The 432,777-nt window shown below is 44.3% G+C and overlaps 1 protein-coding gene across 6 annotated transcripts; it reads left to right on the top strand.

The window, feature by feature from the left end:
- Positions 1 to 25,236: 25,236 nt before the first annotated feature.
- Positions 25,237 to 428,040, top strand: SPICE1 (spindle and centriole associated protein 1). 6 transcript variants are annotated; one of them, XM_033942420.1, is made up of 18 exons: positions 25,237 to 25,370; positions 38,383 to 38,484; positions 39,737 to 39,784; positions 86,617 to 86,763; positions 87,690 to 87,792; positions 114,976 to 115,097; positions 116,368 to 116,474; positions 149,690 to 149,841; positions 159,932 to 160,069; positions 170,395 to 170,657; positions 213,719 to 213,850; positions 236,189 to 236,315; positions 265,757 to 265,981; positions 333,889 to 334,421; positions 340,890 to 341,058; positions 396,981 to 397,083; positions 410,861 to 410,957; positions 427,826 to 428,040. In XM_033942420.1, the coding sequence occupies exons 2-18, from the start codon at positions 38,383 to 38,385 to the stop codon at positions 427,877 to 427,879; spliced, it is 2,622 nt and encodes an 873-aa protein (XP_033798311.1). In that variant the 5' UTR covers positions 25,237 to 25,370; the 3' UTR covers positions 427,880 to 428,040. The 6 variants fall into 6 exon arrangements, with proteins under 6 accessions (XP_033798311.1, XP_033798309.1, XP_033798312.1 ...); XM_033942418.1 differs by having other exon boundaries at positions 25,269 to 25,416; XM_033942419.1 differs by lacking the exon at positions 25,237 to 25,370 and adding an exon at positions 25,424 to 26,041.
- The last annotated feature ends 4,737 nt before the right edge of the window (positions 428,041 to 432,777 follow it).

Below are 432,777 nucleotides of genomic sequence, written 5' to 3'. Positions count from 1 at the left end.
TCCAAAAAACTCTATGCAACAAAAAAAAAAACATGTTTGTCTCATAGATGCAGACATAGATGCAGACATTGTACATCTCATCCTCCAAGACCAAATTTGTGGCCAAATGACCAGATTTTGGTTTCTTATTCAAAAATCCAGATATTAATTTATACCACTGAGCGGCCAGAAAGTCCACCTGAAAACATAAGACCGGCAAGCTGTTTTGAACCTTCAAATTTTTCCATTCAGGGAACCCTTCCTGAATGGCCAGCTTCAACTGCAACCATCTATAATTTTGTGATTTATTAAGGCCAAATTTGTGTTGCAATCGTGAAAAGTCAAGCATCTTACCATCTAATATTAAATTATCCAAAGTATGAATACCTGCCTTCATCCAATACTTCCAGATGACCTTAAACCTGCCAATTTGAATCTTGGAGTTCAGCCAAAGAGTCTGACACGTGGATTTACATATTGGAATAGGTGATAATTCTCTACAAATTTTAAAGTTTCCCAATTATCTAGTAAAATTCTATTGTCCTTGTATAATCTAGGCATCTTGATACTCATAACATGACATAATCTCAATGGCGACAGGAGTTGCCATTCCAACCATAACCAGTCAGGCAGATTTTCCATGAGTTCAGGGAGGAACCAATACATACCTTGATGCATAATATAGGCTTGATGATACCTATAGAAATTTGGAAAATTTACCCTACCCTCCACAATTGATTTTTGTAAAGATACTAGAGCAATTCTTGTTTTTTTCCCCAGCCAAATAAATTTTGTCAAAATACTATTTAACTTTTTATAAAAGGACCTCTGAAAATACACTGGTATCATTCCCATTTGGTAGCAAGCTATAGGCAAGATCATCATTTTAACTGTTTGGACTCTCCCACACCAAGACAAATGTAAAGGGTTCCATTGCTCACACATTTCTGTAACCTTCAACAGTAATTTTTTTCCATTAATTTTAATTGACTCATCCAACGTATTATGAATCCAAATTCCTAAATACTTAATCCCTTTTGACAATGAACATTTAAAGGAAGAACCTCAGATTTACTCCAATTTATTTTATAGCCAGAAAATTTTCTGAATTTTTCAATTAAATCTAGCAAACTTGGAATGGTAGTTTCAAGAATTCTCAAATGAAGCAAAATATCATCTGCATATGCAGAGACTTTATATTCCCGACCTGTATAAGGAATACCCTGAATCTCCTTTGCCTGCTGAATGGCCAATAATAAAGGTTCCAATACAATATCAAGAAGCAAAGGAGATAATGGACACCCTTGTCTAACTCCTCTCTTCAAACAGAAACGATCCGAAAAAGTATTATTTATATATAATCTAGCAGAGGGGGAGCTATACAAGATTTGAATCATTTGTATGAATCCAGAACCAATACCAAACCAATCCATTGCTTGATACATGAAGGTCCATTCTACATGATCAAAGGCCTTCTCCGCATTCAAGAACACAGAGAAAGCCAGATCATTTATGGCTTTTGATAAATTTAATATATGAAAAGCCAATCTAGTGTTGTTTGAAGAATGCCTTTGAGCAACGAACCTCGTTTGATGCATACCAATGATATGAAGGAGAGCCTTAGCTAAGTGTAAAGCCAATAATTTAGCCAAAAGTTTGCCATCCACATTTATCAAGGAAATAGGCCTGTAATTTGAAACCAACATAGGATCTTTATTTGGCTTTGGTAAAACAATAGTTAGGGATTCCACCATAGTACCTGATATACAACCTTCATTCACTTCTCCTTGCCTCCACTATGTTATCTAAGTCTGTCCACGAGGCTGTCTCGTCATATAGTTCTATTCTCTCCTTTGCTCTGGACACCCTGTTTCTTACTCTGTCCGGTGTACCAAATCTCAACCTTGGCTCACTCCCAGTGTCCGTTACATACATTCCTGCACCCATTATGCTAAGCGCCTCTGGCTCAAATCTCGCACATGTGCTGACTTTCTTCACTTTAAATTTATAATGACCTCCTTTAATTCTGCACTTACTCAGGTCAAGCAAGACTACTACAGCCAACTAACTAACTCCCTTTCTTCCAACCCTCGTCGTCTCTTTGCCACGCTTCACTTCCTCCTCAAAGTGCCCCCCTCCTGACCCCTCCTTCTCTCTCCCCAGATTATGGCTGATTACTTTCATGACAAGGTCCGCAAGATCGCCCTTGAGTTAACTACAAAGTTGCATCCTTCTCCCCTACCTACCATCCACTCTCCTGAACTTTAACCTCACACCTCCCCTTCATCCTTCACCCAAACAGCTCAGGAAGCTTCTCCTGTCTGGTCCCTCCTGCTTGTCCCTGTCACTATTGCTGCCTTTTCTGCCTTCTCTGTAATCATAGAGAAAGAAACTGCACAACTTCTGCCCTCATCCAAGCCTACTTCATGCCCCTCAGACCCTATGCCCACCCCTCTACTTGACCCCATCTCACATACTGTTATCCCTTCCATCAATCTATCTCTTTCTACTGCAACTGTCCCTGCTGCCTTCAAACATGCGGTGGTTAAGCCGCTTCTCAAAAAAACCTCGCTGGACCCCTCCTGCCCGTCCAACTATCACCCTGTCTCCCTTCTTCCGTTCCTATCCAAGATGCTCAAGCGTGCTATTCTCCATCACTGCGTTACTTCCTTTCAACTCGACAGATTCTCGATCCTCTACAATCTGGTTTTCGCCCTCAATACTCCACAGAGACTACCCTCACTAAGGTCTGCAGTGACTTGTTCATGGTCAGATCATAAGAACATAAGAACTGCCATCTCCGGATCAGACCTTCGGTCCATCAAGTCCGGCGATCCGCACACGCGGATGCCCAGCCAGATGTACACTTGGCATAATTTTAGTCACCCATATCCCTCTATGCCTCTCGTAAGGAGATGTGTATCTAGTTTGCTTTTAAATCCTAAAACGGTGGATTTTGCTTTTACTCTATCCTTATCCTTCTTGACCTGTCTGCTGCCTTTGATACTGTAAATCACAACTTACTCCTTGATATGCTGTCCTCATTTGGATTCCATGATTCTGTCCTCTCCTGATTTGCCTCCTTCCTTTCCCAATGCACCTTTAGTGTATGTATTGGTGGGTCCTCTTTTGCTGCTACTCCGCTAGCGGTTGGTGTACCCCAGGGTTCTGTCCTAGGACTTCTTCTCTCTCTGCACCTCTTCCCTCGGTGCCCTGATCTCCTCCCATGGCTTCCAGATGACTCCCAGCTCTACCTTTCTACAGCTGAAATTTCACCTATAGTTCAAGAAAAGGTCTCTGCTTGTTTGCTGACATTGCTGCCTGGATATCCTGCCGTCACCTGAAAGTAAATATGTCCAAGACAGAACTGCTCCTTTTTCCTCCTAAACCCTCTGCTCCTTCTCCTCCTTTCTCCATCTCTGTAAATAATATTGTCATTGTTCCAGTCTCCTCTTCTCGCTACCTTGGAGTCATCTTCGATTCTGACCTCTCATTTTCTATGTATATCCAACATGCTGCTAAGACTGTCGCTTCTATCTCTTCAATATCACCAAAATTCGCCCCTTCCTCTCTGAGCACACTACCCGGACCCTTGTCCAAGCTCTCGTAACCTCATGCTTAGATTACTGCAATCTACTCCTAACTGGTATCCCTAAGTGTCACCTCTCCCCCTTGCAATCTGTGCAAAATTCTGCTGCGCAACTCATCTTCTACCAACCTCGTTACGCTCATGTCACCCCTCTCCTTAAGTCACTTCACTGGCTCCCTATCTGCCATTGTATACAATTCAAGATCTTATTGCTGTCCTACAAGTGTGTTCATTCTGCTGCCCCTCAATATCTTTTCTCATTTCTCTCTCCTTATACACCTCCCAGATAACTCCGTTCCTCAGATAAGTCACTTTTAACGTTACCCTTCCCCTCCACTGCCAATTCCAGACTTAATTTCTTTCATCTAGCTGTCCCCTATGCCTGGAATAAATTACCAGAGTTTGTCCATCAAACCCCTTCCCTTGTTTAAAAGCAGATTGAAAACCTACCTTTTTGATATAGCTTTCAGTCCTTAACCCTACTCCTCTGCCCTCCAACCCAGCCAGCTGATTAACCGTTCCCCTTAACTGGATCCATGATATCTTGTTTGTCTGTCTTGCCTGTTTAGATTGTAAGCTCTATCGAGCAAGGACTGTTTTCTTATTCTTTGTGACTCTGTACAGCGCTGCATGCGTCTGGTAGCGCTATAGAAATATTTCATAGTAGTAGTAATAGGAGTGTCAAGTTCTTGTTTGATATGTGAGAGGGTTTGGTGCAGAATTTTATCTAAAAAGGCAGAAATATCTGTTCTGAGCATGTATTTTTTATTAAATAACTGAATAAAACTGTTCAAACTGAGTTTGAATCAATTTGGTACTGGTAACTATATGGCCTTGTTGATCTTGAATTGATTAAATATGAAATCTTTACTTTTTGCCCTGTAAATATTTGGCCAATGATTTACCGATCTTATTATCTCCAATATAGTGTCCCAATTTATGTATAAAGAGATCCTGTTTCTCAGTACAAGTAATAATAGAATTATAGTCGTATTTGAGTTTTAATAATTTGGTGTAGGTATCACCGTTTTTGTTAGGATCTGTCATGTATTGGAGTTCAGGTTGTTCAATGCTTTGTTCAAGATCTTTAGTTTGTTTCAAGGTCAGTTTATTTTTTTCCAAGCCATTAAGCTAATGAGTTCACCTCTTAAAGAAAATTTGTATGCCTCCCATACATTAGCCATTGAAATATCAAGAGTTTGATTATTATTCTGAAAAAATTCAGAGGTAAATAAGCTAATTTTTTAAATGATCTCTTCATCAGTTAAAATGTTGAGTCTCCAGGAGTTGTTGAGTCTCCAGGAGGGACTTGTTTTACTAGTTTCAGTAAGTCTGAGATGTAATGAGGCTGAAGCATGATCCGATATCAATATCGTATGTTTAGTGGAATGTAATAATATTGGTGATAATGAAGAAGAGATAAGAAAATAATCAAGCCTAGCATAGGTATTATGAGGGGGTGAATAATGTACGTAGTCTCTTTCTTTGGGATTAAGTATTCTCCAGGGATCTATTAAATTTAAATTGCAGATCAAATTTTGTATTTTTCCCAGAGTCTTAGGGCTCCTTTTACTAAGGTGCGCTAGCATTTATAGCGCACACATGGTATTACCATGCGCTACGCGGCTAGAACTAACGCCAGCTCAATGCTGGCATTAAGGTCTAGCATGCGCGGCAATTCAGCGCATGATATTCCGCGCGTTAATGCCCTAACGCAGCTTAGTAAAAAGAGCCCTTAGTTTTAGCAGGTCTACAAGAGAAAGTTATGTCCATTATTAAATCTAAAAGTTGATTAAAATCACCTCCGGTAAGAAGTGGAACATTTGGATAGTTCAATAATAAAGTTTGCAGCAATCTAAAGAAATCTGGAGAGTCACTAACAGGAGCGTAAACATTAAGCAATACAAGGTTGTGTGAACTAATTTTGGCATGTACTAGACACCATCTGCCCTCAGTATCAGCTATATGTGAGATTATTGACTTTGGTAAGGTGGATTTAATGTATATAGATACACCATTTTTCTCATGAATTGCAGGTGATAAGAAGTGATTACAAATATAACATCTGGATGAAAATATGTCAGGTAATTAGAAATTTTTTTATGTTGGATGCAGTTATTTAACCCATTAACATTTAAGGACATAACATGTAAATCCAGTATTTAGACAATCACTAATGATATCAGTATAGTATTCTGGAAAACCATAGAGAGTTAGTGATTTCAGTGCATACACATGAATGGACCTGAAAGAAGTATTTGAAAACCATATACCATAGATATTCTTGAGATAGTGAATAAACCAGAAAAGAACATCTCTGAAAAAGTCCCAGGGATGTAGTGGTAAATAGTCAGAGGAAAATATACCGTATATACTCGAATATAAACTGAGGTAACCTTTTTCTCCCAAAAAAAAGAAGGAAAAAAGGTTGGCTCGAATATAAACCGAGGTTAGAAATTTGGGTATGTGAGTGTAATTTGTCATCCACACCAGACCACCTGGCCTCAGTCACACATGCAGAAAACAGAAAAAAAAAACCACCCAATTTTTCAAATACAAACCCACAAACTAAAAGTACTATTGTATACAAATAAAACCCTAATATGCCAGAGTCTGAACACAGTACACCATAAGAGAAATAGAAAGAAATGCATTTCTTCTGTGCTCTTAACTCTGTTTCCTAGGCCTCCTTATGCATTTGTTGTTTCTTTCCTCTCCTTCACTTTTTGCACTACATCCTTCTTTGCTACTGATTTATATATTAATTTTTCTTCCATTTTTCTGCCCCATATCAAATCTATCTTTCCAACTCTTCCCCCTCCCTCCATCCATGTGCACCATCTCTTCCCTCTTTCTCTACTTCCCTCCGACCATGTGCCTCATCTCTTCCCCTTCCCTCCATCCATGTGTCCCATCTCTTCCCTTTCTTCACCTTCCCTCCAACCATGTGTTCCATCTCCTCCCTTTCCTGCCATCCATGTGTCACCATCTCCTTCCTCTTGCTGCTTGCGACCTCCCCAGCACGATTCATTTGCTGCAATCCAACCAAGTGGAAACAGGAAGTTGCTTCATAGGGGGGTAGACTGCAGCAAAAGAAAAGTACAGAGGAGGCCACCATCTTAGGTACTCCTATCCTACACTACCCGCTTCTCCATGCCCCAGACCGACATCGCACTTACAACCTGATGCTCCAGAAGCTGACACCAATGCTCTGTGCTGGTGAAGGACCTTGAGTATCTGTGCATGCTCAAGACTTGCTGGACTCCCTTCGAGAATCCCAGAGAGGGCGGGAGCCAGTAGGCCTTGAGCATGCACAAACGCTCAAGGCCCTTCAGCCCAGCACAAAGTTTCGACATCTGGAGTATCGGGACTGTAAGTGCGATGTCAGTCTGGGGCAAGGGGGAGTGGGTAGTGAAGGATAGGAGAGCCAGTTAATGAGAGGGGGGGAGATAGGAATGCCGGTCATTGGGGGGAAGGCAATAGGAATGCCATCGGGGGGGAGAGAGCAATGGTCATCAGTAGGGATAGCAGTTTCCATAGCTTGAATGTAGATGTACGCCATAATTGTCTATGAGATTCATATGTTTATTATAACAGAGTAGTTCACTGCATCTTGATAGAGTCAACAAATTTCTGAGGTTCAGCAGGATCGTTACAGGTAGTAGTGCAGTTGTTATATGTGATCTTCATGCGCGCAGGATACATGAGGCCAAATTTGGTGCCTATGTCCTTTAAGTCCTGATGCAATTATAGAAATTGTTTCCTATGAGCAGCGGTAGATTTTGCAAAATCAGGAACAATTAGAAGTTTCTTTCCTTGATAAAGCAATTGCTGATGTGCTTTTGCTGTGGTTAAAATTTGCAAAGAATGTTGAAATCGCAAGATTTTAGCTACCATAGGTCTAGGAGTCTTCTGGTTTGTAGAGATTCAATAAGGCACACAATATGTATGCAAAACTATTGTTACTATTGTTTGTTTTGGAGTTACACAATATGTATGCTCTATTTCAAGAGGAGTGTCTAATTTCAGGCCAAGTAATGAAGGAATCGGGGTAACCAGAAAAGAAATGGTATCAGAAACTTTCGATCCTTCAGGAAGGCTTAGGATTCTGATGTTGTTCCAGTGACTTCTGTTGGAAAGATCTTCCAATTCTCTTTTTAAGTGAAGAATGTATTGATCATGTTGCTCAATAATAGCATATTTAGTGGTTTGCTCTTCATGTGTATCTAAACAGTGTCGACCATTGATAAACTGCTCATTTATTGTCTCGACTTCAGAGCAAATCAATTTAGAGTCCTCAACTTGTTCTTGCATAATAGTTTTAAATTTAAGCATTTCAGAGATTAAGAAGTCAATTTGAGATTGTATTGCTTTCGGCACCATTTTTTCCCAGCATGCCTAGATTGTATTTAGGGCGTTTACTGCTTGGAAGAGAGAGAGCCAACAAATCTGATTTACTAGATATAGATGATGACATCTGCAAAGTTTAATATGGATGATAGGACTTTTCTGATTGAGAAAAGCTTCAGCAATGAGGTCGAATTTCTTTGTTAAACGGCCTTACAGCAGGGGCATTATAAGAAATTTAAGGATGTTTGGGAGCCATTAATAAAATTTTGTAAGGAATGATTATTATTTTTCCCTTTTAATATAATTATAATAATAATAATAATAATAACTTTATTCTTATATACCACCACAATCTTGCGACTTCTAGGCGGTTCACAATGAAGAAAAACTGTACAGACAGCGAATTACAGAGTATAGCATTGAACATCTTGTGATAGTACAAGGAAAATTACAGGGTCAGTGAATTACACGGTTTCACAATGAGTAACTTTATACAATCAGCGGAAATTGAGAGCATAAGTAGGAAAGGAGAATGGAGATTGCGCGGTCAATGAGTTACAAGGTGTAAGACTGAATAGATGATAAAGATAACTTAAGAATGTTGATGAGGAACTAATTTATTAACTTGGTACATTAACGGAGGACGGGCACCAGTAAGCAAACTGGTAACAATTAAAGGTGGAATTTTGGCTGATGAGGGTGGACGGGCTTCTTTGGATGGGAGGAGGCTCTGGTTTTTTTAGGGGGGGAAGTCTGGTTAGGTTATGAATTTCTTAAACAGGGTGGTTTTTAGTTCTTTCCTAAAGACACTATATGATTCTCTGGCGGCATCGGTGAAGTAGCCTAGCCAAGTGTGCAGTCTAGCTGCTTGGAATTTGAATGTTCTGTCAAAGAAGGTACGATATCTACAGCCTGTGATGTTTGGGTAGGTGAAGAGATTACGGTTTCTGGTAGGCCTGGTAGAGGAGTGGAATTCAAAGTGAGGTAGTAGGTAGCTGGGGGCCAATCCCCAGATTAGTTTGTAGCAGAGGCAGGAGAATTTGAACAGAATTCGTGCTTCAATTGGTAACCAATGAAGGAGTTTGTAGAATGGACTAACGTGATCGCTTTTCTTTAGTCCGAATATTAAGCGGATGGCCGTATTTTGAACTATTCTCAGTTTTCTCACATTTTTTTTAGGTATCCCCAAGTAGACAATGTTGCAGTAATCCAGGGTGGATAAAATCAGTGACTGAACCAATATTCTGAAGGATAGCGGGTCGAAGTATTTTTTTATGGTTTTCAGTTTCCAAAGGATGAAGAAGCATTTTTTGGTCACTGAGTTTATGTGATCAGTCAAAGTCAAGTGGGTGTCCAGGGTGACTCCCAGTATTTTTATGGTTTTTTGTATTGGGTGATCATGGCCATTTACATGTATTGTAGTTGCGGAGATTTTTTCATTTGGGCTAGCAAGGAAAAACTTTGTCTTTTCTGAGTTTAGTTTCAGTTTGAAGTTTAAAGTCCATTTTTCTATTTCTGTCATGATGGAGGAGATTTGTTTTGAGTTGGCTGAGGCCACATTTGTTATTGGTATTAATATGGAGATGTCATCTGCGTATATGTAATAAGTTAGGTTAAGCCTTTGTAATAGGTGGCCTAGGGAGGAGATGTATATATTGAACAAGGTGGGAGATAGGGGGGAGCCTTGTGGGACTCCCGAAGGGCTTTTCCAGGGTTTAGAGTAAGTTCCTTCATGGACCACTTGATAAGACCGTTTGGTTAGGAATCCTTGGAACCAGGTCCATACTCTTCCTGATATTCCCATTTCGTCTAGGCACCTGAGCATTGTTTCGTGGTCCACGAGATCGAAGGCGCTGCTGAAGTCTAACTGTAGGATCAGGGCGCTGGAACCTTGATTGAAAAGGTCGTATAGGTGGTTAAGGAGAGAGCCTAGGACTGTCTCAGTACTGAATCCTTTTCTGAAACCTGATTGGTGGTCATTTAGAAGAGAGAACTTATCTAAGTGATTTACTAATTCCAAGTTGACCAGCCCTTCCAGCATTTTGGTGAAGAAGGGGGTACTTGCTATGGGTCTGTAGTTGGACGCCATTGTGAGCGAGATCTTCTGGTCTTTGGGTATGGGTGTGATAAGGATGTGTCCCATATTTTCCAGATAAGTTCCGTTTTTGAGAGAGTATGTTGCCCAGTTAAATAGATCCCTTTTAAATTCTGGTATTGCATCTTGCATGATCTGAGATGGACATTCATCTAGTAGACAATTTGATTTGGAGTAATATACATGTCCAGGGTGGGGGGGGGGGGATAATTTTATCTATTATGGTTGAGGGTAATTGTTGAGTGTATAATGGGGGGGTTGATATATAATTGATATGTGCTATAATTTAATAGAACATTTAGTGCTGTTAAAGTATAAAATGTTTTTATTAATTATATTGCATTTATTGTTAGTTTTAAACTGAATAAAGAATTTTTTTAAAAAAGGCCATTTGTGCAGAGCGCTCATAAACTGCATCCATATGACATGCTCACTAAGACACACCCCTCGAAAACAGACTTCTTGCTTGATAAAATTTAGTCCCAAGTCAGAAATTGGGAAAGAGTGCTAAAATTAAGCTTAAATGGACCAACAAGAACTAGTAATTGTGAAAGAGTGAGGACAAGGACAGGGGCAAGTGCTTTCTATAACTTCCAGCCAATCCTTTAAAATGCTGGTTTCACAGGCACCCAGACTTTAAGGGCTCCTTTTACGAAGGTGCATTAGGGCCATAATACGTGAAATAGCGTGCGCTAAAATGCCGCACACGCTAGCCGCTACTGCCTCCTCTTGAGCAGGCAGTAGTTTTTCGGTTAGCGCACGCTAATCCAGTGCGTGTGCTAAAAATATTAGCGCATCTTCGTAAAAGGAGCCCTAAGTATAGACTAATGAGTCTGATGTCTGTGCCAGGCAAAATGGTAGAGATCATTATAAAGAACAAAATGACAGAACATATACATAAGAATGGATTAATAAAAGAAAACCAACATGGGAAATCTTGCCTCACCAATCTACTGCATTTCTTTGAAGGGGTGAATAAAGGTGAGCTGGTTGATATTGTATATATGGATTTTCAAAAGGTGTTTGACAAAGTACCTCATGAAAGACGTCTGAGGAAATTAGAAAGTCATGGAATAGAAGGTAATGTCCTCTTATGGATTAAGAACTGGTTAAAAAAACAGAAAACAGAGAGTAGGTTTAAATGGTCAATATTCTCAATGGAAAAGGGTAAATAGTGGGGTTCAACAACAAAACACAAACTCGGGGGATCATACAATAATCTATTTCCCAAACAAACCCCTATTTAAATTTCAAAAACATAACTATCACAAGGATCACAGGCTGTGATTGGTTTTAAGAAGGAGGAAAAAGCCTCAGATTTAAGCAGTGCCGCTGGTATATTCAGCATGCATGCAAGCAATAAACAAGATACCTCATTGGCATAAAAAACCTCCTCCTGCCAACCACCAATATTATTTGTGAAAAACTTTTAAGTTAAATATTTGAATAAATTATTCATTTATGTAAAAATGATTTCCCTCATTGAAATCATTTAAAGTGCTTATGCACTCAATTAAAGTGCTTCACTCATTTAAAGTGCAGAAAAACAGGTCATGCTTTGATGAAAACCGCTATTTCAAAAGAAACCACTACTTCAAATGAAAAGCTGTATTCTAACAGTGTGCAAATTCAATTTCTCAAAAAGATACCGTACTTATCTTGTTGCACACTGTTTAAAGACTACAGAATAGAACTATGAAATAGACACAGCACAACCACCGTCTGAATCCAATCACACAGGATCTGTCAAAATCAGCTGAAGCCGATGTTGGCCAGCCAGCGTTTCGCTGAAGCTGCGTCAGGGTATTCCAGGCTTGCAATGTGAAACTATAAACTGTGCATCAAACAGATTGGCTCTCTGCGCTAAAACCCACTGGCACGGTTTCGTAGAAGAGGGGGTAAATATAAAACATTTTTGTTTTAATTAAAACATTCCTAGGCATTGTAGCAGTGTTATTACCTTGCCTTTTAATCCTTTTTAAGAGCCTTTATTGAAGAGTGACCAAGTGCTATTCTTCCCTGCTAGTTGCTTCTTTGTTTACAAAAGAGCCCATGGAACATAGGAGCAGCATTAATTGTGGCAGGTTGGAGGAAACCCTGGTTCAACATTGTAAACAGCAGAACCATGCAATACCTCGTGTAGCTAGGAAGAAAACATTAAAATCTTACATTGGCACCATCACTCATCCGGGTCAGACTTTGAAACTCGCAGCATCTTAATTAGCGAATGAGAAGAAAAAAGTTTTCCCAGCAGACTAAACAAACCATCAAAGCTGGGTCCAAATTAAACAATACCTTTTTGTATGTATGTATATTGTGTTATTTATTTGTCTGTGTTTAATTAATACTACAAAACTGCTTCTGTGCAACATATTCACTTAATCAATGTTTGAGAACATATTAGTAAATGTTCCCAAACATTACGTAGCTTGATGTTATATAATGAGGGACTTGTTAAGTGTATCTACACTCCCTTCCTCACACAAAGAGGAGGTACTACATGAAAAGGTGCCAGTCAATCTGTGAGTTCAAATCTCGGGGTTCCTCCGACCCCAAACGGAAGATCCATTCCTGCTCTCTCTTCAATAGAATCCGACTTCTGTCATGCAAATGTTCAGGAATAAGATCAATTATACAACATTTCAAAGAAGTCATTGCATGGTTCTGCTGTTTACAATGTTTAACCAGGGTTTCCTCCAACCTGCCACAATTAATGCTGCTCCTAAGTTCCATGGGCTCTTTTGTAAACAAAGAAGCAACTAGCAGGGAAGAATAGCACTTGGTCACTCTTCAATAAAGGCTCTTAAAAAGGATTAAAAGGCAAGGTAATAACACTGCTACAATGCCTAGGAATGTTTTAATTAAAACAAAAATGTTTTATATTTACCCCCTCTTCTATGAAACCGTGCCAGTGGGTTTTAGCGCAGAGAGCCACGCTGAATGGCCTGTGCTGCTCTCAACACTCAGAGTTCCTATGAGTGTTGGGAGCAGCGCGGGCCATTCAGCGGAGCTATCTGCGCTAAAAACTGCTAGCGCGGTTTTGTAGAAGAGGGGGTTAATGTTAGTGGGTTTCTGGGAGGGGGTAGGCTCTTCAGTGCCCAGGATGGTTTTAATAAAAAAATATTTTTTATATATACACTTACTCCTCCATATTCGCGGTTTCGGTTATTTGCTTTTTTCAATCGAAGGCCCCGCCCCCAAATTTACATCACAGGAAATCACTGCTCCCGGCGTACAAAGAGAAAATCGCTGCCCGGCATTGCACAAATAAAATCGCTGCTCCCAGCTGCACTTTCTTCATTGGAACAGGTCAGAATATTCGCAGTTTTGTATATTTTTTTGTTTTTTGTACAGAAAAACCGCGAATAACATATGAAAAGTTATTTGCAGTTTTTCTCCATGCGCTGCCTTGCCGTTCCCCTATCACCGCGAATGCGGAGGGAGAAGTGTAATGCTGGTGTGTTTCTGTTGGGGGGGGGAAGTGATGCTAGAGGGAGGGAGAAGATACGTTGAAACCTTCTCTTCCAAAAGCTGATGTTAGACTAGGGGAGGTGGGGGGGGGGATGAGTAAAGACGGATGGGGCTAAGCTGATGTTGTGCTACAGGGAGGGGAGGGGGAGAAAGGTAAGGCTGATTCTAGGCTATAGGTATGGATGGGGGGTAAGGAAGAGTAAGGCTGATTCTTTGCAGATGGGGAGGGTAGCAAGGGAAGGGTAGGGCTGATGCTGGGGTACAGGGAGCTGTGGGGTTATAGAGAAAGCTGATTCCAGGCTACAGGGATAAGTGGGGGGATTGATAAGGTTGATTTTTGGCAGATGGGGATGTAGCAAGGGAAGGGTAGGGCTGATTCTGGGCTACAGGAATGGATGGGAGTAGGGGTAAGTTGGTGAACAGGGTGAACAGAATGCTAGGAATGATAAAGAAGGAGATCATGAACAGACCGGAGAAGGTTATCATTCCGCTGTACCGGGCCATGGGGTGCCCTCACCTGGAGTATTGCCTCCAGCACTGGTCGCCGTACATGAAGAAGGACACGGTACTACTCAAAAGGGTCCAGAGAAGAGCGACTAAAATCTAAAATGGTTAAGGGGCTGGAGGAGTTGCCGTACAGTGAAAGATTAGAGAAACTGGGCCTTTTCTCCCTCGAACAGAGGAGATTTAGAGGGGACATGATTGAAATATTCAAGGTACTGAAGGGAATAGACTTAGTAGATAAGGACAGGTTGTTCACCCTCTCCAAGGTAGGGAGAACAAGAGGGTACTCTCTAAAACTGAAAGGGGATAGATTCCGTACGAACGTAAGGAAGTTCTTCTTCACCCAGAGAGTGGTAAAAAACAAACACTTTTCCGGAGTCTGTCATAGGAGAAAACACCCTCCAGGGAATTAAGACAAAGTTAGACAAGTTCCTGCTGAACCAGAACGTACGCAGGTATGGCTAGTCTCAGTTAGGGCAATGGTCTTTGACCAGAGGGCTGCCGCGTGAGTGGACTGCTGGGCACAATGGACCATTTGTCTGACTCAGCAGCGGCAATTCTTATGTTCTTATGACCAAGTGCTATTCTGCGGAATAATTCTTCCCTGCTAGTTGCTTCTTTATTTACAAAAGAACCCAGGAGATTGAAATCTTTACAACTTCTGTTCTAATGCCTTCAAGCTCAAAATCTTCATAATTTACCATGTTCATGATCTTCATCATATTGTTTATGTTCAGTTCTAATCCCATGTTGTGACTTTTGGCTTTGACTTTTCTAAGAAAATACAGCATGTCTTCTTTGGTGCTGGTGATGAGTAAAGTATCATCTGCATAATGCAGGTTGTTTATATTTCTGCCACCAACTCTGAAACTGACACTCTTCTTCCAAATTTGCTTTTCTGAAGATGGCTTTGCTGTAAAGTTTGAACAGGTAAGATGACAAGAAGTATCCTTGCCAGACAACATGTTTTATTGGAACCCAATCTGTTTTGCCATATTTATACAGTCTCTATCAGCTGAGTTATGTGTTTAGGTATTTCCATTTGTGCTGGAGTTCTCCATAGTTTATCATGATCCTTACAGTCAAAATCTTTACTGTAGTCAATGAAGGAAAAATATAGGGATTTTTAATATTCTTTGCTCTTCTCCAATATCCATCTAACATTGTCAATGTCTCTTGTTCCTCAACCTTTTCTGAAACTAGACTGAACTTTGAGTAGTTCTTGCTCAACATATGATTGTAGCCTTTGTTGTATTATTTTCAGCAATATTTAGCTGGCATGTGGAATTAATGCAATCATTCTGTTACAGTCCTTGGTGTCACCTTTCTTCGGTATAGATATGAACAGTGATCTTCTCCAATCAGTTGTCCATGTTTTTTCCTTCCAAATCTGTTGACATAGTCGAGTGAGGGTCATGATAGCACCTTTTGAGCCTTTGATTAATTAAATTGGAATACCGTCAGTACCGGGTGACATGATTTTTGATAAAGCTTTAATTGCTGTTATGACTTCTTCTTTTAAAATATTTGGTTCTTCTGCGGCGTCAGTTTCCAGTTCAATTTCCTCAATGTTATCCTCATTGCCTTTTTTGATAAATGTTCTATTTATTCTTTCCATCTATTTTTAATGCTTTCTGGATCATTCATTATCATTCCATTGGCATATTTAAGCATCCCCCATTGAGGTTGAAATTTCTGCTGCATTTTCTTAACATCCTGATACGCTAATCTCATTTTTCCATTTACATGTTCCAATTAAATTTTCTGATAAATATCCTTGAGATATAATTATTTGTCTTCTCTAACTTGACGTTGAAATACTTGGTTCATTTGTGATACTTTTTCTCTATCACTGGAAAATTTTGCTTGTCTTGTTTGTTGTGCTACTTTTCTGGTTTCTTCTGTGATCCACTAATTACGGTTTTGATGTCATTCCATAACTCTTTGGGCTCTCTATCTCCTGTATCAAGAAAGGTAAATCTGTTGTCTAGTTTTATCAAATAGTCTGATAGAATATTTTCAATGTCATATTTTGTGAGGTCTTTAATGATCTTCTTGTGAAGCTTTACCTTGATTTTACATGTCATAAGCTCGTGGTTGCTTCCACAATCAGCACCTGGTTTAGTCCTTGCAGTCAAAACTGCAGTTCAGTTGCTATTACTTACTACTACAACTTATCACTGATCTAGTGCTGAAAGGCGTCTGCAGCACTGTACATTTTGACATTTACAGACAGTCCCTGCTTGGAAGAGCTTACAATCTAACTTGTACAGACATGACATATAGGGTTGGGGTTGCAGAACCCAAAGTGAAAGAAGTTAGGAGTTGAAAGCACTCTCAAAGAGGTGGGCTTTTAGCTGGGCCTTGAACACTGTCAGAGAGGGAGCCTGCCGTAGGGATTCAAGCAGCTTGTTCCAAGCATACAGCACATCAAGGCAGAAGTGACAGAGTCTAGAGTTGGCCATTGAAGAGAAGGGCACAGATAGGAGGGACATACCAGCTGAGTGGAGCTCAGGGGGGGAGAGAAGATCATAGGGGAGGTAAGTGAAGAGAGATAGTGAGAGGCAGCTGAGTGCATTAGAGGAGTCAATAAGAGGAGTTTGAAATGTAGTCTGAAACAGATGGGAAGCCAATGAAGTGACTTTAAGAGAGGGATTACATGAGTATAGCGGCTCTCCCAAAATATAAATTGTACAGCCGAATTCTGGACGGATTGGAAGGAGCAAGATGACCAAGCAGAAGGCATAAGAGTAGCGAGTTGTAATAGTATAAGCAGGAGGTGATCTTGTACAAGGTGTGGAGGGCTGGGCAGTAGTGCTGCCTGATTCAGTAAAGAAAATTTTGATTCGATTCGATTCAGCCTATTGAATTGATTTTTCGATTCGATTTTCCTGCCCAATTGGGTGTTTTTTTCAAACATCCCGGTGGGTTTATTTTATAGCCTCTTCACCCCTTTTATAGCCTCCTTCCCCACCATCCCAGGATTCACCATCTCTCCCTTTCTGTTCCTTTCATCCTTAAATCCCATTGTCCACCATCTCTCTCCCTCTCCTCTGTTTTAGACCCATTATTTCTTCCCCCTCAAAGCCCAGCATATGCACATCTCTTTGAACCCCCCCTTCCCTCCCTCCCTCCCTCCATGTACTTCTACACCAGAGCACCCTCCCCTGAACATCTGCACTCCCCTGAAGGCCTACACCCCACCCATGAAGGCCTGCATGTTCCCCCTGAAGGCCTACACCCCACCCTTGAAGACCAGCCTGTCCCCCCTGAAGGCCTGCACCCCCCAGGAAGGCATGTACCTCCCCGAAAGACTACACCCCACCCTTGAAGACTAGCCTGACCCCCTGAATGCCTACACCCCACCCCTGAAGGCCTGCATGTCCCCCTGGAAGGCATGTACCACCCCTCCTGAAGGCCTACACCCCACCCCTGAAGGCCTGCATGTCCCCCCCCTAAATGCCTACACCTCACCCCTGAAGGCCTGCATGTCCCCCCCTGAAGGCCTATACCCCACCCCTGAAGACCAGCCTGCACCCCCCCTGGAAGGCTGCATCCCCCGAAGGCATGTACCCCCCCCCCCCCCGGAAGGCCTGCACCCCCCTGAAGGCCTGCCTGTCCGTTCTGAAGGCCTGTACCCCCCTGGAAGGCTGCCCCCCCGAAGGAATGTACCCCCCCAGAAGGCCTGCACCCTCCCAAAGGACTACACCCCCCTCCCCCCGAAAGCCTGCATGTTTAATTTATCTAAATTCAGCAGCCTGTCCTACAGAAGAAGATCGCTGGCTCTAGCGATCTTTGTAAGCTGCCATAGGTTGTCTGAGTTGTCTTCTCTCTGCCGCGGTCCCGCCCCTTCTCTGACGTCAGTAAACCTGCCTAAAAGAGAGAACAGACATAAGTCTGTTGAATTGAACAAAGAGTTTTCTGTGAAGAATAGAGATCAGGAACCTAGCCAGAAAAGGAAAACCAGAAGACTGAATCTGAAAAGAAAGGACATTAAATTTAAATGGAATTCTGTAAGTTATTGGGAGCATATGCTCAGACTTAAGGTGGGGAGTGATGTGATTGAAGTTGGAACTGTAATATAAAAGTCAGATAGCAGTGTTTTGAACAAGCTGAAGTCGACCAAGTTGATAATAAGGAAGACCAATAAGAAGAGAATTACAGTAATCGAGCTTTGAAAAAACTAATGAGTGTATGAGAATCTGAAGAGATTTCTGATTAAGAAAAGGGTGAATGAAGGGCAGGAAGTGAAGAGTAAGAAAGGAAGATGAGACAATTTTAGAGATAAGAGAGTGAAAAGATAAGGTATTATAAAAGATAACACCAAGGATTTGGGGCTAGATTCACTAAAGCTCACCGATCTTTGCGATCCGTGGGCGATCCGTGGCCGAGTCTTGGCAGGCAACCGATTCACTACAGTGTCCTCATGCAAATGAAGTGATCAGACACAAGCCCCTTACCCATGGATCACTGCAGAGCAATCCAAATGCATTCGCAGACCATCTCTTTGCCTGTAGATGTGATCCGTGCATGTGCCTGTTCTCCGCACAAGCTTGAGCTCAAAATAAAAGGGGAAGGGGTGGCTGCACCCACTGGAACACACTTTGCAGGGGAACAGAACACACCATAGAGCTCCGTTTTAAACCCATGGGTTAAAACCACGGGCTTGCAAAGAGGCAAGGTGGCAGCGAGCAGGGCGATTTTTGCATAAGGGAGATGTTTTATTTTGTTATTTTTTATTTTTGATACTAGTGGATTTCAGGGCTGCAGGGCTGGGATTTCAGGGCGTCAAACAGCAGGACAATTGGCAAGGACCTGAGCGACTGGTCCTCAGCTTCTTCAGTTTAGTGAATCACTGCCTTCCTATTTTGCATGCCATTTCCCCTCATTTGCATGCGTGGATCGGATCGGGAAAAAAGTTAGTGAATCAGGTTGGGGTCGCAAAGTGGTCGGGACACGATCGGTAAGCTTAGTGAATCGAGGCCTTTGTTAGCAGTAGAGTATGAGAGAACAAAAGCTTTCATTGTGAAACATGGAAGACTAGATCCAGGAGATCCAGGAGAAAAGATTATAACTGCATTTTTTTTTTTTTAGAATTAATTTTTAATTAGTTTATTGTCAACAGTTGGCAACCTGATTTAATTTAAAAAAAATAGAAGAGTAGCTGGGGATGGGGGGGGGGGGTTGCATGGTGGCAGGAATTGGCATTTCTTTCGCTGCTGTGTATGGGGGTGTCGGGGGTTGTTGCATGGCGACGGAGGGAATGGACATCTCTTCCACTGCTAGGGGACGGCGGGGGTTGTTGCATGATGGCGGGAAGGAGTGGGCATCTCTCCCGCTGCTGGGGGGGGGGGTTGCTTGACATCAGCAGCAGAAGTGAGTGGGTATGCATCCCTCCTGCCGGTCTTCGATCTGTTTTTTTTTTGTGTGTGTGTGTGTTTATTATCCCAGGACAAGCAGGCAGCTATTCTCACTAGTGGGTGACGTCATCCAACGGAGCCCCGATGCGGACATCTCACAAGCATATTTGCTTGTAGAAACTTTTAGAAGTTTCGAGTTGCCCACACCGCGCATGCGCGAGTGCCTTCCTGTCCGATGCACCGGGCGCGTCTCCTCAGTTCTTTCTCTTCCGCGGAGCTGAGAAGTTTGCCTTTGAACTCTCTGCGCGAAGTTCCTTTTTTGTGCCTTTTGTGCCCGTGGGTTTGGGTTCTTGTGCTCATTCCTGTTGGCTCACGTTGCGTTTTGTTGTTTTCCAAAAAAAATAAAAATAAATAAATTTTGTTCGAATGTTCGACCGGGCAGGTCGCATAGCCGTGGCCCCGCGGCTTCGACCTTGCGGTGGAGCTTTTTCGGCCTATGTCCCGGCCTGTTACCGGTTTTAAAAAGTGTGTCAAGTGCCAGCGCGCGATTTCGTTGATGGACCCGTATCGACGCTGTCTTCAGTGTCTCGGGCCTCAACATCTTCCGAAATCGTGCCGGCCTTGCTCCACGCTCACAGCACGTGCGTTTAAGCGTTGCTGTATTTTGTGGGAGTCGCTGTTTGGCATGGAGGCGTCCCCGGTGCGGCCCTCTTCCCAGGGTGCCACGCCTTCGACTTCCGATTCTACACCTTCAGCCTCGAGTCTGCTCAAGCCTGCCTCGTTCGTGCCGGCTTCAACCTCGACGCAGGCTGCGCTGCCTTCCGATGTCTCTTCAGGTCAGATAGCGCAGCCTCCTATCTCTCCAGTGGTGCTTAAGGTGCCCAAGGCCTCCAAATCCAAGTCCCCTGGCGGCCGACTGAACGACGTCCGTGCAGGAGGTCCCATTTCTGATGTGGATCCCTCTTTGCCGGCATTGTTCCATGCCTTGATGGAGCAGAGGTTTGTCGAGCTCTTTACCAAAATTGGGCCGACGCTTCTCTCCAAGACAGCTCTGGTCGTCGATCGAGGCACTCCTCGAGGCATTCATCGAGACACGTCTCGCCATGTCGGAAGCAACCTTTCCGGGAGTTTTCTCCGGAATACTCGCCCCCTCCTCCCATGCTGGAACTTGAAGACTGCGGGGGTTCGTTCTCTCTGTGCCAGTCCTCAACATCGGCGGACCAGGCCGCCTCATTGTCTTCGAGCCCGCCTCGTGGCCCGGCTCTGGCGGACCAGTTGTCCTTCTCGTCCTTCCTGAGGCAGATGGCGGTGGATCTGGATATCACCCTGGATTCGGGTTCCAAGTTCTCGAAGGAGTATCTGGAGACGATGCATCTTCCTCAACCTCCTGCCGAGTCTCTGCGCCTGCCTCTGCACAAGCTTCTGGACCAGACTTTCATGAGGTGCTTCGAGACCTCTTACTCCATCCCGGCGGTTCCGGGGAAGTTGGATGCTCGCTACCGCATGGTGCACCATAAGGGCTTCGATGGGGCACAGCTCTCACACCAGTCTCTCTTGGTTGAATCCTCTCTGAAGCGGTCTCACCCCTCCCAGGTCTATGCTTCCACCCCTCCTGGCCGAAAGGGCAAAACCATGGACAGATTTGGCAGGCGCATCTATCAGAACTCGATGATGGCTTCTCGAGTCCTCAATTACAGCTTTCATTTTGCCACCTACTTCGAGTTTTTCCTCTCTATCCTGCAAAAGTTTTTACCCTATCTGGATTCTCAGGCTCACTTCGAGTACTCTGAGGTACTGGCATCGTTGTCCCAGCTCCACCTGCAGATGATGCAATCGTCTTACGACGCTTTCGAGCTCTCGGTCAGAGTGGCGGCCTGTTCGGTGGCCATGAGGCGCTTGGCGTGGCTTCGCACCATCGATATGGACCCGAATCTCCAGGACAGACTGGCGAACGTTCCCTGTGCGGGGGCGGACCTGTTCAATGAGTCCATCGAGGCAGCTACGGAGAAGTTATCCAAACATGAAAAGTCTTTTCAGTCTATCCTCCGCCAGAAGCCCAAGCCTGCCATTTCTCATCCGGCTCGTCCTCCCATGATTTATCAGCGGTGCTACCCGCCGAAGCAGGCCCCTGCCATTCGGCCGCCAGTGAAGAGGCAGCATCAGCAGAAGCCCCAACAAAAGCCTCAACCTTCTGCTGTTCCCAAGGCTCCCCAGCCTTTTTGACTGTCTCGTAGGGAGCATAACTTCCATCGTTCTGCCCTCCCCACTTTTTCCCATCGAAGGTCGTCTCCATCATTTTTACCATCGATGGACTTCTATTACCACCGACCTCTGGGTCCTTTCCATCGTAAGAGAGGGATACTCTCTTCAGTTCCATTATGTTCCTCTGGAACATCCTCCAAGAGAGTATCCTTCCAACTTAACCCAGACCGCCCTTCTTTTTCAGGAAGCTCAGGCTTTGCTCCGGCTTCGTGCCGTCGAGCCGGTCCTTGTGGACCAAAGGAACAGGGGTTTTTATTCCCGGTACTTCCTTGTTCCGAAGAAGACGGGCGACCTGCGTCCTATTTTGGACCTCAGGGTGCTCAACAAGTTCCTGGTCAGGGAGAAGTTTCGCATGTTGACCCTGGCTTCTCTCTATCCCCTCCTTGAGCAGAAAGACTGGTTATGCTCCCTGGATCTCAAGGAGGCCTACACTCATATTCCCATCCATCCGGCCTCCCGTCAATACCTCAGATTTCGGGTGGGACATCTTCATCTTCAGTACAGATTGCTTCCTTTCGGCCTAGCTTCGTCTCCCAGAGTCTTCACCAAGTGCCTGGTTGTGGTGGCCGCAGCACTCTGGAACCATGGTCTGCAGGTGTTTCCCTACCTCGACGACTGGCTCATCAAGGATTCCATGTCTCAGGGGGCCGTCCGGGCCACTCAGAGGACAATCTGGTTTCTACAGAGTCTGGGATTCGAGATCAACTTTCCCAAATCCCATCTTCAACCTTCACAGACTCTCCCCTTCATCGGAGCTGTTCTGGATACTATTCAACTCAAAGCGTTCCTTCCTCCTCAGCGCCTGGCGGCTCTTCTTCAGCTTTGTCACTCAGTCTCTTCTCGCCCGTCCATCTCGGCGAGACACATGATGGTGCTCCTGGGTCACATGGCCTCTACCGTTCACGTGACTCCTTTTGCCAGACTTCACCTGCGGATTCCTCAGTGGACCCTAGCTACTCAATGGTCGCAGATCTCCGACCCTCTGACTCGTCACATTCAGGTCACTCCTGCTCTGCTGCAGTCGCTTCGCTGGTGGATGCTCTCTTCCAACCTTTCCAGAGGTTTGCTGTTTCACATGCCTACCCATCAGAAGGTCCTCACGACCGACTCCTCGACCTATGCTTGGGGGGCTCATCTGGACGGGCTCCGCACCCAGGGCTTTTGGACGAGTGCGGATCGTCTGTGCCATATCAATCTCCTGGAACTCAGGGTGATTTTCAACGCTCTCACTGCTTTTCAGCATCTACTTCACGACATGTCAGGTCGCCATGTATTATGTCAACAAGCAGGGAGGCACGGGATCGGCCTTCCTCTGTCAGGAAGCTCTGAAAGATTGGGATTGGGCGATTCACCACAATGCCTTCCTCAAAGCTGTCTACATTCAGGGGGCGGACAATGCCTTGGTGGACAATTTGAGTCGTCTTCTACAGCCTCACGAGTGGACTCTCCACTCCACGTCCCTTCATCAAATCTTCTCCCTGTGGGGAACGTCTCAGATCGACCTCTTTGCAGCTCCCCACAACTTCAAACTGCCTCAGTTCTGCTCCAGGATCTACACTCCTCATCGTCTCGAGGCAGATGCTTTTCTTCTGGACTGAGGGAATCTCTTTCTGTATGCGTTTCCTCCGTTTCCTCTCATTCAAAAGACTCTGGTCAAGCTCAAGTACGACCGGGCCACCATGATTCTGATTGCTCCTCGGTGGCCCAGGCAGCCTTGGTACTCCCTTCTTCTGCAACTCAGCAGCAGGGAGCCCTTCCTACTACCAGTGTTTCCATCTCTGCTTACGCAGCATCAGGGATCTCTACTTCATCCCAATCTGCAGTCGTTACACCTGACAGCTTGGTTCCTCTCAGCGTAACTTCCCTTCACTTTTCACCAGCTGTGCGGGATGTTTTGGAAGCTTCAAGGAAGCCTGCTACTAGACTATGCTATTCCCAGAAATGGACTAGATTCTCTACTTGGTTTTTTTTCTCATCACCAGGAACCTCAGCATGCCTCCTTGTCCTCTATTTTGGACTACCTTTTGCACCTGTCTCGTTCTGGTCTCAAGTCTACATCGATCAGAGTCCATCTTAGTGCAATTGCTGCTTTTCACCAGCCTTTTCAAGGGAAACCTCTTTCTGCACATCCTGTGGTTTCCAGATTTATGAAAGGACTTTTCTTTATCAATCCTCCCCTCAAACCGCCTCCGGTGGTTTGGAACCTCAATGTTGTTCTTTCTCAACTTATGAAGCCTCCATTTGAACCTCTTAACAAGGCTCCTCTGAAATTTCTCACTTGGAAAGTGGTGCTTCTCATTGGCCTCACTTCTGCTCGTCGAGTGAGTGAGCTTCAAGCATTGGTTGCGGATCCGCCCTTTACAGTGTTTCATCATGACAAGGTGGTCCTTCGCACTCATCCCAAATTCCTCCCCAAGGTGGTCTCGGAATTTCATCTGAATCAATCCATTGTTCTTCCTGTGTTTTTTTCCAAAGCCTCATTCTCATCCCGGAGAATCAGCTCTTCACACTCTGGACTGTAAACGTGCTTTGGCTTTCTACCTGGAACGCACCAAGCCTCACAGAAGTGCTCCTCAACTTTTCATCTCCTTTGATCCGAACACGTTGGGACGCCCTATCTCTAAGCGCACCATCTCCAACTGGATGGCGGCTTGTATCTCTTTCTGCTATGCCCAGGCTGGATTACCCCTTCACAGTAAAGTCACAGCCCATAAGGTCAGGGCAATGGCAGCCTCTGTAGCTTTCCTCAGATCGACTCCGATTGAGGAGATTTGTAAAGCTGCTACTTGGTCCACGGTTCATACCTTTACCTCACACTATTGTCTGGATACTTTCTCCAGACGGGATGAACAGTTTGGCCAAACAGTGTTACAGAATTTATTCTCCTAAATTGCCAACTCTCCCTTCATCCCATTGTGGTTAGCTTCAACCCACTAGTGAGAATACCTGCCTGCTTGTCCTGGGATAAAGCAATGTTACTTACCGTAACAGTTGTTATCCAGGGACAGCAGGCAGCTATTCTCACGTCCCACCCACCTCCCCTGGGTTGGCTTCTCTGCTAGCTATCTGAACTGAGGAGACGCGCCCAGTGCATCGGGCGGGAAGGCACTCGCGCATGCGCGGTGTGGGCATCTGGAAACTTCTAAAAGTTTCTACAAGCAAGTATGCTTGTGAGAAAGCTGCATCGGAGCTCCGTTGGATGACGTCACCCACTAGTGAGAATAGCTGCCTGCTGTCCCTGGATAACAACTGTTACGGTAAGTAACATTGCTTTCTGTGCATGTGCCGATCGCTATCATCAGCGATCAGCACCTGCAAATTTAGTAATCCTTGTGACTTTCTGCAAACCTCATTTGCATGCGCGTTTCCCCCCCCCCAAAATGACTGTCTTTTTGAGATCTTTACAGTAGCGTCCGCAACAGCTGCCTGTCGGATTTTATCGTGAACATTTGAGAATCTTCCCACGTTTATGTAACAGAAAGGAATATTGTACATGGTGACCGAAGTTATTGAGCCATTGTTCAATTGTGTAGTGCATTACTGTTGTTAATTATCTGTGTATTTTTAAAATCTTTTATGCACAATTATATTCAGAGAGAGTAGTTATACTTAGGGATTGGCAATGGCAAGTCGAGAGAGCACAACTAGTCTCCTTGGCGCCTCTCTAGCCTCCACAGCTTTAGCTTCTTGGGTTGCTGGGGTAACGGAACGTTAGCAGCATACGGATGTGACGTTGGTGCAAGCGGCCTCCTTCCTGTAGGCGAGTATTGGAGCGTTCGGCGGCGGTATTGTTTGAGTTTGTTGAGGTAGGAGCATCGCTGGGAACCGATGTTGCGTTAGTTGCTAGTAGGGGATGAAGCGGGTTAGAATCTGGAAGAGCGGTTACCGCGGCGAGGGAGGATTTGTATTACGAACGACAGAACTGTTTGACCACTGGCTTTCTTTGTAGGATGAGTGGCTGACCTGAAGATACACAAGCTTTTTATATGAACTTATTTGCTACCCTTCTCCCTCTTGTAAATTTGTGATTATTCTACCTCTTTTGAGGGTGATGGTTGCCAGTGGGCTATTTTTACGATTTCTATGACAGAATTGAACCTCGCTTGTAATATTATATATGTTGGTCATGTTCTTAATAACTAAAGTTCGCTGCTAGTGCTCATTTTAATGCTTGCGTTGTGCCAAGGAAAACTCCATTCTTTAAAATTAATAAGATGATATTTACAGGCAGCTTACCGAAGTGAGACTGGTAATTCTAGTTAAACCAATGGCACCTACAGAAGTATAAGTGAGACAATTTCTGTTAACTTTTTGTACTCGACAATGTATTTTTCCATACGTTGTGGAAGGATAACCTAGTGATTACAGCAGTGAGCTGAGAAACAGGAAAGCCAAGATTTTGAATACAACTGACAGTCCTTATGATGTTGGGTAAGTCACTTAGGGGTTCTTTTACTATGGAGCACTAATGAATAGTGCGTTAAATGCCATTCAACCCATAAGTATACAGAGGGTTGCATGGTATTTAGCGCACCTTAGTAGAAGGACCCCCTTAATCTGCCTTATCTTATTTGTTTGTATTTATTTATTAAATTTTTCAAATTATTAAACGAGCACTTCAGTATTTGAATACAGATTTACATCATTAATCAAAGAAACTTAATAAGCCTAACATCACTTTTTACAGTAATGTAAGGAAAAGAAATAGTATAGATTATTTAGTCCTCAAACTTAAAAATATGGATCCAAGTATTACAGTAGTATAATAATAAAGGAAATATACTTATTAATTACAAGAACAGCTCAGGAGACAATGATGGAAACCCCTAATAGCCTCGACTTAGACTGCTGGTAGAGCTAGTGGACCAATCACCACCCCCCTTCCTTGGCAGATATAAATTCCAACAATTGCTTTGGTTTGAAAAATAAAAAATGTTTTCCTTGTAGTGAAACACAGCATTTTGCTGGAAATTTCAAAATAAAGCATGCATCTACAGCCAAAGCTCTAGGTTTATAAAGAAGAAATTCTTTCCGTCTCTTTTGTGTCACTTGAGAAATATCAGGAAAAATCCAGATTGCCAATCCAAAGAACTTATCATTCATGTGTCTGAAGTAAAGTTTAAATACAAAGTCTCTGTCATGCTCCAAGGCAAACGTTACCAATAGAGTTATCCTTTCCGTAACTACTTCCAGGGAATTCTCCAAAAAATCTGTTAAGTTCATTCCTCCCTTCTCCGTTTCTCCCCTTTCAGCAGTAGAACTCATGTTTCTTTCCTGTAGATCAGGGGGGCCCACACTTTTTGGGCTTGCGAGCTAATTTTAAAATAACCAAGTCAAAATGATCTACCAACAATAAAATTTAAAAAAACACAAAGCACACTGTATGCAGAGAAAATGTTAATTATCATTTATATTCTGGGGTTTTTTTTAAAAGAGATCAAGGCAGATGACTTTATGCAATGTCACTTCAGTAACAATTATACAAAAATAGACAAATATACCCCCTCCCTTTTTACTAAACCGCAATAGCGGGTTTTAGCGTAGGGAGCTGCACTGAATGCCCTGCGCTGCTCTCGATGCTCATAGGCACCCTGCGCTAAAAAATGCTATTGTGGTTTAATAAAAGGGAGCCATAGTACAAAATATAGACAGCAGATGTAAATTCTCAAAACGGCCACATTTTTGATCACTAAATTGAAAATAAAATAATTTTTCCTACCTTTGTTGTCTGGTCATTATTCAAATCTTGTTGATCACAGGCTCTGGTTGTCTTCTGATAACTTGCTTGCCAGGGTCTCCTTCTTTCTCCGTGCTAACCATCCATCTTCTATCTCTGTCCTCCCCTTCCGTTTCCCTTCCCTCCCCTGGAGGTCTGGTATCTTTCCTTTTTTTCGTCTCTGTCCACAGATCCACCTTTTCTCAACTACTCCTTTCCAGTATCTCTATCCCCCCTTCCACACCATCCCTTATGTCCAACTTCTCTCCCTTTCTGTTCCTTCCCTCCCTAAATCCCATTGTCCACCATCTCTCTCCCACTCCTCTGTTTTTAGACCCATTATTTCTTCCCCCCAAAGTCCGGCATATGCACGTCTCTTTGAACCCCCCTTCCCTCCCTCCCTTCTACACCAGGGCCCTCCCCCACTGAAGGCCTGCACCCCATCCCTGAAGGTCTGCACCTCATTCCTGAAGGCCTGCCTGTCCCCGCTGAAAGCCTGCACCCCACCCGTGAAGGCCTGCACTCCATCCCTGAAGGCCTGCCTGTCCCCCCTGAAGGCCTGCACCCTACCCCTGAAGGCCTGCACTACCCCCCTGAAGGTCTGCATCCCATCCCTGAATTCCTGCAGCCCCCAAAGGCCTGCACCACCACCACTGAAGGCCCTTCCCCCCCCCCCGAAGGACTACCTCCCTCCCCCCGGAAGGCCTTTGTGTTCCTCCATGACCTCCTGCGCATCCCTTTACTTAATTTTAGCAGGGAGCAGCCTGCGGAGACGATCGCTAGTACTTTAGCTATCCTTGCAGGTTGCCATAGGCCTCAGGAGCTGTCGTCCCTCTGCCGCGGTCCCGCCCCTCTGACATCAGAGGCAGGATCACGGCAGAGGGAAGACAGTTCCTGAGCCTATGGCAACCTGCAAGGATCGCTAAAGTACTGGCGATCGTCTCTGCAGGCTGCTCCCTGCTAAAATTAAGTAAAGGGATGCGCAGGAGGCCAGAGAGAAAGCTGGACAGCACAGAAAGGAAACCGCATGGCTCAGCGATCGACTGGTCGATCGCGATCGACATATTGGGCACCCCTGCTGTAGATATATGTTGAGCTGCGGTGATAGGCGGTAAGTTATCTTGCGGAATCATAAAAGTTTCTTTTAAATATCTACGCACCATCTCATGTGGAGATAATACTGGAGATTTGGGATAATGTAAAAATCTTAAGTTGTTTCTTCTCTATTTCTTCTAGTTTTTTTGGAATAAAGGATCTTTCTTTAATACGGTAATCTCCATTTCTACCTTCTTTTTATCCCAGGACAAGCAGGCAGCCTATTCTCACATATGGGTGACGTCACCGATGGAGCCCAGATGCAGAAGCCTCGCAAGCAGACTTGCTTGAAGAAACTAGAAGCTTCGAGTCGACCGCACCGCGCATGCGCGAGTGCCTTCCCGCCCAGTGCAGGGCGCTTCTCCTCAGTTCTCAGTTTTCCGTGGAGCCGAGAAGTCCGTCTTTGACTTTCTGTGTTTAACTTTTCACTTCGTGCCTTTTCTACAACTGCGGTTTGTGTTTTTTTCTTCACAAATCGCTGTTTGTATATTCTTTCTTTTATTTTCAGTAAAAAAAAAAAAATTTTTAGTTCTTCCGTTCAGCTACTGGGGCAGGCCGCTCGGCGCTTTGACCTTGCAGTGGCTGTTTTTCCTTCTATTTCCCGGCCAGCGACAGGATTCAAAAAGTGTAGCCAGTGTCAATGTTCGATTTCTCTCACGGACCCTCACACTAGGTGCCTCAAGTGCCTTGGGCCACAACATCATCCGAAGTCGTGCAAACGCTGTGCTACCCTTCAACCTCGAGCCCTTAAACGTTGTCAACTTTCGGTGGAGAAGCTCTTCTAGATGGATTTGTCCACATCTTCAACTTCGAAGCCCACATCGGTCTCACCTTCGACTGAGGACCCTCCTGCCTCCACTGCTTCGACTTCGAGCCTCATCAGACCTTCTTCTTATGCAGCGGCTCTTTCTTTGACAACGTCTGCTACATCTTCCCCTGTTTCCTCAGGTCAGATAGCTCAGCAGACAGTTCCACCGGTAGTGCTTAAGGTGCCTAAGACTTCTAATTCGAAGCACATTTCCACTGCCTCGGTGCAACCTCCAGCCAAGGTAGGTGGTCCGGTTTCAGACGCGGATCCATCTTTGCCGGCTTCCTTCCAGACCATGTTAGAGCAGCAATTTCTTCAGTTCCTTACCAAAATGGGACCGAAGCTAGCTACTCTAATCCAGCCTGCATTCTGCAGACTCCCGCGAGGTCGAGTCTCTTCCTCTGCCATCGGCTGAAGCTTTACACTCTATGCAGGGAGCAGAGTCTCTGCGAGTGTCTGGTCTGGCATCTAAGCACGTGAAGCAAGGAGCAGATTCTTTGCAAGTGCCTCGGCAGGAATCCTCACACTCCATACAAGGAGTAGAGTCTTTGGGAGTGCATCGAGGTTCCTCCATCAAGCCTCTGGAGCTTCGATCCACGGCCTCCAGTCCCATCCATTCTTTGGTGGCATCGGCTACTACTGTCTCCGAGGCAAAGTCTCCTTGATCTTCGAGATCTGCATCAAAGTACCGTTCTCATCGATGATCGAGACCTTCATCGAGGCATCCTTCCAGGCATAGTTCTTCCTCTAAGGAGCATCCTTCTTCCACTAAGCCTCGATCTACACCTATTTCTACTAGACCGCCAACTCCTCGTTCGAGGTCTCCACTTCCACACCTCAAGGATTCAGTGGCTTCCATAGCCTCATCCAAGTCTCCCTATTCTTTTGAGTCCTTTTCTCTGGCCAAAGCTTCATCTTAGACCCAGGCTGCCTCGACGACCTCGAGTCCTTCTCGAGGCAAAGCATTGCCAGATCAGCTGTCTTTCTCATCTTTTCTTCGTCAGATGACTGTGGACTTGGACCTTCAACTAGATGCTGGTTCCAAATACTCTAAGGAGTATCTTGAAGTCATGCATCTTCCTCAACCTCCAGCAGAGTCACTTAAGCTTCTTATTCACAAGCTTTTGTCTCAAACTTTTACCAGATGCCTGGAGACTCCTTATGCAATTCCAGCGGTTCCAGGCAAATTGGACTCCAGATATAAAACACTTCATTGTAAGGGATTTGATAATTCATAGTTATCTCATCAGTCCCTACTTGTGGAGGAGTCCTTGAAGAGGTCCCATCCTTCCAAGGTTTATGCCGCAGTTCCTCCTGGAAGAGAAGGGAAAACTATGGACAAATTTGGGCGTCGCATCTATCAAAATGCCATGATGTTCTCTAAGGTCCTCAATTATAAGGAAAAGCGCGCAAGCTTCGACGCATCCCATCCTCCTCGGACTCCTCGCAGAGACACCCGAGGCGCTCTCCCTCCACAGACCGCCGCGGGGCAAAACGTCGTGCTAAAACGACAGAAACCTCGAACCGCCGTACCTCCAAGAAGGCCCGAGGTTCCCCCACTCTACGAGGCCGTTCACCTACACCTCTTACGGGACCGCTGAGGGTGACGGAGCTATCACTCTCCAACCCGCGCATCCTCCGAACCCCCCAAGGAATTGCCTTCCAACCGGACACAGCTACCCCTACTCCTCTCCGAAGCCCGAGATCTGCTTCACCTGAGAGCAGTGGAGGAGGTTCCCCCCGGCCAACAGGGGAAGGGCTTCTACTCCCGTTACTTCCTGGTACCGAAAAAAATGGGAGACCTTCGCCCAATACTAGACTTGAGACGCCTCAACAAATTCCTGGTACGGGAAAAATTTCGGATGCTTTCCCTGCCAACCCTCTTCCCCCTGATCGATGAGGGCAACTGGCTCTGCTCCCTCGATCTGAAGGAGGCATACACACATGTTCCAGTGCACCTCGCTCACCGCAAGTTCTTGCGTTTTCAGGTGGGAGACCTGCACCTGCAATACCGAGTCCTCCCCTTCGGCCTAGCATCATCACCTCGGGTCTTCACCAAGTGCCTCGTGGTGGTCGCAGCTACCTTACGCTCCCAGGGTCTTCAGGTTTTCCCCTACCTGGACGACTGGCTGATCAAAGCCCCGTCCAGGGAAGGGGTTATCTCAGCGACCCAACAGACTATTATCTACCTACAGAGTCTGGGGTTCGAGATAAACTTCCCAAAATCCCAACTACGGCCCTTGCAGTCTCTACAATTCATCGGGGCCACGCTGGACACGGTTCGCCTCCGTTCCTTCCTCCCTCTTCCGCGTCTAGAGCCGTTAGTAAGTCTGAGCCGAAGGATCTCACTGATGACCCGGTATCAGCTCGACAGATGATGACTCTCCTGGGCCACATGGCCTCCACCGTTCATGTCACACTCTTCGCCCGTCTCCATCTGAGAATCCCTCAATGGACCCTGGCCTCTCAATGGCCTCTCGATCGATCGTCCCGTGACAGTGACTCCTTCCTTGCAACGATCGCTCCGCTGGTGGGCCGACTCTTCAAATCTTTCCAAAGGTTTGCTGTTCCTCACCCCTTCTCACAGCAAGGTACTCACCACAGACTCGTCGGAGTACGCTTGGGGAGCCCACCTGGACGGCCTCCGCACTCAGGGGATGTGGTCAGCAGAAGACCGCCGCTGTCACACCAACGTGCTAGAACTCCGGGCCTGTAGCTGTAACTTTTCAACATCTGCTTCACGACCGGGTGGTTCTCATCCGAACCGACAACCAGGTAGCAATGTACTACGTAAACAAACAAGGGGGGACAGGGTCTTGGCCCCTCTGTTGGGAAGCCATGCGCCTCTGGAAATGGGCAATCTCCAACAACACCTTCCTTCGAGCGGTGTACATACATGGAGAACAAAACTGTCTGGCGGACAGACTCAGCCGCCTCCTCCAGCCACACGAGTGGTCACTGCACTCTCAGACCCTACGACAGGTGTTCGAAAAGTGGGGGACGCCGCAAATAGATCTGTTCGCATCCCCCCACAATCACAAACTGCCCCTCTTCTGCTCCCGGATACACTCCCCGGACCGACTCGAGGCCGATGCCTTCCTCCTCGACTGGGAGGGAAGGTTTCTGTACGCGTTTCCGCCGTTCCCTCTGATCCTGCGGATGCTGGTCCACCTGAAAACGGTGAAAGCCACCCTGATCCTGATTGCTCCTCGCTGGCCACGCCAGCCTTGGTTTTCCCTTCTACTTCAACTCAGTGTCAGAGATCCACTGCCTCTGCCTCGGTTTCCCTCTCTACTATCACAGAGTCAGGGTTCGCTGTTACATCCCAATCTTCAATCTCTTCATCTGAATGCTTGGTTTCTTTCCCCCTGACTTCTCTCCCCATGTCTCAATCAGTCAAGGAGATATTGGAGGCCTCTAGAAAGACCTCGACTAGAACCTGCTATTCTCAAAAGTGGACCAGATTCTCAACCTGGTGCTCCTCTCACAGCCAGGACCCGGTGTCGGTCCCCGTCCCTCTGGTCCTTGACTATTTACTTCAATTATCTCACTCCGGCCTAAAGACCAACTCCATTCGAGTACACCTCAGTGCGATTGCGGCTTTTCATCAGCCCCTGGAAGGAAAAGCCTTTCGCTCCACCCCTTAGTCTCTCGCTTCATGAAGGGTCTTCTGAATATCCACCCTCCTCTCAAACCCCCTCCGGAGGTTTGGGACCTTAACGTGGTTCTGGCTCAACTAATGAAACCTCCATTTGAGCCCCTAGACAAATGCCATCCTAAATTCCTCACGTGGAAGGTGATTTTCCTGCTTGCACTCACTTCCGCCCGGCGAGTTAGTGAGCTACAGGCTCTGGTAGCGGACCCACCCTTCACTGTTTTCCACCATGACAAGGTAGTACTACGCACACATCCAAAGTTCCTGCCTAAAGTAGTGTCTGATTTTCACCTCAATCAGTCCATCGTCTTGCCCGTGTTTTTCCTCAAGCCCCACTCTGACCCCGGAGAGGTGGCGCTTCACACTCTTGACTGTAAGAGAGCGTTGGCCTTTTACCTCCAACGCACTCAGCCACACCGGAAAGTCCCACAATTATTTTTGTCCTTCGACCCAAACCAGTTAGGCCACCCAGTTTCCAAGCGCACCTTGTCCAACTGGTTGGCCGATTGCATCACCTTTTGCTACGCTCAGGCTGGTCTCGCGCTGCATGGTCGAGTAACGGGACACAAGGTCCGAGCGATGGCAGCCTCCGTAGCGTTCCTCAGGTCCACACCTATTGAGGAAATCTGCAAGGCTGCCACGTGGTCTTCGGTTCATACTTTCACCTCCCACTACTGTCTGGACTCACTGTCCAGAAGCGATGGCCGGTTCGGCCAATCGGTATTGCGAAATCTATTTGCTTAAATTGCCAACTTCCCTCCATCCCTTTTCAGTTAGCTTGGAGGTCACCCACATGTGAGAATATCATGCCTGCTTGTCCTGGGATAAAGCACAGTTACTTACCGTAACAGGTGTTATCCAGGGACAGCAGGCATATATTCTCACAACCCGCCCACCTCCCCGAGGTTGGCTTCTTTGCTAGTTAAGTGAACTGGAGACCACGAGGGGATGCGCCCCCTAGTGGAGCAGGAAGGCACGCATGCGTGGAGCAGCAGAGCAAACTTAAATCTTCAATCAAGTTTGCTTGAAAATGCTTCCGCATCGGGGCTCCGTAGATGATGTCACCCACATGTGAGAATATATGCCTGCTGTCCCTGGATAACACCTGTTACGGTAAGTAACTGTGCTTTTTGTCACCTATTTTGAGTTCCTTATTGCTCTTTTGCCTAAATTTCTTACCTATTTAGACACTCAAAAACACTTCGAATTTCAGGAAGTCATCGCTTCTCTATCACAACTCAGACTCAATCTACTTCAGTCATCTTATGATGCCTTTGAGTTGTCTGCCCGGGCAGCTGCTTTCTCTGTAGCCATGCGTCGCCTTGCCTGGCTTCGTACCATTGACATGGATCCTAATCTTCAGGACCACTTGGCTAATATTCCTTGTGCAGGCAATGACCTCTTCGATGAATCGATCGAGGCAGCCACCAAGAAATTGTCTGAACATGAAAAATCTTTTGCTTCTATTGTCAGACCTAAACCAAAGCCGACTCCTACCAAGCCTACACACCCTCCTCCCATTTACCAGAGGCGTTTTGCTCCAAGGGCGGCTCCTTACACTCGCCCTCCTCCTAAGAAACAGCAGCCTCAGAAGCAACAAAAATCTCAACCTTCTGCTGCACCTAAGGCTTCACAGCCTTTTTGACTGTTTACTACAGAGCATAACCTCCACCGTTCTGTCTCTGACTTCTCTTCCCCCTATCGGAAGTGGTCTCCATCATTTTTACCACCGATGGATGACAATTACATCTGACCTCTGGGTACTAACCATCATCAGAAAAGGATACTCTCTTCATTTCACTCAGGTTCCACCAGAGCTTCCTCCAAGAGAGTATCCTTCCAATCCATCCCAGACCGCCCTTCTTCTTCAGGAAGCTCAAGCTCTGCTTCGTCTTCATGCCATCGAACCAGTTCCTTTGGAACAGCAGAAAAGGGGGTTTTACTCCCGTTACTTCCTTGTTCCGAAGAAGACGGGTGATTTGCGGCCATTCTGGATCTCAAGGCTCTCAACAAATTTTTGGTCAAAGAAAAATTTTGCATGTTGTGACTGGCATCCCTTTATCCCCATCTCGAGCAGAACAACTGGTTATGCTCTCTGGATCTCAAGGAGGCCTACACTCATATTCCCATCCATCCGGCCTCCCATCAATATCTCAGATTTCAGGTGGGGAATCTGCATTATCAATACAGAGTACTGCCCTTTGGCCTGGCTTCATCTCCCAGAGTGTTCACCAAGTGCCTGGTGGTGGTGGCAGCAGCAGCTCTACAGAACCATGATCTTCAGGTATTCCCCTACCTCGATGACTGGCTCATCAAATATTCAACATCTCAGGGGGTTATTGTAGCGACCCAACGGACTATGTGGTTCCTACAAAGTTTGGGATTCAAAATCAACTTTCCCAAATCCCAACTTCAGCTCTCACAGAATCTACAATTCATCGGAGCTGTTCTGGACACTGTCCAACTCAGAGAATTCCTTCCACAACAATGGAAACTCTCCTTCAACTCTGTCATACAGTGTCTTCCCGCTCTTCCATCTCAGCGAGACACATGTTGGTACTCCTAGGTCACATGGCCTCCACAGTACACGTGACTCCTTTTGCCAGACTTCACCTCAGAATTCCTCAGTGGACCCTGGCTTCTCAATGGATGCAGGTTTGCGACCCACTTTCTCAACACATAACAGTCACTCCTTCTTTGACGCAGTCTCTCCATTGGTGGATGCTCTCTTCCAATCTCTCCAGAGGCTTGCTGTTTCAAACGCCCCCTTATCAGAAGTTCCTCACGACAGATTCTTCGACCTACGCTTGGGGCGCTCATTTCAGTGGTCTCCGTACACAAGGCCACTGGACCAGTACGGATCGTCAACGTCACATAAGTCTGTTGGAACTCAGAGCAATTTTCAAGGCTCTCAATGCTTTTCAACATCTTCACGACCAAGTAGTCCTCATTTGGACGGACAATCAAGTCGCCATGTATTATATCAACAAACAGGGAAGGACGGGATCTGCCTCCCTTTGCCAAGTAGCTCTGAAGGTTTGGGACTGGACAATCTGCCACAACACCTTCCTCAAAGCTGTCTACATCCAAAGGGCGAAAAATTGCTTGGCAGACAACTTGAGTCGTCTTCTCCAACCTCACGAATGGACTCTCCATTCCTCGCCTCTTCATCACATTTTTTCACAGTGGTGAATGCCTCAGATAGACCTCTTTGCAGCTCCCCACAACTACAAACTGCCTCAATTCTGCTCCAGGATATACTCTCCTCATTGCCTCGAGGCAGATGCTTTTCTTCTGGAATGGACGTATCTCTTCCTCTATGCATTCCCTCCATTCCCAAGACTCTGGTCAAGTTGAAGAACGATCATGCCACCATGATTCTGAGTGCTCTTCGGTGGCCGAGACAACCTTGGTACTCCCTTCTACTTCAACTCAGCAGCAGGGAGTCATACCTTCTACCAGTTTTTCCTTCCCTGCTTACACAGAGTCAGGGATCTCTGCTTCATCCCAACCTGCAGTCTCTACACCTGACAGCTTGGTACCTCTCAACATGACTCCTCTTCAGTTTTCTCAACCTGTCAGAGACATTTTAGAGGCTTCTAGGAAACCTACCACTAGACTATGCTATCACCAAAAATGGACTAGATTTTCTACGTGGTGTTTTTCTCATGATAAGGAGCCTCAACATTCCTCCTTATCTTCTGTTTTGGATTACCTTTTACACTTATCCACCTCTGGCCTCAAGTCTACATCAATCTGAGTCCATCTCAGTGCAATTGCGGCTTTCCATCAGCCTATTGAAGGGAAACCCTCTCTGCTCATCCAGTGGTTTCCAGATTCATGAAAGGACTTTTCAATGTCAAACCTCCTCTCAAACCGCCTCCTGTGGTTTGGGACCTCAATGTTGTCCTTGCTCAACTGATGAAACCTCCATTTGAACCAATTGACAAGGCTTATCTGAAGTTTCTCACTTGGAAAGTGGTGTTTCTCATTGCCCTCACTTTTGCTCGACGAGTCAGTGAGCTGCAAGCTTTAGTTGCTGATCCACCTTTCACGGTGTTCCATCATGACAAAGTGGTCCTTCGTACTCATCCTAAATTCCTCCCTAAAGTGGTATTGGAATTTCATCTCCTTTGATCCAAACAGACTGGGCAAGCCCATCACCAAGAGGACTTGGCTTGCGGCTTGTAATTTTTTTTTTTTTTTGCTATGCTCAGGCTGTGCTGCAGTTCGGGGGTCATGTCACAGCACATAAAGTCTGAGCTATGTCAGCTTCAGTTGCATTTTTGCGTTCCACTCCCATAGATGAAATCTGCAAAGCAGCTGCTTGGTTCTCGGTTTACACATTCACGTCTCACTACTGTCTGGAATCATATTCCAGATGAGACGGGTTCTTTGGTCAAACAGTTTTACAAAATTTATTCTCTTAATTAGCCAACTCTCCCTCCATCCCATTTCTGTAAGCTAGGGAGTCCCATATGTGAGAATATGCTGCCTGCTTGTCCTAGGATAAAGCACAGTTACTTACCGTAATGGGTGTTATCCGGGGACAGTGGACAGATATTCTCACATCCCACGCTCCTCCCCTGGTTGGCGTATTAGTTTGCTTATGGAACTGATGTACCTTGTGCCTCTGCAGGTGGGAAGGCACTTGCATATGTGTGGTGCAGGCAGTTGCAAAGTTTTTCAAACTTAAAGTGACAGTTCACCTGTCAGACTGTCTGTACCGGGCTCCGTGGATGACATCACCCATAAGTGAGAATATCTGCCTGTTCTCCCTGGAAAATACCCGATACAGTAAGTAACTCTGCTATTTGGCTATGAACATCTGAGACATTTCTGTTCCCATAATGCTCAAAGCAAGAAAAGTGCATGTAGCAAAGGAGAAAAACATAAGAGCAACATTGGTAACTGAAATTTCAGTAACAATCAACTATTTTAGAGAATGTATTCTTTTATTTATTTATATTTCATTCATGGCTTCTCTTTAGCAAGCCAATTGGAATTATATCATGTATAGTGGGTACTTCCTTGTGATTTGGGGGTCTTATAATCTATGTTTTCTCTCTGTGTCTTTAGTGTGGTGTGTCAGCATGACATACTTAGAAACTTAGCAAAGTTGATAAACAAAAGTGTGCGTAGCACATGAAAAACGTCAGGTGCAATCAAGTGGCACTTATAAGGAAAGTGAGGCTGGATAATTTACCTTGTTATATTTTTTGTGGTTGTATCAATTTAATAACATAAAAATATCTGTTTTAAGTCAGTGATTATTTCAGAAAAGGAACAGCAGTATTGGAAAGATTTATCATTTGATATCTTATTTTTGATGCTGTGCATATATTTAATCTATTTCTATTCTACACTTTCTAAAATTCTAGATGAATTAAGGTAACATTTGCACCTCAATATAGGTACTATTCATTTGTGTTGCATATTTGAACATGCAGGCTTTATACTATTTCTTTGATTCTATGTTTTTCTTTTTTTCTGTATAGATGTCATTTTTGAGAGCAACTCGATGTCATGGCTCCTATGGAAGAGGAAGGAAAACACTAAAGTCTAACAAGAAGAACCTCCAAGGAAAACAGGCATGGGATGTGAGTTACAAATTTAAGGTTTTAGTTTTATTTAGAAAAGCAGTAGCAAATGCTGAAAAATATAGTTTAGTCCAGGGATCTCAAAGTCCTTCCTTGAGGGCCGCAATCCAGTCAGGTTTTTAGGATTTCCCCAATGAATATGCATTGAAAGCAGTGCATGCGCATAGATCTCATGCATATTCATTGGGGAAATCCTGAAAACCCGACTGGATTGCGGCCCTCAAGGAGGGACTTTGAGAACCCTGGTTTAGTTATACCATGTTGTTCTTCTAGACCAGGGGTGGGCAACTCCGGTCCTCGAGGACCGGAATCCATTCGGGTTTTCAGGATTGCCCCAATGAATATGCATTGAAAGCAGAGCATGCAAATAGATCATTGGGGAAATCCTGAAAACCCAACTGCATTCCGGCCCTCCAGGACTGGAGTTGCCTACCCCTGTTGTATACCATCAAAGGATAACACGGGGTAGCTTACAAGTTGAAAAATTGTGATACAGAATTATGGCATATCCGCTTCATTCGGGTTTCAGCTTGTGGTCTCTTCTAGAATGTTTGATCTCTAGTATTGGTCAACTGAATACCTAAAGGTTGAAAATGTTGTTCCTTTTAAAAACAGGGCAATAAAACAGTGTGCTGGCTCTTGAAGTCTTCAAAATCAATAGAAATTTCTTCCTACAGATGTTAGTACAGTCAACCCGTGTCATTAAAAATTACACCCGTCTCCACCGAAGGATATGTATTTGTTGTAATATGTGGGCAAGCATGATTCTTGGGGAGAGCAAAAGCCAGAAGGCCTTGAGCATGTGCAGACGCTCAATGCTCAAGGCCCAGTCCAGCAGCAGGAGGCAGGATCTTCAGGCACCGGCACGTCCTGTGGGTTGGTGCTGCGTGCCTGTGCCAGATTGGGGTTTGGGTGGGCGGGCAGGTGATGCCGGTTCTCAGGGGGGAAGGGGGGCTTGCAAATCGAATTGATGCTCGGTTTTACGAGGCACGATTTGCTTGAATATTTTGCTCGTCTTGCAAAACACTCGTAAACCGAGGTTTGACTGTATATTGTTTCTATAATAAGTTCAGTTCCTGTAGTATCTGACTTGGATTGTCAGTTTCAACCTAGAAAATTCATCTCATGAAAGGAGAAAGCTAGAAATGTGGTTATATTTTGCTTTTCCTGTTTTCCAATGTAGTAAAATATATAGATATGCCTACTATCTTGCTGTACTTTTCCCCACTTCAAGGTGTTTTGTTTATTTTAGAGTACTATCAGTGATTTGAGTGTACATCGTGCAACTCCAGAAGAGCTGGTATGTTAAAATAAGTGACTATCCACATGAACCCTTGTATATGTTATGTACTGTTCCTCTTATTTTCAGCCTTAGAGCAATGAAACCTTAGCTTTAATGCTTTTTTGTAAAGAGCTCTTTTATTTATATTTATATTTAACATGATTGTAGATGGAAATAGTCTTGAAACAGAAATATCTAGAGTCTTTCTCAGACCAAGTGCTTTAGTAGTTGTTTATGAAGAAACTGAGCATTGAATCAGAGTTTGGCAATGCAGAAAGAAATATTGTTTGGATTATTGGAGCAGAGGTTGGGTCTACTCTAGATTGGGCCTGGGCTTAGTATTTCAGTAATGAATGGCAGACAGTTGAGAATGAGGTGAGCCATAGGGGTTAAAAAGTCTGGAACTCAAATCATTATACAGTTTTTTCTGTTGTAGATGTTGCTTAGTGTACTGTTGGGATATAGATTGCAATACAAAACAAAGCTGGGTTTTACTCTTTCTTTAATAGATTAGTATGACTTTTTAAACTGGTGTGTATAAATGTTGAAGGGGAAAGATATACAAACAGATCATGTGAACAACCCCTTATCTCAAGAAAGTAAATCACCTTTAATGCCATGATTCTATTAACAATAAACAATAAAGTTATAACAATTCAAATATATGCCCAGAGACCCCGGGACACTATCAGATACCGTTTTCCCCCGAAAATAAGACCAACCCCCAAAATAAGCCCTAGCATGATTTTCGGGGTAGGTCTTAATATAAGCCCTACACCAGAAAATAAACCCTAGTCCCTGGATTCGCCGGCAGCAGCACTACCCCCCCGCTGCACAGCCAAACCCCCACTGACCCTCCATTCTTTCCTCCCATCTGAACTCCGCTGACTGCTAGCCATAAATACCTTTCTGCAGAGCAGCGTCGGGCCAGCAGCACTCTAAACAGGCTGCTTCACAGCCTTCTTGTCAGGGCCTTCTGTGTGCAGCTTACTGATGACATCATCAGTGATGCGGCAGAGGGAATTCCCCAACGAGAAGGCCGCAAAGCAGCCTGTTTAGAGTGCTGCTGGCCCGATGCTACTCTGCAGGAAGGATGGAAGGATAGAAGCTGGGCAAGAGTTCTGCTGCAGCGGGGGGATGGGAGGGATGGAGTGATAGAAAGATGCTGCAGAGGGAAGGCACAAGGGGGGTGAGAGGGGAGGAAAAATGTTGCACATGTGGGGGAAAGGAAAGAGGAAGAATTGGGGTGAAAGAGAGGAAGGGAGAGATGATCATGTACATGAAAAAAAATGAGCCCTAACCAAAAATAAGATCTAGTGCGTTTTTTGGGCCCAAAATGAATATAAGATACTGTCTTATTTTCGGGGAAACACGGGTAGTTATCTCAAAAAGTTAGTCCCACCGACCAATCATAACATATGTTTTGTAAGTCACACTTTTGGCTTGTGCAGTTGTAAACTTTTCCAAAAATAGTGAAAAAAAAATAATGAGCGTATCTTAAATCTCCAATCTGAAGGGTTCCGACATGGTCCATGTTTTGTTATCTGCTTTAGGGAACCCCAGTCAAACTTTACATACTGGCAAAAAAGGAATCAGTTCTCTATTCTCTCTGCATACCTTCCTTGAATCTTCAAATGTGAAGAGAGACTTGCACAGTTCCTTGCTGCCGACGTGGCCGCTATTTGTAAAACACTGTAACTTTATTGTTTATTGTCAGGAGAATCGTGGCACTAAAAATGATTTACTTTCTTGAGATAAGGAGTTGTTAAACTGGTCTGAATATGATCTGTATTCTTACCCTCTTCTGGAAGATGAACCATTCAAATTCTGTATTATTGTAATCCTTACTTAATTACCCCACAAGACAGGAGGTTTTGATGAACCATAACTCCAAAACTTCCCCGTTCTTTCTCTTTGGCTTGTGTGAAGTCTGATACTAGTAAGTGAATATTTTATTTTCTGTTTTATTTTGTTTATCCTTTCCTTTTTCTGAGATTTTTAGATTATTGTAACTGCATTGACCCAAGCTCAGAAAATGCAGAATAGCAAGTTTTAGAATAAACATAAACATGATCAATTAGAATCATTCTTTCTTTAAATACAGTATTTCTATGTTTCTATGGACTATGCCACAGTTTAACATTTGTTTACCTACTGAAAAATAATTAGCAACTTAAAATAGGATATAACAAATGTTTAGTGAAAATTAAACCATAAAAACTGTTAGATTAAGTAAATCAGTTTGTAAATCAAGATGTCAGTGTTTATTCATTCAATCAAGTGATGCAGAATCTCATAACAATATCACCGTCCTTATAAACTTTAAAGGTTGGGGACCCAATACGATACATGTTTCAACTAAAATATCTTCCTCAGGGGTCCAGATTTCTGATTCCAAAATGGCGGCAATTATCCAGTACATTTTACTTTCACATTCCATTTCACATTTCTGTTTTGAAATCGGAATTCTGGACCCCTGAGGAAGGCATTTTTAGTCAAAACACAGATCGTGTTGGGTCCCCAATCTCTAAAGTTTACATGGACTGTGATATTGTTATGAGATTCTGCATCACTTGATTGAATGAATAAACACTGACATCTTGAGCATCACCTCCGCAGTCTTTTTTGTGGTTTGCTTTGTTGGATTCTCTGGATTCCTTGGGTTTCCTTTTGCTCTTTGACTAAGAGATTTCTGCACCATGGAATTTGCAGTCTGGTCTGCCATCCAGTGAAAGATTAGAAAAACTGGGCCTCTTCTCCCTTGAAAAGAGGAGACTGAGAGAGGACATGATCGAAACATTCAAGCTAATGAAGGGAATAGACTTAGTAGATAAAGACAGGTTGTTCACCCACTCCAAGGTAGAGAGAACGAGAGGGCACTCTCTAAAGTTAAAAGGGGATAGATTCTGTACAAACATAAGGAAGCTCTTCTTCACCCAGAGAGTTGTAGAAATTTGGAACGCTCTTCCAGAGGCTGTTGTAAGGGAAAACACCCTCCAGGGATTCAAGACAAAGTTAGACAAGTTCCTGCTGAATCAGAATGTACGCAAGTAAGGCTAGACTCAGGGCACTGGTCTTTGACCTAACGGCCGCCGCATGATGGACCACTGGTCTGACCCAGCAGCGGCAATTCTTATGTTCATTTTTAAGTGGTCAAGTCAAAACAGAGAAGACAAATAAGAGATTTCAGGAAATCTATTTAGTGCTGTTAAAATGAACAGTGTTGTGATTAGAACAGAAACTATTAGATCCTATATACTGTACTAGAGCTTTTCAAGCCTTTTTGAAAGTATACCTAGATAGTCATGTTTTTAGGTTTACTATAATATATATGAGAGATTTGCATACTGTGGGTATTCAGAATATGTAGATTTATTCTTCTTATTCATTGTGATAATTGAGTACTTGACTAGGTGTGCCTTCAGGAGAAGGTACTGTATTGTAGGAGAAGGTATTGTACTTTAAGTTAACTGTACATCAGTGATGTCAAACTCTGTGGGAGGCTCACTTTTCATGTATTCTAGTGCAAAAGGCATATGAGTCTTGAACTAGTAGATTATTCTCCTTTACTAGAGCACGTGAGTTTGTAGAAGTCATTATCTACCTTTTTTCTCAGCTCCACCTTCTGCATCTCTAGGCTGTGCCCCATCTCCTCGGTTTTTCCTTTTACAAGTGAGTCGGAAGTTATATTTTTGATCTGCTCTGATTTAGATCTTTTATTTTCAGGTCTTTATCTGAACTCTGAGGCTTGCTCTGCTCCAGAGGTTTCCTTTTCGACTGGGAGAGGACACAGACTCTGTGGTTAGAAGTCTGTAGCCGGAGGGCAACCCTTTTACAGGAAACCTGCCTGGCCAGCTTGTCCTACCACTTCGGTGGCTTGAGGACCGTTCCCCTGGGAGCACAGCTTGCTCCCAGTTTTTACCAAAGCTTGAGTATAGACTATGTGGCCCCTTGTCAATCTTGAGGGTGTTAGTGGATGCCAGCTGCATTCCCCTTTCCCTATGAAAATGCGTGAGGAGCTGTGGAGGTCTGGGATCTCAGACTTATTCAGGGTCTGACTGGCAACCGGAAGGACAAGCATTTGGATTGGAATTTCATGCTTGTCTGAGGCAATGTTCTCCCAGGACAAGCAGGCAGCATATTCTCATACATGGGTGACGACACCGACGGAGCCCCGCAGCGGACAGCCTCGAAAGCAAACTTGCTTGAAGATCTCAATCTTTAGAGTGCTGCATCGCGCATGCGCGCGTGCCTTCCTGCCCAAACTAGGGGGCACATCTCCTGTGAGGATCCTCAGTTCAACGTTTTTCGCGGAGCTGAGAAGACTTGTTCCTCTGGCTCTGCAGCGTTGTGCCTTCTCTTCACCGTGGCTGTGAATTTTTTTCACGATCGCTGTGTGCGTTTTTGCTTCTTTTTCTTTCATGTCTCAAAAAAAATATTTTTTTATTCTTTTCGTTCGTTTTTGTGCCAGGTGCGGAGGCTTGGGGCCTAGGCCCTCTCTCCTTTCTCTCCGGTACGGACTTTGAATTTTCTATGTCCCGGCCCTTGACCGGGTTCAAGTATTGCTATCAGTGCGGCAGGACGATCTCTATCACCGACCCTCATAGTCGGTGTATGGTCTGTTTGGGTGACAGTCATCGACCCGAGGATTGTGTGCGCTGTTTGACTCTTCAGCCTCGTGCTTTTCGCCGCCGCTATGACCAGTTCCTTCAACTTTTCCCGCTTATGGAGCCGGAGAAAACCTCGGCCTCGGTCGAGGCGCCTTCCAAGACCTCGACATCGGGGGCGTCCTCGGGTTCCAAGACCTCGCCCTCGACTCCTGTGCCGGCCTCGGCCTCGAAGACCTCCGGGTCCTCGGCCTTGAAGGTCTCGTCCTCGAAACCTGCGACTGGGGGTAAGTCTCCTGCTTCCTTTTCAGGTACCATCCCCAAGAAGCCTCCAGAGTCTCTGTCCATACATCCTGGGGCTCCGGGTGTGACTCCGTCCTCGAGGCCTTCTGCTAAACGTGCCTCCAAGTCTCGGGAATACTCTCATTCGAGGTTGCCCTCCTTGGAGCGCACGGGGGCCCCTACGAGACCGAATCCTTTGGTCTCGGTGCCCATGTTTGAAGATATTTTGAAGTCCATCTTGACTACCCAAATTTCTTCTATTGTGGCTCAGTTGGTTCCGTCCTCGACTTTGCCTCCGGTGGACCAGCCTGAGCAGCAGCCTGAGACCCTGGTGCAGCCTCCCCTGGTCAGGTCTCGCAGGAGGGTTTCTTCCTTGGACTCCTCGCCGGATCCTTCTTCGAGATCCTCTTTGCCTCGTCCGAAGCATCGGTCGAGGCAGTCGAAGCACCTCTCTTCGAGGAGCTCGAAGCATGCGGAGGTTTCCTCGAGGCAGCCTCCTCGCTCTCAGGTCCGGGTCGCCTCGTCTCCTCTATCTTCGAGACATTCGAGGTCGAGGACTCCTCCCTCGAGGCCTTTGTTGCGAGACTCGTCTCCTCCTTTGTCGAGACATTCCACGCCTCGAACTCCGAGGACATCGCCATCGAGGAGTCTGAAGAGAAAACATTCCTTTACCCCGCCGCAGACTGGGAGTGGGGCTTTTTCGGTGACGGTGCATCTGGAGTCGGAGCCGGTGTCTCAATACTCCCGTGAGGCTTCACCATCCTATTCTGTGGCTCCTCGATCCCGTTCAGCCTCTCCTGAGTGGCTTCGTCTTCAAAGTTGTCTTCATTTGCCAAGTTTGTTTTTGACATGGGGCAGGCTCTTCATTTGGACTTGCACTCCGATTCCAAATACACTCCGGAATACTTGGCAGACATGGAACTCTCCCATCCTCCCAAGGAGACTTTGAGGTTGCCCATGACTCCAGTCCTGAAGCAGACTTTTATGAGAAATATGGAGACCCCTTACTCGGTCACGGCTATCCCTTCTAAGTTGGAGTCACGCTACTGCACGGTCCCTTGTAAGGGCTTCGAAAAAGCTCAGCTGTCACACCAATCCTTGGTCGTTGAGTCCTCCCTGAAGAAAGCTCACCCGTCTTAAGATTTCTGCAACTGTTCCACCCGGCAGAGAGGGTCGAACCATGGACAAATTTGGCCATAGGCTGTACCAAAATTCCACGATGGCCAACAGGATCTTAAACTACAATTATGTGTTTACATCCTACTTCAACCATTTCCTCAAGATGCTCCCATCTTTCTATCTGGACCTGCCAAAAGCCCGCCTTTCAGAGTTTAAACAAATCCTTCAAACTCTTTCTCAGTTGCGGCTTTTCATGTTGCAGGCATCTTATGATGCTTTTGAGCTTTCCTCCAGGGTGTCGGCTTTTGCGGTCACCATGCGTCGTCTGGCCTGTCTCCGCATAGTCGACATGGACCCTAACCTCCAAGACCGTCTGGCCAACTTGCCCTGTCAGGGGAATGAGCTCTTCGATGATTCAATTGAAGCTCTACCAAGCGACTCTCTGAGCATGAGCGCTCTTTTGCTTCTCTGCTCCGGACGAAACCCAAGCCTTCTGCTGTTCGGGCTTACAAACAACCGGCTCGTCGTTATCCCATGAAGACGACTCCTGCCTTTTCTAGGCCTCCTCCTCGACGTCCTCAACAGCATCAGCGTCCTCAAAAGCCTCAGCCGACTGCTGCTGCCAAGTTCCGGCCTTGAGCATTCCATCCTCCCTGCAGAATTCTCCTCTACCCATTGGAGGTCGCCTTTTCCTGTTTTCTTCCAATTGGGAAAGTGTCACATCGGACCTCTGTGTTCTGACTACCATCCGCGAGGGATACTCTCTGTGCCTGCTTCAGGTGCCACCAGATCACCCTCCAAGAGAGTGTCTTTCCAGTTCCTCGCAACTCCCCCTTCTTCTTCAGGAGGCTCAGGCCCTTCTTTGCCTTCAGGCGGTGGAGGGGGGTTCCTCCCTCCCAATGCAGTCTGGGATTTTATTCCAGGTACTTTCTGATGCCCAAGAAGACGGGGGATTTGCGACCCATTCTGGATCTTCGAGCCCTCAATAAATTTCTGGTCAAAGAAGTTTTGCATGCTCTCGTTGCCGACCCTGTATTCCCTCATGGATCAGGGGGATTGGATGTGCTCACTGGATTTCAAAGAGGCTTATACTCATATCCCTGTTCATCCGAACTTTCGCAAATATCTCAGATTCAAGGTGAGGAATCTTCATCTCCAGTACAGGGTTCTTCCCTTTGGTCTGGCGGCCTCTCCCAGAGTGTTTACCAAATGCTTGGTCGTGGTGGCTGCGGCTCTTCGCTCTCAAGGTCTTCAGGTATTTCCATACCTGGATGACTGGCTTATCAAGGCCCCTTCTCTTCCAGAGATTATTGCAGCAACCCATCAGACTATTTCATTTCTTCAAAGTCTGGGATTCCATATCAACTTTCCCAAATCTCAGTTGATTCCTGCCCAGTCTCTGCAGTTCATTGGGGCGACTCTGGATTCTGTCAGCATGAGAGCGTACCTTCCACTAGCTCGTCAAGTGATCCTCCTTCGGCTCTGTCGGCAGGTGTCTTGTCTTTCAACCATCTCTGCCCGACAGATGATGGTTCTGCTCGGTCACATGGCTTCTACGGTTCATGTGACCCCCTTTGACAGACTTCACCTTCGAATCCCTCAGTGGATCCAGGTGTCTCAATGGCAACAGGCGCTGGACCCTCCTTCTCGCCGGATTGCGGTGACTCCTTTATTGAGGAACTCTCTCCGCTGGTGGATACTCTCTTCCAATCTTTCCAGAGGTTTGCGGTTTCACGATCTTCCTCATCAGAAAGTTCTCACCACCGATTCGTCCGCCTACGCATGGGGAGCCCACGTAGATGGTCTCCGTACTCAAGGGTTGTGGACATCCGCAGACCGTCTGTGTCACATCAATCTGTTGGAACTCAGAGCGATTTTCCATGCGCTCAAAGCTTTTCATCATCTTCACGACCAGGTGGTCCTTGATCGAACAGACAATCAAGTGGCCATGTATTATGTCAACAAACAGGGAGGGACGGGGTCTCACTCCCTTTGTCAGGAAGCTCTCCGGTTGTGGCAGTGGGCAATTTCTCACAACATCTTTCTCAGAGCTGTTTACATACAGGGTCAAGAGAACTGTCTGGTGGACAAATTGAGTCGTCTGCTGCAACCTCACGAATGGACGCTCAATTCCCCCACGCTTCGTCAGGTATTTACTCGGTGGGGGACTCCTCAGATCGACCTTTTTGCGTCGGCCAACAACTTCAAACTGCCTCTGTTTTGCTCCCGCATTTTCTCATCTCATCGTCTCGAGGCGGATGCTTTTCTGCTGGACTGGAGGGACCGGTTTCTTTATGTCTTCCCTCCGTTTCCTCAAGACTCTTGGCAAGCTGAAGTCGGCACATGCCACCATGATTTTGATAGCTCCTTGGTGGCCCAGACAACCGTGGTACTCCCTTCTACTTCAACTCAGCACCAGGGAGCCTCTGCTTCTGCCAGTTTTTCCTTCTCTGTTCACTCAGAGTCAAAGATCCTTGCTTCATCCCAATCTGCAGCCTCTACACTTGACAGCTTGGTACCTTTCTGCATAACAGACTCTTCTCAATTTTCTCAGTCTGTTCGAGATATTTTGCTTGCTTCCAGGAAGCCGTCCAGGAATCTGGCCAGAAGTGGACTAGATTTTCTGCTTGGTGTTCCGCTTGTCAGCTTCATCCGATGTCTTCCTCGTTGTCATCAGTTTTGGACTATTTGCTTCACTTGTCACAATCTGGACTTCAATCTACATCCATTCGAATCCATCTAAGTGCTATTGCGGCTTTTCATCAGCCTCTGGAAGGGAAACCTCTCTCTGAGCACCTACAGACCTCTGAGACTCAGCTTTCAGTTATGAGCAGCTCAGGCCACATTTTTTCCTTCACATCCAGATGTTACCAAGATGCTGATAGAACATTGGGAGACTTTTGAAGGCCCCTTGTGGGTTGCCAGAATTATGGCAAAGCTGTATCCAGTGACTCCAGAAGGTCAGCAACTGTTTGTTCTGCCTAAAATAGATTTGCTGGTAGTTCAAGTGTCTAAGGCCTAGATTCACTAACCTCACGGATCTATTCCGTGGCCGATCTGATCTGTGGCCGGGTGCCTGATTCATGACGTGTCCTCATGCAAATTATGCCGATTGAAGGTACGCCCAAAACCAACCACACGCAGACCATCTTCTTTGCCTGTAGACGGTCTGCGCATGTGCTTTCTCTCTTTGGCATAAACTTTTTTTAAAACTTTTTAACCCGCGGGTTTAAAACGGAGCTGCACTGCGGTGTGTTACAGAACAGAACATGCCGTAGTGCAGCCCTGCTTTAAACCTGCGGGTTAAACCATGGGCTCGCACTGTGGGGAAAGGCGGCAGAGAGCAGGAGAGTCAGGGCGGCAGGGGCAGCAGTGTTAAACTTTCTGAAAGTGAGCTGCAGAAATGAACAGATCAAACGTACAATTCAGAAGGAGGTAAATATTCTGTAACAATTTCTAGAGACAAATTTACTTTGAATTCCACATATTTTAAACTATTTATCATCGGAAGTCTACCCTAAATGTTGTATGTGAAAACAGACACTGCAGATTATATTTTGTATGCCTGGAAGACTTTCCATAAAGTTACTTATATTATTGTCAGCTTTTTGCCCTATGTAGAATTATGCCTTTTGAACTCTAAACATTAAAAAGATTCCCAAACACAATTATTCTGTTCTAAGGGCCCTTGCTGTTTAGCATGATATATGGTGATATAGGTTAGGGACAGAGGCAATGTGAGGTGGGAGAGTCGAGAAAGCAGAGAGCAGGAGAGTCGGCAGGGACGTGAGCGACTGGTCCTCAGGAGTCGCTTGTTTTTGGATTGGTTTAGTGAATCGCTGCCTTCCTACCTGTGCATGCATTTCCCCTCATTTGCATGTGTGGATCGAGTGTGGACAGGATAAGGTTAGTGAATTGGGTCGGGGTCGCAAACTGCTCGGGACAGGATTGGCCAGAAGGTTAGTGAATCGGGTCGGGTTACAAACTGGTCGGGACACGATTGGCAAGGTTAGTGAATCTAGCCCTAAATGTACTTTGCTGCCTAGTGAAGGTGGAGTAATTTTAAAGGATGCGTAGGACCACAGAAAGGCAATTTGAAGCCCTGTCCTTAAGTCTAAAGGTGGTCATTGAATGTGCCTGCCATACCAGATTGATTCAAGCCCTGTTGGCGGAGGAGGATGCATAACACAAGTACTTGCATTTACATATTTGTCTTTATACAGGATAAAGAAGCAATACTTCAATTATTTTAAAGATCTGGAAAAGTTGATTTTTATGGACTTAAAATTGCTATATTTCCTGATGTTTCTAAGTGGATGCAATCTAGACATAAAAAATTCTTGACCTTTCGTCAATCAACTTTGAATCTGGGAGCTACCTTTCAATTACATTTTCTATGCGAGTATTGTATTAGCTATCAAAATAATAGATATGTCTTTTTTGAACCTGAACAATTACAATTCTTTCTGGAAGGTAAAGCAGCCTCAAGGACTTCCATTGCTAAATGCAATAAATTATTTTGTTTTAAAAAAAGAACTACAGGCTCTGTCTTGCAGAGAACTGTTCCTCTGTATTTCGGAGACTGGGGTTTCCCTTTGGACGGTTCCTTCCTTCCTGCCAAAGATGGTTTCGGCTTCCCATGTTAATCAGGAAGTACGTTTGCCTGTCTTTCAGCCTACTGGTTCCAGGACACAAGATCGCCTGTTGAAGACTGAATGTGCACAGAGTAGTTCTGCGTTATCTGGAGGTCACTAATGAGTTTCGCCTCTAACCATTTGTTTGTGCTGACTCATTCCATTAAGCGGGGCATTCTCCCTTCAAAGGCCACGATTTCTAGAGGGATCTGTAGGGCCATTTCATCAGCCTACATTTTTTCTGGTAAACAGTCCCCTATTGTGACTTCTTTGTGGGCTCAAGCTGTCTCCCCTGAGGAGATTTGCAGGGTTGCAACATGGTCTTCTCCTCACAAGTTTGCCAAGTTTTACAGAGTGGATGTGGCGGCAAGACAGGACTCTGCTTTAGGGTCTTTGGTCTTAAGGGTTGGTGCAGCAAGCCTGCCCTAGCTTTTTGAGTACTGCTTTTGTATATCCCATCTGTCTAGAATGTCTCACTTATTGCACTGGAGAAAGAGATTATGTACTTACCCTGGTAAGCTCTTTTCCAGTAGATAAGTGAGACATTCAAGACTCCCGCCCAGTCTTTCCTGCACCTGCTTACTGTTTCAGTCTGCTTATGCTTCTCCAAGCTGATTCTTGGATGCCTGTCAGCCCATGGGGCTGGGAGGAATTTGTATATATGTCTAAGTTGTATATGGGAGTAGTTTCGGAGCTCCCTTGAAGCTTTTGTTGGCAGTTAACTTTGCTGTTTGATTTAATTCTTGAGCAGAACAGTTTGTTTTTAAGCCTGTTGGTACAGGTGCCTCTACTTCACCTAAATTGAGTGGCTTCCAGCGTTTGGATACTAACTGCAGGTGGAGCTAAAGAGCCCAGTGAAGTACAGCAGATGCAAGAGGAAAATACAGAGTCCTTCTGCAGATGCACGTGGCTGTGGGACTATCACCATCTGTCTAAAATGTCTCGCCTATCTACTGGAAAAGAGCTTACCATGGTAAGTACATACCATATATCCCCATATATAGGCCGTGGCCTATACATTGATTTTGCAAACTGGCCTAGTGGGCGCGGCTTGCTTACATGGGGCAACCCATACATGGAGCAATACATCATCCCCCCTTAAATAGATCTCTTGCCAGTAAATACCTCCTGGACGGCCGCGCCTGCCTCCTCCAAACACACTGTGCAGGGCAGGAACGATGTTTGCGATCTCAAGCCTCGCCCCGTGCCCTTCCTGATTGGCTGCTATCATGAGAACTGACGGCAGTCAGTCAGGAAGAGCGCGGGCCGAGGTTTGAGATTGCAAATGATCTCTCCTGCCCTGCACAGCGTGTTTGGAGGAGGCAGGCGGGGCCGTCCAGGAAGTATTAGGGGGGGAATGATGTACTGGTATAGGCCACCCCATTCTATAGGCTGCTATAGGTTTAAAAACTCTTAGATAAGCCGCAGATAGTAACATGGGACGGCTTATCAAAGAGTTTTAAAACCTAAATCGGCATTTCCTGCGGCCTATACATGGAGGCGGACTATATATGGGAAATACGGTAATCTCTCTTTTTTTTTTTCCTCTTGTCAGTTGGAAGTACATGTAATCATATATGACAAATAAAGCCATGAGCTTGTTGAGTTCCTGAGCTCCATTTGTGTTACTTACAGCAGGATGGTTCATTGGTACACCTTTGTTATTAGTTCTTGCTAACTTTTCTTTTTCTTGAGTTAGAGCACAACAGAAAAGTGCTATTGTTTTGAGGAAATTCCCCGTGCCCCTCTTTCTGCTTTCTTCTGTTATAGTGGATGTCGATTACTTTGGTATAAAGTGAAGACACACTATACTTCGCTGGTGAAGGAGGAAGAGCTGAAAGATGTGATTGCCATCTTTCTGCAACAGTTTGCCACCAGAGAATATTCACCTAGAGCACTATTCAACTCGGTCCCGGAGTACCCTTTACCAGTCAGGTTTTCAGGATATTCACAATGAATATGCATAAACTTGATTTGCATACACTGCCTCCATTATATGCAAATTTATTTCATGCATATTCATTTTGGATATCCTGAAAACCTGCCTGGCACCTAAGGGTTAATCTATGACCGAGTTGAGAAACACTTACCTAGAGTACAGAACAGAAAAGCAGATTAGCAGAAAAGATTATTAGCCAGTTAAGAACCTAATCTTCCATTGTTAAGTTAAATCTGCATTTACTCAGGTAGTTGCCCTTCAAGACTCAAAAAGAAAATGGAAAAAAAAAAAAAAAGTATGAGCGTAACAATACCCCTGCTTCTATATAAAGACCTGAATTATTATCTGCATTAGAAATAAAGAATGGCATAATCAGTGTTCTCCCTAGGGCCTCTTAGCTGGGCGGTCCACCCGGCTGTCATCCGATTGCGAATCCTGCTGCCACCGCTGCTGATGCTCAACATTAAAAAAAACCAAAAAACCCTCACTGGCTTGGAGATTTCCCATCTTAGCCCGTAGTGAACTCATGCTCCGGGGCTCTAACGTGTGAGTGCCGGCTTCCCTTCTCTTCCCTCCAAAACCGGAAGTTATATCCGGGGGGGGGGGGAGGGGGGAGAGAAGAGAAGGGAAGCTGGCATGTACACGTTAGAGCCCTGGAGCATGAGTTTGCTACGGGCTAACACGGGAGAGAGCTCTCTCAGTAAGTTCAAGATTTTAGATCAATGAGATTTATCCTCATATCCTCCTTCAGTGCCCCTTACGTTTCTTCCCACGATCTTTAGTTAGCGATTTTTCACTATGTTCATCCATAGAAAGCAGTACATGTGTTTGGACCAATGAGATTCATCCACGTCATCCACCCTTTTTTTTATACTTTTACTTTCCCGCGGTGTGTTCCATTCACTCAGAACTGCTGTCAGTACTATATTTAGTAAGTACTTTTCTTAATGCATTTATATTTGGGTTTTTTTTGTAGACCTTGTTCCTCTGTGCTTGTCAGAGTTTCTCCTGTTCATAATTTGTTTATAATTTTGGTTTTTCGGTAGTTGAGGCTTTGTTCATTTTGCTTCTCTTCGGCGGTCCGTTAGCCTTTGCCACTCCGCGCCTCTGATTTTAGACCGGCATCCTGTTTTGTGCTTTTTGTGTTTTAACCAATTTCTTCAATGCACTTTTCCTCTGACATATGGTTTCTCAAGCTAGCCTTCTTAACCCTGCTTGACTGATTTCTCTGGTGTCTCACCAAAAGAGAGCTGGCGATTTTTATTTTTATTTACATTTCTCATCTTTTATTTACATTTTTCATTTTTAGCCTAGCTGTTTTATTTTGAGCCCAACTGGTTCATTTTTTTAATCTTTTCTTTTAGCATAACTGTTTGACTTTACGTTTTTACAGTCTTATCTATAGTTATCTAGTACCCTCCCTAGTCTTGGCAGTCTGGCCATGGTCACTCAGAGAGGCCAACCTCATTATTCACTTTTAGGTGTTTTCTCCTAGGCTAGCCTTTGACACATTCAGTTTTGCTTTGCTAACTCCCCATTTTTTATTATACATTCTCTTGGCAATACATACTGGCACAGTTTGTATTTTAGGCTTTTTTAGCTTTTTAATTTGTTAAATGTTTGGGTTTTATCTATTGTTTATGTATAATTTGGTTGCTTTTGTCCGGTTTTGGATTAAGTGGGCGCTCTGTGCAAGACTACTTCAACAGGGGAAGATGGAGTCGCTTTGTCTTTCCCGAGACTTGTCCCTGGCTCGTGGTAGAGAAAATAAGTTTAAGTGTGCCTTCCAAGTCAGTGGACCATCCGCAGGCACATTTTTCGGCGGCCCTGGAGCGATGAACCTGAGAAGGAGGTCTCTTAACTTTGTGAATATCCCAACCCTTCTCTCATTACTGAATTGAGGCCTAATCTTGGTTCACTGTCATGCCGCTTCTTCAAGGCGCCTGCATCGCCTCTTCCCGTCACTTTATTGCCTTAATGGTTAAAACCAACTTGTTAATTGTGTGATCTTTTAAGTAACTAATGTGTTTGTGTTCATGACGCCTTAGCATGGGTTGAACAAACTGTCAGGAGCCCATTTTTTAGGTTTGGATTAGCAACTTGAACTCACAAAAGAAATGTTTGGGAATGATTAAATTTTGTACCATATTGAAGTTGGTGTTTCTTTTATTTAGGTTTTTTTAAAATAAAGTTTTGTTTGTGGAGTCCTGTCAATGTTGACTTCTTTGCATGTGCTGAGTTTTCTAGTTACTAGGAAATAAGTTTTTACTGCCGGTGATATTGCTATAATTAAATGGGCATCTAGATAAAATTAAAAGATGGGGCCCTTATAGTGCTATTTTGCTTGTTATAGTGTGAAGACTGTCCTGTTTTCAATGCTTTAGAGAGCGAAAGGGTGTGAGAGTATGTATGGAACTTGGATATGGGAATCTGGAGCAGAAGCATGTGTAGAGGGTATTTAGGATAATGTATGTGGGTTAGTTTGTGAAATGGGGCAGCTGGGATGCTATGTACTACTAAGGAAAGGGATGGCAAATAAGACAGAAAATATTATAAGGTCTCTGTACTGCTGTATGATGTGACCTCATCTTGAGTATTGCGTTTTGGTCCTGGTTGTCCTATCTCAATAAAGATAAAGCGTAATTAGAAAAGGTTCAAAGAATACTCCTAGTGGAATTCTGTGCAACTGCACAGTGCAGAATTTGCACAGAATTCCCCATTCTCATAGAATTCTGCACAGACCTTCTGTTCTGCCCTGTTCTTTGACTGAACGACTGAAACCCTGTTCTTTGACTGAACGACTGAAACCCTCCCCCCCTTCCTTGAGAGCCGACATACTCGCGAGCCTCCTAAAGAAGCAGCAGTGGTGGTGGTCAGCTGGCAGAAGCAATGCTATGACCAGGCTGTTTGCAACTAGTTCCACCAGGGCCTTCTACTGTGTCACTTCTTGTAGATGGATGAAGTGGCAGAAGGAAGGCCCAGGTAGCTGCAAGCAGCCACTTCACAGCACTGCCTCTGCTGGCTGGCAACTACTGGTTTGATAGGAGAGAGACCAGACCTGCATGGAGAAGTGGTGGGGACATGGATGCTAGACTGCAGGTGGGGGGGGGGGGGGAAGAGACATGGATGCTAGGCCCACAGGGAGAGGAGGGGACATGGATGGAAATACTTTTAAAACAAATAAGAGGAAATATGTTTTTCACTCAAAGAATAATTAAGCTCTGGAATTCATTGTCAGAGGATGTGTTAACAGCAATTAACATAGATAGGTTTAGAAAAGGTTTGGACAAGTTCCTGGAGGAAAGGTTCACAATCTGCTATAGAGACAGACCTGGGGGAAGCCACTGCTTGCCCTGTGATCAGTAGCATAAAATGTTGCTGCTATTTGGGTTTCTGCCAGGTACTTGTGACCTGGATTGGCCATTGTTGGGAAAAGTATACTGGGCTAGATGGGCCATTGATTTGACCTAATAAGGTTGATCTTATTTATACATTGGGTTTCTGGGGCAGCAGTATAGTGGAATTTTTTGAGATGGGCTAGGTATATGTTAGGGACAAAAAAGGTGCTAGTGTGTACAGGTATGCAGCAGGATGTGAGCTGGTAGATGGGTTATGTCTAAGGAGGGTGTTTAGGAGAGTGCTATGGGAAAGGAGAGGGTATTTGAGGTGGATGTGCAAAGAAGGTATAAGGAGTGGGGTGTAGAGTTGGAAAAAAGAATCTCCTATCTCCCAGGGTAAAGCTTTTCAGCCTGTTGCATTAAATGATGAGTCATAGGAACTGAAACAAATCTCTGACAATCTGGAAGATGTAATGAGGCAATTTGACAAGCTAAAGAGCAGCAAATCACCTGGACAAGCTAGTATACATTCCATAGTACACTTCTCCCTCAATATTTGCTGGAGTTAGGGGCAGAGCCTGCCCGCCAATATGGAAAAAACTGCAAATTTTAGGGCCGACTGACCCACCTCCGCCTCCCTCACCTCTCCACACTGAATAACGTGCTGAACAAAGCAACATTATCAACATCTGATGTTGATAATGCAGCTTTGTCAGCACATAATTCACTACTTGTGCTGTAACCATCTTTTTATACTTCCCCTAAATTGTGATGAAGAGGCTAAAAGAAAACAGCCAACAATACCTGAGCATTGGAAAATAATTAATAATAATTAACTAATAAAAATAGTGCACATTTAATTTCCCCACCACCAAATCTCCCCGCCCCGCCCGGCTACTTTTTCATGCCGCCCAGCTCGAAAAATTTTCTGGGGAGAACACTGGGCATAATATTGTTTTTCTTGTGTTCAGCATATTTTAGGGAGTAGTTGTTGCCTGAGAATGAACTCCTTTCATGATGCTGTAGATTTCTTTGTGCCAGACACAATGCCAAGAATGATAATTTATTACAGTAACTGGAAAATAAAAATTAGATATTTTGAATGGAAGACTCTTAAATGTTCTGTGTTAGTACACAAAACAAGGCTACCATTATATGTTACTCAGATGTTCTTGTACTGCTAATATTGTGCATGGATGACCAATTTTCTGCTCTAATTATATCTTACAATGTGCTATCTGTAAAAGTTATGGTTTGTTTTTTTTTTAAATCATTTTTATTAACAGAACCAGGAATAATACAAACAAGAATAACAAATCAAGCAGTTCAGATACAAATTACAACAGTTTGCAAGACAGAAGAAAAACAGTTTTGATATTTTCAACCCCTCCCCCCCAACAGTCAGGTGTGCACTAAGAAAAAATTAAATTTCTGTTTTCATTGTATAGCAAGCAATGGTATGGATGTGATTCCTGGAAAGCTGACATCAACAAGAGCATTTATGGTTACAAATTAAGCAAGTGGCTATGTGCTGCAGGGGTTAAAGAGTTCCAAAAAGGAGCCCAGACATCCTGCAAGCGCTGTATGGCCCCTGGACTCCATATCAGGGATCATCTGACGTTCCATCTGTAACAGCTGAATCATATTCGCCCGCCAATGTTGCAGAGACAGGGGTGATGGCTCCAGCCATCTCAATAGAATAACTTTTTTCCCCCAACAAAATAGCTTTGCACAGAAAACAATACATGCCCTTTGGTACTGGGGCAATCACCCTACATTGAAAAAACAAAAGATAGGGGGAAAACTATATAGCGGGCATGCCATAATACAGCGATATGATCCAAGACTCTCCCCCAGAAAGCATGGATTCTGGGACAGTTAAAAAACATGTGTCCCAAGGTGGCGCCGAGAACCCGGCACTTAGGCAGCGTGCATCCACCTGCAATGCTATTTATTGTGCGCATCTGAGAGACACGTGCAACCTCATGGTCATTTAGTTCCCAGAGCGTAACTGATAGACGCATCTGGGAAGCCATCTAAAGGCTGCAACTTAAAAGGTCGGCAGAAATAGATATCCCTAGATCATGAAACCATTGTTGACTGAGATGGGTATAATCAAAGTTAGGAAGATGCTCCTCCAAGGACTTCAAATGAAATCTAAGAGGAATAAGTCTCTGGGCTTCCAAGCAAAGCCCCTCATGAAGTAACTCCAAGGACTCTCCCATCAATGTCGCTACAGGGAGAGAACAAACGTAGTGGCGCAACTGCCAGTACGCAAATCGATTGCTGGCAGCAAGTCGAAATTCCCCTTGTAGATCAGCAAAGGAGCGAATAGATCCCTCCTCATTCAGTACTTGGTGGAGATAAAGAAAGTTCTGAGATGTCCAGGTATGAAAAGTAGCCATAGTCAAGCCTGGCGTAAAAAGAGGGTTACCGCCGATGGGCAATAAGACCGTCGTAATAGGAGAAAGTCGCAACAAACCACAAAGGTAACGCCAAGCTATATGAATCGAGAGATGCAAGGGAAATATTCTACTAGCAAGGGGGAAAACCTCAACAGAGCATGGAGAAAGCTACTAAAATGCAATGGCCGCAATAACGAGGTTTCTACTGGTGTAAATGAAAACTGAAACATTACGAAATGAAATTGAGATGGCGCATTTGGCACGCTACATCATAAAGTTTTAAGTTCAAGAGCCCCAAACCCCCCTTGGTTTTAAGCAAAACCACTACTCTGTATGCCAGGTGAAGACGCTTCCCATTCCACAAAATCCCGTTCAGCAGGTTCACGTAGGCCCTATGCGTCGAACCAGAGAAGGAAATAGGTAACATCTGAAAAAGGTACAACCAGTAGGGAAATAATACCATATTGAAGACAGCAATTTTTCCCAACAGCGAGAGTGGGTACACTCGCCAGAGCTGGAATCAATTCTCCATAAATTGTAGACGATCCTGCACATTTAGTGTGTATAAACGGGATAGATCTTTCAGAATCCAGATACCTAAGTACTTTATAGTGTCTTCTGCCCAAAGAAAAGGGAAGTTGCCCACCCAGAGACGTGGTAAAGTGGGAAGTATAAGGGACTTATGACGATTAAGCTGAAAACCAGAGTAGAAGGAGAATTCATTGATCACCCCAAACGTGGCCCTCAGCAAAACTAGCGGTTGCGTTAAGACTAGCAAAAGGTCATCCGCGAAGGCCAAGACTTTAACCACGCCCCCCACCTGAACTCCCGAAACTGCATCGTCTAACATGAGATTACGCAGTAGAAGTTCCAAATACAAGACAAACAGCAGAGGGGAGAGTGGGCAGCCCTGGCGAGTACCCTGTCCTATAGAAAAGGAAACATAATGCTGACCATTCACCAACAAGTGTGCAATAGGTTGATGATATAAAGCACGAAGAGCAACCAAGTACCAACCCGTCAACCCCATATAATTCAACAAGCTAAAGAGGTAATCCCAACAAACCTTGTCAAAGACCTTTTCGGCGTCCAAACTGGCCAAAACCACAGGCATAGCCCAAGATTGACAGTGAAAGATGGATAGTAAGACTTTCCGGACATTAACCACCGACTGTCGGCCTTTGACAAAGCCCACCTGTTCCGGGTAGATCAGTGTAGATAAAATGGGGGAAAGACAGTCTGCCAGTATGCGTGCCAAAAGTTTGATGTCATCATTTTAGTAGAGAAATAGGACGGTAAGAGCCAGGGATCTGCGGATCTTTACCCGGTTTAGGAATCGGAGAGATCAGCACTACATTGGATCCCTCCGGAAAACGCTCCTCATGAATAACCTGGTTGAAATGGGACAAAAGTGGGGCACATAATTGTGGCAAGAGCATTTTATAAAATTCAGACGAGAACCCATCTGGGCCGGGCGCTGTCGCAGTACTCAAAGACTTTATTCCCTTCTGCAATTCTTTCGCTGTCAAAGGACAATTCAAGGCCACCAGATGATCAGGGGTAAACTTAGGTAGAGAAGAGTGCCAAATAATCTGCAAGAGAAGGTCCAGCAGCAGCAACACTTGGAGAGGCATACATAGCACTAAAATAATTATAAAAAAATGTCCACAATCTCTAGAGCAGCGATGGCGAACCTATGGCATGCGTGCCAACTGTGGCACGCGAAGGCCTTGCAGCTGGCATGCGCAGGGCCGCCATCAAGGCAGTACTACCAGGGGGTGCACTGGAGAGAGAGCTGAACGGGGACGATGGGGGACCCGCGGGGTTAAATATAACTCGAGCCGCGAGGCTCGTTTTCTACTCCGACTGCCCTGCCGCTCACACAGCCGATCGGAAATCTTCCCTGACGTCAGCGCTGACGTCGGATGGAGGGCTTAAGCAAAGCCCGCCCTCCGACGTCAGCACTGAAGTCGGAGAAGATTTCCGATCGGCTATGTGTGCGCAGCGGGACAGGCAGGAAATAGAAGACAAGCCTACGCGGCTCGAGCTACATTTTGCTGAGAAAGTTGCTAAGATGGGCTGGGAGACAAACGGGGAACACAAAAGGGGGAGGGAGTGCGTTTTGGACACAAGGCATGAACTTGGGAGAAAGGAAGGGAGGGAAAGAGATGCTGAGGTGGGGGAGGGAATGGGTTTTTGGACCCAGAAGGCATGAACTTGGGAGAGAGGAAGGGAGGGAAAGAGATGCTGAGGTGGGGGAGGGAATGGGTTTTTGGACACAGAAGGCATGAACTTGGGAGAGAGGAAGGGAGGGAAATAGATGCTGAGGTGGGGGAGGGAATGGGTTTTTGGACACAAGGCATGAACTTGGGAGAGAGGAATGGAGGGAAAGATATGCTGAGGTGGGGGAGGGAATGGGTTTTTGGACACAAGGCATGGACTTGGGAGAGAGGAAGGGAGGGAAATAGATGCTGAGGTGGGGGAGGGAATGTGTTTTTGGACACAGAAGGCATAGACTTGGGAGAGAGGAAGGGAGGGAAAGAGATGCTGAGGTGGGGGAGGGAATGTGTTTTTGGACACAGAAGGCAAGGACTTGGGAGAGAGGAAGGGAGGGAGGGAAAGAGATGGTTGTGTACACGGGGAATAGAAGAAAGGAGAATTTTTGGTCATAGGGAGGGAGTGAGGTACAGACAGTGCATACCAAGGTGGGGGTGGGGGCGGTCTGCCCCGGTTTTACGCCCCAAGGGGGTGCACAGCTGGCCACCCTCCAGTGTTCTCCCTAGGCTGGCAAACTGCATCTCTTTAGCCACTTGAGTGCCACCGCCGCCATTGGGAACAGGCCGGTGCCAAGTTCTCCCTGCTTTTCCCTGTGGGGCCGACCAACTCTCGCCACCCGCGTCAATTCTGATGTCGGAGAGGACGTTCTGGGCCAGAACGTCCTCTCCGATGTTAGAATTGACGTCGAGTGGCGAGAGTTGGTCGGCCCCGTGGGGAAGAGAAGCAGGGCGAACTCGGCGCCGGCCTGTTCCCGATAGCGGCAGTAGCAGCCTATTCCCCAGTGGCGGTGGCAGCATTTTCCCAATGGTGGTGGCATAGGGGAGGGCAAGGAGAAAGAAAGAAAGGGGGGGACAGGGAGCCAAAAAAAAAAAAGAAAGAGGGCTGGGTGAAACAAAGAAAAATGGGGCACGGAGAGAGAGAGAAAGACAGACATACAGAATGAAAGGGGGTATGGAGAGAGAGAAAAAGAAAGAAGAGGGCAGGGTGAAACAGAAAAAGTTTGGGGAGGGAATGAGGTCTGGAGGAGAGAAAGCATACAGGAGGCTGAAAAAAGGGAAGAAATATTGGATGCACAGTCAGAAGAATAAAGTGCAACCAGAGACTGATGAAATTACCAAAGGTAGGAAAATGATTTTATTTTCAATTTAGTGATCAAAATGTGTCCGTTTTGAGAATTTATATATGCTGTCTATATTTTGCACTATGGCCCCCTTTTACTAAACCGCAATAGCGTTTTTTAGCGCAGGGAGCCTATGAGCTTCAAGAGCAGCGTGGGGCATTCAGCGCAGGTCCCTGCGCTAAAAACCGCTATCGCGGTTTAGTAAAAAGGGAGGGGGAATATTTGTCTATTTTTGTATAGTTGTTACTGAGGTGACATTGCATAAAGTCATCTGCTTTGACCTCTTTGAAAACCCGCGGAATATAAATGATAATTAACATTTTCTCTGCATACAGTGTGCTTTGTGTTTTTAAAATTTTATTGTTGGTAGATCATTTTGACTTGGCCACAAAGGTAAGGGGGAGGGAGGGGAGCTGCTGAAAGAGTCTACCTTGACGTGGTTGCAGGCTTACAAATCTTTTGGTCAAAGAGTGCGGCGACAGAGAAAAGTATGTGTGTATTCGGCCCATGAATGAAATCATTAAAACATTATAAATTGCCAATAAATTGAAATGAAAACCAAAGGATTGTGAATCAAATTGATTCTCTGACAATACAAAGATTCCAACCTTTAAAAATTATGTTACATAGTTCAGGCATAGATACTAAAATCTTGTTATTAAGGTTTAATTGACGTGCTGGCACTTTGAGGAAATTCTTTGGTTTTGTGCGGCAGTTTGGGCACTCGGGCTCAAAAAGGTTAGCCATCACTGCTCTAGAGGCTTATGGCAGAGTTCCTCGATCATCCTGGAGCCCAGAGATATATCGAGAACCCTGCCATGCAGCAGCTACGCGAGCCAACAGCTTCCCTGATCGATTGTCATGCCAATAGAAATTATAGCATCTATGAAAAAAGATATTTCTTGGTTTGTTTGTGAAGGAGCGCGTTCAATGCAGTTTGGGCAGATAAGTAAGCCTCCTTAGCTGCACGAGAGGGATTGCGGATATAAGTAGCCTTTGCCTTGCGTAGTTGCCTCTCCAGTGTGATAATACCCTTACTAATCCGTTGTGCCCTAGAGGACATATCCTGAAAAATATCGCCACGTAACACCGCCTTGAGAGTGTCCCAATACAAAGTAGGGTTATCCTGATGGTGTTCATTAAAGTGGCTAAAATCCTCCTGTTTCTGAAGAAGATAATCCTGAAAATGCTTGTCAGTGTACAAGTAAGCAGGGAAACGCCAGTGAAAGGCACCTGGTATAGGTGTAGGGAGTTCTAACTCTACCCAGCAAATTGCATGGTCAGACACTATAAAAGGCCCAATCTCCACCAGGACCACTTTCTGAAACAGAGAAGGAGAGAGCAGAATATAGTTAATGCGCGACATCGTACTGTGTGATCTAGAAAGATGTGTGTAGTCGTGTTCAGACGGATTCAACAGATGCCAAGGGTCCACGACATCCAGAGCATCACAGAGGAAGGGCATACCTTTTTTGTGGCCTAATATCGGGCCCCTTGAAACCGAGCGATCAAGGCTAGGATCTAACACTTGGTTAAAATCGCCTGCGAGTACCACAGGCACAGCGGCTGTGGTGACAGTTCGAATCAGTTGTTGAAAAAATTCATGCTCATAAGCATTAGGAGCATAGACAGCTAAAAGGAGAAAGGTTAGATGTGGCAGCTGCACCCTCAGTAACACCTATCTCCCATAGGCGTCACACTGCAGCTGAACAACATGCCCAAGGAACCCTTTCTTAATAAGAATTGCCACTCCTCCTTTTGTCTGCGGATTAGAGGAGAAAAATACCTGGCCCACCCAGGCAGTAGCCAATTTTGCGTGTTCCGCTGCCATCAATTTAGTTTCTTGAATACAAGCAATATCAGCAGACCTCCACTTTAACTAGGAGAGAATCTTGGATTAAGTGGTCTAGAGAAAACCATAACCTCTTATTCAAGTCCAAATATCATGGTCTAATTATACGACACAAAACCCAGCTAATGAGAAATATCTTTATTATGAAAATAGAAAAATATAATTCACAAGCCAGCTGCAGAATCTAAGTATTGTTCAAAATATCTAATTACACAAATGAAACTCAGTACATGATTATCACAATCTAATGGTTAGACAATTAAGTAAAACTTCTTGTTAAACACACACTATTCCTTATAATAATAATCCCTGATTAGCAAATGATTATATTATCACCCAGGTAACTTTTCAACCCTTTACCTTTATCAATTGATTCCTATCTAATTCCCAAGCTAATAAAAGTAATTTCCGTATGCTCACCCTTAATTAGCCTCTTCGGCACAATTAGGTAGAAGAGAAAACTTCGTGTCAGCTGGAAGACGTCAGGAATACCGTTGTAAAAGTTACACGTGTTGAAAATCCTTGATGAGGCTATAAATCATCAGCAATAAGTTCCGTTTATCTGTGCTAAGTTCAGAACAGTTTTTAAATGTCCGAATTTCTATCTCTTAGGCAGAGAATCACACGAGGTAACTTACAGGTCTAATTATTGAAAGAAAAAGTTTACAATTAGAACATCTGTGAGCAGATCTGAGCTTCCCCGGACCTTATCACAGACTAACTAATTATTAATTAATTAGCACCTTTCTTTTCTTGAATCTCATCAGATGACTTCCTCGGACCAATCCAGAAACAGAACTTGATGAATAGCCTTTCTGTATAAAGTATCATATATGCTGGAAGACCCAGGGCCGTTAGACAGATAAGAACAGAATAATTTCTTCAAGATTCACACTGTCCCAATATTAAAGCACAGATGAATGCCCTTGAATAGCAACATTCGGGTACATCCCCATAATGCATCAGGCAGAAACTGCAAAGCAGTGTACTTCTTACTTGAAAAATTCATCCTGGAAAGTTGCTTGCAGAGAGATATTCTTATAACAATGGTTCAGGCTTGGTGACATCATAGAGGCCTAACCTTCAGGTGTGAATACGGAAATATCCCTACAGTTCCTAGAGGATAAAGGAATTGAGGGGTACAGATAGGAGTAGAGGTAGGTCATAGGGATAGTCAGGGACCACTGCTCAGGCAATGGGCCTGATGGGCTGCCGCGGGAGCGGACCGCTGGGCGAGATGGACCTCTGGTCTGCCTCAGCCGAGGCAACTTCTTATGTTAAGTCATATCCAGTAACCAAATACAGAAAAGTGCTAATACTTTGTCCCACCCTCTGGGCTCCCAGCCCACACCCAGAGGAGCGGTGAAGAGAAAGAAATAGAGGAAAATTCAGAATATTCCCATCATAAGACCTATGACCTGAAGAGAAATAGCCAAAGGAAAATCCAATTGGTTGCTCATCAAAGAATACAAACCAAGGTAGAAAAGAAAACATCCAGCATATTAAATATAGTGCACACCTAAAACCAAACCCTCCCATCCCCCCACCATATCTGTCTCCCCCTCCCATATCCATCCCCCCACTATCACCCTCCCCCAAGCTTGTCCCCCTCTACAACCCCAAACCAACCCAAGTAACTCATTTTTTTTCCACCCTGGTGGATCAGATCGATGGAGTCACGGTCCGATGTGAACAGGGCCCCCCAACCTCCCCTCCTCACCCTCACAGAATCAAATGGACAATATCTGTAATCCCAACAGCCCAAAAGACATACAGTGCTGACATGGCAGTTGGGTACAAAGGGAGTCGCAGATGTATACAGCCATGGAAGCACCTCCATAAAGCAAGTGACACCTCTGACAAAACGAAAATACATAGCAATCTAACACCAGCCACAACAAAATATATATTAGGAGCGCACGTGCGCCACTGCCCCGGGGCTCCCCTACCCAGTTGAAACCAAGCTGGGAAAGACCTGGTGATAAATAGACCTCAAGGGTCCAACTACTCAAGATAAAGGAGCCTCCTCGAACTGCGGAGCACACTGCAAGCACCCAATCCACTCAAACATACTACCCCCATGCATTCAATAGCTCTTAATCATACAATTCCCCAGGCAGCCAAGTCTCAATTACTCCCCAGACCCCACTCAAGCATGTTACTGCCATCCACTACCCCCCTAATACATAACAAAGTGCAAATACACCCCAGTAACACGTGTATAACAATATCTGCTGGGAAGCAAGGGCCAGCAACAATAGAAGCAAAGAAATGAACATGAATTGTTCCTAATAGGACCTGGTGTAACATAAGAACATAAGCAGTGCCACTGCTGGGTCAGACCAGAGGTCCATCATGCCCAACAGTCTGCTCACGCAGCGGTCCATCAGGTCCAGGACCTTTATAGTAGTCCTCTATCTATACCCTTCTATCCCCTTTTCCTTCAGGAAATTGTCTAATCCCTTCTTGAATCCCAATACCGTACTCTGTCCTATCACATCCTCTGGAAGCGCATTCCAGGTGTCCACCACCCTCTGGGTAAAGAAGAACTTCCTAGCATTGGTTCTGAATCTGTTCCCTTTTAACTTTTCCGAATGCCTTCTCGTTCTTGTAGTTTTCGAAAGTTTGAAGAATCTGTCCCTCTCCACTTTCTCTATGCTCTTCATGATCTTGTAAGACTCTATCATGTCCCCTCTAAGTCTCTGCTTTTCTAGGGAAAAGAGCCCCAGTTTCTCTAATCTTTCAGCATATGAAAGGTAAGCCCGAGCAGCATCCGTGTTATAGATCTTCCACCTGGCGCCCGTCCAGGTCTTTAGGAGTTCCGGGTAAAACAGCACAAAGCGATGTTTTTTGTTGTGGAGCTCGCTTTTCCTGTAGAGAAGGGGAGTAGTCTTGAAATAAATGTTTGGTCTCCCCCTCATAACATAGAGTATTTTTCTTCGATTTGTATTGGCGCATGAGTTCCGCTTTGTGAACATAATTATAGACCTTGATGATCACCACTCGAGCGCGTGTACGGTCGTCCTGCCGCCGGCCCAGGCGGTGTGCTGGTTCCAGGCGCACCGGCTCCATGCCCGCTGGCAACGGTAACCCTGTATGAAACCAAGTCTCCAGCGCGGAAAGCAAATGAAGATCCGTAACAGACTTGGGCAGGCCCACCACTCTTACTTTGTCCCTCTGCGATCAATTTTCTATATCGTCCAATTTCTCAGCTTGGCGTTGCAACTGCTCCCGGTGGGTGACAAGATCTGCTGACGATGAGGTAGTCGCTTCTTCCACCAAAGCCACCCTGGACTCTAACTCTCCCGTGCATCTAGTCATTTCTGTGAGCAAATTTTCCATAGTGGAGAGCTGCCCCGATAGGTGTTCGAATTGGGAGTCTAGTTGCAGGAATCGGGCATCCATCTACTCGAATCGGGAGTCCTGGGTGCGCACCACCGACGCTGAAAGTGCCTCGAGTTGATCAGAGGAAAACATGAGCGCAGAGCCCGACTCCACTGCTGCCATTTTGGGATCCTACTTGGGCGGTTGTTTGTCCTTGTCTTTATCTTTGCGAGTAAATTTTCCACTCATCGCTGGGCTCATGTGCTGGATAAACTTGTCCATACACCGCTCAATCCTCCACCAAAATGCGGCCGAGGAAATGACCCGGTAAGGAGGGATAGGACTCTGGGGCCCCGGAGCTCAAGCAAGACACATCTTGCTTCGCTCAGCACATCACGTGACTCTTATAAAGTTAAAAAAAAAAGTTTTGCGATGATTGTTGCTACTTTCTATTTTCAGAAAATATATACTGTATTAGCTTTTGCTTTTTTCCTTTCTAAAAAGTAAAAAAAAAAAAAAAAAAAACCCTAAAAACCTGGACAAGAAAAGCTAAATAAAAAGTAGAATTATAGTGAGTAAAAAATGAAAAACTAGTTTGCATTGCATTACATATTCTTTGAATTTTTATCTATAAGGATAATGATTGTACCCCATCGCCTGAAACCCTTGCCCAGTTTTTCAATAACAAAATTCTTGATTTGAGAGCAACTATACCTTCTCCTATAGTTGATTTTGAATTCCAATCTAGATATCAGGAAAATGATTCCAGAGTGGACATGTTTTGGGACCACTTTGAGATTCCAAATTGGCACCAATTTTTATATTTGTTAAACAAATATGCTAAATCAAATTGTTTGCTGGATGAATGTCCCTCGAAGATTATGAAAGCTGCAACACTCGATTTTAAAGCAGACTTATTCAATTGGATATCTGCTGGACTCGCTAAGGGATTATTTTATGATGAAATGGGACATATCTTGATTACACCTATCCCTAAAGATCAGAATGTATCAGTTGCCTTGAAATCCAATTACAGACCAATAGCAAGCATTCCCTTGTTTACCAAACTCTTGGAAGGATTGGTTAATTTAGAACTAGTGAGCTACTTAGATAAATTTAATATCCTTAAGGAACCCCAGTCAGGATTTAGAAAAGGTTTTAGTACAGAGACAGTTTTGGCCTCAATCCTTGATCACCTTCATGGTCTTTTTAGTAAAGGTACTAGTGCCTTAATCTTACAATTAGATTTTAGCACGCTTTTGATTTGGTAGACCATGAAATATTGTTGAGTTAAATTTAGATGCAATGGAACTTTCAGGAAGAGTTTGGGACTTGTTTCAGGGTTTTTTGACGAAAAGATCATATCGAGTGGTTTGTGACGGTAATTACTCTCATTCTTGGAGTAATCCATCTGGGGTACCTCAGGGTTCCACGCTATCACCCACGCTATTCAATATTTATGTTTTGTCTTTTGGACATTTATTGCAAAATGTGAATCTAAATTTTTATATATATGCAGATGATATTTCTATTTTAATTTCTTTAAATAATTTTACTACTGATATTTTAAAACAAATTTCTCATAGCATGACTGAGAGCAGTGGACAATCAATTTTAAATTGAAACTCAACACAGAAAAGGCCACATTTTTGGGGGCTAGTCCAAATGATAAAATAACCAGACAATCGCTTCGTTTAAATGGTTATGACTACCCGATTTCAAAATCTATAAAAATATTGGGAGTCATACTAGATTCTCATCTAACTATGGTAGAACATACGAATTCAGTGGTAAAGAAGTGCTTTTTTGCACTATGGAAATTAAAGACCATTAAAAAATACTTTGATCCTCTATCTTTTAGATTATTGGTGCAGGCATTAGTTTTATCCATACTGGATTATTGCAATATTGTTTATTTGGGAACTCCAAAGAAAATATTGAGAAAATTGAGAATAGACTAGAGAGTTGCGCGGGGACAGAAATCCCACCCGTCCCCACCCATCCCCGCCAAAGTTCCACCCGTCCCCACCCGTCCCCGTGAGGACTCCCACCCGTCCCCGCGAGGAATCCCTCCGTCCCCACCCGTCCCCGCGAGGAATCCCTCCGTCCCCGCCCGTCCCCGCGAGGAATCCCCTACGTCCCCGCCCGTCCCTATAAACTACAGAAATAGTTATTTCATTTAATTATGCTACTGAATTAAAGGCTCTGGTAGAAACCCATTTAAAAATAAGCAAAAAGACTTTATTAATTTGGAAATATTAATTGAGAAGAATACATACTTTGTAAACGGGTTTCTACCAGAGCCTCTAATGTTTATAAATTTTTATCAACACAACTAATATACTACTTTATCCTTAAGCAAAAAAAAAAAAAAAGATTTTTTTTCCTACCTTTGTTGCCTGGTTTCTGCTTTCTTCATATTCTCATTCAATTCCTTCCATCCACTGCCTCTCTTCTCTCTGTGTCTTCCATTTGCTCTGTTACTGTGCCTCTCCCTTTCTCCCCCATCCCAAATTGGTCTGGCACCCATCTTTTTCCTTCCACTCCCCCCATAGTCTGGCACCTCTGTCTTCTTCCCTGCCAGGGTCTTCTCCCCATTCCCTCTTCCCCATTTCCTTCCAGTGTCCTTCTCCCCCACCATCTTCCCCATGTCCTGTCAGGCAGCATCCTTCTCCCCCCTCTGTCTTCCCCATGTCCTTTCAGCGGCCTTCTCCCCCCTCTGTCTTCCCCATATCCTTTCAGCAGCCTTCTCCCCCCCTGTTTTCCCCATTTCCTTTCAGTGGCCTTCTCCACCCCTGTTTTCCCCCATGTCCTTTCAGTGGCATTCTCCACCCCTTTGTCTTCCCCAGTGCTTTCAGGGTCCTTCACCCCCCTCTGTCTTCCACATGTGCTTTCAGCATCCTTCCCCCCCTCCTCCCGTTTACCCCATGTCCTTTCAGCGTCCTTCTCCACCCCTTTGTCTTCCCCAGTGCTTTCAGCGGCCTTCTCCCCCCTTAGCGTCTTTTCTTCTCCATTACACCTTTCCTCCCTCCCTGCCTCCACCTTTGTGGCGCTTTTGCACCCGACTGACAACAGAACAGGCCCGGTCGGACAAATCTCCCTGTCCTGTAGCCGCGAATCTAAATTACCTTCTTACAGCAGCTGGAGTATTGAAGCTGCTGTAAGAGGTAATTTAGATTCGCGGCTACAGGGCAGGGAGGTTTGTCGGCCGGGCCTGTTGTCGGTCGATCGGGGGACCTGACCAGCTGTGCACATTCTTCGGGGCGGACCGCCCCCCTCTCCCCTCTTTCGTTCGCCATTGCCTTCTTCCTACCTGCCCTGCCGCACACAGCCGACTGGAAGTCTTCTTGATGTCAGCGCTGACATCGGAGGAAGGGAGGGCTTTGCTTAAGCCCTCCCTCCGACGTCAGCGCTGACATCGGGAAGACTTCCGTTCGGCTGTGTGCTGCGACAGTGCAGGTAAGGAGGAGAAGACTACCCTCGCGGCTCGAATGCAGTGCACTGCGATCCAACCCCGCAGGAACCCCGCGACCCTCGGAGGCGTCCCCACGGGATCCCCGTGACCCTAGGGGGCGTCCCCACGGGATCCCCGTGACCCAAAGGGGGAACCCGCGGGATCCCCGCGGGTCCCGCGGGATTCCCGTCATCCCCGTTCCCCGTGCAGCTCTCTAGAATAGACAGAATACAGCTGTTTGATTGATATTTGGGTTGAAGAAAAATGACCATATTAGTCCTTACTATCGATTGTACATTGGCTGCTGGTGGAGGCACGAATACTATTCAAATTCTCTTGCATCTGTTTTAAGTTAATTTGGGGATTGGCCCCAACTTACCTTTTATCTCATTTTGTGTTATTCAGCCCAACGAGGAAAACTAGTAGTTTTAATTTATTTGCTTATCCAGAAATTACTGGCTGTAGATACAAGACTTTTTTGGATAGGACTCTTGCATTTCAAGCAAGTAAATAGCAGTCCTGGTTGGATAATTACTTTGGTGGAGCCATGATGTCTTATGGTGCATTTCGAAAAGAAATTACCGTATTTTCACCCATATACCGCGCACCCGTGTAAAACGCGCACACGGGTATAGCGCGCAGGGAACAAATTTATGTAAAATTTTTTTACTATAGCGCGCACACGAGTATACCGCGCATGCCGCCCTGACTCTCCTTTCCGAAGGACCACTCGCACCCCCACCCGAAGGACCGCTTGCACCCCCACAGCCTCCCCCCTCCCCCTCCCGCATGGAGAAGCTGCCTACCTTTGTTTCCGGATGCCAGTGAGCCTAGCTGCTTCCTCTGCCGGCGGTCCCGCCCCTTCTCTGAGCCCTGCGCTACACTGCTACCTCTTCCGGTGGTCCTGCCCTTTCTCTGACATTAGAGAAAGGGCGGGACCGCTGGAAGAGGAAACAGCGCAGCGCAGGGCTCAGAGAAGGGGCAGGACCGCCGGCAGAGGAAGCAGCTGGGCTCACTGGCATCCGGAAACAACGGTAGGCAGCTTCTCCATGCGGGAGGGGGAGGGGGGAGGCTGTGGGGGTGCGAGCGGTCCTTCGGGGTGGGGGTGCGAGTGGTCCTTCGGGGGGATGAATTGGATGTCGGGGGGGGGGAACTATGTAAAAAAAAATTTGTACAACGCGCTCACGCGCATGGTTATGCACGGTTTGTAAAATCGTGTATAACGCGCGCGTTATATGCGTGAAAATACTGTAAGTCAGCGCTGTTTGACAAATTTATTTCCTAAATGTGGATATTATTTACACTGAATATATTTAAGAAAGTTGTTGTATTTTAACTATTTGTATTTTCGCTGATTGTCCAGCCTTCTTTTGTGTAAACCGCCTAGAAATTGCATGGTTATGGCGGTATAGAAGAATAAAGTTATGTTATGCTGGTCAATGACCCCACACAAGGCAACAGAGACCCCAGAAATCACAACCTCAGTCTCAGTCCAAACAGCTGTCGTCTTGGCTCCTTTCTGGAGAGCATTGCCAGTATTCTCCTGTCTCTTCCTCACAGTCCTCCCATTAGTGGCAGATTACTCTAATTTCACCAATGGTGGACTCTTACCCAACAGACCAGAGGGTGCTTCAAGTTTTTGCTCAAGGCTGTGCCCTACGTTTCTTAAAAAACAAACAAACAAACATCCAAATCACCCACCAAAGGTCTCCTTTCAGCTCCCTCCAGAAGGCCCTCCTTTACCAAATATTCTTGACTTGTCTCCGGTTAAACCCAACAGTAGAGGGGCTGGGAGTTCTACTCAAAGTATTTTATGATATTAAAAAAGACTGGAGGCCTTTGACCAATTCTAGACCTCCAAAGACTCAAAAAAATACTGATTGAAGGGGAAGTTCTCGAATGGTCTGTCTGCAAACTATTTTACCTCTACTGGAAAAAGATTATTGGCTTTGTTCTCAAGATCTCAGAGGCTTATAATCACGTACCTATTCTGCCTCCTCACAGAAAATATCCTGTCTTTCGAGTTGGATCTCAACACTTCCAATACAAAGTTTTACCTTTTGACCTAACTTTGGCTCCTCCTGTCTTCACAAAATACCTAGTGGCGGTAGCACTTTGCACATGGGGGCTTCACCCTACTTGAACTACTGGTTGATCACAGCTTCATCATCACAACTAGCTCAGCATGCCATAACATCAATAGTTTCCCATCAGCTTCCAAAGTCACATCTTCCTTATCTTTCCTCTCATTGCTTCGTAGTTTCCTTTCCTGAAGTTGAAAGTTGTTGCTATGGTTCTCTTTCCTTTCGGTATTCCTACCTCAACCTCAACCTTGAACTTGATCATATTATGATCGCTGTTTCCCAACGGTCCCACTACTTCCACTTCCTTTGCAGGTCCCCTTAACCCATTTAGGATTAGATCCAGAGTGGCATTTCCTCTCGTCGGTTCTCTAACAAGCTGCTCCATGAAGCAATCTTGTGTAGCCTCCAGGAATTCTGTCTCCCTAGCGCATATTGAGCTTCCAAGACTCCAGTCTATCCTGGGGTAGTTGAAGTCTCCCATAATAACCATGTTACTGCTTTTGCATTCTCGCTTCATCTCGGCTTCCATTTCTTCATCGATATCTCCGGTTTGCCCTGGTGGGCGATAGTATAGGCCCATCTTTATTTCAGGCCCTTTACTTCCCAGTATTTTAACCCATAGTGATTCCAGCTTCTTGGTCATCTCTGCTGTGTCCATTCTTGTCGATTGTATGCTTTTTTTAATGTATAGTGCTATTCCACCTCCTTTCTGTCTTGACCTATCCTGGCGATAGAGCTTGTACCCCGGCAGTGCTGTATCCCATTTGCTTTCCTCATTCCACCATGTTTCAAAGATTCTAATGATGTCTGTGTCCTCTGCTTTGGCCATGGCTTCTAATTCCCCCATTTTGTTTCTTAGGCTCCTTGCATTAGTATATATGCAATTTAGATCCTGGTATTTTGTTGTCTTCATTTCCTTTCCCTGTGCTATAGTGTCTTCTCATTTGCTACAATCTTTCTAACCTCCTCTTCTGGGTTAGTTGACTCCTGTAATTTGTCTTTTGCTTCTTCCCAGCCTTGTTTCCCTTTAGTATCTTCACGAGATACCTTCTTCCGAATCGTCGACGCTTGGTCAACTGTCAGCTTTCCCCTTCCTCTTAGTTTAAAGCCTGTTCTATTCCTCTGCCACGCTCAGGTGCAGTCCATCTCTCCTGTAGAGCTTGTCCAGTTCCTCACGAAGTGGAATCCTTCTTCCTCACACCATTTCCTCATCCACGCATTTATTGATTGTAGTTCCTCCTGCCTTTTCACATCTGCCCTGGGTACTGGTAGGATCTCTGAGAATGCTATCTTCTGGGTCCTCATCTTCAACTTCCTTCCCATAATCTTGAACTTTTCTATCAGTGTGCTTCTTTTGTAGTCTCTCCTGCTGACATCATTCATCCCGATGTGGATCATTACTGTGGTCTCTTCCGTCTCCGCTCCTTCCAGGATCTTTCCAATTTTGTCCACGATGTCCTTGGTCCTCGCTCTGGGGAGGCAGGTCATCAGTCGATCCTCCCTCCCTCCTGCTATGTGGCTGTCCACATGCCTCAGGATCGAGTCTCCCACTAGGATCGCTGACTTTCCCTTCTTCAATTTTCGCTTCGGTCTCAGGTCAATGTCTTCGGTGTGCTTCGCTCTTTCTTCTTCTGGGCATCGATTAGCTAATTCCTCCCCCTCGTGTGGTATTCCTCTGTGGGTGTCTTCTTTGAGGTCATCTGCTTTATGTTCTCCCTTCCATGTTGGTGTTGGTATAACTTCATCTTTCATCTGAAGTTCGTTCTCTTCCACCCTCCTCCTGTATGCTTCCTCAATGAATTTCTCGAGTTCCCTGACTTCCTCCTCCATGTGTCTTTCTCTCATGAAGTCTTCAGCTGTCCTGATTGGGTCCTCCGTGGTGTAAAGTCCTTCTAGCTCTTGTAATCTTGTCCTCTAGTCATTTGACTTCCTTCTTCAAGCTTTCAGCTCCTGACACCGACCGCATACATATGACAGTCTGTGCAGAACACTGGAAAACTCATCTTCTGGTTTCCCTCTGCTTCCATTGTCGTTCCTACTTTAAGATAACAGTTAAGATTATGTGTTCCTTCTGTGCCTGCTTCCTTCTGCGCCTGTTCCTGCCTTCTTCTTGTGTGTGCTGCCTTTGCTCTACCTTACCTTACTTTTGTTTGTGTATTTGCTCCTTCTGTGCCTTCTTCCTTCAGCGCCTGCTTCTTGCCTTGCTGCCTACTTCTTGTGTGTGCTGCCTTGCTCTACCTTACCTTACTGTTGCTAATGTGTGTTCGTTCTTTCTGCGCCTGCTTCTTCCTTACCTTTCAGTCCTTCCCTGGTGCTTTTGGGTGTAGTGACTTGGCCCTTCTTGAGGCCCTTTCCAAAGGCGCTCTTGTTAAGGCGAGCGCCTTTGCCACTCGCCTTTGCTGCACGCTGAACGGCAGGGTGCTGTTGGCTCCTCCCCTTTTAAGGGGGAGTCTGGCGCTGCCGTCTGACGCGATGTGGGTGGGCGGGAGCGAACTCTCGCTGCTTCCCCCGGAGCCTTCTGCTTCCTCCTGCCTTCCCTCTCCTTTGCTCGGGCCCGCCGCTGCTCCTCTTCTCTCCTCGGCACCGGCACCGGAACAAGGGAACCCCATACGCTGCTGCTTTCCTCTCCTCGGCTGCGTGTGCCGTGTTGGCTCCTCCCCTTTAAAGGGGGAGTCTGGCGCTGCTTCTGACGCGGTGGGGGTGGGCGGAGCGAACTCTCGCCGCTTCCCCGAGCCTTCTGATTCCTCCTGCCTTCCCTCTCCTGTGCTCGGCCCGACGCTGCTCTTCTTCTCTCCTCGGCACTGGAACGCGAAGGTGATTTCCTCTGGACTTGGCGTGGAGAGGGAAGCGGTAGTTTGCAGTACTGGGCTATTATCAGACACTGGCGTTCATAGGAGCTCTCTTAGACACTGCACAAAATTGAGCTTTTCTACTACAGTAGAGAGTCAACAATCTAATTCCCCTGTGTCACAGTCTCCACCCTTCCATGCATTACTACACATCAGATCTATGCCTTCTTGATTGTATAGCGTCCCATGATACACACAACTCTATTGGCACATCCTCATCTCAGAGTTTCAGAGTGGATCCTGTCAACTCAGTGGTCTCAAGCCACTGGAGATTTATCTGCTTCAATCCAAGTCACCTTGGAACTCCGTCATTCTCTCCAATCATGCATGATCTTCCCTTTCAGCCCTCCTCATCACAAACTGCTAATTGCAGATGCTTCACTGTTGATGAGGTGCTCATATAAATAGCCTCCACATTCAAGGAGTATAGTTTTTCCATGAACAAACCCTCCGTATCGATATCAAGCTATGAGCCACAGGCAATGCTCTCAAAATAGTCCAGTACAGACTCCTCGACCAAATAGTCCTTGTTCAAACTGACAATCAAGTCGCCACGTTCTATCTGAACAAACAAAGAGGCGAGGGTTTTCACCCCCTTTACATTGAAGCAATCCATATTGGAACTTGTGTGCAACTGATCATGGCATATTTCTCAGGGCAGTTTATCTGGTGTGTTAGCAGTCAAACTGTGCAGACTTCTTTAACCACATGAATGGTCTCTCAGCACAGTCATCTTGTATCAGATTTTCTCCAAACGGAATACAGGACATAGATCTCCTTGCTTCTCCCCACAACAAGAAACTTAAGAACATAAGCAATGCCTCTGCTGGGTCAGACCTGAGGTCCATCGCGCCCAGCAGTCCGCTCACGCGGCGGCCCAACAGGTCCAGGACCTGTGTAGTAAACCTCTATCTATACCCTTCTATCCCCTTTTCCAGCAGGAAATTGTCCAATCCTTTCTTAAACCCCGATACTGTTCCCTGCCCTATAACGTCCTCTGGAAGCGCGTTCCAGGTGTCGACCACACGTTGGGTAAAGAAGAACTTCCTAGCATTCGTTTTGAATCTGTCCCCTTTCAACTTTTCCGAATGCCCCCTTGTTTTTTTATTTTCTGAAAGTTTGAAGAACCTGTCCCTCTCTACTCTCTCTATGCCTTTCATAATCTTGTAAGTCTCTATCATATCCCCTCTAAGTCTCCTCTTCTCCAGGGAAAAGAGACCCAGGTTCTCCAATCTCTCAGCGTATGAAAGATTTTCCATCCCCTTAATCAGTCGTGTCGCTCTCCTCTGAACTCTCTCGAGTAACGCCATATCCTTCTTAAGGTACGGCGACCAATACTGGACGCAGTACTCAAGTTGCGGACGCACCATTGCCCGGTACAGCGGCAGGATAACTTCTTTCGTTCTGGTTGTAATACCCTTCTTGATTATACCTAGCATTCTATTCGCTCTCTTAGCAGCCGCTGCACACTGTGCTGTCGGCTTCATTGTCATGTCCACCATTACCCCCAAGTCCCTTTCCTGGGTACTCTCAGTCAATAATATCCCTCCCATCGTATATTTGTGCCTCGGGTTTCTGTTTCCCACATGCAATACTTTGCACTTCTCAACATTGAACTTCATCTGCCATCTCTCAGCCCAATCCCCTAGTTTGTCCAAGTCCCTTTGCAATTCTTCGCATTCCTCCTTCGTCCGAGCTGCATTAAATAGTTTGGTGTCGTCCGCAAATTTTATTATCTCGCACTTCGTTCCTGTTTCTAGATCATTTATGAATATATTAAAAAGCAGCGGCCCGAGCACCGAGTCCTGCGGAACACCACTCGTGACCTTCCTCCAGTCCGAGTAATGGCCCTTCACTCCTACCCTCTGTTTCCTTCCCTCTAACCAGTTTCTGATCCATCTATGCACGTCTCCGTCCACCCGTTCACTTATAATGCTCCAGACTTTTCCCCCCACAATCACTTAGTGTCAGATGCGTTCCTCATTCACTGAGAGAATACACTTCTATGCATTTCTTCTGATACCTCTTATTGGGAAAACTCTACTCAGACTTCACCAGGATCAAGGCACCATGATTCTCATTTCATCTCGTTTTTCACATCAGCCTTTTGTTTCCAATCTTCCTAGAACTCTCATCCATGGAAACATGCACGTTTCAACCTTTCCCAGTGCTACTAACACAGAACAACGGATGCCTCCTCCATCTCAACCCTCAATTGTTAGCACTAACAACATGGTTTCTTTCACCAAGCAAGTAAATGCTTTCTGCCTTTTGACTGCATTCTGTGCTGTCAATAAAGTGTCTGGAAAACCTCCCAATCAATGTCATTGCTTCAGATGGATAAGATTTTTTTTCTGGTGTACGAGGTATTCTCTTGAACCAGTCACATCTCTACTTCCATCCATCTTGAACTATGTTCTTCACTTCTCTAACACTGGTCTAAAAACCAACTCTATTCAAGTACATCTCAGTACTCTCAGTACATTTCACTCACCCTTAAACAAGAAACCTCTCTCTGTCCATCCCTTAGATCCAGGTTCATAAAAGGACTTTACCACACCAAACCACCTATCAATCTAATCTAATCTAATCTAAACCCTTAAGTTTATATACCGCATCATCTCCATGAGAATGGAGCTCGACACGGTTTACAAGAACTTAAAATAGTGGGTAGAGAAGAAGAAAAAGGATTACATGAACTTATGTGTAGAAGGGGGGAGAGAAAGGGGGGAAGGATAGAGCTACAATTTGCTGAAAAGCCAGGTTTTCAGTTGTTTGCGGAATAACTGAAGGGAGCTCAGGTTCCGCAACGGGGTGGTGAGGTCGTTCCAAAGACCTGTGATTTTGAAGAGAAGGGATTTTCCCAGTTTGCCTGAATAGTGGATGCCGCGTGGAGAGGGGAAGGCTAGTTTAAGCCTTTGGGCAGTTCTGGAGGAGTCAGGTTCCTCCTGTTGTCTGTGGTCTTAATGTAGTACTATCTACTCTTATGAGGTTTCCCTTTAAGCCACTTATAACTTGCTCTCTCAAATTTTTTACTTGTAAAGTCATTTTCCTCATAGCCCTCATGTTTGCACACCATGTAAGTGAACTTCAAACACTTGTCTGATTCTCCCTACACAAGATTCCTTCATGGTAGCAGTACTCCAAACTCATCCAGAGTTCCTGCCGAAAGTCATCTCAAAATTCCACCTCAACCAGTCTAAAGTTTTTAGCCTGTTTTCTTTCCAAAGCAGCATTCTCATCCTAGAGAAGCAGCTCTGCATACCTGCAAATGTGTTGTGGTATACTACTTAGATCACACTAAACCTCATGGAAAGCTTTCCCAGCACTTTGTGGCTTTTAACCCTAAGATACTCTGAGTTCCTACTAAGAGAGCCATCTCCACTTGGCTAGCAGACTATGGGGCTCAGTTTCAAAAAGTGGCATAAGGGGGCAGATGGATGTTTTTCTTGCCAGACCCTTCCAACTGGCTATTTTCGAAAGCTATATTCTAGATAGATATCTAATATTGTTAAGTAGTTCGTCTAATTCTCAAGAAGGTATTTTAGAGGCACGGTTTGGGTGGAACAAGGGCATGCTTATGACTTGGACATTTTTCTGCCATAATCGACCATTTAAGAATGTTTGGAGCTTGACCTGTTTTAATAATGAGTAAGTGCAAAAAAGGTGCTAAAACTGACCAGATGACCACTGGAGGAATGTAAGCATGACCTCCCCCCCCCCCCACACACACACTTGTATGACAGCTTCAGATGGTATTGCTAGTCCTAGTGGAGCAGTAAGTAGTTTCCTGGAGTAGTCTAGCAGACACTGCAGTAAACCATAGCGATAGGGACTCAGAGTGGAGTATGGACCTAATTACTATACTTATGGTGGAATCTGTGAGACTTCCAAAATCCAAATCCTACATATGAGGTGTGTCACCTGCAGGTATGAGGGCTGTTGGGGTAGTATACAGTTGGGTCTAGTGGGTTTTAGGCAGGTTTTGGAGGGCTCACCATATATCATAAGAGAGTTATGGTGAGATGTATACCTGGGACCTTTTATGTGAAGTTCACTACAGTGTCCCCTATAGTGCTCCACTGCTGTGCTGTGATGTCTTTATCCCAGGACAAGCAGGCAGCATATTCTTTACGCATGGGTGACGTCACCGACGGAGCCCACGGTACGGACCTTTTTACTAGAAAGTTCTAGTTGGCCGCACCGCGCGTGCGCGAGTGCCTTCCCGCCCGACGGAGGAGTGCGTGGTCCCCAGTTTCTTCGTTTCCGCGGAGCGAAGAAGACGTGTGTTTTTCAACGTCGTTGAAATACTCCTTTTTGCCTTCCCGCTCGCGTTCTTTTTTCGATTTTTTCACCTTCGGGTGCTTTTTTCTTTCTATTACAAAAAAAAAAAAAAAAATTTTCTTTCTTTTGATTTATTTTTCGTTCCTGCCCCGGCAGGGCCTGTTAGCACGATCCAGGCCTCGGGGTTTGATTTTGCGGAGGCCGTGTTCCCATTCATGCCCCCGCAGCCCGGTTTTAAGAAGTGCCAGCGGTGTGCACGCCCGATCTCCCTCACTGATCCACACAACTGGTGCTTACAGTGCTTGGGACCGGATCATCGGGCGGATTCCTGCACCCGCTGTGCCACTCTTAAAAAACGCACTTTGAAGAATCGTCAAATCCAACAAAATCTACTTTTCGGCACCGGCCCGACTATGGATTCGACCTCTTCATCTGCGGCAGCCGTCGAAATCGACACCGACCACTTCGACACCGCCTGAGTCGACATCGGCGCCCCCGGCGCCAGGTAAGCCTGCTAAGAAGCCTTCCACCCTTGAGCGCCCCTCCCTCTTCGGGGACGACACCAGTCCTTTCGGCTCCAACGCCGAGCCAAAAAACGCTCCACTCCGATTTCGGTGAGTGCCCTCGTCATCGGCCCCCTCATCCGCCGGAGTGTAGAGCGGCACCTATGGAACCAAAGAAGAAAAAAGTGGTCCGGTGCCTCCCCTGGATGACCGCATTAGCGGCCATCCTCCAGGGACAAGTTGCAGGAACAACTCCACAAGCAACTTAAGCAGCTCTTACCCTCTATCTTGGCACCGCTGCTCTCGGTACCAGACCGGCCCGAGCCCCATACCGTCCAACCGGTATCCACTCCTTCGGTACCTATGGACTTCCTCCATGCCCATTCTCTCGGCACCGCATCTCCACTCCCATGCCGAGGCTATGGCCTTGACGACGACCGATCCTCCTCGGGACCGGGCAGGGCACCGGTCTCCTCACGACTCTGACCGGTCACCGTACTTCTCGGGACCGAGACAGACACAGGTCTACATCACCCGGTAACGTCTCGGTACGCTCAGGCAAATCTTTGTCTAAAACTCACCATGCCGAGCCTTCCACTCCAGTCTCTCGACACGCACATACCGATGTCAGAGACCCGGACCTATGGGAACAATCCCCCACCGGTACCGAGGGAGGATGCATCGTCGTCGGACGAAGAGCCTTCGGCACCCGATACCGCATCTAAACCTGAACAATCTTCCTTCTCAAAATTTCTCAGGGAGTTGTCGGGTGCTTTGTCTTTGCCACTGGAATCTGACTCTAAGAAGTCACAAGCTTTCCTGGAGGCATTAGATTTTGATCAACCTCCCAAAGAGTTCCTAAAGTTACCCATGCATGATATCTTACGGGAAACTTTTTATAAAAATTGGGAGAACCCGTTGACTGTTCCTGGGGCTCCCCGTAAATTAGACAGCCTCTATAGGGTTATACCAATCCCAGGATTTGATAAACCCCAACTCCCTCATGAGTCTCTCCTGGTGGAGTCCACTTTAAAAAAGACTCAGGGCTCTAGTGTCTATGCCTCCACCCCTCCTGGCAGAGAGGGCAAAACTATGGACAAGTTTGGCAAGCGGCTCTATCAGAATGCCATGCTTGCCAACAGGGCAAACAACTACTCGTTCCATTTTTCATTCTATCTCAAACATCTGGTAATGCAAACTCTCCGCCATGCAAAAGTACATGCCAGAGCATAAAGTCCCACTTTTCCAACAGCATGTCTCCAGCCTGCTTCAATTAAGAAAAATTTATGGTGCGCTCTATCTACGACTCTTTTGAGCTCACCTCCCGTGCATCTGCCATTGCCGTGGCCATGCGCCGCCTAGCCTGGCTCAGGGTCTCTGATCTGGACGTCAACCATCAAGACCGATTAGCCAACGCCCCATGCCTTGGTGATGAATTGTTCGGGAGAGTCCCTGGATACCACCACGCAAAAACTCTCTGCCCATGAGGACCAGATGGGACACTCTCATTAAACCTAAGAAAAAAGGCTCCACCTGCTCGCCCTTACAGGCCACAGACCTCATACCAGCGCAGGTTCTCCGCTAGGCCGCTCAATCCACCTCCACAGCAACCCAGGCGGGCCCGCCAAACACCAGCACGCCCAGGCTCGTGCCCAGTCTAACCAACCGGCCAAGGCTCTTCCTCCTGCCAAACCTTCTCAGCCCTTTTGACTCCTCTCTCCAGGGCTTAGCCAGTCTTCCACCCTCATTGCCTCTTCCTCAGCCAATCGGAGGCAGGCTCCGCATCTTCATCAGCCGTTGGGAGGTCATCACATCGGACCAGTGGGTCCTAAACATCATCCGCCACGGCTACTCTCTCAACTTCCAGACTCTTCCACCAGACAATCCTCCCGTAGAGTCTGCTTCTCTTTCAACTCAAACCCCCCTCCTCCTGAGGGAGGTCCAATCCCTCCTTACTACTCAATGCCATCGAAGAAGTACCTCTGGAACAAAAGGGGCCGGGGATTCTACTCCCGTTACTTTCTAGTTCCAAAAAAGACAGGAGACCTGCGTCCCATTCTCGACCTCCGGGACCTCAACAAGTGTCTCATCAAGGAGAAGTTCAGAATGCTCTCCCTTGCCACACTGTACCCTCATCTCTCTCGGAACGACTGGCTATGTTCCCTGGACCTCAAGGAGGCCTACACTCACATCCCAATCAATCCATCCTCACGTCGCTACCTACGGTTCCAGGTGCACCATCGCCATTATCAGTACCTTTTGGCCTGGCATCATCTCCCAGAGTGTTCACCAAATGCCTCATTGTGGCGGCGGCCTTCCTCAGGTCTCACAACCTCCAGGTGTTTCCCTACTTGGACGATTGGTTAGTGAAAGCACCTACGTCTCCACTTGTGCTACAAGCCACTCATCATACCATCTCTCTCCTCCATCTTCTGGGGTTCGAGATCAACTACCCCAAGTCGCATCTGCTTCCCACACAGCGACTTCAGTTCATCGGAGCGGTTCTCGACACCACACTAATGAGGGCGTTTCTCCCCTCCGATCGTCAGCGAACTCTGCTACACCCTGTGTCGTCAGGTGCTCCTCATCATTCACTCCATTCTGCCAGACAAATGATGGTCTTTCCTGGGCCACATGGCCTCGACGTACATGTGCTTCCCCTGGCACGACTCCACCTCAGAACACCTCAATGGACTCTGGCCAACCAGTGGTCACAGACCTCGAATCTTCTTTCTCATCCCATCTCTGTGACATCGTCTCTTCAGCGATCTCTACAATGGTGGTTGGACTCCTCAAATCTTTCCAGGGGCCTTCTTTTTCATCTGCCCCCCGCATTCCATGATCATCACCACGGATGCCTCCCCTTATGCATGGGGAGCTCACCTGGGAGACCTTCGCACCCAAGGTCTTTGGACCCCGCAGGAGCGTCTCCATCACATCAATTTCCTGGAACTACGAGCCATGTTCTATGCTCTCAAGGCCTTCCAGCACCTTCTTTGCCCTCAGGTTCTGCTTCTGTGCACGGACAACCAAGTTGCCATGTACTACATCAACAAACAGGGCGGCACCGGATCTCGCCTCCTTTGTCAGGAGGCTCTTCGCATTTGGACCTGGGCCACGGCCCGCAGTCTCTTCCTCATAGGCTGTCTACATCCAGGCGAACAGAACTCCCTGGCCGACAATCTCAGCCGCATCCTTCAACCTCACGAGTGGACTTTGGATCCTCCCACGCTCCACTCCATCTTTGCTCGCTGGGGCACTCCGCAGATAGACCTATTTGCAGCTCCTCACAACCATCAGCTGCCCCAGTTCTGCTCCAGACTCTTCTCTCCTCATCGTCTGGCCCCGGATGCATTCCTTCTCGACTGGACGGATCGGTTCCTCTATGCCTTTCCTCCTCTGCCTCTGATGTTGCGGACTTTATCCAAACTCCGCAGGGGACGGAGCCACCATGATCCTCATAGCTCCCGGTGGCCTCGTCAACACTGGTTCTCCCTTCTACTTCAACTCAGCTCCAGGGAGCCCATTCCTCTACCTGTGTTTCCTACTCTGCATTACACAGCAACATCAGTCTCTACTACATCCCAATCTGTCTTCCCTCCACCTGACAGCTTGGTTTCTCTCGGGCTGACCTCTTCAGGAAATCTGTCTCAGCCTGTCCGTCTCATTTTGGGACGCCTCCAGGAAGCCGGCCACCCTCCAATGTTACCATCAGAAGTGGACCAGGTTTTCCTCTTGGTGCCTTCCGTCATCATCACAATCCCACCTCCTTAGCGGTGGAAACTGTCCTGGACTACTTACTCTCCCTGTCCAACGCAGGCCTCAGTCTACCTCAATCAGAGTCCATCTCAGTGCCATCACGGCATTCCATGAGCCTGTCCTAGGAAAACCTCTCACGGCTCACCCTCTGGTTTCCCGATTCATGAGGGGCCCTCTTCAACGTCAAACCACCTCTGAAGCCATCCTCCGGTCGTCTGGGGACCTGAATGTGGTTTTGTCTGCCCTCATGAAACCTCCCTTTGAGCCTCTTGCCACAACTTCGCTCAAATTTCTGACATGGAGAGGTTCTTTTCCTCATTGCCATCACCTCTGCCAGGAGGGTTAGTGGAGCTTCATGCACTGTTGCCGATCCACCGTTCACTATTTTTCACCATGACAAGGTGGTTCTGCGCACACCATCCAAAGTTCCTTCCAAAGGTGGTCTCAGCCTTTCACCTCAACCAGTCCATTGTTTTGCCTGTGTTCTTCCCGAAGCCTCATTCACATCCCGGAGAACAGGCATTGCACAGTCTTGACTGGCAAGCGTGCCCTTGCTTACTATCTCGATCGTACAAGGGCTCACCGCTTGTCCCCTCAGCTCTTCCTGACCTTCGACCCGAATCGTTTGGGTCGACCGGTCTCTAAACGGACGCTATCCAACTGGCTTGCAGCTTGCATCGCGTTCTGTTACGCTCGGGCCGGTCTGTCACTAGACGGTGCTGTCACGGCCCACAGGGTAAGAGCTATGGCCGCTTCTGTTGCTTTCCTCCGTTCCACACCCATTGAGGAAATCTGCAAGGCGGCCACCTGGTCCTCAGTTCACACATTCACTACTCACTACTGTCTGGATGCTTTCTCCAGACGGGATGGGCACTTCGGCCAATCTGTACTTCAGAATTTATTTTCCTAATGGCCAACCATCCCTCCTCCCTCTTTGTTAGCTTGGAGGTCACCCATGCGTAAAGAATATGCTGCCTGCTTGTCCTGGGATAAAGCACAGTTACTTACCGTAACAGGTGTTATCCAGGGACAGCAGGCAGATAATTCTTACGTCCCACCCCTCCTCCCCGGGTTGGCTTCTTAGCTGGCTTATACTAACTGGGGACCCACGCACTCCTCCGTCGGGCGGGAAGGCACTCGCGCACGCCGCGGTGCGGCCAACTAGAACTTTCTAGTAAAAAGGTCCCGTACCGTGGGCTCCGTCGGTGACGTCACCCTTGCGTAAAGAATATCTGCCTGCTGTCCCTGGATAACACCTGTTACGGTAAGTAAACTGTGCTGTATGGCCAGTCCTAGTACAAATGCTGATCCCATCCTCCTACATCTCAATGGTTTATTTTGTGCATTTTTCATTTGGAGGTGGTTTTTAAAAATGGTTTCAAACAGATAGACGCACAGAGCACATTGTCAAAAAAGCAAGATAGACTTTTTGCAGTTTTGAAAATTGTCATGTTCACTACTAGATTTTTGTGTGTGCGCCACAAAACGTCTAAATTCTGATTTAGAAATCATATACGAAAATGCCCCTCTGTATCTCCTTCGTGTATATTCAGGCTGGCCTAACGCTGAAGGGGCCAAGTAACAGCCTACAATGTCTGAGAGCTGTGACTGCCTCAGTAGCTCATTTTTGCTGTGCATCTTTTGAGGACATCTGCAAAGCGGCAGCTTGGTCCTCAATCCATACCTTTACTTCTCATTACTGTTTTGAACAAAACTCCAGAAGAGTATGGTCAGTTTGGACAAGCAGTTCTGCAGAACTTCCAACTTTCTTGGGTTTCAACCAGGCTCACATTTTCTATATCCATTATCCTTACTCAGAGTTACGATCCTGGCATCTTAGGGAGTCCCACATGTGAGAATATTATGCCTTCGGAGAAAGCAGAGATGCTTAACCTGTAGCAGGTATTCTCCGTGGACAGCAAGGTATATAGTTTCAGAACCCTCCTACCTCCCCAAGTGGCTTCTTAGCTTTGTTTCTGAATTGATGGTTCTGCGAGCTGATGTTGGGCATAAAGGCACTGGCACAATATGGGGCAATGCCTAAAGATTTAAAGTGACAGTGCACTTGGTAGTGTCTGTACTAGGTGATGTCACCTGCATGTAGAATACACTTTCTTCTCCCTATTTGCGGGGGTTAGGGGGCAGAGCTGGTCCCGAATAGGGAAAATTCACAAATAACTTTTGGGCCGGCTCTGACACCCCCGGACCTTACCTGGTGGTCTAGCGGTGACGCAGGGCAGGAGCGATCTTCCTACATTCCTTCCCCATGCAGAGCTGTGTTGTGAGTTCCTGTGGTCTCACAAGACAACAACAGGAACTCCCTATTGTAGTCTCATGAGACCATAGGAACTCACAGCATGGCTCTGTACGGGGCAGGAGTGTAGGAAGATCACTGCTAGACCACCAGATAAGGTCCGTGCTCCTGGGGTAACTGCTCACCCCCTCCGTCTCCAATTGCCCCCTCCTCTTCCGATCGCCTCCCTCCTTGCCACGATCCAAATCCCGGGGCTGTTTTTTTCGATGCGGGCTGCCAACAAGCGATTCTCAGGGAGGTGGGGCTGTGGAAAAAAAAATCACGAATAGTTGAAACCGCGAATACGGAGGGGGGAAGTGTATATGCCTGCTGTCCTCGAAGAACACTTGCAGCAGGTATCTTTGCTTTTTCTGCTTTTCTAGCGAGTTCCAAAATTAATTATGTTTTTCATGAAATTTACTTAAATTTTTGATGGCATGCTCATACAAACTATCTCTCTTAGCACTATCTTGATTTTTATAGCTTCTTACCAACATAGCACACTTGTTGCAGCTGAGCAAAGCTCTCCTAAGGTGTACCCATAAATAAAATATTTGTGAGATAGTATATGTTATAAAACTTACCAGTGCATTTGATTGGATAAGTAAGAGTCCTCAAATTTTGCTCAGAGAGGATAAAACTTTTGAGTATAGCAGGATGCCACAGGAAGGGCAAAAAACGGAGAGCCATAAGTTTTAACATAGTAATTTAGTCTTGCGTTGAATAGATGCATCGGCATGAAATACATAAATCAAAGAATCAAGTGCTGGCCCAGTGGGAACTTCGAGAAAAAGCTCTAAAGAAGAAATGGAGACAACAAAGGCATGGGACACCTGATCCTCTGGAAAAAAGGAGGCTGGCTATAGTGAAAGAGGTAATCATATGAATGTTAACATTGAATCTAGCTGACATTTTTTCAGTGATTTAAACATAAGCTAGACATTAATTGCTATGATTGTCAGAGGAATAGGGGGTCTAAGGCAAATAAAATGGGTGACTGGTGCTCAAAAAACTGAACATATTATAAAAACCTGCAAAATTGATAGGGGTTGGCTTAAATTTCAGTGGGGATGATGTATTTTAATTTCTAAAGTCTTGCATTGGTGCAGTGTTAAATATGTCATTTGGGATGAGCCTGTGAATAATGTTTCAGTAGGAATCCAAAAATCTGTGAAGAACAGACCAAACCAAGGATCTTAAAATATTGTAACTGTACAATAAACTATAGGTAATGTGGGTTGTGGTATAACAGGCTGGAAGGAATACAACTAGACTTATAATATCAAGCATTCCCAGACATAGAAATCTATCAATGTAGATTCTAATTTGCTGTAGAGACTTTCTTATAAAAACAGCAGGTATTCTTGAATGTTTTTGCCTCTTCATGTAGGCTTTGAAACCATTTGGAGCCTTGCTGTCTGCAGAGTTAATAGCCTTTGCATTTAACTCTCTCTCAAATTACTTCCTTAAGATTTCCCAGCTCCTTGATATGTAGCTTAGATACTGCAATGATAGATCTTTGAAGAAAAGTTAAAGTCTCTCTAGATTCTGGTATAAGTGGGCCCTAGAGTGAGTGAGTAGGTGGTTTCATTCAGTGGTAGCTCGAACTTTCTGCCCTTGAGTATCTTTGTAGTACTTCTAGCCTCAACAGTGGATAACCCCCCCCAACAAAAATACTAGCAACCAGAGTTAAGAAACACTTTTATGGGAATTTTTAGGACAGAGTGAAGGCTGAACAAAAATAGTTTATAATAACTGAGATGGGCTTGTTTTGATCTGATATTTTTGTTATACTTATAGGTTCTCTTCGATCAGTATCAAATGAAAGATCTTTTGGAAAGGTCTGATCAAGCAATGGCTGTGGTGAAGGACCTGTTTGGTGATATACCTCATAGGCATCCAGGTAAAACATATAAAGGATTAGAAGAGGCAGTAAGATTATTCAAGTTAAACAAGTCTTGGTATGGTCAGCCAAAAGTGTAAGCAGTCTAGAGTCAGAAGTGGGCACAAAAAAGAATTGGACCAAGTGCATATCTGCCTGCACAGGCTGTCTTTTTGGTTTGAGCCTGCAGATGCTCATGGCTGCCAGGAGATAAAGCCTACAAATGGAAAATCTAAAGAAGCAATAAGGCAAGAAAGTTAGACTTGATCAGCAGAGGGGTTCCTCAAAGCAGGATTCCCATGAATGAAGTGCAGGAGGGGACCAAGTTCTTGCAACCTGTAACTAGGACATCTGGAAGTATGTAATATATTGTATGAGTATAATGTATGTGGCGGTCAGGCTGATTCTTGGGCTGAAGAAGTTTGATCATGAGCGCCCACGGAAGCCAGAAGATGAGCTTTCCAGTATTCTGCACCGGCTGCAGTATGTATGACTACCTCCCCTCGGGGACTAGGGCATACATTTGCAGCCGATGTGAGGAGCTGGACAGCCTGAAACTGCAAGTTCGGCTGCTGGAGGGAACTGTGATGGAACTCGAAGAACTCCTTGCCAGGAAGGAGGAAAACTGCATACAGGAGAAGTTGCTAGGGGAGCCCGACACCGGCGAAGGGATCGTGGAACTGGAAAGATTCATCGAGGAAGCCCATCAGCAACACGTAGAAATCCCAGGTCTGGAAAGCTGTACCCTGGATACCCAGAAAGACGGACTGGAAGAGAGGAGAGAAGACACACATGCAAATCCAGAAAAAACCGAAGATGAGGTAGGAGACATCCACACACAAGAAGGAAGAGAGAAAACACAGGGAGAGGTCCCCCCATCTGAAGAGACGAAAACAAATTCAAGAGTAGCTCCGGAAGAAGAAGACTGGCCCTATACCGTAGACGTGGACTTACGACCCCCAAGGAACCCTCGAATAAAGAAGATGGGGATCATCGTAGGTGACTCCATTATACGTCACGTGGACAGCCACACCGCAGGAGGAAGAGAGGACAGAATCGTCACCTGTCTGCCTGGAGCAAGAGTCAAGGATGTGGCCAACAGGATCTCCAGAATCATAGACAGCGCAGGGGGAGAGGATACTGCTGTGCTCATCCACGTGGGAACAAATGATGTGAGCGGACGGAAGTATGACAGGGAAGAGATGAAGGGCCAGCTCCGCTCACTTGGAAGATTGCTGAAGATCAGGGAGGTGAGGGTGGCCTTCTCCGAGATCCTCCCAGTACCAAGAGCGGATGGAAAGAGAGAAGGGGAATTGCAAGCTATTAACGCCTGGATGAGACGATGGTGCGAAGAAGAAGGCTTTGACTTCGTGCGCAACTGGACGGCGTTCTGGGGAAAAAGCAAGTACTACAGAAAGGACGGACTACACCTCAACAAGGAAGGAGCAAGAGTATTGGCGAGCAACTTGAAGAGGGCCATCGAGAAGGCTTTAAACTAATAAATAGGGGAAAGCCGACAGTCGACCACCAGTCGATGGTACGGACAACAGGATGCCCCGATGAAGGATCAATGGGCTACTACTCATACACAGGAGAGGACGAACTCACAGCAAATAAGGAAGACAAGGCAGGAAGGGACAACTCAGACACAGGAGGGGATGACCGCACAGCAAATAAGGGAGACAACACTGGAGCGGTTAAGGAGACCGTGAAAGAAACAGTAGGGACAGCAAAGAGCAGAAAGTCCAAAAAAGTAACTCGAAGAGAACTCAAATGTATGTATACCAATGCTAGAAGTCTAGGAAACAAAATGGGGGAACTAGAGACAATAGCAAGAAATGATAAGTTGGAAATCATTGGCATAACAAAAACATGGTGGAATGAAGAAAACAAATGGGACACAGTACTTCAGGGATACAAACTATATAGAAGAGATCGAGTAGGGCAGAAAGGTGGAGGTATTGCCCTATATGTTCAGGAAGGAGTAGAATCTGTTGAAGTGGCTACGACGGAAACGAAAGAGAAGCTAGAGTCCCTCTGGGTCAAGATTCCTGGCCAAAACAGTGCAGACACGAAAATTGGCCTTTTCTATCGTCCCCCGGGACAGGCGGATGAAACTGACTCTGAAATGATAGAGGAAATCAAACGAGAATGCAAGACGGGCAATGTAATAATATTGGGAGACTTCAATTTCCCGAGGATAGACTGGAAACTAGGAACCTCCAACTGCGGCAATGAGGTCAAGTTCCTGGAGGCGCTAGGGGATTGCTTCCTGGAACAAATGGTAAAAGAGCCGACAAGAGGCAACGCCACCCTGGACTTGGTGCTAAATGGCCTCACGGGACCGACAAAAGAAGTAGAAGTTACGGCACCGCTGGGGACGAGCGATCACAATGTGATCATCTTTAAGCTTGACATCGGGAATAGAAAAAGTGCCAAAACCTTAACCAAAACCTTTAACTTTAAAAAGGGCAAATACGATTGCATGAGAGCCATGGTGAAACAACGACTCAAAAAAAAGGTGGATAAACTTGAAACAGTAGAGCAGGCATGGTCCCTACTGAAAACAACTATCACAGAAGCACAAAACCTATACATTCCGAGGATCTCCAAAGAAAGGAGAACAAAGGGTAAGGGAGAACCAGCATGGCTTACCAGACAGGTGAGGGAAACCATACAAGAAAAGAAGGACTCTTTCAAAAAATGGAAACACATGAAAACAACCGAAGCATGGAACAAACATAAAGACGATCAGAAGAAATGTCACAGGGCGGTGAGGGATGCCAAAAAGGACTATGAAGAAAAAATAGCGCAAGAGGCCAAAAACTTCAAGCCCTTCTTTAGATACGTGAAAGGGAAAAAAACCCGCAAAAGAGGCGGTGGGACCCCTGGACGATCAGGGAAGAAAAGGGTACATTAAGGAAGATAAACAAATTGCGGACAAACTAAATTCCTTCTTTGCGTCCGTCTTTACGGAGGAGGATACCGCAAAAATACCAGAAACTGTGAAAGTGTTTAGTGGAGTAATAGAAGACATCCTCACCACAGTTGAAGTAGATTTGGACCAGATATACTACCAGATCGACAAACTTAAAAGTGACAAATCCCCTGGACCGGATGGAATTCACCCGAGAGTCTTAAAGGAATTGAAGGTTGAAATCGGAGAGTTATTGCAAAAACTCGCCAATCTGACAATCAGAACTGGACAGATACCAGATGACTGGAAGATAGCGAACGTCACGCCAATTTTCAAAAAGGGATCAAGAGGAGAACCGGGCAACTACAGACCTGTGAGCCTTACGTCTGTCCCTGGAAAGATGGTTGAAGCACTGATCAAGGATAGCATAGTCCGGCACTTAGATATACACGAATTGCTGAAACCCAGTCAACATGGGTTCAGGAAAGGGAAATCATGTTTAACGAATTTGCTTCAATTTTTTGAGACCGTGAACAAGCAAATTGATAGTGGAATGCCGGTGGACATAATATATTTGGACTTCCAGAAGGCATTCGACAAAGTTCCGCATGAAAGACTTCTCAGGAAACTACAATGCCATGGAATAGAGGGAGATATACACAGGTGGATAGGCAAATGGCTGGAAAACAGGAAGCAGAGAGTGGGCATAAATGGGAAGTTCTCAGACTGGGAGAAAGTGACTAGTGGTGTGCCCCAGGGCTCGGTACTTGGGCCGATCCTATTTAACATTTATATCAATGACCTTGAAGACGGAATATCCAGTGAGATCATTAAGTTTGCAGACGACACAAAGCTATGCCGGACAATCAGAACGCAGAAAGATAGCGAAGAACTCCAGAGCGACTTGTATCAGTTAGAGAAATGGGCAGAGCAATGGCAGATGAAGTTCAACGTGGAGAAATGCAAAGTAATGCATTTAGGCAGTAAGAATAAGGAACACGAGTATAGAATGTCAGGAGCAACTCTGGGTAAGAGCGAACAAGAAAGGGACCTGGGTGTACTGATAGATAGGACCCTGAAGCCGTCGGCACAATGTGCGGCAGCGGCAAAGAAAGCGAACAGAATGTTAGGAATGATAAAGAAAGGAATCACGAGCAGATCGGAGAAAGTCATAATGCCGCTTTATAGAGCAATGGTCAGACCACACTTGGAATACTGTGTCCAACATTGGTCTCCCAAACTAAAGAGGGATATAAAACTGCTGGAGAGGGTGCAGAGACGAGCAACGAAGCTAATAAGAGGTATGGAGAACTTGGAATATGAGGAACGACTCAAGAAACTAGGACTGTTCTCCCTTGAGAAGAGGAGGCTGCGAGGGGACATGATAGAGACGTTCAAAATACTGAAAGACATCGATAAAATAGAGCAGAAAAACAAATTATTTACACTGTCCAACGTGACACGGACAAGAGGACATGGTTTAAAGCTAAGGGGGGACAAGTCCAGGACAAATGTCAGGAGGTTCTGCTTTACGCAGCGAGTGGTGAACGCCTGGAATGCTCTTCCACAGGAGGTTATTAAGGAATCCACTGTGCTAGGATTCAAAGGCAAATTAGATGCACATCTCCTTATGAGAGGCATAGAGGGATATGGGTGGTAAAACTACATCAGGTGTATACCTGACTGGGCCTCCGCGTGTGCGGATCGCCGGACTCGATGGACCATGGGTCTGATCCGGAGATGGCAGTTCTTATGTTCTTATGTTCTTATGTGACTTCTGCATTGGCTGCCGATGGAGGCACATGTGAAGTTTAAGTTTGGGTGTTTCTGCTGTAAGGTACTTTTTGGCCTAGCCCCCAGATATATAACCAACCTTTTCTCTTTCTCAACCAATCGACTTAAGAGAAGCTCAAACTTGAATTTTGTTTCTCCACCGGTTAAAGGATGTAAATTTAAAAGACATCATCAACATCTCTTCTCATATCAGGCAGCATTATGGGGTAAAGATCTGAAACAATTACTCATGCTTGCAAATACTTATGGGGAATTTAGGAGACACCTAAAAACATATTTGTTCCTAAAATACTTAGGCAGCTGCACTGCACAATCTTTCCCCTCAATAACTGACCGCTAAACCTTAACTCTGTTAGTTCTACTCAATCTGTAACATTTTTTAATCATTGTAAACCGCATAGAACTTCATGGTCCTCCGGTATATACACTGTTATTATTATTCTGGACAAGAAATAAGATGGCCACCAGCAGGAAATGTGGGCCATTGACCTAGAAAGACTAACCAGCTATTCATGGAGGTCTACAAAGTCTCCTGCTGACAGGACACAAGAACTGCCTAGCATAACTTTACAATACCCAAACTCTGCCAACAATGATGTATGGATGTTCCTTAGATAAAAACAAAAACCTGTGTATGCTGATGTTCTAAGAATGATTTATTATACACTCTTTCACAATAAAACCATAACAACATAAATATTACAAATGTAATAGTCCAACCTGACCCTATACGGTCTGTGTTTTGGCGAACATGCCTTCCTCAGGGGTCCTAAAGGGGTTTTTTTTGTGGGAAATAAAGGAAAAAATAAAAAATGATAATAAATAATAATCATCATAAATGGGATATAACATAAAGGTGACTGTGGTACCAACCTAAAGACATGCATATTAATGTCTATGTTTGACCACAAAATGAAAAGAGCTTGCCAATTGTGACCATGCTATATAGGAAGGATAAAAACCATGGACAGGAAAGCTGAGGAGAAAGGGGTCTGTAGGGTGCCAAAAGTAGCCCATGATAATAAATGAAAGAGTAAAATACCATAGTGCATATTTAAATTTAAGAGCAAGCACAGGTGTGTGACACCATGTGATGGTAAAGAGGCACTGTTAAAGCTGTATATTTGACGTACCAATTGATGTCAAATACATAGATAAAAAATGGACTAAAAACTGTGTATTTGTCTTTAAGCTAGACCATCATAAATAGCCATCTTTAGAAGACTGTATAAAGATCATTCACATTAAACCAGAATGTCTCTTCTAGTAAAAGTTACTTTATCCTGTAGTGAAATATCCTGGAATCCAATACATCCTCCGCATTCGATTCAGGCTGCCTTTGGTCAAGGTTAGAGGTTGAGACTAGAGCTGTTTAGTTTCTGGAATAGCTGGTTTTAATAAAACACATGAGATCAGGAGGTGAATCTTGAGGTTTTCAGGAAGCCGAAGCTACATAGTTATAGTATTAATCCTCTGAAATGTATTTAAAATTTGTGAGAAGAGCTTCATGTGACTTAAATATACATTTTCCTACACAAATCATACTCTTTACAATATACTAAGACATTGACATAAGGCATATCAATATCGCACAATTACAATGTAAAAATATAACATCAGGTAACATTAATAGACATATCAAGTCATGCATTTGACATGTGACACATGCATTCAGCCCCGGACTCCAGTCCCCTCCTCTCATGCATTCAACCTCACCCTGACCTACCTGAACAATTTCCTGATGGTCTAGGGTAGGTCTTTCGGGCAGCAGTGATCCCCATTCTGTCTCCCTGCCGACTGTGGTCCTAAATGATTCATGAAAGGTCACAGCTACCATTTTGAGCCTTGGAGCTGGCAAGGGAATAGGCAATTGGGGAGCATTGCTGCCTGACCTACCCTAGACTGCTAGGAGTCCTGAGGGGAGGGAAGAGAGAGATCCAGTGAGGGTACCATAGGAGTACAAATGGTGCCCAAACAGAAGAGACCTGTCCCAAAGAGCTTACCTTAATTTTGGTATATTTTGGTATACTCCACTCTAATCACTTTGGAGCCCAATGGTTGCTATACCAGTGTGTCAAAGTAGCAGGGATTTGAAAATAAAATATACAGAAGAAAAAGGTCTGAAATAAAACTGGTTTGTGTGCTTTTGGATATTACTGTGAAAATGACAAAGCAAACTTTACTAAATTGGTGTTCAGGAGAGGGAATTGATTCTGCAAAGGCCTTTCTTTTGGGGAATTCTCAAGAAATTCAGACTGCATTGGTGAGAAACACAAAAATGGAAGGTATAAAATCCTAGGTAGGATGAGGGACTTCACATAGGAAAAAATTACTGCCCTCCTAATATAGGCCCTAGGACACTTCCAGGGGAGATTGTGCCAAGCACTGAGGCCACACTCTAAAAAATTCTAGCAGTAAAAGAAGCTAGTGGCCCCTCAGAACAGACAGAAGATAATACTCTAGAGAAGGAACTCACTGAATTCTTAAATCAGTGATGTGTAGAATCCTAGCTGACATTAAACCAATGCTCAGTCTCAGAGAAACTACACTTCTCCCTCGTTATTCGTGGGAGATACGGGCAGAGCCGGACCGCGAATGGCGAAAAACTGCGATTATCTGGCTCTGACCCACCCTTACCTCCCTGCCGCCTTCCCGGCCTTACCTGGTGGTCTAGAAGGCTTTCAGGGCAGGAGCGATCTTCCTACGCTCCTGCCCCATGCAGATCGCCACGAGAAAATGGCTGCTGTTAGTTTCCGTAGTCTCTCGAGACTAAGATGGGAACTCCCTACAGCCATTTCCAATTATGTGAAATGGTATTATACTACCCTTACTGAGCAAAACCTATCCCCAGCTTGCCTATTTCAGGTGATGAAAAATTTCACAGGCCTCTCCTTCTCTTAGTTTAGGGAGCAGGAAAGTGTATGAATGGAAGTGGTATTCTAGTCATGTGCAAATTGCTTAAACATTATGTAAACATGAGCCTGACCCTCTCTACAATAGTGAAAAGAACAACAACAAAAAAAAAAGCCAAGTGGGTAGACAAAATCTGGTCTATATATTTAGTTTAGTTATCATTCATTAGTCCTGAAAACTTCTTTTTATATAGTATTTTCTGCTTTTGTGAAAATTTTTTTTTTTAAACTTAGTTCTTTTTAAAATCAAAATTGTCTCTAAACTTCAATTGATTTGAATGCTCAAATAGAAAATGCAGGCTTCATCAGGGCTGGTATAAGTGCAAATTCCAAATTTCCATGAGCTCCTCTTCAGTTATGCTATGTGATTATATGTCTATCCTATCATGTAATGGAGTTCCTTTCTTTTAAATTTGTTTTTATTGGAATTGTACACTGCTGGCGTTGCTATGGCATTTAGGCGATATATAAAATTAAATAAAACTGTAAACTCGTGTTTTCAGTACGTCTATTGGTTTTATACTGTTGTGCTATACATATTACATTATGCTTTTGTGATTTTTCAGATGTGAAAAATTGTTTTTTTTAATGTGGTTGCCTGATCCTGGTAGACGTAGTGTCTTGTTTCGTCCTCTTTGACAAGCAGCTCCTGATTGGTGAGGACCAACGTTAGTACAGGAAGAGGCGGTCGGAGCATACAGCGAGTGATTTCCTTCACTCGCCAGCACTCCGGCTGTCCTCTCCTGTCTCTCCGGCTGCCCTCTCCTGCCGGTAATTTGCAGTCACAAAATACTGTGAATGACCGGGACTTCGAATTTGTGGGGGAGCACTGTATTGCAGTACTGAAGCTTGTATGGATGCTACGGGGATAGTGGTTGTGGGGACGGGGATGGGGTGGGGACAGTTGTCATAGGAAAGGGGTGGTGACAGGGAGGTGGTTGCGGGGACGGGGACAAATTTTTTCCCCGTGCTATTCTCTACTTTCTATGCCTGGAGAAGAAGATTATGACAATTGGATTGGGCAAACTATCCAGATGGTGCAGGAGTGGGTGTGTCCTGCCATGGAAAAAAGAAGGCAAATAGGTAAAAGTGTAAGGGGCCCAGCTCTACAGATTTGGGGGGGCTGTAAAAGCTGAAACCCCCCAAGCTTCAGCTGAGGAGTGCCTGGAAGCATTAGAAAGCACATTTGGCACTGCAGAAAGTTGGCTTGAACTGTATTTTTGGATTATAAACATGTCAAAAAGAGGGAGGAAAAACTTTCAGATTATCTCTAGAGGCTAGAAGCTCAGCTTAGGAGAGTAGTCGGGAAGAATGGCTTAGTACCCTCATGAAAAGACTGTGCCATGACAGAACAGACTGTGCCATGATAGAACAACTAGTAAGAGGTGCACCCCACGCAGACAGAATAATCATGCACCTGAGGCTCCTTGAGAAGAAACAAAACCACCTGGGTTTTTACAGTTGCTCAAAGAGGTCACAGAGGAAGAGGAGCATGAGGCAGTAGGTCTGGCTTTGGTAGGGGCAAAGAAAATCCCTGAACTACCTGCCAGGTCTTTTGCCCAGATGAATGACGTGGTTTGCTTAACTGTGTGTATTAGGTATTTACAACAAGAAAAATCTTCCTTGAGAACACAGGATAGTGCTACTCATATGCCTATTACAAAGGTTAAGAGAGAAGTTGTGACTACTATGATGACTGTGGATCAAGAGAAGGATTTGCAGACCCTGTTGGCTGAGCTGTGCCAGGAAGGAGGCACAATTGTACAAATGAGAGAGAACCAGAGAGAAAGAACTCTGGAAATGACAAGAAGTACAAGGACACTCAAACATCTCCCAATATATACTATCACAACAGTAAGGAAAGGGCTAGGGAAATTCTGACTACAGATATACAGAAGGAATCCACTGGCAAAACAGTAACCCCACAGGTTAGATAGAGCAGCATAGAGCCCCAAATGGGACTAAGTTCACCAAGGCGCAAGGCATCTCCAGAAGGACCCAGAGAAGGAGCACCATGTAAACAGCTCCAATACCAAACCAGTGTCTACCTGAGTTTTTGCCTCTACTATACCAAAAGGATTGATTGGACCCACACCAGTAGTCTCCATGAAATTGGAAGGTAAACCAATGTTGGCTTTTGCTCACAGTTGACTGCACTACATTCTGTATACAGATACTAACCAGAGAGTAGTAGAAAACTGGAACGCTCTTCCAGAGTCTGTTATAGGGGAAAACTCCCTCCAGGGATTCAAGACAAAGTTGGACAAGTTCCTGCTAAACTGAAACGTACGCAGGTGAGGCTGGACTCATTTAGAGCACTGGTCTTTGACCTGGGGGCCGCCACGTGAGCAGATTGCTGAGCACGATAGACCACTAGTCTGACTCAGCAACGGCAATTCTTATGTTCTTGTGATCTTAGCCAAAAAGGGTTAGGTGCAGTATTGTATCTAGAGGGTATGAGGCCTGTAGTCTTTGCCAGCTGAAAATTATCTGAACCTGAAAAGTATCCAGCTCACCAGCTGGGATTCCTGGCATTGAAGTGGACTGTAGTAGACAAATTCCACAACTACCTATATGGTGCCAGATTCACAGTATGCACTGGCAACAATCCACTTTTATGTGCTGACTATAGCCAAGCTTAGTGCTACTGGCCACAGGTGGCTTGCTGCACTAGCTACATATGATTTCAGTTTGAAATATCACCCAGGAAAAGTAAACATTGACGCTGATGCACTATCAAGGAGAACGTACAGCAGTAATTCTTCTGATCCAGAAGATGGGGGTCAGAGCCTTGTGCCAATCTGAGGTTCTAACAATGTCACCAGCCTAAGTAAAGATGGTCTACTTTCTTTAAGTAAATCTGACTTGCAGAAGGTCCAGATAAATGATCCAGGTTTAGAGCCAGTGTGGAAAGCAAAGAAATACTTCAAACCTATTGAGCCTATCATGTTAGATCACCCAGAAGTACCTCTTGTACTTTGTGAATGGGGCCGTCTGATTATGTCAGATGATTTGTTATATCAAACCACCCAAAATGCCTCCAGCTGCCCCAAAAACAGTTGGGGCTGCCACAGAAATTTTGTGGTTCTGTATTAATAAGTTTACATGATAAGACAGGCCATATGCGTGTGGATCACATCACTGAGCTGATCAAGGCCAGTATGTTAAGACATGTGGGACGTGTATTATGAGAAAGACATTGCCTACTTGAACTGCACATCTAATGCACATAACCAGCAATGGATTACTAGACCGAGTGTGCATCAATTTCTTTGTCTGGAAAATGACAGCCAAAAACATTGGTAATATTTTTGTGGTCACTGATCATTTTACCTAGTATGCCCAAGCCTACCCTACTAAAAATCAGTGAGCAGACACAGTTGCAAAAGTGATATGGGAGAAATATTTTGTATAGTATGTATTTACTAACAGAATCCATTCTGACCAAGGTAGAGATTTTGGAAATTGATTAATCAGCGAAATCTGCAAAGTTTGTGGCATCAAAAAATTGCATACTGTACCTCTCACAGGGAGATCCACAACCAGAAAGATTCAATAGAACTTTGTTAAACATGTTGGGTACCTTACACAAAACAGAAACAACAGTGGTATCAACCTGCTTACAACTGCACAAAGAATGGTTATCTTATTATCTTATGCTTGACTAAAAAGCTAGACTACCTGTGGATGTTTGTTTTTGGAGTCACACCAGATGGACACTATTCAGTAAATCATCTCAAATACATCCAGAATCTCAAACAGCAAGTCAACGTTGCATATCAAGCAGCTTAGGAGACAGCTGACAGACAAAATACAGGCAATAAACTCCGTTTTGATGTCCGAGTCAAAAGCTAAGAGCTACAAACTGAGGACAGAGTACTGATCAGGACTCTAGGCATCCCAAGCAAGCACAAGCTATCAAACCGCTGGTAGTGATTCAGTTGCCAAACCTGCCAGTGTTCAAGCTGACACCTGAAAGTGGAAAAAGTCCTGAGAAAACTACACAGAAATCACCTACTCCCCATAGGTCAATCAGTCCTATTGCCACAAATTGAAAATTTTACAACATTTCTTCAACCTTTTTATACCTATGGACTAGCGGAAATAAAAGAATTATTTTGTGGATTGGCAAACTACTAAGACTGAAATAAAAAAAACCCTGATTCCACCCTGTCCCTGTAAGCTCAGTCCCCGCAAAAAATCTGATCCCATCCACATAAGCCTCAATTATGATTTTATATTGAATGTGTTTTATCAAAGTATAAAAAGAAATAATATTCTGTACAATTGTCATTTTATAAATATGAATAACACAGAGCAAGAATTAACAAAACCCCTGTCTCCCCTCCCCTTCACATATATCCCTTCTACTATCAAGAAAACTGAATAAGCCAAATTTTTACAGAATGCAACACAGAAATATCACGCTAACAGAATACCGCAGTCACACATGACAGGAATAGTGTTAGGGGAGTGCAACTAGGGCAACGGCCCCCTGGTCAGAGAGAGCCCTAAGCCAGCTGGAAGCTAAAGAAGCACTGCCTGGGCTTTGCAGTCCCCAGTTATGTCTAACACCAGCTCTAGTGGATACATATTTCAAATCTGATATATTCTAATGACAAAATAGAAATAAAATTATTTTTGTCTACCTTTTGTCGCCTCTGGTTTCTGCTTTCATCTTCTTTTCACTCACTTCTTTCCAGCGTCTTCCCCTTCCATCCACTGTCTGCCCTCTCCCCCTTCCATATGGCATCTGCCTTCTTTCTATTCCCCTCTCCCCTTTCCATCCAGCCTACGCCCCTCTCTCTTTTTTACATGATTCATTCTATCTTCACTGATCTCTTCATTTTTATCTCTCCTACACCAGATCTAGCATCTTTGTCACTCTCTCCTTATTTCTCTGCTGACCCCCTTCCCAGCATCAATCTCTCTACTTTCTCATTCCTGTCTCTCCCTTTTCCCTCTTCTGATCTCTCCTTTCCACCCTGACCCCTTCCCTTCCTCTAATCTCCCTGCCAGCTGTTTCCTTCCTTTTTTCCTCCTCCCCTGTCCAGCAGTACCCTTTCTCCCTTCCCTCTGCCCCCTATCCAACAGTAACTCTCTTCCCTTCCCAGCAGCATTTCTCCTTATCCCTCCCTCCAGGTCCAGTAGCAGCTCTCCCTTTATCCAGCAGCTTCCCAACCTCCAACAGTGGCTTCCTCCCCTCTGCTCTCCTCCCAGCAGCTCTCAGTACTTGCCTACAGCAGCGATTCACTTAGGCAGCCTTGGGTCCTTTGATTGGTTGCGTCACTTCTGAGGAAAGAGGAAGTTGCATCATCAGAGGTGGGCCACGACTCAGCATAAGCCCCATGGCGGCCTGCTGAAGGCAAGTACTGAGAGCTGCTGGGAGGGGAGTGGAGGGGAGGAAGCTACTGTCGGAAGCACAGACCGGCAGGATTTTTGTGCACCAATCTCGCCAGCCCTGCGCAAACTGGCAGGAATTTTCTGTGGACTTGCACCAGTCCGCAGACCGGTGGTTGAAGAACCCTGATCTAGGCCAATAGCAAAATACAAAAGTTAAGACATCAAATTTGCTCACAGAAAGATCGAGAAAGCTGTGACTCAGACCACTGTGCAAAATTTTCAGAGTCTGAGGATTCTACATTTCAGATGGAATACTGTATGAACCAACTGCATCTTTTCTCCTCATAATGACTGATCTTTACCCAATCTACTATCTAGAATCTGCTTGCTAATGTAATTGATCTCAATCTTATTTTAAGCCGCAATGATTCCTTGTCGTAAATTGCAGAGTACAAGAAACCATGTGGTATGGTATGGATTCTTCTGTTCACTAAATCTTTCAGAGGTTTCAAGGTGCAGGGAGCTGCGTTGTCTCTGCTGTCATGACAACAGGGAGGCTATCATGCACACAGTGTAGACTCCTCCCACTGCCAAGAGCAGAGAGCTACTATTGGCTTTTTTGAAAGATTCAGAGTTTTTCAACCTGAGAACTCTGTAGAGAGACACAGAAAGCATTTGGAGTGAGAAGGGGAAGGAAGCAGTTTGGAGTAGGGAGAAACAGCCTGTCTGTCTCTGGTTAATAGTTTGGTGGGGAGCTGGCAGAAAATTTCTCTAAGCAGCTGGATATCTTTATACATGTAGCTCTGGGGATCAGTGTTCCAGAACCCTGAATATACTGGTCAAGGGGGAGGGGATTTCTCTTTATTATAATTACCCTCTTTTTATATGATAGTGTCCTTCTGGCCTTCCTCCTGTGCACATAACCAGCCATAGGGTACCATAGGAGGCTATGGGTTACACACAACTAGAAGCTAATGACCAAAGCAGGCAACTGTGGGTCAGTGTAAGACCTGTTAAAATTTTAATTGTGTGATCTTCGACATCCTATAATACAGTTTCTTTTTAAAGATCCATGAGCAAAATATTACTTTCTGTTACATATACACAGGAGTCCATATATTAGGTGACCAATCCATGCTCGAGAACCACTTGCAGTAAGGTATCAGTCACATTTTTCAGTTCCTACTTCTTGAACAGTAGATTATAGCTCTCTCTTCAGCTTTTCCTTCTGTAAGTAAATCAAGAAGAGGTTCTGATCTGCTCTGTTCATTTTTTTAAAAATTATTTTTGGGTCTTTTTACTCCATTTTTAGGAGGCTTTGGTGCCAGAAGATTTGGGGCTACTCTGCCTGGGAGAAGATGCAGACTGTGAGGGTAGACTATAGCTCGCAGGGCATCCCTCGGGTGTACCTTATGAGTTAGCCTGCTTTGTGTTCCTTTGAGGATCGGGATCCATTTTTCTGGGAGCCTGCTTGTACTCTGATTTATTATAGGTTTGAACGCAGACTGTGGGCCCCTGTGTGAATCCCTTTGGGTTTCAGTGAGCCAGCTGAATTTTATTCTCCCCTCGTTGTGCCTCAAAAATTTGTGGGGGTTGAGCCTTCAGTTGGTTCTGGTCTGACTGGCAGCTCAAAGATTTCCATGTCTGCACTGTTCTACAAGGATTCGAGACAGAAAGTTCTCTCCATTTCAGTCAGGCTGAAGCAAAGCTGAAACAGGCAGGCACCAGCAGCAGCAGCACTGGGAGTACAGCTCATTATTTCCTATGGGGAAAATCTTGGGATTCTACAGAGTGGATGTAGCGGCTTGGGAGGATGCCATTTTGGGGTCCTCAGTCTCGTAGACAGTCTCTTCTGTCCCTCCCTAGACGTCAGCTACTGCTTTGGTATGTCACCACATGTACAGAATCTGGAGCAGATATAACTGAATGAAAGATTAGGTGCTCACCTGGATAATTTTTTTCAGTTAATCTACTACGGATTCCTTATAGCCCGCTCTGTCTTTCCTGTGTCACCTGCTTTCTTCCTTGGATGTTTCTGTGTTCCAGGCCTGGAGTAGTTCTTCTGTCAGCCAGATGGCTAAACGCCAAGAAATCCAGTATGTATAAGTCTATTCCTCAGCCTCTGGCTCCCTTAATCTTTGTGCCAGTTGCACTCAGTAGGTTGTGTTGGGACATGGGAGGGGCATGAATTTGGTACAAAGGATGGAAAGCAGGGAGGGGGGACACAAACTCGGGACACAGAAGGAAGGGAGGAGGTATGAACTTGGGACACAAGGGAGGGGATAGAAAGGGAGAATTGTTGGAGATGAGTGTGTAAGTGAGAGGGAAAGGAAGAAAGAGGAAAGCTGTTGGGCATAGAGAGAAAGGAGTGAGGAAGAGATACATGGGGTAGAGAAGGATGAAAGGGAGAAAGATTAGATATGGTGGTGGAGAGAGAGGGACAGATTGAAGGGGATGCAAGGGGGAGGAATGTTGAACATAGTGATGGAGGGAGAAGTGTGGCATGGTGCTGGAGAGGGGTGATAGAAGGAGAAATGTTGGGTATGGGGCTGGTGGACAATAGTGAAAAATGCTGCACATAATCTGGAAGATGAGAGGGGGAAAAATGTTGGATATGGCAGTAGAGGGCGTGGGAGAGATGCACCATGGATATCTCGCTTTCCCCACTCCCTGTACACAGGGTGGAGACGGGGAATGAGTTCATGAGGACGGGGTCTGAGCTGTGGGGATGGGGCGGAGATGGGTTTTTAAAATTTCAGTCTTAGTAGTTTGCCGGTCCACAAAATAATTATTTTTTTCCCGCCGGTCCATAGGAGTAAAAAGGTTGAAGAACACTGCTCTAGATTGTGCCAGGTAAATCCTTACTTGAGAATGGTCTTGGTCAACTGGTATGATATCAGGAAAAAAATGTTTTCCGATTGCATGTATTTCTTGTTTGACAAGGGATTTGCCTCTGGTGCTGCAGAACCTATATGTAAGTGCTGGGTAACTTCAGGCTAGCATACCTTGGGCAAGTATGGGAAGAGGGAGACATTCTGTCCTTTGAAGACCTTTGAGAAGAGTATGGTTTTCCCTCACAAGAATATTTTCAGTATATTCAACTTAGAATTTTCTTAGGAACTGAATTAGCCTTACCACCAGAGACTGAGGAAGACTGGATTCTTAGGGAAGAAGCTATACTGATATACAAGTTTGATCTCAATCTCCACCTGCTGATAGCAGTGAGGTATAATACCCATCCATAAGGAACTATACTGGTCTACAGGCTAACAGAAAGAAAATTAGCAGGTAAGAACCTAATTTCTCCTTCCTTATGTCGATGAAATGGTGTTTATCAAATGTCCTTGTTCCAAGTTTTAAAGAAGAGGAACACAAGCTGGCTGCTTACATATGAAAATGCATAGTTGCTCCAGATATGTCTTTGGTTCTGACAGAACTTGAACAGATTCATTTGTCTAAACGAACTGCAATCCACTGTAATGTTTTGAAATCTTACCATAAATTCTTGAATACAGTATACTGTATAGCAAATGGAAAAAACAGAAATTCTCTGGGACTTAACTGCTTGGTATTGAAGATGAAGGATATTCTAGACAAGTGGTCTTGATCATATGTCTCTTTAGGTATAAATTACAATATTATTATTCAGACATAGCCAAAAAGAAAGATTTATAAACTATAAAGAGTTTTGCCTCATGCAAAATTGTCATCTATAATAATAAAATGCTAGCTGCGCATGCGCACTCTCGCTGCGTGTTCCCTGAGATCTGATCTGTCGCACTGTGCCAGCGAGAGTGCGCATGTGCGCTTAGTACATCACTGGCGGGAACGGAGAGAAGCAGCGCTGCTGGGCAAGGGGCCGTCCTCGCCCGCCCTGAGACCAGGGCAATCTCAAGGCGCAGTGGCCATGCTAGGGGTAGGGTAAGGAGGAGGGCTTTGAAGCAGGCAACTGTCGGCGGAGAGCAGCTGAATGCAGGAAGTGGACCAGCCAGGTAAAAAAAAAACGAACCAACCGAGCAAGCCGGGCTGCTGAGAAAGTGCGGGAGGCCCGGGCCGGGCTGCGGACGGGGACGGAGCTGGGGCGGTGAGCCTTCCCTACGGTCCGCTGAGGTGAATAGCTTTCTAGCGGCTACGTTTCGCTCCTTCTGCCACAACTTCCTGTTTCCGGCAGGGCGGGATGCGGCACATGGAAAGAAGTTGCGGCGGAGGGAGCGGGACGTTGGAGAAGCAAACTTTTGGGTGGTGTTGGAAACTTCAGAGACAGGTTTGTAGGTCGGAAGTGGGGATGGGGCGTTTGAGAATGAGGGAGAGAAGTCAGGCCACGAATGGTGAAACTCGGGAGAATGGGAGGAAGAGATTCCAGACCGTGGGTAGAGCAATCCACGCGCTTTGAATTCGGGTGAAGAGAGCTGTTTGGGTTGTGAGGGCAGTGAAATGCGCGTGACTTGGTATCTCTGGGTTATCTGTTCTTTAAGGCTGGCTGAGTTTTGCTTAATATCTGTTTGGAAGGTTGAAAACAATTGTTATTGTCTTTAAAATTGGCAGTCTGGATGATGACGCCAAAATTCAATGCAATTCAGGGAAGTGGTGTGGGGGGAGGGAATGCTGCTTTGGCTGCTGCACAGGGAAGTGGTGGGAGAGAAATGTTGCTGCATAGGAGGCAGGGAGAGAGACAGATAGATAGAAAGACAGACGGACAGCGGGAGGAAGGGAGACAGAAAGAAAAGAAGAAAGACACAGGGGCAGGGAGATACACAGAAAGACAGACAGACAAAGGGGGCCAGGGACAGAGACAGACAGAAAGAAAGACAGCGGGAGCGAGAGAGAGACAGAAATAAAGACAGACAGACACATATTCTGGCACCCCGTTAATGTAACGGGCTAAAATACTAGTTTCTTTAATAAGCCATTAAATATTTTTTCTGAGGCCCTCCAAGTACCTACAAATCCAAAATGTGGCAAAGGGTTTGAGTTTGAGACTACTGTTTTAGACATTATGCTACCCAAGAACTTCCTTTTTGAATAGACCTCCTTTGTTGGGAATTTTGAGATTGGGTTGTGTGGGAGGAGAGGGGGAGGAGATTTGGGCTATTAGATTTATAGACTTGTATTGAGTTGGGAAATATTTGTTTTTTGTTATTAAGTTTTGTATTATTTTTTAATTGGATTGACTTTCTAATAAAAGCATTATTAAAAAAGATGTAAGAGGGAACTCTTTAAATGATCCCAAAATTTGGTGCTGGAAAAATTCAACACTAAGCACAATTCTGTAAAGGATGTGTGCATTATACCGTACCATACCATACATTTTTCTTCTATACCACAAGCTTCCACTAGGATTCAATGTGGTTTACAATAAGATCTGCACTTAGTGCCGATTCCAGTTAACTTTGGGTGCCAGTCCTTAATACCTCCGATAAGTTGTGTAAATGCTGGCACCCAAAATTAGGTGCACTGGGCCAATATTCTATAACAGCACATGTAACTTTTTGGAATGCCTCAGACATGCCTGTGGTCATGCCCTTTTTATATTTAAATGTTTTTATTGAAAATTTCCGAAATAAACAGACATCTCAAGAACAAGAAATGTACAGCAGAACATAACAAGTGCACCCCCCCCCCCCCCCCACCCAAATTCCACAATGAGGATGTAATCCATCTTCCAGAGAAATGAAAAGTCATGGGTTCAACAAATTACTACGAGCTTTATGAGTTAAAGTGAGCCAAAAGGGCTCCCAAATGGAACAATATATACGTCCCTTAGGCGTATCCAACGATGGCAAAGAAAGACGCTCCATAGAAGCCTGGTGAAGCATAAGGGTACACCAATGGGACAAGGTTGGCGAGTCCGGTACAGTCCAACAATGAAGAATAGTTTTTTTCCCCAGCAAGAAGGCTCTTTCCAAGAATCCCCGGAATCCCTTCGGGGACACCCGAGGAAGATGGTCCAAGGCAAAAAGCATCTCAGGACCATGAGTATAACCATGATGCCACATAGAGGTAATATGTTGTTGCAGCTGAGTCCAAAAGCCCTGGACCATGGGACAAGCCCAAAATTGATGTCCCAAAGAAGCCGAAGGTTGATTACATTTAAGACAAGTGTCTGTGGGGCTAATTTTAGCTCGATGGAGGTAAGCTGGGGACTTATGGAGTCGAAGAAGAAATTTATAATTCATTTCAATCAAAGTCACTTGTGGTGTAATGCCAAAAATTCTCTTAAGTCCATTCTGAATTTGTAAGCCAGTAACCGCACAGAATAAGTCCCCTAGACCATTGTGTAGCATAAGAGATCATAAGAAAATGGTCCCCAGGCTCTCTCGGAGAAAGCAAAGATGAAATTTCAAAGGAATCTGAGTCTGAGCTGATAAACATAAGGCTTCTGAGAGGGCCTCCTGACTGCGATTGGTAAGGCCGTTCTTCAGAAGAGACCGCACGTATGAGGCCATCTGAGAATACGCCAGCCAATCCCCAGGTGTCCACTTACAATCCGTTTGCAGCACTGTAAAGGAAGGCAGAACGCCCTTTGAGGTAACCACCTGAAAAATATATTGAAGATTAGTGGTTCTCCACACCGAGGATGGAAACTGAGAAGTCCCAGGCGGAAAGTCCTTATTGTCCAGAAGGGGTAAGTAAGCCGTTGCTGTATGAGGAATATGCAGAAACTTACATAACCTCCTCCATACCTGGCGGAGAGGTTTAAGAAATATACCTCCAACAGGTCCACTCGGGAGATGCTGTGTGTGTAACAAATAACTAAAATGATATGGGTCACAAAGAATGAGTTCCGAGGCAGTCGCAGAAAAGTGGCGGGTGCCCCAGAACCAGTCAGTTAAATGATGCATTTGACAGGCTTGCGAGAACAGTCGCAGACTATGCAGTCCCAGCCCCCCCCCTGGGCCCTGGGAAGCATTAAAGCAGAGAAAGCTATTCTTGCTCGTTTCCCATTCCACAAGAAGGATGTCAAGCATTTCCCAACCACTTTGTCGTGTTTAGCAGACAACAAGATAGGAAGCATTTGAAAAACATAAAGCCATTGAGGCACCAACACCATGTTATACAATGCTATTTTACCCATCAGTGACAATGGAAAATCCCTCCACATTTGCAGCTTTTGTTGAGTAAGAGTCAGGAGTGGCAAGACATTCAAGGAGTACAATCTAGCGAGATCCTTAGGTATTCTAATCCCCAAATATGTCAAATAATCAGACGCCCAGCGTAACGGGAAGTCTCCCCTCCAATTGCCAGGGACCTCCCGGGACAAGGGCAATACAGTCGATTTTTGAAAGTTGAGAACCAACCTCGAGTACAAACTAAACTCGTCTAAAATAGCCAATGCCCTGGTCAAGGACGGTTGTGGATCTGACAAAGTCAACAGCATGTCATCTGCAAATGCCAGAACACGCAATTGGGAATCCCCTTCCAGGAGACCGATCAAGTTGTCATCCCGTAGCAGAGTACGCAAAAAAGGATCCAGGTAAAGCAAAAACAACAAAGGGGAGAGGGGACTGCCCTGCCTTGTGCCCCTTGATATTGGAAAGGCCTCAGTCCTCGTGCCATTGACTAAAACACTGGTGGTCGGGGCCGAATACAACAATCTAATCATGTTTTGAAACCATCCCGTGATTCCCATGTAAGTAAGAACCGTGAAAAGATAATGCCAATTGACCTGATCAAAAGCCTTGGCGGCATCGAGGCTAACAAGGATACCAGCAGTATGAGTGGCTTGGGCTCTATGGATAGCTGTCAACAGCCTACGGACATTTAATACCGAGTGGCGCTGTTGTACAAATCCCACTTGTTCCGGTATTATAAGTTGGGGAAGTAACGTAGCCAACCTGTTAGCTAACACTTTATCCAAGATTTTTATGTCAACATTTATAAGGGATAACGGACGATAGGATTCTAAGTCAGTGATGTAAGCATGATTAGAACCCTCCGGAAAAGCGCCATCCGACAACGCCATGGTATAATAGTTTATAGAACTCTGGAGAGAACCCATCTGGGGCCGAGCGATTCTTCAACTGTTTAACAGCAGATTGTAATTCTTTCCTCTGTATTGGCCTATTCAAAGCAGAGCGCATGGGAGAAGATAGTCTAGGCATACCTGCATCCTCTAAATAGTCATGAGCATCAGGCCCCCCATCCCCCTCCACAGAAGAATAAAAGTTCTTATAGTGACGAAAGAAACAATCAACTATATCCCGAGTTCTGCTCACCTTCGTACCATCAGGTAAATGTAAACAAGGGATATAGCGATTGAATCGTTTGGGCTTCGTCAGGGTGGCCAATAACCTACCAGGCTTATTCCCATGTTTGTAATAATGATATTTGGAGTAGTATAGCTGTTTTTTTGTACGCTCGTGAAGTAAGGTATTAAGAGCAGTCTGTGCTGAAGCCAACTGCTCGCCAGAATGAGGCGTGGGACGAGTTAAGTGTTGTCTCTTAAGCGCCAAACATTCTCGCTCCAGCCGTATAATGCCCTGTGCTAATCTCTTCCTATAAGCCACTGAGATGACATCCCCCGGAGGACAGATTTAGCCGCCTCCCAAAACAATAGCAGCGTCTCAAGATGTTGTGCGTTAAATCGGAGATAATCTTCCCATTTTTCAGTAATATATTTAACAAAATCAGAATTATCTGTCAGATATGCAGGGAAACGCCAACCCCCTAAAAAGGGGGATTCCCCCAAGAGGATGTCAACCCACACCGGGCAATGATCTGAAACAGAAATGGGACCAATTTCCGAAGATTCAATCAAGGAAAAGGAAGACGTGGAAACTAAGATATAATCTAGTCTAGAATAGGTATGGTGTGCGCGGGATTGATGGGTAAAATCCTTCTCCTGTGGGTGCAATAACCGCCAAGGGTCAAGTAACTCCAAAGCGTCGCACAAATAAGGGAGGCCTTTACCAGGGGAAGTTCGCTGTGTGGACCCAGGCCCAGATCTATCTTGTAAATTGTAACCTGGTTAAAGTCGCCCAAAACAAACAAAGGATGCGCCAAATCACTTTGACCAATTCGAACCAAGGCCTTAAAAAAAATTATGATCGTATTGATTCGGACCATATACTATTAAGACATTAAACACTCGATCAGACATAGTCACTCGGCAATAAAGAATTCTTCCCAAAGCATCAGCATGTAATTGGTTTACCCTCCCTGGGAACCCTTTACGCACCAGGAGCGCTACTCCTGCATGTTTAGTGGAGGAGGAAGAATGGAAGATCTGACCCACCCATCCCTTCTGCAATTTAGCATGTTCAATGCTAGTCAAGCGCGTCTCCTGCAAACAGGCGAGATCCGCCTTATGATGTTTTAATCTATTCAGAATCTTGGTGCGTTTCACTGGGGACGTGATGCCACCAACATTCCAAGATACTATTCTGAATGTCTTACCACTCACCTGGCCCACAAAAACATACCTGCCACAACTGCAATCCCCGTAGACCCCTGGGTGCCCAGCCTTCACCCAGGGGACAACTGGCAGTAAGAAACCATACAAACCCACCAGTAAAATCAAACACACTCAACAGACACACTCTGGAAGACAATGCAAAAAAGTCACAATCCCAAACCCCCAAACCCTCTCCCACCACCCCTTCCTCCCCACCCCTCCCCCAAACCCCCAGTACCCTAGTATCCCCCCTTACATCCCCCTGAAAACCAAAAGCCATCCAGCACCCAACCGGACACTGGAAGGCAGAGCACGTCTCTGGTGCCATCGGAACCTGCCCCTCCTATAAACACAATCATAATACAGTGCAGGAATACTGTACACCCATGAGGAAAAGTAAAGAAACCCCAAGCCTGTACAGCAAATGCAGTAGTAGCTCAAGGTGGAGGCGGAGTAGTGGATCCCAATCTGTTGACAAATTCTCCAGCCAAGATGTCAGAGTCAAACACATGCCATTTACCATCAAGATGAATTTTCAGGACAGCTGGGTATAGAAACAAAAAATGGCATTTGAGGTCCGCTAATTTCTTGCAGAGCGGGTAGAAGGTTTTCCTCCTGTCAGTCAAAGCCGATGAGTAATCCTGCCCGATCCTAATTGGAGTGGAGTCATACTGTAAAGCGTTCCTTTTTAGCCGAAATTCCCTCAAAATTTCTACTTTATGCCTGTAATTATGGAGTTTGCCAATCACCACCCTGGACCTCTGATCTTTTCCATTGCGAGGTCCCACTCTGTGGACACGCTCGAATCGGGCCGGACCCAGCGAGGCAGGCATGGGTAATTCACTGGCCAACCACGACTCCACAACAGAAAGGAGCACAGAATCAGCAATAGTTTCTGGGAACCCCATGAAACGTAAGTTGCCCCTGCGGGACCGGTTCTCCAGGTCCTCCAGTTTTTCCTGGTGTTGAAGAAGCTGCATTTTCAAATGAGACACCTCCCTGTCCACAACTCAGGCCCCATCCTCCACCGTGGAGACACGCTCCTCCAAGGCCGCAACTCTATTAGAATGGTCTTCCAGGAGGGATTCTAATTTGGTAAGTTGTGCTGAAAACTGCTCCATGCAGGGTGTGAGGGCCTGAGCAATAAGCTGTTTAAGCTCCGTGAGTGTCTCCGTTGTAAATTGTTTGAGTGCGCCACCCGGGGGTTCCACCATTTTCTCTTCCGTCGGCCTGCCCTTTTCCTTGTCTTTTTTCATCGATTTAGATGACATGTTAGGCTGGTTCTTGGCCAAATATTTGTCCATAGAAAGCCCCACCTGAGCGAGGAAGATCTTGTGATCACAATCGCTATAACTCCTGCTATCAATGAAACGGAGGAGCAAGGTTCTGGAGCTGGCAATGCAAGCTGCTTGCCGGTTCACAGCATCACGTGGTGTCCCATGCCCTTTTTAAGTTATGCACTAGGCCTGCATTCTGTAAACAGTACCTAGAAAAGTGGTGCTGGTTATGTGTTTATCATGGTAAGCCACAATTCTGTTAACGGTGCTTATTGGACCCTAAGAAAAACTTAGGCGCTGATAATGTAGGCCAGCATTATAAAGGCCTACATTACGCGTGCCTACATTTTTTAGATAATTAGGCCTGGTGACACCTAAGGTCATCTCCACCCCTAACCATGCGTACTTTGACTTAGGTGCTGCTAGCCACCTTGTTGTAGGCACCTACATTTTTATAATGAATTTTTAATTGGTTTTAAATGATATGGTCAGCTACACCGATTAAAGCCAATTAAAGCAATTGATCATGCCTACCATCCCCTAAATTACAGTGCCTTTTACAGAATATGGCCTTAGAGGTGCTCTGTGTTATAGAATAGCATACAGCCAATTATTGACGTAATTGGCTCATTAGCCAATTATTTTGCTTGTGTATCTTGAAAGCATGACCAAGTTTGGGTAAACAAATCTAGGTGCCATACTGTATATAGAATTTGGGGAATATTGCATAAATATACATTAGGTGTTTTGTTTCGGTATGTGTCTTATGCCAATACTTACAGCATGTGTAATTGTGTCAATGTATGTGTCTTTAGGGCCATTTTTAAAATGCGTTGCCTTTTATTAAATAAGTACAACTTCTGTAGTGCCTGGTAGACTGGTATAGTCCTTACGAATGGGTATATATATCATCATGACCAGCAAGTGGAGACTGAAACAAAACTGTGAAATAATACATTAGAGGTACATTCCCCTATTCCTATCAGTCTTCTCTCAGTCTCAGCAAGTGTGAGGAGCTGTACCATTCTCTCTTGGTAGGGTTGTTTGAGTTTGTTTAGGGATCCTAGTCCTCGTTTTTATGCCAGATTGTGCTTGGGTGGGCTCTGTTTGGGGGTCCGTCCGACCTCAGGGGTGTCAAACCTGGTGGGTCTCGTGCTGGGTCCCTCCCCCCATTTCCTCCACCTTCCTAACATTTTTTTTAGAGGTGCCTCAGCAGTAAGCTTTGCCCCCTAAGTCAAGCAAGGCATGCTGCTTTGAGAACCAGTGGAGTCTGTTTTGGCCTGGATGAGGACCTGGACCGTTTTGAGAAATTTCCAGGATCTTCTCAAGATGTCCGCTGGTGGCGGGGCAGTGGGTTTCCCGCCTTCCGGCGAAGAGGTTTCCAGGGTGCGCCTTTTTTAGAGGGATGAGCTACCAGACCTGACTCAGCAGGTCTCCTTGGTGCTGCGTTTTGAAGAAGCGCCACCAGAGATCCCGTGTGGTACGCGGATCTGGTGAGGCATCTGGTGGCGGATCCTCTTCCTCTGCCTCTCTTGGACGATCTTCTGATTCATGGTCCCTTTCCAATGTTCGATCCGGGTCCCTTCTGTCTTACGGCTTGGCTCTTGAAAGGGATCGCCTAGGTAAGAAGGGGTATTCAGATAAAGTGATCTCAATTCTCTTGGGGTCCCGGAGGCTTTCCACCTCTCGGGTTTATGTGAGGGTTTGGCGTATCTTTGAGAAGTGGTGTGCTTCGCTTGGAGTGGTCTCTTTTCACACTTCTCTGCCTAACATCTTAGAGTTCTAGCAGGATGGCATGGACAGGGGAGTGGCTTAGTCTTCTCTCCGGGTTCAGCTTGCAGTCTTGTCAGCCTTTCGTGGGTTGTTAAAATGTCAGCGTCTGATTGCCATTCCTGATGTGATTTGCTTCTTGCGGGAGGCCAAATTTGCTCACGCTTCCCGTTCAGCCCTCTGTTCCATCTTGGGATCTGAATCTAATTCTGTCTGTTCTAGTGCATCCTCCTTTTGAACCGTTGGGCAACTACTAGAGAATGACACGGTAACAAAATTCATCACCGTCCCCGTCCCCGCGGATAACCGCAGGAAATAAACCCATGTCATTTTCTAGTGTCTATTTCATCCTCTGTCCTTCTACACCAGCATTATTCAAAGCAAAGCTTGCGGGTCAGTGGTTGTGGCCATTCATACTCTGATTCTTCCCTCTTTCCTTAAAGAATGACATGAAGATGGTTTCCCGTGGTTATCCGCGGGGACGAGAACGGTGATGAATTTTGTCACCGTGTCATTCTCTAACGACTACTCTTAAAGTGGTCTTCCTGGTGGCATTTACTTCTGCTAGATGTGTTTCTGAGCTGCAGGCTTTCTCTTGTAGGGCTCCCTTCTTGGAGTTTTCTAGGGGGCGGGTTGTCTTGAGGCCTGTTCCTTCTTTTTGCCAAAGGTAATTTCTCCTTTTCATGTCAATCAAGCTGTGGTTCTCCCGGTGTTGGGTAGCCGGGAGGGCTCTTCTGAGCAGAGATAGTTGCGCAAGTTGGATGTCAGTCAGGTCCTTCGCTCTTATGTGCAGAAGACCCAGGAGATCAAGACATCAGATCATCTCTTTGTCCTTGCGGGTCCTCGTAAGGGGTATGACGCTTCTAAGGCGACTATTGCTTCCGCTTATCTTCTGAAGAAAAAGTCTGTTCCAGAATTTCTCAAGGCTCATTCCACTCGGGGTCAGGCAGCTTCTTTGACTGAGTCTTCTCTAGTGCCCCCAGTGGATATTTGCAAGGCTGCAGTTTGGTCTTCTCTGCATTCCTTTGTCAGACACTACCATGTGGATGTTCAAGCATGTCGGGATGCGTTATTCAGTGAACGTGTTTTGGTGTCGGCCATTCGGGGCCCCACCCTTAATGGGTTCTGCTTTGGTCTATACCTATAAGGACTATACCAGTCTACCAGACGCTACAGAAGGAGAAATTAGGTTCTTACCTGCTAATTTTCTTTCTGTTAGCCTGTGGACTAGTATAGTCCCCCACCCTGTCTTTGTGCGGTGATTGCGGGTTTTTGTTTTGCTCGTGTGCAGATTTTGTTTTTTCTGCAGGTTCTAGTATATTTCTAGGGCCAGGGAGAATTGAAGAACAGCGGCTGTGGCTCAGGTGGCTTAGCTTGTGAGCTGTGGGGACATTTTCTAGCTGGGATCTCTCCTTTGCATTTTCCAACAGCATTTGGGTATATTTGTTTTTACTCCTGTTTCGAGTATTGTTTATTTTAGTTTCAAGTTCTTAATTCTGCTTGGTTATTCGGCAGACTGATAGGAATAGGGGAAGGTACCTCTTATGTACTATTCCACAATTTTGTTTCAGTCTCCACCTGCTTGTCATGATGAGATATATACCCATTCATAAGGACTATACCAGTCTATAGGCTAATAGAAAGAAAATTAGCAGGTAAGAACCTAATTTCCCCATATGCTCCAGTATCTCTTGACACTCTTAAGTGCTCTGTTATAAAGATTAACTTTGGTGTGACAAATCAGAAAAGGCAGAGTAGGTTTTGTAATCATTTTTATCTTCATTTTGACGTTTTTAGGTTTTCCTAATGTAACTGTGGCTCCTTATTGTGATTCAGAATCCTCTCAAGGCCCCATTGTACAGAAACGGGACCCTCCTACACAGCTATCTATCCTTAGTGAGTCAGTTATGGATCGCCAGGTAACATACACTAATACCTCAGGGTTATGTCCATATTTATTCTTACATGTATATGCAGCACACAATGCTCAATAAAAATTATTTTGGGTGCCTTACTAGAGGTTTTCATGCTTGATTGTTTCTATATAAAACTGCATTTATGTTGTTCTGACTTTGTCATGACTTCTCCATACAAGATACCTGACAATTGGGGGACTTTTTCTAATATCACTATTGAACAAATTATAATGGACATTTGTAGTTTGTGGATAGAAAACAGTTTTTTTGTTTCACAATTGGACTGTCTAAAGCTTTATTAGGAGCTGGTCACTTTCTGGGGGAAAATAATACACTTCTCCCTCCGTATTCGCGGTGATTGGGGATGAACTGACCTGTGAATACAGAAAAACTGTGAATAACTTTTTCATGTTCACGTTTTTCTGTTAAAAACCCTCGAAAATATGATAAAACTGCGAATAACATATGAGAAAGTTATTTGCCTCCTCCCCTGCCTCCCCAGGTTGCTCCTTAACCCTGGCCCTGTCTACAGAGCAGGGGAGAGAGAGCCCACCGCCAACTTGCGTTGCGTTGCTCCAATCCCTCCCACTCCACCAAGCTGCCGCTCTTACCTTCAGGTTCCACTTGCGCCTGGCCCGTCTCCTCTCTTCAGAGCTCACCGCCAACTACTGTCACGTTGCTCCAACCCTTCCAAACCACCACTCTTACCTCCGGGTCCCCGTAAAGCTGCCGTCCCTCCCCATCTTCATGTTAGTTGGTTGCACTTAGCCAGGTGGAAATGAGGCCCACCCTGCACAGAAAAAAAAAATGTGTGATGGTGGACGTTCTATAAATTGGCCATGGATGATCTAATTTGGGGGGAGGAGCCAGAAAGCAAAAAACCGCAAATAATCAAAATCGCGAGTGCAGAAACTGTGAATATGGAGGAAGAAGTGTATAATGATCTTTCTAATGTATCTGCAACTGAAAAAGCAGCAGTCATTAAAGCTGATCATTCTCCAATGCAATTTCTGCTCTGGGAAGAAATTCTTGCTATTCACATGGAACTCTGAGTACCAGACTTTTTTTTCTTCTTGACCCCTCTTGACATGATTGGATTTTTGGCTCACCTCTTCTCAACTATGTGCTCTTTATAATTTCAAAGTTGAGCAAGGGCTTTGAATTTCAGCTACATTTCTATCTTTGCTTGAATTACTTTGGATAGGCATTCACTTAGAAATGTGAAAGGACTAATACCTGTATCTCTTATTTATTTTTTTTGTTCATGAGCTAGGCTCTCAATGAAGTAGAAAGAGAAAATTCTTTCCTCAATCAATTGGAGAAAAGTCAAGATGAACATGATATTTCTGTAAATTTCCAGTCCAACCTTAACACAGACAGGTTTGTATTTGTTTGAAGAATCGATTCTCTAATACAGTGCTTAGAAAAACATAGTTATATGATATCATAGAAAATCTTTCACGGTACTTTAGATTTTTTGCTTTTCTATATTTGTGAGGAAGTGGTCTGCAGAATTTAATGCAGTAGAATAAAAGTCATGTTTCAGGGTCTCTCTCTGACCGCATTCAAATTTCTTAGCCATAGATTAACTTAAAATATTGTATACATAATGCAAGTACCATGTTACCTCGAAAATAAGACCTACCCCGAAAATAAGCCCTAGTCGCTGGCAGCAGCAGTGTTTCCCCCTCCCCCCCGCCGCCCTCCCCTTTACCGACCCATCTCTCCCTCCCATCCGAACTGTGAGACAGAAATAAATATCTTATAACAAACTGGCAGTGTCAGCAGCAATCTAGACAGGCTGCTTTGTGGCCTGGGCTGTTCCTCTGCCGCATCACTGATGACATCATCAGCAACGTGGCAGAGGAACAGCCCAGGCCTTGAAGCAACCTGTCTAGATTGCTGCCAACGCTGCCGGCTTGTTATAAGATATTTATTTCTGTCTCGTGGTTCAGATGGGAGGGAGAGATGGGTTGTTGGGGGGTATAGAAAGATGCTACATGGGGGAATGGGAGGAAGGGAGGGATAGAAACTACAAGGGATGGAAGGGAGGGATAGAAACTGCAAGAGTTCTGTTGCAAAAGGGATGGGAGGGAGGGATAGAAAGATACTGCACAAGGGGATGGGTGAGAGGGGAGGAAAGATGTTGCACATGTGGGGGAGAGAAAGGAAATAGGAAGAATTTGGGTGGAGGAGAGGGAGGGAGATATGATCATTGTACATGAAAAAAATAAGACATCCCTGAAAATAAGACCTAGTGCCTTTTTTAGACCCAAAATTAATATAAGACAGTGTCTTATTTTGGGGGAAACACGGTATATGCACATCAATGATTTAAAATACTTTATGTATTTAATTTATGTATAACATTTTTTGTGTGCTGCTGGAATGAAAAAAAATTATTTGCTGTAAAATTTAGTTTTTTAAAATCGTTTCCTTTGTAATTTTGGCATAATAAAAGTTCACATAGTGAGGAACCTGATGTTCATTGTTTATAAGCTAATAAAAATTAGATAAATTGTGCTATTTATTATGTTCTGTGAGTAATAGTGGTTATGTTCATCATTAGTATGTAAGTACAGAAGGGTCACGTGACGCTATGAGCCTGTGAGGACGCGACTCACATCGGCTCCGGGCCCCAATCCGATCCTATTAGCCTCGGCGACTTCAAAATTCATCCTGGCCGGGTCCCCTGGAGAAGCCCAGCATCGGGCTTCCATGGATCAATATTTGACCCGGTCGCAAGAGCCGGCGCGCTCAAAATCTGTGCGAGCAGGAAAACAAAAACTAACTCCGAGCGCACCCAAAATGGCGGCCGCATCGGGAACAGCGGTATCGGAGTTCACAGACGCGGCGCTGACCGACCTTAAAACGGCAGTGGCCCAAGCGCTGGGACCACAGTTGGAGGCTTTAGCAACTAAAATGACCCGCTTGGAGCAGCTCCTGACTGACACGACGGCCCGCACGGCGGAACTAGAGCATCGGGTGTCTGCATCTGAAGACACAATGAACTCCCATGAACTAGACATAGCAGCTCTGCAAGAAACAGTGCATCGACAGGCAGAAAAACTAGACGACCTGGAAAATAGGTCGAGACGCAGTAATCTACGTTTTCTGGGAGTCCCCGAACTGATTCCTGATGCGACCTTACCTGCCGAGCTGGAGGGCTGGCTCGAGTTGGAATTCCCAGAAGCTATGGAACCCGGCACTATATGCCTGGAAAGGGCCCATCGCTTGGGAAGGAAGCCTGCCCAGGATGACAGACCGAGAGTTGTCATAGCTAAATTCCTGAACTACAGACACAAAACAGCAATTTTGCGCCAATATCGGGTACGTAAAGAAACCCTAAAGATGAGAGGATCAGCTATCCGTATCAGTCAAGATTACTCGACGACCCTTACGGAAAAAAGAAAAGGATTTTATCCACTTTGTAAACGCCTGGAGGAACTTAAACAAAGATTTCTGTTCCTGTACCCAGCTACCCTGAAAATACAGCATGAGAGTGCCTGGCATTCCTTTTCGGAAGCTTCTGACGCAGCTGACTTCATCAACACCCGACTGGAATCTCCGGGAGACCCTCCTTGAAGAGCATAACACATAACACGTAACTGAATTGGGTCATGGCAGGACTAACCTTTACTGATTCTAGATTAGAATATGATGTTATGTTGAGGCTTTACTTCTTGTAAGTGTGTTCTGGTTTGTTTGATGGATTGGGGTTCCGTGGGTGTCTCTCCGGACCTCTTGCATATACCATAGGGATAAGCTTGTTGGGAAATTAGGGGACAAGGGGGGAGGGGTGGGGTTAGAGGGGAAGGGAAGGGAACAGCCTAAGAGGAAAGCAAATGTTACAGTTAAGTTTTTCTTATGGGTCAGATTGAATATTCCTATACTATGTTTAGCCCTGCTTTTGCTACAAGATAATGGGTTCTCTGTACTGAACGCCTGGGGGAGGCTGGGCACCGAGGCGTGGGACTGGAATTTACTTGTCACCATGCTAATTATATGGGGTGCCCATGGGAGATAGTACACTTCGCATCATTTCCTGGAATGTTGCTGGTATTTCATCCCCGGTGAAGAGGTCCAAAATCCTGCAACAATTGAAACGCCACAGGGCGGATCTGGCTTGTTTGCAGGAAACCAAATTGACTGATGGGGAGCATGAAAAATTAAAACGGGGCTGGGTAGGATCTGTTTTTTATGCATCCACATCGGTCAAACGGGCTGGAGTTTGTTTGCTGATCCGCAAGGGTCTGAAATGTGTAGTCACCACTTGTCACCGAGACACTCAGGGTAGATCCTTACTATTACACATTACCTTACAGGGTACTGACTTCCGTTTATTGATAATATATGGGCCTAATACCTACTCGACCACGTACTTTAATTCTTTGACTACTTTGGGACTTATGGACACCTCAGTCCCCCTTCTGATAGTTGGGGATTTCAACCAGGTCCTAGACACCTCCCTTGACCGCACCAGAACAACTGGGTCTCCACCTGCAACCGACACTAAGGGGTTGCCCTTCTTGTGTAAAACGCTGGGCCTGGTAGACCCTTGGCGACTACTTCACCCGTTCGAACGTGACTATACACACCAATCACGAGCTCATGGAACCTTTTCCCGATTAGACTATATTTTGATAACTGAATCTCTGTTCTCTCGAGTAACAGAGGCGACTATAGGCCCCTTAGCCATTTCCGATCACTGCCCTATCTGGTTGGATATTGCCTGGACAGCCCCCCCTTTGGGGGGCTTCCGGTGGCGCTTCCCCTCCTATCTGAAGGAAGATCCTACATTCCAAGCATACTTAAATTCTTGCTGGGAAGACTTCTTAAACACCAATGGACAACATATGCAAACCCCGGATCTATTTTGGGAGACGGCCAAAGCAGTACTAAGAGGGGGGATAATTTCTTTTGTTTCAGCTCGCCGCAAACGGATTACCCAAGGTATTCTTAGACTAGAGAAGCAATATACACAATTGAAAGCCCGATACCTTACAAATCCGTCTCGTCTGCTCCGTGAGGATATGCACTCAGCACAGGTGGCATTGAATGCACTATTACACGAAAGGGTCAAGCGATCACTGTTTTATAGAAAATATAGGTTCTATCGTTATGGTAATAGAACTGGTAGGTTGTTAGCCACACTGACAAAGAACTGGCAGGACGACCGCTATATACCCCGGGTAAAAACTGGGCCTCACTCTTACCATACTAAACCAACTGACATAGCGGAGGCGTTTTACCAGCACTTCTCTAAATTCTATGATAGCCATACTACATCTGCGGGCCCTGACGTGCTTGATTATCTGGAAGACGCAGGCATGCCCAGATTCACAGACCTGCAGAGATCAGTGTTAAACAAACCCATCCAGGGCGTAGAGATACAAAAAGCAATTTCTCATCTCCGCTCATATACTGCCCCGGGACCCGACGGGTTTACCACTGAATTTTACAAGTTGATGTCTGTGCAGGTGTGTGACTCTCTCCTGGGTTATTATGTCAAGGCCTTGGAGAAGGGCTGCTTTCCGACACACGCTAACGCGGCTACCATAACTTTAATCCCCAAACCAGGCAAACCTAGAGACGAAGTTGACTCTTACCGTCCAATATCCCTCCTCAACGTTGATATCAAAATATTGGCTCGCTTGCTGGCTAATAGACTAACTCCTCTATTGCCGCATGTGATATCTAAGGCTCAAGCTGGATTCGTCCAGGGCCGCCACTCGGTAGTGCATGTTCGGAGGGTATTGTTGGCAATGTCTAGAGCCCAACTCACTTCTACCCCGGGCATACTGGTCAGTCTAGACGCTGCAAAGGCTTTTGACCAAGTGAATTGGTCCTATTTATTTAAAGTATTGGAATACATGGGTGTGGGGGGTTGGTTTGAGACCTCTTTGCGGGTGTTATATACATCCCCAACAGCTTCTCTACTAGTAAATGGAATTCTGACACGGCCGTTTGACATAGGTCGGGGCACTCGACAGGGATGTCCACTATCCCCACTACTATTCATTCTCTACTTAGACCCCCTCATTCGAACTATCTTGAGGGATGATGTAGTGGTTGGGTTGAAGGAGGGCACCTCTCAGCTACGCGTGCTGGCATTCGCGGACGACCTCTTACTCACCTTAGCTCAACCGTATAGTTCCCTACCACGTGCTCTGGAACTCTTGGACGAATTCCACATATATTCTGGGCTGACATTGAATAAACAGAAGTCTCTAGTACTCCCCCTGCAACTGTCACTTTGCGACTCTTGGCCTGGCCCATTTCCTCTAGTATGGGCCCCAACATCTATTCGATACCTAGGAATACACATACCGAGGGATTTGTCTACACTTTACTCGCTAAATGTTATGCCATTGCTCACCCGAACTACCCAGCGGTTGCAGGCCTGGAGATCCTATCCATTGACACTAATGGGCAGGATTGCCCTGTATAACATGATGATGATTCCACAGTGGCTCTATGTTTTACAAACTTTACCAATATTTTTGTTACACAAACATATCCGACACCATCATCGTGCCCTATCTCGATTTTTATGGGGGGAGAAGAGATCCCGGATCACCTTACCCACATTAACTCTACCTATCTCTCAAGGAGGCTTGGGTTTATTACACTTGGGGAGGTTTAATGAGGCCTGCTTGATGCGGCACTTAAATGATTGGTTCTGTAACACATCCTACTTTACGGCAACGGAGGTGGAATGTTTGGCACTAGCCCCCTACCACTTCAGTTATATGTTACATGTTAAGTGCCTTCCTAAACGGGACAACACCTATGGTGAATTGTTTCTCCTTCCCCTACGACGGCTCTGGAAGACTCTCTGTCGGCGCTTGGCCGTTAGATCAGACACAACCCCGTGTCTCCCGGTGGCGGGTAATGGGGATTTTCTCCCGGGAATGGATCTGGGTGCCCAGGCCTGGTGGAACGGGAGGGGTCTATTTTATTTGTTTCATGTATTACAACCTACTGGACAACTGCAATCTTTCCAAACATTATGTGATTCTTCTGTAGCACTGCCTGCGGACTGGTTCAAATATACCCAGTTACATCATTATGTCAGTACTTTGTCAAACACTGCCTTGACTGGAACTGTCCAGGACAGATTGTCGGAAGCCCTTTGCCTAACTGCTCAGGAACCCATACCATTACGTTTCCACCACAGATTTCTACAGGATTTGGCTGGAGAATTGGACTATGCTTCCTTAGCTTCTACATGGACTCAAGACTTGCAGATTACAATTTCGGCGGATGTGCTAAAACGGAGCTTTTCAAAGGGTATGAAACTACAGACATCAGTGGCTGATAAAGAACGATATTACAAGTTCCTAACCCGGGCATATTTTGCTCCTGTCCGGGCGTTCCGGGCGCATGTAAGTCCTACCGATTGTTGCCCAAAGTGTGCAGCCCCGCGAGCCTCGCTAGGCCATATGTTTTGGCAGTGTCCGGGAATACAGGCTTACTGGAAACGAGTCTGCCTGCAAATACAATCCATCTGGAACTGCGCTTGGCAGCCCACCAATACATACCTATTTACATTAAAACTCTCCTTGATACCCATCCGTCCAGGTGCAGCGGCGTTCGCTCGAAAGGCCATCTTCATGGGACTTAAAACTATTCTCCAATGCTGGTTGTCTCCACACACGCCAACGGTTTCCCACTGGCGCACGCAACTGATCCAGTTGGCTGGCTATGAACGAATATCTATTACAGACATGAACTCTAAAGCTGGTTTATTATACCTACGCTGCTGGGTGCCCTTCTGTTCAACACTGACACCGATTGTCCGCAGTAGATTGTTAAACTGACCTGACTCTTATAAGGCTGTTCCCAGGGGGGGATGGGAGGGTGGGGTGGGAATATGGGGGGAAAGGGGGATGGGGGGAGGACTCTTGGGTTCTATATTGTGGAATAGGTAACTTGCTTGATGATCTGGCTGATCTTGTTAATGTTTTATGTATGAAAACCTAATAAAATTGTTTTAAATAGTATGTAAGTACAAAGCTCTGAAATTTTGTGGAAACCCTTTCTTGTTGTTTGCATCCTAATGTATCACTCTTCAATCCGACACTGTCCCTTTTTCATATTCTTTGATCATCGTCTTCCTTCCTCACTACATCTGTCTGTATGCCATCTCATTTTAGCTTTCTGTCTTCCATAATGTCTTATCTGTCTCCCTTCTGTCATTGTCATTCATCTAATTTGTTTTCCTTTTTCATCTTCTCCCTGCCATGTGGACACGCAGGCTGACATAGCGATATCTGGAAATTTCCTTTTGGCATATCGCAATTTGTACAAACTGTCTAGTTCTTGTACAAGTTCCATGGTTCTAACTTAAGGACAAAGGAGAGCACCTTGATGATGCACTGGCTGAAGTGTAGTGAGAGTAGCAGCTCTCCCAGACATAATAAGGATGATAAGGGAAGCTCTGACACTGCTCTGACGTTCTGTGACACACTTATCCCTTGCTCTAACCAGCAGAGGGATTAGATGTGTTGAGTTCTGGCCTGTCGGCGTGGCCTCCTCAGGTTGAAGGAAGGCTTTTCAGGTTATAACAGACCTAGGCGCCTGCCTAGTCTACCAGGCCACACTGAGAGTAGCTTGTAAAGAGAAGACCACACAGGTACGTCTTGTTACCAAAAGAATATTCTTGTACTTTATTGAACCCGGGGGTCTGAATACCATCAGCCACCCGCATGTCATGGCAAAACATAAAATACAAAATAGCTCGCAGTTGTCAGAATGGCTTGCTACAAATGCCACATACAGTTCAATACCCTGGACTTTTTAGTCTAAATACAGTCCTCTTCACCAGGGGTAAAGGTAAATGAAAAATATCAGGAAAATAAACTTTCAAACTTTGCAAACACAGCCAGAGTAATTACAGTTCCCAAAACCTAACAATGAATTTCTCAAACGTTTCAGCTTACCGAGCTGAGGCACGGATAGGTTTTGCAGAGCAGGCTTCACAGCTCGTTACTATCAGCTGGGCTTCCTGAACATAGCATGACATTAGGTAAGCTGTGAACTTTACTTAGGTTTTCACACGGAGCTTTCACACCCCTACAGATAAAGTTCCTTCAACAAACAATGCTCTCCGGGCAGTCATACAGTGTAGCGGAGAGATTTTTCCTGCTCTCCCCCTAATCACTGTCAGCTGGGCTGGGGATACGGGAGCCAGCACAAGCACAGTCTTGCTTCATTCCCTTTAGCAACTAACCTCCATGTCAGTGGGTAAATAGCCAGATTCCAGCAGTGGTTCAGAGACGTCCATAGCCTCTGTCTGCTCAGCAGCCTCTGGGGTGGACTGAGGTAGTCCTCGGTCATCTCCACGTCCTCACTGCTGCGGGCTGGAGGAGAGAGACTTTCCCCTCATCTGCTTCCAAGCCTTGCTGCTTCTGCCGCTGCCTCAGCTCGTTAGCTCTAGCCCCGTCCCGACTCTCCCTGCTCTCCCTACTGAGATCCCATACTCTGTTTTTATGTTGGTTAAAGCCCCACCCCGCTCTCCTAGGAGCAGCTGTGTTGGGCAGGAAATCCCTAGGGAAATAATTCAGGTTTCTCCTAGGCTGGTAATGAGCATACCTTCCAGCACTGGGACTCCACTTCTCAATAAGAGTCCTATCAGGCTTTCTAGAGTACCTGTCCTGAGATGGCGCTCTCTGCTAGATGTACCTATGTTCCTGTCTCTCCTGCCCTACCTCACTGTCTGAGGGGTAGTCAGCCAAAACCAAACCTTTACTTTTAACCTGGTCAGCCCTTCTGACCAGGGACCGTGTTTTGCTTTTATCCCTTACAGGGACAAAGCTGGCCACAGGTTTGTCACAGTTCATAGGAATTCTATGAGTGTCAGAGCATTTAGTGATCCTGGCCACGGTAGAAACCTCTACTGCGGCTTAGTAAAGAAGGGAAGGGGGTTAGTGAAGATCAAAATACTGAAATTTGTTTTACTTTAAATTTTTATTAAGATATTTGAGGGCTGCCTTGAGCCGGAGGACTTATTTGTGTCTATCCGACAGGCACCTCCACAGACAGCAGTTAATACCTGATGCCAGGGAGAGAGGTCCTTTAAGGCCTCTTAATTGCCATCAAGCCATGGAGTTTGGAGGACTATCTTGAGCCAGAGGGCTCCTTCATGTTTCATCAGACAGGCAACCCCGTGGTCATCAGCTTATATCGCTTTGGTTTGACATTTTTGTTAAAAATTGCGGTATATCAAATAAACTACAGTAACTGAAACTGTCAGAGAGAGAGGTCCTTTGAGGCATCTTAATTGCTATCAAGCCGCGGCCCATGGACGTGTGGCCATGGGTGCCTGGCCAAAGGGACAGGACACATCCCTTTGGAGCCTTGAGGAATCAGGAGCAGGAAATTATAATTTTTAAATACGGGTAAAAGAAGTGAAGGTAATTCTTTAAAGGACCCTATGGACTGACATCTTGCTCCCCTTATAGCTGTTTCCATTATTGGTAATGTGAATACATCAGACGCACTCTATGGCATCTTGAACTAAGCTTGGAGCTTCTTCAGTGTCCACTCGGCGAATGATTTGGATTTGCCAGTAGTCGTGTGCTCCATTTAAAGGCTACGCTGAGCAGGTTCCCTTTTAAAGGTTCGCTCCTGTTTGTCCAGGGTTTGGATGACCTTATGGCCAGTGTTCAGGACTGTAAGCTTGAGGTGCTCCCTGGCTCTAGACTTCGTCTGACCAGGGGTGTGGGTCGGCCAGATTTTTGTCCCTTCCAGCGCACTTCTCAGTTTGCCGGACCCCCGATGACAGGACAGCGTTTTGGAGCTCCCTCCAGACCTCGCTTTGGAGATGCAGCGTGCCAACAGTCTTCAAACTTCTGGCCTTCTGCCCCTCCCTAGAGAAAATTATGATGCCAGGTCCCTGGCGGGGCCCCCTCGGTTTGGGGGGTGGCTTTCGGCCTTCCTTCCAGAATGGCAAATGGTAACCTTGGACCAGTGGATCCTCGAGGTGCTCAAGGAAGGCATTTGACTACAGTTTTTCTGGCCTCCGCCAGATTTCTTCCTGTCCCCTCCTGAGGGAAATCTGGACAGGGCCAGCAAGGTGCGAGCCACAGCGTGCAGGTTGCTGGATCTTGCGGCTATAGAGCCTGTCCCAAAGAGAGACTTGGGTTCCAGGAAATAGTCGATTTACTTCATTAGGCCAAAGAAGGACTCCAAAAATTGCAGACCTATTCTGGACCTGAAGGCAGTGAACACCTTCCTACGAGTTCCGCATTTTTGGATGGAAATGGTGCGTTCAGTGGTGGCAGCAGTGACGCTCGGGGAGTTTTGGGCTTCCTTGGACTTCTCGAAAGCGTACCTCCACATCCCAAATTTTTCCACATCATCGGAGGTTTCTGAGGTTTCATGTTCTCGGGAGGCACTTCGAGTTTGCGGCGCTGCCCTTTAGGTTGGTGTCAGCACCCAGATCATTCACCGAAATCATGGTGGTGGTGGCTGCCCATCTGTGCTCGCTGGGTGTGCTGGTCCATCAGTACCTCAACGACTGGCTGATCAGAGCTCCCTCTTTGGAGGAATGCTGCTTGGTGGTTCACCAAGTGGTGACTTTGCTGAAAAGTCTTAGCTGGGTGATTATTCTCGAGAAGAGTCGCCTCGAGTAGATGCAGGACTTGGAGTACGTGGGAGTCTGGTTCCATGCTGGCAGCAACCATGTTTCTGCTGGAATCCAGGAATCTCAAGCTTTGGAGTGCAGTTCGGGACATGTTAGTGGCTCCAGTCCCAACAGCCTGGCAGTATTTGCAGATATTGGGTCTCAGGGTGGCGACCATGTTTGGGATTCCATGGGCAAGAGTTCATATCTGTCCTCTTCAGTTGTCCCTTCTGTCTTGGTGGCATCCTCAGCGGGATGCGCTGGGGGTGAAGATGTCATGATTGGTGGCGGCTGCAGCTGTATAGTGTTTAGGTTGAACCCGGTTCTCTGCACAGAGGCTCCCTGTACGAGTCTTGGACTGGGTGGCCCTGTCCACAGATGTGAGTCTCTCCAGCTGGGGAGCAGTTTCCCAGTCTGCGCCGGTTCAGTGTCGGTGGACTCCGTTGGAAAGCAGTTGGTCGCTCAGTTGACTGGAGCTGTGAGCGATCCTTCCGGCTTTGCTGTGATTTCAAGGGAGCCACCGTGTGTTCTTGGACATTGCGTCAGCTGTTGCCTCTGTCAACTGTCAGGGAGGCATGAGAACTCCCCTGCTGAGCCTGGAGGCTCGGATGCTTGTTGCCTAGGCGGAGCAGCATCTGATGGCCTTGTCCTTGGCTCATGTGACCGGAGTGGACAATATGCCAGTAGACTTCTTTGGTCGTCAGATTCTGGACCCGGGAGAATGGTCCCTATCCAGGCTAGCGTTCGAAATCATAATTTGTCGGTGGAGTCATCCTGCCTTCGATCTGATAGCATCCTCAGAGAACCGGAAGGCGGATAGGTTCTTCAGCCACCAACGAGAAGTCAGCAGCGCAGGCTCGGCACTCTGGTTCAATGGTGGCCAGAAGGGGAACTTCTTTATGGCTTTTCCCGTGGCCTATGTTAGGGTACATTTTGCATTGGGTGACGTCTCACACAGGTCCAGAACTCCTTGTGGCCCCAGACTGGCCCAGCCATCCTTGGTACACAAACCTGGTACGGTTGAGCTCCATGGGGGGTCTGCATCTTTCTTGCCATTGGAGATTGCTCATGCAGGCCTAATAGCCCTTCAAGTTCCAGACCGCTTTGGCCTTACAGCCTGGTGCTTGTATGCGCAGCCTTGAGGGCTAGGGTCTTCTCTTCTGCTGTCATCGCAACACTTCTTCATGGCAAGAGGAATTTGACGGGGTCGGCCTCCGCGAAGGCCTAGAGGTGCTTTCATGCTTGTTGTATGGGGATTCAAGTGGATCCTTTGACCCCATCGGTGGCACATGTGCTAGACTTCCTGTAGGCTGATCTCAGGGCGGGTCTGGCGGTTTCTTCTCTCCGTGTCCCCATTGCGGGACTGTCGTGTTTGGGTCCCTCTTCTCTCTGGGGTTCTCTGGCGTCTTCCCCAGATGTTGTTACACTTCTTATGGGGGCGGGGAGGCTGCAGCCCCCCTTGACACTGTCGTGTCCTACGTGGGATCTGAATATGATTCTCCACTCGCTGGTTCGTCCGCTCTATGAACCCCTGGATGGGATTTCTCTGAGAGATGTTACCATCAAGACTGCTTTCTTCGTTGTCATTTTTGTACAGAGAGTGTCAGAGCTTCAGCAGAGACGGAACGAGGCTACTTGCAAGCAACATCAAGAGAGAAGTTGAGAAGTTTTTAAACTAGGAAGAAGGGGAAAGCCGACAGTCGACTGAGAGTCGATGATTCGGGAACCGGTATACCCGGAGGAAACCGGATCGCAGGCAAGACAGACCAAAAAGTTCACAAGAGGGAAGGAAATGCAAAAAAGGAACAGGCCGCAAACTCAAGTTTGTGTACACGAACGCAAGGAGCCTTAGGAATTAGAAGCTATGGCACAAAAAGATAACGTTGACATCATAGGCATCATAGAAACATGGTGGTCAGAGGAAAATGTCTGGGACACTGTGCTACCGGGATACAAATTATACCACAGAGACAGAGTAGCTCATATAGGTGAGGGCATTGCCATATATGTCAAAGAGGAAATTGAATCTACTGGAGAGAACACACCACAACTGATGGATAAGTTAGAGTCTCTATGGGTCAAAATTCCAGGAACAAATGGCCTGGAAACGAAGATCGGCATCTACTACTGCCTCCCAGGGCAATCCGAAGAAATTGACGGAGAAATGACGGACGAGATTAAACGCAACTGCAAGGGAGGCAACACAGTTATCATGGGTGACCAACTATTCGGGAATAGACTGGAACCTAGGCACCTCCAGCTGCGTTAGAGAGACCAAGTTCTTGGATCCTGTAGGCGATTGCTTCCTGGAACAACTTCTCAAGGAAGATACTAGAGGAAATGCAATTCTGGACTTAATTCTAAATGGCCTGCGAGGACCGGCACAAGATGTAGAAGTAGAAGGGATGCTGGGAAACAAGTGATCACAATATGATCCGCTTCGATCTGGACGCAGGGGAGAAATATCGGTCCAAAATGACAGCCACGGCACTGAACTTCCGAAAAAGGAATTACGAAGGGATGAGACTCATGGTAGGGAAGAAGATTAAGAAGAGGATAAGCACTGTAAAAACCCTAGAGCAAGCTTGGTTCCTTTTTAAGGACACAGTCACCGAGGCGCAAAATCTATATATACCACGTTTCAACAAGGGATCCAAGAGGAAAAAGAACAAAGAACTGGAGTGGCTCACTGTAGAGGTGAAGGAAGTGATCAGAGACGAGAAAACTTTGTTTAAGAATGGAAAAGGTCAAAAATGGACGAAAACTGGAACAAGCACAAACAACATCAACACAAGTGCCATAAGGTGAAAGAGGGGCCAAAAGAGACTACGAGGAAAAAATAGCCAAGGAGGCGAAGAACTTCAAGCTGTTCTTTCGCGAAGGAAGCGGTGGGACTGTTGGATGACTATGGAATAAAGGGAGCACTAAAGTAGGACAAAGCTATCGCCGACAAACTGAACACATTTTTTGCGTCTGTATTTACCGAAGAAGATTTACACAGCATACTGGAACCCATCAGGCTATATGCTGGAAACGAAGACAGAAAGCTGACAGGATTGACGGTCAGTCTAGGGCAGTGGTTTCCAACCCTGTCCTGGAGGACCACCAGGCCAATCAGGTTTTCAGCATAGCCCTAATGAATATGCATGAGAGAGATTTGCATATAATGGAAATGACAGGCATGCAGGGTATCACAACCAGAAAGAAGGAAGTCATCCTGCCACTGTATCGTGCTATGGTGTGCCCGCACCTGGAGTACTGTGTTCAATTCTGGTCGCCGTACCTCAAGAAGGACATGGAGGTACTTGAGAGAGTTCAAAGAAGAACAACTAAGCTAATAAAGGGTATGGAGGACCTCTCATATACTGACAGACTGAAAAGGCTAGGGCTTTTCTCCCTGGAAAAGCGGAGACTTAGAGGAGACATGATAGAAACCTTCAAGATCATGAAGGGCATAGAAAAAATAGGGACAGATTTTTCAAATTAAGGGGATCAACAAGTACAAGGGGGCACTCAGAGAAATTGAAAGGGGAGAAGTTTAAAACAAACGCTAGGAAGTTCTTTTTCACACAGAGGGTGGTGGATACATGGAACGCGCTACCGGAAGATGTGATAAACAGGAGCACGCTACAGGGGTTCAAAGAAGCTTTGGATAGGTACTTGGAAGACAAAGGGATTGAGGGGTACAGATAAGAGTAGAGGTGGATTATAGGGATGGGATTAGAGGTAAGTTATAAAATTAATCAGGGATCACTGTTCAGGCACTAGGCCTGATGGGCCGCCGCGGGAGCGGACCGCTGAGCAAGATGGACCTCTGGTCTGACTCAGCGGGGGCAACTTCTTATGTTCTTATGTAAATCTGTTTCATGCATATTCATTAGGGCTATCCTGAAAACCCAATTGGCCTGGTGGTCCTCCAGGACAGGGTTGGGATCCACTGGTCTAGACTAGAGGATGTGTGTAGGCAGATTGATAGGCTTAAGAGCGATAAATCCGGTATCCATCCGAGGGTCATCAAGGAACTGGAAGGGACCATAGCTGAACTGCTTCAACTAATAGCCAATCTAGAAACATAGAAACATAGAAATAGACGGCAGATAAGGGCCACGGCCCATCTAGTCTGCCCACCTTAATGACCCACCCCTACCTTTCTCTGTAAAGAGAACCCATGTGACGATCCCATTTGGTCTTAAAATCCGGCACGCAGCTGGCCTCAATCACCTGAAGTGGAAGACCATTCCAGCGATCTACCACTCTTTCAGTGAAAATCCACCACTCTTTCAGTGAAAATCTGTCGATCAAATCGGGAAAGATTCTGGAAGACTGGAAGGTGGCGAATGTTATGCTGATCTTCAAGAAAGGTTCGAGGGGAGATCTGGGAAACTACAGACTGGTGAGTCTGACCTCGGTACTGGGAAAGATGATAGAGTCGCTGATAAAGGACTTCATCATTGATCACCTTGACGGACACGGGGTGATGAGGACCAGTCAGCATGGTTTTAGCAAAGGCAGATCCTGTTTGACGAACTTGCTGCACTTCTTTGAGGGAGTAAACAGACAGATAGACAAGGGCGACCCGGTCAACATTGTATATCTGGATTTTGAGAAGGCGTTTGACACATGAAAGACTACTTCGGAAAATTGCAAGCCATGGAATCGAGGGTGAAATACTCATGTGGATTAAAAACTGGCTGGAGCATAGGAAATCGAGAGTGGGGGTAAATGGACAATATTCGGACTGGAAGAGCGTCACCAATGGGGTGTTGCAGGGTTTGGTGTTTGGACCAGTGCTCTTCAACCTCTTTATAAACGATCTGGACATTGGTACGACGAGTGAGGTGATTAAATTTGCGGACGATGCAAAGTTATTCAGAGTAGTGAAGATCTGCAACATGACATAATTTGGCTCGAGGAATGGGCATCAACATGGCAGATGAGGTTCAACGTGGATAAGTGTAAAGTGATGCATGTAGGTAACAAAAATATCATGCACGAATACAGGATGTCCGGGCGGTACTTGGAGAGACCTCCCAGGAAAGAGACTTGGGAGTTATGATCGACAAGTTGATGAAGCTGTCCATGCAATGTGCGGCAGCGGCGAAAAGGGCAAACAGAATGCTAGGAATGATAAAGAAGGGGATCATGAACAGATCCGAGACGGTTATCATGCTGCTGTACCAGGCCATGGTGAACCCTGGTCGCCGTACATGAAAAAGGACACGGTACTACTCGAAAGGGTCCAGAGAAGAGCGATTAAGATGGTTAAGTGGCTGGAGGAGTTGCCGTACAGTGAAAGAAACTGGGCCTTTTCTCCCTCGAACAGAGGAGATTGAGAGGAAACATGATCAAAACATTCAGGGTACTGAAGGGAATAGTAGATAAGGACAGGTTGTTCACCCTCTCCAAGGTAGGGAGAACGAGAGGGCACTCTCTAAAATTGAAAGGGGATAGATTCTGTATGAACATAAGGAAGTTCTTCTTCACCCAGAGAGTGGTAGAAAACTGGAACACTCTTCCGGAGTCTGTCATAGGGGAAAACACCATCCAGGGATTCAAGACAAAGTTAGACAAGTTCCTGCTGAACCAGAATGTATGTAGGTAGGGCTAGTCTCAGTTAGGTTGCTGGTCTTTGACCAGAGGGCTGCTGCGTGAGTGGACTGCTTGGCACGATGGACCACTGGTTTGACCCAGCAGTGGCAATTCTTATGTTCTTATGTCTGCATCAAGGAGTCTGCGGTTGTTTTGAGGACTGTGTCTTCTGCACATGGTTTCTGCAATCCATGTCAACCAGGTAGTTTGGCTACCCACTTGTTCAGTTGGTTCCAAGTCTAAGGACCGTGTTTTGCGGTCTTTGGATGTGCGACAACTCATTTGAGATAACTGGAGGCCATGCATGACTTTCAGACCCTGTGTTTGGGGTTGGCCTCTTGATGGTTCTGTGCTGCCATTTCCGCTGCTTATGTGTCAGTGGGGAAGAAGCCTCTTCTTGGGGTGCAGGCTCACTACGAGAGGACTGGCTTCCTCGTGGGTTGAATCCTGTGCGGTCTCGCCTGATGTGCTTTGTAGTGCGGCCACTTGGGCCTTTCGTCATACCGTTCCAAGTTTTCCAGACTTGATGGGGCATCCAAGCATGATGCATCTATGGGGCTTCAATCCTGGCTGCGGGCGCATCGGGCCCCCCTGATGTTTTGAGGACTGCTTTGATATGTCCCACAGGTGAATCTTCCAGAGGTTATTGTACACTAATGAAAGATTAGGTTACTCACCTCTGTTAATCTTCCTTCTTGTAAATATCCTCTGGAAGCTTCACACCCGTCCATCTATTTTGTCTGATTCGCAGGTCGCCTGCCAGTAACTGGTAAGTTGGCTTTCTCACTAATATTTCCATGAGTTCTTTTATTTAAGGTTACAGAGTTTGAGGGGTCCCGGGGTGGTGCCCCTTCTCTTTAGGCTGTGTCGTCTTTAGTGACTTGTTACTCAGTTTTGCAGGTGGGAAATGTTACACCTTCTTATTATGCTAACTTGGCCTTTTTTTGGCGTTCGTTGATTATGTATTTGGTTATCTTGAGCAGCATTGACTTGTAGCGGGGGAGTCCCTGCACCCCCCTTCTCTTTTTCTTTTTTCTTTTTATTATCAATTAGTTACACGCAAAGAATTAACTTTGAAAAGGAAAATTAGAAAATTTACAATCAATCAATTTCACTAAATTAGAGCAAATAAGGTTCAACTTATTATATAGTCCACAATTGGGAGAACAAAATAAGAAAATAAACATCCCTTCTAGGAAAAAAGGTAAATTCTAAAATAGTTATAAAGATATGTTATGGTATAAAGATAAAATAAATTTCCACACAAGCTGAATATTCTCAATAGTTATAGCCGCACAAAAATGATATTCATCTATAATCGTTTGTTGCCATAGAGAAATACATCCTAGGTCTCACAAAACTTTGTATTAAAGGCCACTAGTATTCTTATTAGGTGCTTCTCTTGAATCAATATTAGATATATTGTAAATTTAAACTATAAGCACTCATTTAGGCACTTATCTTGTCAGTCTTGTCTGATAATACTGCAAAATCACCGCAGACTGCAGTCAAAAACCCAGTGCAGATTCACTACACTTAGGAGATAGAATTAGATATCATTAAAATACTTCATATAGATATCCCGACAGGCCCTGTTTCGCGCATCGGCTGCATCAGGGGATTATCTGAAAAACATAGTAAATGTAATAAATTTTACAAATAGCTATACTGCTAATAAATATCAGTAATATTGAATTATTTACTTTCAAATAAGAGCTACCGCTTCAAATGATTTTCCCTTTAGAAAATGGCGGCTCGGCGTTTGTCTGGGATTTAGAAGGGCAGAAGGGAAGTAGCTCTGGACCAATCACAGTTCAAAGAACACGGAAAAATAACCAATCATACAGAACTCCAATTGAAGTTCAAAAGAAAGCGTGCCCTAGGATGTATTTCTCTATGGCAACGAAGTATTTGCCATAGAAAGTTTCCCCAGATTACTCTGGAGAAACACTGAGGTCTCTTTCTCCGTTTTTGAAAATTGAATGGTAAAAGGCATCTGTTACTGATAATACGATTATAGATGAATATAATTTTTGTATGGTATAAAGATATGCATATGTTATAGTAGGGATGGGAGGGAGGGGGTTAAATTTCATTAATTTAAGTTGATTAAGATAGAAAATCAAGTGATGTATCCAAGTTCAAATATCATTTTCTGCTGCACTTGTTGTAAGTTGTAAAAATAAATAAAGAATTAAAAAAAAAAAAAAAAAGAATAGAGCTGTTAACCTTGGCTAATTATTAACAGACATGAGTTATCCTGTACTTTCCTAGGTAGCATCAGAATCCCTTTTCCTTCTAAGAAAAAGCGCAGCTGTTCTGGGTCAAAGAATTATACTTATTTCCTTGATAATTAATTAAACATTTGCAGGGAAACCTCAGCTGAAAGAAGGCTCCCAAAGAAATAACTTTAAACCTATATTGCAAAAATTCTTTCCTTTGACTTTGAGTTCATCTTGAAACATCTGGAAAGATATAAATTTTTTCACCCAAGTAGAAAATCGGTTTTAAATTAAAGTATAGTTTCAAAATCATGATCTTGAAGAAAAATGAAGGATACTATCAAAGTAACACGACCCAGAATTTCAATTACAGACAATTCCAATACCTCCAAAACTCCTAACTGTGCTTGTTCTTCCTCTTCTTTCTTTTCCATGATAATTCGTTTAAAGAAATAAAGTTTTTGTATCGGGAGGATATTAGACTCCGAAATTTTCAAAATGGAGGTCAAAAAATTCTTTAAAGATCTATCTTGAAGTCATATATTTAGGTATAGGAAAATTCAATAGCCTTACATTCAAGCTCCTAGATTGGTTTTGATATAATTATTTATTAATTTTCAAATGACATTACAAATATTCATTTGTACAGAAAGTAAATTAGTTGAGATATGACCTATAACAATATAAATCATAAACTATCCAAATAAAATTAAAACTGGAAAAAATCTTCCAACCAACTCAACTCAAGTCCTCAAAAAGTGGATCCAAGATTTCTTAAAGCGAGCTAAAGAAATATTATCCCAGGACAAGCAGGCAGCATATTCTTGACTGATGGGTGACGACACCGACGGAGCCCCGGTATGGACAATTTTAGAGTGATTGCACTCTAAGAACTTGGAAAGTTCTAGCAGGCCGCGCACGCGCGAGTGCCTTCCCGCCCGACGGAGGCGCGCGGTCCCCAGTTTCTTAATTTCTGCGGAGCTAAGAAGATGCGTCCTTTTCAACGGCTGTTGAAAAGAATTTTTTCTTCGCTTCCCTCTCGCGTAAACATTCAGGAAATCTTTTTTCCTCTTTTTCTTTTGTTCTTTTTTTTTTGATTTAAAAAAAAAAAATCTTTACGTTTTTTTCGGTTCGCCCCGGCGGGGCCTGTTGCCACCATCGAGGCCTCGGCCTTCGATTTGGCAGAAGCCGTTTTTACGTTCATGCCCCCCCAACCCGGGTTTAAGAAGTGCCAGCGGTGTGCACGGCCCATTTCTCTCACCAACCCGCACAACTGGTGCTTACAGTGTCTGGGTCCAGACCATCGGGCGTCCACCTGCACCCGCTGTGCCACTTTGAAAAAACGGACTTTGAAAAACCGTCAAATCCAACAACGGTTGTTATTTGGTGCCGATATGTCTGAACCTACGGCACCGACATCGGCTCCGTCTCAGTCGGCACCCACCTCGTCGACACCGCGCCGGCGTTGCATCCTTCAGGTAAGCCGGCTAAGAAGCCTGGAGCGTCCTCCGGTCTCAGTAGCAGCAAGCCCAGTCCTGCCGACCTCGAGGCGCCCGCGGAAGCGCTCTGCCCCGATTGAGGTGAGCCCCTCGACCTCGGGTTCCTCATCCTCGGGGCGTCGAGCGGCACTGCAGGTACCGCAGAAGAAAAAAGCGGTACCGGTGCCTTCGCTGGACGAGCGGATTGCTGCCGTCCTGCAGGTGCAACTTAAGGAGCAGTTGCAACAGCTCCTTTCTGCTTTATTGACACCGAACCTTCCAGTCCCGGTCCGGTCTGAGCCACCGGTACCGACAGTGAAGCAGCCTCTATTGTCCACGTCCACTTTGTCGGTACCGGTACATTCTGCTTCCTCGGTCTCCATGCCGTCCTGGAACCAGAACCAAGATCTCTACACCACGCTGTGCAAACTTCGGCACCGATACAGCCCTTAACATCCGGTACCGCTTCTCTGAGGTTGGGTAAGTCAACACACAAAACCCGACACCTGGAACCCTCCACACCGGAGTCCCGGGATCGCAGCTTCCAAGTTAGGGATCCTGATCTGTGGGGTGACTCCGAAGAGCCTCTTCTCTCTGAGGGGGAGTGTTCATCGGGTGACGAGGATCCTTCTGTTTTAGATCCATCCTCTAAGCCAGATGCTACCTCTTTCACCTCTTTCTTGAAAGAGATGTGTGACTCTCTTTCTATTCCCTTGGAGGCTGAGTCCAAAAAATCCAAAGCGTTCCTTGATGCACTGGATTTTGACCAGCCTCCAAGGGAATTTCTGAAATTATCCCTCCACGATATCTTGAGAGAGACTTTTTACAAGAATCTGGAGACACCTTTGACCATCCCAGGAGCCCCTCGTAAATTGGACTCCTTATATAAAGTCATCCCCATTCCTGGCTTTGACAAACCACAACTTCCACATGAGTCTCTTTTAGTGGAATCCATACTTAAAAAATCCACAGGAGCTAGTGTGTATGCCTCAGTCCCTCCTGGCAGAGAAGGTAAGGCCATGGATAAATTTGGCAAAAGGTTGTACCAGAATGCGATGTTGGCTAACAGGTAAGGGAATTATGCCTTTCATTTTTCTTTTTATCTGAAGCATCTCATTCAAAATCTGACTGCTTTTGAAAAGTACCTCCCTGACCGCAAGAAACCTGCCTTTCGCCAATGTTCTTCCTCTCTTCTACAACTTCGGAAGTTCATGGTCCGGTCGATCTACGACACATTTGAACTGACCTCTTGAGCCACGGCCATGTCTGTTGCCATGCATCGTCTGGCTTGGCTCAGAGTTTCCGAACTTGATGTCAACCATCAAGATCGCCTAGCTAATGCTCCTTGTCTAGGCGATGAGCTTTTTGGAGAATCCATGGACTCCACTACGCAAAAACTCTCTGCCCATGAGACTAGGTGGGATACTCTCCTAAAAACTAAAAAGAAGACCCCACCTGCCCGGCCTTTTCGGCAACAATCGGCCTACCAACGCCGCTATGTGGCTTGTCCTTTGCCACCGGCTCCTCAACAGCCTAGACGTCAGCGCCAACAACAACGGCAAACTCCTAGGCCAGCACAGCAACAACAGGTAAAGCCTCCTCCACCACAAAAGTCTACCCAACCCTTTTGACTTGGTTCTCCAGGGCATAGCCAGTGTTCTACCATCTGCCCATCTTCCACGACCCATAGGAGGACGTCTTGCTTTTTACATCAGCCGTTGGGAAATCATCACCTCGGATCAGTGGGTCCTCAACATCATCCGCCACGGCTATTCTCTCAACTTTCAGACTCTTCCTACCCAAAGTCTGCCAAGAGAGTCTGCTTTGAACACTCCTCAGTCTTCCCTCCTTCTTCAAGAGGTTCAATCCCTCCTCCTTCTGAATGCCATAGAGGAAGTTCCTCTAGATCAAAAGGAGCAGGGATTCTACTCCCGTTATTTTCTGGTCCCCAAGAAAACAGGAGATCTCAGACCCATCCTAGATCTTCGCGATCTCAACAAATACTTGGTCAAAGAGAAATTCAGGATGCTCTCTTTGGCCACTCTTTACCCCCTTCTCACTCAAGGCGACTGGCTATGCTCCCTCGATCTCAAAGAGGCATATACTCACATACCGGTCAATCTGGCCTCCAGACAGTACCTCCGCTTCATGATCAATCATTGTCATTACCAATACAAGGTGCTGCCCTTCGGTCTTGCCTCCTCTCCAAGAGTGTTCACCAAATGTCTGATTGTGGTGGCTGCCTTTCTACGCTCTCACCACCTTCAGGTCTTTCCTTACCTGGACGACTGGTTAATCAAGGCCACTTCCTTTCAAACAGTGCTCCTGGCCACCAACCAAACCATCCTGTTTCTACAACTTCTGGGGTTCGAGATCAATCTACCCAAATCTCATCTCATCCCCACTCAGAGACTTCAATTCATTGGAGCAGTGCTGGACACAGTCCTCATGAGAGCGTTCCTGCCGTCCAACCGTCTTCAAACTCTTCAATTTCTATGTCAGCAGGTGCTTCCACAACGTTCCATCCCGGTCAAGCAAATGATGATACTTTTGGGTCACATGGTCTCAACAGTTCATGTCACACCCTTCGCACGTCTTCACCTGCGCACTCCTCAGTGGACCCTAGCTACCCAGTGGTCCCAAGCAACGGATCCTTGCTCACGACACATATTTGTGACATCATCTCTTCGTCAATCTCTACAATGGTGGTTGATATCCTCAAATCTCTCCAGAGGTCTTCTGTTCCATTTACCTTCTCATCAACTTGTCATCACCACTGACGCCTCCCCTTATGCCTGGGGAGCTCATTTGAACGTGTTCCAAACTCAAGGCCTTTGGACAGCCCAGGAAAAGAAGCATCACATCAATGTTTTATGCCCTCAAGGCCTTCCAACATCTTCTCTTTCCTCAAGTCCTACTACTGTGCACAGACAATCAAGTTGCGATGTACTACATCAACAAACAGGGTGGGACAGGCTCTCGCCTCTTGTGTCAGGAAGCCCAGAAGATTTGGGCTTGGGCCACAGATCACCAATTATTCCTGAAAGCTATCTACATTCAGGGAGAACAGAATTCCTTAGCGGACAATCTCAGCAGAATTCTCCAGCCTCATGAGTGGACTCTCGATCCTTTAACTCTACAGTCCATCTTCGCTCAGTGGGGCACTCCTCAGATAGATCTCTTTGCAGCTCCTCACAATTACCAGCTGCCCCTCTTCTGCTCCAGACTCTACTCTCCTCACCGTCTGGCAGCGGATGCATTTCTTCTCGATTGGTCCAATCTGTTCCTGTATGCTTTCCCTCCGCTGCCTCTCATGTTACGAACCATGTTCAAGCTCAAGAGGGAACAGGCCACCATGATTCTCATCGCTCCACGATGGCCCAGGCAACATTGGTTCTCCCTTCTACTTCAACTCAGTTCCAGGGAGCCTATTCTTCTTCCTCTGTTTCCTTCTCTGCTTACACAGCATCGAGAGACCCTTCTTCATCCCAACCTCCAGTCTCTGCACCTGACAGCTTGGTATCTCTCGGGCTGACTTCAACTGATACTCTTTTGTCTCAGCCCGTTCGTACTATTCTGGATGCCTCCAGGAAACCGGCCACTCTGCAGTGTTACCATCAGAAGTGGACAAGATTTTCTTCCTGGTGTCTTCTTCATCATCATGATCCCACTTCCCTTGCAGTGGAGACCTTGTTGGATTATCTTCTTTCTTTGTCTGACTCTGGTCTCAAGTCTACTTCCATCAGAGTCCACCTCAGTGCTATTGCTGCTTTTCATGAACCAGTTCATGGGAAACTTCTCTCAGCTCATCCCTTGGTTTCCAGATTCATGAGGAGTCTTTTCAATGTGAAACCACCTCTTAAGGCTCCTCCTGTAGTCTGGGATCTCAATGTGGTTCTCTCCGCCTTAATGAAGCCTCCATTTGAACCTTTGGCTACAGCTCCTTTCAAGTTCCTTACTTGGAAAGTGGTCTTCCTTATTGCTCTTACCTCTGCCAGGAGGGTCAGTGAGCTACATGCACTAGTTGCGGATCCACCTTTTACAGTCTTCCATCATGACAAGGTGGTTCTGCGTACACATCCAAAGTTTCTCCCTAAGGTTGTCTCTGAATTCCATCTCAACCAATCCATTGTTTTGTCTGTCTTTTTTCCGAAACCTCACTCTCATTCTGGAGAACAGGCTCTGCATACTTTGGACTGTAAGCGGGCTTTAGCTTACTATTTAGACCGTACTAAGCCCCACAGATCATCTCCACAACTCTTTCTGTACTTTGATCCGAATAAATTGGGACGTCCTGTTTCTAAACGTACGTTGTCAAATTGGCTTGCAGCCTGCATTTCATTCTGTTATGCTCAGTCCGGACTGACACTGGAAGGTTCTGTCACGGCCCATAGAGTTTGAGCTATGGCAGCATCTGCAGCTTTCCTCCGTTCCACTCCTATTGAGGAAATCTGCAAGGCTGCTACTTGGTCCTCAGTTCATACTTTTACATCTCATTATTGTCTGGATGCATTCTCCAGACGGGATGGACACTTCGGCCAATCTGTTTTGCAAAATTTGTTTTCTTAATGGCCAACCTTCCCTCCATCCCTCTTTTTGTTAGCTTGGAGGTCACCCATCAGTCAAGAATATGCTGCCTGCTTGTCCTGGGATAAAGCACAGTTACTTACCATAACAGGTGTTATCCAGGGACAGCAGGCAGATATTCTTGCGTCCCACCCACCTCCCCGGGTTGGCTTCTTAGCTGGCTTATCCTAACTGGGGACCGCGCGCCTCCGTCGGGCGGGAAGGCACTCGTGCGTGCGCGGTGCGGCCTGCTAGAACTTTCCAAGTTCTTAGAGTGCAATCACTCTAAAATTGCCCGTACCGGGGCTCCGTCGGTGCCGTCACCCATCAGTCAAGAATATCTGCCTGCTGTCCCTGGATAACACCTGTTACGGTAAGTAACTGTGCTTTATTAGAAGATAAATTACAGACAAACTGAAAAAAGGCAGATATATTAATTATGGAGCTGATAGTTTCTCTTTATCCAATCTGGACATAGCCAGAAAAGCTGTTAGTTGTTGTGGTTCAAAGAAAACATATTTAATTGAACGGTAGCAGATTATACACTTGCACGGATGTCGCAAGTAAAACGTTGCATTCTCCTAGATTGGTTTTCAAGATTTTCAGTTTTCTGTAAATAGAAAGTTTTATCTGTAACCTGTTGTTTATTAAAAGTTTTGACCTCAAGCATAGTTTGTTCAATTCCCCAAATTTTCTGATTTTGCTGTTGAATCAAGTTTCAATTTGATTCATTTTTATTGGCAGGCCAAGTGTTAGTGATATAACGTTGGTACATACCAAATGCAGGTTTTATATTGCTGACCAAAGAGAGTCCAGGATTACTACTGATGGCTTGAGAAGTGGCTTGAGTTGGGTCAAATGAGACTTATCTTGTTCCTGCAGCTGAACTCCTTCGCGGCTCATCTCTCCTCCCAACTCACTCCTCAGTCCTTCGGTGCTCCTCCCTCAATCGGCTCCAACAAGATTGAAGGTGTTGAAGCTTCCGCCTCTGAAGCTGCTAGCTGCAACGGGTTTTTCCTCCCTTCCACTCCCAGGTATCCCTCTAATCGGAGGTATCCCTCTAATCATCGCAGTCGCGTTTCCAGGGGGGTGAAGGTCAGGTCCAGCTGGGCTCAGCGAGAATTCGCTGTCTAAGCTGAGCCTTTCCTGTGGCTCAGCAGCAGAGAAGCCTGTCGCCAAGGGGACTATAAACAAAGTCATTACAGTGTGACGCGGTGTAGATGTACTAGACAGGGGTAGAGGGGTGATCCTCTGCCTTCCCCTTCTTTTAGGCATCAAAGAAATAGAACCAACATTGCAGGTAAAAATTTTAGGACTCGCCGAAATAGGAGCTCACAAACGCGCGTCCTATTCTGTCGCCATCTTAGTTGTTCTCCCTCCTCTCTCTTTTTCTTGTGTTTCCTGTTTGTATTTGAACCTCCTGGCTTTGCTATCTACTGAGCTTCAAGGGGAGTGTCCACAGCGGTGATCTTGCAGAGGGGGTTGGCTTTATTTCTAAGTTCTGCAGCCAAGGCTGGAATAGATGCACAACCCACAGGTGAAGCTTCCAGAGGATATTTACAAGAAGGAAGATTAACAGAGGTGAGTAACCTAATCTTTCATTAGAGGAAAAGATCCATTAGCTGAAGCGCACACATAAAAAACACATCTTTATGTTTCTTGCTAAAAAGCTGGGGGGGGAGCACTGTTTAGTCAGAAAAAAAGGGTAGCTTTTTAGCAAGAAACATAAAGCTTTTCACGTGCTGTGCTTCAGTTAATGGATCTTTTCCTCGAATTCGCAAATAGCAGTTCCTACAGCTGAAGTATAAGACTAGCTATGGGAGCTATGTTCTTTCTCAGATTTCCTTGCAAATGTCTGGTTTCCAATGGAAATAATAAATATAAATTTGTGGATTCATCTCAATTGGAGATATTTCCAAAAGATAAACCTGTACTTCAGACAGTTTCAGAAACTAATATTTAATGGTTGATGATAAAAGTGACTTTGATTCTTTTTTTTTTTTTTGCCTGTCTGTAGGAAAAATAATATTGAAAATGTTTATATAAGTAATATTTATTTGCCCATTAAGGCACAAAACTGTTCCAATAATGTGGTATAAAATTAATGGATGTTTCCTATGTTCTTGTATTTTCCTTGTTTTTGATATCGCTTTTCTTGGTTTTTGTTTTTTTTGTTATGTAACAATAATAATTTTAAAAATATATATTTTCATTACAAAAAAGCAGCACACAACTATGAAAAAAGGAGAAAAATAGGAAGCATCAACATTTCAAAAAAAGAAACAACCCCCCCCGAGAAGTGTGAAACCAACACTATCAAACACAATAAAATTTCACCAAACCATTTTCAGTACAATCAACACAGAAACTCTCTATACCAAATATTAATATTAACAGATCAAATAGCCCAAATCAGTTCTGTAGCTTTATATGGAATAAAAAGAACAGAACTATAAACTCACTTCCAACACCCCTCCCTATCCCCTTCCCTTCCTTCTTAGCCCCCTCCATCCCACCTTCCCATATCAACTCCTATACAGACATACATTCCAAACGAACACACACCCAGCCCATAGGACAACGCCTGTATGGAAGCTGAGAATACCAGTAGCAAGGTCTATCAGATTAGATCCCATCAGTGTTTCCTATAGACAAAGGATCATAAAAATACACTAAATTGTAAGTCTTAAAGGTATGGATGGCTCATGTTCTGTTGTGTTATGCAGATTTGCCTTTCGAGCCACATAGAATTTTGTTATATCTTCTCATATGCCTTTCCAGGCAAATGCTGCTTTGCAGCCAACACTAGGATCAGTGTTAGAGTGATTGATAGTTCCTTCAGAGTCTCTCAGTATTGAGCTGTTTAGAATGAGAAATGATAATTTCTGTAGCACCTGGTAGACTGGTATAGTCCTTACGAATGGGTTATATACCTCACTACTACCAGCAGGTGGAGACTGAGAAAAAACTTGTATATCAGGATAGCTTCTCCTCTAGCAATCCAGTCTTCCTCAGTCTCCATTAGCAGGTGGTAAGACTAATTCGATTTCCCTCTTAGTATTGTTGGAATTTTGTTTTGGACTCCTGGGTTAAAGCTTGGACGGGCCCTGTTTGGGGATTCGTCAGACCTCGGGGGTGTTAAACTTGGCAGGTCTCATACTGGTTCCCTCCCCCCACCTTCCTCCTCCTCCCCACATTTTTGTAGAGCCGTGGAGTCTGTTCTGACTAAGTGAAAAAAAAAAAATAAATCCTGAGGTGTGCCGGTCTAAAGGGCTCAATTCCCTTTAAAACTGCTGTTTGTATTGTTTTTCTCAACTAACCAGCACTTTTATTACATCTAGGGCGTTTTTCAGCACAAAGAGCACTTTTAAAGGGAAAAAATGCTCATTGTGCTCCAGACGCAAGGTACTCGCGGCTGGCCTGTGCAAGCATTGTGCAGGCCGGAGCGGTGGGTGAGTCTTGTCAGCAGCGGTTGCCAGCGGCCAGGGTATCCCGCCGTATGTACCTCGTGAAGGATTCCCTTACTGCCAGAGCGGCTGGGGATTCCCTTTTTGCTTCGGTCAGTCCTGCTTCCCGCTCTTTTCCTATTCATCAGGATATTCGGGCAGCTGCCGGAAGCTCCTTTTCGTTTTGTGCGCTCTATGGCCTACCTATATCCCATTCCTGAAGGGGATAGGGACACTCTGAAGTCACCTGTGGTGAATGTGATGGTCTCGGCAATCTCTAAGAGGCATACTGTGCCTGTTGAGGGCGGTGTGGCCTTGAAGGACCCCGAGGAGCATAAGTTGGAGTCCCTCCATAAAGAGTTTTCATGTGACAGCTCTGGTGGTCCAGGCGGCGATGTGTGGCGGGCTGGTGGCTCGGGCATGTTTTCGCAGGGACGAGCATGTGCTAGATAGTAAATCTGAGGATTGGGAATTGCTAAGGCGCGAAGTGGCAAAGATTGAATTGGGTGCTTCTTATCTTTCAGATACCATGTATGACCTCTTGCGAGCTTCTGTCAAATCGTTGGCTTTTGGAGTGACAGCACGCCGTACCTTGTGGCTTCGCGCTTGGTTGGCAGATACGGCAACTAAAGCTAAGTTGACAAAGTTTCCCTTTAAAGGGTCCTTTTTGTTTGGTGAGGACTTGGACAAGTTGGTTCAGACTCTAACTGATTCTAAAGTGCCTCATTTGCCTGAGGATAGGCCTAGGCTGCTGGCTTGAGGTGGAGGTGCTTGTGGGCATGGGCGTGATTTCCAATGCTTCCACCCTGGTCGAGGAGCTGCCTCCTTTCAGTCTCCTGGGCTGTCTAGAGGCAGGTTCTTTCAGCGCATGCAGTCCTTTCGTGGGGCCTGCCGGGATGTGAGCAGCGCCCCCGCCGGGTCCCCTGCTGCCCGCCCTGCCCAATGACTCCTTGCCAGTGCCTGTCTTGGTTTCTAGTGGGCACCAGGTTGTGAGATTTTTCTCCAAAGTGGAAAGACATCACGTCTGATCAGTGGGTTCTGGAGGTGATTCGGGACGGCTATTGCCCGTTCCTTGCCAGATTGTTTTCTCGCTTCCCCCTCGCAGGTGGAGTGGAAGCAGCAGGCCTTTTGCCATACCCTTCAAAGGTTGTTGGATCTCCACACGGTGGTTCCAGTTCCCCCACAGGAGTGGGGCACAGGTTGGTACTCGATTTACTTTGTGGTGCCAAAGAAAGAAGGGACCTTTCGGCCCATCTTAGATTTGAAGGGGGTCAACAAGGCTCTTCACGTGCATTCCTTCCACAAGGAAACTCTGCGGTCTGTGATTCTGGAGGTTCAGTAGGGGGAGTTTCTGATCTCTCTGGATCTGACGGAGGCCTACTTGCACATTCCTGCTCGGGCCTCCTATCCTCGCTTCCTGCGTTTTGCGATCTTGGGGCAACATTATCAGTTCTGTGCACTTCCCTTTGGTCTGGCCACGGCTCCGTGGACATTCACCAAGGTGATGGTGGTTGTTGTGGTGGCGTTGCGAAAAAATGGCATTCTAGTTCATTCCTACCTGGAGGACTGATTGATTTGTGTGAAGTCGTTCCAGGAGAGCACTCGGGTCACAGCTTGGGTGGTGGAGTTTCTGCAGTTGCTGAGATGGGTAGTCAACCTTTCCAAGAGCTGGTTGTCTCCATCTCAGCACCTGGATTATCTAGGAGTGCTGTTTGACACCACTTTGGGAAAGGTCTTTCTTCCGGAGGCCTGGGTAAGCAAATTGCAATCTCAGTTTCGGTTGCTTATGGCTTCCCAGTGTCCTCAGGCGCATGATTTCCTCCAAGTTTTGGGGTCGATGGTGGCTTCCCTCGATGTGGTGAGGTGGTCTCAGGCCCACATGTGTCCTCTTCAATATGCTTTTCTTCAGAGGTGTCACCTCAGAGGCACAGTCTGGATCATCCTGTTCTGCTTCTGGGCTTGGCTTGGTGCAGTCTTTGTTGGTGGCTCCAGACCTCCCATTTTGTACAAGGGGCGAGTCTGGACCAGTGGACGGTGCTGCTCACGGATGCCAGTCTTCTCAGTTGGGGAGCTCAGTTGGGGAGCTCAGCTAGATGTATTTCTGAGCTAAAGTAAACTAAACCATAAGTTTGTATACCCCATCATCTCCATAAAGATAGAACTCGGCACGTTTTACAGGTAAATTCAATAAATGAGGGAAGGACATAATAAGAAATTAGAGGTTATGAAGAGGATAGCTAGCTTTACATTTTAAATAGATAGCTTTACGTTTTGGAGAAAAGCCAGGTTTTTAGATGCTTTCGGAATAATTGGAATGAGCCTAGGTTCAGCAGCGGAGCAGGGAGGTTATTCCAAATCTCAGTGAACTTGAAGAAAAGGGATTTCCCTAATTTACCTGCATACATGATGCCTTTTAACGAGGGGAAAGATAGTTTGAGTTTGTGGGCGGATCTGGTAGTGTCAGGTGTCGAAGTATTCCAGGATAATGGAATTAAGGGAGGAAGAATGCCATGTAGGATCTTGAATATTAGGCAGGTACATTTAAAGTGAACCCTAGAAATCCTGCAGGCTTTCTCTTGTAGGGCTCCCTTCTTGGAGTTTCTAGGGAGCGGGTTGTCTTGAGGCCTGTTCCTTCTTTTCTGCCAAAGGTAGTTTCTCCTTTTCATGTCCATCAGGCTGTGGTTCTCCCGGTGTTGGGTAGCCGGGAGGGTCTTCCGAGCAGAGACGGTTGCGCAAGTTGGATATCAGTCAGGTCCTTTGCTCTTATGTGCAGAGGACCCAGGAGATCAAGGCATCAGATCATTTCTTTGTCCTTCTCATGGGTCCTCGTAAGGGGGATGGCGCTTCTAAGGATACTATTGCGCGCTGGATTAAGGAGACTATTGCTTCCTCTTATCTTCTGAAGAAAATGTCTGTTCCAGAGTTTCTCAAGGATCATTCTACTCGGGGTCAGGCAGCTTCTTGGACTGAGTCTTCTCTAGTGCCTTCAGTGGATATTTGCAAGGCTTGGTCTTCTCTGCATTCCTTTGTCAGACACTACCGTGTGGAGGTTCAAGCATGTCGGAACGCGGTATTCAGTGAACGTGTTCTGTTGTCGGCCTCTCGGGGATCCCACCCTTCATGGGGTACTGCTTTGGTATGTCCCATTCGTAAGGACTATACCAGTCTGCCAGGCGCTACAGAAGGAGAAATTAGGTTCTTACCTGCTAATTTTCTTTCTGTTAGCTGGTAGACTGGTATAGTTCCCCACCCTGTCTGTCTTTGTGCGGTGATTATGGGTTTTTTGTTTTGTTCACGTGCAGATTTTGGTTTTTCTGCGGATTCTAGAATTTTTCTAGGGCTGGGTAGAATTAAGAACAGCGGCTATGGCTTAGCTGGTGAGCTGTGAGGAAATTTTCTGTACCAGGGTTTAGTTCTACACATGTTCCAAGAGTTGTGTACCAGTGTTTGTTGTTTTTACACTCCTGTTCGGAGTGTGTTTTACTGTTTTCAATTGAAGTCTTTCCTAGGTTCTGCTTGGCTATTCGGCAGACTGGATTGCAAGAGGGGAAGCTATCCTGATATACAAGTTTGTTCTCAGTCTCCACCTGCTGGTAGCAGTGAGATATATAACCCATTCGTAAGGACTATACCAGTCTACAGGCTAACAGAAAAAAATTAGGAGGGAAGAACCTAATTTCTCCCTTTTTGTGTATTGGACATCTTTCCAAAGCTGGTAAATATATTACTATAGTACATGCATTGATCAGTTTGTTTAGACATTTGAAAATAAATATCAACAATTGCAAGGTGTGTAATTTTAAAAAGATCATCATATTGTTAGGATTTTTTTTTTAAATTCTTTATTCATTTTATGTTTAACATCAAGTGCACAGAAAGTAACAACAATTTGATTAATACATCCCTTAAAATTCCACAAACATTTTCAATAAATAAAATTTATCCCCTTCCCTTCCACCATACTAATATTAAATAATACATATAATATAGTAAATTCTTCCTTCCCTTCATAACAAATAATGAAATCCAAAAACCCACCCCCTCCCCATTCGTTCAATTCTGTTAATATGGGGAAAATGATATCTATTCATTACAATAATTAATGTAGATGGAAAACTTTTGGCTAAACTATTGGCTTTACGTTTGGCTAAGGTTCTCCCTTATATAGTTTGTATGCACCAAACAGGGTTTGTTGCTCAGAGACATTCTTCTAATAATACCAGGTTGGCTTTTCATATGTTATATTTAACAAAAGCCATAAAAGATCCGGCCTTTTCTGTATCCTTAGATGCAGAGAAGGCCTTTGATCAGGTGGAATGGACCTTCGTGTATCAGGCTATGGATTGGTTTGGTATAGGTCCAGGATTTATACAAATGATTCAAACATTGTATAGCTCCCCTGTTGCTAGATTGTATATTAATAATAATTTTTCAGAGCGTTTTAATTTGCATCGGAGGGTTAGACAAGGGTGTCCCTTGTCTCCTTTACTTTTTGATATAGTATTAGAACCCTTGTTATTAGCTGTTCAGCAAGCGAAGGAGATACAGGGTATTCCGTATTATGGTCGGGAATATAAGGTCTCTGCTTATGTAGATGATATATTGCTTCATTTGAGGAATCCTGTAACAACCATTCCATATTTGCTTGAATTGATAGAGAAATTTGGGAAATTTTCAGGTTATAAAATAAACTGGAATAAATCAGAAGTTCTTCCTCTAAATGTACATTGCACAAAAGGTTTATTTGATTCATTTCCCATTTTATGGAGGGAGGAAGGAATAAAATATTTAGATATTTGGATAAAAAACACGCTAGAAGAAACAATGAAAGTGAATGAAACATTTTTATTACAGAAGGTAACAGAATTGTATGAGCAATGGAATCCTTTACATCTGTCTTGGTGAGGGAGAGTCCAAACTATTAAGATGATAATTTTGCCTGTGGTTTGTTACCAAATGGGTATGATACCAGTTTTTTTTCAGGGGTCTTTTTATAAAAAATTAAATAGTATTCTTACAAAATTTGTTTGGCTGGGTAAGATTGCTAGAATTGCCTTAGTGTCTTTACAAAAACCAATTGCAGAGGGAGGGGTAAATTTTCCCAATTTCTATAGGTATCATCAAGCCTATATTATGCGCCAAGGTATGTATTGGGTCCTCCCAGAACTCATGGAAAAACTCCCAGACTGGTTGGGGTTGGAATGGCAGCTTCTGTTCCCTCTCGGGCTCGGCCATGTTCTTAGAACCAAAATGCCTAGAGTGCATAAAGAAAACAGAATATTAATAGATACATGGAAAACTTTACGATATATCAATAATTTAACACCTATTCTAATTCAAAAATCTACAAACTAAACTATATGGCTGAACTCCAAGATTCAAATTGGTGGATTTCAGATTGTCTGGAAGTATTGGATAAAAGCAGGTATACGCACATTAGATGATGTTATATCTAATGATGAACTGCTTGATTTTTCACAGTTGCAACATAAATTCGGCCTTGATAAAAACAAAGTTATAGGTGGTTACAACTGAAGCAGGCTATTCAGGCGGGGTTCCCTGAATGGAAAAATCTTGATAATCAATTTAGATTGTTAGGATTTTAAGAACATCTCTATAATTTAATTTTTTTTTTGCTTGTAACTTTGTAATATTTGCCATTTAGAGTGCTCCACCTTTTGAAAGAAAAGGATGATTCAACTTCCCAGCTTTGGGCAGATGAAAGATTCAAAACACCTGGAAGAACACAAGTAGTGATCCCATCTTTGACTCCATGTACACCTATACCTGCTGCTTCTCAACTACTGGATCAGACAGGTTAGCACTTTTAATGCACAATCATCTCGTAGAACACTAAGAAAAAAGGTAGATATTCTACTTAGAAACGTCTTTAGCTAGTGTAAATCTAAAGAAAGGTGTCTTTAAACTATTTTTATCATGCCTTCATAAGTTATTACTACTGTAACAGGCCGAGCAGTCACTTCATCACCAGGCTCCTCTGGACACATTACCTGGTTAATCTGGCCACCACAGATCGTGTCAGTCTCCACCGGTCCCTCTGGTCATCACTGTTCACTCTAACCATCATTGGACTTCTGGGTCTTCAGGCTGCTTCCAGTAACATTACCGGTCTCTCTGCTGGTTGCCACCAGTCCCTCCGGTCCCACCATTGGTCACTCGCCAGTCACCATCAGCGAAGGACCTCTGGTTCTTCTGGCTGCTTCCAATGCCTTTAACAGTCTCTCCACTGGTCCCGCTGCCAGTCACTCATCAGTCACCATCAGCCAGGATACCACCAGTACACTGGTCCCTGTAGACCTTCTTGTAACCGGTTACAGTTTATAGTTTATTATTTATAGTCTGCCTTTAACAAGGCGGATTTCAACCTTACATACATAAAAGATTTACAAAACAACATAAAATTCCACTATACCAACAAATGTTACATATAATCTTCAATCATAAAGAAACATCAATAGTCATATTTCATCTTACAAAATAAATGACATTTCAACATTTCTTGAATTTACACAAATCCTTTTGCTGTCTAATATGAACTGATAACTTGTTCCATTCAGTAGGGCCTGCACAAGAAAACACATTAGCTCTCACTGTTTCCAAATGCAACTTCTTTTGCAGGGCCGCTGCCTCCACTACGAGGCATTTGGTAAAGAATCGGGGGGACGAAGCGAGCCCGAACGGGAGGACCCGATACTGCAGGTGAAGGTCCCCCACCTGAAAGTTGAAGGAATCTGCGAAAGGCCGGTGGATTGGGATGTGAGTATAGGCCTCCTTCAGGTCCAGGGAGCAAAGCCAGTCCCCCTCGTTCAACAGGGGGTACAAAGTGGGAAGTGAAAGCATACGGAACTTCTCCTTGACCAGGAACTTGTTCAGCTCTCGGAGGTCCAGGATAGGGCGCAGATCCCCAGTCTTTTTGGGGACCAAAAAATACCGGGAGTAGAACCCGGAGCCCCGCTGACCTAAGGGGACCTCCTCCACCGCCCAGAGGCGAAGAAGAGCGTGAGCCTCCCGGAGAAGGAGGGGCAGTTGCGCTCCGCTGGAAGGATACCCGCTTGGAGCCAGGTCCGGAGGCGGTGTCCGGAAGCACAGGGAATACCCCTCTCTGATGACGGAGATGACCCAATTGTCCGCAGTCAGCAGTTCCCAGCAGGGATAAAAGGCTCAGAGATGGCCCCCTAAAGGCAGAGGGGAAGGTTTGAGGACGGGGGGGCCGGCCCGTTCCCACCTATACAGTCAAAAGGACGGCGCAGGCTTAGCCGCCGCTGGGGCCTGAGGTTTCTGAGGGACCCGCTGCTGATGCCGAGGAGGTGGTCTCGAAAACGCCGGCGTCGATTTCTGGGGATAGTGCCAGGGAGGCAACTTATAGAACTTGGGAGGAGCGGGCTTTGCCTTGGGCCGGACCAAAGAGGCAAAGGAGCGCTCATGCTCAGAGAGGCGTTTAGTGGCCGCCTCGATAGAGTCCTCAAAGAGTTCGTTGCCCAAGCAGGGGAGATTTGCCAGCCGATCCTGCAGATTCGGGTCCATATCGACTATGCGGAGCCAAGCCAAACGGCACATAGCTACCGCGAAGGCGGAAACCCTGGAGGAGAGCTCAAAGGCATCATACGTCACCTGAAACATATAAAGCCTAATCTGCGACAACGTATCCAGGAGCCTGTGAAACTCCGCCTGGCGATGAACTGGCAAATCCTCCAGGAACGAGGGCAGAGACTTAATGCACTTCTTAAGATAGGAAGTGAACGTAAAATTGTAGTTCAGGATCCTGTTCGCCATCATCGAGTTTTGATAGAGGTGCCTGCCAAACTTATCCATAGTCCGGCCCTCCCGGCCCGGCGGAACAGCCGCGTAGACACGGGAAGGATTGGACTTCTCCAGGGTATATTCCACCACCAGAGACTGGTGGGAGAGCTGAGCCTTTTCAAACCCCTTACAAGGGATGGTCCGGTACCGGGATTCCATTTTGGACGGAATGGCCGGGATAGCATAAGGCGTCTCCAAATTCCGGAAGAAAGTCTGCTGTAAAACCGGATTCAAAGGGAGACGAAGGGATTCCTTCGGCGGATAAGGGAGCTCCATCTCCTCCAAGTATTCCCGGGTGTACCTGGAATCAGATTGTAGGTCCAATTGCAGCGCCTTGCCCATGTCCACCACAAACCTGGTGAAGGAGGACGGCCTGCCCGCAGAAGGGCCCTCCAGGGGGGAAGCCGAACGAGACTTCGGGGCAGCCGAAAACGAGGGGGAAGCCTCCCTCGAATACTGTGCCGGCACATCAGTGTCCACAACCACGGACGTTGAGGAAGCCCCACTAAAAGAACGAGGGGGGTCGATGACAACTTGCGTTTAGCAAGCCGGGTAGGTGAGGACTCCGGGGTCCGAGGAACAGAGGTCCGAGGAGCCCGCCCCGGCGAGCTCTGGGAAGAAGAAACCCGCCGACATGGAAGGGAGGTGGGGGTCTCGATCTCGGGACCCCACGGTCCGGGGACTGGGACAGCACAGGAGAGTGGAGGAGAGTAGGGTCCGACCGCACGAGGTCAGACGGCTGAACAGACCCCGTAGTGCGAGGGCCTGGCGATCTGCCCCGCTTCGCAGACCGCTGCTTCGAGGGAGAGAGACGCTTCGACCTGTGCTTTGCACGAGGCCTCAAGGGAATAGGCGAGGAATCACTCGAGGAAAGGCGTGGAGACCGACGCTGCCTGCCTTGAGGACCCTGGGCGCGATGCTCAGGCTGGTCCACCACGGGCGAGGGCGAGGCTGGGGCAAGCTGGGCCAAAGCCGAGGAGATCTGCGTGGTTAGAATTGCCTTTAGCATGTCCTCTAACATCGGCATCGAGACCAAGGGATTTCGACCTACGGACGTCCCCATGCACTCCAACGAGGGCGACCTCGAGGTAGAGTATTCCTGTAGAGTGGAGGCATGTTTGGGAGGAGGTCTCGTCGAGGCCGGCAGGACTACACTCACTGCCTGTGAGGCCAGAGACTCTGAGGATGGCTTCTTCGGTAGTTGAGCTGAACCTGAGGGAGGAAGAGGAGACTTACCCGAGGTCGAGGTCTTCAAAGTCGGAGCCCTTGAGTGCTTTGAGGCTGGGGGGACTTGCTCGGGACCGAGGTCTTCGAGGCCAATGTCGAGACCGAAGCCGAGGTCGGACCCGCTTCCATGGCGAAGAGGTCCAGAATCTTGGTCTGACCCCGACGGAGAGCCCGAGGTTGAAGGGTGGCACAGTGAGGGCAAGAGTCCGTAGGGTGATCAACCCCAAGGCAAAGGATACACCAATGGTGCGTGTCGGTGATGGAAATACCCTGACCGCACTGTGTGCACTTTTTGAACCCAGTAAGAGGTCGGGACATAGGCAGAGACACAAGCCGCGGCCACCGAAGAACCGGGAGTCCCCGGTTTATTTTTTGGGGTTGGAAAAAACAAGAAAACGCAGCGCACAGCCATATTTTGCTTAAATTTTGCTGCAGCCATGGTCCATTCTATGTCCCGGTCCGATCTCCATCACTGACCCACGCAAGTGGAGTGTACAGTGTTTAGGACCTGATCATTGTCCAGAGTCGTGCACCCACTGTGCTACACTTCAAAATTGAGCCCTTAAACGTTGTTGAATTCAGATTGAAAAAATATTTGGGGGAATGGATCGGCCTTTACCTAAGGCCTTGACCTTGATTCTGGGCTCGACCTCGACTCCAGCAAAGTTGTCTACGGGGCCAAAATCTTCAACCTCAATCAAACCTTCTTCGATGGGGAAGTCTTTGTCTTCGGGGAAATCAGCTAAATCTTCCTCTGAGGCACCGTTATCCTTGGTGTCTCCATCAGGTAAGATAGCTAAGCCACTTTTAGAACTGGTGAGTCTGAGGTTATGCAGGAAACGTGTCTCAAAATTGAGGCAACACTCTTCCTCAAGGTCGTCTTCCTTGGAGTACATAGCCACACCAATAGTACCAGATTCAGTAGTCTCGGTGCCGGCTTTGCAGAGTATGATGGAAATTATTCTACATCATGAGTTTGGTAACATGCTTACCAAATTAACTCCTGCCTCGACCCTGCTTCCTGCAGTCCAGCCTGAGCACTCAGCAGTAATACAAGGAGTTAAGTCCTTGAGAGTGCCTCCAGCAAAAATAACACACACTATCCAAGGAGTCGAGTCCTTAAAAGTGTCTTGAGATCAATCTATACACTCTATGCAAGGAGTTGAGTCTTAGCAAGTGCCTCAAGATACATCTGCACAAGGAGCTGAATCCTTATCAGTGTCTCGACTTCGATCTCCAACTTCCAGCCCTACCTCTACGCATAAGGCATTGCCTTCTTCGAGGCACAGGGCGAGGACTCCTCGACATTCTTCATCAAGGCTGGTTTCGAGTTCACTACCTCATTCTCCAAGGCACAGCTCATCTCTACACCATCTCTCGAGACATTCATCGAGGCCCAGGTCTTCTTCTCGAGACAGACCTCGTTTCTCAAGGCATCGGGGCTCCTCGAGGCAACCAGCTTCCTTCTTGAGGAAATCTACTGCAGAACCACAGCATTCTTGTCAGTCGAGTTATTCTTCTGTGAGGCTTTCTTCACCATTTGGTTCTTCCAAATGGAAACGTTCTGCTTCTCTGGCTCACTCCAGAAGCAGTCTTTCCTTGGCTTCTTTGCATATGGATTCAGACCTCAGGTATCAATATTCCAGAGAGGCTTTACCTTCTTTCTCGGCTATGCAAGGTACTTCGAGGAGCTCTTGTTCACCTTCACCTCAACAGGGCCCCCCTCTTCTTCTTCGATGTCCTTTACCAAATTTCTATGCCAAATGAGTAAAGACCTTAACATCACTTTTGAGTCTGATTCAAAATACTCTAAGGAGTATTTGGAAGAACTGGGTATACCTAATTCTCCTAGGGATTCATTAAAATTACCCATGAATGGCATTTTACTCAAACTTTCAAAAGAAATCTTGGCTAAGGCTCTCCCTTTTATTATTGGTATGCACCAAACAGGATTTGTTGCTCAGAGACATTCCTCCAACACCAGATTTGCTTTTCATATGTTAAATTTAACAAAAGCCATGAAAAAGCTTTTGATAGGGTGGAATGGACCTTCATGTATCAAGCAATGGATTAGTTTGGAATAGGTTCAGGATTTATACAAATGATTCAATCCTTTTATAGTTCCCCTTCTGCTAGACTGTATATTAATAATAATCTCTCTGAAAGTTTTAGTTTGCGGAGGGGAGTTAGACAGGGATGTCCCTCGTCTCCTTTGCTTTTTGGTATTGTATTAGAACCCTTGTTATTAGCTATTCATCAGGCGAAGGAGATACAGGGTATTCCTTATTCAGATCAGGAATATAAGGTCTCTGCTTATACAGATGATATACTGCTTCATTTGAGGAATCCGGAAACAACCATTCCATGCTTACTTGATGTAATAGAGAAATTTGGAAAATTTTCAGGATACAAAATAAATTGGAGTAAATCAGTTCTTCCTATTAATGTTCATTGCACAAAAGGATTATTTGAAAAATTCTCCTTTCTATGGAAAGAGGATGGAATAAAATATTTAGGTATTTGGATAAAAAACACATTGGATGAAACAATAAAAGTGAATGAAAAATTTTTATTACAGAAGGTAACAGAAATGTGTGAGCAATGGAATCCTTTACATCTTTCTTTGTGGGGGAGAGTCCAAACTATTAAAATGATGATATTGCCTATGGTTTGTTATCAAATGGGAATGTTAACCAGTTTTTTCAGAGGTCCTTCTCTGTTACTGCTCCACAAATTTGGAACTCTCTGCCAATATATTTAAGGAAAGAACATGATATTGAGAAATTTAAGATTAACTTAAAAACATTCCTTTTTAAAGATGCTTTTGATTAACAAGTTCTTCCCTTGAATTCAATAATGCTGCTTTCGACAATTCTTTGAACTCCCATCCTTATGTTTTTCCCTACCTTCTTTTCTATTATAAATTGTATTTCATTTCCCCTTTTTCCCTTCATTCATGTTTGTTAATTTGTATACAATTTTTTAATTTAATGGTTATATATTAATTAATGTTTTATTGTTAATTTTAAAAATGCAATTTTATCTTAAAGTTGTAATTTAAATATTTTCTTTTATGTATGTACATCGCTTTGAAGCAAGATTAAGCGATTAATCAAAAATTTTAATAAACTTGAAACTTGAATCCTCAGACTCTTCTTCCCAAAAATATTCCCACGGATATGGTCCCCATGACAACTCTTCCAGTCCAGCCATCCTCAGACATATGTATCCCAGGCAGTTACTGCTCCTAACAGCCCTCCAGAGGGCCGCCTTGCTCATTTTTTCTAGGAGTGGACACTCCTGTCCTTGGATAAATGAGTGCTGGACAGCATTCGGGAGCAGTACAAGATTGCTTTCTTTTGCTTGCCTCCAGCTTGTTTCTAAAGTTGCCGGCAGGTAGGCCGGACAAGGAGTCAAGGGTCCATGCTACTTGGCAGTGTCTCTTGCACATCCAAGCACTAGAACCTGTTCCTGAATATGAATCGGGCTCAGAGGTCTGTAGACCTGTTCTGGATCTCAAGTTGGTCACTCGCTTCCTGCTTATTTCTGGATTGAAACCGTGCAACAGTCATTTCTTCTGTCTCTCCTGGGGAGTTCTAGCGTCCTTGGATCGCACTGAGGCCTTCCTTCATATTCCAATATTTCCGGAGCATCGCAGATTTCTGTGTTTCCATGTTCTGCAACAGCATTTCCAGTCTGCAGCTCTTCCCTTTAGGGTCACGACAGCTCCCCGAACTTTCACCAAGGTGATGGTTCTTGTAGTGTGTTTTTCTCTGCAGACAGGGTGACCAGGCCCATACTTTCTGGGACAACTGGTTGATCTGGGCTCCATATCAACAAGAGTGCGCTTGTATTGTGGAGACGGTTGTCTTTGCTACAGAGCTGGGGTTGGATTGTCAACTTCAAACACAGCCAGTTGATGCCACCTTGGACTTTGGAGTATCTGGGCCTTCTCTTCGACACCCGGCAGGATAGTGCATTTCTTCTTGAGCCCTGCAATCCAAAACTTTCGTGACAGATCAGAGATCTCCTGAACCTTCCAGATCCCATGCCCTGGCATTATCTGCAGGTGCTTTGATCCATGGCAGCCTCCTTGGAGGCAGCCCCCTCTACAGGAAATCCTCCTCTTTCGATGGCACATGCACCCTCTACAATAGTCCCTCCTCTTTCAATGGTTTCCACAATGTCATTCCTTTCAGATTCTGCTCCCCTAGATGGCACCAGCGTGCAGAAGTCTTCTCTAGTGGCTTCAGGGAGAGGTTCTCCAGCAAGGCAAGTTTCTTTAGATCTTAGAGTAGTTAATGCTTATGATGGATCCCGCCTGTCGGGTTGGGTGATTACTGTGAGGACTGCTCCATTTAGGGGCAGTGGTCTCCTCATCAGTGGTGTTGGTCGATCAATCATTTGGAGTGTCAGGCAATTCGCCTGGTGTTACTCGCCTCCAGCCCACTCTAGAAGGAACAGTGGTGCGAATGTTCTCAGACAATGCTATGATGGTGGTGTATATAATTCTTCAAGGGGGCATGAGAAGTGCTCCCTTGGGCCAAGAGGCTCGCTTACTGCTTCGCTGGGTGGAGTTACGTCTTCTGTCTCTCATGGCAGCGCACATGGTGGGAGTCGACAAGTCCTGGATCCGGGAGAATGGTCCCCTTCACGGAAAGTGTTTCCGTCTGATCATACAGCACTGGGGTCGGCCCCAGGTGGACTTGATGGGGTCAATAGAGAACTCGAGGGTCGGGCGCTTCTTCAGTCACCGAACAGGGCATGGAAACTTAGAGTTCGATTCCTGGCCACCTGACAAGCTCCTTTATGTGTCCCCTCCTTGGCCTCCATTTGGTCAGGTCATCTGTAGGATAGTGACGCATCCCAGCTTTGTGATTTGAGTTGCTCTGGACTGGTCTCTTTGTCTGTGGTTTGGGAATCTCGTCAGTCTTCAGCGGGACAGGAAGGTCAACCTCCCTCTCCCTGGAAACCTTCTCGGTCAGGATCCAAAGCCTATGGAGAATCTACAACATTTGGTCTTCCTGTAAGGCTCTTGAGCGCTCAGCTTTGCTGAAGCACGGTTCTTCAGATGTAATCCTCTCGACACTTTTTCAGTCACAGAAATCCTCTACTATGGCTTCTTATGCTAAAGTTTGGAAAGCTTTCCAACAGTGGTGTGCCAAGACCCAGGTAGAGCCTGAGAGGGCTCCCATTTCTGTCATCCTGGCTTTTCTTCCAGCGGGCCTAGAGAAGTGTTTAACAGTGACCTCCCTTAAAGTTCAGGTTGCAAGCCTTTCATGCTTCAGAGCATGTAGCGGCTCTAGTTCGTTTACTGCTCATTCAGATGTGACCAGATTTATGAGAGGGGCGCTTCGTTTGTGGCCTTCCTTGCATTCTCTTTTCCCTTCATGGATTCTTAACATCGTTCTTCAGGGCCTTGGGGAAACCCCATTCGAGCCACTGAAGGATGCTACTTTTCTGGATCTGACCATCAAGACTGCCTTTCTGGTTGCTATTGTCTTGGCACGGCGTATTTGGAGCTTCTTGGAACACTTTCTCTGTATTATGGACACAGAAGTTCTCCTTACTGTACCTTCTTTTCTACAGAAGGTAGTTTCCGCCATCCATGTCAACCAGGAGGTTCGTTTGTCTGCATTTCATTCCACAGGATCGGAGCGAAAGAATCAGATCTTGCACAAGTGGGATGTCAGGAGAGTCTTTCTCCACTATTTGGAAAGGACTAATGATTTCCGGCTGTCTGATCACCTCTTTGTGCTGCCTGCTGCGTCTCGCCATGGTCAGCCAGCGTCCATGTCCTTGTTTGCTTGATGGATTCACTTGGCCATTTCTGTGACTTTCATCGCCTGCTGCAAGCAGCCGCCGGTTCTCTTAAGGCTCAATTGACTAGAAATCTTGCTGCGTCATGAGTGGAGTCTCGTGTGATTCATCCAGATGAATTTTGCAGGGCGGCTACTTGGTCCTATCTTCATACCTTTACCGAGTGGATATTTGCAGCTCACTCTGATGCTGCTTTTGGGAGCTTTTCAGGCAGCCATCTGGGACAAGGACTTGAAGTCTCTACTGTTGAGTTCAGAGTACTATCACCATTTTCGAAAACAATTGAAGATGTATTTGTTCCCTCAATAATGACCATCCCACTTAATTATATAATTTTTAACTTTTGTTCACCGCCTAGAACTTTCAAGGTTATGCGGTATAAAAGTTACTTGTTATGTTATGTTGTTGAAGGCAGGCTCTTCTGTCCCTGCCTAGCTTTGATGGCTTCTGTCCCTCCATTGCTTTGGTACGTCACCTAGCATATGGAATCCGGAAGGGATGTAACAGAATGGAAGATTAGATTTTTACCTTCGAATCTTTCTGTTAGTCCCTGTAGGATTCCATACAACCCCCCCCCCCCCCCCTCTATTTGTAGGCTCAGTTGTTTGGAATAGTCTGCGGACAATACGAAGTTATTCAGAGTAGTGAAGACACAGGGGGATTGCGATACTTGAGATAGGAGGCCCATTTAGAAAAAGTAGTGTAAAAGGCCACCTCTCTTGTCTCCTTGATTCTCAGAAATTTTTTGCCAGTGGTATTTCTTCTAGAAACCTGACTTTTCTTTAGATCATTTTGCTGCTGTTGGTTTTTATTTTTGTTAGGTAAGAGGGCTGTATAGCTTTTGTGATGATTTAATAGAGGTTTTGGTTTTATATATAGTAATTAAGCTTTATGCTGTTTTATTTTGGATGTTATGTTTGAGTTTAGCATGTTGTAAAATATATTAGATTCCTATTAGGATTATATGCATTTAATAAATGAAATCATCTTTCTATAAAGGATTTTTGCTGAAGAAATGTCTGGATTCTTGTTTAAGCAGCATTGAATGCCACCACTGCTGTGCATAGGACCATGTCACGACTTCTGACTGAGGATGAGCGATCTGCAGAATCAACTTCCATGATTGGACAGGTGCTGAATCCTTTCCTGAGAAAGCAGAAGCAAGCGGGAACTAAAGGTCTTGTCTTTATGCAAAAAATTCTTCTGTTGAAATCTATTCTGTTCCATATTCTGATGCAATCTCTGTAAACTGTTCTTGAGCTCCTGTCTGTAAAGTTGGGATGAAAGGGGATTGTACTGTGCAACAAAATGCTGTCTGTAGTGACTACAGCATGAGCTCAAATTACCTATGTGCCTTTTAGCACATTTCTTGCCTTGCCAATCCCATAAGAATTCTGCTTTGGTTATGACATATCTTTAGGGAAGTGGATGCTGGTGAAATAGTAAATATGATATGCTTGTTTGCCTAAGATGGAGTAAAAATGACAAGATGACAATAAATGTTCTGGATAAGGAGACAGTCTATAAATGTTTCTACTTGCCAAGTGACTCCTGAGACATATTGCAGAATGAACAGAACTAATTAGGTGGACTAGATATGCCAGATGGTCTTTTTCTGACATTACATACTATGTTGATATATTACAAGGGTAATGTGGGTAATTTAATAACACTAGCTAGACGAACACATTTTATTTTTTAAATGTTTTCTTAGTCACTACTTCAAGAGGATAGGAAAATGTTTTTAAAAATATACATATCACAAAGAGCTTAAACCTTAGCTATTGCAGAATATTCCAAGAAAGTGTCATGCTGGGAATAGTAACATAGTAAATGATAGATAAAGGACCTGAATGGTTCATCCAGTCTGCTCTATAGTCACAGTCATTATACTGTATATTCATCGTTAAATTGTCTTTTCTTTAATATTTCTGGGCAATAGACCGTAGAAATCCACCCGGAATTGTCTTTAGGTTCCCACTGCTGAAGTTGCCATTGAAGCCCACTCCAGCCTATCCTAACCATCCTGTCACTGGAGCTTCTATCAAAGCCCTCCCCAGCTCATCCTAAACCAAATCTCTATACAGGCTATGCAAGACTTTCCTGTACCGACCTTAGTTAGTTTTATACCATTCATTTCTAGTTAAGAGATCCTCTGTGTTCATCCAAAGCTTTTTTGAATTCCGTCACCATTTTCATCTCCACCACCTCCCTTGGAAGAGCATTCCAGGCAACCACCAACCTCTCCATGAAAAAGAATTTCCTAACATTACTGCTAAGTCTGCCATCCCGCAGCCTCAATTCATGCCCTCTAGTTTTACCATTTTTCTTTCTCTGGAAAAGATTTATTTCTATATTAATACCTTTCAAGTATCATATCTGTATCTGTATCATATCTCCCCTGTCCCTCCTATAGAGTACACATATTCAGGTTTTCCAATCTCTTCTTGTACATCTTTTGGAACAAGCCCTATACCATTTTTGTCACATTTCTCTGGACTGCTTCAACTCTTTTTACATCCTTAGTCAGATACTGCCTCCAAAATTGAATACAGTACTCTAGGTGGAGCCTTACCAACAACCTGTACAGGTTAACCCTCTTTCTATACAACCCAGCATCCTTCTTACTACAGCTACCACCTTGTCACACTGTTTTGTTGCCTTCAGATCCTCACACTATCACCCCAAGATCCCTCTCCCCATCATTGCATATCATTCTCTCATCTCTCAGCACATAAGGTTCCTTCAGATTTCTATTCCTCAAGTGCACCACTCTGTACTTCTTAGCATTGAATTTTAGTTGGCAAAGATTAGACCATTCTTCTAACTTTTGCAGATCCTTTTTCATGTTTTCCACTCCCTGCAGGCTGTCCACTCTGTTACAAATCTTGGTATCATCCGCAAAAAGGCAAACCTAATCTAACCCTTCAGCAATGTTGCTCACAAATATATTGAACAGAATTGGCAACATCAATCCTTGTGGCACTCCACTACTCACTTTTTCTTCCTCTGATCGAATTCCATTGACCACCACCTTCTAGCTTCTGTCTGTTAACCAGTTTCTAATCCAGTTCACCAGTTTGGGGCCTAAATCCTGCCCATCAAGTTTATTCAAGAGCCTCCTATGTGGAACTGTGTCAAAGGCTTTGCTGAAATCTAAGTAAACTACATCTAGCGTACAACCTCAATCCAGTTCTCTGGTCACCCAGTCAAAGAATTCAATCAGGCTTGTTTGGCATGATTTACCTTTAGTAAAGCCATGTTGCCTTGGATCTTGTAACCATTAGATTCTAGGAAATTCACTATCCTTTCCTCCAGCAACACTTCCATTATTTTTCCAACAACTGAAGTGAGGCTTACTGGCCTGTAGTTTCCTGCTTCATCTTTGTGACCGCTTTTGTGAAGAGAGACCACATCTGCTCCTCAATCCCATAGAACCTCTCCTGTCTCCAAGGAGTTATTGAACAAATCTTTAAGAGAATTTACCAGAACCTCTCTGAGCAACCTCAGTATCCTGGGATGGATGCCATCTGCTCCCATGGCTTTGTCCGCCTTCAGTTTTTCAAGTTGTTCATAAACACTTTCTTGCATAAATAGTGCAGTATCCACTCTATTCTCATATTTAATTTTGCCAGTCAGTCGTTGTCCTTCTCTAGGATTTTCTTCTCTGAATATGGAGTGCGGAAGTATTTGCTTATTAAGTTAGCTGTTTCCTCATCAGTCTCCACATAGCGATTTATAGCTTCTTTTAGCCTCATAATTCCATCTTTTGCCTTCTTCCTTTCACTAATATACCTGAAAAAAAGTTTGTCACCCTTTTTTACATTTCTAGTCATTTGTTCTTCCACTTGCACATTCGCCTGATGTATCTTTCTCTTGGCTTTTTTGTTTCATCTTGTATTCCTTGGCTTCTTTGTTTCATCTGCTCCTCTTCTTGAATTTTTTTGTGTTTCACAAACACCTACTCGTTTTTGCCTTTATTTTCTCTGTCACTTCTTTGGAAAGGCATATCGGTTTCCTTTTTCTCTTAGAAACATAGAAACATGACGGCAGATAAAGGCCAAATGGCCCATAAAGTCTGCCCATCCACAGTAACCATTATCTCTTTTTCTCTCTGAGAGATCCCACGTGCCTATCCCAGGCCTTCTTGAATTCAGACACAGTCTCTGTTTCCACCACCTCTTCTGGGAGACTGTTCCATGCATCTACCACCCTTTCCGGAAAAAGTATTTCCTCAGATTACTCCGGAGCCTATCACCTCTTAACTTCATCCTATGCCCTTTCATTGCAGTTTCCTTTCAAATGAAAGACTCGACTAATGCACATTTATATTACGTAGGTATTTAAACGTCTATCATATCTCCCCTCTCCCGCCTTTCCTCCAAAGTATAAAGATTGAGATCTTTAAGTCTGTCCCCATACGCCTTATCAAGAAGACCATAAACCATTTTAGTAGCCTTCCTCTGGACCGACTCCATCCTTTTTATATCTTTTTGAAGGTGCGGCCTCCAGAATTGTACACAATATTCTAAATGAGGTTTCACCAGAGTCTTATACAGAGGCATCAATAACTCCTTTTTCCTACTGGCCATACCTCTCCCTATGCAACCTAGCATCCTTCTAGCTTTCGCCGTCACCTTTTCAACCTGTTTGGCCACCTTAAGATCATCACATACAATCACACCTAAGCCCGCTCTTCCGTCGTGCACATAAGTTCTTCACCCCCTAAACTGTACCGTTCCCTCTGGTTTTTGCAGCCCAAATGCATGACCTTGCATTTCCTAGCATTAAATTTTAGCTGCCAAATTTCAGACCATTCTTCAAGCTTTGCCAGGTCTTTCTTCATGTTATTCACACCATCTGGCATGTCTACTCTATTGCAAATTTTGGTATCATCCTCAAAGAGGCAAGTCTTACCCGACAACCCTTCAGCAATATCATTTATAAAAATGTTAAAAAGAACAGGCCCAAGAACAGAACTTTGAGGCATCCCTTTCCTCAGAGTGATCTCCATTGATCACTACCCTCTGTCACCTTCCACTCAACCAGTTCCTGACCCAGCCTGTCACTTTGAGACCCATCCCAAGGGCACTCAGTTTATTTATCAGACGTCTGTGTGGAACACTGTGGAAAAGGCTTTGCTAAAATCTAAGTACACCACATCTAGCTCACATCCTGTATCCAATTCTATGGTCACCCAGTCAAAGAAATTGATCAGATTTGTCTGAGAAGACCTACCTCTAGTGAATCCATGTTGCCTCCAGTCTTGTAATCCACAGGATTCCTGAAACTTGACCATTATCTATTTTAAAAGCGTTTCCATTAATTTGCTTACCACAGAAGTCAGTCTTACCGGCCTGTAATTCCCTATGTCTTACTTATTTCCACTTTCATAGAGAGGGACCACATCTGCCCTTTTCCACTCCCGACTTAGAGACGCATTAAAAAGGTCAGTCAGCGGAGCTACCAGAACTTTTCTAAGTTCCTTCAGCATCCTTGGATGTACACCATCCAGCCCCATCGCTTTATCTACCTTTATTTTACCTAGCTCCTCACGAACACAACTCTCTGAAAATTGATCAGGGTCTATTACTCCTCCATCCTTATTCACGTTTGTCTTCTGCGGTCTCGCTCGTGGCACTTCAGCCGTGAACACAGAACAGAAATATTTGTTAGGAAAGGGAAGGCTTTATATTTTATTATTCATATTGGGAAAATAATAGAGGGAATGATGGGGGGGCGGGTGGTAATTTTATGTATTATAAGATAAAATAGAAAGAATGTCAAGTGATATGTTAACTGTATTGTTGTAAAGTTTGTACACTTGATGTAAGATTGAAAATGAATAAAGAATTAAAAAAAAAAAAAAGAAATATTTGTTAAGCAATTTGACCTTTTCTTTATCAGCTTTCTCCCATTCACCTTTTGCACTTCTTCTTATCACTAATATATCTAAAAAAATGTCCTGTCTCCTCGTTTTACCGTGTCAGCTATTTTTTCTTCCATTTGCATCTTTGCTTTCCTGACTACTCGACCAGCCTCTCTTAACTGTTCCAGATATTTTTGCCTATTTTCCTGTTTCTGTGATCTTTTGTAGTTTATGAAAGCTAACCTCTTATTCCTTACCTTCTCAGCTACTACTTTTGAGAACCAAAGCGGCCTTCTTTTCCTCTTACTTTAACTTACTTGCCTCACAAAAAGGTTTGTCGCTCTTACAATTGCTCCTTTCGATTTTGCCCACTGCATTTCCACTCCTTCCAGATATTCACACCCACACAACAATTCTTTGATGTAATCCCTCATCCGAACAAAGTTAGTTTTTTTAAAGTCTAGAACCTTTACTTTTGAATGAGCCCTCTCAATATTAAACCGTACCTTGCTGTGATCACTAGATGCCATAACATAAAAGTTGGTGGCCAATTTTTTTGCTCCTATCAGCGTGGACTACTGTTTTTCCACTTCTCTTATATCCTCCCATCTTTTTAGCTCTTTCTTCAGGTACTCCCACTTTTTTTCTAAAGTCCGCATGTTTGAAATCCAGAACTTTGAGTTTTGTGTGGCTGTCCTCCACTTTAGCTGATATATCAAACCAAACAGTTTGATGATCACTACTGCCCAGGTGGGCACAACTTGGGATGCTAGATGCATTTTCACCATTTGTGAACATCAGATCCAGCATCGCTTCTTCCCTCGTAGGTTCTGTCACCATTTGCCTGAGGTAAGCATTTTGAAAGGCATCCCCGATTTCTCTGCTTCTTTCCAGTTCCACAGACGGAACGTTCTAATCCACATCTGGCAGGTTGAAATCACCCAGCAGTAACACCTCCCCTTTCTTTCCTAATTTCTGGATATCTGTAACCAGATCTTTTATCAAGTTCCTCCGACTGTGTTGTTCTTCACATAAAGAGCTACCTCAACTTTTTTGGCCATCCCTATCCTTCCTAAAAAGATTATAGCCCTGTATGTTAGCATCCCATCCATGGGAATCACTAAACCTTGTCTTTTTGATAGCAACAATATCTAAGTCTGCCTCTAACATCAGGGCCAACAGATCATGAACTTTGTTGCTTAGACCATGAGAATTTGTCATCATTGCTTTCCAGCTACCTGTCAGTGGCGCACCCATTTTTTTGCTTAGTTTTATCTCCAGTCTCACTTCTTACTGCATTGCTAAGAAGTGAATTGCTAAGATTTTTGTTTACGTTGCTATCTTTACTACTGTCTTGTCTTTTGCTGGGGGTGGCCACCAGAAGTGACCTGCATCTGTATGGCACCTCCACCTTCTAGTTTAAATGCCTAGAAACATATTGCCTGAATTTCTCAGCAAGGATTCTTTTTCCTGCTATAGTAAGATGCAGTCCTTCATTACAATATAGGCTTTGTGTTGCTCCATCCTCCTATGTACCTAAAGCCTTCTCGATGACACCAGGCTCTGAGCCACATATTGAAGTTCTTGGTATTTTGTAATATTTCCTCTCCCTTTCTATAAGAAGGCAGTACTTCTGAAAAAGCTATAGTCTTTACAAAAGGTTTTAACCTCCTCTCAGCTCTCGAAAAACTTTCTGTGCTCCAAGCAGGGTATTGTTGGCCAGGTTAATTGTTCCCAGGTAGATAATAAGTGTTCGAATCCTTAATTTCTTCTTTAATTATAGTTGGTATTAGATAAGATAAGATTAGATAAGAATGTAATATTTTACGAAATTTATGATTAAAATATTTGTGGGAAGGGTGGGTGGGGAGGAAATAAATTTATGTATTTAAGATAATAGAAAGAAAGTCAAGTGATGTGTATAAGTTTAAATGATGTAATATTGTGTACTTGATGTAAGATGAAAAATGAATAAAGACTTTGGTTTTGTTTTTTTTTAATCTTTATTCATTTTACATCTTACCACAAGTGTAACAATAGATAACAGTTAAATTGAATTGAATACAACACTTGAATCTCTATCATATTCAACATTAAAACATTAAAATTTTTAACCCATTCCCTCCCAATCCAACTATAACCTATGTGTTCACAAAGCTCATATACAATATTCTTTATTATTGATCTAAATATTTAATAAAATTATAAAATCCTGACCCCCCCATATTGAATAAAGACTTTGAAAAAAAATAAATTATAGTTGGTATTTGCTGGGTACTCTTGGTAGCTGAGGATCCTGGAAGACATTACACTATTTTTAGCGTCTTAAACTACATTCCAAGGTTAATGTTCCTGATGATGGAATCCCTTAGCAGCAATAATTTTCCTGTTTGAGCTTGCAGGGGTGCTTTACTTCTTGAGCTATTGTAACTGATTCTAGTTCTACCTTGGTTCTTTTTTCTACCTCGGTTCTTTTTTCTGGAGCATCATAATGCATTAATGGATCAAAGGAATTCTATACGGGCAACAATTGTGAGGATGGGTGTTTTTGTGTCACACATGTTAGTCTACCTGAACCAACTGTGACCTAATCTATTCCTGGGTTGTTTTAATCTTTGAGGTAATGGTGGTAAATTGGTATGATTCTGTGAAGTGATGGAAGCTGCTTTAATTATATTCAATTCCTACTTAAGTTTATTGAGCTCCTGTTTAATACTAGCAAGCTGAAGATAGATGGGGCAAGCCTTAAGCCCCCAAATGGTGTGCCTAAAGCACCACAATGATTACACTGAATAAAAGTCACCTTGACTGGTTGAAATGAGTATTAACTGAGGATTATTCTTGCGTGTTGAGTTGTCTATATACAGTATAGAAACATAGAAGATGACGGCAGAAAAGGGCTACAGCCCATCAAGTCTGCCCACTCTGCTTACCCATCCCCTGTCTATGCCCTAATGACCCAATTTCCTTATCTTGACCCTCGTAGGGATCCCACATGGGTATCCCATTTATTCTTAAAGTCTGGCACGCTGTCTGCCTCGATCACCTGCACTGGAAGCTTGTTCCAATGATCAACCACTCTCTCTGTGAAGAAATACTTTCTGGTGTCACCATGAAATTTTCTGCCCCTGAGTTTGAGCGGGTGCCCTCTTGTGGCCGTGGGTCCCTTGAGAAAGAAAAAATCATCTTCCACTTCGACACGTCCCGTGAGGTACTTAAATGTTTCGATCATGTCTCCCCTCTCCCTACGTTCCTCGAGAGTGTAGAGCTGCAATTTGTTCAGTCTCTCTTCGTACGTATGTGTAACACTTCCTGTTTCCGGTTGCAACATTCTGTTTCCGGTTGCGTCAGAGTCCAATTTTTTCTTTCTCTCTCCCTGCCTGCCACCCGACGCACTGCATTCCCTCCCCCAACTTTTTCTTTCTTTCTTTATCTCTCCCTGCCTTGACTTTCTTGACAACTACATCAATTTGATAAACTCTCTCTTGGCTCCAATCCTTGCCATCTTTTTGCCACACTGATCTCCTCAAAATGCTTCCAGCTCCAACTTCCCTGTTCACTTTTTCTCTCCCTGCCTAAACCCCTAAGCCACCACCGCTGATTTCTCCCTGCTTCCCTGCCGCTGGCACGGCAACAGGGCCAGGCCAGGCGCGTACAGCGACTGCACAGCTGGCCCACAAGCCTTCCACCCGACGTCAATTCTACTTCTTGTCTCACCACCCTTAATTATTTTCTCCCATTCCCCTTATTCTTCAGGCCCCTGACCATATTTACGGTTGCCCATATTTGGGCACTGTTCCCTTCTTTCACATGCTCACCCCTCACTTGACATGCTTAGACCATCTTTTTAAACAATAGTCCTTATGGTTAGTTCTGCTGACACTTCTGATACAATGTTCACTTGACTGTAGGCATTGTATTCAATGTCTCAGGAATGCCCCCTCCCACCTTTTGAGTCAGCAATACTTCTTACTGTCATACGCACACAGTGGTAGAAACATTCCTTCTGGAATTTTACCAGTAGTACATTTAGTTTTTCATTACCACTTCATTAATATATTCTGTATAATGTTTTAAATTCTTTATTCATTTTTGCATGTTACAACAAGTGTAGCAGTTAAACTCATATGAACTTAAAGATACACACTTGATTAACTCTCATATTTGCTTTAAGTATAACATTTCATAACAAATTAATATTCTGTAATATTTTAAAAATTATGTAAGAAATCTAATATTTAAATTATTCTTATTGAATAGAATTACCTCCCCTCCCTCCCTACTCAATAATACATAAAAGTATCATTACTGTAGAACTATTCAAATAGTCCTGTATTATGAAATAACAACAAATAAAGCCCACCCATTTCCCCCCTAATCAAATATCTTATCATGGGAAAAGTTAATCATTCATTATAAAAATCAGTTAATGGTCCCCAGATTTTCTGAAATTTACTAAAATAACCTTTTTGCGTTGCTATAGTGAGTTCCATTTTGTATATGACATACAGAATTCCACCAGAAATTGTAATTTAATCTGTCGTACTTTTTCCAATTGTATTCTGTATAATGTTACCTCTTCAAGGTACTGATTATATGACCCCCTGCCTTATTAGAATTATATGTATTAGTAATATCTTTATGGTTTCTCTGTAGTTATTTAACCACACCTGATTAGATGTATTATATGCAAGTGTTATACCCTTTAAGTGTTCACTTCCTTTGTGTTATTCTGCAACAATTAACACCATATGAAATTATTAGTATTTCCATTTCTCACAGTATAAAGCAGATTGTTTCAATTGAGAAATACAAAATATACCAGCAACCATAAAATAAAGCTCCCAAAATTATTTTTGCTTTTCATAAGTTCTGTAAAAATCAATGTGGCAGAAATGGTAGCATTAATGTGAGAAACAAGCAAGAAAAGGTGGCAAGCGAGATGTCAAAATCCACCAAACAGTTACTTTATTGTAGTAGAAAGTAGCAAAGTTTTAAAAAGTCCCAAATAGGATCCCAGTTTCGGCCTCTGTGGATGCCTTCCTCAGGGGACTGATAACACTAAATGAAACAGAATGAAAAGCAACATTAAAATGAAAAACAAAAAATGTGAGAGGCAGAAATCTATTTACCTTGTTCATATTTGGCATAATAGAGCAAATGTGAGGGCTTCTCTTCTGGTTTCATTTTTTTCATGCAATTTTAGATTGGCTGAATGGAGTTAGAGAGCCACCTGTCCAACTTACATTTTCATGGCCATTTCATACTACTGTGGAAAGTTTACAAAATTATATAGCAGCTGGACTTTTCTACTTTGGGGCTATCTCTGCAAGGCATACCCCCTGCAAGGCATGACATGGCATTACAACACTGATGTGACATCACAAAGTGGTCCCGGTAGCCAATCAAATTATGACTTTTAACAGCTCAGTGTCCAAAGTCATGTAATGGTGAAATTTATCTTGGAGCTTGGGTGTCCAGGATCGTCATCTTGAAGTTCAGTTAATATGTGAATCTGCTTCACACATTTAATAAAGTAAGTTTATTATGTGACTTAGATTTAAATAATAATACTTGACAATTAGTGTGTTTATCTGTATTAAATAATTTTTCTCTCCCTCCCCCCCTTAAAGTGAAAAAGAATTCAAGTTTATACATTCCATCTTACCACAAGACAGACTACTCGCTCTCGGACACAACGTTTCACCTTCAGAGCAGTAATCAATCTAGCTTGGATATCTTGAACCACCTAATTAAGGATGTGGAGTATGAGCTGGAAGAGTATGAGCGGCAGACAGGGCGTGAGGTGACAAACTTGCAGACGAGTTCTGGGCTAACGGGATTCAGTTTGACACTAGTGAGCTCTCTAAGTCGGCTGGTGCGCTATGTCAAAGAGGTAAGAAAGTTTTCTGTTGTTGCTACTTACAGTAGTTATATTTTTAGAATTCTCAATCACCTTATAAAGGGATTTGTATGTTGATATTGCAGAGCTAGGAACATAGAAAAATGAAGGGAGGTAAAGACCATATGATCTGTCCAGTCTGCCTGTCCATATCATCTACCATCCCTTCCTCTCCCTCAGAGATCCTACGCACATATTTCTCCTGCTAATTTAATCAAATTACTTGTACTAGTTTTTATTTTATCTTTCTTCCTTTAATACACAGTTCATCATCTACTTCTCAGGCACTTTAGCTAAAACTATGATCCCATTTTGGGACAGACAGGGAAATTCTATGTGCCTCTTTTAATTTTACTGTTAATTTTTTTTCTTCTTTGTTATATTCTGTAACTGCATAGAACTGAAAGGCTTATTGTGGTATATAAACAAAAACTTACGTTATGTTATATCTTTTGCAAGCTTTCTTGAATTCAGACACCATCTCCGTTGCCACCACTTCCATTGGGAGGCCAGTCCATGCATTAACCACCCTTTCCGTGAAGAAATATTTCCTTCGATTATTCCTGAGTCTGTTCTGTTTCATCTTTGTCCTGTGCTCCTTATTCCAGCTACCCTCTTCAATGGAGGACGCTGGGATAACGGTGTTGTTAAAACCTGGAAAATATCCACTAAATTGTGGAGCGTACAATTATATCTCATTATTGAATGTTGATGCCAAGATTCTGGCCTAAGTGCTGGATTTACGATTGGGAAGGTTACTCCCGGATCTTATTCATATTGACCAATTTGGATTTATTCAGAGAAGGCAGGTGGGGGATAATATATATAGTAAAAACAACACTTTCAATGGGAGACTAGTGTGGTCATAAGATGTTATAGTGGTACAAATTTTTTGCAGAAGCAATGAGAAACCAGTGCCAGCTCTTAATTGCTCAAAAAGAAGGAAAAAACCTCAGAAAAGGCCCTCCCACCGCCACTATAGTGGATGTAAGGTGGTTAAGCGATAACCTCATAGGCAAAACCTTCATTCAGAAGTGAGCAATTGAGTAAAAAACTGTGCTTCACAGTGAAACGCTGGCCTCCGTCGGTGTGCCGATCAGCCTCAAGATAAGTGGTTTTTTCCTCTATCTATAATTCAGCATTTATGTGAAGCACAGTTTTTTACTCAATTGCTCACTTCTGAATGAAGGTTTTGCCTATGAGGTTATCGCTTAACCACCTTACATCCACTATTGTGGCGGTGGGAGGGCCTTTTCTGAGGTTTTTTTCCTTCTTTTTGAGCAATTAAGAGCTGGCACTGGTTTCTCATTGCTTCTGCAAAATATTTGTACCACTATAACATCTTATGACCACACTAGTCTCCCATTGAAAGTGTTGTTTTTACATACATTAGTTTTCAACACATCTGAGTTGTTTATAGCTATACTATATGGATAATATATGTTTATAGCTATACTATATGGATAATATATATAGGACATTGCACTTGCTTTGGGGATCCCGACAATCTAAAGATAAGATTGCATTGTTGTCAATTGATGCCGAAAAGGCTTTTGACAGGGTCCAATGGGGATTTGTGTGGGCGGTTATGGACAAGATGAGGTTAGGAGGTTAGGATTTTTGCCCAGTGGATTTGTAATTTTTATGCTTTCCCCAGGGCATGTATTAAATTAAATGGGTATTACACTGATCTTTTTTTCCATTGCTAGAGGTACGAGGCAGGGGTGTCTCCTGTCTCTGCTCCTTTTTTCCATCCATATTGAGCCTTTAGCGAGTCTGATTCGGGGTACGGGAGATGTTAGGGGTATACAATTGGGGGAGATGGAACATAAATTAGCTCTCTTCGCAGATGATATTCTCTTGAATGTGTGGGACCCGGGCCTTACTTTTCCTATATTGCTTGAGGATTTTCGATCCTTTTGGCCAGATTTCTGGATTTAAAATTAATATGGATAAATCTGAATTTTGTGGGTTGCCTTGACAGAGAGAGAAGAACAGAGTTTGTTTGACATATTTCCCATTTCAGAAAGCAGACAGCCATATTAGATATTTGGGTATTCAACTTCCACGGGATCTCTCTTGATTATATGACCTTAATTATACCAGGATTATTAGGCTGGTGTGAACTGATTTACAGAAATGGCATGGGTTATGTTTTTCCTGGTTGAGGCGCATAGCAGTACTCAAAATGAATGTTTTGCCACGCTTGCTGTTTTTGTTCCAGACACTCCTATTGGAGGTACCGCCAGGGGTCCTCAAAGCTCTTCATAGAGAATTTTGACATTTTATTTGGCAGGGTAGACATCCACGGTTAGCTCAAAAGGTACTTTGGTCAGCGAGGGAGACTGGAAGGAGAGCAGTGCTGAACTTACACTGGTATTATTTGGCAGCGCAGTTGCAATTTTTGTTGGATTAGTCTATGGCAGATTGCAAATTGGGGGTTCAGTTAAAGCAAAGCTTTATCCCGCATTGTAAATTGATATATTGGCTGTGGGCTTCATATACTGACCAAGAATGGCTATGTGATTTGCAAAACCCTTTTTTGAGACACCTAATGCATTTATGGGGGAAGGTTCAGAAAAAAGAAAGAACCGGTGATGTAATTTCATCTTTGGCATCCATAAAGGGGAAACTACAATTCTTATTGGGGAAGGATAGGGGTACCTTTCTCCGGTGGGAAGACATAGGCTTAATTATGTTCCGTGATATTCTCATAGAGGGAGGCTACCCACCTTTGATGAGCTAGTTGGGAAGGTTGATAGTCTTCAGGGAGAGTTTTTTGCATAAATACAGATTAGACACTTTATGATTTCCATGGGTTGGGGGAGGGAGTCTCCCCAGGCTCTGCAGCATTTGGAAAACTTGTGGGTTCTTTTGGAGAGGGTACCGAGGCTGATATCGATTCTGTATCGTTACTTATGGGGGCAGGATGTAATTTAGTACCCTTATATGCAAAAATGGGAGGAAGATTTGGGCATTGTTTTCAGAGAGGAGTGGACACAAATTTGTTTGAAGGTACAGAAAGCATCCCAGTGTGTATTGGTATAGGAAAATGCATATAAAGTCCTAGGGCGTTGGTACCTTACCCCAGAGTGCTTGCATAGTATGTTTCCCCAGACGAGTGATGTGTGTTGGAGATGTAGCAGGGGAAAGGGTTTTTTCATGTTTGGTGGGAGTGTACTGATCTACAAGTTTTGGGGTTATATGTTACCACTACTTTGACCACCTGGATTCAGGATCTGGTTTAATTTTTGGCCCAAAGTTGTCTTCTGGGGTTGCTTCATGTCTGGACTGCTCCTTGGAAAACTAAATTGATCCACATGGGCTTAGTGGCTGCTAAGTGTCTCATTGTTTAGCAGTGAAAGAGTAGAGCTGCTCTGACAGGGGAGGAATGAAATCTTAAGTTGTGCAAGCTGGCACAAATGGAATGCTTTGCTGCTAAATTTTATGGATATTATGAGAAACAGGAGTGGTCCTGGATGAAAATGTTTGCTGCTCTTTGAATTCTATTGGGACTTGGAGTGGGGAGGGGGGGGGGATTCAGGATGGGAGTGGGAAGGAGGAGTAAGGGAGGGCACACTGAAGGACACACTGCATGCTCATCCATAAAGAGTACTGGTGGGGGGAAAAAGCAGGGGGGAGTTCTTATGGTTATCCCAGGATAAGCTAGTGCTGCCCGATTCACGATTCGAATCGATTCACCGATTCACTTCAGGTGAATCGATTCGAATCGATTCAAAACAAAAAAAATCGGTTCCTGATTCAGCTGACCCTCCCCCCCCTCACCCCCTAAAGCAGGAGTGGCTGCACTGCTCTTGCTGGCTGGCTGATGCCTCACTTGCTTTAGAGGGTGAGGGGGGTGGGTCAGTCGGGAAGTGCTGCTGTTTAGTTCCCCCCGGCATCAGGCTTCCCTCCTGGCCTCCTGTTTCTCTCCTGGCTTCCCCGCACTGTTTACCTAGCGATCTTTGCACTGTTTCTGAGCTGTTTCCTCTGCCGCAGTCCCGCCCCTCCTCTGACGTCAGAGGCAGGATTGCGGTGGAGGGAACGGCTCAGAAGCAGTGCAAAGATCGCTAACATTGCGATCTTATCTGCAGGCTGCTCCTCAAAGGTAAATGGTGCAGGGAGGCCAGGGGGGAAGCTGGACACCAGTGGGAGGCCAGAGGGAACACGCAGGCCTTCCAGGGGGGGGGGAGCAGTCCTTCGGGGTGGAGGCTGGGATGGGCCTTCAGGGGGTAAAGGAAGGCCTTCAGGGGTGGGATGCAGGCCTTTAAGGGGTGGACAAGACTTCAAGGGGGGGAGACAGGCAGGCCTTCAGGGGTGGGATGCAGACCTTTAAGAGGGGTACAGGCCTTCAAGGGGGAAACAGACCTTCAGGGATAGGGGGACAGGCAGGCCTTTAGGGGTGGGGTGCAGGCCTTCAGGGGGAGGTTCAGGCCTTCGGGGGGGACAGACCTTCAGGGGAGGGGGCCCCTGGTGTAGAAGTACACGGAGGGAGGGAGGGAAGGGGAGATTCAAAGTGATGTGGATATACCGGATTTTGGGGGGGAAGAAATAATAGAGGAGAGGGAGATAGATGATGGACAATGGGATTTAGGGAGGGAAGGAACAGAAAGGGAGAGAAGTTGGACACAAGGGATGGTGTGGAGGGGGAATAGAGATACTGGATAGGAGGGTAGTTGGGAAAAGAAAGGGAGAGATGGTAGACCCTGGGGTGATGGGGAAGGAGGGAGAGATGCTGGATGAAAGGGTAGTTGAGAAAAGGTGGATCTGTGGATGGAGTCGAAAAAAAGGAAAGATGCCAGACCTCCGGGGGAGGGAACGGAAACGGAAAGGGTGGACAGAGATGGCAGATGGATGGTTAGCATGGAGAAAGAAGAAAGAAGGAGACCCTGGCAAGCTAGTTATCAGAAGACAACCAGAGCCTATGACCAACAAGATTTCAATAGTGAACAGACAACAAAAGGTAGAAAAAAGATTTTATTTTCTGTTTTGTGATTACAATATGTCAGATTTGAAACATGTATCCTGCCAGAGCTGGTGTTAGACCGCAAACGTGAGCTAGGATTTAGCAGAGAGAGGAAAAGTCGTTTTGTTTGTTTATTTTGTTTACACCACAGTGCCAGTGTGGTTAGAAGAAGGCAAAGGGGGTGAAGAGGCTATAAAATAAACCCACCAGGATTTTTTTAAAAAAAACAAAAAACCACCCAATTGGGCAGGAAAATCGAATCGAAAAACCAGTTCAATAGGTTGAATCGAAAAACCAATTCAATAGGCTGAATCAAATCGAATCGAAATTTTTTCCCCTGAATCGGGGAGCACTAGGATAAGCAGGCAGCATGTTCTCACTGATGAGTGACGTTACTGACGGAGCCCCGGTACGGACACTTGAAAAGTGAATCGCAACTTTAAGTTTAGAAAGTTTGCGATTAGCCTGTACCCCGCATGCGCGAGTGCCTTCACGCCCGACGTAGGCGCGCGGTCCCTCATTTTTCTAGTTTCTGCAGAGCTAGTCAGACGCGTTTTCAACACTGTTGAATTTTTTTCTAACGCTTTCCTTCCTGCTCCTGCGGATTGTGACTTTTTTGTCACAGCTCTATTGTTTTTTTCTTTGTCTTCTATTTTCTGTAAAAAAGAAAATGAATTTTTTTTCTTTTTACTTTGCCATCGTGGGCTTTGGCCCAGTGGGGCCTTATGGACTCTTTTCGCCATATAGTTCGATTTGTCAACGGCTGTCTTCCCATCCATGTCCCGCCTGCCAACAGGTTTCAAAGAGTGTGGTTGCTGTGCTTGGGCCAACTCCTGCTCCCACTGCTCATCCCTTCAGAAGCGCACTCTCAAAAATCGGTTGTTTCAACAAAAACAACTGTTCTGCGCCGACCAAGACCGCATTGACCAAGTCAACACAGGGGGTGGATCCACCAACTTTGACTCCGATGTCGCAACTCACTCTGGGTAAGCTGGCTAAGAAGCCTTCCACTACCCCTTCTGGGATGCAGGTCGAAGCTGCAGTGAGTCAAGTCCTGCTAACCTCGCGTAAGTCCCGTAAACACACGGCTCTGATATCATTGAGTGCCTCCTCTTCGGCCTCATCATCCCCAGACTGTGTTGATCAGCCATCCGTACCGGCCAAAAAGAAGCGGTACTGGCACTTTCCCTTAAGCAGAAAATTGACAATCTGCTTCGGGAGGAATTAGGAGAGCATTTTAACCTCTTGGTGCCGGCTCACTTTTCACCAAGCATGGCACCGACCCTCCAGGAGCCCGTCCGGTCTGAGTTGCACGGTCTGCAGCTTCAAAGAAAAGCTCTGATGGATCTGTGGAGCCAGCCTGCTGTGTGCCACCATTTATAGATTCGGAGTCCCTTCCCCTGGAAGTCTGCTGGTCAGTGACCTTGTCACAGGTTTCAAGCACAGGCTGTATGCATCTGCAGTGAAACCCACCTGAGTATGAAGGTGCAGACTGGCTTTCCCACCCCTGACTGCGTTGATGAGGAACCATGGGGGCGGAGGTCATAGTCTGTGTCTGGGATACATAGACGAAACCGCACGTAACAATCGGGCTCTGGATTCAAACACTATTTTACAATGGTCCAAGGGGGTGTGGAGGGAACCCTCCACTTTACTTAGAACTGCTGGTGCTCCTGTTGTGGAGAAACCCCCCCACCCATTATAGAGGAAACAGCCTTTTTCCCTAGGAGCGCTGTAAAATAGTGTTTGAATCCATCGAACTGACGTCCTGCATACGATTGCCCTCAATTGTCCGTACGTGATTGTCTTGCGTGGTTTTGACTCGTCACCGTGTCTGGCCAGCTGGCAGTCCGAAGATCCTCCACTCTGGTCATTTGGAGAAGTTTCTGAGGCAGACAGTCCTTTTTCTCCATTCAACTGCTGTTAAAATCGCTGTGACAGGCAAGGGCACTGCAGAGACTGTGAGTTCCTCCATTATTTCCTATGGGAACTTTGGGGGTGACTTGTAAAATGATTTAAAAATCATTTTTCACAGTTTCTAAGGGTAAGGTTCATGCCCCCACTTCCACAGATCCCAAATCGCTATTTTTTAATTTTCAGATTATGTTTATTTTTGCCGGTTTTGACGTGAATTTGTGATGGCGTCCATCTTGGATTTTAAAATCGATCTTCTAACTTATTTCTGCCTCAAAAAACCCTCAATTTGACTCAAAATCAATTGAGATGGACTTTTCAGCCCCTAATCTATTGAATGTGGACATTGATTGCACTGGTTGGACCCCCGACTCAGCAATTTGTGTACCACTTACCATAGTGCACTGGGGGAGGGGTTGGGAGCTTTGGACTTCACCTCCTTCATGTCCTCTTGAGCTGGGGAGCTGGCCTGATCCATGCCTTCTGAAGAAAATTTCTCCCAGAGACCATTCTGGAGTCTGGCACAGTACACCTGCATTCCGAGTCTGTGGACTCTTTTGATTTGACGCATGTACCTCAATAGAGCCCTGCCATGGTTGCAGAGTAGGCCTTTTCACCGGATTTTATTCAGCTCCTCTGAATGGCATATCCTCAGACCCTGCTCATTTGATGCAGCTGGTGGGCGCGTTGGGACTTTTTCAGTCTCTTATATCTGTGGTGAAGCTTCCTGTTTGGGAGCTCTCTTGTCTGACCATGCCAGACCTCAATTTCAGTGGTTGTCATGCAGTTTTTAGGATTCTTCTGTCTCCTCACACTGTATTTAATTTGGATCTGGCTGATGCTTTTGCTGAGACTGGTCTCCTCAGGCGCCCTGAGCATCCGGATTTGGAGGTACTGATCCTTCTTCACGTTTGCAGCAGGCTGCTGTCCACCTCTTTACGATTGATGTTTTGAAAGTACTCCATTTGGATTTTCCACTTTCCATTTCTCTGTCTTTGGTCCTGGACTGTTCTCCTGTGCCTTTTTCCATTCAGTCTACAGCTCCTTGGTCTGATTTCAGAACAATGTGATCCCCGGAAAGCTCTTTCCAATCTGCTAAACATTTGTCTATGCTTTCTCACCTGAATCCTGATTTTTGGCATATCTGAACAGCCTGAGGTAGATTCTGCCATGGTGCAGATTTTCCAGCGCACAGTCCTCCCTAGTGATAAAGGAGTGAGGTTTCGGGACTCTCAGGATCGCAGGATGAATGTTATGTTAGAAACTATTTTTTTTCTAATATCATTAGGTAGCCAAGTGGCGATGGCCACTTCCTTTATGGCACATGTCTGTCATTCCAGCCTGCACAATGCATCGTCTGTAGAGATGCATGCTTGTCCTCTGCTGGTGCTGGTTGGTGTGGCTGCGGTGCCTGGTGCCCTTTATGATCTCATTCGAGTTCTTAGTACATTCTCTGCTGGTGCAGTATCTGAGCGGCGAACTCCTTGGATCCATCTTTGGATGAGGATGCTGCCTTGAGGATCTCCTTCAGCAGCTGCCTTTTTAAGGGCCAGATTTTTGTTGGTATAGGTCTGGTTGACCTCTACTCAGGTGTTGCAAATGCTGTCCTACGTTGCTTCCTATGATCCAGTTTTGCTAGACGTTGGGAGAGGATTGTTGTCCTCTTCCTCTCGCAGAGATCATCAGGGATACTCAGGTTTTTCCTCCTAGAACATTCCCATGGCTACACCCAAGTTGCCACGGTTCCAATTCCAGGTGTCCTCAGATTCCTGTGCAGTGGTTCCATCTCACACAAAAAAAGAAGAAAGCGCTAATGTTGCCAGGGATCGGGCATAGCTTCCTCCCTCGCAAGCTGTCTTCTACAGTTCTGTCAGGAGTGGACTTGATTTTCATCAGACACTTGTTAGTCCTCCTTTACCCGCCTCCGGCTTGGTTTCTGGACTGCAGCAAGTTAACAGGTACTAAGGTCTACCCTGAACAGATGCCAATATATACCACTGTTTATGGGTTCATAGACAATTGCGCGCAAGACAACTGAGCGCAAGACAAATGAGCGGAAGACAATTGAGCATTAAGACAAGTGAGCGCAAAGACAACCGAGCGTGAAACATTTGAGCGCAAGACAATTGAGCGCAACTTATTTTCCAAAATGTGCACGAGCGGGACAACTCAGCGCAAGACAACTCAGCGCCAGCAACTGAGCGCAAGACAACTCAGCGCAAGACAACTCAGCGCCAGCAACTGAGCGCAAGACAACTCAGCGCCAGCAACTGAGCGCAAGACAACTCAGCGCAAGACAACTCAGCGCCAGCAACTGAGCGCAAGACAACTCAGCGCCAGCAACTGAGCGCAAGACAACTCAGCGCCAGCAACTGAGCGCAAGACAACTCAGCGCCAGCAACTGAGAGCAAGACAACTCAGCGCCAGCAACTGAGCGCAAGACAACTCAGCGCCAGCAACTGAGCGCAAGACAACTCAGCGGTTCATAGACCTGACACCCAACTCAGCGCAAGACAACTCAGCGCCAGCAACTGAGCGCAAGACGGTGTCGGGTCAAAAGTGCGCCGCGACAAAGGCGCACCCAGACAATTGAGCGCAGCGCGGAGGCGCACGCCACTCTAAATTACAGTTTTTAGGGCTCCGACGGGGGGTTTTGTTGGGGAACCCCCCCCACTTTACTTAATAGACATTGCACCGCGTTGTGGGGGGGGGGTGGGGGTTGTAACGCCCTACATTTTACTGAAAACTTCACTTTTCCCTGTTTTTAGGGAAAAAGTTCAGTGTACAGTAAAATGTGGAGGGTTACAACCCCCCACACCCCCCATAACGCCGGCGCGATGTCTACTAAGTAAACTGGGGGGGGTTCCCCAACAAAAATCCCCGTTGGAGCACTAAAAACTGTAATTTTGTGCGGCGTGTGCCTCCGCGCTGCACTCAATTGTCTGGGCGTGCCTTTGCTGCGGCGCGCTTTTGACCTGACACCACTTAATACATATCGCGGCGGTGTTGTGTGGTGTTTGGAGGGTTGTAAGTTCCCTCATTATATTGGAAACTTAACTGTTTCCCTGTTTTTTACGGAAAAAGTGAAGTTTTCAGTAAAATGTGTGGAGTTACATTCCCCCAAACCCCCCACAATGCCCCCACAACGTGGTGTCTTCTGTAAAAAGTAAAGTGGGGGGTTTTCTCCCCTCGACACCCCCGTCAGAGACCTTAAAAATGCATTATTAAAGCAATTGTTTATGAACCGACCTTAAAAATGCATTATTAATTTTGTTAGGCAGGTGCCACTGCGCTGCGCTCAGTTGTCTGCGCGCGGCCTTTGTCCTGGCATGGTCTTGACCTGACACTGTTAAAGCAGAGATGATAGGAATGGGAGAGGGACAAGGACAGCAACATAACTCATAGGGACAGGATGGTGAAATTTAGTTCCTGTGTCCCTGTGTCATTCTCATATTTGAAAAAGTTTAATAAATCAAAGTAACAGGGTGGCCAGGTTACCCAGTTCCAGGCTGCAGATTTTGGGATAGTTCTCAGTTTTTGACCCAGGTGTTTTTGTCCCGTTACCAGACACATTCATTGGGGACTGTGAGACCTGTAATAGTGGAAGGTAAATGGGCATAGTGGGTGTTTGCATTGGGGTCATAATGAAATGCCCATAGTCTGATGCCTGCAGTGTGTATTCATTTGATCCATCTGTCAAATGCTAAGTTTCATTATTTCTGTTTGTCTTGCATGATATGTTTGTTGTATGAATTGTTAAAATTTTGTAAAGCTGAATTAGCTTAATAATCTTTACATGACAGCAAGTGTTTATGACGATCATTATCTCTTTTTCTCTGTTTGTTTAAATCGTTATTCATGTTCAAACTTACAAGTGTCTTCACGCTGTCGTCTTCACGCTAAGTTGTCTTCAGGCCCAACAGATTTCAAAGATTAAAGACAAGCTTCACTGCCCCCCCCCAATAAAACCCAAACAAAACTGTCCACAATTTGTTTGCAGCCCTCTAGTTATTGATTTTATGAAGTGTCAATATGTTAAAAGATAATAATAACCAATTTGTTAAATGGCAACCTTAGTCATAAGTCATTAAAAGTTCATAATGTTATTGGAGTTTGTGAGTGTAAAATAAATTCTGGAATCAATAGTTGTATTCTAATGTTTTTATTTCTGGATAACTGTATTATTGAAGAAAGCATAATACAGTGAGCATAGGTCCCCCAGGGCAAAGTTAAATGCAAAGTAAGTATTATTGAACACAAGTAAACATGAAGTGAACAGCAAATAATAACATTGAATGATAAAGATCATTATAAGAAGTTTGAAATTGAAAAGACAATTACATGGTCTAAAAATAGGATGATGATGAGGGTGAAAGCATAAATTCACAGAAAGAGAAGTATTCTGTATGCTTGAGATTCAGTGTTTGAACTGGAGGATGTAAAATATTATATACATACATAAGTATAGTACATATACACATATAGAGTACTTTTCTGTCAATGAGAAAGTATTTTTCCTCATCAAGGGCAAGCACAGGAATATTGGAGAATTGAACATTAAAAGCAGTCGTAAATTGAAAAGACAATTATTGTTCCACATCCTCACTCTCATCTGAAGAAATAAATGCATGTTGTGTCAGAAGTATATGAAGACCTGTTAATGCTTAAAAAAATTCTTAGTCAACAGAGATATAATGACTGCAAGGGTAAGCACAGGAACATTGTAGAAATTGACAGGGAGTGGATGAAACTCTAGTGCAAAAGCCTAAATTCACAGAAAGGGAAGTTTCCTGTATGCTTTAGTTATAAAATATTTAAGGCTTGAGCTTCAGTGTTTGAACTGGAGGATGTAAAAGGCTATGAACTTTAAAAGATCATATATAGAGATACATACATAAATCTAGTCCATATAGAGTTCGTTTTGTTCAATGCTAAGTATTGTTCCCCCATCAAGCACAGGAACATTTGAAAAATGGACATAGTGTGGAGAAAACTGACTCTTTGGTTCTCATTCAGTCAGTGTGTGTGTGTCTGTGTGCAGTGTGAGCCGAAATAGTGGTCGCTGAAACAGGGGTGGTTGGTGGTGAGGTACTTAGATTAACTGAGTACTTTGCAAAAATGTCATAGATTCACAGAGAAGATGGCTTCCTATTATGGATTTTGTGTGCACAAGCACAAATTCTCCAAGCGTGAAGTACTCTGATTAACTGAGTTCATGTCGCTCAATGCTAAACTGCTATTCCCCATCAAGAGGAAAGTTAGAAATATAGGTGAAATGGACTAGGCCTGGGGGAAACAGGCGCACCTGTTCAATGCTAGTGCTTTGATACTGCACTCAGGAAGTACGTATTAAATACATGCTATTACTTCAGGAGACCAGTGCCCCTGTTTTATTAATGGTAAGTAGTTCTGGATTTAAAGTAAACTAAATGCGCATCTCCTTACAAGAGGCATACAGGGAGATGGGTGACTAAAATTATGCCAGGTGTACACCTTATACATCTATCACATTGTGTGTGCACGAAAGGAAAGATGTTAACATATCACTTCTATGCATTTCATCTAATTTATACTTAAAGGATTAAGAATGAGAAGTGTTCTACTCTATTAAGAACATCTCTAAACAATATAAGCTGTCAATCTTGTAGCATTACAAATTCTACCTAGTTGACACAGCCATGTAAATTAAAAGTTATGTTTGATAAGGTTTTGCATTTATCCTGTACGCAGTTGTCCTTTATTTTCAATAAACTGTATATTAAAATGTCTTATTAAAAGTATCATAGATATGATGTCACATTTTTCTGATCATCAAAGGAGAGCTGGCAAGCCAAGTGCAGACATGGGAGCTGAGACGGTAGGAGGCAGGCGAGTCATGATGCTGGAGAATTCAATTGTGAAGTTGTAGTCACAGCTGCTGCAACACAGGAGGCTGGAGGGCAAAGAAAACACTGCGGTCAGGGAGGAGAAAGAGAGGGAGGAGAGAGAGAGGGAGGATGAGGGAGGAGAGAGAGGGAGGGTGAGGGAGGGAGAGAGAGGGAGGGTGAGGGAGGGAGAGAGAGCCACTCACAGGAGGACTGAAGATCCCACGAGACGGAGGAGGCAGGCGAGTCATGAGGCTGGAGACTGTAGGTGGAGTGGGGTGGGTAAGTTGGGAACGGATGTGAAGGGGTGGGAGTGTGGAGGGGGGTGGATGAGAAGGGGAGGGAGTTGTTTTTGTCATTTTTTTGTATTTTTTTCTGGGAGGGCTGAGGGCAGGAGGGGGAGGGCGTGAGGCGGGGGAAGAAGGGGAGGGAGTTGTTTTTTTGTCATTTTTTTGTATTTTTTCTGGGAGGGCTGAGGGCAGAAGGGGAGAGCGTGAGGCGGGGGGAAGAAGGGGAGTGAGTTGTTTTTGTCATTTTTTGTATTTTTTCTGGGAGGGCTGAGGGCAGGAGGGGGAGGGCGTGAGGCGGGGGGAAGAAGGGGAGTGAGTTGTTTTTGTCATTTTTTTGTATTTTTTCTGGGAGGGCTGAGGGCAGGAGGGGGAGGGAGTGAGGCGGGGGAAGAAGGGGAGGGAGGAGTGGTGACAAGAGGGTGCAGCTCCCTCGGTAACAGCGGGAGCCATTCATGGGGTGGGCGGGGCGGGAGGGGCACCACGAAGTGCTTCAAGCAAGACCTGTAGTGCCCCTGTCACATCACGGATGATTCAGACATTGTATAACTCTCCTGGTGCAAGATTATATATTAATAATAATTTATCAGATAGATTTAACTTGCGTAGGGGAGTTAGACAAGGATGTCCTTTGTCCCCCTTTTTGATGTTGTTCTGGAACCCTTATTAATTGCAATTAATCAAACTAAGGGGATAAAGGGAATCCCATTCTCCAACTGGGAATTTAAACTTTCTGCTTATGCAGATGATATTTTATTATATTTAAGAGAACCGGGGAATACTATTCCATGTTTGCTTAATCTGTTAGAGAAATTCGGTAAATTTTCTGGATATAAAATTAATTGGAATAAATCTGAAGTTCTTCCAATTAATGTTCATTGTACCAAAGGATTATTTGATTCATATTCATTTATCTGGAAAGATGATGGTTTAAAATACTTAGGAATTATTATCAAAAATACTATTGAAGATACAGTCAAAGAAAATGAAAAACTTATATTAAGAAAAATAACAGAAATGTGTGAACAATGGAATCCTTTACATCTTTCTTGGTGGGGAAGAGTTCAAACAATTAAAATGATGATATTGCCTGTGGTTTGCTATCAAATGAGTATGATACCAATATTTTTTCAGGGGTCATTTTATAAAAAATTAAACAATCTTCTTAAAAAATTTGTTTGGTTTGGGAAAAGACCCAGAATTGCTTTAGTATCATTACAAAGACCAATTGTGGAGGGAGGGGTAAATTTTCCAAATTTTTATAGGTACCATCAAGCCTATATTCTAAGACAGGGTATGTATTGGATCCTCCCAGATCTCATGGAGAATGTACCAGATTGGTAAATGCCTGTGTAAATGCCTTTTGGAATTTAATTTGGCCCCAAATTAATAAATTATTAGAAAATCATGTAGGACTCTCATATGACACCATACTATTTGGCACTGCAATGAGAACTCAGAGTCCGATATCAGCAAATAATAATAAGCTACTATTAATATTGACAGGAGTCGCCATGCAACAAATAACTCAAAATTGGAAGGACTATACCAAATTAAATTATACATTCTGGTGGAACTCTGTCTGTCATATATACAAAATGGAAAAAGTAATAGCGTTACAACAAGGGAATCTTCATAATTTTAAGAAAATATGGCAACCATTGACTAATTATTCTACTGATCAGATTTCTTAGCACATTTGTAATAGATATATAAGATTGGGAAGGGACTTATATAATTTTTGGAAATAAAAATTGAAAAAAGGGGAGGGATTTATTATTTATGATATGATATATTGATTGTAATTACAAATGTTATGTAATAATTAATTATATTATATATGAATTAATTGATGTAAGAATAGTAAATTAATAAATTAATTAATTAAAAAAAACAACAAAAAACGGATGTGTCGGACGGACTCCTCAGCATAGTTGTTCATATGCTCCACCCCTGCTAAGATGGTAACCACCGCCGTGTAAATGTCCTCCGCTGTTACAGAACTGGGCGGAGGATCTGTGTTTGTGGCAGTGTGAGCCACAATAGTGGTCGCTGCAACAGGGGTGGTGGCCGGTGCAGGGTTGGTCCCACAATCTCTGGTGGAGGGTCGGAGGGGGGCAAAACAGGTGGAACAACGGTTGGGGCTTTGAATGGGGAGGGAGGATGTTGACATAGGTGGGGAAGAGGAAGGGGATGCCAATATATCTGCAATGAAAAAGAGCATGAAAAGCAGGTGGACATTGAAAAGACAATTAAGTAGTCAGCATGGTCTTGGCAGATAAAGTGTACAGTGGAAGTATCTATGAGACAAACTTGGTTCTTTTTGCTACATATGAATAAACCTAAGCATTTGATATTATATTAAGAAAATTCAAGTGATGTCTTAAATCTTAAATGTGTTTATTAATTGTACACTTGATGTACGTTGTAAAAATGAATAAAAGATTTTAAAATAAAAAAATTACAGAATCAAAATATCAGAACACTTACCGGACTGGACAGAGAGGTCGCTAAATCTGTCCAGGATGGGGGTTGAGGCAGTACTCATGGATGTACGTGGGAGGGCTGGCGGAGAGGTGATGACAGAGGGTCGAATTTCAGGGAAAAGTTGAAGGCAGAACTGGGGTTTAGGGGGTGGGAGGGAGGGGGAACTGGGCATTGGGAATGAAGGGGCAGGGTTTGTGGCGTTTTCTTAGGGGGATCCTAGAGGGTGGTCTAGGGTGTCGGTGGGGGGAAGTGGGATGAGACTGGGCGGAGGTGGAAGGGGGTTGGGACGTTGGACGGGGCTGGGCAGAGGTGGAAGGGGGTTGGGACGTTGGACGGGGCTGGGCAGAGGTGGAAGGGGATTGGGATGTTGGACGGGGCTGAGCAGAGGTGGAAGGGGATTGGGAGGTGGGGCGTCTGCGGGGGATAAGGAACGGCCGGTCAGAGATAGGGGTATTTTCCTCTTCCTCCTGATCATCCTCCTCCTCTTCCTCCTCACTCGCATCTGAAGACATAAATGCATGTAGTGTCAGAAGTATATGAAGAATTGTTAATGTTTAAAATACATGATTAGTCAACACAGATATTATGACTGCACACCTTATACTCACCCGATATTTTACTGTAACATACCTGGGGTGTTGTCCAGATTGCGCCGGACAGCCTGCACCCATGCAGAGTGATGTAGCCTGAGCTCTCGGGCCTTTTTCTTCAAATCCTCAACCTATTATATAATGGAGAGACATGAGTGAGTCATGATATATATATGGGATATGTTAAAGCAAGGGTAGGCAACTTCAGTCGTCCGGGTTTCACGATTTCACCAATGAATATGCATTGAAAGCAGTGCATGGAAATAGATTCCAAGCATATTCATTGTGTAAATTCTGAAAACACGACTGGAATACAGCTATTTAACTCAAATAAGTAAATGAGAGACACCATTATCAACTGTGCAATTTTTCAGCAGATGCATGATGACGCAGTGCGTGATTTCATGAGATGCGTATCCATTTTTGCCTTCTGCGCAAAAAAAAAATAAAAATTTCTCCGCGACAATTTGTCAGCGCGCAATTGTCTATGAACAACATGTATTTGATAAATACTTACGGAGCGCGGTGTTATAGCGCGGGCGTTGAAAAGGTGCGCCAGTTTACCCCAGGCCCTGTCCATTTCACCAATATTTCTTCTTTTCCCCTTAACGGGGAAAAGCAGTTTAGCATTGAGTGTGAAGTACTCAGTTAATATGAGTACTTCACGCTCGGAGAAGTTGGGCTTCCGCCCACGGAAACCCGCATAGGATGCCATCTTCTCTGTGAATCTATGATGTTTTTGCTAAGCTTATATACCAGTCACATGACCGATGGTGTGTGAATATCGTGAGATTTCCTTTTTCAGCGCTGCTATTGGTTATCTAAAACAGTGGTTCCCAACCCTGTCCTGGAGGAACACCAGGCCAATTGGGTTTTCAGGCTAGCCCTAATGAATATGCATGAAGCAAATTTGCATGCCTATCACTTCCATCATATGCAAATCTCTCTCATGCATATTCATTAGGGCTAGCCTGAAAACCCGATTGGCCTGGTGTTCCTCCAGGACAGGGTTGGGAATCACTGATCTAAAACACGTGTTATATGGTTAATCGTCAAACAGATTTTACTTCACTGTAGTGTTGAAATGCGCATATTAATTGAGTATGTGTGAATTTTATAGTATATAGTTTTGTAATACTTGATTGAAACACAATTAGCGTTAGCATGGCGCGCATATGTGTTGAAACGCGTGATGACATCAGCATGTCTCCATTAGTGCATAATGATGACGTGTGTCATCATATTAAAGTTATAGTACTTTTTCGCGCAATTGACGGGTTAGTTTCCCAGCGCGCAATTTACGGGTTTTAGTATAATAAGCGCAAGTGAAAACTGCGCGGACAACAGAGTTAATGGGAAATCTGAATAAATGGTGACATTTGTAAATGCGGGTGGGGTGCTTAATTGCGCATACGCATATGTTCAATGTATGCATGTGCTAACCTATTGATCCTAAATATTCAGATGTGAGTTGCGCCGATATGAAAGTGCAGTGTACATGAGAAAAGGCTTTATCAAATACTGGCAATAATCTTTTATTTATTGTATACGCAAAAGGATTGGGTGCAAGTCAAATGCGTGAGAGATTGACGCATCCGCGCATGCGCAGCTATTACAGTGTTTACATATATATTTATATCAATGACCTGGAAAACGGAACATCCAGTGAGATCATCAAGTTTGCAGACGACACAAAACTCTGCCGGGCAATCAGATCGCAGGAGGACAGTGAGGAACTCCAGAGCGATTTGTGTCGGTTAGAAAAATGGGCGGAGAAATGGCAGATGAAGTTCAACGTGGAGAAATGCAAGGTAATGCATTTAGGCAGTAAAAATAAGGAATACGAGTACAGAATGTCAGGTGCAACTCTGGGGAAAAGTGAACAAGAAAGGGATCTGGGTGTACTGATAGATAGGACCCTGAAGCCGTCGGCACAATGCGCAGCAGCGGCAAATAAGGCAAATAGAATGTTGGGCATGATAAAGAAAGGAATCTCGAGTAGATCGGAGAAAGTTATAATGCCGCTTTATAGGGCAATGGTCAGACCCCACTTGGAATACTGCGTCCAACATTGGTCTCCCTACCTAAAGAAGGATATAAAACTGCTGGAGAGGGTGCAGAGACGAGCAACTAAACTAGTGAAGGGTATGGAGAAACTGGAATATGAGGATCGACTTAAAACACTGGGATTGTTCTCCCTTGAGAAAAGGAGACTGCGTGGGGATATGATCGAGACCTTCAAAATACTGAAAGGAATTGACAAAATAGAGCAGAGAAGATTATTTACATTGTCCAATTCGACACGGACAAGAGGACATGAAATGAAGCTAAGGGGGGGCAAGTTCAGGACTAATGTCAGGAAGTTCTGCTTCACACAGAGAGTGGTTGACATCTGGAATACTCTCCCAGGGGAGATTATTGCGGAATCGACAGTCCTAGGCTTCAAAAGCAAACTAGATGCATTTCTCCTTGAGAGAGGCATATAAAGATATGGTTGGCTATAAAATAAGCCAGGTGAATACCTAGCAGGGCCTCCGCGTGTGCGGATCGCCGGACTTGATGGACCGAAGGTCTGATCCGGAGATGGCGCTTCTTATGTTCTTATGTTCTTATGTTCTTATATGGGAAACACATAAGAACTATAAAATTATATTAGTTTTAAAAAGATCAGGGAGTCATGAGCAAATTATTTTAATTATTACACATCATTTTCCACTCCTAATATATTAATACAGTCATACATCACATATGTTAGGGAAGAGGGATGCGGAGGGAATACATTACTGCTCAATGTAGTAAGTAAGATACTGCCTTTTCTATTTACACTTATGTTGATTACTAAACATCATGTTTTCCATAATGATCGTTGTTGTAAATAAATGGATAGAGGTTTAATGAGATGTGCACAGCAGTTATGGGATGCATTTCTTTAACTGGTCTTTTATAAATAATTGCATTAAAGTATCTGGACAAAAACCAATTACTGAGGATGGGGTGTATTTTACAACCTTATATAGGTATCATCACACTAAGGTGTGTATTGGGTCGTCAGTTAATTCTTAGCTTTGTCCTAAAGTTAACTGATATAATGTTAACATGAAAATGGAATCTAAATCACTCTGCACTGATAATATGCCAACAGGTCAATTGTACAGGAGATGATGTAAACTATATAAATCATGGCATTTAAAATTTTTATAGGTACCATCAAGCCTATATTTTGCGTCATGGTATGTATTGGATCCTCCCAGAACTCATGGAAAAACTCCCAGATTGGTTGTGGATAGAATGACAACTCATGTCTCCATTGCGACTGTCCCATGTTCTCAGTATCAAAATGCCTAGCTATAGTAAAGACAATAGAATACTAGCAGATACTTGGAAAACTTTACGATATGCAAGCAATTTAACAACTATTCCAATTTACAAATCTACAAATCAATCTATATGGGTAAACTCCAGGATTCAAATTGGCGCAGAAAGACTAGTCTGGAAGCATTGTATGATAGCAGGAATACGTATATTGGATGATGTTATTACTAATGGTGCTATGCAACATAAGTTTGGACTTAATAAATCAGAAAATTTTAGATGGATGCAACTGAAGCATGCCATTCAGGCGTGGTTCACTGATTGGAAAAACCTTAATAATCATTATAGTATGGAGTTTCTTTGTTTTCAGACAGACTTCTTGGGTCACCAGGCCGCCCAGTGGTATAAATTATTAAATGGATTTACTAAGAAGAAATTAAAAACTGGTTTAAGAGATATTTGGAGCATTGAGATTAAGCATGAAATTACTGCATCTCAATGGCCACGAATTTGGTCTTGGAGGATGAAAACCCAGTGGCATTATCCTATGATACTGTGATATTTGGTATGGATATGAGAGCAAAAAGTCAGATTTCTGCGAATAACAATAAATTATTACTAATAATGACAGGGGTTGCCATTCAACAAATCACATATAATTGGAAAGACTGGAGGAGATTAAATTATAACTTTTGGTGGAACTCTTTATGATGGGAGAGGGATAGGGATAAGAATCTATGTAATATACCAATGATTGTTTATAAGTGATGTATTTATTGATACTGTGAATGAAAATATTAACACTTAATGTAATTTGTGAAAATGAATAAAGAATAATAAAAATAAAAATGGCCACGAATTTGTTGTTGGATGAAGAGATGATCAATGTTTGCAACTATGAGACAAACGTGGGTTGTTATTAAACATAGAGCATCTTGGACACCAGTTATATATTATTATTCATTCTAGGATAAACTATGTATCCTAAAATGAAATGGAAAGATTGGCCAATGATATATGTTAATCATTTTTTAATCTTACATCAAGTGTTCCAATAATAAAACATTTTAAATGCATCACTTGCAATTCTTTCTAACAGTTAATTGTTTCCATTGTGTCCTTATTTGTTACTTAGTGGGATAGTACAATAAAACTTACATTTAATGGCATGGTTATTAATGTCATACTAACATAAAGAAAACAACAAAATGTTTTAACCATTTGTAAATGTTTATTAAAATATTGCATATGTGATAAACATGTAATACACATATGTTCAAATGCAGTGTCAAAAACACAAAATCTTTCAGTTCACCATTCATGATCTTTTATGTACAACATGCTGAATTGTTTATAAAGTCTTTATTCGTTTTAAATCATAAACAAGTGTGCAATAATATATCCATTAAAGGTAGGCACAGCAGTTAAACATCAGTGAGAGTGAGTAAGTGAGGAGGATGTGGTTATAGCAGTGAAAGAACATCAGGAGCAAATTAACAGACAGTTTAAGTGAAACAGTTGAAACAACAGTTAGCAGGCCTCTGGCTGTCTGGCCCACCAAAAGGAGTTGGGGACATAGACAATTTAAAGTGTCTCATCTGTTCATGCACCATGTGTGGAAAATAAACATTTTGCTATCAGACCCTTGAAAAAGAAAGACCATACACACCCTTCAAATTAAATGAGCAACATTTAAAGGGTACAAAGAGGGAAGGAGCTTAATACTGGCTATCCCTGAAGCCACTCCATCCAAAACACCATCTGACCTTCCCTAGGTGAAGGAAAAAGCCTTTGAACACCACCCACAACACCTTGAAAATGTCAAAGCGAGTACAGTATGCTTGAGTGGGTTACCTTGCTCAGCATAAAAAACCTTCACGCTTGGCACATGTCAGAGCAGTGGATACTAGGATAGGTAGGGGCCAGAGGAGGGCTTCAGGGAAACTCCTGGGGGAGAGATCCTGAGCGCAACAGTTTGCAGGCCTCTAGCTTGGGAATACATTCCTGCTTGGGGGACTCTGCTTCTGGGTTCTAGAAAGGCCAACACCTGACAGCAGTTAACCAACATCTGTGGGAGTGAGAGCAACAGTTGGCAGAGCAGTTAACCAACAGTATGGGAGTGAGTGAGAAAGATATTGGCAGAGCAGTTAACCGACATCTGTGGGTCTGAGAGCTAAAGTTGGCAGGGCAGTTAACCAACAGTAGTGGGAGAGAGTGAGAAAGATATTGGCAGAGCAGTTAACCAACATCTGTGGGAGTGAGAGCAACAGTTGGCAGGGCAGTTAACCAACAGTAGTGGGAGAGAATGAGAAAGATATTGGCAGAGCAGTTAACCAACATCTGTGGGAGTGAGAGCAACAGTTGGCAGAGCAGTTAACCAACAGTATGGGAGTGAGTGAGAAAGATATTGGCAAAGCAGTTAACCAACATCTGTGGGTCTGAGAGCTAAAGTTGGCAGGGCAGTTAACCAACAGTAGTGGGAGAGAGTGAGAAAGATATTGGCAGAGCAGTTAACCAACATCTGTGGGAGTGAGAGCAACAGTTGGCAGGGCAGTTAACCAACAGTATGGGAGTGAGTGAGAAAGATATTGGCAGAGCAGTTAACCAACATCTGTGGGAGTGAGAGCAACAGTTGGCAGAGCAGTTAACCAACAGTATGGGAGTGAGTGAGAAAGATATTGGCAGAGCAGTTAACCAACATCTGTGGGTCTGAGAGCTAAAGTTGGCAGGGCAGTTAACCAACAGTAGTGGGAGAGAGTGAGAAAGATATTGGCAGAGCAGTTAACCAACATCTGTTCCTGCACCATGTGTGGAAAACAAACATTTAGCTTGCAGACCCTTGAAAAAAAAAGACAACACACCCTTCAAATTAAATGAGCAACATTTAAAGGGTATAAAGAGAGAAGGAGCTTAATACTGGCTATCCCTGAAGCCACTCCATCCAAGATACCATCTGACCTTCCCTACGTGAAGGAAAAAGCCTTTGATCACCACCCACAACACCTTGAAAATGTCAAAACGAGTACAGTATGCTTGAGTGGGTTACCTTGTTCGGCATAAAAAACCTTCACGCTTGGCACATGTCAGAGCAGTAGATGAGAACTTCAGGGAAACTACTGGGGGATAGCTCCTGGACGCAAGAGTTAGCAAGCATCTGGCTGTCTGGCACACCAATAGGAGAGGGGGACATAGACAATTTAAAGTATCTCATCTGTTCATGCACCATGTGTGCATGGGAAGACATTCTTGCTTCTGGGTCCTGCAAAGGCCAACACATGACTGCCACCATCAGGTTTGCACCCCTGTCAACCCATTCTGGGTCCTTGTCTTTTTCTACATCTCATGGTTTCAGAGACAGCACCTGACTGACATTCCTGCTTGGGGGACTCTGCTTCTGGGTCCTGCAAAGGCCAACACCTGACTGCCACCATCACGTTTGCACCCCTGTCAACCCATTCTGGGACCTGCAAAGGCCAACACATGACTGCCACCATCAGGTTTGCACCCCTGTCAACCCATTCTGGGTCCTTGTCTTTTTCTACATCTCATGGTTTCAGAGACAGCACCTGACTGACATTCCTGCTTGGGGGACTCTGCTTCTGGGTCCTGCAAAGGCCAACACCTGACTGCCACCATCACGTTTGCACCCCTGTCAACCCATTCTGGGTCTTGCAAAGACCAACACATGACTGCCACCATCAGGTTTGCACCCCTGTCAACCCATTCTGGGTCCTTGTCTTTTTCTACATGTCATGGTTTCAGAGACAGCACCTGACTGACATTCCTGCTTATGTACTTTCTAGGCCACCAAAAACAAGGGAGGAAATGTACAATTTCAAGTTTTTCACATTTTCCTTAATACTGGCTATCCCTGAAGCCACTCCATCCAAGACACCATCTGACCTTCCCTACGTGAAGGAAAAAGCCTTTGAACACCACCCACAACACCTTGAAAATGTCAAAGCGAGTACAGTATGCTTGAGTGGGTTACCTTGTTCGGCATAAAAAACCTTCACGCTTGGCACATGTCAGAGCAGTAGATGAGAACTTCAGGGAAACTACTGGGGGATAGCTCCTGGACGCAAGAGTTAGCAAGCATCTGGCTGTCTGGCACACCAATAGGAGAGGGGGACATAGACAATTTAAAGTATCTCATCTGTTCATGCACCATGTGTGCATGGGAAGACATTCTTGCTTGGGGGACTCTGCTTCTGGGTCCTGCAAAGGCCAACACATGACTGCCACCATCAGGTTTGCACCCCTGTCAACCCATTCTGGATCCTTGTCTTTTTCTACATCATGGTTTCAGAGACAGCACCTGACTGACATTCCTGCTTGGGGGACTCTGCTTCTGGGTCCTGCAAAGGCCAACACCTGACTGCCACCATCACGTTTGCACCCCTGTCAACCCATTCTGGGTCCTGCAAAGGCCAACACATGACTGCCACCATCAGGTTTGCACCCCTGTCAACCCATTCTGGGTCCTTGTCTTTTTCTACATCTCATGGTTTCAGAGACAGCACCTGACTGACGTTCCTGCTTGGGGGACTCTGCTTCTGGGTCCTGCAAAGGCCAACACCTGACTGCCACCATCACGTTTGCACCCCTGTCAACCCATTCTGGGTCTTGCAAAGACCAACACATGACTGCCACCATCAGGTTTGCACCCCTGTCAACCCATTCTGGGTCCTTGTCTTTTTCTACATCTCATGGTTTCAGAGACAGCACCTGACTGACATTCCTGCTTATGTACTTTCTAGGCCACCAAAAACAAGGGAGGAAATGTACAATTTCAAGTTTTTCACATTTTCCTTAATACTGGCTATCCCTGAAGCCACTCCATCCAAGACACCATCTGACCTTCCCTACGTGAAGGAAAAAGCCTTTGAACACCACCCACAACACCTTGAAAATGTCAAAGCGAGTACAGTATGCTTGAGTGGGTTACCTTGCTCGGCATATAAAATCTTCACGCTTGGCACATGTCAGAGCAGTGGATACTATGATAGGTAGGGGCCAGAGGAGGGCTTCAGGGAAACTCCTGGGGGAGAGATCCTGAGTGCAACAGTTTGCAGGCCTCTAGCTTTCGGGCCACCAAAAGGAGAGGGGGACATAGACATTTCAAAGTGTCTCTTCTGTTCCTGCAGCATATGTGCTTGGGAAGACCGTATGGACTTGTCAAAGCAAAGTTCAAATCACTGAGTGAACACAATTGTAGCATAGCAACAGGAAAACCTGAACTTCAACATCAAACTCTAAAGTTCCAGATTATGTGCTATACCATGGAGATATTGAAAGAGAGGTCTTTGTCCATATGTTGGCAGCAGCGTTGTTAGTCTTTGCGTCACTCTCACATACGTGCTCTTACTGCTGGGTGGTGCGCGGTTACCAGCCTGGAATCGAGCAAGCAGCTGTTCTGTGTGATCTTGCTCACGCTGTTTATGTTCAAGGAGTTTAAAGATGGTTGGATGGTGGCATGCAACAGAGGATTGAAATGCATGGTGCCAACCTTCAACTGAATTATTGGTCCGAGGCAGTCCTTCTTCCACACAGGAGCGCATATTCCACAGAGCAATAGGAAAAGGTGGGACACGTCTCCCATTTGGCCGCAATCTACCGATGTAATTATCTTCCCAATAGTCATACACCGGGGTCAGTTCATCTGGTCGACTCTCCTCCAAGGTCTGGAAACACTCAGCAACATCATCCACAGGAACAAAACTTAATGCTAACAGCATTTTGGTGAACAATCTTACTCTCTCCTCATCTCTATAGCTGGCGGTCAGTCCCTCATGTTGAATTCTGCGCCACAATGATTGACCCAGATGGAACAGGCACCCAGAAACTGTAGCATTGGGAAATACTGTGTGGGCAGCTTGCAGACTTGCTCTCTCAAAGTCCATCAAGATTGTCAATGGTGCCAACGTGTTTCTGGTTTCCAGCAGTTTCCTCAACACACGTTCATAGTCCTCCTCCCTTTTACTGTTCAACAACACGTAGACCATGGGAAGTGCACGATTGTCTACAAATGCATGGATGGTAAAGACTTGGACAAACAAATGGGGGGCAACTTTGAATGTCCCATCCATGAACCAATGTCCATGTTGCTCCAACACTTCAAGATTAGATTCTGTTGTGAAAATGAAAATGCGTCTTTCATCATTTTCACCTGAATCCCACAACAGTAATTGTTCACCACGTGTGCTTCTTTGTAGCGGCTCAGGAATTTGTATCTCTCTTATGCAACTGGGATTACCCATTGCTAGATGGCCTGCATTTCTCTTTCTATTAATTGTTCTCTGCATGGAGGTGTATGCAGGCAATAATGTAGCTGCTTCTAAACTTGTACCAGCTGTTGTGCCATGAATGATCTGTCGTGGCCTTTCAACCGTTGCCACAGCTCTTTCACGTATGTCTCCCATCATTCGATCAGCTTCAATTCTGGCATTGTTGGGTGCATGCACATGCGCCGTTATCTCAACAGAAGATCCATCGATGAGCCTCTTTCTTCTTCCCACACAGTCACGGCGCACACACCTCCAGGACGTGGATCCGTCTGCCATCACTCGGTCACGACGATATCGATAGCCCTCATGAACCCAGTGCTCTCTCCCACGCTGTGAAGTTATTACTTCCATGTCTATGTCAAATCACTCCTGAAACCATACAATTAATAACATTATCCTATTTTGACTTGCAATTGATATACAATTGCCTATATCATGAATGAACTACTCAAAAAAACATCATACCTGTAAGACTGGAAGTATATCGATGAAACCCTCAGGAACTGTAGTCGACCTTCGACCCTGAACCAGTACCTGCAAGAGTTATAACATGCATGTAAACTTCATGTTCACCCCCCACCAACCGCCAGCACACAAAAAAACCTGCAAAGGTCAAATAGGTGAGGTTAGGCCATACATATGTAGAGTTCAGCACTATGGCACAACACCATATACCTGCAAGGGTGCGATCCCTGTCAGTAAAACACTGAAGATGTCTGTCCTCTGTTGACTGTGGTCTCTTGATTGTAGTCTGTTGATTGTAGTCACCTTCAATAATAGATTATATGAGGTTATTACATACATATGACATACAAATCCCTATATGTAAAGTTCAGTGCTATGGCACAACACCATATACCTGCAAGGGTGCGATCCCTGTCAGGAAAACACTGAAGATGTCTGCCCTCTGTTGATCGTGGTCTCTTGATTGTCCTCTGTTGATTGTAGTCACCTTCAATAGTAGATTATATAAGGTTATTACATACATAGAAGATACATAAGAACATAAGCAGTGCCTCTGCCGGGACAGACCACAGGTCCATCCTGCCCAGCAGTCCGCTCCCGCGGTGGCCAAAAACAGGTCAAGGCCTGTCTGAATCATCAGAAGGGGCTCCCCTGCCACCTTGGTTTCCCATTTAAGTTCTGCCCTCCTATCGAAGTCCTAGCCCTCCGGTCTTGCACATGCACGACCAGGTTGGTTTACTCAGTACCCCACGATCCCTCTATCCCTCAGGAATCCATCCAATCCCTGCTTGAATCCCTGTACCGTACTCTGCCTGATCACTTCCTCCGGTAGCGCATTCCAAGTGTCCACGACCCTTTGGGTGAAAAAGAACTTCCTTGCATTTGTTTTGAACCTGTCTCCCTTCAGTTTCTCAGAATGCCCCCTCGTATTTGCTGTCCCCTTCAGTCTGAAGAATCTGTCCCTATCCACCCTCTCTATGCCCCTCATGATCTTGAAGGTCTCTATCATATCTCCCCTGAGTCTCCTTTTCTCCAGAGAGAAGAGCCCCAGCCTATCCAGCCTCTCGGCGTATGAGCAGTGTTCCAGCCCTTTTACCATTTTTGTTGCTCTCCTTTGGACTCTCTCAAGTACCGCCATGTCCTTCTTGAGGTGCGGCGACCAATACTGAACGCAGTATTCCAGATGCGGACGCACCATCGCTCGATACAATGGCATGATGACTTCCCGTGTTCTGGTTGTTATGCCCTTCTTTATGATGCCCAGCATCCTGTTGGCTTTTTTCGAGGCTGCTGCGCACTGTGCAGATGGCTTCAGTGATGCATCCACCAGCACACCCAAGTCTCTCTCGAGTCTGCTGTCTCCCAACAATACCCCCCCTAATTTGTAGCTGAACAACGGGTTCTTTTTCCCTATATGCATGACCTTGCATTTGTCCACGTTGAAGCGCATTTGCCATTTGTTTGCCCAGTCTTCCAGCTTGTCCAGGTCCCTTTGTAGGTCCTCACACTCCTCCCTGGTCCTAACTCTGCCGCACATTTTGGTATCGTCTGCGAATTTTATAACCTCACACTTTGCCTCCTTTTCCAGGTCATTGATGAATATGTTAAAGAGTAAAGGCCCCAGCACCGATCCCTGTGGCACACCTCTCGTGACTCCCCGCCAGTCAGAATATTGACCCTTTACTCCAACCCTCTGCAGTCTACCCGACAGCCAGTGCTTGATCCATCTGTGCACATCCCCTCCCACCCCGTGGCTCCACAGTTTCTTAAGTAGCCTTTCATGTGGCACCTTGTCGAATGCCTTTTGAAAGTCGAGGTAAATGATGTCTATGGGCTCCCCATTGTCCATCCGACTGCTTATTCCCTCAAAGAAGTACAGAAGGTTCGTTAGGCACGACCTTCCCTTACAGAATCCGTGCTGGCTTGTTCTCAGTAGGCCATTCCTCTCGATGTGCTCGCAAATGCCGTCCTTGATCATAGCTTCCACCATCTTCCCTATTATTGAAGTCAGGCTCACCGGCCTGTAGTTCCCGGGGTCACCCCTCGATCCCTTCTTGAAGATCGGTGTGACATTTGCCAATTTCCAGTCCTCTGGCACCTCACCAGTTTTCAAGGACAGGTTGCAAACATGTTGGATTGTGCCCGCTATTTCCTGTCTTAGTTCTTTCAGAACCCTTGGGTGGATCCCGTCCGGGCCCGGTGATTTGCCGCATTTTAACCTGTCTATCTGTTTGAGGACATCCTCCCTACTTACCTCTATGTGCTCTAATTTTTCAGCCTGTTCCCCACTCATGAGCTCTTCTGAGTCCGGTATATTAGATGTGTCTTCGCTCGTGAAAACCAACGAGAAGAACGTGTTCAACCTCTCAGCTACCTCTTTATCCTCCTTAATCACTCCCTTCCTGTCCCCATCGTCCAACGGCCCTACCTCCTCTCTCGCTGGTCGCTTCCCCTTAACGTAACTGAAGAATGCCTTGAAGTTTTTCGCCTCCTTGGCCAGCCCCTCTTCGTATTTCTCTTTTGCTTTTCTAACCTCCCGGTGGCATTCCTTTTGGCATTTCCTGTGCGCCTGGCGATTTTCCTCCGGAAAGATACTTTTTTGTCCTTTATCGCCCTCTTTACTTCTATTGACATCCAAACCGGGTCCTTTGATCGCTTGTTCTTGCAGCCTTTCCTGAAATTGGGGACGTACATTCTCTGTGCTTCCTGCAGGGTGTCCCTAAATAGGGTCCAGGCGCTTCCCACAGTCTCCATCCTAAAGATGTTTCTGAGCTTCCTCCCCACCATTTCCCTCATAGCAGCGTAGTTCCCTTTCTTGAAGTTCAGCGCAATTGTTGCGGTCCTCCTAACTATGGGTGTCCCTCTTTCTAATGTGAATCTGATCGTGTTGTGATCACTGTTGCCTAGTGGTCCTCCCACTTCTACCCCTCTTGCAGGCCCCCCTAATCCGTTTAGGATGAGGTCAAGAGTAGTACCCCCTCGCGTCGGTTCTTTGACTAGTTGCTCCATGAAGCAGTCCTTCACAGCTTCTACAAACCCTGTCTCCCTAGTGCAGTTGGAGTGACCCGTACTCCAGTCTATCCCTGGGTAGTTGAAGTCCCCCATCACTGTTACACTTCCAGTCCTGCACTCCTGTCTCAATTCCGCTTCCAAGTCGTGTCCGACTCCCTCTGGCGTACCAGGTGGTCGATAGTACAGCCCCAGTTTTATGCTCGCACCCTTGTTTCCCGGTAATTTGACCCACAGCGATTCCAGCCCCTCTGCCTTCGTTGCCATATCCATTCCGACCGAGTGGATAGATTCCTTTATATATAGTGCTATGCCTCCCCCCTTTTTGTGGGTCCTGTTCCTCCTATAGAGCTTGTACCCTGGCAGCGCTATATCCCATTGATTTTCCTCTGTCCACCAGGTTTCTACAATTCCAATTATATCCAGGTCCTCCCCCTTGGCGACAACTTCTAGTTCACCCATCTTGTCCGTGAGGCTTCTTGCATTTGCGTATAAGCACCGCAGGTCCCGTCGTTTTTCTTCCACTTCTGCATTTACCTGGTCCACTTGCCCTTGGATTTCTGGCAGTTTTCCCGCTCTCTGTGTTTCTGCTTTACCCTCAGCCTTTACCCTCTTAGCTTTCAGCTTCCCCACATTCCTGCCACCCCACTTTCCCGCTTTTCCTCTGGGATTTTTAGCCCTACCGGCCCCCTCCTGGGCTGTCATCCCTTGAGCCTCTGTTTGATCCCCCTTTGCTTGTGGTGCTTCTATATTACCCTCGGCTTTCGCCCTTATGCCACCCAGTCCCCCTGTGTCCCCATGCCCCTTAGTCTTCTCCCAGCAAGCTCCCTTTACCTGATGTTTCCCTCGCTGTCTGATCTGTAGATCTTCCGGTCCCTCTGTTTCCTCCCTGCAGTCAGCCCGTTCAGCATCTGTTCTGGATGCTGTTGTCCGAAGCGTCAACATCAGATCTGCTGTCGGCTTTCCCCCTCTCTTCAGTTTAAAGCCCTCTCGATCTCCTTCCTCAAATTGGTTGCCAGGAGTCTGGTTCCCGCTGTGCTCAGGTGCAGGCCGTCCCGCCGGTAGAGCTTGCTCTTTCCCCAGAAGGACGTCCAGTTCCTCACAAAGCGGAAGCCCTCCTCCTGGCACCATCTCCTCAACCATGCATTCACAGCTTGGAGGTCTGCCTGCCTCTTTGCATCTGCTCTCGGTACAGGCAAGATCTCTGAGAATGCTATCCTCCGGGTACTCCGCTTCAGCTTTCGTCCCAGGACCCTGAACTGGTCAGTCAATGCGTCCATGCTGAAGTTCCTCCGGCTCACATCGTTTGTTCCGACGTGGATTATTACTGCAGTCTCCTCTGTCTCTGCTCCGTCCAGGATCCTCTCGATCCTATCAGTGATGTCTCGTGTCTTGGCCCCTGGGAGACAAGTCACTAGCCGGTCCTCCCTTCCTCCAGCTACATGACTGTCTACCTCTCTCAAGATTGAGTCTCCCACCACAATAGCAGACTTCCCTTTCCTCGGCAACCTCCTCTGCCTCAGGTCCGTGTCCTCGGTGTAGTGTGGTGTCTCTCCCTCGGGGTCCTGGTGAGTCGCGGTCTCCTCCTCTTGCGTTGTCCCTCCGCTAGGTCCTTCCCCGGTATCGCCTTGTGGATCCTGGGTCTCGTCTACCGACATCCGTCTGTGCTGCTGCTGATCCCGTTCCTCCACCGTCCTATAGGCCTCCTCAATGAATCTCTCGAGGTCCCTCACCTGGTCCACAATGGGGCCTGCTCCGTCTGTGTTCTGGGTAGACCAGCTCATCTCCTCTGTGGTGCGCAGTTCCTCCAGTCCCTCTAGCTCCTGGACCCTGACCCTCAATCTGCCGACCTCCATCCTCAGGCTTTCCAGTTCCTGACACCGACTGCATATGTACTCCCGCCTTCCCAAAGGGAGGTAGTCGTACATATTGCACTCTGTGCAGTATACCGGAAAGTACCTCTGGGATCCTGGGTCCTCCATCGCTCTTGTGAAGTGCTGGTGTGCTCCTGCTGTGGGTAAGAGAGAGAGTAAGAGAAAAAGGAAAAAGAGAAAAGAAGAGAAAAGTGAATTACTGGGCGTTTCTGGCTCCCTCGCAAGGCTCCTTTGCAAAGGCGCTCTCGCTAAGGCGAGCGCCTTTGCCGCTCGCCTTCGCCGCGCGCCGAACGGCTGGGCGCCGTTGGCTCCCTTCTTCTTAAAGGGGAGCCCGGGCGCCGACGCGACCTGTGACGCGGTGGGGGTGGGCGGAGCTACCTCTCGCCGCGACCCCGGTTCCTCCTGCCTGCTCTGCCTTCCTCCCCTGGCTACCTCCTCGTGGCTTCCTCCTCCTGCCCTCCGCCGCTGAAAAAAAACACAAGGCAAAAGAAAGGACCCTGCAACAGGTCTGCTTCGTGCCCTGGCTTCCCTTCTTAAAGGGGAGCCCGGGCGCCGACGCGACCTGTGACGCGGTGGGGGTGGGCGGAGCTACCTCTCGCCGCGACCCCGGTTCCTCCTGCCTGCTCTGCCTTCCTCCCCTGGCTACCTCCTCGTGGCTTCCTCCTCCTGCCCTCCGCCGCTGAAAAAAAACACAAGGCAAAAGAAAGGACCCTGCAACAGGTCTGCTTCGTGCCCTGGCTTCCCTTCTTAAAGGGGAGCCCGGGCGCCAACGCGACCTGTGACGCAGTGGGGGTGGGCGGAGCTACCTCTCGCCGCGACCCCGGTTCCTCCTGCCTGCTCTGCCTTCCTCCCCTGGCTACCTCCTCGTGGCTTCCTCCTCCTGCCCTCCGCCGCTGAAAAAAAACACAAGGCAAAAGAAAGGACCCTGCAACAGGTCTGCTTCGTGCCCTGGCTTCCCTTCTTAAAGGGGAGCCTGGGCGCCGACGCGACCTGTGACGCGGTGGGGGTGGGCGGAGCTACCTCTCGCCGTGACCCCGGTTCCTCCTGCCTGCTCTGCCTTCCTCCCCTGGCTACCTCCTCGTGGCTTCCTCCTCCTGCCCTCCGCCGCTGAAAAAAAACACAAGGCAAAAGAAAGGACTCTGCACCTATACAAATCCCTATACCTCTGAACTTACCTTGCCTCCAATATTGAACTTCTAGACAAGACTAGGGTTTCAGCAAATTCATATCCCTCAGCACATGACTGCAAGACTAAAATTTATAAGGTTAGCACATAGATATAACAAACAGGACCCACTATGTCTGTACTTACCTTTGCAATCATACCTCTAATAGTGGAAATCTGGCTTGCCAACCATCATGGATTAAGAACGTCATTATACCTAAGCGCAGACAGAAGGAAGGCAGAGAGGCCCAAAACAAGGACCCACAACAATGGTATACAATCACCCTCACTACACACCCAAGGCTAAAAGTTTACACCAATAAGCCCTACCATCAGACTACTTACTTATCCTATCCTATTGTTCCAATTTAGCAAAACCAAAAAATGAAGCTATGCATATACCTGTAAATGTGAATATCCTCTTATGTATGATACCTTCAAAAGAAAATGGTACCCATTGCCTTTATAAAACTATAAACCATGAGCACACTCTTATTTTTTTTTTTAATCTTTATTCATTTTCAATGACACATCATGTGTACAAGAATCAAAACATTAAAATGAAATACATCACATGTCAATCTGTCTATATTATCACATAATAGATATAAGTACCTCCCTTCCCACCCCACTTTCCCACTCTTACTTTTCCCAATATGAATGATAATAGTATAATTTAGACCCCCCTTCCAACAATAAGACGGTGTATCTTTAAATAGAAAATAGTGTGTATTCATTACAGTAAGATGTTAATGGTTCCCAAATTTTATTAAAATTATTACAACTTACCTTTTTTATTGTTACTGTTCTTTCCATTTTGATAATGTGACATAATGAATTGTACCCGAAACTATATACTTGAGTCTACTATGATCTTTCAAATTATTACTTATATGTTGAATGGTGACTCCAGTGCTGATATTTTCCTTTTTTTTTCTCATGGACTTACCCAATAATATTGTATCATTAGATAATGGAACACTCAAATTAAACATATTCAGATACTAGTGTTGCTGGCATAAGAGTTTTTACCTCATGCCAACATGTTTCTTTACATCTTTATTACTTTTCAATTCTATAACTCCATCCAATTATGCTTCCAATTAATATCCATCATCACATTATACATAATCTTAATACCATAACTCAACCTTCTCGCTCTTTTAACATGCGGAAAAACTAAGCGCAAGACGGGTGCAAAACCCGCAGGTCCTTATAAATCCGCGTTCCGCGCCACTTTTCAGGTCCCTGCCCCTTTTAGTCTCTGGCTCTGACAGGGCTGTATGAGAATTTAACTCTGACGGATCCTAGCATGGGGAGGGGAAAGCATTAGGATCCGTCAGAGTTAAATTCTCATATAATGTGGAAACGTAACCATAGTAACGAAAATGCATTCACGTGACTTGTATTTAAATGCTGTTCGGAGAATATATATCATGAGATAACGTAACCATGGTAACGAAAATGCATTCACGTGACTTATGTTGAAAACGCAAAGAGTCAAGGGAATCATACTGAACACGCGTCGACGTGATGACGTGTTCACGTGCTGTACGTGCACGTGTCCTTCGATGGGCAAGCGGCCTCTAGTGGCGCGCTGAATTGTCATGGCGCTGAGTTATCTTGCACGAAATTGTCTTGCGCTGAGTTGTCGCTGCGCTCAATTGTCTTGCGCTCAAATGTCTTACGCTGGATTGTCTTTGCGCTTGTCTTGCGCTGAATTGTCTTAGCACTGATTTGTCTGCGCGCGATTGTCTTGCGCGTTTTTGACCTGTCACCCTGTTTATGCCCTACAAGAAACAATTAGGTGCTAAGCTTTCACACCTGACTTAAGTCCTTACACAGGGAACTAACTGGTGCTAAGTTCTACCCCGATCAGATACTAGTCTTTCCTCGGATTCCAGATCTCTACACAAGAAACAAACAGGTTCTGCCTTTCAGCCCTCTTACAGGTTTCCCCTAAATCTCACCATGAAGCCACCTCCTTGACTCCTTTTTCTCTTACTCTGCTCATTTACCAACACTACTCACTGCTTGAAATCTCTCCCCCCCAATTTACTCGACTCCACAAATGTCAGTAATACTTGCCGTGGCCTCAGAATCCCCGTGCTGGTGCACACCAGAAATTACCCCTTCAAAAATTTAATTACTCCTCTATAAAGCCCGTTCCTCCTGCCAATCTAGCCAACCTTGCCTCTGACTCTCTCACCCCTGTCCCGACACTCTATTGTAATGCCAGATCAGCTTGCAACAAGACCCAAATACTAAAGGACCTACTTGGGGATTTCGATCCTGGATTCCTGTGCATCACAGAATCATGGATTGATAAAGACGATTTATTCACACAAAATGAACTCTGCTCCCATGGCTACTATGGCCTCTTCTCTCCCAGAATTAACCAGAAAGGAGGAGGCCTTGCACTCTTCTACAAATCATTCTTCGACGTTCAGCTCCTCGGAAAGGGTAGCCATTCTTCACTAGAATATATGTTAGCTTTAGTCAATGACGAACTATACCCTCACCCATTGGGTATCCTGTTACTATATTGGCCACCAACCCCCTGGAATAAATCCTCCGAACTCGTCCTTGAGACCATAACAAGCGCCTTCCTAAAATTTCATAGATTACTGATCATTGGTGATATTAACCTTCACCTAGATGACAACACCAGCAAGGATGCAACCGAATTCAACAACTTTCTCACTTCTCTAGGTTTACCCTCTCCTGCGTCCTCACCAACCCACGAAAAGGGGCATACACTAGACATCAGTTTCCTCAACCTTAGCGATCACAAAACTTTGGCCGAAGTTGCTCGTTGGGAACATGTCCCTTGGTCCGATCACTTTTTAGGTTCTTTCTGCCTCCCCATTTTCATGTCTCATCTTGGATCTCCACCGCGTGCCACAAACTCTATTACCTTCTGCAAATAAATTGCGAGCGAACTGTTCTGGACCCAATTTCTCAACCAGCTTCCCTCCTCTCCTAAGCCTGATGACCCAGAAACCAACTGGCACAACTGAGTAAACCTCTCTGAGACTACCTATTGTGCACTTGCCCCATTATCTACTAAATCTATCTCATACTCCCGCAAGGCCGCTTGGTATCTTCTGTACCATAGAGAACTGAAGCAGAAATGTCGAGCATTGGAGTGTAAATGGAAAAAATCTAGATCCCCTGCGGACAGACAGTCTTGGAGGGACAATATCAAGTTCTATAACACAGTACTAAAAAAAGCAAGGAAGAACTTAAATGGTGATAAAATCTCCATATCCAACAACCAGAGTAGTACACTGTTTAACATCTGGCGCTCCTTAACCTCTAAAAACGACTCCACCATTCCCCCCTCCTTCACATCAGCAGACGACCTAGCAAAATTCTTAAACGAAAAGATCACTACCATAAGAAGCTGCTTCCCACCAACAATCTCTTACAATTCTCTGGTTCCCAGCGACTAACCCTATCCCAGCCGACTCTAACCCCACCACAGCAGACAGATCCTGGACTGTCTTTGAGCACGTATCCGAATCCCAGATCTCCAAACTCTGCCTCAAACTGAAATCCTGCAAATCTACCCTGAACCTATTCCCTTCCTACCTATAAAAGAAAATTCCCGCGCGGCCATCTCATCCCTCACCAGACTTATAAACTCTGCTTTACTATCGGGCTTATTTTCTGCAGAAATGGGACATATTGCCTTGACCAAAATTATATACAGGATGAGAAAGAACAAATATTCATTTCAAAAAATACCCTTCTCAAATGTCATTTCAGTTTTCTTAGTCCAAGTTATCCAGAGGTGTAAATCCACTATGAATAACTCCTGAACTTAAATCCTTCTAAGTTACTATCAAAGGGGATGAGCCTCAGATCCCCTTGTGTTGTATGTGTTTTACAATCACACTAGAAAGGGAATTAACCTCACTGGCTCATGTTCCCCTCCTGCCCTGTTGTTAATCAAAAATACTTATAGTTCTTAAAGTTCTGTACTTATAGTTCTTATAGCATGCATAACGAAACTCCAATCACTTCAGTCCCTCACAGTACAAATGAAACTGAACGAGTCCAAAACGAAACTACTCTGGCTCGGCCCAAAATTAGAACAGCTACCCACCCTCATTTCATTGCCTTCTGGCGCCACACTGCAGCTTGAGTTCTCAAGCAAAGTTCTAGGCATCATTATTGACTCTTCTCTTTCCTTCAACAACCATCTTAACTCCTTGGTAAAGTCATGCTTTTTTAACCTCCACATGCTGAGGAAAGTGAGATCCTGCTGCCACCAACAACATTTTGCCATCCTTGTGCAATCTATCATCCTTCCCAGACTAGACTACTGTAACTCCATCTATTTAAGTCTAACCAAAAAAAGTCTTCAATGACTTAAGCGGATTCAGAACACTACGGCCAAGCTGATCTTCGCAAAAGCAAATTTGATCATGTTTCCTCACTTCTGTCCAAACTTCACTGGCTTCCAGTAATTTCCAGGGTCCATTTTAAATGTGCCTGCCTAGCTTTTAAGATCCTACACGGCATCCTCCCTCCCCTAATTCCACTATCTTGGAACTCCTTGAGTCCTGACACCACCAGATCCACCCACAAACTTAAACTATCCTTCACCTCGCTAAAAGGTATCCTCTATGCGGGAAAATTAGGGAAATCTCTCTTCTTCAGAATCACTGAGCTTTGGAATAATCTTACTGCCCCACTACGGAATCTAAGCTCTTTCTAACTATTCCGAATGCATTTGAAAACTAGACTATTCACAGAAATGTAATGCTCTCTTCCTCCCTATACTTAACCTGTTCCTTCCTTACATTAAGCTCTTGTAAAACCATGCCGAGCTATATAATTATGGAGAGGATGCGGTATATAAACTTAAGGTTTGGTTTAGTTTAGACCAAAACAGAGTCTAGGGTCTTCAATATTCTGAAACGTCTCTTACTCCTCAAGATGATGAAACTTGTTCCAGACCATGAATGGGAACTTAGGCAGATACTCTTGATACTTCCTTGTGCCAGAAAGGCTTGGAGGATTAGAGACTTATTCTGGATCTACAGTCAGTCACCCACTTCTTACGAATTCCCTTTTTCCAAAAGGATAACGGAGTGCTAGCTGTCTCCAAGGGAATTTCTAGTGTCCTTGGATCTCACAGAGGTTTTCCTTCATTTTTCCATCTGTCCAGAGCATTGCAGGTTTCTGTATTTCCATGTTCTGCAACAGCATTTCCAGTTCGCAGCTCTATCCCTTGTGCCTCGTGATGGCTCCCACACTTTCGTTAAAGTGTTTGTAGTAGAAGTGGCTTTCCACCTGCAGGGTGTCCATGTCCAACCTTCTGGAACAGTGGGTGATCTGAGCTCCATCTCGTTGGGTATGAAAGTGTGGTGGGGATGGTAGTGTCTCTGCTGCAGGTGTTGGTGAGTTCAGGAAGAGATGCTTAGCATCCTCCCAGTCCTTAGAGTTTCTGGGGCTTCTCTTCATCTCCAGACAGGGTAATGTGTTTCTTCTCGGGGACAGTGGACAGAACCTTTGTCAACAGTAGAGATCAGAATTCTCTTGGGACTGTCTGGCTCTCTCGACCTGGTTTTATCTGCAGGTTCTGGGGGCTCGGGCAGCCTCTTTGGAGGCAATCTCCTGGGCCGGAGCACCCATGCACCCTTGATAGGAGCCCTCCCATCTTGGTGATCTCCACTGAGTTTCCCCCTTCAGAATCCGCTCCCCTGGTCATAGCTAGCTAGCAACAATTTGAGCAGGTGGCTTCAGGGGGTGGCTCTCCATCAGGGCTGGCTTCTTCGGTTTTCTGAGTGGATGATTTTTATAATGGATGCCAGCCTTTTGGGTTGCGGGCTCACTGCAGGGCTCGCTCCATTCAGGGACAGTGGTCTCCTAGTCTGCAGCGTTAGTTGACCAATCATCTAGATTAGAGCTTTGGCTGAAAAAGACTAGCGGTGTAAGTTTCTTTGATGCCACAGCAGTGGCATATGTACATCACGAGGGAGCTCTAGTGTTTCTCTCGCTCTCTCTCTCGGGCCAGAAAAATTAGTGGCATTCCACTGGGTGGAAGCACATCTTCTGTCTTTCTTGGCGGCCCATGGGGTCAGATTTGACAATGTTCCAGTAATCTTCCTCGACCAATAGTTCCTAGTCTCAGGAACATGGTCCCTCTTGCAGGAGGTGTTCCACCTGATCTTACAACAGCTGGGGTTTACCCCAGAGGATCTTGTTGGCTTCGGCAGAGATCTTGAAGGCTTGGCGCCTTTTTGGTCATCGCCCAATGAGGAAGCTAGGGCCAGATGCCTTGGTTTGGCCCTGGCTGGCTCACGAATGCCTGTATGATGTTCCCTCTGTGGCCTCTGGTTGGTCAGGTCAACCACCGGACAGTAATGCATCCCAACCTGGTGTCTCTAGTGGCTTCAGATTGACCTTGCTGCCAATGTTATGCGGTTCTCGTACGTCTTCATCGGGACATGAGGCTCCGGCTCCCTTTTCATTGATATCTTCTCAGTCAGAGACCAGTGTCCATGGAGAACCCACAACGTTTTGGTCTTATGGCATGACTCTTGAGTGCTCAGCCTTGATGATGTTCGGTTCTTTGGATGTAGTTATCTCAACTCTTTACGCTTGAAGTAACCTTCTCCTTTGGCTTCTTCTGCTAAAGACTAGAAGGCTTTCCCACAGTTAGGAATTAGGTGGAGCCTGAGAAGACTTCCAGTGTGGTAGTCCTGGCTTTTCTTCAAGAGGGTTTAGACAAAATTCTGGCAGTGGCCTCCCTGAAAGTTCCGGTTGCAGGCCTTTCATGTTTTTGAGTGCACAGAGGTGCTTGTTCACTTACTGCTCTTCCAGATGTGTCCAGGTGTATGGGGGGTGGGGGGGGCGCTTCGTCTGTATCCTCCCTTGCATCTTCGTTTTCCTTTGTGGAATCTTGCCATAGTTTTGCAGGGCCTTGGTGAGGCCCCTTTTGAACCACTATAGGATGAATTTCTTCTGGATCAAGACAGTTTTTCTGGTCACCATTGTCTCAGCAAAGTGTATTTTGGAGCTTTACGCTCTTTCATTCAGGGAACCCTTTCTCTGTATTATGGATGCAGGATTTTTTCCTCCTTACTGCCTGCTTTTCATCAAACAGTTTTACAATGGAAAGATCAGATCTTACGCAAATTGGATGTCCGGAGGGTCTTGCTCCATTATTTGGATAGGACTAATGAGTTCAAGTTGTCTGATCTCCTTTTTGTTCTAACTGCTGCACCTCACTGTGGTAGGTCGGCGTCCAAGTTCTTGATTGCTCAATTGATTCAAATGGCCATTTCTGCAACTTACATCGCACGCAGCCGCCAATTTCATTTAAAGCACTCTTGACAAGAAGTGTGGCTGCGTCATGGGCGGAATCTTGCGTGAGTCATCCTGATGAATTTGCAGGGTGGCTACTTGGTTCTGTCATCATACTTTTACCTGGTATTACCTAGTGGTTGTGGTGGCGCATTCTGATGCCATTTTTCAGGACCTCTGGTTTGATAGCAGGCTTTTCTGTCCCTCCCTAGCTAACGTGGCTTTGGTACATCACCTAACGTATGCCGCCCTACAACGCCGCCCTACAAATAGTTTATAGTTTATAGTTTATTCAATTTTTGATTAAACGCTTTTTCGTTTCTTCAAAGAGTTGTACAGAATATAAAATCTCTTCAGGTGGAACTACCTGGGACTCTGGCCATGAGGAAGCCACACACCTTGTAGAGCATGCTCTCAAAGAAACCGGTGGTTGTTTACCATCCCCGATATGCGCTGAAGAAATAGCCATAGGAATCCATCTTGAAATGGGAGCCTTAGAAGCTGGTCTCATTAGAAAAAAGAGATGAAAATCATTTGTCACTTTGCGATAACGGAGAACTCTCCTGACATCAGCAATGATAAAACTTTGTTCTTTCTCTTCAAACCCATGGTATGAAATGCGGGTAGCTAGTCTTCCTGACTTACGTGGAAGACCAAAAGTACCTTTGGCTGAAAGGAAGGTATCATGCACAGCGAGACCCCAACCTCCATAAATTTGAGGCAAGACTGTCTGCATGACAGAGCCTGCAGCTCTGAAACCCTTCTCACTGCGGCGATAGTTACTAGGAAAATCATCTTAATTGTAAGAGCCATCAGTGATGTCTCTTGTAAGGGCTCGTATGGGTCCTTATTGAGGGCATGCAAAACAATGTTAAGACTCAGAGGGAAAATGGCTGTCTCGTAGAAGGGTGCAGCTGCATAGTACCCTTCAAAAATCTGGTTATATCAGGGTGAAAGGCCAAAAAAACTTTCTCCAGTCGAGCCCTAAAGCACAAGAAGCCTGCTACTTGCACTTTAGGGGAACTAACTGCCAGACCTTTCTCAATGCCGTCCTGAAGAAACGCCAGGACCCATTGACATTGGAGCCTTTAAAGGGCCCTTAAAGGGCTCCAATGTCTACTTATCACACCAGCGGCACAGTTGTCAATTTCTTAGATCTTAGGAATTCTTAGGAAGGTATCTATGACCACCTATGAGTGACCCTTCTGTGCTAGGGCTGTGTGCTCAAGAGCCATGCTGTAAGTCCAAAGCATTCCGGATCCTCCGTGTCAACTGGATCCTGCAAGAGAAGAGTTGGATGAAGTGGCAGTTGAGACATTTGTCCCTCTGCAGATCCACATATTACTGCCAATGCAGCCAATCTGGAGCCACCAGAATTGCTAACCCTGGGGGGTCACTAATCATTGACCTGGTTTATCATGGGCCATGAGGAAACACGTACAAACAATCCTGTCTCAAAGCTGTACTAGAGCGTCCCTGCCATCACTTTCATACTTGAATCTTTGGCTGAAGAAACAAGGGACTTTTTTCCCCCCCCCCATTGGCTGCTGGTGCCATTAGATCGAACTATGGATGTCTCAATTGACGTATAATGCTGCCAAAGACTTTCTGGGACAAAGACCATTCCCCCGGATCCAGGGTCTGCCAGCTGAGGTAGTCAGCCTGTACATTGTCCACTTCTGCTACATGTGTTGCTGTTATAGCTTGTGGGTGGCCTTCTGTCCTGCAAAATAACAACTGGGCCTCCAATCTCAACAGGGCACTCTTGGTGCCTCCTTGTCTGGTGACATATGCTGCTGCCATGGTAATGTCAGAGAAGACCCTGACTGCTTAGCCTTCCAGGCTCACAGTTTGGTTGCAGTACTTTAGGTACTGTACCTGTTTCAGCTGAAAACTGCAGCTGGGGAATGGAGAAAGCTTCTACCTCAAACTAGTATGTAAAAACCAATCTAGATGCTTGTTCTTTTGCTGCCAGTCAGACCCTCAAAGAACCTGAGACCTCATACCCCCACAGCTCCTCACGCTTCTTCTAGGGGGTGGGGGGAACGCAGCCAGTATCCACTAGAGCCCTCAGGACTGACATGGGGCTACACAGCCTGTACTCAATCTCCGGTACTAACCAGGAGTGAGCCTTGCTACCAGGGGAATGGTCCCTGAGTCGCTATTAATGCAGTCTGGCTAGGTAGGTGCCCTTGAAAAGTGTTGCCTTGGCTAGGTAGGTGCCTTTGAAAAGTGTTGCTACAGACTTCTGTCAAGAGAGTCTGTGTCTTCTCCCAGGCAGAACTGCCCCAGTAACACTGGGGATCTCTTGAGCACTGAAAGCCTCCAATTCTGGATAAACCCCCTGAAAATAATAAAGTTCAGAGCAGATCAGAAAGATACCATTCCAACTCACAAGTAGAAGGAAAAATCTGAGGAGCTAGAGTACTGCCCAGTGATGCAGGAGGTGGAGCCTAGAGAAAAAAAAATGTTGATGATAACCTTCTACACAACTTGCGACTAGGGGAGAATAACCACTGGTTCAAGACTCATGTGCCTTTTGCACTAGAACTTTAAATAATAAGGCCTAATTTACCTAGATGATTCATTATGTAAGAGGTATTCCTGTAGTGCAACCGTCTCAAACTCAAACCCTTTGCCAGGGCCACATTTTGGATTTGTAGGTACCTGAAGAGCCGCAGAAAAAATAGTTAATGTTTTATTAAAGAAATGACAACTTTGCATGAGGTAAAACTTGTTATAGTTTATAAATCTTTCCTTAATTGCTTCTGATCATTTCAGCTATACACAGCTGAAAACAGTGCAACATGCAAAAAATGAAGTTTAGATAGTTTTTCACTATCTGCATGCTTTCAGCTGTGTATAGCTGAAATGATCAGAAGCAATTAAGGAAAGATTTACAAACTATAAAGAGTTTTACCTCATGCAGAATTGTGATTTAGATTCTAAAGTATCAACTACAAAAGACAAGATTTTGGTGTAGTCTAGGCTTTTTTGTAGAGGGCAGAATCAATATCCGACTTGTGCCTGGAAAACTTGTGCCTTAAGTGCCCAGTGGTCGCGTCCACAAACGCCTTCAGCTCTCACCTCCTTCAGCACCAGACACAACCGCCATCTTACATCAAGCAGTCACTGCCAGGAGAGGTTCTGAATTTTGCAAGAGTCCATGAGATTTTGTAAACACGCACAAGCTGCACTGCCTCCAATGGTTACCTTAACGTTCTGGAACGTTGCCCACCTCACTGCTGTAACCTCACGGAAGCGCTTTCTTGCATCTGTACACGATTGTCCTCTCCACTCCCACCTCACAATCTTGTACCGACACAGGAAAGCGCTTGTGTGAGATTACAGCAGTGAGGCGGGCAATGTTCCAGAACAATGGTAACATACCGAGGACCTCAAAATAGTATCTGGCAGGCCATGAGTTTGAGACTACTGCTGTGGTAGTAGTACTGTGAATTTGATCTTTCTTGGTGGATTTTGACTTTTTCACTTGTTTGATGCATTTAATATAGGGTGAGCTCCAGCTACTTCAGGAAATGTCAAAGAGGCAGCGTCTTGAAGTGGAACTGAGTGAGCATCGAGCACTAATTGATGCATTGACAGCAGAAATCCTTTCATTAAAAGAGGAGAATGCTGCCACCCAGGTAAATCAGTACACTTCCCCCTTCCTTTTGTTTCTGTTTTTCAAATCTGATTTTAAAAAGCTACTTGCTAATAAGGCAATGACTACAGTATACCAGTAAGAATGTAATTTCTATCACTAGGGAATAGCACAGATGTTACTGAAGACTATGAATGAATAATTTTGAATTATCAATTGCTTTTTTCATTTCTGAAGCTCTTAAATACATGGTGGAGGGCAGGGGGAGGAGGAGGCAATATTTAAGGCTTAGTTGTGAACCCTCATTTTTGAACAATATTACTTTCCAAATTCCTTACTATTTATAATTGTTCATTCCTACATCAAACTTACAAACTGGCAGCTTGAGAAATAATTTATAGGTAAAAAAAACCAACCCCTGGTTTGTAAAGGTGCTATGGTAGAGAATTTGAATTTCAGTTGGATGGTGGTGCATTAGGAGTTGGGGAAATGGTGTTATCCTAGGACAACAAGCAGGCAGCATATTCTCACATGTGGGTGATGACATCCATGGAGCCTGGTACGGACAGTGAAAAGTTCACCGGCACTTTTAAGAATTCATAAGGTTTTAGACTGCCTACACCACGCATGCGTTCCCGCAGTACCTCAGTTCTTGATTTTCCACAGAGTAAAGAAGTTTTGTTTCTAGTGCTGCATTGCCTTCCCTTAGCGCGTTTGTGAGATTTAATTTCACAAATTTTTTTTCTGTTGGATTTTGTTAGTTTACTTTGTTGTGTTTACTATTAAAAAAAAAAAACTTCATTGTTTTTTTTCCTGCCCTTAGTCTTCTTATGAGGTCTGGGGTCTCGATTTTGTTTGCGAAGTTTTCTACATATAAAAATTTGGTTTAATTTATCCACTCAAATTTTCCCGCCCACGTCTAAGGCATCAAGCAGGTTTAAGAAGTGCAGTTGGTTTCAACGACACATTTCCATCACCAAACCCGCACAATTAGTGTATCTAGTGTTTGGGGCCTGAACATTAGATGGATTCCTGCATTCGTTGCTTTACTCTTCAGAAGTGATCACTAAAGGCCTGTTGGCTTCAGCAGGACAAAAATTTTTGGTTCTCTTATGGAGGGAAAGTCTCAGTCCTTAGCATTGACATTGGACATCCCTGCCTCTAGTAAGCCTGCTAAGAAGCCAACCACTTCTCAGCCTGTGTCACAGGCCTCTTCAGCATCGAGTCCCTTGATGTTGGCCAAACTTCGATGCTGGCACTCTCCTTCAGTGCAGGCTGTCTCTCCTACTGGGCGTGAATCCTTTTCAAGGTCTCACCTCTAGTCACCCTGCCGTACCATTTATACTCACTCAGTCTCGGGTATCGTTACAGGATATTTGATCCAAGGTTGATGATTTTCTGTTTAGAGAGATTGGTGACATTTTCAAACTAATCTCCATGCCAGTGTCCACACCGACCTCATCGGTACCGGCCCATCCTGAGCATAGCTCTCATAGTCCACAAGGTACTGCTTTGGAGTCTGCTTCACATCAGCGTTCCTCAAGTTGTCGTTGATGCTCACCTTTGGAGCATCATTCTGCTTCTTCAAGACATTGACGCTCTTGTTCCTGGTGCCAGCAATTCTTTAATTAGGAGCATCGATCACTGACATCCTTCACATCGACCTGCATTGAGCCATCAAAGGTCTACATTGGGACACCGGAAGGCTTTATCGAAATATTGACTCTCCTTATTGAAGCATCAGCTATCTTAATCTAAACGTCGCCGTTCTCCATCTAAGTTTTCCACTTTGAAACATGCATCAGCTAGATCATCATAGTACCGACAGTCCCCATCTTCAGTTTCATCAGGTTGGTACCGTCAAAGCAGAAACTCTACAAACCTTGACCAGGACTCTGATTTACTTTCAGATCACAGTGTATCAGAGTGGGAGGCCAATTTATCGGCTCCTGAATATTATTGTATACCTTCAGAACCATCTTCCACCACCACCTAGAAGATCACCTCCTGAAGGTCTTTCTTTTACCAAGTACAATGGAAGCAGATATTAAACCCAGGGCTGAATTGCTGGAGGCTTTAGACTTTGAGGAGCCCCCCCCCCCAACTTTTGATATCGTCATTTCACGATCTATTGAAAGAGTCTCTTCTGAAGAATTGGGAGACTCCACTGTCAGTGACTGTGAAGCTGGACTCCCTATATAGGATTATTTCATCTCCAGTGTTTGATAAACCACAACTCCAACATCAGTCGTTGATGGTAGAATCCACCCTTAAGAAATCATCTAGCTCTAGAATCTATGCCACAGCCCCTCCAGGTCAGGTCATGAAGCAAAAACATGAGCAAGATTGGTCGTTGTTTATATCAGAGTTCAATGCTATCTAACAGAGTATTGTATTACAGCTTTTTCATGTCCTGTTATTACAAGCAGTTGTTGAAGAAGATTTCAGTATTTGAGCAGTATATTCCACTAGCTCATCTTCCTGAGTTCAAGCATATTACGCATGCCCTTCTGCAAACCAGAAAGGATATGGTTTGTACTGTGTTTGATGCATTCGAGCTGACATCCACAGGTTCTGCTACGCCACAGCTATGAGAAGGCTGGCATGGTTGTGAGTTTCTGATATGGACATCAATCTTCAAGACTGCTTGGCCAACATTCCATGTGTGAGAGAGGAGCTTCTTGGAGATAAAGTAGAATCTGCCACACAAAAGCTGACTCAACATGAGCAGAGTTGGAACACTCTAAATAAAACTAAGAAGTCTCAATCTACCAAGCCAGCTCAGAAGTTGTCATCTTATACTTATAAGTGACTGTATCCTGTTTCTTCTTCTTCGGCTAAACCACCACCTCAGAAGAGACAGAGACAACAGAAATCTCAGAAGCAGCAAATATCCACGTCTCAGAAGCCAGCTCAGTCTTTTTGACCTGCATCTAGAGAGCATAGTCCATGTACCACCTTTATAGCCTCTTCCTCTTCCCATCAGAAGTCATCTTCAATCTTTTACCCATGATGGACTCTTCACAATGATATATGGGTCTTAAAAATCATACTCTCTTCATTTCAAATCCATTACTCCAAACTACCCTCCTAGATAATCCTCTCTTACATCTCGGTAGACGTCCCTTCTTCTTCAGGAAATTGATGCTTTACTTCAACTCAACACCATAGAAGAAGTTTCTCCTACCCAAAAAAATCAAGGGTTTTTACTCCACATATTTTCTAATTCCAAAGAAGACGGAAAGTATACGCCCAATTCTCGACCACTGAAATCTCAACAAATATCTCATCAGGGAAAAGTTCAACATGTTATCCCTGGCAACGCCTCAAAGAGGCTAATATGCACATTTCCATTCATCCAGACCACAGGAAATTTCTCTGCTTCCGAATAGTTCATCAGCATTATCAGTACAAAGTTCTACCTTTTGGCCTAGTGTCCTCTCCAAGAGTTTTCACAAAATGTCTGGTGGTTGTAGCAGCAACACTTCAAACTTGTGGTCTCCAAGTGTTTCTCTATCTAGATGATTGGCTGATAAAAGTTACATCTCCTGAAAATCTGACTGGATTGCGGCCCTCGAGTAGAGACTTTGACACCTATGTTCTAGGTGTATAACAGGTGAGTTCCACAAGCATACATGGACACATCTGTGGTGAGAACTTTTTGATGTGGAGGAACCTGAAAAAAGGAGATCCCCTGGAAACATTGACAGGGTTGTATGCTTGTGGAACTCACCTGTTATACACCTAGAACATAGGTGTCAAAGTCCCTACTCGAGGGCCGCAATCCAGTCAGGTTTTCAGGATTTCCCCAATGAATATGCATGAGATCTATTTGTATACAATGCTTTTATTGTATGCTAATAGATCTCATGCATATTTATTGGGGAAATCCTGAAAACCAGACTGGATTGTGGCCCTCGAGGATGGACTTTGACACCCCTGACCTAGGGTTTCTTACTTGGAGCGCAAGTGAGAGTGGTGACGTTGGTCAAGTCTGCTACTATCCTAAAAAGTTCTTTGCTGTCCCACAGATCTTGGGGTAGCTCTGCCTAGGAAAATACAGTTGTTGTAGCCAGGGGGGGGGGGGGGGAGTGGTGCATGCCTTCAGGGCACCTGCCTGCCTCACCGGTGTGCACTAACTTTGGAACAGCTCGGGGGGAGTTCCCATAGAAGCACAGCCCATCCTGAGTTTGATCAGGCACTTGAGTGCAGGCTGAGTGGCCCGACATTGAGCCAGAGGACTGTAACGGGTGCCAGCTGTATCCACCTCCTGAAGATGCGTAAGGAGCTGATACGGTGAAGTTGAGGTCTCTGTAAAAGGCAGCCTGAAAAGACAAGCCCCCGGAGAAACTTCAGGCTTGTATGAGGCAGAAATCTTCTCCATGTTCCAGCTGCAATGAGAGTTGATGCAGGCACAGCATCTTCCTATTCTGTGGATACAGTATATTACTGTCTATGGGAGGTCATCAAAGTTTAGTTTTAAAGGTATCTGGAGCTTCCTAGAGGGTCCCCCACCTCCAAAATCCCAATTTCTGAATTTTCTGGCTTTGCATTTTGCTTCTTCAGGCTGTTTTCTTGCACCAAAATGCTGCCAAGGTGCTATCTTGGATTTCCCGATTTTATATTAAAAGCCTCTCTCTGCCTCAAAATGTCTTGTTTTTGCTAATAATCAGGTTTTATGGACTCCCCAGGCCTTTCTATCCCTATATCATGCCAAATTTGTGCTGGATGGTTTGGCTGAGGAATGTCCATGTACCACATGCCACAGGGCATGTAAGGGGATGGGAGCGCTGAGCTTAGCCCCTCTCTAGTCCCTCCAGAGCCTTGAAGTCACAGAATGCTTGTTTGTTGGGCCAATCCCTTTTGGAGCCCTTGAATTGCGACTCAGCATTGTTGGAGAAACACAAGTGGGCAGACACCTCTAAGTCCATGCTGACCCCTGCAGAGGTCCTCTGGAGATCCAGTGCAGGGTTTGACTTTGATTTTGTGAGTTTGATGTTTGAAGCTTATATCAAATATTAAGGATCCTCTGCACCATCTGGAGCATCGTTGGTGGTTGCATAAGGGGTGGTACCTTCGCTGTGTGCAGTTCTTCAGTGGAAAGCTTTATCACTGGAGCCAGAGGTCTAGTCAGAAAAAGACCGGGTCCATGCCTCTACTCCCTTAATGTGAATCCTCTGGATTAGAGGATTCTGGATCTCAGGTGGGCTATATCATTCAGGAGTCTGTGGCAGAGAAGTTGACAGTGTGCAGGCTTTTCAAGCCGGTGGACCTGGTGGAAGTCATTACAATATGTTTGCAGGAATTAAATTTGGATCTCCCACAGTCTTCCAATGCTCAAATTTCTCTTATGTGCAGCTCTAAGTCCCACTTCATGTTTTTCCCATCGCGTCCTGAGATAACTATGATGTTGATGGAGTGCCAGGAAGCAGCAGAGGGCCGTCTGAAGGTTACCAAGGCCCTCTCCCATGGTGACTACTAGTGCTGCCCGATTCAGGAAAAAAAATTTTGATACGATTCGATTCAGCCTATTGAATCGTTTATTTGATTCGATTTTCCTGCCCAAATGGGTGGTTTTTTTCCAAACATCCTGGTGGATTTATTTTATAGCCTCTTCACTTCCTTTGCCCTCTCCTACCCACACTGGTCCTGTGGTGTAAACAAAATAAACAAACAAAAAATACTTTCCTCACTCTGTTAAATCCTAGCTCACGTTCGCGGTCCAACACCAGCTCTGGAAGGATACACATTTCAAATCTGACATATTGCAATCACAAAACAGAAAATAAAATTATTTTTCCTACCTTTTCTTGTTTGGTTATTTTTCAAATCATGTTGGTCCCATGTTGGTCTGGTTGTCTTCTGATCAGGCTCTCCTTCTTTCTTCGTGTTATCCATCCATCTTCCATCTTTGTCCTCCCCTTCTGTTTCCCTTTCCTCCCCCAGAGGTCTGGCATCTTTCTTTTTTTTATCTCCATCCCCCGCAGCTGCAGCGAAGGACCCCACCATCGTCAGATCCACCATCTCTCCTTTTATCAACTACCCTTTCATCCAGCATCTCTCTTCTGTGTCCCTGTCCCTATTCTCCTCTCCAGTACTGTCCCCCTTGTGTCCCTGTTTCTATGCTCCCTCCATGCCCAGCATCTTATCTCTCCCCATATCCAGCTTCTTCTTTCTCTCTTCCTTACCTCCTGTATCCCCTTTCCCCAGGTACAGGCTTTCTCCCACTATCTCTCCTGCCATCCTGCACCCTGCCCACCTACTTTGGAGAAGTATCTGGCCCTCTTGTACCCTTCCCCTTGTGGTCTTGCATTTCTTCTCCCTCTCTCCTTTAGTCCAGCACCTCTCCTTTGCTTTCCTCCCCCTCTTTTTGGTTTGGTCTCTCTCTTCACTTAACCCCAGGTCTGGCATCTCCCTTCCCCTCTCTTACTCCTTCCTCCTCCTCCCTCTGCACAGGCCTGCTTTCCCACCACGAAGGAACTCTTTCTCCTCTTCCCTCTGCACAGGCCTGCCTCCCTGCCATGAAGGCACTCTTCGGCCTGCTCCCCGCCCTCCCCCCGCAAAGGCCTGTCCCCCCGCCTTGAAGGCACTCTTAGGCCTGGTCCTCGCCCTCCCCCCCGCAAAGGCCTGCCCCCCTGCCATGAAGGCATTCTTTGGCCTGCTCCCTGCCGCGAAGACCTGTTCCCCCCGCAAAGGCCTGCCCCCCCCTGCTGTGAAGGCACTCTTTGGCCTGCTCCCCCCGCAAGCCTGTATCTTCCCCCAGATTCCCCGCTCTTACCTTTAGGCTAACACGGCAGCCTGCAGGCTCGTTGGTGTTATAGCGATCCCTGCAACTGCCCGGCATCCTCAGCGACACGTTCTCTCTGCTGCGATCCTTACCCTGACATCAGAGCAGGGGCAGGACGTAGCAGAGAGAACATGCCGCTGAGGACGATGGGCAGCTGCAGGGATCACTATAACACCAATGAGCCTGCAGGCTGCCATGTTAGCCTTAAAGAGGTAAGAGAGGGGAAGCTGGGGGACGCCTTTCTGACTGAATCTTCCCCCTCAAGCAGGAGCGGCAGCGGATGGCCAGCAAGAGCCAGCGCTGCAGCTCCTGCTTTAGGAAGGCAAGGGAGAAGGGTTGGTCACTGAATCGGGAGGCCGAGTTTTTTTGAAAATTGAATAGATTCAAATCGATTCACCTGATTCGAATCGGGCAGCACTAGTGGCTACCACTTCTAGTTCAAGTTTATTATTTTTGATACCCTGCAAATCACAATATGACTAAGCAGCTTACAATATAAGCTGTATAAAATAAAAATTGTTAAAATCTTTACAGAACACAAATGGGTAGAGGGGAGGAATTACAATTTATGATAGGAAAGCAATGGGAACATAACATAAGAATAACCTTGCTGGGTCAGACCAATGGTCCATCAAGCCCAGTAGCCCGTTCTTAAGGTTGCCAATCCAGGTCCCTAGTACCTGGCCAAAACCCAAGGAGTAGCAATCTTCCATGCTACCAATCCAGGGCAAGCAGAGGCTTCCCCATGGCTTAATAACAGACTATGGACTTTTCCTCCAGGAATTTGTCCAAACCTTTCTTAAAACCAGCTACACTATCTGCTTTTACCACAACCTTTATCATATCAATCATATCTCCCATCAGCCTACAAAATCCTGAGTGGAATAGAATGGGTATAAGTGGATCGATTTTTTTCACTTCATTAAAAATTACAAAGACTAGGGGACACTTGATGAAATTGCAGGGAAATACTTTTAAAACCTCATGCTGTTTAATAGTACTTGATAGCTGTCAGGATTTAAACAAAATCCATGTGTTGTGTGGCAACTTATCATACTTTTGACTACTTTCTGTATTGAAACTTGGGGGATCTTTTACTAAGGCGCACTAGTCGACCTAGCACGTTCCAAAGGATGATACAAAAGGACTAAAATAAATAAAGTGTCTATTAGTCCCAGCTGGAATGTTGAATGGTTAATAAAGGTTTGAGGTGGAGGTGTTGGGCTTCTTCTCTCCTTCCTGCAGATTCCAACCTCTTCTCTCACCTCAATCATATAGCCTTTCATCATTCGAAGTCCACTCCATCCACTTATTCACTCCTCTACCTCTTTGGATAGAGATCATTTATCATGCCCCCAACAAGTCTCCTTCCTCACCAAATTTGATTCCTGGTTTTTGGGTTTCCTTGTTTCATCTTCTACCTCCTTGAGGATTTTAACATTCAGACGACCCGTCTGACACTTATACGTCTTAAGTTTCTTGCCTTAACCTCCTCATTCAACCTCCAGTTGAGCTCCACTACCCCCACTCATCGGGATGGCCACTGCCTTGATCTTGTCTTCTTCTCCAACTCCTCTCTTTCTCTCTCTCTCTAACATCTCCACCTCACTGCCCCCATCTCTGATCATCATCTGATAACCTTCACAATTACTCACCTTCCCCTCCCAGTCATCACTAACAAGTTTCAAAATCTTAAAACTTTCAATCCTTCCACATTCTCAACCACTGTTTCACCTCTCTTCGCCTTCTCTATGTTAGCCTCATAGACAGACTTGGATATCTTGTCATATTCTCTCCTCTGCTCTGGATACCCTTACTACCCCTGTTACCCACCCTGTCAGGTGTACCAAACCTCAACTTTGGCTCACTCCCAGTATCCACTGCTTATGTTCCTGTACCTACTGTGCTAAGCGCCTTTGACTCAAATCTTGTACACATGCTGACTTCCTTTAGTTCTGCTCTTACATTGGTCAGGCAAGACTACTACATCCAACTAGCTAACTCCCTTTCTTCCAACCCCTGCCATCTCTTTGCCACACTGAACACCCTCCTTAAAGCACTCCCTAACCCCTCCATCTCTCGCTGCCCATTTGATGGCTGAATACTTCTATGACATGGTTCACAAGATCACCCTTCTCTCCTTTCCACCATTTACTCTCCTGACCTTCAAGTTCACCCATCCCTTCCTCTTTCGCCCAAACAACTCAGGAAGTACCTACACGTCCTCCTTTTGCATGGTCCCACCCTCTTGACCCTTCTTCAACTACGGCTGACTTTTCTTCCTTCTCTGCAGTCATGGAGGAAGAAACTGCACAACTTCTGTCCTCAGCCAAGTCTACTATATGCCCCTCATATATTGTTATCCCTTCCATCTACCATATCTCAACCTATCTCTTTCCACTGCAACTGTCCCTGAGGCCTTCAAACAAACAGTGGTTAAGCTGCTTCTCAAAAAACCCTCGCTGGCCCCCTACCTGTCCTTCCAACTATCTCCCTTCTCATCCAAGCTACTCAAATTTTGCTCCTCCTCTCTTACCTCTAGACTGCCCTCCAACTTCCAGTTGTCTTCCTACAAGCGAGACAGTAGGAGCTAGTCTTTTCTGCTCATGTTTACTGTCTTTATGATCAGTATTTTTTCTACTACTTTGCGTAATTTTCATGCTGCAGAAGATCCCCTTGTGGGACAGCTCTGGCTGTGGGAGATTGCAGACTTTTAAGGAACAAAGTCTGCTTCCAGGGGATTGGCTGCTTTGCAGTGAACCTACCTGGACAGCCTGCATTCACAGTTCGCTTTGGAGCATTGCTCATCTGAAGTTCGTCCATTAGTTGGTTTGAGCGCAGGCAGTGTAACTCTGTGGTGGTCTATCTAAGATTGGTTCAAACTGCATTGCCACCCTTTGGTGCATGTGGGTTCTGACAAGAGTGGAGATCTCCGGCTGATTTGGGCCCGAGGCAGTCAGAAGAAACAGGCAGTCCAGGTTCCAGGCTTGAGGCAGAGGATCTCTCTGAAAGTTTTTGCAGCTTCCATTCTGCAGTTCCCAGCATGGCAGAGAGTAACAGACTGACAGCCTGTAAGATCAATCAGAGGAGGGGGGTTCCTTCCAAAATTGCATTTTCAGAGGTTTGGGGGTAGATCTGGGTTCCTCCATGTGAAAAATCCAAAACTCAACCGTTTTTGTAAATTTTATTTTCTTTCCCCGGCCATTTTTTGATGTTAAAATTGCTGCTGCAGTGGCCATCTTGAATTTCCAGATTTGAATTAGAAGTCTTCTATCTGGAGGAAGTGACATCATCCTATCAAATGGCTGCTTAGAGCAGGAGCTCCATCGGGGCTTTTGTGAATAGTAGTGAATTATGCTTCCATAGTGTGATTCAACCCGGCGATTGGAGAGCTCAGTGCTTCTACAACTATGGCGACCTAAAAACGTCTCAAAAAATATAAACATTTTGGCAAGGCTGATGAAAAAGTGAGCTCTGAGGGGCCCGGAGGGACGGTGGAGAAAAAAAAGATGTCGGTGGGGCAGTTGGCCCAGTCGGAGGATGAAGGTATTATGGACCAAATGGGGAAAGATGGAGAGGTGCCCAAGAAATCCATGAACATGTGGTTTCAAGAGCTGAAAACGAAGATGATTGGGGTTTGGGTCGATGTTAAGGCGGCATTAGCGGAGCTCCGATCGGAGGTCAGTGAGTTGGGAGCACAGATATCGGCCTCAGAAGACTACGTGGCGACACTTTCCACCTCGGTATCGGGGAATAAGGATACAACTGAGCTGCAGGATCTTCAGAACTAAGTAGAAGATCTGGAATATTGATCCTGGCGCTGCAACTTGCGCTTCAAGGGAATCCCTGAAATAGAAGCTTACCGGGACTGTAAAGTGGTGGTGCGGGACTTTTGTGAGCACTTATTGCAGGCTGTTGGAGCTGAAGTGCCTGATTCTATAATCCTCTTGCGGGCACATCGCAGCCTGGGACCAGCTAGTGGTCAGGGTACCCGAGATATTATTGCCTGCTTTGGGGATTTTTCTCTGAAAAACTCATTTTGTTGGCAGGACGGCGACAGGTGACTTTTTGGTGGAAGGATCTTACCGTGGGAGTTTTCCAGGATCTGGCTTGGTCTACCCTACAGAAATGCAGAGCATTTAAAGAAGTCACTCAAGCTTTGTGAGCAGGAGGTCATAAATATCGCTGGCTCTTTCCTTTTCAAATATGGCTGACTATCTACGGCACCTCTAAACGTGTGAGCACAGTAGCGGAGGCCTGGGCAGTGATGCGTGAAATGGAATGCGTGAGTGCTCAGGAGGGCTCTCAGGCCCCAGCTGTAGCATCCACATCTAAGCAAAGTGGACCTGGAACACAACACTGCGCTCCAGCAAAAAAACTAACAAAGCTCTTACTTGAAGACTTACATTTGCTGCCTTGATGGTTTTGTTGTTTTAACTGAAGTGAGGGTTGCTGTCATTTGATTACTTATTTTACTTGCTTCTATACCTGATGGTTCTGTTGGTGTGTTTGGTGTGTGTCTGAGTAACCATAATGAGCGAGTGAGCTGGTGACAGCAGGCTGGGACTATAGTAGTCTCTGTGTTATGGGGTTACTCAGGACTGTATATATTTTGGGGTGGTTCTTGTATGGCTGAAGTACTGTTCTTTGGTGTGGTTGAGATGGGTGTGCTGTGAGGGGTAGAGCGAATGCTGGGAGTAAGTTTGCGTAAGAGGGATTGTTATGAAAATTTGGAAGTTTTCTTTTTGTTGTGGGATGATTGCCTTTTGGGGACAATTGCACTTTCTACATGCTGGCGGATCCTGGCAAACAGGGTTTGGCGTAACGCCAGGTGGGTGGTAGGGGGTGGGGGCTGGGGTGAGCTTTGCAGGAAGCGGGGAGGGGAGGTGTTGGTAAGCTTCTTACTATAGGTTCGTGGAATGTTTATGAACTTAATAGTCTGGGTAAGCGAAGTATTGTGTATCATGAACTGGTAAAACTGAAATGGGATGTGTGTTTACTTCAGGAGACGCATTTGAGGCCATGTGATGTGGCTATTTTGTGTTCACCCTATTTTGATCAGGTTTGGTCTCACCAGGGGCAGCATCCTGGTAAAAAGGTGGGCTTGCCATACTTGTACGAAAAGGTTTGGGATTAGTTGTGAACCAAGTATATCGGGATACTGCTGGCCGTTGTTTGTCTCTTCTGGCTTCTTTACAAGGGCGTACAATCACTATTATCAACCTTTATGGTCCTAATGTATTCAAACTGGGTTCTATGACTATCAAAGCTGATTTAGTAGGCTTTGTGTGGGGCTCCATCTATCTGGGGGGGGGACTTCAATGTAACTCCTGATGTGCACCTGGATCATTCCTCGGGGGGGGGGGGGGGGGGAGGTCGAGATCGCCTTCTAAGGCTCATCGTAGGGCTTTACTATCTCTGCTGAACTCTTTGGGCCTGGTGGACTGTTGGAGGCTTTCCCATCCCACACAACGCTCTACACTCATTCGCATGCACATCAATCGTATGTTCACATAGATGGGCTTTGGGCTCATCGTAATATGTGGGAAGGGGTGAAGCAGGCAGAGATTGGCCAAATCCAGATTTCGGATCATGCTCTGGTCTGGATAACTTGTGTGGGCTTTTGGAATGTAGGGGGATACCAATTTTGGCGACTCAATGAGTCCTTATTAAAAGATCCTAAAGTAGTACAGGATATGGGTATTTCTGTGGACCAGTATCTTCAGCATAATGATAATGACATGGTTAGTGATTCTATCTTGTGGGATGCTCTGAAGGTGGTGGTCCGCGGAGTTTTTATTAAATGGAGGGCTCGTCATAAGCTATTGCAAGCACAGCAATCTTTGTCCCTCCGCGAGCAATTATTACGCCTTGGGAGTTTACATCAGAGATACCAAGATCCTCTAGTGTTTGAGCAACTTCTGAAAGTGTGAGCTGAGCTTTCCATTTTACAGATGGAAGAATTTGAGTTTTTACAGTTAAGAAGCAAGTTAGGGCGGCCATCACTGGCTACCTATTATATAGAGAATAACGTTTAAAATTATATTACTAACATTCAAAATTCAACAATCACATGAGCCGTTATTTTTGGATCGACTACTAATACCTTACTCTTCACTTAGGACACTAAGATCGACGCAACAAAACTTATTAACTATTCCTTCTTTGAAAATAATTGGGACTAGAAGAGCAACCATTTTTTCAGTACTAGCTCCCCAACAGTGGAATAATTTGCCAATCTATTTACATAACGAATCATCATTAGACAAATTCAAACAAGGCTTGAAAAGCTTTCTTTATAAAGATGCATTCAATACATAGATAGAACATTTTAATAAACACAGTACCTAGTCCCCAAAGAATTAAATGAATAGTACCGTATTTTCGCGGATATAACGCGCACCATTGTAAAACGCGCACAGGGGTATAGCGCGCAGAAATCACGATGATATGTACAAAAACTTTTCTATACCGCGCTCAGGCATATAACGCGCATGCTGCCCGACTCTCCTTTCGCCCGCCCTGACTTTCCGTGCGCTGTCCCGACTCTCCGTTCACCCCCCCTGACTTCCGTGCACTGTCCTCCCTTGAAGTCCTGTCCCCCCTTGAAGGTCTGTCCCCATCCTGAAAGCCTGATGCCCCCCCCGACGTCCGATACATCCCCCCCCCCCGGCAGGACCACTCGCACCCTCACCCCGAAGGACCGCCGACTCCCCAACAATATCGGGCCAGGAGGGAGCCCAAACCCTCCTGGCCACGGCGACCCCCTAACCCCACCCCGCACTACATTACGGGCAGGAGGGATCCCAGGCCCTCCTGCCCTCGACGCAAACCCCCCTCCCTCCCCCGCCCGCCCCCCCCCAAGAACCTCCGCACCTCCCCCAGCCGACCCGCGACCCCCCTGGCCGACCCCCACGACACCCCCACCCGCCTTCCCCGTACCTTTGTGTAGTTGGGCCAGAAGGGAGCCCAAACCCTCCTGGCCACGGCGACCCCCTAACCCCACCCCGCCCTACATTACGGGCAGGAGGGATCCCAGGCCCTCCTGCCCTCGACGCAAACCCCCCTCCCCCCCAGCCGACCCGCGACCCCCCTGGCCGACCCCCACGACCCCCCCACCCCCCTTCCCCGTACCTTTGGAAGTTGGCCGGACAGACGGGAGCCAAACCCGCCTGTCCGGCAGGCAGCCAACGAAGGAATGAGGCCGGATTGGCCCATCCGTCCTAAAGCTCCGCCTACTGGTGGGGCCTAAGGCTCGTGGGCCAATCAGAATAGGCCCTGGAGCCTTAGGTCCCACCTGGGGGCGCGGCCTGAGACACATGGTCGGGTTTGGCCCATGTGCCTCAGGCCGCGCCCCCAGGTGGGACCTAAGGCTCCAGGGCCTATTCTGATTGGCCCACGCGCCTTAGGCCCCACCAGTAGGCGGAGCTTTAGGACGGATGGGCCAATCCGGCCTCATTCCTTCGTTGGCTGCCTGCCGGACAGGCGGGTTTGGCTCCCGTCTGTCCGGCCAACTTCCAAAGGTACGGGGAAGGGGGGTGGGGGGGTCGTGGGGGTCGGCCAGGGGGGTCGCGGGTCGGCTGGGGGGGAGGGGGGTTTGCGTCGAGGGCAGGAGGGCCTGGGATCCCTCCTGCCCGTAATGTAGTGCGGGGTGGGGTTAGGGGGTCGCCGTGGCCAGGAGGGTTTGGGCTCCCTTCTGGCCCAACTACACAAAGGTACGGGGAAGGCGGGTGGGGGTGTCGTGGGGGTCGGCCAGGGGGGTCGCGGGTCGGCTGGGGGAGGTGCGGAGGTTCTTGGGGGGGGGCGGTCGTTGGAGGGAGGGGGGTTTGCGTCGAGGGCAGGAGGGCCTGGGATCCCTCCTGCCCGTAATGTAGTGCGGGGTGGGGTTAGGGGGTCGCCGTGGCCAGGAGGGTTTGGGCTCCCTCCTGGCCCGATATTGTTGGGGAGTCGGCGGTCCTTCGGGGTGAGGGTGCGAGTGGTCCTGCCGGGGGGGGGGGGATGTATCGGACGTCGGGGAGTCGGCCGGGCAAGAGGGCTTGGGCTCCCTCTTGCTCCGATCGTGGATGCGGGTGCGGGTGGGAGCGCGTGCGAGCGGTCGTTCGGGGTGGGGGTGCGAGCGGTCCTGCTGGGGGGGTGAATCGGGCGTCGGGCGGGGTGGGAACTATGTTTAAAAACTTTTCTATACCGCGCTCAGGCATATAACGCGCGAGGGGTATGCGCGGTACGTAAAATCACGTATAACGCGCGCGTTATATCCGCGAAAATACGGTACATCAATTTGAAATTATAAGCGCTTTTATAATCTCAATCTTCCTTCTTTTCTTTTTCTTTAAAAGGTCATTAATATTAATCTTAGTCTTCTTACTTTTTTAATTTAAAAGGCCATTTACATTTAAACTGATCAATCATTCTTAACATTATCTCATATTTTTGAATTATTTCAAAATAATTAAAGCATTTTTAATCAATTCTTTTTATATTCTTTCTCCAATGACCCTATCCTTGTGTGCAAACCTTAAATGTTTTTTTTTCTTTAATAAATTGTATAAATCGTATTTCTACCCTATTTGTTCCAGTTTGTATCAATAGAACATAATGATTAGTATGTATTATTTTGTCTCATTTGTATTTGTCATCCCTGTCTTTTATTGTATATTAGAATTATGTAATACGCATTGAAATATTGGATATTGCGTAAAATCAAAATTTATTAAACTTGAAACTTGTATTCTTGATTCAGAGGGCACGGAACACTACTGATCAGGCCATCAGGAAGGTTTTCTTTCTTATTATATTAAACTTTATAGCGAGACAGATAAGAGGGGCGTCAATGCTTTACTGGGCTATTTGAATAAGGTAACACTTCCTAGACTGTCGGTGTCTGATCGTGAGCTTCTTAATGAACCCATTGAGTTGGGGGAGGTATTGGGTGTTATTGCATGATTGAGGCCGGGAAAATCGCCTGAACTAGATGGGTATACAAATCAATTCTATAAACAGTTTCGCGATGTCCTGGCCCCTTTGCTGATTAGGGTTGCAAATGGGGTGCCGGGGGGGGGGGGGTACCTCCTTGCCTCCCTCCATGGGTGAGACGGGAATCTCTGTCTTGCTCAAACTGAGAAGGGACCCTTTAGGGTGTGGAGCATATTGCCCCATATCGCTTTTGAACAATGATGCAAAAATTTTGGCGAAGGTTTTGGCTCTTCGTTTAGGTAAGATCCTGCCTATGTTAGTCCATATGGATCAATCTAGCTTTATTCAACGTTGTCAGGTTAGTAATAATATTAGGAGGACGTTGCACTTATTGTGGGCAGCTCAGCGGACATCTGATAAAATAGCCTTTTTGATTGTTGATGCCGAGAAGACTTTTGATCAGGTAGCTTGGGAGTTTTTATGGCAGGTGATGGAGCAGATGGGGTTAGGCTCTTTCTTAGCTTGGGTGCAAGCGTTCTATAGGGCTCCGAGGGCAACTATTTGGATCAATGGGGGTTACACAGAATTTTTTTCAATTGCTAGGGGAACTTTGTCCCCACTATTATTTGCTCGCTCAATGGAGCCCCTTGCCATTTGTATATGAGAACATCTGGCACTGTGGGGGGTTAGGGTTGGTGACCTGGACCATCGTATAGACTTGTTTGCGGATGATGTTTTGCTTTTGTGCATGACCCAGAGGTCTCCCTGCCAATTTTCATTGAGCTTTTTTCTGAGTTTGGGGGAGTGTCGCTTAGAATCAAGATTAAGCGATTAATCAAAATTTTATTAAACTGAAACTTGAAACTTCACGGTGAACATGAATAAATCTGAGGTGTTGGGAGTCACTTTGGACGTGGAGGATATTCATCGGTTATCTGCACGGTTTCCCTTCAGGTGGGCCTCGTGGGTGATTCGGTATTTAGGGATATGCTTGCCCACTGGTTTTGCCCGACTGTATGATTTGAATTATGCTAAGATTGTTCAGCAGATTCGGAGTGACCTTCAAAGGTGGCATGGGTTATGGTTGTCTTGGTGGGGTAGAATAGCAGTTATAAAAATGAATGTTTTGCCCCGCTTACTTTTTTTTTTTGTTCCAAACTTTACCGATTCCTCTCCCTTCCTCAGTTTTGAAACAATTGCACGCCTTGTTTTTTAATTTTTTTTAATTATTTATTTAAGTTTTCACATTTTATAAATCAAGTATCCACTTGTACAGAAAGTTGAAGAAAAGCAGGAAAATAATACTCAAAAGTAAAATACATAATAATAAAATAAAATAAATGTTTAGCTTAAATTCAGCTCAAGTCCTCTAATTAGATCCAAGAAGGATTAGGTGAACATATTAACAAATATTAATTCAAATATATATTTGAATTAATATTCGCCTTGTTTTTCAAGTTTATTTGGCAGGGGAGACCTCCCCTCTTTCTAGGCACAGTTTATGGTCGGCCCACTCGAGAGGGGGGACGCTCATTGCCCAATATGTTTTGGTATTTTCAGGCGGCACAGATCAGGCTCTTGTTGGATTGGGAGATAGCTGACACTAAAATAGTGGTGAGAATGGAGTAGCATTTTGTGGGACCTCAACGCTTGAAGTTTTGGCTTTGGTCGTCCTCCCCTGAATGCATATCTCTTGAGGGTCGGGGAATCCCTTTTTGAACCATCTTTTGAAGTTGTGGCGTGACACATGAAGGCACTGGGGAGACGGGGTGGACCGAGTGCTATAAGAGGTGAACCGCTTTTCCCTATCGGTTGGGAGAGTTGTACCTTTGCACACTGCGTACAATCTGATTTGATTACATGCCGAGATGTTCTGCATAGGGCAGGGGTAGGGAACTCCGGTCCTCGAGAGCTGTATTCCAGTCAGGTTTTCAGGATTTCCCCAATGAATATGCATTGAAAGCAGTGCATGCAAATAGATCTCATGCATATTCATTGGGGAAAACCTGACTGGAATACGGCTCTCGAGGACCGGAGTTCCCTACCCCTGGCATAGGAGAATCCTGGTGTCTTTTGAGGCCTTTCAGCTCAGTTGTGCTTTGCCTAAGGGGGATTTTTTGGCCTACTCGCAAATTCACCATTTTATTCGCTCTCGGGGTTGGGATAAGGGGTCCCAAAGATCTTCTGAACATTTAGAACAGTTGTGGCTCACACGTCGGGGTCTTCCTAAACCAATCTCAGTTCTCTACCAATACTTTTGGGGATCTTTTCTTTTTCAACCTCACTATCAAAGAGACAGGGAACTAGATTTGGGATTTCCTTTTTCCGACAAGGAGTGGTCTCATATATGTTTTGAAGTGGGTAAAGTGTTCTCCTGTGTACTTATCCATGAAAATGCATACAAAGTATTTACCAGGTGGTATTTTACTACTGTGTGTCTGCACCAAATGTATCCAGGGGCTTCTGCTCTTTGTTGGAGATGTGGGGTGGGATCTTGGACCTTTATACATATTTGGTGGGAGTGCCCGGTTTTGAAACCTTTTTGGAAACAAGTAGTGGGAAGTCTGTCTCAGCTGCTGCAAATTCTTTTACTTTTTACTCCACAGGGCTGTTTGTTAGGCCTTTATAATGTGTGCTTGCATACCTGACAAACTAAGCTTCGGTGATAAGGGTCTGGCTGCAGCTAGATGCCTGATTGCCATTCACTGGAGACAGGTGGCACCGCCTACCAAGTTGAAGTGGACTTTAAAGTTTCAGACCATGAGTACCAAGGAACTTTCCATTGCAAAAAGCCATGGATACTATTACTTAAATACCCGGACTTATTGCTTTAAGCTTATCAATGCGGGAGGGGGGTTTGGGGGGGTGGGTAGGATGTTTGATAGGATGATCTCCTGAAGAACCAACAGGGAGTCCCCTCTTGGAGTGTTCAGGTTCATGGGACTAGGGGATGGGATGTGGGGTACTGTTCGAGAGCGGGTATTGTGCTGTTGTGAAGTGCCTTTTGTGCATTCTTGGTTTGCTGATTGTTATCTGGTATTATTGCTGTTTTGCATTCATGCTATTACTGATATCCATGTTTGCTGTTTTGTGTATTCTATAATTTTCAATACAAACTTAATAATTTTTTTTTTTTTTTAAAGTCTTCTATCTGCCTCAAAACACATTGTCTTGGCTCAAAAATGGTTGGAATGGACTCCTCAGGGCAGGATTCTGTGGATTCATGCCCTGTTTGCAGCAGATGGTTATCAGTTGAGCATCAGTTGCGATTCGGCCAGAATCGCAGAAAAGCTTCAAAAGGCTCTGAACAGGACACAGAGGGGATAAGGATTTCACCACTGAGTTTATTAACATGCTGTTTCAGGCTTATCTGGCTAACAAGAATTCCGCAAATCCATCTACTATGGTGGCCCTGTTTGCACCAGGAGTCCCTTCCCCCAAGAGTATGGGTCCCCAGCAACAGAGCTATTTACAGTGGGGGGACAGTTCACCTGAGGATGACTCAGATGATCAGGATGATGACCTTTACTGTCTGACAGGCATTTCCACTGTGAAGAATGAGGCTTCAGTTACAGATCTACAGGACCCAGATCTGGGAGACGTTCTGGATCTTGGGAAGACCACACACTGCAGAGACTGTTTAAACCTTCAGCACTGATAGGGTTCATTTTGGAATCCCTTCAGGAGTTGAGATTGGAGACTCCTCAGTCCTCGATAGTACAATGCTCCCTTATGAATACCATGAAGACAGTCTTTGTTTTCCTGATTATCAGGACATAACAAAGATTCTCATGGGTCACTGGGAGGTGCTGGAAGATCCTCTAAGAGTGGCCAGGGGCTATTCCTAAGCTCTATTCGATGGCAGAAACCTTTAATCAGCTTTTTGTTCCCCCAAAGGTGTATTATTTGGTTGTGTAGGTTACTAAGCGCACCTCTCTTCCCAGTGAGGGTGGTGTGATGTTGATGGATGCCTAAGATCGCAGTCGATAATGTGCTCAAAAGGCTTTTTGATTTTGTGGCCTCAGGCTTTGGCGGCCTCTTTTGTTGCAAGGTCCTGTCACTCTTAGCTGCGTCATGATCTTGACACTGTTATGGATAGAGATCTCCAATTTTTTATCTCTGGAATATGTGGCTGATGCCCTGTATGACCTATTCAGAGTGGTGAGCAAGCTGTTAGCTTACTCTCATCTCTGCACGCTGGATGCTGTGGATCAGACAGTGGTCTGGTGATTCATCATCTAAGGCGACCCTCAGTAGCTTCCATTTAAAGGGTAGTTATTGTTTGGTAAAGGTCTCAACGACCTTATGGCCAGTGTGCAAGACCGCAAAGCTAAATCCTTGCCGGATAGCAAGCCTCGGTCCTCTAAGGGGCCGGGGTGTTTCTCTTTTTGTAACTCCAGACGAAGTTGCCAATATTCCGGGAGGCCCTCAGGTCAAAGATCTTATCAGATCACCAGACAAAGATTTGGTGGAGCTAGGCACCCGCAATTTTTGGGAGCATGTTCCACTTCTGCCCCAAAAAAGCAGTTATGAGGTCAGGCCTTTAGCAATTCTCTATGGTACGGCCATACCTCAAATACTGTGTGCTGTATCTCAAAAAAGATATAGCGGAATTGGAAAAGGTACAGAGAAAGGTGACAAAAATGATAAAAGGGATGGGACGACTTCCCTATGAGGAAAGGTCAAAGCGGCTATGGCTTTTCAGTTTGGAGAAGACTCAGGGGTGATATGATAGAGGTCTATAAAATAATGAGTGGAATGGAAAGGGTAGATGTAAATCGCTTGTTTGCTCTTTACAAAAATGCTAGGACTAGGGACATGTGATGAATCTACTAAGTAGTAGATTTAAAACAAACTGTAGAAAATATTTCTTCACACAACGTGTAAACTCTGAAATTCGTTGCCGGAGAATGTGATAAAATTAGCTTAGCAGTGTTTAAAAAAAGTTTTGGATAATTTTCTAATACAGGCAGTCCCCGGTTTAAGAATGCCCAACTTACGTCAAACTCGTACTTATGAACCAGAGTCCTGTTTCTCCCTTCCTGTGTCAATGCGCGCTCCTTCTTCCTTCATTCCTTGTCCCAACGTGCCCCTCATTGTCTCTCCCTCCCTTCTGCATCCCAAATTTGTGCCGCCTTCCGCAGGTGTTTATCTCCTCTGGCCGGCCCCCTCCTCCCATCACAGTTTTCAAGCCATGCTTTGCAGCTGATATGGCAGCCTGACCTTTCGTTCCTCCTGCGGGTGTTTACTTCCTCTGGCTGGCTCTCTCCTGTCAGTGGTATTTCTGTTTGTGAAGCCACAGCTGCTGGTTTCTGCATGTGGCTTGTGGATTTGCAAAGTGCCACTGGGAGGAGAGAGCTGGCCAGAAGAGGTAAACATCCATGGGAGGTATGCAGGGTCAGCCATGTGCAGGAACTGTGGATGCAGCTTTGCAAGGAGAGCTGCAATGGGAGGAGGGAGCCGGCCAGTGGAGGTAAACACCCGTGGGAGGCACAAATTTTGGATGCAGAATAGAGGGAAAGATGACAAGAGGTGAGTTGGAATATGGAAGGGAGGAGGAGTGTCGCGTTTGGACAGGAAGGAAGGAAGAAGTGGTGCATTGGCACAGGAAGGGAGAAGTAGGGTTGCATTGTAACACAGAAGGAAGGGAGGGAGCACAAACTTCAGACAAAGGATGTAAAGGAGGAATGGAACATGAACATGGGAAATAGGATGGAACAATGGAAAGAGTGAGGGAAAGAGGTGGGGAGGGAAAGAAAGGTAGAATTGTTGGGTATGGGTGTCTGAGAGGGAAAGAGAGAGAGTGCACATGGGGAAATGAAAGAGATGAATTGTTGGACATAGGGAGAGAGAAAGAAATATTGGAAGTGATGGTGGGAGAGGCATGAGGTACAGATGCATGGGGAATGGAGAGATGAGAGGGGGAAATGTTGGATGTGGTGGTGGAGAAGGAACAATGGGATGGTTGAAGAACAAAAGTAAGTGTAAACCTCCTATCTTTTCTTTCTATTTAAACTACAGGACTTTGTTTTGAGGACTGTGTCATTAATGTTTAATGTTTTTATAGACTCTCTACTATACAGGATCCAAGTTACATACAAATTCAACTTAAGAATGGTTTAAAAATGGAACTCGTTCTTAACCTGGGTACTGCCTGTAGAGAAGTCCATAGGCTATTATTGAAATCCATTGCTTATTCCTAGGATAAGCAGCATAAAATCTGTTTAACTACTTGAGATATTGCCAGGTACTTGTGACCTATGTTGGCTACTGTTGGAAACAGGATGCTGAGCTTGATGGACCTTCAGTCTGTCCCAGTATGGCAATTCTTATGTTTTTATTATTTGTTATTTGACCACTGCTCTGTTATGTACTGTAAATATTGGCTGGCCAAGCTGGTATACAGGATTCTTAAGGGATTACATCAGAGATCATTAGTTCTCAGTCTCAACCTCCTGGACTAGTCTGGAGGGAATTGAGGAAAAAATTAGGTAAACTAATTTAACCTTCTTAATGTTCTCCATAAAATTGTCTCTTTATCCCTTGCATAGGCAATTTTATGTAGGTGAGACTGAGAACCTTTGATAGAAGGATGAGGGATAGAACAACATCCAAATGTTTAAGGCACATGTATTTTTCTGGAATGACAACCTTTGTTCTTTATTCATTCTGCCCTTAAAGAAAAAGTTGCAGCAGTACATCATGGAAACAGATGAACAATTGAGTTCATTTACCCGGGTACTAGAACTGAACAGAATATCCAGTTTCAGTGATTCAAAAACTGTCAGAAGCTCACCTAGCAGGCAGGGTATGTATAACCTGTTTCCTATTAAAATCACCTATGGAGATAATGGAGGTATACCAGGATGCACTGTTCCTAATTAATGATTAGCAGTAAATCAGATATTGAGAGAAAATCAGTCTTTTCCAAAGGACAAGTAGGATAGTAAGTCCTCATAGCATGGGCAACATTGTAAACAGAATCCACAGGGGAAGCTTCTATATTCAGAAGCTTTTGAGTTACTGTCCTACACATGTGTGCTAACTCCTTTGTGCCTGCTGCTGTCATGTTAGACTACCTCATTTTTTCCTTTAATCTTTCCATGGAACTCATCAGACATGTGTCCCCAGAGCTCATATCAAGTTGATAATTCCTTACAAATTTTATGCTTCTTTATGTAAGTTTTTCTCTTGTCCTGTTGCTGATGTACAGTACTACTTTCCCATTAGCATCTTAGATTTTCAGTTGTTTTTTAAGTTTCCTTTGGTTTTTCAGGTCACTCTATGTAATCTTCAGTGAAAACATCAAGCTTCCAGTTAGCAAACTAATGTTCAAAATAAAGTTGTTTTGATTTCATGGCAACTATTTTTGCTGGATGAGATATCCAAGAAAAAATAAGAACATAAGAATAGCCTTACAGAGTCAGACCAATGGTCCATCAAGCCCAGTAGCCTGTTCTCATGGTGGCCAATCCAGATCACTAGTACCTGGCCAAAACCCAAAGTGTAGCAATATTCCATGCTACCAATACAGGGCAGGCAGTGGCTTCTCCCATGTCTTTCTCAATAACAGACTATGGGCTTTTCCTCCAGGAACTTCTCCAAACCTTTCTTAAAACCAGCTAGGCTATCAGCTCTTACCAATCCTCTGGCAACGCGTTCCAGAGCTTAACTATTCTCTGAGTGAAAAAAAATTTCCTCCTATTGATTTTAAAAGTATTTCCCTGTAACTTCATCGAGTGTCTCCCTAGTCTTTGTAATTTTTGACAGAGTGAAAAATCGATCCACTTGTACCCGTTCTACTCCACTCAGGATTTTGTAGTCTTCAATCTTATCTCCCCTCAGCTGTCTCTTTTCCAAGCTGAAGAGCCCTAACTGTTTTAGTCTTTCCTCATCCGAGAGGAGTTCCATCCCCCTTTACCATCTTGGTCGCTCTTCTTTGAACCTTTTCTAGCACCACCTTATCCTTCTTGAGATAAGGAGATCAGAATTGAAAGCAATACTCCAGGTGAGGTCGCACCATGGAGCAATACAGGGGCATTATGACATTCTTAGTCTTGTTAAGCATCCGTTTTTTAATAATTCCCAACATCCTGTTTGCTTTTTTGGCTGCCACCACACATTGGGCAGTAGGTTTCATCGTATTGTCTACAATGATACCCAGATCCTTTTCTTGGGCACTAACCCCCTAGGTGGACCCTAGCATATGGTAACTGTGATTCAGGTTATTCTTCCCAATGTGCATCACTTTGCATTTGTCCACATTAAATTTCATCTGTCATTTGGACGCCCAGTCTTCCAATTTCTTAAAGTCCACATGCAATTTTTCACTATCCGCATGTGTTTCAACTACTTTGAACAGTTTAGTGCCTGTTTTACAAAGCTGCGCTAGCAGCTGCAGCGCAGTAACTGCCCCGAAGCCCATAGAGATTTAAAGGGCTTCGGGGCTGTTGCTGCGTGGATTTGTAAAACAGGCCCGTAGTGTCATCTGCAAATTTAATCACCTCACTCATCGTTCCAATTTCTAGATCATTTATAAATAAGTTAAATAGCACCAGTCCTCGTACTGGCTCCTGCGGCACTCCACTGTTTACTCTCCTCTATTGAGAAAAATGACCATTTAATCCTACCCTCTGTTTTCTATCCGATAATCAATTCCTAATCCACAACTGAACTTTGCCACCTATCCCATGACACCTTAAATTTTCTCAGGAGCCTTTCTTGAGGAACTTTATCAAAAGCTTTCTGAAAATCTAGATACACTATATCAACAGGCTCACCTTTATCCACGTGTTTATTCACACCTTCAAAGAAGTCAAGCAGATTTGTGAGGCAATATCTCCCTTGGCTAATCACATGCTGACTCCATCTCATTAAATCATGTTTGTCTATATGTTCCACAATTTTATTTTTTATAATTGTTTCTACCATTTTGCCCGGCACCAAAGTGAGGCTTACCGGTCTGTAATTTCCCAGATCTCCCCTGGAGCCATTTTTAAAAATCGGCATAACATTGGCCACCCTCCAATCTTCAGGTACTACAGACGATTTTAGCGACAGGTTACAGATCACTAACAGCAGGTCAGCAATTTCATGTTTGAGTTCTTTTAGTACCCTGTGAGCATGGGTACACAAGCGCATGCTTTAAGCAGTAGTTGCCAATTAAGCTGCTAGCTTTCGCTATAGGTGTGCAAAAAGTACATTGAAAATGACACATGACGCAAATTTTATTTTTTTCCAAATCTTTATTCATTTACATTTCTTACAAGTGTACAATAAAATATCAATTAGATCATACAAATCACTTGAAAATCTAATCAAACATCAGCATAAATATATAAATAAAAACCCCTCCCCCTCCCATCCCTTCCAACAATAGTATTAAATTCATTTAATATTACATATATTATAAACAAAAATAGGAAAAATTATAACTCTAAATACCCTCCCCCCTTCTAACTATGTTCTGTTATGTAAGAAGGTGTCTAATCATTACAAAATGCTATTAATGGCCCCCAAATCTTCTTAAAATTATTATAATTCCCCTTTTGTAAAGCAATTATTCTTTCCATTTTATATATATGGCATAATGAGTTCCACCAAAAGGTGTAATTGAGTCTGGTATAATCTTTCCAGTTTCTAGTAATATGCTGAATGGCAACTCCTGTCATTATTAATAGCAATTTATTATTATTTGCTGAAATTTGGCTTCTCAATCTCATAGAAGTACCAAATAAAACTGTATCATAGGATAGGGCTACATGGTTTTCTAATAGAGAATTAATTTGAGACCAAATTTATTTCCAAAAGGCATTGATGCAAGGACAGAAAAAAATTAAATGATCTAAAGTCCCTGCTTCCAGATTACAGTGCCAACATCTATTAGACTTAGAGCTATCTAACTTTTGTAAACGAACTGGGGTCCAAAAAGCTCTATGCAACAAAAAGAACCAAGTTTGTTTCATAGATGCAGACACTGTACATCTCATTCTCCAAGACCAAATCGTGGCCATTGAGATGCAGAAATTTGGTGCTTGATCTCAATGCTCCAAATGTCTCTAAGACCCGTTTTTTGTTTTTTATTCAAATAGCCATATAACAATTTAGACCACTGTGCGGCTTGATGTCCCAAGAAATCCGCCTAAAAGCAAAGGAATTCCAAACTATACTGATTATCAAGATCTTTCCATCCAGGGATCCCCTCCTGAATAGCCTGCTTCAGTTGCAACCATTAAAAACTTTGTGACTTATTTAAACCATATTTATGTTGCAACTGTGAAAAACTAAGCAGTGTACCATTTGAAATAAAATCATTCAAAGTCCGTATACCTGCAATAATCCAATGCTTCCAGATGATTTGAAATCCGCCAATTTTAATCTTGGAGTTTAGCCAAATGGATTGATTTAATAATTTAGAAATTGGATTAGGTGATAAATTGCTAACATAACGTAAAGTTTTCTAGGTATCTATCAAAATTCTATTTTCTTTATACTTTCTAGGCATTTTTATACTAATAAGATGAGAAAGATGCAAAGGAAACATGAGTCACCATTCTAAATACAGCCAATCTGGGACATTTTCCATGAGCTCTGGGAGGACCCAATACATATCCTGACGTAAAATATAGGCTTGATGATATCTATAAAAACTTGGAAAATTTACCCTACCCTCCACAATTGATTTTTGTAGAGATACTAAAGCAATTCTAGGCCTTTTACCCAGCCAAACAAATTTTATAAGAATACCATTTAACTTTTTGTAAAAGGATAAGAACATAAGAACATAAGAAGCGCCATCTCCGGATCAGACCTTCGGTCCATCAAGTCCGGTGATCCGCACACGCGGAGGCCCTGCCAGGTATACACCTGGCTTACCCTATAGCCAACCATATCTCTATATGCCTCTCTCAAGGAGATATGCATCTAGTTTGCCCTTGAAGCCTAGGACTGTCGATTCTGCAATAATCTCCCCTGGGAGAGTATTCCAGATGTCAACCACTCTCTGTGTGAAGCAGAACTTCCTGATATTAGTCCTGAACTTGCCCCCCCTTAGCTTCATTTCATGTCCTCTTGTCCGTGTCAAATTGGACAATGTAAATAATCTTCTCTGCTCTATTTTGTCGATTCCTTTCAGTATTTTGAAGGTCTCGATCATATCCCCACGCAGTCTCCTTTTCTCAAGGGAGAACAATCTCAGTGTTTTAAGTCGATCCTCATATTCCAGTTTCTCCATACCCTTCACTAGTTTAGTTGCTCGCCTTTGCACCCTCTCCAGCAGTTTTATATCCTTCTTTAGGTAGGGAGACCAATGTTGGACGCAGTATTCCAAGTGGGGTCTGACCATTGCCCTATAAAGCGGCATTATAACTTTCTCCCTGAAAAAACTTTCTCCCTGAAAAAAAAACTGGTATCATACTCATCTGATAACAAACCACAGGCAATATCATCATTTTAATAGTTTGGACTCTCTCACACCAAGAAAGATGTAAAGGATTCCATTGCTCACACATCTCTGTTATTTTTCTTAATAAACGTTTTTCATTCTCCTTCACTGTGTCCTCTATTGTGTTTTTAATAGTAATACCTAAGTATTTTAATCCATCTTCTTTCCAAACAAATGAAAATGATTCAAATAATCCTTTGGTACAATGGACATTAAGCGGAAGAACTTCAGATTTACTCCAATTGATCTTATATCCTGAAAACTTTCCAAATTTCTCTATCAATTCAAGTAAGCATGGAATGATAGTTTCTGGGTTTCTCAAATAAAGCAGTATATCATCCGCATAAGCAGAGAGTTTATATTCCCAATTCGAATAAGGAATACCTTGTATCCCCTTTGCCTGATTAATGGCTAATAACAAGGGTTCTAAAACAACATCAAAAAGCAAAGGAGACAAAGGACAACCCTGTCTAACCCCCCTTTGAAAGTTAAACTGATTTGATAAATTATTATTAATAATCTTGCACCAGGAGAGCTATACAGCATCTGAATCATTTGAATAAAACCAGAACCTATACCAAACCACTCTAAAGCCTGATACATAAAAGTCCATTCAACTCGATCAAATGTTTTCTCCGCATCCAAAGAAACTAAGAAAGCTGAATCATTCATATTTTTTGTTAAATTTAAAGTATGAAAAGCCAATCTAGTATTATTAGAAGAATGTCTCTTCGCAACAAATCCTGTTTGGTGCACATCAATAATAAAAAGGGAGAGCTTTAGCCAATCTTGAAGCCAATATCTTAGCAAAAAGTTTTCCATCTACATTTATTAACGAGATAGACCTTAAGTTTTAAACCAAAGTAGGATCTTTGTTTGGCTTTGGTAAAACAATTGTTAACGACTCTGCCATAGTATCTTTAATACAACCTTTAGTCAGTTGATATTGATATAAATTTAATAAATATGGTAAAAGGGTATTTTGAAATGATTTATAGAACTCTAATGTAAAACCATCACCACCTGGAGCGGATCCAACTCTAAGAGACTTCAACGCTGTTTCTAATTCTTTTAGAGATATAGGATCTTCTAAACTTCTTTTTATATGTTCAGGAACCTTTGGTCCATCAATTAAATTCTAAAATTCTAAACCATCTTTTACCCTATCCTCATAAGGCTCAGAAGAATACAGATCTTTATAAAACTTTAGAAATTGTTTTAAAATATGTTCAATTTTAGTATGCATTTCTTCTTTTTCATCTTTTATTGCAATAATTTTTGTTTTTCTTTTCTTTGCCTTAAGATAATTGCCAGCAATCTTCCCGCCTTATTTGAGTTTCCATAATACTGAGTTTGCTGAGAGAACAAATCCTTCCTTACAAATCTAGAAGACAACTCATTATATTTAGCTTTTGCTTTTAATAAAGCTTGTAGGGAATTTTGCTCCCATCTATCAACTAATTTATTTTCCAAATATTTAATTTCTTTCTCCAAATCATAAAATTGTTTTTAAAATTGTTTTCTAATATGTGCCGAATATGAAATAATATTACCTCTCATGGTAGCTTAAACCCAGGTGACTTGCTGTGAATATAAATAGTACGTCGCAGTTTTTTCGAAGCTAAAATATTGTTAAAGTATTGGGGAGTATGGCGGCTACGTGGCACGTGAAAATAGATACTGCCTTCGTGGCGGGGGGATCCGCTAAGAGGATGAAACAAGCCCCGTGCCACGAAGGCAGTATCTATTTTCACGTGCCACGTAGCCGCCATACTCCCCAATACTTTAACAATATTTTAGCTTCGAAAAAACCGCGACGTACTATTTATATTCACAGCAAGTCACCTGGGTTTAAGGTGCTCCATGATTACACTGCCATATTGTGTGCTGCCAAGCCACGCCCCCTGATGCAAATTTTATTAAAATAGTTATTTCGTTTATTAATTGTCATAATGGTCCTCATAAGGTTAATTTTTGCATCACCGGGAGATCTTTACAGACACCAAAATGCTGGCCTTTCTGACAAAGATCTCAATCTGAGAATTTGTTGCTCCCCAATATGTACCTTTTGTCCTGCATGACATCATTACTTGTCAACCAATCCATTAACAGAGGCTATCCTTAAATTTGGACAAAGAACTTCCTTTTAACATGGAATAAAAGTTTCAGAAATCATATTTTTTGTTTACATTCATTTCTGAATATACATAACCATTTTATAACATAGCCAAAAACTTTAAATCTAAACCTACTTATCTGTTTCAGAAAGCCTGCATTTCAAAGTATTAAAAAATTCATGTCCCTCCATGTCAGCACAGTGAAGGAGGAGGAGGGGCTATTCCCCTGCTCTGAAAAACTGGTTCAGTGTTTCTGATTCTAACTATTTCCAGATGTTGCCTCAGGATTTCTCCTTAGAGTTCCTTCAGGTTTAAAATATATAAAATATAAGAAATTAAGTACACACTATTCTTTCACATATCTTTCATATATCCATCATTCGTTCGGGGCCCCTTTCATCCACAGATCCACACCATATATTTCGTTCATATTTAATCCATGTTATACTCCATTTTGGGATACGTAATCTAATATGCTCTTCCTAACCGGCTTAAGCACATCTGGTATCACTTAGACCATGAGGGAAGCTGAACAAAGACTCAGAAGGAACATAAGCCGAACACAAAATGGAGTAAAGCCAAGCAGAAGATATTTACAGAAAGACAGAGAACCAAAATGGAGTCACTACCTCAAGATGGAGTTCTTAATATCTTTCTGTATTTTATATATATCCTGATTTCCTCTGTGGTCTAGCTTAATAGCAAAGTACATAAGGAGAATATTATTATGCTTTTCCTTAATATTAATCTGTAGTGTGTTTTTCTGGCCTTGGCTACATCCATATTCAGATTTTTATTCACCAATTTTTTGTACGCTTCTATTGGGCGTGGCCTTAACTAACACATATGCTTGTATCTAACTAGAGTTACCCAAAACCATACGAAAAGCAGGCTTTTTTGTAGAAAAACTGCACAAAATACTGCACCATCATGTCCTGTACTGTCCATTCCATTAACGTACCACAGACATCATCCCCTACAGTCCATGAGCCACTCTTCACCTGGGATGTATACCATCCGGTTCTGGCGATTTATCACTTTTTAACTTGTCAATTTGGCTCAGTACATCTTCCAGATTCATCAAGATTTCTTTCAGTTCCTCCGCATTATCATCCTTGAAAACCATTTCCATTCAGGTAGATCTCTTACATCTTCTTCCATAAAGACCGAAGCAAAGAATTCATTCAGTCTTTGCACTATGGCCTTATCTTCCCTGAGCACCCCTTTTGCTCCTTGATCATCCCACAGTCCCACAGATTCCCTCACAGGTTTTCTGCTTCTGAGGTACCTAAAAAAATTGCTATGAGTTTTTGCCTCTTTTGCAAGTTTCTCTTCATATTCATTCTTAGCTGTCTTTATCAATGCTTTGCATCTAACTTGCCAGTTCTTGTGTGTCTTCTTATTTTCTTCATTTGGATCCTTTTTTCATTCTTTAAAGGATTTTTTTGGGCTCTAATACCTCTTTCACTTCACCTTTTAACCACACCGACTCTCGTTTCCTTCTTTCCACCTTTGCTGATACGTGGTATACATCTGGTCTGGGCTTCCATGACGGTATTTTTAAATAACATCCATCCGGTATTTGTAAATAACATTTACAGTCCTAACCTTTGCAACTGATCCTTTTAGCTTCTTTTTAACCATTTTCCTCATTTTATCATAGTCGCCCTTTCAAAAATTAAACGCCCTAAAGTAGATTTCTTTTGTGACGTTGCTCCCGGTATTGGCTCAGATTTGATCACGTTATGATCACTGTTTCCCAGCGGACCCAACACAGTTAACTCCCGTACTATGTCTTGCATTCCACTAAGGACCAAATCTAAAATACCACCCCTTCTTGTCAGTTCAAGGACCAGTTGCTCCAAGAAGCAGTCATTTATGACATCTAGGAATTTTACCCCTCTAGCATTCCCCAATATAACATTTAACCAGTCAATGTTGGAGTAATTGAAATCACCCATTATTATAGTGTTGTCCATTTCTCCAGCTTTCCTAATCTCTGAAAACATTGCTTCATCTGTCTGCTCATTTTGTCCCGGGGACGGTAGTATAACCCAACCTTTATATTCCTTCCCTTCACACATGGAATTTCTATTCATAAGGATTCCACACTGCTATCTATGTCATGCAGAAAGTTTATTTGATTTGATTCAATTTTCTCTTTTAACATTTAGCGCAGCCCCCCCTCCAATTTGATCTACTCTATCCTTGCAATATAATTTGTACCCAGGTAACACAGTATCCCATTGATTGTCCTCCTTCTACCAGGTTTCCGAGATGCCTATTATATCTATCTTATCATTCAGTGCTATATACTCTAACTCTCCTATTTTATTTTTTAGGCTTCTAGCATTTGTGTACAGACACTTCAAATTGTGTTTTTTCCTTGCAACTGCAGGCTGCTGAGAAGAAAGAGAAAATTTGAGTCTTTGCCATCCTCTTAAACCCTCCTGGCTTTCTTTCACCATTACTGGAACCTCTCTACCGGGACTCCCTAAATATCCTGTTTCAATAGTATTCTCCAAGGATATCTCACACCGAACCATCCGCTCCTGGGCGATTGTCAACTTTCCCCCACATCTCAGTTTAAAAGCTGCTCTATCTCCTTTTTAAACATTAGGGCCAGCATCCTGGTTCCATCCCGGTTAAGGTAGTGTCTGTCCTTTCGGAACAAGCTCCCCCTTTCCCAGAAGGCTACCTAGTTCCTAACAAATCTAAATCCCTCATCTCTGCACCATCGTCTCAACCATGCATTGAGACTTCAGAGCTCCACCTGCCTCTTGGTTCTTGCGTGTGGAACTGGGAGTATTTCTGAAAATGCAACCCTGGAGGATCTGGATTTCAGCTTTCTACCTAGGAGCCTAAATTTGGCTTCCAGAACCTCCCTCTCACATTTTCCTATGTCATCGGTACCTACATGTACCAGGACAGCTGGCTCCTACCCAGCACTATCTAAAATCCTATCTATGTGACGCGTGAGGTCCACCACCTTCGCACCAGGCAGGCAAATGACCAGGTGATCCGCACGCCCACCAGCCACCCAGCTATCTACATGCCTAATAATCGAATAACCAACTACAGCCACTGTTCTAACTTTTCCCTCTTGGGCAGAAGCCCATGGAGACACATCCTCGGTGCAAGAGGATATTGCATCAGCTAGCTACAGGATTATTTTCTATTTCACCAGGGTGATGCTCTCCTTCTAGGAGACCTCTCTCCTCCAAGGCAGCACGGGTTACCAGACTAGAGGTGGGACCTCTCTACAACATCCCTGGAGGTCTCCTCCAATGTTCCCTCTAAGGATTGATGAGGTGTGTGCAAAAAAAAAATATGCATGAGCGACAAGTTACATACTCCACAAATTTATGAGTAGGCGTGGAGGACGCATTTTTAAACAAATGTAGTTTATCCTTGTACTCCTTATGTATTTTTAATCATCTATGGATATGTTTATTGTTCAAATGGTTTTATTTATTTCCCCAAATTTATTTTTGTTATACGCATTGAAAATATTTGATATTGCGTTTAAATCAACTTGAAACTTGAAACGGGTGCCCGTGAGATTGTGGGTGGGTTAAATACTCAAAACTTAGAAGAATAACAATTTACTTAAAGTTTTTGCTTCGCCAGCTTTCTGGTATCTTTATATACAGTGGCGTACCTAGCATATGTAACACCTGGGGCCCATCATTTTTTGGCACACCCCCCCATCTGTTGGAAAAACATGATTTTTAGTAACAAGCCACACGTCACACATGAGTACCTAGGAAAAGGCAGCATCTTACATATTACAGTGAGCAGTACATCAATATACCCATTGTAAAACTAAACAAGCCAGACCAGCACAGATCAATCCTACACCGTCAATCCTAACGGACAACCATGTCTTTCGAACACACAGAACACAGAAAACACCTTCGCCTAGTATGGAATATGTCATCACAAACTAACCCCTCCCCCTTTTACAAAACTGTAGTGTGGATTTTAGCCACGGTGGTAACAGCTCTGACGCTCAAAGAATTCTGAGCATCTACCACCACGGCTGGCGCTAAAAAACGCTCCACAGTTTTGTAAAAGGGGGGATAAAATAGAAATACACAGTTTCAACGCTCTAGCTCAGGGTGGCCAAACTTTTTGGGCTTGCGAGCTGCTTTAAAACGACCAAGTCAAAATGATCTACCAACAATAAAATTAAAAAACGCAAAGCATACTATACGCTGAGTAAATGTTAATTATCATTCCTATTCTGGGGTTTTTTCAAAGAGGTCAAGGCAGATGACTCTATGCATTGTCACCTCAGTAATAACCATACAAAAATAGACAAATATACCCCCCTTCCTTTTTATTAAATCACAATAGCAGTTTTTAGCACAGGGAACTGCGCTAAATGCCCAGCGCTGCTCTCGACGCTCATAGGCTCCAAGCGCTAAAAAACACTATTGCGGTTTAGTAAAAGGGGGCCATAGTGCAAAATATAGACAGCATATATAAATTCATACACATTTTGATCACTAAATTTAAAATAAAATCATTTTTCCTACCTTGTCTGGTGATTTCATGAGTCTCTGGTTGCACTTTCAAGTTTCAAGTTCATTAGATGACTTGATTAACCGCTTAATCCAAATTTCTAAGCGGTGTACACTTAAAATTTACATATGTTAGGGAACAAAACAGTCCATACAATTAATAAATAAAATTATTATGATAAAAATTAACATTGCTAAACAATAGGTAAGGAGGGATGAAATACAATTCGTAAAGAAAAGAAGAGACATCAAGGGAAAATACAAAAGGGAAATAAGACATACAGGGGGAATAAAATAAACCAAAACAATAAGATAAAAGATTAACTTGCGAATGCATCTTTAAAAAGAAATGTTTTCAACTCATTTTTAAATGAGTTTCAACTTTCATCTTCTGACTGTGCATCCAATCTTTCTTCCCTTCTTTCAGCTTGTATGCTTTCTCTCCTCCAGATCTCATTCCCTCCCCTAACTTTTTCTTCCTCTCTCCCTGCCCTTTCTTTCTTTTTTCTCTCTTGATGCCCCCTTTCTTTTTTTCTGTTTCCCTTCTGTCTCCCTGCCTGCTCCCTTTCTTTCTTTCTTTCGTTCTCCCTACTCTCCACAAAGCCACTGCTGCCACCATCAGGGGAAACAGGCCCCAAAGCCACCGCCGCAACCATTGGGGGAAACAGGCCACAAAGCCACCGCCGCAGCTGCCTCAAGCTCTCTCTGCTTCCCCCGACGTCAATTCGGCTGTCGGAGAGGAAGTTCCGCCCAGCCAGGCAGCGATTGGCTGGCCTGAACTTCCTCTCCGACTGCAGCCTTAGGAGGGGTGCACAGCCGGGGCGGACCGCCCCCCTCCCTTGGTACACCACTGAAGACATGGCAGCGGCTCCTCTCACGAATCCCCACCTGTGTCGGAAGTCCGATGCAGTCGGGGATCTTGAGAGGAGCCGCCGCTGCATCTTTCAACTTTAAAATACCCCTAAGGCAGCCGCCGCTTCCTCTCACCTCCGCCCGCCCTCGAGTGAGCGACAGGAAACAACGTATGAGCGACGCCACTGAAAATAGTGAGCAATCGCTCATGCGCTCAGCTTAGAGGGAACACTGTCTTTATGTACTTCTCTGTCTCCCTCAGCTCCTCCAAGTCTGCTACTGTAGCCTCAAGGGAATGTAATCGTTCTCTGAGAGCTAGGAGTTGTTTGCAGCGAGCAAACACATATAACTTCTCGCCAACTAGGATAAAGTCATACATGTGACACTCAATGCAAAAGACTGGATAGCAACCCTCTTGCTGCTGGACTACTGTCTGCATCTTGTTATTGAGCTAATTAATTAACCTTTTTAAGCTACTAGGAATATTTTAGACTAGTACAGAGAGCATTAGGATTTTATTAAAAGTATGTTCTTTTAAGATCTAAACTTTCTTTAGAAGGGATCCTACAGTTGGGCTTTTCTTCCCAAACCTATCAAAGCTCAGAGCAAAATAATATATACTTACCTAAAGATATGCCTTCTACTTTTCTCCTCTCAGAAGGAGAATGTCCTCTTCCCTCCTTCTCTAACAGACTTTAAAAGCTACACTACTGCCTGACTGATTTTGCTGAACTAAAAGAGAACTACAAAAATATAACCCAGCAAAACCCAAGTTTACCTTTCCCAAGTTTGAATACCACCAGACAAAATGTTCCAATGGATGTATTTTTTATTTTCTCAGCAGAGCAGATCCTCTCAGTACCTCTTCAGGTGTGGGGAAAAGGGTGAATTTCCAGATGTGGTGAGAGGGCTTGGGGGTTAGGTGTTTCAGGTTGTGCAGATTGTCCTTGTTAAGATCAGCTGGAGAAATGTGAAGGGTAATTTAGAAGTAGTATAAGAGTAATTTGAGCCTAGGGGTGGGTGGGCAGATAGTAATTCACAATGCAGATCCTCTACAATCTCCCTCCTAGAACCAGAAGTGCACCAAATGCAATGTTTTAATTTTGTAAATAGCTTAGATCTTGAACCTTGAGTCATATCCATAAAGGCTACCCATAACTGATGCCTAAATGCCTGGGGTTCCAACCATGATCTCTCTGCTGTAAATTATGTTCACAGATATTGAAGAAAGGATTTCATGGATGAGAGAAGTTGGGCAAATATATTTTTGATGCTGAAAAATCTGGTGTATCGACTTCAGCATCTGAAGCAACTGTATCCGTGGATCCTGGAGTTGCATCAGATGCTTGAAGTGAATGATGAATCCTTCCTTCTCTTCATTGATGCTGAGGGTTTATGATGCTGAACAGCAGGAAGAGGCCAGGACATGTCAACATCTCACCTTATAGGGCATATTGGTGAGAGCACTGAGATTTGCCAGTTTCCTCATATTGCTCTTAACATGAGACCTTCTCATCCTCCTAGATATCAGAAGGGGTGCAACAGTCTGGAACGTTTTTAAAAACAAAACAACCAAATTCTGTGGTGATAATGTGTACCAGGAGTGTACCCCAGCTGATACACCCAGACCAATCTGGCTTCATAGCAGGGCAACAGGTGGGTGATAACAGATGGGTGTTAAATTTGAGAGAGAGGGTGGTGCAGTCGAAGCAGCAAGCAGTATTTTTATCAGTTGATGCGGAAAAGGCATTCAGCTGGGTCTCTCGGCCATTTATATTCCAAGTTTTGGCACATATTGGCCTGGGGCCTCAGATGCTCAACTGGCTTTGTACACTATATAATAGTGTACCCTTTAGGGTACGTGAAAGTTATTGAAAGATACTCCAATATATTTGAGCTGACCTGGGAGCAAGGCAGAGATGTCCTCTGTCCCCAGTTCTTTTTGCTTTGGTGGTGGAGCCTTTGGCCCAGAGGATACGGGAGATATAGTAGGCATCCGGACCCCTGGGGGAAAATATAAGCCTATTCACCGATGATATTCTGTTTACTTTAACTGAGTCTGAAAGATCCCTGGCAGAAATCAAGGAGGAATTACTGCGTTACGGTAGACTCCCAGGTTTCCAGGTGAACATGTTCAGATTGGAGGTGTTAAACATCACTCTGCCCCCTGACTGAGAAAGGGCCTTAAGTCATCTTTTTTCCTTCCGCTGGGTGAAAGGAGCTATGTACTACTTGGGAATTCATATAGGCCTTCCTGCTCTCCGCCTATATGACTCAAATTAAGTCCCTAGGTTCCGGAGAATTAGGCTCTGTATGATTGAGGTGGTTAAGATGATGATTCTTCCCCAGCTTCTATTTCTTTTTCAGACCCTCCCGATTTGGGTGGATAAAAAAGGTGTTTTTGTGTGGGCCCGTAAGCACCCATGGGATCAATGGGAGAGTGTTATGCAAGCTTAAACAATTTGGTGGCCTGGCGGTGCCATCCCTTTTGAAATATTATCAAGCGGCCCAGCTGAGGTTTCTTCTGGAATGGCAGGCTCAAACTTGCAAACTCTGGGTAGATATAGAACAGGGCAGGAATAATTCGATCCCTTTACTCCATCTGCCATGGCTCTCGGGAGGTAGGAAGTATAAGGGGAGTCTGGAAGCTGTGGAGACTGCCATGCACGTCTGGCACTCGGTGGGACGGTAACATTCTTGGTATACCCCACTCCGGTTTAATCCTGAATTTGCCCCCGGGGATAGGGTTGTGGTCTTTTAATGGTGGGAACTTCAGGGGTTGGTATGTGTGAGGCAATTTATAGACGTAGAGGGGCAGATGGTGCGACCCTTTGGAGACCTCCAGGAGAGGTATGGTTTGAAACTTGAAGGGATCCTGGGTGAGCTCCTGGTGCGGAAAACTGAATTTGAACAAGTGTTGGACCTGGAGGTCAAAAAGGGCATGATTTCTGCTTTATATACCTACCTCAATTGCAGATCCAAAGTCCCCTTGAAATACATGTTTGCGTGTGAAGCAGATTTGGGCAGGAATATAACCCAAGAATAATGGGACATGACCTGGAAGCATGCACTGGTGTTATACCCCTATTCTCCTAGCAGAACTCTCTTGGGAAGGGGGGTGGGGCAGGCAGTGTTGGCGGGGCTTTTGACTACAAGGCACTTACTTGCATATGTGGTGGGATTGTGGAATCACTCAAGGGATCTGGAGCTCAGTGTTCCAGGCTCTGTCATCTATCCTGCATAGGGATCTTGCGCCCTCCCTTGGGCTAGTCTTTCTGTACCATTATGATCATTTCTGGGAGGAGGGGAAAATTCACTTCATCGAACTGTTCCTGACGGCTGCTTGCTTGGTGCTTGGAAACCGTCTGCGCTCCAGACCTGCAATTAGTGCTGGCTAAACTGAACGATTGGTACTCTCTGTATAGGCTGATGGCCTTGAAACATCATAGGATGGGGAGCTTCATTCGGAAATGGCAATGTTATGAAGCGTGGAGGAACACTGTACTTTGAGGGTGATGTATGTTGAATGGGGGATCTTGTTGGGAGAGAGAGTTAACGTTGCTAGTTGCTTTCTGTATCATCATGGATATCTTGTGTATGATGCTTGTCAGTTCTATGGTTCTTTGTTTATTGATCTTATGGATGCATTCAGTATAATGTGCTTTAGCAACAAATAAAAACTGTAAGTTAAAAAAAAAAATCTCCAATAGGTCTGTCCTTGTCCCTCCCCAAGAGCAGACAGTTCAACCCAAATAGGAGCATGATCCAACCATGTCTCCTACTCTATACGAGGCTGTACCACCCATGGAACTAATTCTTTGTCCACATAGATCTGGTCAATCCTAGAATATGAATCATGGACTGCAGAATAATATGTGTAGTCCCTACCTCAAAGATGAAGCCAATGCCACTTGTCCTCCACAGTAAGTGTTTTCACAGTATCTTTCAAGATCCTCCTATCCTTTTTCCTATACCGAACTGCTCTCCCCGAATTGTCCATAGAAGGAAACATAGTCAACATAAGAACATAAGAATAGCCTTACTAGGCCAGACCAATGGTTCATCAAGCCCAGTAGTCCGCTCTCATGGTGGCCAATCCGGGTCACTAGTACCTGGCCAAAACCCAAGGAGCAGCTATATTCAATGCTACTGATCCAGGACAAGCAGTGGCTTCCCCCATGTCTTTTTCCATAACAGACTACGGACTTTTCCTCCAAGAACTTGTCCAGACCTTTCTTAAAACCAGCTACGCTATCTGCTCTTACCACAACCTCTGGCAATGCATTCCAGAGCTTAACTATTCTCTGAGTGGAAAAAACAAATTCCTCCTATTGGTTTTAAAAGTATTTCCCTGTAACTTCATCGAGTGTCTCCTAGTCTGTCATTTTTGACAAAGTGAAAAATCGATCCACTTGTACCTGTTCTACTCCACTCAGGATTTTGTAGACTTTAATCATATCTCCCCTCAGCCATCTCTTTTCCAAGCTGAAGAGCCCTAACCTTCTTTAAAGTGAAGTATTTTGGCCATTACAGCTTGCAAAACAGTCACCCAGTTATCATTAGGGACATACACACTGACCAGAGTGTACAGGGAACCATCAAACATCAGCACTAAAATTAAATGTCGGTCTTGCGGGTCTCAGTACATTCGTCGAACATCCACTTTATGTCCCTTAGCAAATAATATGTCAATACTCCCTTTTTTTAACAGAATCTTCCCAAGAAGCCCAATTCACCTCAGGGAAATGGAGATTGTGAACATACTCCTCATGTGCTCAGGTCAGATGAGTTTCCTGGATAAAGCAGATTGAGGTCTGCAACCAAGTTGTCTCTCTAAAAAATGCTTTCCTCTTTGAAGGGGAGTGGAGATCTTGCACATTATAGGAAACAGTCCTAAGCTCCTTCCCAAGCATCATAACAGAATATCATATCCAAGCCACAAAGTAAAACCCACCATCTAAGATCCCCCTCCCAACCCTTCCCACATCCCCCCCAAAGACAAAACCCACCCCACCCCCACCCAACCTGTAGAAGTGGGATAATTACAACCTCCCACCATTATGTAAGAAAGTGACTATTCCCCCCCAGCCCATTACGGTTCACGGAAGTTTCGCCCCCCACATTTCGCCCCCAGCAATTCGCCCCTCACATTTCGCCCCCCACATTTCGCCCCCAGACACATTTCGCCCCCACACATTTCGCCCCCCGGATGTTTTGCCCCCACACATTTCGCCCCCGCACATTTCGCCCCCACACATTTCGCCCCTGCATTCAACTAATATTTATACTTTGTTTAAAAAACAAAGTCCAACACCGAAGCCCTGCTGCCGGCCCTCAAAACATGCTGCTCTTGACGAGTGCCGTCTTGGGGATGCCGGGTCTCTGCAGCGAGGACAGCACGCTGGCAAAGGGGCCTCCCAGCGAGTCCGGGATGGATGTGATGCTGGCCCCGGGGCCCCCGGCCCAACCCTGGCTGCCACCGCCGCCAGCTCCTACTGCTGCCACAGCCGCTGCCGTCAAGCCGCCTGGTCCCGGAGCTACCTTGACCTGCTCGAGGGGTGAGCGGAAGGGAGGTCGCCCTTTCGTTATGGCGATCCCAAGAGAGAGGCAGCTTCCCTTCCTCCCCCCTCGACTGTTACTTCACCTTTGCGGCCGCCGGCTCCCGCGGCGATCAGGTCCTGTGTCCTCTCCTTCGGCTGCTCGCTGGAGTGTGGGACCGCCGCCCGCGGGATGCCTGCATGGGGGAGTTGGGCCGCTGCCGGGTAGGAAGTCGCCGGCCGGTGCAGGCTGTGCCGTGGGCCGCTGGCCCCGACGTGGTCGGGGGGTGGGTTGCGCCTGTCTTCTGCGGCCCATCTCCATGGGCTTCGCGGTGCCGCCGCCGTCTCCGGCTGCGCGGCGTGCTGGGAGGTGGGGTAGCTGGGTTTGGGCCGCTCAGCACGCGGCCACTGAGAGGGGACATATCCAGGGACCGCGGTCGATGGGACAGATCCGGGGACCGCGGTCGGCGGCCGGCTGTGGCAGGCCGCGAGCTCCCCCGATTTCTGTGCTGTGAGGCCATGCTGCTGCCGGCCGCTCGACTCTAACCGTGGCCTGCTGTGGTTCCTTGGGCGTATTCAGAGGAACATGATTGTGGTATAAATATGCTGTATGTATGGCTGGGTCGGTGGTCTCCAACTCGGAGCCTTTGCAGGGCCACAATTTTCCGATTTTCACAGAGGGAGGGGGGGCGGCCCGCACCAACCCGGTTTATGTCCGCCGCCCTGGTTGCGGCGTGCCTTCGCCTCCGTGCCGCCTGCCTCTACAAAAAAAAAAACAAAAAACCTACACTTTTGAATGGATGATTGGGCTCTGGCAGCTGGACCTTGCCCCTCTCGTTCCGCGCGACCGCCGTGGGGAGGGGAGCCGATCCGGTAGAGGGGGGGGCGCTGCTCGCTCGCTCGAAGAGTTTGGCGCCCTTCCCCCACATGGCCAGGCGGGACCGTGGCAACTTGGGGGCTGTGGGTGGGTCCTGGTCCTCCCTGTGGATCCTGCTGGATCTGGAGCGCTCCGTTGGTAGAATGGGTGGTCCCTGGTCCTCCCGTTAGATCCAAAGGGGCGAAATGTGCGGGGGCGAAATGTGCGGGGGCGAAATGTGTGGGGGCGAAACATCCAGGGGGTGAAATGTGCGGGGGCGAAATGTGTGGGGGCGAAACATCCGGGGGGCGAAATGTGCGGGGGTGAAATGTGAGGGGCGAATTGCTGGGGGCGAAATGTGGGGGGCGAACCTTCCGGATCCCGCCCATTACACTTCTGCCTACACCTCCCCCCCAATTATTCCTGATATGCATGTACAGAGAACACACTGTATTTTGGGGTGGTGTAATCTAAGCGAATAGCATTACAAGTATTGACTGCTGCTAGAATGATAATGGATATATATATTTTTTTTTTGTTTATAATATTTATTTGAAATTTTCAGAAAAATATAAAGCATCAGAGGTACATCAAACATAAAGCTAAAAATTACACACAAAACAACCCCTCTCTCCCCCCCCCCCCCCCCCCAGAAGCTCAAAAATGTAAACTGTTGTACTGTAACTCTTCAGTAGAATGCATCAGAACACATCCAAAAGAACCAAACCTCCCTCCCCACTCCCACCCCCACCCCAGGGTCAATAATACAAAGAAAAAAGACTAGAAGATGGTTGCAACTAACAAAAAGAAAACTAAGCAAAGGTCATGTTATACATTCACACCATTGAACATAAGGATCTCACACCTTTAGAAAGGGAGTAAGTTGATTATGCAGCAAAGCAGTCAGTTTAGACATACGATAAATAAAATCCACTTTACGCAATAGAGACATTCGACCTGGGGGATAGGCCTGTTTCCAATGGGCGGCCAATAAAAGTCAAGCAGCAGTAAAAACAAAACAAGCAAGTTTATGTGCTTTAACAGGTAACATAGCTAATGGAAGATGTAAAAGAGCACTACCCATGTTTCGATGAAGAGTGGTATTGAAAATATCAGACAATAATTCAAAAACCATATCCCAATAGGGAACAACCCGTGGGCATTCCCACCATATATGTAGAAAGGTGCCTGGCTGACCACAATATCTCCAACAAAGCTCGGATACCTGGGGGTACATTTTATGAAGTCTCATGGGCGTAAGATACCATTGGTACTGCATCTTATATCCATTTTCCACCAAAGAACTAGCTATAGAGACACGAAGCAATTGAATAAACACTCGCTCCCAATTTATAGCTGGCTCAACCAGTCGCAAGAGCCCCTCCCAAATACCAATAAACTTAATTGGGGGAACTGTTGTAAGAGAGCCTTATAAAACCTAGAAATGCACCCCCGACCACTATTCCCCATAAGGGCCCATTCCAAGGGGGTCTCATCTAAACGAAGGTCACTAATAGCCTTGCGACTAATAAAGTCCGCCACCTGACGATACCGAAAATGATCCACCTCCTCCAAATCGTAGGCTTCCATCAAATCTGAAAACAATATCAACATGCCATCTTCCACAAAATCCCCCAAGTCTATAAGACCCTGTTGAGCCCAGACCTGAAAGCGAGTATCCATCCTTCCTGGTGCAAAACCCGCCGCCACCCACAATGGAGTACTACGAAAATATAGCCTAGATCTAAAAAGGCGGGTCCGAACCCTAGTCCATACCACAAACGTGTGTTGCAAAAACGGATTAGACCCTTTATATAGTTGTTGAGCTTCCCCCACCGGCCACCAAGGCATCACCCGACACAACTCAGAACCCAAAATGGTTTCCGATCGAACCCAACTCTTTGATCTATCTTTACACCAAGCTAAAAACGACTTTAATTGAACCGCTACATAATAGCGCTGCAAACAAGGTACAGCCATACCCCCCCTGGGACCGAAATTGATGTAACACGCTCCTCGGAACCCGCGGTGGATGACTTTTCTAAATATATTGAAAAACTTTTCTAGCCACCCCATGAAAAAATATCGCCGATAATGGAATAGGCAAAGCTTGAAAAAGAGAGCAATTTTGGTAACACCATCATTTTTACACTCTGAATACGTCCATACCACGATAATGGAGTATTTTCCCATTTATCTAAATCAGCCCACAAAGATTTCAAAAGCGGAGGAAAATTAACATCAAATAAAGATTGGGGTTGTGCGGTAATATTAACTCCCAAATATCGGATAAATTTAGACGCCCATTGGAAAGGATACCTAGACTTCAGCATCGCACAAGCTTTGGGGGTCACTGATAAATTAAGGATCTCTGACTTATCCATATTAGTGTGGAAACCAGAAACCACACCATATCGAATCAATTCATCAACAATCCCCGACAAAGAGGTCCACGGGTGAGTTAAAGTGAAAATAACATCATCAGCAAAAATCAGCAATTTAGTTGAAATCCCACCGCAGAGCACTCCCTGTATAGCCTGCTGAGCTCAAACATGATTAGCTAACGGTTCCGTAGCCAATGCAAAAAGTAGACGCGAAAGAGCACAGCCTTGTCTAGTCCCTTGCGCCAGTGTAAAATTATCAGTATAACTCCCGTTAATACGAAGAGCCGCAAAAGGCGTGGAGGGGCATAATCAAAAAAAGCGTCCCCTTTTGGCCTAAGTCCTTAAACGTTCAACGCAGAAGCAGGGAAAGTGTCCATAACAAAACCAAACGTCCTTGTTTTGATTATGGCCTTCCTCTGCCTAAACGTCCAGTCACCACTACGTCTAAAAGTACACCCACACCACGTCTACACTTTTCAGCCATAATGAAACAAAAAAACGGCTAAGCCACAAACGTCCAACAGAAGGGCTTTTAGGCGAAGGAGGAGCCAGTCCTTCGCCTAAAAGCTGGATTCTGTAACCGGTGTCTGTAAAAAACAATACCGGTTATAGAACTCCCCCCCCCCACACACACACAATGATCCAGGCAGGAGGGTGCCCAAGCCCTCCTGCCATGTCGAACCACCACCCCGCCCCCCCCCGACAACATCGGGGCAAAAGGGAGCTCAAGCCTTGCCCCGGCCAACTGCAGCACCCCCGACATATCGGGGCAAGAGGGAGCCCAAGCCCTCTTGCCCCGCCGATTAACATCAGACCAGGAGAGAGCCCAAACCCTCCTGGCCCCGGCAACCCCCCCCCCCCGCCGCTACTTGAATGGGCCAGGAGGGAGCCCAAGCCCTCCTGGCCCTGGCGACCCCCCCACCGCCGCTACTCGTTCGGGCCAGGAGGGAGCCCAAACTAGAGAGTTGCGCGGGGACAGAAATCCCACTCGTCCCCGCCAAAGTCCCACCCGTCCCCGCGAGGAATCCCCTCCGTCCCCGCGAGGAATCCCCTACATCCCCGCCCGTCCCTATAAACTACAGAAATAGTTATTTCATTTAATTATGCTACTGAATGCTTTGCTTAAGCCCTCCCTCCGATGTCAGCGCTGACATCGGGAAGACTTCTGTTCGGCTGTGTGCTGCGACAGGGCAGGTAAGGAGGAGGAGACTACCCTCGCGGCTCGAGTGCACTGCGATCCAACCCCGCAGGAACCCCGCGGCCCTCGGAGGCGTCCCCACGGGATCCCCGCGATCCTAGGGGGCGTCCCCACGGGATCCCCGTGAACCTAGGGGGCGTCCCCATGGGATCCCCGCAACCCTAGGGGGCGTCCCCACGGGATCCCCATGACCCAAAGGGGGAACCCGCGGGATCCCCGTCATCCCCGTTCCCGTGCAGCTCTCTGGCCCAAACCCTCCTGGCCCCGGCGACCCCCTACCCCAACCCGCACTACATTACGGGCAGTAGGGACCCCAGGCCCTCCTGCCCTCGACGCAACCCCCCTCCCCCCAATGACCGCCCCCCCCGATTGCCCCCCAGCCAATCCACGAACCCCAGCCGACCCCACGACCCCCCCATCCCTACCCTTTACCTTGTTTCAGATGGCCGGACAGACGGGTGCCAAACACACCTGTCCAGCAGGCAGCCAATGGCAGAATGGGGCCGGATTGGCCCAGCCATCCCAAAGCCCCGCCCACAGGTTGGGCCTAATGCGCCTGGGCCAATCAGAATAGGCCCGGAAGCCTTAGTAAGGCTCCCGGGCCTATTTTGATTGGCCCAGGCGCCTTAGGGCATCTCTCCTGCCGCGGGTCGCAGCAGTTCGGGTAGAGGAGTGATGGCATCGCAGTAGGGGAGATGAGGCATCTCTCCTGCTGTGATGCTTGCAGTGGGTAGGTTGCCTGGCCGCTGAACTGATGACGCCAGCGTCCATCAGCTCAGCGGGCCCTTTTTCGGCACTTAGACCTGGTTTGACTACGTCTAAGTCAAAAAGGTCTAAGTGCCGACTAGGCAACCTGTAAATGTTTTGGTTATACCTGTTGTACGCCTAGGTGTAGGTCGGCCCACCTCCCGCCCACTGCCCGCCCTTTCCCCTCCTCTAAACACACCTCTTTTCTCTCTGCATTTAGTGGCAGGGGAAAGGCCTAAGCTGTTTTTAGATACGTCTAAAAACCAGCTTTGGTTATGGGTACTTGGACGATCAGGCTTTTTGATCGTCCAAGTAGCCATTTAGGACCCTTTTTAGACTTTTTTCTTTTTTTATTATTATTACCCCCTTTGCACACAAGATTTGAAGCCAAGTGAAAAATTGCCCCCCAATACCCATAGCTGATAGAGTGCTCAACAAAAAGGCCAAGAGACCCGATCGAAAGCCTCCTCAGCATCAATACTCAACAATAAAGCTGAAAAATTCTCACGTTGTACATAACCAAATCAAATGAAGCAGTCTACGGATGTTATCAAAAGTCTGTCTCCCCTCAATAAACCCCGCCTGATCATCTTGGACTAAATGAGGCATATATCGCTGCAACCGATGAGCCAGAATTTTTAAAAAACATTTATAGTCCATACCTAACAGCGAAATCGGTCAGTAGGATCCACACTGAGTAGAATCTTTACCCGGTTTCAAAATTAGTTACCTCAGCTAACCTCCAAGAATAAGGCAACTCTACACCCTGTCCCAAGCTATTAAAAGCTTGAGTAAGGGGGCCAACCATTAAATGCTGAAAACATTTATAAAAGCGATTCATGAAGCCATCCAACCCAGGTGCCTTTCCATATGCTAATGTAGAAATCGCCCACAAAGTTTCTTCTTCCAATATAGGGGCTGACAAAGCATCTGCCTCCTCAGGTGTCAGTCCTGGGAGCCGCGCTTGTGCTAAATAATCATCAATTTGAGCTTGAGATACTATTTGCTCTGATGTGTAAAGTGTTTGATAAAGGCAATGAAAGCACGAGCTATATGTTCCGGGGTATAACAGGCTGAGCCATCTGCCGCTCGTACCATAGTAATCACATTTCTCACCTTTCATGTCTTCAACTTATGAGCCAGCAGGCATCCCGCCCGGTTACCTTGCTCAAAATGCTTCTGCTGTACAGATTGTAGCTGCTCTGAAAACTCATCCAATTGCAGCACCTGGAGATCTTTATGCACTTTGTCCAATCGAGACAATAGAGATGCAGAAGCAGGAGTTCTTTTATGTGCTTGCTCTAAAAAAAAAAGCAATTGTTTCCTCAAGGCTTCCCGCTTCAAGATTTGTTGGAGATAAACCGTCCATGAAAGGAATTAAAGTCTGAAAATGCTATGAGATTATCCACTGAGAAGGAGAGGAATATATTGCATGCAAGAGTTAGTGATTTGATGTTCTCTGTTGCAGGTGTGAACTTGTGGAATAAATTGCCAGGTCAATTGTGATTGTGTAGATCTAGAGATATCTTCAAAAAATTTTTGAAAACGCAATTATTTGTTGATGCATTTATGTGAAAAGTCTTTGTATTACTGTTAGCTATACAGGATATGGATAAAGATTAGCGGAATTATTGTTTTAATGATGGCATTGCATGGATAAGCATGATTTAGACAGCAATGTGGATAGCAGTAGCATTTGATAGATATAAGATGTACTGTCTTTTAAATAATTTTGTATGTTGATTGTAAACTGCTTAGTTTGGTAAGCGGTATATAAATATTTTAAATAATATATAACACTCACACTATCAAATCACCTCCATCCCCCTTCCCTATTCACACAGATGCACATTCTAGTGTTTATCCATCCCCATTATACACTAATTCCAAACTTCCTAGCAGTTCCATTCTATCACCATACAAACTTCCCAACTTTGCACACCAGTTCACATTCCTCATGTACACACATCCTTCCAAACTAAAAGCAATCATCAAGTCCAAGATGGGAGACTTTCACTTTAGATTTAGTGGAGATACGGAATTGTTTTACACACAGCTGATTGGCTTTTAAAAATCATCCTTTTGAGCCACCATTCATTTACTTAGCTTTTGATTGTTTCATTATAAGAGAACAATTGTAATACAGTGCTCTGCATTGAAGATAAGACTCCTAAGGCAGGTCTTACAGCCGAAACACGGGTCTTGAGTGAATAAAAAGATTGAGCACCACAGGTCGCCTCTTTTGTTTTTCTTGAGACTTTATGGTCCACCATAGAACAAGCAGTTCAATATGTAGCAGACAGTCAGAAATATCAGGCCATCCTTGATCTCCAGGCTTGCTCTTCGTTCACTCTAGGGCTCTCCCATGGCCCCTGACAAGGACCTTCCTCCCTGTCTTTGGGTTCTCTCTCCACTTTCTGCCAATGGAAACCAGCCAATCGAGCATTTTATGCTATAGCATTATCCTCCCCTTTCTTCTGTAGCAGCTGTTGGGCTTCCCACAGGATTGTGATTTAATGGTGGATACCATTAATTGTAATCAATAAACTATCTGATTGTGCTAGAGTTAAAGCTCTGATCTTGGAAGATTCTCCACTTCTGTAACATTGCCATCGCCAGATCTGATAAAGGTCGATCTTATGGCCTTCCCCTGTAACAATCCCAAGTTCCCAGGCTCTCTGGAGAACCCGTTCTTTCAGGGCAAAGCTCTGTAAGCAAACAATAATATGCTTTGGGTAGCCCAGTGCTTTATGTGCTCTCTCAATACCAGGCTCCAGGGCTTCCTCTTGTACAAGCCACCGGTTCAATTGGGTCATTGCTTCTTTAATGTCTTTATAGGGGCCTAACTCTGGGAGCCCCTGCACCTGGAAGTTATTTTTATAAATGCGATTTTCCAGGTCTTCCACTTTATCCAAGCGACCCTGGAATTTTTCCTGCACCTCATCCAGGGTGCGTCTGGTTCCCGCCATCTGTTCCTTAAGAAAATTCCCGCCATCTGTTCCTTTGTTTCCACCATGTCCACTCTGGACCCTATTTCCTCCAAGTCAGATTTAAAATCATGCAGTGCCTCCTGAACCTGGGTCGCCACTGCCGCATTCACCAGTTTCACCTCATAAAGCCAGCCCCTCATATCTGCTTTGGTAAAGGCAGCCAAAGTGTTCAGCACTGCTAGGACCTGCTTGCCAGTCTCGAGTTCCGCCATGTCTAGAAGTTGTCGTCTGCTATTATCAGCTCCCAGTCTTACGCCACATAACACTCAACTCGATCCTTTATTTATTTATTTATTTTTTCAAATTTTTTATTCATTTTTCCATCTTACATCAAGTATACAATAATATATCAGTTAAAACTTGAATATAGCACTTGAATTTCCTTATAATAACATCATAAATTTATACCCCCTACCCACCCTACCTTCAAATATTTTAATCAAAAAATAAAAATATATTTTTATCTAAACCTTTAATAGAACTTTATACCATCCCCTTCCCCCCTATGTATAAATGTACTTTCAGAGGATTCCTGCTTGGAGGTTAAATAAACAAATGGGGCCGTGTCCAATAATTTTTAAATTGTTGAGACATCAATAGGTCATGGAGATTCTCCGGATGGCAAAAAAAAAAACAAGAATTTAAAGTGCCAAGACTCAAAAATTTATATTGTGCCTGATTTTGCCAAGACCACTGCTTATAAACGGAAGAAATTGTTAAAAATATATTTTTTTTTTACAAATCTTTATTCATTTTGCATCATATAACAAGTGTAACAATAAATAACAGTTAAAATTGACTACAGCACTTGTAACTTTATCATATTCAGCATTAAAACATTATAATTTTAACCCAATCCCTCCCAACCCAACCATAATCTATGCATTCACAAAACTCCTATATAATATTCTTTATTATTGGTCTAAATATTAATAAAATTATAAAATCTCTCCCCCCATTCCTTCCTTTTTATTGTATTTATAATGGAAAAATGGTATCTATTCATTACAATATCTTGTCAATGGTCCCCAGATTTCATTAAATTTATTATAGTTCCCTCTTTGTATAGCAATTACTCTTTCCATTTTATAAATGTGACATAATTAATTCCACCAGAAGCAATAATTAATTGTTAGAAATGAGGCCAAAATTGAGAAGTCTTGGTGCTAGATATGGTCTGATGTACCCTGCCATAATGAGGGTTACACATGATAACAAGACTTTGAATTTTGAAGATCCTGAAAAACTACAGGAATTTCTGGATAACTGTGAACACCTGATGTCTTCATAAAAAGTTATAATGTTTAACTTATTGCTGTAGTGGCTGCTCAGGAGAAAGGTTTACAAAGGGGTTGTGGATTATTTTCAAACTCGATCCTTTATTAACGGCGCACTGGACTCCCCGCTCACCAACAACACGTTTCTTTGTAGCCATCGGAAGATCCCACTGTAAGGTAGGAAATTCTAGTGTTGCAGCCTCTACCACTGGTTATAATTGGGGAATTGCACTGGCTAGGGGCGGAGCTCCTGGCTCAAGCTGCCATTTGCACCGATGATATCACTTATTTCCTTTTAAGTCCTTTTTGAAATGTGATTAAAAAAATTTCTTCCCTCAATTTCCAGGATCTCATGTCCATTTGGCATTTCTTCTTTCTGTGTCCCTATCTCTTCTGTCTTGTCTCTAACCTGCTCCTGTGTCCAGCATTGTCCCTCTGTGTTCAAAATCAACCCTTTTCCAGAAATGCCTTTCTGTATCCAGTATTGCTTCTGTTTCTGAGCCTCTAAGCTCCTTTCCCAGGTCTGTCTCTCCCCATGTCCAGAATTGCTTCTCCATGCCTCTGTCTATGCTACCTCTCCAAACAGCATCTCTACTGCATGTTTTTGTCCCACTCTGTGTCCAGCATTGTATGAGTATCTATACTCTTTCCCCATGCAGCATCTCTTCATGTCTCTGTTCCACCCTAGAGTTAGCATTTTTCATGCTCCTCCCCCCCAGATGACAGCGCTCATGTTCTTTCTCCTATACCTCCAAGCTGGCAGCACTCGTACTTTCTGTCCTGTCCTCCCCCAACCTGGTGTTTCTCTCACTCTCCCCACCCCCACCCCTTCTTCCTCTTGATTTGGCATCTCTCACACTCTCTTGCCCTGTGCTCCCCCCCTTCCTCCAAAATATAGGTTGACCCCTCTACCCCACCTACAGGCTGGCATCTACTTGAGCCCATCTTCCAAGCCTCCTCCCCCCGATCCAGTATTTCTTTGTCTCTTCCCCTGTCTTACTCCCTCCCTCCTACAAACTTTTTGTGGATTTGGCATACTTTCCCAGGTCTTGAAACTCACTTGTCTTTACTGGCAATTAATGCACACCACCTCCCAGTCCTGAAGTCTTCCCTTAGCCATGTCCTGCCCACATGGCAACAGGAAGTTACTGTCAGAAGAGTCAGTAGATGACATAGGGAAGCCCCGGAGCTTGCCAAAGTTTGTCTGTGTTAATCACTAGTGAAAACAAGCAAGCTTGAAGGAGGGCATAGAAGGAAATACCAGCCCGCAGACAGTGAGTAGGAAGGAGGCGGAGAGACAGAAAATTGTTGGACCCACAGAGGAGGGAGATGGAGAGATTAAAAAAATGCTGGCCACATGGAGAACGAGGGAGGGAAGCAGAGAAAGAAAAATGCTGGACTCATAGGAGGGAGGGAGGGGAGGCAGAGCAGAGGAGGAACCTAGTCTACAGCTCCACCTTTTGTTTCTTCAGTGTACCAAACCAGGGTAAGACACATTGTAGTGTTCTTAAATTCAAATCTCACATCCAGCCATCAACCCCCCCCCCCTAAAATCCCAAAATAATAGCAGGGGGCCACCAAGGAGGTCCCTGGGGGCTGCCATTGTCCTGTGGGCCTTTCATTGAAGAACACTGATCTATTTATTTAGGCTGAGGTGGACCTGTGCGTCTGATAGTAAAGGGTATGCATGCATGGTGGAGCCATTAAAAGCTATATGTTTATTCAAAACTGTGTCACCCATGCTGTGAGGACTTTTTATGTCCTGCTGTCTACAGAGATCACCTACTACTGATAATTTGGTTTAATCCTGTTTGATGTATTCTAGTATTTATGTGATAACTTTGTTTTAACTAGTACAAGCTGTATATAATATTTAAATTTCTTGTAAGATATAGTATAGGAGTGATCTGTTGTTGGCTGAAGTAACTGGGAATGTTAGTAACATGCTAGCCTTTGTTTCACACAGTCCTAGCTATGGTAGTAATGCAAAAACCATTAATTGGTCTTTCAAGCAATGCTACTATACTTGCAGTATAGCTTTGGCACTTTGTTAAAACTGATCTCTCAGGATGACTTTGATACCATGATTACATGGTCAAATGAGCAATATTTCTGTTACATTAAGGACTTTTATTCAATGAAGATTTAATTTAATAGTCACAAAATGAGAAAAAAGTCATTTCTGAATAAGACATTATAGGGATGCAGCCCTGGGTCCCAAATAGCTTTTATAAACAACTTGCTCTTGTTTATTCACAAAGTACTTTGTAGATAAATTGAGTGTTTCATTATGTTTTAAAAGCTGGAGTACTTCTTTCCCAGAAAGTGCAACATTTAATATCAAGACCCTCAGGCCTTCAATCTACAGAAAGGAAGATAATGAGCAACATAAAACCTCCCCGGAGGACCTGCAAGCTAAGTTTCGCCAATGGTCCAGCCCATTAAAAGATACTAAGAAGAGCATTGCTTTGCCAGCAGCAGTGTTCCAGCCAGCAGTGTCGTTATCACCACCAAGACAAAGGAGCCACCAAGAATTTTCTCCTGAAGGCAAGAAATTTCTTTACCACTTAGCAACTTGTTAGTTGCCTTCTATTCATTTTTTTTATGTTAACTTGCCAGAATATTCTGTGATAATTGCCTAGTAGCTTTATAGTAAAATCTCTGCCTCTGGTTCAAGTTTATCCAAGTTTCCAAGTTTATTAGGTATTTTTGATTTATCGCCTATTCAAAATTCAAGGCGATGTACAAATAAAATAGTTGGTAACATACTTGCAATTATTAAATTAAACAAACAATTATCTACAATACAAATAACACATATAACATTACGTTTAAAGGTAATTTAAATAGGGTAGTGTGAAACATAAGGAAAAATTATTTAATGGTTACATTCAATAATATAATTATAATTCGAATTTAAAATATTTAATTAAATTCAGGGGAAAAATGAAAGGAGGGGGGACAAAGACAATTGACCTTTTAAGTTAAGAATGCGGAAAGAAAAAAAAAGAGAAGAATTAGTTATTAAAGGCGTCAATATATAGAAAACTTTTAAGTTCTGACTTAAATTTTGTTAAGTTTTTTTCCTGTCTTATGTATAATGGTAGATTATTCCAAGCTTGAGGGGCTGTTATGGAAAAAATAGTGTTACGCCTTGTGTTAATAACTTTTAGAGAGGGAATTGCTAAAAGTTGCTGATCTTGAGATCTAAGAGATCTAGAGGTAGTATAGGGTATTAAAAGTCTAAATATAAAGGCTGGAGTTTTGTATTCTAAAGCTTTAAAAATAAGTAAACATTGTTTAAATACTATTCTATGTGCTACTGGGAGCCAGTGGGCTTTCTTAAGTAGGGGCGTGACATGATCGAATTTTTTTGCCTTATAGATTAATTTAATAGCGGCGTTCTGGATTATTTGTAATCGTTTAATTTCTTTCTGTGACAAGCCTGTAAATAGTGCATTACAGTAGTCTAATTTAGAAACTACAAGTGAATGAATTAAGATATTCAGTGATTTTGAACATAAAAATTTGGATATCGATCGGATCTGACGAAGTCTATAAAAAGTAGATCTTACAACTTGACTTATATGTTCATGAAAGGACAATTTATTGTCAAAGGTAACTCCAAGTATTCTGATATTATTAGTCATTTTTAATGAAATGCCTTTAATAGTTATAGGAGAGGAAAGTATTTCACCATCTTTCCAGGGAAAGAACATAAGATTTGATTTTTGAATGTTTAAAGCGAGACTTCTAGAAGACTGGTCAGCCAAAACCGATTGATTGAAAGAGTTTAGGAAGGTGAATTTTTCTTTAAAAAGAAGTTGCTGAATTTGACCTACAGAATATAAGATCTTTCCAGTGCAATAGGTGAGACATTCTAGACCAGGGGTGTCAAACTCAGGCCCACGGGCCAAATCTGGCCAACAGTGTAATTCATCTCTCTCCCGGCTTCCAGGTCTCACCTTCAAAGCAGCTTGCAGAGAATTGCCAGTCGGCTGTAGCGATCCTAGAAGGCTGCTGTCGGCCTCCGCAGCACATTCCCTCTGCAGCAGTCCCGCCCTTCTTCTGATGTACGGGACTACAGCAAAGGGAATGTGCTGCAGAGACTGACAGCAGCCTGCTAGGATCGCTACAGTTGACCAGTGATCCTCTACAGGCTGCTTTAAAGGTGAGATCGGAAAGCTGAAGGATGCTAGAAAGAAGGGGGAAAACATGCAGGCCTTCGGGGGGGGGGGGCTGATGTAGAAGTACATGGAGGGAGGAAAGGAGGGTCCAAAGAGACATCCATATGCCGGACTGAGGGTAGGGGGGAGGGGAAGAAATAATGGGTCTAAAACCAGAGAAGAAGGAAAAAGATGGTGGACAATGGGATGGAGGGAAGAAATAGCAAGGGAGGATAGAGATGCTGGATAGGAGAGGAATTGGGAAGAGAAATGGAGAGATGGTGAACCCTGGGGTGGTGGGGAAGGAGGGAGAGATATTGGATAAAAGGGTAGTTGAGAAAAGGAGAGATGATGGATCTGGGGATGGTGGGGTCCATCTCTGCAGCAGCAGGGATGGAGATGAAAAAAAGGAAAGATGCCAGAGCTCTGGGGGAGGGAAAGGAAACGGAAGGGGAGGACAGAGATGGAAGATGGATGGTTAGCAAAAAGAAAGAAGAAAACAACAAATGAGCAGGAGATCCTGGCAAGCGAGTTATCAGAAGACAAAGAGAAACTAGAGACTGGGACCAACTTGATTTGAATAATTACCAGACAACAAAAGGTAAAAAAAATAATTTTATTTTCTATTTTGTGATTACAATGTCAGATTTGAAATATGTACCCTGTCAGAGCTGGTGTTAGATAGCAAGTGTGAACTAGGACCTAAAAGAGAGGAAGTCTTTTTTTATTTATTTTGTTTATACCACAGAGCCAACGTGGGGTTGGAGAGATTGTTATCCTATACTTCTACTAAGACTAAATATCTTAATAAAAAATTTGGTCCTTGACTTAGCCTGTGTTTAGATTTGGGCCCTTATGTGATTGAGTTTGACACCCTTGTTCTAGACCATAGAGTTATTTCCCACTACTTGCATGGTCTGCAGAAGAAATCCATTACAGGTTTTTCACTCTGCCTCTATTGTACACTTCTCCCTCCGTATTCGTGGTGATAGAGGAATAGCAAGACAGCGAATACAGAAAAACCGCAAATAACTTTTTGTATGTTATTCGTGGTTTTCTATTAAAAACCATAGCGAATATTGAGATTTGTGATTTAAGCTGAAAACATTTATTGCAGCTTTGAAATAACACAGTGCTATACATTAAACATGGGCAAACCATGTTTATAGAGTACTGTATAGTAATTTTCTCTTACTCAGTCGGTTTCTTCCTCCTCATCATCCAGTACATGTACTGCGTGCAGTGCAGGAGGAGGAGAAAAAGAGGATAAGTGAGCACCAGATCCCTCCTGAGGCAGTGGAAGTGGATCTTCAGTATGTGGTGTAGGGGGAAGACGAAGAGACAAGTGCGATGCCTCCTCATGGGTTGAAGAGGTGGATAGAGAGGCAGTGACTCTAGGTATCTTTTGGAAATACATTATGATTTCTGTCTAGCTCTTCTGCTTCATCATTTCTTTATATATATTTTTGTATGTAGAAATCACTGCTTCTTTTAACTCCTTCATCTTTGAAGATGTATACAAACAATTCAAGCAACATTTCCACAAAAGCAAAATGCATAACATAATACATCAGAAATAGTCACCCCAAAAGCATAAAAAATTACAGGACAAAACCCACCCCCCACCCAAAAACAAAAACCTCCCCCAAAACAACAGAAGGAAGTGTAATCAAGTTTAAATTTCAAGTTTATTAAAAAAAATTTTAAACCGCTTAATCAGATTTCTAAGATATTAAATTAACATAAAACCAGATTAAAATTAGGGATACTAAACAATACCAAAATAATTTAGTGAAACACTTAATAAGACATATGGATTAACTTCAAACATTAGGAAAGAATAGGAAGAACTACAATTGATATGATATATGTCCCCCTGTCTACCACAATCACGCCAACATTCTCCCTCTCCCAAATTATACCAAGATCGGAGTCTAGCTGGGGTGCAGCCCCAACAAAACAGCATTTTATGTCCATTTTCATTCAAATGGTTAGCAACTGAAACCTTAAGTAAATATGAAAGGACACCCTGCCATTGTTTAGTGCAGTGTTCTTCAACCTTTTGACACCTATGGACTGACGGAAATAAAATAATTATTTTGTGGACCAGCACTGGTCCACGGATTGGTAGTTGAAGAACACTGGGCTAAGTCATGGGCCAGACCCCACCCTTCTCCTCCCATTCTCTGCCCCCATAATAGTACTAATTGTAACACCATTTTTTCCATTCATTTTTCATATATACACACACAGTATAATCGTATTAACAACACATAATGGTTAACCACAAAATTAAACTACACAAAGCACACTGTATGCTTCTCAATATTCATTCCTACCAGAACACAGATAATATGCAAATACGGGACCAAAAACTAAAAGTACTAATATATACAAACAAACCCTAAGATGCAAGACTCTGCATGCAGTACAACCCCAGAGGAAAAGAAACAAATACATTTCTTCCTGAACAGACAGCAGATGTAAATCAATCACTAAATTAAAAAAATAAAATCATTTCCCCTATTGTTGTCTCCCTCCCTCCATGCTGTGCATTGCCTTCTGGCCTGCCCCCCAGTGTTATCTTCGGGCCAGCTCCCTCTTCCTCAGTGCTGCAGTGCACAAAGACGTGGGCAGCGGCTCCTTGCATGTCCCACACCTCATCTAGAAGCCTTCCCTCTGACGTTGCGACATCAGAGAGAAGGCTTCCATTTTAGGTGCAGGACGTGGATAGGAGCCTCTGCCCATGGCTTTGTACACTGCAGCACTGAGGAAGAGGGAGCTGGCCTGAAGACAATATCGCATCGATCGCACCGTGGATCGGTGGCTGAAGAGCACTGTCTGGAGCCCGATGCACGTGCCAGCCCTGTGGACCAGCACCAGTCCACGGACCGGCGGTTGAAGAACACTGGTTTAGTATTGAAAGTAAATTGAAGATCCTGTTCCCAACACTCCCGATATGGAGCAACCGGATCAGAAAAAGCCAATAAAGCCAAATATAATCTCGAAACAGCACCCTTGCCACTTCCACTACACAGTGCCCTTTCCAGGTTGGTTTCCACAATTACCAACTCATCGCGCGCATGATGATTAAGAAAGGTGCGTACCTGAGTATAATGAAAAGTCAACAGCTGATAACCCTATTCCTCTTGAAAATTCTGAACAGGCACCACCTGCTTGTCCTCCCACAGCTGACCGATAGTATAGAGACCCAGTTTACCCCATCCTAAAAATGTCCAATCAGTTTAGGACAAGATAAAATCCATCAAATAACCCAAAGAAGTATGTAAAAAATATTTTCTGTCTGGTAAAACACTGCTCCGGTCTGTCATCCAAATCTGGAATAAGTTTCAAGGAACCCTAGCACTAAGTGAGCAAAGAGATGAGAGAGGTAACCAAGGAACCACCCACAGTGGTGTTGCAGGAATTCAGCTCTGCTCCAGCTTCATCTACAGCTTAGGACAGGGGTGTCCAATGTCGGTCCTCGAGGGCCGCAATCCAGTCGGGTTTTCAGGATTTCCCCAATGAATATGTATGAGATCTATTAGCATACAATGAAAGTAGTGCATGCAAATAGATTACATTACATTACATTAGTGATTTCTATTCCGCTTGTACCTTGCGGTTCAAAGCGGATTACATAAGATGAAGCAGGACGTTTCCAGGAGGGTACATGACAATTAGGGTAAGACATAGTAACAGAATGAGTATAGACTTAGTAACATTGGATGAAAGCAGTTATATTACATTACATATCAAATCTTTTTCCATGCATATTCATTGGGGAAATCCTGAAAACCCTACTGGATTGCGGCCCTCGAGGACCGACATTGGACACCCCTGGCTTAGGAGAACGCGACAGCCAATCAATGAAAATGTGCATGTGCCGTCTTGTAATATGCAAAAATCCGGGACAGCCATACCTCCTGCCTTACGAAGATGCTGCATAGCAGCTGCCCTTATCCTTGGAGGCTGCCTATTCCAAATGTAACTATAAACTTTTCTCTTTAAGTGTTGAAAGAACAACTTTGGATAAGGCTATGATAATGCCATAAAACGAAACAATAATTTGGGCAACAGGAACATTTTAACAGCTGAAATTCTACCAGACCACCACACCTGCCGGCTCTCCCAACGATCAAGCATTGGAAACAACTCCTGCTTGGAAGGCAAGTTAGCAGAATACAAATCATCCACCTTACGCATAAGATTGACCCCCAAATACTTTATACTATGAGATGCCCAACGAAATGGATAGACCACCTTAAGAGAGCCCTCAGTGGTCAAATCTATGGAAACATTCAAGATTTCCGATTTAGAAAAATTAACTTTAAAACCAGACAAAAATCTAAAAGAATCTAATAAAAACATCAAGGGAGGGTAGAAACAAATCCGGATGAATAATTGTCAACAAGACATCATCAGCAAATAATGTTACTTTTAAATTAAACTCACCCCACTGCACTCCCTGTATGCTCTCACACGCTCTGATTGATTGAGCTAAAGGTTCCATAACCAGAGCAAACAGAAGAGGCGAGAGGGGATACCCCTACCGAGTCCCCCTATGGAGTGGAAAAGGATCAGAGTGAGAACGGTTAAACTTCAAGTAAGCTAGAGAATCAGCATAAAGAAGTTGAAGCCACACCAAGTACTGACCTCCTATACCCATCTTCTGAAGGACAGCGAAAAGAAAGGGCTAATAGACACAATCAAACGCCTTTTTGGCATCGAGAAATAATAAAAGTAATGGCTCAGCAGAATAATAGGCGAACTGAATAGTATGGATAACTTACCTAATATTATCAAATGTTTATCTACCTTGGATGAACCCTGCCTGATCTTCATGAACAAGGTTAAGTAAATACCGTTGCAAACGCTTAGCTAAAATTTTGGCAAATATTTTATAATCGGTCCCTAACAGAGAGATTGGTCTATATGAAGCACGACAATAAGGATCCGTCCCTGGTTTTAAAAGAAGAGTTATCGCTGCCAATCGCCAGGCATATGGCAAAATGCTATCCTGAGTCAATGAATTAAATACCCGAAGAAGGAGGGGTCCCAAGATATTACTAAAAGTCTTATAATATTTATTAGAAAACCCATCAGGTCCGGGAGAGTTACCCGAAGGTAAGTCCACAAGGGCCCACTGCACTTCCTCCAGCTCGATAGGTCTCAAAAGATCCTGACTCTAAAACTCCCGCAAGGAAGGCAGAGAAAGAGCTTCCAAAAAGCAAAAGATATCCTCCTCCAAAGGAGAATGGTCTGGAGTGTAGAGAGCAGTATAAAATTGAGTAAAAGACGCACAAATGTCTGAAGTAGAGGTATACAAAATGCCCCCAGGTCCACGGCTTTAATTTATATGCCAACAATCTGCTAGCCTTGTTGCCAAATTCAAAATCAGTCTGCCATGCCCTCTCCAAACGAGAGGCAAGAGATTCAAGATGTATTGCATGAAGAGCTAAACGGCACTCATGGAAATGCTGAAGCAGAGCTGGAGAATAGTCCCCAGTCTTAGCCTTCTCCTCCAAATCTGTGATTTGGGAGAGCAACTCACTCTCATGCGCTTGATCAATGGAGCGCAGATGGGCCCGTAAAGTTATCAAACGACCGCACATCACCACCTTAGGCCAAACATCCCCAGTATCATTAAGATCTAAGTAGTCCATCAAATCTTTTTCAATTTGAATAACTTGCTCAGGAGCCAACAATAAAGCATCAAGACGCCATTGAAAAGATCTATGATCTGGCTCCAAAAAAAGCCATGATCCAACCACGTATGTGGCTGAATTTCAGTATCATTTGTAGTACTCAAGATAATGCCATCCCCAAACCAATAATCAATACAAGAAAAAGTTTTATAAGCCGCAGAATAATATGTGTAATCCCTAGTATGAGGATGCACCTCCCGCTACAAATCCACCAAGTGCCATTGTTGTAAAAACTTTTTAAATTCCCCCGGGCTACATCACCATAAGATTCTAAAGCAGCAGAATTATTAAGGACAGGACTCATAGACAAATAAAAATCCCTTCCTAACAATAAAGAGCCCTCCGCATATTTCCAAAAAGTTTCCACAGACTCTGAAGAAAGGCAGCCTGACCCTCATTAGGAAAGTAAACATTGACAAATGTTAAAATCTGGGATCCCACAAACACTCTTATCAACAAATAACGACCCTCCTTATCCCTGACCACCTGATGTACCTGTCAGGTAAGATCTCTAGACAACGCAATAAGCACTCCCCTAGATTTTTTACAATGCTGGTTAGAAGCAAAATACAGGAAAGGATAGTAATGATGGCTACAATGCTTTTCATGAATTGGTAACAAATGTATAAAATAATCCCAATTGACAATGGAAAAATAGTTTGTTCAACTTATCTTACAACAAGCAATTAACTGAGAACAAACCAGTTTGCAGATACTGTATATACAAGACCTCAAATACCCAAGACACTACTTAATTAATTTCATGTCCTTGCTGGGGTAATGTATTCATCATTGGTCTTGTTATCTTTTTTTATGCAGGCAATACCTTAATGCATCAATGTGGTGCTGGAATAATAATAAAGAAGAGCACTTATCTTATAGCCTGAGGGCTACCCAGCCGTTTCACTGGCATGTTTCCTCAGGGGCTAATGCTCTCCACTTTACTGCTGTTCTGCATTAAAAACAAACTGCATTATTGATTTATATTAGGTGCAAATCCCAACAAACCTAAATTAATGAATTTAATATGTGTTTGTTTATTCTATTGTTATGACTAGATAACTTATTATAAAAATACATATTTAATTAATTATTTTAAAATACACCCATGTTGTATCTCACAACTAAATAACTTACTCCAAAATTTAATGTTATTAATTAATCGATTTAAAAATCATCCAGTATTATTTCATCCCAATCTTGGTTAAATATATACTAGTCACTTGTTGCCTAATTTTAATCTCAAGACTCATTGGTATGGCTACTGATGACTCCTGTTCTAAGATATTTTACAATTGCCACAGTGATATGTTTAAAAAAAGATCATTGCCCTCCATAAATTGACATGAAATATGAAGGACATCCTCTAATGTTATTTCATTTACTTAATCATTGCATATGTATTATAATAGCAAGTCATTCACAGCCTTTTATGCTAGCATGGTTATAAAACTTAATAATGTGCCTGCCGTAAATATTATATTTCATTATGCAATGATAGTGGCAAAGAATTTATAAGGATTATGAACTCACATAAATTGACATCAAATTTGAAAAGGTGTATAGGTGCCTAAAAATCATTGCTCTAGATTGGCTTGATATGAAATTATTTTAGAACTAAATTGTTGCGTTTTATTTTGATTTGTCCCCTCTTACCAGATCACTGTTTTTTAATCATAGATCTGTGAGCGAATGTTGACAAGCCATTAACACAATACTTTAATCAGAAAATGCTAACCTTAAACGTTTGTCTTTACTTGTTACTACTGATAGATTGTTACCAGCGCTCTCCTGATATTGTTAAAGTTTGAATATAGAGCAGTAGAAACATAGAAACATAGAAAGATGACGGCAGAAAAGGGCTACAGCCCACCAAGTCTGCCCACTCTACTGACCCACCCCATTAAGTCTGAGTGCTAATGACCCAGCTCCTTAACTCGACCCTCGCAGGGATCCCACGTGGATGTCCCATTTATTCTTAAAGTCGAGCACGCTGGTGGCTCTGATCACCTGCTCCGGAAGTTTGTTCCACTGATCCACCACCCTTTCTGTGACACAGGACAGAGTCATTGCCACTTCCCTCATTCAGTAACTATTTGTTTTAGAATCAAAGCTATACCGCGGTTCTCATTTACTCGCCCAATTGTCACATGTTTAAAATATGTCTATCGCTCTTTAGTAAAGTTTTATAAAATGCAGACTACTGTCTCAAAATACATCTTTGTTTAATAGTGGTACTTACTGATTTAGATTTACTGGGGAGGCTCTCCTTGCACCACTTCTATTTAGAACTAAAGTAGAAGCATCAAAATGGGGTCCCATTTTAAATAGAATGCTGTGAGTGCCAATCAAAGTTTGAATTCAATGGCACTAAAGAAAATAATTTGGCCAACCAATTACCGATTGGTCAGAAATTTGTCATATGACAAAATGTCTGATTTTTAAAAAACTGTTTAATGGAAGAACCTCACTTGTAGCTTATAAATCTAAAACCCATTACTGAATGATCCACAAAATCACAGTCCAAAAAACCTAGATAACGGTAAAACTTCCCCTATGAGTGGTTTACCCGAGAGAGGTGGTGGAGAGTAAAACTGTGACTGAGTTCAAAGAAGCGTGGGATGAACACAGAGGATTTAGAATCAGAAAATAATATTAAATATTGAACTAAGGCCAGTACTGGGCAGACTTGCACGGTCTGTGTCTGTATATGGCCGTTTGTTGGAGGATGGGCTGGGGAGGGCTTCAATGGCTGGGAGGGTATAGATGGGCTGGAGTAAGTCTTAACAGAGATTTCAGCAGTTGAAACCCAAGCACAGTACCGGGTAAAGCTTTGTATTCTTGCCCAGAAATAGCTAAGAAGAAAAAAATTAAAAAATTTAAATTGAATCAGGTTGGGCAAACTGGATGGACCATTAGGGTCTTTATCTGCCGTCATCTACTATGTTACTATGTTACCCGATGTTATAATCTCTCCCTTAGAGATTGTATCGCCATGGCTTTGCATATGTTTCCTAATTTACTTAAAGAATGTATATATTTGATTTATGAAATCGCTGAAAAAAGTATGAGGGATTTGATATGGAAACTATATTTTGTGACTTGATGGTACTAAAATAAATACTAAAACTGTATACCAGCTAATGTAATTGTTCCGCCACTTATTTCTGCCCAATGGGATGATCAGTAACCCTCAGAAAGGCACCCAGACAATATAAAGCTTAAACAATAACACTTTATTACATGCATAGATAAATATTAAAATAGAATAACATCACCGTATTTCCGGACATCACTATCCCTCACAATCTGGAACCCAAAGCGATTGATAGGAGAGGAGAACCGAACCGGGCTGTTCCTTTGTTGCAACGTAACTGGATTCAAATTCTATGGGCTGAGTTTTTCTCTTTTATAGAGAAAAACTGCTGCCCTCTTAGTAAGACAGCCGGTTCTGTTCTTTTGTTATCTGTTTTGACAACACCCAGGTCAAAAGAGGTCAAGATAGCAGATACTTGTCACTGTCTTTTTGATGTAGTTTCCCATCTGTCTTTACTGATGATCATCTGGTTTTACTGTCCTTTGAAGATCAATGAGGTCAGGATGTTAGCTCCTGTGGAGATCAAAGAGGTCAGGATCTCAAATAAGCAAGGTTATTGCAGAGACCATCTGGTCTTACTGTCCTGTGGAGATCAAAGAGGTCAGGACGCAAGGAGGTGTTGTAGTTTTATTGTCTCTTTGATGCTATCCAGTTGACACTTAGACAAAGGAAGTCAGGATCTCAAATACGCAAGGTTATTGCAGAGACCATTTGGTCTTACTGTTCTTTGGAGGTCAGGATGTCAGGTAAGCAGACTTGAGGATTCATATCAGTAATATGTTCTGAACATGTCAGTAATATGCTAAGGCATAACAGTCCATCCCTGGATCCTTAAGTCTGTATCTCCGAATAAGAAGTCATCCGAATAGAGGGATAGAGTGTTCGTTTGTATACACAATAGGTAAATCCACAGTTAAGAAATGTTAACATAAGGATAACTAAACAAATATAGATTAAGGGATGAAGAAACACTTTTCTTGCTGTAGCACTCCACCCGGTAAAAGCATCCCACCAATGGTGTGCAGTAGTAGCTTCAATATGATCTGCCACTGAATGCAAGTTAGTATTTAAAAATTCAGTATCTATTTTATGCTGTAGCAAGGTAAGGTTACGTTGCTGGTTTGCTTTATTTAGAATTGCTATATTTTGCATAGCTTTCTTTACAGAGGGTAATAAAATAATTGGAGTAATTACATCGGCAAAAGAAAGATTAACATTTACATTTGATATCCAGGGTTCATAAAAATGATAAGTTGCATTATTTGCCCACTGCAACACACTAACATTCTGTAAACATACTGAAAAGGGAGCTTGAATAGCAGGAATCACAAGTTCAACAGTACTGCTAGCAACACAGACATATTTATGTAATATTTCTTGTATAAAAGTGTAACCTTGAGGTTGAACAGTCCATTGGCACAGATTGTAGGTATGTTGTAGAGAACATGGTTCATAGATCGCATAAGAAGATGGACAAACTTGTCCATGTTGAATTTGTTTACAATTTTTTAACACGTATGTTTTGTTCTGTTCATCTATTTGTTGCCCATAGTAAGTAGGAAACCATAATTGGGGTCCTAATACCAAAGGCATCACAGTGAAAGGACACATTATGGTAGAGTTCCTTACATCAAATAACGTAAGCAACCCTTCACAGGAGAAATCAGAACATTGTTTTATATCAAAATTCCACCATGTTCTATCTAAGGGCGTGGTTTTATTAAATAATACAAAAATCAATGAGGTATTTCGTAATTGTAACTGCTGGATAAAATTAATTCTTTGTTGTATAAAAGACAAAACACGAATCTCACAAATAGTCCAATGTAAGGCTGAAGAAACATTACTATCTAAAGTATATTGCTGTATTATAGTATCATTAACAACATGTAACATTAACTGATCATATCGTAGGGTTAGTTCATGATTATGTACAGTATTTGGCATCCATTTACCTTCCCATCTAAATACATCCGCTACTCCGGAGCCAAAAGATGCTTGTTTGCCAGCCAGTATTTCAGAATCAATAGTATTTACAATACCTAATGTAGTTCCCGCCCCCCCTAATAGTTGATCCAGCCATCTTCGGGTCCTACATTTGGGTAGAATAGGAAAATTAATTTTCCATTCATATATCATTTCCTTATGTTCTAAACTGGTATTTTTGCATTCTCTAATATTTCTTACTAAAGAGGCATTTAATGAAATAGGATTAGTATGGATAAATGTCATAATAATTACCATGTCAGTGCGGTTTTCAATTTTGGTTGCATTCCTACAAATTAGTCCCTGTGCCCTGTTAATGGGTAAGGATAAATTCCAAAATGTAGTGCTAGTAAATTTTTGTGTTTGTATGATATCTCGAGCCACTTGTTTACTAACTATATTTTGGGGGAAAGTATAGTTAGTACATTGGATCCCAGTGTGATTTCGAATGGTAATGCTAATTACAGAGGCATTCATCACCCAAAAAGGAGTTTTATAATATTTAGTGAACCCGGTATCTGTGTCATATCGAATGACAGGAGAAGGAGAAAATGTAAAATTCCAAATGTTACACGGAGTTTTCGCTGCATGTGAAATTATCTTGTTTTCTCATTGAAGTAGCATTTTTCCACTGAATCATGACGACAGTGGTTGGACGGTCACTCTTCACTGGCATTATTGCAGTTTGTCTGTACCATACCAAAGATAGAATGGTGATACACTTCCATGTTAGGTCCTGTGGAAAGAAAAAGAATCTTTATTCTCTCCTAAAACATTGGTCTCGAGGAGCGAAGATTGGACGTTCATAACCATCCACTAGTATTTGTACAATACTATCTTTCCCTGCAGCTATTACGGTGGCTCCTACTATTGGTTGGAGTGGTTTCTTCCACCAGATTCTCATACCAGCTTTAATTACATTAGCTGCCCCAAAGCCTGGTTCACTTCGGCCATAATGGTGCAGGGGTTTATCAATTAACTGTGGAGCTTCCATTTTAATTGCAATAGTTATCAATTGTGCAACACGATCCCCCTTTTGGAGAATGATAGCTTCTTTTCCAAGGTTTAATAACAATATTCCAATTTCGCCCCGATAGTCTGAATCAATGACACCCCCCATTATAGTTACACCTTTAAGAGCCAAACTTGATTGCGGACAAATCTGTCCATAATATCCCTTTGGAATTAGCACCCCCAAACCAGTTTGAATAGGTTTCACTATTTGTGGATCTAATTTGCATTCATTAGGGCAATATACATCTAGTCCAGCAGATCCATCAGTGGCCCTTATAGGAAGCTGTACTCCAGGTCTAACAGTCCAAAACTGGAGGGTACAAATTTTGTCACTTGCTTCAAGTGTGGAATACAGCATCCTATTCAGGGGTGTAGTATGTGAAGCTATGGGTCTATTGTTCAAAATTTGTAAGGCTTCAGTTAAATTTTCCCTCCACCTACGCAATGACTGATATCCTAATCTCTTTAATTGGGTTTTTAATAATCCATTCATTCTTTCTATCAGTCCTGAGGCTTGTGGATGATAGGCTACATGTAGTCTCCATTGAACATTGTTATCATTGATCCAATCCCTAATCATATTACCTGTAAAATGAGTCCCCCTGTCTGACTGTATTTCTAGAGGGTGTCCGTAATATAAGGTAATTAATCCTAATGCTCTAATTGTGTTTTCTTGATTGGCTTTCCGGCAAGGATAAGCCACTAACAACCCTGAATAGGTATCTACCTTGGTACACACATATTGACATCCTTTAGACAATGGTAGAGGGCCTATATAATCTATTTGCCAAATCTGACCTGGTAGCCTGCCTCTGGCTATTTTCCCAAAAATTGGGGGCATCTGCTGCGCTGATGTGAGAGCTAGTTTACATAAATGACAATTACTGATTACTGTCTTTACCATATCTACAGTACAATGTATTCCTCTATCATGTGCCCACCTAATAGTTCCCTTCTCCCCAAGGTGTCCGGACTTTTGATGTGCCCATGTTGCCATGGCCATTTCGGAAGCAACATCTGTTTCCATGACCACAACGTGCGGGGTGGAAGAGTTTTGTTCTTCTGCCAACTCTGTTTCAGTGAGTTTGGATGCGCTATCTGCAATAGAGTTGAAAACAGTGTCAAGCGTATCTTTCACCACATGTGCATCTACATGGTACACTGTTATTACGGTAGTATTGGCCCATTCCAGAATATCTTGCCAAAGTCTGGCTCCCCAGACTTCTTTATTATGAATTGTCCAATTGTCCTTTTTCCATTTCATCATCCAAGTTGTCATTCCATTTGCTACTGCCCATGAATCAGTAAAGATATGGCATTGTTGTCCTTGTTCTAGCCGTATGGCCTGCCACACTGCATATAGTTCAGCATATTGTGAGCTCTCTCCTTTTCCAGTGGTTGTTAGCAGTTGCTTTGTGACTGGATTAAAGGACACGCCCTTCCAATGTCTCAGTTGACCCTGGTATTTGGAGGAACCATCTGTAAACCAGGTATGCTTTTGTTGTGTCTCAGTTAGTTCTTGATATGTCCTTCCCCACCGAATGGGACTTTCACATATGTCGTCCACTTGCATTGGGGTATCTTCTGTGGGCACATTAAATACTTTTTCATGCAGCATCGTTACTCCATGTAGGCCTGACTTAGCCCTCTGTTGGATGTACCATTTCCATTTTATGATACTCTGTTCCTGGGCATGTCCAATACGATGAGTTTTTGGGTCACTCATGATCCATGTCATAATGGGTATTTCTGGTCGTATCATTACTTCGTGTCCTATGGTCAACTGTTCTGTTGCTACCAAAGCCCAGTAGCATGCTAGCAGCTGTCTTTCAAAGGGTGTGTATCGGGTCCCAGTTTCTGGGAGAGTCCTATTCCAGAATCCCAAAGGCACTCGTCGTCCAGCTTGCTTTTGCCATAGGCTCCAATTAGCATATCGCTCCTGTACACTCACTTGCAATTCTACTGGACCCTCCTTTAATGGCCACAAATTCATGGCTTGCTGAATAGCTTCCTTTGCTCTCTGGAAAGCCTGCTCTTCGTGTTCAGTCCAGACAAAATCATATTTTTTTCTTGTGATTTTGTACAGAGGAGACAGGATTTGCCCCAAGTGTGGAATATGTTGCCTCCAGAATCCAAAAAGGCCAATAAAGGCCTGGGTTTGTTTCTTACTTTGGGGAGAAGGGAAGTTTACAATTTTCTGTTTAACTTTCTCTATCACTTCTCGACACCCTTTTGACCATTTAATTCCTAAAAATACCACTGTTTGTGCTGGTCCCTGTACTTTCTTTGGATTTATTTCCCACCCAGCCTGTCTCATTGTTTCTACTACCAATGCCAAAGCATCTGCAACTTCCTTTTCTGTATTACCCTGGATCAAAATGTCATCAATATAGTGTGATAGTTCTACTCCTTCAGGTAAGGTACAGTTATCTAAATGCTCTGCTATAATCTTGTGACAGAAAGTGGGACTATGTAAATACCCTTGTGGTAGTCTGGTAAATGTATATTGTCTCCCTTGCCAAGTGAATGCAAATTGTTCCTGACATTGCTCCACTATAGGAATAGAGAAAAATGCATTGGCTAAATCAATAACTGCATACCAAGTACCAGTTCGTGATTGAATTTGTTCAACCAGTGTTATCATATCGGGAACAGCGGCACTTAAAGGTGGCGTATGTTTATTCAATTCTCGGTAATCTACTGTCATTCTCCAACTTCCATCTGCCTTATGGACGGGCCATACAGGATTATTGAAGGCGGAGGTAACTGTTTTTATTACTCCCGCTTTCACCAAATCCTGTATTGTATTGGTAATTTCTTCGTGCCCTCCCGGAATGCGATATTGTTTCATGTTTACAATTTTTGTGGAGATTGGTACTACTATTGGAACAGGTAATTTTCCCACCACTACTGATCTTATAGGAATGGCTGGTGATTTGCCAAAACTATAAATTCCATCAGAAAGCTGTAAGGTTAGCCCTTTCAGAATATCTATCCCTATTATATACTCAGGAATCTCAGTGATCAGTACAGTATACTCCCGGATTGGTAATTGTCCAATTTTTAATCTCAGTTTTGTCTGTACTGCTTGAATAATTTTCCCCCCCAATCCTGCTATTTGTATTCTAGGGCCCCGAAATTTTTTAGGGTTCCCATATATAATAGATGCCTCCGCCCCAGTGTCCACTAGAGCTTGTACCTTTTGCTCCCCAGATTTCCAATAGATATTTACCTCGACATGTGGACGCTGTTCTAATTTGGTCCAAGCTAACACTGAGGCTTGGCATTCACATCATTGATCCTCCCACCACTTCCACCCTTTTAAATCAGGATAAAGAGTGGAAGCAGTTTCCGCAGGAGGAGCAGTTGGCACCGGCACATCCTCACTCTTGTTTACTTGGGCTTGAGACATAGATTTCTTTCCTAATCCTCTACTTTTGTACATTTTCCATAAAGTCTCTGTATCTTTCCCATCTATTTCTTCCTTCTTTACCCCATCTTTTATTAATGCCAAAAACATATCCCTTCGGGATACTCGATTAGCCCTGTTGGAATTGGATTGTCCTTCTCTCTTTTTATCAAAAGTAGTTTGAGGTCCCCAGTCTCCCAGATCTCCTAACTGTCGGACCGCTTCCAAGACTTCCAAAATAGACCTGTCTGTTTGATTGATCAACAGAGTCATAATTACCTGTTTGTATGCCGGTGCAGCATACCTGATAATTTTATTTCTCATGGATACAGTAAAAGGTAATGACATATATGTGTCAGCGTGACCTATTACTAAAGCTACCTTCATAGCCTCTTCCTTAATTCTCATTTGTGCATCTTTCAATGTATACCAAACTTTATCATTGGAAGGCCAGTCAGATTCAAGGGGATATCGCCTCGTGACACCCTTACCAATTACCTCTAATAAAGACCATTGGTTGTAATTTGTCGGATCGGGATCCTCCCGTAGCGCATCTTGTACTGCTGCTTCTTGACTAATTCGAACAAATTTAGGGGCATCTGTGGCATCTAACATAATCCCTGCTGCGCCCAACTCCTGTACCCGAATTACCCATTGTATTAGTGGCTCCCCGGGCCGCTGTGTAAAGCGTGCCATAATATCCATGACTTCTTGCTGAGTAAAGTCCTCCATAACATCATTTCTAGTTAGATTTTCTCCTGTCTGCAGATTTCCCTGTAATCTTCGTCTTCTCACTGGCTTTGCTTCTAAGCTTTCTGCCTGCTTTCCTTCATTACATATATCCTCCTCACTGGTATTAGAATTGGAATCCCAAATATCCCCATCCCATTTATCTGGATCCCAATCATCCGGAGGATGGGAAAGCAAAGTCCTAACCTTTTTGGCACTCACTTTCCCCCTCCGTTTTTTGTATTTATATTGAGCACAACGCACAGCTACCTTTTCGGCTACATTTTGATAGGTGTTCACCTTATCCATTAACAATTTATTTTGACATTGTAGCATTGTGATGGCATTCTGTTGCTCACACATTTTCTTTTCCAGCTCCCCTAACTTTGATTGTAACTCATGTTTAGCTTCATGCAACTTCCTCCATGCTGCTAAAATCATCCATCCTCGTCTAGAAATTCCCTCTCGCTCTTTTCCTTTTGTAATTTTTACCTTTTGTAAAGAGGCACATAATTCATGTGGATCCCCACTTCCAAAAGTCCAGGATTCACATAATCCTGCCTCGACAGACCACTCAGTGGCTACTAATTTATAAATGCTGTCATCCCAACCCGGAATGGAGAGGTTGGGGGCCTGCCCCTCAACCCCATGTTTCATCTGGTGCCTTTTTGACCACATCGATCAACCCCACTTCCTGGTACCAATTTGTTCCGCCACTTATTTCTGCCCAATGGGATGATCAGTAACCCTCAGAAAGGCACCCAGACAATATAAAGCTTAAACAATAACACTTTATTACATGCATAGATAAATATTAAAATAGAATAACATCACCGTATTTCCGGACATCACTATCCCTCACAATCTGGAACCCAAAGCGATTGATAGGAGAGGAGAACCGAACCGGGCTGTTCCTTTGTTGCAACGTAACTGGATTCAAATTCTATGGGCTGAGTTTTTCTCTTTTATAGAGAAAAACTGCTGCCCTCTTAGTAAGACAGCCGGTTCTGTTCTTTTGTTATCTGTTTTGACAACACCCAGGTCAAAAGAGGTCAAGATAGCAGATACTTGTCACTGTCTTTTTGATGTAGTTTCCCATCTGTCTTTACTGATGATCATCTGGTTTTACTGTCCTTTGAAGATCAATGAGGTCAGGATGTTAGCTCCTGTGGAGATCAAAGAGGTCAGGATCTCAAATAAGCAAGGTTATTGCAGAGACCATCTGGTCTTACTGTCCTGTGGAGATCAAAGAGGTCAGGACGCAAGGAGGTGTTGTAGTTTTATTGTCTCTTTGATGCTATCCAGTTGACACTTAGACAAAGGAAGTCAGGATCTCAAATATGCAAGGTTATTGCAGAGTCCATTTGGTCTTACTGTTCTTTGGAGGTCAGGATGTCAGGTAAGCAGACTTGAGGATTCATATCAGTAATATGTTCTGAACATGTCAGTAATATGCTGAGGCATAACAGTAATTGATGCATGAAATTTTTAGAAAAAAGCTCTCTATTCTATATTGATGTTCAATCCATGTGGTTCGATGGTTTACAATCTGTGTACCCATCTTTGATCTCTTTGAATTAATCATTTCTCTCTATTTCCCCCTCTAATATTTTTCTTTTCAATGCCAATGATAGCCGAACGTAAATCAGAAAACTTATGTTGAAAATCGTTGCAATGTGCAATTATTGGTGCTTCCATCTTCTTGTGTTTATAATTGGATCTGTGTTCATTCATTCTGGTTTTTAAATTTTGTTTGGTCTTACCAACGTAAACTTTAGGACAGGGCACATCACAATATATCAGTGGTCTCAAACTCGCGGCCCAGGGGCCATATGCGGCCTGCCAGGTACTATTTTGAGGCCCTTGATATGTTTATCATAATCACAAAAGTAAAATAAAACACTTTCTTGATCATATGTTTCTTTAGCTGTAAATGACAATATTATTATTAAGACTTAGCCTAAAGGAAAAATTTATAAACTATAAAGAGTTTTACCTCATGCAAAATTGTCATTTCTTTAATAAGACATTAACTATTTTTTCTGAGGCCCTCCAAGTATCTACAAATCCAAAATGTGGCCCTGCAAAGGGTTCGAGTTTGAGATCACTGCAATATATATAGCAAAACTTGTGTTGCAATCACTAAAACTCTTCAATGTATAGCATTTCTTAATTTGCGTTGTGTTTTCACAACACTTGCAGTGGCCACATTTGTAATGTCCTGTGATTGTAGATGTTTTCTTCACTGTAAAGGGATAAGAAGGTTACGTCCCCAACTGTAAGCTGTTCTTAATTTATTGTCCTTAAATATTGGATGAGTTTGTATTATTCGCCAATTACTTCTAATAATTCCTTCAGGTATAGGGCTTGTATTTGAATATTGCATGACCATAGTTTGTAATTGTTGGTCCTCTTCAATTTCTTGGTTGTTGGTGGAATGCCCAGGCATGAGAAAGCTCCGATGGGGCTTGTGCTGCCAACGATGCGGTCGGGGTTCGGATAGGTGGGAGAAATGAAAGGGTCAGCAGGGAGAAAGGGGGTGCACGGCAGGGGGGGATGGGAGGGATTATAAAATGCTCTATGGGAGGAAGCTGCAAGGGTTCTACTGCACAAAGGATGGGAAGGAGGGAGGGATAGAAGCTGCAAGGGTTCTGTTGCACAAGGGGAGGGAGGGGATATAGGCTGCAAGGATTCTGCTGCACAGGGGGATAGGAAGAAGGGAGAGAGGGGGAGGGATATAAAGATACTGCACGAGGGGATGGATGAGAGGGGAGGAAAGATGCTGCACATGTGGGGGAGAGAAAGGAAAAAGGAGGAATTGGGGTGGAGGAGAGGAAGGGAGAGAGAATCATTGTACATGAAAAAAATAAGACCTCCCCAAAAATAAGACTTTTTGGGTACAAAATTAATATAAGATAGTGTCTTATTTTCGGGGAAACACGGTACTACCGATACAAATTACTACAGTCAAGTGCCAGACTGCAGGAGCACCACTTGCGGGGCTGATTGTTGACGGCATAGCCAGTCCTTGCTGTTGGTGACTCTCTGCCATTTAGGCTGGGGGCGCATATTCAAAACCGAGGGGCTTAAAGCTGAAGATGTAGAGGTAGATCATCTGGTGGTAAAAAGGCCTGAGCTTCCTGCAAAGTGCGAATCTGGTGCAATTTAGCATCTTTATAAAACAGGAGGGCAAATAGATGGCGCCACATATAATGTATATTCTGTTCCCGCAAGTACTGGGTGAGCAGCCAAAGGTTCGCCCAACGCCTTAAGGTCATACTGGAAAGATCCTAGTAGATCTGTATAGAGTAGGAATCCAAAGTAAAATTTTCCGCTATGCGAATAGCATGCAGTAGGCGATCTTTAGTTTTATAACTCGTGAAGCAGACAGTGATATCTTTAGGTCTATTATTATTTGGGGCCCCCAATGCATGATGAGCCCGATCCAGCTGTATAGTATGGGCTTCCTCCTGCAACAGAGCTTTGCTATCTGCTGAACAACATGTTCACAGTCTTTGTAAGTAGGATACTCAGGCAGTCCTTGGAATCGCAAGTTGAGTCGCCGACTGTGATTCTCAAAATCTTCCAGTTTTATCTTGTAATAATGTGTAATTATCGTGGAGGTCAGTTAAATGTTGGTCCGTGGCCTCAAAAAGTTCAGCCTGAGTATCCAGTCAATGCTCCGCTTCTTCTATCCGAGACCCCGGCTCATGAATTTGTGCTTTTAATTCCGTTCCCAGCGAAGTCACTTCTGTGCGAACCGCTTTAAGGTCCTCACAAATCTCTTTCATCCAGGTATACATTTCCTTGAGCGGGTTCCCCGCGACAGGCTCCAACTTAGAGTTCGCTATCGGTGAGGCAGCAGGAAGCTATTAACCTCTATAAAGGAAGTGAGACTCAGACAAATGGTATTAGAGCCCACTAGGGATCGGGCGATACTAGACCTAATACTCACCAACGGAGAAAGTGTCACAGAGGTCTCGGTAGGCGATACGTTTGCCTCCAGTGACCACAACATGATATGGTTCAACCTCAGGAAAGGTTTCACTAAGTCAAGCACATCAACCAAGGTCCTCAACTTTAAGGGCACAAACTTTGAAAGCATGGGAGATTTCGTCCATCGGGCACTGCAAAACCATGCCAAAACAGATAATGTAGAGGTAATGTGGTCAACTCTGAAATCAACCTTACACGAAGCGACCAACCGCTACATCAAATCAGTAAGTAAACTGCGTAGAAACAATAGACCGCAGTGGTTCTCTGAGGAGATCTCAGACCTCATAAAAAAGAAGAAAAGAGCGTACATCCTCTACAATCTATCAGGGAAGCGAGAATCCAAGGAAGACTATCTGGCCAAGTCAAAAGCGGTCAAAACGGCAGTCAGGGAGGCCAAACTCCGAATGGAGGAGAACCTTGCGAAGAACATCAAGAAGGGCGATAAATCCTTCTTCTGGTATATTAGTGACAGAAAAAGAAACACAGATGGGATAGTACGCCTTAGGAAACCCGATGGGAACTATGTAGAATCGGACTCCGACAAAGCCAAACTTTTAAATGAATACTTCTGCTCGGTCTTCACTTGTGAGGCTCAGGGATCCGGCCCTCAGCTGCCGACGAGGGAAAACTCGGAAGACCCATTTCCAAATTTCGAGTTTACACCCAGCAGTGTCTATGAGAAGCTATCAAGACTCAAGGTGAACAAAGCTATGGGACCGGACAAACTACACCCCAGGGTGCTCAGGGAGTTGAGTGACGTCCTGGCGGAACCATTATCAGCGCTCTTCAATCTTTCCCTAAGTACAGGAAGAGTCCCGTTGGATTGGAAAATGGCTAACATCATTCCACTCCACAAAAAGGGATGCAGGACGGAGGCTGAGAATTATAGACCGGTGAGTCTCACATCGATAGTGAGTAAATTTATGGAAACACTAATCAAACGCCAATTGGATATGATCCTGAACGAGGAGAATCTACGAGATCCCCATCAACATGGTTTTACGAAGGGAAGGTCCTGCCAATCAAATCTGATCAGCTTCTTTGACTGGGTAACAAGAAAGCTGGATATAGGGGAGTCCCTGGACGTTGTGTACTTGGACTTCAGCAAAGCGTTTAATATCGTCCCACACCGCAGGTTATTGAGCAAGATGGGTTCGATGGGACTGGGTGAAACATTAACCGCATGGGTTAGGGACTGGCTTAGAGGTAGACTTCAGAGGGTAGTGGTAAATGGTACCCCCTCCGATACGACGGAGGTGATCAGCGGAGTGCCACAGGGCTCGGTCTTGGGCCCGATCCTATTTAACATCTTTGTAAGAGACTTGGCTGAGGGGCTTCGAGGTAAAATTACATTATTCGCCGATAACGCCAAACTATGCAACATGGTAGGCAACTGCACAACAGATGAAAGCACAGTGCCCGATAAAAGCTCAATGCCCGACATTATGACGCAGGACCTACTCCTGCTGGAGCATTGGCCAAAGACTTGGCAACTAAATTTCAATGCCAAAAAATGCAAGGTCATGCTCCTTGGCGGCAAAAATCCATGCAGGACTTACACCCTAAATGGTGAGATCCTAGCTAGGACTGTAGCAGAACGTGACTTGGGGGTGATTATTAGCGAAGACATGAAGACTGCTAATCAAGTGGAGAAAGCTTCATCCAGGGCTAGACAAATCATGGGCTATATCTGTAGAAGTTTCGTCAGCCGTAAGCCCGAGGTCATAATGCCGTTGTACAGATCCATGGTGAGACCCCATCTGGAATACTGTGTACAATTCTGGAGGCCGCATTATCAAAAAGATGTACAGAGAGTTGAGTCGGTTCAGCGAACGGCCACCAGGATGGTCTCAGGACTCAAGGATCTCCTGTATGAGGAACGACTGGGTAAGTTGCAGCTGTACTCACTCGAGGAACCCAGAGAGAGGGGAGACATGATCGAGACGTTCAAATATGTCATAGGCCGTATCGAGGTGGAAGAGGATCTCTTTTTCCTTAAAGGACCCACGGCAACAAGAGGGCATCCGTTGAAAATCAGGGGTGGGAAATTTCATGGCGACACCAGAAAATATTTCTTCACCGAAAGGGTGGTTGACCGCTGGAATAATCTTCCACAACAGGTAATTGAGGCCAGCAGCGTGCCAGATTTTAAGAAAAGATGGGATTGGCATGTGGGATCTCTTCATGGAGGTAGTTAGGGGGTGGGCCATTAGTGTGGGCAGACTAGATGGGCCGTGGCCCTTTTCTGCCGTCATTTTCTATATTTCTATGTACGCTGCTCAGCAGGAGTTGCCATGAAGTTCCTCGTGGTAGACCACAGATCGGGCTTGTATACCAAGCTAGATAAAGCTATGCTCTTTAAGGCTGTATTCATCAAAGCTGAAGCCTCTACAAGGCAATAGAAAAACACTCATACTCGCTAAAGAGGCAACAAAACAAGAAAAAGATGCTTTTTTGGCAAAAGTAGCAAGAGCTAATCGGATCACGTGGGCATCTTGGTCGGGGCCTTTGCCACGCCCTTAACGCACGTACCATAGATGGGTCTATGTCATTAAAAAATAATCGACCGCACTATTGAACCTGTATATGCCCTCTGCAATATTATCCACTGTAAACTTGTCTTCTAGCACTTTTTCTACTCCTTCCTCCTCTTCATCTGGTATGTCCTCTCCTTCAGGAGTAGTCAGGTCAATTAGGTCATCTTCCCTTAGTTCTTTTGCTCTGGTGTCTATTAAGTCTTGAATATCCTCCAGTGTTATCCCCAGAAATTTTTTCCAGCTGAGTGGCATGAAAAAGTAGCCGGGCGGGGAAATTTGGCAGTGGGGAAAATTAAGGGCTCCTTTTACAAAGGTGCATTAGGGCCTCAAAGCGCGGAATAGCGTGCGCTAAAATGTCCTGTGCACTAGCCGCTACCACCACCTCTTGAGCAGGCGGTAGTTTTTCAGATAGCGTGGTTAATCCGGTGCATGCGCTAAAAACGCTAGCGCACCTTTGTAAAATGAGCCCTAAATGTGTGTACTATTTTTATTAGTTAATTATTGTTTTCCAGTGCTCAATATGGCTTCCTTTTTTTAAGGTTTGACACTTGTACCAGAATATTTTTACTAAATTTAAGAAGTATCCAATTCTAGAAGTGAATAATTAGATATGTGCCCTCTTTCAAATGGTATAGAGGTTTAAAAAGGGAAAAGCATTAATGAAGTCATTAGGTTCAATCTAACCATTTATTTCTGCATGAATTTAAACAACTAAAAAAAAAAAAAGTTAAATATAGCTCATCCAGTCATACAAGCACATCTAATAATGTTTTGATCACTAGGTTCCTTCTTGAGGTCTCACTGAGGATATGAAATAGATGTGATCCCCACTTCCACATAATTTATGGAGAGGTGTTACTGAGCCTTGAAGGAGACCTGTGTGATTGCACTGCAGCAAAATAAAAAAGTAGTAAGATCAAAGTGAAAGCTAGGGCAAAACAGTTTAGGTAAAGATGCAGGTAATAATTAGCAATGTATTAAAAAATTATTTTATTTTTATTTGCTTATAATGTCATTTGAAAGCTGCTTAAAGTTAATACAACTTTAATTTAATTCTTTATAGTGTGTGTGGTGGTTGGTGGGGGGGGGGACAACACCTACGTCAACAGTAAAGTTAGAATAGGGTAATTAAATCCAGTGGCGTTCCTAGTATATATGACAGCCAGTGCTGATCATTTTTTTTTTTTAAACCTCCTCTATATAAAATATATATTTTTAGTAAAAATCCATGAGTCACACAACAAGGGTGCACCTAGGAAAAAGGCAGCATCTTAAACACTGCAGTGAGCACTAGAACACCAACACATGCATTGTAAAACTAAACAAACCAGATCCTACACAGTCAGTTGATCCTGTAGTCAATGCTAACAGAAAGCCATTTCCTTTTCATACACACAGAACACAGATACACCCTCGCCCAGTATGGAATAATCACAAACTAAAAATAGAAGTATGTAGACAAAAGTTAAACTGAACCAAGAAACTAGACTGCATACAATGCAACACCACAGAAACAGTGACACGTCCCCTAATACTATGCAAAATATAAAGACAGTAGGTGTAAATTTGAAATAACTTCTACATAACAATCACCACTTTACAAATTTACAAATACAAATAAAACAAATAATGAGAAATATGAAAATACCATTTTATTGGACTAATCCATTTTTCAATTAGCTTTCAGAGGCCAAATCTTTCTTCAAGACAGTACAGTATACAGCTGTTATGTTATCCTGTCCTGACCTGAGGAAAGGGGTTTAGTCCCCCCAAAACTGCCTTATTTCCATTTCCTATTGATAAATTTTAATCAATACAGTTAAAATACTACTTGTTTTGTTTTGTTTTTTTAATTCTTTATTCATTTTAAAATTGAACAGCAAGTGCACAAACTAATATATTATACAAGTTATTCCACAATAGCACATTAATCTCTACCACATAAAACTCTAGTGATACATTAACCCCCCCAACCACCCATCCTTTATCACATTTTCAATAGGTATAAACACACATATTATATAGCATATTATAACATATTATATAAAATTATTCCCAATACCCTCCCCCCTTAGTGTGCTAAAAAAGAAAAGGAAAAGAGAAGAATCGATGACTATTCATCACAATATTTTGCCAATGGCCCCCATATTTTTATAAAATTTGTATATGTCCTTCTTTGTACTACTTGATTCTTCGTAAAGCAACAAAACATTTTTCTACCTTTTGTTGTTTCTGCTTTAATCATTTCTTCGCTCTCTTCTTTCTATTCAGCGTTTGTCCTCGCTCCCTTCCATGCAACATCTGTCCTCTCTCTTTGCCCCTTCCACCCAGCCTCTGCCCTCTCTCTCTCTACCCCTTCCATCTACTGCCCACCCTCTCTGCCCTTTCCATCCAGTGTCCGCCCTCTCTCTGTTCCATATGGCATCTTCCCTGTTTCTATGTCCCTTCAATAAACTCTATATCCTGTGCCCTTTCTCTCCTTTGTACATGATTTATTTCAGCTTCACCCTCCTCTCCATTTTTGTCTGTACCCCTCCCCTATGCGCTGGCATCTCTCTCTTCTCCTTTCCTTCTTCCTTCCCACTCCTCCCCATGGTCTGGCATCTCAATCTCCTTCCCTTCTCTCCCCCCTCTCCAGCATCTGCCTCTTGTCTTTCCCCTTTGGTCCAGGCCTCTCTCTTTCTCTTCGTCTTTCTTCTGTGAGGAGATCATGTTGATCTTGAACACTGAATAATTATTCCATATTCTCCATATCACTGTACTGTAATCTGGTCCAGCAGACTGCTTTGGCACTATTACAGGGTAATAATAAATTCATTATGCATCAGCTTTCCACAGAGAATGTCACAAGTCTCTATTTCTTGTGTTGTGTTTACATCTGCCAGCAGCAGAAACTTGTGAGACAGATCCCTTGGCAATCCTACACTTCGGAGCCCTTTGATCATCTGGTTCTATATTGCTACAGGTTTAAAGCTCTGTTTACTGGAGGAGTCTGTCCAACATACATAGTTGCATCACTCTTAAGGATCTGATCAGAGATTACATTAGACAAGGTGGTATTTTTAGGCATGGAAAAACAGGACATGTTCTCCTCAATCTGCTCAGATGCCTTCAAATGCCCTTTAATGTTCATCTGATCTCGGGCTAAATCTTGCCTCCTGAGCTGATCTTCAAAATAGTTAAACTGTTGCTGCCGCATCTATACAATTCATTTGCAGCTGCTCAAATTTCTGTAGGTATTCGGTCTGCAGTTTGTTCCATTCCATACTTCTTTAAAAGAGTTTTCTTTAATTCATCTGTTCGGGGAAAGGCCACATCCTTCAATTTCTTCATAATATCTTGTTTCTCTGGTACAGCACACTGCCGATAGTCTCGATGATTAGGGAGTTTTTCTACAAACAAGATTATTTGTTATAAAGAACAAATGCATTTTCTAGATTTCCCTCCTCTAAATATACAGCTGCCATCTGTTCCATCTCTACCTCGAATCAGAAGTAGCGGTGTGGAGTAATGGCCTTATTGATTGTGACATTGCAGCCAAGTTTACTTAAAGCACACACCCGCTCTTGAGGACTCAAGGATATATCTGTATGGTCAGGCATTGCTGCCAGTTTCTTCAGTGATCCAACAGAAAAAGGCTGCTCCATATTGTCTACTTTCTGCAAATTTTCATATTCACATCGTCTTCCCAATCCTTCTATCCTTGGAAGTATTATCTTCTGGATTTTTCCATTCTTGTCAAGAGCCTGGTACGTGGCACAGGATCCCGCACGCGATAGCAGAACGGCTTTGCCTCAAGCCATTTCTAGGCAAACTGGGACGCTTCTCCTGCTCCTGGGCCTTCCTGCCTCAGTGAAGAGAAAAAGGAAACACGTGTTTTCACAACTCGACTTTTCTCAACATCCCTTTCCCCGTCTCGCGTCGAGGTCTATTCTTGAGAAGCACACGCGAAAGTGACGCTGGTGGTTCCTGTCAGTGGGAGAAGCTGGCACGGTCTGAACCCCCATGAGCAGGAGAGCAGAGTGAGAGCCATATCGGGCGCAGGCCACAGTGAGATCCATTTTGGGCCGCATGTTGTGCAGGGCTAGACTAAGGCAAGTTGTTAGCTTCCTTCCATCGCTGACCTATCTTCCATAGGTCAGCGACAGAGGGAAGCTTACAACTCGCTGCTCTTGCTTGCTTCGGGCCTTCCTCGTTGCCGGGTCCTGCCTTCACGGAAACAGAAAGTAGGCAGGACCTGGTAGCGAGGAAGGCCTGAAGCAAGCAAGAGCAAGTTGTAAGCTGTAGCGAACCCATGCTCTGGAGCTCTAACGTGTGCATGCCAGCTTCCCTTCTCTTCCCCCTGGGACATGACTTCCGGTTTCGGAGGGAAGAGAAGGGAAGCTGGCACATGTTAGAGCCCCGGAGCATGGGTTCAAGTTGCTTGCTGGCGTTAAAAATTTTTTTTAAAAGTCAGGCTCCTGCGATTCAGGCTGTGCTGAGTCAGCTCGGTAAATCTCCAAGCCGGTGAAAAGGTTTTTTTGAGCAGCGGCGGCGACAGCAGTATTGCGATCGAGATGACAGCCGGGCAGTGCCCGGCTAAAAAGCCCTATGGAGAACACTGCATATCTTCAAAGCCTTCTCCACCCACCTGCTTTGCCAAGTCCACGATGTCTTCCATAATTTCTTGGACAGGCTGTGTGATATTGACAGTGTTCTCCTTTTTTACACATTCAGACCAAAGATTTTTCCAGCACAAGTTCACTGACAGGCTTGACAGCTTTCACCGCTCTTTCAATAATATTGATGGCATCGGCAATAGTGAAGTTCTTCTACTTTTTCATGATGTTATCCACGTTTGGGCCTTCGTCCATCGCATGCACAATCCTCTCCAATCAATACTTTGTGTAGTATGCCTTGAATGTCCTAATTACCCCCTGGTCGAGAGGCTGGATGAGAGCTGTTGTGTTGCGGGACAAGTAAACAATCTTAATACCCTCAATGTGGAACTCATGTGAGTCTGGGTGTCCAGGGGCATTGTCCAATATCAACAGAACCTTGAATTCCATTCCTTTATTGGCCAGGTGTTTTCTTACTTCAGGCACAAAACACTGATGAAACCACTGTAGGAACATTGCTCTGGTTGTCCAAGCATTCTTGTTGCTCATCCAATAAACAGGCAGGTGGAACTTATCTTTTCCCTTCAATGCTCGGGGGTTCGCTGCTTTATAAATCAGTGTTGGCTTTATCGTATGGCCTACTACATTTGCACAAAGCAGCATGGTTACTCTATCCCTTGCAACCTTGAAACCTGGTTCTCGCTTATCCTCATTGCTAATGAAAGTCCTCTGTGGCGTTTTCTTCTAAAATAGAGCAGTTTCATCGGCATTGAATGCCTACTCAGGTTCATATCCCTTCTCTTCAATAATTTCCTTAAAGGTAGCAGGGAACTCTCTAGCTGCCTCTTGGTTAGCAGATGCTGCTTCTCTTGCCACTCTCACATTACACAGACCATACCTGTGACGGAATTTATCAAACCACCCTTTACTGGCCAGAAAGTCGATTGATTGTGACACTCCGCCTTCTCTGCTCTTCAAGTTGTCATACAAAGACTTTGCCTTTCCTCTTATCACAGAGTCTACCGGAATTCTCTTCTTGTAGCAATCCTGCACCCACAGAAATGTTGTAGCTTCCATACAAGAGAGATTGACATCTCGCACAACATGTAATGTCTTCTTTGCACCTGCAGGAGTAGCTACTGCAACAGCTTCACAGATTGCTTTTTCATTCTTCTTTGTGTTCCTAACGGTAGACTCAATGCCATAATGCCGAGCAACAGTGGAGGATGACTTTACTCTCTGAAGCAACGTGCAGGGAGGGAGAAGTAGCAGCAGCCAGCTGTCGGATCATGCAGCTTCCCAGTCGCGCAGCAGCCTCTTGCCAGCAATGGAGATCCCTCCACTGCCCTCCCCCAGCACCGATCTTCTGGATCCTTGGAGCCCCCGCTTTCCCCGGGCAGAGCCAAGGCACAGGTGAAGCCACAGCTCTGCCACATGCTGCGGGCTGAGAGCGGCTACGGCTTCTACCTGCACAGAGAGAAGGGCAAGAGCAGCCAGTACATCTGCAAAGTGGGGGTCTAGGTAAAACCAGGATTCTCAGGATCTAAGGCAGACCATCTTAAGAATGAAATGCTCTTCTTTTACGACTGCAGCAGGCTGTCTTTCAGTGGGAAATTCCCATGCTCTTTCACCCTTCTCTATAAAGTCCCGCCTCCCTCTGATGTAGTACTTTTCTTCTGTGGGTGGGATTGGCAGAGAAGGACCAATGATGTCAGCAAAAGGGGAGGGGGACTTCCTACAGAATGACAGAAAATCAGTCAAAACAGTTGGTGCAACTAGCAGAGCTAAATGGTGGACAAAATAGTGGAAGCTGCTGCAGGGAGTTATTGTGGGAGACTGAAAGAGACATAAAATGCAATCAATATGTTCCAAAAAGGAGCAAAATAAATAGTAGACAAAGTGAAGGTGTAGGGGGGGGCAGTGGTAGGAAACATCCATATTCTATACTCTTTCCCCCATCAAAAGCACTGGATCTATCAGTATCCTGCAGGATCTCCCAGGATACTGCAATTCTGACCCCATAAAGGGCTGTATACACCTGGATTCTGCATCTTTCACAACCTATAAGTGAGGAAACATCCATTCCCCGCACTCCTTCCTCATCAGAAGCACAGGATCCTGCAATTCTGACCCCAGGAAGGGCTGTATCTCCATGGATTCAGCACCCTTCACCACCTATAAGTCAGGAATCATTAATTATTCCAGGACAAGCAGGCAGCATATTCTCACATATGGCTTCTTTTTATTTTGTTTCATTTGCCATCACGGGCTTAGGCCCAGTGGGGCCTTATGGACTCTTCTCTGCGGCGGTCTTCCCATCCATGTCCCGCCCGCTGACGGGTTTCAAAAAGTGTGGCTGTTGTGCTCGGGCCATCTCTGTCACCGACCCTCACTGCTGGTGCTTGTAGTGTCTGGGACCCGAGCACCATCCCAACTCCTGCTCCTGCTGCTCTTCCCTTCAGAAGCGCACTCTCAAGAATTGGTTGCTTCAACAAAAACAGCTCTTCGGTGCCATAATGGAAGTGGAGCCCAGTTCGTCTCTGGCACCGTCCGCACCGACCAAGATGACACCAAGGGTGGATCCACCAACTTTGACTCCGGTGTCGCAGTTCATCATATTTCTAGGTAAGCCGGCTAAAAAGCCTTCCTCTACCCCCTCCAGGACGCAGGTCCAAGCTCTAGTGAGTCAAGTCCTGCCGACCTCACTTAAGTCCCGCAAATGTACGGCTCTGATATCGGTGAGTGCCACCTCTTCGACCTCATCATCCCTGGACCATGTTGACCAGCCATCCGTACAAGCCAAAAAGAAGCAAACGGTACCGGTACTCTCCCTTAAGCAGAAGATTGACAACCTGCTTCGGAAGGAGTTAGGAGAGCACTTTACCCTCTTGGTGCCAGCTCATCTGTTGGCAAGCACGGCACCAACTCCAGGAGCCGGTCCGGTCTGAGTTGCTCACAGCACCGACCACTCCTCTAACTGCTACTCCACCGGTGTGGACATCCTCGACGCAGGACTCGAGCATTCCACTTCGGCATGATCTTCCTCGGCTCCATCTCGAGAGGCTACTCCGGCACGGTCAGGCAAATCTCTCATAAATCTAAACATTTGGAGACCTCGACACTAAGCCTTCCGACACCAATCCCATCATTCTCTTTTCAGAGATTCAGATTTATTGGGGGATACTGAGCCTGAAATGCCATCTACTACCAATGAGGACTCTGATGCTTCTGGGTCACCTCAATGTTCACCTACCAGAGCCTCTTCTCCTTCAGAAAAACTTTCTTTTTCCTAATTTTGAGATAGATGACACATGATCTGGATGTTTCTTTGAAGGCTGATTCCAAATACAGCAAAGAATATTTGGAAACACTTGATTATGATCTTCCTCCTAAGGAAATGTTAAAGCTTCCACTCCATGCCATTCTGGGGGAAACTTTCTATAAAAACCTTGAGATTCCTCTCTCTGTGTCAGTGCCTCCTAAACGTTTGGAATCTCTTTATAAGGTGGTACCTTGCCTGGCTTTGATAAGCCTCAATTGCCCCATGAGTCTCTAATGGTTGAATCCACTTTAAAGAAATCTTCTTGGGCAAGTATATATGCGTCCGTTCCTCCTGGTAGAGAGAGTAGGACAATGGACAAATTTGGCAGACGTCTGTACCAAAACTCAATGTTGGCAAACAGAGCATCCAATTATACCTTTTTCTTTTCCTGCTACATGAAGTATCTTCTTAAACAAATTTCATCATTTCAGCAGTATGTGCCTTCACATAAAGCCAACAAATTTCAATCTATGATCTCTACTTCTCTGCAACTTCAAAAGTACTTGGTTCGATCTGTTTATGACACTTTAGAACTCTCAACTAGAGCAGCGGCTATGTCGGTGGCGATGAGATGTCTGGCATGGTTACATGTTTCAGACCTTGGCATTAACCACCAAGACCATCTGACTAATGCTCCATGCCTTGGTGATGAGCTCTTTGGAGTCTCCACTGACACTGACACCCAAAAGCTGTCGGCTCATGAAACCAGATGGGATGTGCTGGTTAAGCCCAAAAAGAAGCCTCCATCTGCTCGGCCTTTTAAGTCTGCTTCTTCTTACCAACGCAGTTATACTGCCAAGCCTACTCCTCAGGCACCTCTCCAGCCTCTTCGACAGCGACAACAGCCACGTCAACAACCTAAGCAACCGGCTGCCCCTCAAAAATTTGCACAGCCTTTTTGACATGTTCCTTCAGAGCATAGCCAGCATTCCTCTGCTACTTTCTCTACCTCAGCCCATAGGGGGACATCTTTAGATTTACATGAGTCGCTAGGAGCTCATTGCATTGGATCTTCGGGTCCTCAACATCATTCATCAAGGGTATATTCTTCATTTTCACACCCTTCCACCGGACCATCCTCCAAAAGAATCTGCTTTAAATTTGACGCAGTCCTTTCCTCTACTCCAGGAGTAATATTCTGACCCCAGGAAGGGCTGTATACACCTGGATTTTGCATCTTTGACAACCTATAAGTGAGGAAACATCCATTCCCTGCACTCCTTTCCCATCAAAAGCACAGGATCTACCAGGATCCTGCAATTCAGACCCCAGAAAAGGCTGTATGCGCCTGGATTCAACACCCTTCCCCATCTATAAGGCAGGAAACATCCATTATGCCGGGACAAACAGACAGCATATTCTCACATATGGGTGATGTAATCTGTGGAGCCCCGGTACAGACAGGTTTAATAGTGTATCAGCGCTTTAAGAATATTAGAAAGTTTGCAACTGGCCACACTGCACATGCGTCAAATGCCTTCCTGCCCGACGTAGTTTTCCGCGGAGCTAAGAAGTTGTATTTTTTGAACGTCGTTCAATTTTGCCTTCCCGCTCTTGCATATTTTCTTTTCTTTTTCTTCTTTTCTCCCGTATTTCTTTCTTAAAAAAAAAAAGGAAAGAGCGGGGTTTATTTTTTTTCCTCTTGCGTGTGTTCGTCGTTGGGGCCTTTTGTCCGTCTCATTTATTGAGTTTGATTTGCCTGAGGTGGTGTTCCCATTGATGTCCCTCCCGTTGACGGGTTTTAATAAGTGTGGCAAGTCAATGGCCCATATCTCTCACTGACCCACATTGTTGGTGTCTGCAGTGCCTGGGCCCAGAATATCATGTTGAGTCCTGCTTGCATTGTTCATCGCTTCAGAAACATACCATCGAAATCCACTGATTACAGCAAGAAAAGTTATTTGGCACCTGCATGGACGTTGATAAAACTTTTCAGTCATCAAAATTGAAGGTGTCGACATTGACACTGGTAAGCCTGTTAAGAAACTACCAGCTTCCCGGTCCATGTCGCAGGCAACTATGGCATCGAGTCCAGCCAAGCGATGACCTCTCTTACGACTCGCCTCTTCTCCATAGAGGGTTGCATCTTTATCAGAGTCACCATCTCTGAGGCAAGTCAAAGCACCTTTGGTACTGGCACAAAAGCCGACTGTACCAGTGCTGTCTTTTTGAGAAAGCTGGATGTGCTTTTCCACTTAGAATTTGGTGACATGTTTCGCCTTATGACCTTGGCACCGACGGTTCCGGCTCGGCCTGTGCACTGGGCAAAAGTATACAAATAAATCCAGCAACTGCAGACTCATTGTGGACATCCAAAACCCAGATCTGAGCTTGAGAAACTCTGATTTCTAAGGATCTATTTAATATAAGATTTTCCTCTTTTATAATTGGTGATCTGTTTGTCTGGATTCTGGCACTTGGAGAGCTGGCTCAGACTTTGCCACTGATACTGGGTGGGGCACTGGGCAAACTTGGTGGGCACATTTGGTCTCCACATCCCCATCCCCCTATGTCAACTGAAATAGTTAAAAATATCTGAGCTGGTGGGGAATCCCCAAGCCCCACCAGCTGCAACAGTCCTCTGGTTGCAAGAAACAGAAAAACATGGTGGCCCAGGCCAAAAGGCCCATCCAGTCTGTCCATCCACAGTAACCCTTATCTCTTCCTCTCTCTAAGAGATCCCACTTGACTGTCCCACGCTTTCTTGAATTCAGACACAGTCTGTCTCCACCACTTCTTCTGGGAGACTGTTCCATGCATTTACCACCATTTTTGTAAAAAAGTATTTTCTTAGATTACTCCTGAGCCTATCACCTCTTAACTTCATTCTTTGCCCTCTCATTCCAGAGCTTCTTTTTAAATGAAAGAGACTTGACTCATTCACATTTATGCCATGTAGTTATTTAAATGTCTCTATCATATCTCCCACTAATGTAATTATATTTACCATTCTCTCATTCCAAATTGATCCGCAGTGTCTCTTCCTTGCCCTGCAGATCCTGCAATTGTGTGGCTTTAATAGGATCTTTAACATATAACACTACACCCCCTCTTTTTGTTTCTACCCTGTCTTTCTTGAACAGATTATAGCCCAGTATAACTAGTAGTGCTGCCCGATTCATGATTCGAATAGGTTCATCGATTCACTTCGGGCGAATCGATTTAAAATTTAAAAAATCGACTTCCCAATTCGGCCCCTCCCCCCTTGCCCCCTAAAGCAGGAGCGGCAGCTCTGCTCTTGCTGACCGGCCGCTGGCGCACCTGCTTTAGAGAGCGAGGAGGGAGGGTCAGTTGGGAAGTGCTGCTGTCCGGCTTCTCCCCAGGCGTCCGGTTTCCCACCCTGGCGTCCGGCTTCCCCCCTGGCCTCCCCACACCGTTTACCTTCTAGTTGCAGCCTGCACAGAAGATCATGGTTATAGCGTCCTTGCAAACTGATTTTAGCTGTTTCCTCTGCTGCGATCCTGCCTCTGACGTCACACATGAGTACCTAGGAAAAGGTAGCATCTTACATACTGCAGTGAGCAGTACAACATCAATATACCCATTGTAAAACTAAACAATCCAGATTAATACAGATCAATCCTACACCGTCAATCCTAGCAGAAAACCGTGTCTTTTGAACACACAGAACACAAAAAACACCTTTGCCTAATATGGAATATGTCATCACAAACTAACCTCTCCCCCTTTTACAAAACTGTAGTGTGGATTTTAGCCATGGTGATAACAGCTCTGACGCTCATAGAATTCTGAGCATCAGAGCTGCTACCACCACAGCTGGCCCTAAAAAATGCTCCACAGTTTTGTAAAAGGGGGGATAAAATAGAAATACATAGACAAAGGTAAAATTGAACCATACAATGCAACACCACAGAAGCAGTGACACATATCTCCTAAAGCAATAAATAAATAGAAAATTTTTGTTCTACCTTTGTCTTCTCTGGTTTCTGCTTTCCTCATCTTCTTGTTACTCTCTTCTTTCCATCCACTGCCTTCTCTCTGCCCCTATATGGCATCTTCTCTCCTTCTATGCCCCTTCCAGAAACCGTATGCCTCCCCCTTCCATCTCTCCTTTCACCCCAATTGGTCTGACATCTCTCTCCTCTCCTTCCCTCTCCCACACCTCTCTTCTGCAATCCCTTTCTTCCCTCATTTTCCTTTTCAATTTATTTTCTGCATCCATCTAGATTACGTTCTTACTACCCTCTCATCAATTTCCTTTTTTACTGTCTACCTACAGCTCGCCACCTCTTTCCCTCACCCCCTCCAGTATTTCCCTAACTCAATGCTTTTCTCCCCATCATGTGCCCTCCTTTTGTTTATCCCCTCCTACCATCATGTGCCCTCTTTCTCTACCCCTTCCATCTAGCTAAAGAAGCACTGCCTGGGCTTTGCAGTCCCCAGTTATGTCTCTAGCAGGATATATATTTCAAATCTGATATATTCTAATGACAAAATAAAAATAAAATGATTTTTTTCTACCTTTTGTTGTCTCTGGTTTCTGCTTTTACTTTCTTTTCACTCTTTTCCTTCCAGCGTCTGCCCTGTCTCTTCAATCCAGCATCTGCCCGTTCCATCCTCTGTCTGCCCCTTCCAAAAACTGTCTGTCTCCCCCTGCCATATCTCCTCTAGGACCTCCCCCCTCCCTTTGTTCTGCCATCCATTATCTTCCCTCTGTTCCCTCATGGGAACTCCACTCTCGCAACAAATTTGCTGTTCTTCTTCAATTCGACCTCTCCGCAGCCTTCGATGTCGTCCTCCACGACATCCTAATCTTCCAACTCTCCAAAATAGGCATAAGCTACACAGTCCTAGATTGGTTCTCGAAATTCCTACGTTTCCGCTCCTACACCGTTAACACAAACGGTACCTCATCCCCCCCCTGGAAGCCGAAATGTGGAGTCCCGCAAGGCTCACCCCTCTCCCCTATCCTTTTCAATATCTACATGTCCTCTCTGAAACTCCTTCATCTATCCCCCCTAGAAACTCTCTACTCCTACGCTGACGACATCCTCATCCTCCTCGAGACCGACTTGAACCTCTCTAACCTCGTTGAGAACATATCCACATGTATTACGAACCTCCAATCCTGGGCCCAATCTGTACAAATGAAACTGAATGAGTCCAAAACAAAACTACTTTGGCTCGGCCCAATTTCAGATCATTTACCCACTACCTTCCGGCCCCACTCTTCAGCTTGAGTTTTCAAGCAAAGTCCTAGGCATCATCTTAGACTCCTCTCTCTCCTTCAATGATCACCTCAACTCCCTGGTAAAAAAATGCTTCTTTAGCCTCCATATGTTGAGGAAAGTAAGATCCTGCTTTCATCATTCTCATTTTGCCATCCTCGTTCAATCCACCACCCTCTCTAAACTGGACTACTGCAACTCCATCTATATAAGCCTAACTAAGAAAAACCTCCATAGATTTCAGCTAATTCAGAATGCTGCGGCCAAGCTTATTTTCGCAAAAGGCAAGTTCGACCACATCTCCCCACTCCTCTCCAAGCTTCACTGGCTCCCAGTATACTCTAGAGTCCTCTAAAAATGTACCTGCATAACCTTCAAGATTCTACATGGCGTCCTCCCTCCCGTTATCCCACTCTTCTGGAATTCCTCAAACTCACTCTCCACTAGATCCTCCCAAAAACTAAAACTATCTTTCCCATCTACAAAAGGTATATCCCGCACAGGAAAACTTGGAACATCCCTCCCCTTTAGAACCACAGAACTCTGGAACAACCTCTCATCCCCACTCAGAAATTCTAGCTCCCTCCAATCCTTCCGCAAACACTTGAAAACTTGGCTCTTTTCAAAAATCTAATCTCCTCCCGTTCTCTAGTACCCTGTTACCTCTCTATCTTCTCAGTCCCTCTCCTATATCCCTTTGTAGTTCCTTTCCTCTCAACCTCTGTAAACCGTGCCGAGCTCTGCGCTTGCGGAGATGGTGCGGTATACAAACCTAAGGTTTAGTTTAGTTTAGTTTAGTTCATGGTCTGGCATCTTTCTCCTTTCATCTCTCTTTCCCTCCCTCCTGTGGTTTTTAGCATATCTCTTCTTTTTTCCTCCATTCAGATCTGATATCTCTGTCTCCTTCCCCGTTCTCTGGCATCTCTCTCCTCTCTCTCTTCCCTTTCCTTCTCTGGTCTTCCTTCTTTATTTTCTGCCTCCATCTAAATTAAATTCTTTCTTACTATGCAGTCCTCAGTTTCCCTCTTTTCACTGTGTCAACCAACATCATGCCACCCCTTTCCTTCACCCCTCCTTCCATCCAGTATGTGTTCTCTTTCTCCACTTCCATTCAGCATTTGCTCTCCCTTCTCCCCACTTCCATCATCTGCCCTCTTCTCTCTCCCCTTATCTCCACTTCCATCTTCTGCCCTCTTCTCTTTCCCCCTTCTCCCCACTTCCATCATCTGCCCCCTTCTCTCAATCTCTCCATCCACCACAGGCCCATCTCTCTCCCTTCCTCTCACCTTTCCGATTTTGGCAACAAGATCGTCAACGCTCCCCCCCCACCTCGATGACACCTAAGATTGGCAACAGGCCTCCTACCCCTGGCATCAACAGAACTTCAGATTGGCAAAGCGGTGCTTAGTCCAAAACTTCCCTCTGATTCAGCTTCCTGTTTCCGCCCAGGCAGTTCAGTCAGAGGGAAGCTTTTGACTGAGCACCGCGTTGCCGATCTGAAGTTCTGTTGATGCCGGGGGTAGAAGGAGGCCCACTGCCGATCTTAAATGTCATCGCCGGGGGGGGGAGGGGGTTGGGCGCCGATGCCGCTCATTGCCGTTTCAGCCCAGATGCTGCCGATGGACCCAATGCGATCTTGCCGGCCCTGTGCGGACGGGACCTGGCCGGCTGTGCATCCGAGGCGGACCGCCCCCCCCCTTGGTACGCCATTGTGAGCAACCTGTAATGACTTTTGAAGTTGGCGATTATCCCTTGGAACATCGGTTGGATCAAAGATGTCGTGTTTGGTGACAGAAACACGAGTTTGATGTTGGGTAGTCGTACGTCATTGCTGTATGCTACACAGTTATCATGCAGCATTACAATGTGTCTCCTACGCCTTCTCATCAGATTGTCAAGCTTCTGCAATCATTCAATCCACAGTGTTGCTGTCATCCATGCGTTTTTGTTGCTTTCATATTCAACAGGCAGGCATTTAATGTTTTTGAAGCAATGAGGATTTCGATTCTTCCCAATCACCAGTGGCTCAAGCTTTTCGCTACCGTCCATATTTCAACTGAGCAGCAATGTCGATCGTTCCTTTGGCACCTTGAAGCCAACAGTTTCACTGTGTTTAAAAGCCAATGTTCCAACAGGGGTGGCGCACCAGTACATGCCCGTCTCATTGGTGTTGAAAACGTCACATGGTTCATATCCACCAGTGACTGATGGCAACACTTCCTTAACCCATCTTTCTGCACCAAACTCATCAGTGTTTTTCGCTAAGTTGCTTCTTAAATTTTATGCCATTATGAATTTTCCACCTCTCCAGCCATCCGTTTGTAGCTTTGAAGTCTTCTACACCCAGTTTTTTGGATAGCTATGCTGCTTTCTCCATCAGCAGAGATCCACTGATTGGCAGTTGACGACTTCTAGCTTCAGCAAACCATCGCAGCAATGCCTGTTCAGCGTCGCCAGCCTTCCCAATTATTTTCTGTTTCCTGGTAGGATTTCTGTTGTTTTGCCAGTCTTTCAATTTGGCTTACTTTTTTTTGTAAATCTGAGAAATCTGGCTAGGATGAATGCTGTAATGCTTTGCAATAGAGACCTGACTCTCCCATTGGTCAAGTCTCTTTAAAACATCAACACGTTCAACCAAAGACAATGACTTTTGTCCAGCATGGTGGACATGTTCAGCCAGAGACAATGACTTTTGACCAGCCACAGACAAAGGGTTTGCTCCAAGAGACTGGACAAATTTCTGAAGGAAAAGAGGATAGAGGAGTACAGATAGAAGACTACTACACAGGTCCTGGACCTGTTGGGCTGCCGCGCGAGCGGACTGCTGGGCGCAATGGACCTCTGGTCTGACCCAGCAGAGGCACTTCTTATGTTTATTTTATTTCAATTTCTATACCGTTCTCCCAGGAGAGCTCAGAAAGGTTTACATTAATTTATTCAGGTACTCAAGCATTTTTCTGTCTGTCCCAGCAGGCTCACAATCTAGCTAATGTACAATGGGGGGGATTAAGTGACTTGCCCAGGGTCACAAGGAGCAGCGTGGGTTTGAACCCACAACCCCAGGGTGCTGAGGCTGTAGCTTTAACCACTGCGCCACACTTTCCCCATGTTCTTAAGTTCTTATGAGACACCATGATGCAGTTTTGAAAGTTCAAACACCTGGCCAGGCCTAGAATGCTGATCCAAAACACATGGCTCATCAACGTGAGAATGTGATTGCTTTTAACCGGAATGAACATAACGTGAACACATAGAGGTGGGACCTATAACATCAGTGCGCATAAGCGGATTGTGTGCTTATCTAATTGCAATTATCCGGAGTTTAAGCCTATTGACTTTAATGTTAAAAAAACCCGGAACCATGGAGGTAGGCTGTGGCTAACCGAAGCATGCGCTTAACCGACGTGCACTTAGGTGGAGTCGACTGTACTTCTTTTCTCGACTGTACTTCTTTTCAGACATTGCCCCCTTTTCCCATCTGTGTAGAGCAGTGGTCTCAAACTCAAACACTTTTCAGGGCCACATTTTTGATTTATAGGTACTTGGAGGGCCACAGAAAAAATAGTTAAGGGTCCTTTTACTAAGGCGCGCTACCTGATTTAGCACACGCTAAATGCTAACGCGTCCATTAGATTCTATAATATAGTTTATAAATCTTTCCTTAATTGCATCTGATAATTTCAGCTATACACAGCTGAAAGCAGTGCAATATGCAGAAAGTGAAAAAGTATCAACAGCTCTCACCTCCTCTAGCACCGGACACATGCACAAGCTGCACGTTCTGGAGCGTTGCCTCCCTCACTGCTGTAACCTCACACAACAAGCGCTTTCCTGCGTCTGCATGTGATTGGACTCCACCTCACAATCCCATACAGACACAGGAAAGCGCTTGCGTGAGGTTACAGCGACCGCTGGATGCAACCGTTGGACACTTGTAGAGTGGACAATCAACTGAGGGCCTCAAAATAGTACCTCGTGGGCCACATGCAGCCTGTGGGCCGTGGGTTTGAGACCGCTGGTGTAGATGTATACAGTAATTTACTTACCTGAGAGCTTATACTCACCTTGGGCTTTGATCACCCTGCTCCGTTGCTTCTGATTTAAAGCCCTTTTCAGTAGATTAGCCAGCCTGCTGCTGAAGACACTTTTTTGATAGATGCATACCATCCCTGCTCAGTAGCCCTTGGAAAATCATCCCATTTTCCAGGAAACCAAAACACTCTCTGACACCATCCACATAGCCACACGTTCATCTCCGGGATGCAAGCTTCTCAGCCCTTGCCTTTACCCTTGACAGGGAGGATGGACGAGAATACCACCTGCATACCTGACTGCTTCATCTTCTCTCCCAAAGACACGAAGTCACTTTTGATACATTTACAGGGGTACCTGGCAGTATCATTAGTGCCAACATGGATGAGCAGCATCGAATAATAATCTTGAAGAGGCTTGATGAATCTCGGCAAGCTCTCCTTAACATCTTGGATTTCGGCACCATACAGACAGCATACCTCCCAGGACATGTCTGGTCTGTTGATGGACACTGCTGTACCCCTCAGACAGGAATCTCCAACCACCACTACCTTACGTCTCCTAGGGGTCATGGATCCAGCAATTTTGGGGATTTCAAGCTTTGGTCCTTACTCTCCCTGGGATGCTCTCATCTCCTCCTCTTCCAGGGCAGCATACTGGTACTTCAGTTCCAGGACGGTTGGAGTCACAGTACCAATCTTGCAAGGTTATATAATCTGAGTCCAGCTGTCTTCACTCAGCACAGCCAGGGCCGGCGTTAGGGGAGGGCAAGCAGGGAAGCTGCCCTGGGCCCCACAGTCTCTTCCCCTCATCAGGCCATCTCCCTCCCTTCGCGGGTGCTTTTCAGAATCAGAATTTTCTTTCTGAGGGGCCCAGATGCATCTCTCTCTCTCCTTCATTCCCCTCTTCAATTTCCTGCATCTTTCTTCCAGGATCCCTTGATGTCCAGCATATCTTTTCTTCCTAGGCTACTTGTTAATCTCATAAATATCTACCCTGCCTTCCCCCCATTATCCACATAATTTCTCTTCTCCCTCCCCATGTTATACAGTATGTCTGCCCTTCGCCCTTACTAGTTTATAAGTTCACAATCCAACTTATTCCCTCTCTCTTAACCATTCCCTCAACCCCATGTACAAATTCCCTTCTTTCTACACCCCCAGCCAGGGCAGGATTAATTCATCGAGGGCCCCTGAAGCTTCTCCTCTGATGCAATTTCCTGTTTCTGCCTGGGCAGCTCATGTCAGAGGAAAAGCTTTGAGGCAGTTGCACACGATTTGTGAGTATGGCTGCAATGTCCGGGCCCCTCAGAGAGAGAAAACTGATTATGAAAAGCGCCCATAAAGGTGATGGGAAGGGAGGGAGATGGCATGATGAAGGAAAGAGATGCCCAGACTGTGGGCCCCCCTGGAGCTGAGGGGCACAGGGCAGCTTCTCTGAATGCCCTTCCCTAATGCCAGCCCCAGCTGGCTGCGCTGAGGGAAGATAGCTGGACTCAGATTACGGAACTCTGGTATATCTTGCAGGAACCTGGCAGGTCCTATGCTTTTGATGGTGAAGGAGTGCAGGGAATGGATGTTTTCTGCCTTATAGGTGGTGAAGGGTGCTGAAACCAGGGGAATACAGCCCTTCCTGGAGTCAGAATTGCAGGATCCTGACACATCCAGCAGGATCCTGGTAGGTCCTGTGCTTTTGATGAGGCAGGAGTGCAGGGAATGGATGTTTCCTGCCTTATAGATAGTGAAGGGTGCTGAATCCAGGGGGATACAGCCCATTCTGGGGTCAGAATTGCAGGATCCTGGAGAAGATCCTGTGCTTCTGATAGGGAAGGGAGTGCAGGGAATGGATATTTCCTCACTTATAGATTGGAAAGATGCAGAATCCAGCTGTATTTTGCCCTTCCTAGGGTCAGAACTGCAGGATTCTGGCAGCTGCTGGTAGATCGTGGCATATCCTATGCCCATTTTCAATAAAATATTCAAACTAAAAAAAAACCCAAAAAACTTCTAAACTGTTTCTCCACTGCCTGTTTTAATGTGAGTATGACCGGAGCCACAATCAACTCAGCTGATAGAAGAAAAGAGAAAAGCCACTATTAACTTTGCTGGCACAGTGCCACAATCAGCTGATCATGGCTACAGTGTTGGTTTAGCTCAGAGGTAGGCAAACTCATTAGTCAAAGCCAAAATCAGCAATATAACAATTAAGATTTTTTTTGAGAGCCATACCCCATGCCCGCTTGCGCTACGATGGCTACATTAACCCGACTGACACCCTGCTCGCCCGCACGTAGTCGAAATCGATTCGTGGCAGAGCCTAGAGAATGACATGGGAAAAATTAGTCCCTGTCCCCGCAAACCATCTGATCCCATCCACACAAGCCTCAAATAGTTTTATACTGAACTTATTATATTAAAGTATAAAAAGAAACAATATTCTGTACATTGTCAATTTATAAATCAGCATCTTCTCCCCACTCTCTCTTCCCCATTTCCCTTCAGCATCCTCAGCCCACTCTCTCTCCACTTCCCTTCAGCGCATGCACATAAAAACAAGCAAGCAATTTTATATCATTTCCATTCTATTCATTCATAGAAATTAAAATCTAAATAATGCCAACACATAACAAAACATGATTTTACAAAAATAATTCCCTGCACAGTCAAGCCTGCAAGGATTACTAGATGTATTTCAGCAGCTCCCCACCCTCCCCCTTACCTTCGTGGCCAAGTCAAAATTATCTACCAACAATAAAATTTTTAAAAACACAAAGCACACTGTACGCAGAGAAAATGTTAATTATCATTTATATTCCTCGGGTTTTCAAAGAGGTCAAGGCAAATATACCCCCTCCCTTTTTACTAAACCGTGATAACGTTTTTTAGCGCAGGGAACTGTGCTGAATGCCCTGCACTGCTCTCAATGCTCATAGGCTCCCTGCGTTAAAAACCGCTTTTGCGGTTTAGTAAAAGGAGGCCATAGTGCAAAATATAGATAGCAGATATAAATTCTCAGAACGGACACATTTTGATCACTAAATTGAAAATAAAATCATTTTTCCTACCTTTGTTGTCTGGTGATTTCATGAGTCTCTGGTTGCACTTTCTTCTTCTGACTGTGCATCCAATATTTCTTCCCTTCTTTCAGCCTCCTGTATGCGTCCTCTCCTCCAGACCTCATTCCCTCCCCCAACTTTTTCTTTCTTTCACCCTGCCCCCTTCTTTCTTTCTCTCTCCATGCCCCCTTTCTTTCTGTATGTCTGTATTTATCTCTCTCTGTGTGCCCCCTTTCTTTCTCCATGCCCCCTTTCTTTCTGTCTCCCTGTCCCCCCTTTCTTTCTCCCTCCCTCCCTGCACTAGTATAAACACATGTAGGCAACTATTTGTCTTTATAGAAAGTTGACTTAAAATAAAGCTCCTCTTTATAAGTTATCCTCAATATGACTGGGAAATGTGCATGCCTTGATTTTGTTTGTTTCCTGAACAAGTGCCTATAGGCTGCCATTGCTGCCATCGGGAAACAGGCCGCCACCGAGTTCTGACTGAGCTCTCCCTGCTGAAGCGCAGGGCCGACCAATTCTCGCCACCCCGACGTCAATTCTAACGTTGGAGAGGAAGATCCGGGCCAGCCAGGCAGTGATTGGCTGGCCCAGAACCTCCTCTCCGACATCAGAATTGACGTCAGGTGGCGACAGTTTTTCGGCCCTGCACTTCAGCGGGGAAGCAGGAAGAACTTGGCGGCAGTCTGTTCCCGGATGGCGGCGGTGGCTGCCTATTCCCCGGCGGCGGTGGCTTGGGGGAGGGCAGGGAGGAAGGGAAGCATGTTGGGTACGAGCCACGAGCCGCACTCAAGTGGCTAAAGAGCCGCAGTTTGCCGACCACTGGTTTAGCTGATAGTTGTTCCGTACCAGCTCAGCTGTTACAGATTCTTCTTTTCTTCCTGTCGGCTTAGCTGATCGTGGCATGGGTGATTGCTTGCTGAGCCGCGGAGAGAAAGTCCAGCTTGTAAAAAAGGCAGAAGACAACAGAGCAGCGTGCACTGTGAGCAGTTAGTTTTATTTAAGTAATAACAGCAAGGGAAGGCTAACTCAGTCGCAGGTAGCTCGCAGGTAGCGAGAGGTAGCTCCGCCCACCCCCAGCGCATCCCCAGTACCGCGACTCGGCTCCCCCTTAAAGGGGAGAGTGCCAACGGCGCGCAGCTGTTCGGCGAGCGGCAAAGGCGCTCGCCTTAGCGAGAGTGCCTTTGCGAAGACGCCTTAAGAAAGGGCCAGGAAAGCAAGGCCAACAAATTAATCAAATTAATTAATCCCAAAACTAAGTAGAAATCTGTCATACAAACTCAGATGGTTGGTTGGGACAAAGGGAGGACAACTAATTGGTAGGAGGACTCACTGGTACTTACTGGTACAGTGGGTTAACACATACATCACACAAACAGCACAGGCAGCTCGGTGGAGGAACAGGTTATGAGCACCTACGGAAACCAGAAGATGAGCTTTCCAGTCTTCTGCACCAGCTGCAGTATGTATGAGTACCTCCCCTCGGGGACTATGGCATACATTTGCAGCCGGTGCAGGGAGCTGGAAAGCCTGAAACAGCAAGACTGGTTGCTGGAGGGAACGGTAAAGGAACTAGAAGAACTTCTCATCAATAAAGAGGTAAATCGCACGCAGGAAAGGTTGATTGTGGAGTCCAGCACTAGTGATGTGATTGAAGAATTGGAGAGCTACATCGAAGATGCCCACCAGCAGATTGTGGAGACCCCGGGGCTTGAGATCTGCGACCGAACAACCCAGGAGGGTGGAATAATTGAAGCAGAAAGTGGCACCAATCCAATCAGCACAGACGAAAGACCATCTAAGGATGTGATACAGAAGAAAGAAGATATGATTTACGCCGAGGATACGGACTTAAGACCCCCAAGGAACCTCCAACTAAAGAAGATTGGGATTATAGTCGGAGATTCTATAATAAGAAATGTGGACAGCCACATTGCAGGAGGAATGGAGGATAGACTGGTCACCTGCCTGCCTGGAGCAAGAGTGAAGGATGTGGCCAGCAGGATTACCAGAAATATAGATGGAGCAGGAGGAAAGGATACAGCAGTGCTTATCCACGTGGGAACCAACGATGTATGCGGACGGAAGTATGACAGGGAAGTAATGAAGGACCAGCTTCGCTTACTTGGAAGGCAGTTGAAGGTCAGGGAGGTGAAGGTGGCTTTCTCGGAAATCCTTCCGGTACCGAGAGCGGACACAATGAGACAGGACAAACTGAGAGCTGTGAACGCCTGGATGAGGCGTTGGTGCAAAGAGGAGGGTTTCGACTTCGTGCGAAACTGGTCAACATTTTGGGGAAGAAGCAGGTTCTAGAGAAAGGACGGACTACACCTCGCCAAACAGGGAGCGAGAACATAAAGAAGTCCTGGCTGAGAATATAAAGAAGTCCATTGAGAAGGCTTTAAACTAAAGATCAGGGAAGAGCCGACAGTCGACAATCGGTCGATGGCCCGGACACCAGGATATCCTGAGGAGGCAACTTCAAGCAACCACACTGATATAGGGCAAGAACATGAGGATACTACAAGAGCCGATGAAAAAGATCAAATGGATACAAAAAAGGATGTGAGGACCACTAAATCCAGTAAATTAGCACGAACAGAAATTAAATGTATGTACACGAATGCCAGAAGCTTAGGAAACAAAATGGGCGAGCTGGAAGAATTAGCAAAAAGAAAACAACTGGGTATCATAGGAATAACAGAAACATGGTGGAATGAAGAGAACGAATGGGACACGGCGTTGAAAGGATATAAACTCTACAGAAGAGATAGGATTGGGCAAAAAGGGGGAGGTATTGCCCTGTATGTCCAAGAAGAAATAGAGTCTGTTAGAGAAGGAGAGACAGAAGCAAATGGTAAACTAGAGTCACTCTGGATAAAGATTCCTGGACAAAAGGAAGCAGACATACAAATTGGACTTTATTATCGACCCCCGGGACAGACTGAGGAAACAGACCAAGAAATGATGGAGGAAATTAATCGTAGATGTAAATCGGGAAATACGATGATCATGGGAGACTTCAACCTTCCGGGAATCAACTGGAAATTGGCAACTTCAACCTGCGGCAGGGAGTTAAAATTCCTTGAAATATTAGGAGATTGCTTCCTTGAACAAATGGTAGGAGAACCGACAAGAGGAAATGCAATCCTGGACTTGGTCATAAGATGTAGAAGTTACGGCCCCGCTAGGGACAAGTGATCACAATATGATCAATTTTACTATTGGCATCGGAAAGGGGAAACCAATTAAGACTGGAACCACGACATTTAACTTCAAAAGAGGAAATTACGACAACATGAGAACTATGGTTAGACAACGGCTCAAGAAGGGCAAAGCGAACATCCAAGCATGGTCTCTACTGAAAAACACCATCACAGAAGCACAGAATCTTCACATACCAAAGATATCCAAAGGAAGGCAAAAAAAGAACAAAGGAGAACCAGCTTGGTTATCCAAAGAGGTGAAAGATGAAGTGAGGGAGAAGAGGAACTCGTTTAAAAAATGGAAACGAGAAAAAATGACTGAAGCCTGGAACTGTCACAAAATCGACCAAAAAAAGTGTCATAAAGTGGTAAGAGACGCCAAAAAAGTCTATGAGGAAAAGATAGCGCAAGAAGCCAAAAACTTCAAGCCTTTTTTTAGATATATAAAAGGAAAGAAACCAGCAAGAGAGACAGTGGGCCCTTTCGACGACCATGGAAGGAAAGGGTCAATTAAAGAGGACAAACAGGTTGCCGATAGGTTAAATTCATTCTTTGCCTCAGTCTTCACAAATGAGGACATTTCAACAGTGCCAACCACAAGGAAGATATTTTCCGGGGGCATAGAGGAAAGCCTCACAACAGTAAATGTGACGTTGGACATGATATACTTTCAGATTGACAAACTAAAAAGCGACAAATTCCCTGGACCGGATGGAATTCACCCAAGAGTATTAAAGGAACTTAAGGTGGAAATTAGCGAATAGGGATGGGATTGGAGGTAAGTTACAAAATTAATCAGGGACCACTGTTCAGGCACTAGGTCTGATGGGCCGCCGCAGGAGCGGACCGCTGAGCAAGATGGACCTCTGGTCTGACTCAGCGGGGGCAACTTCTTATGTTCTTATTACAATCCGTAGCTAACATGTCTATTAGAACTGGGCAAATACCAGAAGACTGGAGGATAGCAAATATCCCAATTTTCAAAAAAGGATCAAGAGGTGATCCAGGAAACTACCAACCTGTGAGCCTCACATCGGTTCCAGGGAAGATAATTGAAACATTAATAAAAGATAACATTGTACAACACTTGGAGGATCACAATCTAATAAGGGCTATTCAACACGGCTTCAGAAAAGGGTCGTCATGTTTGACAAATTTACTACAATTCTTTGAGAAAGTGAACAAACAAATGGACAGTGGAGATCCAGTGGATATAATTTACTTAGACTTCCAGAAAGCGTTTGACAAGGTCCCACATGCAAGGCTTATGAAGAAACTACTAAGCCATGGAATAGGAGGAGAAGTGCACAGATGGATTGGTAAATGGCTAGAAAACAGAAGGCAGAGGGTTAACATAAATGGGAAATTCTCGGACTGGGAGAAAGTGACTAGCAGTGTGCCCCAGGGCTCGGTTCTTGGGCCTATCTTGTTCAATATTTTTATAAACGACCTAGAAGAGGAAACAACATGCAATATAATAAAGTTTGCAGATGATACAAAACTATGTCGGGCAGTTGGCTCTCAAAAGGACTGCGAGGACCTCCAGAAAGATCTGAACCAGCTGGAAATGTGGGCGACAAAGTGGCAGATGAACTTTAACATAAACAAATGCAAGGTGATGCATCTAGGAAAGAAAAACAAAGAACACGAGTATAAGATGTTGGGGGTGACGTTAGCAAAATGTGAACAAGAAAGGGATTTGGGGGTACTGATTGACAGTACCCTAAAGCCATCGGTACAATGTGCGGCGGCGGCGGTGAAGAAAGCAAACAGGATGTTAGGCATAATTAAGAAGGGGATCACGAGTAATTCTGAAGATGTCATAATGCCACTTTATAGAACAATGGTCAGACCGCACTTAGAATATTGTGTCCAACACTGATCTCCATACCTCAAGAGGGATATAACTCTGTTGGAGAAAGTGCAGAGGCGAGCCACGAAACTTGTCAAAGGAATGGAGCATTTGAGCTACAAAGAACAACTCAGGAAACTGGGACTGTTTACCCTCGAGAAGAGAAGACTGAGAGGGGATTTGATTAGAGACTTATAAAATATTAAAAGGATTTGATAAAATAGACCAAGAAGCAACAATGCTAACATTTTCAGATGTGACACGGACAAGAGGTCATAGCCCGAAACTGAGTGGCAGCAGGTTCAGGACAAATGTCAGGAAGTTCTGTTTCACACAGTGAGTGGTGGGTGCTTGGAATGTACTCCCGGAGGAGGTTGTGGCGGAGACTACTGTACTGGGATTCAAGCGCAAGTTGGATGCACACCTTCTTGCATATCATATTGAGGGATATGGTAAAGTCGGGTCTCCAAAAAGGAGTACCTAAATGGGCCGCTGCGTGTGCGGAGAACCGGACTAGATGGACCTCGGTCTGATCCGGTGAAGGCGTTTCTTATGTTCTTATGATCAGAGAGAGTGGAGAAGAGAGTTGTTGTTTTTTTTTCAGTGGTCAGAGAAGGAGATAGAGCTGTGCCTATTTTTGCTCTTCTGAGCAAGTGCAAGTGGCAGGCACAGTTCTTCCCCCTTTTGTCAGAGCTGTTCCGCATAAATAGTATGCATTTAATTTGCATGCTATTGTGCTGATGATCACCCTATCAATTTAAATCACTCACAACACTCCATGTTGTTGGAGCATTGTGCACCCTGTTATAACCCTCTGTGTTTAGGAGGCCAGTGTGCTCTTACTCCCCGGGAGTTCTGTCAACCAATTCTTGATTCTATATAAAGGCGACCAGGTGGCACTGCTAGAGCCAGAATGAGGGGGGTGGGGTGCACTCAGGTAGGGTTACCAAATTTTCTGTTTAGAAAATCCAGACCCCCCTAGACCCACCCAGTTCCACCCATCCCCGCCCCATCATGTCCACCCCACCCATCCCCACCTCCAAAACCCGCCCTAACCGTGCCCCCTGCTGCCTGATGGGTTTTCAAAAGCCATCCGGATCTCCAGACGTCCTCAAAAGGAAGACATTTCTGGGGAAATCCGGACATCTGGTAACCATACACTCAGGTATCCCAAAAAGCCACCCAAAAAGCAAAACTGTGCTGTAGCTGGTGTAACTACAGGCAGAAGGGTTTTGCACTTCTTTTACAGGATGCCTGAAGTTAATTCACACTCTGGGTTAAAGTTGAAAAACTCATGTCCAAGAAACATGGGGAGAGGGCAATAATCTATAGTGCACCTTGGAGTCATGTAACTTTTGAATACAAGCATTCTGGTAGAAGACAGATTCCACCTTTTCAACAGTCTCACACATTAGTCCATCCAGAAGATGCAGATCTTCTCCTACTGCAGGTTTAAAAATATTAATGGAAGGAGGAGCAGCTACATCCTGCTGCATTGTTTAAAAGACAGTAACATTAACTTGCCTAGGGGACAGTGTGGCACTGTGGTTAAAGCTACAGCCTCAGCATTCTGAGGTTGTGTGTTCAAACCCAGGCTGCTCCTTGTGACCCTGGGCAAATCACTTATAACCCCCCCCCCATTGTCCCAGGTACATTAGATTGATTGTGAGCCCTACCAGGACAGGCAGGAAAAAATGCTTGAATAAATTCATGTAAACTATTCTGAGCTCCCCTGGGTTAACAGTATAAAAAATTGAATAAATCTGAATAATTAGTTTCAATAAGATTGACCAGGTTACTAAAATTCACCTTCTAAATCCAAAGTATTGCTGTTCTAGTTTTACTGGTTGTCATTCTGCAGGGAGTCCCCGCGCTGACGTCTTCTTCTCTGCTGGTCTGCCCAATAGGAAGAGAAAGAACATGTCATAAGGGGCGGGACCGGCAGAGAAGGGAAGAAGACATTGCAGGGGACTCCACGCAAATGCATAGCAGCAGCTGTGGCAATCTTAAAAAGAGTAGGTCTGCTGTTAAGGTGGTCCAGGATCCTGGAAAATCTTTCAAATCCTGCTTTTTTACCAGGATCTCAATACAAGTTAATGAGGATCCTGGAAATCCTGGTTTTATCTTGTTCCGCAAAGTGGAACCTGGATCCCGGGCCCAGGCGGCCGGATTGCGCGCTAGAGATCGCCTAGTGGAGGTCAACGGGCTGAACGTGGAGAAGGAGGCCCACCACCAGGTCTGACACAAGTTTCAAGTTTTATTTGAATTTGATGAATCGCTTATTTAAATTTACTAAGTGAAATACAACATTAATAAAAAAATATAAACATATATTTAGACATACCATTTAAAATGATGGGGTTAAACTAACAAACTTACAGCCTAATCAATACACAAGGTAAAAAGGGACAGAACTACAATTCAATGCTTTAAAGTACAGAGGAGAACCATAGATGGAAAGAACATTAGGGAGGGAAAAGTGGAAACCTGGAAGGAAACTAATATACAATTTGAACATAATTTAAAGATTAAAGCATCTTTAAAAAGGAAACTCTTTAAGTTACTTTTAAAGCGACTCAAATCATTTTCCTCTCTTATATGCTGAGGCAAAGTGTTCCAAAGTTGCGGAGCCATCACTGAAAACATATCATGTCGTCGAGTTCCGATAACTTTCAAAGAGGGGGACTACTATGAGCTTTTGATTAGTGGACTGGAGAGAGCGCGACCTACTATAAGGGATAAGTAATTTATTAATGAATTGAGGTTCATTAGTGGAAAGGGTTTTAAATACTAAGAGTAAAATTTTAAAAATAATACGGTGGTTAATTGGGAGCTAGTAAGGTTTAATCAGAAAAGGAGTGACATGATCATATTTTTTACCGTTATGAATGAGTTTAACGGCAGTATTCTGGATTATCTGAAAGTGCTTCTTCTCTTTTTGTGTGATATTAATAAAGATTTACAATAATCAAGTTTAGCAATAATTAAAGAGTGAATTAATATATTTAGTGATTTTGGCTCCAGAAACTTAGAAATCAAGCGAATTATTCATAGCCTATAAAAACAAGAATTGACAGTATTGCTTATGTGTTCGTGATAAGAAAATTTATCATCGATGATGACACCCAGTATTTTTAAAAATGTTACTAAATCTAGTTGAATGTTATCAAGCTTGAAAGGGGCACTCAAGCTTATTCCTTTTTTCCATGGAAAAAGTAAAGCTTTTGTTTTCTATATGTTTAGAGCTAACATGTTGGAATTAAGCCATTGTTTAATCATCTCAAGCTTTTTATTAATCTCAAGTATTTCCTCTTTATTTTCTGGATTTAAAGGGTGTGAAAGTTGAATATCATCGGCATATGTAAAGGTGGTGAAGCCTATAGACTGACATAGACTTAATAGAGGTGACAGAAAAATATTGAACAATAATGGAGATAGGCTGGATCCTTGAGGAATACTATAATTAAGAGTATAAGGTTTAGAGACAGTGTCATTAAAGGTAACTATGGATGATCATTAAAGGTAACTATGGATGATCGATTAAAAAGAAAAGAGCTGAACCAATCAAGTATTTGGTCACAGACGCCTATGGAGTTCAGTCTATCAAGAAGTAAGACATGATCAATAGTGTCAAATGCTGCTGACAAATCTAAGGAGAAGAGAATGACTGAGTTATGATGGTCTAGGTGATAAAGTATATTTGTGGTCAGACCGATCAATGAGTATTCTGTAGGGTGATTTTTCCTAAACCCTGTCTGATTTGGATGTAATAGTAAGGAATAGGACTAGATACCAAATCCTCTCATAAAGTAGTAGTTGATTGAATGCAAAAACCTCAGTCCCACCACTCCACCGCTGTTATCATTTTGAACCGTGGGAAGAAATTACGTGGTGACTTTCATCATTGGCTCTTATGCATTAACCAGTAATCCAATACTAGTGTCAGTTTTCTATACATTTAAATTTGTTATTTTCTATTTTCTTCAGTTATTTTATAATATGTAATGTGCACTTATCTCTGTATCGGCCAACATCTGGAAGCCTGACCCGACATGTTTTGCGCCGTTGCACTTTATCAAGGGTCTCCCTGCGTGTTAAAAAAGAAAAAAGAGCAGTCAACTACAATTAATGTTACTGCTCCTTACCTACGTGTCATTTCCTGATTCTTATTCTAACGTATAACATCTTATTCTTACCGAGGTGGCTGCTGTCATCCGATTCCAAATGTAAGCTTTTAAAGGAGAAAAGATGGCGGCGGCATGTAACCTCAGTGTTTAAATACCTCCACCCTTACCATAAAAATGTTGCCTCCTATTGGCCCAACCCTCAACCAATCATTGAAGCCCACTCCAGTTCACTTTTTAACCCCCTGGGTGTCACTGTATCCAGCGTAAAAATATACCTCTGTTCCCTCTCATTGAGTCTTCTATGTTCTTTCCCACCATTCCTCCCCACCACTCTTTCGATAACCCTCCATTTCATCTCATCTGATGTCAGGTCAAAACCGCCGAAGACAAAGGCGCACGCCGACAACTGAGTGCAGAGCGGAGGCGCGCGCCGAAGAAAATAACTGTTTTTAGGGGCTCCGACGGGGGGTGTGTGTGGGGGAACCCCCCCACTTTACTTTATACAGATCACGCCGCATTGTGGGGGCATTGTGGGAGGTTTGGGGGGTTGTAACCCCCCACATTTTACTGAAAACTTCACTTTTTCCCTAAAAACAGGGAAAAAGTTAAGTTTACAGTATAATGAGGGGGGTTACAACCCCCCAAACCACCCACAACGCCGCCGCGATCTGTATTAAGTAAAGTGGGGGGGCTCCCCAACAAAAACCCCCGTCGGAGCCCCTAAAAACTGTCATTTTCTTCGGCGTGCGCCTCCGTCTTGCGCTCAGTTGTCGGCGTGCGCCTTTGTCTTCCGCGGTTTTGTCTATTAACCCCTCTATCTTATGGCCTCGCTCTAGCCAATGCTCGACTAGAGGGGCCTGGGTAACCCTGTTGACAATTCTCGACTTGTGCTCAGTGAGCCTGACCTTTATCATCCTACTTGTCCTGCCTACGTACAACAACCTGCATGGACACACATTATATAGACCACATCAGGCGAATTACAGTCGGTGTCCATATTTGATTTCAAAGTGGTATCCCTCCCCGGGACTTTCCAAGATTCTCCCTCTATGGTGAGGGTGCACTATTGACACCTTCCACACTTCTTGTGTTGTCCCCCAACCATCTTATTGTATCGTGCATATTTTTGAAGATTACACCTCTGGCCTAACGTGGTACCTCTGGAGTAAGCTATGTTGGGGAATATGATTTGGATGTAAAGCATTAGTTGATTTGACAAAATCTGATAATTGATCAAATACTATTCTTTCTGTTAGTTTAGCTAAAAACGGAATATTAGCAATGGGGCGATAATTTGAGCCATCCTCAAGGCTAGATTTATAATCCTTTATTATTGAGAAAATTGGGGCACTTTTCCATGACAACGGTAATGAACCGGAATTAAGGCTATTTAGGATAAGGGAATGTATAAAGGGACTGAAGCATGAAAATTTTTTTTTTAAGATGGATGGAGGTCTAACCATCTTAACCCCAACCACCCTGACTCCAGTCTTACCACCCCCCAGGTCTTACCACCTTAACCCCAACCCTGTTGCTAATCTTAGTTAATCTTAATTAAATGAAATAACTACTTCTGAAGTTTATAGGGACAGGTGGAGACAGATTTGATTCCAGCGTGGATGGGCGAGGACAGGTTTGATTTCTGTCCCCGCGTAATGCTCTAATTCTGAGCTGGGTCCTGCAGAGCTCAATCTAAGCTGCCATCAAGTTGGATGATTTCACTTCTCCCTCTCCAATAACTCCTTTATGAATCAAGGCAGATCTCATAATAGAGATATCTGAATGGAATCCAGGGCCTGGGTTTGGGGGGATGTATGGACATTGTATGACCCCTTTGCAGATGAGAATTCCCTTTTTACTATGTTTCTATTTGGGCTAGTAAAACTGGAGTGAGGATGGGGATGGTAAATACAATATTTCTTTTGCTAGCCATCCCCCTCACCTGGCCATGATCACTCTGCTTTACCTATAGGGTCATATATTGTATAAGGAAATATTTCTCTGTGAAAGGAGGCATGGAATAGCCTTCCAGTGGAGGTGGCAGAGATGAGAACCATATAAAGCATCATGGGGGGGGGATGGATTGTAGAAATGAGCAGGAAGTGTGAATAGGCTATATGGTCTTTATTTGCTGTCACATTTGAAAGGGAAAATGGGGAAAAAACTAGGAATTTCACCTTTGTGGCAAAATGTATGTCTTTGAGCATTTTCTCCATATAATTTATTTGGGAGTAATTTGATGAAAACAGCTAATCCCCACGTTAGCTGCATTAGCAAACTTCTCTTCTTTTCTGTTAGTAAAGTACTGGAGAACTGATGGATTTCACAATTTTTATCTTTTTAAAAAAAAAATTATTTATAACTTATTTCTTTACAATCAAGTATAATACAACTTGAAACAGATCCATAATTTCAAAGAAAAGTTCAAAGAAAAATGAAGAAATAACAACTCAAATATTTAGTCAACAACATTTTGAGAGAAATCAACAAGAAACTATATACTCAAGAAAATCTAAATATTCAAACGAGAAACAGCAATGCTCAGCATATCCTACAGCTGGTTTATGAGAATTTACATATCTTGATTACGGGTACCTGCCTCTCTTGATTCTATAAATTCTAGCAGCTGTTTAGGCTCAAAAAACAGGAAATTCTTAGTCTGATAAATAATAAAGCATTTTACAGGAAACTGCAACAAAAATATTTCTCCCAGAGTGAGGACTCTTGGCCTTAATGCCAAGAACTCCTTTCTCCGCCTTTGGGATCCCTGAGACATAATCGGAAATATACGAACATTAGAGCCCAAAAACTGATGTGGGAAATATAATCGCAATATATATTCCCTATCATTTTCCAAAGCTAAAATTATCAACAGGGTTTTTCTCTCTGTTATAACCTCAAGTGAACTTTCCAAAATTGTTGATAAGTTTATATCCACCACTCTATCACCTTGAGTTTCATTGGGGGTAGAAGCCCCCAACGATTTCTTTATCTGAAGGTAATTAGCTCTTACAATAGGAGGCAAATTTTATGTCAGTATAGCAAGAATTTCTTTAAAATATTTTCTCTCCATCTCCACTGGTGAAATTAAGGGACATTTAGGAAAATGTAAAAGTCTCAGGTTGTTTTTTCTTAGTTGATTTTCAAAACTTTCCATTTTCTTTGCCTCAAAAGATATTTTCTTCACCAGTTCAAATTCTAGTGCTTTTATTTCACAGATTTTTTTTCTTCCTGCTTCTCCAACCTTTCATTTACCTTGGTTAGGGCCAGACCCTGTTGCTCAACTTTAGAAAAGATAGTCCCATAATCAGTACTCAAAGTTGAAAATGACAATTTTGGGTTAGCATCCATAACAGATATGGCTTGCCATAAAGCTTCTAAATCAATCTTTGCTGGCTTCTCCAAACCCCAAATTGGATGGTAGTCCCACCTGAAGCACCTCTCACCTCTGTAGGGTGGATGTAATAGTTCTCCTACCGCTCCTTCTCCCACTAGGGTTAGAGTAGGGGGCCCTCCATCGCTGAGGTTTGACATTTCCACTCTGGGCTCTGCTACCTCAGTCTCTTCTTCCATCGGCTTTCTTCTGGGTTGGGGTGGGACCAGCCACTGATCCGGGCTTAGTGATGTTCAGTCAAACTACACACTGGGTTCACCCACAGACATTGGGCTCTCCTCTGAAGCAGGAAATGCTGACTCGCCCAAGTGGGAAAAAACTCCCGACAGAGTCATCTGTCTCAATCACTGAGAACAGGCCACCACTACCGGAGGGATAGAACGCAGGGTTCCCTTCCTCTTTCCCATAGCTGCTCAAGGGAAAGGCTGTTAAACTACACGGAGCCTCCCTCTCGGGTGTCTGCACCCGACACCATCTTGAATTCTCGCCACAATTTTTACTTTTTCATGTGGAAATTCTTCCAATTAGCATTTGTGGCAAATAATTTTGAAAATATATGAAAATTCCTTGATGGCCTTAAACTATTTCAGAACCTCAACCAGCAAGTGGAAATGGGGAGTGCAGAATTGTGGTATGTTGTATAAGTTCAGTATATAGCTCTTAGAATTCAGTATCCCCAGCAGGTGGATGTGGTGTGTTCTGCAGTTCCTGGTTTGGTCTGAGGTTCTCCTGGTTGAGCTGGTCAGTTGGCTCCTAGTTGATTCAGGTTTGTACCTAGAGGTATCAATACGGTCACTCTCCTTCTACTTATTCCTTCTTGCACTCTTATTTACTCCCACCATCCTTAAAAAACACAAAAGAACAAGCGGATACCTTAGTGTTTGAAACGCTGGAGGATTCTTCTGCAGGTGGAAATAGCTGAGGGGATTGCAAGGTCAGTGATAATAAGTCTGATTCTTGTGCTTTAAATTCTTTCAGTTTCTCCCCATGCTCTGCTACCTATATTGTTTTGGTTTGAAGATCCTGTCTATCTCCTTTCTTAAATACTACATGCAACAGGATTTTTCAAAAAAAAGATAATAAATTCTGTACTCTTATAGCAAATTCAATAACTTACTAATGCAGAATAATAAACTAAAAACCTTTTTTTTTTTTTTTTTTTTTTTTTTTTGCAATAACTAAAGTATATTATATGGTGTGCTCAGTGCTCCTGCTAACAAGTCATGTAAACAATTGACTAGTCATGAAAGGAACCATCACAGACCCACCATGTTCCTCATATTTATCAAAATATTCTATTGCATAGCCATTCAACTGTTCAATACATGTTACTAGAAAACTGTTTTTACTTATCTTAGTTCCAGTGGAGGGACTTTTAGTGGCATGATGTCTCTTACATAATCAAAGCGACTCAAGTCTTGCATTTCATAAATGTGCTGCAAGATTTCTCAGTGTTCATAGTGTCCAAAAGTGTCAGTGCAAAAAAATCACTCAATTTCTAAAGCGTTAAAGTGAAAAAAACAAACAAAAACCAAAAAATGTAAACAAACAAAATCCAAAAAATGTATATAATGTTCCATATAATCCAAAGCATATGCAAGCATTGCCAGGCTGTTGGGACCAGAGTCTCCAGGAAAGTATGTATTAAGAACATAAGCAGTGCCTCTGCTGGGTCAGACCAGGGGTCCATCCTGCTCAGCAGTCCGCTCACGCGGTGGCCCATCAGGACCAGGACCTGTATAGTGATCTCTATCTATACCCGTTCTATCTCTTTTTTCTTCAGGAATTCATCAAATCCCTTCTTGAACCATGATACCGTACCCTGTCCTATCACACCCTCAGGAAGCGCATTCCAGGCATCCACCACCCTTTGGGTGAAGAAGAACTTCCTAGCATTGGTTCTGAATCTGTCCCCTCTTAATTTTTCCAAATGCCTTCTCGTTCTTGTAGTTTTTGAACGTTTGAAAAATCTGTCCCTCTCCACTTTCTCTATGCCCTTCATGATCGTGTAAGTCTCTATCATGTCCCCTCTAAATCTCCGCTTTTCCAGGGAAAAGAGCCCCAGTTTCTCTAATCTTTCAGCATATGAAAGGTTTTCCATACCTCTTATCAATCGCGTCGCTCTTTTCTGAACCCTCTCGAGTATCGCCATATCTTTCTTAAGGAAAGTTTCTCCTGGTTCAAGTTGGGCAGAAAAACCTTGTTCTGCCCTGAGGCAAAGCAGACTCCCAGGTATTCCGAGTTGGAATAAGCCAGCTTTTTCGAAAGTTGATCACCCAGCCTAGACGTTGAAGCAGCTGAATGACCTGCCAAATTGCCCGACGCTCCTCGGACTCCGACTGGGCTCTGATTAGCCAGTCATCCAGGTAAGGATGAACTTGAATTCTGAGTTTCCATTAAGTGGGCCACCACAACGACTATCACTTTGGTGAATGTCCCGGGTGCTGTCGCCAACACAAAGGGCAAGGCCACAAATTGGAAGTGCTGCTGCAGAACATGGAACCTCAGATATTTCCTGTGTTCCGGAAAAATGGGGGTATGAAGATAAGCCTCCATTAAGTCCAGAGAAACTAAGAATTCTCTGGGAGCCAATGAGGCAATCACAAACCATACTGCTTCCATCCTGAAGTGGGGGACCTTGAGGGCTGCATTGACTGCTTTGAGGTCCAGGATTGTCTCTACTCTTCAGAGCCTCTCTTTGGCATGATGAAGTATATTGACTATCTGCTGGAGCCAGAGTTGAGCTCTTGGATTGGGTTCTATGGCTGCAATGTCCAGCAACCTTTGGACCATGGCCTTCATCCGGGCTGCCTTATCTGGTGTTCTCACCCGGAAGTCCAAAAAGAGCTCTGAAAAGGGCCAATAAAATTTGAGTTTGTAGACGCCCCAAAGAATATCCAGGACCCAGCAATCGGAAATGACAGCCATCCATTCATGCAGGAAGGCTAAAGCTGCCATCTGATCTGTGGAGGAACAGCTGAGAGCCTGGCATCAGAACTGTTTCTTAGGGGTAGACAAAGGATAGCTCCCATAGACTTTGGACGCCGTGATCCACCAAACCAATGTTTGGCTAAGTAATATGATCTCTGATCTGAGGAACTGCCATACTACTGACGGGAATGCCTGGAGGGATGAAAGCCTCAAGCCTCAAGAGGACCAGGGCCTGGTGTCTGGCAAGGACTTGGGTTTACGATCCTGCACACTAGCCATAAGGTCATCCAGGCCTTTACCGAACAGTAATTGCCTTCTACAAGGTCATTTACTCAGTGTTGCCTTAAAGGATGAGTCACTGGACCACTCCCGGATCCACAACATCCTAAGCACTGAAACAGAGTACGCCGAGTACGCTTGCTCACCACTCTGAAGAGATCATACAAGGCGTCCGCCACATAATCCACACCTGAAATCAAAAAGGGAAGATCTTAGAGCACTATAGGGTCGGGATCATGGTGCAGCTTTGAATGGCATGCTTTGGCTACAAAGGAAACAGCCGCAGTTGCTTTCATCCCAGAGGCCACAGTCAAAGAGTCCCTTGAGGACAAAATCAATCCTACGGTCCAGTGTATCCTTTAGCACGACTCTTCCATCACTAGGGAGAGAAGTGCGCTTGGTAACCTGTGCCACCAAGGAATCCACTTTTGGCGAAGCAAAACACTGATTAAATGCATCTGCTAAACGGTAGAGCTTGGACATAGCTCTGCTGACTCTCAGAGGATCCTCCGGTGCCTCCCAGTGATCCATTAGCATTTTTACAATGTCTGCATGATCAGGAAAGGATGGCTTCTTGCTGCTTATAATGGAATATTTTGCAGCTACTGACTGCCCAACCTCCAATTTCAACTCCTGGAGGGATTCATAAATTAGACCAAACAAAGCTGAGGGCTTAAAGAACCTCCGCACCAGGGGGGTCCTCACCCAGATCAGAGCCCCAGATCCAGACCTTGGAGATCTGCGAGCGCCACTACATCCCCCGCAGTGGTGGTGCACACCTGCATAAGCAAGGATATTCGTGTCATCATCCGGTGAATCATCTGATAAGTCTGTACTTAACACCTGCATCCTGAGAAGGGGGGGGAACCCCCGAAGCCAGAAAGGACACCAAAGGAGGCACATTTGGCACCCTTTTCTTAGCTAGATAAACCCAGAAGAGCATGTTAATATATTCCGGGGTGGGTGGGGGGACTCTCATCCGGAGTAGCAGCTGCCTCCTGGGAACTTGTGTTTGGTGATTTTGGAGGATATTTTTCACCTTTGGTGTTGAATCGTGGCTGCGTTTCGCCAGAGTCGCAAGCACACTTTCCCTGGAAGCCAATTTTGACTTTTTGAACTGGTTACCGCTGGATTGGGCGGCAGAACCCCCTAAAGGGGTTGAGGGAATCAGGGCCGATGAAACCTCGCCCTCCCCCCCCCTCTTGCACCGCACAACACATGGAACCCAGCTGATATATCCTGCCTTGAAAAGTCCATCTGAGTGGTTTTCTTGCAAAAACGAAGCTTGTAGAGGCAAAAAACGAATGCAAATCAGGAAAATCCAAGATGACCACCGTGGGTGCAATTTTCAAAGAAAAACAGTCGAGGAAAAGCACAGGAACCCTTAAAACACGGTAATTTTAGATTTTTAGGGGTGGGGTGGAGACTGGGGCTATCTCCCAAACTGCCCAAAAACAAATTTTTTTAGACCTCCCAAAATCACTATGACAGGCTTTCAGTCCTGTATTCACTGTACCATGTGGTACTGGGAACTGCACACAACCTGGCAGAGGAATGCAGTCGGCTCTAATCCTGGAAGGTGCACTGCAAGTCAACCAGCCCCTGGAAGCAGTCTTTTCCAACAAAGTCTGTGATCTTCCGCAGCCAGAGATGTCCCCACAGAGAACCTCTGCAGCATGAAGACCCGAAGCATGTAAAAATACTTAGTAGAAGGAAAATAAAACCTGCAGGTCCATGGTTGCAACCATCGATGTAGTTCCATGGGTGAGGGCCCATCTGCACCTGCTACAGGATGCGCTTATTTTCTGTTGGAGTTTGCAGAAGGATCCTCTGCACGCCCATCTCTCTTGGATGGTGGAGGCTTGGAACAGTCCAACATGGCAGTTGAATTCTCCATTCCTTTCCTGTGGTCTTCCCCTCCGGATTTCAGCCTGGGTGATCCTGATGATGGATATTAGCCTGTATGACTGGGGTGCTCTTTGCTCAGACAGTCTGGTCCAGGGCCAGTGGTCCCCATTTGAAAGGAAATTATTGATCGATCGCCTGGAGCTTTGGGCAAATCAGCTGGCCCTCCGACACTTCGAGTATATTCTCTGGAATCAGGCAGTTCATGTCTTCTCGGACAATGAGACGGCAGTGGCCTATGTCAATCACCAAGGAGGCACCAGGAGCGCATCTTTGCACAAGGAAGTCCAGCTTCTCTTTCATTGGGCGGAAAACCATCTCTTGGCGATTTTCGTGACACACGTAGTCAGAGTGGACAACATTCAGGTGCATTATCTAAGCCAGGGGTGCCCAACACGTCGATTGCGATCGACCGGTAGCTCAGGAAGGCAATGTGAGTCGATCGCAGAGCCCATCCCGGGCTCCGTGATAGACTCGTGTTGCCGTCCCGATCTACCGGGCCTATCAGCCTTCCTCTCCCCAACGTCAAAGACGCCGACGCCGGGCATCCACTTTATGCTGTTTTTGTCATTTTTGGGGGGGGGGGGGAGGGGAGCGTGGCAGCGGCAGCAGCAGCCTGAAAAAGAAATCATCCTGGCCGGGGTCGGTGTCATGCTCCGGAGCTTCTACAGCCTTCCTATCTCCCTCTCCCTTCTACCTGCTTCCGGCCACACCCCCTGCTCCGCAGCTCTCTTCTGCAACTCAGCAGCAGCGATCGACACAAGCTTCTGACGTCGGGGCCTACCCTCTGCGAGTCCCGCTTGTTTCAACTTCCTTTTTCCACAAAGGCGGGACTCGTAGAGGGAAGGCCTCGATGTCGGCAGCCTGTCTTGATCACCGCTGCTGACGAGTTGCTTAAGAGAGCCGCGGAGCAGGGGGGTGTTGTCAGGTGCAGGTAGAAGGGAGAGGGCCAGATGCAGGACTCGTGGGTGAGGGAGGAGAAGAGAGAGGGGAGGAAAACAAAAGGAAATATTCCATACTGGGTTGGGCCGGAGTGGAGGGAGGATGGAAAGATTCTGGCTATAGGATGCAGTAACAAAGGAAAAGGGGGGAAAGCTGAAAATGGAGATAGTGACACAAAGAAGAGAAAGGGTAAGCAGGACCTACTGAATAAGGATAGAGATACAGAGGGGACATGAAGAGGAGGTGAAATAGAGATATAGAAGTAATGCTGAAAAAGTGTGGGGGGGAGATAAAGACATTGAAAAGGCAAATGGTGAACATGGGGTAAAGACAAGGACACAGACAAATGAAGATTCTGAAAAAGTGGTGAGATAAGGATATAGGTGAGATGGACACAAAGAAGGGTGATGCTGGAAAATAGATGGAATGGTAATTCTGACAGACACAGAAGGGAAATGCTGGATCAAGGAGAGATGGGGCTCAGGCTGGATGGAATGAGGAGAAATGCCTTGTTGGCTCGGAACTTCCTCTCCTACGTCAGAATTGACGTCAGGAAGCGGAATGCTGGTCAGCGCGACGCTTCTGCAGGGAAAGCTTGGGACAGCGGTGGCTTGGGGCTGTTCCCCGATGGCGGTGGCAGCAAACCGAGTGGCTTGGGGGAGGGCACGGAGAAAGAAAGAAAGGGGGCAGACAGGGAGACAGAAAGAAGGGGGAACAGGGAGACAGAAAGAAAAAGTTGGGGGAGAGAATGAGGTCTGGAGGAGAGGAAACATACAGGAGGCTGAAAGAAAGGAAGAAAGATTGGATGCACAGTCAGAAGAAGATAGTGCAACCAGAGACTCATGAAATCACCAAACAGCAAAGGTAGGAAAAATGATTTTATTTTCAATTTAGTGATCAAAATGTGTCGGTTTTGAGAATTTATATCTGCTGTCTATATTTTGCACTATGGCTCCCTTTTACTAAACCGCAATAGCGTTTTTTAGTGCAGGGAGCCTATGAGCATTGAGAGCAGCGTGAGGCATTCAGCGTAACTCCCTGTGCTAAAACCTACTATTGTGGTTTAGTAAAAAGGGAGGGGGTGTGTTTGTCTATTTTTATATTTTGTTACTGAGGTGACATTGCATAGAGTCATCTTTGAAAAAACCCGGAATATGAATAATTAACATTTTCTCTGCCTTTCAGTGTGCTTTGTGTTTTTTTTTTATTTTATTGTTGGTAGATCATTTTGACTTAGTCATTATAAAAGTAGCTCCGCAAGCCCATAGTGTGGGCACCCCTGATCTAAGCCATCAGACTCTGGATCTGGGGGCAAGGTCCCTGTCACAGAGAGCCTTCATCCAACGTTCAACCTAATGGTGGTGGCAGTCAGCAAAAAGGCAGATTGATTCTTCAGCCACTGTTGCGAGCCAGGAAGTGAAGGCTTGGATGCGCGCTGGTGTAGCCCTGGCCGTTGGAGGGTCTTCTTTACGTCTTCCTTCCATAGCCATGATAGGCCATCTGCTGAGATAGATCAAGGAGCACAGAAGTCGGGTGATTCTCATGGCGCCCAACTGGCTGAAATGGCCGTGATATGCCGACCTGGTTTATTTACATCTGGAATAATTAATTAAAGAGAATCCAATATATAACACAATTTCCAAAATATGATTTTGGAAATTGTGTTATATATTGGATTCTCTTTAATTAATTTTTCATTTTGTTGAGCATCCTTTGTTTAATTTATTATCTCCTTTTCTTAGTTTTATTTACATCTGGATCAGGGCTTCCCTGCCATCCTCATCTCCTTACGCAGGGCCCAATTGCATCCAGTATCTGGACTACTTTGCTCTTACGACCTGTCTCTTGAGCGCGTGGCCTTAATCTGCAGAGGCTACTCTTCAGGAGTGATATCTACTCTCTTGAGCAGCAAATAGAAGTCAACTGTGGCAGCCTAAGCAAAGTCTTGGAGATTTTATCAATCATGATGTGTACAGAAGAACGAGGATTCGACTTTGCTGTTGGTACCATTGATTCTCGTCTGAAACTATGTTGAGTAAAATGCAAGCAATCAATTGAGAGAAGAAAGTAAGCAAGCTGATCATTAACCACAAATATCTTAAGTCTAGCCAAAAATCAAAAAGGGAATGGATTAATAATAGTTTAGCCATCCAAGGAATACTAGCTATTGGCCTAAAACTATCCACGATTGTTAGATCAGAGCCAGTAGATTTAGGAATTGGAGTTAAAACTATATCAGTCAACTCATGGGGATATGATTATACACCAAGTAATTCATTAATAAACATGGTAAGCCAAATTAAAACTTCAGCAGAAGTAGATTTCAGTAGAAAAGGAGAGATATCTAGAGAGCAAGTCTTTCTTGAGCTTTCTTAAATATCTTAGAAACAGCGACTGAAGTTTTCTGGGAAAAGTTAGTGCAGGATATATCCCCTTGGTATGCTTTCAATCTTATTCTCTGATTGACTTATCAAGGGGATAGCTTTGACAATAGGTGCAGGCATTTTACCTTGCTATAATGGCTGAAAAGATTTCGGAATGTCATAAATCTGTATAGGAGCAGGATTGCAAACTATGTACTGTCTCAGTGACAACAACCAGATCACCAACAATCTCAGCTGGATACTCTATCCTCACATGTAATCCCTTGTATCTGGTCAACATGCGAATTTTCAAGAAAGGGGGGCTTCCAACAATAAATCTATTTGTCTCACAAATCAGTGACAGCTGTTTTGATCAAGGGAGCCAGCTATAGGAAGGATTTATCATGGCTTCATCTCTGAAACCAAGGTGTACTCTGCACTTTTCCACCTCTTTTCTCCAAGGTGATACAGAAATATTCAAACCAAAGCAAATGCAATTCTCATACCAACTTATTGACCTTGTCAAATCTGTTTCCCATGGCTAATACTGGACCAGCCAATCCCTTTGGCAGTGCAGTCTAATCTCCTTACCCAACAAGGAGGACAGCTTCTACACCCCAGCTATGTAATCACTGACAGTAACAGCCAGGATATATAATCTCTAAATTCCTCCCACACACACAATTTTTTTAGACCACCATTGTTAACTTGCACATAGCTGTCCATTGTTAAATCTTATCAATTCAAATGGTCTCATTTTGCAAAGTGGTGTGTGTTTAACCATGATAAATCTTTGTTATGCCCAATTCACTAAATATTGTCTCACCTACCTACTATTATGAAATTTGAGATTACAAACAAGTATGTCTCCACTTGATTACCATGAAAACACAGATCGGATTTATTATTTAATAATTGGACTCGTGAACATGGAATTATCAACTAGAAGGCCTGTCCCATCCTTGGCTCTCAAGATTATGCTACAACAATTATGTGCTCCCTTTGAGCCACTAGGACAGGGGTGTCCAATGTCGGTCCTCGAGGGCCGCAATCCAGTTGGGTTTTCAGGATTTCCCCAATGAATATACATGAGATCTATTTGCATGCACTGCTTTCGTTGTATGCTAATAGATCTCATACATATTCATTGGGGAAATCCTGAAAACCCGACTGGATTGCGGCCCTCGAGGACCGACATTGGACACCCCTGCACTAGGAGAAACACCTCTGAAATACTGTACTTTATTTGGAATATACTAGTCCTAGTTATAATAACTTCTGAATGCTGAATAATTGAACTTTAAGCTATAGTACATTGTCCTTCATATATTTAATACTTTCCTAACTTGAGTCGTGACCTGCACATCCCAGATTTTTGCTCAGAGTTGTTTCTGAATGCCATAACAGAACAACATTCTACCAGTGGTATTTTCCTAAGCAGCATTTTCATAATAGACAAAAAGCTCCAAACACATTAGATAGTACTGTCTTCAAACTACAAAACATTTTAGGAAATCTTAATTATTTTGTTTCTTTTAACCTAAGTCTGATTCACGTGTCAGCAAACAACCTTCTCAAACAGGACTTCAGGCTTTACACAGTTTTGCTATAACACCTCAAACTTTTATTCTCCAGTTTGGATTGGAATATACTATATCAGCTCACAGCAAAAGCAGAATCCATGGCTAATCTGCATGCAGTTTCAATTCAGGCTGTATGAAGAGCAGAAACCTGGTTCTCAATCTACACTTTTACAAAACATTACTGTCTGGATACTTCCCAAAACTTGATAACATGTTTGGACAATCAGCCACAAAAACTTTTCAGTTCGATTACAGCATCAACGCCTGATCTCTTATTGCCTGGGTTGTACATATAACTTTAAATCTACTGCAACCTTCAGCTTTAAAGTCATCAATGTGTATGGCTGCATTTTCTCCTGCTATCATCAGAGAAAATGGAGTTGCTTACCTGTAAGAGTTTCTCTGTAGGGGGGGGGTACAGTCACACTTTCTCCCTCCCCCTGCCCCACTAACTTAACGTGCATGAACAGCTATGTTATGGATTGGTACTAGGGTGGCCATTGATGGTGCAGGAGTGCTAGTGAATGGGGAAGGAAGTTTTCAATAGTATACAATCTTATTGAAATCCACAAGGTTGCAATTACTGGGTGATGTCACTTGTATGTATGATTGCATTTCCCTGTTATCTGTGGATAAACCCTGTTACAAATAAGCAAAAATAATGGGAGGCGGAGGGAACATCGTTTCTAACATAATTTTTTATTGCTTCTTAGTGGTCTAATAGGATCCTTTAAGGCAAGTGTTTTCAGTTTTCTCTTTAAATTAGAACTCTTAAAGATGATTTTAAATATTAAAGCCCTTCCTTCCTTCCCTCCTTTCCTTCCCTCCCTTTCTTCTGTTATTGCTTTGGGTGCCTTCTCCCAACATATAGGATGTAATGGTGAGTAACAAGGTTCAGCTAATACTCATTACAGTAATCAGTCATTTATTTTCCTGTAACTGAATTTGTGAGAAAGTTGACCAGCAGGTTTAGAATATGTGAAAATCTCAACCTGATTTCATCTTTACTGCTTCTCCCTTAATACCAACAGCACTGCAAAGGGCCATTCCATCACATTCCACAGTCCAAGAATTTTATCCTCTGAAAAAAGAGCAAGAGGAATATCAGAACACACAGAATTCTCCTGTGTCCCCGAGCATACACAATTCATCAGAGGAGAGACAGCTTATGAACCACAACTGGAAGGTTGCACTTCTTGAGGAGGATTTGGAAAATTTAAGCCAAGCATCCTCATTTCTCAGTTTACCTCAGATACAATACCCCACTCGGTCAGGTGTACAGCAGTCAAGAAATGCTACTAGCTCAGAAGGACCCAAAATGCTAGGAGACAATGCAGGGAAAGGGGATGGACAGAGTTTTTGTGCTGCCAATGAGAATGTGCTCAATGAGGATCTGGTTGCGCGAATTACTGAACTAACGAAGCAAAATATTGCCATTAGAGCTCAACTGAACAAATCTAGAACTCGGTCAGAGGCTGTGGAAGGGGAACAGGTCATCAAAACTCAGGATGGTGGAAATGGGATGTCTTTAAATAGAAGTTCAGGATTAAACCGTAAAATGCAGGTAAGTGATTAACAAAACAGGGCTTTTAAACATTTGAAGAGGCTTTTGGAATAGGTTAATGCAGAATAGTTTGAATAATTTATGCAGTATTGGATATTTGGGGATAGCTTTTGTGCAATTTAGGGGAAGGTGATTGGGATGGAAAGGAGGATTATTTAATTTATTGTGGTGGTTATCCATTTTGGTGCTCATTTTCAAAGCAGATGGGAATTTTAAAATGGCCAGAAAAACATCTATTGCCAAAAATGTCTAAATTGCATTTTTCAAAAAGACAGAATTGGGAGATTTGTCATTAAGAAGCCATTTCTCTAAAGTCATTGTACATTTAATGATAGTGCTAAACCATCTTTAAAATCATGGATTTTACTGCCCAATTATGAAAATGGGTCACCATGGTTTTTTTCTGTGCTTTCTAGCAGCTTCCAATTGTACTGTGCAAATGTAGTACAATGAAGTCAACAAAATAACTTCATTCAAACTCTCTCATTGAAAATAAAACGGACAGAAATCAAAATATGTACAAAAAATGGAGAAAACAGACCTCATACATGGACAGCCGGGACTATACTGTACCCTAAGCTATCCGTATCATTACTGGTCTGAAAAAAACTCCATACATATATATCAATTTTTCATTTTTTGTTTAATTCTTTTATATCGATTTCAAAATCTTTTTCTGTCCTTCTGTAGAATGAGAGGTTAAATCTGCCAAAATATCATAACATTGGCAATAGTTCTGAGCAAAAAGTGATGATAAATTCATATAAAGAGGTCTAATAAAACGTGATATAAACAGACAGAGCAAACTTATCTTCAAATAGCATTTCTTAGATGCTTTTTCATACAGTTCTTTTATTTTTTCCAAAACTGCTTCTTCCCGACAAAAAGCACTTCTGTTTCGCCTTGTCCCAGGCTACATCAGGGGAAATTGTGTCTCTTATCGCCACATCTGAATGTCCGAACATGTTCATGTAGTAAACCAGCTTGGCTGACACACCTCAAAATGGCTATAGACACTATTTCCCCTGATGTAGCCTGGGACAAGGCGAAACAGAAGTGCTTTCTGTCGGGCAGTTTTGGAAAAAATAAAAGAAATTTATGAAAGAGTGTCTAAGAAATGCTACTTGAAGATAAGTTTGCTCTGTCTGTTTAAGCTTGGTGGTCTAGTGGGCCGACCTCTGTGCTTGGTTCCCACCAGCAGCAAGCTCCCCCCTCAACAGCTCCCTACCACACAAGCCTGGTGGTCTAGTGGGCTGTCCCCCCTTCAACCTCCACTTGTATCTTTTTTCGAAGACCGGCAGGAGGGATGCTCTCTCCCTTGGTGTGTAGCAGGGCGTGGAAAATTGCCTGTTTAAAACATATTTAAGCCTGAAACTCTGGTACTTGTGCCAGTGTACCGTTAGCTTTTATGATTACACTGATGGTACACCTATTACACAAAAAATTATTATATATTAATTTAATGCCAATTTATCTCAATTATTTCATTAGAGACTAGTAATTTAGATTATTATTTGTGAGTTCCCTTATTGGGTTTTCAGTATTGTGTGAATTTCTCTCCCTTCCATCAGCAGGCCTGCCTCTTCAAAATGGTGGTGCCTTCCCCCATCCTGGTGCACAAGAGAGATGCCTAAGGCCTTAATTGGCCCAGGCACCTAAGGCCCCTCCCATAAGCTTGATCCCTCTTGAAGCCCCCCCCCCAGCAGTAAAAGCAGGTCCCTACCAATGTTCCCTCTAAGGATTGATGAGGTGTGTGCAAAAAAACATATGCATGAGCGACAAGTTACATACTCCACAAATTTATGAGCAGGCGTGGAGGATGCATTTTTAAACAAATGTAGTTTATCCTTGTACTCCTTATGTATTTTTAATCATCTATGGATATGTTTGTATGTTTATTGTTCAAATGGTTTTATTTATTTCCCCAAATTTATTTTTGTTATACGCATTGAAAATATTTGTTATTGCGTTTAAATCAAAATCTCAATAAACTTGAAACGAGTGCCCGTGAGATTGTGGGAGGGTTAAATACTCAAAACTTAGAAGAATAACAATTTACTTAAAGTTTTTGCTTCGCCTGCTTTCTGGTATCTTTATATACAGTGGCGTACCTAGCATATGTAACACCCGGGGCCCATCATTTTTTGGCACCCCCCCATCTGTACGAAAAACATGATTTTTAGTAACAAGCCACACGTCACACATGAGTACCTATGAAAAGGCAGCATCTTACATATTGCAGTGAGCAGTACATCAATACACCCATTGTATTGGGTGTACAAGCCAGACCAGCACAGATCAATCCTACACCGTCAATCCTAACAGAAAACCATGTCTTTCGAACACACAGAACACAGAAAACACCTTCGCCTAGTATGGAATATGTCTTCACAAACTAACTCCTCCCCCTTTTACAAAACTGTAGTGTGAATTTTAGCCACGGTGGTAACAGCTCTGACGCTCATAGAATTCTGAGCATCAGAGCTGCTACCACCACGGCTGGCGCTAAAAAACACTCCACAGTTTTGTAAAAGGGGGGATAAAATAGAAATACACAGCTTCAACGCTCTAGCTCAGGAGTGCCCAAACTTTTTGGGCTTGCGAGCTACTTTAAAATGACCAAGTCAAAATGATCTACCAACAATAAAATTTAAAAACACAAAGCACACTATACGATGAGAAAATGTTAATTATCATTCCTATTCTGGGTTTTTTCAAAGAGGTCAAGGCAGATGACTCTATGCATTGTCACCTCAGTAACAACCATACAAAAATAGACAAATATACCCCCCCCTTCCTTTTTATTAAACCACAATAGCAGTTTTTAGCGCAGGAAACTGCGCTAAATGCCCAGCGCTGCTTCGATGCTCATAGGCTCCCTGCGCTAAATGTAAAAGGGGGGCCATAGTGCAAAATATAGACAGCATATATAAATTTATACACATTTTGATCACTAAATTGAAAATAAAATCATTTTTCCTACCTTGTCTGGTGATTTCATGGTTGCACTTTCATCTTCTGACTGTGCATCCAATCTTTCTTCCCTTCTTTCAGCCTGTATGCTTCCTCTCCTCCAGACCTCATTCCCTCCCCTAACTTTTTTTTCCTCTCTCTCTGCCCTTTCTTTCTTTTTTTTTTTTGTTTCCCTTCTATGTCCCTGCCTGCCCCCTTTCTTTCTTTCTCCCTACCCTCCACAAAGCCACTGCTGCCTCCATCGGGGGAAACAGGCCCCAAAGCCACCGCCGCAGCTGCCCCAAGCTCTCTCTGCTTCCCACCGTCGGGCCGACCAGCATTCCCCCGACGTCAATTCTGTCGTCGGAGAGGAAGTTCCGCCCAGCCAGGCAGCAATTGGCTGGCCCGAACTTCCTCTCCGACTGCAGCCTTAGGGGGGGGGGGGTGCACAGCCGGCCAGATCCGGACCTGGCCGGCTGTGCACCCCCCCTAAGGCTGCACCCGGGGCGGACCTACCCCCCCCCCCTTTGTACGCCACTGAAGACGTGGTAGCGGCTCCTCACGAATCCCCACCTGCGTCAGAAGTCCGATGCAGTCGGGGATCTTGAGAGGAGCCGCCGCTGCATCTTTCCACTTAAAATACACTAAGGCGAGCAGGGCAGACCTGCGCCGCCGCCACTTCCTCTCACCTCCACCCGCCCTCGATTGAGCGACACGAGAAAACGTATGAGCGACGCCACTGAAAATAGTGAGTGATCGCTCATGCGCTCAGCTTAGAGGGAACATTGGTACTACCTACCTATTTCATTTGTGATAGAAATTGCGAGTCCTCCAGAACCAGCCAAATACCTAGTGTGCCTAAATATAGGTACAGTAGGGTTTCTTCTTGTTTTTGGACTGGTCACAATACATCATAAAGGAGTTATGATGGGAAGTGTATCTGGCTGTTTGCAACAATGTAGCAAAGATGCAACAACCAGTGTAAACACAAGTGAGACACAAAACACTGGTAAAGGCTCAAACCAATAATATAATTATACATAAGGGATACAGATCTCAGAGGGCATTTAATATCGTGTGCTGATCTGCAAATGTGGTGTTCCTTAAAGATGTGCATTAAAAAATTGAGCACTGTCATTTTTGTTTTTCATATCTAACTTAAAGTTTAGTAGAATGCTATTGAATTTATACTTTAAGTATCTATTGAATTAACTTATTCAAATATTCGGAGTCAGACCAATGATTAAAGCTTGACCTGTTTTTTTAGCCTGATACCATCATCACTATGGGGCTCATAATTTAAAAAAAAGTCTAAAAAATGGCCTAAATGGGTACTTGGACGATCAAAAAGCCTGATCGTCCAAGTACCCATAACCAAAGCTGGTTTTAGATGTATCTAAAATCAGCTTAGGCCTTTCCCCTGCCTCTAAACGCATAGAGCAAAAAGAGGTGTTTTTAGAGAGGAAAGGGCGGGAGGTGTGTCGACCTACACCTAGTTGTACAGCTGGTATAACCAAACCTTTTGACAGGTTGCCTAGTCGGCACTTATACGTTTTGACTTAGACCAAGTCAAAACAGGTATAAGTGCCGATAAAGGGCCCGTTGAGCTGATGGCGGTTGGCGCGATCAGCTCAGCGGGTCGACAACCTACCCCCCCCCCCCCCCCACCGCAGCCATTGTAGCAGGAGAGATAGTTCATCTCCCCTGCCGCAATGCGATCATCCCTGTACCTGAACTGCTGTGACCCGCGGCAGGAGAGATACCCAATCTCTCCTGCCGCGGTTTGTGGCAGTTCGGTTAGAGGGATGATCACATTGCGGTAGGGGAGATAGCCAATCTCTCTTGCCGCGATGCATCACACACACACACCCCCCCCCCAACAAGATCGGGGCAAGAGGGAACCCAAGCCTTCTATACCTGGCGAGCCGCGACACCCCCACAACGATCGGAGCAAAAGGGAGCCCAAGCCTCTCCTACCTCGGCGAGCTGCGACCCCCCTTCACAACGATCGGGGCAAGAGGGAGCCCAAGCCCTCCTGCCCTGGCGAGCCGCGACCCTCCCGCCGATTACGATCGGGCCAGGAGGGAGCCTAAGCCTTCCTGGCCAGGAGAACCCCCCACCCCTACTAAGATATGGGCAGGAGGGATCCCAGGCCCTCCTGCCCTTGATGCACCCCCCCCTCCCATGATCGACCCCCACCCCCAATCCCCCTCCCCGTACCTGTAGAAGTTGGCCAGACAGACGGGTGGCAAGCCCGTCCGTCCGGCAGGACAGCCATCCCTAGAATGGCTGGCCTTAGGGCCTGATTGTCCCAGGCGGCTCAAACCCCGCCCACAGGTGGGGCCTGAGGCGCCTGAGCCAACCGGAATTGGCCCAGTAGGCTTAGGCCCCTCTTGTGGGTGGGGCCTTAGGCACATGGGCCAAACCCAGCCCATGTTTTTTTTTATTATGCCCCTCCATGCCTTTAAAAGGTCTCTGAGATCTGTGCCCCTTATATATAATTATATTATTGGTTTGAGCCTTTACCAGTGTTTTGTGTCTTAAGTGTATCTAGCTGCCAATTTTTAAAGTCTACTGCACCTTTGCTTTGCAGGGATGTCTGTATGGTAATTTCTTTCAAAATAATGCTAGATACATGTTTTTGTGCCTGCTTTCTTGGCGTCCAAATGTTGGTCATTCCACTTTCAAAAATGGCTGATTCTTAAAATGGCGTCCCAGTTGTAGGCAGCAGTAGTCCTACCGCCATCTAATGGAACAATCAGAACTTACATTTTAAAAAAAACCCAAAAAAAGAAACAATGTGGCAAACGACGCCTACAATGTAGGTGTCTGACTCACACCTAAGGAAGCGCCTATGCATGCCTACAGAGGCCTATGCTGGAAGTGGCCTTAGGTGTCTGTAGGCATGCCCATGTGCTTCTGTAGATATGAGTAAGACGCCTTAAATGTAGGTCTGTAAAATGCTGGCCTAAATTTAAGGTGTCTGTACAAAAAAATAGACCCAATTCTGGATGTGGCGCCTACCAGTGATTGACTCATGGCAGGTGTCCGATTTACTGGTGCCTACTGCGGCTGGCACTGTTACCGGAATCAGGCCCTTATAGCCCATTTTCAAACAGGAAAACCAGATATTTTTTCTGTTTGAAAATGGTTGTCAGATGAACATTTTGTTTGGATGTTATCAGCAAATTTGGACTTTTGTTGTTATCAGCAATTTGGACTTTTCAGAAATGCCCCTTATTTGATCATCCAAGAAAGGTATGATTTAATAAATGTATATTAGTGCTGTGATATCAAAGTGTTAATGTGGAATTTTCTGCTGTGCCTTCCTCATCTTGGGGTATTAAAACAACTATTTTCTTCAAAGATGATGATTTTTTTTATGGTTTCTTACTAATATTTTGCTGAATATATATTTTTTATTGTAAAGCATTTTGTGAAAGATTATATTCAAAGATTTTTCTCTGCTTAAGACAGTACAATCTAACAGCCCTATCTGTTTATGTTTTTCAAAAGATTACTTCTCCTCCTACAGTTCAAGCTCGGCTGGAGGAGCGAATTGCTGAACTTAATCGCCAGAGTGCTGAAGCTCGCATTAAGCTACTGCAAATGATAGAACAGCAGAAACAGACCACCACACCTTCTCCTCCAATATCACCCATTCCATTACAGCCAGCATGGTCTGGTAAGTAGCTGGGCTTGGAGAGAGAGAGGAGTAAGAAGGGAGATAGCTGGTGCTACTGAGAAGTTGTTTAAGATGTGTTATAGTTTTTGACACACACACTTGTTTTCAGTAAAGTACAATTTTTACTAAATGGAACATGAGGGTTTGATTCTTGTTTTCTTTGCTCAGCCTTCAACTCTTTGTTGGACAAGACTGATAATAATAATAATAACTTTATTTTTCTATACTGCCACAATCTTGCGACTTCTAGGCGGTTTACATTCAAGAAGCGCAGTGTTTTGTATTTTGAGAATTTGTTTTGTTTGGAGGGGATTATGAAATCTTAAATTCTCTTTCCAGTGCACTAGGTGAGACATTCTAGAGTAAACCATAGGGTTATTTCCCTTTACCCATATGGACTGCAGAAGAAATCTATACCAGCTTTTTCACTCTGCCTGTAGAGTACTTCGTAGGCTAACTTAACTCCTCCCAGCAGTCTTCTATTCTGCATGCATGGCTGTAGCTCATGTGTTCTGCTCTTCCCACTTTATTCTTTTTAGTTCAACGTAGTTTCGTCCCCTTTCATATTTCTTTTGCATTGGAAATCATTTGGAGCACTGCCTGCTTGAGAATTCACAGACTTTGGTCTGTAGCTGAAAGGCCAATCCCTTTGGGGTACCTGTTAGCCAGTCTACTAGTCTTCGTTGGAGCTCAGGGCTGTCCCTGACCTAGTCTCACTCCCTGTTAAGCGAGGTGGGGTCGAGCACAGACTGTCCAGCATGCTTAGGGGGCTCAGCGGTGTTCCGCAGTGTGCAGGCTGCATTTTCGTGCCTCTGCCCATCTTCGTACACAATCGGTGGTCCGCAAAGGTTGAGGCATAGTCAGACAGTGGAGTCTGACCGGCATCCCGAAGATCAGCTTGGAGACAGCTTTTCCAGCAGTGTGACAGTGAATTCTGACTCTGGCTCTTCACAGGGGCTAGAATGCAGCAGCAGCAGCTTCTGTGTCCAGTGTTATGAATAAGAGGGACTGACAGGCTCCATCTTTGATTTTTAAAACTTAATTTCAAGGGGTTTTGAGGGGTTTCTAGTGTTCCTCTGTGTTCCCCCACCTGAAAAATACTATTTTTGTAATTTTTTTAATTTCGGAAAGTGCCATTTTTAGTGTGTTTTTGGTGTAAATTTGGGTCTGGCAGCCATCTTGGATTTCCAGCGATCTTTTTTCAACTTCTCCCTATTTCTTTAAAATTCAGATTTTTGCTAGGAAAACTGGTGGAATTGAGTCCTTAGCGTCTCCTAGTGTGGATTCATACCAAATTAGTGCAAATTTGCCACCTTTAGAGCAATTTTGCGCTATGTTGCTCGTTGGGGGTGGTAACTGCTGGATCGGCCTCTCCTTTGAAGAAGCAAGCGATAAGACATTTGGTTAGCCTGTTGGGGTGGCCGCCTTTGATTTCGGGGCTCAGTTTTGTGGTGGCAGCAGCCAGCCGCGAGACAGATACTCCGCAGCCTGTGAATCGCAAGTCTAAGTCATCTAAGGGTGACTATGCCCCAGGGTCCAGATACCTTCTCAGAGTCAGGAGATCTCTGTGGCCTGAGTTTCATTCCAGGGATCCGACTGCTGGATGATTTGTTCCCCCTGCGCAGTCTCTGCCAAAGTTGTCTCCTTGGAGATATCAGCGTTTTTACTAGCTATGGCTTTTGCTTCATTACAGCCAGTTCAGGGGGCTACAGCGGCAGATCAGGACCTCGCTGATACTTTGTGAGAGTGCTGCGCTGCCCGGATTAGGGGATCTGGGTTTGAATGCTGGATCCGCGGATCCCTTGGGCTCCGGATCCTGGAGCTGCTTCGACTCCTGTACACTTGTTTGACTTTGTGGCACTGCCTGTTCTGATTGCGGAGTCCCAGTAATTGTGCTTAGATGCCAAGCCTGCCCCTTCTGCTTTTGCCACTTCTCCCTGGTTTTGCAGCGGGCACTTCCAGTCTGCGACTTTTATGTGGCATCCAGATATGAGTTTCATGGTTGCGAAGCAGTTTGACTCTCCGGAAGGACCTCTGCTAGAGCTATGGCCCGCTTGTATCCTTTGGTGCAGGAATGTCAGCAGCTGTTGAAGCAACCCAAGGTAGATTCCCTGAGGTGACCTGGTGCATCTCCCTGCCTAGTGGCGATGAAGTCGTCTTATAGCAAATGCAGGATAGCCAGATAGATGTGGTTCTCAGGAATGTTTTTGAACCTGTTCATTTCAGAGTTAAAGCTGCTGTGCCAATGCCCTTTGGGGGGCATGCTTTTCTGGCTTGGCTGCGTGCGCTAGAGACAGTGGCGGTAGTGCCTCCTCCTCAGCTTCTGGGATGGGCTACAGGGCGGATGGTGTGTATGATCTTATGCAAGTGCTGGCAAAGGTTTCAGTGTATTCAATTTAACCCGCTGAATGCTTTGGGTTCAGCGCTGGGCTGGTGATACCACCTCCAAGGCAACTCTAGTCTGGCTGCCTTTTCAGGGGCAGTTGCTGGTTGGCTAAGTGCTGGATGACCTCATGAATTCAGTAATGGACCGTTGCCTGAAGACCCTGTTGGATAGTAGAGCCTGCTCCGAGGATTCTGGGCATCCTACTTTTCGTGGTTCCCAACGGAGTACTTCCTCTTCGCAGAGTTCCACCTGTGGCTCAGTGGTTAAAGGCACTGCTTCCATCTTCTAAAGGTCATGGGTTCAAGACCACAGGAAACTGAAATTGGGTTCAAATTTAAAGGTATGATTAGATACCCCAGCACTTATTCTCAGCCTTCCCCAGCCTGTAATTCCCAACCTGCCCAAAAGACGCAATGACACCAGGGAACTGAGGACCCCCTGCAGCTAGGGGGTCAGCTCTCGGAGTTTTTGCCGGCCTGGATGCACATTACAGCAGACCAGTAGGTCCTGGACATCATTTCTTCAGGTTACAGGCTGAAAGTGGCCTAGCCTCTGTCGGACTGGTTTGTGCCTTCTTCTGCCGGGAGGTGGAAAAAAAAAGCACACAAAGTCCAGGCTCCCATTCCACGCTTGCTTGGCAATTCAAACAATAGAGCAGATGCCAAGCGACCTGTCGGGCTTAGGCAGTTACTCTGTTTACTTTCTGCACATTCCCATTTTTCCAGATCACTGCAGTTTCATGTGCTGGATCAGCATTCTCAGTTTTCAGTCCTGCCATTTGGAGTGGCAACTGCACCCCAGACTTTCACCAGAGTGCTTGTGGTAGTGGTGGCTCATCTGAAGCAGATGGAGTTACAAGTTCACCCTTATCTGGATGACTGGTTGATGAGAGCAGCCTCGTTGGAAGAGGGGTGCTCTATGATGAAAAAGGTACTCCAGGTGCTGGACGACTTGGGCTGGATTGTCAACTTCAAGAAGTGCAATCTGATTCCCCCACACTTGCTGGAATTCCTTGGCATTCTGTTTGACACAGCAGTGGGTCGTGTTTACTTGCCCGAGCCTCGAGGACAGAAGCTGTGTGTGTAGCTTTTGGATCTGTTGCAGCGGTTGGCACCAGGGTGGCCACACTGGATGTGGTCCCTTGGGCAAGGGCGCACATGCATCCTCTTTGGCAAGTCTTGCTCTCTCGCTGGGTGCCCCGCTGAGATTCCTTAGAGATGTATCTGCCATGGACTTCGGAGACCAGAGCAAGCATGACCTGGTGGCTTTGCCCTCAGTTGCTCTGCCAGAGCGTTATGTTATATGTTGCCTCCTGGATTGCAGTGCCCATGACTGCCAGCTTTCGAGGGGGGGGAGCTCACTGTGCTCATTGTCCTCTTCAGAGCTGTTGGATTCCATCGCTGAGGCAGTGATCCATCAACTGGCTGGAGCTCAGGACCATTCGTCTGGGCCTGAAAGACTTGCAGAGGTCTCTGGAGGATAGGCTGTCTGAATCTTCTCTGACAATGTGACAGCAGTGGCATTTGTTATTTGCAAGGGAGGAACAAGAGCTCTCCCTTGGCTTGAGAAGCCCGCATTCTTTTCCTTTGGGTGGAACATCCTGTCCTGGCGCTGATGACAGCGCATGTGGCTGGAGTGGACAACGTTCAAGCAGATTTCCTCAGCCATCAGACTCTTGATCCAGGAGACCTCTGGGTGCTGTCTATCCTCAAGGAAGAATATGCTCTTCGTTTCTTCCAGATTCTACCAGATCTTTCTCCAAGAGAGTATCCTTCCAATTTATCACAGACCACCCTTCTTCTTCAGGAAGCTCAAGCTCTGCTTCATCTCAGTGCCATCAAGGAAGTTCCCTTGGAACAGCAGAGCAGGGGATTTTATTCCCGTTACTTCCTAGTTCCAAAGAAGACGGACGATCTGCGCCCTATCTTGGATCTCAGAGAACTCAACAAATTTTTTTAGTCAAAGAAAAATTCTGCATGTTGTCTCTGGCATCCTTATATCCCCTTCTAGATTGGAATGATTGGTTAAGTTCTCTAGATCTCAAAGAAGCTTACACTCACATTCCCATTCATCCAGCCTCTCAGTTCCTCAGATTTCGGGTGGGAAATCTTTATTTCCAATACAGAGTGCTACCCTTCGGCCTGGCATCATCTCCAAGGGTCTTCACCAAGTGCCTAGTTGTAGTAGCAGCAGCTCTGCAGAACTTTGGTCTATAGGTGTTCCCGTACCTGAATGACTGGCTCATCAAAGATTCAATATCTCAAGAGGTTATTGTAGCGACCCAACAGACTATTTGATTCCTCAAAGTTTGGGGTTCGAAATCAATTTTCCCAAGTCCCAGCTACAGCTGTCTCAAACTCTACAGTTCATCGGAGCTGTCTTGGACACTGTACAAAGAGCATTCCTTCCTCAACAGCGTCGGGATGCTCTCATTCACCTTTGTCACAAAGTGTCATCCCTCACTACACTATCAGCGAGACACATGATGGTTCTCCTAGGTCATATGGCCTCTACAGTTCACATGATTCCTTTTGCCAGACTTCACCTCAGAATCCCTCAATGGACCCTGGCATCTCAGTTGGCTCAGACTTTCAACCCACTCTCTCAACACATCAGAGTGACTTCTTCGTTGAGACAGTCTCTCCACTAGTGGATGCTCTCTTCCAATCTCTCCAGAGGTTTACTGTTTCAAATGCCCTCTCATCAGAAGGTCCTCACGACAGATTCTTCGACCTTGGGGGGCTCATCTCGATGGTCTCCGTACTCAAGGCCATTGGTCCAGCACGGATCGTCAGTGTCACATCAATCTGTTGGAACTCAGAGTGATTTTCAGTGCTCTCAAAGCTTTTCAGCATCTTCTTCACAACCAGGTAGTCCTCATTCAGACAGACAACCAAGTCAACATGTACTATGTCAACAAGCAGGGAGGAACAGGATCTCTCCCTCTTTGCCAGGAAGCTCTGAATGTTTGGAATTGGGCAATCCTTCACAAAACCTTCCTGAATGCTGTCTACATTCAAGGAGAGAAAAACTGTCTGGCAGACAAATTGAGTCGTCTTCTACAACCTCACGAATGGACACTCAGTTCTTCGCCTCTTCATCACATTTTTTCTCAGTGGGGAACTCCTCAGATAGATCTCTTTGCATCTCCCCACAACAACAAACTGCCTCAGTTCTGCTCTAGGATATATTCCCCTCACCGACTGGAGGCAGATGCTTTTCTACTGGAATGGACGAATCAGTTTCTCTATGTGTTCCCTCCATTCCCTCTCATACTCAAGACACTTGTCAAACTCAAACAGACCACCGATGAAAACAAAAAACTGTGGATACAGATGTTCTGGAGATAATTTATTATACACTGACATATAAAAACATGAAAATTCAATTTAAAAAGTACAATGATAAAAAACAGTGATAAAAATCCAACCGGACCCTACACAGTCCGTGTTTCGGCGAACACGCCTTCCTCAGGGGTCCTGAAAGGAATAGGTAATGATAAAGAGAAAGATAAAAAGAGGGAAAGATAAGAAGTGACTGTGATGCCAATCTGGAGCATTCATATTAATGTTGTGACAGGGAAGCCCCTGTCCCAGCCAAAAGAACTACGAAACCCAGCATGCACCCTGCCCTGGGCCCGAGAAAACCTGGCATGGAGCCGGCACAGCCAGGAAGGGAAGAGAAAAACCCGGTCATAACCCAGCCTAAGAGCCAGAGGGGGAGGGTACTGGAACCGAAGTCTTCCCCCTATTACTCCTTTCCTCCTTCTCTGAAACTTAAACCCAGCTCAGGAGGGGGTGGGGTTAACACTCGAGGTCTGCAGGTCAGAAAGCCTCAAATACCAACAAGGGGAAATCAGTTGGGGAGCTCAGGTGGGGCTAATCACAATCAGCCAGCCACCAGCAGGGAGTGCAGCTTCGAAGGAGTTCCTGTTCCCCAGCCCCGTGTGCTATCCAGGAGACAACCCAGCAGATGGGAGAGTGAAGGCCCTGGACGCGACCTTGCCTGGCCATACAAACCCCGGGAGGGTGCACCAAGAAAAGGGCGGTGGAAAGGACCGGTTGGCCAGGAGCTAACACCCAGGCAAGACGGGGGTTGGGAGAAGCAGCCCGAGGACACAGGGTGGAGAACCAGCCAGGGTTATGGATCCATGGACTGGGAAATGAACAGCCTTCCTGGGGAGAGTGAGCCGGGGGAAGACATGGACTTAGGGGAGTATGAGATATGAGAGGTCTTGTCCTTTCCTCAATAAGCCAATCTAGGCTAATTGAAGCCCTGGACACTAGCAGTGTTTGAAGCAGGCTCAGGGCACTTCTGCCCAATTGAAAAGTTATTGATAGAACTGTTTAGTTGCCTTACCTCTGGAGGACTTGGAGGGATAAGAAGCACCTGAGAGTTAGCCCAGGTTGGGCTTGGCTACGGTCATTAACCCTGGACACATTTTTGGTGTGGGAGAATTTGAAAGCCAAACCTTTTGCTTTGTTTCTGTTGGGAGGTTTGGGATGTTAACCTGCTTTATGTTATGAACCGGGAAGCTCCAGGCAGGGCACAAGGACTGAAGCCCTGTTATGCTTGGTGGAGGAAAATATGAAGAACATGCTATATGTTCCAACATGTTTTTTTTGAAAACTTTAATAAACCTGGTTCCAGTTCCTAAGAAATCCGTCCTCCGGGTTTTTGTTCATCCAGCCATATAAAAGGCGCATTAATAAATCTACCTGTGGTCTGAGCCCGGTTTCCCACCTACTCAGGGACAGGCCCGGTCACAGTGTCTATACTCGATCGCAAGATAAAACAAGTGAGCTAAGTGTGATCATGCTATATAGATAGGCTTGAAACATCGACAAGAGACATAAGAGGAAAAAATGTGCCAAAAAAAGGCCGGAAAGAAAAAGTGCCATGGTGTGTATTAGAGTATAAGATTAAGCACAGAAATCTATAAAGTGCCTAAGAGAAGCCATAAGACCATGCCACCATGATAGATCCCCGGTAGCCCAGGCAACCTTGGTACTCCCTTCTTCAACTCCCTACTTCAACTCAGCAGCAGGGAGCCACTCCTTCTACCAGTTTTTCCCTCTGTGCTTACACAGAGTCAGGGATCTCTACTTCATCCCAACCTGCAGTCTCTACACCTGACTGCTTAGTACCTCTCAACTTAACTGCCACTGTACAGTTTTCTCAATCTGTACAGGACATTTTAGAGGCTTCTAGGATGCCTACCACTAGACAATGCTACAATCAGAAATGGACTAGATTTTCTGCTTGGTGCACCATTCATGACAAGTAGCCTCAATCTACCTCCTTGTTTTCAGTTTTGAATTACCTGTTCCATTTGTCTCAATCAGGCCTCAAATCCACATCCATTCGAGTCCATCTCAGTGTAATTGCTGCTTTTCATCAGCCTATCAAAGGGAAACCCCTTTCTGCTGATCCTGTGGTTTCCAGATTTATGAAAGGTCTTTTCAATGTCAAACCACCTCTCAATTCTCCTCCAGTGGTTTGGGATCTCAATGTTGTTCTTGTTCAATTGATGAAGCCTCCTTTTGAACCAATGGCTTCAGCTCATCTCAAATATCTCACTTGGACAGTGGTTTTTCTCATTGCTCTCACATCTGTTCGCAGGGTCAGTGAGCTACAAGCTTTAGTTGCAGACCCACCTTTCACAGTATTCCATCATGACAAGGTGGTTCTCCGTACTCATCCAAAATTCTTACCTAAAGTGGTTTCAGAATTTCATCGCAATCAATCCATTGTACTTCCAGTGTTTTTTCCAAAGCCTCATTCTCATCCTGGAGAAACAATTCTTCATATTTTGGACTGTAAGCGTGCTTTGGCTTTCTACTTGCAAAGAACTAAGCCACACAGATCTGCACCTCAACTTTTTGTCTCCTTTGATCCCAAATAAGTTGGGACATCCTATTTCCAAGCGCACCATCTCCAACTGGTTAGCTGCCTGCATCTATTTCTGCTATGCTCAGGCTGGACTGCATCTACAGAGTCGAGTCACAGCCCATAAAGTCAGAGCCATGGTGGCATCAGTAGCTTTTCTTAGATCTACTCCTATTGAGGAAATCTGTAAAGCTGCCACTTGGTCCTCGTTTCATACTTTCACCTTTCATTATTGTCTGGATGCTTTTTCCAGACGGGATGGCCATTTCGGCCAGGCAGTATTACAAAATTTATTCTCCTGAATTGCCAACACTCTCGCTATTCTATTCTAATTAGCTTGGAGGTCACCCATTTGTTGAGAATAGGCTGCCTGCTTGTCCTGGGATAAAACACAGTTACTTACCGTAACAGGTGTTTTCCAGGGACAGCAGGCAGCTATTCTCACAACCACCCACCTCCCCTGGTTGGCTTCTCTGCTAGCTATCTGAACTGAGGAGACGTGCGCCCTGCGTCAGGTAGGAAGGCACTTGCGCATGCACAGTGCTGCAGTCATGAACTTTCTAAAAGTTCCTCAAGTAAGTCTGCTTGCGAAGCTGTCCGCATCCGGGATGACATCACCCATATGTTGAGAATAGCTGCCTGCTGTCCCTGGATAACACGTGTTACGGTAAGTAACTGTGCTATAGCTTTACTGGGTCAAACCAATGGTCCATGTAGCCCAGTATCCCGTCTTCACGGAGGCCAATCCAAGTCACCAAGTACCTGATAAAAACCCAAATAGTAGCAGCATTCCATGCTACTGTCCCACGTCTGTCTCAACAGCAGACTATGGACTTTTCCTCTAGGAATTTGTCCAAACCTTTTTTTAAACCAGCTACATTAACTGTTCTTACCACATCCTCTGGCAATGCGTTCCAGAGCTTAACTATTCTGAGTGAAAAAATATTTTCTCTTAATGGTTTTAAAAGTATTACTCTGGCCGAGTATGGTTTTCATTCTGGTTTCTTGTTGAACTATCAGAAATCAATAGCCCTACTGTTCTAACTAACTTTGCCAGCGCAATGAAATGGCCCCTTCCCCTTAACCTGGGCACCTGGGAAAGTTGTATATTTGGGGATTACAATCCTGCAGGATATCACCCAACTCCACAATCTTTGTTGGATAAGACTAAATTATGCTTGTTGAATTGGCGGCATGTCCCTGTTTCCTTGATGGGGCGCATTGCTCTTTATAATATGATGATACTTCCTCAAGGCTCTATGTTTACCAAATGCTGCCCCTGACCTTTTCTATAAAGGTGGAGCTACGGGGATTTCTTTGGTTAGGCGACCACCCATGCATCTGGTGGCTTTGCCGATAGATTGGGGTTGTTGTCTTTGAGGAGATTTTTGGAGGCTTGTCATGAGACATATCAACGACTGGTTTCTTTCTACTTCATACTTCTCTTGGACCTCGGTAGAATTCCAGTTATCATTTCAGCTATCATTTCAGCTGTCATTTCAGCTATCATTTCTGTTACCTCTTGAGTTGTGGCTGCTGTCCTGGGGAACTCATATTATTTTTTTCTCGCTCCCTTGAAATCCACCTGTTGCCAAGTGTGTGCTCAGTTGAAATTAGATTTCCAGATTACACCTCTCTTGCCCATTTGTGGAAATGGTTCCTTTCTACCAGGGATGACAGCTGCCGGTTTTGTGGCAAACAGGAGGGGAACCATATCCTATTTGTATCAGATCCTTATTGATGACAGCACTCTACCAACACTTTCCCAGTTGCGCACTGCATATGGCTGGAGTTCATTGGATGTATTTTCTTACCTCCAACTCGGGTACTATGTGAATTATTTGCCTTTCTCAGTGCTGCAGGCTACAGCTTATGAAACTATGTCTGATGTTTATTGGTTATAAGCCCAGCTGATGGTTCCAATTAAATATTTTCATCATTCCCTGTTGGACTTTTCTCTTTCCTTAGATTATGCTAAGGTGGCCCAGGCTTGGAACACTGAATTGAAGCTTAGGCTACAAGGTCATCATATCCAATGCTTTCTAAAATTGCTTCATGGTCTTTTGTCTGACATTTCCTACTTTGAAGTGGGTTATAAATTTCTTTGTAGGTTATACATAGCGCCGTGGCGTGCATTTAGAGCAACACTCGTTCTGTGGGCTCTTGCCAGAAGTGTAGTTGCCCCAATGCCACCCTGTCACATATGTTTTGGGACTGCACCCTGGTGCGCACATTTTGGCAGGCAATGTAATAGTTATAGTCTGTTTTGGCTTTTTGATCTTCAATGTCTTGTACCTAGAGGTCTTAAAGGTTTTCGTCAAAGGGTTATTCTTTTAGAAACATAGAAACATAGAAAGGTGACGGCAGAAAAGGGCTACAGCCCATCAAGTCTGCCCACTCTACTGACCCACCCCATTAAGTCTGAGTGCTGCTCGACCCACGTAGGGATCCCACATGGATGTGTCTGAAAGTTATTCTTTTTCACTGGATGGCACTCATGTATGCTGCACCTTATGACTACAGTGTTCTCACCAGAAAATGTTTCCATCCGGGTGGCATGAAAAAGTAGCCGGGTGGGGCGGGACGGGGAAATTTGGTGGTGGGGAAAATTAAGGGCTCCTTTTACTAAGATGCAATAGCGTTTTTAGCGCGTGCAGAATTGCCACGCTACACGGTTAGAACTAACACCAGCTCAATGCTGGCGTTAGCTTCTAGCACATGTGGCAGTTCTGCGCGAGCTAAGAGCGTGGTAAAACTGCTATCGCAGCTTAGTAAAAGGAGCCCTAAATGTGTACTATTTGTATTAGTTAATTATTATTAGTTATTTTCCAATGCTCAATATGACTGCCTTTCTTAAGGTTTGACACTTGTTCCATAATTTTTTATTAAATTTAAGAAATATCTAGAATAAAAGATGATCTAGATATTTCTTAAATTTAATAAAAAATTATGGAACAAGTGTCGAACCTTAAGAAAGGCAGTCATATTGAGCATTGGAAAATAACTAATATATATAAGATGGAGCGTACATTTGCAACACAAAAAGGATATATGGATAGGTTCAAGAAGATTTGGGGACCATTAACAGATTTTTGCAATGACTGATTTTAATTTTTTCCCATAATAAGATAATGGTTTAAAGAAGGGAGGGAGGGAAGGGGTAAAGAATTTATTCTCTTTATTATACATTATAAAAAATATATCATAATGAATGATAGTCTTATGAGAAATTAACGTGATAAAGGGAGGGAAAAGGGTTCATAATTAAATAATAATTGATAAAATCATTACAATATATATGTTATATAAATTCATAAGAAAAATAATATAAAATATGGTTTATATAAAATACATTATAGAGATATCAAGTGTATTGTTAAGATAAATGTATGGAAAATTTATAACACTTGTTGATATGTGAAAAAATCAATAAAAAAAAAAAGAAATATCTAATTCTAGAAGTGAATAATTAGATATTTACCCTCTTTCATATGGTATAGAGCAGCGTCTCTCAAACCTTTTTTAACTCCGGCACACTAAATGGAGCAAATGTTTTTTGTGGCACACTAAATGCAGCAAATGTTTTTCATGGTTGGAAAAAATTTATTTGGAGAACACTGTTGCCATTAGTTTTCAAGGTCCAATCACGTCAAAGAATGATGCTTATAAGGGCAGTTGTATAATAAAAAGAATGGATAAGATAACATGAGAAGTGAAATTGTCATGAATCAGAGGGATACATACCCTGTAGGTCATAAAAGCAGGCTTGTGGATTAGATATAAACTATGAAGGCAGTGGTGTGACACCCAAGGCCCATTATTTTTTGACACCCTCCCCAACTGTATGAAAAACATGATTTTTAGTAACAATCACACAAGAGTTTTCCTAGGAAAAGGCAGCATCTTACATACTGCAGTGAGCAGTACATCAATACACCCACTGTAAAACTAAACAAGCCAGATTAGTACAGATCAATCCTACACAGTCAATCCTAACTGAAAACCATGTCTTTCAAACACACAGAACACAGAAAACACCTTCGCCTAGTATGGAATGTGTAATCACAAACTAACCCCTCTCCCTTTTACAAAACTGTAATGTGGTTTTTAGCCATGGTGGTAATAGCTCAGATTCTTATAGAATTCTGAGCAATTATCACCATGGCCGGTGCAGTTTTTACGGGGGATAAAATAGAAAAACGTTGACAAAGGTTAAATTGAACCACCAAGAAGCTGGACTCTGCATACAATGCAACACCACAAAAACAGTGATGCATCTCCCCTAAAGCAAAAAATTAAATAAATATAATTTTTTTCTACATTGTCTTCTCTGGTTTCTGCGTTCCTCATAGTCTTGTCACTCTCTTCCTTTCATCCACTATCTACCCTCTCTGCCCCTTCTATATGGCATCTTCTCTCCTTGTATTCCACTTCCATCTCTCCCTTCACCCCTATTATTCTGGCATCCATCTTCTTCCCTTCCCTCCTCCAATGCTCTGGCATCTCTCTCCTCTTCTTCCCTTCCCTCTCCCACACCCCCATGGTCTGGCATTTCACTCTCTCCTCTCCCTTCCCCCCACTTCCATCAGCATCTGCCCCCTTTCTTTCCCTCCAACCCAATTCCATCCAGTATCCTTACCCCTTATGTCTCTCTCTCCTTTCCCTGCACACCAATTCCATCAGCATCTGCCCCCTTTCTCTCCCTCCACCTCCCTTCTATACCACCCTGACCCCCATTTTTCTCCCTCCACCACCCTTCTTTGCTCCTCTCTCCCTCCAAACCAGCAAGGTCCCATGATGACTTCTTCTGTTGCCTCTGCCTCTGGAAGATGTAAGTGACGTTGGAGGGGGTGGGCTGGCAGACGCAGGGAGTTGCGGTAAGGTTCCGCAATGACTGCAACTGCCGGTCCACCCCTTATGACATCACTTACTTCTTCCGGAGGCAGAGGCGGAAAATGCAATCATCGCGGGACCTTCCTGCATTTCAGTGCAGCTGCCAACTCTGCTTCAGAATAAGTACGGCAGCCGTGCTGAGGTGCAGGTGCCATTTAGATCAGCTCGGAAGGTTCTGGATCCAGCCGGCTGTGTACCTCCCTAGGGCTGGCACCCAGGGTGGTCTGCCACTGTATGAGGGGACAAAAAATAATAAAAAAATGGATAATTTGATTGATTTAGACATGTCATACAATTATAACCACAAAAATATGTCATAAAAAGTAATTTTAAACTCAAAAGACTCCAGACGAAAAGCAGACTATAGAAAGGAAACCAGAAAAGACCAAACCCTTAGTACTAAGATCCAAATGCTAAAATCGGACATGTCCATTATGAAGAGACGTGTGGATCACCGCTAATTATAACGAGTGAGTCTTTAAAATATGAGATGGTAATGGATAGCCAGACCTGGTGGACGGAAGTGACAAATACTGGAGCCAAAACCAGAGCACCATGATGAAACTTGAATGGAAATATGGATACCTATTCATACTTTTGAGTAAAATTGTGATGTGAACATGTCATAGAAAAGAATAAATAATGTGTAAACTAAAAACCAAGAACAATATATTGTAATACTGAACTCAGAATTAATGAAATAACATGCTAAAAGAACTTAACCCCCCCCCTTAAAATAGGGCATATACATACTTAAAATGATGGCTGGTTACAAACAGTATGCCTAGACTATATAGACCTAAACAGGGCATAAGTAAACGTTTGTGAAATGAACAGCTGATAATACAGTGTATCTTGAAAACATAAGCCGATAGTAGCTCAAAGACAAGCTGACTGTGTAGATGAAAAGTGAAACCTGGGAAAGATCTAAATTATTGTTCAAATGAGCTTCTATTAAAAACAAAGAATAAAACCACAGCACTCGGGAAAGTAAAAAAGGGAGAGTAAAATGGACTTACCGAAAAGGTCTCTGCACTGATGAGATAAACTCATACGCAGAATAAATGTGAACAAGTGACAGTGGGGCTAAGATATTTGATCTGTTGAAAGAGGCGCCAAAAAAGTGTTGGCAGTGGATTGGATGCACACTGATGGGGGAGAGGTATCGGGCAGTTAAAAAAAGTGAAATACTGGTGAAAAACTAAATAAAAAACCAAAACCATGATAAAATGCCGAACCTGACTGCAAGTAGTAGTGAAAGTAGCATAAGGCACCCGTAGTACTGTTAGTGCCAGAGCTGCTTAGAATAAAGAACTGTGCTGTACATGAGGAGAAAAAAGAAAGAATGAGGTGATAAGATGTAAAGTGCTGGCCCCTCACTGCACCACTTGATAAAACTAAGGAGCGATGTTCTAGAGCAGGGGTGCCCACACTTTTTGGGCTTGTGAGCTACTTTTAAAATGACCAAGTCAAGATGATCTACCAACAATAAAAAAATTTTAAAAAACCACAAAGCACACTGTACGCATAGAAAATGTTAATTATCATTCCTATTCCGGGTTTTTTTTCAAAGAGGTCAAAGCAGATGACTCTATGCACTGTCACCTCAGTAACAACCATACAAAAATAGACAAATACCCCCCCTCCCTTTTTACTGAACCATGATAGCAGTTTTTAGCGCAGGGACATATTCTTGTCTGACTGGGTTACTAAACAGGGATAAGTGTTGCTTACTATTTGGCAGCCCTTTTTGGAAACCCTGACTTCACATGCCCGCAGCCATGTCTTACTTGGTTGCCCCTGACGAGCTTTTATTGTTCTTTTCTCCACTCCTTGGGAGGAGGGTTGGGTGATGGGATGGATAGCCACTTAACTTGTTGATATTTGTGACGCTCTTTGATTTTTGGCCATGACAATTTTTCTTCAGTGTTGCATTGTTGTATTTACTTATTTTATAGGAAACCAAAAAAGCTTGTAGAGAATCGATGTGCAAGTTGATGGCTTTATTAAGGCCACACAAATACGTCTAGGGCCGGAACCTTAGAAACATATGGACCCTACACAGTCCGTGTTTTGACACAGTTGTCTTCTTCAGGAGTTCCTACTGGTCCTAATAATGAACTTGTGGATTAAAACAAAAGATCTCTACCTAAAACCGTCGCGCTCAAACCGACAGCGGTGTGCTCCAAGCTCCCAGGCTCAAAAGTCATATTTGTGTGGATTACTTGTTTGCCTTAATAAAGCCATCAACTTGGACATCAATTTTCCACAAGTTTTTTGGTTTCTTTGTGTGTGCTTTTTTTGTAGAGAAAAGGGTCAGTTTCTTTTGTTATATTGAAATTTAATAAACATCATTGGAAAAAAAGTATTACTCACTCAGGGCTCAGTCCTGGGACCATCCCTTTTTAACATATTCATAAGGGACTTGGCTTCAGGGAAAAGTAGCGCTGTTTGCCGACGACACCAAACTGTGTAATATAGTAGGTGAAAGCGATCTCACGGATGGTATGGCGCAGGATCTGATCAAGTTGGAAAACTGGTCCTCAACATGGCAGCTGGGCTTCAATGCAAAGGTGATGCATCTCGGCAGCAGAAATCCATGCAGAATATACACCTTGAATGGAGAAACACTAGCTACGACCTCAGAAGAACGGGACTTGGGAGTAATCATCAGTGCAGACATGAAGGCTGCCAAACAAGTAGAGAAGGCCTCATCCAAGGCAAGGCGGATGATGGGATGTATCAATAGAAGCTTCGTCAGCCGTAAACTTGAAGTCATAATGCCACTGTACAGAACCATGGTGAGACCTCATCTGGAGTACTGTGTGCAATTCTGGAGGCCACATTACCGTAAAGATGTACTTCGAGCTGAGTCAGTCCAGCGAATGGCCACTAGGATGGTCTCCGGACTCAAGGGTCTCTCATACGAGGAAAGACTGGGCAAGTTGCAGCTCTACTCTCTAGAGGAGCGCAGGGAGAGGGGTGACATGATTGAGACATTTAAGTACGTCACAGGTCGTGTCGAGGTGGAAAACGACATATTCTTTCCTAAGGGACCTTCAGTCACAAGGGGGCACCTGCTCAAACTCAGAGGAGGGAGATTTGGTGGTGACACCAGGAAGTATTTCTTTACAGAAAGGGTGGTGGATCACTGGAACAAACTACCGGTGCAGGTGATCAAGGCCACTAGCGTGCTCGACTTTAAGAATAAATGGGACATCCATGTGGGATCTCTACATTGGTCGAGCAGCACTCTGACTTATGGGGTGGGACAGTAGAGTGGGCAGACTTGGTGGGCTATAGCCCTTTTCTGCCATCATCTTTCTATGTTTCTATCTTCATTGAGTGTCCCCTAGTCTTTGTAAATCTTGACGCAGTAAAAAAATCGATCCGCTTGTACCCGTTGTACACCACTCAGGATTTTGTAGACTTCAATCATATCTCCCCTTAGCTGTCTCATTCCCAAGCTGAAAAACCTTAACCATTTTAGTCTTTGCTCATACGAGTGGAGTTCCATCCCCTTTATAATCTTGGTCGCTCTTCTTTAAACTTTTTCTAGTGCCACTAATTGTTATTGGATGGATAAGGTAATTTGCCTGGTAGACTTTATATTGTTGCATGCTGTGAATTTTAAGTGGAAAAGATTTCTGGTGGAATATCTGTTGAAGGCACCCTGCAGGCAACTCTCCTCAGGGGCATTCCCTCTTAGAATTCTAAAGTCAATGATTCCTAATATAAACTTGATCCTTGTGGTTATGGGCTGCCAGTGTAGTTTCAAATAGTAGGGCTGTAGGTGTTCCAGTTTCCATAGTTGGTATATAAGTCTTACTGCTGAATTTTGAATTAGTCGTAAATGGGGGAACTTGTATACAGCGGTAGCAACGTTTTAGAGCAAAGAACTAGTGTGTTATTGTAGTAGTCCAGTTAAGATAGTAGTAGAGATTGCACTAAAATTCGGAAAGACTTAGTTTCAAAATATTTTCTGATGGATCTTAGCTTTCGCATCACAAGGAAACATTGTTTTGTTATTGGTTGTGCATGATATAAATTTTCATCCTGTTTTGCTAAGCCTTTAAAACAAAAATTGCTCCTATCATGGTATTTTTGTACCGTGGTGTCAGAGCTTAGAGAATCTGTCTCTTAGTCTTCTGTATCCCGTTTTTATCCAATTATTATGTATGTTATCTTGTAACCCGTTCTGAGCTCTCTGGGAAAGACAGGATATAAAACAAATTAAATAAATAGATAAATTTTTCATGGATTGGTAGTTATCAATTTCTATTCCCAGAATTCTGGATTGTAGTTCTTATGTTAATCTGAATCAATTGTGATCCTTGGAGTGTAATGTGGGTCAGTTGAGTCTCCTAGTATTTAGTTTCGTTCTTATTTAGTTTGAGGCAGTGAGTTGAGGTCCAGTTTTCTATGATGTGGACACATTTTTTGACAGTAGTGAGGGTATTGACTAATGCAACTCATTACAGGTAGCATTATCATTATGTCATCTGCATAGTTGAAATGTTTTATTGTGTGAGATCTAGGTTGGCTCCCAAGGATTTCATTAGGAAGTTGAACACCTATGTTGAAAGTAAGGATACTTGAGGGGACCCCTCTAGGAGGGTGCTAGCAATCAGAAAGTTTGCCATTCTTAGGTGCAATATAGTGTTGCGTGGTTAGGAAGCCTTGGAACTAACTAGGAGAGAACTGGGCCACTAAATCCAAACTCACTGAAGATCGCGGACATTTGATCGAAGTCTACTAGGCCGAATGTGCTGCTTAGATCAAATTAGATTATGATTGCGCTGTGACCTTTGCTTAGTAGTTCTTTGCCGTACTTTACTAGTGCCGCAACCACCATCTCAGTGCTGTGATTTTTCCTGAATCCCGATTGTGAAGGGTGAAGGATGTTGAAATGTAAGAAGCATTCCAGTTGTACTGTGACATATCCCTCTATCATTTTGATGAATGGGGGATAGAAGCTACTAGTTGATAATTGGTCACCTCAGAGGGGCTTAGTTTTGGATTCTTTGGGATGGGAATTAAGATAATTCCTCCTCCTGATTTGAGGAAAAGGCCAGTTTTTTGGTGATAGTAGAGCCATTGAGCTATTTTTCCTATGCTTTGATCGGGTAAGGCAGGCAGGTGTTGAGGCTGCAATATGCTTTGGAGTATTTTAGGAGGATCTGTTTTGTGACTTTGAATGTAATATCTTCAAAGTCATTCCAAGATTTGTCTGCTGGTATTTCTATAGGTGGTTTTGTTGCAGTAAGTTTAGCTGGATTGGTGGGGTTAGATGGTCTTGTGTGGATTGAATCTTTGTTTTAAAATGGTTGGCTAATAGAGGGGTTGTTGCTATTTGTGATCTTGTTTGTGTTGGTTAGGCTATATAATATTGAGAACAGTTTGTTGGTTTTAATATTATCTTCTGTGCTGATCTGTTTAGAGTAGTACTCTTTCTTCTTTTGCATCAATAGTGATTTAAATTCTAGAATTTATCTGCCTATCACAACAATTTGTCGCTTGTTTTTTTTGCTTTCTCTATATAATGGGGTTCCAGTTCTGGTGGGAATGTTTTCTCGGGGGGAGGAGGGGGGGTGGATTGTTTTATACTTGTTTGCTGCTTTTTTTTGAGGGGGGATGAATGGAGAAGTTATTTAAAAATGAGTGACACAAGTTTCTCTGGTAATGGCTTGTTTATTGTTGTTTTTGTATTGTCCTCAATAAAAACTTTTTTGAACAAAAATTCTAGAATTTTCTAGCACCACTTAGTCTTGTTTTCTAGGGACAGATGTTTATTCCAGTAGCACTCGACTGTCATTAACTATTTTTAGGGACATAAGTACTGAGTCAAACCATTTCTCTGATGATCTATGGATTTTTTTTTTTTTTTTCTGCATTTGAGCGGTGCTAGTTTGTTTAGGATTTGTTGATTGACTGTTTTCCAATGGTCCAGATGTCTTGATCAGGGATGGGGCGGGATAACAATGAGTTATTTATTTCATCCCAGTATGATTCAGGGGTTACTTTGTTTCTATAATAAGATGCTAATTAGTGGGTTGATTTGGTTATTGATATCCCTTTCCAGAATATGGTGAATTTTAGGGGTAGGTAGTCTGACCTAGGTACTTTGGATAAGGAATTAAAGTCTAAGTAGCTTGTGCTTTTTGCTCTGAGAGACAGTTGAGAAATCGAGTAGATCTAACTCAGTGGTCTCAAACTCAAACCCTTTGCAGGGCCACATTTTGGATTTGTAGGTACATGGAGGGCCGCAAAAAAAGTAGTTAATGTCTTATTAAAGAAATGACAATTTTGAAGACTAGATGGGCCATTTGGCCTTTATCTGCCATCATGTTTCTATTGAATTCCAAAAGGGCCTGGGATAGGCACGTGGGATCTCTCGGAGAGGGAAAGAGATAATGGTTACTGTGGATGGACAGACCATTTGGCCTTTATCTGCCATCATGTTTCTATGTTTCTATTGCATAAGGTAAAACTCTTTATAGTTTATAAACCTTCTTCCCCCCCCCCGAAGGCCTGCATGTTCCCCCTTTCTTTGCTGCGTCTTCCAGCTCCCCTTCCTGACCTCCCGGTCTTAGTTTCAGCTAATTACCACAGCCTGCAGAGAGGATTGCCAATGCTGTAGCATTCCTTGCAGACTGCCATCAGCCTCCGCAGCACGTTCCCTCTGCTGCGGTTCCGCCCCTCTTCTGACATCAGGGGCAGGATCACGGCAGAGGGAACGTGCTGTTGAAGAGGACGGCAGCCTGCAAGGATCGCTACAGCACCGGCAATCCTCTACACAGGCTACATTAATTATCTGAAGCTCGGGAGGCTAGGGGGGAAGCCGGAGTATGCTGCAAAGAGTGGACAGCACTAGTACAGACTTCGGGCGGCAAAATAGTACCTGGTGGGCCGCGTGTGGCCCCCCCGGACCGCGAGTTTGATCTAACTGATAGCCCTTTTCATGTGAAAGTTGTTGGAATGAGGATTTGAGGTCTTGCTCGCTTAAGAGGTCGAAGAATTTCAGGATTTGAGAATTTGTGGTTGTCTAGGTGGAAGTTGAGGTCTCCTATGATGAAAGTGGAGTCATATTGTACTGTGGTTATTGAGTTGATGTCTGAGAACTGTGGTTCAGCTTCTAGCCACTTTCCAGGAGAGATGTAGCATAGTATGCAGTAGATGGAGAGTTGGGAAAAGTCACTGTGAGGTGAGAGTTCTAGATGTCATGATTTTGATATGAAAGGATGATTTTTGCAATGTCGCCATTCTGCTCCCCCTGCGATCAGTTCTTGATAGATGAATGATTTTGTAGTTCAGAGTAGTTGTCATCTGGGGTTATCTTGCATTGGTGTCCATACTTTGATTAGAAATAGAAAGTTGAGATGTAATTCATCAAGTAGATCTTTTATGATTTCAGTCTGGTTGACTACTGATCTTGTGTTAATATATCCACATGGGACTGAGGTCAGAGCAGCCCCACTGAAACCGGGAGCTGCTCCAACGAAAAACAGACCCCTGCCGTAGGGAAGGAACTTCGGGCCGCGTGGGAGCCCAACTCCGCCCCCCGAAGCCCCCTGCAGAGCAGCTCACACAGCCTCTTCTCTTCAGAGCAGCCCCACTGAAACCGGGAGCTGCTCCAACGAAAAACAGACCCCTGCCGTAGGGAAGGAACTTCGGGCCGCGTGGGAGCCCAACTCCGCCCCCCGAAGCCCCCTGCAGAGCAGCTCACACAGCCTCTTCTCTTCAGAGCAGCCCCACTGAAACCGGGAGCTGCTCCAACGAAAAACAGACCCCTGCCGTAGGGAAGGAACTTCGGGCCGCGTGGGAGCCCAACTCCGCCCCCCGAAGCCCCCTGCAGAGCAGCTCACACTGCCTCTTCTCTTCAGAGCAGCCCCACTGAAACCGGGAGCTGCTCCAACGAAAAACAGACCCCTGCCGTAGGGAAGGAACTTCGGGCCGCGTGGGAGCCCAACTCCGCCCCCCGAAGCCCCCTGCAGAGCAGCTCACACAGCCTCTTCTCTTCAGAGCAGCCCCACTGAAACCGGGAGCTGCTCCAACGAAAAACAGACCCCTGCCGTAGGGAAGGAACTTCGGGCCGCGTGGGAGCCCAACTCCGCCCCCCGAAGCCCCCTGCAGAGCAGCTCACACAGCCTCTTCTCTTCAGAGCAGCCCCACTGAAACCGGGAGCTGCCCCAACGAAAACAAAAACCGGATCGACTGCCGCAGGGTAGGAACACCGGCCGCGTGGAAGTCCAATCTCCGCCTCCCCCCCCTCCCCCCCGAAGTCCCGAACAGGTCAATCATTTGATCAGACATACAACATAACCCATCTACCACAAAACAATAAGATCTATCTCCCTCACCAATAACAACAGGACAAACGACTTTCAGAATCAGTCCAGACCCCCACCAACTGCCACTAAAGATGAAGCTATCCACACAAACACATACTCAAGCCACCCTAATAATAATCCTCCTCATCACCAGCTGGAAAGTAGTAGCAAACAACTTATACACCACACCCACAAGCTCCTCTGTAACCAATTTCCAACTCCATAACGGCAGAACCTTCTTAACAAGAAACTCGAACCACCAGACCAGTACCCAACATTCCATCACCACAACCTGGAGAAAAAGAACAACTCCTCCCAAGACCAAACCTCAACCTCCTCCCAAAACACTCATCTACCCTGAAACGACCCACAAGAATCAATCAGAAACCACTACTCTAACGTGTGCCTACCTAAACATCAGAGCCTTAGGATCCAAAACAGAACATATAAAAAATTGGTTAAAAACCGAAAACCTAGACTGTCTCTTCCTCACAGAAACCTGGTTAACCTCAGACACAGACCCCAGAATAACAGAGGTATGCCCGCAGGGGTACAAAATAACAGTGACCTGCAGAGAGAAAAAAAGAGGAGGAGGACTAGCAATAATATTCAAAGACTCCCTAACCCTAAATATACAAGAAAAAACATCCACCACACAAATGGACTTCCTTGCCTGTCATCTCACAAGCTCCACACTAAAAAACTCACTAGCATGCATGCTCTGTTACATAACCCCGGGAAATTGGACCACAACGAGACCTGAATTTGAAAACTTCATCTACCAAAACTCCTTAACAGCAGAATATAACCTTATCCTAGGAGACCTAAACCTCCACCTAGAAGACCCAAAATCCACACCAGCAAAAAACTGTCTAGCATTTCTCAATGCCTTATCCTTCCAAATCCTAGACCCACAAACCACTCATGAAAAAGGACATCAACTAGACATTGCAGCCTTCATGACCCACCAATCAACCACCCCAGTAATTCAAACACCCAATGGAACCTGGTCCCCATCCCTCTGGTCAGACCACTACACTTACAATTTCAGCATTAACTGGACCAAGAACAAAACCACACCTAAATCCCAAAAAACAACATACACCTCACGCAAACATATCGAGCCAACTGTATTCTGGAAAAAAATAGATGAAACACTCCAGGACTGCGACCCAAAAGACTTCATCTCTCACTGGAATTCTCTAGCCACCAACACCCAGGACGAACTAGCCCCACTACAAACCAAAACTAGAACCAGTAGAAGATCAGACCAATGGTTTGACAATGATCTGCTCCAGCTTAAAAGACAATGCAGAAGATTAGAAAGAAAATGGAGAAAAACAAACCTAGATCAAACGAAAACCGCCTGGAAAAAAACTAACAAACAATATAAAATCCTACTAAAAGACAAGAGAAAAACTCACTACACAAACCTAATAGGCACAGAAACCCAAGATACCAAAAAACTATTCAAAATATTAAAAGACCTAACGGACACCAAACCCTACACGACCACTAACAACAACCCAACCCCCTCAGCCACCCTTCTAGCAGACTATTTCAAGAACAAAATCACTAACGCCAGAGCCACCCTCAACTTTACCCCATCCCACCTAAACGAAATCACAACCCAACCCACGGATAAAGAATCTACTACAGCGGACAGAACATGGTCTCAATTCCCCAACATACAATGGTCCGAATTCAATAAACTCTACAAAAAATACAGCCACGCCTCCTGTGACCTCAACCACTGCCCAGCATATCTCCTTACCACCTCCAGTATAAAATTCCGTACTCTACTTCTGCAATGGATACAAACAACACTCACAGACGGCTTTTTCCCTACTGACTTCAGCGAAATTATCATCACCCCAATTCAAAAAGACCCAAAAGGACCAACAGACCAACCATCCAACTTCAGACCCATTGCCTCTATACCGCTATATGTCAAAATTACAGAAGGCCTAGTAGCCAAACTCCTCACAAACTATCTAGATGACCATAACCTACTCCACCCCATGCAATCAGGATTCAGAACTAACTTCAGCACAGAGACACTCCTGGGCTCCCTTATGGACACAGCCAGACAACACCTCAGCACAGGAAAAAAAATGCTTCTCATACAACTGGACCTAACTGCAGCATTCGACCTAGTTGATCATAACATCCTTCTCCAAATCTTGGATGCAATAGGTATCTCAGATACAGTATATTCTTGGTTTGAAGGCTTCCTAAAATCCAGAACCTACAGAGTAAAATCAAACAAAGAAAAATCTGATCCTTGGTCAAACCCTTGCGGCGTACCACAGGGATCCCCACTATCCCCTACTCTCTTCAACCTATACACTGCCTCTCTCGGGGCATACCTGGATAACCTAGGCATTACCACCTATAGTTATGCGGATGACATCACCATCCTCATACCATATGATCAGCCAAAGACCACCATGACAAACATAATACACCAAACAATAGAAACAGTTACAACCTGGATGAAAGAACACAAACTAAAACTCAACCCAGATAAAACTAAATTCATCCTCCTCGAAAATGACAAAGTCCCAACTATAACCAATTTAGAACTTAACTCAATCAACTATCCAATCCAAACCACCATAAAACTACTAGGAATGACAATAGACAGATGCTGCACTATGCAACTGCAAATAAATAAAACCATACAGAAATCCTTTGCAATAATGAGAAACCTGAGACAAGTCCGGAAATTCTTTGAAAGATCACAATTCCAGCTCATAGTGCAATCCCTAATCCTAGGAGTGCTAGACTACTGCAACATCCTCTACCTCCCCTGCCCTGCCACGATGACCAAGCAACTACAAACAATCCAAAACACTGCTCTGAGACTCATCTACTCACTGAGGAAACATGATCATATCACAGAAGCCTACATCAACTCACACTGGCTACCAATCCAAGAAAGAATATTATTTAAATTCTACTGCATGATATTCAAAACCCTAAATGGAAACAGCCCAGCCTACCTAAACAATCGCCTCATCCAAGCAACCTCAACCAGACATAGAAAAACGCACTCCCCTTTCACACCTCCCCCGATCAAGGAAGTAAAACGGTCAAAACAATACGACGGCCTCCTAGCCACTCAAGCTGCAAGAATGGATAACCAAATCTCCAACCTACTGTTAACCACCCCAGACTACAAGATTTTCAGAAAACAAATAAAAACTATACTCTTCAAGAAAGCCCTGAAACAGTCCTAACCACACCCACCCTTAAAACCTCTTACTCTTAACAACACTTTTACCTATCAAATGCTATCTAAAACCCATAATTTCATCATATTCTTACCTCCTAAAGACCTCCACTTCCCTTTGGTAACTCTTTATCCAATGTTTATTACCTTAAAAAATTCTATGTCATCGCTTATTCTACTCCTTTTAATTTGTATGTAATTCCCGTTTTTTAGTTGGAATGTAATCCGCCTTGAACCGCAAGGTAATGGCGGAATAGAAATCACTAATGTAATGTAATGTAATTATTGTAAGTGGCTGTGATTCTTATTAGGTTGTCAAGGTTTGGTTTAGTGATGTGATTGTGACATGGTTTTCGGTGTCTGTGTGACCAACCAGTGTTGAGATTACTCACTGCATGTGCTCAGTGCAGTTTATCACAGGGTGACTCCTTGATGGGACTGTGTGTTCTGAGGGGTTATCGGATCTACTGTTAGGATGGGTGAAGTAGGTTTTGGTTCCTCTTGTACTGATCAGTAGTAGACAGAGGATTGTTATAAGATACCAACTCATTTTGATTATTTCATTGTAGAAGATTGGGTGGATGTTGTAGAAGTATTTGAGCGAACTCGCATTCAGAGATCAGTGTGCTGTAGCAAGTGAGTTTGGTTAAATGCTGTAATTGTCTTTGAGTTTGTATCTGTGATTAGTTGTTTTAATTATGTCTAAGTGGGTGCCATGAATGACATCAGTTGGAAATGGTACTTGGGGAGATATTGGTCTAGGAGGGTTAGGGGACCCTGGGGAGTGCTGAAAGGAGTCTGCAGGTAGAATGCAGGGTGTACTTTGTGGTGGGTGTGTTGGAAAGGTTACATTGAGTTGGTAGAATAGTTATACAGTAGTGAATTGTAGGTTGGTTTCTATCTATAGAGTAAGAGGTAGTCTGTGATAGTTAAGTGGGATAATAAGAGATTTGGAAGTAGGAGACTCAATTAGTGGAGATTTTCCTTAGGATCAGCTGAAGGATTCAAATATTGAATAGTAGTATAAAGGTAGTGTGAGTCTAGGGATGAGTGGGAAGGGCTTTGGCAACAGCAGAGCTGTGTGCAGTGAAACGATCAGGTCCCAATTTGTATTAGTCTCGTTCTGCTGTCCTCACTACAGATGCACCTGGGGACACCTCTTTAGAAAGAAATCAGACACAAACGCACATGCAGATATGCCAAGGAATATCTCCTTTATTCAGAGTACTGCATACACCTTTTATAGCATTTCACATGGGTCAGTTTTTTCTGCATATGACTGTAGGAAAGACCATATTTGGTAACAGGATACATAAAAGCAACTAGAAAAAGGTAGCAAACATAAGGGAGGGGGATAGTGGGAAGCTTCCATTATAGCATATAATACTGTCTTGTCTAAGGTCTAGCAATGTTTCTTTTGTAACAAATGTTTCTTATCGAAACACGTCAACTATAGAACAAAATGAGGACACAGAGCTCAGAACACAAAAAGAAAAGACCTTGTGGGTTCTTGGCAAAATGATGTTTCAGCAGTTCCTTTAACACAAGCAGCTGAGGCTGTGGGAGTCTATCTTTCAGGTCTGTACAAACTGGAGACTTTAAGTCTGTAGTTCTGGTTTGGTGAAAAATAGATGTTTTTCAGTGGGCTTTAGACATGTGATTTGTCAGAAACCAGACTGTAAGCATTGCTGCAGGCCTGAAAGGACTTTGAAACAACTGAAGACAGTTGATATCAACTGAATTTGCTTATTAACAGATCTTCCTCCTGTGAATGTTGCCTCTACTTTTCTGTGTAATGAGTTTTAACTTACATTCTTGTACAATCCCACTCTATTCCTGGACAAGTGGGTTATTCTCCTATGGTTGTCAGACAGCTTGTAGGAAGCCTCGATTATACAATGCTTTGAGCCCTTCCCCTCTTACCTCAGGACTGCCCCCCAGGAATCCAGTTTCTTTCCTACAAGCCAGACTGTAGGAGCTTGTCTGTCCTACTTGTGTTTATTTTTATTTAAACTCAGTCTTTTTGTTTGTGAATAAATAAACAAAAAAATAAATTCCATTTTTGTGCTTCAGAAGTTCCCCACGGAATCAGCTCTAGCTGCAGGAGATTGCAGACTTTGTATCCAGGGGTTAACTGCCTATCTGCACCCTTTGGACAGCTTCCATTTCAGTTCAAGGCTTGCTCACCCCAGGTTCATCTGCTAGTGGGTTTGAAAGCAGGCTGCTGAGGAAGTGATAAATAGTAGTAGTAGTAGTAGTAGGCTGCGTGGTTCCGTGGAGGTGGTCCTGGGATCGCGGCCAACTGTGTTCCACTGCCATGTCATGTGTGTTTGAGGGTGGTGGAGGTCTGTTGGTATCAGGCCAGTGGGGCAGTGTGAGAAGACCAACAGTCCAGTTTGCATGCTTGTTGAGGCAGAGGATCTCCCTGTAAGCTGTTTCAGCTTTCATTGCAGCAGTACATAGCACCACATTGCACAGTGAGTACAGGGCTGACAGCCTGAATCAGCCTGATTTTGGGGGGGTCTCCAGAAGTGACTTTTCAGAGGTTTGAGAGTGTTCCCTAGTCCCCCCTCCACCCCTAAAATCCCAAAATTATCGTGTTTTAGGGGTTTCTTTTCTTTTCCCGGCCTGTTTTCTTCTAAAAAAAATAGCACACACGGCAGCCATCTTGGATTTTCCAGATTTGATTTTAAAGTTATGTTTTTGCCTCTACAAACTTTGTTTTTGCAAGAAAAACGCTCAGATGGACTCCCCAAGGCAGAATTATGCAGATTCATGCCCAGTTTGCAGTGGATGGCTATCCAGCTTCTGGTCATGTGCTACATGTGTTGCAGCACGGGAGGGGGGTGAAATTTAGTCAGACCAATCACCCTTGACCTTTGAAAGGGGTCCTGCCTCTGTTTCTGGCCGGGGGCATCCTAAAAAGTTGTAAGTGGGCCTCAAGAACAGCACAATTGCCTTTCCAGAGAAACGCTGCTGCAATTCATTGGCTAAAGCTCATAAGTAGAGAATGACACAGGAGAAAAACTTGTTTCTATCCCCGCCAGCTCAGTCCCTGCCCTGTCCCCACAAACCATCTGATCCCATCTGCACCAGCCTCAAATAGTTTTATACTGAACTTATTTTATTAAAGTATAAGAAGAAATGATATTCTATACAATTGTCATTTTATAAATCACAAATAATACAGAGCAAGAATCAACAAAACCCCTGTCTCCCCTCTACTCCCCCTCACAAATATCCCCTCCACTATCAAGAAAGCTGAAGTCAAATTACTACAGACTGCTACAAAGAAAAATCAAGCTAACAGAATACTTCAGTTACACATGGCAGGAATAGTGTTAGGGGAGTGTAACTAGGGCAACTACCCCCTGGTCAGAGAGGAGCCCTAAACCATCTGGAAGCTAAAGAAGCACAGCCTAGGCTTTGCAGTCCCCAGTTATGTCTAACACCAGCTCTAGCAGGATACATATTTCAAAGTCTCAGGCTCTGGTTTCTGTTTCCGTCTGTCTACTCTTAACTCGCCAGGGTCTCCTGACCATTTGACATGTCGTCTTTCTCCATGCTCACCATTCATCTTCCATCTCTGTGTATGTTTTTTCAACAAATATCTCTCTTCTCTGCTTCCTTTCTAGTATTTCCCATGTCCATTTACCTGCCTTCATCATCTCACCATTTTATGATCCCCTCCTGCTGTGTACAGTATCATTCTTCTATATCCCTGTGCCCCCCCCCCCCCGGTCTAGTATCTTCCTTTTGCATTCTTATTCTCCCCCATGTCTAGTCATCTTCTCTCGGTTGTTCAAATACCCTCCCATGTCTAGCATTACCCCTCTGTGTCCATATAGCACCTCCATGCAGATACAGCATTCCCCTTTTGTCCCTGCTCCCATCCATGCCCACCAACTCCCCTCTTTGTGTCCAGCTTCTCCCCTCTTTTACTCCCTTACACCAATGTGTCTCTCATACTCTCTTTCCTCCCTCTGTTATGTTAAATATTTCACTCACTCTTCCTTTGTCCCCTTGGTTCAGCTTTTCTCTTTCCCTTTCCATTTCCTTCTCTCTCTTCCTCCCTGCAGGTCCTGCACCTCTCTCCCTTCCCATGGGTCCAACACCTCTATCCCCTCATCAATGCCCAGGTGTGGGACTGGCACCTCTCCCCTCCAGCTCCACACGACTCACCACATGGGCCCAGTATCTGTTTCCCCTTCCTTTCAGCTCCAGCCGGTCCAGCAGCCCAAGCAACTCCCTCCCCCACTTCAAGGGGGCAGCAGCAGTCTTGGATGGCTCCCAAGGTTCTTTATATGTTACCTCCGTGGCCTCTGGGTGGTCAGGTCAACCGTTGGATGGCGACACATTCCGACATTGTGATTCTAGTTGCTCCAGACTGGCCTCATTGCCTGTGGTATGTGGAACTCCGTCTTCAGCGGGACAGGAGGCTCCAAATATCTCTTCATTGCTACCTTCTCTTTCTGGGTCCGGTGCCAGTGGATCATCTGCAGCGCTTTGCTCTTACAGCATGGCTTTTGAGCGCTCTACATTGATATAGCATGGTTCTTCAGATGTAGTCTTCTCGATGCTTTTGCAATTAAAGATGCCCTCTTCTATGGCTTCTTTTGCCACAGGCTGGAAGGCTTTTCACAGTGGTGTGATAAAGACCAGGTGGAATCTGAGAGGGTTCCCATTTTGTTGGCCCAGGCTTTTTTCTGGCAGGCCTAGAAAGGGTTTTAGCAGTGGCCTCCCTTGACATTTAGGGTGCAGGCTTTTTGTGCTTCCGAGCATGCAGAGGCTCTAGTTCGCTTACTGCTCATCTAGCTGTGACCAGATTTATGAGAAGAGCGCTTCGTTTGTGGCCTCCCTTGCATCATCCTTTCCCTTCGTGGAATCTAAACATTGTTCTTCAGGCTTTGGAAAAGCCTCCTTTGAGCCATTGATGGCAGCTACTCTTCTGGATCTGATGATCAAGACTGTCCTTTTGGTCACCTTTGTCTCGGCATGACATTGTTTTTGGTACTTCAGGCTCTTTCATGCATGCAATCCTTTCTCCGTATTCCAGACTTAGGAGTTCTCCATACTGTACCTTCCTTTCTACAGAAGGTGGTTTCCACCTTCCAGGTCACCCAAGAGTTTCATTTCCCTGCATTTCCTTCCTCAGGTTTGGAGTGACAGGATCAGATCTTGTGCAAGTTGGATGTGGGGAAGAGTCTTGCTCCACCATTTGGAGAGGACTAATGATTTCCAGCTGTCTGATCACCTATTTTTGCTGACTGCTGTGCCTCACTGTGTTCAGCTGGTGTTCAATTCTTTGATAGTTCAATGGGTTCGATTGTCCATTTTCCAAGTCTTACATAGCCCGCAGCAAGCAGCCACTGTTTTCTCTTATGGACCGTTCAACTGGAAGTGTTGCTGTGTCATGGGCGGAGTCTCACACGCTTCATCCAGATGAAATTTGCAGGGGGGCTACTCGGTCCTTTCTTCATATTTCCCAGTTTTATTGAGTTAATGATGTGGCTCGTTCAGATGCTATTGTTTGGGACCTCTGTGTATAGGGCCTCCCTAGCTGCTACCATTGCTTTGGTATATCACCTAGTGTATGGAATCTGGAAGGGACGTAACAGAATGGAAGATTAAATTTTTACCTTCAGTACTCTTTTTTTCTGTTAGTCCCTGTAGGATTCCATACAACCCACTCTCTCTGTTTATGCTCAGTTATTTAGAATAGCCTGCTTCTTTCTACCTCGATTATTCTCCTTGCAGGCTTGAAATCTTTCCAGCCAGTTTGACGGATCCTGTGAGCAGTTTTCCACTTCTATGAGTATGCTTTCCTGAAGGCTGTCTCATGTGGGTGCTTGTTGCACACAGCAGGTTAGTTCTTCATTGTTCCTCAGTGTTTTGCTGGATTGCCTTTATGCCTGTTTATTACTTGTTTCATATTTTGTAGAGCAGACCAGTTCAGAAATTGTTTGTGTTACTGGGGATCTTCCCCCGTACCACCCTTTTCCTGGATTTGTTCAGGTATGTTACTTGGCTTTAGGACTCAACTGGATATAGCTCTAGCTCTCAGTCTAAGGGGAGGAGCATGTGATCAAAAAAGTGTTGCATTTTTGCAAGTCCCGGATTGCGGGTTTGAGATTGAACACCCAGTGTATGGAATCCTACAGGGACTAACAAAGATTATTGAAGGTAAAAACCTAATCTTATATTAATGTCTTATCTTACATTAATGCCTTTTGTGCCTCAACTATTAATTTATCTTACTTACCCATATTGACACTAACATATTAGTTTCATTTTCTCATTCATAGGTTTTCAACATAGCATTGTCATAGCAATAATCTAATACTGAAAATGTCCAAAAGAAAAACAAGTCCAAATTTGCAGTCCCCAGTTTCTGACTCCCCCACCTACCACCTCCCTGCCACTGAAAATTAAAATCTTCTGGCAGCCGATGCAAAGCCAACCCCCCACCGTTGCCCTGCCCCAGAAGTGTGCTTTCTGCAGCACTTCCTCTACCCACGTAGGCAGGAGAGGGTGGTTGATGATTGGAATGCGCTCCCGAGGGAGATGGTGGAGAGGAAAACGGTGACAGTTCAAAAAGCATGGCATGAACACAGGATCTCTAATTAGAAAATATTGATATATTGCACAGTCTGTGATGAGGGGCTGGAAATGGTTTAGATAGGCTGGAGTGAGCTTTGACAGAGACTCTAGTAGATGGAGCCTAAGCACAGTACCAAGCAGAGCTCTGGGTTTCTAGCCCAGAAATATCTAAGAAAAAGAACAATTTTTTTTTTCAGTTCAAAAATGTTTTATTAAGTTTTATAAAACCACAACAATAAAAATGAAACATGGTGCAGACCAGCAAATACACATTACAGAAAATAGCACCACAATATAATTAGTACAATAATGAAGAAAAGAAAAATGAAATAAAATAAATGACAAAAACACTATATGACATGGTCAATAAAAGAAAAATAAAGAGCATAGTCTGGATGTCACTCATAAAGAAAGGACTCATTACAATAATAAAACTCAATACAGGGAACATAAGAAACGCCTTCACCGGATCAGACCTAGGTCCATCTAGTCCGGCGACCCGCACACGCGGAGGTCCAGTTAGGTGCTCCCTGTTGGAGACCCGGATTTCCCTTATCCCTCGATATGATTAGCAAGAAAGTGTGCATCGAACTTGCGCTTGAAACCCAGAACAGTAGTCTCCGTCACAACCTCCTCCGGGAGAACATTCCAAGCACCCACCACTCTCTGTGCGAAACAGAACTTCCTGACATTTGTCCTGAGCCTGCTGCCACACAGTTTCAGGCTATGCCCTCTTGTCTGTGTCACATCTGAAAAAGTCAGTAATGCTGCTTCCTGGTCTATTTTGTCAAATCCTTTTAATATTTTAAAAGTCTCTATCATATCCCCTCGCAGTCTTCTCTTTTCGAGGGTGAACAGTCCCATTTTTCCGAGGCGTTCTTTGTAGCTCAAATTCTCCATACCTTTGACTAGTTTTGTGGCTTGCCTTTGCACCCTCTCCAGCAGAGTTATATCTTTCTTAAGGTATGGAGACCAGTGTTGGACACAGTATCCAAGTGTGGTCTGACTATTGCTCTGTAAAGTGGCATTATGACGTCCTCCGATCCACTCGTGATCCCCTTCTTAATCATGCCCAACATCCTGTTTGCTTTCTTTGCCGCCGCCGCACATTGAGCCGATGGCTTTGGAGTCCTGTCTATCAATACCCCCAAATCCCTTTCTTGTTCGCATTTGCTTAATGTCACACCCAATATCCTATATTCATGTTCCTTGTTTTTCTTACCCAGATGCATCACCTTGCATTTGTCTATGTTAAAATTCATCTGCCACTTTTTTGCCCACTTCTCCAGCTGGTTCAGATCCTTCTGAAGATCCTCGCAGTCCCTTTGAGAGCCAACCGCCCGACATAGTTTTGTATCATCTGCAAACCTGATTATTTTGCTTGTTGTTTCCTCTTCTAGGTCATTTATAAAAATATTGAACAAGATGGGCCCAAGAACCGAGCCCTGGGGCACGCCACTAATCACCTTCTCCCAGTCCGAGAATTTCCCATTTATGCTTACCCTCTGCATTCTGTTCTCTAGTCATTTGCCGATCCATCTGTGCACGTCTCCTTCTATTCCATGACTTAGTAGTTTCCTCATAAGCCTTGCGTGCGGGACTTTGTCAAATGCTTTCTGGAAGTCCAAGTAAGTTATGTCCACTGGATCTCCACTATCAATTTGTTTGTTCATCTTCTCAAAGAATTGAAGTAAATTTGTCAAACATGACTTCCCCTTCCTGAAGCCGTGATGACTAGCTCTTATTAGGTTGTGATTTTCCAGGTGTAGCACAATGATATCTTTAATTAGTGCTTCAACCATCTTCCCAGGAACCAATGTGAGACTCACAGGTCTGTAGTTACCTGGTTCTCCTCTTGAACCTTTTTTGAAAATTGGGATGACATTTGCTATCTTCCAGTCATCTGGTATTTGCCCGGTTCTAATTGACATGTTAGCTAAGGTTTGTAATAGTACCCCAATTTCTACCTTAAGTTCCTTTAATACTCTCGGGTGAATTCCATCCGGTCCAGGGCATTTGTCACTTTTTAGTTTGTCAATCTGAAAGTATATCATGTCCAACTCCACATTTACTGTTGCGAGGCTTTCCTCTATGCCTCCGTTGAATATCCTCCCTGTTTCTGGCATTGTTGTAGTGTCCTCATTTGTGAAGAAAGAGGCAAAGAATGAATTTAACCTATCAGCAATCTGTTTGTCTTCTTTAATTGACCCTTTTCTTCCTTGGTTGTCGAGAGGGCCCACTGCCTCTCTTGCTGGTTTCTTTCCTTTTATATATCTAAAAAAGGGCTTGAAGTTTTTGGCTTCTTGCGCTATCTTTTCCTCATAGACTTTTTTGGCATCTCTTACCACTTTATGACACTTTTTCTGGTCGATTTTGTGACAGTTCCAGGCCTCCGTTGTTTTTTCCCGTTTCCATTTTTTAAACGAGTTCCTCTATTCTCTCACTGCATCCTTCACCTCTTTAGATAACCAAGCTGGTTCTCCTTTAATCTTTTTTCGCCTTCCTTTGGATATCTGCGGTATGTAAAGATTCTGTGCTTCTGTGATGGTGTTTTTCAGTAGGGACCATGCTTGATCAACCGTTTGGATTTCTGAACATAAGAACATAAGAAGTTGCTACCGCTGGGGCAGACCAGAGGTCCATCCTGCCCAGCGGTCCGCTCCCGCGGCGGCCCATCAGGCCCACTGCCTGAACAGTGGTCTCTGACTAATTTTGCAATTTACCTCTAATCCTGTCCCTATAACCTTACCTCTACTCCTATCTGTACCACTCAATCCCTTTGTCCTCCAGGTACCTGTCCAGACCTTCTTTGAAGCCCTGTAGCGTACTTCTGCCTAACACATCCTCCGGCAGCACGTTCCATGTATCCACCACCCTCTGGGTGAAAAAGAACTTCCTGGCGTTTGTTCTAAACCTTTCCCCTTTCAATTTCTCTGAGTGCCCCCTTGTACCTGTGGTTCCCCTTAGTTTGAAAAATCTGTCCCTATCCACTTTTTCTATGCCCTTCATGATCTTGAAGGTTTCTATCATGTCTCCCCTGAGTCGTCGCTTTTCCAGGGAGGAAAGCCCCAGCTTTTTCAGTCTGTCAATATATGAGAGGTCCCCCATACCTTTTATTAGCTTAGTTGCTCTTCTCTGGACTCTCTCAAGTACCGCCATGTCTTTCTTGAGGTACGGCGACCAGTACTGGACACAGTACTCCAGGTGCGGGCGCACCATTGCACGATACAGTGGCAGGATGACTTCCTTCGTCCTGGTCGTGATACCTTTCTTAATGATACCCAACATTTTGTTCGCTTTCCTTGAGGCTGTGGCGCACTGCGCCGACGCCTTCAATGTTGTGTCAACCATCACTCCCAGGTCTCTTTCAAGGTTGCTCACCCCTAGCGGTGATCCCCCATCTTGTAAGTGAACATCGGGTTCTTTTTCCCAATATGCATGACCTTGCATTTCCCTATGTTGAAGATCATTTGCCACTTTTTGGCCCACTCTTCCAGCGTTGTCAGATCTTTTTGGAGGTCTTCGCAGTCCTCCATGGTTATGACCCTGCTGTATAATTTAGTGTCATCCGCAAATTTAATAACCTCACATTTTGTTCCCGCCTCCAGGTCGTTAATAAATATATTGAACAGGAGCGGTCCCAGCACCGACCCCTGTGGAACTCCGCTCGTGACCGTTTGCCAATCTGAGTAATGGCCCTTTACTCCAACCCTCTGTTTCCTGTCCGCCAGCCAGTTGTTTTTTTTTTTTTTGAAAATATTTTTATTGAAGGATCAATGCATAAGCGGTGGACCTCCCCTTGCACCCCGTGGTTCCATAGCTTCCTTAGCAGTCTTTCGTGTGGTACCTTGTCGAAGGCTTTTTGGAAGTCAAGGTAAATGATGTCTATGGATTCCCCTCTATCCACCTGGCTGTTCACCCCCTCAAAGAAGTATAATAAGTTCGTGAGGCATGACCTGCCTTTGCAGAAGCCATGTTGGCTCGACTTTAGTTGCCCATTGTTTTCGATGTGTTCCCAATTGCTGACTTTAATCAGTGCTTCCATCATCTTTCCAGAGACCGAGGTCAAGCTCACCGGCCTGTAGTTTCCTGGGTCTCCCCTTGAGCCTTTCTTGAAGATGGGCGTGACATTTGCTATTTTCCAGTCCTCTGGGATCTCTCCAGTTTTTAGGGATAGGTTGCATATTTGTCGAAGTGGCTCAGCTATTTCGTTCCTTATTTCCTTGAGTACCCTTGGGTGAATGCCGTCCGGACCTGGCGATTTGTTGCACTTTAGCCTGTCTATCTGCCTGAGGACATCCATCTTGCTCACCTCTAGTTGGACCAGATTTTCATCCTGATCTCCTTTTCCGATCTCCTCGGGTTCCGGAATGTTGGTTGTGTCCTCCATTGTGAAAACTGACGTGAAGAACTCATTTAATCTGTCCGCTATCTCCTTTTCCTCTTTTACCACTCCCTTTCTGTCTCCATCATCCAAGCGTCCTACTTCCTCCCTAGCTGGTTGCTTCCCCTTGACATACCTGAAGAATGATTTGAAGTTTGTTGCTTCCCCTGCCAGTCTTTCGTCATATTCTCTTTTTGCTTTCCTAACCACTCGGTGACACTCCTTTTGGTGTCTTTTATGCTCCTTTTGGTTGTCTTCTGTCTGGTCTTTTTTCCATTGTTTGAATGATGCCTTCTTATCGCTTATTGCCTTTTTCACTGCATTTGTTATCCACACTGGGTTTTTTGTTCTATTTTTCTTGCACCCTTTCCTGAACTTGAGGACCGTACAGGTTCTGTGCTTCGTGCATCGTGCCCTTGAGTAGGGTCCAGGCCTTTTCTACGGACTCTATCTTCCTTGTGGTATCGATGAGTTTCTTTCCCACCATTTTCCTCATGGCATCATAATTCCCTTTTTTGAAGTTGAGTGCTGTCGTTGTGGTTCTTTTCACCTTTGATGGTCCAATTTCTAGCCTGTACTGGATCGTGTTGTGATCGCTGTTTCCTAGTGGGGCTAGTACCGCCACCTCCTTAGCGGGTCCCCCTAGTCCGTTGAAGATTAGGTCAAGAGTGGCATCTCCCCGTGTTGGTTCCGTGACCAGCTGTTCCATGAAACAGTCCCTCGTGACTTCCATGAATTTGGTCTCTCTCGTACAGCTTGAGTGCCCGATGCTCCAGTCTATTCCCGGGTAGTTGAAGTCCCCCATCACCACCACGCTTCCGCTTTTGCATAACTGCCTCAGTTCGGCCTCTAGGTCCTGGTCGATTTCTTCCAATTATCCAGGTGGGCGATAGTACAGACCCAATTTTATGTCTGTTCCTGCTCTTCCTGGTAGTTTAACCCATAATGATTCCAAGTCGTCCGCCCTTACTGTTGTTTCCATCCTGGTTGAAGGTATGGAATCTTTTATATATAGCGCTATTCTGCTTTCTCCTTCTTGAGCCGTTTACTAACCATGGTTCTCATGCTGTCATAATTCCCTTTTTTGAAGTTAAAGGTTGTGGCTTGAGTCTTGATTGGTTTCCCCTTTCCGATGCCAATGGTAAAATTGATCATATTGTGATCACTTGTCCCCAGCGGGGCAGTAATTTCTACATCTGCTGTCCTTCCAGTTTAGCCATTTATGACCAAGTCCAGGATTGCGGTTCCTCTTGTCGGTTCTCCCACCATTTGTTCAAGGAAGCAATCTCCTATCATCTCTAGGAACTTTATCTCCCTGCCGCAGATTGACGTTCCCAGTTTCCAGTTTATCCCCGGAAAGTTGAAGTCCACGGTTAATTTCCTCCATCATTTTTTTGTCTGTTTTCTCAATCTGTCCCGGGGGTCGATAATAGAGACCAATTTTTATGTCTGCTTCTTTTTGTCTAGGAATCTTTATCCAGAGGGACTCTAGTTTATGTTTTGCTTCCGTCTCCCCTTCTCTAATAGACTCTATTTCTTCTTGGACATACAGGGCAATACCTCCCCCTTTTTGCCCAATCCTATCTCTTCTGTATAGTTTATATCCTTGCAATGCCGTGTCCCATTCATTTTCTTCATTCCACCATGTTTCTGTTATTCCTATGATATCCAGTTTTTTTCTTTTTGCTAGTTCTTCCAGTTCACCCATTTTGTTTCCTAAGCTTCTGGCATTCGTGTACATACATTTAAGTTCTCTTTGTGCTAATTTCCTGGATTTAGTAGTCCTCACATCCCTTTTTGTATCCATTTGATCTTTTTCATTGCCTCTTGTAGTTTCTTCATGTTCTTCCCCTATATCTGTGCAGTTGCTTGTAGTTTCCTCCTCAGGATATCTTGATGTCCGGGTCATCGACTGGTTGTCGACTGTCGGCTCTCCCCTGATCTTTAGTTTAAAGCCTTCTCAATGGTCTTCTTCATGTTATCAGCTAGGACTCTCGCTCCCTGTTTGGTGAGGTGTAGGCCGTCCTTTCTATAGTACCTGCTTCTTCCCCAGAATGTTGTCCAGTTTCGCACGAAGTCAAAACCCTCTTCTTTGCACCATCGCTTCATCCAGGCGTTGACTGCTCTCAGTTCATCCTGTCTCATTACGTCCCTCTCGGTACCAGGAGGATTTCCGAGAAAGCCACTTTCACCTCCCTGACCTTCAATTTCTTTCCGAGTGAGCGGAGTTGGTCCTTCATTTCCTCCCTGACATATTTCCGTCCGCTGATATCGTTGGTTCCCACGTGGATAAGCACGGCAGTGTCCTTTCCTCCTGTGCCGTCTATGATACTGGTGATCCTGCTGGCCACGTCCTTCACTCTTGCACCAGGCAGGCAGGTTACCAGTCTATCCTCTCTTCCTCCTGCAGTGTATGTGAAAGCATAGTGGTGTTAAAGTATGGTATAGACATTGAAAGTAATTTCCAACATGGTATTGACATTGAAAGTAATTTCCAATCAACCCATTTGTATAGTCCAAGGAATCAACCCTAGGAATGGTGAGGCAGAGTGGAGTACAGTGCTCCCCCGCAAATTCGCGGTCCCGGTCATTCGTGGTATTTTCCGACCACAAATGACCGGGCAGGAGAGGGCAGCCAGAGAGGCAGGAGAAGGCAGCTGGAGTACCAGCGAGTGAAGGAAATCACTCATGGTATGCTCCGACCACCTCGTTCTGTACTAAAGTTGGGCCTCACCAATCAGGAGCTACGTGTCAAAGCAGCTCCTGATTGGTGAGGCCCGACTTCAGTACAAGAAGAGGTGGTCGGAGCATACCGCAAGTGATTTCCTTCACTCACTGGCACTCTGGCTGCCCTCTCCTGTCTCCCATGCTAAAAACTGTATTCTCGGTTTTTCAACATTTGCGGGGATTCCTGGAACGGAACCCCTGTGAATATCGGGGGAGTACTGTATTCCAAAAGAGGAGCCCAGAGTTTTCAAACTTTTTCACTGACCAAAGCCCCTCTGCAGCAATGCGTTCGTATTTGGCCACCAAACAAACCATGTTCTACCAGGCATTGTATTCAGCAAGAAAAATAATAACAATAATCTCTTTGCAGCTCCCCACAACTACAAACTACTTCAGTTCTGCTCCAGGATATACTCTCCTCACCGCCTTGAGGCAGATGCTTTTCTTCTGGAATGGACGAGTCTTTTCCTCTACGCATTCCCTCCTTTTCCTCTCATTCTCAAGACTCTGGTCAAGTTGAAGAACGATCATGCCACCATGATTCTAATCGCTCCTCGATGGCCGAGACAACTCTGGTACTCCCTTCTAGTTCAGCTCACAGCAGGGAGCCATACCTTCTACCAGTTTTTCCTTTTCTGCTTACACAGAGTCAGGGATCTCTGCTTCATCCCAACCTACAGTCTCTACACCTGACAGTTTGTAACCTCTCAACATAACTCCTCTTCAGTTTTCTCAATCTGTAAGAGACATTTTAGAAGCTTCTAGAAAGCTTACCACTAGACAATGCTATCACCAAAAATGGACTAGATTTTCTACATGGTGTTTTTCTCATCATAAGGAGCCTCAGTATTCCTCCTTATCTTCTGTTCTGAGCTATCTTTTGCACTCATCCAATCCTGGCCTCAAGTCTACATCTATACGAGTCCATCTCAGTGCAATTGCGGCTTTCCATCAGCCTATTGAAGGGAAACCCCTCTCTGCTCATCCGGTGGTTTCCCAGATTTATGAAAGGACTTTTCAATGTCAAACCTGCTCTCAAACCGCCTCCTGTGGTTTGGGACCTCAATGTTGTTCTTTCTCAACTCATGAAGCCTCCATTTGAACCAATTGATAAGGCTCATCTGAAGTATCTCACTTGGAAAGTGGTATTTCTCATTGCCTTCACTTCTGCTCGAAGAGTCAGTGAGCTACAAGCTTTAGTTACTGATCCACCATTCACTGTCTTCCATCATGACAAGGTGGTTCTTCGTACTCATCGAAATTCCTACCTAAGTGGTCTCAGGATTTCATCTCAACCAATCCATCATACATCCAGTTTTTTTCCAAAGCCTCATTCTCACCCTGGAGAATCAGCTCTTCATACTCTGGACTGTAAACGTGCTTTGGCCTTCTACTTGGAACGCACCAAACCACACAGAACTGCTCCTCAACTTTTTGTCTCCTTCGATCCAAACAAATTGGGACATCCTATTTCTAAGCGTACCATCTCCAATTGGATGGCGGTTTGTATCTCATTCTGCTATGCCCAGGCTGGATTACCCCTTCACAGTAAAGTCACAGCCCATAAAGTCAGAGCAATGGCAGCTTCAGTAGCTTTCCTTAGATCTACACCTATTGAGGAAATTTGCAAGGCTGCTACTTGGTCCTCGGTTCATACCTTCACTTCTCACTATTGTCTGGATACTTTCTCCAGACGGGATGGACAGTTTGGCTAAACAGTATTACAAAATTTATTCTCCTAAGTTGGTAACACTCCCACCATCCCATTCTGGTTAGCTTAGAGGTCACCCACATGAGAATAGGCTGCCTGCTTGTCCTGGGATAAAGCACAGTTACTTACAATAACAGGTGTTATCCAGGGACAGCAGGAAGCTATTCTCACAAATCCCACCCCCCCCTCCCCTAGTTGGCTTCTCTGCTAGCTATCTGAACTGAGGAGACGCGCCCTGTGCTGGGCAGGAAGGCACTTGCACATGTGCGGTGTGGGCGACTTGAAACTTCTAGTTTCTTCAAGCAAGTCTGCTTGTGAGGCGTCCGCATCGGGGCTCCGTCGGATGACGTCACCCACATGTGAGAATAGCTGCCTGCTGTCCCTGGATAACACCTGTTACGGTAAGTAACTGTGCTTTCTTGTATACCGCCCTACCAACAGTTCTAGGCGGTTCACAACAGAAAATTGAGACATTTCAGTAAAAATACAATCTCATATACAGTACTATTGATATATCATTAAATACAACATTATTTCAAAAACACAGTTACAATACAAAATTAAATGTGACGTTGATTAAAAAACTATTAAAAATACATAAACTAAAAAGACTGCATCGTGAATGTATATTCAGAAAATCAACATTCTTGTTTATCAAATAGGTAAGTTTTTAATGATTTACTAAATATAGGGTAAGAATAGGCTTGAACAATCAATGAACTCGTCCAAGGGTTCATCTTCCCCGCCTGATATTCCAATGTCCTGTCCAAAAAAGTCTTGTAGGCCCGTGGGGTAGGGAAGATGAACATACCTGAGTTTCTGGTACTTTTTTGAGTTGGACAATTTCAGGTAAGATACTAAATAAGAGGGTAGTAATCCAAAAAGAGCCTTATAACCGATACATCCGAACTTAAAATACACTCTGGCCCCAAAAGGCAGCCAGTGTAGTTTGGCATAAAAAGAGCTAACATGATCATATTTTTTAAGACCAAAGATCAAACGGACTGCAGTGTTCTGAACTAATCTAAGTCTTAATAAAATCTTTTTTGGTAACTAAATAAACAATATTACAATAATCCAAGGTAGACAACACTATAGACTGGACCAGCAACTGGAAGAACTCCATATCAAAATACTTCTTAATGGTCCTCAGTTTCCACAATAATGCATAACTTTTTTTAATTAACAAGTCTGTGTGCTTCCTAAAAGTTAAACTATGATCCAGAGTTATTCCCAAAATTTTCAAATTTGACACTAACTCAAAGCTTTGACCCTTCATTTGAATCAATGTCTCCTGAATTTTTCATTAGGGCTAGCTAAGAAAAACTTAGTTTTTTCAGGATTAAGCTTCAACCTAAAAAGAACAATTTAAATTAAATCATTAATTTATAAAGAGTGTATGGTTGAGTAGACTAGATGGCCCATTCGGGTCTTTATCTGCCGTCATTTACTATGTTACTGTTTCCTTTTTAGGGGTCAAATGCTTTTTGGCAAGGGATTAGCTGACCTGATAGCTAGTGTAGCGGACCGCCATCCTAAGTCCCTTCCAGATAACAAGACTTGGCGTGTTTCTGAGGGAGGTTGTGGCAATTTTTGTTCTTCCTGCAGGTTTTGCCAAGGCTTCTTGGGCTCATCTGAGCAGAGCTATTCCTAAAACTTCAGATGCTATTCCAACCTAGACACTAACAGACTTCAGGTTCTCGTGTCAGCTCCTCTAAGAAGTCACAATGCCGCTAGGGTTTCAGCTACAGCTGCTCACACAATGGGTTCTGGATATACAGGAGGAGGGACACAAGATAGACTTCTTCTGCCTCCCTCCAGATTCATTTTTGGACTCTCCAGCGGAAAGACCGGAGAAGGCCACATCTCTTTGACTTTCAGACTGTAGAACCAGTTCCCGGAAGCAAATCGGATTCTGGCAAATGCTCCTTATCCTTCATCATGCCAAAGAAAGGCTCAGAAGACTGGAGATCCATCCCGGATCTTAAGTCGGTCAATGCATTTCTACGAAATCCACACTTTTGCCTGGAATCAGTGCATTCAGTCATTGCAACTCTGGGAGAGTTTCTGGCTTCACTAGATCTAACGGAAGCCTATCTGCATTTTCCTATCTTCCCTGGACACCAGAAGTATCTGAGATTTCCCATTCTTTAGCAGAATTTCCAGTTTGCAGCCCTACTCTTCGGGTTGGCATTAGCGATGGATCACCGTGTCTTCACCAAAGTAATGTCAGTGGTAGCAGTGTTTCTCCTCAGAGTAGGGGTCCTGGCTCATCCATATCCGGACGATTGGTGAATCAGGGTGCTGTCCAGACTGGAGTGCGAGCAGGCGGTAGAGACTGTGATGTCTCTCCTGCAGTGTTTGGGCTGGATTGTAAACTTCAGGACAAGCCATTTCAAACATTGGATTACCTAGGAGTTTAGTTCGGCACAATCCTAGGCCTTTTTTTCCTTCCCGAGCCATACAAACAGAAGATCCAGAAAGTTTCTGCAGGTCCTAGGATCCATGGCGGTCTCCCTGGAGGTCGTGCCCTGGGCTCGGAAGCGCATGCGGTCGTGGCAGCAGTCCTTCCTGTCCTGGTGGTCCCTGCAACATCATTCCCTTCAAATGCCTCTTCCCTGGACGGAACCAGCGTGGAACAGTGCACTGGTGGTTTCAGGGAGCTGCTTTCAACAGGGGCATGCTGTGCAGACTCAAGGAGTGGATCATTCTGATGACAGATTTGAGTCTCTTGGGCTGGGGAGCCCATTGTGGGGGTCATTCCATCCAGGACCAGTGGTCTTTCCCTCAGAGTGCTGGTTGATCAACCATCTTGCACTCAGGGCCACTCAGAGCTCTGCAAAACACCCTAGAAGGAAAGGCAGGGAAGGTGTTTTCTGACAATGCCACAGCAGTGTCATCTATGAATCAACAGGGAGGCACCAGAAGTGCTCCTGTAAGTCAGGAGGCTCGGATATTCTGGTGAGCAGAAGTTCACCTTCTAGCTCTTTCAGCAGCGCATGTGGCCGGCATAGACAATGTTCAGGCAGACTTTCTCAGTTGCCAAATTCTGGACCCAGGAGAGTGGTAGATCTCACAGAGAGCATTCCACCTCATTGTCAGTTACTGGGGCAGGCCCTCTAAACTAAACTAAACCTTAAGTTTATATACCGCATCCTCGCCATAAAGATAGAGCTCGGCACGGTTTACAGGAACTTTAATATAAGGAAGGAAAAACATAATAAGAATTATTGATTATAAAGAGAGTAGCGAGGTTTACATTTTTGAGAATAACCAAGTTTTCAGATGCTTTCGGAATAATTGGAAGGAGCCCATATTCCGCAGCAGGACAGGAAGGTTATTTCAAAGCTCAGTGATTTTGAAGAAAAGAGATTTCCCTAATTTTCCCGCATAGATAACGCCTTTTAATAAGGGGAAAGATAGTTTATGTTTTTGGGTGGATCTGGTGGTGTCAGGTCTCGTAGAATTTCAAGATAGTGGAATTAAGGGGGGGGGTGAAGAATGCCATGCAGGATCTTGAATGTTAGGCAGGCACAATTAAAGTGAACCCTAGAAATTACTGGAAGCCAGTGAAGTTTTGACAGAAGCAGGGAAACATGATCAAATATACTTTTTGCGAAGATCAACCTAGCCGCGGTATTCTGGATCAGCTGAAGTCTTTGAAGACTTTTCTTGGTTAAATAGATTGTCAAGAACTCCAAAGTCAAGCACTTTTTCAGTAAAAGAACAGAACCAGAAAGTTTAGATCTCAATGCATTAGTTCAGCTCTGGCCAACTCAGTAGTTCCTTTACATCTTTCTGCCTTGAACCATGGTGGATCATTCACAGGATTGCATCTCATCCAGGCCTATTGGTCCTAGTGACCCCGGACTAACTTGTCGCTCGTGGTATGCGGATCTGATTTATCTCCAGTAGGATGAGAAGCTCAGGCACTCTTATCATCGCTGCCTTTTCAGTCAGGGGCCAGTTCCTATGGAGAACCCCCAGCCCTTTGGTCTTACAGCATGATTCTTGAGCGCAAAGCCTCTTTACTACTGTGGCGACTTATGCCAAGGCTTGGGAAGCTTTCCTGAAGTTTTGTGCCAGAAGCCAGGTGGAACCATTCTGGGCTGCTATTATGATGGTCCTAGCCTTCTTGCAGGCCAGTCTAGACAAGGGTCTGGCAGTAGCTTCCCTCAATCTACAGGTAACAGGACTCTCCTGCTTCAGAGCACACAATGGGTCTTCTTCTCTTGCAACTCATTCTGATGTGACTACATTCCTCAGGGGGGTGCTTCGTTTATGCCTTCCTCTGTGTCAGCCCTTTCCTACACAGAATCTAAATATTGTGCTGAAAGGTCTGACTGAACCTCCTTTTGAGTCGCTCAAGGAGGCATCTCTTCTGGATCTTATGATGGTTTTCCTCTTAGCAATTAGCTCGGCTCGCTGGGGTCACAGCTACCAGAAAAACCGCATTAAGTGACAAGTCCAAGAGGGACTTTTCTTCCAGCAGCTCGAACGGAACTTTGGAGAGACTTCGCAGAATCATGTTAAGGACCCAAGAAGGGAATGGTGGCTTGATCCATGGTCTGAAATGGAGAGCACCTTTCAGAAATCTGGTGATGTCTAGATGAGATGCCAGAGTAGGTCTTCGGTCCCGAGCTCTGAAACAAGAGAGCCCAGTGACTTAGACCCAAAGCGAAGCCACGGTGAGGCCCTTGGTTGAGGCCTACTTGGAGAAAGGCTAACACTACAGAAACCAGAGCTGAGAACAGCTCTACATGTTCTTGGGCGCACCAATACTGGAATGTCCTCCACGTTTTAGCGAAGGCAGAGCCTGCACTAGACTTCTTAGACTTGATAAGAGTAGCAATTACCAAGTCTGAATTGCGCTCTAATGGTTCACACTCAAAAGCCAAGCCGTAAGAACAAAGTGATTTGGATCCTCCATGCAAACTGGACCCTGCAAAAGGAGATCTGGATGCACCTGCAACTAAAGGCAGTGGCCTGTTCAAAGATGACTCTTCCCTGATGATATGCAATCTGTTAAAGGACTTGGCCTATCATGAGCCAGTAATGGAATACATACAACAGGATGCCCTGAAGCCACGGCTGAACTAGAGTGTCTAGACCCTCACTTCTGGACTCAAATCTTTTTTTTTTTTTTTTAATTTATTTATCAAATTTTTACATGTTATAAATCAAGTATCCACTTGTACAGAAAGTTGAAGAAAAGCAAGAAAATAATACTCAAAGGTAAAATACATAATAATCAAATAAAATAAAATAAATGTTTAGCTTAAATTCAGCTCAAGTCCTCAACAATAGATCCAAGAAGGATAAGGCGGACATATTAACAAATGCTAACAACTGCTAACAACTATCAATTCAACTATTAGGAAAACAAGATCCCTTGGCTGAGAAAGGATATCATTATTCAAATGCACTTCACTTTGATTTTGATTTTCCTTCATCCAGCCGAATTCCTGCCAAAAAGGCTGTCAACTGGAATGGTTCAAAGAATACATATTTCTTCATATGGTATTGTATTACGCATTTACAAGGGTGTCGAAGGAAAAAAGTCCCACCAAGAGATGTAATACCTGGCTTCATCAAAAGAAACTCTCGCCTTCTCCTCTGGGTTTCCCGTGCCAAGTCTGGAAACATTAATATTTTTTTGTCCAAGAAATTCTTTCATTTTATTTCTAAAGAACAATCTAAGCAACCAATTTTTATCTGGAGCAAGAGCCACAGTAAGAAGCAATGTTGCCGGAGATACAAGCTCTCTGTCCGAAAGTTCCAAGATTGCTGAAACATTAAGTGGTTGATTATTCTCCTGTTGTTTAGATGGTGATTTAATAGCTTTCATTGTTAGGTAATATACTTGAGTAAGTGGTGGTAATGTATCCTCTGGAATACCCAAAATCTCCAACATATAACGTTTCAACATATTCCTAGGTGTCACCGAGGCTATCCTAGGAAAGTTAATCAGTCGGAGATTATTATTATGAGAAAAATTCTCCAAAGATTCCAGTTTTCTACGCATATTTGTATTATCTTTTATTATTGCTTCATTAAGCTGTTTTGATACTTTTAACTCCTGTTGTATATTCTCAATAGAATTCTTAGATTCACCAATTTCAACTTTTATGTTTTTTATCTCAGTTTCTTGAAAAGTAATTTTATTTTCCAGCTGCAAAAGCTGGGGCTTGACAGACTTGGCCAGGTCAGCCACTAAATCCCAAATTGAGTCCAGTGTTACTTCTCTGGGTTTTTCAATAACATATGAAGAATTAAAAGTTTGAATAGTCTCACCCGTTTTCAGCTGTTCCTGGTAATCCTTCTGCTGGCCTGAAGTAGACCCTGATGTTTCAAAGTCCTCGGTATTTCTTGGACTCACCTGAAAACTCAGGGAGTCCATTTCCACGCTCCCCTCTCTGTTCTCCCTGGCCTACGAGGGTAGATGCCTGCCTTCTCCTGGCAGCTCCTCCACTCGTGGGGAGCTGGTAACCTGAGGAGGTGGGGGAGGTGCCCTAGCGTCAGGGCTCAGTGTTGTCTCTAGCTCCAGGGAGATCACCTCATTTCCGCCCCTCTGAGGCGTCTCCAGCGGGGGTGCCGACGCTACCGGGATATCCTGCATCCGACGCAGGAGTTCTTCTATATTGCCGAACGAGGGGACCGCCGAACGCCGCGAGGCTCCAGCGGCGCTGCGACCTCTCCTCTTCGGCATTCTAAGTAGGTAAAACTATTCGGGAGAAACTTTTTTTTCAGAAAGTCTCCTCCGGCGTGCTGTTCAGCGTCCGGGACCGTCGGCCATCTTGGATCTCCCCCTGGACTCGAATCTTAAACTGAAGAATCTGTCTGCATACATGATTTTCACCATCACCATGAGGTCAAAGTATGGACAACCCCAGCACTGAACAATGGCTTGAAATGCTGACGTCGACAGTATCCACTTGCCTGGAGCCAAGGTCTGTTTGCTGAGGAAGCCGGCTTGAACGTTGTCCACACCTGTGGCAATCACTGCTGATAGCGCCTGGAGAAGACACTCCGCTCAGTGAAAGAGCAAGCGGGCTTCCAGACAGAGATGTACTCTTTGTGCCTCCCTGGCAATTGACATATGCCACCTCTGTAGCATTGTCGGAGAAGACTCTGACCACTTGACCTTTGAGAGTCTTCTGTAATTTCACCAGAGCCAACCAAATGGCAAGCAGTTCTACCACTTTTTCTGAGAGAGCATCCAGCGCTCCTGAATTGGACGATTGCAATGGGTTCCCCAGCCCAGGAAACCGGCATCTGTAATTATGACCACCCAGGAAGCAATCCACAGAGGCAAGCCCTTGGAGAGGGACTGAGAACAAAACCACCAATCCATTTTGGCTCAAGCCTCCAGCGTCCAGAGCAGAGACTTCTGTAAGGCATCCACCTATGGAGACTAGCGGGAAAGTAATGTGTTCTGGAGAGGTTACATGTGGACTATTGTGGCTACCATGGACCCCAGGACTTGAAGATATTCCCATGCCAACAGAGCTGACTTGTCTAAGAGAGAAGAAATCTGAGCATAGCTTCTGTATGCATGCCTCTGGTAGATAGACTTGGCTGGTAGCCATGTCAAAAAAGACCCCCAGGTATTACAGGGATTGAGTCTGTGTCAAATTGCTCTTTCAGTAATTAAAAAACAAACCAAAACCCCTCTAGCCATCACTAGCTGAATATTAGCCAGTCTATGCAAAGCACCTATAAGATCACTGTGTCATATCTTCACACTACTGCTTGGACTAATGCTTAGAGACAGTGTATTTGTTGGAGTCGTACTAGCCAATCTCTTTGTAACATTAACATCTCTTGTGTCTTTTGTTAATCAGTGGTCAAATTAGGGGAAGAATCTCAAAACTAAAATCTGCCTTTAACATGCTCACTAAACTGGTTCCGGCCGGTTTAATGTGCATGTAGTTTAGCGGCGGATTATTAAAATGGCTTACTGTGGTGTTTTCTGAGTTTTCTAGCAGTCTCAAATACTGCTATGCAAATGTAGTACAACAAGGTCATTAATATTAAAATGAGCACTCCGATTGATTCTCTATAATCGTCGAGTGATTCTCTAATCTTGTTGTGCCACATTTACAGCCAAAATTTGCTGACAGTTCTGAGTTGTCGTTGCCTTAACTTTTCTCATCAGTGCCTGAGCGCTGATTGTAAGGCTTGACAGCTCAGACCTGTCAGAAAATGTTGCCGTCGCCAAGCAATGCCCCCCAAGATGCCCACTCCCTTCTGCTGCCAATCAGAGTCTCCCAACACCCCTCCCAGCAATGGGAAAGATGCCACTCCTTCCTGCCACCAATCAAAGCCCTCCACGACACACCCTCAGCAGCGGGAGAGATACCCACTCCCTCCCGCTGTCAAGACAACTCCCTGTGCCTCTGACGATCCCCCGCCCCTCCCCCTTAACCTTCAGTGTTCTCCCCAGGGTCTTTTAGCCAGGCACTGCGCCCGGCTAATTTAGATAACCGCCCGGCTGTCATCTATCGCGAATCCTGCTGCTGCCGCCGCCGCACAACATAAAAAAACAAACAAAAAAAACACCTCTCACCAGCTTGGAGACGCGAACTCATGCTTCGGGGCTCTAAGGTGTACGCGCCAGCTTCCCTTCTCTTACCTCAGAAACTGGAAGTTACGTCCCGGGGGGATGGGAAGAGAAGGGAAGCCGGCACACACACCTTAGAGCCCCGAAGCATGAGTTCGCTGCCTGTGAAATAAATACAAATCACTGCCGATTTATAAGCACGGGACGGCACATCAGAAGCCGATCTGAAGGGCACTCCTCAAGTTGCCTCCAGTTTTGCTCGGGAGGGTTACTGAGCTATTTTGCTGTTTTTTTAACCAGGCTCTGTACTCTGATTGGGTATGTTTCCCTGTCTCCAGAAAGCAGAATAATCCTGCTGAGTGATAACCCATCTCCCACCTCCACAAAGCTGCTGGTAATGCCTCTGCTCGCCAGGAGATTAAAGACTGTCAGATTGTGTGGCTGCAGCGAGTCTGGGACTCCTCTGGGAGAAAAAAAAAGGTGTCAAGTTCCCTTCAGTTCCGGCAAGCAGGGTGATCAAGACCATTTGGGGGGTTTCTGCCTCGTGAAAGTTTAGTTTTTGGTCTCTTGGATTGTTACTCGGTTTGTAACGTCATTTTTTTCTTGAGAGGGAGAAGAATCCGAGTTGTGTCTCTGCAGGATGCCAAGTCATTATTAATCAGTTGTATGTATCTGTGGGTAGCAAAGAGAGTTTTCTCACTGGGTTCCAGTGCTGTTTGCTATTTGAACTGCAGTGCTTAACGTGTGCAGCTCAGAAGAGAGGTGGGTTTTTTTGTGGGAAAAAATCTTGGCAAATCATCAGATGAAAGCTGCTACTTGAAGCTCCTACATGGTATGATTTTGAAGTGCAGGGATTTTCATGCTGTGCATTGTGCACAGATGTTGATATGAGTTAATGATCGTGCAAACGGAGCTATGTGCACGGCTGCTGTTTCCAAGTCCTGCAAGAAGGTAGAGTTGTAGTTCCATGACAGAAATCGAGTTTTCTCTATTTTCAAAACTTCAGGCCAATGAAAAGTTTGTGGATACTTTCTCTTTGATAACTGGTACACTACATCCATCATGAAACTAAGAGCACTGAGCACTTTCTCTTTGAAAAAGTCATCCAAGAAAATAAGTATTCCCATTGATTTAAACCTTCCTTTTCTGGCAAACAGCATCTGGGTTTATAACTTAAAAAATGCTCTCAATGCATAGACTTTCCTAAGTTTGGGGACTGGATAAAATAAGGATCGCCTGGATCCCACAGATCTCCCACCTCTCTGTTGCATGGGGTCTGCAGGGCATTTTAACACCCACAGACCTCACGGTTCCTGCTTACCCTTGAGGTAAGCAAATTTTTAAGGATAAGAACATAAGAAGTTGCCTCCGCTGAGGCAGACCAGAGGTCCATCCTGCCCAGCGGTCCGCACTCGCGGCGGCCCATCAGGCCTAATTGCCTGAACAGTGTCCCTGACTAATTTTGTAACTGCATCTAATCCTCTAATCCTATCCCTATTACCTACCTCTACTCCTATCTGTACCCCTCAATCCCTTTGTCCTCCACGTACCTGTCCAGACCCTCTTTGAAGCCCTGTAGCGTGCTCCTGCTTATTACATCCTCCGGTAGCACGTTCCATGTATCCACCACCCTCTGAGTGAAAAAGAACTTCCTGGCGTTTGTTCTAAACCTTTCCCCTTTCAATTTCTCTGATGCCCCCTTGTACTTGTGGTTCCCCGTAATTTGAAAAATCTGTCCCTGTCTACTCTTTCTATGCCCTTCATGATCTTGAAGGTTTCTATCATGTCTCCTCTAAGTCTCCGCTTTTCCAGGGAGAAAAGCCCCAGCTTCTTCAGTCTGTCAGTATATGAGAGGTCTTCCATACCCTTTATTAGCTTAGTTGCTCTTCTCTGGACTCTCTCAAGTATCGCCATGTCCTTCTTGAGGTACTGCGACCAGTACCGGACACAGTACTCCAGGTGCGGGCGCACCATTGCACGATACAGTGGAAGGATGACTTCCTTCGTCCTGGTCGTGATACCCTTCTTAATGATGCCCAACATTCTGTTTGCCTTCCTTGAGGCTGTGGCGCACTGCGCCGATGCCTTCAATGATGTGTCTACCATCACTCCCAGGTCTCTTTCAAGGTTACTCACCTCTAGCGGTGATCCCCCCATTTTGTAAGTGAACATCGGGTTCTTTTTCCCTACATGCATGACCTTGTTGAAGCTCATTTGCCACTTTTTGGCCCACTCTTCCAGCGCTGTCAGATCTTTTGGGAGATTTTTGCAGTCCTCCTTGCTTTCAACCCTGCTGTATAATTTGGTGTCATCCGCAAATTTAATAACCTCACATTTTGTTCCTGCTTCCAGGTCGTTAATAAATATATTGAACAGGAGCGGTCCCAGCACCGACCCCTGCGGAACTCCGCTCGTGACCCATTGCCAGTCTGAGTAATGGCCCTTTATTCCAACCCTCTGTTTCCTGTCCGCCAGCCAGTTTTTGATCCATCGGTGGACCTCCCCTTGCACCCCGTGGTTCCATAGCTTCCTTAGCAGTCTTTCACATGGTACCTTGTCGAAGGCTTTTTGGAAGTCAAGGTAAATGATGTCTATAGATTCCCCTTTACCCACCTGGCTGTTTACCCCCTCAAAGAAGTATAATAAGTTAGTGAGGCATGACCTGCTCTTGCAGAAGCCATGCTGGCTCGGCTTTAGCTGCCCAGTGTTTTCGATGTGTTCCCAGATGCAGTCTTTAATCAGCGCTTCCATCATCTTTCCCGGGATGTGAGGTAGAGATCCGCGAGGTTCATGGGGCCTGCAAGATCCTCGTTTTAACCAGTCCTCTAGGTTTGTGTGTTGTCACTATGCATGCCATGCACAAAATACATATTTTTTGTGGTGTTTTGGGGGACACAAGTGACTAATTATACTTTTCTTGGGTCTCTTTTTAGTATCAAACAAAGTTGTTCCTTAAGGATCTTTTTCCTGTACATATTCTTGGCCTAGATGAAAACACCAGGGATGGACTGTCATAGGAAAGGAAGGGCAGAGAGGGTAGACAGTGGATGCAAGGGTCAGAGAGAGGGTGGACAGTAGATGGAAGGGTTAGAGAGAGAGAGAGGGTAGAGAGAGAGAGGGCAGAGGCTGGATGGAAGGGGCAAAGAGAGATGATGTTGCATGGAAGGGAGTGAGGACAAACGCTGAATAGAACGAAGAGAGCGAAGAGAATATGATTAAAGCAGAAACGACAAAAGGTAGAAAATATTCTTTTTAGTTGCTTTACGTAGAATCAAGTAGTATTGTAACTGTATTGATTTAAAGTTTATACATAGGAAATGAAAATAAGGCAGTTTTTTGGGACTAAACCCCTTTCCTCAGGTCAGGACAGGATACCATAACAACTGTATACTGTACTGTCTTGAAGAAAGATTTGGCCTCTGAAAGCTAATTGAAAAATGGATTAGTCCCATAAAATGGTATTTTCTTATTTCTCATTATTTGTTTTATTTCTATTTGTTAAATTGTAAAGTGGTGATTGTTATGTAGCAGTTTTTTCAAATTTACATCAACTGTCTTTATATTTTGCACAGTATTAGGGGACGTGGCACTATTTCTGTGGTGTTGCATTGTATGCAGAGTCTGGTTTCTTGGTTCAGTTTAACTTTTGTCTACATATTTCTATTTTTAGTTTGTGATTATTCCATATTGGGCGAGGGTGTATCTGTATTTTATGTGTATGAAAAGGACATAGTTTTCAGTTGGCATTGACTGTGCAGGATCAATTGTCTGTATAGGATCTGTTTTGTTTAGTTTTACAATACGTGTGTTGGTGTTCTAGTGCTCACTGCAGTGTTTAAGATGCTGTCTTTTCCTAGGTGCACCCTTATTGTGTGACTTGTGGATTATTACTAAAAATATCTTTTTTATATAGAGGAGGGTTTAAAAAAAATGATCAGCACTGGCTGTCATAAATACTAGGTACGCCACTGGATTTAATGACCCTATTCTAACTTTACTGTTGAAGTAGGCATTGTCCCCCCACCCTCACCACCACACACACACCCACTATAAAGAATTAAATTAAAGTTGTATTAACATCAAGCAGCTTTCAAATGACATTTTAAGCAAATAAAAATAAAATATTTTTAATGCATTGCTAATTATTACCTGCATCGTTACCTAAACTGTTTTGCCCTAGCTCTCACTTTGATCTTTATCTGCTACTTTTTTATTTTGCTGTAATGCAATCTGAGCATGGCGGCACACGCGTACTAAGCAGCCATAAGCGGCTAGCTTTCGCTCTAGGTGTGTAAAAAGTACATGCAAAAGAAAACATGACGCAAATTTTATTAAAATAGTTATTTTGTTTATTAATTGCCATATGGACCTCAAAAGGTTAATTTTGCGTCATCGGGAGGTCTTTATAGTTGCCAAATGCTGGCCTTCTGATAAAGATCTCAACTCAATAATTTGTTGTTCCCCAATATATACCTTTTGTCCTGCATGACATCATTACTTGTCAGCCAATCCATTAACAGAGGCTGTCCTTAGATTTGGACAAAGAACTTCCTTTTAACATGGAATAAAAGTTCCAGAAATCATATTTTTTGTTTACATTCATCCTTGAATATACATAGACATTTTATAACATAGCCAAAAACTTTAAATCTAAACCTACTTATGTTTCAGGAGAACCTGCATTTCAAAAGCGCTGAAAAGTTCTTGGCCCTGTTAGCATCAGAGAAAGGAGGGGCTATTCCCCCTTGCTCTGAACAACTGGCAGCTTCAAATTTTACTGACACACATTACTAAGTGTGGGCTACAAGTGCCCTCCCTTCCTATGCTGGAGACTGATACAGCGTTTCTGATTCTAACCATTCCCAGATGTTGCCTCCCAGGCTCCCTTTAAGTTTCTTTAGGTTGCAAATATATAAAATATGTTTTTCAAAACCCACTCTCATGTTTAGAATACCTTCACACATCATTCATATATCATTTATTCATTCATTCGTTCGGGGCCCCTTTCATCCACAGATCCACACCATATATTTCATTCATATTTAATGCAAGAAAGCTTTTCTTAAATGTCCAGTATTGGAATGTAAAATCAAGCTATCCAGCTCAAGCACATCCGGTATCAATTAGACCCACGAGGCTTAAGGTGGGAAGCTAAACAAAGAACAAAGACAGACAGAGAGAGATAGAGATAAAGAAAGAAACAGAAACATGGAGGCAGTTTCATACCTCTAGAAATGTGTCCTGATTCCCCTTATGGTCTTGCTTCACTGAACAATTCACATACATATGAAATTCCCATTTTCCTATGCTACACATCAATTTCCTGGTCTTTTGTTAATTATCCTGACTTTTTCAAAGTTTTAAATGTGTTTGCATGTATATAAGACCCTCTGATCAAAACTAGGCAAGTCTCTGCCACGCCCTGCTAACGCTTCTGAGTAGTATGCGCCAACCCAGGCCTCTTCAAATCACACAGGTCTCCTTCAAGGCTCAGTAACACCTCTCCATAAATTATGTGGAAGGGGTCTGAAAGTGGGGATTGCATCCATTTCATACCCTCAGTGAGACCTCAGGAAGGAACCTAGTGATCAAAACATTATTAGAGATGCTGTAGAGCCATTTCTTGTATGACTGAATGAACTATATTTATCTTTTTTTTTAGTTGTTTAAATTCATGCAGAAATAAATGGCTAGATTGAACCTATTGACTTCATTAACGCATTTCCTTTTTTTAAACCTCTATACCATTTGAAAGAGGGCACATATCTAATTATTCACTTCTAGAATTGGATACTTCTTAAATTTAGTAAAAATATTCTGGCACAAGTGTCAAACCTTAAAAAAGGAAGTCATATTGAGCATTGGAAAACAATAATAATTAACTAATAAAAATAGTATACATTTAGGGCTCATTTTACAAAGGTACGCTAGCGTTTTTAGCGTACGCATTGGATTCACAACTGAAACAAATGTTTTCCATACAGAGCAGGATTGTTCAGGCATACACTCCTACCCACATCCCAAGAACTACATTACTTTGGAGCTATAAAATTAACTAAGGGGACCACACACTGCACATGCAACAGGCCATTCATATTTGGAACTTTACATAAGTTTTTTTTTGCTTTGGGATTGCTGTTCTTTGATTGTATCATCAGATGATATCAGCCACTTGTGTGCCGTATCAGTCCTGCTGTTTACCATATTTCCCCATGTATAGGCCACAGGAAATGCAGATTTAGGTTTTAAAAATCTTAGATAAGCCGCCCCATGTTACTAGCTATTGCTTATCTAAGCGTTTTAAAACCTAAAATAGCCTATACAATGGGGCGGCTGGAGCGGCCTATACATCCCTCCCCTCCCTACCTCCCTGGTAAATACTTTCGCCGGCTGCCTCCTGCCTCATTGTGGCCAGCGGTACAGGGTAAGAGCGATCCTGTCAGCATCCAGCCGACCCCATGCTGCTTCCTTAATGCCTGCATCAGGTCTTGCGAGAACTGGCATAAGCACTGAGGAAGCAGTGCGGGGCCGGCTGGATGCTGACAGGATCACTCCTGCCCTGCACCACTGGCTGCGACGAGGCAGCCATCCAGGAGGGAACTGCAGGTACGGGGGACTCTGCAGCTGATCTTCCAAATGGGCAGCTTATCTACGATGTCTTTAGATAGACTGCCCCATATGAGGAAGCCTCACCCACTGCAGGAGATTTTAAAACTCATGTATAGGCCGCGGTATAGTACATACCTGAGGAGGATAGAAAAGGAAAAGAATGGCGCTTTTGTTGGTGATAGGAAATGGTCAGACAGATTCAAGAAAAAATATTTATATACACACACACATTTTATGGGCCCCTCTGTATATATACATATAAAGAGGGGCCCAAAAATGTATACACACTTCAATATGAAAAATATCTGCATAAAAGCTGTATTACTAGATTTATATAGATATCATATTAGGTACTCAAAGTGGTCACCATTAGCATCCAGACACTTCTGATTTAGGTGAACTACTGCATGAACAACATTGACTACAGTGTCCACAGGGATTGAAGTGTGTATGCATTTTTTTGGGCCCCTCTGTATATGACAGGTTTCTTTGTATGAGTACAGCTGCTTTCTACAGAAAGAGACTAGTTCATTGAATCTTGTGGGAATGTACTTTAACTGCAATAGTTCCATGACCCTATCATCTTTTTCCCTAGAATACGGAGGTAGAAGGATCGAGTTATCTGTTCCTCAGTCTGAACCAATGGATCTTTTAAGGGGCAATGCTGCTTCTCCACTTAGCAAAGTCAATGAAAAAAGGTATTAAGTTTTTTTATTCATTTAAATGTTATACTATTTGTTCTATGAAAGCTCAAAGTAATATACTATAACTAAAAACAAATATGTAAAAGCAAAATAATAAAAACAGTGGCAATAAAGTACTGCTTATAAATAATATATATTTAAGAATTTTAATGTAAAAATGCTAGTTTGAATCTAGTTTGAATGCTAGTTTGAATGGTGATATATAATTTGAATTATAAGATTGTTTTTGGCATTACTTCATCTAGTTTGACAAACTGCTGTTAGTGATCTGTAACCTGTCGCTAAAATCATCTGTAGTACCTGAAGATTGGAGGGTGGCCAATGTTACACCAATTTTTAAAAAGGGTTCCAGAGGAGATCTGGGAAATTACAGACCAGTAATCCTAATTTCAGTACTGGGCAAAATGGTGGAAACAATTATAAAAAATAAAATTGTGGAACACATAGACAAACATGACTTAATGAGACAGAGTCAAAATGGGTTCAGCCGAGGGAGATCTTGCCACACCACTTGCCTTCTTTGAACGTCTGAATAAACATGTGGATAAAAGTGAGCCAGTTGATGTAGTGTATCTAGATTTTCAGAAAGCTTTTGATAAAGTTCCTCATGCGAAGCTCCTGAGAAAATTAGAGTCATGGGATAGGTGGCAAAGTTCAGTTGTGGATTAGAAATTGGTTATAGGATAAAAAACAGAGGGTAGGGTTAAATGGTCATTTTTCTCAATGGAGGAGAGTAAACAGTGGAGTGCCGCAGGGATCTATACTGGGACCGGTGTTATTTAATTTATTTATAAACGATCTGGAAATTGGAACGACGAGTGAGGTGATTAAATTTGCAGATGACATGAAACTGTTCAAAGTTGTTAAAATGCATGTGGATTGTGAAACATTGCAGGTAGACCTTAGGAAATTAGAAGACTGGGCGTCCAAGTGGCAAATGAAATTTAATGTGGACGAATGCAAAGTGATGCACATTGGGAAGAATAACCTGAATCACAGTTACCGAATACTAGGGTCCACCTTGGGGTTTAGCGCCCAAGAAAGGGATCTGGATGTCATTGTAGACAATACAATAAAACCTTCCGCCCAATGTGTGGTGGTGGCCAAAAAAGCAAACAAGATGCTAGGAATTATTTAAAAAGGGATGGTTAACAAGATTAAAGATATTATAATGCCTCTGTAATGCTCCATGGGGCGACCTCACCTGGAGTATTCTGTTCAATTCTGGTCTCCTTATCTCAAAAAAGATATAGCGGCACTAGAAAAGGTTCAAAGAAGAGCAACCAAGATGATAAAGGGGATGGAACTCCTCTCGTATGAGGAAAGACTAAAAAGGTTAGGGCTCTTCAGCTTGGAAAAGAGAAGGCTGAGGGGAGATATGATTGAAGTCTACAAAATCCTGAGTGGAGTAGAACGGGTACAAGTGGATCGATTTTTCACTCCATCAAAAATGACAAAGATTAGGGGACACTCGAAACTGCAGGGAAATACTTTTAAAACCAATAGGTGGAAATATTTTTTCACTCAGAGAATAGTTAAGCTCTGGAATGTGTTGTCAGAGGTTGTGGTAAAAGCAGATAGCATAGCTGGTTTTAAGAATGGTTTGGACAAATTCCTGGAGGAAAAGTCCATAGTCCATATTAAGACACAGGGGATCGGTAGTATGGAATATTGCTACTCCTTTAAATTTGGCCAGGTACTAGTGACCTGGATTGTCCACCGTGAGAACGGACTACTGGGCTTGATGGACCATTGGTCTGACCCAGTAAGATTGCTATTATGTTCTTATGAGTTGAAATCATTCCTGACAGGGAAGGCTGTCAGGATGTTTTCAGACAATGGCAACAGAGTGTCTTATGTGAACAGACAAGGAGGCACCAGAAGCACTCCCCTTCACCTTGAGGCACAGATGTTATTCAAGTGGACAGAACTTCACTTATAAGCTCCTTTTGCTGCCCATGTGGCAGGGATAGAAAACGTCCAGGCTGATTTTCTCAACAGACAGACTCTGGATCCAAGGGAGTGATCTCTGTCCCAGAGAGCATTTTCCCTAATTGTTTAGATTTGAGGCAACCTGAATATGGATCTCATAGCCACAGCCAGGAATGCAAAGGCAATTTTCTTTTACAGTTGAAGAGCCGAGTGGCTAAACGCCCTAGTTTAGCCCTGGCCTACTGAGCAGCTCCTCTGTTTTTCTGCCTTAGGTCATGGTGGGTCGAATCATCCACAGAATAGCGAGCCATCAGGGGTTGGTGATACTGGTGGCCCCAGACTGGTCCTGCAGGCCTTGGTATGCGGTCAAGGGCCGATTCCTATAGAGAATCCGGAACGCTTTGGTCTTAAGGTACGCTCTTGAGTGAACGGCCCTGATTCAGATTGGTTATTTGGAGGTTGTGGTTATGATTCTCCTCAGAATGAAGAAGCCTGCAATGATTGTAGCTTACTCTAATACCTGGAGGACCTTCTAGTTATGGAATTCCAAGGAACAGGTGGAGTCTTAGAGGGTTCCCATTCTGATGATTCTTGCCTTCCAGCTAGCTTGTCTTGAAAAGGGCCCTATTGTTTCATCTCTCAAAGTGCAGGTATCTTGTGCTTTTGGGCTTTGGAGAGGCTTGCAGTTTATGGCGTCTTGCCCAGATTTCACTCGGTTATGAGTGGGGCTGTCAGATTGAAACCCTAATTATGCAGTCCATTCCCATCTTGGGACATCAATGTGGTCCTGAAGGGCCTGGCCTGTGCTCCATATGAGCCTCTTATGGAAGCTTCCCTGCTGGACCTTACAGTTAACACAATGTTTTTGGTTGCCATAGTCTCAGCGTGAAGGATATCAGAATTATAGGCCCTCTCTTGTAGAGAACCCTTTCTCTGTTTCACAGAGTCGGGTGTTTCTCTGTGTACAGTACCTTCCTTTGTTCTGAATGTAGTTTCTGCCTTTCATGTCATTCAGGAGATCCGTTTGCTCGCCTTTCATCCTACAAACCTATCTCTTTGATAAATTTCTCTGACTCCTTCCGACTTTTTTGTACCTCAGAACTACTTATTGCATCCCTGACACCAATGTAATTTGAATCTATTCCTTGTAACATTCTCTGTAACATCTCCTCTGAGATACTTGTTGCACCCTTGACACCAATGTAACTCGAAACTACTCTCTGTAACATCACTGGCTATGCACAGTCTCTTCCTCTGTAAACCGCTCTGAACTGCTTGTGGTACTTGCGGTATACAAAAGTTATTATTAAAAGAGGACAGGCTTTTGCGGAAGCTGGATGTGCACAGAGCTCTGCTGGTCTACCTGGAGAAGACTAATGAGTCCAGACTTTTTGATCATCTCTTTGTGCTGACCAGCCCCTCGAGATGCAGCAAGCTAGCTTCCAAGTTTTCCATCACCTGATGGATTTCTATGGCGATTTCATCTTCCTACACTGCCTGCGGGAAATGGCCCCCTATCTCTATCACTGTGCATTCGACGAGATGTAGCAGCTTCCTGGGCAGTATCCTGGGCTATTTCGCTTGATGAAATATGTAGAGCAACTACATGGGCTACTCTTCACACCTTTGCAAAATGGATGTGCGGCTTGAGAGTATGCTGCTTTTGGGTCCTCAGTTCTGAGGGCAGACTCGTTTGGCACTGCTTTCGTATGCCAGCTAAAGTACAGACTCCTGTGTATATGTAACAGAATGAAAGATTAGGTTTGTATCTCGATAATCTTGTTTCTGTTAATATACACAGTGGCCTTGTGTGGTTGAGGGTCTCTGATATGGACATCAACCTCCAAGACAAATTAGCTAATATTCCCTGTTTAGGAGAAAAACTTTTTGGTGATTCCATTGAGGTGGCCACTCAAAAGTTAACTCAACATGAAGAGAATTGGGATTCTTTAGTCAGAACAAAGTCTAAGCCTCACTTGGCATCACAGTCATCTAGACCTTCCTTTTCATATCGGAGGCAATTTTCTGCCAAACCTTCTGTCTCCCATCCACCTTGGCAGAAGAAGCAAAAGCAACAGCGGCCTCAAAAATCTCAACCAGCAACTCCTCAAAAACCTGCTTAGACTTTTTTGATGTTCTCATGGAAAGCATAGCCGCTGTCTCTCTCTTTCAGCCTGTCCCTCAGCCAATCGGAGGTTGGCTCCAACTATACCATCCATGCTGGACGCTGATAACAACTGACCTGTGGGTTCTCAAAGTCTTTCAAGAGGGTTACTTTCTTCAAATCATCACTACACCTCCAAATCATCCTCCAAGAGATTCTTCTTTAAACCCTCAGCAGATGTCCCCCCTTCTTCGGGAGAAAGAATCTCTACTCTATCTGAATGTCATAGAGATAGTACCTCCTGCTCAAAAGAATCAGGGCTTCTACTCCCAGTATTTTCTCATCTCAAAGAAGGCAGGGGTTCTATGTCCAATTTTAGACCTCAGGGACTTGAACAAATACTTGGTAAAAGAAAAGTTTTGCATGTTGTCCTTGGTGACTCTATATCCCCACTTAGATCAAAGCGATTGGATCTAAAAGAAGGTTATACCCACATACCAATTCATCCTGCCCACAGGAAATTTCTGAGATTTCAAGTAGCCCATCAACACTTTCAGTACAAGGTTCTGCTCTTCAGTTTGGCATCCTCGCCCAGAGTATTCAACAATTACCTGGTAATAGTGGCAGCAGCTTTAAGGGCTTAAGGATTTCAAGTTTTTCCTTATCTTGATGATTGTCTAATAAAAGATGCCTCTCCTCAAGGGGTGCTTTGAGCAACACAGGTGACAATCTTGTTTTCTTCAGTAGTTGGGGTTTGAAGTCAACTTTCCGAAATCTCAACTTCAACCCTCTCAAACTCTTCAATTCATAGGGGCTCTGCTCGACACCATTCAACTCAGGGTGTTTCTACCTCAGCAAAGACAAGACAATTTGATTCAACTTTGCAGCCAGGCTTATCACCTTCCATCCATCTCAGCCAGTCAGATGATGATACTATTGGGTCACATGGCGTCCACAGTCCATTTTACCCTCTTTGCGAGACTCCATCTCAGGATAACTCAGTGGGCCTTGGCATCCCAAAAGTCTCAAGCTCTTGATCCACTCTCACAAGAGATTAGTCACAACTTCACTTCGTCAATCTCTGCAGTGGTGGACGAATTCCTCATATCTTTCCAAAGGTAATATAGTGACATATATTTTAGGTGGTTTATATATTCTGTTCTGTTATTTCTTATTGTAACTCTATTTTCTTCAACAAGTGTAAGCTTGTAATATTGAAAAATTGCAAAAATACTGAAAAAAAATCTTTCCAAAGGGCTATTGTTTAAAATCCCTCCACATCAGAAAGTTCTGACTGCAGACTAGTTCAAATATGCTTGGGGAGGTCATCTGGACAGTCTTAGCACGCAGGGCACTGGTCTGCCCAAGAGCAGAAATACCCCATCAATCTCTTAGAACTCAGGGCCATTCGCAGTGCTCTCAAAACTTTTCAGCACATTGTATCCAATTAAGTCTTACTAATATGCACGGACAATCAAGTCACAATGTATTACATAAACAAACAGGTTCTCTCATTCTTTGTCAAGAGGCCCAGAAGATTTGTAACTGAGCTATTATTCACAACATATTCCTCAAAGTGGTCTATATTCAAGGAGAGAAGAATTCTCTCAATGACAAATTCAGCAGATTTCTCCGACCACATGAGTGGCCGCTCAACTCCACGGTTTTGCATCAGATATTCTCTCTTTGAGAACTCCTCAGATAGACCCACAATCACAAGCTGCTTCAATTCTCTCCAGACAATACTCTCTGCAAAGTCTAGAAGCGGATGCTTTTCTCCTGGAGTGGACACACAAATTCCTTTATGCGTTTCTACCAATTCCTCTCAATCTCAAGATGCTAGTCAAGCTCAAGCGAGAATTGGCCACCATGATCCTGATAGCTCCTCGGTGGCTTAGACCAGTGTTTTTCAACCGCCGGTCCACAGAAATTTTCTGCTGGTCCACAGGGCCGGCACGTCCATCGGGCCCAAGACAGCGTTCTTCAGCTGCCAGTCCATGGTGCGATCAACGAGGCGTCTTCAGGCCGGCTCCCTGAGTGCTGCGGTGCACAAAGCTGTGGGAAAAGGCTCCTACGCACGGCCTGCGCCTAAACCGGAAGCCTTCTCTCGGATGTCACAACATCAGAGGGAAGGCTTCCAGATGAGGCGTGGGATGCGCGCTGCTCACAGCTTTGTGCAATGCAGCACTCAGAGAGCTGGCCCGAAGGCAAAGCACAGTATGGAGGGAGAGAGACAGCAATGGTAGGGGGGAATGCTTTTATTTTTTTTATTTAGTGATTGATTTGTCTGTTCAGGAAGAAATGCATTTGTTTCTTTTCCTCTGGGGTTGTACTGCTTGCAGAGTCTTGCATCTTAGGGTTTGTTTGTAAATATTAGTACTTTTAGTTTTTGGTCCTGCATTTGCATGGGATTATCTGTTTTCTGGTAGGAATGAATGTTAAAAAGCATACAATGTGCTTTGTGTATTTTAATTTTGTGGTTAACCATTATGTGTTGTTAATACAATTATATTAATGAATGGAAAAAATTGTGTTACAATTAGTACTATTAGGGCGGTGGGGGTCTGGGGCGGAGATTGAGTGGAGACGGACACGACTTAGCCCAGTGTTCTTCAACTGCAGGTCTGCAGACCGGTGCCGGTCCACAAAATAATTATTTTACTTCCGCTGGTGTCAAAAGGTTGAAGAACACTGGCCTGGACAATCGTGGTTCTCCCTTCTACTTCAGTTCAATGTCAAGGAACTAATACCACTGCAGATCTTTCCATCTCTTCTTACACAGAGTCAAGGATCTCTTATACATCCCAGTCTACAGTCCTTGCACCTGACAGCTTGGTACCTTTTGGGATAACCTCAGCTGACACTGATCTTTCTGTTCCTGTCCGGGTCATTTTGGATGCATCCAGAAAACCTTCTACACAGCAGTGCTACCAACAGAAGTGGACATGGTTTTCTAAGTGGTGTACTCTTCATCATCATAATGCTTCATCCTCCTCTATATCTTCAGTATTGGATTATCGTCTGCATTTATCCAACTCAGGTCTTAAAACCACTTCAGTTAGAGTTCATCTTAGTACTATCAATGCTTTTCATGGTCCAGTCAATGGTAAACCTTTGACTGCTCATTCTCTTGTTTCCAGATTCATGAAAGGACTTTTCAATATCAAACCACCTCCAGTGGTTTGGGATCTTAATATTGTTCTCTCTAGATTCATGAAGCCTCTTTTTGAACCACTATCTTCTGCTCATCTTAATATCTCACATGGAAAGTGGTATTTCTAATCTCCATTACTTCTGCTTGTCGAGTGAGCAAGCTTCAAGCACTGGTAGCGGACCCACCTTTTCCAGTGTTCCACCATGCTAAAGTAGTGTTTCGCATCCATCCAAAATTCCTCCCAAAAGTAGTGACGGAATTTCATTTGATTCAATCCATTGTGCTTCCAGTGTTTTATTCCCAAGCTTCATTCTCACCCTGGAGAAATGACTCTTCATACTTTTGACTGCAAATGAGCTTTGGCTTATTACTTACAGTGGACTAAGCTACATGGAACATCTCTACTGTTCATCTCATTTGATCCTAAGAGGTTGGGCTGGCCTGTATCCAAGAAAACTATCTCAACATGATTAGCGGCCTGTATTGCCCCTCGGGGGTTGCATAACAGCACACAAAGTCCAAGCTATGGCAGCTTCAGTTGCTTTCTTACGTTGTACTCCTATTGATGAGATCAATAGGAGCAGGTGGAGAAAGCTGCATCCAAGGCTAGACAAATGGTGGGATGCATCCGTAGAGGTTTCGTCAGCCGGAGGCCCGAAGTCATAAAGCCCCTGTACAGATCCATGGTGAGACCTCATCTTGAATATTGTGTTCATTTCTGGAGACCACATTATCAAAAAGATGTGCGGAGAGTCGAGTCGGTTCAGCGAATGACCACCAGGATGGTCTCGGGACTCAAGAACCTCCCATATGAGGAAAGACTAAATAAACTGCAGCTATACTCGCTCGAGGAACGTAGAGAGAGGGGAGACATGATTGAGACTTTTAAATATATCACGGGCCGCATCGAGGTAGAAGACGATATCTTCTTTCGTAAAGGACCTTCAACCACAAGAGGTCATCCGCTGAAAATCAAAGGCGGGCAATTTCATGGCGACGCCAGGAAGTATTTCTTCACCGAAAGGGTAGTCGATCATTGGAATGAACTTCCATTGCAGGTGATTAACGCCAGTAGCGTGCTCGATTTTAAAAAGAAATAGGATATGTATGTGGGATCTCTAGCCGGGTGAAGTCTGGGGGTGGGTCATTAGCGTGGGCAGACTTGATGGGCTACAGCCCTTTTCTGCCGTCATATTCTATGTTTCTATCTGTAAAGCTGCTACTTGGTCCTCAGTTCATACATTCACATCTCACTACTGTCTGGAATCTTATTTCAGATGGAATGGTCACTTCGGCCAAGCAGTATTGCAAAATTTATTTTCTTAATGGCCAACTCTCCCCCCATCCCATTGTAGTAAGCTAGGGAGTCCCACATGTGAGAATATGCCTTCTTGTCCTGGGATAAAGCACAGTTACTTACCGTAACAGGTGTTATCCCAGGACAAGAAGGCAGCATATTCTCACACATGGGTGATATCACCGACAGAGCTCTGGTATGGACACTTTAAAAGTGCATTGCCACTTTAAGACTTGAGAAAGTTCGCAATAGCCCGCACAGCGCATGTGCGAGTGCCTTCCTGCCCGACGTAGGTGCGCGGTCCCTCAGTTTCTTAGTTTCTGCGTTTCAACAGCTATTGAAAATATTTTGCTGCCTTCCCACTCTTGCGTTTTTTCTGACTTTTAGTCATCGTTCCTTACTTTCTTCTTTTTCTTTTTTCTTATAATAAAAACTAAAAAAAAGTCTTTTAACCGTCTTCGGGTTTTGGCCTCATCCATCAAGTTCAATTTAGCTGAGGCGGTCTTCCCGACCATGTCACGCTCGCTGACGGGATTTAAAAAGTGCGGTCGTTGTGCTCAGACTATTTCAGTAACCGCCCCTCACAGCTGGTGTCTCCAGTGTTTGAGGCACGAGCATCGTTCTGAAAATTGTAAGCGCTTTAAAAATTGTAAGAACGTTAAAAAATCGTATTTTGCAATAGCAGAAACTCTTTGGTGTCGTCATGGAGGGAGAGCTGACATCATCTCCGACACCGACTGCCCCAGCCAAATTGACACCGAAGTCTTCGATACTGACTTCGGTCTCTCAATATATCATCCCATTGGGAAAGTCGGCTATGAAGCCTTCCCCATCACCCTCTGGGATGCAGGTCAAAGCTGCTTTGAGTCAAGTCATGCTGACCTCGCACAAGTCCTGCAAGCGCACGGTTCCCATATCGGTGAGTCCTTCATCTGCTGCATCATTGCCGGACCGTGTCGCTGCACCTTCGGTACCAGCCAAAAAGTTACCACCTTCCGTACCGATGCTAACCCTTAAGCAAAAAATTGATGTCTTGCTTAGGGATAAATTAAGTGAGCATTTTCAAATGTTGGTCCCAACACAACTCTTCCGGTGCAGGTCCATTCTGAGCATATCACGATACTGACCACTGGCACCGTTGATGTACTTCCGACACAGCGTCAGGATCCATCCCGCTGTTCCAGGTCTCCAACACGGGTGTCGAAGCATCGATCATCTCGACACTGGTCTCCGTCCACCCAGTCATTGAGAGCTACCACGCTTGTCAAGGCTGGTAAAGTGTCTCGCAAACGCAAACATGTTCACACTCCGACACCAGACCGGCACTAATCCCATCGTCAGTCCCCATCGATACTTCATGATTCTGATCTGTTAGGAGACTCAGACCCTGCCTCTCCATCCACTACTGAAGCTGAGGGATCTTCTGCATCAGAATCTCCATGACAATCACCAACCAGTTTCTTCACCAACTGAAAAATCTCCTTCTCAAAATTCATTTGTCGAATGGGAAACGACTTATCTATTCCCTTGGAGGCTGATTCCAAATATAGTAAAGAGTTTCTGGAAACCCTTGACTATGATCAACCTCCTCAAGAGATGCATAAACTCCCCTTACATGACATTTTAAGAGAGACATTCTATAAGAATTTTGAGACTCCTCTATCTATTCTGATTGCACCAAAGAAACTTGAGTCTCTATATAAAGTGGTTCTTCTCCCAGGCTTTGATAAACCACAGCTTCCCCATCAATCCCTGGTAGAAGAGTCCACTTTAAAGAAATCATCATCAGCAAGTGTATATGCTTCTGTCCCTCCTGATAGAGAGGGGCGTACAATGGATAAATTTGGGTGCCGGCTTTATCAGAACTCTATGCTGGCAAATCGGTCAGGAAACTATAATTTTTGTTTTTCCTGCTACCTCAAACATCTCCTCAAGCAGTTTTCTGCTTATCAGAAGTATGTGCCTTCTTGTAAGTCAAAGGATTTCCAGCAGCTCCTCTATTCTGCTTTTCAGCTCTGTAAATATATGGACCGCTCAGCCTGTGACACCTTTGAGCTGACCTCCAGAGCAGCAGCCATGTCGGTGGCCATGCGCAGACTTGCCTAGTTACGCGTCTCTGATTTAGATGTTAATCACCAGGACCATCTTACCAATGTTCTGTGTCTCGGTGACGAGCTTTTTGGCCCATCCATTGACATTGCCACGTAAAAGCTATCTGCCCATGAGACATCCTGGGATACTTTGGTCAATCCAAAAAATAAACCATCTACCTCTGGACCATTTAAACCTGCTTCTATGTACCAACGCAGGTTCTTTGCCAAAGTCACTGCTCCTGCCTATTCTCCACCAGAAAGCAGAGACAGCAACCACATCAAACAACAACTCAACCAGAACCCCCTCAGTCTTTTTGACGTGTTCCTACAGAGCATAGCCATCGTTCCACTGCCTCATCAATTTTCTCTACCGATTGGAGGACATTTTCAATCCTTTATCCATCGTTGGGAACTCATCACCTCCGATTTCTGGGTATTGAACATCATTCAGGAGGGTTACTCTCTACACTTCACAACCCTTCCTCCAGATCATCCTCCAAGAGAGTCTGCTTCTAATCATCTGCAGTCCTCTCTTCCTTTAAAGAAAATTAAATCCCTACATCGAGGAAGTCCCTCTGAGTCAACAAAACCAGGGATTTTACTCCCACTACTTCTCAGTACCCAAGAAGATGGGAGGGCTGCGCCCTATTCTAGACTTCAGAGCTCTCAACAAATTTTTTGTCAAAGAAAAATTCTGCATTCTATCCTTAGCCACGCTATATCCTCTTGGCTCACAAAGACTGGCTATGCCCCAGAAGCCAAATTGCAATCATCAAACCAAAAAGTGTGTCTAAAAATTAATATCAAAAACTTATCACACTCTATTTCATTTCATAAATAATAATACACAAACCAATTAAAAACTTTATTTGCTCACAAGTTCTGTAAACAAAGCAGCAGCACTTCTCTCATCCAGCACTTAGGCAGTATTAGCCATCTTGTTTTACAAACTAACATTGCTTACAGTTCCAGAGCAAAAGTTCTGAGCACTGCACAGCTTTAAAAAGCAAATTGCTGTGAAACAACTAGTGGATACAAATGATCTACTAAAACCACTGAAATATACTCCAAATAGCCCTTTTGCTCTTACTTGGTGCCATATTTTAGTGGTATATTCAATGTTTAACCTCTTCCAGGTCCTGGCAGCTTAGGAGTCTCACATGTGAGAATATTCTGCCTTCTTATCCTCAGAGAAAGTAAAGATACTTATCTGTAGCAGGTGCTCGAGGACAGCAGACATAAATTCTTATAATCCGCCCACCTCCTCTAGATGGCTTCTTAGCTTTGTTACTGAACTGATGGTCCCGTGAGCTGAGGTCAAGCAGGGTATGAGCACTGCCTAAAGATTTAAAGTGACAGTGTATTTGACAGTGTCCGAACCGAGTTCCATGGAGGCTACAATCAATCCTGTAATGCCTTTCCTTGAATAAAATGCGGTCATATCTTAATCAGATGTAAGGACCACGATTATCAAGGATCCATCACAGCCCAATAATGTTTCACACCTAATTCTCTTTGTATAGAGTACCAGACTAAGCTGTTAATTTCTCTTAGGCACTTGGTGCTGTTATGTATTTAACCTTGCCTTAATACCGGGAAGAAAATTGGTGAACTTATCTTTCTTGCGCTGTGGTTGGAGCTTAGCAATCAGTCTGTCCTTGAATTTGGTTCCTCTGCATCAACTGTTTATCAATTTGACTGAATCCCAGGAGGTGGCATGCAGCTATCAAACAATTCATCCTAGGGTTGTTCTCCCTGAGGATGAATTTGAAACCCAGCTTGGATTGTAGGGCAGTAAATTGATCAGATAGATGAGTTCATACCATAAAGGAGTTATTTAATAGATTCTTCTGAAAACATTTAGAATAAGAAACAGAGTCTTCACAATGATTTTTTTCACAATTCACACGTTTTGATAAACAGTTGATACAGAGGAACCAAATTCAAGGACAGACTGAGTGCTGAGCTCCAACCACAGTGCAAAAAAGATAAGTGCACCAATTTTTTGTACCTTAAATAAATTGATGTTATCATTTAAAAACTGTTTTGTGTTTGTTCCCTTTGTTCCAAATATTACATTTTGTTTAAAATCAGAAACCATTCAGGTGACATATGTGCAGTAATAGGGGAAATCAGGAGGGGAGTAAAAACATTTTCACATAACCATATGGTGCAGGGACTATGGCATACACACATAAAAAAAGAACATACTGTATTTTTCGCTCTATAATACGCACCTGACCATAAGACACACCCACCTATAGAGGAGGATAACCCAATTAAAAATATTCCCATCGCCCTGCTCTGTACCCCCTCTGGTGGTCTAGTGGTATGCTGGGACAGGGTCATATAGAGCGAAAAATCCATAGGCAGTGTAGGCACCCCTCCCCCCCATAGGCGGCAGAGGCACACCCCCTCCCATAGGCAGCACAGGTGCAGCCCTTTCCATAGGCAGCAAAGGCACACCCCCTTCCATAGGCAGCACAGGCACTCCCCTCCCCCTTAGGCAGCCCCCCCCGGTACCTTTTTTTAAAGTCCCCTTTCCGCGCTCCTGCCTGTCTCCCTCGCTGGACGGCTCTTCAGTTCGGGCAGAGCGGTACAGAAGGCAGGCATGTGGTGTCTGTGTTCCTGCCTGGTCTAGCGCTGATCCCTGGTTGCTGTAGTCAGTTCTCGCAACTCTTGAGAATGGACTGCAGCCAATTAGGAAGCAGCGCCAGACCAGGCAGGAACACGGACAGCACGCACTTGTCTTCGGCGCTGCTTTCGCAAACTGAAGAAGAGCCTTCTAGTGAGGGAGACAGGCAGGAGTGTGGAAAGGGGACTTAAAAAAGATACCGGGGGGGGGGGGGTATTTGTTCCATAAGATGCACCCTTATTTCCACCACCTTTTTAGGGGTGGAAAAAGTGTGTCTAATGGAGTGAAAAATACGGTAGTTATTATTTCTGTCCTGAAAACTTTCCAGTCTAAGAGGAATTAGACTTATAACCGGAATCAGCAGGGATTAGTGTAAAACATTCACTACGCACCTTATCAAAGAAAGTCACTGCCCCTCTTCTGTCTCCTATTCTACCGGTCATTTCACAGGTAAGTGGTGAGATATATTGATTATTTTCTACATCCTAAATATAAACCACTTGCTAATTCTTTGACATTCAGCTTTCTGATGTTGATCATTATTCCATTTCTCTAGTTTCCCTAGAATTGCATGGGGCATTAACAAGGTTTGTTCTCCATTAAATATCTCATCAGAAGGTGCCAGGGTGACACCCGTTAGACAGAAAGCTAAGGTATGTTTTCTGATATGTGGCTTTAGTCTTACACTGGTCTCTTTCCAATTCTGCCTTTTGTATTTTAGGAAGTATTTAAGTACTGTTGGGTAAAAATGAATATTATAGTAACATTATAATTTGTATACTGCATAACCTAATATAGTGCAATGCGGTTCACAGCTATAAAATTCTGAGACAATCTCAGGAACTACAAAAGCAGATTAGTGGGTCATAATTAAGTTACAGAAATTTTTCAATAAGTGAGTTTTCAAGAGTTTCCTGAAATGATTGTATGATGTAGCATTAGCTATTAGTCGACTGACTTCCTTGTCTTTGATCGCAGCCTGATATGAAAGTAATCTTTCAGAAATAAATTTATATCGACAATCCTTTACAGAGGGGAATGTGAAATGAGGTTGTTTGCTGTAAGACCGAACAGCACCTTATAACAAAGTAATCCAAACTTGAATACAACCCTAGCCTCTATCAGAAGACAATGTAGTTTCCTATAAAAAGAAGTTATATGATCCGATTTTTTTCAGATTAAAAATTAACCTGACAACTGTATTCTGAATCAATAGCAAACTTCGTAGATTACTTTTTAGGCCAGCATAATAAATGATGTTATAGTAATCAAGAGAGCTAAGGAGCAGAGATTGTACCAGCAGTCTGAATGCAGAGTGGTCAAAGTATGATCGTATGGAGTGCAACTTCCAGAGAGAGAAGAAGCACTTCCGGACTAGGTGGTTGGTGTATTCTTTCATAGATAAATTTGAGTCTAGTATGATTCCTAGAATCTTAATGGTCAAGCTTAACATATAGGAAACTCCATTTATTAATACATCCTGAACATTGGTTTTATTACAAGGAGTTGCATAGAAAAATTTTGTTTAGTTTTAGTTTAAATTCCAACATCCAACGTTCCGTAGCCAGCAATACAACAGATATTAGCTGGTCTGTTTGAGAGAATGAGTTTGGAAGAGAGATTATCATAGTTATATCTTCAGCATAACTGTAGTAATAAACATCCAAATCAGATAGTTTTGATCCAAGTGAGCTCAGATAAACATTAAAAAGTAAAGGAAAAGAGAGAGGGGAGCCCTGTGGGACTCCACATCGATTGCTCCACACATCAGAAAGAACGTCCTCGAAACATACTTGATATGTACGTGTAATCAGAAAATCTTGAAACCAATTGTAAACTTTACCGGAAATTCCCATCCTATCAAAACACTTTAACAGTATCTCGTGATCTACCAGGTTGAAGGCACAACTTAGATCGAACTGCATTATTAAGGCATCACTTCCTTTATTAAACAAATTGTGCAAGTGATCCAGAAGGGCTGCAAGTAATGATTCCATACTATAATGTGGTCGAAAACCAGACTGGATAACATGTAGAAGAGATTGTTGTTCCAAAAATTCCAGTAGCTGAGACTACTAAACCTTCCATGATTTTAACAAAGAAAGGAATGGAAGCTATTGGCCTATAATTTGATGGTAAAGAGGAGGATTCTTTTGGGGTTTTTTAATAATAGGAGTGATTATAATATGCCCGTTGTTTTTTGGGAATTGCCCTAGTTGCAATCATTGCAATCATCCAGTCATATAGATTCCTTCTAAAATGTGGTGGGGCTACTTTTATGATTGCTGGAGGACAAGAGTCTAAAATGCAATAAGAGTTTGCATATTTCAAGTATAATTGGTTGAATAAATCCCAGTCTAAACACATCAAAATATATATGTTATGCAAAGTTCTGTACAATTAGTATAATAAATATACAATACATGGAACAGCCTCCCAGAAGAGTAGGTGGACAGAGACTGTGTCTGAATTCAAAAGGGCCTGGGATAGGCACGTGGGATCTCTCAGAGAGAGAAAGAGATAATGGTTACTGCGGATAGGCAGACTGGATGGGCCATTTTGCCTTTATCTGCCATCATGTTTCTATATTACATTTATTGACTTCTGTACCACCTTAACCTTTCAGTTCTAGGTGGTTTACAGTAAGATAAACATTGCCAATTAATTATATGCTTTACATAAATTGCAACTCCGTAAAACATTGTGTGAGAGGGGGCCATCTCTCCCAGGCTAAGTGGCTCATATTGAGCGAGGAATCTTCCCCCTGAGCAGAAGCTGGTGCTACTTATATACTCTCGCACTGACCAATAATACATCACATCAGTCTGCCAATGGTCAGCTAGCACATCACTAAAAAGAGGCTGGACTTATTTGAACAAAAGAGTTCCTTTTAGCTTTTATTGAGATACTAGGCTTAAAGAAAAGTTCTACAGAATTATATATTTGTTTACAGCATTACAATATACCCAAAGAAAACTCTTTTACCCAGTATCTTCAAGAATTTGAATCATAAACAATTCTCTGACCAAGTTGTCTGCAAAGCTGACAGCCTGGGTTTCACAAACACCAAAAGAAAGCCCATGCACCCAGCAGCCCCCCTTGCATCTAGGGAGGCAAGCAGGCCTCTTGGAATGTCACAGACCTAAGAGAGTTTCCATGGTAACAGTGTCCCTGGCTTTAACTTTACGTTGCCTCTCAGGACCTCTCAAAATTTTTGAATCTTATAAATGTAAAAGGTTTTAAGTTAAGCACAAATCATTCCATCACACATATCATTCACACCTGGATCCAGGGAACACTTCAATCACACACCACACTCATTTCTATCACATATATGATAATTATTATCAAAGTACATTTAAGAGATCAAACTCTCTTTCTCTACCAAGCAATGATATGCCAGATCACACTTTCTCTGAGCCAGCTAGCCAGGCCAGAAACCATTTGATATTAATTAAAACCATGAGGATTTTAGGCATGAAACATAGACAAAGAAAGGAAGAAAGAAAAAGCCCTTACAGTTTTTACCTTCACCTCTTGTCCATAAATATTCTATATATACAGTGGTACCTTGGATTACGAGCATAATCCGTTCCAGGAGCATGCTCGTAATCTAAAATGCTCGTTTATCAAAGCGAGTTTCCCCATAGGAAATAATGGAAACTTGCTTTGATACGTTCCCCCCCCCACAAGAACCGGCATTGCTCCCCCCGAAGGCCCCCCCTGCGATCCGGCACCCTCCGCCCCGCGATTGAGCACCCCCCGCCACGATTGGACAACCCCCCCCCCCCCCCCCCCCCCGCCGCTTCATACCATGAACTCGCAGGCCTTGAGCATGCGCAGATGCTCAAGGCCCAGCAGAAGAGGAGGCCGATCTTCGGGCACCGGCACCAAGCACAGGACATGCCAGTGCCCAGATGACAGTATGAAGCGGTGGTGGGGTGCCGGATTGCAGTGGGGGTGGTGCCAGATTGCGGGGGGAGGGTGCCGGATCGCGGGGGGGGGGGGGGGGGGGGCGCTCATAAATTGAGCCACGCTCGGTTTCCAAGGCGCGAATTTTGCAAATGTTTTGCTCGTCTTGCAAAACACTCGCAAACCGGTGCACTCGTAAACCGAGGTACCACTGTACATCCAATATACTTTTGCTTATCCAGCAATTCACACAAATACTGAATATTATTATGACTTCGTATTATCAATCTCTAGTGTTTTCCTGGCCTTGGCTGCAATTATTATTCAATTTTTTATATCTTTGCACTTAACTTTTCATATGCTCTTAATTGGGCATTGCTAACTAGATTTACCCAGAATCATATGAAAGTAGGTGTCTGCATGTAGAAAAATCTACAATTTATCCAACAAAAATACCTTGCACACTATCCATTCCTGTACGGCCTGCCGCACCCTAGCACCCTTTGTTAGACTGTGCAATCATGTTTTACAACTTCACTTCCTTCCCATGGAGCTGCTCCTGCCCCCTCAGAATTAGTTTTGATCTGCTCTGCTATTCTATTATTTTCGGGTATTTTTGCTCAGTGATCTTTAGAGGCTCAATGCCCAGAAGTTCCCACTTGGTGGGATCTCTGCCTGGAAGAAGTTGCTAGCAGGATTAGCCCCTTGAGGACACCTAGCTAGCCAGCCTGCTGGTATTTTTTGGAACTCAGGGGCTGCCCCTGCATAGCTGCTTGCATCCCTGATTCAGTCAGGAACTTGAGTATAGGCTGTGTGAATTCCTTCCCGGCTTAGCCAGGACTAACAATGGGCCAGCTGCTTGTTCCCTCCCCCCTTTCACAGTGCGCTTTTCCAGGGGTTGAGGTTCAGTCCAACCTTGATCCAACTGGCAGCCAGAAGACCAGGTTTATCCAGTGAATCTGTGAGGCAAATGTCTTCTCCCTTTGATTCCAGCTGAACTCTTATGCTAAAGCAGGTATGCACCACATGGCACAGTAAGTAAGGCTATTGAACTCTATGGGGAAAATCAGGGGGGTCTCTAAAAGTTGATTTTGAGAGTTTCTAACCTCAGAGCCCAGGTCCCCTTCCTCTAAAACCCTTTTCTCTATGATTTTTTTTCCTTCAGGGAGGTCGCAATGGGCCATTTATGGCATGATTTTTCTGGTGGTGGCCATCTTTGATTTTAAATGACACTGAATCAGGGGGGAGACCCCATAGTGTGCCAGTTGTTCAGGGCCTCTGCGCTTTTGAGTGGGTTCTAGATGTAATCTGGGAGGGGTACATAAGAATAGCCTTACTGGGTCAGACCAGTGGTCCATTTAGCCTAGTATCCCATCTTGATGGAGGCCAATCCAAGTCACAACTGCCTGGCAAAAACCCAATAGTAGCAGCATTCCATGTCACCGATCTAGGGCAAGCAGTCACTTCTCCCATGTCTGTCTTAACAACAGACTATAGACTTTTCCTCCAGGAACTTATCCAAACCTTTTTTTTGATACCAGCTGCATTAACCACTCTTACCACATCCTCTGGCAATGCATTCCAAAGTTTAACTATTCTCTGAGTGCCGAAAGTACAAAATCAAGTTCTATGCCACTCTGCCAGACCGCTTTCTAACATCTCCAGCTGGAGAGAGCCCTCAAAGTTCAGGCTACAGTGAAAAGTCTGCTAGATCTTGTGCCATAGAGCCAGTCCTAGACGCAGACTTGGGCTTGGTATACTTTGTTGTACCAAAGAAAAGCTCTGAAGATACCACACTTCAGTATGGAGACCGTTCAGTCAGTCATAGTGGCTATTGTGCCAGGGGAATTTCTTGACTCCCTCAATTTGACGGAGTCTTATCTTCACATTCCCATTTACCAAGGTGATAGTAGTGGTAGCAGTGCACCTCCACAAATCTGGGATTCAGGTGCATCCATGATGTAGCATGGTCAGATTATTTTGCTTTGTACATGAGTTTTACTGCTGTGATTTGAAGTCGACATATTTCTTTCTGTGTTGCGCCCTGGTACAAAGCATTAAGAACATAAGAAGTTGCCTCCGCTGAGGCAGACCAGAGGTCCATCTTGCCCAGCGGTCCGCTCCCACGGCGGCCCATCAGGCCCACTGCCTGAACAGTGGTCTCTGACTAATTTTATAATTTACCTCTAATCCTGTTCCTATAACCTTACCTCTACTCCTACCTGTACCCCTCAATCCCTTTGTCCTCCAGGTACCTGTCCAGACCCTCTTTGAAACCCTGTAGCGTGCTTCTGCCTATCACATCCTCCGGCAGCGCGTTCCATGTATCCACCACCCTCTGGGTGAAAAAGAACTTCCTGGCGTTTGTTCTAAACCTTTCCCCAATTTCTTTGAGTGCCCCCTTGTACTTGTGGTTCCCCTTAGTTTGAAAAATCTGTCCCTGTCCACTTTTTCTATGCCCTTCATGATCTTGAATGTTTCTATCATGTCTCCCCTGAGTCTTCGCTTTTCCAGGGAGAAAAGCCCTAGCTTTTTCAGTCTGTCAGTATATGAGAGGTCCCCCATACCCTTTATCAGCTTAGCTGCTCTTCTCTGGAGTCTCTCAAGTATCGCATTGTCTTTTTTTGAGGTACGGCGACCAGTACTGGACACAGTACTCCAGGTGCGGGCGCACCATTGCACGATACAGTGGCAGGATGACTTCCTTCGTCCTGGTCGTGATACCTTTCTTAATGATACCCAACATTTTGTTCGCTTTCCTTGAGGCTGTGGCGCACTGTGCCGACGCCTTCAATGTTGTGTCCACCATCACTCCCAGGTCTCTTTCAAGGTTGCTCACCCCTAGCGGTGATCCCCCCATCTTGTAAGTGAACATCGGGTTCTTTTTTCCAACATGCATGACCTTGCATTTCCCTATGTTGAAGCTCATTTGCCACTTTTTGGCCCACTCTTCCAGCGTTGTCAGATCTTTTTGGAGGTCTTCGCAGTCCTCCATGGTTTTGACCCTGCTGTATAGTTTAGTGTCATCCGCAAATTTAATAACCTCACATTTTGTTCCCGCCTCCAGGTCGTTAATAAATATATTGAACAGGAGCGGTCCCAGCACCGACCCCTGTGGAACTCCGCTTGTGACCCATTGTCAATCTGAGTAATGGCCCTTTACTCCAACCCTCTGTTTCCTGCCCGCCAGCCAGTTTTTGATCCATCGGTGGACCTCCCCTTGCACCCCGTGGTTCCATAGCTTCCTCAGCAGTCTTTAGTGTGGTACCTTGTCGAAGGCTTTTTGGAAGTCAAGGTAAATGATGTCTATGGATTCCCCTCTATCCACCTGGCTGTTTACCCCCTCAAAGAAGTATAATAGGTTCGTGAGGCATGACCTGCCCTTGCAGAAGCCATGCTGGCTCGACTTTAGCTGCCCATTTTTTTCGATGTGTTCGCAGATGCTGTCTTTAATCAGCGCTTCCATCATCTTTCCCGGTACCGAGGTCAAGCTCACCGGCCTGTAGTTTCCTGGGTCCCCCCTTGAGCCTTTTTGAAGATGGGCGTGATATTTGCTATTTTCCAGTTCTCTGGAATCTCTCCAGTTTTTAGGGATAGGTTGCATATTTGTCGAAGTGGCTCAGCTATTTCGTTCCTTAGTTCCTTGAGTACCCTTGGGTGAATGCCGTCCGGTCCTGGCGATTTGTCGCACTTTAGCCTGTCTATCTGCCTGAGGACATCCATCTTGCTCACCTCTAGTTGGACCAGATTTTCATCCTGATCTCCTTTTCCGATCTCCTCGGGTTCCGGAATGTTGGTTGTGTCCTCCATTGTGAAAACTGACATGAAGAACCCATTTAACCTGTCCGCTATCTCCTTTTCCTTTTTTACCACTCCCTTTCTGTCTCCATCATCCAAGGGTCCTACTTCCTCCCTAGCTGGTTGCTTCCCCTTGACATACCTGAAGAATGATTTGAAGTTTGTTGCTTCCCCTGCCAGTCTTTCTTCATATTCTCTTTTTGCTTTCCTAACCACTCGGTGACACTCCTTTTGGTGTCTTTTATGCTCCTTTTGGTTGTCTTCTGTTTGGTCCTTTTTCCATTTTTTGAATGATGCCTTCTTATCGCTTATCGCCTTTTTCACTGCATTTGTTATCCACACTGGGTTTTTTGTTCTATTTTTCTTGCACCCTTTCCTGAACTTGGGGATGCACAGGTTCTGTGCTTCGTGCACCGTGCCCTTGAGTAGAGTCCAGGCTTTTTCTACGGACTCTATCTTCCTTGCGGTATCGATGAGTTTCTTTCCCACCATTTTCCTCATGGCATCATAATTCCCTTTTTTGAAGTTGAGTGCTGTCGTTGTGGTTCTTTTCACCTTTGATGGTCCAATTTCTAGCCTGTACTGGATCGTGTTGTGATCGCTGTTTCCTAGTGGGGCTAGTACCGCCACCTCCTTAGCGGGTCCCCCTAGTCCGTTGAAGATTAGGTCAAGAGTGGCATCTCCCCGTGTTGGTTCCGTGACCAGCTGTTCCATGAAACAGTCCCTCGTGATCTCCATGAATTTGGTCTCCCTCGTACAGTGTGAGTGCCCGATGCTCCAGTCTATTCCCGGGTAGTTGAAGTCCCCCATCACCATTACAGTAGTCAGGTCAAGGAGCGAGGTTGTCGAACAAATAAGTCTAAGTCTGGATGACGGCACTGAATTTGCTCATGAAAGGTAAGATTTTTGTCTAAGATGATCCCCAACAGTTTGACTTTCGTATCTATTTGAATAGCGGTGGATTCTATGCAGATTGGCTGACATAGGTCTTATTTGTCTGAAGTTGGAAATAACACGCCTTTGTTTTTTTGGTATGTTCAAGATGTTTATTAAAATTAAGCCAGGCGCTGATTTTGCTTAGTTTGATGCTTATTTCTAGAACCTCTTTGATGACTTTGGGATTCAGAGGATGGATTAGTTGGATGTCATCTGCGTATGTAAAAATCGTAAATCCTATAAATTGGGCAAAAGTCAGCAAAGGGGCCAAAAAGATGTCAAAATAGATCCCTGAAGGACTCCATAGGTTTGAGAGATGGTTGCAGATATTGTGTTGTTAAAGCTTACTAAATAATTTCGGTCTTGGAAATATGAAGAGAAACAGTTTAATTCTGTACCGGAAATACTGGTGGATTTAAGTCAATAGTGTCAAAAGCCCCTGTAAGATCCAATGATATTAATAGGACCGACTTATGATGATCCCTGAAATAGTGGATAGCTGTAGTTAGGCCAATTAAGGAGAGTTCTATGTAAAAGTGAGAATGAAAACAGGTTTGGTTGGGTGGAAGAGAGTTGATTTGAAAACCAGTTTTTCTGTAAGTTTGGCTACGAAGTGGAGATTCACTATAGAATGATAGTTAGAGATTTGATCTTCTGAAAGGTTAACTAGTTTGAGTTTAGGGAAGACAGTGGCTGATTTCCAAGGCATAGGCATGGTTCCTGAGAAAAGGCTTTTAGTTATCTCTTGAAGATATGGACCAAAAATGGAAAAATGGTTTTTAAGAGGAGGTATCGGTTCAAGAGGGTTATTTGATGTGTTCATGGTCTGTATTCTATAGATATCGTCTATTGTAGGTGAACGGAATTCTGTCAGAGAGATAAAGGAAAGACAATTTTCGGCATTAGGGGAGTCTGGAGGCAAAGGATTCAATGATTTTATTTTTTTTTTAAGTTGTTTCAAACAGCTTTGATTTTGTCATTGACGTAATTTGCTAGATCCTGTGCTGAGGGCCTAATCAAGGAAGCAGTCTTGCAAGGGCTACAGTACTGCTCCGTATGAGCCCTGACAGGAGGCTGTCCTTTTGGATTTTACAGTCAAGAGAAGAGTTCCTAGTGGCAATTATGTTGGCGAGACAGGTTTCCAAATAACAAGCTTTTTCCTGTATGGATTACAGAAGTTGGGCTTTCTCTATACACTGTTACATCTTTCTTACCGAAAGTAGTCTCAGCCTTTCACATCAATCAGGAAGTCCGTTTTCATTTGCTGGATGTCAAGCAAGGGCTTCTTCAGTACCTGAAAGTTACCAAGGCGTTTCGCCTATCGGACCACCTTTTTGTTCTAACCAGTCATGCCAGAAAGGCCAGTGTCTAAAGCTTCGATTTCCAGAAGGATTAAAATGGACATTTCCTCCTTGTATGTGGGCTGTGGTAAACAGCCACCAATCACGTTGAAGCTTGAGCGGAGACTAGAGATGTTTCGCCTGAGGAGTTTGTAGAGCGGCTACATGGTCTGCCCTTCATACCTTTACCAAGTTCTATAGAGTGGATGTATTAGCCAAGAAAGATGCCATTTTCGGGTCCTCTGTTTTGAAGGCAGACTCAGTGGGCCAACCTAGACTCTGGGAACTGCTTTGGTATGTCCCTAGCATTCAGGACCACTACACACATTTCACTAGAAAGAAAGATTAGGTTCTCACCTCAGTGATCTTCTTTCTTGTAGATGTGTCCAGTTATCCTGAAGCCCTGCCCTGTGTATAAAAATATGCCAAAAGTAGTCACTCTATATTCTATAGCAGAGAACTAGAAGCGAATATCCATCAACTGTTGTTAGAACTAATGCTCAGAGACATGAAGGCAGATAAAACCGCCTCACTACCCAATCATTGCATTGCTCAATACAGTGTCAGAACATTGACAGTGGTAGATGTTGAACTGCTAGGAAGTAGTGAAATTTAATGACTTCATTACCCTGTTTGAGGTGGTTTAGCAGTACTATGTCGGTTCCCTGAAGCAGTATCGAAACGTGGCACGTCGGAACCAGTTAATCTGAAGTTAAGTTTGACCATCTTAAGTTATCTATTTAAGATATAGAGCTTATAGCCAATTAGGCAATTGCAAGTTCAACATCTACCACTGTCATTGTTCTGATACTGTATTGAGCAATGCGATGATTGGGTGGTGAGGCGGTTTTATCTGCCTTCATGTCTCTGAGCAATAGTTCTAACAACAGTTGATGGACATTCACTTCTAGTTCTCTGCTATAGAATATAGAGTGACTTATTTTTGCATATTTTTGTTATAGCCATTTTGAGTCACTCAATAGATGTACTTTGGTTGAGTTATTAGCCCCCTTTTTTGTGTATTTTTGACTGCCCTGTGTATAGGCTTTGCCTGCCTTCTGCCTTAGGATTTGAAGAACTTTCTATCTCTCAGAAGAGCTGAGAGGATAAAAAAAAAAAAGATGATGCATAGGTGCATCCTCATGACAATACAGTCTGATTTAAGTCTCTGCTTGATAGCAGGCCATATGAGTAGCTATGAGCTCTATACATAATTACTCCTGTTTGCACAAGTTTGGATGTTATAATGTTATTTCCTATGTTTGTTACAGAGCAGAACAGAATTGTGATATCAGGGATTTTTCCTTGTTTCCCTCCTCCCTGTTATGTCTTTTATTACAGCGCTACTTGATTGCTTTTGTACAAACTGAGGAGGTAGGAGCAGCTTTCTGAAAAGGAGGTGGAGTTGGAAAACATGATTGACAGTTTTCTACAAGCAACGTGCTAGTTCAGATACAAGACCCTAGCATTCAGGACCACTAGATAACATCTATAAGAAAGATTACTGAGGTAAGAAAGAACCTAATCTTTCTTATGTTGCCAAAAACCAGTGTTGCTTACCTATTACAAGTGTTGTCCATAGACAGCAGGATTAAGCAGGTACACAGAACTAGCCAGCTTCCCAAGGGTTGCATAATAATAATAATAAATGTATTTTTATATACCGCCATACCCGGGAGTTCTAGGCGGTTCACAACAATTGGATAAGATACAAACAATACAAGTTATTTAAAAAAGACAGCAATTAAAGGCAGCTGAGAAAGAGAAATACATAATTTAGATTCAAACGGAAGCATACCAAATGTTATTTTATAACAGAAGCACAAAAACTTAAACAGAACAATGGATTCAAATGGCAGCCAATGAAGCTTTTGATAGGAAGGGGTGATATGTTCCTATTTCTTTAGGTCATAAATAAGGTGGACAGCCGTGTTCTGGATCATCCTTAATTTTCTAAAAATTTTCTTTGGAGCGCCTACATAAATAATATTGCAATAATCGAGAATACTCAGGATAGAAGATTGGAGTAGTAGACGAAAGGAAACTTCGTCAAAATATTTTTTAATAATATGGAGTTTCCAGAGCACTGAAATACTTTTCTTAAACACTAAATCAGAATTATTTTCTAATGTAAGATGTTTGTCCAAGATTACTCCTAGTATTTTTAGAGATTGTTGAATATTATAATTCAACCCATTTACATGTATCGTGGTTGCCTTGATTTTATCATTAGGGGCTGCTGAAAAGAATTTGGGCTTTTCTTTATTTAATTTTAGTCTGAAAGCAGACATCCAGAGTTCAACCTGACTTAGAATGATTGATAAGGAATTTATAAGTTCAGATGTAAGAGAGCTTAGTGGGATAACAATAGTAATGTCATCTGCATAGATGAAGAATTTAAGCTTTAAACTCTGTAAAAGGCTGTCCAATGAAACAAGATAGATGTTAAACAGGGTAGGAGACAAAGGGGAGCCCTGAGGTACTCTGCAAGAAATTTCCCAACCATAAGAAAGATTATCATTTTTTAGCACCTTGTAAAATCTTTTTCCCAGGAACCTTCGGAACCAATTCAAGACATTGCCTGAGATTCCGATGGATTCTAAACAGTCCAAAAGAATAGAATGGTCCACGAGGTCAAATGCACTGCTTAGGTTAAGTTGCAAAATTATATCACTTGAATCTAAGCTGAAAAGCGAGTGCAAGTGATCGATCAGTGAAGCTATGACTGTAGCCTGCCCTAAAACCAGATTGGTTGTCATGAAGAATATTGTATTTCTCCAGATAGGTAGTAAGTTCAACATTTACTAAACCTTCCAGTATTTTGGTGGCCAAGGGAATACTGACGATAGGTCTAAAATTGGATGCTAAATTTTTATGATTGGTGTGATCATAATATGACCATGTTCCACTGGGAATTTTCCTAAGGATAATAATGAATTAATCCAGATTAACAACTTGGCCTTAAAGGCTACTGGAGCAGTCCTCATGACATTTGGCGGACAAGTATCCAGTCTACAATAAGATTTGACATATTTAGTTTACAATTTGTTGAATAATTGCCAATCAATAGCTGTAAACTTGCTCCAACACAAATCAAGTTCTAGGAGCATCAGAGTCCTGCAGAATAGAATAACACCAATGAGGTTTTGCAGGCTCAGTTAATGAAGATCTTAATTTTTGTATTTTGAGTTTGAAAAAGTCTGCCAGACTATTCGCAGATAAAGTAAATTCTTCATGAGTATTAGTAAAGGTCTCTGTATCATATAGATCATTTACCAATATAAAAAGGCTCCTATTGTTAATAGAGACATTACCAATTTTTTGGGCATAGAAGTTTTTACGTTTTTCCTTAGACATATTTTTATAGATCTTCAATTTTAGTCTCCAGGTATCTTTAATTTCTTGGATTCCTGATTTTAACCATTGTTTTTCGATTTTCCTCAAATCCTTCTTTAGCTTTAATAACTCTGAATCGTACCAACCATCTAAGTTTCTGGATGTTTGTCTGCGAGTTTTAATATGAGCCATCTCATTCAAGATATGAATACTGTTATTAATCCAAGTGTCCATGAATTGTTCAGTCTCTTTGTTTTGTTTTGAAATTATCTCATAATGAGACCAAAATTTAACGGGATTTATCCTACCTCTACTGGCATGAAATAATTTGTTTCTTGTTTTAGTTATTTTTAATTGCCAGTCTATTTCAAGGCTACATAAGTCTTTAAGTTTTGGGAACTGAGGAGCTGAGGACACTACTGTGTGCGGGAAGAGTCACATATGCTCAGGACTCTGAACTGAAGTTCTGAGCTATATGAGAGCAGTTCCATATCTGTACTGTTAATGATATTATCCCCTACTTGTTTTCCAGATCAGTCCTCTTTATGAAAAATACCTCTTACAAGTGAGCAACATTCCTGAATTTAAACAGTTAATATTTACAGTATTTTTCGCTCTATAAGACACACTTCCCCCCCTCCAAAAGTGGGTGGAAATAAGGGTGTGTCTTATGGAGCAAATACCCAACCGGCTTCCCCCCCCCCCCCGTTACCTTATTTAGTTCCTCCAGCGGTCCTGCCCTTCCCTCCAGTTGACTTCCATCAGAGCGGCACAAAAGGCAGGCGCGTGCTTTTCGCGTGCCTGCCTTGTCCCGCACTGCTCAGCCATTCACAGAGCAGTGTGGAACAAGGCAGGCACACAAAAAGCGCGCACCTGCCTCTGACAGGAGTCAGCTGGAAGGAATAGGTGCCGCTTTTGGATGGTCGGAAGCACCAGATCTGCCTGCTCCTGCCTTTAGTGTGTTACTTTGCACAGTTCCTAATCTTTTTTGTCAGTTCCTCCCGAGAGCACCAGCTACATAAGAAAGCATCATGTTGCCCTTCTCTCTCCCTCGCTCTGTGATAAGACTCTTAACTACCAGTAGTTGCTTTCATGAAACGCTCTTCAACAGATGCATGCATCAAACCCTGGAAACCCTCAGCTGGACAAGGATGAATCCTGCTCTTTCTTACACTTTGTAACTGCCTCAACAGGATTTGTTCTCTCTTCCCCATCCTAATAGCGTCCAGCCAACCACACACTCCAAAGAGCTGTGCTTTTATTAAAAGGATCCTCAGAGGCAGCAAGATTAGACCACTAGAGGGAGACAGGGTGCAGAGCCTGGCAGGGAGAATTTGGTTCAGAATGTTTTTTATTTTCTTGTTTTCCTCCTCTAAATCTAGGGTGCATCTTATGGAGCAAAAAATATGGTATATTGAATTCTAAAGTGGACACACAGCCATTTGGCCAGGCTGAGAAACAGTGCAGCCAGAGTTTTATTTATTTTGTTCAAATCCTGCTGATATTGTGTGTGATCTTTGGCTTGTCACTTGGCTTGAATTGTGTTAATATATATTAATAATGTGAGTTATGCACCTAGGTACAAATTCTCTTCTCTCCTCTGCTCTGCATCTTTTCCTTATTTTTTTCATTTAAAGTTCATGTTTTTCGGTGGCTTGAGTGCTTTGAGACCCCATTGCGGTGGTCCTCTGTCGGAGGAAAGGATGCAGTCCCATGAAGCTGGACTGCTGCTTCACAGAGAAACTTCGGTAAACCTGTGGAGCTAGCCTGCTGTTTGCCACCTTTCTTGGACTCTGGGTCCATTCCCTTGGGAGCTCACTTGTCCTCTGATTTTGTCAGGGGTTTAAGCACAGGCTGTATGCATCCTGAGTAAATATCTCTCCGGGTTTTATTTATTTTGTTCCGATCCAGATGATATTGTTTGACCTTTGGCAAGTGACTTGGCTTGAATCATGTCAATATGTTAACATGTATTAAAGTGGGTTATGCACCTAGGTACAAATTCTGTATATCATGCCTATTTATTTAAGCGCCTAACTTTAGGCACCTCTTATAGAATTTCCCACTTAGGCCATTTAAAGCCAGGTCTAAATGCCTACACCTAAGTTACGTGCATATTGAGCATATTCTATAACAATGCACTAGAGAATGACACGGTGATGGTTTACCCGCGGCCACCGCATTTAAGCCGCGGGTCACCGCCGAAAACGGGGAAGAAAACTAGCAGTCGCTGCGGTGACGGGGACAAGGCCATTCACCGACCGCGGAAACGGTGAACAGGTTTGTCCCCGCGGGCCAATGTACCCCCTTCTAGGAACCGCTATTTACCTGTGTTTCACCGCTCCTCGCTCGTCTGGCCAGCAGGCCTGCCTCCGTCCAAATGAGGCGGGCCCGCCCCTCCCCTCCCCTGCCTCCCAATGGCCTCCCCTAAGATCGCCGGTAGGAGGGTACCCAACCCCTCCTGCTGGACCCCCCCCCCAACGAACCCTCCCACCCCGGAACCCCCTTAGTCTTACTTTCCAAGTTGGACCGGACAGCTCCTCGCTCGTCTGGCCAGCAGGCCTGCCTCCGTCCAAATGAGGCGGGCCCGCCCCTCCCCTCCCCTGCCTCCCAATGGCCTCCCCTAAGATCGCCGGCAGGAGGGTACCCAACCCCTCCTGCTGGCCCCCCCCCAACGAACCCTCCCACCCCGGAACCCCCTTAGTCTTACTTTCCAAGTTGGACCGGACAGCTCCTCGCTCGTCTGGCCAGCAGGCCTGCCTCCGTCCAAATGAGGCGGGCCCGCCCCTACCCTGCCCAACCCACAGGATCCTAGGGCCTGATTGGTCTAGGCACCTAAAGCCACTCCCGCTATAGGAGGGGCCTTAGGTGCTTGGGCCAATCAGGCCCTAGGATCCTGTGGGTTAGGCAGGGGAGGGGCGGGCCCGCCTCATTTGGACGGAGGCAGGCCTGCTGGCCAGACGAGCGAGGAGCTGTCCGGTCCAACTTGGAAAGTAAGACTAAGGGGGTTCCGGGGTGGGAGGGTTCGTTGGGGGGGGTCCAGCAGGAGGGGTTGGGTACCCTCCTGCCGGCGATCTTAGGGGAGGCCATTGGGAGGACCGGCAGGAGGGGTTGGGTACCCTTCTGCTGCGATTGTCGGGAGGGCCGTTGGGGGGGTCTACAGGAGGGGTTGGGTGCCCTCCTGCCGTGATCGCTGGGGGGAGGGGAGACTTGCAGCCGTAGCCGCGGTCACTATGTTAATCACGGCAGCATTTAAAGTACATGTCGTGTTTGTTTTTGCATTGCTAGCCCCAGGGGTGGTGGAAGATTAGTGATTGAAAAACTGTATGAAAAATAACTATTTTAAATTTAGTGATCAAAATGTGTCAGTTTTGAGAATTTATATTAATTAATTTTTTCTCTGCGTGTTTTGTTTTTGTATAGTTATTAACTAATATTTAACTAAGTTTTAAGTTTTAAAGAATGTTTCCTTTATACGTAAATAAAGAAAAGTGAATGGGATTGCAGTGGCGGTGACGGGGCGGTGAATGGGGTGGCAGTGGCGGTGACGGGGCGGTGAAGAGGATGGTGAGACGGGGACGGGGCGGTGACGGGGATGGTGAGACGGGGACGGGGCGGTGACGGGGATGGTGAGACGGGGACGGGGCGGTGACGGGGACCAATTTTTTCACCGTGTCATTCTCTACAATGCACCTAACTTTTGGGAACACTGCCCACAATCTTCCCCTGGCTACACTCTCTTTTCAAATGTGTGCATTGCAACTGACATATACTTTTTACAGAATTGCACTTTGAGTTGCATGTGTAACTTAATTAGTCCCAATTAGTATGAATTGTGGGTTAATTGCCAATTATCAGCCCCAGTTAGGCCAATCAATTAAGTTATGTGTGTAAATTAGCAACATCCACCGATGTAAGTGCACAACTTTAGGCACTGTATATAGAGGTTAATAAATAGGCCCCATTGATGGTAATGTGTTAAATAATGTATTAAATAGCATTAACACATGTTAATAGATCTAGCTGTAAGATTGTAAGCCATCTGGACACAGGGAAATACTTACTGAATCTTGGGATACCAATGGAATGTATATGCTTTGAAAAAATGCTATATAATATGTATAAATAATTCTATTAAATAGTGAATCTAATGAGTGAGAAACCTTCAAACTCCATTGTACTCTCTTCTTCTCCTATAGGTAGCGAAGCAAAGAGAGGAAGGCTGGTTTGCGCTGTCAACACATGTGAAGTGAATGAAGTTGTCACCTGTGTTTTTTTAAACAATGTATATCTATATGTATGCAATTTTTTTTTAAGTATTCTCATGAGCAGTATGCAGCTTTTTATCTGATGAACTTGAGTTGTAAGTAAAGAATCGTGAAAGATGGAAATAAATTCTACCTTGTTATACTGATCTTGCATTTTCCATTGTTGAATTACTATAGACAAGTATCTCTGGGCTCCTAGAAAACTAATCTCTACTACCACACATAGGTATAAATGGCTTGAAGAAATCAATATATTATACAAGTTTCAAGTTTAATATTTTTCTTGATTGATCGCTTAATCAAATTCTAAGCGATGAACATATTAAAATATAGTCAAATAGAGACAAAACATTACAAACTTTAAATAATAACATTGGGTAGATGACTAATACATTTATTGTACTCATTACATAAGGTAAAATAAGGGTTTGAAATTCAATTAATAAAGAAAAGCAAAACAAAGGAAAAATACAATAGGGAAATAAATATCCACAGAGCATAATACAATAAAATAAAATCGCTGGTTTAAGAACTGTTTAATTAAATATTAAAAGCATCTTTAAAAAGAAATGTTTTTAGATTACTTTTAAATTTTCCCAGGTCCTGCTCATTCCGTAAATAAATTGGGAGAGCGTTCCAAGTTTGAGGAGCAGTTACAGAAAAAATAAACTGACGTCTAATATTAATAACCTTAAGTGATGGAATGGTCAATAAATTTTGCTCATTAGACCTCAAGGTTCTGCTTGGATGATATGGTATTAAATGTTTAAATATGAATGCAGGAGTCTTGTAGAGAAGAGACTTAAAAACAAGTAAACAGTTTATATGTTATCCGATGGATAACTGGGAGCCAGTGTGCATCTATCAAAAGGGGTGTAACATGGTCATATTTTCTAGACTTAATGATGAGTTTAATGGATACATTCTGGATAATTTGAAGACGTTTAATTTCGTTTAGTGGTATCCCCTTAAAAAGAGCATTACAGTTATCCAATTTAGAAATCACTAAAGAGTGAATGAGAATGTTTATTGATTTAGGGCATAGAAATTTTGCAATAGATCGTATCCTACGTAATCTGTAGAATGTAGATTTCACTATAGTACTAATATGATCATGAAAGTTCAATTTTGTATCAAAAGTTACCCCTAAGATTTTTATATTATTAACTATTTGTAATGGTATGTTTTTTATTGTAATGAGAGCAATAAGAGTAGAATTGTCTTTCCATGGGAAGAGCATCACGTTGGTTTTTTTAATATTAAGAGCAAGTTTATTTCTGTTTAACCATTGATGAATTTGATCAAGTTTCTCACTGATCTCTTGGATGTCAGATGTTTTGTTTGTATTTATTGGATGCAGGAGCTGAATATCGTCTGCATATGCAAACACCTGAAAACCCATGGATTGACATAGGGTAATTAAAGGAGCTAGAAAAATATTAAATAATAACGGAGAGAGAATAGATCCTTGAGGAATCCCATAAGTGGTTGATGAAGATTTAGATGTTGGAGTCATTGAAGAGAACATTAGAAGTGCGGTTTGTTAAATATGATATGAACCAAGAAAGAATTTGGTCCGTGACACCGATAGAGTGAAGTCTGTTAAGAAGAAGCTGATGGTCAATCGTGTCAAAAGCCGCAGAGAGATCAAGTGAAATTAACAAAGTCGTTTGATGGTGATCTAGATAATATTGAATTGAGGTGGTCATACCTATCAATGCAAGTTCGGTACTATGATGTTGCCTAAAATCAGTTTGGTTAGGATTTGGTTAGGATTTGGTTTTTTCCACAAAGTCTGAAATTTGGTTGAAAACTATTTTTTCCGTCAATTTTGCCAAAAAAGGGATATTGGCTATTGGTCTATAGTTTGATGGGTCTATGGAACTTGCATTTTTATCTTTAATGATAGGACGGATGATTGATTTTTTCCATGTCATTGGAACAGTGCTTTGGTTCAAACTCTCGGTAATTAAAGTGTAAATAAATGGTCCAAAGATATGAAAGTAATGCTTTAGAAAGAAAGGAGGAAATGGATCAGCTTTCGAGCCCTTAATATTAATGGTTTTTAAGATAAGTTCAATGTCTTTTTGACTAGGTAGTTTAAATCTAGAACATTTTGAGATTAAAGATTCCAGGTTTGTTTGATCGTAGTCATTCGTTATTTGTTGGTTTATTATGAAAGTTTTCCTAATGTTATTGATTTTCTCAGTAAAATGGTCCGCAAGTTCTTGAGCAGTGAGAATATTGCCAATTTCATCTGGTGTATCTTTGTAATTTGTTATTGTTATTCTATTTAATATTTTATATAGTATGGATGAGTTTTTAGCTTTGAGTATTTTATCAGAGTAGTATTTCATTTTTACTTGGTTTATTTTTGTTTTATAGTATATGGATTGTTCATTGAATAATTCTAAATTAGTTTGGGTTTTATTCTTTCTCCATTTACGTTCTAAGGATCTTACTTGTTGTTTAATGAGAGAAAGTTCAGCCGTGAACCATGAATTCCGAATTTTTTGAGCGGAAATTACCTTAGTTTGTATGGGTGCTGTTTCGTGTAGAAATGATTTTAAAGCCATATTCCATAGGTTAGTTAATTCATCTAAGGAGTTAGTACTAGATTTAGTAAAATCTAGTTTGAATGAAGAGAGAATTAAATCAGCAGAGATATCATCGTAATTTCGAAAATTAATTATTTGTTGTTTTTTATGATTTAGATTATGTGCAGATATGTATGTTAAGGAGATTAGAAAATGATCGGACCAAGGAACTGGTAGGCAGTTGTTTAATAGTAACTTTTTCTTTGTAGTTGATGGTGTTAGGGCCATATCAATTGTATGGCCTGCCTGGTGAGTTGGGAGGGTTATGATTGGATATAGATCTAGTTGCTTTATGTATGAAAGAATAGTTTTTGTGTAATTGTTATTCGGGTCATCAAAGTGAATATTAAAATCACCCAGAATTAGGGGATTTAGGGTAGAACTGCCAAAATCAAAGATTAGAGATTGCAGTTGTGTGATAATATCAGAAGATATTGGGGGTGGTAAGTATAACAAGAGTATATCAGTTTTTGGTTTAGTTAATAATGAAAATTGCAGGAATTCAATAGGAGAGTTTGGTGAGGAGTTGTCAGTATGTAATAATAAAGGTTCTCGGAAAATTATTGCTAATCCCCCTCCTCTCTTATTAGAACGGTGGTTGTAAAAGTATGAAAATCCTTGGGGACAAATATAGGAAAGATAGGCCTCTTCACCATTAGAAAGCCATGTTTCAGTTAAACATAAGATATCTAGTGATTGTTGAATAATTGTATCTTTAATTAGATGATATTTAGATTTGATAGAGCGGGCATTAATTAGACCTATGTTAATTGCGAGTAACTTGGTGTGCCAGATGAGCAAAGCATTGTATAAAATTTTAACTTGATCAAATATTGTCTTGCAAAACGAGCATGTTGACACGCGCCACATACAAGTACACACAACATACACACGCATTGCTGAGCGCAACTGAACGCAGCACAAGCATCACAACTGAGCACACTATAAGCGCGACACAAGCACACACAACAGTACAGCATACATATTGAAGAACTAAGGCTAATAATGGGCAGACTTGCACGGTCTGTGTCACATATATTGCCATTCAGTTGAGAATGAGTTGGAGTGAGCTTCGACGGAGACTCCAATAGATGCACAATACCGGCAGAGCTCTGGATTTCTGGCCTAGAAATATCTAAGAAAAAGAACAATTTAAATTAAATCATTAAACTATAGAGAGTGTATGTTTGGGCATACTGGATGGACCATTCAGGTCTATCTGCCGTCAATTTCTTTGTTACGATTTTGTATTAAAGGTTTTGGGTTGTGGAACAAATCGTCTGAATTTCCATTATTTCCTATGGAGAAATTCGCTTTAATATACGAGTGCTTTGGATTACAAGCATGCTCCCCTCTCCCACCTTTCCTCCAAAGTATACAGATTGAGATATTTAAGTCTGTTCCCATACACCTTATCACGAAGACTACACACCATTTTAGTAGCCTTCCTCTGGACCGACTCCATCCTTTTCATATCTTTTTGAAGGTGTGGCCTCCAGAATTGTACAGAATATTCTAAATGAGGTCTCACTAAAGTCTTAGGGACTCATTTAGACAGGGACATCAATACCTCCTTTTTCCTATGGCCCATACCTCTGCATATGCAATGTAGCATCCTTCTAGCTTTTGCCATCACCTTTTCAACCTGTTTGTCCACCTTAAGATCATCACATACAATTACACCCAAATCCCATCACATACAATTACACCCAAACCCTGCTCTTCTGTCGTGCACTTACATTCTTCACCCTCTAAAATGTACCACTCCCTCAGGTTTTTACAGCCCTGTTCCGCCACTAATTTCTGACAAGTGGAATGATCAGTGACACTCAGAAAAGCACACAGACAATATGAAGCATAAACAATAACACTTTATTATACATATATAAAAATTAAATATAAAATATCATCACCTTGACCCCATATAATGACCATCTTCACCATTGGGAATCCGTGCAATAGATAGATGGGTGGACCAAAGGACTGTCCCTTTAGACGTCGTGGCTTCTCCCTACAGACATCATGGATTCTGATGTCAGGGTCAGAATCCCGGTCTTATATAGGATGCACACTGCGGAGTTCATAGTAAAAGCATAAACAGCTGGTCCTGCTGTTACAATTAGTCCTGCTCTTTTGTTCTGTGTTTTGACAACACCCAGGTCAGGATGTCAGAAGGATGTGTTTGCAGAAAACCGGCTTTCCATCTGGTTTCACTCTCCCTTTGATGTGGTTTTGTCAACATTCAGGTCCCATCTGGCGTTACTGTCCTTTTGAGGTTATGAAAGA

This window comes from Geotrypetes seraphini, chromosome 4, assembly GCF_902459505.1.
Source record: "Geotrypetes seraphini chromosome 4, aGeoSer1.1, whole genome shotgun sequence".
NCBI lineage: Eukaryota > Metazoa > Chordata > Amphibia > Gymnophiona > Dermophiidae > Geotrypetes > Geotrypetes seraphini.
Note: the sequence above shows the minus strand (reverse complement) of the source record. Positions and strands in the feature narration are given on the sequence as shown.

Coding starts and splice junctions, on each gene's coding strand:
- SPICE1 (XM_033942420.1), top strand. CDS start 38,383: ATGTCATTTTTGAGAGCAACTCGATGTCATGGCTCCTATGGAAGAGGA. Junction 39,785..86,616: donor GTGCAACTCCAGAAGAGCTG/GTATGTTAAAAT, acceptor TGCGTTGAATAG/ATGCATCGGCATGAAATACA. Junction 87,793..114,975: donor TATACCTCATAGGCATCCAG/GTAAAACATATA, acceptor TGACGTTTTTAG/GTTTTCCTAATGTAACTGTG.